Below are 409288 nucleotides of genomic sequence, written 5' to 3'. Positions count from 1 at the left end.
CTTGGAAGCTGGTGCAGGTTGCACAGTTTTTGAATGCAGAGCCTAGATGTAAGACCTGTGAGCAGCAGTGAAGGCTTCCTGGAGGAGGTGTGCCTTTTTGGAGGGATGCAGCAGGTTCTGTGAGGCTGTCAGGAGAGGTAGAGAGCTCCAGGGGGCCTCGGGCCCAGATGGAGTATGGAGCAGGCCCAGGCCCAGGTCCTGGGCTGTTTACAGCTCCGCTGTCAGCTGCTCAGTCCTTTCCAGAGACAAAACAGGAATAATAGACATCATTAAATATACATGTGTCTGGGGCCCCAGGCGGTTGGCCTGGTGGGCTGGGCCTCCCTTCCCCATAACACCGAGCTGCTCTACTGGGCCGATCGTGCTCCTGGGCCAGCCAGAGGACCCCCATGAGGCAGCATGCAGGCTAGGAGCAGGCCATGGGACCCAGATAAGCGGTCCCTAGCCAAGAGTCCTTGGGGTTGGCCACTAGCTACCCTCCCATCCCAGACTGCAGGGGCAGCACCAGAGCTGGGGCCTTGCCCCTAACACCTTGAGGCCCTTCGCTGCCTCATTTTGTTCATCTGTGAGGGGTGTGATGCCCATACAGCCCCCTCCTGGTGATGGTGGGATACCAAGACAGGCAAGGGCTCCTTGGCCCCTCTCCCAACAGCCCTGATGCCTGGCCATGAGGCCCTAAGCGAAGGTTTCTACCTGGGTGGTGGCCATTCCCACTTCCACTTTACAGGCAAGGGCTCTGGCCCTGGGTGAGGTGGGGAAGGCCTTGAGTTCACACAGTGTCAGGCTGAGTCTAGGCCTTGGGTTAGATCCAGGCCTGTTCTGTCCCCCTGGCTGGCTGACAAAAGGGGGCAAATGAGGCCAGAGGCTGGGGGGTCCTCAGGCAGTGAGGGCTCGGGTGAGTGGCTCCTGCCACTGGGCATGTTTCTGGGCTAGGTCTGTTGTGCGTGGGGGTCAGGCAGGCAGTACAGCTCTGTTGTGTCCTGGGCTTTCTGGATCTGTGGGCAGGATGGCTGTATGGTCTACATTTGCATGTGAGTGAGCGAGAGATCATGCAGCCGTGTATGCCCAGGTCAGTGTGAAGCAGCTCATGGTGCCCTTAGGGCTGGGGAAGCTCCCTAAGACCCCCTCAAAGGTCCCAGACCCCCCCAACCTGGGCGGGCTCCAGGCTTGGGCCTCACCCTGTCAGCCACCTTGTTCTCATCACTCATGCTCCCTGGCAATCACAGGCAGGGGTATGCACCCTCACCCAGGCCATGCCCAGGCAGCAGAGCGGCACTCAGCTCCCAGCTGGCATCCCTGCAGCCTCCCAGGGGTCATCTGCCTGCAGCTTTAGAAGACTCAGGTACAAAGGAGCCAAAGAAATGCATATTATTCTGTCCCATGCTTGTGCATTCTCTCATTGTCCATCTTTCTTCCTCTCCAGCTTAGATTCCACAGTTTTTTGTTTCAGAATCCTCCTTTGGCAAGAAAGCCAAGTCAAGAGCCTCTGCTTCCCACTCTGTCCTTCTCCTAGACAGCTCACCCCACCTCAAGCCTCCATCTCACCAGACCTGGGTCCGAGCAGCCTTTTTGACTCTCCACTGCACTGTCCCATAGCCATCCAAATGCTCCGTGTCCCAGACAAAACATGGCGTTCCCACCCCACCCAGCCTCACCTCAGAGACACTCCGCGCACCCTCCAGCTGCACCAACCCAACCCCAAGTTCACCTGGTTCCCCCCTCATCCCAGCCCCATCTAGCCCCTCACCAGGGCCAGCACGTTTCACCTCATCCTGAATGTCCCCACTGGACTCCATCACAGCATGGTCCCAGCCACACCACTGTCCCCGCTCCACTCTTTTCACATGGTGGCCTGAGCTGCCTTTTCTCCTGCTTCCTAAGAAGCCATGTGAGCCAGTGTTTGAGACCGTGGACACTCTGGAGCCAGACTGCCCAGGCTCAACTCCACCTACAAGCTCTGTGGGCCCATTTCCTCCTCTGCAAAGTGGGAAGAAGAATCACACCCACTTCAGGAGGTTGTAGTGAGTTGAGTTCTGTGTGGCCTGGCAGTTCTGAACACAGGCCTTGCCGTCACAGGTCCCATTGCTTCCTCACTGTGGGCTCTCTGCTGAGGGATCTAACCTGAGATCAAGCCCTTCATTTCTAAAATGTGAAGAACAGTTGCTGTCCTACCTATGTGAGAATCTAGTGTGATACTTCAGAAAAGCATTTAGCACCAAGCCTGGCACACAGTAAACATCTGGAAATGTGGAACAGTGACCAAAGTCCCATCCCTTCCATGGCTGATTGGGCTAGTCCCTGCCTGCCACCCTTGCCGCCTCTCATTTCACATGCCCTCAATCACTCTGCTCTAGCCATAGACTGTCCCTGAAGCCCCTCTTACTACCTGGCCTTTGCACATGCTGTTCCACTTGCCAGAATACTGTTCCCTCTTCCATGTGATCAGCTCCCTCTTATCCTTATCTTGGTTCAGGGTTGCCTTGTCGGGAGAGTCTTTCTGGACCTCCAATGCAGTGTTCACCCATCTGGGGTCATGCCCTGACCTTCACAGCTCTTCTTATTGGTGTGACTCTTTGTTTAAAGCCTGCATCCAGGATAGGCATGGTGGTTCATACCTGTAATCCCAACACTGGTAGGCTGAGGCAGGAGTAGTGCTTGGGGGCAAGGAGTTCAAGACCAGCCTGGGCAACTTAATGGGATCCTGTCTCTACAAAAACTGAAAGCAGTAGCCAGGTGTGGTGGCACACACCTGTGGTCTCAGCTGCTCGGGCAGCTGAGGTGGGAGGATTGCTTGAGCCTGAGAGCTCAAGGCTGCAGTGAGCTGTGATTATGTTACTGCACTCCAGCCTAAGCGACGGAACAAGACCCTGTCTCAAAAAACAAAAACAGAAAACAAAGCCTGTGTCCCCTACAACGCAGGGAACTTCATGAGAGCAGAGATCAGGTTGGCTTTCACTCCACTCTGCCAACCCTGAGTGCCCTGCATAGTGCTTGGCACATAACACATGCACAACTAATGCACAGCTAATATTTAAAGAACCAATAAATGAGAGACTAGTAGCCTGACACCCGCTCTGTGCCTGCACAGAGGTCAGGGACCCTGAGAGGGAGGCAGGACCTGGAACCTACCAGAGAAGGGACAACCTCAGCTGACTTCTTGCCCGAGGCCCCAGAGACCAAGAGGGGTCAGGTGGGCAGGACTTGCTGCCAGCAGTCACCCAGACCACCTCACTCAGAGCAGAGAGGCAGAGGCCTGTAGCAACGATGTTGGCAGTCATAGCTGCTTACCCAGGCCAGCCACTGTGCCTGGCTCTCCACCATTTTATGTAATGCCCAGGCCAGCCTTGGTAGGGGAGGTATCTACACTCACGGATGAGGAGACTAATGCTGAGGCTGCATGACTTGCTATGGGTCAGATCCAAGTGAGGAATGAGACCTGACCCAGAGCTCTGAGCCGCAGGCCTCCTCATCCCCTGGGCTAGAGCTGGGCTTGCCTCTCCGAGTGGCAGGTCTTCATCTGGACAATGGGGTTTTGCAGGGGAAAGATGCCTGCCTGCGGGTTTGAGGCATGACTTGGGCAAGCCCCTAGACAATGGTGGCCTCTCAGCCTTTCTTTCTTTCTTTTTTTTTTTTTTGAGGAGAAAGCGAATATTTATTGGGAATGCCACACACCAAGTTAGATTTTTTTTATTAATAGCACCAGTCGCTCTGAACCTGATTTATTTTTTTATCTTTTTATTGCATTTTAGGTTTTGGGGTACATGTGCAGAACATGCAAGACATTTGCATAGGTACACACGTGGCAGTGTGTTTTGCTGCCTTCCTCCCCTTCACCCACATTTGGCATTCCTCTCAGCCTTTCTTCTGGACAGACAAGGCTCCCTGCTTGGGGCAGACAGAAAGTATGGCTCTGGGAGGTGCTCCTGGTTCTGAAGAGCCAGCCCTGCCCCACTTTTCCCCAACAAATGTTACCTGGCTGTGGGGGTGGAGTTGGATCTGTGACATCTCAGGCCCTGACATTCTTCCTGAGAGCCTGTCTAAAGTGGTGTTTCCACTCACTGTCTCCAATTTCTTTTTTTCCATTTTCACATTTACAGTGTTGTGGGGGGTGGGGACAGTGTCTCGCTCTGTCTCTCAGGCTGGAGTACAGTGGCGCAATCTCGGCTCCTGGCAACCTCCACCTCCCGGGTTCAAGTGATTCTCCTGCCTCAGCCACCACACTGTGCACGGCTTTAGCTGGGATTACAGGTGTGCACCACCACATCCAGCTGATTTTTGTATTTTTTAGTAGAGATGGAGTTTTGCCGTGTCGGCCAGGCTGGTCTTGAGTTCCTAGCTTCAAGTGATCCACCTGCCTCGGCCTCCCAAAGTGCTTGGACTACAGGTGAGAACCTCCATGCCCAGCCCACATTTATACTTTTAAATGTGACATTTTTGTTTGTTTTTTGACTCAGAAATGCACTCATATGGATCAAAAATCAAACTAATGTAGAAAGATTTACAGGGAGATAACCATTCTCATTAATTTCTTGTGTAGCTTTTGCTGTATTTTTTTTTTTGAGACAGAGTCTCACTCTGTCACTTGAGCTGGAGTGCAGTGGCATAATCTCAGCTCACTACAACCTCCGCCTCCTGGGTTCAAGCAATTCTTATGGCTCAGCCTCCTGAGTAGCTGGAACTACAGACACACACCATCATGCCTGGCTAAATTTTGTATTTTAGTAGAGATGGGGTTTCACCGTGTTGCCCAGGCTGGTTTCAAACTCCTGAGCTCTGGCAATTTGCCCACCTCAGCCTCCCAAAGTGCTAGGATTACAGGCTTGAGCCTCCACACCCAGCACTGTATTTCTTTTATTTATTTGTTTTGACACAGGGTTTTGCTCTGTGTCAGAGGCTGGAGTGCAGTGGTGTGATCACGGCTCACTGCAGCCTCAAATCCTGGCTCAAGCGATTCTTCCACTTCAGCCTCTTGAGTATCTGGGCCTACAAACACTTGCCAACACTCCCCGCTAATATTTTAGTTACTTTGTTTTTTAGAGACACGGTCTCATTATATTGCCTAAGCTGGTTTCAAACTACTGGGCTCCTCCCATTTCAGCCTCCCAAAGTGCTGGAATTACAGGCATGAGCCCCTGCTCCCTGCTGCAATATTTCTAATATGGAAATAAAAATAAATACAAGCTGAGCATGGTGGTACACATCTGTAATTCCAGCACTTTGGGAGGATGAGGTGGGTGCATCACTTGATGCCAGGAGTTCAAGACCAGCCTGGCCAACATGGCACAACCCATCTCTACTAAAAATAAAAAAATTAGCCAGGCATGGTGGTGTATGCGTGTAATTCCAGCTACTCGGGAAGCTGAGACAGGAGAATTGCTTGAACCCAGGAGGTGGATGTTGCAGTGAGCTGAGATTGTACCATTGCTCTCTAGCCTGGTTGGCAGAGTGAGACTGTCTTAAAAAAAAAAAAAAAGCAAATACGAGAACACAAACTTATATTCTTAACACACACACACACACACACACACACACACACACTTCCTACAGAAAGGCCTCAGTAAACACTGTAGACAGCAGTCTGCTTCCTGCACTAGGAGGTCCTGGAGGTTGCTCCCTACCAGGACACAGAGACCGTCCACATTCCTTGTTATAGCTGTGCCATGCTCCATCCTGGAATGCACCATGGTGTACTGTGGCAACAAGCAGCTCCATTTGTGTGTCATTCCCCATAAGGACATGTAGGAGGGATTTTCAGGGGTGGATTACATGCTTCCTTCCTTCCCTCCCTTCCTTCTTTTCTTTTAAAAAAACTGTATTTAATCTGCACTCCATACAATTAACCCACCAAAGTGTACAATGCTGTGGTTTTAGTGTGTTTACAAGTGGGCCCACCTTGTGACCAACATAGTCCTTTCTTTCTTTTTTTTTTTTAGATGGAGTTTTTTTGCTCTGTCGCCCAGGCTGGAGTACAACAGCTCCATCTTGGCTCACTGCAACCTCTGCCTCCTGAGTTCAAGCAATTCTCCTGTCTGAGCCTCCTGAGTAGCTAGGATTACAGACATGCACCACTATGCCCAGTTAATTTTTGTAATTTTAGTAGAGATGGGGTTTCACTATCTTGGTCAGGCTGGTCTCGAACTCTTGACCTCATATGATCCACCCACCTGAGCCTCTCAAAGTGCTGGGATTACAGGCATGAGCCACCATGCCAGGGCCTGGTCTTGTTTTTCTTGAGCCCTCTTCCATCAGGCATCACTTCCCTTGCCCCCACCACTGTACTGAGACCACCCTTGTCACACTCACCCCTGGAGCTCTAGGGAGCTGAATTCAGTCGTCAGCTCTCCATTCTTGACTAACCTGAGCCACGTGCCCATCTGTCACAGCAGCCCCACCCTGCTGTGCAGCTCCCCCAGACCCCATTCCCTTCTGTCTCTCCAACCCCCTCCTCTGGCTGGCTTCCTGTTCACTCACTGCCTCCTTGGCTCCTAAGCACTGCATCCCTGCAGCTTATTCCGTGGCCTCTCTTCCCTCTGCATGCATTCCCTCCCTGGTGGCATCCTCCAGAGCTGTGGCTTCAATGCCATCTAGATGCTGATGACTGATACTACTAGTCCTTATGGCTGTGATGGCCCCTTGGCAGTGCCCAGTGCCTAAAGCTGACTCCTTGGCCCTACCTCCTCAACTTGCTCTACCTGCAGCCTTCCTCATCCTGGCCGATGACCTGACGGCCTCTCCGTTCTCCCTGCTGTTCAGTAAGGAAACCTGGGAGCCATTCTGCACCCTCCCCCACCCCCATCACCAAATCCTGTCAGCCCTACCTGCCACATGTCCCCAGCATCCTACCACTTCTCCACACCTTCACTGCTGGCAACCTACTACAGGAGGACTTCAATGGAAACTCCCACACTGGCCTCCCTGCCTTCCCCCTCACTCCTGCAGCTGCTCCTCCCACAACAGTAGAGGCTCCTATCAAGACTGAGGTATTTTGCTAGGCCCAGTAGCTTATGCCTGATAATCCCTGCACTTTGGGAAGTCAAGGCAGGTGAATCATCTGAGGTCAGGGGTTCAAGATCAGCCTGGCCAACATGGCAAAACCTCATCTCTACTAAAAATACAAAATTAGCTGGGCATGGTGGTGTGCACTGGTAATCCCAGTTTCTCAGCAAGCTGAGGATGGAGAATTACTTAAACCTGAGAGTCAAAGGCCGGGAGCAGTGGCTCAGTGAGGCTGAGGCGGGTGGATCACCTGAGGTCAGGAGTTTGAGACCAGCCTGACCAACATGGTGAAACCATGTCTCTACTGAAAACAAAAATTAGCTGGGCATGGTGGTGTACACTTGTAGTCCCAGCTACTTGGGAGATTGAGACAGGAGATTCTCTTGAACCTGGGAAGCAGAGGTTGCAGTGAGCTAAGATCACACCACTGCACTCCAGCCTGGGTGACATGGCAGGACTTCATCTCAAATAAACAAAACAGACTGAGGTCTAATTCCATCCCTTCTCTGCCAAAACCCTCCTCCCATGGCTCCTGCCTCATTGGCAGTTGAAGCTGACCCCTCATTGTGGCCCACAGGGCCTGTACGTGTGCCCCAAACTCTGACCTCACCACCCAGTGCACTCTCACTGCCCTCCAGCCACCTGGCCTGACTGCTCCTCCACCTGCTTGAGACTGTGCACTACCCACAGGTTCTCTTCATGGCCCCTTGGCCACTAGCCCTTCCGTGATGTCCTATTTAATGTTACATCCCCACTTCTTGCTGTCCCTTCCACAGCACTTATACCCCGTTATCTATGTTACTGATTGTCCGTGCTGATTGGCTCTCCCTCTGCCCACATATGGTAACTCCATGAGGACAGGGTTTTTCTCCGTTTTGTTCACAGCTGTGTCCCCAGCACTTAGATGGTGCCTCACAGCTGTGTCCCCAGCACTTAGATGGTGCTATGCAGCACACTTCCCACAGAGGCTTTTGAATGAATGAGTGAATAAATGCTGGCTACAGGACCCTTAGGGAAAGGGGCCAGGCTGACTGAGGAATCCAGGTTGGAGTGGGGGTAGGCAAACACTACAGAGGCCTTGGTGCCTGTTGGAGGCCCAGCTGGGCTCTGGTTTGTCCAGTGGCTTGGTCAGGGCCCTCCCCCTCCAGGCAGAAGCAGGATCTGGGGCCCGATGGACTATGCCACTGGCTCGGTCCAGTGTCCTACACCACTCCGAGCCCAGTGATGACCCACGAGCTCAGTTGGCAGGAGTGCCTAGTAAGGAAGGTAGTTCTAGACCCGGCCAGGCCTGGGTTCTACCTTCTCAAGCCAGGTGACCTCAAGCAAGTTCCTTCTCCTTTCTGAGTCTGTTTCCTCATTGGAGACTGGAGATACTAACAGTTCATATCTCGCAGACCTGCTGTGAGAGTCTCATGAGACCACTACACCACATACCTGGCTGGGGCCTCCCTCTGGAAACTGACTCCAAGAGGAGCTGGGGCAGGTGTTGATATCTCTGGGCTTAGAAAGAATGTCTCAGCTGGGCGCAGTGGCTCACACCTGTAACCTCAGCACGTTGGGAGGCGAAGGTCAGTGAATCACCTGAGGTCAGGAGTTCAAGACCAGCCAGGCCAACATGGCAAAACCTGTCTCTATTAAAATTACAAAAACTACCCAGGGGTGGTGGCACTGGCTGGTAATCCCAGCTAAGCTACTTGGGAGACTGAGGCACAAGACTTGCTTGAACCCAAGACCTGGAGGTTGCAGTGAGCCGAGTGAGCTGAGATTGCACCACTGCCCTCCAGCCTGGGCAACAGAGTGAGACTCTGCCAAAGGGAAAGGAGGAGAGGGGAGGGGAGAGGAAAAGAAAGAGCATCTCCCCTATCCTTCCTTTTTCCTCAAGAGGGCAAGAGCCACTGCCCAGAAGCAGAAGGGAGAGTGGGCAGCCCCTCAAACTCCTGCACTGCAGGAGGCCCACTTCCTGCATGCATCCCCGAACTTGCCCCAAAAGCGCTCCATCCAATTTATCTGGTTTCCATAAAGCCCCACTCCCCATTGCTGTGAGACTGCCTACAGCAGGCACCACCAGTCCCTGGCGCAACTCCTCTGAGTGGCTGGGCACCGACAGTCTCTGGGTGAGTCTTGGGGAGGAGGAACAGGAAGAAGAGGAAAATAAAGAGCCAGAGAAAGTGAGCAGGGGTAAGAGACAGAGGGAAAGGGGAGATCTCACCTGCTGCCCAGTCCCCTATCCACTCCTGCCACTTGTCTGGGAAGGCACCCCCCGTCCGTTTCACAGCTGAGCACGCTGAGGCTCTGAGGCCACTGATCTGAGGGTGTGGAGCTGGCAAGTGGCAGAACCAGGGCCAGAACCTTGCTGCTCTGGGGTCTCTAATGCTAAACCTTAAACAACCAAAGAATTCGCTCTGGGACCAAAAGACTGAACTGGAGTTCAGTGAGTGGTGAGCCTGATGTCATTTGAGGTCCATCTTGAGAACAGAGAGGAGGAAGAAGAGGAGGAGAGATGGTTCTGGGGCTTCATGTCTCAGAGCTGCCACTCCGCACCCCCGATGGCCTGCCGTTTCTCCCACCCCCTACCTCTTTTAGTGCAGGTTCTCAAAAGTGAATTAGACTGGCCACCAGCCAGACTTCAGACATGCAGCCTTAGGTCAGGCCACATGAAGCAATCAGCTCTGCCCAGAGAAGGCAGAAACCACATGGCCACAGCCTACTCAGCCAGGGCAGAAAGTAAGGGGAGAGGACAGGGGTAGGTAGGGACCCCAGGCAGGCACCAGCAGGAGGTATCTCCAGTTACCCAGTAGCTCCATCAGGTCTTGCTCCTTTTTGCTGAAGGAGACGGGGTATAGCTTATCACTCCCATTCTTCAGAGGGAACTGAGCACCAAAGAGGACAAAGGGCTTTCCTGGGCCCACACAGCCAGTTAGTGACAGAGCCTTGAGTCAGAGCCAGGCCTGACTCACCCTCCATTTCTGCCCCTCTACACCCGCTCCCCGCACACAAAAGTGGAGTTTCACTGAAACACCCCGACACCCCCCACACACCCCCACACAGAAGTGGAGTTCCACTGAAACAGCCTTCCTTGCTGTGCCTTCTGAGCTGGCAGCCCGGTTCCCCTGCTCATGTATTATTCAGCTCCTGAGACCCAGGCAGCTCGCTACGCTGACCAAAGCCCAGCACCTGCTCTGCCCATTCCCCTCCTCCCTTGCCCAGGACCTAGAGGGTCCAAGGTTCTCCAAGATGACTTGGTGGGCTTTGACCATCCCACTCTGTGCCCCACTTGTGGCCCAGTTGCAGGTGTGCTGGTGATTTAGGACAGGTGGCATCCCATCTCTGGCTCAATGTCTTCGTCTGTGAAGCCGAAGTGACCCAAAGGCTCTCTTCAGGGGGTTGAGCCAGCTGTGGTCCAGGGAGGACCTGACCAGGACCAGCACTGATGTTCCCATGAGGACTCCAAGGCCAGAATGTCCCACCCAGCACAGGCCTCACAGGCAGGCTTCCCCATCCCGGTAAACAACACCCACACACTTTCCGCCACTGCCCTAGGGTGAAACCCAAGGCGGCTCTAGAGGAGATTAATTATGGATCCACCCTCCCGGAGTCTGGCCCGGCCCCCCCCCCCCACGCCACCTGGGGCGAGTCCAGTCTGCTTCCGGCCTAAGGAGGCCGGGTGTCCAGCCGCAGGCAGGAGACAGAGCAGGTCCCCGGGTCTCCAAGTCCCTGAGCCCGTGACACTGGCCCCAGGCCCAGCAGGGAGCAGGCAGCCACCATGGTGGAGGAAGATGAGAAGAAAGCCAAGAAAGGGAAGAAGGCGCCAGAGCCGGAGAAACACACACGGAGCCTGAAGGGGACATCGCGGCTGTTCATGGGCATCCGCAATCACACACCCAAGATCTCCAAGAAGAACAAGTTCGGCAGAGTCTCGGCCTTTTTCGGGGCCTCCACACCGGCCCCAAGAAGAGCAAGCGCAAGAAGGCCCGCACCGTGCTCAAGTCCACGTTGAAACTCATGATGCAGATGCACATGGGCAAGAAGAAGCGGGCAACGAGGGGCAAGAAGCCGTCCTTCATGGTGATCCGCTTCCCCGGCCGCCAGTGGCTACCGCCGCCTGCAGCCGGGTGCCCGGTCACTCAGCAAGGCGTCCACCGCCATCAACTGGCTCACAAAGAAGTTCCTCCTCAAGAAGGCCGAGTAGCTGGGCAGCGAGCAGGCCTTGGTGGATGCCTGGCTGCAGAGCTCGGGCTCCCGCGTGGGCTCCCGCAAGCTGCCCTTCCCGTCGGGTGCCGAGATCCTGCGGCCAGGGGCCGGCTCCGGAGTTTCCCCGCCGCAGCATCTAGGCGTTGGCGAGCCCCTGGGCTTCCGGCCCTTCAAGGACAAGCCTCTGTTCCATCACTCAGCCTCCCGCAAGTCGCTGTATGGGCTGGAGGGCTTCCAGGACCTGGGTGAGTATTATGACTGCCTCCGCGCCTGCTACGACCTGCAGTCGCTCCACCGCTATGAGGAGCAGGATCCCTACGTGGCGGGCCTCGGCCCCTACAGCCCGGCCTGGCCACCCTACTGTGACCACTACTGTGGGTACCCGCCCGAGGACCCCTACGACTACTACCACCCGGACTATTACGGTGGCCCCTTTGATCTGGGGCACACCTGTGGCTACAGCCACGACTACGACGATTTTGAACCCCCGTATGCGCCCCCATCGGGGTACTAGTCTCCTTACAGCTACCACGATGAGTACGAGGGCGAGGCGCACCCACACGGCTACTACCTGGATCCCTACGCGCCCTGCCCGCCCTATGACCTCCCGTACCACACTCGCTATGACTATCCTACTTTAATCCCTACGGGGTCCCCTACACCGTCCCCTATGCAGAAGGTGTCTATGGCGGTGGGGACGAGGCCATCTACCCCCCCCCCCAGGTGCCCTATTGTTACCCGGAGGAGTCGGCATCTACCCTTCTGTACCCCTGGGTACCACCGCCCATCCCGTCGCCCCACAACCTGTATGCCCAACCCATGGATGACATTGCCGAGCTGGAGGAGCCCGAGGACGCGGGCGGGGAGCTTCAGGGCACCTCCTTCCGCCTGCGCAGCGCCGCCTTCTTCTAGCAGCAAGGCATGGACGAGCCCGCCAGGTCCAAGCTGTTTCTCATCCGCAAGTTCCGCCTCTTCCCGTGGCCCCAGGTGAAGCTGTTTGGGAAGGAGAAGCCGGAGGTGCCCCTGCCACTCTCTCTAGACATTCCGCTGCCCGCGGGAGATGCAGACCAAGAGGAGGATGAGGAAGAGCTACCCCCAGTGCCCGCCGTGCCCTATGGCCACCCTTTCTGGGGCTTCCTCAAGCTTCGCCAGCGCAACCTCCAGCGTGCAAAGCTGTCGGTCTTCAGCGTCCTCAGCGTCCACCGAGGCCTGGGCTTCGGCCCCGAGTTTGACCGCCCCGTGCCTCGGCCGCCACCTCGCTGGCGCGGTTCCTCAAGAAGAGGCAGTCGGAGAAGAAGCCCATCCCGCGGCTCAGGGGCAGCCGGAAGGCCCTGGCCGGGGACCCCGCGATCAGGGAGGCGGCCTACAGACGCTTCGGCTGCAAGCTGGCTGTCATGGACCCGGAGCGGCCCAGCACACGTATTGTGCTGATGAGAGCCCAGCCGCGCGCTCCCAGCGGCAACGACACGCGCCGCCCGCGGGTCACCGCGCCCACGCCCTCGTCCAGGACCCTCTCCCACTGGAGCTCCCACTCCCGGGCCCCCGCCCGCGCCGCCCCTCTCCCCGGCGCTCTCCGGCCCGGGCGCAGCTAAGTTTCTGCTTATTTGTTGGCACTGAGATTGACATATCCTGAGCCAAAGAATAGGCAAAACCTTTGCAGTAGGTTTGCTAGCTTCACCCCTTTCTAGGCAGTCTCCTAGCGGAGTCTCCCAAGTATGATTCTTGGCCTCTATTGCATTTTTACTTCCTGGTGTCTGCTTCTTACACCATCAGCGTCATCTCTCCCCATCTTTCTTTGTCCTTTTTCATGTGACCCCCAAACCTTTGGTTAAGAATAATTCAGCCATTCACAATACTTAGAAATCATAGAAAACATGAATGTGACCCAGCAGACGAGTGTTTTCTGGTTGTCTTTTAAACATTGCAGATGTGGCAGATCCATGTAGCTTCACTTTGTCTTTTTTTTTTTTTTTTTTTTGAGACAGAGTTTCGCTCCTGTTACCCAGGCTGGAGTGCAATGGTGCGATCTCGGCTCAATGCAACCTCCGCCTCCTGGGTTCAGGCAATTCTCCTGCCTCAGCCTCCTGAGTAGCTGGGATTACAGGCACGTGCCACCATGCCCAGCTAATTTTTTGTATTTTAGTAGAGACGGGGTTTCACCATGTTAACCAGGATGGTCTCGATCTCTTGACCTCGTGATCCACCCGCCTCGGCCTCCCAAAGTGCACTTTGTCTTTAATATCTATTTTTGTGTGCATGTATGCATGTACACATACACACATACATCAAATTACACATCTACATTTTTTAAAATTGGTGTTTGCACCCACATGGCCCTAAGCTGTAAAATATCTTGCTTTTCCTACTACTAGTGAAGGTTTTTTCTTCCCATGCTTCTTTTACTTTTCCATAATTGTAATCTCAGAATATTCACATGACACCACATGTTAGGTGTAGTTCAATGCCTAGAAGTCAGAGCTAGAAAAGGAGTTAAATTTGCCCCCATTTCATACTTTCCTAGCATAAGAACATTTATATTGTCCCTTATTTATACATAAGTCCTCCTTGCATTCCCCACTGTCTAAACTCCAAGATCTTCCAGGAGAGAGGTGGTGCTTCTCAACTCTGTATCCCCACCTTCTCTAATAGTGCCCAGCACACATTTGTTAGATGAAGTAGGAATGCTTATTTGCTCAATTGTGTGTGTGTGTTTATTTGCAAGAGTAGAGAAAGGCGTTTATTGTAGGACTACATAAGTTATGATCTGGAGTGGGAAAAAAAAAAGGATTTCAGCAGTTTTTAAGATACCTGCCCTCTTTCTGTCCTTTTGGAACTATCTTATATGACAAATGTTCTCGTATTTGCATATCTACCCTTCTTTCCCTTGGTACTCGCTGATCCATTCCCTCTGTATTCTCCAACCTAAATGTTGACTGCTTAGTATAGAATCCTACTACATTGACCAGACAACATCTTTCTCGTTGGGCTGCCTCATGGGTTGAAGCCCAATCTATGACTGAGCTACCTTGGGTCAGATGCATATTCAATTTGATCAGTAACCACTCCTACCCGAAAAGACTGCCTGGCCTTGCTACTTTGAAGGATGGGGATTGGTGGGGAGCTGTGGGAAATGCAGTTAGAGGGATCGATAGATGATGCAGGAACATTATAATTCATAGCAGAGTGTCCCTGAAAAATACAGTGCTGGTACACTGTAACAAAGAAACAAAGGCACCCAGGCTGGAGTGCAATGGTGCGATCTTGGCTCACTGTAACTTCTGCCTCCTGGGTTCATGGGATTCTCCTGTCTCAGCCTCCTGAGTAAATGGGATTACAGGCGCCCACCACTGTGCCCAGCTAGGTTTTTATATTTTTAGTAGAGATGGGGTTTCACCATGTTGGCCAGGCTGGTCTCGAACTCCTGACCTCAGGTGATCCAACTGCCTCAGCCTCCCAAAGTGTTGGGATTACGGGTGTGAGCCACCATGCCCAGCCCTAATTTAACCTTTTATGATATAATGCTAGTCTTGTCAGATTTAGCAAATAAAAATATAGGAAGGATACCTGTACAATATTTGGTATGTACTTTTATTAAGAAATTATTTGTGATTTATCTGAAATTCACATTTAACTGGGTATATTCTAGCAACTCTATCTCCATTTTACAGATGAAGGCACTGAAGCAACTCACCTCACCCCAGGGCACACAACTAGGAAGCGATAAAGCCAATTTGGCTTTAGTATCCTGTACTGTCCACTGTGCTATTCTGCTGCTTTTAAATGGCAAGCATGCATGCATGCACGTGCACACACACACACACACACACAACTCCTTTATTCTTGTCATCACGTTTCAAAAATAAGAATCTAGTAAGACCAAAGTGTCCTTAGATGTTGTATCAGGGTTCAAGCAAGGAACAGAAATCGAGGCAGAAATTTGAACAGGGAGAATTTAATAGAAAGAATTCTTGGCCCATTGTGGTGGTTCACGCTTAGAATCCCAGCACTTTGGAGGTGGGTGGATCACAAGGTCAGGAGTTCGAAACCAGGCTGGCCAACACAGTGGAACCCCATCTCTACTAAAAATACAAAAATTTAGCTGGGTGTTGTGGCAGGTGCCTATAATCTCAGCTACTTGGGTGGCTAAGTCAGGAGAATTGCTTGAACCCAGGAGGTGGAGGTTGCAGTTAGCCGAAATCATGCCACTGCACTCCAGCCTGGGCAAGAGAGCTAGACTCCATTTCGGGGAAAAAGAAAAAAAAGAATTGTTGACAACATAAAGTTCTGTTGACTACGCAAAGGGGAAGAAAAACTAAGGGGCAGCGAGGCAGTTAACTGCAGACAGTGGCTAGTACTCCTATGACTAAGGGAAAAATGAACAAGGAAGGAACTTAGAAACTCACAGAAAAAGTCCCTGCAAGGCTGGATTCAGACCTCTGAGGAGAGTTCCTGGTTGTTAGAGAAACATGCTGCCTGTAGTCCTGGTGCCAAGGAAACTTGCTGAAGGGCACCTGCTGTTAAACTGCAACGGGCAGCCTGCCACGGCTGGAAAACCTGACCGGGGAAACGGCGTGCTGATCTGCCTGCCACTGCATGGAAAAATAGAAAACTGGATGAAGAAGGAAAACTCCTCTCTCTTCCAGCTGTGCATTGTCCTCTCCACGCTCCTCAAAGCCTAACATGGAGCCAGCTGGCAAGGGAGAAGTATGGCCTGTAGAGTTCAGCTGCAGTATTACAAAGCAGGATGAGGGAAGTGGGCTTGGAGCTGAAAGACAGTAAGTTAATAACTGGTATGGATGGAAAGTACATTTTTCAACCCAAGGATAGAAAGAAGCCCCAAACATCATCACACAAAAGGAAGACAGATTGGCTAAGAGAGGCATTTACATAGAAAACAAACAAACAAACAAACAAAAAAACTAAAGGTTTACAGGGACACGTCTTTTGGAGTAGAGCAGTCTGCCTACAAGGTATCGGATAAACAAGACAAGGTGTTACAAAGAAGGCTGAGAGATTTTCAACTGAGCAAATAAATGCCCAGTAAAGTGTTAATATAGCTGAGAAATTCAGCCTGTAAGAAGTTCAATTAAAAAAAAAAAACCCCAGACAATAGCCATGAAAGGATAAGTCACCCTTTAGGGAGCCTCCTTAGTTATTACTTTCAAAAGGATAGTGATAAACATTTACATTGTAAAATAGCATTTACCCCCTGAACTCTTGACATTTCTGGAGCATCTAAGACTGATGTTTTTGAGGCAAGTGCATAGAATCAATGAACTGTGACGACCCCATTCACTGCCAGAGGGAATAATACTAAGAGGACGATTAAAAGAGACTGTTTTCTCAATGTGAAGAATTAAATCAGGCATCAGGTCTGTTACTTTTAGTTGTGAGACAGTAGCCATTCTATGTAATCAGCAGTTATCTCTTTTCCTAGATAGAACCCTGACTTCCCTGCCTTCATAGCAGCTTCTCTAATTGCAAAGTATCCTCTCTGATTTGCTCTCTAGACAATCAGGTCTGTCCTGCAAACTGCTGACTCTCAGCCTTGCTGGGCAAATTACACACATCACTCTTTAGAATACTGATGTTGTGAAGGTTAGTTCAAGGGGCATTCTTCTATGTATTGCAAGCATGTTTCACCCTCCTGCCTCCCCTAGCAATGATGTCTGTTAGTATTTATGGAACACCTGCCCTCGCCCTGCACCTAATCCGCATTGATTGAGTCAAAGCCCAAACCATTCTGTAGGCATGAAAATAACTCCTGTCTACAGCCCAGAGCTTTGCATTCATCCCCTTACTTAAATTTGAGACCATGGCTATAGCTTACTCCTAAATATCTTAAATATCTTAGTATGCTTTAGAGATTTTTGTTATATCTCTAATACTTCCTTGAGAGTCCATACAGTAGAGTGCTTAAAAGCATGCGCCAGACTTCCTGCATTCAAATCTCAGCTCTAACATTCGCTAGGTGATATGGTTTGGATATTTGTCCCTTCCAAACCTCATGTTGAAATGCGATCCCCAGTGTTGGACAGGGACTGATGGGAGGTGTTTGGGTCAGGGGAGTGGATTCCTCAAGAATGGCTTGGTGCCCACCCCATGGTAATAAGTGAGTCCTCACTCTGTCGGTTCATGTGAGAGCTAGTTGTTTAAAAGAGCCTGGCTTCTCTCTTGCTTCTTCTCTTGCCATATGACACACTGGCTCCCCTTTGCTTTCTGCCATGACTGTAAGCTTCTATTTTAGTGGGCTATAATGAGAATTAGCATACAAATAAGAGAGCTAGAATAGGATCAACTGCTTGGGCAATTGCCCTCCTGTATCACAGAATTAGAAGACACTGGACAACAGGCAGTATAGGACCTTGATCCCCTGAAAGATGAGGAACAAACTAGATGAGCCCTGTGATTTTCTCAGCTTCCTGCCTGGAGGCAGTTTATAGACTAGGGTGCAGGGCAAGGGAATCCAAAGGGAGCCAAGAGACATTTGCAGGCTGGGATTTAGAAAGAGCTAGGAGGGAATTATCTCTCCACAGTGGTCCTTTTAGAGACCCATCGAAACCTACAAATATCCAAGCCTGAAAGCTGACAGCAAGCTTTTTGCCAGGACTCTTGATGATGGATGTTTTTATTTCAAAGAAAGGAAGATGTTAACACAAAGAGAAGTTTGCAGACAGGCATTTAGAAGGAGCTGGAATGGAATTCTCTCATGCCAGTGGGTAATTTAGAGACCCGTCAAAAGCAACATATATCTGGCCTGAAAGCTGACAATAACCTATGTGCCAGAATTCTAGACACAGACACACACACACACACACACAGACACACACACTAAATTTAATGAAGTTGCAGGATACAAAATCAGCAAACAAAAATCAGTTGCGTCTTAGAAAAGTGAGTTTTTCTAAAAAGAAGCTAAGAAAACAACTCATTTATAAAAATATTAAAGAGAATAAAATACTTAGGAAAAAACTAAAGAAGTAAAATCATTATACACCGAAAACTGTAAAACACGGATGAAAGGAATTAAAGGAGATACAAATAAATGGAAAGACTTCATGTGTTCATGGATCAGAAGACTAAATATTGTTAAAATGTTCACACTATGGCCGGGCGCGGTGGCTCAAGCCTGTAATCCCAGCACTTTGGGAGGCCAAGGCGGGTGGATCACGAGGTCAAGATACGGAGACCATCCTGGTCAACGTGGTGAAACCCCGTCTCTACTAAAAATACAAAAAAAAAAAAAAAAAAATTAGCTGGGCACGGTGGCGTGTGCCTGTAATCCCAGCTACTCAGGAGGCTGAGGCAGGAGAATTGACTGAACCCAGGAGCCGGAGGTTGCGGTGAGCCGAGATCGCGCCATTGCACTCCAGCCTGGGTAACAAGCGCGAAACTCCGTCTCAAAAAAAAAAAAAATGTCCACACTACCCAGAGCAATGTACAGATTAAATACAATGCTTATTAAAACACAAGTGGCATTCTTTTTTTTTTTTTTGAGATGGAGTCTCACTCTGTTGCTTGGGCCGAAGTGTAGTGGCGTGATCTCCGCTTACCACAACCTCCACCTCCTGGGTTTAAGTGATTCTCCTGCCACAGCCTCCTGAGTAGCTGGAACTACAGACATGCAGCAACATGCCCGGCTAATCTTTCTGTATTTTTAGTAGAGATGGGGTTTCACTGTATTAGCCAGGCTGGTCTCGAACTCCTGACCTTATGATCTGCCTGCCTCGGTCTCCCAAAGTACTGGTATTACAGGCGTGAGCCACCATTTTATTCTTTTTTTTTTTTTTTTTTTTTTACAGAAATATAAAAAGCAACCCCAAAATTCACTTGGGGCTACAGAGTACCCTGAATAGCCAAAACAATCTTGAGAAAGAAACAAAGTGGGGGGCATCATACTTCCTGGTTTCAAAATTAGAACAGTATGCTATTGGCATAAAGAAAGACATGTGGACTAATGAAATGGAACAGAATAGAGAGCCCAGGAAGAAACCCAAGGAAGAAAACCGAACTCATCTTTGATAAGGGTGCCAAGAATACGCAATGGAGAAAGAATAGTCACTTCAAAAAATGGTGTTGGGAAAACTGGACATTCCCATGCAAGAAAATAAATTGGGCTGCTCCCTCGCACCGTACACAGAAGGCAACTCAAAAAGAGATTAAAGAATTAAACGTAAGACCTGAAACTATAGAAGAAAACACAGAGTGAAAGTTTTATGACATTGGTCCTGGCAATGATTTCTTGAATATAGCACCAAAAGCGCAAACAAAGTAAAACTAGGCAAGTTGGGCTCCATCAAAGTAAAAGGCCTCTGTGCAGCAAGGAAAGAATTACAGCGAAAGGCAGCCTGTGGAATGAGAGAGCATATTTGCAAATAATATGTCTGATAAGGGTTAATATCCAAAAATACAAGGAACCCTTTTAACTCAAGAACAAAGCAACTAACAAAAAGTAGGTAGAGGAATGGAATAGAAATTTCTCCAAAAGACACAAATGACCAACAAGTATATGAAAAGATGTGTAACATCACTAATCAGGAAAATGCAAATCCAGATCACAATGAGATATTACTTCACCCTTGTTAGGATAACTATTATCACAAATAAAAAGATGTGTTGGTGAAGATGTGGAGACACTGGGACCCTTGTACATTATTGTTGGGAGTGTCAAATAGTGCAGCCACTATGAAAACAGCATAGAGGTTTCTCAAAACAATTAAATCTGTAAATAATATGATCCAGCACTCCTACTTCTGGGTATTTACCAAAAGAATTGAAATCCGGGTCTCGGATATATTAATACTCTCATGTTCAATAGCTCAGCTGTGGAAACAACCTAAATGTCCATTGACAGATGAGTGGATAAAGAAAATGTGCTATATACATATAATGGAATATTATTTAGCTGTAAAAAAGAGAACATTCTACCATCTGTGACAATGCTGATGGACCTTGAAGAAATTATGCTAAGTGATATATGATGCATAGTCACCAAAAGACAACTACTATCTGATAATTCATATATAAGGTGTATAAAGTAAACACATGGAAGCGGAGAGTAGAATAGTGGCTGCCCAGGACTGGGGGAGGGGACATGGAGAGTTGCTCTTCAGTGAGCATAAAGTTTCAGTGATGCAAGAGGGTTAAGTTGGAGAGATCTTCCCAACATTGTGTCTGCCGTTAACAATACTGTATTGTGAATTCAAAATTGGTTAAGAGGGCAGATCTTATGTTAAGTGTTCTTACCTAAAACAAAACAAAAGAGCCTTTTTCCAGATGATTAAAAATCAGGAAGAACCCACTGCCAGTAGACCTGCACTAAAATAAATCTTTATTTAAATTCCTCAGGCAAAAGGAAAGTGATAGGAAATGGAAATCTGGATCTATGAAAAGAGAAGAATGCTGAAGATGGAATACATGGGGGCTAAAAAAGATACCTTTTCTCATATTTGGAAATTTCTTATAAAGACTACTGACTGTTTAAAGCAAAAATAAAAACAATGTATCATGAAGTTTATAAAATATGTAGGAATAAAATGTATGACAACAATAATACAGAGGACAGGAGTGACCGGGAGTATAGTGTTGTGTGTTTCTTCTATTACAGAGGAAGAGGGATGATACTATGTGAAGGTGGACTGTGAAAAACTAGAGATAGATACTGTAAACCCCAGAGCAACTGCTTAAAACAGAGAAATAGTTAATAATCCAATGATGGAAATAACATGGAATTATAAAAGTTATTCAGTTAACTCTAAGGCTAGGAAAGAGTAAAAAGGAAGCAAAGAATAGATGGGACAAATAGAAACTGCAGTAAGATGGCAAGTTTAACTAAGGAACACAATTAAAAGCCAGAAATTCTAAGATTGGATTAAAAAAAGCAAGTCTCAACTATATGCTATATTGAAGAAACCATATATATGTGCACATATATATATATATATGAAATATATATATATGATTTCTTGAATGATACTGATAGGTTAAAAATATGAGGATGGAAAAGACATACTATACAAACACTTATTAAAAGAAAGCTAGAACGCCTATATTAATAATTGTCAGTATAGATTCTGAACAGGACTATTAGCAGAGACAAAGAGGGACATTTTTATAGTGATAAAGTGGTGAATTCATCAAAAAGACAAAAGAATGTTGTACATGAAGCAATATTTGATAAAACAGAAAGGAGAAATAGGCAAATACACACTTAGAATTGGAAATCTCATTATTCTTCTCCCCAATAACTGATGATTCAAATAGAAAACAACCATAGAGCATTAGAAGACTCAACACTATCAACCAGCATGACCTCATTGATACTTATAGAACATTCCATCCAGCAAGAGCATAATACACATTTTATTTATGTCTACGTAGAACATACACCAAGATAGACCATATACCAAGCCATAAAATTAGCTGCGATACATTTAAAATGTTGAAATCATACAGAGTATGTTCTTTGTCAATAACAGAAATAATAACATAAATATATCCAGAAAATCCCCAAATAGTTGGAAATTATCATGTTGCTAAATAACTCATGGTCAAAAAGAAATAAGAAAGTATAAAAACACTTTAAATGGAATGAAAATGAAAATTCACATGTGAAAATCTGTGAGATGCAGGCCGGGCATGGCCTATAGTCCTAGCTAGTCAGGAGGCTGAGGCAGGAAGACCACTGGGCCCAGGAGTTTGAGCTCAGTCTGGGCAACATACTGAGAACCTGTTTCCCAAAAATAATCATTTTAAGATGCAGCTAAAATAGTGCTTAGAAAAAAAATTGTTGCTTTGAGTGATCATAATAGAAAATAAAAAATATTGTGGCTGGGTGTGGTGGCTCATGCCTGTAATCCCAGCACTTTGGGAGGCTGAGGCGGACAGATCACCTGAGGCCAGGAGTTCAAGACCAGCCTGGTCAACATGGTGAAACCCTGTCTCTACTAAAAATACAAAAATAATTAGCTGGTATGGTGGCCCATGCCTGTAATACCAGCACTTTGGGAGGTTGAGGCAGACAGATCACTTGAGGTCAGAAGTTTGAGATCAGCCTCGCTAACATGGTGAAACCCTGTCTCTAATAAAAATAAAAATAAAAAATTAGCTGGATGTGGTGGTGGGCGTCTGTAATCCCAGCTACTTGGGAGGCTAAGGTAGGAGAATCTCTTGAACCTGGGAGGAGGAGGTAGCAGTGAGCCGAGATGGCGCCACTGCACACTAGCTGAGCGACAGAGTGAGACTCTGTCTCAAAAACAACAACAACAACAACAACAAAAATTCAAATCTGTATTCAAATGTGTAATTTAGAACCTACTAACAAACTTCAGACCCAAATGACCACTGGTGAATTCTATCAAATTGTTAAGGAAGACATAATACTGATTCTACACATATTTTTATAAAGTAGAAGAGAAATGATACTTTCTAACACATTTTATGAATCCAGCATTTTCCTCGTACCCAAACCAGAAACAATTATTACTGGAGAGTTACCAGTGTCCTGTATTGGTCCATTCTCACATTGCTATGAAGAGCTATCTGAGGCCAGTAATTCATAAATAAAGGAGATTTAATTGGCTCCCAGTTCTGCATGCTGTACAGGAGGCATGTCTGGGGAGGCCTCAGGAAACTTACAGTCATGGTGGAAGATGAAGGGGAAGAAAGCACATTTCACATGGCCAGTAGGAGTGGGGCCGGGGGGGAGGGGGAGAGAGAGAGAGAGGGAGAGAGAGAGGGAGAGAGAAAGAAAGAGAAGGGGGAGGTGCTCGTGAGAACGCTATCACAAGTCAGCCCTTGGGTGATAGTGCTAAACCATTGGAAACTACTCCGATAATCCAGTTACCTCCCATGAGGCCTACATTCCACACTGGGGATCACAAGTCAGTATGAGGTTCGAGTGGGGACACAGAGCCAAACCATATCAGTGTCTCATGATAATAGATGCAAAAATCATTGACAAAATATGAACAAATTAAACCCAGCAATACATAAAAATAATAAACTTCGTGACAAAGTGGGGTTTATTTCAGGAATGTAATATTAATTTGACTTTTGAAAATCAAGTAATGTAATTCACCACACTAATAGACAATAAGACAAACTAAATGATCATCTCAATAGATGAAGAAAAAGCATTAGAAAAAAAACCTCATTCATGATAAAAAACTCTTAGCCAACTTGGAATACAGTGGAACTCTCTCAAGCTAAATGAATGGAATCTTTGAGGAACCAACAACTACCATCATACTTATTAGTGAAAACTGTATGTTTTCTCCTTAAGATTGGAAAGAAAGCAAAGATATCTGTTCTCTCCCCTTCTACTCAGCATTATACTGGAGGTTCTTGGCATTGCAGTAAAATAAGAAAAGGAAATAATGGAAAGGAAGAAGTAAAATGGTCTTTATAGTCACTGTGATCCTGTATGTAGAAAATCTTAAAGGATCTACAAAAAAGTGAATAGAACTAATGAGTTTTAAAAATTGCACAATATAAAGCCAATACACAAAAGTCAACTGTGTTTCTATATACCAGCAACAAATAATTAGAAATTTCAATAGCAGACAATATCATTTGCAATGGTGTTAACCAATGTGAAATGGGAATAAGTTTGCTAGCCTTAGCAACATGGTGAAAAAATACAAACCCTGCAAAAATTAGATGAGTGTGGTGGCACATGCTTGTCATCCCAGCTACTTGAGAGGCTGAGGTGGGAGGATCGCTTAAGCCCAAGAGGCAGAGGTTGCGGTGAGCTGAGATTGCCACTACACTCCAGCCTAGGTGAGACAGCAAGACCCTGTTTTAAAAAAATAAAAAAGGAATAAGTTTACCAAAATACATGTAAGACCTTTACGTGAAAAACTCTACGCTTATGAATCATAAGACTCAATGTTGTTAAGATGTCAGTTGTCCTTAGATTGTTTTATACAATCTCATAATAACAAGATGATTTTTACATTTATATGGAAACTCAAAGTTCTTAGAACAGACAAGACAACGTTGAAAGAGAAGAAAATGCAAATGGGCTGATGCTACTTGTTTTCAAGACATATTAAAAACGATAGCAATCAAGACGATATGATACTGGAATAAAGATGGACAAGACAATTGAGAAATAGATTCCTACGTGTGTGATTGATTGTGATAGTCTCCCAATTCAATGGGAGAAGGGATAGTCTTTTAAGCAAATAGTATTGGAACGACTGGATAGCATGTAGAAAAAAATGAGCTTTAATCCTCATGTCACACTATTCATAAAAAACCCCACAAAATAGATGATAAACCTAAAGGTAGAGCTGAAATGGTAAAACTCTAGCATAAACTTTTGGAGAAAAATTTTATGACCTTGGATTAGGCAAAGATTTCATGGATATGACACAAAAAGCACAAACCCCAAGCACTGATGAATTAAACTATTCAAATTAAAATTTTTGCACCTCAAAAGACAGTGCAAAAGAAAGTAAAAATGCAGTTATAGCTCAGGTGAGGGGACTGGCAAAATATGTATCTGATAAAGGACTTGTATGCAGCATATAAAAAGGACTCTTACAATTTGTTATTTCTTTTGAGATGGAGTCTCACACTGTTGCCCAGGCTGGAGTGCAGTGGTGCAGTCTCGGCTCACTGCAACTTCTGCCTCCCAGGTTCAAGCAGCTCTCCTGCCTCGGCCTCCTGAGTAGCTGGGATTACAGGCACCTGCAACCATGCTCAGCTAATTTTTTGTATTTTTAATAGAGACGGGGTTTCACCATGTTGGCCAGGCTGGTCTCGCACTCCTGACCTGGTGATTCGCCTGCCTTGGCCTCCCAAAGTGCTGGGATTACAGGTGTGAGCCACCGCACCTGGCCTAACATGATTTTTTAAAGTGCAAATGATCTAAACAGATGCTTAGCAAAGAAAATACACAAATGACAAACACATGAAAAGGTGGTTAAACATTAATTAGCTTTTAGTGAAACACAAATTAAAACTGCTGTGAGATGTCATTACATACCCACTGGAATGGCCAAAATTATTAAGACTCGCGATACCAAGTGTTGACAATGATGTGGAGAAGCTTGAACTTTCATTCATTGCTAGGAGGAATGCAAATATGATACAGCCACTTGGGAAAACAGTTTGGCAGTTTCTCATATAGTTACTTTATGACGGAACAGTCCCTCTTTTGCAGATTTACCCAACAGAAAGGAAAATGTATGTCTGCAGAATGACTTATGCCTGAATTTTCTTAGCAGTTTTGTTTATAATAGCATCAAGCTGGAAACAATCCAAGTACCCACAAACTAGTTAATGGATAAACACTAATAAATATAATGGATATATTTATTCATTGGAATACTGCTCATTCAATCATATTACAGCATGGGTGAATTCAGAAGTATTGTGCTGGGTAAAAGCAGACACAAAAGTGTATGATTCAATTTGCGTGAAATTCTAGAAAAGCCAAGACTATCATGATAAAAAGGAGATCAGTAGTGGCTGGAATCATGGGTGAGAGGAGGGACTGCTGGTAAATGGGAACAAGAGACTTCTCGGGGTAATGGAAATCTACTATCTTGCTTTGTCATGGTTACAAAGTGTATACGTTTGTCAGAACTCATCAAAGTTCAGTGGTAAAATGCAGAATGGATAAAGGATGGGATATCTACAACAACAAAAGGTACAAATTACTGATACAGGTAATGATGTGAATAAATCTCACAGACATGTTGAGTGAAGGACACCAGACACCAGAATACATATTCTGTTCTTCTATTGAATTTCTAGAAGAAGCAAAAAAAAATTAATCTGCATTGAAAAAATCAGATATGGTTGCATCTGAACCAGGGGTGGGAGTATTGGCTGAGAAGAGGCCTGTGGTAATTTTCTGGGATTTTGATGGTAATATTTATGTTGACCGGAGTATGAGTTACACGGGTATACGCATTTGCCAAGACACATTGAACTGTACACTCAAGTTCTGTGAATTTCATTACAAAATCTGAATTTCCATTTAAGATCCGTGAATTTATACCTCAATAAAATTTTATTTAAAATGTAAAGAAATGCCTTCATATTTATTTGCTTGTCACAGTAACTTGAGAGAGAGGAATGCAGAAAAAACTGTCTCCATTTCACCTTTCAGAAATCCAGTGTTTGAATCAATTATATGACTGCCTGAGATCACATGGCTGGGATAAGAATTCAGTCTTTTACTCCTGTTCCACTCTTCTATTTAATGCACTATTTAGTGGTTTCAACCGAACCATGAACACAGTATATACGGTCTTTTGTACATAAGCGAATGGAATGTGATGTTCTATAGCTAAACCAAACCTGTATGTTTTCTGAAGCAGTGGGACCCAACTAAAAACAGCAACATAAAAGTATCTTCTGCAGTGATATCTTACATGGGCATGGCACAGTGTTTAAATTGCAATCAATATCCCATCATTTTCACCACCCTTTGTTAAACTGTAAAAGAAAACCACTCAATAACAGTAATTCTGGTTGGCAACTTACAATGAATCAGCAGAGTTGTTGATTCACGCTGTTGTCCATGTGAGTTTGTTACCAAGTTCAGATAGACGTGAAGCTGTTTTGTCCGAGACATCAGTCACCCACTGCTGCAGGAATGTTAATGCACTCAGGGTCTTTCCTTTCTAATGGATGTTTCTCCTAAAAGTGCCGTCATAGTGGAAGCAGTTGATTTCCTCAAGCACAGAAGCATCATTTTATCACTGAAACGCTATGATATGAAGTAGCTAGAACCTCCTGGTAAGGTCATAAGGTCCAGTTGGATGAAGTCACAAATACTCAGGGCTTTACTGTTAAAGAGGAAAGCAGGTTATAAAGTTTGGTGATCAGATCACCTAATGTTTTTTGGTTCTGATTCGTCCATAGAGAATTTGAAAAATAGCTTTTATTGTGAAGTGATTCCTAGATATTGCTTCTGTTATTATTACTGAGACACAGTCTCACTCTGTCACCAGGCTGGAGTGCAGTGGCACCATCTTGGCTCACTGCAACCTCCACCTCCTCGTTTCAAGTGATTCTCCTGCCTCAGCCTCCCAAGTAGCTGGGACCATGTTTGCCAGGATGGTCTTGATCTCTCGACCTTGTGATCCACCCTCCTTGGCCTCCCAAAGTGCTGGGATTACAGGCGTGAGCCACCATACCTAGCCTATTGTTACTATTAATTGGCTTCTACAAAAGTTTAGTTTGGTTTAGGTAAATTCCAGCTTTACCTGGTCAGTGGTTTGTTTCTAGAAAAGCTTCAGATGCTTGAGTCCATTCCTGCATCTTTCTACCTCTAGATGGAGCTCTTCTCATTTCATCCTGGATTTCAGTCTCCAAAATGCCAGGGAAGAAGATGGCACAGGTGCTAATTGTCATGCTTTCTTCGTTTTGTGAAGGTTCTCACAAGAATAGTTCCTTCCTTCCCTCCCTCGTTCTCTCCGTCCCTTCCTCCTTCCCTCCCTCCCTCCCTGCCTCCCTTCCTGCCTTCCTGCCTTTCTGCCTTCCTCCCTCCCTCCCTCCCTCCCTCTCTACAAATGTTACTGTTTGCTATATGCCCAAGTACTGGAAATGTAAAGGTAATACTGACATAGTGTTTCTTAAGTTACATCTAACAACGCAAATGGATAATCATAACGCAATGTTGAAGTGCTATGATAAAATTCAAGGAAGATGAACTTGCAAAGTTAAGTTAGGTCTAGATCACGAAGGGGTTTGTATACCATGCTAAGGGTTTGGACTTTCTTGAGAGGGCAGTAGAGAACCTCGAAGTGCTTTAGGCAGGGAGGAGTCGTGATCAGAGCTGGGTGTTGGAGAATCACTCTGGCCTCAATATGAAGGATGGATTAGAGTTGTGAAGACTAGAGCCTCCTTTGCAGACTCTCCATTTTCCTGACCTTGAAATACTGGAATCCTTAAGGTTGAGTCCTGGGTCCTCTCTTCTCTCCCTTTCTTCTCTCCTTCTTTTTCTGCTATACTCCCTTGTGCTGCTATGAGAGGTGATGTCACTTAGTCGTGCTGCTTTAAGCGGGATCTGTTGAGTGATGACTCTAATTTTATATCTCCAGCCCCGATCTCTCCTCTGACCCACTGCATCCTGTATTTAAAAGCCTTCTCAGTCTTCATTTGGCTGTCTAACACTTGTTCTTTCTCTTGGATTTTCCAGCATAGTAAGTGTCACCATCATGCATCCCTTTAGTTACCCAAACCACTCTTCATTAGACTTCCTCTTCTTTCTTCAAGCCCCACACCAATCCATCACATCTGGGCTGTCTAAAACATCCCCTGACTCCATCCGCTTTTCATCTCCACCATTACCTTAGCCCGAGCCACCATGATCTTTCACTTGCACTGTTGCAGCAGCTTTCTAACTGTTCTCCCTTCTTTCCTTTTGACCAAACATCAGTCAGAGTGATTTCTTAAACATAAATTGGATTATGTCACTCCCCTGCCTACAACCTACTAGTTAGTACCCATTGATTGTAACTTTATTTCATTTTTTTTTTTTTTTTTTTTTGAGACGGAATGTCGCTCCCTCAGGCTGGAGTGCAGTGGTGTGATCTCGGCTCACCGCAATCTCTGCCGCCTGGGCTCAGGCAATTCTCCTGCCTCAGCCTCCTGAGTAGCTGGGATTACAGGCACACGCCACCACACCCAGCTAATTTTTGTATTTTTAGTAGAGACGGGGTTTCACCATGTTGGCCAGGATGGTCTTGATCTCTTGACCTTGTGATTCGCCTGCCTCGGCCTTCCAAAGTGCTGGGATTACAAGCATGAGGCACCGCGCCCAGCTAGTTGTAACTTTAAAAAGTCCTCAGCTCCAATTTGAAAACCAAAGGGTTCTCCATTATTTGGTCTACTTATCCTCACCTGGATCCCTCTCTTCTGCTCATTACACTCCAGCCTCATTGTTCTTTCAGTCCTTCCATCGCTGTGTACAATCCTTCCCTCTTCCTGCCATGCTCTGGGCAAGGCTGGATGCTTGCTTCTCTCCTTCAGGCATCAGCTCCTTCCTCCAGAGCTCTAGAACCAACCTGTCTCTGTGGGCCCTCTGTGCTCACTCTTCCTCACATCACTCTGCTTATTTTCTTCCTAGAAAACATGACAACTTATAATCATCTTACTTGTTTATTTTCTGGCTCCCCTACTACAGAATAAGTTCCATGACACTAGCAATTTCTCTCTGACTCGCCACAGTGTCCTCAGAACCTGAAAGAGACCGTGGTACAAGATGCACATCCTGGATGACATAGTTCCCGTAGGGGCTGTGATGGTAATTCAAATGAGCGATTATGAGGGCTTCAGTGAAGTGACGTCAGGATGGGAAGCAGAGGAGGTTTCCACGAACATGTAGAAGATCCAATCAGTAGGACCTGACTGACTGTGAGCATGAGGAAAAGCAGTAAAAGGTATTTCTTGGCTAGATGCTTACGGATGCCGTTGATGTCATGCAGCATTCAGGGAGAGGAGCAGGAAAGAACAAGGGGGAGTGCGAGAGCGCGGAGGCTGGGGAGGGCTGAGCATGACAGTCCATGATCTGAGAGCTGGCTAGTTTCTGAGAACATTTTGCAAGTAGAATTAGGTTGTAGATATTTTCATTTGAAATCTATATTTTTGAAATTTAGGTGTATGTTAAGATATGGTTTCTAAGTCTAGTTCCTTTCTCTCCTTCTATTTTCAGTTCTCTGCCTCCTCTCTTACCTTTAGAAAAGTGCGTGATCTGATACAATCAAGTAAAATGCCGTAAAATAAAAATCACAGTTTAATGGTGTGATCAAGATTTTGCATTTCCCCCATATTTCTAATATAAAGTCGTTTGAAATATTTAAAGTCTCCTAAACCTCTTGACTTTTCACATCCTAAACATACTTTGAGCCCAGCTAGTGAAACTCACTGAATGAAAGAAATAGGGAGTATTAGAGGTAGGTGGGCTTCGCAGGTATATTAGTCCATTCTCGCACCGCTATAAAGAATACCTGAGACTGGGTAATTTATAAAGAAAAGACGTTTAATTGACTCACAGTTCTGCATGACTGGAGGTCCTTAGGAAATTTCAGTCATGGCAGAAGGTCAAGGGGAAGCAGGCATCTTCTTCACAAGTTGGCAGGAGAGAGAGTGACAGAGCAAAAGAGCAAGGAGGTGCCACAATGAAAACCATCAGCTCTCGTGAGAACTCCCCCGCTATCATGAGAACAGCATGGAGAAACCCCCCATGATCCAATCACCTCCCACCAGGTCTCTCCCTCGACACATGGGGATTACGATTCCAGATGAGATTTGGGTGGGAACGCAGAGCCAAACCATATCAAGAGGTCATTTAGTTCAGCTGAGGAGAAAAAAGTCCTAAGTTAAATATAGCTTGCCAAGTGGCTGAACTAGGAAAAGAACTCAAGGGATATTTAATCAAATCCACCAAGCAGCACTGAATTTGAACCTCAGCTCCTGATCACAATGGAAGAAGTCTTCAGAACACTGATGGTTTGTTTGTGCTGCTCTCCTTTGTCCACACATTAGTTCAGTTGACATTTCTGTCACAGGAAGCACCAAACCTCATTGCAGAGCTGTTCCAGCTGCTGCCTTTAGATTTATGGAGAAATGACTGCCTTTAGCAAACTATGTGGTTTTTTGTATGACACTCTTAGCCTCTTCCCACCTTCGTCTAACATTATATTTAGCCCTATCTCTCTGTTTTTCTTTGTGAAATACACACCTCTCTCTCCTTTTCTCTTCTTCCATTGAAGGACTTTTGGCCCAAGTGCATGTTTTGTATTCAATGCACCAGCCAGCCCAAGTAGTCTAGGGAAGGCAAAGTTGATAAAGATTTTGCATATTTGTCAGCCTTCTCAAGCTCTTCTGACAGTCTGCCTGGGGCTTCATTGTTCCGCCATTGGGTATTTCTTAAGAATCTTTGTCTATACAGTGCATTAAGCAGTGAGGCGACAGATCCTAATGCAGCACAGGTGCACAACCCCTGTTTGCCTGTCTTTGTACTATCAGCAGAGACCAGCTTACTCAGTATTTAAAACACTAGGCAGAACTGCCTATCTGAAGGGACTGTGCATTGTACAAAAAGCCACCCTCATTCTCTATGCTTCCAAAGAGACTGCCTTCTGAGCAAACCATGCCCTTGGCACCTCTGCATGGGGACAGCTCTTTCCCCCATGACCCATGCATAGCTCCAGCCACCCAGGACTCCAAAAGAAATAGTTCATTTTTAGTTCACAGCCTCTAAACTTTGATCTTAGGACAAAATGGGACCCAGAGGTCATGCAGTACAACCATTTATATTCTTGTGATCACACTGGAAAGTTCTCCATGTGTAACTCATGTATCTTGCCAAGATAGAGCCCGAGTATGTGTCTCTATTATTTAAATGCCTTTGAGTCAAGGGAAGGTTAACACTGGCCATCTGGAGATAAGCAAGTCAAAGTTATAACTGGCTTTCAATGTCCTACACAATTTTACTCCAACTAATAATTTATAGACTTATCTGCTTCTGCTTCTCAATTCCATTTCTGTATTTTAGCAAAACAATATTACTTTCTCTCAAATCCATCTTGTGCTTTTCTATTTCTACAAACCTCTTCCTCCAGGCACATATCTTTCCTACTACCTATATTTCTACATTCCTGCAATATTGTAAATCAAACTTATATCCATCCCTAAGACCTGATTTAAATTTCCTTCTCCAGGAAGGCTTTCCTGACCGTTCTAGCTAAAAGACTTCTCTCCTGGCCGGGCGCGGTGGCTCAAGCCTATAATCCCAGCACTTTGGGAGGCCGAGGCGGGTGGATCACGAGGTCAAGAGATCAAGACCATCCTGGTCAACAAGGTGAAACCCCGTCTCTACTAAAAATACAAAAATTAGTTGGGCATGGTGGTGCGCGCTTGTAATCCCAGCTACTCTGGAGGCTGAGGCAGGAGAATTACTTGAAGCTAGAAGGCGGAGGTTGCGGTGAGCCGAGATCATGCCATTGCACTCCAGTCTGGGTAACAACAGCAAAACTCTGTCTCAAAAAAAAAAAAAAAAGACCTCTCTCCTTCTTGAAACTCTGTTATCTCAGTTTGTATGTCTGTTATCACCTTATTTTATAGCTTAGTTATTGTGGACTCACCTTCCCTACCTCCTGCTTTAGTTAGACTATAAACTCTCTGAGGACAGGGTCATTGTTTTTCATCTCTGTATCCACACATCCTCTAAGACAGCCTGTTGTACTTAATAGGAGCTCAATGAGCATCTGTTGGGAAATGAGTGAGAATCACATAATGAATAGTTAAGGAAACATGAAATGAGTAGCTAAGGAATTTTAGAGCCCTGAAAAACTCAGCTGGTGACTGGGTCCAGAGTAAGAGAAGAGCAGGAGCAGGAGCAGGAAGTGAGCTGGTTTGATCTCTCTTTGGAGGCAGCCAGCTGCAGCCCCAAATACATGGATTTTGTTTAAAAAAAACAAAAACAGCAAACAAAGTTGGCAGAGGAAGTGATGACGTCACCCTTCCATTTTTGCACAGATGTGTCACTCAAGTAAACTTAATAGCTCAAACACCAAATCACTACATCTTCACCCCTCACCCTCCACCTAGCTTTCTCAGAACACACACAGTCGTGCCTGGGGACAGGCATCAAATATGTTTTAGAAGTTCGGTAAGTATTCTTGGTAGGGCAGAAAGTGTCATCCAGAATTGTCTCCTCAGGTACTATATGTTGGGGAAATGGGGATAGCGATCGATATGTGTGTGTAATGTTTCAGTTCTTTTTTGATAAAGCCCAACATTGTAGATAGGAATTCATTTTAGTTGGATTTCTGCCATTACTGGTATAAAAAAAATCTCCATTTTAGTGATGCTGAAAAGTACTGAGCAGGTGGCTGGAAACCTGGCACACTGTCTCAGAGATCCTGGCAGCAAAATCTGAGAGTGCGCGGGGACAATGGCTAGCTAGACAGGGCATGGATTGGTCTGGACTGGCTTTGACCAGGGCCACATGCAATCAGTGTAGGTCAGGAGGAAGGAGACAGAATTTACGTCACAACAGGATGTCACCTACGCAGTTGAGGAGCTTGTCATTACATGTCCGGAGTTTATGCCACCGTTGCTGAGTCAGTATTGAGACTCAGGTTACTTTGTTTTGTCTTTGTGTTTGTGTGTGTGTGTGTGTGTGTTTTCACAGCCTTATTGAGGTTTCTTTTATATTCCTGATACCCATTGCAAGTATACAGCTTAATGATTTTTAATAAATGTATAGAGTTGTATGACCATCATCACAAATCCAGTTTTATTACACTGTCGTCATCCTAAACATTTTATTAAGCTCATTTGCAGCCCAAACCAACTCCTACCCTCCTTCCCAGGATAATCACTAATCTGCTTCCTGTCTCTATAATTGGCCTCTTCTGGACACCTACTGTAAGTGAACTCATCTAACCTATACTCTTTGTATCTGTCTTCCTTAGGTATAATTTTTATTAGGTTCATCCATGTTGTAATGTGTTCCAGTATTTTACCCCTTTCTATTTATTGCTGAGTAGTATTCCATTGAATGTGTGTGCCATATTGCGTTTATCCACTCACCAACTGGTAGACATTTGGATTATTTCCAGGTTTTGGCTAGTACAAATAATGCTGCTACACACCTTCACTTCATTTACGAGTCATTGTATGGAGATGTTTTCATTTCTCTCGGATAGATTCCTCAGAGTAAAGTCACTGAGTCTTGGGTAAGTTTCTGTTTAACTTAAGAAACAATGAAACAATTTTTCAAAGTAGTTGTACCATGTTCATTCCTTCCAGGAACATGCAAGCTTTCAGTTTCTCCACACTCTTGCTGATACTTGGTGTTACCTGTCTTTGAATATAGCACTCCAGTGAGCATTAAAGAGTATTACATTACGATTTTAGTTTGCATTTGCTTATGACTAATGATGCTGGGTGCCTTTTCATGAGTTCATTTGCTATTAGTATGTCTTCTTTGGTGAAATATTTATTCAAGTCTTCTATCTTCTTTAATCAGTTATAATTAAAATTATTGTAATTACTGAGTTCTAAAAGCACCTTTTGTATTCTGGATACTAGACTTTTATTAGGTATATGTTTTGCAAATATTTCATCCTAGTTTGTGCTGGTCTTTTTATTTTAGGATTATTTCTTGAAGCACAAAGGTTTTTAAATTTAATAAGGTGTAATTTACCAATTTTTTCTTTTACGGATCTTGTTCTGGAGTCATCAAGATTTGCAGAAGTTTTCTCAAAAAGATTTTTCTCCTATATTTTCATTTCAAAGTTTCATAGCTGTAGCTTTTCTACTCAAGACTGTGACCCAGTCTGAGTTTAAGTAGAATGTAGGAGAAGGGTCTAAGTTCATTTCATTACATGTGGATATCCCTACCCAAGTCCCTACTGTCAAACAGACTATCTTTTCCAGTTCAAATTGTCTTGTCCTTCGTTAAAAATCAATGGACCATACATGCAAGCTTTTATGTCTGGATTCTAAATTCCATTCCAATAATCTGTATGCCTGTCTTTTTGACAGTATCACCTTGCCTTTACTACTGAAGTTTAATACGTTTTGGGCATTGCAGATCCTCCAACTTCTTTTACAAAATTGTCTTAGCTATCTTAGGTGTTTTGCATTTTCATATATATTTTAGGATCAACTTGTCAATTTCTACCAAAAATCCTGGTGGGATTCTACTATGTTGATTCTATGGATCAATTTAAGGAGAATTGATATCTTAACAATATTCCATCTTCTGGTCCAGAAACATTTCATCTTCATTTATGAAGATCTCACTTTGGACTTAGTTTGCTTTTCTTTTTTTAGTTTCCTAAGGTGGAAACTAAGGTTGTTGATTTGAGATCTTCTCCTTTTCTAACATATTTGTTCAATGCTATGCATTTCTCTCTAAGCACTTGTTTCACTGCATCCCACAGATTTTGATGTTTATTTAATTTTCACTTGTTCAAACTATTTTTAAATTTCTCTTGAACTTCTTTCACCCATGTGTTATATAGAAGCATGTTGCTGAGATTTTCTAATATATTCATTCAGTGCTATAAATGTATCTCTAAGCACTAATTTCACTGCATCCCACAAATTTTGATGTTTTATTTAACTTTCACTTAATTCAAACTATTTTTAAATTTCTCTTGAACTTCTTTCACCCATGTGTTTTTTAAAAACATATTTTGAGATTTTCTAGCTGTCGTCTGTTATAGATTCCTCATTTAATTCCATTGTGGTGAGAACATACTTTGAATGATTTCTATTTTTCTGAATTTGTTAAGGTTTGCTTAATGGCCTGGAATGTGCTCTATCTTGGTGAGTGTTCATGTGAGCTTGATAGGAACGTGTATTTTACTTTTGTTGGATGAAACATTCTATAAATCTCTATTAGATCCAGTTGATTGGTGGTGCTATCCAGTTGAGCTATATGCTTATTGATTTTCTGCCTGCTGAATCTATCAGTCACTGAAAGAGGATGTTGAAATCTCCAGCTGTTTTAGTGGATTTGTCTGTTTCTCTTTGCAGTTCTATCAGTTTTTGCCTCACACATTTTGACTCTGTTGTTAGATGCATACGTGTCAATTATTGTAGCCTTTTTTGAGAATTTGTCCCTATATCACTACGTAATACCTCTCTTTATCCCTGTTAATTTTTTCTTGTTCTAAAGCCTTTGTCTGAAATTAATATAGTTATTATAGATTTCCTTTGATTAATGTTATCATGACATCTTTCCCTCCACCCCTTTAATTTGTTCTGTGTCTTTAGATTCAAAGTGAGTTTCTTATAAACAGCATTTAGTTTGGTCTTGTTTTTTTAAATCGATTGTGACAATCGCTGTCTTTTGTTTATGTAGACCATATATTTAAAGTGATTTTTGATATAGTTGGATTCCTATCTATCACATTTATAACTACCTTTGGTTTTTTGACTTATTCTTTGTTTCTTTTTCAAATTTTCCCCTTTTCCCTTCTCTGATTTTTATTGAGCATTTTATATGATTGCATTTTCTTTCCTCTCTGCATATCAATTACATTTTAAAAAATATTGAGTGGTTGCCCTACTGTGTACAACGTGTGTTTACAGTAATCTAAGTGCCCTTTCAAATATTTATCCATAATTATGTATTCTCAGTTTCCCCCTCTTGTTCCCCATCGCATTGCCATCACTCATTTATCTATGTCATACTCACTGAACACATTGTTATTATTCCTTCGAACGAGTTGTTATCCATTACATCAATTAAGAATAAGAAAAGTAAAGGATTTTATTTTATTTTTGTTATTCCTTCTTCAATACTCTTTCTTTCATATTTTCTTCTCTGTAAAGAATTTCTTTTAACATTTCTCGTAGGGCAGATCTACTACTGATGAGTTTTCTCAGTTTTTGTCAGAAAAAGTGTTTATTGTGCTTTCACTGTACAGGATAATTTTGCTGGTTATACAATTCTAGGTTAGAGGCTTTTCCTTTCAACACTTCAAATGTTTGTTTCACAGCTCTCTAATGAGAAGTCTGCGATGGTTAATTCGATATGTTGACTGGGCCATAGGGTGTTCATATATTTGGTTAAACACCGTACTGAGCGTGTCTGTGAGAGTGTTTCTGATGAGATTAACATTTGAATTGGTAGACTGAGTAAAGCAGATTGCTGTCCCCAGTGTGGGTGGGCTTCATCCAATCCAGTGAAGCCCTAAATAGAACAAAGAGTTGAAGCAGGAGAATTCCCTCTCTCTGCCTGACTGTTTTAGAGTCAGGACATTTTTCTTCTAATGCCTTCAAACTTGTACTCAGACTAGAAGTTATACTATTGGCTCTTCTGGTTCTCAGTTCTTCAGACTCAGAGTGCAACTATATTGTCAGCTCTCCTGGGTCTCCAGCTTACTGATTGCAGATCTTGGGTCTTCTCAGCCTCTGTAGTTGCATGAGTTAATTTCTTATCCTTCCTCTTTCTCTTTCCCCACCCACACACATACACATATGAGAGAGAAAGAGAAAGATGTGGCATGTGTGTGTGAGAGATGTGGTGTTTGTGTGTGTGTGTGTGTGTGTGTGAAAGAGAGAGAGAGAGAAAGAGAAAGATGTGGCATGTGTGTGTGAGAGGTGTGGTGTGTGTATGTGTGTGTGTGTGTGTGTGTGTATGAAAGAGAGAGAGAGAAAGAAAGATGTAGCATGTGTGTGTGAGAGGTGTGGTGTGTGTATGTGTGTGTGTGTGTATGAAAGAGAGAGAGAGAGAAAGAGAAAGATGTGGCATGTGTGTGTGAGAGGTGTGGTGTGTGTATGTGTGTGTGTGTATGAAAGAGAGAGAGAGAAAGAAAGATGTAGCATGTGTGTGTGAGAGGTATGTGTGTGTGTGTGTGCGCGCGTGCACGCGCATGTGTGTGTTTTCTATTGGTTCTGTCTCCCTGGAGAACCCAGATTAATACAAAGTTCACTGTAATTTTTATCTCTGTTCCTCTATAGGTCAGATGTCCTTCCCTCACCCCTACCCCTCATGGCTTCTTTCAGGATTTTCTTGGTCTTTGGTTTTCTGGAGTTTGAATGTGATACACTTAGGTATGGATTTTTATATGTTCTCCTGATTGGTGTTCCCTGGGCTTCCTGAGGTTTGGTGTCGATGATTCACTTTGGAGAATTGCCAGCCTTTGCTACTCAAATTTCTCCTGTTCCTTTCCCTCTTTCTTTTCCTTCTGATATTCCCATTACCATGTGTTTTACCTTTTGTGATTGTCCCACAGTTCTTGGATAGTCTGCTTTGTCTTTTTTTCTTTTTTCTTTTTGCATTTCAGTTTGAGAAGTTTCTACTGGCATATCTTCAGCCTCACTGATTCTCTCCTTCGCTGTGTCCAGTCTGCTGATGAGCCCATCAAAACATTCTTCGTGTATTCTACAGGATATTTTATTTCTAGCACTTCCTTATGATGATTTCTTAGGATTTCCACCTCTCTGCTCACATTATCCATCTGTTCTTGCATATTGTCTACTTTTTCCATTATAGCCCTTAATACATTAATCATAATTATTTTTAATTTCTTACCCGATAATTCCATAGTCCGTGTTATATATGAGTCTGGTTCTAACGCTTGTCTCCTCAGATTGTTTCTTCTTGACTTTTCGCATGCTTTGTAATTTTCTGTTGAAAGCAGACATGGTGTATCGGGTAGTAGAAACTAAGATAAAGAGGCCCTTGTGTGAGGTTTTATGTTAATCTGGCCACAAGCTGGGTTATGTTTAATGTTTGCTATAGCTGTAGGTACACAGAGAGTTTAGTTACCTCTACCACCCTTGCTTTACTCTGTCTGTCCTGTTGTCATTTGGTTTCCATAAGAACCCCTTCTTCTTTTTTTTTTTTTTTGAGACAGTCTCGCTCCGTTGCCCAGTCTGGAGTGCAATGGCATGCTCTCGGCTGACTGCAACCTTCACCTCCTGGGTTCAAGCAATTCTCATGCCTCAGCCTCCCAAGTAGCGGGATTACAGGTGTGCCCCACCATGCTCGGCTAATTTTTGTATTTTTAAGTAGAGTCAGGATTTCACCATGTTGGTCAGGCTGGTCTCGAACCCCTGACCTCGTGATCCACCCACCTCAGCCTCCCAAAGTGCTGGGATTACAGGTGTGAGCCACCGCACCTGGCAAGAACCCCTTCTTAAATAGAACTGTGTTTTTCAGGTATCTCAGTTGTAATCTGTTATACTAGAGCTCTGTTGATAAATCTATAATAACTCTATTAATTTGTTATACTAGAGCTCTGTTGATATAACAAGGTGTGATGGTTAATACTGAGAGTCAATTTGATTGGATTGAAGGATGCAAAGTATTGTTCCTGGGTATGTCTGTGAGGGTGTTGCCAAAGGAGAGTAACATTTGAGTCAGTGGCTGGGAGAGACAGACCCACCCTCAATCTGGGTGGTTACCATTGAATCAGCTGCCAGTGTGGCTAGGATAAAAGCAGGCAGAGGAACATGGAACGACTGAACTGGCTAAGTCTTCTGGCCTCCATCTTTCCCCCATGCTGGATGCTTCCTGCCCTAGAACATTGGACTCCAAGTTCTTCAGCTTTTGGACTCTTAGACCTACACCAGTGGTTTGCCGGGGGTTCTTGGGCCTTCAGCCACAAACTGAAGGTCTCACTGTCAGCTTCTCTACTTTTGAGCTTCGGGGACTCAGACTGGCTACCTTGCTCCTCATCTTGGAGAGGGTCTATTGTGGGACTTCACCTTGTGATCTTGCATGTCAGTACTCCTTAATAAACTCCCTTTTATATACATCTATCCTATTAGTCCTGTCCCTCTAGAGAACCCTAGTACATGAGGTCCTGGTGAGGCGAAATGATCTAGAATTTTATGATTCAATATCAGTCTTCTGGTGGGCTTCAGTCTCTGAGCTGTAATCTTCAGAAGTTTTTTGTTTCATTTTGCTTTTCCCTTCCTTCAAGTGAGACAGGAAGGCTAGAAGGAGCTGGAGTTGGCTAATTGTCCTTCCCTCAGATAGATAAGGCTCTGGTAAAGTTGGTTCTCTTGGATAGCAGGCCCTTGATATAGAGAAGGCTTTGGCATATTTTACATGGTTACTTTCCCCCTCACCCCTGCCTGAAACATTTGGGATTTTTTTGTTGGATCTTCACTTTGAGAGTCTGGTGGGGTTCCTGAAGGTAAAATCCATGAAAGTGTAGTGAGGGAGGCGCACTGACACCACATCTCCCGGAGTTTCTCACTCTCAGGCAAATATCAGAATTACTATTTAAGTGTTCGGTCAGTTTATGGCTGTCGTGGCTTCTGCTTTATAAGAGCTGACCTAGGCTATGGTTCTCTGTATTCACTTGTCTCTCTAGATTTCAGGATGCTTCTTTGCCTTGTGATGTCACTTTTCTGATGCATCGAAGAGAAGTTATTTATTTTCCATTTCTTCAGCTTTTATCTTGTAAGCATGGAAGTGATAACTTTCAAGCACTCCATGTTGTAGCTGAAACTGCAAGTCCTCCATCCTTTTACGTTTACCTTTGTTTCTTTGAAGCTAAGCTATGTTTCTTGTAGACGGCATATACAAACATATACAAATTTGGTCTTGTTCTTTTTTATCCAGTCTGAAAAATCTGTTCCTTTTGAATATGGCATTTAGTCCATTTATATTTTGTATAATTATTGATATGGATTTATATTTGTTATTTTTCCACGTGTTTTCTATTTTTCTCATGTCTTTTTGTTATGATTGTTCTTTCGCTCTTTTACTTCCTTGTTTCATGTTCAATTAATATTTTCAGTGTAGCATTTTAATTCCTCTGTTGAATTTTTGCTGTATTTTTTGAGTTATATTCTTAGCTGTTTTAGGAATTACAATGTGCATCCCAGCTTCTTACAAACTAATTCAGAATAATACTAAATTAATTATAAACATACTGCTGCAGTATTTCTTTCCTCTCCCCTCCTTTGTTCCATCATTATCATATCAATTTCTATGTGTGTTACATACCCAACAATACAGTGTTATAAGTTTCGCTTTATACAATTTTATGTCTTTTAAAGAAGAAAAAAATCAGAGGAAATATATTTATGGAGTCTTTTCTATTTACCCACATATTTGTAATTTCTGAACTGCCTCCCTTCTTACTGTGGATTTGAGTATCTTATGGTGTTACTTTCTTTCAGCCTAAAGTATTTATTGTGTATTTATTCAGCCTAAAGTATTCCTTTAGTATTTATTGTGAGGTATGTTTGCCACCAAAACATCTTCTCAGTCTTTGGTTACCTGGGAATGTCTTTGCTTTGCCTTCATTTGTGAAGGATAGTTTTGATGGATGTAAGTCATTTGTTGACAGATATTTTTCACCATTTTGAATATGTCATTCACTGCCTTATGACATCCGTTGTTTTAGAATTAATCCATTCATGTAATTTCTTCCGTTGATATTTTTTATTTATTGCTGTCATACTTTCCTTAACATTTTGAACATGGTTTCCTTTAGTTCCTTGAACGTATTTCTAATAACTGCTTTAAAAGCTATCTGCTAGCCCCAATATCTAGAGACATTCAGAGACAATTTAAATTGACCCCCTTTTTTTTCCTGGATATGGTCATACCTTTGTGTTGCTTTGCCTGCCTTGTAATTTTTTTGTTGTTGAAACCTGGACATTTTACCTAGTATATTATAGCAACTTTGGATTTTAATTTTGAGTGTTGTTATTGTTATTGTTTGTGCATTTACTTAATAACTTGTCTGGAATAAATCTGTGAAGCTTGCCTCTTCTGCAGTGTACATCCCTGAATGTCTCTGCTGCTGTTTTTCTTGTTTCTTATTATTAAGCCTGGCTTCCTAGAGTTATCCCTGTGTCTGCCTAGATTAGTGCTCAAAGATGGGTCAGAGGTTATGCTCAAATATCTTGGGCCAGTAAGAGTTCCACTTTCTGCTGGCAGATTTGTGAGTAAGCTGGAGAGTGCATCGAAATTGCAGGCATTGCCTCCCACGTCTGCCCAGGCTTCTATTTTCCCAGGAGCCCTTGCTTCTCCACCGTACATGGGGAAGACTCCATTGGCCAGGAGGAGTGGCTTAGGATGCTCCTGTCCCTGCAGCACATGCATGTGACCTTTGTTCAACTCATACTATGGGGAGTGTTCACTAATCCCCCCGTATCTGCCTCACCTGCTGGAGCTAACTCCCTGTTAAGTACCCAGCTAGTCACTAGTCCATTTCTTGCTTTGCAGTTTTGGGCCAGAAGAGCTTTTGGTCCTTTCTGATCACTTGGCTCTGAGATCATCACTTAAATAATACTGTTTAAAATCAAGTGAGCCCCCTCTGGCAGTGACCAAAAAAAAGCTGATTTGTAAGACCTTGCTTGCCCTCATTGAACTATCAAACAACAGAACTCTGGTCGTGGGGCAGGGGTGTGGAAATCAGCATAAATCACCACAGATTCATACTGATCTTACTGTAAGTTTAGTAGTTTTCATGAATATAAGCACTCCTCAGTTTGTTGTGTGCCTCCAGTCAATTTTGAGAAATGAAATGGTTGTTTTTGACAATTTTGAGCAAGGAGGATAGTTGCTTTTTGAGGAAATAGAGGATGGACCTCTTCACACTCTTATGCCAGAAGTTCTTCTCTGGACATCAGGTTTTTATGGTGTTTCTCTTCAGCTGGAAGAGGAGATGTGCAGGAGGGGAGGCGCTCTGGGCTGGAAGCTTTCCAGCCTGGGCCCAGCTGCTCACTGACTCTTACCCTTTGCAGATTTCAGTTCCCGTAGCTGAAAGTCAGTGGGAGTTGGACAGGGTGATTGTTGCATTTCCTTCCATCCTGAAAATGTTAAGTTTCTAATGGAATTCTGAATTCAGCTAATATCTTTACACAGGAGATCTAAAAAAATAATTGATCTCACCCTTTCCATGATATTTGGTGTCACTGTTACATAAAATTGTGTCTCCAAGGAGGTCGTATATGTGTTTCATCTAAGAAGAGGCAATGGTGCTTTTGACTCCAGTAGAGAGAGAAGGCTATTGTTTGTTTCCTTTCCCTCCCTCCCTCCTTCCCTCTCTTTCTTCTTTCCTTCCTTCCCTCTTCCCTTCCTTCTTCCCTCCTTCCTTCCTTCTTCCTTCCTTCCTTTGTTCCTTCCTTCCTCCCTCCCTTCCTTCCTTCTTCCCTTCCTTCTTGCCTTTCTCTCTCTTTTTCTTTCTCTCCCCTTCCCTTCGCCTCCCCTCTCCTCCCCTCCCCTACCCTCCGCTCCCTTCCCCTCTGCTCCCCTTCTGTTCTTCTCAGAGTCTTGTTCTGTTGCCCAGGTTGGAGTACAATGTCATGATCATAACTCATTGCAGCCTTCACATCCTGGGCTCAACGGATTCTCCCAACTCAGCCTCTCAAGTAGCTGGGACTACAGGTGTGTGCCACTGTATTAGTCCATTCTCACATGGCTATAAACAACTGCCTGAGACTGGGTAATTTATAAAGAAAAGAGGTTTAATTGGCTCATGGTTCCAGGAAGCATGGCTGGGGTGACCTCAGGAAATTTACAGTCATGGCAGAAGGCAAAGGGGAAACAGGCACATCCTACATGGCTGGAGCTTGAGGAAGAGAGCAAAAAGGGAGGAGCTGTACACAGTTTTATTAGTCCATTTTCATGCTGCTAATAAAGACATACCCAAGACTGGGAAGAGAAAGAGGTTTAATTGGACTTACAGTTCCACGTGGCTGGGGATGCCTCAGAATCACGGTGGGAGGTGAAGGGCACTTCTTACACGGTAGTGGCCAGAGAAAATGAGAGAGAAGCAGAAGCAGAAACTTTTGATGAACCCATCAGATCTCGGGAGACTTAGTATCATGAGAATAGCATGGGACAGACTGGCCCCCACGATTCAACTACCTCCCTCTGGGCCCTTTCCACTACATGTGGGAATTCTGGGAGATACAATTCAAGTTGAGATTTGGGTGGGGACACAGTCAAACCATATCAACTTTTGAACAAACAGATCTCATGAGAACTCACTCACAATCATGAAAATAGCAAGGGGGAAATCCTCCCGCATGGGCCAGTTACCTCCCACCAGGCCTCTCCTCCAACATTAGGGATTAGAATTGGACATGAGATTTAGGTGGGTACACATATCCAAACTGTATCAGCTACCATGCCTGGCTAATTTTTTTTAATTTATAATTTTTTGTAGAGATGGGGTGTCACTGCGTTGCCCAGGCTGGTCTCATTCTCTTTGCTTTGCTTTTCCCTCTTCCTCTCCTCCCTCCCTCCCTCCCTCCCTCCCTCCCTCCCTCCCTTCCTTCCTTTTTTCTTTCCTGACATTGTAAGCCTTGGCTGTGAACCAGGCACCGTACTACGTGCTTTTTACATACATGATTTCATTTACTTCTCACAACAACCTCATCAGATAAGTCCTGTCCTTAACTACATTTTGCAGATTAGGAATCTGAAGAACAGAGAAACTTCCTGGCATGTTCAAAGTTAGGTCGTTATTTAGTCTCTACCTCTCAATCCCCTTCTACTCTACTCCACACATAAATTAGACTTTTGGCATCATTGGTCATATTTTTTTGGGGGGTCTACAGTAATTTTATTGTAACAGAGAAATCAGGCCACTATAAGTCTACATGATTAGAGTAGATGGTGGTTCTTTCCGGTGGGTGAAGCCTGAACCCAGCTGTCAGCACACAAAGCCTAGAATGTCCTCTTTCCTGGTACCACCCTGCGCTGCTGGACTCATAACATGAGAGGAGTGACTTGCACAATCACATTCAACAAAGGGAGGAGGTCCAACTGGGCAGAGGCCACATCCCACCTGAAGAAAATCACACAATCATTCAAGAGGATGCCGAGATGAAGGACGGTTACCTACTCTCCACTATTCTTTGCTGAGAAAGGTGAGGGTATGATGTCAGCAGAAAATTATGTTCTTCGTTCTTAAATAAATCCCAATAGGATGGGGTTGATGGTCAGTCAAGCAGTAGAATGGGATTAAAATCTGCACTAGTTAAAAACCGTTGTGTGTAAGTTAAAGAACAGCAAAGACAAGGGAGAGAAGAGAGCCTTCTCCTTTTCTTAAATAAGACAGGAAACTGCATTGTTTTCCTTGCTGTAGTGGCAGCAGACTCACTGGTTTACATAAAACATAATTTCTGCAGTGCGGTCTGTTGATGAGGTTGCTCCATGATGGGAGGACAGACACGAGGCCAACTGTTCCTGACAGAACTAGGTCTTCTCTCAAAGCCTCTAATGTGTGCTATTTCTCATGAGGAACCTGAGTCTTCAGTTAAAGCTTCTGAAAGATTGCAATGGCATAATTGACAGGTTTTTTGGTGTGATGATTTTCTTGCACATGTAAACTCTTTGAGAAAAGCCGGAGATGAAAGGGCGGGAGAGACTTTGGTTTAGAGCCACAATGTTCCAGATGCCAGCGCCTCTGCCCTATGTTGCTACATGCTCTTTTCTGAGAAACAGTCAATCGCTGAGTGTTATACACTGTGGTTGAAAGAAATAATCCACTCACCACCATCCACCCTCTCTCATTCTCTGTGTGAAGCTCCCAATAGCAGAGGCTGAAGACAGAAAGGTTGTCTCTGTTTCCTCACACCGGGGACATTACTTGGTGACCTGGTGAATGGCATGGGCAAGGGCAAGCTAGCCCACGTTGCTAGAGATGATCCCTGCCACAGAGATGCAGCCGTCCTTTGTCATGTAGACGGAGAACTCCTTGGTCAGCCACTCCACCTGTTCAGGCTTTAGCCCTGTGAAACAAAACATGCCAATTTGGTCGGTGATGTGTTGCCAGTTGTGGGCGGAACTCTCCTTCTTGAGGCTGGAGACCAGCTGAGTCCGCAGGCGAATGATGCAGTTGTTCATACCTTTCTCTTCTGGCAACCATTGTTTTAGCAAATCTGGGGTGTTCACAATGGTAGAAGCAATCTGGGCCCCATTGAAGGGCGGGTTGGAATACATGGGGCGGGTTGGAATACATGGGACGGATTTAAGATCTTCAACTGTGACTGTACCCTTTTGGCTTCATCACATCTTTGTAAATCACAGTGAAGGCTCCTACACGCTCACTGTATAAGCCTATGTTCTTGGCATATGATTGACAGAGACAAAGTAATGCCCTGATCCATGAAGTGGCACACAGCCCAGGCATCCTTATCACCATCACCACTGGCAAAGCCTTGGTAGACCATGTCAAAGAACGCAAAGAGATTCCTTGTCTTCACCACTGTTTCTGTTTCCTTCCACTGTTCCAGACGCGGGTCCACTCCCGTGGGATTGTGGGCACAGGCATGCAGAAGAAGAACACTTTGCTCTGGTATTTTTGAAATGTTCTCTGTAGCACCTGTGAAGCCAAAACCACAAGTCTTGGGTTGGTAATACCGATAACCTTGTAGCTGCATGCCAGCATCCCTGAAGATGGGTGTGTGATTTCCCCAGCTTGGTTTGGTCAGAAAGACATCTTGGCTGAACTTAAAAAATCTTTGCAGAAAACTGGCTCCGATCCTTAAGGTCCCAGTTCCTGAAATGGTCTGCACAGTGACAAACCAGCCACTTTTCAAGCCTTCGCTGTTCTCGCCCAGGGCTGGTTGTGCTGATGCCTTGCAAAGTTCAGTCCCCCAATGGGCAGGCACTCCTTGTCCAAACTTTTTGTGGCAATCTGGGCCTCTGCCTTGTGGACATGAGGCAGCAATGAGGCTTTCCGTTATCATCCCAGTAGGCACCAACTCCCAGATTCATCTTTTTGCTGTTGGTGTTCCGCTTAAAGGATTCAGTGACTCCCAGGATGGGGTCTGGAGGTCCCATTTCCACATGGGTCCACCAGGAGCTGGCTCTGGCAGAGGTTGCAGTGGCGAGGCCTGGGTGGAAGGCGGCATGATTCCGGAGAGGATGCAGTGGGAGTGCAGCAGGGCCATGGTGGATGGTAGGAGGGCAATGGGCAGCCGCAGGACACGGTCATGTTTTTAAGAGAAGTGGTCGGGAGTTGAGAGATGGGGAGGCTCCTCTGGCTGGGAAACATCAGAGATGTCTTTCTGCAGGAGGCAGCATGAGAGCTGGATCTGGCTTTAGACTTTAAACAGAGATGCAGCGAGGGCCCTGGAGGCAGGGAAAGCAATGTTAGTATGACACTGTTGCCAGAAAGCAAATGCTGGGCTCTTTACAGACTATTTGTGGGTGAGTAGTGACACATAAGCTTGGAAGGTGAAATGGTTTGGCTGTGTCCCCACTCAAATCTCATCTTGAATTGTAATTCCTACAATTCTCATGTGTCATGGGAGAGACCTGGTGGGAGGTAATTGAATCATGGGGATGGGTCTTTCCTGTGCTGTTCTCATAATAGTAAGTCTCATGAGACCTGATGGTTTTATAAAGGGGAGTTTCCTTGAACAAGCTCTCTCTCGTCTGCCCCAATATAAGATGTGCCTTCTGCCCTCCACCGTGATTGTGGCCTCCCCAGCCACATGGAACTGTGAGTCCATTAAACCTCTTTTCCTTTATAAACTACCCAGTCTCAGGTAAGTATTTATCAGCAGTATGAGAACAGACTAATATAGAAGGGTTGTTTTATCAAAACTAAGCATCTTTCTAAAAATGGTGATGTCCCCTGAGAAACTTTGATGGTAGAGGAATTAGGTTATTGGGAAGCGCCCCATAATGAAACTGCCAGGCACTTTCCTTTGTCTTCACTGCCTGTAGGAGCTGGTTGGCTCCACCAAACACTAGTCCTAGTACACTCTTGGGCTAACAAACCGCCCTGCTTCACCTGACTACATTTGTTATTTCCTTATTTATTACATTCATAGTCAAGATACCGTGGTTGGGTCTTCTGTGTATGCATGTGGACTCACGAGAAAGCAAAATTATGAGGGAAAAGTATCTGTACTTTCTAAGCAATTTAAGACTGTAAAATAGTAACTACAAAACATTAATTTTATCATTCCCAGATGATTAGATAAATGATTATTCATTGTCAGGTCTCTAAATTATTTTTAGCTGAAGTAACAAGGTGACTTCATGAGTGGATACCCTTGAATATTTGATGGCTTTGATTTCTCTATTCCACAAACAGGGGATTCAGAAATTCGTGATAGCCAAAACAATATCCCACATAAGGTGGCATCAGGTACTCTGTCTCTCAGAGGCTATTTGTGGGGCAGGGGCAATGGAATGAAATCCTGCATTCAAGGCCTGGAATGGTCACCCACAAGCTTGTGGCTTATAGGTCAAGTCACTCTGAGCCATGATTACCTCACTGGTAATACATGGGACTGGCTTTATGACTTTCAGCTCTCAGGTCTGTACCTCTGTGCCTCCATCTGAATGAGGAAGTCTATTCTTGGCTGCTGGGTGGATGGTAGAAAGTCACTCACTGCCCATGTCTCACTTGTCCTGTAAGGACTCCAACTTTGTGAATCCCTTGAAGTACATGACTTTCATAACATCCTCAAGGAGGCCCTGCATTCTAGCCCAATTGTTCAATTGCAGCTGTGAGCATTTGATATGAATTGGCTCCTGCAATCTCATAGAAGTCTCCTCAAACATGCTGACAGAGGAAAAAGATGGAAGATATAGATCCAGGGTGATTTCTGTCTGGTATTTGCTGGCTCTGTAGAGCTGGCCAGCTGTCTTCTCTGGGCTGCTTTTTGAGTTGGCCTTTGCTGGTGAGCCTCTGGGAGGCTGGGGCAGATGCTGCCATTCTGTAGGCAGCCTGAGAGAGTCAACATCGGAAAGTCTGTTTGGTTTTTGGCCTCCGCCTGTTGGAAACTCTGTAATTGTTGCCATTCATAATAAGGAAGAAGGAACAGCAGACGGATTCCTGTATTAGAGCAGTGAATGTTTTCACTGTTCCTCTGAGGGGACCAATTAATAGGAACTGGGCTTCAGTTAGAATTGAAAGCAGCAAGTGAACAAGAAAAAACAAAGATGCCAGGAGGAAGGATGCCATGGAGCGTCAAGGTGACTCTGGAAGAGGGTAGCACGTCTCCTTGGAAGTGTCCCTGTGCCCTTCAAGACCATTTTCTACTTCCCCTCCCACTGGTTCTTCCCTGTCCCACCCCAGAGGAGGCAGCAACTCACAGCGCAAGCATCTAAATGTCACTTACCCCACTGTCAGCCCAAACCTTCCAGCCATTACCTATTTTCTTGGTTCATAGAGGAAACAGGGACAATAATCTGGGAGCTCTGCATCCACTTTCCTCCCACTGGCTTGCTCCCATCCTCACTCATCTTTACCTTCTCCCACTGCTTCTGAGACTTAGGGGCTCCTCCTAAGCCCTGTGCTCTCCAGTCCTTCCTGCCTCTTCTTATAGGGGCCATTGAGCTCTCATCACTCTTCACCCTTTCCCTCTTCATCAAATCCTTGACCTCAGTCTACAAACCTCCTCCAGTCTCCTGCCTTGTTCTCTTCCTCTCTTACACTGCCAGCCTCCTTGAGAGTGGTACCTCCTTACTTCTCTGTTCTGTTCACTCCCAAACCATTGTGTTGGGGCTTCCAGCACTCATCCAGAAACAAAAAGAAAAAGAAAACAACACAATAAAAAATACCTTGCTCTTGGGCCGATGACCTTCAAACTGCCAATTCCAGGCTTTGCTGTATGTATTTACCTTTCGTATGTTCACTCAACTGTCACGACTTAGATCCCTATTACCTGCCAGCAGTGCAGGCCAGGAGGACACCACAACACCTCCAATAAAACCCAAGTGTCCTTTGGATGAGTACCCTATTAGGTTTTGTCTGCCAATTGCTTTTCAGTGTGGACGACATTATCTACCCTTTTCTGGAAGTTGACTGCGTCTGGCAGGCAGAAGGAACCAGAGCCTGCTGGCAGTCTGGTGATCACGGAGTATGGGTTGGAGAACATGAAAACAGCTTAGGGCTCTAATGACATACATTTCCTGGTATTGACATGACCTAGCAGTGGCCTCCCAGGGTGCCAGGGTTTGCAGCTGCTGTCTGGGGCTACAGGCCCTGGTGCTAAACCAAGGCCATTCTCCCAGCAAGGAGCACAGTGGTAAATCACTGGCGGCTGGACAGGCTGCACAGCTGGGGAGCGTGGCCCAAGTGAGCTGAACACTGGCCAAGGTCCTGTCCTTCTTTCGTGGCTACCCTGCCTCTGTCACAACCCACATCTTACTGAACTGAAATTGCCAATTCCGTGGCTGATCCCCTGTGAAACCGAGAGCTCCTAGGGAAGAGCCTAGTTCCAAACCAGCTGTACAACTTGAATAGTCCAGTGTAAAATCCAATGTATATGGTCCCTTGTTCAAAAATTACTAAGAATTTCAAGAAGGGGACAGGAGAGCACTAAACTATATGTGAAGCCCGTCTAAGTGAGGGACGTATGTCAGGGGTTCCCAACCTCTAGGCCATGAACCGGTACTGGGGTACTGGTCCATGAACCCTATTGTGAACTGCGCATGTGAGGGATCTAGTTTGCATACTCCTTATGAGAATCTAACTAATGCCCGATGATCGGAGGTGGAACGGTTTCATCCCGAAACCATCCCACCCTCCACCCTCACTGCCGGTCCATGAAAAAATTGTCTTCTATGAAACAGATTCCTGGTTCCAAAAGGGTTGGGGATTGCTGGCCTATGTGACTTCGTAGGTCACATGCCCAGGAAGCCAGCCTTGCCTAGGTCTTATTCCTCACCTAGAGAGAGCTCAATAAATCCTCATTGAAAAAATGAGTTTCAGTTTCTCCTGCAATACTGAATCAGGAAAGCCGTGTAGTCATGGGGAAAGAGGAGGTGGAGATCCTTATCCCTCCCGTGGTCAAGGCTAGCTACATAGCCTGGGGCCAATCAGTGAATATCAACTGTGCGGTTTCCTACATCCATACATTGGAAGAACCATCCTTGCCCCATTGCTTTTCTGCTCTGGGCCAAGAGTAAAAGAGGCACGGTGTACAAGCTGAACTTTTGGCCCTTAATGTGATGGCTCTGTGTTCTGAAGGACACCATGAGGTGTGGTGTTCTGTGAAAGGAAATGCCAGTTCTGAGATGTGCTAATGGAAAGTTTCTTTTCTCCACTTCAGAAGAGGGCTTAGTGTGTGTGTGAGGGGGATGCTACCACATAAACCAGCACCAGAAAGATGGGCTTACCAGGGAAGAACCGGGGCACTCTGCAGTGTCTGGGGAAGGGTTCTTCCAGAATGTGGAGACATCCCCATAGAAGCCAGAAGATGTGGTTAACGTTTGTACCAGGAAATGTCTAGGTGTTCTGAGGTGGGCTAAAGGGCAGGTGCTTTTCTTCCCTATTAAGTAGGTGGTTAGACTCAGACACAAAGCGACTAATGGTATCAGAGACTAAGACAGCTGCATGGAGTTTGGTGAGAAACCATCCCCAAAGCAGCAATGTTTTGGATGAGTCTCAGCCTTTCTGAGCCTCCATTATTCCAACTGTGAAGTAACACAATTAAAAATAAGAAAAGTCCGGGCGCACTGGCTCATGCCTGTAATCCCAGCACTTTGGGAGGCCAAGGCGAGCAGATCACAAGGTTAAGAGATCAAGAGCATCCTGGCCAACATGGTGAAACCCCGTCTCTACTAAAAATGCAAAAAATTAGCTGGGCATGGTGGCGCACGCCTATAATCCTAGCTACTTGGGAGGCTGAGGCAGGAGAATCGCTTGAACCCAGGAGGTGGAGGCTGCAGTAAGCTGAGATTGTGCCACTGCACTCCAGCCTGGTGACAAAGTGAGACTCTGTCTCAAAAAAAACAAAACAAAACAACAACAATTTGATAAGAGCAAATACATTTGGCATTTTTAAGGCACCGACTACTATTCTAAGCCTTCAGAGACACACATGTATTTCAATTGGTAGAACACCCCATGACGCAGAGCTGTTACTACCCACATTGTACTGACGGAGAAAGTTCCTGTAACTTGCCAAGGATGTAGCTGGCAAATTGGAGCACTGAGATTCAAACCCAGGACTTTGGCCTCCAGAGTCTGTGCACTAACCACTATAATACCTCTGAGACTGTGAGGGGAAAATGAGTGACAACACTTTGCTTCAGAAGTGAAAGGCTTTCTAAATGTGCAAGGATTAACAGCAATGAAAACAGTAACAATGGTAAGTACCTCCGATGCCTCTGACTTGATCTCTGTGGTCACAGTTTTCCCCTCTGTAAAATGGGTGGGCAGGCTTTGCATTGGATAATCTCTGAGGTCCCTTCCACTTCTCAGATTCTAATAATGAAAGGTCCTTCTTTCCTCACATAGGGCTGAGAGGAGGGCAAGCCACCAGCTTGCAGACCTTGGGGGCTGAAACATGGAAGCATACCCAGAACAGAGCCCCACTGTGTGCTGATCCCCAAGGCACACAGTGGGGAGGCACCAGAGGGCAGGCCTCAGAGCCCTTGACAGCCTTCTCAAACTCTGGTTGGGTGGAGGGCAGTTGTGGGCTAGTGGCTGGCTGGGCTGCAAGGAGAAGAAAGGACTCCACTCAGCAATTTATAACAGCTGCTCAGTAAGTGCTAATTTGTTTCTCTCCACCTTGGAACACGGCTTAGCGTGTGTGTGAGGGAGATATTACTACATAAACCGCACCAGAAAGATGGGCTTACCAGGGAAGAACCGCAGCAATGGGCAGGGGCAGTGTCCGGGGAACGGTTCTCCAAGAAGGTGATGCTTCAGAGGGGCCTGGATGGATGAATAGAATTTCAACAGTCAGAGATGAAAGGGGAGGGTGTTCCAGGCAAAAAGCATGGACTCCCAGCAGCTCTGAACAGCTAGTGACAGCCAACAGCCACTGTGTCCAGAGCAGAGATGTGTGTGTGAGGGAGAGAGGGTCAGGCTGGAAATCAGCTTGTGCCTGGAGTGGGCAGGGCGGGCCTTGCCTTGTGCCCTCGGCTGAGGGGTTATCCTGCAGCCTGAACACCTTGGGAGGCCTTGGAAAATTGACTTCGTGCTTTATTAACAAATACATACTGGGTTTGGGGTTTCCGGTGTTTTGTTTTGTTTTTACCGTTTGCGCCCACGGTAGAATATATAGAAGAGTCAGAAAAGTATAAAGAACAAGGTCCGTTATTAGTTTCTGTTCCTGAGATAACAGCCGGGTTTTCGGGGGCGCACAGCTAGACACCATCGCTCTCCAGTGAGCCAGCAAGGGCCCGACTGATGCCCCACCTTAGGAACCTGAATCGGGGCAAGGGGTCTGGGGGGCCTAGGGAGCAGATGACCAGTCAGGCAGGCTAAGTCGGTCGCGGCCCCGCCCTCGCCACCCAGGCTCCCGGGCCGTCTCAGGTCGCGCCAGCCGGCCCAGACCCCACCGCGCGGCGCGCGCACGTCCTGGAGGGCACCCAGGGGGCGGCGGGGGCGGCGGTTCCCGCAGATCCCGGAGGGCGCCCAGGGGGCGCCGCTTCCCCTTCAGCTTCGCTGTGGGGCTGGTCCAGCCGGTGCGGATCGGAGCGGAAAGAGTCCGGCACAGCAGGCGGCGGTGCAGGCGGCTGCCTGACAGCTGTGAGCCAAGCAGGTGGCGCGGGCAGGTCCACGGGAAGCCTACACGCCCAAGGTAAAGTGGAGGAAGGTTGAGGGTGGGCGCTCGGGGCAGCCGGGGGGCGGCGCTTCCTGCCTGCTCCTCTGGTTGTGAGCGGGTGTGTGCAGCACATGGAGTTCGCAGAGGGCCTGGCAGGAGGCTGTGCACCCTCGGGTGGGAACAGCTGGCTCCTCTACAATCCCCGGGCCTGGCCCGGCCTTTGCGCCCCTCCCTGTCACTCGGTAACAGGACTGGAGGGGAGCCGAGAAGCACTAGGATTTGGGTCAGGAAGGGACCTTAAGAATCCTCCAGCCTCATCCAGCCTGTTCATTTCACAGATGAGTAAACTGAGGCTCAGAAGGGTAAAGTGACTTGCCCAAGGTCACAGGTCTAAGAATCGAAACTCCTACCTTGCAGGTCAGTGCTGCTAGGACCCCTGGCCACGCAGGCGGCATCCACAGCTGTTGCCATGCTAGAAACAAAGAACCGAGACAGGCAGTCAGAAAGACACACAGAGAGAGAACCTCGCAGAGCAAAGGAAGGAGGTCAGGAAGTGGGCCGCTGCTGGGGCTTTGCTTCCGCGGGCTGTGTGCTCAGCAGCCTGGTGCTGACTCTGCCCAAGTGTGTGCGCGCGCACTCATGAATGCATGGGCTGCAGCAATGTACCCTGCCACGTGGGAAAGCCCTCTGAGTTCATTTATCTGTTTACATAGTGTGCTTGGGAACCTGCCCTGTTTGGCTCTGTGGAGGACACCAGGAGTCTCAAAGGAATTCGTTCTGTGTGACTCCAGAGAACAGAAAGGGCTGATCTGTGGGAGTCCCAGGGTGGTCAGAGGTCAAGAGGAAGAACCTAACTCATGAAGTGGTGGGTTCCTTGTCTCTGGAAGAAAACAGCAGGTACCAAAGAATCGTTTTATCAAGGATGTGGGCATAGGGAGATGATATCAGGGCAGCTCGTTTCGCAGAGAATCAGCCTCTTAGTTCGAGGGTCCAGAGTTCATGCCCCTTTTCAGGTGAAATTAACATGCACAACCTCGTGGGGTAGTATTTGCATATAAGCCACTTTGTGCACAGTTTTTGAATGATAAGTGAGAGGCTTCATGCATGGCCTCTGAGGTCCTGTCACCTCTCAGTTCTATACTATAAAGCATGTAGAGGGAGTTTGGAGGAGAGACGTTACTTCTGGAAGGAGTGACTCACGGAGGACATCCTGGATGTGGCACTGAGGCTGGGCCTTGAACAGGAGGCTGGGTCTGGGCATCTTGGGGAAGGACGCCTGAGCAAACCCATGAAGGTGGGATGTACCTGAGGAGCAAGGAATAGTGTAGTAGGCAATCCGGTGAGGAGTGCTGCCTGGGAGAGATGGCAGGGCCCTGGGGTGTTAGGAGTCTAGGAATTCATTACTAAGCCTAGGGATATTTTGATGGTTTCTGAGAAGGGAAGTGACGTTTCTGGAGCTGGGTTCAGAAGAACGTGTTCTGCAGCCGTGTATGGGAATACTGCCACGGAGGAAGCTTGGGAAGAGAAGCTGGGAAGAACCTTGAGGGGCTGAACAGGGCCTGGGGGAATGGAGAGGAAGGGGCTAAAAGGCTTGGGGATGGGGGAAACGTCATCTGCTGTGTCCCAGGGCCTGTGGTAGGAGATGTTCATGTTTAATCTCACTGAATCCTCATGACAACCTCATGAGGAGATTGCTATGATTGTCCCATATTGTAGAGGAGGAAACAGTCAGAGAGGTTAAGTGGCTTATCCAGGGTCATCCAGCAAATAAGTGGTGGGATGGGGATTTGAACCCAGAGAACGACGGAGTAAATGCAATCTGGTAACTGAATAAATGTCAGAAACTAGAGCAGAAGAGACCAAGAAGGTGGCGATTTGTGTACCAGAGTTGGAGTGGCTGGTGATGCCACTGATGGAGATGGAACCCCAGGTGTGGTGGGTGACTGGAGATGCGTCAGCCTGTGGTGAGCCTGCAGGAGGCAGGCCCCAGCACTGGGGCAGTGGCCGCAATAGCCATCCATTTTGTGTTGGGGTTCCTTGTTGCAACATTTGCTGAACCTGCTGTGGAGAAGGAGGGTTGAACCTGCAGGCTGCCCGGGTACTGGCAACGCTGCTGAGAGAAGCTAGGCTGGGGGAGGACTCATGAGGGATTCCTCAGGGACTGAGTACCCACGGAGTTCACACTACTCCCTTGCTTCTCCTCCACACAAAATAGTGTCTATTCTGTTGCAATGCACAGAGGACTCAGACACGCACCATGATACCTTAGGCGAGAATTACTTCAGATTTTATATTTTCCAAGGCCCTGGTTCCCTCCTATGTTTCCCCCAGAGAAGAACTAAAAGATGCAACTGTCAAATATTGCAGAATATTGCAGAATTCAGGATTCTAAGAGCAGGTCCAGGTCCTCTTACAATGTCATAGAATCATGGTGTTCTAGAGACAAGTGTGCCCTATTTTACAGATGGAGAAACTGAGTCTTTGCGAAATCATGGTCCTTTGTCAGTTGGTAGTGAGTGGCAGACATGGGTCCAGGCCCTTGGGCTCCAGAGGTTTTGCTTTCTCCACTGACACATAGGGAGGCTGCTGTCTTGGAGGGGAGCCTCCAGGGTTTCCCATAAAATAGCCCTGGGGGGCTGGGCACGGTGGCTCACACCTGTAACCCCAGCACTTTGGGAAGCTGAGGAGGGTAGATCACCTGGGTTCAGGAGTTTGAGACCGGCCTGACCAACATGGTGAAACCTCATCTCTACTAAAAATACAAAAGTTAGTTAGGCGTGCTGGCAGGCACCTGTAATCCCAGCTATTTGGGAGGCTGAGGCAGGAGAACTGCTTGAACCTGGGAGGTGGAGGCTGCAGAGAGCTGAGATCATACTGTTGCACTCCAGCCTGGGCAACAAAAGTGAGATACTGTCTCCAAAAAATAAAAATAAATTTTAAAAAATAGCTCTTGGGACAGTTTTATAGAGAGCTCTAGCATTCGATGGACCATTTCAAACTGGTCCACTTTTTGTTCCCACCAACACAACACACACACACACACACACACACAAACACACACACACACAGAGAGAGAGAGAGAGAGAGAGAGAGAGAGAGAAACAGCAATAACAGGAGCAACAAAACCCAGCACATGGTTCCATTCATCCATCTATTGGTCATTTCTTTGACTTTTCCAATTGTTTCCTTCCTCCAGGAGAAATTTGATAAGGCAGTTTAGTTAGAGCCATAAAAGGGTTGGACCCTGTCCAGGTACAGGGTCGGGGAGACTCCAGTAAAGCCGGACAGTACCTGTGTGCACTACCAGAGTCCCAAGGGGTAGACAGGGAAGCAGGAAAGGAGAGGACAGCTGTACGGGTGGAGGAAGGAGAGGGAAAGACAATGTGCAGAGAAAAAGGAGAAGAGGAAACACTGAGTTTGTGGAGCAGACACGTCAGTGGCAAGGGCAGAGCCCACTTTGGGGACCTGGCTCCCCAGTACTGTCAAATATTGCAGAATATTGCAGAATTCAGGATTCTAAGAGCAGGTCCAGGTCCTCTTACAATGTCATAGAATTATGGTGTTCTAGAGACAAGTGTGCCCTATTTTACAGATGGAGAAACTGAGTCTTTGCGAAATCATGCTCCTTTGTCAGTTGGTAGTGAGTGGTAGACGTGGGTCCAGGCCCTTGGGCTCCAGAGGTTTTGCTTTCTCCACTGACACATAGGGAGGCTGTGGTCCCACTTTGGGGACCTGGCTCCCCAGTACAGCAGCATGAACCAAGGAAATAACCAGGTGGACATGAAGAAGCCAAAGGGAGTCAGCCTTGTCTCATCCCACCTTGGGCACTCCCGGGAGTGAAGCGGGGATATTCATAGCAATGCTGGGACCGCAGGCCTGAGCCAGGCTGTCCCAGGCAAACTGGTCACCTTCACAACAGCAATGCACAGAAAGTGCCAGGCATGGCTCAAGGCTGTCCATGTATTCCTTTGTGTAAGCCTCACTACAACCCAATCGGCTAGGCACTGCCATCATGCCCATTTTATAGAAAAGTTAACTGAGGAAGAGAGAGGCATAGTATCATGCCCATGGTCACACAACCAATACGTGGTAGAGGCAGGATTTGAACCTAGGCAGCTTGGCCATTTCAGAGCTTGTGCCATAAGCATCATGCTCCATTGGCTCTCCACTCACCAACAGCATCCACACTAAGACACCCCATTCCCCTCGCAGGACTCAGCAGAGGGACCTTTGGGGTCTGTTTCCCCTCACAGCTGCTCTAACTGGTCAAGTTAGCATGACATCATCCGGATAACATCAACGAGGGTGCTGTTAGGCTGAGCTGAGGGGAGCAATTGGGGTTTGTCCTCTGCAGGCTCCACACCTTGACACAGTGCTGGGTCTTGGCCTCAGGTCTTGGAGTTCTCAGTCATTCTTGCCTTGTAACTGCTCTGCCCTTTCACTGAAGATTGAATTCGATACAGGAAGGACCTCCTGAAGTTCAGAGTTAGGGACGGTTCCTGAAGGAACTTATCTGCCTGGGGCAGCTAGAGGGTGCCACCGTGTGATGACAAAGTTATCTCCAGGGCTCTTCCAGCTTGAGGGCTATAGAATTTTCTTTTGTGACAGATTCTTCTGGAGGTGGTGGTCCCCATCGTTAGTGTGTTTCAGCTCCCAGCCCTGGCTTTCCTGGAATGTCAGCGGGACACCTTCTTCCCTTGTCTGTTGACACATCCTGGATGGAGCTGATCAAGGGAGGCATTTATGGGGCAGGAGGCTTTGTGGTGGGTGAAGTCTGGCTCTGGGTGATGCTCCAGGGTTTCTAGAAGATACAGTGAGGTAGGAGTGGGCAGGATTCCCCCGTGGTTCAGATTCCAAGGGTCTCTGTCCCCACCCCACCTGTGCTGAAGATCTCTTATTCACACAATACAGCTGCTCTGCCTGGGGCTGGAAAAACGTGAGGCTGGGCAGGAGAACTTGTGGGAAGGTGGAAACGGTGCTTTACCCAAGTAAGTTCCAGCAGTGAGGTTGGGTCAGCTCCACACCCAGCCCTGTGCTCGTAGTGTATCCCTGAGCCCGTGGAACTCTGTGCCCTTCTGGGCTTGGTTAGAGGAAAGATGAAAAGGGTGAGACGTAGCACACACGTTACAGGTGCACCAGGACAAGCTGGAACCAGCAGGTGTGGCGGCCCTCCTCCCGGGACCTGCACTTGTGCTCCTGACCAGCTTCCTTTCTTCCTTTTTAACTCACAGCAGCACCGGGGAAAGTGGGAGGGTGGCTACAATGACCCGATTACCAGTGCAGACAAGAGGAAAATCTCCTATTGCCTGGGCGATTGGTTTATTTTCACTTTATTGACTTTAGAGATTGCTCAGCATTGAGCTCCGGGATTCGTAGCCCGCCAGAGTTCTTTAGGTAAATGGATGGAGCTTTGCCACACTGTCTATGCACATAAGCACACACCTCCACCCCCGGGATAGAGGGTTGGATTGGTGCTGATGTGGGAGGGAGGCCAACTTCCTGCAGCCCCACCTTGACCAAACACAGAACTCCAGGGACCCTCTTTCCACTGTACCTCAAGGTTGACACACAGAAATACACCAAGCCTGCCTGAGAGCTTGGCATAAATGAACTCCTCTTTATAACAGTTTTATGAACTGGGCACTGTTATCATCATCCTCCTCATTTTACAGATGAGGAAGCCAAGGTTTCCAGAGACTGAGTAGCTTTTCCAAGGTCACACAGCTGATAACAGGCCGAGCTGGGATTTGAACCCAGGCAGCCTGGCTCTAGGGCCAAGTCCTCAACCATGTCACAGCCTGCCACCTCTGAATACCTAGCATAGAGCCTGGGTTCTGACTCTTAACCAGTCATGTGTCCTTGGGATTAGCCCTCTAAATGTGAGTTTCTTTTCATTGAAGTGAGAATACAGGAGTTACCTTTTGATCCATGTCGGGTGAATTAAGGGATGTGAGGAAGCAGGTGGTCCAAGCACATGTGAGCCCACATGTGAGCAGGAGGGGAAGGAGGGTGTGGGGGGAGAGGGAGGAGAGAGAGAGAGAGAGACAGGTCATGGTGGCTTTCCCCGTTATGAGAGCTTGTGGTTGAGTTCCATGCTAAGGGTATACTCCGCCCCTTGTTGGTCCTTCTCAGCCAACTTGCTGAGATGTGCTCCTTCCCTTCTTGGCCCTTCACAACTTGTGCTTCTCTTGGACTAAGATTCCCCAGGAGGCAGAGGCAGAGTCTCTCACCGAATTAGCTTCTATGTGTGCCAAGTCCCTGCTGTGCCAGCAAAGGGTTCTGTAGGGGGTCTGGTTTAAGAAGCCGGGGGTGGTCTCTGCAGTAGGCATGCACACAGACCCTTTGTGGGGATGTCTTTGTTCTGGCAGACAGAACAAAATATAAGACTGGGTGGCTTGGACAACAACTGAAATTTATTTTCTCACAGTCTGGAGGCTGGAAGTCTAAGGTCATGGTGCCAGTTTGGTGGGTGAAGTTTCTCTCTTTGGCTTGCCCAAAGCGCTTTCTTTTTGAGTCTTCACATGGTAGGGAGAGGGAGAGAAAGGGAGAGGAAGGAGGGGAAGTAGGGGAAGGAGGGGAAGGAGGGTGTGGGGGGAGAGGGAAGAGAGGAGAGAGAGAGAGAGAGAGAGAGAGCGCTAACGCTAACTTTCTGGTCTCTCCTCTTATAAGTACACTAACCCCACCATGAGGGCCCCACCCTCATGACCTCATATAAACCTAATCACCTCCTAAAGGTCTCATATCCAAACACCATCACACTGGGGGTTAGGGCTTCAACATATGAATTGTGTGTCGGGGGAACACAGTTTAGCTCATAGCAGGGGATGATATAAAAAGTAACCAATGATGTTAGTGTTTACAGGCAAGTGAGTGTACTTCTCATGGCTTTATAAAGTAGGCAGGATTTGAGCTGCACCTGGAAGTACAGCTCAGGCTGGGAAGCATTTACAGTGCAGGGCCCTGAGGCACAGGAGCAGCCCTTCACCTCCTCAGCAGGGCCATGCCCTTCTAAAGACATGAATGGGGTCAGGGAGGTCAGGGGAAAAGGGATGAGAGATATTGGCCAGAGAGACCCATCCTGCCTTCAGCCAGGTTTTGTTTTTCTGTAGGGAAGGAGATGGTTTGTCAAAGACACTGTTTCTTCCTTTTTTTTTTTTTTTTTTTTTGAGGCAGAGTTTCATTCTTGTTGCCCAGGCTAGAGTGCAATGGCGCGATCTTGGCTCACCACAACTTCTGCCTCCCAGGTTCCAGTGATTCTCCTGCCTCAGCCTCCTGAGTAGCTGAGATTACAGGCATGTGCCACCATGCCCAGCTAATTTTTTTGTACTTTTAGTAGGGATGAGGTTTCCCCATGTTGGCCAGGCTGGTCTTGAACTCCCGACCTCAGGTGATCTCCCTACCTTGCTCTCCCAAAGTGCTGGGATTACAGGCATGAGCCACCATGCCTGGCCCAAAGCTGCTATTTCTTAGCCTGAGCAGGGCTGAAATTTTAGAGGCTTTCTTCCCAAAGCAGGTTTTCTGAGCAAGACAGCAGCAGCGCCACCATCCGCAGCGGAGGACACAGTGGAGTGGGGTTGGATGACAGGTTCCTGAAAGTTCATTTCTGTGGGTGGAGTCATCTCAATCATGCTCAGAAAATGCCGTCGGGGAGATAGCATCGTGAATGACAAATTGTTCAGCAGAAGAACCTCCAGATCTTTCAGTGGTGCCATGGCCTGTGGTGGCTTTTTGATTTTCAGGTCTTCCAGGAGCTTGGGTTGAATAGACACCCATATACAGATCATCCACAGGACGGAGATCTTGATTCACAGTGCCTTTGTGTGGCATCTGGGTGCATGGACTCTGCCTTCCTTCCAGAATCCCAGAGGGAGGGCCATCCAGCTTTTCTTTATGTTATTTTTATTTTACCATCTTTAGTGAGCGGAGAGTTGAGATTTAGGGTTTTTTATTTGTTTTTGGATCTTTTTTTATTGTGATAAAATATACGAAACATAAAATGTACTATTTTAACCATTTTAAGTGTACTGTGCAGTGGCATTGAGTACATCCACATTGTGAATTGTTTCATCTTCTCAAACCGATAGGGTTTGAGAAGGTTTGTTTTAAAAGTGGCTCCAGGAAGTTATACAGTGATACTGTCTCAGCTCCCTTCCTGCACGATGACCTCACCATCAGATGTCCTCTCCACGTGGGTAATCTTTCTGCTGCCATTTCTTTCTTATTCCTTTCTGTTTGTTTGGGCAAAAAATTATCTGCTTCAATCAAAAGAGCTTCTGTGAGACTGCCCTCCTGCAGGCTGCGTACTTCGTGCAGAACCTTGTATATTTCTCCCCAGGGTCCTATAAGGTAGTGTGATCACCCACCCTTTCCAGATGAGGAAACTGAGATGTAAGTCACATAGCTGAGGCGGTGTAATTTCAGAGCTGGTACTCGATTCTGGTCTAGATTCCTCCTTCATCTAGACAGGGGTGCCATTGTTCAGAGTCAAGCACAGCTTCCCTGCCAGGGCACATTAGCGTTTACTTGAGAGGGTTTCTAGAATCTGCACAGATCTGGGTTTACATTATGTGAACCATGTTTCATTAGGATTCTTAACAGGAGCCTTTAGCCAAAAAGGATTCACTTAAAAATAGCTTCTTTACGTACCATAGATAAACTGCTAATGGAATTTACCAAACTGCTGAATTAAGCTTTTCAACGAATTGCACACATACTGTAGAAGTGTGAGATTAGCTTTGACCGTGGATTCCTCCCAAGGCAGAGAACTGGTGCGCCTTCTCCGGCTAGCAGGGGCTTAGTCACCATCTCAGTTCCTGTTCTTGGTCATGATGTTTTGCTTTCCCGTCCCCTCTAGGTATCTCACCTCAGCTTAATTCTGCATTCACTCAGAACACAGTTTGTTCCTAGGCTGTGGTTGTCTTGGCCACAAATACCACAGAGTATATTTGCTATTTCCCCAGCATGCATTCTTTCTAGCATCTGACACATCTGTGATGTTCATCATTACCCTCTCCGTGGACTACAACCCCCTGCTGTGTCTCTCAGAACTCGGATTTTTGGGGTTCAACTTTCTTTGGGGAACAGGCTTCTGATGTGGCTTAACTCTGGGAATGAAGTCAGCTGTGGAAGCAGCAAGGCATCCAACAAACTTCTGTGAGGGCAGCACATGTAATAGTAAGATCATTTGTCAGATGCCTGCCATGTGCCAGGCGTTTTCTGATACAGGCCTTACCATGTCCTTTCTACAGATGAGGAGACTGAGGCTCAGAGAGGTTCAACAACTTGTGTGGGTTCACACCAGACATCTAGTCCTGGTATAGTCACCTGTGTCATGGACACCTCCCCCACACTGTTGATCCCCCTGTCCCTGACTGGCTTCATACAAAGGGCTGACCCCACTGGTTTGCAGGGTCTGCTTGATAACAGAGCTCTCTCCACACACCTGTAAAATGGGAGCCATAAGCCCCCGACTCCATGCTAGGTGAGCTGCCCCAGGCACAGGCCATCCAGGAATACAGAGATGAAAAAGGCCAGTTTAAAAGTCTGATATCATACTTCTTTTTAAGGAACACAATTTTACTACATTGAACTGCAGCTTGAACCAGAACCAGCGACAGGAAAAAAGAACTGCCAGGTAACATGAATGCCAATGGAAAAAGAAACTGCTCGGCTTCCATTCTGCAGTCCCACATCGCCAACTAAACTTATTTTAAAAAAATGAAGCCCTATTTACAAAAGTTTAAAATAGAATGAAAAGTTCCAATTTGTACTGAATAGCAATTAGATTATAACACACAGCACATCTAAATTTTCTGACACTTTGAGGGTTACATTGTTGTGATTTAATGCCAGTGAAACAAAAACCAAAGTGGATCAACATATACTTACTGAACACCTACTGTATGAAGTGCTTTGTACTAGGAAAAAGAAAAAGGGACACAATATTTCTTTTGACCAGACCCAAGTGCAGAGAGAACTGACCTCCCCAGATAGCCAAGGAGGTGGGGCAGACTGAATGGGCTCTAGAAAGAAACTGGGCCTTGGAGAGGGCTTAGCCAAGTAGGTGGGAACTGAGCTTTGTCTTCAAGGATGGTAGATTTCAGCAGGTAAGTGGTGGCAGGAAGTCCTGGGAGGACTGTTCCATGAGTGTCCATCTTAAAAGATAGTGTCTGAGGGCCATTCCGGAGATTAACCCGGTGATGTTCTGCCCAGGCTGTAGAATGTGCCTGCTAGTGTTTGTAAGGGTCACACTCTCCTCCTGCTGGCCTTCACTGACTGCTTTATAATCCAGAAGGAGGTGAGATTTCTCCCAGCAGGGAGCCAGGATTCAATTCGGGACTTTCTGATCCTTCTTCCTTCGTCTAGGCAGGGATGTTGTCATAGAGAACCTAGCACTGCTGGCCCTGCCTCTGCATGTACCCTGGAAGGTTTCTAGAATCAGCATGGATCTGGGCATGTATGATGTGGACTATGTACCATTAGGATGGAGGTGGTATTCGGAACCTGCAGAAGGTGCCACAGAGCTATAGAATGGAAGATGAGACCACCCTGAGAGACTCACCCTCTGCTTATAAAGCTATCCACCAGGAAAACCCAACCAAAACAGAATGAGAGATGCCCAGATGGTAACTTTTACCAATAGGCCCACTGGTGAATCCTTTCATGCCTGCTGCCTGATTTCGTCTCAGTGCGGGCTATAGGGCCAAAGGCAGCTGTTCAAGATTTGACCATGTCCTTGGCCTGGCAACAGTGGTGAGTCCAGCCCTCTCTGTCCCAGCCTCACAGGTGCATTCAACCCCAGCAGCCACACAGCCTCTGTCTGCAGCCTGTGAAATGGCTGGGCCACCTCAGACGTGCTTCAGAGAGAAATGTTAACTAGCAGAGTGACAGTCACGGGTGACTGGCCCTCACTGAGAGGACACGTGCCCACTTCATTGCTGCAGGCAGTTGGGAACTCCAGGCTGATTGGGCCTAATTGGAGCTCCCGAGGGTGTGTTTTCCTTTTGTGGACTAAGATGTAAGTTGAGTGACCAAGCCATGTCTCCCATCCTCCTGGCCTGTCCCATTCTGAATGCAAATGCCAACGTGATGTGACTCCTAATGCTGTTCCTTTAGGATCTGGTCCACAGAAGCTGGAAGTGGGCAGCCAGGGAAGTGAGAAAGCTCAGATGGAGGAGCTGTGCTAGGCAGCAGCGTCAGGTGTGTGGCGGGAAGAGCGTGTTTCCCGTTCAGCTTCACCACTTGCTCTCTGTGGGCCTCAGTTGCCTCATCTATAAAAGAGCTGTCCTTCTTGTCCCTTAGGGAAGTTGTAAGGATGGAATTAAACAGTGAAAATTTGAAAGTCCTTCATGAACTTAAAGCCTTTTAAATGGAGGTTGCTTATTTTTGTGCAGCCAAGTAGTTTCCATCTATTCGTCAGTTTGGCTTAAATTAACCTCTGCTTCTTATGTCATTATAATAGATCCATTTAGCGTTGGCTCAGTCATCAGTGATTTTTCTCAAAGGGGTGAACTGTGCGATCCACTTAGGTGGTTGAGTCTCAGCCAGTGCCCCATGGTCCAGAACTCTCCAGCCTGTCACATCAAATCCCTCAGGAGAAGTAGGAAGGGGTCCAGGCTGACTGGGACCCTGGGGAGTCTGGGCTATGTTTCCAACCAAGTCAGCAGGGAGATGCCCCTGAAACAGAGTGGAAACTAAAGCCTACAGAAAATAGAAAATGGAAAATGAGGCTTTACTTTTAAGAAAGAAATTCTGGGTGTGTCCTGCTATCTGGAGCTTCTGCCCTCCCTTTGCAAATATTTGCCTAGGGATGTAGAGGGTGGAGGCTACCAGGGAGCAGAAAGGAAGAAGGATGGCTATTTTTGAGTACATACGTGTGGTCAGACACCTGCCAACTCAACTTGGTGTAAATTCAAGTGAACTCTCATTCACTGAGAGCCTACCATGTGCAAAACTCTGCACTACAAGCTAGTACAATAATTGTTTTCCTTAACTTAAAGGTAAGGAAACCAAAGCGTATAAAGTAGCTAAGCAACTTGCTCTCAAGGTCACATGCTTGCTAAGTGTAGAACCAGAATTCAAATGCAGGCACTTGACTGGGTTAAATTATGGACACTGGAGATGATCTTCTCTGTTGATGAAAGTGTTTGCAACTCACACAGCAACCCACAGACTCTGCTTTCAAATCTGTACAGCAATGCAGTAAGGTATTAGCACTGACCATTATACACTTGGGTAAGCATATTAAATCAAATTATGACTGTGGAGGCACTTAGTACGTTGTAAAATGCTCTACAAATATGATATAATTATTGTCTCATAAATAAAATAAGAGGGGTTAAGTGGCTTGCCCAGGGACATGTAAGTGGCAAATGCAGAGTAGGGGCGCCACCCCAGGACTTAGAACTTCAGGACCAGTGCTTTTGCTTTCCTGGGCACCACCGAGGAAGGATTCACTCTGACTTTACCTGTTTCCCCTGAAGTGTTGCCAAATAAAAATTGGGCACAGAACCTAAAGGAGACTAAGCCAACTTTTCTTAGTTACTTTTTATTAACCTTGGCTTTCCTCTCCTTTTTCAGTTGCTAATGAAACTGCGAGTAGGGTCATGGAAGAAGCTGGGGGGTTCTCCAGCCTGGGGATTGGGGTGGCAGAAGCTGCAGAGGGATCATTGGTGTGTCTCCATCTCCTAGTTAGAAGGAGAGCGCTGTGCAAGGATGTGAGGACAGAGGATGGGCAGGATATGTCGTTTTGCGCTCCAGATGGACCGGCATCTATTTTATAACCCCATAAAACTGTGACCACAAATTATTTTAGAATTGTGAGTTCAACTAGAATCTGGGGTATATCCCTGGGGCTTGTGTGTACGCATGCAGTATTGCTTAAATAAAGAAATCATAAACATTTCGTTCAAAAGATCTTAGGCTTGATACTGGAGAGATGAAAAGAAAGTAAGTTCCGAACGCCACTTCCTGTCTGCACAATATGAAACAGTGCCAGGATTTTACCTGGAAGCACAGGGAGTCATTCTTTGTTGCTAGCAATATCTTATTTTTTTAATTTATTCATTAATTGAAAAGGGATAAGAAATTAACACTTTACCCCTTCCAGATACAGAAGCTGTGCTGGGAGCATTTGTAGGTATTTGCTTATTTATTCATCACAAAAATGCCTGTATAAGTGACACTGTTAGATGGATTTTTAAGATGAAAAAATCAAGACTCTAAGAGATTAAGTAATTTGATTCAAGTTTCTCAGATAGCAAGAGATGGCAGCAAGATACCAGTATAAGCATGCCTGACTACCAGTCTGTAATTTTTTCAACAACACACTGAGAAAATCCATTTTCAGTTTCTTTTTATTTCTTCCTTAATCTCAGATCTTTCATCTGGATTCTGTCTTTTTCTGTTTGAAGTCCATCTTTAAACATTTTTCATTTTCAGTGAGAATCTGCATGTGGCAGACTCTCAGGTTTGTTTTTGTTTTTTCTTTTTTTATCAGATAATATCTTTTTTTTTTTTTTTTTTTGAGACAGAGTCTTGCTGTGTCCCCAGGCTGGAGTGCAGTGGTGTGATCTTGGCTTACTGCAACCTCTGCCTCCTGGGTTCAAGCTATTCTCCTGCCTCAGCCTCCTGATTAGCTGGGATGACAGCTGTGTGCCACCATGCCCAGCTAATTTTTGGTAGAGACAGGGTTTCACCATGCTAGCACGATGGTCTCATTCTCCTGACCTCGTGATCTGCCGGCCTTGGCCTCCCAAAGTGCTGGGATTATAGGCATGTGCAACTGCACCCAGCCTTCTCTTATTCTTAAAGCATATCTTCTTAAGTATAGAATTCTCAGAAGGCAGTCACCTGTTTTTAGCATGTTGAATGTATTTTACCACTGCTTCTGTCATGTTTGTCATTGATGAGAAATTATCTGCTTAACTGTTAATCTCTTGAAAGTAATTTTTCTTTTCTCTGTGTTGCTTTTAAGACACTCATTGTCTTTGCTGCTCTGCAGATCTCACTGAGATGTGTCTGTGTATGCATTTCTTTCTATTTATTCTTCTTGGGATTCTTGAACATGTGTCTTGGCATCTTTCATCACTTTAGAAAATTCTTAGTCACTATCCGCTTAAATATTCTCTTCCTTCTCCTTCTGAAACTCCAAACAGATGTATGTTAGACTTGATTTTTCATGTCTTTTAAGTTCTCTTTCATATTTTCAGTGTCTTTTCTTTTTGTGCTGCATTTTGGTTAATTTATTATTGACCCAGCTTCCAGTTTACTGTTTCTTTCTCCAACTGTATCTAATTTGCTCTTATGTTTATCCACAGTTTGTAATTTCAATTATTTATTTTTTTATTTCTAAACATTCTCTTTGGTTCATTCTTCAAGACTTCGTGGTTATTCCTCATGGCTCTTTGTCTTCTGCTCACCTCTTCAAGCTTGTCTTTAGTTTCTCTGAGTACATTACAATCATTTTTATAGTCAGCATCAGGATATTTATTATCTAAAGAAGCCCCTGGCCAGTGAATTCCTTCCTTTCTTATCAGTTCATCAATGCTTTTGGAAATTAAAAACAAAATTATATAAGACTTTTTAGTAGTTTCTAATGGCAAGGTTTATCTAGGTACTTAGCCTGCTATAATGATGAAAATAGAAATCTAGCATGCTGTTGTGAAATTGACAAAATTAGGAAAAGGTAAGCTGATCAGATGGAGATTGGCATTAGGAGCCTAGCATGTCCCACACGTACCGAATGCACTTTATGAATGCCCTGAAGAGTGAGTGCGTAGGGTGTTGTGATGAGATGCCACTCACCATGGGACTTGCCCAGCCTGGCATCCTACCCCACAGGACATGACACCAGAAGGACTGTCACCAAACAAGATGAGATTTTCAGGAGGCCTATTTAGAAGAAGTCATTTAATCTGTAAAAGATTAGAGGCTCCTTTAGGAAAGGAAGGCTTGGGAGGACTTGTCCTCTAGTTCTGACCTGAGCCCAACCAAAGCCAGTCGGACTTGTTGCCTTGGAATTCAGGGGCTCTGTGCTCTTCCATCCCAATGGCCCTGTGGGAGTATCTAAGAACAGATGTAGATGTAGGGCCCTGTGGGAGTATCTAAGAACAGATGTAGATGTAGGGACCACAGAGTCCATGGGGGCCTCAACTGCTCCTTCCCCCCACTTACCACATCCCATTGGCCACCCAGACCTCTTGACTCCACCTCTAAATAGTTCTAGAATCTCTTCACCTGTGCCCACTTCTTCTGCCATCGCCCTGGTCCAAGATGCTGCCATTCCTTGCCTGGGCTGTAATGACTCTCCCAATCAGCCTTCACGTATCCACTCCACATCCCTCCTCTTCCAATTTCATTCCCCACAAGCAGCTAAAGTCATCTTTTTAAAAATGCAAATCAGATCACGTCTCTCTCAACCTTCTAGATTTTAACTTTCGTGATTTCCTATGGCTTGTTGGGATGAAGTCCCAAATCTCTAACCTGGCCCATCAAGTCCTATTCTTCAACCTCAACTCCAGATTGTTCTAGCCACCCTGCTTTCCTTCCATTTCTTGAACACACAAAGAAGCTTTTCCTAGCTGAGGGTATTTATGCCTGCTGTCCCTTAACATACTTCCCACCCACCTTTCTGCTAGGTCTGTCCCACAGACCCTGGCCAACGGATGAAAGGAGTGCTCAGACACAGGTATGTGGTTTAGGAGCAGCTAGGTCACTGCCCGGCTCTAGTGGCCAGAGAGCAACCCCGAGAAGCTGGAGCTGCTTGCTTTAATTCAGTGCAGGCACAATGCCAAAAACCTGGAGCAAACACAACCTGTAAGCAATTAACGCTTACTATTCCCCTTTCAGGGAACTTCACAGGCACAGATGATCAAAGGTCAGTTCCTGGTCAATATAAGTAAACAAGCCAGTTTAAGATAAATTCCCCTACACTCCTTTGTACCTACTCCTTGTCCCTCTGCCTCAGGGTTATAGAAGAGCTGCCTTCAGCTATTCTTCCCTGGGGCTCTGCAGAAACTTCCAACTTTTCAGAAGGTGTACATCTTTTCCCTATAGTTTTTTCCCACCACTCTGACCAATCCTCCATGCCTTTCCTTGGGTTGCTCCTATTCACCCTGTGGACCCAACATAAATGTAATTTCCTTTCTCTCATCTTCTGTGCTGGTCTTGTTGCTCTAGGCTCCCTATAGCAAGCCTTTTGTATGTCTTCATGTCTTCACCAGAGCACTTACCCCACTTGTGATCCCATAATTATTGTTGTAATTTCTGTCCACTTTCTCTCCTCTCCACTACCTAGTAAGGGCTGAGTTCATCACCCTATCCCAGCACAAAGCACAAAGCTTGGCACATGGTAGCTGTTGCTTATTGGACAATGCATCTATGAATGAATCTGGCTTCTGCTTCCATCCCTCCACTGGGACTGCTATGACTGAGTTCACCTGTGACCTTCTCATTGATAAGTCCAGGGTTTCTTCTCTGGAATGTCTGACACGTGTACAACATTTGAATGTGCTGTCAACCTCTAGTTCTTTAAACGTTCTCCATCTTTTCTCATCCTTTGGTTTGAGACAACATCATTTCCTTTGTGTTCTCTCTAAGCACTGCTTCTGAGCCTCCTTTGCTGACTTGCTCTGAGTGTCCATTAAATGTCAGTGTCCTGCATTATTCCAGCCCTGTTTTCCCTGCTCCCTCTGCACAGTCTGTGAGCAGTCTTAATTATGTCTGTGACTTCAACTCTCATATATTTACACTGGTGAATCCCACGCCTATATGTCCAGCCCCGTATCTACTCCTGAGCACCAGATATTTCTCCCACTGCATCCTAAATGCCTCCACCCTGATGTCCCAGGGAAGCCTCAAACTTAACATTTCCAAGTGGAACTAATTCTCTTCCTTGCCAAACCTGTTCTGCCTCTAGCATTTACGGTCTGGCTAAATAATGTCACCATCTACCTAACCTCTGAAGCCAGATGTCATGGAGTCATCCTAGACACCCCTGCCAGCTCAGTACCCATGTTCAACTGTCATCACACTCTGTCTCTTGGATCTGTCCCTATCCCTCCTCTCTCTGCACTGCCACTGCCTTAATACAGCCCCTGCTGTACTTGTTGGGGTCATGGAATCAGCCTCTTCCCTGGGCTTCCTTCTTCCATCTTCTTCTCCATCTAGTCTATTACTAGCACTCATGCCAGAGTTCTTGTTACAGAGAACAAAGCCCAATCAAGCCACCTCCCTGCCTCACCCCACACCTTTCTCCCTCATGCCCATACAGTAAAGCCCATCCTCCTGAAGATGACATGCAAGCTTCTTCACAGCTTACTGGTCTTTCCTTCCGGCTTTTGCTTCTCTTTGCAGCATTCATGGTCCTCCGGGCATGCCATTCCTTCTCAGTACAGGCTTATGTGTCAAGCAGGGTTCTCAAACATCAGAGTCACAAGGAAGGCCTGCTGCAAAAATGTGGCATGCTGGGCCTCACCCGCAGAGGTTCTAACTGTGGGTCTGAGATGAGGCCCAAGATTTGAATTGGTAACAAGTTACCAGGGGCTGCAGGGGCTTCTCTTCTGGTGACCACTGTGAGAATTACCAGTGTAACCTATAAAGCATGTGAGCCTGGGAGCTCCACTACCCGGGTCCAAATCCTGCCTCTGCTATGCACTTCCGGTATCACTTAACCTCTCCATACCTCAGTTTACTTACCCACAAAAGGGGGCTAATCCTGTAATCCTTATAGGCTTTGGAGGAGGATTAAATGGGTAGTACCCAGAAATCTTTCAAACACCGCCTGGTCCATTGTATCAGGGACTGTCCGTTGCCACCTCTGTTGATTGTTATTTGTATTATTATTTACATATTCGGTTGTGAATGTCTGCCTCCTTCTCTTTATTGTTTGCAGTTTCCTCATCTCCCTTCAAGAATTTATTTCTTTTCTGAGGAGTGTGTTGCGAACAGTGTCCCGGCCCCCGGTCTCCCTGCACCTTTCTTTGTGCCCACGCAAGCCTGCGTGCATCCTGTCCTAGCATTTGCCACCCTGCACTCACCTCTTTTCCAAGAGTGGGGCTCATTTGCTGTACCTACGCAAGGTTTCATTTTCTTCCAGCTTTATTGAGGTGTAACTGAAAGATAAAATTCTGTAAATTTAAGGTGTACAACATGATGGTTTGATATATGTGTGTATTATTAAATGATACCCCAATCAAGTTGGTTAACATGGAATTCAAAAAGAAAATTTTTTTTTATAAAGTTAGTTAACACTTTCATCACCCCACCTGGTTACCATTTTTTATGTGTGTGATAGGAGCATTTAAAATCTACCTTCTCAGCAAATTTCAAGTATACAATACAGTATTAACTTAAGTCATCATGCTGTACATTAGATCTCTAGAACTTACCAACTTATCTACGTTGTAACTGCAATGTTGTACCCTTGGACCAATATTTCTCCATTCCCCCACCTACAGCCCCTTGAAACCACCATTCTTCTGTTTCTCTGAATTCAATTGTTTAGATTCCACATATATGATCATAAATTTGCCTTTCTCTGTTGGCTTACCTCACTTAGCATAAGACCCTCAAGGTTTGAGGTTGACCCATGTTGTCACAAATATTAGATTTCCTTCTTTTTATGGATAAATTATATTCTATTATGTACATGCACACACACACACACACACACACACGCACCACAGTTTCCTTGTCCATTCCTATGCTGATGGACACTTAGGTTGTTTCCATGTCTTGGTAATTGTAAATACTGCTGCTGTGAGCATGGGTGTGTGAGATCTCTTTGAGCTACTGATCGTGTTTCCTTCAGACATATACCTAGAAGTGGGATTGCTGGATCCTGTGGTAGTTCTGTTTTTAGTTTTTTGAGGGACTTCCATACCCTTTTCAGTTTTTAGTCCTTGACTTCCATCTTGAGTCCCAGCAGCCCAGCAAAGTGTCTAGTACATCGGTGGGGGTAAAAAATGCTTCTTAATTAAATGATGGAATTGCCGTATGTAACGGAATTTATTGAAAATATGGCGAAATGTGTCCAGTCTGGGAAAAGGACTGAATACCAAGAAAAGGTGGAGAGAAAAGTGTGTGTGTGTGTGTGTGTGTGTGTGTGTGTATGTGTGTCCTGAAAGTTTGGGAATGTTGTAGTAAGGACAGTGGGACTGGATTCAGGAATGTGGTCTTGTGGTCTCAGGAACATCTCAGTGCACCTCACTTAGGATAATCTTAGCTGCAAGTAGCAAAAACCCACAACTCAATGGATTGAAAGAAGGATATTTATTACATGTGTAATAAGAAGTCTGGAGGAAGGATGACGTTGGTGTTGTCTGATCCAGTGGTCAACCATGTCATCAAGGGCCTGGGTGCATTCTTTCTGTTCCGTCTCAGGCTTCCCTCTCATGGTTATAAAGTGGCTGCAGAAGTTCTAATCAACACATTAGATGGCACAACACCCAGTAGAAGGAAAGAGCCAGGAAAACACTTCCCTGAGCACCCCTGGCAGGGCTCCTTTCACGTCTTAACAACCAGAGGCGGGGTAGAGGCCACCCCAACCTATCCACTGGCAAGAAGCCTGCACTGTTTTGGCTGGGTAAGGCCTCTGAGCTGGTGCTCTTGGACTCTCAGACCACCTGGATCTCATGTGTTTTGCCTGTCAGATTCATTGAGAGCTGCAGAATAGGCTCAACATCCCACAGGGTCTGCTGCTCCGACTGGGACAAAAGAGTTGATAAGAAACTAATGGGCCGGGCACAGTGGCTCACACCTATAATCCTAGCACTTTGAGAGGCCCAGGTGGGTGGATCACGAGGTCAGGAGATCGAGACCATCCTGGCCAACGTGGTGAAATCCCATCTCTACTAAAACACAAAAAATTAGCAGGGTGTGGTGATGCGCGCCTGTAGTCCCAGCACGCAGGAGGCTGAGGCAGAGGAATCTTTGAACTTAGGAGGTAGAGGTTGCAGTGAGCCAAGATTGTGCCACTGTAGTCTAGCCTGGGGACAGAGCAAGACTCTGTCTTAAAAAAAGAAACTGATGGGAGTGACTTCACTGGTGGTGGCAGGTCACTGTCCCAAGTGAACAGAGCTGGAACTCTGCTAGAAAGGAGGAAAGAATAAATGGATGCTGCTTGTCAGCAACAGTGTCTGCCTCAAAGCCCAACCCAGATAATCTCAAATGAATTGCTTGAAGTCAAAGTGAGGAATCTTTTCCTCTCTGTTCTAACAGCAGGTCATGCCCTAACCACAGTTGCCCTTCAGGATCCTGGCACAGAGCCACCCCGGTCATCGGGCTGTTTGTCAAGGGTAGGGCAGCAGCAACTTGCCTTCCTCCATGAGCCCAGACAAAGCCTCCACTGGGCGCTCAGCAGAAGAGAAACCCTGCGGGAGCCAGAGTCCAGCGTGCTGGGATCCAGCAGGACTGCTGGCATAATTCAGCCAAGGTGTGCTGCCTCCTCTCCTGCTAGGCGTGTGGCTGGACACGAGTCTTGCTGATGGTAAGAACCAGAGTTCCTGGATGTAGGGGTACTGGGAGCAGCCACTTGCAAGAAGGCTGGGCCAAACAAACACATGTTCTGAATGAGGGTAACGAAAGCGGCATTTCTGCCGAGGATCTCTGATTTTCTGTAGCCTGCCCCTGGCTAGAAAACTGTCAGTTCAACAAAGTAGACTTTCAGACCACCTGGATCTCATGTGTTTGGCTTGTCAGATTCATCGAGAGCTGCAGAATAGGCTCAACACCCCACAGGATCTCCTTCTCTGACTGGGAAAAAACAGCTGATGAGAAACTGATGGGAGCAACTTCACCAGGGGTGGCAGACAATTCTGGCCAGGAGTGGGTGTCCACAATGGGCAAGAAGTGTGGGCTCCATGCCAGGAGCAGTGGCGAATAGGCTGACATCCTAAATAATGTCCTGAAGAGCTCGAAAAGCAGTTCTTCCAGACACACGCAGGGAGCAGCAAGATGAGATGCAGTAAAAAGTTGAATCCAGCCGGGAGCACAGTGCAACTTAGTTAAGAGTTACCTCTATGACATCTGCTGGTCATGGTGAGGGTTGGGGGAAGATAATGTTGAGGGCTGGCCATTATTACATGTGTCTTTCTTGAATCTTCTATCAGATTGTCAACTCCTTGAGGGCAGTAATGGAATGTTTTATTTCTCTTGCATTCTTCACAAGGTCAAGTACTGTTGATTGGTTGAGTAGTTGATGTGTTCTGACACAATAAACCTGACGAGGTCAGGTCCTAGAATCTTCATTCCTGGGAGCAGAGTTGTCACCAGTATCTGTTAGGCACCTGCTGAGGAGGAGCAGTGGCAGGTACTTTTGCCACCTGAGTTGGCCTGAGGTTGCTGGGTTTATGAATTTCTTAGGACTGCCATAACAAAGTGCCACCAACTGGGTGCTTCACAGAAATGTCAGGTCTCCCAGTTCTAGAGGCCAGAGGTCTGCAGCCAAGGTGTCAGCAGGGCCACGATCTCTCTGTGGTATACAGGGGGCCCCTCCTTGCCTCGCCCTGGCTCTGATGGTTTGCCAGCTGACGTTGGTCTTCCTTGGCTTGCAGTGGCGTCACTCCGGTCTCTGCCTTCGTCATCACATGGCATTCTCCCTGTGTGTGTGTGTCTTCACATTTTCCCATTTTTATGAGGACACTGGCCATCTTGGACTAGGAACCGCCCTACTCCCGTATGACCTCATCTTAACTCATTACATCCTCAGCAACCCTGTTTCCAAAAAGGTTACATTCTGAGGTGCTGGGGCTTAGGGCTTCAATGTGCCTTGTTTTGGAGATCACAGTTCAAGCCATGACACTAAGTGAGTTCCTTCACAGTGACAGGACCAGAGACATACAAAGGGCCAGGGTGAATATGAATGGCATTCTGTGGTGCTGCCCGAAAGTGACTGGCAGCAGTGTCAGCAGGGGAGCGTGTCCTCTGTTCTCAGCATTCTCTAGGGAAGTGGGCTGAGCTGGGGCCCATTTGGACACGCTGGATGTTGTGTTCCAGAGGAGGAACTGTATCCACCTGTCACTCTCTTTTGTATGGGACAAGTGGGGCAGAGCCGTGACAGAGGGGAACAGACTACTAGGGTTCCAGGCAACCTTAATGGTTGAGGAATGCCAGGAAATTCCATCTGCCCAGCAGCACCTGGTGACCCTGGGCAGTTGAGTTTTGGAGCAGCCTCTCCCATAGAAGCTGGAGGGCATCACTTTCCCCCTAGAGGTGGTGGGGGCTGCTGGGCCCAACTGGCTCATTGCTAGGCAATCCAGAGAGAATTCCCGACACCAGATACTGAACAACTTACTTGTCTTCAAACCTAAAGCTTGGACCCAATGCTGCCAACTTTTCTGCTTCTCCAGTTCTGGAGCCCTTAGTGCAAAGGTTGCAGCCCAGAAGCCTGCAGACTGTTTGTAGCCTGGAGATGTTTTCTTCCCAGTAGCTGGTGTACACAGTGCTTTTGTACTATTTTTCAAATAAGCAATACATTCGTGTGGTTCTAAAATTAGAGCGCTACAGAAAGGTGTCCAGTGAAATCCTATCCCTGCCTCCATTGGCCAGTCCTGCCCTGCCCTCCCCTGTAATCACTTGTATTAATTTCCTACACAACCTTACAGGATTTCTTTTTGCAGATAAAAGTCAGTACAAATATATATCTGCCTCCCTCCCTCTATTTCTTCCATAATTACAGCAGACTATACACAGTATTTTTAACCTTGCTTTTTTCACTTAATTTTTCTTGGCGATCTTTCCTCGTCCTCATTCTTTTTTTCAGGGGTGTAGTATCCCATTGTATGGATTTACCATAGTTTAACAATCCCCTACTGATGGACACAGGCTGTTTTTAGTCATTTGCTATTAATATTATGAGAAACACTGTACAAAATACACCTGCCATTTTATGTTGACCCTGAACATGTGTAACATTGAACGATTCTGAAGAATCTTTGGATTATCAAAAGAACTGGAAATACCTGGTTGGGTTGGGTAGCAGCTGTCCTTTTTTTTTTTTTTTTTTTTGAGATGGAGTTTCGCTCTTGTTACTCAGGCTGGAGCACAGTGGCGCAGTCTTGGCTCACTGCAACCTCCGCCTCCTGGGTTCAAGTGATTCTTCTGCCTCAGCCTCCCGAGAAGCTGGAACTACAGGGGCGTGCCAATCGCCCAGCTAATTTTTGTATTTTTAGTAGAGATGGGGTTTCACCATGTTGGCCAGGATGGTCTCGACCTCTTGACCTTGCGATCCTCCCTCCTCGGCCTCCCAAAGTGTTGGGATTACAGGCGTGAGCCACCGCGCCCAAGCTCGCCCTTTTAAAGAGACCTCCCTGCCCCGCCCCTGGTATCTTCCCCACCACCTCTCGCTGACCCTTTTGTGTTCAGCCTGAGTGTTGACTGCCATCTAGAAACACTGTGCTCTTTCTCTCATAGGAGGTGAAGGAGGAAGGCAAACCACTCACATACTCCTGTCTCTTCAAGGGGGAAACCGAAAGCCAGGGAGGCCATCTTTTTCCAGCAGAGGGAAGAGGTCAGACGATGTGAAAGCGATTCTGCTTCATCGGCCCCTGACCACTCGGCCCATTTCTGTTACTCTTCTGCATGCTTGAGTTTGCAGCTCCTGCCTTGCTATGTCCAGGCCTTCGTCTCAGGAGCTGAAAAGTGGAAGGGAAAGAACTCTGCTCTCTTCTTGCTTTAGCGCACTGTCTGAGTAGCTATATGGAGATCAGCAGTAAAAATAAAATACAAGACAATCAGAAGTATTGTTCTATTGCATGGATTGTTTCAGCAGACCACCACCGCCAACCCTGAGACAGCGGTAGCACTATCTCCCTTTTCTAGACAAGGGAACAGTAGCAGAGTGAAGTGGCTTCACCAGGACTCATGACTCGTACACAGAACTAGGATCCGAACCCAGGTTTTTCTCTCTATGACCTGATGTTTTAGCCAATCTATCATGCTGCTTCCAAAGTCTTTTTTAAAAAGGTGTGGTTTACAATTATGCCTCTCACCTTTTAAGTTTGTCATCACCGATGCCACGGAGATGATGGTCATGACAAAGATAAGAGCAGCTCTGAAAATGGCTGAGATGGCGACACACTGCAAAGAAAGTGGGTGACAATACGTATGTGGTCTCCTAACTGACGTGACGGCTGTTCCTTGATGGCTTTTCCCATTTGATAGAGTGGAATTGGCTCCCCGACCTTTTTGCTCTTTTAGTCCAAAGACATGTATTGAGCAACTTCTGAATGGCAGGCAGCGTGCTCAGTGTGAGTGAGAACCCTGGTGCCTGAAGGCTGGTTCACACAGGTCAACAGAAAGCCGCAATGCCACCAGGTATATGTGGTATTGGTGATGTGGATGTGTCGGGTTGTGTCCAGAATGTGATTATGCACCATGGAGCAACCATGGACAACAAGGTGGGTGGCTTCCAGCTGTCTTGGGTCCTCATGATTTTACACTACTTGATGAAGGAAGGAAGTGGAGCCCGGAAGTGGTGGCCATGAGCTGAGGTATTGAGCCATCCTTCTGCCCGCACCCCAGGATGACCGTGACCACAGCTGGCAGCTCTCTGGAGCCCACTTGGGGTTGAAAAATGGGCCAAAGGAAACCCCCCTCCCTTTGCCACCACACTTCAGCTTTTCTCATTCCTGACCATTTGTTCATCCCGTAAGCTGGGGCTGGGGGTCTCCCAAAGAGACACTCACCCTGGAAATTAGCATTCTTCCAGGGGGGCAAAATCTTCTTCCCTGCTGAAGAAATTCTAAACCCAGCCAGCCGGAAGAGGAAGAGTTCAGGGGTGAGGGGAGGGTGGGACCAAGAGGGCATGTTCCATCTGATCTCTGACATCACACGTCAGCAAGAGGACTTGCCCACCCAGGCTTCTTGTCACCATGCTTTGTTGGATTCGTATTGTTGCTGTCTATCTCTCTTCTCCCCCCAGTTTGCATGCAACCGCATCTGTCATTTCTGTGGTTATCTTAGAACAACGGGGGCTTTTGCTTTTTATTTACTCTGTCTCTGAGCGCAGTGCTAACCACAGCAGCCTATGGGCAGAGCGGGTGGGGAGGAGCCAGTCGCTCTTCATTGAAATGCTGTGGTCTTCAGCTGCAGCCGGTGTGAGTGCTGAAATTGTGCAAAACAAAAGTGTTGAAACTCAGTCCCGAGTGACTTCTGGGGATCTGTTGCTTGTGCTTCCTATGGAAGAGTAATTAGACACGAGTTGTTTTCAGGTTGAAAAGGAGAATCCAGAGTCCTGGTGGAATGCAGACAGCAGGCACATCCAGGGCCGCAGATAGATATGTGTGCTCCTCTGTGCTGGCAGCTGTGTGCAGGCACAAGAGCAGCATTCCATACCCTCCTTGTCCTCAAGGAACTTAGTGACAGGAAGTGGAGCAAAATTTACAGTTGACCTGCCCTCTTGGGCTTGTTTCCTCATGACAGGAATGAATGAGGTTAGGCTTGATCAGTATTCCTTATTTTTTTATTTTTAGATTTAGAAGGCACATGTGCAAGTCTGTTACATGGGTATATTGCATAATGCCGAGATTTGGGCTTCTGATTAACCCATCACTCAAATAATGAACACAGTATGCAGTCAGTGGTTTTTCAACCCTTGTTTGATGAGTGTTTCTAATGGGGTCAGTGCTGTCCCCTAGAGTAATGCTTCACACACTTTCAAAGAAGTTAAGTCAAAAGCCCAGGATTTAAGAAATGGTTGTTTTAGGAAGAAAAACCTAAATAGAATACAGGCAAAAATGTTGAAATGATGAAACGATTTCCCTGTTTCATGCATTCTGTCTAGATTAGAGCATTTCCAAATATACATTTAACTGAAAAGGGCACAGTGCAATATGCAGTTATCGCAAAGCAGGGAGCCCATGTGCAGGTCTGTGACGGGAAATTTGAGACTGCATCTAACAGATGTAGAACTAGATACTATTTTAAATTAGCAGAGGCACCCCCAACTTGTTTATAAATGCTTCTTTCAAAGGAATTAATATTCTTATCACATATATTTATATTTGTAGTACAGTGATAAGAGATCTCTTGAGAAAATCAGCTGTCATGGTTGTTTGGGGTAGCCTCTTGTTCTTCCCTCTTGCTCTGATATTCTCCTTCAAGATCTACCAAACAACTTTTCCCAACCCATCCTCCTCCTTTCACTGCCTATACTAAAAGGATGTCATTTTAAAGACTTTTTTTAAAAAAAAAAAAACCAGAATCTTGCTGTCATCAAGCTGGAGTGCAGGGGCGTGATCTCGGCTCACTGCAACCTCTGCCTCCTGGGTTCAAGTGATTCTCCTGCCTCAGCCTCCTGAGTAGCAGGGACTACAGGCATGCACCACCATGCCCAGATAATTTTTGTATTTTTAGTGGAGATGAGGTTTCACCATGTTGGCCATGATGGTCTCGATCTCTTGACCTAGTGATCTGCCTGCCTCAGCCTCCCAAAGTGCTGGGATTACAGGCATGAGCCACCATGCCTGGATGCCTTTTTTTTTTTTTTAATCTTAAAGACTAAATATATGCCTCCACATGGTGAGATTTCCAGAATGGAAACATGTTTTCTGTGACACTTTGTCACCATCCTGCCCCATGTCACCGCATAATAAATTATCATGACACTACCCTTATATGCAAGACTGAGCTCACGAAACAGGATCCTGTGCTTCCTTGTTTTCTCTTCTGGCACATCTGTAGTTTGATCTGGCTTGTTATTTGTACCTCAGGGAAGGTTATTTCCTTCTTCCCGTTGTCACGTACAGCCAGGAAGGGGGGTTCTTCTTTCTCATTGTAACACTTTTTTCTTCTAGTGTCCTCCTATATCCCTCTGCTCTTTTATTTCCTTGTACTTCTTATATGAAGTGGCTTCTGTTTGTCTGCTGTCAAATCTAAACTTATCCATGACAGGTAGGTGGAAGCACTGACTACTTCATTATGTGTTCCAGTGCAGTCATGCATGAGCACTTACGTATTGAAAGATGTATTATCTTACTAAGAATCGCGTTTCTGTGCTCACTGTGGCAGCGCATATACCAAAATTGGAATAATACAGAGAAGATTAGCATGGCTCCTGCACAGGATGACATGCCAAGGGCGCCATATATGTATATATATATAATATTTTCATCGCATTTCCTTTTTCTCATTTTATTACGCTTAGGGCTATATTATGCATTTGGGTCAACTGGCCTTTCTAGGAATTTTATTTCAGGTGGTAGAGAGGGTTTTTCTAAGTATTTGCTATAATAATGGGGCATTGATTGGTTAGGGTGGAGCATCACTGGATTAAACGATCTCCAAAGTCTCTGACATTCTTTGTGCAACATTTACAAAACAATAGATGACAGGCTGATTCATGACTCAGTCAGAAAAAAGAAACCCTGGAGGGGAAAGTGATCAGTGCAAGCTGGTGTGACTTATTGGTAATGTCTTCTTCAGTGAAGTACTGTCCCGGGGGTGTGGCTCTCCTCACCGCTGCCCCATCATCCTAACTGCACTTGAGGAACTGGGGAATTGAAGAAAAGAAAATGCTTATTTAATTTCCCATCCAGGATCATGTGAAAACAGATTTCTGGAGTGAAGCCCACACATCTGGAGTGTTTAAAAATCTCCCCAGATGAGCTGATGTATTCTGAGGGTTGAGAATTAGTATGTGCAGAGAGGTAAATGGGAAAAAGATAGGCCCATGTCCTCATTGCCAGACCTGGTGAATATGACCTTATTTGGAAAAAAGGAGTCTTTGCAGATGTAATGAAATTACAGATCTTGAGATGAGATCATCCTGGGTTACCTAGGTGGGCCCTCAATTCAGTGACAAGTGTCTTCTTAAAGAGACACACGGAGGAGAGACACAGAGAGGAGAAGGCCAAGTGAGGACACAGGCAGACTTGGAGCAATACAGCCTCAAGCCAAGGCACACCTGGAGGTCCCAGGGCCGGAAAGAGTGAGGAGCAGATTCTCTCCAGGAGCCTTCAGAGGGGATGCAGCCTGGCAGTCACCTTCATTTAGGACTTCTGGCCTCCAGAACTGTGAGAGAAGAAATCTGTTGCTTTAAGACACCTGGTTTTTGATAAATTGTTGGCAACCCTTATAGACCAATACCCTGCCTAATGGGTGGAGGAGATTTGGTGACATGGAAGAGACATCTTCCGGAAGATGGAAGCGAAGTGAGTGAAAGCAGAGAGGACTGGCTGGAGGGAAAATCCGAGGCAGGATGACTACTATGGAACAGCGACCGTCCAAGGGGAGCGGGTACTGATTCTGCAGAGAACCCACCAGAGAACATTTCCTTTTCCTCAGAAAGATGAATTCCTCTCCATTTTTTCTCTGCATTCTGTCCTGTCCTATTTAGGAAAACAGTGCTTGCTGCACCTCCTTAGACCAAAAGAGTCCAAGCAGCCCAGGAAGCGAGTTCACACTCCATTCCACAGCAGTGGGAACCAGTGAAGGGTGAGGTTCGACCTGTGAACCCTTAGTGTTCTCTTACCCATAATGAGTATAAGGGTGTCTCCCTCCAGGCTGCACTGAGCCCCTCCCCCACACCAGCGGTTCCACCTTTCAGTGGTGGCTTTATGAATGCCAGCAAAGCTATTTGTTTTGCAGCCCCAGAAGGCCTGGGTGATATTGCGGACATCATTGGATGGCCCTGCCAATGTCTTAGAGGTCAGTCCCACCTGCAGATCCCTAAACTAAGTCACATCACTTCTGACAACTTCTGCTAAGGGACCATTGTCTCCTATCCTCAGACCACCAGGCTGGAATGAGAGCAGCCAGCCTTGAAGCACACACAGTGCTAGCTGTGCTTAGTTAATAACCAGCCAGCTACCTTGGGGAGGCATCTCACAGGACACTGCATGATGGAGCGCAGATCCATGCCCTACTTTCTGCAAACTTAAGCAAGCGAAACTTTCATTAACAATGCCCATGAAAGCAGAGTCCTTGCTGACTTTTCCGGCTGGTTCAGCAGGAGCTGAGAGGGTGTGAGAGTGCTTGTACTCATTACTGGATCCCATGCATGCATTTCCCAGGTGTTGTTTCGAACAGTGAACTCAGAAAGGGCCAACAGTCTGGGAGCAGAGAGGTCACCCAGGGTATAATCTTGCCTTAGGGTAGAGAAGAAGCAATTAAACGCCGCCTGATGAGAAGAATCGAGGGACTGAGATACACTGAGTGCTGGGGCTGGGTGGTGGGGGCCTGAGCTGAGAAGCGAGAAGGAGCGAGAAGAGGAAACAGGGGAACAACTGATGCGTGGTTATTCTTAGTCTTTGATTGTCAGCTCTGTTGGGGATTTGACATTACCCATTGTCCTAGAAACGAAGGAAGGGCATAGGAACATCTTCATTTCATTTTCTAGAAGCAAACATCTTTAAAGGAAGGTCTCTTCCTTCTATGGACACTGCTGTATGACTGACACTGTAAGATCAGTGGCCACTGATTTAATGTTGAGAGAGATGCTGCAGAATGGTAAGTACAGGCCCAAATGCACTTCTTGGCCCCAAGGAGGAACTTGGGGATTCCCTGGATAGGAGGCCCTGGTGGAGGTCATTGCAGGCATTCTCCTGCCTACAAGAACCCCAGCATCCTTGCCCACTGTGGGCTTGAGGGAGAAAGGCCTGGCATCCTCAAGTGAGATGCAGGGCTCACCTGAATGTGAGCTAGGGAGATGTGAGGCCAGGGAGGTTAGGGAGCAGGATGGAGAACTGTGGCTGGAGTTGCTAAGTCTCACTGGGTACTCAGCTGCCCCTAGGGAGGCCTTAGTCTCTCTGTGCCACCAAGTCAGAGGACCTGTGAAAATGCTTCCAATTGAGCAGTAGGATATTTTGAATGCAAATACACACACAGTTTCAACTTCCCCTGCCACCAACACCACCGCTGACCTCCTATTTATCAGAAAATCCAAAAGATTTTTCCAGGGTTGGCTGGAAGGGTGGATAAAACTAACACTAACTGGCCACCTGAACCATGGAGAGAAACAATGTCCTCCAGAGAGCAAGCATCATTAGAAAAGCCCTATCATGGTGAGAAGGCCTAAGGCTGATTGCTGTCCACTCATAGCTCCAGCCCAGAGAGAGGGCATGCCAGGGACCAGCTGTGTGTCTGTGCTGCAGACGTGGTGTGCTACTCTGTGCTCAGCACTCTAGTCAAGGCTGCAAGTATTACTGGGAACAAGGCAGACAGTCCCTGGCCTCAGGGAGCTCACAGTCCAGCAGGAGTGATAAGATGTTCACTAGTTGCACCAGGAATTGTTTAATTACAGTGAGTGTCAATGCCAAGGAGGAGTGCAAAGTCCCTGAGAATATACAGTCTTAGATGTGGTCTGGAGCATTTTAAAGATCGTCTTGTCCAGCCCAGTCGATCCACAGATGAGGGAGCTGAGGCTTAGAGAAGAGAAGGAAATAGATGAAGAATACCTGTTTAGTCAGCGACTGAGCTGAGATGAGAAATCATGTCTGATTCCCAATTCTGTTTTTGTTTAGTTTAGGGAAATTGATTCACATCTGTGGTCAGAGGCAGTTGTATCAACATTCTCATGAAAGTTTCTGGGTATAGGATTTAAAAAGCCAGTGGATAAGAGAATGGAGGGAGACTATTCACAGCATGGATGGGGGCCCTTTGCACAAGTCCTCTTCCTGGTAGCTGTTCTAATAAGGCAAGGATGAGTCTCTGTTAGTGCTGTGTGTCCTGTGCTGACATCAGAAATGAAATATGTGGTTGATGCAGGAGCTAAGGAACTCATCAGCCCTCAGCTGTAAGCGCTACCTCCACGCTGCCCCCCAAACACCAGCCTTGCTCCACACTTCATTCTCTGCGTGGCTGTGCCGTTCCAGGTCCCCACAGCCTCTCTTGGGTCTAGTCTCCTTTCTTCCTTCTGTTTGACTTTAGCTCCCACACTGTCTTCAGACTGTATGACCTTAGGCGAGTTACCTAAACTTTCTGAACCTCATGTGTAAATGAGTGCGGACAATGAGGGTTATAGGTGGGATCTATTAAGACGATTAAGGTTCCCAGCAGAGCCTGGTATGTATTCCATATGAACTCCCTAAAATGTGTCAGGTCCTGGAATGCTTGATGACTCTTTATCACCTGAAAAATAAGGAATAACCCTGTCAGGATGCAATACATCCAAGGAGGTTTTGTTGACTCCTGTTATGTGCTAGTCATTGTGCTGGGTAGTTTGGTTACAGAGTGAATGAGCCATGATCCTTGACCTTAGGGAGCTAAAAATGTAGGAGGGTAGACGTGTATGTGAACAAGTCTAATCCAGTGTGGTGAGTGATGCATCAGCAACAATCATAAAAGGCCGTGGAAACACAGACAGTGAGCAACTGAGTCAATTTGGCACGGCATTCAAGGCTCTCTAGCCCTCCTGTCTAGTCTCTCACTCTGTCCTTGTGCCAATACACTCTGTCCCCTACTCGCGTTTTTCCAAACACATGCTGGACTTCTTCCATCTCCCTCCCACTCCCCACAGCCCTGGGGGTTAACATAAACAGAGAATACAGGAAATACTAACGAAGATAATAAAAATCACCCATAAACCCAATAAATAAGATAACCACCATTGATATTGCAGTATATTTCCTTCTAGTCTTTTTTCAGTGTACATGTCTTTTCTTATTGCCCTTTTCTCACCCTGTCTTACATTTTAGTTTTTCACATACATTTATCTCCACTAGACTATAAGCTGTTTGAGGATAAGAATAACATTTCACTCACTTTTTTTTTTGAGACAGGGTTGAGACTCTGTTGCCCAGACTGGATGGAGTGCAGTGGTGTGATCATAGCTCACTGCAGCCTCAAACTCCTAGGCTCAAGAGATGCTCCAAAGTAGCTAGGACTACAGGCATGTGCCACTGTACTCAGCTGTTTCTTTCTTTTTTCTCTCTCTTCTTTTTTTTTTTTTTTGTAAGATGGGGTCTCGCTGTGTTGCCCAGGCTGGTCTCAAACTGCTGGGCTCAAGTGATCCTCCAGCCTCAGCCTCCCAGTGTGCTGGGATTACAGGTGTGAGCCATCATGCCTGGCCTCACTTGCTTTTTATCCCTGTACCTAACATGGCATCTTGTCCTAGGAGTCACTCTGTAAATGTCAGCTGAATAGAACCACTAGGTGAATTTGTATGGCTTTGGAATTCCGCATGTAATCATTTTAGAGAAAGCAGCTTTGCTGTCCTGGTGTGTGCTGCTTATTTAAAACTCGTGCATTCCATGAGCACTAGAGTGCTGGCCGGTCCACCACTCTGCTGGATGGGCGGGGGAAGGGACTAAAAATCCATAATAATTCAACAAGTGGCTGAGCCACAGGCAGGTAATTAAGTGGGTTCTGCATGCTGCATGGGGTTGTGTTGAAAAGCAGCTCTGCCCGCCGTGACTCGACTTCGTCTCGCTTTAGAATGACACAGTTGATTCTGGCAAATCTTTCTTTATCCCTTCTGGTCAAAAATAGTGTTGGCGTTTCACCCAGGTGGAAGTGGGTGAGATTTTCTTCTCTGAGAAGTCAGTTTTGGCTCTAAAATACTCTTTGCTTAGATTAAAATGTAAGAGGCTCTTGATTGGGGGTTGGAAGTGGGAATAACACAGGCTCTTTTCTAAAAAGCTCAGGGTGGGGAGGCTGGGACCAGGTGAGGAGGGGAATTCACTCAGCAGGCCACAGGTTAATGCAAAGCAGAGCACAAGAGGAAGAATGTTTTTAAGAGATTAATGCAGCAGAAAACGTTATAGCATCAGGATCCCGTCCAGACTTGTGGCAGGCACAAGAGGCTGATGGTGTGTTAAATACCTTTCTTTCTTTCTTTTTCTCTCTTTCTCTCTTTCTTTTTCTCTCTTTCTCTCTTTCTTTCTTTCTTTCTTTCTTTCTTTCTTTCTTTCTTTCTTTCTTTCTTTCTTTCTCTCTCTCTCTCTTTCTTTCTTTCTTTCTTTCTTTCGAGACAGAGTTTTCCTCTTGTTGCCCAGGCTGGAGGGCAGTGGCATGATCTTGGCTCACTGCAACTTCCGCCTTTCGAGTTCAAGCAATTCTCCTGCCTCAGCCTCCCCAGTAACTGGGAATACAGGCTCTTGCTACCACACCTGGCTAATTTTTTGTATTTTTAGTGGAGATGGGTTTTCACCATGTTGGCCAGGCTGGTCAACTCCTGACCTTAGTTGATCCACCTGCCTCGGCCTCCCAAAGTGCTGGGATTACAGGCAGAGCCACTGCGCCTGGCCGCCTTCCATTTTTACAAGCAAAATGTAGGCAATTCATTGGTATGGATGGCAACAGGACTAGGAAAGCAGATATAAGAGAGACGAGTCCATTCACAATCTGAGATTTTTATCTGGATATGGTGGGATGTTTGTTATTTACATGTCTTTTTTCTTGAAAGAGAATATGGTATAGCAGAGGCTGTTTCTAGGATTAAATATCTCCGAGAGAATTTCATTACAAGATCAAGGGAAGAGTCTGCACGGTTTTGGCTTCTGATGAAAAGCATCTGAAACCAAGTTAAATCAAAGAGAACCCTTAACCGAATCATTGATTTGGGTGATGCAAAGAAATCTCAGTCAGAGAGCCTCTTTTGGAGTGCGAAAGAGAGGAGGGGAACTATGCAGGGCTCAGCCTCTGAGACTACGTTCCGGGATAGGATTTCCTATCTCTGCACACCATTAGAAAGAAATGAAATGGATGGGATCTGGTGGTTTAGCCACTACAGATGAGGACAGGAAGAGCCCAAGACTCAAGGAAGCCAAGTGACTTGCCCAAGATTAGGACATCAGCGGTGGCACCAGGGAATGTGCTTAAAAAAGAATCCCAAGTCTCGTTTCTTTCTGCACCTCTACATTGCCTGTGGGAGGTAAGGGGATTCAGTAGAAAGGAGCACGGGTTTGAGATGTGCTTGGTTGGAATCCTGGCTGTTTGGGGACAAGTTGTTAATATCTTTTCAGCCTTCATTTCCTCATCTGTACATAGCCAAGGCTGTGTTAATCATAACATCTACTGTGTTAATTCCCCAAAACATTCTCTCTTGTGCACTCTGCCTGCTTTAACCTGTGGTGGGCTGAGCAAATTCCCCTCCTGACCTGGTCTTAGTCTCCCCACCCTGAGCTTTTTGGAAAGGAGCCTGTGTTATTCCTACTTTCAACCCTCGCTCAGGGAGTACAGGAGTTGTTCCTGTCTGCTCAAGTAGGACTTCCAGCTTCTTGTAAACTCTCCTCCAGCCTCACACACTTGCTGGCTCACTCATTCATTCAGGTGCTGTTCTGGATGTCAGGGATACAGCTGTGAACCGAAGAGACACCTGCCTTCATAAAGGTTACACTCCAGACCAGTGCTGCCCATTAGAAACACAACATGAGCCACATGTGTCATTTTCTATTTTGGCCACATTTTTTTAAAAAGTAAAAGAAACAGATGAAATTCATTGTAATAACATTTTATTTAACACAATGCATGCAACATATTATCATTTCAGCATGCAGAAAATATTAATGAGATCTTTTACATTCCTTTCTTTTGACTTTAGTCTTTGAAGTCTACTTTGCTCTTACATCTCATTTAGACTGGCTACAATTTAAGTACTCACCTTCATGTGGCATGTGGCTACTGTATAGGACAGTACAGGTCTACGGCTTGGGACTAAGACTCCACCATCCCCCCAGGGCTGGAAACTGGGGGAGAGTGTCACTGCAAGCCCGTCTGCTTGAGAGAATGCTGCCTGCTCAACAAAGGTGCCTTCTTCCAGGGCCTTTAGTCCCACCCACTGGAGCATGCTGAGCTAAGAAAGAGGGAGGATGCCCACGCCCCTGGGTCCTGACGTAGTCTGCGGTTCAGGTGAGGGAACAACGCTGTACTATCCTCCCTATAGTAATAATAGTAATAATATAACTAGCACTTAGAGCACTAAGTATGCGTCATACCCTGTGGTAAGCACTTCACATGTGCTGTGTATCTTATCTTCACAACAACTTTATGAGAGAGGTGCTATTAGCATCCACGTTTAACACAGGAGGAAATTGGCTCAGAGAATATAGATAACTTCCTGAGGATCACAGGTAGGAAGTGGCAGAGCTGGGACTTGAATGCAGGGCTGTCTAAAACCAAAGCCTAGTGTTCTTAAGACAGAATGAAATCCAGCTAGGGTCACATGGGAACTGAGCACAGGGTCCTGAGTCTTCATCTAAGGCTCTCTTCATCCATTCAAAGCCAACACCGACGAGCTGGAATGCTTTGGAGATGGAGGCGTCATTGTGGATGACTAAGTATCACATGGAGGGGTATATGGGAGACATCTGGCATCCCTAGGCCCAGCCCTCCACAGCTGTCAACCAGGATTTATAACTGCTGGCATGTTCTTATTACAAACAAGATAGCATAATCTTTGAAAGCCATATAATAATGTAGGTATATTACAAATAAGATATTAACTCATAATTGATAGGCATAAATTACAAAAGCCTTTGTCGACTCCGAAGCACCATATAAACGTTTGGTCTCAACCTTTTATGGTGATTGCTGCTGTTATCATTCAGCCGGTGATGTGTTCAGGGAGCTTACCCCAGCCCAGATCGCAGTGGTAGTGCCTGTAATATCAAATGGCAGCTGAGAACATAGCCTGACTTGAATTTTCTGTCCCCGCTGGGTCCCAGCACCTGGAAGTGTTCGAGCTTTGCGTATGGATATATTGCAGTAAGAGCCCACTGTGCAGACGAGCTAATTAGCCCGGTGTTTTCAGCATTTGCCAGCTTGCCCGGTGATGAAATCAGTCTTCATGTTCAGCTTGGGTGGCCAGCAGCACTCCTGGCTCTTTAGAGCATCGTTAGAGAGACTCTTAGAAACCATCAGACATGATGGAAGGGGTACAGGCCCACTAGCAAGTCTCAGGACAGGTGAGCGGCCAGGAAGCCAGCCACAAGCATCTGGGAGAGAAAGCCCACAGACTCTGCTGTGGCTTTCCTGGGCATTTCTTGTGATCTTGCTAAATGGGATTATCTCGAAGAGCATTCGAATCTTAGTCACTCTCTAAGCCCAGTTTAAATCCTACCCTCTCCGCATGTGCCTTTCCTGACAGTGCAGCCCCTGTCTGCTCCCCATCTAAAGTCCTGTGGTATGGAATGCCTGCGCCATCCACTTGGACACTGAAGTGCCCTGCTTTGAACAAAGGGTCTTCCAAAAGTTCATGGAAAATGCATATTGTGGAAAAACTATACAAGAATTTCAAAATTGTTTTAGCACTAACATAAACTCATACAAACTTGGTATAACATTTGAACAGGATCTAGTCTGAGTCACTAAGAAGGATAAGACATCAGTTTGAAAGAACAAAGCAACACTAATTCTGCTAAAATTGAAGCCAAAATAAACATCAAATTTATAGAGAAGCCTGGGCAGAAGAATTGTGAAATTATTGATGCTTTACAAGAAGTTCATGGGGACAATGCCCCCCAAAAATCAGCACTTAAATATGGACAGCTCATTTTAAGAAGGGATGATATGCTGCTGAAGATGAAGCCCAAGGCAGCAGACCATTCCCATCAATTCGAAGGAAAAGATTCATCTTCCTTGTGCCCTAACTAAAAAGGACCAGAGTTGAATAGAACTAACAATAGCCAACACCATAGACATCTCAACTGGTTTAGCCTGTATAACTTTGACTGAAAAATTAAAATTGAGCAAGCTTTCCACTCAATGGGTGACAAAACCCTTGTGCCCAGATCTGCTGCAGACAAGGGCAGAGCTTTCAACAGAACTTTTTAACAAGTGGGATCGAGACCCTGAAGCACTTCTTTGAAGAATTGTAGCAGGAGATGAAACAGGGCTTTTCCAGTACGATCCTGAAAACAAACTGCCATCAAAGCGATGGCTACCGAAAGGTGGAAGTGGTCCCATCCAAGCAAAATGAACTGGTCAGGAGCAGAGGGCCTGAGAGTGGTCTTTCGGGATGCTCAAGGCATTTTGCTTGTTGACTTTCTGAAGAGCCAAAGAAGGATGACATCTGTTGATGATGAAAGCATTCATTATGAGAAATAATAACGCCAAAGCATTAGGGGAAAACACCTAAAAAAACCCAAACGAACCTGGGAGAGCTTCACCAGAGAGTCCTCCACCAGGACAATGCCCCTGCTCCTGCTTCTCTTTAAACAAGGGCAATTTCAAGAGAGTTTTGGTGGGAAATCAGTAGGCATCCACTTTACAGTCCTGGTTTGGCTCCTTCTGACTACTTTTATTTCTTAATCTTAAATCTTTAAAGGGCACTCATTTTTCTTCAATTAATAAGGCAAAAAAGACTGCGTTGACATGACTAAGTTCCCAGGACCCTTCTTTCTTTAGGGATGGACTATATGCTGGTGTCACTGCTTAAAAAAGTGTATCAAATATGATGGAACTTATGTTAGGAAGTCAAGTTTATATTTGGAATTTTCATCTTTTAATTCCATTTTTATGAAGTTTTTGAAGTTCCCCTTTGTTGGTAGCTACATACTTTTGTCTGGTTGAACCTTTACTTTCCCATTCCTGACCTTCTGTGACCTCTCCCAGCGACAGTCATATGTGGACTTGGGACATCTCTGGTGACCCGTCTTGTTGGTAAACCGTACCTTGTTCCAGACTGGGTTTAAGGGAGTTGTTTCATTATTATACGTACATGCGATGTTCTTCATTAACTTTTCATTGGCTTTTGCAAGCTGTCTAGACATCCAAAACACACGCGCTTTGAAACTCAGGCTGGTGTCAGCCTCCGTCGTAGAATATCTGTCTTACTTACCTTGGTTGTACTCAAAGTATTACTGGGACACTGAGTGAAGAGCTAGAGCCACGGTCCAAATCAGCTCCCTCTCATGCTAGTCATCCACATAATACTCTTTACTTTCTTTTACTGCAGTTACCACGATGTATATCATATATTCACTCATTCGTTAAAGCCTTTCCCTCGACCCACTTCATCATATCCCATGCATCCTAGAACTTGGTAGGGGGTCTGTAAACACTAGATCCATAAACGCTTGAATTAATTAGCATGCTTTCTCTAGGAGATCTCGAGGATTGGAGAAGAGAGTTCAGATCTGGGGCTCAGCGGCTTTCTGAATGCCTCAGCTGTAAAGAGAAGTAAGGTCTGCTACAGATGGGCAGTGGAATAATGGAAAACACGGTGTCTAGAAGTCAGTGACCTGAGGGTCAGGCATTTGCCTGCATTTTCTACGTAACTTCAAGAGAGTCTCATAAGGGTTGAAGGAGATGTTTTTGTGAAATTGCTTTGTAAACCATAAAGTGACATGGTAAGATGTTGTTTGTCACCCTAAGATCTGGCCCCTGCCTATTTGTCCAAATGCATTTCTTATTAATTTAATTTACCTGGGCCAATCTTCTCATTAAAAAAATTGGTCTCCCTTTATTGTAAAGTAATGCATTATAATAACAAAAATATCAGAAAATTCAGAAGAAAATAAAAATATCTCTTCAGGTTACCGTCTAGAAATAACTGGTCACACCTTATTTACAGTCAAAATATTTTTTTTTTTTTCTAAACGAGTTTCCCAGGTGTCAGCAGTGGGGCAAGGCAGGGTGGCTTTCCACTCCTGTTTTCCCACTGCACTGGCTTTGCTGAGGGCTGCTGCCTGGGAAACCAGCAGAGAGTGACGTCTACCCATTTGTTTGCTTCCAGCATCCTGGCAGCAATGCCAGTGGAGCAGGGGACAAGGCTGCCAACAGGTGGCTTAGAGAGGGGGGTATCTTGCTCCAGAACTTTTCATTATCTAAAAGTGCTTATTTGGTCTGTGTATTTATTGTTTGTCTCTCCCCACTGGAATATTAGCTCCACAAGGACAAAACCTTGCTGGATTTGCCCGTTGCTGCCTTTGGAATCTAAGAAAGTGCCTGCACAGCGTAAATATTCATCGAACAAATGAATGAACACTGAAGCACTGTGTTACCTCATATAGACTAGGAAACACCTGATGAATATTTGCCTCTGAAGCACTGTGTTACCTCATATAGACTAGGAAACACCTGATGAATATTTGCCTCCCATGAATTGTGCATATGAGAGACACAGAGGCCATATTCCTTGGTGATATACATGTGGACTCCCAGGTCTAGCTGTGGTTTGAGCTTTGACATTATGCAATAGATAATCCCAAACCCCTCCAGTCATTTCAAGCATACTCTCATACCTTGCTACTTAGCATGTGGCGACAGCATTCTGCAAAGTTGCTCTCCAGGCTCAGTTATAGCACTCCCGAACTGTCCTGTGCAAGGAAGTCTATCCTCTCCCTGTCTCAAAGCCTGTCTCCTCCAGCGCCTTTCAGCTTTCCCTCCTTGTGCAGCCCCTAGGCTTTCTTGTACATCCTACTGCATTTTGTTCTTAGGGAGGGCAGTGATGCTTAACACATTACATCGCTGTCTTCAAAGGTGAACTCCTATGGTATAGACAGCATCTGTGGATTGGATGGAAAGAACTTCAAGAGCACTTGCTGAAAGCTGGAGCTCTGTGGGGGGCAGTGTCCAATTAACCCTGAGGCTACCCCCTTCTCATGCACAAGGGCCTGCTCCCATCAGGCTGGGCACAGTCTCTGGGTTCGGGGTCACGAAGCAGACTTATCAGTGCTATTCCTTCATCTTCTCTTCTCTCCAAAACCTGAAGAGGATGCACTAGGCCTGTTTTCTTCCAGAAAATGCAATGTGGCAGGAGGGATGTTTCCCCCAGAGTTTCCAAAATTGCTATAAAGCCTCTTCGGTTGAAGCCCTCAGTGGAAAACAAGGTGTGATTCATCTCTTGCATGTTTCCTAGGTGGAATTCAAATCACCAGTGGCCAAAGTACCCTTCAGGAGTGAAGAGTTGCAGGCGCTCTGAGGAGCCGGGAGCTGCAAGGTGAGTGAGCAAACAAAAGGCAACAGGCTGCACAGCACTTAGTCCACCCCCACCCCAGACCCCAGCTTCAGGCCCTGCCTTGTCGGCACGATTGTGGCTGCTTTTAATATTCATGAGGATCAGCGGTGGGCCCTTAGGTTTGAGAAGCAGAGTTTCATCAGCTTTCTTGAGGACAGTTTAAAAAATACTAGATGACAGAGGGTCTGTTCCACCTTGTTGGGGCATCACATAAGTCCATTTAAGGGAGGCCTCTGGGAGAGGGGGTTTGTCACTTTACACGTGGGCTCTTTTACATGTGGACACAAGGGTCTGGAGTCTTTGCTAGCCTCTCTCTGCAAAGAGCCGCTCTTCAGCCACTGGTCACTCACAGAGCCAGTCCCACTGTGGAGCCTATCCAGTCCTGATTTCCCTGCTGTCTAAGTACTCCTGGCAATGAGGAGGGTGTGTTTGCATTAGTGTACAGCTTCACTCTTCACTTTCACATCCGCTCTCTCATTTGAGCCACATGCCATGGGACAGTGACATTTAATAGTTTGGATATATGTCACGGCCCAAATCTCATATTGAATTGTAATCCCCAGTTTTGGAGGTGGGTCTGGTGGAAGGTGATTAGATTACAGGAGTGAATCCTCATGAATGGCTTAGCATCATCCCTCATGGCTTGGCGCTGTGCAAAGTGAGTGAGTTCTCACGATACCGGGTCATTTAAAAGCGTATGGCACTTTGCCCCCAACTGTCTCTCTCTCTTGCTCCCGCTTTGCCATGTGACATGCCAGCTCCTGCTTCACCTTCTGTCATGAGTAAGAGCTCCCTTGGGCCCTCCCAGTAGCCAAGGAGATGTTGGCGCCATGCTTGCATAGCCTGCAGAACCGTATACCAATTAAACTTCTTTTCTTCATAAATTATCCAGTCTCAGGTATTTCTTTATAGCAATGCAAGAATGGCCTAATACAGATAAGCAGGGAGGAAACTGTTATCCCCACTTACAAAAAAAAAAAAAAAAAAGGCCAATTTCCCAAGGTGACAGGGTGCTGAAGTTAACACTTGAAATTTATTTTTGATGCCTGGTCAGAACCTTTCTAGGGTACTATGTTCCTGCTACCCTCTTGACAGATGGGGTTAAGACAGGACAAGAACAGGGAAGGGAGAGGGAATGAAGACTAGAGGGATGACGGGGAAGTTGTTGGGAACTGTGGACTAAGATACCAAGTGGGGTTATCTCTGCAGGCTAGATTCATCGTTGTCTTTGTTTTCCTTTAATTTTCTACCAGTTACGAAAATTCATGATAATAATATGCTATCCAAACTCATAGTAATTCATACAAGACTATGGCTTGGAGAAAATGTCAAAATTTAGCCCTTTGGGTGGCCTTTTATCCCACCTCAGGATAGCATCTTGTGTATTAAATTTTAACTAATACTGAGTTTGGTACCAAGAGTGGGGTGATACTGTAATACATATCTAAAAGTGTGGATGTGGCTGTGGAACAGGTAATAGGTAGAGGCTGAATGAATTTTGAGGTATATGCTAGAAAAAGCCTACATTGCCATGAACTGACTTTTAAAGGTGGTCTGGTGAGGGCTCAGAAGAAGAGTAGAGCTGTAGAGAAAGGAAGAAGCCCTAAGTCATCCTGAACAGAACATTGGCAGGAATATGGATGATAAAAGCCACTCTGATAAGGTCTCAGATGAAAATCAGGAACATGTTATTAGACACCAGAGGAAAGGTCAGTCTTGTTATAAAGTGGTGAATAACTTGGCCAATTTGTGCTCACATTAGCGTTCTGGAGAAGGTAGAACCTGCGAGTGATGAAATTAGATATTTGGCTGAGGAAATATCTAAGCAAAGTTTGAAGGAGTGGTCTGGTTTCTCCCGAATGCTGATAGTAAAATGTGAGGGGGGACTATGACTTAAGATGGAATTGTGAGTCAAAAGTGGAGAACTGAAAGATTTGGAACATTCTCAGCCTATCCCTTTAGAGGTGGGAACATCTGTCGCGCCCCTGACCCATCATTGTATTTCGGAAGCACATAACTCAATTTCACAGGTTCACAGCTGGTGAGGAATCTGTCTTCGAATGAATAATACCTTGAGTGTCACCCATATCCAATTTACACGAGATTTACATGATATTTTGGACTTCTCTCTTTGAGTTTATGCTAGAACGAGTTGAGACTTTTGAGACTGTTGGAATGGAATAAATGTATCTTGCATGTGAGAAGGACATGAATTGGGGAAATCAGGGTTGGAACACTATAGACTGAATGATTTTGTCACCTCGAAACTCATTATGTTGAAACTTAACCTCCCAGGTGGGTGGTAGTAGGAAATGGGGCCTACTGGGATTAGTGCCCTGATAAAATGCCGTAGTAAACTTTCCATCTTTCTTACCCTGTGAGAACACTGTGAGAAGTTGCAGTCTGCAACTCAGAAGAGGGCCCTCTCCAGAACCCAACTATGCTGGCGCCTGATCTCAGACTTCCAGTCTCCGTAACTGTGAGAGATAAATTTCTATTGTTTAGAGGCCATCCAGTTATATCAACTGGAATGGACTGAGATATAAAGCATTGGTAAGACTTAGCACAAAAGGAAAGGGCATGCAGATGGCTGAAATATATATTTGAAGATGCCAAGAGAACAGGAAATAATTTGGAAGGAAGTGAATGTGGCAGGAGAAGCAGGAGATGACTCTAAAGAAGTAGCAGTGGTCCTGTGTGTTTAAGACTGATCCTGAAAACAGTGGGGAGGCACGAGCAGGTCTGCAGATGAGACACATCTTCCTGGCAGTGTTGTTAGGGTTTTGCTTAACTGTTTTCTAGAAAGCAGTTTTGTAATACACATTAGGAGCCTTTAAAATGTGCATACAAAATACCTCTGATTCAACCATATTATATCTGGGAATGATAATAATGGCAACCAGCTACCATACAGTCCTTATTGTATCAGCTATTTTCGATATGCTGGGTTTATTATTTGTGTTTAATCCTTACAGCAATTCTGTAAAGTAGGAATTATTAGCCTCATTTTACAGACAAAGAAACTGAGGTTTTATTTATTTTTTAATTTTTTTTTTTTTGAGACACAGTCTCATTCTGTCACCCAGGCTGGAGTGCAGTGGCACAATCTTGGCTCACTGCAACCTCCACCTCCCGGGTTGAGGCGATTCTCCTGCCTCAATCTCCTGAGTAACTGGAATTACAGGTGTGTGCCACTGTACCCGGCTAATTTTGAATTTTTTAGTAGAGACGGGGTTTTACCACATTGGCCAGGCTGGTCACGAACTCCTGACCTCAAGTGATCCTCCCACCTCAGCCTCCCAAAGTGCTGGGATTACAGGTGTGCACCACTGTGCCTGACAAGAAACTGAGATTTTAAAGGGTCAGGCCGACTTAAGATTGAATTCATGCTCTGTTACATTAATTAGCTGTTTTCCTGCAACAAATTACTTAACTTTTCTGAAACAGCTTCCTGTGGTGCTACTATAAAAAAAAATGCAAAGCAGATTTAAATAAAAGCTCCTTTTTATTGGATTATCCACTCATTTGAATTATCTCTACCATAGCTGACTTTCATTTTCTTAAACATTAGAGAGAAGCTTCTGCTTCAGAAATTAAGGAGTCAGAACTGTATGGTGTAGAGAATTACCAGAGTAGTTTTATTTTGGGGGACCACTCTGAGAGTTGTTTGCGCCTACAGTTTTTATTGTGCACACACACACGGCTCTTCTAACCTCCTCTGCCTTTGCTGTTTGTATGCTGTTCCCTGCTAGACTGCTGGTCCCTTGTGAAAGACAGCAGTTGTGAATACATCTCTATCTCCCACAGCTGTCTCGTTCAGTGCCTTCCACATAGCTGGAAAAATTGCAACCATTTTTCCAGAAAGAGTTGGAGCATCATAATCCAGGAGAAAGAGAGGCTTTGAGAATAGAGAGTTAAGAGTTAAGGGCATAGGAGGAGACACAGAAAGCATAGATATTTAGGTCTGGAGACGTGAAAGGGAAGGTTTGGAACTAAGGGGATCTGGGAGATTGTATCGCATGGAAAACATAAAAAATGTTTTCATTAGTGTTGAGTCAAGAGAATTGTCTTGGATTGGGCCCCCAGAAGCCAATCCTGAGAGGAAGATTCATATTCAGGTGATTTATTAAGAAAATGCTTCCAAGAGAACCTGGTAAGGGATGGGGGAGCAGGATGGGAGACAGGAGGAAGCCATACAGATTGAGATCTCAGTAAAGTTCCAGCCTCTGCCCCACAAAAGTGTTCTAAAGTGTAAATCACAACTCAGAGTTTGTCCCAACTGGAAGCAGGAGTACTGGGCTTTCATAATTCCATACCCATCAGTCATTGGCTAAGGGCTCTTTAGAGAGGTAGGGGAAACTTCCACGCACTTCTGGCTCTGTCCATGTGGACAAAGTGGGTCTAGTTCAAGGATCCACCTCCTAAGAGTTACAGGTTCAGAGAGTTAGAAGCAAAGACACACAGAGGGAGGGTCCACAAAAAATATTCAAGGGTATCTGGGTGGAGCATCGATAATGTTGCCTTGGTAACAGATCTGCAGCCCTAACTTTGTCCAGGTACCCCACGCTGATCTCTTCTAAAATTCATGATCATATGCAACTTCCTTATCTATAAAGTGGGGATAGTGTAACTTTACTTGCTTTTATTACAGCATAATTGCAAAAACAAAAGGAGATCTGATATATATATAATTGTATAGACAACTATAAGAAAAGATGCTATGCCAAGCCAGGTATTATATTATGCCTTTCTCTTCCAGGCCGAGGGAATAGATGAGCAATTGGTCCTCTTCAGACACTTGTCCTGCAGGCATCAGCAGTGACAGCCTTTGAAAAAAGCTTGTTCATGGGAAGAAAGCAGACAATTTTTTAATGTGGATAAATTTTGCAGCAGTTTCTTTGATATATACCAGATGCCTTGAAATACATCTAATTAACCACCAGCTATCATGCTGTGGCTATGTTTGGCTTTGATGTTCTCTTTGGCTTTAGCAAGGAAATATTGGACAGCTAATCATAATAGGACTTAGTTCTTATAAAATGCCTTTTATCTTCAAAGCGGTTTACAACCACTAATTATCGAAGGAATTAGGGTGAACAGCAGCCATCTCACAGAGACGTCAAATCATTATCAAGGCTTTTAATGTATCTTATAATAGAGCAAGAGAAGTGTGAAGGGGGCTCTTTAATAATTGTTGTCCAGACCTGGAAGAGTTATTTTACAGAGATAGGAGACAGCTGTTCCCTGTCTCCCCTGAGGCTTGAACAGGAAAATTGGACCTAATCAGAGGAGGAAAGATGCTGGATGGAGCATGGCAGAAGCTACAGCAGGCTGTAGAGTGGAAAGACTGCGCATTTAGAAGGCAATCAAATGCGCCTCCTGCCACCTGCCCCTTTATATGGCTGGTGGGGCATATTTGCCATCTTGGTGGCCTGGGGTGGGAAAGAGAAAAGATCACACAAGGAAGTCTGGTCCAGCTGTGGGAGTCAAGGGTCGATTTTTGGACCTCGTGGTTGATTCTCTTCATGTAATTTTTGTTTTGTTTTATTTGCTTTTTATTAGTTTGTTTTATTAGAATGTAATCTGGCGTGGAGGAAGCCAATTTGATTTCAATAATAATAATAATAGCCGACAGGCTGGGCATGATGGCTCGTGCCTGTAATCCCAACACTTTGGGAGGCTGAGGCAAGTGGGTCATTTGAGGTCAGGAGTTCAAGACCAGCCTGGCCAACATGATGAAACCCTATCTCTACTAAAAATAATACAAAAATTAGCTGGGCACGGTGGCATACAACTGTAATCCCAGCTACTTGGGAAACTGAAGCAGGAGACTTGCTTGAATCCAGGAGACGGAGGTTGCAGTGTGCTGAGATTGTGCTACTGCACTGTAGCCTGGGCAACAGAGCGAGACTCTGCTTTAACTAAATAAATAATAAATAAAAGCCGACAGACATAAGGTGCTACCCTGGCCCTTCATTTCACAGATGAGGAAAATGAAGTTCAGAGAGCTTAAGAAATTTGTCAGAGTCATACAGCTAACTCAGGCACTCTGGCCTTGGAATTTATGTTCTTATCCACCATAGCAAGAGGCTTATCAGAGAAGGGGTGGTATTTGTCTAAAGCCCCCTACTTCACTATGTGTCAAAGAAGTAACAGTCTCATATGGACCAGAGACATGTCTCGTTTCCGGCTGGGCTGGCTAAGTGCTTTCTTCCTGAGCAGGGGTGTGGTGAGAGGAACCCTGTGAGCCACAGCTCAGCATTTTTGTTCCTCACTGTCAGGGTCCTTGCATCTGCCTTGTCTCCTGCCCCCACTCGAGGGCCTGCCTGGATCATGGGGTGTATAGAAGAGGCACAGGCATGAAGAACTGGTGGTCCCCCTGTGAAACCCCACATTTTCCTCTGAGCAGCAAGACAGATCTAATAATGGGTCCTGCCCTGTAACTTTAGGGTTGAGGGGATACATTCTAAAGAGGTATCAGCTACTATCACCTGTGCAAACAGTACTAGGGATGCAGAGACTCCCCCTTCCAGAAACATCAGCCACTCAATCTCTTTCTTGGTGAGAGCCAATAGATTGTTGGTAGGTTGAAACTGGTCACAGTGGGAATATTGACACGACAGAAATAGGCAGATGCTACAAATCAGGGCTGCCCCTACACCAACCCAGAAAATTGGTTGTTAAATATTGTAATGTCTTTTTTTTCTGACACCGAATGTGTATCCTATAATTTAATTCAATTTTGACATTATCCAGAGTTAGTGCAGACCCCACAGTTTAAGGGCTCTGACCCACAAGACTGCACCCACATCAGATACTAATCCCAAGTCCTCCTGCCCCTCTGCAGTTCGACGAGACCCACCTCTTTGCCTTTGTCACACATTGCCGGCTCAGAGCCAGTCATTGGGGCTTCCTGGTACTGCTGCATATGGAGGATTCCTCCACTGAAGCCTGGGTGATTAAAGAGATGTGACTGGATCCTGGAGATGCTTTTTGGGCTTTCGATTTCCTAACTTTGTGCTGCAGGAGAGATTCAAGGGAAATCTGGATGATTTAGCGGCTGCTTTCAGGTTTGCTGCTGGTGTGATGTGGAAGGAGATACCAGCTGTTCTCTATTTCCACTGAGCCCAGAGTAAGGGGAAAATTAGCTTAGAACCCTTAGGAGGGATTTAGGTTTGATCTGTGAACTTTCTGATTGTAGCAGTTACTAAGCTGCTAGAATTACCTTGGATAGCTAGAATTGGTAAGCTGCTAGAATTACCTTGGATAGCTGGGAAATCTTCCTGGAAGTATTTAAGGGCTGGATAATTCCCATCTGTTTATAAAGACTTTTATAGAACCCTTCTGGAGGGAGCAGAGTGGCCTGGAAACTCTCACAGAGTCAGGCAGATAAAAAGCATTTTCTCTTTTCTTCTTGTGATGGTCTTTTCCTTCCACTATTTCCTCCTTTATAGATGTACTTACTATCTGTTGTTCTAATGGAAAATCTTTGAGACAAAAAGCTATGTCTAGCCCTGAGATTAAGGCATCCTTGGGCTTCATCCAAATGGGAGACAGCTGAGCTTATACAGGGCTTCCACTTTATTTGGAAATGAAAGTAGAAGCACTTTGGCTGTTTTGTTTCCCACTGCTCTCGAGAAAGCCGCAGATGCTCAGCAAAGATTGCAGTCCTAGCCAGGGGACACAGGGTAAGAGAAGAGGCTGAAGTCATGTTACATCAGTGGTCTTCACAAGGGGCTCTGCCCTGATTCTTTATTTGTAGGTTTTATTTAGCTCCCTGCACAAACAGACTGAAAGTTTTCATAGGGAAATTGCTTAATTTCAGCCATTTCCTGCTTGCCAGAGTTGAATGTAAAAGGCAGAATCAGGCTCCTGGGGTAAATACAATGGGCCAGGCTAGATTGCGAGGCCTGGGAGACAGAACTTTCTGACCCAGACCCATTCTTCTTTTTTTGTAAGTAGATGTTTTCAGCTATTGACATATAATAAACTGCATTATATGTAAAGTGTACTATTTGATCAGTTTTAATATGTATTTATATATATGTATATATGTGTGTGTATGAATAAATAAATAAGTCCAGGAAACTATCATGGAATTATAGATCATATTCATGAACTTAAGATAGCAGACACATCCACATCCCCCAAAATTTCATCTTGCCCCTTGAAAATCCCTCCCTCTCACTCTTCCCTATGCTCACTTCTTTTCTTCTAACAGATGTTTTCATTTTTTAGTGTTTTATATAAATGAAATCATATAGTATGTGTCTTTTTTTGTCTGACTTCTGTCACTCACATGATTACTTTGAGATTTGTCTATTTTGTTGCTTAGGATCAACAGTTCATTTCCTTTAATTAAGAATAGCATTCCACAATTCGTTTATCCATTTACCTGTCAATGAATATTTGAGTTGTTGTTTTGGACTGCTACAAATAAAAGTGCTATGAACAGTCCTGTATAATTCTTTGTATGTACACATGCTTTTCTTCTCTTGAGTAAATATTTAGGAGCAGAATGGCTGGATCATATGGGAAACATTTGTTTGACTTTCTATGAAACTGTCAAATGTTTTCCAAAGGAGTGGTACTGTTTTACATTGTTACTAGCAATATGTGAGAGTTCCAGCTGCTCCACATATTTGCCAAGACTTGGTATAATCTTCGCAATGTTAGCCGTTCTAATAGGTGTGTTGTGGTATTTCATGTGGTTTTCAGTTGTATGTCTCTTATAACCAATGAGGGTGAACATCTTTTTATGTGTTTGTTATCCCTGTATCTTGTTTGGTGAAGTGCCAGTTCAAATGTTTTGCCCATTTTAAGAAGTGGGTTTTTTGTTTTCTTATTGAGTTTTGCAAGTTCTTTATATGTTCTAGATAAAAATCCTCTAAGGAGGCTGAGGCAGGAGAATTGCCTGAACCCAGGAGGCGGAGGTTGCGGTGAGCCGAAATCGTGCCATTGCACTCCAGGCTGGGTAACAAGAGTGAAACTTCATCTCAAAAAAAAAAAAAATTCTCTATTAGATATTTGTTCTGTAAATACTTTGTCTCAGCCTGTGGCTTGCTTTTCATTCACTTAAATGTTATTTTTCAAAGAGCAGACGTTTCACATTTTGATGAAGATCAATTTATCATATTTTTTTTCAAATGAATTGCACTATCGCTATTATACCCAAGAAACTTTTGCCCATGCTGAGGTCACAGAGATGTTTCCTTCTTGAAATTTTATGTTTTTAGGTTTTACATTTAGGCCTATGACACATTGTACATTATTTTTTGTATATGGCACAATGTATGCATTAAAATTCTTTTTGCAAATGGATATCCAATTGTTTCAGTGGCATTTTTTTTTGGAAAAAGCTATGCTTTATCCTTTGAATTACCTTGCAGCTTTGCCAAAAATCATTTATATACATGGGTCTATTTTTGGCTTCTCTGTTCTATATTCTGTTCCATTTATCTATTTGTGTGTTTAATGCCAGTGTCACGTCTTGACTACTGTAGCTTTACAATAAGTCTTGAAATCAGGTAGCATTTGTCTTCCAATTAATTTTGTTCTTCTTTTTCAAAGTTGTTTTGGCTATTCTAGGTCTTTCTCATTTTTGTATGAATTTTAGATTAGCTTATCAATTTCCACAAATAAGCCTGGTGGGGTTTTGACTGGAATTGAGATAAATCTATTGAATTTAGGAAGAAATGACACCTTAATAATATTGAGTCTCTCAATCCCTTGAACATGTCATATCTCTCCATGTTTAAGGTCTTCTTTGTATTCTCATTGATATTTTATAGTTTTCAATGTATAAGTATTATATATCCTTTGCCAGATATATCCCTATCTCATATTTTTATGTCATTGTAAATATTTTTTATTTCAATTTTAATTTTTATTTCTAGCATAGATAAGTACAATTGATTATCATATACTGAGTGTGTGTCCTGCAATCTTGTCAAATTCACTTATTAGGTAGTAGTTTTTGTGAATTTCATGAGATTTTTTTTTTTTTATATAGGCACTTCTGCTATCTGGGAATAAAGACAATTTAACTTCCTCCTTTCCAATCTGAATGTATTTTATTTCTTTTTCTTGCTTCATTGAACTAGCTAAATTCTCCAATATAATGTTGAATAGAAATTCTAAGAACAGACATTCATGTCTTTTTCTTGACCCTGGGGACAAAACATTTGGTCTTTAACCCTTAAGTATGATGTTAGCTATTGTTGTTTTTGTAGATGCCCATTTTCATGTTGGGCCAGTTCCTTCCTGTTCCTAGTTCTCTTTAGTGTTTATCAGAAGCAGATTTTGTCAGATGCTTTTTCTGTATCTATTGAGACAATAAAAAAGTTTATCTTTTAAATTTTGCTAATATAATGAATTACATTATTGATTTTCAAATGTTAAACCATTCTTGCATTTCTAGAATAAACCCTGGTTTGTCAGGATTACCTTTTTTTTTTTTTTTAATTTTTTATTGGATTTTAGGTTTTGGGGTACATGAGCAGAGCATGCAAGACAGTTGCATAGGAACACACATGGCAGTGTGCTTTTCTTTCCTTCTCCCCTTCACCCACATTTGGCATTTCTCCCCAGGCTATCCCTCCCCACCTCCCCCTCCCACTGGCCCTCCCCTTTTCCCCCCAATAGACCCCAGTGTTTAGTACTCCCCTTTCTGTGTCCATGTGTTCTCATTTTTCATCACCCGCCTATGAGTGAGAATATGCGGTGTTTCATTTTCTGTTCTTGTGTCAGTTTGCTGAGGATGATGTTCTCCAGATTCATCCATGTCCCTACAAACGACACGAACTCATCATTTCTGATTGCTGCATAATATTCCATGGTGTATATGTGCCACATTTTTCCAATCCAGTCTATTATCAATGGGCATTTGGGTTGATTCCAGGTCTTTGCTATTGTAAACAGTGCTGCAATGAACATTCGTGTACATGTGTCCTTATAATAGAACGATTTATAGTCTTTTGGATATATATCCAGTAATGGGATTGCTGGGTCAAATGGAATTTCTATTTCTAAGGCCTTGAGGAATCGCCACACTGTCTTCCACAATTACCTTTTTATATGGCATTGGACTCAATCTGTTAAAATTTCCTAAAGCAGGTTTACATCTGTGTTCATAAGAGATATTGGCCTATATTTTCCCATAATATCTTTGTTTGGTTTTGGTATCAGGGTAATGGTAGCCTCATATAATATGTTAGGAAGTATTTCCTACTCTTCAATTTCTGAAAGAGTCTGTGTAGTATTGGTATTACTTCTTCTTTAAATATTTGATAGAATTCATCAATTCAGCTATGTGGACCTGAAGTTTTCTTGTGGGAAGATTTTTTTGTGTAACTATCAGGTCAATTTCTTTAGCAGGTATAGACTCATGTAATCTGTCTCTCCTTGAGTGAACTTTGGTATTTAGTGTCTTCCAAAGAATCTGTTCGTCTCATCTAAACTGTTAAATTTGTTGGCATAAAGTAATTCCTAATACTCTCTTATTAGCCTTCTAATGTCTGTAGTATCTGTGGTGAAATCACCTCTCACATTGCTGATATTGTAATTTGTGTCTTCTCTCTTTATTGATCTTCTCAAGGAACCAGCTTTTAGTTTTGTTTATTTCTCCATTGCTTTTATGTTTTCCATTTCATTTTTTCTTTTCTGATCTTTGTTATTTTTTTCTCCTTACTTCGGGTTTAATTTGTATTTATTTTTCTAGTTTCTTAAGGTAAAATCTGAGGTCACTAATTTGAGACCTTTCTTCTTTCCGAGTATATATGATCAGTGCTATAAGTTTTTTCCTTAGTACTGCTGACATACTGTGCTTTTTTCGCATTTAGTTTAATATACTTTTTCATTTCTCCTTTTCTTTATTTTTTTGACCTGTGGGTTGTTTAGAAGTGTGTTACTCTCTTTCCAAATACTTGCACATTTTCCAGAGGTCTCTCTGTTATTGGTTCCTAATGTAATTCCATTGTGGTCAGAGTACATACTTTCTACAAATTGAATCCTTTTAAATTTATTAAGACTCATTTCAAGACCCAGAATATTAAGTTTCTTGGTCAATATTCCATGTGTATTTGAAAAGTATATTTAGCTGTTGTTGGGTGGAGTGTTCTATAAATGCCAGTTCAGTCAAGATGGTTGATAGTGTTCAAATCATCTGTATCCTTACTGATTGCTGTCTACTCGTTTTATAAATTATTGGGAGAGAAACTTGTTGAAATCTTTGGATATCATGGTGACTGCTATTTTTCCTTGCAATTCAGTCAGTTTTTGCTTTGTGTATTTCGAAGCTCTGTTATTAGACACATAAATGTTTAGCATTATTATAGCATATTGATGGATTGGCCTTTTATCAGTATAAAATGACTTTAATTCCCATTAATATTCTTCCTTCTGTAATCCATTTTACGTGATATTAATATGCAATATTCTCTTAACTAATGTTAATGTGTTATATCTTATCCCAGCCTTTTACTTTTCACTGCTTGTGTCTTTATGTGTCAAGTATACTTCTTGTAGGCAGGACACAGTTGTATTTCCTCAATGTAGCTAGTCTACAAAGCTGTACCTGTGTTTCCCCTCCCTGTGCCATGAAGTAAAAACTCTAGGCAATAAGACAGGGCAAACTTGGAGCTCATTTTGTTTCTTTCCTATCTCTCAGGAATAGAGCTTGAACTAGAGCAAGATGAGTGAAGCCCCTATAATAAAAAATTTAAGACAGAAACCACTATTGATGCACAACTTGGAGAGTGAATACCTCCTTAGATTTTGTACCATAAGCAGCTGACTCTTAGGAAGGTACTAGTTCTCAGGGTTGTGTAAGTGCAGGGTTAGCTCATGAGTAAATATCTTTTTCAGTTCTGTACTGTAGGGGCTGAATTCACTCAGCTCACTATAGGCCTGCTCCTGTTAAGGACCACCATCCTTCATTCTTGATGTCTAGTGTCTTGAAAACCATTTTTAAAATTATATTCTGTCTGGATTTTTGGTTTTACAACTGGAAGGGTAAATCCAGCCTCTGACATTACATCTTTTCTGGAAACAGAAGTCTCGACATACTCATTTAAGATAAAAATTCCACATATAGAGCTACCTGCCTGAAATAAAAATGCTTTCAGGCCCTCCTCTGAATACTTCAGCAAAAGATTTGTCTTCCTTCATTCAGTGATCAGTGAGCACCTTCTCTATACTATATTCTAGGCTAGAAACTGTGGTTAAAATCAAATAAGACACGGTGCCTGCCTACTGGTTGCTCAAAGCTGACTTTTCTAGAACGACTAGACTGGCTCTTTCATGTCATGCATCACCTGTTACCAGGTGGGCAGAGATAGAGGGAAAGTGGTCTAGGGAAGGTAGAAAGCCAGCAAGCCTCAGAACTGGAACTAACAAATCCTCTCTACTATTTCTCAGGCCCAGAGTGACTTGAGGGCTCACTTAAGGTCACACGGCTATTCAGAAGTAGTTGATTGTTAGGCCTCAGTTCAAAACATCTTCCCCCAATGTCAGTCACCATTATTGAAATCCCACCATTAGAGACTCTCGGAGACTCATTCATTAAGGACAGGGACCATGTCCTATTCACTATTTCACCTAACACTGTTTCACAGAGTTAGCTCAGAGCTTGCTGCATGGGAATCAGTAGATGGAAATAAATGAATGGATGAACAAATTAAAGACATTCCCGTTAAAATGATGACTACGCCTCTGGGAGGTGATTTGGATGGGTTGGGGATGAGTACACTGCTAAGAGAAAGCATACATCTGGGTCCCAGGAAGGTAATGTGTTATGGCAGAAGAGGTCTCTAGCTGTGCTAGACCTTGATACAAATTAACCTTTCCAAAATTCAGTTGCCTCATCTGTATGATGAGAATCCCAGTCGTACCATATAGCAGGATGTCAGATTCAAAAGGATGAAGTATGCTAGGGGCCTGGCAAGAGAAAGAAGTCAAGGAATGACAGATATTATTAACCTTGTCTCCTGGGAGCAGCAGGTGGGAGTAGGGTGGGGCCTATTGGGTGCAGAGACCTTGCAGACAGAATCCTGGCAAGGTACCAGGAAGACAACAGCCTGTTCTGCTCCTGGGGTATATTTACAGAAACACATCACCACCATCTTCATGCCCTTCCAAAGGCAGCACTCCATGCAGGTGGGCTGAACAATGCACATAAAAGCCATGGAGATGGCCCTGCCCCTTCAGGACGTGTATCCAAGGCAACTCCCTATGAGGAAGACAGAATAAAAATGTTAAATCTGCTTAGGATTAGGTGATGGTCAGTTCACACACATAGGGATGACAAGAGAGAGCGATTCCTGAGGATGGCGCTGGTCAGATGGTTCAGGGTGGGAGTTACATGTCCAGCCATGCAGAGCAAAAGGTGTAGTCTGGTCTGCTCTGTCAAGGCCCTATTACATAAAGTTCATCCCTGAGGCCAGGAGCTCTTCCAGCTCTGGCCCACAGCTCTTGCCAAATCTGGTTGGTAAGTGGAAGATGTGCACTCAAATCAACAGATTTTAGATTGCTTTGGACATGGTTTAGCTGAGTCAGAGGCCTAGGGCCTGGTAATCAAAGAAACCTGCCTGGTGATTCACTTATTTCCTCCTTTCTTACTCACATGGACACAGGGAATATGATCCAGGGCATCACCTTCTCCAGCTCCCCACAAAATGCTCTGCAGTGCACATCTCTAGTTTTAATTCTAAATGTGATCATGTATTTAAAACTTGGACCTATTCTACTTCCAGAAAGTCTTCAGATGGAAAAAACCCAAGGATATTATTTCCTTTGATCCCATGGACTCAGTTTTTTATTAATAACATTTATAATTAATAACATTTTGTGATGTCGGACTTCACAGACTTACAGATGATCAGAACTAGGAGGGGCCTTAGAGACAAACAGGTCCAGTCTTCTCATACAGATAAGGGAGCTGAGGCCTAGACAGATACTGACTTGTTCAAGGTCATATAAGCAGCAGTGGAGTCCAGACTAGAAGCCAGGTTTCTGTTTTTTTTTTTTTTGAGATGGAGTTTCGCTCTTATTACCCAGGCTGAAGTGCAATGGCGTGATCTTGGCTCACTGCAACCTCCGCCTCCTGGGTTCAGGCAATTCTCCTGCCTCAGCTTCCTGAGTAGCTGGGATTACAGGCACACGCCACCATGCCCAGCTAATTTTTTGTATTTTTAGTAGAGATGGGGTTTCACCATGTTGACCAGGATGGTCTCGATCTGTTGACCTCGTGATCCATCCGCCTCGGCCTTCCAAAGTGCTGGGATTACAGGCTTTAGCCACCGCGCCCGGCCGGAAGCCAGGTTTCTGTATGTTCTCTTCCACATCACATTGTAAGAAACCCTCTGAAAACACTCCTTCAGAGTCTTTCAGAGCCTGATTGAGGTGTATGATTTGTGATTTGGTTTGGGCTGAAAACAGCCTTGGACATCACCAAACCAGGCCTGGAAAATCCTGTACAACATAGATTGCAGCATGTTTTCTCCTATGTAAACTGCAGAGCTCACAGCTGTGGCAGAGGTCTATGACGTTGGGTAAGAGCTCACCAAGAACTTGACTGTGAATGATGTAGGAGCAAATGCACCTGGCTGAGGGGAGCTTTCCATCCTCGGCAATGCTGAGGAGTCGGGACAAGGTGGGATTAAGATCATACAAGCTACGCAAGCTTGGATGTAAATCCCAGCTTTTGTAATGATTTGCTATGTGCTATTGAGCAAGTCACTCAACCCTCTCTGAGCCTCGGTTTTCTCACTGCTAAAATAAAGATGATAACAGCTATCTCAGAGAGATGTGAGAATTACATGAAAAAAATGTATATAGAGGCCATGGCGTGGTGTCAAGTAAACTCTCTGTAAATGGCAGCTGGTCTGCCGGGATCTGTTTTGTTGCTGTTTGGTTGTTTAAATTGGGAGAAATTGTTTTCAGGCTTCCCCTATCCCATATCCTTTCAATCTGGAGATGTCTGTCTTCTCTCCACACTCTTCCCTTCTCCCTTTGATAGGCTTGCTGATCTATTGGTGATGGCATAGTTTCCCCTTGTCCTGGGCTTTTGCTAATTAAGAGGTAGTTGCTAAGAAATGCCTGGACACACTGGTGAGCGGCTCTGTGCTTCCCTCTCATCCCCTCTCGTTCTTTTCAGCCTCACTCCAACCCACCACACCCACTTCTCTCTCCCATCTTCCAAAATCAGGTTCTGAAAAAGACTTCAAGAAACTGACTAATCTGGATGGCCACCCCTGATGGAAGGGTACTCTCCAGACCCCAGAAACCTGGTCAGGGGTCTGGCCAGAAGCCAAAGGGGAGTGGAGCCTGCCTGCATCCCCTGGACAGCCTGGAGCAGAGGGAGACTCAGGAGCAGGCGCTGGGCCAGCTAGTCATGCTGAGGAAGGCACAGGAATTCTTTCAGACCTGTGATGTTGAAGGCAAAGGCTTCATCGCCAGGAGGGACATGCAGGTAAGCGGGGTTCCAGGTGGGCCTGCCCACTGAGAATGCCAAATGTCTTCCTGTCTCGGGTTAGGGCTTGTCCCATGGGAGGTGACATGCTTCACAGAAAAGATTCCATCAGTTCTGTCTTGGAAGGAGTGTCTGACCAAACTCTGCTAGGAGCCAGACCTCCTGGATTCCTTCTCTTTCTGGCTTTTACTTGCCATCGAACTCCAGGGTTGTTTCCTTCTCTGCCTTAGTAACTCACTGAGATTGTGGGAAGTGATAATAGTAACATAAGGGACTTAGTAAGACACAGGGAAGAGCCTTCTGCAACTGAAAGTAGACAGGCATCAACTTGAGTTCTACCAAAGTCGTTCCTGCTGTCTGTGCCTTGGGAACAGGTACCGTGTCAGCTGTCACAGCCTGGGAGGAAGGCATTTCTGATGTTGTTTAATCCATCTCTCACCTTCAAACCCAAACATCGCAGTAGGCCATGGTTCTCCAGAGAGATGGTGAGCCGAGCATCAGCGCACACCATTGCGTAGTGCAGGGCCCGGCAGCCTTTTTATAAAGGTCCAGAGAATAAAGATTTTCGGCTTTGTGGACCTTGAAGTCTCTATGACAACTACTCATGTCTGCCGTTGCAGCGCAAAAGCCTCCACAGGCAATATGTGAAAAAATGAGGGTGCTGTGTTCCAATAAAACTTTATGGACAAGGAAGTTTGAATTTTATGTAATTTCCATGTGTCACCAAATATGGTTCTCCTTTTGATATTTAAAAATGTAAAAACCAGTCTTAGCTCACTAGCTGTACCAAAGTAGGGGGTTGCTGCGTTAGCCCAGGGGCAGTGTGCCCACTCCTGGTCCGGTGCCTTTCTTTCTTTAGTTTCAAAAACTTCTCAGTGGCTGACTGAAGTCCCTTATGCTGTCGTCAGGATTTCACTTGAACATGGGTGAATAAAACACAGACTCCACTAGAGTACTTTGAAAGCAGCTCTTTTCCCCTCAGTCTTTGTGTCACTCACTCCATCCGAGTAGTTTTTGAAAGGATGCATCCCTGTGCTGTGGGAGCAGTGCAACATCTGGGTTCTCTCTCCCTCTCTCTCTCTCTTTTTTTTTTTTTAGACAGAGTTTCACGCTTGTTACCCAGGCTGGAGTGCAATGGCGTGATCTCGGCTCACCGCAACCTCCACCTCCTGGGTTCAGGCAATTCTCCTGCCTCAGCCTCCTGAGTAGCTGGGACTACAGGCACGCACCACCATGCCCAGCTATTTTTTGTATTTTTAGTAGAGACGGGGTTTCACCATGTTGACCAGGATGGTCTCGAGCTCTTGACCTCAGGATCCACCCGCCTTGGCCTCCCAAGGTTCTCTTTCTGTAAGTCCAGTTTTTCAAAATATACCAAAGTTGGGCAATGAAATGTAGACTCTCATTTGGCTCAGCCCTATCTCTGCTCATGTGTGTGAGCTGTGAGCTGTGGAGGCTGAGAAAGGAGCCTTGTGACCTAAGATGAACTGTGGCCGTTCTTTCTCTCCCTGGCCCCAAATGATGGTGCTTTTATGCTTCTCCACGAGCTATTCCACTGTGCAACTATTGTACGAATTGAGGGAAAAGACCTGGGGAACAGTACCAGCTCAGCCCGCAAGTGAGCCCAGCCCACCCTTCTTTGCAGTGATGACTCCTCCAGTAAGTTTCTGTCACCAAAACCCATTCCCCAAAGGCACATTCCATGTGGAAGGCAAGATTCAGTGTGTTTTGAGGAAACCTTTGACAAACCCTGTCTGTGAACTTCCTAATTGGCATTCACAGGTCTGCAGTAGTGGTGGCTGGTGGTAATGGGTTTAAAATCAGGCTTACCTTTTGATTATTCCCTCTAGAAAGGAAAAGAAAAGGGAATTCACATTTATAGACAGTCAACTCTGGGCCACATGTACTGTGTACCTCAGCTGTCTTGCTGTATATAACCTAATTAACTCTCATTGAGCCCTACTCTTTAATGAAGGGAGGAGGAGGCATGGGAAATTTAAATTAGGTATAAATTTTTAAAGAAGTCACTCATATTTGACTTGAAATATAGTCAGAAACATAAAGTCCCAGAGATACTGACTCAGCCTTCCTGCCCAGTCCTGCTCCTGATCCAGGCAGGAGGACATGGGAACCAACAAGCCACCAAGCAGATAACTTGGAATCCAAGGCATTCATTTTTGCCGTCTACTTAATTTTCTGAAGCTTTTTCTGAACCTGTGGACAGTGAAGCATTTGACATGTTTAGTTCTTTATGCTAACAAGGGCTGTCAAGAGAGAGAACAGAGCATGTCATGTCATTTAACCACCATCTCTGACTGCTTCCACTGGCCACCTCTGAAGGAAGATGGGCTCGGGGAGATGCGTGAAGAAGAATAAAAATGGCTCCTCATGGTCAACGCTGGCCATCTGCAGTAAGTCTCCATGTCCCTTGGCTCTCCTGGAGCAGGCCCTGCAGGCATCTGTATTGTTGGCTCGTCACTTCCACCTGGGGCTGTGGTGTGCATATGGTCACCCCCTTTGGTTGGTGTCCAGCTTCCTGGGCCTGGCCACCACCACCTTTTTTACCTTAGGCTCCCAGCAGAGCCTTATGGGTACTGAAAGGAGAAGAGCTCACATTTTTCTTTCTTTCATTTTTATTTGTTTGAGATGGAGTTTTGCTCTGTCACTCAGGCTGGAGTGTAGTGACGCAATCTTGGCTCACTGCAATCTCTGCCTCCTGGGTTCAAGTGATTCCCTTGCCTCAGCCTCTCGAGTAGCTGGGACTACAGCACATGCCACCATGCCCAGCTAATTTTTTTGTATTTAGCAGAGATGGGGTTTCACCATGTTGGCCAGGTTGGTCTCGATCTTCTGACCTCATGATTCACCTGCTTCGGCCTCCCGAAGTGCTGGGATTATAGGCATGAGCCACTGTGCCCAGCCTCACATTTTTCATATACACACAAATTCAGAAACCAGGAAAGGCCCTTGACAGCAGAGAGTGGTCTTCAAGGAAGGAGACACTGCATGCCAAGTGGAAGGGAGAACACAGGAGGCTGAGGACCTAGTGGAGAAGTCAAGGGGGAAGAAAGTCATGGACAGCTTGCATTTTTTTTGAAAATGGAATGGGGTGCTGGCCAACATGGCCAATAGACATAGCCAGGTGGAACAGCTGCCACTGAAGGACCAAGATGACTATTGCACTCCTAACAGGTCTTCAGAGGGAAGGCACTGAGAGTGGATGGAAGGAAGACACAGAATCTAGGCTGAAAGGGTAGGAAGCTGGGAATCCTGCATGGGGCTACCATGCACGGGACTCATTCCCAGCCTACAACAACTCCAGGGGAATTGCTGAGTTGAACTGGCAAGGAGCAGCCCACTCTCTCCATGGGACCCTGGAACCCCAGCAGGAGGAGACCCCTCAACCACCATGGACACTCGAAGTGGCAGGGAAAAGTGTTAGAGAAGTAGAGGCACCACATTAGCTGATGCAGAGCCCAGAGGGTTTGATGTGGGAACATCTGTAGGAGAGCGTGGCCAGATGCAGAGAACCCCAATAAGATACTTCACAAGAAGATCATCCTCAAGACACATGATAATCAGATTCTCCAAGATTGAAATGAAAGAAAACTGTTAAAGGCAGCTACAGAGAAAGGTCAGGTCACCTACAAAGGGAAGCCCATCAGACTAGCAGCAGACTTCTCAGTAGAAACTCTACAAGCCAGAAGATATTGGGGTCCAATATTCATCATACATGAAGAAAAGAAATTTCAACCCAAAATTTCGTATCCAGCCAAACTAAGCTTCATAAATGAAACAGAAATAAGATCCTCTTCACACAAGCAAATGCTAAGAGAATTTGTTACCACTGACCTGCTTTACAAGAAACCCATTTCCCTAGGCTCGACTTGCTCCTATAGGAGACTTTAGTCCTACGTGAACTGTCAGGCCTGAACTCTGCAGGGCAGTCTTGTCCATAAGACAGGGCTGGTCTGACCTGAGCACTCCTTGGTCTGCCGGCCTCTTCCAGGGACTCAGCCTGGATATGCTTGGTTGTGGAGCAGCAGCAGGTGCTCTGGGGGCTTGCATCATGGCTCCTGTGCTGGTGGACTTTTGGCTGACTGGCAGAGAGCTCCAGTAGGGTGGCCCCTAAGCTGCTCTCTCCCCACACTGCAGCTTCCCCTGGGCCCATAGCAACACCCCATGTTGCTTTGCCAGTGCATGTGTGTGCAGGTGGGTTTTGCCTTCCTTGCCCTGCCAGCACTCACATAGACATGCACCCTGTTCTGCCACTGTTGTGGTAGGAGTGCACTCTGCATTTCTTCTCTGCCAGACCACCACTGCAGTTGGAGCCTTTGGGGCACAGAGCCAGCCAGCCACACCCTTACCAGTGCCCCATTCTGATGCCAACACTGCCATGGAATTGAAACTAGGTACAGAGAACAGCAAACCCTTCCCCTGCCCTGAGCGATCACCCCTGCCTGTGGTGGTGGAGAGCATGCACACAGACCTGCACTAGCCAGTGCCCCACCCTCATGTAACACCACCACCAGCACAACTATGCACACAGGCACTCACAGTGTGTGCTGCCGTCATCACTGTCATGAACACTCACACAGAGGCAGACACTCTGGCACCTACTAACATCCTGCGGCAGCCAGTGAGTGTGCACCCTACCATGTTGCCGCTGCTGCTGCAGCTGGCACATATGGAGGACAGACCCTACTGCCACCGCTCTACAAAAAGCTTTGGCTGCCTGACAGCACCCATTGAAATGCAGTGACCAATGGCCCAGAAGCACCCTCACCCCCACCCCCACCCCCACAGCACAGTATATTCCTAACCTTGAGGAACCAGAGAAAAAAACAGGGCCTGATACAAGTCCCCACACAGTCCAGGAGTTGGGAGCTGAGCATTGGCCCCCTAAAATCTTCCAGAAATGAAGTCAGTCAGCTAAACCCACCTTATACCACAATCAAACCTTCCAGGTCATTGAATAGAATAAAAGAAAAAAAAATCCAAAGGTCAGCTACTTCAAAGAGTGAAGAAATACCAGCCCACAAAGATGAGAAAGAATCAGTGCAAGAACTCTGACAACTCAAAAAGCCAGAGTATCTGCAACTGCACTACCTTCCCAGAGAGGGCTCTGAACTGGGCTGAGATGGCTGACCTGACAAAAAGATATGAATAGGAATGAGGATCACTGAGATGCAGGCATACATTGAAACCCAATTCAAGGAAGCTAAGAATCACAATAAAATGATATAGCAGCTGACAGACAAAATAGCCAGTATAGAAAGGAATGTAACTGATGGGATAGATCTGAAAAACCACACTACCAGAGCTCCTGATGGAAGCACTAAACATGAAGAGGAAAGATTATGAACTTCATAATGCAATCACAAGTATTAATAACAGAATAGACCAACAGAGGGAAGAATCTCAGAGCTTGAAGACTGGCTTTTTGAAATAAGACAGACAAGAATAGAGAAAAAAGAATGAAAAGGAATGAACAAAACCTCTGAGAAATATGGGATTATATAAAGAGGCCAAATCTATGACTTATTGGTGTCCCTGAAAGAGATAGGGAGAGTGTAAGCACTTTGGAAAACATATTTCAGGATATCAACCATGAGAACTTTCCCAACCTAGCTAGAGAGGCCAACATTCAAATTTAGGAAATTTCAGAGAACCCTGGTCAGATACTTCATGAGAAGATCATCCTCAACACACATAGTAATCATATTGTCCAAGATTGAAATGAAAGAAAAAAATGTTAAAGGCAGCTATAGAGAAAGGTCAGGTCACCTTCAAACAGCAGCCCATCAGACTAACACCAGACTTTTCAGTAGAAACCCTACATGCCAGAAGAGATTGGGGGCCAATATTCAACATACATAAAGAAAAGAAAGTTCAACACAGAATTTCATATCCAGCCAAACTAAGTTTCATAAATGAAGGAGAAATAAGATCCTTTTTCAGACAAGCAAATGCTGAGGAAGTTTGTTACCACTGACCTGCTTTACCAGAGCTCCTGATGGAAGCACTAAACATGAAGAGGAAAGATTGTTACCAGCCGCTACAAAAACACACTTAAGTATGCAGACCAGTGACACTATATAGCAACCACACAAACAAGTCTGCATAACCAGCTAACATCATGACAGGATCAAATCCACACATGTTAATAATAACCTTAATACAAACATGCTAAATGCCCCAATTAAAAGGCAGAGAGTGACAAGCTGGATAAAACACCAAGACCCACTGGTGTCCTGTCTTCAAGAGACCCATCTCACTTGCAATGACACAAATAGGCCGAAAATAAAGGGATAGAGAAAAATCTACCAAGCAAATGGAAAACAGAAAAAAAGCAGGGGTTGCAATCCTAATTTCAGACCAACAGACTTTAAACCAAGGAAGACAAAGAAGGGCATTACATATAGTCCAGAAGAAACTGATAAATTCCTGGATACATACACCCTCCCAAGACTGAGCCAGGAAGAAATTGAATCCCTGAACAGACAAGTTACAAGCTCTGTAACTGAATCCATAACAAATAATCTACCAACCAAAAGAAAAAGCCAATGACCAGACAGATTCACAGCTGAATTCTACCAGATGTACAAAGAAGAGCTGGTGCAATTCCTACTGAAACTATTCCAAAAAATTGAGGAGGAGGAATTCCTTTCTAACTCACTCTATGAGGCCAGCATTATCCTGATATCAAAACCTGGCAGAGACACAACAAAAAAAGAAAACTTCAGGCCAATATCCTTGATGAACATTAATGCAAAATTCCTCAGCAAAATACAGGCAAACCAAATCCAGCAGCACACCAAAAAGCTTACCCACCATGATCAAGTAAGCTTTTCCCCTGGGATGCAAGGTTGGTTCAACACACACAAGTCAAGAAATGTAATTCCTTACATAAACAGAACTAAAGACAAAAAACATGATTATCTCAATAGATGCAGAAAAGACTTTTGATAAGATTCAACAGCTCTCCATGTTAAAAACTCTCAACAAACTGTGTATTGAAGAAACATACCTCAAAATAATAAGAGCCATCTATGGCAAACCAACAGCCAACATCATACTGAATGGAAGCAAAAGCTTCCATTCATACTGAATGAATCAAAAGCTGGAAGCATTCCCCTCTTGAAAACCAGCACAAGACACAGATGCCCTTTTTCACCACTCCAATTTAACATACTATAGGAAGTCCTGGTCGGAGCAATCAGGCAAAAGAAAGCAATAAAAGATATCCAGTTAGGAAGAGAGGAGGTCAAGCTATCTCTGTTTGCAGAAGACAAGATCCTGTATCTTAAAAACTTCACAGTCTCATCCCAAAAACTCCATAAGCTGATAAACAACTTAAGCAAAGTCTCAGGACTTTGTACAAAATCACTAGCACTCCTACACAGCAACAGCAGCCAAGCTGAGAGCCAAATCAGGAACACATTCCCATTGCCACAAAGAGAATAAAATACCTAGGAATATAGCTAACCAGGAAGGTGAAAGATCTCTATAAGGAGAACTAAAAAACACTGCTCAGAAAAATTGGAGATGACACAAACAAATGGAAAAGCATTCTATGCTCATGGATCAGAAAAATCAAAGTGTCGTTAAAATGGCAATACTGCCCAAAGCAATAGATTCAATGCCATTCCTATCAAACTACCAAGGACATTCTTCACAGAACTAGAAAAATCCATATGGAACCCAAAAACGAGCTCAAATAGCCAAGACAATCCTAAGCAGAAAGAACAGAGCTGGAGGCATAACATTACCTGACTTCAAATTATACAACAGGGCTATAGTAACCAAAACAGCATGGTACTGATACAAAAACAGACACGTAGACCAATGGAACAGAATAGAGAGCCCCGAAATAAGGCTGCACACCTACAACCATCTGATCTGTGACAAAGCTAACAAGAACAAGCAATGGAGAAAGGACTCCCCATTCAATAAATAATGCTGGGATAACTGGCTAGCCATATGCAGAAGATGGAAACTGGACCCCTTCCTTACACTATATACAAAAATTAACTCAAAATTGATTACAGACTTAAATGTAAAACCTAAAATTATTAAAAAACAAAACAAAACAAAACCTGGAAGACAACCTAGGCAATACAATTCTGAACATAGGAATGGGCAAGGATTTCATGATGAAGATGCCAGAAGCAATGGCAACAAAAGCAAAAATTGACAAATGGAGTCTAATTAAACTAAAGAGCTTCTGCACAGCAAAAGAAATTATCAACAGAGTAAACACACAACCTACAGAATGGGAGAAAATGTTTGCAAACTATGCACTGACAAAGGTCTAATACTCATCATCTATAAGGAACTTAAATTTATAAGAAATAAGCAATCCCATTAAAAAGTGGGCAAAAGACATGAACAGACACTTTTCAAAAGAAGACATGCATGCATCCATCAAGCATATGAAAAAAGGCTCATCACTGATCATTAGAGAAATGCAAATCAAAACCACAATGAGATACCATCTCACACCAGTCAGAATGGCTATTATTAAAGAGTCAAAAAATAACAGGTGCTGGCAAGGTGGAAGAGCTAAAGGAACACTTATACGCTGTTGGTGGGAGTGTAAATGAGTTCAGCCATTGTAGAAAGCAGTGTGGCAGTTCCTCAAAAACCTAGAAACAGAACTACCATGGACCCAGCAATCCCATTACTGAGTATATACCCAAAGGAATATAAATCATTCTGACACGAAGACACGTGCATGTGTATGTTCACTGTAGCACTATTCACAATAGCAAAGACATGGAATCAAACTAAATGCCTATCAATGGTGGACTGGATAAGGAAAATGTGATACATATACACCATGGAATATTGCGTAGCCATAAAAAAGAACAAGAGCATGTCTTTTGTGGGCATATGGGTAGAGCTGGAGGCCATTATCCTGGGCAAACTAATTCAGGAACAGGAAATCAAATACATGTTCTCACTTATAAGTGGGAGCTAAAGGATGTGTGTCCAACACACACTGGGGCCAGTTGGACAGTGGAGGGTGACAGGAGGGAGAGGACCTGGAAAAACAACTAATGGCTACTAGTCTTAACACGTGGGTGATGAAATAGCATGTACCATAAACCTCCATGACACAAGTTTACCCATATAACAAACCTGCATATATGCACCTGAACTTAAAAGTTGAAGGAAAGAAAGAGAGAGAGAGAGAAAAAGGAAGGAAGAGAAAGAAAGAAAGAAAAGAAAAAAAGAAGGAAGGAAAGAAGGAAGGAAGGAAGGAAGGGAGGGAGGGAGGGAGGGAGGGAGGGAAAATGGAATGAGAGGAGTAAGCCCCTCCTCTAGGGCTGTTTTTCTTCTTTCTTCTTATTACAAAAAACTATTTGTGGATGGTGAAATTGGTTTACAATTGTCAAGGGGGCGGGGAGACTGCCACGTGATCTGAGCCTACCAGTAAGTAACCAGCCCATTCAGATAAAGCAGGGACCACAGGGAGAAAGGGCAGGATGCTTTAGCTGTTTATAATAGGGGTCCCTGAGAAACCCGGAGAAACCCAGGAGGAGCCGAAGGTGGATTGCACTCAAGACTAGGAGCACAGTGGTCTTCTGTTCAAGGCTTCCCGAACATATGTTCTGCTCCAGGGACAGCGGATGATGGACATTGACCTGCGTTAACAGAGTTTAGGCAGTCCTCTGCCTCCCTGGTGACTCCTCAGATGTCACACTGTCCTCAATGAGGAACCTCTCTGGGTTTTGTGGGGACCTCTCCAGACAGAATTGGGGTAGATGTTGCTTTTCAGGGTTAGGTCTGGTGCAGTAACTTGGAAACTTCCTGCGAGGCCGAGTCAGTCCTGCCTCAGAGGAAAGAAGGACGGAGAGGATACGGCTGCAGAGAGCTGAAGAGACTCCACCAGCTGGGAGAAGAAGATGGGGAGAGGATGGGCAGGAAATCTCTCTGAGCAAACCTGGAGTCTCAAAAACTCTGTTTACCTGATTTTTTGGAGGAGTAAAATGATTGTCTACCAACACCAAGCACCTGCCTCCCCAGCACTGCCCAGAATTCTTGTCTATGCTAATTTTAAGAGTCACTGAGGAGTTGGCAAACTAACCCAGTCTGAGCCGCTACCTGTTTTTGTAAGTAAAGTTTTACAAAACTCCTGACTTAGGTTAAATAGAAAACTTTAGAAGATTTTTGCAGTAAATTAACTTGGGTTTTAATCCTCACTCTGCAACTTCCTGGTTACATGAATCTGTGTGAGTCTCTTAACCCCTCTGGGCTATAGTTTCTCAGCGGTGAAGTATTTATAGCTACCTCCCCGCATTTGAATTCAAATTCAAAGAGAATTGAATGAGCTTAAGCATGCAGCACACTGAGCCCTGAGACTGGGACCTGGAAATCCCTGGACATGCGCTGTATATGAACCACATCCCATAGGCCGAGACCGAGTCCCTGATGTCCTCTGCACTGTGATTGGGTTTAATTGTGCTAAAACACAGTCTACCATTGCAACCGTTTTCTGAGCGTGCCGCTCAGTGACATTAAGTACATTCACTTCCTTCTACGACCACCATTACCGCTTATCTCCAGAACTCTTTGTACCTTGCAAAACAGAAACTCTTGACCCATAAAACAATGTCCTCATTTCACCTACTCCCAGACCCTGGCAACCACCATTCTATTTTCTGTGTCTCTGAATTTGCCTATTCAAGGTATCCCACATAGGTGGAGTGATATAATATTTGTCCTTTTGTGACTGGCTTATTTTGCTTAGTATAATGTCTTCAAGTTTCATCCGTATTGTAGCACGTGTCAGAATATTTTTAAAGGCTGAATAATATTCCATTGCATGTATATACCACATTTTGTTTCTCCATTCCTGCATTAGTCCATACCTGAGTAGCTTCCACCTGTTGGCTATTTGTGAATAATGGTGATACGGCTTTCCATTCTTCTGGGTATATGCCCAGAAGTGGAATTGCTGGATCATAGGCTAATCCTATTTTGTAAAGTTTCTGAGGAGACACCATACCATTTTATACAATGGCTGCACCATCACATTGTAATTTTAAGATGCAAGTTGTCTGTCCTGTCTTAGAGAAAAGAAATGGGCATTTCTACCTGAAAGGGAACCTTCCACTCATATCCAGCTCATATACAGCAGCTGGATATGAGTGAAAGGTTCTTCTTTGTGTACAGTCTACATGAATGGCGGCATTTTTCCTCCTAGAGGACCTAAGGCAATGTGTCATTTTCACGACTACGCCAATTGTCACGCTTGGGGTTAGGTTCCAGCCTGTGCTGAGGTCTGAGGGAGTGGGTGGATGAGAGAAGGAAGACTCGAGGCACTGGAGTCAGGTGCGTATGGTTTCATCCAGCAGCCGCTTTCATCAACAGCTTTCTCACACTGTCCGCCCTGTCTTGGCTGCTTAGTCCAGCGGCCCCCACACACCGTTGTGTGGCTGGCTCTTCCTTGCCTTCAGGGTCAGCAGCTTAACTCTTTCTCTCTTTGGGCATGTGCTCTGGCTCCCCAGTGTCTGTCTACAAAGAAGACAGCTCTGACTTTCTCTGGGCACAAGCACACCTGCACAGTGTCAACTGGGCAATTATACCTTTTACAGACAATAATGGCGTAGAGCCAGGCGATGGCCTTCTCATGTTATGGCTGTGTGACAGAGTTAACAAGTGGGGTTACATGCCTGTGCTCTAAACTCACTGAGTCACGCGGGATGTAAACATTCTACCTTGGTCTGTCCTTGACCAAAGCACAGCCATGTTCCTTACAGAGTATGGAGGTAAGGAACTCCATACCCTGTAAGGAAGTTCCATACCCTTTTTGACTGTGACGACTGGTGAGGGAAGTGCTGCTGGCATCTAGCAGGCAAAGCCCAGGAATGCTGCTGTATATCCTATAATACACAGGATGGTCCCTCCCTGCCTTCCCCTCCACTGCCCCCTTAACAAAAAATTGTTCTTTCCAAAATGTCAGTAGTGTAGAGGTTGAGAAACTCTGGCCTATACCAAGTAATCAGCCCAAGCCAAGTACATCAAGGCACAAAGCAGATAAAGGTTGATCCTGCCCTCCCACCTCCCACTCTTGTCCTAAAGTGATTTGGGATAGCTGAGCTGTACCACAGAGAAAAGGGTGGTTGGTGCTGGAACGGGGGTTTGAAAAGAATGCTGTGGATGCCCCAGGAGGGACAGTGTAATTCTGGACATAAACATGGATATCCTCTGATTTTCTCCTTAATAAAAATGTCATGGAAGCATGTTTGAGGCTATGCAACTGTATGCTTTAAGCTACATGAGGTATGTTTTCTGGGCTGGTGACCAGGAAGGTAACAGGGTCTGGCTGGAATGCAGCAAAAGCCATCATTTTCCCGCAGCTCTGGAGCATGAACTCTCAGTGCTGCTGCTGCAGATGCCTCATGTTCCAGGTCCTGGAAGGTTGCCAGTCACTGTAAGTCTTGCTGAGAATTAGCAGCTGGGCTGGTCAGGATCTGGAGGTGTGAGGTCCAGACCAGTACTCTGTACACAGGAGCTCAGGGTCTCCTGCCGTTCTTCTTAGTCAAGCACTTCTTTATGCCTTCCTTCAACACTTACCTAAATAGTCCATATTTGTCAGCATTGGGCTAGATCCTGGGGACACATCAATGCCTGACAAATGAGGTCCCTGTTCCAGGAGCACTGAGGGAGCAGACATTCATCAACTAATCACATCTATCTGTCTATAAAATGCTTATGGAGATAAGACTTACGAAGAAGAGAAATGTACTTTGGGGAGCTCGTATAATCTGACCTAACCTGGGGAGTTGCAAGGACCTCACAGAGGAAGTGATGCAGGGGCTGAGAGTGAAGGAAGAGTGAGGCTGGCGTTTAAAGGAGCCGCGGAGTTCTCAAGAGCTCCTGGGCCACAGGCAGTATGAACAGGAAGCTGAGATCTTCCTCGTGCCTCCCTTTTTCCCTGGTCCACCCTTCCAGGTGTGAGAAAATGCTGTGAGTGCAGCAGGATCTCTGGAAGGGTGGGTCTTGGTGGTGCTGGCAAGAGAGACTTTGTGTTACGATTTTGGTGGTGCTGGTAGGGGTAGGCGTGGGAGGTAATGAAGGTGAGGGAATTACAGAATGAATGCACTGAAGAACGATTAGACAGTTGCTCAAGCCCTCATCGGAAAATCAATTCTTTTCCCAGCTGTGGTCTCCACTGTGGCTTTAGGCAAATCTCAGAGCCTCACAGGCCTATTGCACAGTGGAATAAATAATCTCGCTCCCCTCCACCCTGCTTATCTCACTTAGTTAAAAATGTAAACAGTACCAGGAGACCATACCAGAAGAAGCTGGTTCTCCATGACTCTGCAGGCCCCAAGCAGAGTGATAAATAGGAGATAATTATGGTTATTAAGACTAAAAGATATTTCAAAGAGGGCCAGGAAACCAAGGTTAGAGAACCAGGTATAGTACAGTTGCAGAGAAGGCTGAAGAAGCGCTCAGCACTGATTTGCCAGGACATGAAGAGTAAGAATTACTTGGAACCTATTATATTGCTTTCCCCATCTTTGCTGAGAACAGAAGGAGGCAACTGGCTTCAGATGTAGACAAGAAGGACTGCTATTAGACAACGGGAGGATTTGGGGTTGGAAGTGCTGCTAGATTCAGGAATGATGCCTAAGGTGAGCTGTGAACTAGCCTCTCCTGGTTCATGCCAACGAGAAAAAGATGTAAGGGGTGTTTGGGTGAAAGGCATATGGAGGGGGGGCCCGTTGATCTCTGGAATTTTCTCGCAGCTCATTTGTAGCTCCAGCCCAGTGTGAGAGACCACATTTTGAATCAGTTCCAGCAGTCCTAGGCTGAGGGTGGGGAAGGAGGAAAGATTATCCCAAGGAAGGACTGGAATGTGAGCCTGACAGGCACTTGTGCCATACCTCAGGTGTGATGCTCTTGATTTCCAGTGACGCTAACAGAATCCCTGCTTGCAAAACTGACTCTCCTCACCCCGTATTCTTCTACTGCAGCTTTCAAGACAGCTGGTTTATGGATTGTTGATACGTCAGAGATTTTGCTGAATGCTAAGCAGATGTACTTCTAGAATCTTTGCACACTCTCTCACTGTCTTCCCATTTTTGAAAAGCCCATTCATATTTAATTCAATTCTTCCAAATGGCTTCCACGTCAGCCTGTCTTCCCGCTTCGTAATGCATCATAGTCTCCCTTAATGCCTGCACCTGCCAAATTAAGCTTTATGGCTTAGCAGCTAAAACTGCCATAGGATCAAGCCAAGTGTTCTTGCCAGTTATGTTATGGGCTTTCACACCTGCCACCTCTTTTATATTGCTGAGTTGGTATATACCTTTCTTCCTACAAAGGCTTGTATTCGTTGTCTTCAGCTGTCAGTCACTTCCACACCAGCAATTTTGCATAGTTACCCCTTAGGTAACTGAGAGGAAGGAGATGGTTGGCTGAGATATAATGAACTCTCTGGGGAGTCCTCATGTGGACACCTAGATTATTTGGGCATAAGGAGACACTTGCTTCAATTATGCAAATTAGCCTTGGCCTGGGGCCATTGCACATCAGGCAGAAGGCCAGAAGAGAGCAGCAACAGCTCAGCTACTTTGCTCCTGGACCCATCAGTTGGTCTCTGCCCTTCGTCCTTGTGAGGTCTGAGTCTGTTCTAGACTCAAGTCCGTTGATGACCTCCTCACACCGTCCTGTCCAGTCCCCTTTAACACACAAATACTCTTGGGGGCTTCAGACCTTAAGCCAATGGCAGTTGACATCTTATTAGGAATTCCTTCCCAGTCAGCAGGGAGCAGGAGTGGAACCTGGATTTGGGTCCTGGGTATGGGTCATTCAGAAGTATGTAGGGGGATTATCCCACATCCCCTCAGAGCTCAAGGACCAAAATGTGTATCCACAGACACTTACAAATGCAGTGCTGAGGCACTGGGACACCAGGGGCCTCCAGTAGGAGAGGACTCTAGGAGTAAATGGTCCATACCTGTATCATGGAACGGGGGGGGGGAGGAAAGGGGACTTGGGGAGACCAGGGAAGGCAGGGTTTGAAGCCTGGCCCTGCCATGCACTCCTTGAGGGGCCTCAGTGGGCCATGAATCTCTCTCGGTCTCTCTCTCTGTCTCCCTACGCCTTTTTATTGAATATTGAATGCATTCTCTGTGCAGGCACTGTTATACACTCTGCATTCATGATCGCGTTTCACTTTACAACACCACGCCTATGGCTACTATCCTGAAAGCATTTGGTCCTGTACCGTTTGAGTCCTTTACAGATGTTGAGAGTGCTGGCTTTGGAATCAGAACTGGATATGACTCCTGGCTATGTCATTACTAGCCATGTGACTTTGGAGCAGGTAATGTCACTACAAACCTCAACTATAAAACAGAGATAATAGTGCCTGGCTTAAAGCGTTGTCATTGGAATTAAATGCAGATAGATAGATAAATGCATATTTAATATTTATTTATAAATCACCTAGCAAATTGCTTAGTACATTAGTAGGCACCCAATCCATGGTAGCTGTGCTCACATGCAGAGGAGGAGAGGGGTGGTGAGTCAGTCTGGATGCAGAATCTCACTACTGGTTTTTGTAGGACTGCGCCAAACTCTAGATACGTTTTGGAAGAAGGCTTTGCAGTCCCAGGTCACCCCCACTGTGAGGGTCAGCGTTAACCAGTACACTCTGGGTTGTTTTCAGAGGCTGCATAAGGAGCTACCACTCAGTCTGGAGGAACTGGAGGATGCGTTTGATGCCCTGGATGCTGATGGCAATGGCTATCTGACCCCAGAGGAGTTCACTACTGGATTTAGTAAGTTCTGATGGCTGCTGGGGACCTCAGGGTTATGGGTCTACCTAATGCTGTATAAGGTATATTCCCGCCTCTTCTAGATCTGGTGGGGGCATGTAGTAAAGCTTTACTGCCCTCCTTGAGGGACCTGGAGAGCATAGTCTCCAGGCTCTGGATTGCTTGGGCCTCCTCACATGCCTGTCTCAACTGCTTACATTGCTGCTTGCTCAGTGCCCCTGCACTGTCACTACCAAGTTCCCTCCCGCTGGGACTGGCAAGGGAGATGTATGGAAGCTCTGTAGAAGGCATGGCGTAAAAGGGGGATTTGTGAGGAGATTTGCAGCCTCTCCTTTTCGGCCTTGATAGAAAAGTGGCCAGAAAGGGGGACAACGGGATGGTTCATTCCTACCCAAGTCTGGCTGAATCTTCCAGGTTGAGGGATAACAGCTATCAGAGGAATTTCTAGAAGGTCTGAATAGACTAGCCATTCTCAGGGTAACCTGGAGGAAGGAAAAGTGAGATCTATGAACAATATAAAGAAACCAGACACACTATCCTATGAGATATATCAAAGGCAAATTTTACCATACACCTGCCCCATGCGGGGCCATGTAATTTTCTTAGAAGGATCTGATGCCTTTGCTGACCTTCAGGAGCTTCTGCTTCCTTTAGGAGGATATGACAGAGTGCTGTGATATCAGACAGCATGAGTATGGGGAAAGTACACTGGAAACTGTTAGGGAGCTTGTAGATGTGAAGTCTGGTGATGCTAGCGGGGGCATGACTAGGAGGACAATATGTGCCTTTGCAGTCAGGGTGCTGGAATGCAGTGGGAAAGGCCTTGTTGCTTAAAGAAGAAATCAACAGAGATGCATTCTAAGCCAGGTATTAAGAGACTGAGAACCACAAAGGAGACACCATACCTGTCTTGCATTATGCCTTTCCCAGATTCTGGCATCACTGGTGGGGTGCCTGTGGAAGTGGAAAAGACACAGAATCTGGGACTGGAAGGGCTTTCCCTTTCCTTCTCTCAGATGAACCTTCAGTGATCCCTGGCAGCTGAGAAAGCCGAGCTCTTCCTGGATGGGTATGGTCTGATTCAGATCCTTGTGTCCTGTGTCCCCTAGGTCACTTCTTCTTCAGCCAGAATAACCCAAGTCAGGAAGATGCAGGTGAGCAGCTGGCCCAACACCATGAAGAGCAGGTGTATCAGTCCAGAGAGGAGGAGGATCTGGGAGACATGGATGAAGACAAGGAAGCCCAGTTCCAGATGCTGATGGACAGACTTGGAGCCCAGAAGGTTTTGGAAGAGTAAGTGGTGATGGTGATTTATGGAATGGAGACCAGCCTTGTAGAAACCTCTTCCTGTGCCCATTCAACAATTAATATTTATTAACCATGTGGTGTGGTCCCTGCCCATGGTGCTGCCAACTGGGGCCTGTTCTTTGTGATGACCTGGCTGTGTGTTGGGCTCTGTCTCTGCTTTTTACATTTTTTTTTCTTTAGGAAACATTCCTATTCTCCTTCTCTCCCACCCCATCTACCTTCCTCACACCCAGCAGTGCATCACCCTCAAGTCCTTGGCTCAGCCTTGCTCCCCATGGGGTGCTCACACATCAGGGGGATTTACCATACCTTCAGGGTTTTTCATGGAGCTCTCCCTAAGGCTTCCTATCACCGTCAGCTCCCCAGCATCTCTACCTCCAGCAGAGCCACTACTGGGTCTCTAGAGCTATGTGCCTCCCCTTCCTGGCAAAAGCCCATCACATGGAAGCATTTGCACACTGTGTCCACAGCAAACCAAGCTTGTGCAGGAGCCAAGGTGGAAAATTAACCAGTTCTTAGCAGGCCACTAGTTGGAACATTTTAGATGGCTGGACCTCAAACAAAACATACTCGCCCCCACCACCATTTTTTTTTTTTTTTCCTGAAAAGTGCTTTGGAATAGACACATGGATCTAAGCCCTGACATTTAAGTAAATAAAATAAGTAAAATGTGATGTATAGCTAGTGGAAACCAGACAGAGGGCCTGAGAGCATGTGATGCCTTCTGCCTTTACACTTTGCCTTTGGCCTTTTTGTTTTGGGGTCTCTAGGTCTTGGGCTGGGTGTGTGTATCCTGCAGGGCGGGAATGCCCTACTGATTGCAGCTGATGTTTCTGAGCTTGGGAAGAGAAGGGCTATGGTGGAAAATGATAAAGAGAGAAGAGATCTATATACGATTTGCAGGCTGAAGCTCTGTGAATTTTATATATATATACATATTTTTAATTGCATTTTAGGTTCTGGGGTACATGTGAAGAACATGCAGGATTGTTGCATAGGTACATACATGGCAATGTGGTTTGCTGCCTCCATCCCCATCACCTATATCTGGCATTTCTCGCCATGTTATCCCTCCCCAACTCCCTACCCCCAGCTGTCCCTCCCCATCCCCCTCCACAGACCTCAGTGTGTGATGCTCCCCTCCCTGTGTCCATGTGTTCTCATTGTTCAACACCCACCTATGAGTGAGAACATGCGGTGTTTGATTTTCTTAGCAAACAATTTGGTAGACTGTGGCAGAATTGGGAAAGGCTGGTAAAGTGTGTTCCAGGCAAGAAAGGGACAGGCAAAGGGGTAGGAAAGATCTTGGTGGGGGCACTGCACAGGAAGTGCAACTCAAAACCAGCAGCAGCAGCAGCTTTGCCGCAGGCCTAGAAGGGGCTGGAGCAGGTGTGGATCACAGAGGGTGCAGCTGGGCAAGTGGAAAGGGCACAGGCGGGTGGGAAGCTCATTAGTCATACACCTAACTCAGCTTCTCAGCTTCTCCAAGGACAGAAGGCCAGAGCACAGAGACCGTTCCTGGTGACTGTGCGATACCTCCTCCTGGAGAAGGGGAAAGGAGAAGGCAGGGCAGATGAGCTGAGGCACTGTAATGGAAGGAAGGGGCCTCTTTGCCCAGCCCTCACTGCCTGGCAGCTGCCTTCCTGGCAGGTTCTCAGTTAGAGTCCACCAGATGTGACTCTGAGGACCTATAGCAAAGACCAGTACAGAACTGAGCCAAAATGAGATGTCCCAAAGAAGAGGAGGCTTTGTGGCGGTTTCGAGAGTGGTCTGTAAAAACTGATGCACAGGAGATGACGACCAGCTACTTCCACTCTCACTGACATGGGCTTAGGTTGCAGCATGAGGGAAACATTCATGACTCTGGGACCCCTGACAGGGAAATAGAAAAGGCTACAAAGACTTAAGGAGTCTTTAAGGATTTTGCTCACTAAAATGATTTGTGTGTTGTTCTTGAAGCAGTGAAATGGATGGAAAAACCTCCCAGAATCCTTTCTAGCCTCTACTCTAATATCCTCCCAGGAGAGGTGGCCTTGGTGTGTTGCAGAAGTTCGAGACTGGACATCTGCACTGTGGCTGTTCTTGGTGGTCTGACTGAGTGATTTGGCAGCTTAGTGAACTTTGGCTTGTTTTTCATCAAAAGTTGAAAGAAAATCTGGGGCAAGGTGTTGTTGCCATGACTAAGTACTTCAAAGAGTGTTGGAAGAGGAGCAGGTGGGTCTGCAAGTCTCACTGGGGACTTCAGCTCAGTTGGCTCCAACAGGAACCCGGCAGGTGTGGACAGACAGACCTAGGCTGGCAAGGTGAACCTTGATTTTATGATGCATTTACTTCACGATGGCGTGTCCCAGTTCTTTTGGGTTGCTGTAATAGACTGCCTTGGATGGGGTACTTTATAAATAACCACAATTTATTTCTGACAGATCTGGAAGCTAGGAAGTTCAAGATCAAGGTGCCAGCAGATTTGCTGTCTGATGAGGTCACATTTCCTCATTCATAGAGAGTTGTCTTCTCATTGTGTCCTCATATGGCAGGAAGGGTGAGTGAGCTTCCTCTGGCTTCTTTTATACCGATGCAAGTGCCATTCATGAGAGCTCTGCCTTCCTCATCTAACCAGCTCTCAAAGGCCTCACCTACTGAAACTGTCACGTCAGGAATTGGAATTTAAACATGTGAATTTGTAGGAGATAGAAACATTCGGTCCACAGCAGAGAACAACCTGCCACAGGGATGGGAGGTCACCATGGTGTCTCTCTGAGATCCCCTTTTCTCTGAACCCTGTGTCATATCTACATTTTATCTATAGGATGAAGTGAGACCATCACAACATGCTGTGTGTGTGTTGTGAGGATGGGAGGAGTGGAACTCATTTTGGGAAACAGTCTCCTTACCTCCTCTTCCCTCATTTCCCAGATTCACTCATGACATCCAGTACAATGGAAGGTTTACAATAGGTCATAATAAATACTTGCTGAGTGAATTAGGAAATTGATGGATGGATGGATAGACAGATGGTCTAAATAAGTAGGCGGATATTTTGGTGGAAGAGATGGAGCACGGAAAGGAGGGAGAGAGGGAGAGTGTGTTAAAGAGATGACCAGATAACTGATAAGAGTTGGCGCCTTTCTCAGTGGGCCTCTTCTCTGCTGGGTGCAGTGAGTAATGTCCATTTTCCAGGAACATTGCTAGCATGGCATTATTGAATATCATTTCTGGTTGAGGTTTCTAAATATAATGCTTTTTACACAAGCACAAAGGATTTTACTCCTTATCTTGAGGGTTCCTGGCCAGAGCTACCCTCAGATTTTCTGGTTTGGGAATTTAATGGAAGACAAGTCACATTTATGTTTCTGTTTGTGTAGTTTTTGTCTTAAAGTGATTTATTAAGGAGGTACTCCCGGAATAAACTGGTAGGGATTTGTGAAAGTGGGACAGGGAAAGGAAGTAAAACAAATAGTGGTGCAATTTCAGGAAGAGTCCTGGTTCTCCAGGGATATTATTTTTGGAGTCATAATAGTATACACATTTATTTCATGTTATATTTGGGAATTAACATACAGTTTTAAACAATGCTAATTACAGAACACAGTGTCAACAGCACTAGTCCCATTCATGAGGGCTCTGCGTTCAAGATCTGATCTCCTCTTTCAAAGGCCTCAACCACTGATACCATCATGTTGGGGGTTAGGCTTTAAACACATGAATTTGTAGGAGATACAAACATTCAGACCACAGCAGGGAAACCTGCCACAGGAGTGGGAGGTCACCACCCATTTCTCAGTAGGCCTCTTCTCTGCAGGATGTAGAGAGTAATGTCCATCTGCAGGAGCATTGCTAGCATAGCGCTACCAAATATCACTTCTGAAGTGTCTAGCACAAATAATGTTATTCGTTATCCTCAAGATTCCTGGGGAGTCAACATGAATTTTGGTGACAGACTGTCAAGGTGCAGATGACTGAAATGGACTAGCAAATTTTGGAAAGAGCTCAAGAGAAGTATAGGCATACAGATAACTTTATTCTCATAAAATGATGATCATAAGTGATTTTCCTTAATTAAATGTGAAATGTGCATTACATAAAGTCTCAAAGTTTAACAAGAAAGTCAAAATGTAATTATGTTGAAAGGATGGAAGAAGGTGAAGGACTTATATTTTCAATAGCCATAAATTTGAAAGATTAAGACACAGAGTGAATATTTAAGTAGCAAAAGACTTTGAGAAGACAGTGAACTGAGCTAGTTATTACATCTTGTTATATAAATGTGAAAAAAGTATTGGAAAATATACGTGTGCCTATTAATTTAAAAAATCAAAAACCTGATTGTTTGGGGGATAAGATTTATATTTATTCTCTCCTTTGCTAGAATAACGTTGAATAGGTTATTTGTAATAAAATAGCCTATGAAATTTCACTTGAACTCTACTGTTTATTACATAACTTTCAAACTTGATGCTGTAACACTCTATTGCCTGCTAGCTGTGAGAAATTATTAACTTTTATTGAATTAAAACCTACTCTCTTTCAGATTTATGTTTAACTTAGCTTGATCATTGGCTATAAACTTTTTAGTTTCTCCAGAAAGGGAGAACAGGCATCTCCTCCTCATTTCCTCCCTGGGTTTCAGCCTGAGCCCATGTGTCTCTGTCGCTGAGCTGTGTACACACGTGCCTCTGTGCCTTTGTCTGTCGGCCTCTGGATCTCCCGAATCTCCCTCACCTTGTCTTTCTGTGTGAGCACATCTTTCAGACTTGCTCTTTCCCTTCTTTTTGCCTGTCAGTCATCCCTCGTGCCACCAGGCCCCAGTGGGGTGCTGCATATTCTCTTTCCTTCCTGCAGTGACAATTGCTTTCTACCATCCATCGCATGGCAAGTCTTCCTCTCAGCAGTGAGGACCAGCCTCCCTGGGAGCAACAAGCTCTCCCCTTTAGTTCCGTAGCATGTGTCCTCATATGCACCAGGCTCCCATCCTCCTGGCATTTGGAGATGCACCTGAGCCTGTTTCTGAGTATGCTCAACCCCATGAGCCGGTCGTGAAGGACATGGGAGAATGGAAGCAGCAGAGCGAGATGGGGAAGGAGGCCAACATCGGAGTCAGACAGCCCCGAGCAGACCCCTGACTCCATCAGTAACTGCTGAGTGATCTTAGACAGCTTGCTCCACCTCTCTTCACCTGATTCCTCATCTGTAAATGGGGTAATTGCAGCTCCTGCCTCGTAGGGTTACTGTGAGGACAAGATGAGCTGATATCCATGAGGCTCCTCGCATACAGCAAGCCTTCGGTCCACGTTAGCTACGGTCACCTTTATACTGATTCTGACAGCACTGTTTCTGGCTGCCAGTTTCCTATCTGGGAACCTCTGTATTTCCCATGAAGCCTGGTTTCCACATTTCTGCATGAACGTCCCTTCTCTTGCAGTGAAAGTGATGTCAAGCAGCTCTGGCTGCAGCTGAAGAAGGATGAGCCTCATTTACTCCCCAGCTTTGAAGACTTCCTGACCAGAATCTTCTCCCAGCTCCAAGAAGCCCATGAGGAGAAGAATGAACTGGAGTGTGCCCTGAAAAGGTGGGTACCCCAGCGTCAGTGCTTTCTGTAACTATATGTGAAAAATAGAGATACACAGTGCACTTTCTCTTAGGTCTTCTGCCAAAACACCCTGTGATGACTCCTTATCGCTGTCTGCTGAAGCAGGGACTGGGCCCTATGTCTCTCATGATATGTGAATTTTTAAGCTCTCCCTCCCCTTTATAAGCTCTTTGGTAGGCCGTATTCTAAATTCCTTTTATACACTAGTTAATTTAGTTCTCACCACAGTCCTTTGAAGCAGGGACTGGTTATCATTTTGCACATTTATTACCTGCACATTTTGCAGGTGGAGGGATGGAGACCCAGAAAGGTTAAGTAGCCTGCCCTGGAAGGCACAGCTTATAAACAGCAGAGCCAGGACTTGGGGTGAGCTAGCCAGGTGCCCGCAACCAGAAGAAAAATCACTTCGCTTGCCTCCAGGCAGTAAGGCCCCAGCATACTGGGCCATCCCCCAGTGTCAGCTCGGTCCACTTTGCAGAGGTGGCGTATGTGCTAAGGTGATCGATAGCCCTGTTGAATGTCCCTCTTCCTGGCCACTATCTCCCATCATGGCCTCATATCTCTTCATCTGCCCTATTTACCTCCATGGCCTCTCCGGGAGACAGGACCAGGCAAGTTAAACATCTGAAGAAGCTGCTGAAGAACTGAACCAGATCAGAACAGGCATGGGTATCACAAAACTGAGGCGAGCCTGCTGGATACCAGTCTGTTCATGAGAATTAATGCATGGTTATGGGTGCCGTGCTGTTCATAGTTCTTTAACACGTTTACAGCCGTGCGCTTGCAGCTTGTGAACACGGCCTTAGATGTGGTATGACTAGGGATGGTTCATAACCTGGAAGGTGAGGCCAAAACACAGGGCTGGGTTTGAGTAAAGCTTGGAGGTACACAGAGGAGGCCCTGCCCCATGCCTCTGCTGTGAAATCTGGCCCACATTCAGAGATTAGCACATATTCTGTAGGAATCCTCATCAATCCCATGGCTAGGCAGTTCCACAGACCACCTGCTCCTCTCTTCAGACACTTCTAGCAAAGCCTGGAAGGCAGTTTCAGAGTCTATGCTGAAATGGTCTTAGAGCAAACATGCAGCCTCTAATTGGACAAGAAGAGATCACCCTGTGTCTTGCTGTGTAGATCATCTATTTATACATTATTGTAAGTCCTGTCTTCGTCTCATCTTGTGCCTCCCTGACCTCAACTCTAAAAATAACTTGTTGAGGTCCATTGAGTATACACAGATCTGGGAAGAAAAGACTTTTAGGACTCTGCATTATGAGGAAGTTGAGGCCCAGTATCATTGGGGAAACGTGGTTTGGCTGGAGGATTGTTAAGAACGTTCTGGAGAGAGGCTCCCAAAGTTCAGAGAAGGAAAGGATTAAAGGGTATATTTTTATGTAGCCATTTCCTAATTAAGAATCAGACAGAACTGAGTTTGAATACTGATTCTTTCACTCACTAGCTGTGCAACTTAGGACAAGTTGCTTAACCTTCCTGGGTCTTAGCTTCCTTATCTGCAAGATAGGGATAGTATCCATCTCACAATGCTGAGCGTGTTAAATTAGATAATGCGTGTAAGTATTTGGAACAGTGCTGGCACATAACTATTCAATGAATGTCAAAATAATAATTATTAATATTTTAAATAGGTATCTTTGTCAGTCTTAGAGGATTTGTCTGGCTCAAGTAGAGAGTTTGAGCCTCAATATAGTCAGAGGCTAGGTTTAAGGATCCCTGTATCTTTCCAGGCAACAGCGTAGAGATTTGCTTCTCAGAATGTAGTCTGTGGACCAGCAACATTGGCATCACCTGGAAACATCGTGGGAAGGCAAAGTCTCACTCCCAGCCCCACTGAATCTGCTTTTTAATGGGATGGGCAGGTGCTTAGCATGTAACTTTGGGAAGTCGGAGACTGGGAGTCAGGAGTCCTGGGTTTGAGCCACGTATCGCTTTGCAACCAGCTAGCTCTGTGACTCTGCTCAAATTTCTTGGCCTCTCTTGAGCCTTGGTTTTCCCATCTGTAAAATGAGGGGCTAGACTAGTTGCTGACCTCACTTCACCCCTTCTCCCCTCTGACCCCAGCACTGATCACCTTGGAGGAGCCACTGCAAAAGTCACATGGCCTCTCCCAGAGGGGAAGACCTCCTTCTCTTCTCTAAGGAGATCACTGCAGTATGAACCAGTGGGCAATTACCCAGCCTTGGCCTGGCATCTCATCTGCAGGACCTCCTCTGCTGGCCTGCATCCCTGCAGGAGTAGACAAGTGCCGCTGACCTGCTGGAGAGCTGCTTACCCCTGACATCCGTCTTTAAGGGCCCCTATTAGTGCTTTGTCTTCATTTCATAATTGCTTGAGATGTTGTTGAGATAAAAGTCAAGCAGCTCTCGGCTGCACGTGCAAAACCAGCTCAGCCAAAGTCTCCAGCGTCTCCATGCTCATCCTCAGTCGGTATCCCTGCCAGCCGTGCCTGTCTGGGGTCAGCTGATCAAGGCCCACTCCAGGCTAGGGAGTTGTGTTGGAACTGGGGACTCACTGAACTCTTTGGCCAGTCCCATTCCAGAGGTATTCTCTGGATGCAGAACCGGAGAACTACAGACTGTAGTGAGCAGGGCACTGAAATCGGAGACAGGAACTGGCACTTACCAGCTGTGTGACCTCAGGCAACCTGCATTACCTCTCTGTGCATCCGTTTCCTTATTGGCAACATCTGATATCTTGTATTAGAGCCTCTTTTAGTCTCTTCTGTTTTTTTATAAAGAGGTGGGTCACACCTTGCTGGTGGAACTCTCTATAAGGGTACTTGCAGCTCAGACATTAGACAAGAGGCTGGAAATCCCAACAGGGTATAGGATATGAAAGTGGATTATTTGAAAATGACTCAGGGTGAGGTGAAGTGATTCTGAGACATCTAGAAAGTGAGTTTGGAGGTGTGAGGTTGTTTGTGGGAGGGACATTTTCAGGTCTTGGAGATGAAGTGGGAGGAAGCTCTCGGGGATGGCCTGATTTGGGATGGAGCCTACAGGAATCCCACGAGAAGAGTGGGTTCTGGTGAGCTGTGAGAATATCTCCCAGGTACCTCCACTTGCTTACTTTTCAGTATAGGGAATGATATTTCAACTCCACCTGGTAAACACGTGCCTATCTCGGAAACCGGAGATGACAGCTCAGGTCAGGATGGATGGCTGCATGTCCGCCCCAGGCCAGGCACCAGGCGGAACGTAGTCTGCGTGTTACCAGCAGCTAGCATCGAACCAGCATCCCCTCCATGCCAGGGTCTGAGTTAAGCAAAGGGAACATAGAGTCCCTCTCCTTGAGGAGTTCACGATCACACTGAGGGCACAGCGCTTGGATGCATGGAAATTCTGCACAAGACAGACCAGAAAATCCTCATGCAAATGAAACATTGAACAGTGTTGCCATGGGCAGCACAGCTTCTAACTTCTTTCTCCTTGTGCAAACCACACAACTTGTTTCTCTCTCCCACAGGGCCAGAGAAAATGAGGCTGATCTCTTGGGGAGCCCGGCCCTATGCAGGTTAGGCAGGACACACACTCCCCGTCCCTAGCATCCCAGTCTTGGTCATATCCCCCAGGTCACAATGTGGCTGTGAGTAGAAAAGGCCCACCCCACCTTCCTCCTCACATTCACCCCCACTTCCTAGGAGGAAGGAGGTGGCAGCTTGAGGTGGCAAGCCCTTGATAGCTGAGGCCAGGAGAACCCCTCAGAGTGTCCTGGGGCATCGTTAGAAACAACCCAGAGTCCTCCTCACTCACGGCCATGAATTATTTTTTAACTTGCATATCAGAAATAAAGGCAGGACCATTCAGTCTCCCACACCCTTGTCCTTTAGCACAGAGGTTGGAGAAATTTTGGGTTTGAGCCCCTTCGGTGCCTCCACTTCTCTCCAAGGAAGGGAGGCGAGACTTGCACTGAACAGGTCTGCACTCACAGTGCAGACGTGGAGAAGGCTTTGCACTTAGCATGAGGGATGCAGTAGACATTGGGAAGAACTTAGAGCTGGGAATTTCTTTGCCATGGAGAACATCCCCTGCATTTACCTTTTTCTGGAAGAAAAGCTGAAATCTCCAGGGGACATAAAGCTGTGCTGTCTGAGGCAACAGCAGATCCAGACTTTTCACCAGAGCCGCTTTGGGATGCCAGAGGTCCCACCCCAGTGGGCCAGGTCCCTTGCTCTGAGGTGGTGGCCTAAAGCCTGTATTTGTAATGTATGAGGGTGAGGCTCAATTAGGCATATCTGAGCAGGATGCTTTGCGCTCTGGAGGAAAGTGCTTTCTAGATCAAAGGCCAGCTGCAGGCTGTGCTCTGGGAGGGCTCCATCTCAATCCTCTGCAGCTCTGCAGCCTGGGAATACCACCTGGCTGCCTGCTTGGCATCACTGGCTGACCATACTCGGCTTTGACCAGCTTAGCAGCAGTGCCCATGCCTTCCTTGGAATCAGCTCCTCATCGTGTTTTTCTCTTGCAAACAGCAGACTTCTTGAGACTTTTCCAATCCAGAGTCGTCTTCTGTGATCACGTTCATTCTGTGAGCATGCTGGGACAGGGGGTGGGAGGGAATGTGTTCCCTTGTCCATCTGAATCAGACCTCAGGCAGTTTCTTGGGAGCTCACAGGCCCTCAAGTTGCAGCCCCTACCAGCTGCTCTTTAGGAACTTCCTGTCCACAATGATTCCCTGGGCTCTGGGAAGGTGTCCAGACCAGGAAGAAATGCACCTTACATACTGACAGGCAGCCCCAGCTATGATGGCCTGACCCCCACACAAGCCTGAGGATAGGCAGCTTGTGTTGTGGAGCCTCGGGGACAAGGAAGCTGTCCCCAAAGCTTTGCAGGGAAGAGATGTCATCACATCACAGGCCCCGCCTCTAGATAGGGCAGCAAGTAAAGCATCATATTCCCGGCAGGTGGCCCTTGCAGTCCACAGAGTTCTCAATGCTTAGATTTACCAGAGGATTTTAAAATTAAAAGGTGTATCCCCCTCCACTAGAGAGTCTAATCAGTGCGTTTCAGGGAAGAGGCTGAGGAACACGCACACATCCTTGGTGTTTACAATATAGGCAGCATGTAGGTCACACTTTGAGAAACGCGGCTTTAGCCAGTTCTTCCAGAATCTATCAGCCAGCAAAAGGTATGCCCCGCAGTGCCCTTCCATCTGTAATGCTAGTCCTATTCTTAGGGAGAAGTTCTCGGCGAGGACTCTAGGTGACCAGGCTGTGACTTCATCAAATGCGTGTATTCGATGCATTATCTTGAGCATGTCGTTAAATTGCCCTGACAGCAAATTGAAAAGTGAGGACTGTTTGTGCTCTGTGTACACCGTGGGTATGATCTGTAAACCTGCCTAATAAAAAATGATTTTCTTTATAGGATGGGATAAAGCTGCAAAGTTGGTTTATACAGGCAGCAGAATCTAATTTGGAAGAAACCATCCATCTCGAAAATTCAATTGCCAATTTCACAGCCTTTGCAGAATTTTCTACAAACTCGTATGTTTTCCTTTCATTCAGCTCTGCTCTAATCGTGCACGTATGTGTGTCCATGTGCATGCATCCACACGAGTGTGAGATAGATGGAGACAGAGACAGAGATAAGCAGATAATGACAGAGACGGAGAGAGACTGATTTCAGGGGAACAGGAGTCCAAACAGGATTTTTCTAGTGAGAACTTCTTGGAGGACTGCAGCTGCCTGAAGAAGGTGGCAGAGGGCAGCGGGGAGTCTAAAACCCTGCTTACCACTCCCATCCCAAGCACAAAACCGGCTGATGCAGAATTTGCTTCCATGTTCTTCTCTGCAAATAGCAGACTTCTTGAGACTTTTCCAGTCCAGAGTCGTCTTCCGTGATCACGTTCATTCTGTGAGCAAGCTGGGGCAGGGGGTGGGAGGAAATGTGAGTCACATGGGAAGTGGGAGTCAAGTCCCTCGCATAATCTTGCCTCTCTTTGGCCGTGGCGGTGTGGACTGTTGGCCTCATACCTTGCTCCAGTTCATGCTCACTCCCCAGTTGATGGATTCCAGATGTAATTCAGAACACTGACAATTCTAAGTGCAAATGTATGGAGTTATCTATTTTACAAGCTAGGCTGCTGGGTCAGACATTGTAGTGATGTGAATGGAACCGTGGGACTCGGAGTCAAGGCCGGGGCTCCACCTCCTGCTCCGACCCTTGGCAATTCGGTCACTTCACTGCTTTGACCCTCATTTTCTTCACTTGAAAAACAAAGGCGTAGGGAACACTTGAGGTGTATAAGCTCTCAGTCCGTGATGAGGAGGGAGTCTCCTTCTCTTCGTATCTGCCTTTGCCCAAGCTTTGCAAACCAGGAGACATAATTGATCAAACCACTGCCCCAAAAACACACAGGAAACCAGAATGACAGCTCCCAAGGCCAGTGGCCATTTCTGAAACTCTGCCTTGAGTTCAGTGAGCTCTGAAATGTACATAAATTGTAGAGAAACGCCATTTCCTCTCTCCAAGGTCAAGCCTACACTTTCATTTATGAAAGGCAGAAGCTACTTTTTTCTTGAAATGATTTCAGCATACCCTGCCTACAACCCAGGCAGGGGAATGGGTGACTTTCTAAGACCCTCTGAAACCCCAACAGATTTTATCTAAAAGGGAGAGCAAAGGAGAGAAGAAGCAGGAAAATAAAAAACTATTTTAACCAAGCAGTGTTTCCCAGCAGGAAGGCCTTGGCCTATGTGCCGTTAGCTGGAGCTCTGGTGATGTTGAGTATTAGTGCTTCACTCTGGCATAGCACCTTAACGCTCCGTGCGCAAAGCACTTGGTGAAGGTTAATTAATTTTCACAGTTACTGTGGGAGGCTGCAAGGATAAGTTAATGCTAACTGCATCTCACCTTCTAGTTCCCTGCAAATTATCTGTAAAGGCCTCTCAGAACCTACGCTTTGTATTTACATTAGAATCATGAGTTCTTCACCCCTACATCCTTCTCACATACCTTGTCCTCCCCCCATTGTTAGCTCCCCAGTAACCCAGCACCAGACATACATGTGAGAGGACACACACACACACACACACACACACACACACACAGAGCCATACTTTAGAGAGGGACATTTGCCAGAACCAGATATCTTGGTGAGGATGTTTAATCCCCTGAGCTAGACCTGGGTTTTCAATGGGACTCATTCTTTCTGATCCATCACTGCCCTTACAGCATCCTCAGTATCTCACTGTTACTCTATCCCCTCTGCTGCTGAAAATCTCCCTTTTCCAAACTCAGCTCTTCTTTGCCTTTCCCCTGAGAACTCCACCATGCTCCTCCCCACCACCAGAGCAGGTAGCTTCCTTCACTTTCCCTAGCAGGGCTCTGAGGTCACAGGATGACTGTCAGCCAGAACCTAGGAGGGATCTTTTGGGTCTCCCTCATGGTGCATGGCTTCTTCTGTCTGTTCCTTTCCTCCCAGCCACTATAGCTTATAGGGCTCGATATTCTTAGATGCTAAATTCCTGGTGTACAGAGAGTATAACTTCAGCCTAAATTATTTTGCCCAGTCATACTGTAAGAAGGGCTTAATCAACACTTTTTAATGTTAGGGGGCTGTATGGACTTCTCTTTCTACGCTTAGTCTACGGTACTTAGTCTACTGAGCCTCCGCAGGTTTTACCCATCCTGGTGTCTTCTGTCCCCAAATGCTTCAGCATTCCTGCACACCTTTCTTCACTCCGTGTTCACCAAGCTGCCACTTCATCCTCCACGCCCCAGTTTCTACTTGACCCTTGGCTGACATCTGAAGGAGCTATAGAGCAGTGACTCTCCAAATGGGGTCCCTGGCTTCTGGAGAATCAGAAAACTTACTTATTTTTTATTTTTATTTTTTGAGACAGAGTTTCGCTTTTGTTACCCAGGCTGGAGTGCAATGGCGCGATCTCGGCTCACCGCAATCTCCGCCTCCTGGGTTCAGGCAATTCTCCTGCCTCAGCCTCCTGAGTAGCTGGAATTACAGGCACACGCCTCCATGCCCAGTTAATTTTTTGTATTTTTAGTAGAGACGGGGTTTCACCATGTTGACCAGGATGGTCTTGATCTCTTGACCCGGTGATCCACCTGCCTCGGTCTCCCAAAGTGCTGGGATTACAGGCTTGAGCCACCGCGCCCGGCCAGAAAACTTATTTAATTAGAATTTATTAAATGCATCTTATTGTGCTAGACACTTCCACATGCACGTGTGTGTGTGTGTGTTTGTTTTGAGACGGAGTCTCGCTCTGTCACCCAGGTTGGAATACAGTGGCATGATCTTGGCTTATTGCAACCTCTGCCTCCGAGGCTTGAGTGATTCTCCTGCTTCAGCCTCCTGAGTAGCTGGGGCTACAGGCGTGCACCACCATGCCTGGCTAATATTTGTATTTTTAACCAGAGAAGAGGTTTTGCCATGTTGGTAAGGCTGGTCTTGAACTCCTGACCTCAGGTAATCTGCCCACCTCAGCCTCCCAAAGTACTGAGATTATAGGCATGAGCCACTGTGCCCAGCCAACTGGAGTGTTTTGAGAATGGCAAAGAGAAGATAGGTTGAATAGCTATGCCCACACGCCGCTACTTATCAGAGATCTCCGCTACAGATTGTTCTCATTTTGTCTAACATTTTTCCAGTGACATGAGTAAAGGAAGATAAAAGGGGAAGGTCTGGTAGTAATGAAAAAGTTCTATCCATAAAGAAGACGCAACATGTATTAAGCTTTATGCACCAAACAACACAACAGCAAGGTACATAAAGCAGAAGCTTTTTAAAAAGATTTAAAAAACTTAATAATGGAAAAAAGACTCTAGAAGACCTTAACAAACTTGCCTCACATTTGACACATTAGTCAGGCAAAAGTACACGAAGGATATAAAGTATTTGATACCATCAATGAACATGCTTTAGAGAGGAATATAGAATTCTGTGCTATACAATTAGAATATACATATATATATATTCCTCTCATAGAAGTTATGCAAAAAAGATCATGTTTGTGGCTACAGAGGAAAGATGACCAATAGATTCCAAAACCATTCCTTACTATAATATAATAAAACTAGAAACCAATATTTTGTACCTTTTAATAATCTGTCTTTTAAATAACTCTCAGACAAATTAAATTATAAAAACCAACATTATAGATTATTTAGCCTACATCCTGATTGAAGATTTAAAATGTCAACAAAACTTGGAAGGTCATGGAATACGCTAGAGGACCAGCTGAGAACCAACGGTGTAGTGACAGGCTGGAAAGATGGATCAGAACTAGCAAACGCAAAGTCTAACAGAATTCCATCTGAGCTGTTGCTCTGTGTTAAAAATACCAATGGCAGAAGCATGCAGTGGAGGAGATATGATTCAGTAGTACCATCTTTAAAACAAAAACGATCCCACAGACTACGATTTAGAGACTTTAGTTGATGAATGGGTTCAGCATACGTCAACTGTAATGTGTCTGCCAAGAAAAGTTAATGGGGTTTTAGGCTGTATGGCTAGATATACAGCATCTAGAACGACACAGGCAATAGTCCGCTCTAATCTACACAAATCATACTCATACACTGGGCATTTACTTTGGCACTCCCATAGCTTGAGGAAGGTTATTAGAGCCCATTTAAAGAAGTGTGGAGGGAATTGTAAAGGGACTTAGAAAGAAATCCACGTGAGAGACACAGTTGGAGGAAGTGGGGAGGCTTGACCTGAACCCAAGGCAGCTCTTTGAAGCCTTGATGCTGTTCTGAAATCCATGAAAGGCTTTTATGCAGAAGAAGAGTAAGGTCATGGAAAGACAGATTTCTGTGAGCCGGAATATCCCATCGATGAAATAACTACTTAGAGAAACAGCAAGTTCCCTATCACTGGGGGTATTCTAACCTAGTGTAGCTAAGTACTTGCTATGGTGTTGTTGCAAGAATTTTAACACTAGAAAAACAGGTGGTTAGATCGGACAAAGCTTCCAACTCCGGAATTCTTCAACTCCTATGGTATCTAGTATTCCCTCAAAATGGCCCATGAGCCTCTGAGTTTGGTACCCCAAAATTGTAAATTGAGTTTTTATGGGTTTTTGGCATTAACTTTTTGAGTTCAGGCCCTTTGGGTGACAAAAATGCCTGCGTGTTTGTGACCTAACGGAGACAACACGGATCCAAATGAGACAGTTGTTCAGGACTATTTAAGATTAATTGTTAAATGATCAAATGAAGACATATGCTGTCATCGGAGTTCAGAGGAGGGGTCATGAGGGCTGGAATAGATGACAAAATCTTCACAGAGAAGACTTCAAAGTCTGTTTATGTGCACTAGGCAGTATGAGTGGTTTCAGAAATTGTGGCAACAAGGACGTGTATGATAAGCAAAGATGACCAGTTGTCCCTTTCCCCTGATGGCAGAATGTGGTGAGCCTTGCTGGAACGTGACTCACCGTATGTGCACGTCTGTTTAGTGTCTCTTGCCGTCATTTGCCACCGCTGCCTGCACAGCCACCGTGGGGCTCCCACACACACAGGCTCATGGCTCTGCAGCTCTGGCTCACGCACAGCCTGGGTCTCTAACGGGTTGGTCTGACAGACATTTTTATCGACTGAGCTTTTTCTTCTTCATCTTCCTGGTTGCATAAGGCTTTCCAAACACAGCAGGTCTTTTATCCTTGAAATCAAGACTCTCTTCCCCTTGGGTAGAACTGCCCTTTGGCCTCCACAGCCCATGATTATAATGACAACAGTAAATAATCCCTGACATTTACCGAGGGCTCTGTGGTTCTGACACTTTTTACGTGCACTCTCGTTTGTTTGTTCTTTATGACGGTGTAGGGAGGAACATAGGCAGGCAGCACCCAGGACGTGAGGAGGTCAGAGCACTTACTCAAGGTCACACTGAGCAAAGGAATTGCTTCTGGGATCAGAATGCAAGTCTTCTCATCCCTGCACTGGTCTAGTGACATGACTGGTGTGAACAGGACCTTAATCCTCCCCATTCCTGGGATTAGTGTGTCCTAGCCCAGGCTTGTCAGTCAGTCAAGCCTGGAGAGTCTCACTGCAGGCCAGCTTTGCAAAAGTGTGGTTCCATATGTGACTCTGGTTGGGCCCAGGGTCTCTGATGCCCACCTGGAATCCTAGGGCTTCTTTGCAATGGGTCCAGCCTACGTGAGTGACGGCTAGGAGGAGGTACCCTTCAAAGACTCTATCTTTCTGCCAGTTATTTTTTTAGTGGTTTGTAAAATAACTTAATTCACATATGAGCAAGCTGGTATGTGAGCATAAAAAACAATTCAATCAAATAAAACATAGACCACATTTAATTACATTACAGAATTAATGCCCTGCATGGTTATTAGAAATAAAGGGTAAGCTGTTTAGATGAATAACTTTATATGAATTGCTTTAGCAGAGCCAAATCAATGTTTAAGTTTCTCTCGTCTTACTTTATTAGTTTTACAGTGTTTATGTAGCTGGAATCTCTGTCCAAAGTTTTCCTCGATATCATTTATCATCTAGCATCTGAGTTTCTTCAAACACAGGAAGATAATTCTAGGGACCAAGAGAAAACATGTTGCTTTCTGAAACATCTTTCACACTGTGTCTATTTCTGTCACTGAAGTATTGGGATCAATAGCATGATCCCTTTTCCTTACTTTCCCTCCAAGGTTTTATTTTAATTCTTATGAGTTAGCTCAGAGCAAAAGTAACAATCCCAGACATCTGTCATTTAACAAGAAGAGATTTCTTACTCTTAGCCAAAAAGAGTAAAGGATGCGGGACATATCCATAAAGACAGGGTCCCAGCTTGTGGAAATCTGGGAGGACTGTCATCTCTTGCTGAGCCCACTGTGGGCCATTATTGTACAGTCACTCAAAATCAAGTTTCTGGTTTTGAGGGTACAGCCAAGCAAGGGAACGCCAAGGCTGTGCCCTGCGATGAATGATCCTGACCATGGAGTCTCGCACACTGTTCCTTTGTCTGGGTCAGATTTGTGGTTTCTGTAAAGCTGGAAGGTTGCCAATCAAAATGGCTTCCGTTCATTGTTCACCTGTGCGCATGGTGAAAATGCTCTCCCAACAGGTAGCAAGTGAGAAAGGGGCAGAAATTGGGCTGTGGCAAAGCCTTGGTTAGCAGAGAAGATCTGGTCCTGGATTGGAGGCCCAAGTGGACATGGGAGGTAGGGGTTAAAATGATGGAGGGCTCGGGGGAATAAATAAATGTATTCCCATCCTTTATGTTTTGTTCAGAAATCTTCTAGTACCTCTTAAAACCAGGACAGTTTCCTCAGTTATTGAAGTCTCTTAAAGAAAGGGCACGGTGGGCTTGCCATCATTTAAGTTTAGAAGGGCAGGGGCCAAAATTGTGTGTGTGTGTGTGTGTGTGTGTGTGTGTGTGTGTGTGTGACTCTATGTGTTACATGTTCGCAATAGGCCTCGAGAGCCACATTAGCCTGTTCAAGAGCCTGGAGTTTCCTTAGCACGATGGGGAGAGGTTAGGGAGTAGGGGCCACAGAGAGGTTCTTTCACTGCATGGTCAACAAAAAAGGTATGAAAATGCAATTACCTGGGAATGTTAATAATTTGGAATGATAACTCCCAGTTTCAGTTCAATGCTAAGCAGATTTTTCCTATTTGAATTTGGAGGGGCATTAGAAGGCGGATGTATCATGAGGAGAGAGGGGGAAACAGAAGGGATGACCTGCAAACCTCATCCCCATGGCTGTGTTTGTCTTCATGGCAGAGTGCCTAGGTACTCAATTTCTGGACTGCAGGGCTCTTCAGAGTGGGAAGAGGATGCTGAGAAGGAGAGTGGGGATGAGGACATCTCATTGTCATCTCCATCTTCCAACCAGCCCTGCTTGCTCACGCAGTCTGCCTGTGCCCTGGAGTCTGAGCTAGCACGGGCACTAGACAGTGTGCCCTTTGCTTTTGGTGGGGGCTGTGGGAGCTCTCGTTGTCATCATCACAGAATCTCTTGAGTCTCATGAGAAGCATGGATCACACAAGCTCAAGCATACAGGGAGAATCCTCTGACTGCAGCGTCAGAAGCTCCTGATGTAGACAGGCAGATAGAAAGCGTGCAAACAGGGACAAGATAAACAGGAAACTGGCAATATATAAGACTCATAAAGAGATTTAGACTCAACGAGACAGAAAATTAATAAGGATATCCAGGACTTGAACTCAGATCTGGAGCAAGTAAACTCAATAAATATTTATAGAGCTCTCCATTTTAAATACACAAAATATACATTCTCCACCTTAAATACACAAAATATTGACCAGCCATTATAAATACCCATTTTTAGAATAAAGCTACATTCCCGTTCTCCCTCCCTCTTTTTCTTCCTCTCCTTCACTCCTTTTTTTTTCTTTCTTTCTAAAAAAGAAAAAAAAAAAAGATAAACAGGAAACTGAACGGGAAGGAAACCCACACAATGCAACTTCATGGAGTCTACGAGCGTGGGGATCAGTGGGAACAGGCATGATATGTCTGGCAGAGGCCTGTGGGCTTATGCTGAAATAAAGTAAAATAGAGAGAGATGGTCCAGGGAAGCTTCACCGAGGAACACAGGGATCTTCTAGGAGTGATGGCTGGGGGACGGGAGGAGGAGAGGCCACATGAAACCTACCGGTTGCAGGGGTGGGGCCCATAAGGCCTCTCTGGTCTGCATCTCTTGTTGGCTTAGCTGATCCTGTAGCCTTGACCATCTGGCCCATGCTATCACCCCCATACCCAGGGCTGCAGAGTGGGGGACTGGTGTCTGAGTGCCAAGAGCTGCCACTGTGGGTTAGGGGAACTTCAGTGCAGACTCTCCTTTTGCCACCTCTGTAGGAAAATAGCGGCTTATGATGAAGAAATCCAGCATCTCTATGAGGAGATGGAACAACAAATCAAAAACGAGAAGGAGCAGTTTCTTCTGAAGGTAAAAGTGCACTTCCCAGGCTTGCATATCTGCTCTATCTCCCCCAAGCTCAAGATTATGGTGCCTCCATCCATGCACTATTGATTCCCTCTTCCTCTGCCATATATTTTTTTCAAGGCATTTATCACCTTCACACAGGACATGTAATATCCTTGTTTATTTTCATTGTCTTGTCTGTCTCCTCCTGCTGGCATATAAGTTGCAAAAGAGCAGAGATTTTATCTTTTATTAATTAAGATATCCTTAGCATGAAGACAATGCCTAGAATGTAGTAGGGGCTCAACAAATATTTGTTAAATGAATGGATGGATGGATGAAGGCTCATGCTTTCCCTGTTAAATTTGGTCTGACATTAGCTATTCCTAGATTAACATGGCAGCCCCATCCAAATGCAGCAGCCCAGTTTATCCTATGCCCAGCAGCTCCCCTAAGGGGACAAGCCTTTACCTTTACACACCTGGAAAATTTAATAGCCAAGAAAAACCGAATCCCACCTTCCACAGACACCATGGAGGGAGTGGATAACGCCTTCCCCTCTTCCTGGTATGATTCTTAGCCCTTTACCCAGCCCTGCCATTTGTCTCAAGAGGTCAGGACTGGTGAAATCATCTTCTTCCCAAGGTAAGCAGGATCCTCCTTGGAACATGTTCATAAAACTAAATTGAAAAAGAAAAAAGCTTCAGAGAACTCTCTAGTACCCATTTTTGGATGATCTACTTGGTGGGTTCTCAGCAGAAAAGGCTTTGATCTCGGATGGCAGCTTCCCTCGCCTCTCAGCACTAAGCCTGGCTCTTATCGCAACCCTTTCTCTTGAACCAATTGTAAGTTTCATGCTGCCTCAGATTATCGACATCACTGCTCCATTTATTATCACAGATGTCATTCAGACTGAGAGGGAATCAGAATCCTTTTCATGAAAATCTGGTCATGTCCTCCAACTAGCGCCCTCTGGAGGCTCGTCAGCATTTCCAGGCCTCCTCTGGTCAAGCCTGAAAGCATTCTGCCTGCTCCTGTCCCTCAACCTAGTTGATGGCAGACAGAACTCACACACTTCTCACTAGCAGACCCCAAAATAGCTTCTGAGAACAGCAGCTTCCCACCCCACCTCCCTGCTGTAAGAGAGCCACCCCCTTTATCACAAATGACATAATGCACAGAGAGGCTGAGCTCCATGGGGCATCTTGTCCCCTCTGCCTGGGTCATGATTACAGGTCACAGGTCCTAGCTAAGGAAAAAGACATGATTTCAGAAGCAAATGCTGGGCCAAGGCATGGCGATGGTCTAGGGGAGAGGTCAAAGAAAAAAAATTCAAGGACAAGTTTGTGTCACTCCAGGTGACCCAGCCTCCCATCCCCTTCTGCTCCCTCCTTCTCCTGTCTTGATACAATGCCTTTAAAGCTCAGTGCTTAGATTTATGCCTTCTGTGTGAACATGAAAACTGCTCAGATGTTTTTGCAGCACTATTAAGCCATTAGATACAAAGGCTTTTGCTGGTGATAGATAAGAATAGTGGTGCCACAGTTTCTGACGTCATGGAAAAGGCTGGACCCTCGGACCAGAATCTGGATCCTGGCTTGACACTTACTAGTTTGATCATGAAGGGAGTACCTAATCACTTGCACCTTCCAACCCTCTCAACGCCCTGTCCTGGCCCTTTGTGAGGACACTCTGCAGGCCCATTGTGGGGATGGCCACATCAGCCTGGGGATTCTGGAGCTGCTGGCTGCTCCCAGCATTTTTCATGGAGAGCAGCAGCCAAGCTGAAGGAGGCAGATTCCCTGGGGCTGATTCTCTGGAAACAAATGTTGGGAACAGGTGCTGTCTGGTCAGATAGTTAACATGAGGATAATCACAGGCTGTCCCTGTGGTTCTTCTGCCCATTTACCTGCCTAAAAATGGGCAGAAGAACCTGGTAATATCAATAGAGGATGCAGAAGTGTCCAAAGGCCTCTGGCCCGAGAGGGCCACGTTCCACTGCCGTGCTGCTGCAGGCTGTCATGCCAGGACACCCCTCTAGTGCAGCATCCCATGTGGGAAGGAGTCGTTCCATCTCACAGGAACCCCAGGTGGGGCTCTGGGAGTGAGTTATGTGGCAATTACAATGGCTTCTTCTCTCCTTGCACATTTTGTACCTGCATTCTGCCTTCAGGCAGGTGGAGTGCTGCAGATGGCGTGGGTATTTTTGTTTCTGTTCTGTGAACAAACAGTGATCCAGAAGAATGAAGCAAGTTAGTTGGGTGAAGCTGGGGCTAGAACCCAAGTTGTGTCCCTCCGGGCTCGGGGCCCTTATGCCACAGACCTGGCTGTGCTGAGAGCATCAGGCACCTGACAGCCCACACACTTTCCTCCTCATCCCACAGCCAGGCCCCTTCTCACCTGCTTCAGCCCCTCTGTGTGGGGGAAGCCCAGCCTAGGGAAGGAGCAGGTATTAAAACATCCTGAGGAGCAGGGCCTGGGAGACTTCAACTCCAGTAGGAAAATAGTGAACACTTAGACCCTCAAGAGGAAGAGGTAATGGCCCTGTGTTTCCAGAGTGAAGCCAATTGAAGGCATCCAGCACCAGTGCTCAACCCAACCTGGAACAGAATATCCAAGTTGGAAAGCGTGCGAGGGGTCGTGTGCCTCCTCCAGTCACCCCCAGTTTGCACATGAGGAGACTAAGGCCTGATATTTGAGCTCAGGCCCAGTTATCCCCATTCAGTATTCTACTGCTGGCTGATACTGTCCCTGTTTTTGGTGGAGAGGAGGGTGGCAGCGCACAGTCATCAGACATGGCCACACTTGCTGTGCATTTGGATCACGCCTCACTGTTCGCATGATCTGGTTTATTTGGTCCTCCCTCAGGGGCAGGCAGACTACCAGAGCCCTGTAGTGCTGTGGGAGAAGCCCACAATCTAGTAGGATGGGGCCTGATCTTGAGTAGCTTCAAGGTGGGAAAAATACAATCCATAATCCAGGTGTGCTACATTTGGGTCCCGTGTGTCCCTCTTTCCAACTTGGCAGGACACAGAGAGATTTCAAGCCCGCAGTCAAGAGCTGGAGCAGAAACTGTTACGTAAGGAGCAGGAGCTGGAGCAGCTCACCCAGAAGCAGAAAAGGGTACGTTGCTGCCAGTGGCCTCAGAGCACCTGTCTCTTCACTCCATCCTTTTCTCTGGCTCTTGCCCACTTTCCCTGCCACTCACTTAAGGACTTTTGATTTTTTTTCTTAACCCGAAAAGAACTATTTAGCTGTACAAAAGATTGCATTTAAAATCACAGGTGATACCAAGATAAAGCCTTTACTTCTCCAAAGCCAGGTGTTTAACTTGGAAAAGTTGCCAGGCATTTTCCCACAAGGTATCTGCAGACATGTTCCTATAATTATATCCAGGAGCCACGAGAATGCCAAACTTGAATTTGTTTCCTGCCTCTTGTATAAGAAAAGAGGAGAAAGCTGAGGTACAAGAGACATTGTCTACCACGATATTTTGGGGGAGGCTGCAGATACGTTTTTTCCCTCCAGAATGGCCATGGATACCTCTGCTGGAACAGGCTCTTCCAGGTTGCTGTCTCTTCCCTGGCTGTGCAGTGCCTGGACAGGTTCACTGGCATCCTTTGTGGCTGTTCTGATCCCCATAGGGATGCAGACACCAGATGCTCTCTGATGGACCTGAGTCTCCAGGAGGCAGGCTGGGTGGTGCGCCCTGCAGAGCGGTGTCTCTGTGGCTGGAAATGACTGGCTAATGACCCCAGAAAGACTGACTAGCTAGGCAAGCCTCCTACTTAGTGGCATCCACTTCTTAGCAAGAGCCCCTGAGGGAGACAGACCTGGGTGCCACTGGCCTCCTGTTTTGTTGTGCCTGGTGCTGGAAGGAATCCAGCTCTGGACAGACCCAGACACATTGCTTCCCTTTCAATAGACAAGGCTATTTTTAGCAGCACATTAAAATCTACTTGAAGACAGCCCTGCTAGGACTAGAGACTGTTCCACTGCTGCTGCTACCCAAGCTATGAATTTAGGTCTCTTTCCTTCTGCGGCAAGATGATTTCCACTCTGGGAACTGCCGGCTGCCTCCACATTTCCCTATCCACAGTTGTACCTTGCTTCTCCCACTTCTTCTCTTCCTCTCTATTATACATTAAGCTCCTAGCAATTACATTTATCCCTCAAATGAGTGATTGCCACTCGATTTAATTACTGCATGCTTGCCTGATTACACAGGAGCCTCTTGGGAATCACACCAAATTCCTTGTTGTTACTTCTTCCTCCCCTTACTGGCCACATTCATTAAACTAAATTTATTATGATATATGTACCTTGGTTTGATTCTTCCTCTGGTAAGAGGATTGAAAGCTCTGCAAAGCATAATCACAGCCAAGAAAAGCTGAAGCTATAAAAATGCAGGGCTTTTAGTTGCCTTAGGGACATAGAAAAGGTCTATGTTCTGTTCAACCCATTTTAGTTATTTCCTAAGAATTTTCAGGGCTTCTGGGTACCCTTAAAAGCTTCTCTAGATTAATGAAAGTGGAGCTGAGAGGAGAAAAGGGAATGTATAGATTCACTATCAGCATGTGAAATTGGGAAGGATGGTTTTATGAAGCAGGCCATTTAGCTGTTCCCCATCTCCATCAAGGACCAAGGAAAAGAAATTGGCTTAAAAATCAACAAGATGGGGCTGGGCGCAGTGGCTCACGCCTGTAATCCCAGAACTTTGGGAGGCCGAGGTGGGCGGATCACGAGGTCAGGAGTTTGAGACCAGCCTGACCAACCTGGTGAAACCCCGTCTCTACTAAAAATACAAAAATTAGCTGGGCGTGGAGGCACATGCCTATAATCCCAGCTACTCAGGAGGCTGAGGCAGGAGAATTGCCTGAACCTGGGAGGCGGAGGTTGCAGTGAGCCAAGATCATGCCACTGCACTCCAACCAGAGTGAGATTTCATCTCAAAAAAAAAAAAAAAAAGAGTCAACAAGACTGATTTAGGTTTGATCTCAAGGCCATTCACACAGACGGGTTGTGGAAGTTCCTTTGCTAGTGGTCTTTTTGAATAGAGCAGCTCCTCCTGGACTATTAGTGGTCCTGTTTGGAGTCAGGGAAGAGATGGGATGCGCTCTGAAAGCTTATTCCTGCCTAGAGGAGTGTATATGTATGAACTGAGGAGAGGACAATGCTGATTTATGCTTCAGGCCAGTGAGGGGTGGCAGTGACAGTTCCTGCCTGCCAAGTGGGGAAAGCAAGGTGAGGCCAGGACAGGCCTTCTGCAGATGATGGTCACTCCTCATTCCCCTCTGCTCCCCATTCCTTTGCAGCTGGAAGGTCAGTGCACAGCCCTGCATCATGACAAGCATGAGACCAAGGCTGAGAATAACAAGCTGAAACTCACTAACCAGGAGCTGGCCCAGGAGCTGGAGCGGACCTCCCAGGAGCTCCAGGAAGCTCAGCAGCAGCTGGAAAGCCTCCAGCAAGAGGCCTGCAAACTCCACCAGGAGAAGGAGATGTGAGTCCAGCCTTTGTCCACTCCTCTGCTGTCCTCTAGCACCACCCCCTACTATGGGCATGTCCCCTCACCACTCATGTCTCCTTGCCTGTGAAATGTGGATTTGGGCTTCTTCTTCCCTGAGACTCTTCTAACATTCTTCAAGGATTCTGACACTATTAAGTAGACCAGTTCTGTGTCCAGCGTTGCCTAGGATTGACAAGAAATGTACAGTCCTGTTCTCAGAAGATACATTCTGTGATTAGAAAGACATGCTATTCCACAAACAAATATAAGGCAGTCTGTGGGCTGAGTGAGCAGACAGACCCTAGATGACAGTTGTCATGTAGAGACAAGGGGGACCAGAGGGAAGGAGGAAGGCTCCTGGGATCAGCATATAATCTGATGGAGCATGTGTCACTGCCCTGGACTCTCCTCTCCATCTCTGCCCATTTTTTTTCACTATGTTCCTCAGATTCAGCTGTGTGGGCCCAGTGGGGAAAACTCCACTTCTCTTAGGGCCAGACCTGCAAGTGGCATCCAGCCACAAGGGTTCACTTACTAGGCAGAGGCACACCTGCAGCTGGATCAAGCCTGGGTCTGCCGCTTAAGCTGGAGAAGTCCCTGAAGAGTCAATCATTTATCTGGTCTTGGGAGTAGTAGGTTTTAGAACAGATGTACTACTCTGAGGCTCAGGGCAGAGGAATCTCATTTGTTTATTTGTACATTCACTTATCCATATAGTCAATGACTTATTCATTTGGCAAACATTTATTCTGTGCTAGGTACCATGCTGGGCATTCAATGCATCTCACTTCTGTTGATAATTTGGCATCTTCTCATTTATCTCTAAATCATCCTGGTGTGGCAGGTTCTGTTATTACGACCTCTAATTTATTGAGGAGGAAACTGAGGTTCAGAGGTTTAAGTAACTGTCCTAAGTTGCTAAGAGTTAGACTTATCTCTCCAGTTTGCCCTAGAGAACAACAAGCCTGCAGAAAATATTTTAACAGGAGTAGGACTGGCTATCATTTACACACATTTGTTCGTGTACTCTTCATTCATTTATTCTGAAAAACATAATTGTGTGTCTGAAAAATGTAAAAGGTACTAGGTAGCACTGAAAGTCTAATTTCAGGGAAGGGGACTTATTCTGGCAAGCGTTACTTACCAGAACATGTTTTATAGATGGTAACTCCCCTTGTTCAAAAGACTGCTGGCAGGATTTTGGTCCACAGGCCTAAATAAAACTGTTCTGCTGGTTTGACGTGTGGAATCCTGTACCATTTGGCACTAATTGCCTGGTAAAAGGGGTAAAAGGAAGGAGATGTGTTTGGGCTGAAAATTTCACCCTAGTAAGGTATCTCCAGTTAAAAAAAAAACTCCCAGGTAGCTGACTTAAAACAAGCCCCTCCATTCCAATTCTTGGATGACCAATTGTGGAAGGACAGTATATTTCATTGTGAACAAGCAAAATCAGTTCCTCCTCATTGAGAACAGGTCAACAAGGTACAGGCATTTACCTTTACAAACAGAATTAAGGATTCAGGCTGTTAAAATTCAATCAAGCTCTAAAAGCAACAGACATCTGAAGGCACAAGCATTAGAACAGCAAATGGAAATAAACACCCAGTGCTGGAGCATCACATCACAGCATGAGGATTCAAAGCTCTCTGAAGTCTTACCTTAATTAACCAAGCCAGAGACACAATCTCTGGAGGTTGGGAATTGAAAAAAAGGGAGGGAGGGAAGGAGGGTTGGGAAGAAGAGAGAAATATGACTCCAGAACCTTCTCAACTTGTTTTCAAGAAGCTTGCAGTTTCTTGTGCAGCTGGGGGGCATGCCGGGGCCCAGAGAACATGTCCTGTCCAGGGAGGGCAGGAGAGCAGTGCAGTGAGAGGCTTGGCTTGTTCTCCATAGACTGGGGTTGCAGACCGGCAGTTGGAGAGGACTTTGATGCTCTGGTTCACCTCCTTCATTTTATACATGAGGAAACTGAGGCTCAGAGAGGTGTCGTGACCGGCCCAAAGTCACGCAGCTGGTGAGTGCCGGACAGCAGGGACAGAGCCCAGTTCTGACAGTCCTGCGCTTTCTGGCAGGATCTTGCTGCTCCATGCTCCCACAGAGCAGCTGGGAGGGGAAAGGGTGGAGCTGGGAGGTAACCAGGATTAGTCACTGATCAGCAAGAATTCTGAACAGGCAAAATTAATTTTCCTGTTCTCTGAAGATGCTCAAGGTAACAGAAGTAGATTTTAAAATGACATAAAGAAAGAACTATCAAACAGAGAGATCATGTAAAGAAAAAGGTCAGCTGATAAGCAGCGGCGCTCTGTTTATATTTTAATTCGCTTTTATTTGGTAAGTATTTATGACAAGGCACGAAATTCAAAAGGCACAAAAGCTTATATGCTCAAGAAGAAGTCTGTCTCCCTGACGTGGCCCCAGTATGCAGTCATCAGAGCCACTGGTCGTGGTTTCTTGTAGATCCTTTCAGAGTATGCTGTGTATATGCAGGCAGAGACACACCTGTGTGCACACACACGCACACGCACACGCGCACACACACTTCTCCTTTACAAAACATTAGCATATTAAGCATACTATTCTGCATATGCATTGCAGTTTTCACTTGACAGTGTGTCTTGTGAAGTGCTCCAGAGCTCATCCCTCCCCTAAAACAAGTTCAGCAGCAGTTCCCTAAGGGGAGCCAGGAACGTCTCACCAATTACCACTCCACGACCACAGGTTCTTTCCCTTTCAGTTTAAATATTACCCATGTAGAGACTTTTAGAACCTCTAGGTTAGAAGGACTTTAGAGGTCATTTAGTCAAATATCTAAGTGCCTTTTTTTTTCAGAAATCCCTTTTTGTTGACACAAAAATATATTTCTGAATATGTGTGTATATCTGTATGTACAAATATCCAAGCAGATATATGTTTACTAGACAAATAGATACAGTACATGTATTCACATGTATTTGTAATACATACCCAGGGTGGTATGCGGGAGCCCTAAAAGCACAGCACCAGGGTCTTCAGCTCCAGGGCCTGGAGTCAGGCCCTGGCAGCTCTGCTCACAGAGCACTCATCAGAGCACAGTCCCAGACAGGGGCTTGCAGACCCAGTTTGGGTAGTGGGAAATACATTATTTCCCTTCAGGTTGAAATTAAATATAATTCGTAGTAAAATGTCAGGAATTTGCGTCTCTGCAGGAGCCAGAAAAGGTTTCTCGCTTGATTAGAATTGTCTGAGTTGGACTTAGAATTCCATTCAGCCTGGTATTGCTGTGAATTGACTTTACAATTATTCTATAAAGTGGGGGGGAAAAACAGTGTGCTTAAGGAATCAGGTTATCAGGAGCTTGGCAGGAGAGTCCTGTGGACCAGCATGTTGGCGCTGTTTCTGCCAGCTCCGTAATGATATTGCTGGGGTGGCAGAGGGGTCTTGTCCAGCACGGTGTGTATACAGCCTGGCATCCCTGACAGCCCACGGAAAGTGACACCTCTATCAGCGTGCAGGGTGTTCCCTCCACAAAAGTCAGTGCTGCAGTGTGGAAATGTGGACCCTTGTAGTAAGATCAGAGGGTGATTAAGAAATGTCTAAAGCATGGTATAGAACACGAAGGGAAAATGAAGACAGAATTGTGAAGCTAAGCCAGCTTCCCAATGTCACCCAATTTCTTATTTTTTTCCTTTCCTTTCTTCCCTGAGTGATGCTGAAGACTTCCCCAATTACGCCTTCCTTCCTACCTTCCTTCCTTCCTTCCCTTCCCTTCCTTCCTTCCTTCCCTTCCTTCCCCTCCCTTCCCTTCCCTCCTTCCTTATTCCTTCCTTCCTTCCTTCTTTCCTTCATCTCTTCCTCCTTCCTTTCCTTCCTTCCTTCTTTCCTTCCCTTCCTTCCCCTCCCTTCCCTTCCCTCCTTCCTTCTTTCCTTCATCTCTTCCTCTTTCCTTCCCTTCCTTCCCCTCCCTTCCCATCCCTTCCCTCCTTCCTTCTTCCTTCCTTCTTTCCTTCATCTTTTCCTCCTTCCCTCCTTTCCTTCCTTCCCTTTCTTCCCCTCCCTTCCCTTCCCTTCCCTCCTTCTTCCTTCCTTCTTTCCTTCATCTCTTCCTCCTTCCTTTCCTTCCTTCCCTTCCTTCCCCTGTCTTCCCTTCCTTCCCCTGTCTTCCCTTCCCTTCCCTCCTTCCTTCTTCCTTCCTTCCTTTTTTCCTTCATCTCTTTCTCCTTCTTTTCTTTTCCTCCTTCTTTGCTCCCGCACCTCTTCTACTCTGTCTCTCTTTTCTTTCCTCCTACAACTATTTCCTGATTACACCTCCATGCCAGGCACCATGTCAAGGACATGAGTGTAAACAAACCAGGCACAGCCCTTACGTCCCCTCTGAGTTGCCTCCTAATTGCCCTGGGTCGCAGCCTTCTTGCTTCTCTCTCCCCTTCCTCACAACTCCTGCTAGAATGACCATGTTTGCACAGTGAGGAAATGATTATAATAGATGCATTCAATCTCTGCATTACAGCTGGATCATAAGTCAGAGAAATGGATGCCCAGCAGTGGAAAGCCCAGATGTCTGGGGACTTCGGGAGGAAGGTGGGAAAGGGGAGGTGACTCTTCCTGAGCTCCTAAAAACATACTCAGCCAGCCTCTGGGTGGGGCAGGAATGGGAGGGAAGGTAATACACATTCTGCTCTTACCCTTCAAGATCTGGCTGGAGAAGAATATGGATTCTAACTCCCTGAAGTCTAGATAGGACAGGGCAGTTTGGTGTCTGGACAAACTGTGTAGTGACCATCCAGCTTATTCACAGGTGGCATGTGAAATGGCCGTGGAATGAGCTGGGTCTGGGGTAGGAGGAGACCCTGGTTTAGTCACGGATTGTCTGTGTAAACCGGAAAGACTTAGCAGACTTCTCTGATGGTCACAGTCTATAAAATGGGGATAAGTTCACCTCCTAAGTTGGGGATGTGTGATGACAAACTGAGATCATGGTCCAAAGCACTTGCCTACCATAGGAGCTCTCCAGAAGGCCGCGTTCCTCCAGTGCCCTCTGTGCCCAGCATGGCATAGCCCGCCGGTCTCCAGCATGAGGGGTCCAGGCATCCGGCTTCCACCAGAAGCTCACCGCAGTGTGTTTGTCTCTCCCAGGGAAGTGTACCGCGTGACGGAGAGTCTACAGCGCGAGAAGGCCGGGCTCCTCAAGCAGCTGGATTTCCTGAGGTGCGTCGGTGGGCACTGGCATGTGCTGAGAGCACCTCCCAGAAGCCCGGGGTGGGAAGCACCAGTCTGAGGGTGTCATTCTTGCCTATGTGTTGGAAACATGCTGCTGAATGAGCACCCTCATTCCGTTGGTCCCCATCGCAGCGTTTGGACCACTGAGTAGCCATCCTGTTATGTTTGATCCATTTACATGCATGCCCACATCCCTCTCCAGTTTATTCTTCCTGATCGGGAGGCTCTACCCGACTCTTCTGAGCCCCTCACAGGACTGTGTGTGGTACGTCCTCACATGGGAGCGGAGCTGGGTTCACTGAGCCTCTACTCTATGCCAGGAATATTATCTCTTTCATCTCAGCAAAGCTGTTGGGTAAGTAGGGCGCTTAATTCACAGGAATTAACTGATGGGAAGTTGATAGCAGAGGAATGAAGTGATTTCCCACAAGCGCAGCTACTCACTGACAGAGCCAGAATGGAAATCCGTAACTTGGCCACGTTCTGTTCATGTTCGTGGGATGAGTATATGAATTGCAAACAGAGCACCAAGAAAAAGCTTTCTCAGCCTTCAAAGACCCCAGCGATACATTCAAAGTTTACTGGTCTGGAATGTGCACCACCCTCCCCTCCCCAAAGAAACAATCCTGTGTGGGGAAGGATGGAATGTTTGATGTTGCCCATGGTCACTGCCTGCTGAGCACCTCTCGGTGAGGAAACAGAAGGACTTTGGGTTCTGATTTCCGAAGTGCGAGTGGTTTCGAATCACTTCCCAGTTATGTTGCGAAGGTTTTTGTTTTTGTGGGAGCAAGGGTAGCTCGTTGTGCCTGGCATCTATGGTGCTACCCAGTGGAAACGTGCTTCAACCTGAATGCATTTCCGATTGTGCTCAATACGTGATTCTGTCAGGCCTCCAGAGCCAGGGGATGTGCAAAGGGGTTTTCAGGTGGCCCAGTTATAATCCATTTGTGAGAAGGTCTTGATCTTAGGAAGGCTTTAATAAAAGGAAGAGAACAAAATGTATACAGACAAATTTTGGAGTCTTTTTTTCTATTGCATTCAGAAAATATAAAAGGGTATATTCAAAGAGAATGAGCAGGGGAGAATGACAAGGCAGCTCTCTACAAATACTTGGGGGTCTTTTGAATGGAGACTAGCATTTGTGCAGAATCACAGAAGGCCTGAGGCCTTTCTGTGCCATCGATCCAGGGTTACCGAGCTTACGCCCCACTGGCTAATGAAAGCTGAGAGGTGGAGCGAAGGCCCAGGAAACCACTGGGATTCAAGGGAGAGAGAATGCTGAGATGGGGCTGGGGGACAGCGGGAATGTGGAGGGAGGGCAGCAGTGGGACTGCGGTGGAATCAGGACAACAGCTGGGGTGTGACGGGATGAGAAGGGCTGCCATCTGAAGGACAATGGGTGCAAAAGCGAGCGATTTCAGGGCACTTGATTAGGAACGTGTGCTTTGAAGCGGGATCTGATTGAAGACCCAGCACCTCCTCTCATTAGCTTGTGTGACCTTGGGCAGTTGACTTATTTTCTCATGCCTGGCTTACAGGCTGCTTTTGACAATTAGGTGATGTATGTGAGTAGCAATCACAGTAGAGCAGTGATGTGAACCAGAGCAGAGAAGTTTCTTTAAATACCGAGGCTTCTGCATGGAGAGGACCACACAAAGCAGCAAACAACACAGCATGCTTTCCAAAAACAGGTGGGACTGACTTTGGTCTCCTAAGGTCCTCGCTCAGGTGCTGGGGTGCTAACTCACAGCTCTGCGAGGAGTGAGGGTGCCTCTGGCATGAGCAGCTCACTCTGCCATTCTCAGGGTTTATAAAATAACCTCCATGTCCCTCCTGACTTGCTCTGGAGGCCCTGGCTGCATGCCTACCTGCTCACCTCATGCAGGTAACTGAAAACAATGCCGGCACATTCCTATTGTTTTCTGCAACACTGGGGGAATTGGAAGTCAGTTGCCCAGGTTGTGACGCCTCAGGCCCAACCTAAACTCATTCTGTAGTCTACACCACAGTTAGCAGAGCGCCTGGCCCATAGTAAGTGCCCATAAATGGCTGCATTGTGATGATTAGGACCTAACCATGGCTGTGCCCTCCCTTCCCCTTCCAAATTGTGGGTGTGTTCAGAGGCCGCTGGCCGGAAGAGTCATGGAATCACACACCTGCTAAGGACTTGGAGGGCATCTGGCCCTCCCTCTCCACGTCTTGTGTTAATGGATGAAATTCCCAGCTGTGAACCTCAAGTGCATTCCACAGTCGCACTGCAGACCCAGTCAACTCACTTTCCCAACTGCTCCTACTTTAAGTCCTGGAAAAAAGACTCCTCTTTTTCCATCCTCATGCTTTCTCCTGTTTCACAGCTGGAACCATTAGATAAGAGCTTCCTCCTGTGCTCACATCTCTGCCTCCTCTTTATGATGGATGCACTCCCCATGCTCATCACAGAGGCCACCCCCACCCCCGTGCCCAACTCACCCTCTAGAATTAGAGCCTGTCCCTTCCTGCCCCTCAAGGATTATCCCAGCATGTGTTCTTTCTCTCCTCCATTGTCCTTTTATCTCTTTTGAAGATACCTACAGATAGACTCGAATATTTCTTGTCTGACATGTCTTGTCTTCGCATCCCCACCCATCTGCTTGCCAGTTCTTCAATCCCTTTACAACAAAACTTTCAGAAGAGTTGCTCACATACACTCTCTCCACTTCTTTTCTCCTTTTCTTCACATTCTCAACCCAACAGTCAGGTCTTCCCTACTCCCCCCTCCTCAGAAACAGTTCTTGCCCAGGTTGCCAATGACCTCCATGTTGCAAAAAATATTCATCAAGTGTCAGGGCCCCACCCTTGCCCCCAGCAGCCTATTCTTAGCACCACGTCCAGAGGGATCCTTTGAAAACTGGAGCCAGGTCATGACCCTCCTTTGTCATCTGCTTCACCACCGACCACCCCCGCCCCCCGCCCCCTTGGCTTCATATCTCGTTTGGAATAAAACTCAAAGTTCAGGGCAGGGCGTGGTGGCTCACGCCTGTAATCCAAGCACTTCAGAGGCCAAGGCAGGAGGATCACCTGAGGTTAAGAGTTCAAGACCAGCCTGACCAACATGGTGAAACCCTGTCTTTAAAAAAAAAAAAAAAAAACGAAGTTCATACAGTGGCCCACAAGGCTGTAAAGAGACAGGTCTCAACCACCATCCACTTTTTCTCTGACTTCATCTCCTACCTACTCTCCCTTTGGGCACTCTACTTCCTCCGAGCTGTTTCTTGCTCACGCTAGGCACATCCCAGCACAAGGCTTTCCCGTAGCCTCTCCTCTGCCTGGGATGCTTCTCCCTTTCCTTCAAGGCTCTGCGCAAATGCTGTCTTATCAGTGAGGCACTGACCTCTGTAGTTAAAATACAGCTCCACCCTCTGGCTTCTTTTATTCCACTTACCTGCTTTATTTACTCAATAACAATTATCCCTTCACTAAAATACAAGTTCTGTGAGGCAGGAACTTTTTGTGTTGGTCATTGGTGTGACCTTGATGGCTAAAAGAGTGCCTGGCATGCAGTGGGTGCTCAGGAGACATCTGAGTGAATCTGTGCATGCATGAATAAATGGTGCACAGAGAGAAAGAAAAACTGAGCCCAGCAGGAAGCTCCCAGGCAGAGCTGGCATGCTGGGGTTGCCCTCTGTAGGTGGTGCCCCTGATAACAGGAGAGGCCATGCATAATCCTGATGGGTCACTGGTGTCTCAGTCTAACCCTGCATCTGAGTGTACCTATCTGTACACACAAACTATCCCCTACCATTAATTACATCTCCAAGGAAGGAAATTCCACCAACTCCCTGGTCTTCCACACCATGACTTCCCTTGCATCCATCTGAGTAGTGAATTGGCTGCCATCAGAACTGTCAGCTACAAACTCCTTGTTTAAATAGATTCCCCTTTACCATCCACAGGGAAAGGAACAAGCACCTTCGGGATGAACGGGACATATGTTTTCAGGTAACTGGCCAGTTCTCCCTTACCTGTGGGGGACCAAGGGCTGTGGTCCACGGGACAGCCAGATCCATGTTGAGACTGGCCCAGCAATGTCCTGACAGTTGGGATCTATTTGGCAGGATGATGGCATAAAAACGTTTGCCAATAATAAAAACTCAGGGCGGCCTCCTGGGTAACAGTGTGTTGATTTTCTGCAAAGTAATGCAGTTTCCTTTTGGCACAACAAGACTAAAATATTTGGGAGGGTCGCACATTTCTTGGATGCAGAAATGATAGTTCTATCCATGAGATGGCGCAGTTGAAATGTCATTATCACTTCTAAACCAAAATGCTCACAGCTTTCTTCTTCATTTAAATTTTTATCTCGATGACAGTTTTGCATTTTAACTGTCATAGAAGATATTAGAGATGTGCATTTCACTATTTTCATACTTGATTTTGTGAACAACTTTTCTCTACCCTATAGGGACCCCTACTCTTCCATACCTGAGTACCATGTCTCTCTCTCTCTCTCCCTCCGTATGTATATATACATATATAGATACGCACACACGTGCATATATATACACACACATATGTATGTAGTGCATGTATAGTGTGTATACACACACACACTTTCCTAAATGGCATGAAATCCTATGTTTATTTAAAGGTCTTCCCTGTGGACCACATTGGCCAGAACCTAGGATTCATTCCATGCTCTTACTCATCTTCCCCTTTAGACAGGAGCCACTGGGTGCTCTGAAGGGGAGGAAAATGGAGGCCACATTGATTGATGTGACTTCTAATTATCAGGATTACCATCCTATGAATTTTATGTGTGTCCCTGAGCAAATCATTTACCACCATGGATCATGACCCGCTGTCACATGTGGAAAGTGAATTCCCATCTCCCCTCCATATCATAGGAATCTTTGAGAAAGATTCTTGGAAAGGGATGATAGAAATTGGACCCTTAGTTGAACAGTGACCTAGATATGGCCAGCAGAAGGCAGCTGGTTTGCCCTAAATTACATCTGACCTGCTTTATAATTGCAAATCCCTGGGGGACTGCATTACACCACAGTTTCTTTTCCGTCACTGACTGGTAGCAAACATGTCTGCCACCCACTTATGTGTACTATTAGAGCAAGACTTATGTCTAGACATGTTTGTTTGATGATGATAATGGTCGTAATTGTTTTAGAAGTAACACTGAATTCATTTAAAAACTTCCAACCAAATGTCACTCTAATTCCTTTACCCTTCCCTTTACCTGCCTAACTCATGCTGCTTTGAAAGGAGCGTGGAATTAAGAACTCCAGTGGGGAATCAAAGAAAGAGGGACAAATTGAATAATAATTGAAGATTAATTTGGAATCAGCATAGCCATCCTTCGGGGGCTCTGGGAGCACTGCAACTCCTCCTCTCATTAAGGATCATTGGGAATCATGGGATGGCTGATTAACGAGATTTTTCCTGTGAGCTAACTCCCCCGCCTCATCTCCTAGAAGACATCTGTCAGGGAACATAGAGGCAAAGGGGGTTGTAAGCCCCTGCTCCACCCAGGTTCTGTGTTGCAGATGTTTGAGTCATTTATCTACACCTACTTCCACCAAAGAGCTGAACTATCTTATGCTAGCTCAGAAGCTATGGGCAGAACACGGAGTTAATTGATCCTCCTGGCTAGTTACTTTCTCATTACATCTGAGGCTTTAGAAATAAAAAAGGTTTGGAGCCATACAGAAGAGTGTGAATAAAGAGTCACAGAGTTGTTTTTTTGACGCCTGAAAATATTTTCTCTATAATTTTATGCCTGCAAATATTTTTTCTTTTTTCTTTTTGTCTGATCAGGTGTGGTGGCTCACTCCTGTGATCCCAACACTTTGGGAGAGTGAGACGGGAGGATCACTTAAGGCCAGGAATTCAAGACCAGCCTGAGGAACGTAGCAAGATTAAATCTCCACAAAAGTTGAGAAAATTAGCCAGATGTGGTAGGGTGCCTATAGTCCTAGCTACCCAGGAGGCTGACGCTAGAGGATTGCTTGAGTGCAGGAGTTTGAGGCTATAGTGCGCTGTGATCATGCCATTTCACTCTGACCTGGGAGACAGAGCAGGACCCTGTTTCAAAAATATGGATATATTTTTTCAGAAGAGATAAATGTTTTATGGGTATTTTCTATATGCTTTAGACATATGTATGGAAAATATGCATCAACACTTATCTCTTCTTCTTTTTCCTTTTACAAATTATCAGTACTCCTGTGAAGAATAAAATGATGGACGCCAGGCTCTAAACTGTGTATTTGTTCATTGATTAAATAACTAGAAGGGAGATGGAGGGATTCTGGTGAAGGAGGGGTGATGGCAAAAGGGAAGAGTAGGTAAATGCTAAGTGGGGGACCAGAACACTGCTTACTTCCTTCAGAGTTCTGTGCAGAGCCTGGGCTGTGAGGTGGGAACCATGAGTCCTTTTCTGTTCAAACATCAGGGCAAATAGGCATGGATCTGAGGGCATTTTGTGTTTCCACAGAAAGACAAGGCAGCCAAGGCAAACACGGCTGCTTCCAAGGCAAGCTGGAAAAGAAGATCTGGCTCTGTGATAGGCAAATATGTGGATGCCAGAGGGATTCTTAGGAGGTAAGTCATCTTCACTTGCTCACCCCTTCATTCTTCTTGCGCTCATTGGGAGCTGGCTCTGCGCCCACGCTCAGTGCCTGCTGCCCCCTTGAGAGGTGGCCCTGATGAGGAAACTGAGGTCAGCTGCTCTCACTCCCTTCAAACACATGACCCTCCCTCTTCTGACATCCAAGCCAGAAGAGTAAACCCCCTAGGACAGACCATTGTCTTCTGAGACTGCCCCACCCTATTGTGTGTCTGCAGAGAGGGGCTGCAGAGCAGCAGAGGAGAGGAGTCCCCTTCGCTCCTTGCTGTAGCTGATGACACTCTGTTGCCTGCTGAGCAGAATGGATGCACTTGGTATTTCAGGGACATAACTATATTGGCTGTGAAGGTTAATTAAAGTGTCAAGTAGAATCTCCAATAGTTAACTCCTTTACAGACAAGATTAGGGCAATGACTTAGATTTAATTCACTCTAACATAACACATTTTTTTTGCTCTTGGACAGTACATGATTGAGCTTGAACACCCAAGGGTAGGCTCATGGCTCATTCAGAGACGAGACAAACCGGTCTCTCCTGCCCACTCTTCATTTTGGCCTGTGCTGTGTCCACATAGATGGCCACAGAGAGACAGAGGCATCCTGACCCTTCAGCGTCAGACCCAGAGAGACCTTGAAGACTGCAAGCGTGAAGTTAAGAGATATGCAAAGCAGATGTGGCTCTGGAGATGTAAATCAGCTCATCAGTAAAACCTCTGGGCCTGATCATCGTGCATTCCTCTTCTAAATAGCTGGATAATGAGATACAGTTTGAGAGCCAAATTTCTGCAAATAGCGGTTGGCCTGTTGATTCCTCAGAACTGAATGGATTGATTGATAGATTCAACAGACATTGACTGATTACCTACTCTGTACCAGACATTCTTTTGAGTTCTGTAAAGGCTCCAAAGATAAATTATACATAGGTTCTACCATTAATATCCATTATTAAATGCTCACTTAATCAATATTTATTGAGTGTCTACTATGTGTGAGGTGCTGTGCTATTTGCTGGATATACGGTAGTGAGCAAAATAGACCTACCTCTGTCTCATCGAATTTCTGGTTGAGTGGAAGAAGCGGGTAATAATCAAGTAAGCAATGAATGGTGAGCCCTGAATTCTAACAGACTTTGCCAAAAGAAACTGCTGTCCCTACGGATGGCAGAGAGCACTTGGTGGCAAAAGCAGAAAGGAACTCAGTCATGCTACGACGCAGGTAGCGCAGAATGGCAGTAGTGCTTGAGAATTTCCCGGATAAAAAAGCCTTTTCCAAGAAATGCTTTGTGTTAAGACCTGTTTAAGTGGCTATTTCTTTTCTGGTTGCAAAGCCTTTCTCTGTCTCTCTCTCTCTCTCTGTGTGTGTGTGTGTGTGTCTGTGCACATAGTTGCTCATGTGTACACACAAATATTCACTTCTGTGTGTATAAGCAGAGTAAAATTAGATGGGAATGCCAATTGTGTTCTAAAACAGATAAGCATGTAAGAGGCTTGATATGATATATAGGAAGTGTGCTGGAAAGAAGACATTTGTTAAGGTCCTCCCTGTCAAACATCCTTTAAGACAATTTCTGTGAGGCCTTTGCTCTCAAAACCTGAAAATACAGACTCTGCATTGACCCCACATCCCATTGCCCGATTCCCTGCCCCGCCTATAGCTTCTCCTTGCCCTTAGTGCTCAAATGCTTCTAGAAGCAAGTGTGCACTTAGGCCTCAGAGGCCACTTACTCCTGATTCTGGCTTCCATGGATACAGAAAGAGGAAGAGAAAGGGAGAGGAAGGAGAGGTGGATGAAGATGCTCTGCCTGGCTTTCTTCTGACCCAAAGCCTCTTGTCTAGGAGGCAGCTGCCTGTGAGCCAGCAGACCTGCTGTGTCCGGAGGTGGGGCCCCTCCCAAAGCAACAGCTCCCTTCACATGTTGAGGATGTTTTACAGGCACGTCTGTTTTTATGCACTGTCTTGTCTGTGAATAGACAGAGCAGACAGGCCACAGTTTATAGCAAGGCCTGAAGAGTTGAAGTGTCTCACCTTGGGACACACAGTTAATAAGGGCTGGCGCTGGGAGCAGAGCAAAGGCCACCTGAGAATGTTCATCCGGGGTGTTTTATATCTGAGCCTGAGATTTTTTCTTCTCAACCTGTCCTTCTCCTTCATAGCAGTCTCACAATTTGTAAATGATGTATCTATTTGTGCCATTATTGCTTTAATCCCCCACTAAGCCCAGCCTTCCATGAGGACAGGGGCTGTGTCCACCTGTAAATGGCATCTTAATACCTGCTCATCATCATCATCATCACCTCTGTCGTCATCTGCCTCAGCAGTGGCAGCAGGCACCGAGTGGAGGCTGTTGAATGAGTGAGCTGTGGAATCCTGGCTCATTTGTTTTGCCCTTTCCTGGGGCGCTCTTCTCCAAAGGTGTGACGCTCCTTGGTTATCAGTTTGTCACAAAAGCTGTCATGCAGTCCATATTGAAATACTTTGTGAAATCCTTCCAACTCTTCTCTCTTCCTGCCCCAATAGCCAGTCAGAGGAGGAGGAGGAGGTGTTTGGCATCCCAAGGAGATGCTCCCTGGGCCTGAGTGGATATCCTCTAACAGAAGAGGAACCAGGAACCGGGGAGACAGGGCCTGGGGGTCCATACCCCCGGCCACTCCGCAGAATCATCTCCATTGAAGAAGACCCCCTGCCCCAGCTCCTGGATGGCAACTTTGAGCAACCCCTGAGCAAATGCCCAGAAGAGGAAGAGGTCTCTGACCAGAGGGTACAGGGAAAAATCCAGGAGGCCCTTCCCTTGAAACTCACCCCCACATCTCCCCGAGGGCAGCCTGTTGGAAAAGAAGCCCGGTATAAGGTAAGGGCACATCCTACATTGGTTCGTGGACATCACTCCTATGATCTGTCTTTTGCATTTGAGGTCAAGAGCCTGGAGACGCAGCTCAGAGGGTCGGATGCTGCAGGTCTTGCGATTCAACACATTGTATCCTCCAGATACCACCTCCCCCTGCTTAGCTGAGTGTCATGAGGGGAGACTCAGGGGTCCTGATAAATTCTTCTTAAACTTCTGTTGTTTGCCCCATTCCCGACCCTGTGCTCTCTCTTCTGATTCAGATTCAGAAGCATTAAGCCCCTACTAGGCTCCCAGCATCCAATTTCATGCACTTTTAAAGTCGCGTGCCATGTGACTGCTCTTAGCAGAGCCAGTATCTGTTTAGGAAACTCTGCATACCATCATTGTTCTCTTGGTTCTCAATCAGCTAACCGCACCTTCATTCCAAAATTTCCTGCCTACTCCTCCCTTCAGTGCCCCTGCACTTCCCATCAGGTCTTCCTACTAAATTCTGTAGGAAAGTCTTTGCCTCGTTTGTGACCCAGGCCTCGGAATAGGCTCCTCGAGCCCCCGTCCTGCACTCAGCCTTCTGAAACAGCTTTAGAGCCATCCACAATAGTGTGAAAAAGAGGCTCCTCCATGCACGCTGCGACAGCCATTGAGAACTGAGCCTTTGCCACCTTGAACTTTCCCCAGCGGCTGCATTAGGGTGTGTGCTACCTGATGGACTTTGCGGCATAGGTTACCATTCTCAGGCCAGGATTAACACTCGTGCCCACATATCACTCCTCAAAGGCCCTGGCGCAAGGGGAGAGTGGAGAGCTGCGTGGCAGTGATGTGGGGTTCCCCTCCCTCTTGCATACCCTTCCACATCCCCTTCAATGCAAGACCTATACTTGCTGGCAATGGGTACAAATGGGGTCTTATGTAACTCCAACATGTCTCCCTAAAATGTGAAAGAAGTGTCCAGAGGTCAGTAGGAAAGGGGGGTAAAGAAAAAGGCTCAAGCATCCACAGCTGCTGTGGCATTTTATCCTCACCGCCATCTGATGAGTCGGGCCAGAAATTTATTCTCCCCCTTGATGGATGGGAAAGTTGGAGCTCAGAGGAAGAGGTCAGCCCCACCGTGATGGGGAGCCCAGCCCTCCTCACCAAACCCTCTCACTTCTGTGCCTGCTCCACGAGGTCCTGCTGCCATTTTGCGGGGAATAGAAACAGCAGCAGGGAGGAAGTATGAGTTACTAGCAGCCATGTAACAGCTCTGGCAGGAGAGGGTATGCTCGTTTGAGAGCCACTGCAAGGCAGGCCCTCCCGTCCAAGGCTGGTGAGGTGTAAATGGGTACAACCCTTCTGAAAGCCATTCGGTAATATGAATCAAGAACTTCAAAATACTATATCCTTTGAACCAGCACTTTTACCGCTGGCAATTTTCCTAAGGAAATAACCAAAATCAGACAAAGATTTAACTCAAGAATGCCAGTTATTTATAATAGCAAACAGGTGAATAAAACGTCATAGGGACATAAAGCAGCAGCTGCTAAAATATTTTCAAAAATCTTTAGTGACTAAAAAATATTTATAATTTAACAGTAGATGATAAAGTAGAATAAAAGTTTGTATATATTTATCTCAAATCTCTGTAAATAAAACAAAGATGATATAGAAACAAAGCTGGAAGGAATGCATCAAGTTGTGAATTGTGGGCCAGGCCTGGTGGCTCACACCTGTAATCTGAGCAATTTGGGAGGCCATGGTGGGAGGATAGCTTGACGGCCAGCATTTCAAAACCAGCCTAAGCAGCATAGTAAGATCCCATCTTTACAAAGAATAAGAAAATTAGCCAGGCATGGTGGTGCATGCCTGTAGTTCTAGTGACTCCAGGGTCTGAGGCAGGAGGCTTGAGTCCAGGAGTTCAAGGCAGCAGTGAGCTGTGATTGCCTCACTGCCCTCCAGACTGGGCAACAGAATGTGACCCTCTCTCTTAAAAAATAAAAAGATATGAATAGTGACCATTGCAGGATGGTAGGGTAGATTATGAAGAATTAATTTCCTCTCTACTTTTGTGTATATCATGATGGTAAAAATTAGCATATATTTTATTTCTTAAAGGCTTATTTTTAAATTAAAAAGCATGAAGGGAGGGGGAATGAGAAGACTTGCCAGCCAGGTACTCCTCCAGCCCCCTCCCTGCAATCCAGCCATCTCATTGCCCTGTGGCAAGTGGCCTGTCCCCCAGAGGGGACAGCAGGTTAAGTGCATGAACATACCTGAGAGTTCACTGCTCCTGTGAGGTGAGTCCTGTCTGACACTGAGCCTTTGATGTGTTTTGTTTGCGGGCTTTTGCCTGCAAAATAAAAGTGCTCTGCCTGGGGAAGGGCAGGGGCCACAGGGCTAAGGATCAGGCCAAACCTCTGGAGCAGGACAATTTCCTGCCATTTGGGGTTTCACCTTCCCTCCCCTGTACTGTGCTTGGGTGTATTAGATTGAGGCACTGAGTTTTAGTCTCAAATAACAATTAAAAGTAAAGGGACCAGCAGAGTCAGTGCCCTCGTGCATTGCATGAATAAAGAAAATGGGGCAGTGGGCATAGTTTTTGAGTGCAGGTTGGTTGTTATTTTTTTTTAACTTTTAGTTTAAATTTTTATAGCCGACCTTGAATTATCTCCTGAATACTGCCTGGAATTGATTTCTCTCCAGAAGGCAGCTAATGGCTTTTTATCTGAAACTCAAGTACTGCTAATACAGCAGCCACTACATTATAGCATTTGCTCAATGAGAGGAGCTAATTCCTCCAAATTCACTTTTAAATAGAATCAAAAGAGCCTTCTCCTGTGACCCGGCAACGCTGAGCAGGGCCTGAAGGCAAGATTCCTGTGGTTGAGCGGCAGCCCCCTGGAATGAATGATCATTCCTCCGAAGGACACTGTGGTGGAAGATGGCTCCTTACTCTACCTCCTACTTGCTTTGTGTCCTAGAGCAAGTTCATTCCCGTCTGGGCTTTTGTAACCCAGCCCTTTCCTTCTGCTGGGTCCAAGAGACAGGGCAGCAGTGACTGGCTGACGCTGGGAAGCTTTGCCCGGCCACCTTTTCCCAACTTCCTGAGTGGAGACCCTTGTGCCCCTGTTACCCAAGGAAGATGGCAGTGCCTTGATGGGAGCTGATAAGATGGACAGAGAGTGATCTGCAGGGAGGCAAGAGTGTCCTCCATTTAGCCCAGGCTCCCAAGGATAGGGCAGAAATAAGGAACTCCCTATCCCAACCTGGGACACCTATGATCCTGTGATGCGAATAAGCCTTCTTTCATCCTTCTCTCCTTCTCCCTGCAAAAGCCCCACCTTGTCCTCCCCTACAGAGAGAATTCCTGCCTCCTTTTGAAGTCCGCTCTCAGATCTGCTCACTTGGAGCACCGAGCTATCCTTATCTGTGACCATGCTGCCTCCTCCACCCCACCAGAATCCAGGGTCTGCCTCTGCCTCCCTGACCACAGGAGGTGGCCAGCAAATGTCGCATGGGAGGCTGTTTCTCCTCCCTCCTGCGGTTGCTGGAAAGAGCCTCCATGCCCCGAGACCAACTATGCTCACTGCATTCTGAGGCTGTGGCAACTTCCCTGGTGCGGGTCTGGAGGCTGGTCTGTACCCCCTGAGGGCCACTGCAGTGATGGGTGAAGAGCCACTGGTGGCTGTGGCAGGGGCTGGCTAGACTATGCCCTGCAGTTGGTCAGACTGTGTACTGTCCACAGGAGGAAAGCGCTCCCTCTGCCCCTGACCGGCTCTTCAAGATTGTGTTTGTGGGCAATTCTGCGGTGGGGAAGACATCCTTCCTGAAGAGGCTCTGTGAGGACCGGTTCTCCCCAGGCATAGCGGCCACTGTGGGTGAGTTCTCAGCCCTGCAGTGGGTCCTCGGCCCATCCCTGGGATGGGAAGTTTGTGAAAAGGGGGCCTGGGGCAGGGGGCCTCTAATGCTCATGGGAGGGGCTGTGGGGATTGGCTGGTGGGGATGCTGGAGTCTGCTCTGTTCAACAGACAGGCTGGGAGGGGCAAGATAAAGCCATCTCCCCACACGTTGGTAGCTGCTAAGCTCATCCTGTGTGTGATGGGACCCCTGAGTACCTCATAAGTCCTGCTCTGGGTTTATGGAACTACATTTGGTAAAGGTGATTTAGGGCCCCTTCCCCCTTCAGTGGGTACCCCCTCCCTTTGACCACTCGTCCCCACTGTCACCAGAGCCCTGGGTCTTCCTGCTCCCCTCGAACTGACTGGGACTCCTGCCAAGACCCACCTCCTGCCACCCATGCCCCTGTCTTCCTGAGGCCTGCTACTTCCTGGCCTAGCTCCTGGATGGCTTCTTTTACCCATCACATTGTATCTGTCCTATTTCTCAGGCCTGCTGGGTGACAGCTGGACTTAAATGTGGAAGCTCATTAGGCTCGGCTATTAATGGATGATCGTGGCTTAATGTATTCCCACTCTGGGTGATATTTTATTTAAACAGAGGCCTTTAATCCCTTCACCCACAGTTGCAGGTTGTATTGGAATATGTGGTACGACCCAAGGGCATATGGACCTTTTAGCTTGAATCACTCAACACAAAGCAAATACATTGCATGCCTATTTCACTGAGCCGATAAGTCAACTGTACTTGAAAATATATTTGTATGACCTGAATATTTACCAGAAACTTTTATAGTCATCCTTTCCATCTATCTCCACAGCAATCCTGGGGGCAGGTACTGTTATCAGCCCAGTCAACAAATCAGGAAACTGAGGTCCAGAAGTTAGAGGCTTGTTCACATTCCCAGCAGTTGGTTGGTGCTGATACCTTCCCCCGCAACAACCTTCTGCTCCATGCCAATCGTGTCCCTAAATTGAGGTGTATGTGCTTAGCACTCCATGAGGGGTGAGGATGCCTTTCTGCCTCTGGAGGTGGGCAGAGGCTGGTGCAGGCAGGAGGGGCTGCGGAGGTTCAGTGAGACATTGGAAGTCCTGAGTCCTCATCTGGGCCCTGCCAATGACAAGCTGTGTGACCTCAAGAGGATGTGATGCCTCTTAGGGCTTCAGTTTTCTCCCATTTGAAGAATGAGAGGTTGCGACTGGGTACCTGTATTCATCCGTTCTTGCACCGCTACCAGAGACTGAGTAATTTATAAAGAAAAATGGTTTAATTAGCTCATGGTTCTGCAGGCTGCACAGGAAGCATGGCTGGGGAGGCCTTGGGAAACTTAGAATCATGGTGGAAGGGAAAGGGGAAGCAGGGACGTCTGACGTGGCCAGAGCAGGAGGAAGAAAGGACAGGGGAGGTGCTACAAACTTTTAAACAACCAGATCTCATGAGAACTCTGTCATGAGGACAGCACCAAGGGGATGGTGCTAAACCATTCATGAAGGACCCACTCCCATGATCCAACACCTCACTCCAGGCCCCACCTCCAACACTGGGGATTATAATTGAACATGAGGTCTGGGTGGGGATACAAATCCAAACCGTATCCGCACCCTAAGACTGCCTCCCAGCCTGGGTCTCTTACTCAACCATCTTCACCTTTAGCTATGTGACAAGCTGGTTCTACAAGACCAACTTTCGGTGGCCCAGAGCCCTGCCTGGGAGACCCCATTTTCTTTCTCTTATCCTAAACTGGCCCTTCTAACATTTCTCCCATAGAGGGGTCTCTGCCTATGTGCTTCAGGTGCTCCAGCCTCACTGCTGGGCCTTTTCTCACACTATTATGACACCTGGAACATCTTCCCATCCCTTTCCTTCTGCTCTACTCCACCCAAAGACTGAGAGCATCCCAAGACAAAAACTGGGACTGATGGGCAGAGCCTGTAAAAGAAGCCCAGAAGAGCCTGGCCTTGTGTGGCCTTGAGGGAGGAGCAGCTGGGAGTGTGCCGAGCGTGGCAACACAAAAGGCAGCACCCAGAAGGTCGACTTGCCCTCCCTGAGGGCATTCCATGGTGCAGGCCCTACAATCTTGGCTCTGGCACAGGCCCAGGGGAGGCAGGGAGTCGGTGCCCAGCCCTCAGGCCTCAGAGGCATATCCCCTGATCAGTGGGCATGTGGCCTGCCTCTCCTGACAACAAAATCAGGATCCGTTTACATTTTCAACTTGTGCCCCTGACATAGGAGACTCTGAAAAATAGAAAATCAGACTCATTTGCACTTCCCAGGAGGCCAATTATGGAAACACCCTACAATTTAGGAAGGGGAAAAAAAATCAAAGGTTCCAAATCAGGATGCCCTTCATCTCGCTGCTCCACACATACTTAAGCAGCAGCTCAAATTAGTTTCCCTGCCACATTGCAGGCCCTGCTCTAGGATACATGTCAGGAAGCAGATGTTGCACCAGCTACCTGCAGACCACCCCCTTTAAAGAGATATAACAACCACAGAGTCACAGCATCTCAGGCCAAAGCTGTCCAACCCTGGAACAGGGCTCCAGCCAATCTCCTGTCAAGGGCAGCAGCTACGCACCGTGGAAGGGCTTTGGCTGTTCTCCCAGCTCGCTTCCATCCTCCCAGGGGTGCTCCAACTTCCTGATCTCCCCACTCCCTCATAAGAGCGTGCTTTGTACTGGACCAGTGGCCTGTGTGAAATGCAAGTTGCTACAGTGCAAATGGTGACTGGGGCACCCTGCATGGTCTAATTACATCCTGACATGTTGTAAGTGAGAAAATCGAGATCCACAACGGACTGATCATTCGAGTTAGCCAATGCTCCCTGGAACCCAGGACTCTTGCGCCCAGCATTCTTCCCACTACTCCACATTGGTTCACAACCTCCCTGCATCAAATCACAGGCCAGAACCCAGGGTGCTTCTTCCAGAAGCTGTTTCTGGCAGAATGCCCTCACCCTATCTTGGCACCAGTCCAGTGTCTGTCCCACTACACATCTCTACCCAGAAATCCCTGCAGCACCACCCTAGGGTGTTTCTCCAGAGCCCCCATCGCTCCTGCCTTATGACCACTCAGGCCTGTCCCCTCAAGAAAGGTTAAGGTCACCCTCCTGGCAACTATCATCCCAGCGCTAACCCACACCATCTCCACAGCACCCTTCAAGGTGGCAGGAGGCTCCAGACTTCAGCCATCCTTCAGGAAGCAATTCGTTTGCAAACAAGGGTCACTTTGGTGTGATGGTTGAATACTCCAGCTAAACTTAAAGATTGTGAGCACCCAACTCAGCCTCTTCATACCTCCATCTCACTGCCATCTACAGATAAGGAGAGGGAACCCCCACCCCCAAAATGAGCTGCAGCAGTGGCATCAGGGTCACATTGCTGCTCAGTGGCAGAGCTGAGAAAGGAACATACAACACAGGGCTCCTGATGCCTGGGATTTCAGAACTGGGGGTAATCTTAAAATCCGTTTAATCCAGGCCCTCTGGTCCCCAGTTATTCTGTGTTGCCTATCCTGTTGGACTCGTGTTCTCTATATTCATGTTTGCACACGCTGACTCTTCATCCCCACCCCCTTGTCTTCTCCTTGCCGCCTTCACACCCAGCCCCCAAGAGCCTGTTTATCTGCTTCCTTGGCCTGCCTATCTGAGGCTGCAGAAAGAAACACATCGCGTGTCCAGCAGGGAGTCTCACCAAGCTCCCCACAGCACAGACACATTTTTCTAGCACACTCTTTTGCCCGTCCCACTCCCTGCAAGGGACAGCCACCCGTCCTCCAGAAAAGCACCTAGTGCATAAGGTGAAGCAGGAGCTGAGGGCAGCTAAGACCCAGCTGCCCCAGCAAACTCCCTGCCCTTCCACCTGCAAGCCTTACCAGCAGGCAGAGGGCTCTGTCCTCGAGGACCACTGGCTGGTTTCAGATCTGGCCCTGAAGCTGTATAACCATGGATGGCTTTCCCTGAGTTGTTACCAGAAAGCAGGCGTCCCCCGCAGCCAAACGATCTCCCAGAGCACAGACCGGGAAGCCCCTCCACTTCTGACCCAGAAGAAAACTCACCCTTGGATTCAACTGCCAGCCATGCAGTCTGTTTCACTGGGAGCACTTAGCCCTGGGCCTTCTAGGTGAAGCTAAGCCGCCTGCATCCTGTGCCCTGAGTCCGGCTGCAGGAGGAAGGAACAGCGGGCCTCGGAGCTGGAATCACAGCTCACCTCGCTGCCGACCAGCCTGGGCAAGGCATGACTGTGCGTGACTCCTGCTTCGTCTCTTGACGACGCGTGTGTGAATGTGTATGTATGAGTACATATGTGTGCGTGTGCATGCGTGTGCAGATAACTCACATGATGTCATGGGGGGACTCTGTGAAGGTGGATAGGCGGCACATAGAAACACTGGAAAGAGAAAGCATTCTATTTATTAATGGGAGAAATCATCCTTCTCAGTCCAGACAGTTCCACCCGTCTCTGGCCCTCATATGTGAAGCAGAGGCCTCTAGACTCCCCGCTGCCCCTGACATTCTGGAAGTGGATGATCCTCCCACCTCTGCTCACTCGTGGGTCCTTAATGCACTAGGCTTTGCCCAGCGGCAGTGGCGGGGATGGCCTTTTCCATGCACTGCCTCTTTGTTACCTGTTTGGTCTCTTCTGCCTCTGTCCAAACTGCTGATGCTGTTCATCTTCCTGAGCCCTACAGGGCAAGCACCTCAGAGCCCCTCTGAAAGTTACAGAAGGTGCCCTAAAGTCCTAAGATGTGGCACCTTAAGTGGCGATCGGGAGGGGATGTACTTTCCAACCTCTTTATGCCTTTGCAAACATTCTTATAGGATGCAGGAGTGGGGAATACCTGTATCAAAACACCTGTGTTGAGATCCTTCCCTCTGAGGGCTGTGTGGGGTGCAGAATGCACTTCGCTGATCTTGCTCCCTCTCTCTGGGGCTGAGGACCCCAGGTAGGGGTCACACCCCTGGAGAGATGGTTGTGAACTGTCCAGTGGTGGGATTCGGAGCTCTAACTCATCTCAAGGGTGAATGTTGCCTGTGATTTATTCTCTTATCCCTTCTGTTCTGTCCCTTCCTCGACCTGCCAATTCCTACTCTCCTCCTCCTGTTCCTCCTCCCCTCCTTCTTCTTCCTCCTTTTCCTCTCCTTCTTCTTTCTCCTCCTCCATATACCTTTGGATTGGTTGATGGAGGCCACCCCCCTAGGACATTTGAATTTCACTAGGGGGCCTCTGAAAGGATTTTAGGTGAAATAAAGATAGAAGGAAGGAAAGAAAGAGTGGGAGGAGAGGGAGGGAGGAAGGGGGAAGGAAGGAAGAAAAGAAGGAAGGGAGGGGGAAGGAAGGAGGAAGGAAGGAAAAGAAGGAGGGGATGAAGGAGAGAGAGGAAGGGAGGGAGGGAAAGAAAGAAAGAGCTTATGGCTTATATTACAGTTAAGAGCCTGCAGTTCAGAGTGATTAAGTGATTTGATCAAGGTTCCACTGCTAATAAGTGGCAGAGACAGGACCAGAACTCAGGTCCCCTGCCTCCCTGTCCAGTGCTCCGTTCTTTTCTTCATCCGGCCCCCAACGAGCTGCAGAGAGAGGACTGTCACCCTGGGTCTGACGCGATTTCAGACATTGGAAGCATCGTTTTTTGATTTGGAAGTGAGGTGCCCCTGGCCCAGGGCAGTCCTGACAGCCCCGTTTCACCCTGCAGGCATTGATTACCGTGTGAAGACGGTGAATGTGGATGACTCTCAGGTGGCCCTGCAGCTGTGGGACACGGCTGGGCAGGAGAGGTGAGGAGCTGTGCCTGAAGTTCTGGGCTCTAAAGGGAAGGCCGTGCATGCCTGACCCCTGGCCCTTCTGTGGCAGGTACCGGTGCATCACCCAGCAGTTCTTCAGAAAGGCTGACGCTGTCATCGTCATGTACGATCTCACAGCCAAGCAATCGTTCCTGTCGGTCCGGCGGTGGCTGAGCAGCGTGGAGGTGAGCTGGCAACCTTCCGAGGAGCCCTTAGGCTTGATTGTCGCTTCTCTTTTCTTCTCTGTCCATCTCCCACCTGGGCCTCTGCACTTTCAAAATCTGATTTGGAACTTGCCTTTCCCAGGAACAAACTGATTCAGGCATCTGCTCCTCTGTTCATCTGAGTTCCCGGTACTGGGCTAGTTACTGGGGACCCAGAAGTGAACAAGACAGACACAGTCCCTGCCTTCAATGGAGAGAGGGACACAGAAAATCCAGATTATGCCAGCAGCTGTGTCATTGCTGGGCCATGAGTGAGTGGGACTGGATTGGGGAAGGGGACGCAGTGGGGTGTCAAGGAAGAGTCCTGGAGAAATCAGTGTTTGGTTGACAACCAGATTCTTTCCTCATTCTCACCAGCACCTCTCCCCACCCGCTGAGTCTTTCCAGCTCCAGTAGACCCAGCTATGCCCTGCCCGGCAGCCACACCGTGCAATGTCACAGCCCTTCACACAAGGGGAGGTTGATCCAGAGTGCGAGGGCTCCAGGTTCACCTCAAAATCAAAGGTCTGGGCAGGGCCCAAGAGCAACCGTGTTATCTTTGCATTCTGAATTGTCTGGGAGACTCTATTTTTATGATTCCTACTTGCAGTGTGTTGCTTCTTATGTGCCTTTTTTTTTTAATTTAAGTTTTTCCACCACTCCAATGTGGGCTTCTCAAGGCCAATGCCAGTGTGGACAAGCCATGAATTGCTTTTTACCAGGCTCCAGCTGATTCCTTCACAGCATAGTCAAGTAGGACGCCCCACCTCTTCTACCAGCTGGATTCAGGATTTGTTCATTTATTTGTTCAAAACACCGACAGGCACTATTCTAGGGCCTGGAGATCCTAGCAGTGAATAAAAGAGGCAAAGCTCCTGCCCTCATGAAGCTTATGCTCAGCTCTCTCTGCTCCAGGCCGAGAAAACCTTGCATGCTCCCGTCACATACTTATCACACTGCTACAGATCGCTTTTTTACTGACCTGTATCTCCCACTGGACTCTGTGCTGCCTGAGGACAGAAGCTGCATCTTTGTTGCTATAAGCTGTGTGCTTTGCATGAGGCCAGCAACTACTGGATGAATGAATGGATACCACATTGCTTCGAAGAAGAATCTTGGAGTTGTCAATTTCTTCATCCCTTTTGGCCCTAAGATCTGTGATCTCTTCCACCCGAATCCGTTTCTCTGTGGTTCGCCCTGTCTGGGTCACCTCTCTCTCTATCGTTAATCTGCATCCTCTGATTACTGAGAAAAACAAGGAACAGAATGGAGGGGTTGAACAGATTCAAGGGTTTCTCAAGAATTTACTTAACACCTGATATTTCTCAAAATTACTGTGCCTAACACGCTTACAGTTGAGAAAATGCAGGTTTGAAACGTAGCTAGTGGATTGCCCATACACCAAACTAATGATGGAAGCAAACGGTGTGGGTGAACCTGGCAGTAACTTCTTTCTAAACTTTGGAATTTATGACATGATTTTTCTCTTCTTTTCTTACTTTTTTTGCTGTGCTGTTGGCAGCACCAGCAGATTTATCTTCCGTATTGAAGTGAAGCACCAGGAGAGATGTCAGGATTACCTAATCCGGGGATTTCCAGGCTTTCCTCCTTGGAGTCCTGGAATCAGACTGACACCTCCCAGAGACTGGGGAGCGGCAGGGGAAGGTTTAGTGGTCATGGATCCGGGTCCCTCATCCTCCATCTCCATCAGAGCTGCCCTGCCTTTTTCAGCATGTGAAAGGTTAGGTACCATTTTGTTACACAAAAGAATTTCCCTTTGAAAATCACCCATCTAGTATAGGCCACCTCATTCAAAAGTGAAGAAAGGGAAGCCCTACCTTCTCCAAGGTCACGTGTCCTTTTCACAGACATTTTTAAGTGTACCCCAATATCTAAATTTTGGTGTGCGCTAGGGCTAAGCCTCCAGGGGGTCTGGGATTAATGGGAGTGGATGGTGACAAATTCGAGGAACTGTGCTCTCTGCTGTCATTAGGGGGTGTCGTTTCTAAGGCTCCTGTTTTGCACAGAGCCTGGGATCTAGAAGGAGAGATGGAACAGTTTGGTGGTGGAGGTGAAGAAATCTCAGAAGGCCATCATCACAGCTTGAAGCATGAGTTTAGTCATCCTCCAGAAACGTTGGTTTGTGGGACAGGGCTGAAATGCGTCAGTGGTGTGTGGCTGCTAAGAGACCCATGGAAGTCTGGGTGTGTCTGTGGGCTTGGGAAGCCCGGCTGAAAGGGCAAATCTATACATGGTGAAATTAGAATCGCTTATGTTAGAATCGCAAATGGGGCTTTTCCATATGATTTGTAGTTTGAGTTTTTCCTTTTTTTAGATATTAGTCAAAGATACATTTAAGCTGTAATTGATTATTCTAAACCTAGATGAACATCAGGATCACCTGCGGAGCTTTTAAAGGGAACAGAGGCCAGGGCCTTCTCTCCCAGAGTGATTCAGGGACTGCAAAAGAAAAGAAAAAAAATCCTAACAGCTCCCCAGGGAATTTTGATTCTCAGCCACCACTGTTCCCAGCCTAAACAAGTGCTCCTTGAACCCTAACACATATAGGACTCTCTTGGGGACCTCCTTAAAATGCAGCTTCTGCTTCAGCAAGTCTGAGCTGGGGTCTGAGATTCTGCATTTCTAGCAAGTTCTCAGGTGAGGCCGATGCTGGTGGTCCAGGGATGGCCCTTTGAGTAGCAAAGCCCTAAATCATTTTCAAAGACGCCTGTGACCCCTCACCAAGAGCTTTCTAAGCATCTATGGCATGTCCAGCACACACTAGGTGCTCTGGGACTCAGGGTGCAGACCGGGAAGCGGGTTCAGCGCAGCAGCACAGAGTTTCAGGAGCGAGTGCAGGAGGCTGTGTGAAATGGCAGCGTGTGTTGAAGGTGCGGAACGGTGGCATCATAAATGCAATTATTCTCCAGATTCTTGAAAAGCTAAGTCATTCTGCCTTGGCAACCAGCAATCAGAGGTGTCAGGTGATAGATTAAAACTTGACACCTAATTTGATCTGAGGGGAACTGAAAATAATAAGTGCCTTATATCTGTGGAGCACCTTATTTTTCCAAAGAGCTCCAAGCACTTTACCAACTCCCTCGCCTGGAGAACGGAGGGTGGAGGAGGCACGTTAATAACAGTCTTTGGGGTTCTGAAACCTTATTAGTAAGTGAATAGTGGCCAGCTGTTCACAGTCCCCCTTCCTTCCTCCACCTGAAAAGCATGCAAGAAAAAAGGCCTTCAGTTGCTGTACATGCCTGCATGGGGAAGACTTACTCTTGGAAGAGGCTGTGTGGGGTGGGAGCGGATGCTCAGGGGAGGTAGTGGAGCTCCTGAAAGGAGGTTTTTACTATCCCATCTTGGTCACTTCCTGGCCATGAAACTTTGGCCAATCATTCAATGAGGGAGCAGACCGAATGCTCCCTCCTGGACCCCAAATTCTAGTATATGATGGCATTTGACTCTCTCTCTGGGAGGCCATTGTGTGGATGAGAAGACCCTGGAGGGTCCTTCCAGCCCAGAAGGAACAAAAATCCTTTGCTGCAAGAGAGCAGCAGCCCTGCCTGATGAGGTGGAGGTTGTGCCCTTGCCCGTGTGCTCCTATTCCACCCAGCCTAGGCAACTTCACCCTGCCCACAGGCCTTCCGCAGAAGAGACCCGCGCAGGGCCAGGACACACTGCCAATTCTCCCGAGTGCTTACGGGAAGTCAGCACAGGGAGACTTTCGGCCAACTCAGCACTTCCAGTCCACTCCCAGCTTCTTTTCTCAGGTGGTTTAACCAGTCCAACCTGGAAAAGTAACTAGGCAGGCGCTGAGGCCCCATCTGTGACCACTGGACACGCTGGACATCAGAAGGCTCTGGGTGCCTCTGTCGGGTAGAGAAGATAGGATTTAGAACGCCAGCCTGTGCACGCCTGTTTGGGCTGGTATTTCCCCCCGAGCCAGATTGCCGGCCCCCAGTGTCTGCAGCCGTGGGACGCTGAGCTTCTCGTTTAGAGCCTCTTGCCATTCTGATAGCACTAAATTGCTAGGCATGTAAGTCAAGAAAGGGAAATAGAATTGGCAAAGTTAAGCTGAATAGACCAGTGTTTCCGAGCTGGAAAAAAACGTGGAGATTAATGCAACCTCTTGTTTTATAAGTAAGAAAATGGTGATCCAAAAAGAGGAAGTGACTTTCCCAGAGGCACCCACACTTGTCAGCAGTACCCCCTGATCTAGAAGGGAGGGCTTTGCCACACTGCACTGCTTCTCACTTGTCCTGTGGGCCATGGCTGAAATCTGCTCCTGGAAAGCAGGTGTTCATTTACTGTTCAGACTTCCCTGCTTATCTCTCGGGGTCCTGGCTCACTTCCCTATCCCTTCCTGGGCTGCTAGCTAACCCTCATTCTGTGATCTTTGTCACTGGTGACAATGTACAGCATGGTGCAAAAAATAGCAGTTTGATTTTTTTCTCCACGTTCCAAGTTGAGCTTGAAGTGCTGGCAGTTTCAAACGAACTACACAAATAAATCTTGTTTTGACTCAGAGTCCAGGGGATGGATAAATATGGAAACCCCCAAGATATAATTTTGCAGTCATTTTTTTCTTAGCATAACTGCATGCTTTAATGTGCTGAGAAATTTTTTGTTCTGGCTCCAGAGAAACAGCAGCACTATCCCAGCTAAATGCTTTTTCATGCCTCCTAGCAAATAGATATTAAAACACACACACACGCACGCACGCGCAAACACACAGATGACAATCAACTCAACCCAGCAGCTGCACATTCTGAGCTGAATGCCAGTCCACTGCTCCAAGTTGATAGCTGTTGTTATTTCAAGTCAGAGATGGGTGATCTTTTGAATTTCAGCAAGTCTGTCTTCCAACAAGATCAAGTTCACAGAAAGGCAGCTGGAATGACTGAAGGTGGAGGGAGGGCTCTGTTCGAGGGTCATAGAACAGAACCTGACTTGAGAACAAAACACAGAAAAGAGGAGAGACTCAGATGAGTCACATGGAGAGATGGTGACAGAGCTAGGGCAGAACCCACGTCTCCTCCTGACGAAGGAGCTGAGATGACTTCACTCCAACCTGTCATGCCAATGGCATTTTTACCAGCGTCTCTCACAGTCTCAACAGTGGAGTTTGAGTAGACCTGAGACTTGTTCACCAAAGCCCTAGAGGCTTGAAGCAGGTGTTGCTTCATCTAGGAGGCAATTTTGAACATCTTGTGCTGAAAACCTAGTTAGGTATGATGAGAAAGGAATAAAGTTTAAACAGATAGTTCAAGATTTTGGGGGTCAAAGTCGGAGGGGGCCATGAGATATCCACCCCACGCCAACTCCTCTCGCTGCCCCGCATCAGACTGATGGCCTTGGGCCACGGTGATGGCGATTGACTGACTGTGATAGTTAACTCACTCCGTGGTCTTATGGGCGTTCTTATTTATTTCTGCCAAATATTTGGAGATGAATCTAATTCTCCTTTATCGGTGGCAGGCCAGGGTCCCTGGAGGGAGGTGAGTTATCCAGTGTGGCTGTGTAAGAGAGGAACAATATGAAGAACAGAAACCACAGCTCCTGCTGGGTGCTTTGCTTTTTTAATTTTTGTTCTGCTCCTTCTAAGCTCCTTTAGTTTTATATCCAGGAATTGCCCTTTCTTTTCCCAGGAGGCAGGAGGCACTATTGCTGCTGATGGTGCATAGGGCCCAGATGTTGGGCTTATGACCCATTCCCTCCCTCATCCAGTTTGGTCATTCAGCATCCATCATGCCCTCTGCAAGCGAGGAAACAGAAGGCATCATCCATTCCAAATAATAACAAAACCTGGGGTGGAATTCTGCCCTGGGGTTTCAAGTCTGATGCTCATATTTTCAGAGTTTCCATGTCAAGAAACCCCACAAGCCTTAGTCATTCCTCACACATAAATCTACAAATATCTCTCTCCCATGTGCTTTCAACAGCAAGCCGCTTGGCCCGTTTCCCTGCTTCCTCCTCTTTTCTTCCCTTTCCGTGAAAAGCTCTTTGCACAAATATTCTGTGGCACAGCACCGTCAGAGGAGGGGCGTGTTCCCATCAGAGGAGGGGCGTGTTCCCATCAGAGGAGGGGCGTGTTCCCATCAGAGGAGGGGCGTGTTCCCATCAGCAAACGCTCCGGCTAATAGGGGCCACAGGATTCCATACATGCCGTGAGTGGCTTTCTCACTTTCAAGGAGTTGGAAATATGTAAAATCCACTTAGCACATCAACTGCACATGTCCAGAATTTATCTATTTTTGATGGGTCAGAAGACACTGTAAGATCTTATAGTGCCTTTGAGTCATCATTGCAAACACATATTATCATCTCACTGATAGATACTGCTTTTAGAGAGTTCCAGTTAATAAGACACTAAGTAGCAGAGACTCGATTGGAGATAAGAATCTGGAGGAAAAGGTTAGAGAAGTGGAGAACCATATACTAAAGAGTTCTCCTCATTCAGTGCTTATGGTGTTGAATGTTCTTTTGGATTCTCGGAACCTTAAGTTTCTCACTTGGTAAATAAGAATTATCCCCCCGATTGAACTGCAGTAAAAACAAGTGCACAAAGGAAACATTGAGGCTTAATTTCAAACATAATAGCATCTAAACTTAAAACCGGTGTACCTGTAAGATGGGCTTTGGGCATTGATTTGAAATATTCAGGTAAAACAGCCAAAGTATTGGCAAAACTGTAACTGCTTATTAGCTTCTGTTATCCCACAGTTCCCTCTATTTAGTAAAACATTTAGCTACAGTGAATAACTATTTGTCACTCAATTATGATTAAAAGCCCCTAATTAAAGATTTAAGTAAAAATAACAACCTTTCTCAATGTGCACATTACCACATTTACTCACTGAATGGCAGTCAGTGGTCCTGGGCCCTTTGGGCACCCTCAGGAGAGACACACGCAGTGCCCATTTCACCAAGGAGGGGGTGGAGACCCAGGAAGCAGGCCTCCGGCTGGGAAGCCACAGCCGCTGGGGCAGTAAACAGTGTGACACCTGGTCCAAGCAGTGCAGCCGCTAAGGTCACAGCGTTCCTCCTTCTACAAGGCTTTCTTCAGAACTCAAGCACCAGGTGATAGGGGTCAGTCATTTATGGAGCCCTGTGGGCACAAGACCATGAGGCAGATTTGGATCCAACCCTCAGAAGCGTATGTGCTATCATGAAGCCTCTGGTGATGCAGCTTCTCATCAAGGCAACCTCCAGAGCAACTCCGAACGGGGGTTGGGGGGGCGATCATGGTCTTGGTCCACTGGACTAAGCCTGGTCATTTTGGAAGGCCTTAGGGCTCTGTAAGCCCCGGAAGGGGGCACGTGGTCCATTGGCATCAACTGTCCCATCATCCAGCACATCTTGGGGTCCTGCTGTTCCATCTAAGATCCGAGGAGCGTCTTAAAGGGGGTGTGGACATTGCACACACAGGGACTGGGAGACACCACAGGCGGGCCTCGTGCACTTTGCGGAAGCGTGGCTGTTTTCTGCTTTCCAGATGACTCTGTTACTGCCTGGCCTGTTGTGGCGGCCGGGGATTCTCCAGCCAGGTTGCATTTGTCCAGCCGGCATTGTCAGCCTGCCCTCTGGGCAAATCCTGTAACACCCCTCTCAGTTGAAAACATTTTCTGTTCTGCAGGAAGCTGTGGGAGACCGGGTTCCTGTCCTTCTGCTGGGTAATAAGCTTGACAATGAGCAGGAGCGGGAAGTTCCCCGGGGCCTCGGAGAGCAGCTTGCCAAGGTAAAGAGCAAGCATTTCCATCTCTCTGGACAGAGTGTGACCCTGAGGGAAGTCGGGCAAGTACCCAAGAGCCTTGGTGGGGACGTTCTCTGGAAATGCCATGGGAAGGAAGCAACTGAAAAAGATGGGTGTCCTGGCATCATGGAAATGTAGAACTTTGCATAGAAAGCTACAGATTGCAAGATAGAGTTAGTTAGGGACCACTAGGGTATGGGGAATTATCCTAAAGTCCTTTCCTTGTAACTCAGAATTATAATTCTAAGATAGCGATAGTTGACTTATTTCCATCCCCCTCCAATCTGCGTTTCCACCTGATCACCCCAGGGATTAAAAACTCGCTCTCTGCAAAGCAGTATGTTCTTCTGCAGACCACTGTGTTTGAGTTCATCCTTTCTATCAGGATTGAGCCTCAAAGCCGTGAACTCAAGATACACTCAGGAGACACACTGGAAAACCTACCATTAAAATAAGCATGGGCCCTCTTGCCCAAAATAGAATCAATGGGGCTTAATGGAAATCAGGCAACAAAATGTAGTTCCCTGGCTTCTTTCACTGCCTCAGAGTTTGGTTTTCACGGAACTGTGTGTTTGGGAGGATGGGGTGCTTACCAGCTGCACGATTCTGTAATTCTTCACATGCTTGCTCTAAACAAGGTTTCATGAGCTCAGAGCCTGGGAGAATGAGCACAGATGGTAGGACTCAAGGGAAAAGGAGGAGAAGGGCCTGGCAGGTATCTATGTGGAGGGTCACTAGACAGTTACCTGGCCACAATTCCAAAATCCACAAAGCTCTGGAAACAGAAAGGGTTTTTTGCATTTTATCTGGCAGAAAAATCTGACCAGAAATGACATGAGACTATTCATGGTCACTTTGAGTGAATGTCCAAAATCTAACTGAAAAAATATTAAAATGTTGGATTATAGAGTGCTGTCTGAAATCTAGTGAGGGTATTATATAATATATGCTATATCCATATATTACCTTTCTAAGATTCAAAAACTTCTGGATTTCAAAATATACCTGGACCCAAAGATTCTATCCATTTTCTTTTCTTTTTTCTTTCTTTCTTTGTTTGGTCAATGAAAAAAAAATTGAGACTCAGGAGTTAAGTGATACATTGGTGTTATCACAGCTCATCCGAGGTGGGGTCAGAACTGAAAGCCGGAAGGCAAATCACGTCTTCCGGTTCTAAGTCCTGAGCCCTTCTCCCCACTATCCCCACCCCATGGAATCTTCACTCTTTGACAGAATGACCCAAGAGGTTGCAGATTTGAGAGAAATGCAGACAGGGAGAGATGGAGCCCATGGGGCTGGGTGAGGAGGGCAGAAGGTGGAGCTGGCCTGTGGGTGTAGGTGGGGAAAGCTGCACTGGGAGCGTGGCAGTGCCTCCTGAGCTGCAGCCACAGAACTGTCCTCACTCAACTGGCCTGAATCCCATCAGGGCGTCAGCCTCCAAGAAGGGGCCATCTAAAAGCCAGGGCACCGTGCCATCAGCATTGTCATAATGAAGCCAGTAATCTACTAATGGGAATCATCCGTAGAGTATGATGAGCCTTAGCCAAGGGCACCCCCACCATGCAGGCAGCACAACCTCATCCTAATGAGCTGATGGCCAGTCTGGTGCATCAGTGCTGACAGCCAGGGCAGCTAGGGTATTAATTAACTGCTGTGAAAAAGAATTCCTACTAGAGTGCCTCATGACACCTGTCTCCAATGCCTATGGAATGCCACTGTCCTGGGGAAAGCATGTTGTAAGGAGCTCTGCCATTAACTCAGTGCAGGACTGAACAAGTCAGCCAAGTGCCCTCTCTCACTGCAGTTTACCTGCCTGTGAAGGGGGAAGAACACTGCCTGCCTGCCCTGGCCTTTGTGTCTTTGCCTGAATCACAGGGCTGGTATAACCTGGAATGAGCATGTATGCACTTGAGAGTGATTTGGGAAAGTATAAAGAAGCACTAAGGCAGCGAATGGTTTCGTGGTTTTACACTTGTTACAGCTCACCTGGGAGATGGTTACAGAACTTGCATTAGTCAGGGAGCCTGTGGAGACAGAAATCAGCCACGTACAGAGTGAGGAAGGACTATGAGGAGATCGGGGGCCTGCGTGAGGAAGCAAAGGCTGTAGGTAGATGCACAATGGGCTCTCCCACCACCCCCACGGTGCCCTGTCACTCCAATACGCTTGTATTCACTCTGTTTTATGATTCCAGGAGAACAATCTGATCTTCTATGAATGCAGCGCCTACTCTGGTCACAATACCAAAGAGTCCCTGCTCCATCTAGCCAGGTAAAGACATGTGCTCCCCAGGTATGGTAACTGCTGCGTCCAGCTGTGTCTGCCTTCGGGGAGGCACCTTATTTCCCTCTGCCCAGGCCGTGCGTCTGACCTCTCTTCCTCCCTATTGGCTGGAGCCCCCTGAGTATAAGCAGCGGGGTCCTAGGCCTTTGTGTGCGATTGTAGCACCGGGAGCAGCTTTCTGAAACAATGATGTTGGGAAAGAAAGCCTGTCACCCTGCCTGTCACCCCCATTGCAGTCTTCTTCTTAGTCTTAAAGCCATCTTTTCCCAGGGATGCTCTTTTCAAATGCAAATCCTTCTGGGAAAGGTCAGATGAGGGGCCCCTCAGCACTGGCGGATGTCTTAGCAGGGACTAGTTGGAAGCCAGCTGGGGGCAAGAATGGGTTATAATATGAGTTCCTGGGTGTGGGGGAAGGGAGTGGGTGTGGGAGAGAAGACGGGCTGTGATGGGGAGTCAACAGGAGGTAGCCAAGATAATAGCGCTAAAAGGACTGATCGCATGAAAAGACTGGTTCCTTAAGGCCCTGCCTACACCAAAAATTTCAACAACAAAACCACGCTGGGACTTATTTTCGATACTTAAGCATTCATTCATTCATTCATTCATCCAACAAATATTTAACAGAGCCCATTTTGTGCTCAGCACTCATTCTGGGGGCATTTAAACGATTTTTTTATTTGAATAATTAAGAGCCCAGAACAACTCCTCTATGCATTGGCGAGGTTATGGGGTTATGGAGTATCATAAGGAAAAATTCTAGGCTTTTCTCTGCCCCTGACTCCCTGGGCAAGTTCCTGCCTCTCTGAGCTTTGTCAGGAAGGTAGAAACATCAGTCACCTTCCTTTCCTGCCCACTCACAGGTTGTTGAGAGAATCAAAGGAGATGCGTAATGCAAAAGCATTTCGAAAGTATAAAACAGAGACAAGGTGTTTACCATTATTTTTAATCCCTCACCTCCTATGTTTAATCTGGAGCTGTGGCCACATGTCATAGGCCTTCTGCAGAGGTCACAACCCATCAGTATATTTTGGAGCCTCTCCTATGTGTTGGTTACTGTGATAGGATGCAGAGGCACAGAGATAAAGATAACTCTTGGTCCCAAGGAACTCATTTCTGCTGAGGGAGACAGCCAGGGAAGCATGCATTGTGACACTGGGTGATGGGATCATGACAGAGGAAGAGTCAGAGGTTGTCAGGGGCTCTTAGGCTCACCTAGAGGATCAGGAGGGGCTTCCTGGGGGAGGAGTCTTGAAGGATCCATGACTACTAAACTGTCTGGGTTTGCAATTACAGTTGTGCACCTGTACTGTCCAGGGTGAGATGTTCAGTACTCTTTCTGATGCCGAGGTGAGGGTGGGCTCTCTCCATATGGCCCAGATGGCCTGTAACCTGAGGGTGGCTGGTCCAGGTTGCCAGCCCCCGGGCCTGTCAACTTTTCCATCAATGACACCATCTCTTCTCTCCCAGGTTCCTTAAGGAGCAAGAAGACACAGTGAGAGAGGACACCATTCAGGTCGGCCGCCCTGCTAAGAAGAAATCCTGCTGTGGCTGATAGAGTCCTACCAGGACTGCCCCCAGCAAGCCTGAGGTCACAGAGCCTGCCCTGATCCTGCACACGGCTCCTGCACAGATGTCGCCCACTGGGGTCTACCCAGTCCTTTTCTTTGTCAGTCACTTGCCTCCCCCAAAAGGAAGGGAAGCACATCCCATCAGGAGAGCTGCTCTTTGAGTCTTTCCTCTCTATTTCTAGACCCCAGATGCCCATCCCTTGTTGTTGTTGTTGTTGTTGTGTTTCCCTGACTTAGTTTCCTGGGGGGAAAGAAACAGATGGGCTTTTCCAGAAAAGCCACCACGTGCCTTCTCCACCCCCCTTCTCCTCCCTTTGCCCTTAGGAGCCTCAGCACTGCTGTTGCCATGACAACCATGCAGGGCCTGACTTGTGGCTTCCTGCAGGCCAAAGGTACAGCACTCAGGTGCCTCCAGGGTAGTTAATCTTGCTTGGCCCCTGTTCTCCAGAGGCCAAAGGGATGCTCTTACACATGCTGTGTGGCTCTTGAGATGCCTGAGTTGTTGGCTGCAGCAAACCAGGGCAGCCACATTCTATTCTACCCCTGACCTGGGGGGCTCTGCTCTTTCCCTAATCCCAAGCTTTGAGCCTTCCCTCTCAGCACCATGTCCACTGCCTTTGCCGCCTTGGGTTTTCTGGAACAGTGCCTTATGGAGAACCTACAGCCTCTCCTCCTCACCCCGCACCCACAACCCTGACTCCAGGGTGGACTGTGGGTGAGAAACGATGCCTGGGGTTAGGGAGTGGGCTGACTTCCTACTTAACTTTGACTGAGAAATGAAAAGAAAACTAGTGGAAAAAAGCCATCTGCTGCTGAACAGAGCGACCATTTCTGGAAGGTATAAATGAGGTGTATACAGCTATATAAAAGCCATTTTCTAAATGTTTCTCAAAATAGCTCTTTGAAAAATCGTACATGATGATTAACAGGGTAGACTGACAAGCAGGCAGTGGGGCCCAGCGCAAGGGCCATAGTCACTGACTTCATTTTATTTTCTTGTACTTTATTCCAGAACACTGTATTTTTTTCAGTGTGGCTGTGATGTTGACATTTGCTGGTGTTTGAGAAGTGAACAGAATGTAGCACCCCCGATTGCAGCAGCACAGGGCACTTCCTGCAGCTGGGTGGTGGCGAGCTCCCAGCCAGCTCTGGCATCTCTAGCCGGCCATCACCGCACTCTTGCCCTGAGTGGGAAGTTGAATGAAAGTTGTTACAAAGATCACTGCCAATCACTGGGCCTGCAGACCCAGGCCCCTATAGGAAAGTGGGTGGTTCACACCCAAGCAGGGCACACAGAGAGGGAGAGGGAGGGGCAGAAAGTGTCCACAGGCTTCCAACAAGATAGTTGAAGACAAACCCACATAGCCACATGGATGGGAGAAAGGCCACTGGCCAGAGTTCCCAGGGCATCCCAATAGCCTCCTCCCAGACTCCCAAAATAGTCAGAGGCCCCCTGGGCAAGTACCTACCTCTTTTTTGCAGACTCCTCTCTTTCACTGAACACTCGTAGGAACCAGAGAGCCCATGGAGGGTGCTGAACTAAAATGAGGATGGTGTACCAGGAGGTGCTCCATGATCCTATGCAAGCCCGCTCCCTCCCTGGGCTCCCCACACAGCAGTAAAATGAAGAGATGGGCTATTTGATGCTTTGAGCTCTTCTTGCTCAGATGCACAGGATGACATATTTATTTTTCATTATAGGCTGGCCCTGGACCTCAGTCCAAGGTTAGAGAATTCATAGGGAACTCCCTTCCACTAAGGAAGGGCAGTGGTGGTGGTCCCATTAATAGGATGTGGATGAGGCAGGGAGAGGGGATGCATGGGTCACCCAAGTGGCCCTACAATGTGTGTGTGTGTCTGTGTGTGTGTGTATGTCAACTGCGTAAAGGGAAAGGAAGGCTAGAAGGTCACGGTGGCCATGGAGAAAGTAAACTCGCTCTTCTGCTTTTGACAAAAAGCAAACATAGCTATTGGGATTTATGGGGCTAGCAGGCCATTCCTGGGGTTCCCTAAACCCACAAATGTCTTTATTCCTAATACCTTGCCCCTGGCTTTCTGCTGCATTCTTCCATTTAGAAACAGAGCATGCAAGGTTTAGGGCAGGGAAGGTCTGGCCTTCTAGAATGTGGAGTAAATCCCCATGATTCTTCAAAGGAGAGAGAAAGGAGTGGGGTGGGGTGGGGGTCTTCAGGCCTCTGCTCCTCTCTTCTCCAACCCGCCCTTTTAAAAAGAGGGAGAAGGCCGAGTGTGGTGGCTCACACCTGTAATCCCAGCTGAGCCAGAGGATCATTTGAGACCAGAAGTTGGACACCAGCTTTAGTAACATGGCAAGACCCTACCACTACAAAAAAAAAAAAAAAAAAATTGAATATTAGCAGAGCATGGTGGCATGAGGAGTTTTAGCTACTCAGGAGGCTGAGCCAGGAGGATTACCTAAGCCCAGGAGTTCGAGGTTACAGTGAGCTATGATGGTGCACTCCAGCCTGAAGGACAGAATGAGATTCTATCTAAAAAAAAAAAAAACAAGAGTGTAGGATTGGGATTCCAGAGGAACTCTGAGAAGTTCCTTGTCCCCAGCTCTCAGCTCTCCTCCTCCCATTCCTTTTAAGCCACCATGTTGATCAGAGCCACCCTGGGCTGTCACTCTGCCCCAAAGGCTGCCAGAGAAACCTTCTGGCTCTGTCCCATTCACATCCTTGTAATGGCCTTGAGCTAATCACTTAGCCAGGATCCACATTCATCTGTAGATTGGAATTTTCGATGTCGACCTCACAGGGTCATTTTAGTAGTAGATGAGGTAATATATGTAAAGTACCTAGCACAGTACCCAGAAGAGAAGAGGTGTCAATAAGTAGGGGCTACTTTTGTTGTCAACATTGAGTTGCTGTCCTGGCCACTTGCCTTGCTTCAGTTTTACATTTAGAACCAGCAAACAGTTACTAAGCATCTGCCTGGAACTGGGCACTTTCACAAACATAACCTCTTTTGGGCATCTGTTTGCCCAACCCATTTTCCTGAGTTCTGAGCTCATATCTGGCTTGCCTCTTGCTGTTCTTTGTTCCTGTGAGTTTCCCAGCTTCCTGGTTTGTCTATCAGTGCCCACAACCTTTCAGCACCCAGTCCTCCCTCCCTCTCTGTGGTGCTCTGGGAACCACTCAGATGGCAGATCAGACCTGGTCACAGCTCCTGGGTGTTTACTTACGAATGGTCTTGCTCACTGCCATCCCCGGCTCTTGCCTGCTCCCCTGTTCTTACACCTTTTGCTTCTGCTGCTGCTGCCCTCAACCCTGAGTTGCCAAATGAAGAACCTCATCACCAAACCAATGCCCCAGTTGCTTTGCTTCTTGTCTAGCATTTGTTTCACTGCACGCTCCCTGTGTGACCTTTTCTGTTCCCCTGTGATACCGTAGCTGTCTCCCTGCTCCTCAGCTAGTACTCTTTCTTTCTCTATTCTTAATACTTCTGCCTTCTCTGAGATGTTCCTTCTCCCTGCTTTTCTCCTGGGCCTAGGCCAGGCCTTAACCTGTATACTCTATGAAAAATGGCACAACCATTTTTCTGTCACTAGTAGTAACTGCTCCAACGGCACTTAAACCAACGTCGGCTAAATGGAATTAAAATGCAATTGGTGGCTTCCAGGGCCATATGTATAGTTTAATAAAGAACTGTAAGGGAGGCAAACGTCTAACCTAAAGAAATGAGTCCCTAGTGATAGGGCATTAGCCACTATAATGGGTTATGGGAATTAAATATTTAGGACAAAGCTGCCTTCTCTACTCTCAGAGATCTCAGTTTGCTTCATGTCTTTTGGGGCTTTATTGCTAGGTTCAAATATATTTCTAATTGTGATTTCCTCCAGATGGATTGACACTTTATCATTACAAAGTGTCCTTCTTTGTCTTTGGTAACAATTTTTGTCTCAAAGTTGGTTTTGTATGATGTGAGTGTAGCCACTTCAGCTCTCTTTTTATTGATGTTTGCATTGTATATATTTTACACCCTTTTAATTTCAATCTCGTTGTACCTTTAAATCTAAAGTGAGTCTCTTGGAAACAGCATATAGTTAGATTATGTTTTTTAAATCTGTTTTTCCGCTCTCTTAATTGGAAAGTTTAATTTATTTACATGTAATGTAATTAAGATTCGTCTGCTGCTTCGCTCTTTATTTTCTATACATCATATGTCTTTTTAAATCTTGTGTTTTTTCATTGCTGCCTTCTTTTATGTTAAATAGATATTTTCTAGTGTAACATTTTAATTCTCTTATTTCATTTACTATATAGTTTTGAATTTTTTCTTGGCGGTTGCCCTGGGGATTGCCATCAGTGTCTCAATTTATAACAATCTGTTTGTGCTAATAACAACCTAATTTCAAGTAAACAAAAATGTTGCTCTTTAGTGGTACTGTTTTCTCTTCCCTTCTGCTATGATTGTCACAAATTTCATCTTTATACGCTCTGCACCCATCAACATATATTTATAATTATTGTGAATTTGTCTTTTATTTAAACCAGAAAGAAAAAAATTACTAACAAAAAATAAAATCAATCTGTATTGCTTTACATCTAACTGCATGATTTCTCTTACTAGCACTCTTTATTTTTTCATGTTGATCCACATTACTATCTTGACCCTTTTCATTTCAGCCTGAAGGATTGCTTTTTTGCCGTTTTTTGTAGGGCAGGCTTGTTAAAGACAAACTCTCTTGTTAGAGATAAACTTCCTCAGTTTATCTAGAAATGTCTTAATTTATCCTTCATTTTTTGAAGGATAGTTTTGCCAGATATAGAATTTTTGATTGACAGCTTTTTTTTCTTTCAGTACTTTGTGCCATCCCACTGTTTCCAGCCTTCCTGGTTTCTGCTGAAACTTAGCTGTTAGTATGATTGAGAAACGCTTGCATTTGATGAATTGTTTCTCTCTTTGTGCTTTCAAAATTCTTTGTCTTTGGCTTTCAGTGGTTTGATTTTAATGTGCCCAGCTATTGATCTTTGTAAGTTTATCCCACTTGGAGTTTGTTGAGCTTCTTGAATGTATAGATTAATAGTTCTCATGAAATTGGGGGAGGTTTTGATGCTTATTTCTTCAAATATTCTTTCTACTTCTTTCTCTCCTTTCATTCTGGAATTCCCTTTATCTGTGTTTGTCATGCTTGATGGTGTCTCACAGGTTTCTGAGTCTCTGTTTATTATTGCTCATTATTTTTTCTTTATGTTCCTCAGATTGGGTAATCTCAATTGACTGATCTTTAGGCTCACTAGTTCTTTCTTCCGCCTGTTCAGATATGCTGTTGAGCCTGTCTAGTGAATTTTTCTTTTCCATTATTGTACTTTTCAACTCTGGAATTTCTGTCTGGTTCCTTATTATATTTTCTCTGTGTTAACTGATATTCTCTATTTGGTGAGACATTGTTCTCATACTTTAGTTATTTAGACACGATTTACTTTAGGTCTTTAAACATATTTAAAATAGCTTAAAGGCTCAAAGAGTTTACATTAGTAGCCATCTGCCCTGTGCACAAACCAAGTTCTGCTTGTCAGTCCCTGCCTTCTTCCTCACACTTCACACAACCAGCTAGGGATCTGGTCTTTTTCTTTAGCTTGACCTCTACCCTACTCTCCAAGGTTTCTCCTTTCTTCTGGATTGTAAGAGGGTGGAGGCTCTTTGGGTCTGAGAAAGCCTCTCCTCTTCCTGAGCTTCTAGTGCCCTTCTGGAGGTTATCTGCCCAAGGAGTTACCCACTCTCTTGGGGGAAGTGAAAGGAGGCCAGACATGCTCAGACAATCTTCCCTGTCCTTCCAAGAATTCAGTCATCCTGCAAAGCTTTACTCAAAAGGGATTGCGGGGGAAGACTGCAAATCAGGGCAAATCTGAAGCTTTTTTTTTTTTTTTAAGCCAGCTTAATTACTTCAAAATAATGAAATTGTGGTACACATGGGTTTCCAAGTAGCCTGTTGCCACTGGTTGTGATCCAAGCCTGAGCTTGGCTTCTGGACTGGCCCTAGGATCACCGCCGCTTCTCCTCCTTTCCTCTGGGGCGCAGAAAGAAGCTGCACAAATTCCAACAAAGTTTAGTCAAAAGCCATAGGATTTTACTGTATTGGTTATTCTTTCCCTTCTTATCTGGCAGGGGAGAGGGTTAACAAGACACAATCACCTTCTAAACCTCCTTCCCCACTTCCTAACTCACTTGATGTTTCTATTAATAGGCATGTTAATTACTAACAACAGCAGTGACAAAGAACATCATGACTCCACCTTTTATACAATTCAGTGGAGCCGATTTAATCAAAGTGCCCTACTTAGGGAGAACATTGCTAGAAATGATGGGGATTGGGAAACCATATGTTGCTTGGCAGAGGACCTGAAATCAATGTAGAAACTGAGGAGCTTGGGCAGAGTATGTCATTTATCATTCTGGGGCGAGGGCTGAGTCAGGTCCAAGAACTGACCCTCTCTCAGAGCTGGGACTTCATCAAGGCTCTGGCTCTGGTTCAAAAGTGGTACTTGCAGGCCCTTGTCATAGCACCAGGAGACTCCTCTCCCAGCAATTGAGGACTCCTAGGACCGGTGAGGCCCATGCTATCATAGTGAATTATAAGTGGATCCATCTGACGTATAAAAATAAATACCACCCATAAACAACACTGCAGTGCTAAACAAAAATGCCTGAAGAACATAGAATAATAGGATTTTAAAAAATTATAAATAGAAATGAAAACTTTGGGAAACATGACTGAAACTGGGATTCATCGAGCATGTGTTGCACTAGGTCAAGGGCAGAGTGTCAGGGTGTGGCCCAACATCAGGTGCTTGGGCTCCCGAGGCCACTCTGCACTGAAGCAAATGGCACCATTCTGTATGGTGCTTATTCACACACACTGCCCACAGCGTCCTAATGAGTTAGAGGCACTGGACCGAGCACCCGAGGGCAGGAGCATTCATCCCTGCAGCCACGTGTTTGGTACAGTATCTGACAAATAACATCGGCCTTGTAGGGACAATGAAGAGCAGAGCATTCTTTCTCAGGTGCAAGGCCCACCCCCTGGTGAGCTGCTCCACTGGAGCCCCAAGTCCTAGAGGCTAGACAGCTGAGCCCCTGTGGCCTAGGTAGACCTTAGGGGTTTGCCTCACTGGTGCAAATGAGTTGCTGCTTCTTGCTTTTGAAACAAAATGTTGGCATGTTCCAGCTGCTGTGATTCAATTGCCTTTCAGACAGTGTGGTGCCCAACAAAGCATCTGTCTCAACAGCCCGCGGCCTCCCCAGCTGCCATGAGTACAATGCATTACCTGCAGGCAGCGCAGCAACTCAATTTGACTTGGACTCCACGCCTCTGCACAGAAGATGCTTCCCTGCCCTGTTCTCCTCCTTCCTGTTGCGAAAGCAGCCTTCCCGGTCCTTACCCAGCTGTGGCTCTCTCAAATGCTTCCTCTGTCCCCAAAGTCCCTCTCAGAGTAAGGACCTGCACACAAGTTGTGTGGGCCCTGGGCAAAACCTGGAACTGCTTGATGTTCTGAACCTGCTTTCAAATCTGCAAAATAGTGCTCTCTGCCTTACTCCATCACAGGCTAGTGTGAAGGTCAAAAGGGGACTCCTGGGAAAGAGCTTAGTCGGCTGAAAGGCTCTAAACAAATGATAGTTACTACATTGTCCTCTGTCTCCTCGTGCAAGAGACCGAAAGAAAACAATATATGTAAAAGAGAGAAAATTCCACACTTCTTGCTAACTGGAAAGGCTGAGGCTATGGTGAGAGCACCTCCCATTTCCCTGGGAAAGGAGAAATGTGGTGACTCATCCCTAATCCCAGCACTTTGGGAGGCCGAGGTGGGCAGATCACAAGGTCAAGAGATTGAGACCATCCCGGTCAACATAGTGAAACCCCGTCTCTACTAAAAATATAAAAAGTAGCAGAGCGTGGTGTCACATGCCTGTAGTCCCAGCTACTTGGGAGGCTGAGGCAGGGGAATTGCTTGAACCTGGGAGGTGGAGGTTGCGGTGAGCCGAGATTGCACCACTGCACTCCAGCCTGGGTAACAAGAGAGAAACTCCATCTCAAAAAAAAAAAAAAAAAAAAAAAAAAGCACACAAAAGCACAGTAGGTAGGTGTATGGATAATTCCCTGTCCAGTCAAGACTTCAGATAGCACATTCCTAATTGACCCACCTTTACATAGATTGTTTAGAAAACACTTCCACGTTGGGATAATGGCGAAGCTCTGGAGATGGATGGTGGTGATGAGTGGACACAATATTAAAAATATACTCAATGACATTGAATTCTGCATTATTAAATGGTTAAAATTGTAAATGTTATGCTATGTATATTTTACCACAATAAAAACTTTTAAGAAACACTGTACCAACATTTATGTTCTGTGAAGGAAGGAAGGATTCAATTCTCTTTGATCCCCAGCAACAGAAGCTGTAAGACACTCAGTGTTTGCCTTGGGTTATATTAAAAGATGAGAAAGCTAGAAAGGAAGGCAAGCTGACATACAGCCTTTGGGGAGGCTGTGTGTGCGGGGAGGGAATAGCTAGAAACACACAAGCATAAATTAATATGCCATACAGGCCGGGCACGGTGGCTCAAGCCTGTAATCCCAGCACTTTGGGAGGCCGAGGCGGGTGGATCACGAGGTCAAGAGATCGAGACCATCCTGGTCAACATGGTGAAACCCCGTCTCTACTAAAAATACAAAAAATTAGCTGGGCATGGTGGCGTGTGCATGTAATCCCAGGTACTTGGGAGGCTGAGGCAGGAGAATTGCCTGAACCCAGGAGGCGGAGGTTGCGGTGAGCCAAGATCGCGCCATTGCACTCCAGCCTGGGTAACAAGAGTGAAACTCCGTCTCAAAAAAAAAAAAAAAAAAAAAAAAATGCTATACAAATGCCTCTGCCAGAACTCCTACCTCCCTTCCCCTGAGGGCCTCACCCCCCTCACCCGACTCTCAGCTCTGCGGTGGGAGGGTGCTCAGTGCTCCTGGACCCTCTACCCTTCCCCAGGAATACACTTCTCGGTGAATGTGGCCCCACCACCTGTAGACGAGCTTCTGGTTGACAGACCTTTGTATCCTGTATGCGACAGGAGGCTCTGGATCGCCAGGGTGTTGACAGCAACAGCAACAGAAACAAGTGGCAAAAGTCTTTTGTGGTTCCTGGAATTTTGTTGCACTGACTATAGCAGGAACTACATTAACACCAGAAACATGTTGGTTTTGCAGAGATTTATATTGTAATAATTTACGGTAAAGACTAGAAACGAGCATAAAAGGGTTGGTGTTGAAGCAGGAACCGGAGTGTGCGGTTCAGGGATAAAGAGCTGACTTTGGCTTTAAGCTTGTTCTGCGGGACTCAACAGGGCCGGATTGGAACTGGTGATGGCAGAGCGGAAGGATTTCAATTTCTCCCCAGGGAGGAGTTTATCTCCAAGGGTGCTGTCCAGCAACAAAACTGGCTGCTTCACACGATGATCTTTCTGAAGCTCTGCTCTTAAAATGCAGGTGAGAAATTAGACACAAAGGATTACAAGGCCCCTGTCTACACCCCACAGCCTTGGATCTGAGAGTGAAGTGAGCGGGTGTAGCACAGGGAGTCAGGATGGCCTCAGCTAGGAAGCTTTCCTGGCCCAAGAGGAAGGGGGTTGTGGGGGGACTAGTTCACTTCTCAAGTTCGGTTTCCTCCTTTAACCCATCTCTTCTTCACTTTCCTCCCTGCCCTACTTCTTCCCCCATTTCCCGCCATCCCTCCTCCTCCCTCTGCATCCCCATCAGGGAGGGGAAAGCACCTGGCTTGGCAGTCTCTCTAGCCCAGAGCGATTTGCTCTGCAGCTTCCCTGGCGAGGAGGGAGGTGCTGGATCCTAGCCAGAGCCCTGCCAGCTTCCCTATTGTGGCAAGTGAAATCATCAGCTTCACACTGTGGGTCTATTTAAATCAGCCTTTCATGTCTGATGGATTTAAAAATATGCTAGAAGTCGGCATCTTAAATACAAGAAACACAAACAAGCAGATGAAGCTGCATTTTTCCTTCCTCTGTGCCCTCCCTGCCACCCTCTCCCCTTCCTTCCCCTTCTCTCCTTCCCCCTCCCAAAGCAACTTTCATTCATAAGTCCCATCTCCCCTGCTCTCCCCTTCCCTCCAGCCCACTCAGTGGCACAGGAAGCCTGTAGTCTGAGCAGTGGCTGGGAGTACAGGAGTCTGGGTTCCCTCAACTCTGTCAGAGAGCAGTAAGTACCCCTAATCTCTGCTCTACCCCCCAGGGTGAATGCTGGGTGCCCTCACTCTGGCCAGTCCTCCCCTCATCCCTAACCCCAGCCAACAGGGACTTCTGCATTGACTAGTGTGTAGGAACAAGAGCCAGGCTGGCTGAAAACTGGCTCACTATGCTCCCTCCTCCAGTCCAGACAGGGAGACTGTGGCCCAGTCAGGAGAAGGGACACGCCTAGGGTCTGAGGTCAGTGAGCAGCCAAGCTGGTCCCTGGCCCATTGCCCTTGCTGTCCACAGCTGGCTCCACACAAGCCTCACAACATCTTCCCACCCAGTGCTGGGAAGGGGGTTCACTGCACACAGAACCCTACAATTCCAGTAATGTATCTGTGAGAGTTTCACAGCCTCCATCGCATCAGGGTTCCTAGTCTGTCCCCACATCACAAAGGAGGGGTATTCACTGGGAACCCATCTGGGGCTCTGATCTAACCCAGTCCTCGCCTGCTGTAAATGAAGCCACATCCCTTCTAATCCGTGAGCATCACCCCTTCGAGACTTAATAAGTGGCCCCTCCTTTCCTTCATCTCCTGGTAGGTGGCTGGCTCCCTGGCCAGCACTGCAGGCACTGGAATCAGGAGAGCAGCTCCCCAGACATGGCCTGCCCTGACCCGGCTGCACTGTGTCCCAGTCCACATGAGCCCAGCTGAGGGGCTAACTTGGGTTCTCAACCTTGGATGCAGGTTCGAATCACCTGTAGGGCTTTATTTTTGGTAGTTTATTTTATTTTACTTGTTTATAAATAGGTCAGATGCAGTGGCTCACGCTTGTAATTCCTGGCCCAGGTGGGAGGATCACTTGAGGCCAGGAGTTCAAGGCTGCAGTGAGCCATGATTGCACCACTACACTCCAGCCTGGGTGACAGAGTGAGATCCTGTCCCTAAAAATAATAATATCAACTCTTGCCCCCACTCCCAACGGCTGCTGGAAATTCTGATTTAATTAGAAGCTGGAAGAACTTTATTTTTCCATTGTTTAACCTCACTATTATGAGCAACAACAGTAATTGAATGCAATAACAGAAAGTGAAAAATCCCAGATGGTTGTGAGCATTTCCTGACCTTAGATCCGTCTTTGATGTCTCTTTCTTTTGGACCACACTGCCTGCACTCTCTGAATTTAAGAGAACGTTGATGACTTGCTTAGGCAGGTCATTAGTAAAGCAGAGGTCCTAGCAAGGTGCTGAGGACTCCTAGGGTCAGTGCTGATCATCTACACTCAGGAAGGAGGTGGACTCAGGGGTTATGCTGACTCATCCTGTGTCTGTGGGTGTACAACACACACACACATGCAGATGAAACCATGCACACCACCCATTCTGAGTTCGTCCCTTACTCTCTCCTCTTTAGTCCGACTGTTAATGGGCTGAAATTCTTTCCACCCGAGTTTGAATATGTGCTGAGGTGCCGTGCAATACCCTATGCCCTTAGACCATGAAAAGAAAGAAATTAAGGAGCTCCAAGTTGCTGAAGGATCTATAGCAGCAAACAGGTGGAAAACAATGAGAGAGCGGCGATGGGGAATGCAGGATGAACATCCCTAATTGGAAAATCCATAATCCTCCAGAATCGGAAACGTTTTGAGTGCTGGCATGATGCCATAGGGTGCAAATTCCACACCTGGCCTCATGTGATGAGCCACAGTCAAAACACAGCCAAAACTTTGTTTCATGCACAAAATTGTACAACTAGATCAAATCGCCTCCAGGCTATGTGTGTAAGGCGTACAGGAAACAGAGGCAAATTTTGTTTGTAGACTCACATCCCATCCCCAAGATGTCTCATTATGTGTATGCAAATATTCCAAAATGGAGAAAAGAAATCCAAAATCTAAAACAATTCCCGTCCCAAGCATTTTAGATCAGGAATATTCACGCTGTGATGGACATTGAGAATTGAGTGGGACTCAGTTGCCTCCAGGTGGGGATGAGGGTTGGGGGGACTCCTAGTTCCAACAAAAGGGTTCACAATTGGTGGGAGGAAATAACAGAAGGAAATCAGGGAAGCGGGAGAGTGGAAGTGATGGGGCCCAGGCGTATATGGCCAGGACGGTGCATAGGATGAGGACTCGGCAGGTGGGAGACAGAGCTGGGTCTTTGAGAGTGAAGGGGAGATGGGAGACCAGAGCCAGAGAGCCTCCCCTGAGCAAGCAGGAGTTTCAGTATCAGTCTGGAGGTCACAAGGAGCCACCGGGGGTATGGGCGGTTTAAACATGGGAGCGACAGGAGCGGATTTGCAGTTGTGCCTGAAGAAAGAGGAGTGGAAGGATGGGTCAGGATGGAAGGCCAGAGACACTTCGAGCATCACCCTCCGACCAGCTTCCTTAGGCCGGCACAGAGCAGTGGGCGTGGCCAGGCTGCGTGAGAATGGAGGTAAAGCAAGAAACTGCATAAGCAACAATCTCAGCTCTAATGCGTTACATGTCTGTCTACCAGCCCCGTCATGTCTTTAACCTCACTCTTCCCACAGTCCAGCGTGCTTTCAGGCTACCCTATTGTACTTCCCCATCCCACGCTTCAAGTCACTAAGTCTCAAACACTCAGTTTTTAAAACTTAAATCCAAACAGCCTCAGATTTCTGAAAAGGGGATTTCTCAGGATGAAGTGAGGGCATGGGGATTACACACTACAAGCTTCAAGTCAAATTAAATTTTCAGATTAGTCATTACTGGAAATTCTCCAGGCCGTAGTGTTCTCCATGAATGTGAATGTTCAAAGGCAGCCGTGGCTTGTGGACTGAGAGGAAATAACACAAAAAGCTATGTGTGTACAGCCCTGTAGAGTTCCCAAGTCACTTCTGCAGCATGTCCTGTAGAAACAGACCCAGGGAGACTGAGGACCTCCCAGGACAAGGTTGGGGGTCCAGGGGCAGGGCTTGTCTGGCCCCAGGACCCCTGGATTCAGGGCCATAGTCACTGTGTGCAGACCTGCTACAAGGTTTGCCTTCTCAACTGGCCACCGTTCTCCAGGCTTCTCTTGATCCCGGACACCTCCCGGCTCTGCTCACCACTCCTGTCCCCTCACAGAGCCCCCAGAAGCCACAGTCCCAGAGCTCCACTCAATAGAAACACTTTGCAGAGAAACACCTGAAAGAAAATCTAATCAGAGATAATCAATAGGCAACATTAGCACAGACAAATTAACTCCCTATGTGGATGGGAGCCACTTGGTCCTGGCCCGATGCCAGCCAGCATCCTTAATCCCATTTGCTCTCAGTTACTAAAATGGTTTTCCAAGAGACGGCGCATCTCTGCGGAGTCGCACGCTAATGAACTGTAGTCAAGTGCCCGAGAAACCTCGAACCTTGGCAGTTCAACCTCCCAGTCCTCTGGCTACTCATTGGCAGAGCCTCCATGGTGTCTTTCTGCAGCCCTGCCAGGAACCTCTTTTCCTCCTTGAGGAAACAATCTGGATTGCTAATAGAACCGTTTATCATTGCTTGGGAGTGGGGGAAAGAGATAATTTATTTTATTTATTTATTTATTTATTTTTTGAGATGGAGATTCGCTCTTGTTACCCAGGCTGGAGTGCAATGGCACGATCTCGGCTCACCGCAACCTCCACCCACTGGGTTCAGGCAATTCTCCTGCCTCAGCCTCCTGAGTAGCTGGGATTACAGGCACGCGCCACCATGCCCAGCTAATTTTTTGTATATTTTTTTTTTTTTAGTAGAGACGGGGTTTCACCATGTTGACCAGGATGGTCTCGATCTCTTGACCTCGTGATCCACCCGCCTCGGCCTCCCAAAGTGCTGGGATTATAGGCTTGAGCCACCGCACCCGGCCTTCCTCCTTGAGTCTTTACTTTTCACCCCTAACCCCAGTCTCCACCAAAAATAAGCCATTCTACTCTCCTCCACTACCAAGTTGGGGGCGGGATCTTCTTAGAAAGCTTGGAGCCCAGGGTCACAAAATAAGAGCTGTAGAATCACAAAAATCAGTTTCTTAAAGCTGGGTGGGGACCTGAAGATAATTCTAGGCTAATATTTTCGTCTCATAAATGATAACACCGAGGCCCAGGGCAGGGAGTGAATGGCCCAAGGTGACAGAGTAGGTTCGGAGGTCAGGAGCAGCAGGCAGACTGGTGACTGCCATGGGCATCATGGCATCAAGTCAGCATTTGCTCATTTAGCAAATGTTTGTTAAGCACCTGAGATGGGCTGGGGACTTGTACTTGACACTGACATGCAGCGTAAGTGGGATGCAGAGCCTAACCTCAAGAGATCACAGTCCGGTGGGGAGACAGACAGAAACAAAAACAGATGCTAAAAATGCAGCATGACAAGTGTGGGGCACAGACGCTGGGCTTTGCACACCTCCAGAGAGCACAGCAGCCAGGTTGTGAGGCTCAGAAGGGCCAGTGTGCCCAAGTCCTGGAGGTGTGCAAAGCCCAGCATAATTCCAGGAGGAGCAGCTTTCTAGGCATTGCTCATCACACACCTGGCACGCTTCTCATTCACCTCTTACCACAATGACACAGGGTAGATAATAGGATTACCGCCAGTTTGTAGGAAAGGAAACTGAGGCAGAGAGAGGCTGAATGGCTTGCTCAAGCTTACACAGACAAAAGTGAGAGAATCAGGTTTGAATATGCTCCCCCAGCTCCCAGGTCCACACTCCTAACCACTGCCTGGTGCTTATTCTGATCTCAGCTCATTCTGGGTCCTCAGTCCAGGACACCATGGGAAACCTCCTGCTGACTGGACAGCTCCACACTCTGCAACAGGCAGCTTCAGGCCCTAAGTCGCATTTAATGCCCTCAGATGCATCCTGGCACTGCTCTTTCTAATCTGTCTATATCTAATCTAACCATGGCATTTCTAATCTAGGCATCTCCGAGGACACCTCTGGAATTATTTCCACGCAACACAGGATCCTATGCCTTCTCTCTTTGGCCATGTGAAGACAGTTCTCTGACCCACTGTGGAGAGAAACTACTTGGACTTGTTTTTCCCTCTCCTGGAGAGAGCTGGGAGTCGTCTGCATATTCTTGCCTGGAGCCCTCAGTTCTGAGAACAGAAAGAGCTACTGTTTATAAGCAGCTGCCTGTGCCCCAGGGTGCATTACCATGTGATCTCACATGATCTCATTTAATTCCATCAGTGTCATTTGACACTTGCAACAACCCTGGGAGAAAGTTATTATTATCCTTCCCATCTAACAGGGAAAGGATTCACACAGAAGCAGACAATTCCAGTAACTCACTGTCAGTCTCAGCTACTCAAGGCGGGAGCCAGGCTCAACCCAGGCCTGTTTATCTCCACGGCTGGCTGGAGTTCAAGGCATCATCCATGCCCATGAAACAGAGCTGCGTGTCTATGAAGCCTGTGCCTTTGGCTTGAAGTTCGATGCTCTATCCAATGGAGCTAACCAACCATGGCCAAAAGCAATTGTCATGATATCAGAAACCCATTACAACCCACAGAGCCTCTGAAAGATGCTTCAAGAATATGTTCTGTGAGTTGAAAGTGATGCCAAGCATTCTGCTCCCCTGGAAACAGCTGCCCAGGGCTTGAAGCAGCAAGAACAATCCCAAATGCAGATCCAGCCTCGCGCAGACCCTTCCAACTGCCTTCCCCCTCCCAGACGATGACACACGCTGAGCCAGGAGGAGGCTGTCCTCGTGGCAAGAACAGCGTGACATGACACCAGGAAGGACAATGCAAATGATCTCAGAGTTGCACAGATTGGCCGGCTGCAGATTCCCTCCGGCTGAGGGGCAACCCTAAAACAAAGCCATCTGTATTCAAGCCGCTGTCAACAGCAGCAATCAAAAGCAGCCGCAGTCCCCGTCCTTCACTCATGGTTCCTAGAGGTTCTTGCCGGTTTTACAGAAGACCTGTTCCGCGGCTGATTTTCTGAAGTAGGCAATGGGTTAAGCATATTACCATTTTTCAAGGAAAACAACTGCCAAATTGAGCTCGTTAGATGGTGAGCATGTGTGGCATGCAAATCTTGTCCTGTCACTTTCCTGATTAAAATCCTTCAGTGTCTTCTCATTGCCTAAGGAAAAGGTGTCCTTGATGTGGTTTGCAAGGCCCTTGACCATGGAGCCCAGACTGTATCTCAGGCCCCCTTCTCTGGGCTCTCCCCTGCTCCTCTGTGGGCTCATCTTTTTCAGTCGAGCCAAGCTCTCCAGACTCCTTCAGGCTGGGTCCCAGCACTTGCTGTTTTTGCTGGATCCCTTTTCCATTCCCCCCTCCCCTCCCTTCCTCTCCCCTCCCCTTCCCTCCTCTCCCCTCCCCTTCCTTCCTGGCGCCCCTCCCTTCCCCTCTCCTCCTCTCCCCTCCTCTCCACTCCCCTCCCCTTCCCTCCCTTCCTCTCTCCTCCCCTCCCCTCTCTTCACTCTCCCCTCCCCTCCCCTCCCTTCCTCTCCCCCCTCCTTCTCTCCCCTCCCCTCATCTCTCCTCCCCTCCCCTCTGTTCCTCTCCCCTCCCCTCCCCTCGGTTCATCTCCCCTCCCTTCCCCTCCCTTCATTTTCCCCTTCCCTCCCCTCCCTTCCTCTCCCCCCTCCTCTCCCCTCCCCTCATCTCTCCTCCCCTCCCCTCCCTTCCTCTCCCCTCCCCTCCCTTCCCTTCCTCTCCCCTCCTCCCCTCCCCTCCTCTCCCCTCCCAGTTTTTCAAGGCTCTGTTTAAAGTCCTATCTTCAGGGAAGCTCTCTTGTTCTCAGGCTCTAAATAACAGTCTCGTACTCCCTCAGCCTCTGCTTCCTTTTCATAATATTTATCCCTCTTGTTTAGTGTCTGCTTCTCCAGCAGCCAGTAAATTCCAAGACAGCAGGCTGGCATCTCTTTTGTTCTGTGCTGTATTCCCGGTGCCTAGAAGAAGTCTGCTACACAGGAGGCACCTGAGAAATATGTATGGAATGGAGAAAGTCAGGAGAGGCCACTCATGTAGCACTCCTGGTTCCAACTGGGTCCAGAACCGGGGCCGTGGGCTGAAAAAGAAGTAGCACCTCAAGCTTCCTCTGCACGCCATGCCCAGCATGCAGGTAGCAGGCACGAGTGAGCGGACCTGCCTCCAGCCTCCACACAGATCTTCCACGTTTCCGGTGGCATGGTATTCTCAGACCATAGAGCTGTGTGTGCAGCACACTATTTCCACACCTCTGGGTTTTGCTCCTCTTTCCTGCACAGATATTTTCTAGGGAGGCCCAGTCCTTCCCTGAGCACAGAGAAGGATCTCTACAGTTCTGTTCTTCTGGCACCTCCTGACTCACAATGCCATAGTGGTGCACGCCTCTGACATATTAATGGAATTTCTGACAGTGGGGATTTGACTGGTACTTTCCTGATAAATGGAGCCAAACAAGTCTTAAGCATTGATGTGGCTGTTACTGCCAACAAGATTAGGTTCTCAGCCTAGTCTCCACCCCATTCCCCTTGCCGGTCCCCAGTATGTGCTTCCAAGCCACTAACTCCGGTCATCAAAAAGGATAGGTACTCCGAGGATACAAATTCAATATATTATTAACTGAAACTAAATATGACTAAAGGAATAATTCTCCCAGGAAAAGCAGCATGTGTCGAATTCCAAAGTAAAATAACACTTTGGATTATCTTCTGCTCTTCTCCCTGGTATGCAAAGCAGGCACTAGGCTTAGCACGCTAGACGCTGTCTCAAGGTCACCAGCAAGTTCTTGTGATTAGAAATGGATGCAGAGGCAGCCAGCAGGTGAGACCCACCAAGTGCCCCAGGTGGGTCTGTGGCTTCTCTACAGCGGAGGATCTTTTCATTCTCATGGACAGACATATACCTATTGGTGGCATGGAAGGACGTACATGGGTGCCAGTGAACCACAGCCTGCCAGGGGGCTGGGAGATGGGTTTTAAGCCCTTAAAGAGCCAATGAACCAGAGCCCTGAAGCAGGCCACTTCTGCCCAGGGCTGTTGGAAAACTCTGCAAGTGTCACCTGAACTGCTGCCCGAAACTCTGGGCCAGGCCCTGCAGCCCTGGAGCCTGGGCTGCTGCCGCCCTCAGCGCCGACTGTGGTGCCTGCTGACCTCAGGGCCTGGAGCCTGGGCTGCTGCCGCCCTCAGCTCCGACTGTGGTGCCTGCTGACCTCAGGGCCTTCGCAGACCCATGGGGCTCCAGTCTGTCATCCAAATGTGCTTCTCAAGAACAGAATTACAATCCAGACAGAATGGCGATTGAAGAAGCGGTTATTAGAATTTCACTGTGGTTTACATTTTCCAAACACATTTTATATTTATTTCATTTCATTCCAAGTTGCCTCCTTTTCAGCAGAAGAAGATACTGGGTCTCATAGTGACTTGCCCAAGGTCACATTTTTAGTAGGCAGCAGTGCTGGGAGTTGACAAAACATGTGTCATGAGGCAGAGTTGTGCAGCGGCTGATGGCTGCCTTTGGAAAAGGGGACAGCAGGGGCCTGGGTCTGGTGACCCGCTTGCTGGGGCCTTCCCCACCCCAGTTTGCTCCAGCTGATTCTAGTCTTACGTGTCAGCTAATGACTGGTACACTCCCTTTGGCACGTCTGTTGTGAGAAATGACCTACTGCCAGCTTTAAAAAGGGTCCTGGGCCCCCTGGAACACTGCCATTCTCTGAAAATGGCATGCTGTCCCCAACCCCCACCACGGAATTCACAGATAGCAGGAAATTCAAGCATGTTCTCTTTCTGTTTCTAGGGCTTAGTGACTGAGATAAGCCAACAAGCAACACAGCTCCCCACCTTTTCTGACGGAGGTTATGTTGCAGAACTGGGCTGAGAACTGTGGCTGGCCCTCAGGACGAAATGGGCAGAGCTGGAGCTGGTTATAAGCAATGGCAGAGGGACCTTATTGCTTCAGATTTGGGCAAGAGCAGGCCCAGCCTAACTAGACACTAGCGATCACTGAGTTCCAGGATGCCTGCTGACTCTGCTATGTTGCTGCTACCTAGTTCAGTGCCTGGAGCCTATTGAGTATCCAATACTGGAATATGTTGTGCCTGAGCCTTTGCTGAATATGGACTAATTGCTTCCAACGGGACGGGGACATTGGAGGCTCTGGACCCGGAGCCCAGCACATCCACTGTGATCAGACATGTACTGAGGGGGTCACCTGTCCTTGGGACATCAGACTTAGGTCGGAAGTCACCAGACAGCAATATAAGGATCTGGATATAATATGCTACAGCCCAGGGGTCTAAAAAAATCTCAGTGCCCCCAGGTAGGGCTGTACTCAGAAACAACATATCCAAAGAGATGCTAGTCAGGACCGCAGGCAGGTAGCGGGGATCCAGGAAAATGTTTTTTCAGGAAGAGGGCTCCAAAAACCGGGCTGGGGCCCTCAGTGTAGTAGGAAGGGGGACTTGCAAGGACAAGACAGAGTCTGCGTACTATGTGAGCCCAAGGAGATCAAGGCAGGGCGCATGGCGGGTGATCAGAGCTGCCACTAGACCAGGGATAGACTCCAGGCCAGGTGAACACGGTACAGAGATGGTTCGGGATGTCTGGCTTAATTTCATGCCACTACTGAGGTCTGGAGTGAGGTAGAACCTGTGGGTGGGATTGCAGGTGTGACATCAAGGGGACAGGAAGGGTCCCGGGAGGGCTTGGCTAAGGCCTGTTTACAGAGGCTTGTGTCTGTCTAGGGCAGATGGCCTCCATGGGGTATTTTTTATGAAACTGAAAGAAACGTGTTGGCATCTCCCAAGGAGCACAAACAGAAGAGGCTGGAGCCTGCAGGTCCTGGGTGCAGGGCAGGAGCTCACCGGTACATTCCCTGGGAGTCAAGCAAGTGCTGGGTCAGCTGCCACTCTGTTACCAGCCACCTGCACCCCACTCTCTTCAGGCAGGTCCCTGCCCTTGGAGTTTGTGGTTTATGAGGGGAGAGAAACTGTGCTTTCAGTGGGCTTCTGAACAAGCACAGAGTGGCCTCTGTACAGACAAGCCCAGATGCAATCACTAAAGAGGCACCACGTTTTGGGAGAAGCGAGTTGGTAATGAAAGGGCAAAGTTCCCCAGAGTGGGAGAAGAGTGACAGGCCAGAAAGTTTCTAAAGGGTTTTGTACAGTCTCAAAAAGGAAAAAGAGGCAAAGAGTCGAGGAAAAAACATGTTTCTTCAGTGAAGTCACCTTTCTAGCATCTCTATTGTCTGTCATCTGAGACCTCATCTCATGCACTGACTTCCATTCAGAGCCTGTTCGAAGCAGAGATTGCTTATTTTCCACTGAATTGGAGGGAAATGACAATTCCCACTGGAGCATTCCCCTGAGCAGGTGGGAGGACGCTGCTGTGAAATTGATCCCTTATGCATTGCAGGCTTCCCTTCTGCAACCCAGGGGCAGGGAGGGGTGATGGTGGGGCAGCCCAGGGGCTACACCACTCCAGAAGGCTAAAGATCGGGATGGGTGTGGGGTAGGTCTCTGGGATTACCCTCTTCTCTGATGGCCAAAGAGGCCCAAAAGGTTGCTGGGCCTTTGCTCATTCTGGTCCTCCCCCAGCTTCCCGCCCCAGCGGCATCCCCAGGTCCTGGGGTGTCAGGGATGCCTGCAGGCCCCAAATGCTTGGAGCTCCCAGAAGGCCAGCATCTTGATCGCTCCACTGGGCTCCTGGCAATGTGGGATTTTGCTGCTTGACCACGGGTGGGATTCTATGCCAGGTGGGATGGGCTCTCTGCCCAAGGCTAGACCAGTTCATTAGGCAGAATCCAGGGGACCCGACTCTCACCGCAATGGAAACCCACTCCTGGGCTCTCCTCAAACGCCCCCTAAGGGAGCCCCCACCCCCATGTCCTCCTTCAGCCTCCTCCCTCCTCTAACACACTTGCTTCTGTCTCCTCTTGTTTCTCTATTTTTCTTGTCGGATACATGTACACAAAAACCATCAAATAATTTTCACTGTTTTTGCCTCTAGATACAAAGGGAGTGTTAGCCTCCAGGCCTGAGACTTGGAAGAATCAGTGCAGGGCAGGGGAGGGCATGTTAAACTGGAACTCGAGATCTTGGCCCAGCTCACCTCAGCTATCAAATGGCTGGAGTAATGGCCTCTATGTGTAACTCCCAAGGCTTCATGGAATTGGCAAGTCCACGGACCTCAGAAGGCTATGGAAGTGCAGAGGCCATTGCTATTGGATTCAGTTATCATTATTCAGGGGCTCTGCCATCACCAGCACACCCCACCCATGCAAAGCCAGACCCCTGGTCTCCCCTGCATCTTCCCCATTCCTGGGTCCCATCAGCTTCACCCATCATTTCTAAATGGCCCCATCTCCTTCCTGCACCTAGAATGTCTCTTCCTAGGGAAGTGACATTGATGAGAATCATGGTCTTGGAAGCTAAAGAATAACCCAAGACCAAACCAAATCAAAACACTCCACCACGCCCTGAAAAGTACACTGTACTTCCGTCCTTCACAGATTCCACTGTTACCATGGCCTGACCAAGGCTAATGGGTCTATCCTGACAGGTCTCCAAGCTAGGCATGGCCTTCCGTCCTGGCACACCCTTGGTTAGTCCTGTCCCCGACCCCAGCTCCATGACCTTCTTCTCACCCTCTGAGTCAGGATCCCTGAGAGTTCATGGGAGAGATGCTCTTAGACCAGCCCTCACTTCCCTGCTGGGGAGCAAATGTGAACCCATGTAAGAGCTGCTGTCCTTGAGTCTCCATCCATGATGGCCTCTCCTCTGGCTTCCCCCCAGCCCTCCCACTTCAGAGCACCAGGAAACCAGCCATCCCACCGCTTTGTTCTCATGTGTGTTTATTGAGCGCCCACGGAGTCCGTGGTACTATGCTCAGGGTTCAGAGCCACAGTCCAGTCAAAAGGAGACCAGAGCTAGTACAGAGAATGTTTCATAGCTGCTTAACATCTGGTAAGGGGTGGGGAAGGGGCGAACTAATCACAAAACAAATTTCTATTCGAAAGCAACAGAATCTCCTCTGAGAGTAATATATATTCTAGGCACACGCGCACGCACGCACACACACGCCCCTCTGAGTGAACACCTAAGTGTACCCACTTGGTTGTATATGCATGCATATACAGGTATTTGTGGGTAAATATGGACTATGCTGCTCACACTCACACATGCACGCACACACACACCACCGCACACACAGATAATCTGGCTTATGCTATCAAAGATGCTATGTCTCCAGGTTCTAGTGGAAGCAATCTGTCTTAGACACCCGCAGCATGCAAAACTCAGAAGACCCGGAGAGTCACAGTTAAGGAAGAGACAGGGAGACGCGAATACGTTTCCACCCTCGGGGCCCAGCCACAACTCGTGAGGTCGCTCTTTGCTGGCAATGCAAAGCCTTCATGAGGGGCTCCCAGGGCAGAGCGGAGGAGCTGGAGGCCTTCTGTCCAGTGGCGGAGCCCACAGGAGCCCTGGGGAGTTCACCAATCTTCAAGGCAGAGTTGAAAACTCTGGTTTTCAAGTGTGTAGTCCTGCAAACGATATTCTTTGGGACGGCACGGCAGATCGAGGTGAGAGTTCCTTTTCTCCTTGCTCTCTGCAGCTTCCCACCTGTGCTAACGCATTTTGTAGTCATTAGATACGGATGTTTCACACAGCTGTCCCTTAAAATCCAAGTCTACTGTGAAATCGAGGTCTCGCTGCAAGGCAAAGAGAAGCGAAGGGTCAGGCAGCCATCTGGGTACGAAGCCACAGCCCCACTCCCCGGCACCGCCTGCTCCTGGCACCACAGGGATGGGTGGCACCAGTGTCTTAAGGCTTTCTGGCTAAAGGGTTCCCCTGAAGAGCGCGCAGGAATCCATTCTGCTGCCCCCTTGTCCTCACAGGAAGTTCTGCCATTTCTCCCTAAATCCTTCCTGCTTGAATTTAAAAAGTTCCCTCTGAGTTCGCCCTGGGAGTAAAGCAATTGTGGTGGTTGAGTGTTTTGTGAGGTGACCCTCAGCGCATTCTGAAGACCCTTTTAGCGCATATGCCCACACCCGGGGCTGCCCAGAAAGAGCCAGCCAGTCTCCCCACCACCAAGCCAGTGGAAGAAATGCAAGCCAAATACCCTGCAGGCCACCAGGAGCTTGTCGCTTGGCCCAGCTCATGCTAAATGAGGGAGGACCCATTGATTCGAAAGCCCCTCATAGGAAGAGCTGGAAGCTGTCTTCAAAGCCGAGAAAATCCAGAATCGGACCCGGGGAAAGCTCTACTTGCTGAGTTTTGAGAGGTCAAGCCTGAGTCCCTCGATTGGCCCTAGTCAGGCCCACATGTGGCTACCGACTGCCTCCCTCAGTAGGTTTCTGACTGTGCAAAAGACACTTAAGAACCCCGGCCACTGGGTCCTAGCAAGCCGGCTCCGTGGGTCCCTTCTGCCCTGCGTCTCTGGTCCCCCTCTGTGACACAGATGGCCTCAGCACTTACCACATTTTTGGCATTTGGCTTCATGGATATGGTCCCGTAGATTTCCTCCCCCCTCCGGACAGTGAGGTAATCTTCCAAGTAGAAGACAGTCTGCTTCCAGTGGGTGTAGGGAGCGTCAGGGGCTGAGGGTGAAAGAACAGGGGAGGTGGGAAGAAAGAGTCAGGGAAGATGTCTCCGAAGGGCTGAGGCTGGGAGCCTGCAAAGAAGTTGCTGGGCTTCCCCGGGAACTCACGGAAACCACCCGCCCCAGCATCTTGTTGGGTCAGGGTTATAGTCCTTGTAGCCTGGCTCTGCACCCCCACCAGAACTCCCACTCAGCCCCAGTGGCCTCTTCTCCCATCATGGCTCCATCCCCTCAGTGCTGATGGCTGATCTTAGCTGGGGATCAGCAGAGGGACAACCTGTTACTACAAGTTCACACCAAGGGATGGATGATGAATGCCCCGTGACCACCTAAATGCATCGATGTAAATGCATCTGAAAATGCTGCTGTTTTTAATTAGTTCAACAGAGGGAAGATCTTCAGACAGTATGGGGAAGAGATCTGTAGAGTAGGCCCTCCTGTTTCCCTTTAATGACATAATTCATGCAAACACCACAGCTAAGCCAGTTTCCCCAGATCCACTGATACTTGCTCCTCAATTTTACAAACAGCTTTCCCTGCTGGGCACACGTAGTGGCTCACAGCTATAATCCCAGCTACTCAGGAGGCTGAGGCAGGAGGATTGCTTGAGCCCAGAAGTTCAAGACCAGCCTGGGCAACATAATGAGAAAACTAGCCAAGTGTGGGAGCACACATCTGTGGTCCCAAATACTCGGGAGGCTGAGGCAGGAGGATCAATTGAGCCTGAGAGTTCAAGGTTGCAGTGAGCTAGGACTATACCACTGCACTCCAGCCTGGGCGTCAGAGTGAGGCTCTTGTCTCAAAAACAAAACAAAAGAAAAAAACAAAAATGCTTTCCTTGCCTGCTTCTCTGTGCAGGGGGAGCGATACCTAGCACCTTGGCTCGGGCCTGCTGTAGGGTTTCAGGTGTGTCTTCCTAACTGAATCAGAAAGAAATGAGCACAGCCCTAATGCTGGCCCACAGCTCACTCATCCTGCATGACTCAAAGCCACAGTAATACTTGCAACTCCCCTGTATCTGTCACTGAGTCTCTTCCCTTCCCTCTCAGCACAGGACACATTCTCCTGCTAAATGTGACAGATCTTGCCTCATAGGCCATCGTCCTTGCCAGCAGCAGTCTCTGAAACTCTCCCCCTCCCTCCTCTCCAGCCTCTGTCTTCCTCATCCTTCCTCTGGAAAGCCTTGCCTGACCCGCGAAACCTGGATTGAGGGCTCCCACGGCACCCTGAGCCTCTGTTATTGCAGTGTCTGTCACACAAGATAAATGCCTTCCCTCCACCCCTACTTGTCTGCGTCCTGTATGGACTGCAAGCTCCATGAGGGCAGGGACCGGGCGAGCCTTGCTTCCTTAGTGCCTGCCTTGGTGCTTGGTAGATCTACAAGTATTGAATAAATGAATAATGATAAGAACCTGAACAAGCGTCTGTGATGCTTCAATGTTCTCGTACATGTCTAATTACACTGGGGGCCTTTGGAATCTACAGATTGTAGATGCACCAATTTTATTATAGGAAGTTCCTTTTGGTTTGGGCTGTTGCATTTGTCTACTAGAATTTCCTCTTTTTTTCTGAACCAATGATAAAAATGAGAAGACTTGGGGATAAGATAAGGGTCTTCAAAAACACTTCAAAAACTTGTCACAGGGAAAGACTTAGATGTGGTCTTATGACTTTGGGGCAGAACAAAGGCAGAGCTAGGAATCATTAGAAGGCAGATTTTTAATTAACCAAGAAGAATTAGAGCCGTCCCACAATCGTATGAGCCACCTGAGGTCCACCCTGGCAGGTGTTCACACAGCACCGACTGGGGTTTATCATGCACTGACTCAGACCGGGTGACCTCTAAGATCTTTCAAAACCCCAAGGTCTATTTTAATGGCACTGAGGAGTCTGTCCTTCTCTGCCCTTCGCAACAAACTGGCTTGATCAAATGTCAGTGGTTTGGAGAGAGGCTCAAGTGGCCCTCCATGCGTGCATTTGGGAAATCAATGCAAACTCAAGGTCACGGGGAGCAAGCGCAGCCTGCATATTTGTAGGGAAAAGAGGATCCTAAATGTTGAATCTGTGCCTTTCAGACTCTGCCTGGGTTACCGAACACACCCAGCCTTCTGGCCTCCAGGGCACACTGCTGTCTGCAGGCAAAGTCCACCTGCTCCCAACAACCTTCTCTGCCAACTACCTCTAAATAGTCAGAAGATAGTACCTGGTTTTGTGTGGAGACTGACAGCACTCTCGCCCCCACTTCTACCCACACCATCTCAGACAGGTGTCTCTCTCCTCTTCCTAAAGACCTCAGGCAAGGGAATTCAAGCAGCCTCCTTCTGTCACCTAATCCGATGCCTTATGAGACCCCCAGAGACTTCCTGGCCCAGATTCGCCAGCCATGGTGGTCTGCCTCTGATGGTAGTCCCCAAGACATGCCAACTTTGAGTTGGAGGAAGATGATTTTTTTCCTTGATGGGTTAAGAACATCCATAAACATTTCATTTCCACGATGGGGCCACTAGCCATGGACTAATTGCCTAAACCAATTTTCCCAATCCTACTTGTCCATCAAAGTGCCCAGGAGAAACTTAGTAAAATTCAATGTTTTGATTCTATTCCAAGAGATTTGAAGTCAGTAATTCTGGGGGATGGGGAGGAGCAGGCAATGGCTGCCTGTGAACACACAGCCATGGCTGAATCGCTGTGCATCTCCTGACCTCTTTAGGCAAGGTAGAGTGGGAAGGACGTTTAATTAACTGACGACAGGCCCAGCGTTCAGTCTCTGCTTTGCCACTGATTTCTGCGGTGACCAGGGGCTCCTTTTCTACATCTGCAGAATATGGGTCACGATATTTATCTCCTGATGTATTGTAAGGATGAAATGAAATGAGAAGGGGAAAGCATCATATACTAAGAGTGACCAAGCCTCCTGTTCTGCCTGGGACAGATCCAGTTTGCATCTGTTTTCCTGGCATGATAATCACCAGCTCTCCCCTTCACCTGCAGACACGTCCTTCATGGAAAGACAAGTTACATGGCCACTCTACCTGAAACATATTAGGCCCTGTTAGGGACTTACTAAGCGATTGTATCTAGCAATTCTTTGATCATTACAGTGTACGTGATTTTATTTGTCTATCAACTATGGCTCTGGCCTGCAAAGGTATTAGTGGTAGAGCATGTCCTGGAAAATATCCAGAATGTCGCCGCGCACACGGGTGGGCACTCAACAAAAGGTTATGGACAACATCTAGAGTTCCCCTTGTCAGGGAGCAAGGTTTTGCCTTCCCCTGCCCCACCCCCATCTGGAAAAACTAGGGATGGCACCCAGGCTTGCTTCTGCTGGGGCTCCTGCCCTTCCACCCACTACCTGGCTTTCCTGGATTCCACAGTAGCCCCAGGGGTCCCAGTTCCCACTTCTACCCCCACCCCATTGAGGATGTGTTGTGGAGGGGCTGCCATGCCCACTGGCTGCCACAGCCTGGAACCCTGGGTGTCTGTGCCTATTTGCGACAGCTTCTTCTGCCTGGAGCTGCAGGGACGTCAGAGCCATTAGAAGGGATCACTTTTCAGGCTGTGTGGTAGGGGATGTGCTTCTAAGTGGCCCGCAGAGCAGGGCTACCACTGGGCTGAGACAGAAAACTCAGCTGGGGGTTGATAAGGAGGGGCCACACACAGCAGGCTACACTTTGCGTCAAGTCCAAAAACAGCTGAGACCAAACAATACCTTGGTTAGGCACAAGTATCCATGTGATAAAACTTTTCAGAAATAGCAAGGGGATAAGGATCACAAAATTCGGGGTAATGTTCGTCTAGAGGTGATTCGGGAGGTGGGATGGGGTGAGGCATCCAGGAAGATGCAGGGGTGTTGGTGGCATTTCAGTCATTGAGTCAGGGTATGGCTGGAATTAATAAGTGCAAGCAAATCAATGCAAATATGCATTCATTTATTTACACTTAATTATAATCATATTACAGTTATTACCATTGTCTTTCTAGTCAATATTTATATTTAAATGAACAACAATTTATATTTATTTCAAACATTAATGTAGTACCTTCTAATAGTAATACTAACAAATTTATTTACTAGTATTTATTGATTTTTATTAGATTTATTATTTTATTCTAGTTACTATTTACATTCTAATTAATAGAAATTAATTTATATTCTAGTTACTGAGTTACATGGTGAGTTCATGGATATTCATTGTGTTAACATATTAATATATAAGTTAGCAAAAAGTGAACCATACATGGTCCAATAATGACATATGTCATGAGCCAAGAATTAGGATTAATCTAAGTCTGTGGATCTGAGATCCATTAAAACAGAAAGGGTTACTCTGTCAGCTGTCAGAGTAAACCCCACTGCTAACCCACATGAACTGGGGAAGGAGTTTTCTACCTGCTGGAAACAGCCCCATGCTGACATACGAAGGTGGCTGAGAAAGCAACTCAACAAATTATTCCCCCACCCCTAGTGCTAGCCATATGGACATGTGCCAAGAAAAGGGATTTAAGTCAGCCAGAAAGCAGAGTCTTCGTGAGGCCTGAGGGTATGCCTGAGTGAGGAGATGGAATAGCCTTTCCAGAAGAAAGTCAACATGGGTCAAATTCTCAGCCTTCTGGTTCGGGGCAGTCTTGCACAGATGCAGTGGTTCTCAAGCTGGATCATGCATTGCAATCAGCTGAAGGCCTTGTTATGACACAGACTGCTGGTCTCCACCCCTAGAGTTTCTGATTCAGTAGGTCCGAGGTGAGGCCCAATAATTTGCAGTTCTAACAATTTCCCAGGTGATACTGACGTCACCCGTCCAGGGACCACACTTTGAAAACCACTCTTTAAAGAAGTTTTGCATGGCAAACTGGAGTCTGTGGGACCTCAAAATGTCTTTCAGAACCTAGGTTTGTGGAATTCTGTGCAAAAGGGAGGAGGTATAACACTGTAATTGCAAAAAGACAGAGGAGCAGGCTCACAGCTGGGTTTAGATCCATGATCTCTGAACCACGTGGGACTGCGGTGGGGGTGTGACCAAAGACTAGGGAGGAAAGCCACCGGGGTTAGAGCCTTCAGCACTCAGGATAAATCCTCACCATCTTTCAGGCAGCCCAGAGCTGATGTCTTGATTATGGACATGAGCTTAACCCAGGCTCCTCTACATGGGGCCATGAAGAATGCCATCCCTGCCACCACAGAACCAGGGAGCCAACTCTAGAGAGTGTCCAGAAGGCTGTCTGCTTGACCTTGGGGACTAGAAATATTAACAGATCATCTCAAGGGAAATAAAACCCTGGCTGAGAGCTGCAGGGATGGAGCCTGGGCTTTGGAAACTTAGAATAGTTTTTCCAGAGTATCCTTGTCCACTGACTTTCTCATCACCTACAGCAGGGCAGGCCCTGGGGATGGAGTAGGCAGAGCCAGCTCCTGTGACTTCATCTCTAGCTTCCAATCACAGCCACTGTCCCCAAGAAGGCTCCTCCCCAGCTCCCTCACTACCCCCACTCTCACTATCGCTAGGCACAATCTTCCCAATCCTTCAAGATCAAAGTAAAACCTGCCTTCCCCCTCCTGGCTGCTCCTGCCCACTGGGAAGAATTGCACTGGCCCTGTGAGGAGGGCAGCAGCTGACGATTTCACCCAGGGCAGGAAAGCACCAGCACTGCCTGGCTGACAGAGACCAGAAGACTCCCTCTGAGTTCTCAGGAGGCACTGGGTCTGGGAGAAGCCTTTCTGTGAAGAGATTAGTTTTTTGCCCTCTCTTTCCATAGGTAAAAGAGAATCACTGAGACCAGCCTGGGCAATGAAGCAAGACCCCATCTGTACAAAATGTTAAAAATTAGCCAGGCCTGGTAGTATGTGCCTGTAGTCCCAGCTACATGGGCGGCTGAGGCAGGAGGATTGCTTGAGCCCAGGCTCAAGGCTGCAGCAAGCTATGATTGCGCCACTGCACCCCAGCCTGGGAGACAGAGTGAGACCTTGTCTCTGAGAAAAAAATAAAAGCATCACTGTCATCATGGCTTCTGGAAGCAAAGAATCATGTCCTCGACTTCTGGTAGAACTCACCCCCTCACTCCCCCTACTAGACACACAATTACTCACCTACTCACCCTCGATGCCATGCTCCCAATTCCCAAGAAGACTCAATAGGAACACACTCCCGAGGGCGGGGGTCATATCATAATACACTTCTTCAAGAGCGATCTGTTTAGAACTGTGCTTTAGAAGCCAGGAATGCAGAGATCACTGAGAAGTAATTCCCTACTCATGCAGGGACTGACGGTTGCAGGACAGAGTGAGAATGCTGAATAAGTAATGGCATGGCCTGTGTGGTTGTTTAAAAAAAGAAACTAGGTATCTCTGTGAGGCTATGAGAGTATCACCAAGATAAGCTTGTTAAATAGAGAAAAGGTAGCCAAGGGCAGAGTGGAGGGCAGGACCAAACTATGTTTTATAAAAAGGTGCAGTTTTGACATTGTACGATACTTACATAAGACCCCTCAATGGGGCAGCAGGGAAAAGGGTTCGCACAACTCTGTGTACTATTTTTACAACTTCCTGTGAGTCTATAATTATTTCAAAATAAAAAGCCAGAAACAGAGGTGTCTGTGGATAGGTATGTGCTTGTGTACCCACTGAAATTTGGGAGAATGATACAAGAGAAGTCATTAATAACAGTATTTGCCTCTGAAGAGCGGAGGTGGAATGGGTCTGGGGTGTGAATGTTTTGTTTGACTCTTTGTCCTTGTCATGTGTATCACTTGAAATGTCACCATGACAGACACATGCATGGGATATTAGGGAGCCCTGAGGACACCAAACCTTAACCCAAAGGGAAGGCGGGGATCAGGTAACCCCTGGGCTGAGACAGGAAACCAGGTGAAGAGATGGGGCAGGGGCAGTATCACCACCTGAATTGTGCGACCCTCCCTCCGTCAAATTCATGTTGAAGTCCTAATCCCCAGGACCTGAGAATGTGACTGTATCTGGAGAAAGGGCTTTAAAAGAGGTGATTAATTTCATCCAATCTGACTGGTGTCCTTAAAAGAGGCAATTAAGACACGCATAGGGCCATCAAGGGCTCATGAGCACAGAGGAAAGACCATGTGAGGACACGGCGACAAGGTGGCCATCTACAAGGCAAGAGGAGCTCCTCACCAGAAAGCCACCCTGCTGACACCTTGCCCTTGGACTTCTAGCCTCCAGAACTGCATGTGTGGTTTAGCCCCCAAGCCAGGGTACTCTGTTATGGCCACCCTCACAGACTGATGCAGGAGGAGAGAGGATGATGAGAGCCTCTGACAAAGGCCCCTCCCGCCTCCAGGGCACACCTGAATGGGCAAGGGCTAGTGTGTGCAGAAGCCACAGCCCAGAGAACGAAGAGGCCTCACTGAGTTTAGAAGTCAGCAAGGAGCTCAGTGTAGCTGGGCCATCCGTAGGGTAGCAGCGACAGGACCCAGCTCGGCCAAGGACAGTGGTGAGGAATGAGCCTGGAGAGTGGGCCTGGCCCAGGCCATGGGAATCCCCATTTGCCGGGTTAATCTACTGCAGACAGTGAGGCACCTCGGAAGCAGGGCTGGGATTTGGGAGTGGAGTGATCTTGGGGGAACACCATCAGGGATTTAATGAAGGATAGGTTGGTGTGAAAGTAAGGGAGAAGGGAAGGAGACCAGTGTGCAGGCTGCTGTGAGACAGGCTGTGTCCTGCACAGAGGCATGGCAGTGCAGACAAGGCTTCTTCAACTCCATCCATAATCCCTCTGGCCCCCCCCCACACACACACACAGAATGTGCTCAGAAAATGCTACTGAACAAATACACACTTGAAGGGTCTCGGGGCCCCTCCATGAGCCCCACCTCCTGCCTCGCCCTCATCCAACACATTCTCAACTTGGGCTGTAACAAGCACAGCATTATTTACCTTCCCCTTGGACAGCACACATGTAGGGATGCACGGTTCCTCCATGACTGGGGAGGGCTGATGAGTGTCATCCAGCTAACACCCAGCCCCTTCTCCCCAAGTCAAGGCCAGCCCTAGTCACCCCACAAAGACTTGGAAGAGCATGGGAGAGGGAGGAGGCTCTGGGAAGCAGTAAACAGCTCACCTGTGGAAAACCCCATTTTCTTGTGGCACTTGGTAAATTCAATATTAAAATAGGTGACCAGGGCGTGGACGTAGTCATTGCGCTGTATCTGCAGGCAGAATGCAGATGTGAACGATAGCTCTTCCGTCTTCACTGTGTAAATGTCCACCTCCTGCAGCCCAGAGAAGAGAGAATGCCGGGAACTTATTGCCTCCACCAGGTCTGGGTCCCGGTCAGCAGCCTTGTTCTACAAGAGACCTACAAGAGAGTCTGCCGGCTCTCTAAGGGATATCATCATTCTTGCGGTGATTTCCCAGGCTCCCCACCTCCCTCCAATCACCTCCTCCATCCTTTCAAGGGTGGGGTATGCTCAAGCAATGGTGCAAATGGATTGGAATTAAAACCTGAGGGGAGCAGAATTCCAAAGGTAAATCTGCTGGGATTTGGGGCTGTAGGGGATGACGGGGAAGGGAGAGAACAGGAGGGTTAATCAGATAATGCGTCCCTTCACCTGTCAGAGCAGCCTTGAGTGGTCCACCCAGGCATTGCTTCATCCATCGCTCTTAAAATGTGTTCCCTGAAAGATCAGCATCAATAGTACCTGGGGGAAAATTCTGAGGGGAGCTGGCCTGCTGCATCAAAAGAGCAATCTGTGTTTTATCAGGCCCTCCAGTGATATGGATGGACCAGACCACTCCTTCCCCAATTTTTTGATACTCAGGTTCCCAGCAATAGGAGGCATCAATCATGACATTATGAGTAAGGACCTAAGCCCACAAGTCACAGACTGAGCTTAGGAAAGTTCTGCTGGCCATTTATAACAAGGCTGGACCGTTTTCAAAAATAAATAAAAGGGGGAAATAAGAAGTGAGAATTTTCAGTTCTGCCTGGGGAATGTGGAACATGAAGAACTAATAACGCTAACAATTTCAACTGGAAAGTGGCTGCAAATCAATCTTGCATGGGGAGCAGCTGGCATTGAAAGAGGTCCGCACTGTGCTGTTCTTTTCTATGTGAAGAAGGCTGGCCTGCTGCTTGCTGGCCCTGGGAAGCAGGGCAAACCTACCAGAGCCCAAGAGGCATCCTGACAGATTCTAGTGAGGCCCAGGGAAGAACTTCCCATTGGTCAAGTTTGCGTGGCAAAGACCTCTGTCCTGAAAACTCTGTAAGAACTAGAAGGCCATCTGTGTGCCTGGATGGTTCCACAGGGACCTCCTGAGGCCCAGAAGATGGAATTGTTAGCAGGAATCAGGAGAAGGGCCGGAAGGTAAGAGAACAAGACCAGCAAAGCGATGAAGTGACACTGTGGAAATGGCTTTTGTCTCAATGTATTTCTAGGATAAACAAAGGAAAAACAGATACAAAGTGTCTCGGGCCCTTCACAGAGAAGTCCTGACTCCCGAGGTGGAGGGAGGAACAAGTGGTCGAGGGAACCAATCATATCAGAGTCCCGCTGCGATCTGTGCTATGCAGCCATGACATCTTCCGTGGAAGCAGAAGCTCTCTGACTGTTGATGGGGAGAAGGTGAGGTTGCAGGTTTAGGGGAATGTGGGAGGCCCTTGGTGAGGTCACATTCAAATGCCAGTTATGCTGTGTATTTAGAGCCCAAAGATGGGAAACAAGAACGAATTGAATCACGAGCACCTGGTCAAGCACACAGAATTTGATGGGATTATAAAGCCCATCGTCTTAAGCTGAGCCTTTTATCCAGGCGAGATCCTACTCTCTAGTGGCCATGTAGTGCTTGCTGATCATCCATCAAGAGCTTGCTGAACAGTCATCTAGTGCTTGCTGAACACCCATCTAGTGCTTGCTGAACACCCATCTAGTGCTTGCTGATCATCCATCTAGTGCTTGCTGATCATCTATCTAGTGCTTGCTGAACACCCATCTAGTGCTTGCTGAACACCCATCTAGTGCTTGCTGAACACCCATCTAGTGCTTGCTGAACACCCATCTAGTGCTTGCTGATCATCCATCTAGTGCTTGCTGAACACCCATCTAGTGCTTGCTGATCATCCATCTAGTGCTTGCTGATCATCTATCTAGTGCTTGCTGATCATCCATCTAGTGCTTGCTGATCATCCATCTAGTGCTTGCTGATCATCCATCTAGTGCTTGCTGAACACCCATCTAGTGCTTGCTGAACACCCGTCTAGTGCTTGCTGATCATCCGTCTAGTGCTTGCTGAACACCCGTCTAGTGCTTGCTGAACACCCGTCTAGTGCTTGCTGAACACCCGTCTAGTGTTTGCTGATCATCCGTCTAGTGCTTGCTGATCACCCATCTAGTGCTTGCTGATCATCCGTCTAGTGCTTGCTGAACACCCGTCTAGTGCTTGCTGATCATCCGTCTAGTGCTTGCTGATCATCCGTCTAGTGCTTGCTGATCATCCATCTAGTGCTTGCTGATCATCCATCTAGTGCTTGCTGAACACCCATCTAGTGCTTGCTGATCACCCATCTAGTGCTTGCTGATCATCCATCTAGTGCTTGCTGATCATCCATCTAGTGCTTGCTGAACACTCATCTAGTGCTTGCTGAACACCCATCTAGTGCTTGCTGAACACCCATCTAGTGCTTGCTGATCATCCATCTAGTGCTTGCTGAACACCCATCTAGTGCTTGCTGAACACCCATCTAGTGCTTGCTGATCATCCATCTAGTGCTTGCTGAACACCCATCTAGTGCTTGCTGAACACCCATCTAGTGCTTGCTGATCATCCATCTAGTGCTTGCTGAACACCCATCTAGTGCTTGCTGATCATCCATCTAGTGCTTGCTGATCACCCATCTAGTGCTTGCTGAACACCCATCTAGTGCTTGCTGATCATCCATCTAGTGCTTGCTGATCACCCATCTAGTGCTTGCTGATCATCCATCTAGTGCTTGCTGATCATCCATCTAGTGCTTGCTGAACACTCATCTAGTGCTTGCTGAACACCCATCTAGTGCTTGCTGATCATCCATCTAGTGCTTGCTGATCATCCATCTAGTGCTTGCCGATCATCCATCTAGTGCTTGCTGAACACTCATCTAGTGCTTGCTGAACACCCATCTAGTGCTTGCTGATCATCCATCTAGTGCTTGCTGAACACCCATCTAGTGCTTGCTGAACACCCATCTAGTGCTTGCTGATCATCCATCTAGTGCTTGCTGATCATCCATCTAGTGCTTGCTGATCATCCATCTAGTGCTTGCTGAACACTCATCTAGTGCTTGCTGAACACCCATCTAGTGCTTGCTGATCATCCATCTAGTGCTTGCTGAACACCCATCTAGTGCTTGCTGAACACCCATCTAGTGCTTGCTGATCATCCATCTAGTGCTTGCTGATCATCCATCTAGTGCTTGCTGATCATCCATCTAGTGCTTGCTGATCATCCATCAAGAGCTTGCTGAACACCCATCTAGTGCTTGCTGAACAGTCATCTAGTGCTTGCTGATCATCCATCTAGTGCTTGCTGAACACCCATCTAGTGCTTGCTGAACAGTCATCTAGTGCTTGCTGATCATCCATCTAGTGCTTGCTGAACAGTCATCTAGTGCTTGCTGATCATCCATCTAGTGCTTGCTGAACAGTCATCTAGTGCTTGCTGAACACCCATCTAGTGCTTGCTGATCACCCATCTAGTGCTTGCTGATCATCCACCTAGTGCTTGCTGATCATCCATCTAGTGCTTGCTGATCATCCATCTAGTGCTTGCTGAACACTCATCTAGTGCTTGCTGAACACCCATCTAGTGCTTGCTGATCACCCAACTAGTGCTTGCTGATCACCTTTAGGGATGGAGAATTCACTATCTGCCAGGAAGCTCAATCCATGTCCTGGCATCTCCATTCATTAGCTCCTTCTTCAAAACTAATGAAGAAAGTCCACACTCGTCCTTCTGTAACTTCCACCCACAGAAGAAACCTAACATCTCTTCCAACTCACACAGGTCCGTTAAACCTTTTCTTCTCCAATATAAGCTGTCTCCGGCTTTCTATTCATTCCTCATAAGTCATGATGTCTGACCCCCTCATCACCCTGGCCTTTCCCCTCTGGGTGGGTCCTGCCACTTGCAAAACTGAGTGTTACACTGACCGCATCAGGTCCTCCACTTCCCTCCCTTGGCACATACTTCTAGCAGCTTGTGTTCCCAAAGAGCACACTGCTGGCTCAGCCTGCATTTAGGTCTGCCCACCCCTGTCTCTACCACATCCCTCAAGGCTAGGGGTCCTTCATTACACGTCACCTGTTAGTGCAGGCCGTTGCTCAAATCTAGGAAACAGTTTTAGACTGAGTATCTGTCAGCCTTCATAATGTTCATTATCCTTCCCAGCCAACAGCCATATGGTGTCCACAGGTTTCCTCCAGCTCAAAAATTCTTAGGACAAGGCTGGTTTCCCATATTTTTGTTAATGGCATCACAGTGTCCACCCTCACTGACTTTTCCACCAAGTCAGGGCTGATCAGCCAGGCTCCAGGCCCTTTCCAAGGTCCCTGGTATCTTTTTTTCTTGGTTCCCTCTGTCACCTGTGTAGCACCTTCTGATCTCACTTCTGGCTCATCTCAGCGGCCTCACCACCTTTTACCTTTGCCCTGGCCGGTACACTGGAGCCCTTCAGTGGCAGAAGCGACACCTCATTGGCCTCATCCACAGCAATGTGTGTTGATTCATCAATCATCTTCTCAGAACAGGTCTCCCTACTTGAAGACTTACTCCTTTGCCCAGGCCCCTCTTTCATAATAACTAAGGTTCATCCAGGCTGTGTTACTCTCTGGACCTATAACCTTCAATGACTCCCTATGACTTACATTGTAGATGTGGTTACTTTCTCCTATCACTCCCCTTGCTTCTTCACCACTTTCAGCATACACACACACACACACACACACACACACACACACCCCTCACCCCATCTAGCAGGAATTCCACCTCTAAACCTCTAAAGGATCTTGCTCTCAGATGTCCATCAACCGAATGTCAGCTATCAACTCTTGTAGCTGACAGTGTTCAATGGATCTCTCAGACATTTGCATCTTAATAGAGGCCTCTGATGGAACAAGAGCCTTCAAGACCAAAAGTATTGAAGCCACTTATTATAATGGCAACAATAGAGGCAGGTGGTCTTTTGGAGTCAGGGGTCCAGGCCATCTGTGAGGATGCGATTGGCTGTAGCTAGGCTTCAAAGACACAAAATCCTCTGGGCTCAAGTCCCCCAACCCCCAGCCAAAGTCTACAGATCAGCCAAGTCTACAGATTAGCCTCAGCTACCCTGACTCCCCAGAGCCCAGCCCCCTTGACTAGTAGTCTTCCTCTTTTCTGCAGCAGAAACAGCAGCTCTGAGACCTCAGGGAGACCCACTGACTTGGCCTCAGGTGACCAGCTTGAAGCAGAGGGCTCCGCCAGCATCAATTACTCAGAAGAGCCCCTGGCCGCTGCGATCCCCACCACTAAATAATGTAACAAATGGATGTCTCTGAGCAGAAGTCTGGTCAAAATAGAGTCTTAATTATAATAAAGTGTCACACTCTGTGATGTTAATAACAATGAAAATAGCAATTAAGTGTGTGAAGAAGGGCAAGTGTTTTCCCAACAGGCTCTGTAAGACGTTGCTTAGCACATTAGCAGGAAAGAGCTGGTGGAAGGGCTCTCCTGGAAGCAGAAGCAAACACAGACAATCGTCATCCTTCTCAGGAAGACGGAGGAAGAAAGGGGCCAGCATGGGGCAGGAAACCATCACAGATCGTGAGTCCTGAGACACAGCCCCCAGCGCCCCGGGAGTTTTCATAAGGATTGTGCGGAACACACACCCCTCCAGCTTTTCCTTGGCTGCGTTGCCTCTGGATACGCTCAGGTCTAACCAGGTGAAAGGCCCCTGCTCATTTTTGCTTGGGGAGTGGAGAGAGCCAGGCCGGTCCCTGATGTATCCAGCAGTGCAAACAGAAGAGCAGTGGCCACACATCCAAGCAGGGGCTGGGGCAGGGGCAGAAAGCCATCTGGGGTCTCAGAACATCGAAAGAATTTTATCCCCAAGCTGAGTGCATTACATGCAGAGGCCTAATGGTACGTATCACTGCCACATGTCATTTTGGCAATTCAGTGGCACCAGTAGATGTCTGTCTATTCTACGTTTACAGAAGTGCCTTGCACTATGGCTGAGCTTCTTGCTGGGGGCATACTTTCCTTGTTCTTGTTTGGGGTGCCAAGGAGGAAGAGGCTTGAGGGACAGAGGACAGAGGAATTGGTAGGAAGAAACAAAAGGACACATTTGTTCACAATGAATCCTACCTGGACCCAGAAAAGGCTGAATGAAGTAGTGAGGCCCCTGTGAATGGAGAGTCTTAGGCTTAGATTCAAAGCCACACCTCTCAGGCAGGATGGTACTGAAGAGAGTGGCATCTGATGGATCTGATGAGGTTCATTCTAATTTTTTTTGCCCTGTGAGGTCCCTTCTAAAGGCCACAGTGATACTCCATCCCAACGGGTGCGGTTCTTCCTAGCAAGGCTCGTGTCCAGGGACAAAGAACAGTTCTCTTGTGGGCAGAGCAGCAGTTGTATCAGTCTTTCCAAAACTCCCCCTGATTTTTGGTAGCCCCAAACTCCTCTCCCTTCATCCTGCTATAAATATTCCAGTCGCCTGGCTTGATATTTTCAGAAAAAGAATGATGCCTGCAGGAGCATAGTAGGCCAGGGTATTCGCAAGATGAGAGTCAAGTGGGCTGATTTCTAAATTTAAAAATTAGCCTGGACCGGGTGTGGTGGCATATGCCTGTCATCCCAGCCCTTGGGAAGCCAAGCGGGTGGATCACTTGAGCCTAGGAGTTTGAGACCAACCTGGCCAAACCCCATCACTACCAAAAAAAAAAAAAAAAAATTAGCCATGCCTGGTGGCATGCAGCTGTAGTTCCAGCTACTCGGGAGGCTAAGGTAGGAGAATCACCCAAGCCTCATTAGGCTGCAGTGAACCATGATCACACCACTGCACTTCAACCTGGGTGACAGAGAGAGACCCTGTCTCAAAACAACAACAAAAACAACAGCAAATAGCTTGAGCTACATGAAACTGTTCGTTCAGTCGAGGCTGCAGTGAGCTGTGATTGTACCACTGCACTCCAGTCTGGAAGATAAAGTGAGATCCTGTCTCCAAAAAAAAAAATTGGCTTGAACCGTGTGAAACTGATGTCTCTCTTTATTTTAAGAAACAGTCAAATATCTATAGTTTTATATTGTTCAACATAATATACTAGTATATAAAATGCAAATGCATACGAAAAGGAGAAGAGGCAACCCAGCCTCTGAACAGTGCTGAACTCTGGAGGAGGATGGGACTGGAGGGAGGCAGGGGGCATCTTTCACCTTTACTCTGTCTAACTGGACATGTTTGAATTTTTAATAATAAGAATGTACTAGGGATTGGTGAGGCAAAGATGCCGGCCACTGTTCTTCATCTGCACTTCGTAAGGAAGCCTTGGGAAAAGGTGTTTAAAGCTGCAGTGTCTAGTTTTTGGCTACCCTGGATCACATTGGAAGAAAAAGAATTGCCTGGGCCACACATAAACTACACTAATGATAGCAAAGAGCTAAAAAATTACAAAAATGGCTCATAATGTTTTAGGGTTACGAATTTGCGTTGGGTTGCATTCAAAGACATCCTGGACCGAATGTGGCCCAGAGGATGCAGATTGGACAAGCTTGGTTTAGAGCAGGTACAAACAAGGATGCTCAGGAAGGGGCAGCTGGAAGCTTTATCGGGCAGGCTGCCAGGGTGGAGGTGTGCTTGGAGGCCGGAGCATGATGATGATGACACAGCATATTGAGGTCCTGGATTGCTTTCCTAAGAGAGATGTCTACCTCTGAATGGACCAGCAGCCCCAAACCTGAGCATGCTCCCCTCCTCTAGGTGTCCTCTCCTCCGTTACCTTTCCCCTCTCTGCACCCCCACCCTCCCACACACCACCAGGGCCCCTGTGCTGCCCCTCCCTCATCTGTGCCACCATGGACCCACTCTCTCAGTGGCTGTGTCCAGGCAGACTGCCAGTGTTTGACTTGTGCTTATGCGGCACCGCAGGCTCTGGCCAAGGCGGCCTTGCCTCACCAGGTGGGGCTGTGCAGGAGCTGGTGCTGCCTGGACTCCAGAGTGGCACAGTGAGGCTCCCAGCACACCCAGCTCTGCCCCGGATGAGTGTCCAGACCTTTATTAAACAGGCATTGGTCACCACTTGCTTTGGATCCACGATGTCCACTAGAGGCTCCTTCATGGCCACGTCCCGGATGCAGGTCATGTCAAAGCCATAGACATTCTCCCACCCTGTGGGAGCAGAGCAAGACGTGAAGGCAGTCGGAGGACCCCCAGAAGCTCACCTGACCCTCCTGAGTCCTAGAGCGCAGAGTGCCTGAGGGCTGAGTGGCAGCTGGCATTCTCTGAATGGAAATAGAGGCAAAACTGCTCAACTGGGAGCACTTTGCAATGTGCCAAATGCTCACTCCCATTTCCGATTTCTACCACTGGAAAAGGTAAGTCCCACTTTGTTCTTAGGTAAACTTGAGCTCAGAGAGGCTGGGACACTGCTCCAAGCTCCCACAGCTACAGTGCAGCAAGGTAAAGGCTAGAACGCAGGGTAGCTGGGTCTTCCTTCCCGACCCCTCCCCAACCCAGCAGCATCTCTTATGAACTCCCTTATCTGCCTTCTATGTTCCTATTCTTATGCTGGCTGAAGCTGTTCTCCACACCTAGAAGATCCATCTCTCTCCCTTTTCCTGTCCCCATCCACTGAAGGTTTAATGCCGCACAGAGAGTAATGGGCTTTTGAAGTGAAATCGACTACAGTTTAAATCCCAGCACCAGCACTTACTGGTCAGCCTTTGTACAAATGACCTAACCTCTCTGGACCTCAGTTTTCTCACCTGCATGGGTCCAGGAGCATCTCTGCCTTCCTTGTATGCAAAGATGCTCTCACTAAGGATCTAGTCATTAGAAATTATCCCCAAGTGGACCACAAACCCTCTCAACCATGCTCCTTGTCCTCTTTGGGCTACTCATAAGATACTTTATTTGGGAGGAAGAAAGATTGAAGTGTTGGTGAGAAATTAGTTCAAGTCTGATGGTTACACAGCATATTGAGTAACCAATTCAAGCACCTTAATATGGTAATATGGTAATAATTGCTATCGCTTTTTTTCTTGAGATGGAGTCGTACTCCATTGCCCAGGCTGGAGTGCAGTGGCCCAATCTCAGCTCACTGCAACCTCCGCCTCCTGGGTTCAAGCAATTTTCCTGCCTCAGCCTCCCAAGTAGCTGGAACTACAGGTGCTTGCCACCATGCCCGGCTAAGTTTTGTATTTTTAATAGAGACAGGGTTTCACAATGTTGGCCAGGCTGGTCTCGAACTCCTGACCTCAGGTGATCCGCCCGTCTTGGCCTCCCAAAGTGCTGGGATTACAGTCATGAGTCACCATGCCCTGCCGATAATTGCTATCATTGATTGATCATTCAGTCCAGGCCAGACTCTTCATTTAATCTACCCAGCAGCCCCATTTTATGCTACAGACGAGAAAACCGTGGCTGGGAGAAGTTGGCATCTGGCTCACACATAATAACTGGCCCGTGATCACACATCAGCGAAACAGTGGGACAAAGGCTGAAGCCAAGCCTGTCCCCAAATCCTTCACCTGCCATGACCCAGCTGTGACAGCAGCCAGGAATGCAAGTTTTCTCTCCCTGCCGTGCAGAGAGGATGACCTTAGCAGACTCTAGTTTCTGGGCACCTGAATCTCATTCATCTATTTTTTCAGATGGGTTTCAAATGCGTTGAAGTAGAAATGCATTTCTCTAAAATCTTACAGGATTAAATTTTATTTTAAAACATTCAGCAAACAAATGAGACCTTAGGGAATGTATGTCCCCGTGTGTGTTTCGGAGAGTGGGCGTGTGCGGCAGGAGGTGTGAATGGTCAGCGACAGCTTTGCTCCTTTGACTCTGTTTCCTTTCTAAGGCCCACAGAGAGCTTCTTTCTTGGGAAAAGAAGGCAGAGAAAGTAATCCCAGAGGATGAGTGCTTATGAAATTCTGGTTTGAGGATATGACACCCATCGTATCCCATTAAACCACCTAGGCTCCCAATTAAAACCTACTCTGTAGGGAGGAGGCTGCTTAGCCCACAGCAGGGCAGGTTTCAGAGAAGACTCCCCTCTAGAATGTGGAAACAGCTATCCAGCCTCTCCCCGGATAAAACATACACACTAAAACACGTTGCCTTCTGGGTCTTCCTCAAGAGACTTGCAGCTGTGCTCCTGCTCTTTCCTCCCTGGACCCTGCCTGGAGTTCTAGTTCGCTGCTAGTGCTGGACAAAAGCTTGAGAGTCAATGTGTGTAGTGGTTAAACGCCTAGGCTTTGGAGTTTAAATCTGAGCTCCGCCACTTATTTGCTGGGTACTCTGAAGCAAGAATGTAACCTTTCTGAGCCTTGGTTTCTGAGGATTTTTTAAAATGGAAATGATGATAATGACGGTGATCCCACAAGATTGTTATGAGGATTACATGTGATAATATACGTAAAGTGCATTAGACAGTGCCTGGCACACAGAAAGCTCTTGATACATAACAGTGTTATCATTATGTGGTTTGAGTTCTGGCTTTGCAGCCACGCAAGCTGGGTGGCCATGTACAAATCAATCCTTTTCTCTGGGCTTACTTTTAAAAAAGGATTTTGGTTCAGTGGTTCTGAGTTCTAGAATCACTTGGAACCGTTTTTAAAATGCAGACTCCTGGGCCCACAGCAGACCTACTGAATCAGAATCTCCAGATCTGAGATCTAGGGAGCTGGAGTTTTACAAATCTATACAGACAATTTCAACCAGTTTGGAAACCTTTGGGGTACATGCTATTTAGTGTCTTCAAATCCCAAAGTGGTGATCTTTATGTCTCACGGCCTTTGTGACGCCTTCTCTAAACACCCCTGACCACACCGCCTCTCCTGCATCCTCAGCACCCATAGTACAGCATTTGGCAGCAAACAGGCCCATAGTTAATGCTTCTTGAATTGAGATTCATTCCCAAACATTTAATGCCTGCACTGTTCTGCAATACCTGATGTTGTAGTTACCTTTATATGGGTTAATTCAGGTCTTATTTCCTCAGCTGGGCTGCCCCACCTTCGATCATTCAGAGCACAGATCACCGAAGGCTTTAGATTTTTCCTCCTCTCTGCTGGCCATTTATTTCCTACTAATCCTTTTTACCAGAAGTGGAGCAGAGATGGAGGAGGATAGAAATCAATCATATTAATTATTTGTTGCTAATTAATAAAATTATTTGTATATTGTTTGCTAAATGAGTGTATGCGGGATAAGAGCTATTGGTCACCACAAAATATGATTATTGGCCGGGCGCGGTGGCTCACGCCTGTAATCCCAGCACTTTGGGAGGCCGAGGCGGGTGGATCACGAGGTCAAGAGATTGAGACCATCCTGGTCAACAAGGTGAAACCCCATCTCTACTAAAAATACAAAAAATTAGCTGGGCATGGTGGCACGTGCCTGTCATCCCAGCTACTCAGGAGGCTGAGGCAGGAGAATTGCCTGAACCCAGGAGGCGGAGGTTGCGGCGAGCCGAGATCGCGCCATTGCACTCCAGCCTGGGTAACAAGAGTGAAACTCCGTCTCAAAAAAAAAAAAATTATTATTATCTAGAAATCAGAGAGGCCTGTGAGGCTTTTGTTAGTGGATGAAAACAGACTCCTGAAAAGGACTGTGCTATGGCATGTCTAATTAAAGTAACGACAAAGCCCAAACCTACTGTTACTACAGACTAGACTGACTCACACCCTCATTCTAATAGCCCGGCAGAGCCAACGCTGTTTTCTGGGCATAGATGTGATTCACCTGTCTCTACTGGTCCTTTAAGTGCAATGTCCAGCATTAATGAAAAATTATAAGACACATGAAAAAAGGAAAAAATGTGACCTATCATCATAAGAACAAAAGTCATAGAACCAAACTTAGAGATGCTCAGATGTTAGAATTATCCAACAAGACTTTAGAGTATCTGTACTAAGTATGTTAAAGAAGCTAGTGGAAAAGGTGGACAACGTGCATGAATGAATGAAGAGTTTCATTGGTAAGACAGAAACTTTTTGAAAAAGCCAATGGAAATGCTGGAAATTAAAATAATGATATAAGAAAAGAAGATTTTTAAAAATTAACTTGTTAACAGAATGAATATTTCAGGAAATAATAAAGTTGAAAATAGGGCAATAAAAATGATCCAAACTTAAACACAAAGAGAAAAAAATAGAGGATCCAAGCTCCTTGGGACAATAGCAAACAATATCTCATATAAAGGGAGCTCCTGAAGAAGGGGAGAAAGAGAATCAGGCAGAAAAAAAAATTCATATTTTTCTAAACTAATGAAACAATCAATCACAGATCCAAGAATTCTGTATGACCCCAAGCAGGATAAATAAAAAGAAAAACACACCTAGACACATCAGAGCCAAACTGCAGAAAATCAATAAAGAGAGAAATCTCAAAGCAGCCTGAGGAAAAAAAAAATTAAGTACCAGGGGAGAAATGTGACTTCTGATTGGAGAGAGCTATAGCTACAATCTCCCTCACCACCATTTGTACTATGTTTGTAACTCAAATGGCCCCAACTATTTGAGTTTCCCTGATGAGGCTAATGGGACTGCCTCAGAATGAGGTCAGAGAAAAATATAACAAGGGCCACCAGATGCTACTTACAGATTCTCCTCTGTGCAGAAAGGAAAGTGTGTTTACAATAGATTGACATATTTTAGGCTCTCAGGAACAAAGTGGAATCCTTGCATAAAATGGGCTAGAGCCAGAGGAAACTCTGGATGTCAAGAGTGGAAGTGAAGCCCACAGACAGCAGCTGAGCCATCCAAGAGGGCTGTGCTTCAATCATGAAGCTGTAAGCGCTGCCACCTCTGCATGAGGTCTTTCTTTCAGTCTTCTCATCAGCCAAGAAACTGGTGCCCATCTCTCTCATTCTCAGCAGGTGTAGATTCATGCATTAGGTGCAATTCATGTATTGTGCATAAAATTGAATAAAATATCCGCCAAGTTTCTTTCCATTTTTTAAATTCTGTGAATCTCCTTTATGGTAGAAAAATGTTTGTAAAATGATTGCGCCTCTCTAAGAGTTAAACACTACACCGTGCACACCCCTCTGCTGGTTTACTTTTATTCCCTCATTCATTTATTCATTCATTCATTCAACAAAATTATGTATTGTGAGCTTAGTATATGCCAGACATTTGTCTCTCTCTCCGTGGTCCGTATTCATTGGTGAGCAAAATGGAGGACAGGTTCTACATTGCACTCATTCTTGCACTCCTGTGTTGCTGTATGTGGTTGAGAAAGAAGAGAAGAAGAAAGAAGGGAAGGGAAGAGAAGGGGAGGGAAGGAAAGAAGAGGAAAGGAAAGAAAGGTTTCCCTCTAACAATTTACTTTCTGAAACGGGCTGAGCATGTCTCACTCTCCTGCCTCACTTCAAAATTTTTCCTTCTTAGCTGGTTCTTGAGCCAATGGGAAATTGCTTACGGTTGTTGCCTCAGCAACCAGCAACCTTTATGCTTTACTTCTGAATTAGAACTCATCGTAACAAAAATCTCCACTTATCTGAAATGAATTTCTACATGGCCTTGCTTCCTTTACTAAAAAAAAAAGATTAACTAAAAAATGTAAGTAGAAAACAGTATTTCAAATAAATTTTAAGTGTCTGTTTATTAGTGTTCTTTTGGGATGGGGAGGAGATTGGAGTATTTTTCACAGAGACTAGAGCAGGCACAAGAAAAAAATGGGATTGACTTTCAGATTTTTTTCCTTTTCCAGAAGCTATGAACACTGCATTGAGAATCAAAGAAATAAATCACATGATGTCCCATCTGGGGCCAGTGCCTTAGGAGCCTCTCCGGGCCCCAGGCTGGCTCATTGCAATGCGCATTCCTGCATAGGTTCCCAAACACAGGTATCTTTGTTGCGGAAACCATGAGGAAGTTTCTTAAAGAGGTGTGCCTTGGGTTGGAGCTCAATAAATATGTAAGTGAATGTGAGAGAGAAGAATGTACCTAGAAGTTTTCCTCCTCAAAACACTATTCAGTACAATTGCACAGCAAGAACTCCAAAATGCAGCTCTAGGGCAAAATGTGTCCTATTTATACATGCATTTGATCAACACTCACTGTTGAGTTGTGTCTGCAATCTTCTATGAGAGTACATCTGTCCTAGATTCTGAGCCACCAGGGACTTGGTAGGCAGGCTCACTTGTCAGAGCCAGGGGCAGAAAGGGGCTTAGCTACACAGTAAGAGACTAGATCCCATCTCGTCCCATTATAGGACCATGAACTGTCATGTCTTTTATTATATGTCATCTCACTTAATCCTCATGACAAGTCTGTGGGATTGAGAAGATTATCCCTTAACTGAGGCTCAAAGATATTAGATAATTTGCTCAAGGTTACACAGTTAAGAAGTAACAAAGCCAAGATTTAAACCCAGGGCTGTCGGCGTGCAAAGCAGTTAACCTGGGCCCCCCTACCTTTCACTGTCCTCATTTGGTATTTTGCCTCCTTCCCCCAGGAGGTCAAATAGTAGAAACCACACCAGATTGGCTGGAGGCAGACAGCAACCAGAGAGGGTTTCCAGGACACAGAGCTTCAAACACCTGTCCCACTTTTGTCTTCTTCTGAACCTGGCTCTGAACTTCACACTTTGATTTTATATTTCCAGAAGGGCATGAACCCACACAAATACACACATTCCATAGCAGAGTCCAGCTGAGTTTTCATCAGTGCCACTAACAACGATTAGATGGTAATTGTTTAAATCCACGGAGCTTCCATTTGTTGAACTGTGGATGGAGTCTTAGCCCCTTGGGGAAGGAGGCATTTCTTCTTCTGTTCAATCTGTGAACCACTCCACAGTCATCTTGCCAAGTACAAATGGACCATCTTTTTTGAGGCAGGAACCCCAGATGTGCCCAGTCTAATGGGTAGGTTGGAGCTTCTGCCTCTTGCTTTAATTTGGATTTTTGGGTGCTTGCCTGTTTGAGGGGTTCTTTGCTCGTTTGTTGTATTTGGTTCTGGTTGAGGAGACACAGCCATGTTCAACTTTACAGAAACATGTTCGTCATAATCTCATTGAATTATCAGTGTTACCCTTTATGAGAAATAGGATAACAGCCCTTTCAGACCAGGTAAAACATGGGAGAGGTCTTTGGGCTTTATCGTTCTAGGAGAACCACACACTCCGAGCTGATAAGGCATTAGGGACACACATTTAGGTAGGAGCCCCTGCCTTACGCACACGTGCACATGCACACTTGCCTTTTGTTTGATTGTTCAAAGCAAAATCTCCACTCCTTCCCACCTGCTCTACTATCTATTCCTCAAAGGAACCTCAAAGAATATATATTTGAATGTGAAGAGGAATCAATATTATTTTGATAAGTTTGAGTGGAATCAAGGCAGGATTCAAAATAATTGGCCTGGCTAGAGATCTGCCACTTCTGACACTGCGGAGGACTTTTGGGCGAACTGAGTCTTGACAGGTTTCAAGCTACTTGCCCTGCTGTTCTCTGCAAAAACTCAGCTTCTGCTGCCTCAGTTCAGTTTTTAATTCACATTGCATTCATTCTTTCACCCCAGGACATTTCCCTTATACACCCAAATGGCTTATTTTCTCTCTGTAGACCTCTCATCCTTGGGACCAGATAGAAATATCTAGAGAGAAGATTCCAGGAAGGTCCCCAGATAGGCTCTTCCCCAGGACAACAATGGTGTTCATGTCACTGCCTGCTCATCTTGGGCCCACTGGAGTGCCTCCCACCCCAGCTGTGGAGTGGAAGTCCGCCAGAGAAGCAAGAGGGGACTTACAGTGGATTTTGAAGTCCTTGTACTGTCTGTCTTCAATCGCTACCACGTACAAAGCTGCCCGGTCTGGAAACATAAGCCCTCCAGGTTTCTGTTGATGAATTGTGGGGAAATGGGTCTCGTAATCTATTCACCTGACAAAGACACCACATTTTAAACTGCACATAGAGTCACCAGACAAGCACCCCATTGTCAGCATCTCTCATGCAGTGGACTGTCACCTTGTCTGGGGTCAGGGCTAGGACAGCAGTGCTCAATTTTTGTTTTGGAGCAAGGAGAACTTAAGGGACCCAGGTGGAGTCAATAGGACCAATGAAAGCAGGTGAAGGTAAATCCAATGAGGAACAGTGAGGGATGTTATGACTTTTCCCTGGAGAAGCCCAGATGAATAGCACACCTGGCTCTGGCAGCCATGCAAGTCCTACTTGTTGACCAAAATGGCCTTTTAACTTGACAAGAGAGAATGGATGCCTATTATTGCAAAAGAGGCTGAGGTGAGACCCACAGAAGTCCACTCTAATGGTTATACATGTTGGACCCAGGGTGACCATTCCGTTCCCTGATGCAGGTCTGCTCTCAAGAGAGGGGCCTGGGGCAGTGACCTCCTAGCCTCAGTCCTCTCTGAAGTCCTCGTATTCCTCCTAGGCTGCAGGCCTTGGGTAGAGCAGCAGGACAGCTGGCCGACCAGCGATGGGACAGCATGCAGGACACTTACCAGCCACTTGTCCCTGGCAAAGATCACCGTGTTGAGCATGGACTCATAGAACAGACAGTAGCCCATCCACTCGCTGATGATGATGTCCACCTTCTCCACAGGCAGCTCCACCTCTTCCACTTTACCCTTAAATATGGTGATGACTGGAAAATAAGAACCCCAGGGCCATGCTTTGCAGGGACCCCACCCGGGAACCACCTCAGTTCAAGGCCAGATCTCCAGGTTTCAGCCCTTTTCCGATTCTACTTTTAGGATGTGACATAGCCCACCCTTCACCAAGCTAGTTTATACCAAATAACTGAAAACTACCTGCATGTTTCCCCATAAAAGAAACTGAGTCATGACTATGTGCCTGGTATAGCGCTAAGCCCATTATATTCACGTTATCACATGATCCTTCCAACAACCCTATGAGGTAAGTGGATTACAGTTGACCCATGAACAACATGGGTTTGAACTGCAAAGGTTCACTAATATACAGATTCTTTTTAATTTAGACCAAGTGTGGCCGCCTCCCCTTCCACCTCACCAGCCTTGTCATCCTCTGCCACCCCTGAGACAGCAAGGCCAGCCCTTCCTCTCCCTCCTCCTCAGCCTATTCCATGTGAAGGCAGTGAGGACAGAGACCCTCATGCTGACCCATTTCCACTCAATGAGTAGTGAATATATTTCCTCTTTCTTAGGATTTTCTAAACAGTTTTCTTTTCTCTGGCTCACTTTACAGTAAGAATATAGTATATAATACATATACAAAATATGTGTTAATTGACCATGTTATCAGCAAGAGCGCTGGTCAGCAGTAGGCTGACGGTAGCTAAGTTTTGTGGTAGTCAGAAATTATGCTTGGATTTTCACCTGTGTGGGGGATTGGCATCCCTCACCCCTGCATTGTTCGGGGTCAACTGTTAACTTTTGTTTACAACTAAGGAAACCGAGGCGTAGAGAGGTTGAGTAGCAGCAGTGGAAACAGAGCCCAAATCTGATATGACATGATTCTAAAACTCTTCTCAAGGGCCCCACCCTATGTTAGGTAACCATGACAGTTCAGACCCAAAGAAAGCATAGATGCTTCTTCTACTGGCTTTGCATCTGTTCACAGCCAGGCTCAGTACCAAATGGGGGCCCTTCTAGTGTTTGTGAGGGAGGCAATTGATGTTTTGGAGAGAGCATGGGTTCTGCGGTCAGGGAAACCTAGATTTAAGCGCCAGATCTTCTCACTATTAGCTGTATGACTTTAGACAAGTTACTTGACCTAACTAAACTCCAATTCCCAAGTGAACAGCCAGGAAAAGCAATATCTATTTAGAGGGTGATTGTATTGATCAAATGAAATGACACATGTGAAGGGCCAGTCCCATAGTTGAAGCTCAACAGAAGGTAGAAATCATCTGATGTATTCCTGCTTGTTGATCCACAGATGGAGAGGGAAAGGGGACAGGGCCAGGGTCAAAACCCCTGTCCCCAGTGGCTTCTGCTTATGAGTCGCCTCCAAGACCTGTGGTTTCCTCTATGGCAGGAGACGCTTCTTAGTTGAGTTTTTGATCAACTGACACAGACATACACATAATGCTGGAGTTCCTTTTTGTACCTGTTGCTGTAAAGATGTGAGCAAGCTAGTTTAGATACCACTGTTAAATTGGCAGGCTGAGGTACTGGTTGGCTGGTTCTTTCCGAACATTTCCTTGGAAAGGTTAAGTATATTCATCCTCTGAAACTCTCATTCTGTAACATCCTCTGAAGAAAATCACACAATGCCTGAGCTTGCTGGGAAAAATGAACAACGGCCTGTACTTACGAGTAAAAATCAAAAGAACTGTGCCTGCCTAGAATCTGAGTTTCATGAAAATTAATTTGGACTGGAGGCTCCTGGATGGCAAAGGACACACCATTTGCTGGCTTCATTTAGCGTCTTCACAGTGAATAATGCGGGCAATGGAGTGTCCATTAGCAGCTTCTAATGACAGTTTATTCTCCACTATGTGGTATTTAATCAAGTTTTAATTGGATGCAGCCTCTTTTACAAGGAGTAAGACATTTTGTACACATGCACTGACCCGGATCACTCTACAGTGAGGCTCAGGCTTGTGTGCCCTCCTGATTGGTTACTGCTCATCAGCCCCTACCACTAATAAATGCAAGCGGGAAGAGCTAGTCTCCAAAAGGGCTGGGGGCGGGGGAGGCAGGTGTTAAAGTTTCTCTGGGCCTCAGAGGCCCCAGGGGAGGAACTGAACTGAGAGCAGGACCAATGATTGCATTTTTAAAAGTCCTTTACTTTGCCCTCCTCTGAATGCACTAAGAACATTCAGAGGAGGGCAAAGTAAAGGACTTTTAAAAATGCAAACATTGTGCCTAATTTATTCCTTATTTTGAAAAAGAACTGACAAATACATGCATGACGCACCTGCCTAATTATTTGCATGCAAAGCCTGGCTTGTTTTAGTGTTGTAAACTTAAAAATTGTCTTTAATGGCCTCCTTAATGTTTTTTTCTTTTCCATGTTTCTCGAAGGTTCTTCCCTAATGTCTGCCTGTTGTCTGTGTGGCTATGGGTCAGTTCCTCTTCCTGCATTTATATCATGACCTCCCTGAAGCCCCAGAAGATGTTTTCTCCTGCCTCTGGGGCCTCATGGCCTCCACTCTGAGTGTTTAGTACAAGGCTCCACCCATGACGATTTTTATGGCAAGGACTCTATTAGGAGCCGCAGGAAACAAACAGTAATCCATTGTCAAGTCTAACATGCAAGTATGTATGAAATAGTCCTCGGGTGTCCCCCAGAGAGAGTGACCGCTGCTCATCTTCTCTGTGTTAGCCCTCCTATCCATTAGCTGCTGTATCCTCATCAATACGGATTACAGAGATGACTGATAGATGGGTAGATGATATAGAAGATAGAGAGATGGATACAATGGGTCACGGAACAGCAAAATTAGTCTCTGCTTGCAAAAAGGGAGACAGAATCAGTTAACCCTATAAAATGCTCAACGGTCTGGGCTTCTGTTCTCTTAACATTACCCTTCTACATCTATTCAAGTGCAAATATTTCTCAGTGTGGACATGGCCACACGGTTGGCTAGATGAGAAGATGAGCCCTTTGTCAAAAAAAAAAAAAGGACAATCTCCCTCAATCCAGCGCTGGACTGGCTTTCAGACCCCGTTTATCTCCTTTCTCTGGTGCTTCTGCGCTCAGACTGTGCAACTTTATGCTGAAATCCTGAAAGGCAGCAACTTATGCTTTTGTTCCAGCAGACAGCTAATCTCAATCAAATATCTCCTCTCTTTTGGGGCCTCAGTTTCCTTATTAGGAAAATATAAAAGAAGGGAGGTTGAATCTGAAATTGTTTCCAGTGCTAGAGAGCTGTGGTTCTTCTAATATGTACTGAGTACTTGCTATGCGTAAGGCATTCTGCAGGCTTCACTGGTGGAGACAGCAGGCACCAACGGTGCCGGCCAGTTCCAGTTTGACTGTCATTAGCAACACTTTCTGGGTCTATTTATTTTTAAGAGGTCACAGTGTTTCTGCGCATCCAAATACAACTGTCCAGCTGAATCACCATGGATATTCTTCCTGTAGTCTGTAGTCACCACCAGCAACCACTTAAACTTCCAGATTCAATTTCCCAGCCTACAAAATGCTACCTCTCCTGGTGGGGCTTATGCCAACTCACAGGGAAGCTATTGGCCAACATAGGGCATTAGGCTAGGTCAAGGAACTGTATGGGCACACACGGCAGCAGTCATCTCTTCTCCTCCATGCAAAGGATTTTCAAGGTGGTCTAAACTATTGATACGAAGACTCTGAGCAGCCATGAGTTACAGAGCTCCATGCCCGATCTAGGCCCCACATCACTAAAACTGCATCAGCTCAAGGTTGCATTGAGGTCACTGTCCAGATACATGTTTTTATTCCATAAAGATGATGGAAAGTTTGTTCAACAAACTGTGACAGGGCCCTGGCTGGGAAATTTTAGAATGATTAATCATAACTAAATGCATAGCAGGGAGCAATAGACTCTAAATTGGGAAAATTTCCCATGTAGCTTCAAGTTTGCAAATTAGACATCCAGATTTTTAAAGACGGTTTTGAGTGGAATTTTTTTTCTTTTTGGTTTGAGTGGTTCTCACAGAAATCTAGTCATTCTCATTAATGGTCATTTTTGTGTTCAAACAAATCAGGCCAGCCCAACCTCATTTGAGCCTCCAGAGCATCCATCAGAGTCAGCTGACCCCCTTAGCATCTGAAGTTAGTGATCATTTTTAGGGTTCTCGCTGTTTTGGAAGCAGATCCTGTCCCACAGAAGAGTAGACATGAGGGTCACGTGTATGGGAACAGGGAGCACATGATGAGCCTGTGAAATCCCCTGAGCCCCCACCAGCCTGACTGCAGCAAAGCCCCCCATTTGCCCTCCCCACTCCCTTGGTCCTTGCTCACACACCTATTTTGGTGGCACCCACGCTGGCTGCCTCGCACCTGCAGAGGGCCTGGCTCACCTCCAGCGTGTTCCTTCTTTCTCTTCATTGTCTATTTTAGCTTCCTATTTCCAGGATCTAGCTGAGCACTTGACTTCTCACAAACATTCAAAATCATTACTGAATGAAATGGATGAATGAATGAGCAATTTCAAAGAAAAAAAAGGGCATCAGTTAAGAGACAAAAGATATTCAAACTAGTCTTAATTGTGACAGTAAAAAATTACTAGCATTTGAATAGCAGCTTCCAGAGTGCTTTTCCGTATGTTAGTTTAGTGATTCTCCTCGGAACTTGTGTGTTTGGTTCTATTATTCTTTTTGCCTAAGGAGAGAACTGGCGTTTAGAGAAGTCAAGCTGTGGAGGCAGGACCTAGGCCTGTTGTGCATGTTGGTGCCTCCCCGTGGTTCCTTTCCTCCCCCAGCGAATGGGTGCACATCTGACCTCCCTACCACCTGGGATTCTTGTGGACTTGGAGCAACTGCGTGGGATGTTGCGAGAAAAGAAAGCAGAGAAGGTAAAGGGCTGACCTCCCCTTCTCCTGCAGCTGGTCAGGTTGGTTGGCAGGTTGAAAGGAGATCCAGCCATGGAGAGCAGCCAGGGTGGGTCAAGATCCCATCCATCTCCCTTGATGTCAGCCCCTGCCTTGCCCTGCCGCCCTCTCCTCCTCTGGAACCTGGGTGCATGGATAAGCCTCTTTCACAAGGTCAGAACCTGCCCATTCTGGAGATCATGGTGATGGGAAAAAGGATGTCAGTATCTCTACCCTCAATGCCTCAATGTCAGATGGGACTGGGAATGTCCTGTAGCAAACTGACCTCATTGCTGGAGTGACATAAGGGAGCCCTGGGTGCCATGGAGCCTCAGTGTGGTAGGTACCGGTCTCCCTGCTCAAAGCCCCCATGCACCTGAGACCCTAGGACTCGAGGATCTGCCTGGTTCCCACTGTGTAATCTGCCTGGCTTCATGTTCTAGCCTGCTCTGGCTCCCTTGAGGGCTCAGGGCCCAATGTGCTTAACTGGAGCTCTAAGGTCCTGCTAGCTTTGCCAGAGCCATTCCTTGGCCAGAGACCCTGCCTGGTTTCTCTCCACCCTTAGCCAGTGGCTGGAGTACTTAGTTAATCAGAACAATACCAGGACTCCTCCCACCTCAAATCACCACCCATCACTTGGAACCCCGTCTGCGGTCCAGCCTGGCAGATACCAGGCATAATCATGTGGGCCTGGCCAAAGAGAAGTAGGGGTTATCAAGAAGGCACTGGTACTGGGTAGGGTGGCTGAAATCAATGGGAATATAAAGGTCAACAAAGCTTCCCCTGGGCTTAGGTGTTCAGAAAACCATTCCAGGTTTCACTTTCTCCCTGCTGCAGAAGCTTCCATGGGACAGAAAGTATCTCCCACCTGAGGGACTGTGTGGTAAAACTCTCTTCCTGCTGCTCTCAGCACGGTCCCATCTTCACCTTTAGGTCTCCAGAACGGAAAACAAAACAGCTCTGGTTTGCAGCATCTGCCGATGTCCATGGTGTAAATACTTCCACCAGAGCTGATTTCAAGCTAACGACACATATGACGTCATTCAACATAGAGTTGAGAAGAGATGAGTGCATGCAGCTGGCTCTTGGCAGGCAGTGAGTAAGAGCCAGCATGCCCCTGTAACCACCCACACCCAACTGAAAGCAACATCCCGTTTCTCAATTACTCCCTGCTGTTTCTCTCTAAACACTCATAATTTGTGATTGTGCTGTCATTTTGTTTGTTTGCTTGCCTTCATGTCTGTGTTCCCCTTGAGACTGTAAGCTTGATGAGAGCAAAGGTTTTGTGTGTGCTAGTCACACCACAAAGTCCCCCCACCTGACATGGGACCTAGTAAGTGGCTTGATGATACTGGAAGGGATGAATACATGAAATTCACTTCTAAGATTATTAATGGGTTGTTTCTTGAGCAGTTAGGGAAGGAAGCAGCAGTTGCCAGCAGCCACTCATACAGGCTCATTAAAAATAATTACATATGATTGGTCTCATTTCTTCTTTGACATGGTTATTAGTCAAGTTAACGAACGGAGTAATAATCACGATCACTAACGTTTATTGGTTGCCTGGTGCCCACCAGATGCTGCTGTGTTTTATACAGTCACGTGCTGCAGAAACTTAACAACCGTCTTTCTGGGAGAAAGAAGCACTGGTTTGTCGCCTTTGCTGATTTCTGCAGTGTAAGTACTTCCACCATGGCCAGTGAAGAGCATCCATTCCAGAAATTGACTGGAAATTTCACAATCAGCTCTCAGAATCCTTTAAGGGGCTGGCTCCAGAATGCCACAGTTACACAAACAGAAACTATGCGATCCCCATGATGGCCCTAGAAGGTGTGAACCACTAATTGCCATCTCATAGATGAGGAAACTAAGGCACATAAACTAAGGCATACAAGAGCACAACCTAATTCAGGCAGAGCTGGATGTGAGCCAGAAAGTCTGATTCCAGAGCCAGGACTTTCAGGATGGCATGTGGGACTTCAGCAAGGACTTTGACAAGGCCCCATCGCCATGGCCTCCTAAGGGAGAAGACGACAAACTGTGTGGATTTATGACTGACTGCATGACCCTCTTCCAAGGAGCAGCTTAAGAGCCGGATGTAGAGCAGCCTACAGGAGCTTCCACTGTCACCGGAGGACACCCATCACAAAGCCAGGAGCAATGACCCCAGGAGAGTGAGAATCTGTAGGGCTTCTTAGTCATCTATGATAGAAGACCAACTCTAACAATGTGGCGTTAAATATGAATAAAAACATGTGACTCGGTTTGGATTGATTCAAAATATCCACCAATCAGATATAGGTTAGGAGGTACCGCTTGGCAGCAGCAAGTGGATACACAACAGATTGTAGTTGGTCTCCAGCCAGGAACAGTGCAACACGGTGTTTTCCACAAGTGCCGTCAGAAACTGGGGCTTCACTGTCACAAGTGCAGCATCTGGGCTCCTCCCATTGACTGGCTGTGTTTATTTCTTAGCACAACCCTCTGCTGTTGAAAAAGATGCTAAAACATGGCCAGAGGAGAATGCTCCAGCCACAGCCCTCCTGAGCAAATGGGGAAGGAACTGGGGATGTGTAGCTCTTGTGGAATCCCCACCAGGAGAGTCATCCCAGGACTGGATGGTTGCACAGCACAGAGGATTACTGTCAGAGCACTGAACCAATCATCACCTATATAAGACTGGGACTGTGTGGCCAAGAATCATCAAGGTGTAGACCACTACCACTGAAATGACCTGTAGCTGACATTTGAGCACCTACTGTGTGGGAGGACCCATATCAGACACTTGACCTACACAATTTCTAAGCCCCTAATAACCCTACAAGCTGTGCACTGGCCTGCCTCCTCGAAAGGGGGCAACTAGAGGCTCAGAAAGGGGAAGTGATTTGACAAAGTCCTCCCTCCCATTAAGTCACAGAGGCCCAGCTGTCCCTTGCCCCTGCCTCATGTCATGCTACCTGAAAGTCTCTTCTAGCTAAGACATGTATGCTTTAGGTCATGCAAAAGTAGAAGGACAAGGAGGGGTGTGCTTTTTTTCCTTGAGTTTTCTGGGAAGTAAACGAGTTATATAGTTTTTTGTTTCTAGAGTTATACCAATGAAATCAATCTCGGAGCTCCTATGTCAACTTTCACAAATGAATCTGCCTTTTTAAGCATCTCGGCAGCCTGCTAGTTTCCTCATCAGATGAGAGGAGATAACGGTTGTTAGTGCTTAGGTCAAAGAAGAGTCACTGAGCAGTGTGTGTGGGCCACACATGTGGAAGAAGCCATGTGAGGGCTGCACGCCTGCCGCAGGTGGCTTCCTGTGGGTGTGCGTCTACATGTGAATAACTCCATCACGGGAGCCGTATGGAGGTGGTGAGGGAGAGTGGCTGATTGCTTCTGGGAAGCAGGTATTCCATGCCCCGTGTTGTTATTTATGTCTCTCCACCTACGCTCCCGAGACCCACATGGCTGGCTGTTGCAGCATTTCAAAAGCATTTCCATGGAAGCATCCGTGCAGCCAAGCTGTTCTCCTCTGAGTACACACGGCAAGGCTTAGCGAGTGAGTGAGCGAGTGCAGCAGCAGGGGCCCTGGGTGGCCTCGCTGGCTTCACCCTCCTAGTGCAAACCCTGGGTGAAAGAAGTAAAGACCATTTTGCTTTATGGAGGCTCCTGGGCCTGGAGTTCCCTCCTCCCTGGAACAGGTGTGTGAGGAGAGAAACAGGCACAGGGAAGCTATTCCCTTGGGACAATGGTTTGCCCTCTTCAGCCTTTGCCTTGATAGCACAGAATCAAGTCCGAGCCATCAAAATCCAGAGCACGAACAATTCCATGCTAAAGCCATGAAGTGGGGCAGAGCAAACCCAGGGAAGTGTGGGTGTGTGGATGCCACAGCAGGTCAGCATGGACCATGGCAGCCCAGCTTGGGCAGAGGAGGGTGTCCGTTCGGGATGCTGCCCAGTGAGGGTGTCAGAGCCCAGCACGGGGTGACAGACATCTGCCTGGGGCAAGAGGTGGTGACAATGCGAGATTGATTACATCCGGGGGTATGTAAACATATTATAAATGAGTAGTAAGCAAACATATCACCAAAAATGGGAGTCTGGTTTTCCAGAGAAAAGAGGTAGAAATATGGAAAGGGAGGAAATGAGAGAAAACTCCATGGTATTGGTTAACACTGGAGTATCATGTGAGCTCCTACCTGACAATACATATAGATAGATACAGGAATAAAGATTGTGTAAATGTGTGCACTCACACAGAGACACTCCCCAGCTTTCTCCAGTGAAACAGCCTGGGAGCTTCGACACTCTAAAATTAATGAGTGCCTAGCCCTGACCTTATTTTCTAAATGCTGTTGTCCACTAATTGAACCAGGGAGAAATGACTGATTGCAGAAAAGAAGCGTGGAGGCACAAGATGAGCCGGCAATGTCTTGTACGGGAAAGCAAGAAGGCTTGGGAAAAGGGACAGAGCTATTTCAAAGGGACACAGAAGCCAGCTGGAAGGGCATCAGTGACCAAATCAGGGACAATTTCAGTATTGAAGAAAGTAGTGATAACAGCCGTAACCTATTAAATAAAATAGGAATCCAGAGTGAAATGAATGACTAGACAGATCAGTAGATGGATAAATGGCTAGCTGGCTGGCTGGATGGACAGTAGATAGCTAGATAGATAGCTAGATTTGACAGATTAGATAGACAGGATAGACAGACAGGTAGATAGATAGATTAGATAGCTATAAATAGATTCGATAGGTAGGTAGATAGATATAAATAGATTAGATAGGAAGGTAGATTAGATAGATATAAATAGATTAGAAAGATAGGTAGATAGATAGATATAAATAGATTAAATAGATAGATATAAATAGATTAGATAGGTAGATAGATAGATTAGAAAGATAGGTAGGTAGATAGATAGATAGATAGATAGATAGATAGATAGATAGATAGATAGATAAAGGTAGGCAGGCAGGCAGGCAGGCAGGCAGGCAGACAGACCAACAGACAGAGTGAGAGACAGACAGATAGATATTAGTTTGATGAGGAATCCAATATTTACATGGTTTCAAAGTACCTCCCCCAGAAAATCCTACTAATTACAAAAGGAAAAGAGCAGCTTTCCCATGGCGAAGGCTGGCAGACACTGCCTTCTCCAAGCGGCCTAAGTGATGCTATCAGTAATGAGAGAAGCCGAGAACACAGCATCTTTTCTGTGATATTTCTACCCAAGATGCGGAACCTGAATCCAATCATGAGGAAGCATCGCACAATCCCAAACGGAGGGGCAGCCTACAGCACACCAGCCTGGGATCTTCCAGTGTGTCCAGACCATGAAAGTCAAGGAAAGTCCACTAGGCCAGCTTGAAGGGAACCAGTTATGACAACTAAATGCAATGTGTGATTCTGAACAAATCCTTTTGCTACGAATGTTATTGAGACAATTGACAAAACAGGAAGAGGATCTGAGCATTAGGTGGTGATGATGTGTTAATCTCCTGACTTTGATAGTTGCCTGTGGCTTGTAGAAAATGTCCTCGTTGGTTGGAAATGGACATTAATGTATTCAGGGATGACAGAGCATCGCATCAGCCACCCGCTCTGAAAGGATTCCATAAAAAGCTCAGCTGTATGTGCGCCTTTTCTGTACATCTAGTATTTCACAGGTTAAAATAAAGAAGAGAGAGAGGAGGAGAAGGGGAGGAGAAGGAAGGGAAGGAAAGGGAGAGCCCTAAGGCGTGAGGCAGAGCAGGATGATGAGGGGCCTGTGCTGTTCCTTTCCTGGCAAACAGGTCAGGCATGCCGCAGCTGGAGTTAGCCACCTCCCCTGCCAGCCCACCCCATACTCTGCTATGAGTAGCCCCTGCAAGCCTGAGGAGGAGGGAGACCAGGGAAGCTGTGTTTCTAGAGCCCCAGACACTTACTGGGGGTGGGCTGGCACTGAGAGGGAGAGGAAGAGTCAGGGGCTAGGTCAGAGGTCAGGAATGATGGTGCAGGTGAAACCTGCGCAGAGGCAAAGGAATCGTCTAGGTATTGTTTGGAAGCCTCTCAGGGCTCAGGGATGAGACTCAGGACCACTGAGAGGACATCTGATCCTGCTGTGCCTGCACACATTCTCCCTTCCCACAGGCTTTCAGGGTCAGCCTCACTCCTGGCACTTCTGCATCCACACAAATACACCTTAGGAAAGGGCACAGGGACGAGAGCCCAGGCTCAGTCATCCGCCTCTCCTAGCCTCAATTTCCACATCTGCTAATGGGAAAACCATTTGCCCTATTTCACGGGCCACGTAGAAGGATGCCAGGCTGTGTTACCCTCCCAGAGAAAGAATCAACCAGTTTTCTTTTTCTGTCTTTAGGCAGATAGGGGGCCCGGGTCAAGCACTTCTCTGAGGAGGGCACAGGAGAGACCCGGCTCTGCTGGGGGAGCTGAGAGAGGCTGGACACCGAGCCAGAGGTCAGAGGTCAGAAGGGCCGAGCAGCATTCCCCTACTTGGGCCTCAGGATCTCAGCTCCACTCGTGGCCTCTACAGATGCTGCCCGCCCAACTGCTCCAGCCTTTGTTACAACCACTACCGCCCTTCCCGGCTTCCTTCATGTCTCAGCTTAGATCCCACAGTCCATCACTGTCATCAACTTCTGCACCCTGCCCTCCCCCTCCCACCTGCCACGTGCTCCCAGCAAAGGCCTGATGCAGGCGGTCTTCCACTCCAATGACACCCAAGCTCCTGAGTGTGGTAAGGGAAAGATCACACAACAGCAAGGATGGGACACACTGCGCATCTATGGCCACACATATCTACAGGCATTAGGCGTGTCGCAGCCATCCTCACTCAACCAGCCTGTCTGCTGCCCTTTCTCCTTCCCTCGCACTCCAGGCCTCACATTCCTTCTCTGCCAGCAACTGTCTCATTCTTCACTGAGCAAATGAAAGCAGCAAAACAGGGGCTTCCCACCACTGGCACCTCCATCAGGACCCACACTCCCCACTTTCCCCCACCTGGCTACTGCTGAACTGTCCCTACCCCAAGGCATAGGTTGCCTCTCTGCAAGGCAAAGGCTGCCCCTCCACCTGGGCACGGCAAAGGCCGCCCTCTACCTGGGCAGGGCAAAGACCACCCCTCCACCTGGGCAGGGCAAAGGCCGCCCCTCCACCTGGGTAGGGCAAAGACCACCCCTTCACCTGGGCAGGGCAAAGGCCGCCCTCTACCTGGGCAGGGCAAAGACCACCCCTCCACCTGGGCAGGGCAAAGGCCGCCCCTCCACCTGTGCAAGGCAAAGACCACCCCTCCACCTAGGCAGGGCAAAGGCCGTCCTCTACCTGGGCAGGGCAAAGACCACCCCTCCACCTGGGCAGGGCAAAGGCCGCCCTCTACCTGGGCAGGGCAAAGACCACCCCTCCACCTGGGCAGGGCAAAGGCCACCCCTCCACCTGGGCAGGGCAAAGGCCTCCCCTCCACCTGTGCAAGGCAAAGACCACCCCTCCACCTGGGCAGGGCAAAGGCCACCCCTCCACCTGGGCAGGGCAAAGGCCGCCCCTCCACCTGGGCAGGGCAAAGGCTGCCCCTCCACCTGTGCAAGGCAAAGACCACCCCTCCACCTGGGCAGGGAAAAGGCCGTCCTCTACCTGGGCAGTGCAAGGACCACCCCTCCACCTGGGCAAGGCAAAGGCCGCCCCCACCTGTGCTCTGGAGCCCCCCCACCACATACACATCCTACCTTCTTAAGATCTTTGCTCCTGAATTTACTTTCTCCTGCATCTGCAATTTTTCTCTGACCCTCTACTATACCAGTGAATCACATACACATTTTCATATATCCTATTACTTAAAATAAGAAAAAGAAAAGACTTCTTCCCTTGACACCACCTTCTTCTGAAGCTACTGTCCATTTTTCTATTCCCATTGCAACAAGAAAAGCTGTTTCTGGTCCTCACCTCAGTCTCTCCTGAACCTACTCTAACTGGATTTCTCTCTCATTTGAGCCTGTGCTTGTTAAGAGCACTGGTAACCTTCATGTGGCCAGAGTCAATGGTGGTCCCTTCCCTGTTCTTACCTGCTGTGATCCCTCCACATTCCCTACAGTCGGGCATTGCCCCCTCCCCGGGCTTCGTGGTCCTCCTCTCCCCTGAATGCCCTTCAGCCTCACTGAGTGCATCTTCTCTGCCTTTTTGCTGCCCATCTCCCTTGCTTGACCTCCAAATGTTGCAGTGCAGGGCCCTAGAGCGCTATCTTTGACCCATTTATTTCCTCTAGCCACACACCACCCCTAAGTGACATCATCCATCCTGCGGCTTTTAAATAACACCTGTAAGTTGATGACTCCCAAGTGGGGGTCTCCTGGCCTGGCTTTTCCTGAAATTCTAGACTCGCATATCCAAGTCTGACTCAGCGCGTCTACCTGGATGCCCAATGGGCATCGCAAACCTAACACGTGCAAAAAAGAGCTCTTGATTTCCTCCTCCTCCTGCCACCTCCATCAGTACTTCGCCTCCAGCCAATCACCACCCACCCAGTTGCCCAAGTCAAAAAAAAATTCCTTGCTTCTCTCCTTTTTCTCATCCCCACACTCACTCCATCCTCAGGTCCTCACGCCTCTATCCCCAAGTGGATCCCACAGTGGTCACTTCTCTCTGTCTCCACTGCCGCCCCAGTCCCCGCTGCAGCCCCTCTCACGGGAGCTCCGCAATAGCTCCTTCCTGTGTGTTGCTCATGTGTTCTTGCCTGGAACCTATTACAACCCGTCCTTCACAGAGAAGCCATGTCCCTTGCTTGAAATCTTCCAAAAGACTGCAGCACCCAGAGAATAAAATCTAACCTTGTTTTCCTGGTTACAAATCCTATGTGATCTGGTCCCTTCCTCCCTCTCTGATCCCCGTGCTCTCCGCGCTCTGGCCGCATGGCCTCCTTTGTGCTTCGGGGGCATGCCAAGCTCGATACATCCCAGAGGACTTTGTACTGGCTGTAACTTCTGTCTGAGATTCTCTTCCCCTGACCTTCGGCAGCCTGGCTCCTTCCTGTCATTCAGATTTGAGCTTCACTGTGACCTGCTCAGAGAGCAGCTATCCTAATGCGACCACGGGGTCTCTCTCCATCCTGTCAGCTGACTTTGGGATCTACAAAGCACCTCTCAGCACCTGGCATTTTTCTTTGAGTGTCTGTTTCTTTGTTTATTATCTGTAACCCTGCCCAGAAAAGGGAATGTGAATTCTATGAGGTCAGGGACTTTACCTGTCTTGTTCCCTGCTCTGTCCCCAGAGCCTGGCTCATAGTGTCTTGCAGAGAAGTTTTTTGAGTCAATAATGCTCCTGCCCTTTCAAAGAGTCTGCAGCAAGTGGGTCAAGTGGCAGGCAGGACAGGTGGCAGGGCTGAAGCCACATGGACACAGGTTTGTAGTGGTGTGTACAGGCGGGTACCACCTGGGTGTGGGGACTCAGGTCAGACCCAGAGGGGCTGCAGGGCAGCGGGCACCCTCTGGGAGGGCAGAGGAGTTTTGGAAGGTTAGCAGGGAGCACAGCAAGGGCTGCATCCATAGAACAGAGGGTCGCACACACAGAGAGGGGAGGCTGAGCTGACTCCTCAGTTCCTCGGATTCAACAAAGCCCACTTGCCAGACCTCCCTGCCCAGCCGCCCTCCGGAGGGACACTGAAACCAGACTCCTTCCCAACCTGGCCTCTTTTCCCCCTGCCCCAGACCCCTCAAGGGGACATCCTTCCCTCTCAGCTCCAGCCTTCCCACCTTTCAGAACTCTGCAGGGAGCTCTGTCTTGGAGCTGACCCTTTGCAGCCCTCTGCTGCAGGCGGCCTCTGTCCCACTGCTCCTGCTAGCCCTGTCTGGCTCCAGTTCACTCTCTGTATTGCAACTTACTGTTTACCATTCCTCTCCTGGCCTCACTGCAGCCCCCGGTGCAGTAGGACAGGATGCCTACAGGGGGCTGCTGCCCTGCCTGTCTTTCTGACGTTCACCCCAGCAAGGCTGGGGACTGCATCTAAATCCTGCTGTCAGTTGCAAGCTCCAAGGACATCTCCTGATCACATACCCTTGCGGGTCTGTTTCCAAGATGGGCTCCAGAGAGGAGGGGCTGGGAAATGTCACAGTCCATGGGAAAGGTGGGGGGTGGGGAGGAAGGGAAGGGACACTCCTCTCTATAATCAGACTCCGGCTGAAGAAAGGCCCACTCTCAAGAGCAGCCTCATTGCCAAAAAAGCCCAGCAGTAACAGGGCTTGTGGGCAGCGGAGGATTGCATCCTGCGGTCTATCAGGATGCCCTTGGGCAGGTGGCAGGGAAAGATTGGGCTGGGGCTCGTGGAGAGGGAAGAGGAAGAAAAGGAGGAGGAGGAATGTGGCCATTCTGCAGAACTCAACAGGTTGCCCACAGCTGGGATTTAGCCACGAGCAGGGCTTGCCAAAAGCTGAGAGGAGACAGCTGTGACCCTTAGCTGGCCTGCCAAGGGTGGGAACATCAGCACCCATGGCCACAGTCCTGCTGGCAGGGGCCTCAGCTTGGTGCCCCACCTCCCCAAGTCCAAGTGCTCTGCGCTCCTTGGCTATACCATCTGAACAAGAAAGTGTGAGCTTCCCACCCCCTCCATCCAGGAGAAAATACTCAGAGGTATGTCTTACTGTTGTCCAAGTGGTTGGCCTTAATGATCTTCTCTGAGTAGTCAGAAATGCTGGAGCATTCGATCTGGAAAGGGCACAGGACAAAGGAGCAAGGCGTCAAAAAAAAAAAAAAATCACAGCAAGACCCACGCTTGTTCAATGGATGGAGACACTGAGGCCCAGACAGGGGCGGTGACTTGCCCACGGCCGCATCACTAGTTTGAGGCAGATTGAAAACCAAAACCCATTCCCCCCACCTCAAGGCCAGTGGCCTTCCATGAAATTGAGCTGCCTTTGTGAAAAGACAGATCCAGCCACCACCCGTGATGGAGGGATTGATCTCCGTGCTGGAGACTCAAGACGGGCTAGCAGACCTCATGCTCCTGGCCAGCAGAGAATGGCAGGAGGCAGCACAGCCACGGCTCCCCTAGGGGAGGACGTGGGAAGGCAGAGCCAAGCCAGAGTTTCGAGCCTCCCTCGACATGATCCTCCCAACAGTCCAGCCCTTCCAGGGTAAGTGAGTCATGTGCCAGGATGAGACCATCCGGAAAAAGCCAGGTCAGGACCTCAGGGCCGGTTCAAGATCTTTCTCCTCCCCTCCCACCCCCCACATTAGCTTTTGCTGCTCCATCTTTGAAAGAATTCATTCCTTTTAATCCGGACGTCTTTCCAGGCTCTCCAGACCTCCTAAGCAAAGGTCCAAGGTACTTGAGAGATGAGTGGACCTTCCCTGAGAGGAGGCCCTCGTGGGGATGGTTGGAAGCCAAGCTCCAGCCCAGGGTTAGAGTCTCAGGCACACAGCCAGGGGTGCTGGACATGGAGGGGCAGCTGCCGAGAGCTGTCCTCACCTCCAGGGCCGGCCCTCTTACATAGGCTGGCCAGTGCTAAGGCTCTGAGCTCTACTCACCTCCACACTTGGGGGCCCCTCAGACTACCCCCGGACCTCGGGCAGGGACCATTCCCTTGAGAAGTACTCGCAAAGGGGCACTGAGGGAGTTTCTGATGCCTCTGGCCACGCCTTGAGGAAGGGAGAGGGCACCTACGGGGTCAGAAGGGGTCACTCGGTTAGAGCTGCGTCCAAGGAGGCAGACTCCGGCCAGGGTGCAGGTCCCGGGAGAACCAGCCCTTTCCTGGACTGCCAGGCCCCTGGCCTTCAGGTCGCACTGTCTGTGGGGCTGTGATTCCCTCTTCTTCTCCCCCTCTGGCCATGTCATCATCTGATCTGCAAGAGGTGACTGCATTGAGTGATGAGGAGCATGAAACCTGGAGCAGGCAGCCCTGATTCACGCCTGGCCACTGCCCTTCCTAACTGCAATTCAGTGTCCTCCCGAGAGAATTCAAAGCCCCCAGTGCACTCGGGTGTTGTGAGGGTGAACTCAGCAGAAGCTTGTTCACCACTCAGAGGGCGGGGTGGTGTCCTTCCCTCCTCGTTCTCCTTTCTTCCATCTTCTCGTGTTCTAGTTCTTCTCTCCTCTCTCTTTACCACCTCTCTTCACTTTCCTGATTTTTTTTTTTTTTTTGAGATGGAGTCTCTGTTGCCCAGGCTGGAGTGCAATGGCACAATTTTGGCTCACCAAAACTTCCGCCTCCTGGGTTCAAGCAAGTCTCCTGCCTCAGCCTCCCAAGTAACTGGGATTACAGGCACCCGCCACCATGCCCAGTTAATTTTTTATATTTTTAGTAGACACAATGTTTCACCATGTTGGCCAGGCTGGTCTTGAACTCCTGACCTCAGGTGATCTGCCCATCTCTGCCAATTCTTTTCTTTTGTGCTTTCTGCTTTGTCTTCTTTCTGCTTTTTCGGACCCCTCCCCCATTTCTCTAGCTTTTCTCTGCAACTTTCTCTCTCTCTCTCTGTCTTCTCTCCATTGCTCTTATCACATCTGTCTCTTTCCCTGTGCCTGTCTCCACTCTGTCTGGGACAATGGTCTTCTTCCCTCCCTCTCTCTGTCTCTCTCTCCTGCCATCTCATCTCCCCACTGGAGGACAGCAGTGGGTGGAAGGGGGTCTGGAACAGGAGAAACTGTGAAATGAGCCATCCGGAAAGGAGCCCAGCTAAATGTGGAGGAGCCATTTATAAAAGAGCTGTTAGAGAGAAGGGCGGGAGGCAGACAGATCTCGCCAAGTCACCGCAGCTGGAAGGCACCAAGTGGGAGCCTCCTCCTGACAGCTCCTTGGCTGGAGCCCCCGGATGACTCAGGCGCCAGGGACACCATGCTCAGCCCTGTCCCCCAACAAGGCCAGTGCTGAGACCGGGCCTCTGTGCTGGGAGACAAAGCACATGGGGGTCACCAGAGGCCTCAAGTCCAGCTCTCATGCCCTGCAAACTCACTAAGAGTTGTCTGTCCCTCGCCTGAGGTCTCCATCCTGGAGAATCAACAGTCATACCAGTGATGATGACATGACCTGCCCTTGGGCATCCGGGTGGGTTTCTGCCCTCAGCAAGTGCCTCAACTGAGAACATCACAGCTTTTCTGGATCAAATCTACACCTGAGGCAGCCTGAGGGCAGCCCAGGCTTCCAGAAAACCCTTGGGCAGTCATGGCCCAAGGGTTTTCCAAGCCAGGGTTGGAGGAAGAACGCTGTCCTGCTGAGTGACTTAGGGGCAGGCCGCTGGAGGCAGAGGGTGGTCAGGGGATCTAGGAGTATATAGTCGACCTGGGAGTCAGCGGCAGGGTGGTTCCCCAGGGCTGGCTATGGGATGGCCCAGCCAAATGCATGGGAGCAAAGACCCGCTGCATGCTGCTCAGGTCTCCAGGGCCTCTGCAGTTGGGCTGGCTCACATGCAGGCTTGGAATCTCATTGTGCTTTGCCTTTCATTTTGACCAAGATGAATACTCGTGCTCCAGCCCTGGGCCCACTGCATTTTTCAAATGTCAGCCTGAAGCTCGCAGCTCTTCTTTTTTAGTTTCTTTCCAACTCGGGACCCTCCCAGGCCCTCTGTCATCAGGCTGTGCAAAGCTGCCTTAGGAGAGCTGGGGGACAGCTGGGAGGCTTCCCGGAGGGTCAGCCCCCACATCTAGCCTGGAAATGCTGCCACAGCCAAAACAACAGAATTTAAGTTGACAGACTTGCCCTTTAAAGAAAATGGGAAGGAGCTTTTCCCATTATCTCTAGGGGCCCATCTCAACTGTAATAATAGATGCCGAGCATTTGCCATATGCTGGGCACTATTTTAAGCACTTTACATGTATTAAACTCATTTAATCCTCACAATCACCCTGTGCGCAAGGGACTGCTATTATGTGCATTTTACAGATGGAGAAAGTGGGGTACAGGGAAGTGAACAGTTCAAGGTCACATGCTTAGTGAATATAAATTCGGAAATTCTAACCAGAGCTCCCCCGCATAACCACCTGCACTGTCTCTGAAGCTGACCTTGGGGCTAAGCACGGAAAGATCATGATGACATTGGAATGCTCTCAGGAAAGCCAAAATTCCTCTGCAAATGTCAGCGGTCGCAAGGACCCAGGAGCCATGCATAGGGACAGGCAGCCTGCCTCGCCTCCTGAGAGTCACACCTGATTTCTTCTACTCCTCGAAGGTGTGACCCCCGCAAAAGAGATGAATCAGATTTTGTACTTCTAGGAGGGTGGGTGGAGGCAGAGGGCAAGGGGCCAGCTCTGTGGAAGCCAGCATATGGGAGCAAGTGGCATGCTCACCCCAAACACCTTCTTGGCCCCTGCCTTGGCAGCGAACATGGAAAGGATCCCAGTACCACTCCCCACATCCAGTACCACTTTGTCCTTGAACACGTGCTTGTTGTGGTACATGGAGTTCCGGTAAGTGAGCGTCCTCACCTCATCCTTCAGCATTTCCTGTGGTGGAGGGAAAAGAAATGAAACATCAGTGAATTCAAGGGACCTGGGAGTACTTTGTACACACCACCCCAGGTGACCCTTCAGGAGACTCAATAATATCATCAGGCAGAGCCACAGAGGACAGCAGTGGGGCAGCTGGGCCAGGTATACCATCATCATTCCAGACTTCCTCTGCCTTAAAACTCTACCCAGAAAGATAGTTAGGCACCATCAGAAGAGAAACTGATGTCCAGACCTGGGAAAGCTCCGATTTATTAAAGGATCAAAGGAAAGATCAGTACAACACAGCGTAAAAGATTTGAGTTAGACCCAAAGCAGAACTTTCTGTCATGGTGAGAGAATGGCCATTGAACAAGTTATTTAAAGAGGCTTTTGTGAGTGTATTTTTTGCTTTGTTTGCTTTTTTTTTTTTTTAAGACTAGGAACACGTTCCTCTGTCCAGCATAAGGGCTTTGCGTTGAGAGAGAAACGGGATTACTTGCTACAATGTACTGTGACCCAAAGAGAACATGTTAACTCTGTGTATGGTGGTGAGGTAGGGATCTTTGGCCATTCAAGGTGTCAGCAAAAGCTTTTAACTAATTTATCATCAAATGTGATTTTTTTTCGAAATCAACTCTATCAAAGCATAATTTGCATACAACAAAACCAGGTTTTAAGCTTCTGGTTCAGTAAAAGGGCTTTGACAAATGTACACCTGTGTAACCACCACCATTACCAAAATATAGAACAATTCTATCACCCCAGAAAGTCCTTCATGCCCTTTTGTAGTCAATCTTCAGCCTCTCCCAAGATGACGTATGATCTGATTTCTATCACCAAAGCTTCCTTCTGCCTATTTAGAACTTTATATAAATGGTGCAACATAAAGTTTTTGAGATTCATGTATGTTATTACACAGATCCAAGGTTTGTCCTTTTGTTGTTTTTATTGAATGGTAGTCCATTGTATGAACATACCACAATGTATTTATCCATTCACTTGTTTCTGGGATATTAGAATTTTTTCCAGTTTTTTGCTATTTATTCATAATAGCAAAGGATATGTTTTCATTTCCCTTAGGTAGATACCTAAAAGTAAGTGTGCTGGGTCTTAGGGTAGGTACATGTTTATCATAAGAAATTGCCAAAGAATTTTCCAAACTAGTTGTACCATTTTACACTCCCACCAGCAATGTGAGAGAGTTCAAGGTGCTTCACAGCCCGGCAACTTCGCATTATCCATCTTTTTAGTTTAGCCATTCTTGTGGATACGAACTGGTGTCTCATTGCAGTTTTAATTGCATTTCCCTGATGATTATTGAAGTCGATAATTTTTCCATGCACTTATTGGTTATTTAGATATATCGTCTTTTGTGAAGTGCAGATTCAATTCCTCTGTTCATTTTTGTCTTGAGCTGTTTGTCTTGTTCTTACTGAATTGCAGGGGTTTGGACATTCAGGAAGCCAGTCCTTCATCAGATATACTGCATAGATACTGCAATGTCTTCTCCCAATCTGTGATTTGCCTTTTCATTTTCTTAATGTTGTCTTTTGAAAAGCAGTTTTTAATTTTGATAAAGATCAGTTTTTCCATTTTTTTCATTTATGATTGGTGCTTTTTGTGCCCTGTCTGATCTTTGTGTACCCCAAGTCACAAAGACACTCTCCTTTGCTTTTTTCTACAGGCTTTGTAGCTGTGGCTTTTACATGTCAAATTAATTTTTGTGTATAGTGTAAGTTAGGGGGGTGAGCTCATTTTTTTCTTGCAAATAAATGGTCCAAACACCATTTCCTCCATTAATTACCTTGTCACCTTTACCAAAAATCAATTGACTCTACATGTGTGGCCTCTCTGATCTAGTCCACCGATATACCACGTCAATACTGACTTGACTGCTGCACCTTTATATTAACTCTGAAATAAAGTAGTGAGAGTCTTCCACTGTAGTTCTTTAACAAGATTATTTTGGTTTTCCTAGGCCCTTTGCATTTCCATGTACATTTTACAATTACCTTATTAATTCATACAGAACAGTCTCCTGGCATCTATCAGAACTGTATTAAATCTATAGATCAATTTGGGGAGAACTGACATCTTAGCAATTTTGAATTTTATAATCACAGCTCTCCATTCATCTAGATCTTTTATTTTCTCTGGAATGGTGTATAGATTTCTGTATAAAGATTTTACATTTCCATTCAACTGTTTTATCTTATTTAGTTTTTCAAAAAAATTTATTTTTTTGTTTATTTTGAGACCGGGTTATGAGACTGGCTAATTTTTGTATTTTTTGGGTAGAGACTGTGTTTTGCCATGTTGCGGAAGCTGACCTTGGGCTCAAGCAATCTGCCCATCTTGGCTTCTAAAGTGCGAGGATTAAAAGTGTAAGCCACTGCACATGGCCCCATTCAATTATTTTATTTTGTGGTACTGTATATGGTGTAAAAAGCTTTTCATTTTCCAAAGTGTTGGTGTATATATGACCTTGTATTTTGCAGCCTTGCTCATTTCATGTATTAATTCCAGTAGGCTTTTTTTTTTTTTTAGATTTCTTTATTTTTCTACGTAAAAAGTCTTGTCACTTGTGAATAAAGACAACCTTTCTTCTTTTTTTCCTATCTGCATGCCTTTTATTTTTTGGTTCTTTCCTCTTGCTTTACTGCACTGCAAAGACTGCCAGTAAAATGTTGAATAGAATTACAGAGGACAGACATCCTTCCTTTGTTCCAATAATATATCCATTAAGTATAATTTAGGCTTCCTATAAATGTCTTTCATCAGACTGAAGAAGTTCCCTTCTATTTTTAACTTGGTGAGAGATTTTATCATGAATTGGTATTTAATTTTGTCACATGCTTTTTCGTTTATTGAGATGGTGTATGACTTTTCTCTTTATTTTGTCAATGGGTTGAACTCCACAGATTGGTTTTTTAATGTTGTATGAACACTTTGTCATGATGCTTTTTAAAACATCGCTGGGTTTTATTTGCTAACATTTTGCTGCGTATTCAATCTGGAACTTTGTCTTACCTTTCCTCTGCTAATCGAAGTTATACAGGGCTCATCCCATAAGGTGGGAAATGTTCTCTGCTCATATATTTTCTGCAAAAGTTTGCGTTAGGTACATTTCTTCTTTAAATGTTTATTATAATTCACCAATAAAACCATATATGCCTGGAGTTCTTTTATGGAACATTTTATATGAATTCAATTTCTCTAATTAGTAAAGGACTATTTTCGTTTTTGATGCATTTTATGTCAGTTTTGACAAGGTGTTTTTTCAAGGCATGCATCCATTTTATGTACAATGTCAAATTTATCAGCACGACATGTCATCATATTCTCCCACTGCCTGTTGGGTATCTGCATGATCGTAACAATGTTCTTGCCTTCATTTATGATACAATAATTTGTGTTTTCTCTTTTTCTCTTGATTAGTCTAGCTAGATATTGTCAATTTAATTGACCATTTCACAAAGCAGCTTTTGGCTTTGTTGGTTTTCTCCACTGTTTAGTTTCTATTTCATTGACTTCTGTTTTCATCTTAATTATTTCCTTTCTTCACCTTACTTGGGTCTTATTTGTTCTTCTCTAGCTTCCTAAGGTAGATGTTTCGATCATTGATCTTATGCCTTTTTTCCACAAGCATTTGAAGCTATAAATTTCCCTCTAAATATTGCTTGAATTTTCTTCCCCAAAATTTTAATATGTTGTATTTCCAGTATCATTTAGCTTGGGATAGTTTCTCTCTTTCTTTCTGTGATCTCTTCTCCCACCCATGGTCTCTTTAGCAGAGTGCTGCCACTTTCCAATTACTTGGAGATTTTCTGGATAATTTATTGCTTTCAGTTTCTAATTCAACTCACTGTGATCAAAAGACATACTTTGCATGATTTTAATCTTTGTTTTGTGACCCAGCATAGGATCTACCTTAGTGAATGTTCCCACATGCACGTGAAAAGAGCATGTCTTCTGTAGTTTGAAGACGAAATGTTCTAAAAATGTCAATTAGCTCATGTTGTTTGATTGTATTATTCAAATTTTCTGCATTCTTACTGATTTTTTTGTGCCCGTGTCTGATCACTTACCAAGAGAAGTGTTAAAATATTTAATCATGACTGGGGATTTGTCCTTTTATTCCTTTACTTCTGTAGGTTTGGCTTCACGTTTCCTAGAGTTCTGTGCACCACGTCGGGAGGCTTTGCAACGTGTCATCTTGGCCAGGTGGTGCTACATTTCCCAAATTCTCTTTCTCTTATATTTCCAGTCAGGGTGAGTCACAGAGGAAATTCTGGTGGAGACTGAAGGTGAAAAGGAGGCATGAACCATTCTGAAGCCCGGCCATCACTTCCTGTGCTGCCCCGGGGCTGCTATCTTTGATCTGATTAGAGGTTGAATAAGGTGTGGGGATTGGTTGTGTTGAGTTCAATTCTGGTTTTAAATACTTTGAAGGTGAGCTGAAGCCTTTCCCTTTAGGAGATCTCAGACCAAAGACAAGATAGATGGTTTACCCATGGTGCATGGTTCATAGCAGGTGCTCAGTAAGCAGGAAAACCGTACAGCACAGTGTTTAAACACACAGACTCTACAGCATTCAAATCTCAAATTACCGCATTCAGATCATACCTGCACTGCTTGTGAGCTCTCTGACCCAGACCAGCTTTCAGCTGTCTGTGCCTCAATTTCCTCATCTGGAAACGAGGAGTCATAACATACTTTGTAGGGTTTGTTATGATGATTACAACAGTGTAGTAAGTTTCACAAAAATGCTAGTTCTGGCTCCTTGTGATAACTACAACCCTTTTCTTCATCCATGCAAGGAAATAGCTGAGGTGAACAGGGAAGGGAGGCGAAATAACAACAAAGGCGCAAAACTGTTTCAATCTTAACACAATTAAAAGTCTAAACTGCCTTTAGCAGATGGAAGTGTATTGGCCAAGTACCTCGGGAGAGCCCGCTAGTCCATACTGCACCATTTTGTAAGGTCCCAGCTCTTTTGCAGATCTTGGTCATAACGAAACATTTCACGGGGTTCAGGCCATGAGAAGCATCCTGCCTAACCACGTGACCGCAAGGCAGACAAAGGCCCAACTAAAGAAACATCCCTGACTGGGTGCAGTGGCTCATGCCTGTAATCTCAGCACTTTGGGAGGCCGAGGTGGGTGGATCACAAGGTCAGGAGTTTGAGACCAGCCTGGCTAGTATGGTGAAACCCCATCTCTACTAAAAATACAAGAATTCGCTGGGCATGGTGGCAGGCACCCGTAATCCCAGCTACTTGGGAGGCTGAGGCAGGAGAATCGCTAGAACCCAGAGGTGAAGGTTGAAGTGAGCTGAGATCACGCCACTGCACTCCAGCCTGAGCAACAGAGCAACACTCCATCTCAAAAAAATAAAAAAGAAAAGAAAAGAAAAGAAACATCCCTCTTATGTCTTGCTGGACAAAGGTCCAAGGAACACCACATGACATCCCACCAGAACAAGGGCCAGCACCACCTCATCACAGGAGCATCTTATCAATATCCTGCAGGGCAGCAAGCCATACTGCCCAGACCCCTCCCTCCCATACCTGTAAGCATCGGGGGGACTCTGGCATTAGGCTGGTCCCCCACTTCTGCAGGTTTTATGCTGGATGTAGAGCCTGCATTTGCTGTCGAGCCACACTCTTTCTGTGGGTGTGTCTTTCTTTAACCCTTGCCTTCCCTTCAAAACCTAACCTATTTTTGCTAATGGGGAGCCCCCCCCCACCTCACCAGTGCCCACCCTTTAGTTAATTGCCTTTGTCACTCTTTTGGCCAATTCTCCTTTCCTGAAAGTCCCAGACCCCAGGAGTTAGGTCAGAAGGTACAAGTTCTGGAAGAAGAGAAATTGTGACTTAGCAAGTCTTCCCCTACCCAACTTGCCAAAAGAAGGGGTCCCCTCTCCCCTTCCTCTACCCCTGCTTTAAACATTCCTGGGAGAAGAGCCCAAGGAACTCCCAGGACATTCAGACAGGAACATGCCACCCTATTGAAAACAGCTCCCAGCCTCTAGCAGTGGATTCATTTGTGTTCCGGCTTTCCTGCCTATTAAGCACATGACGGCACATTGACAAATTGCTGGGAAATGAGGCCCCGAAGAGTCTATTTCAACAGAACCTGCAGCAACAGTGCCAAAGGAAGGGAGCTGGCCGGGAGTGGGACTGGCACCCAGGGCTCAGGGTGCCGGAGGCACAGCCGCATTGGCAAGGATTCTTCTCGCGGCTGAGGCACCAAGCCCAGTGCCAACTGTTTGAGATGCTGAGATTTCAGAGCTGGGATCTGGGGGTCATGAAGCCTGCTGCCTCCTCCCTGGGTGGTGGCCTCAGGAAGCACACAGTTTCCACTTCAGATTCAAGATTGTTCAAGATTCCATTCTTCTCAGAGAGGCCTGAATTGGAAGGCCAGGGTCTTCCTCTCCCTAGCCTGTGCCCTCTGGAGTCTGGAAACAGCGTTGTCTCTGAATGGAGCCATGTGATCAGAACAGAAATGTCCAGAGTCACCCCTGCTGTGCTCTCCAGCCCCAACAGTCCCCTGCACTCAGCACTTCTTGTTTGTACTTACAGACTCATCAAACCCAACCCATCCACACGGTGTTTTGTCAACACTCACTGACGGCTATTAATCAGCAGACGGTGGTGCCCCTCCCCACTGTGTGAGCATTTCGTTAATGATGGGGAGAAGACTGCCAAATGGCCAGCGTGGCTCTGGATGGATGGAGAAATACAGGTCTTGCTCAGACCAAGGAGGCAAAGGCGTCACCATGCACTGTCTGGCATGGAACAGAAATCCCTGGTGCTCAATAACAAGGACCAAGCAGGCCTTCTCTCTGCAGAGAGCGGTGCTGAAAGTCCTTCCGTGTGCCCCCCACCTCCTGTCATGCAGATGATCTGGGAAACTGAAAACAGGGTAAAAGGAAACCTCAGTGGGAAAGGAAGGTTACCTAGATGTTCCTGCATAAACGACCTATGAGATGGTCTGGTGCAGCAGCAGGAGGGAGTTAAGCTAGATGTCCAGAAGTACTTCCCGATGAGAAGGCTGCTAAGGACTCTCGCCGGACAGGAACGTTATCTATGACTCACAGGTCTTTTACTCTAAGTCCCCAGCTCAGCCTGCAAGATGTTTATATATTTGCATGTACAAGCTTGACTTTTCTATCAAGACACACAATTGAGAGAACCTGGTCTAGTGTTTATCTGGTGACACTTGGCATCCTCTTCCCTGGGCACTGGGTATGGTGCTGACCAGCATCGCCTGAATGACTGGATTAGCAGCCGTGTCAACAAGTCTTTGCAATCCGGACAATGTGCCAAGCACTAGGTAACAGGCTGGGGACACCGAGTCCTGAAGGAATGATAGAGATCAGGAATAGCCTAGTGGAGCACACTTGAAATGCCAAAGGTGCAGCCTAGCAGGAACCTAGCAACTCAGAGGGAGGGGTGCAGGAAGCCGACCAGGGAGGCTCCAAGTGGGGAGCGGGGGCCTACAGACCTGGCTTGAGTGCACCTCACGGTTGTTTGGTTTCTAATGGGGGAGTTTGGACCAGGTCCAAGAGGAAGCATTTTGGGGTCCCTAGAACTGCTCTCTTGTCCCAAGAATCTGTCCTGAAATGGGTACCCAGAGCCACAGGCCTGTTAGAACTTGTCACACGGAGAACATGACCTTTAATGAGGAACAAGGTCTTGAGGATAGAGTGCTCGCAGAGGCTCTTTCCCCCACCCACTGGAGCCTCTCACGGGCCAAGAACAGGACTCCATGGATTCCTATCCCAAAGGAGAGCAGAGTCAAGGAAGGGGTAAGAGTTCACCTGTCTGCCCTGAGACGGCGTTTTACCTCCCAAGAGCTGCAGGCTCAGCTGTCTAGGCTGTCCTGGGCCGGGGGGTCTACTGGACTGAACAAGGCCCCAGGCCTCCTCCGCTGCAGGCCCAGGACTACTGGTTTTACATAGTGAGCAGTTCTCAGGGAGCCAAACCTTGAGCCTCCATGGATTAAATGAGGCTGAGCCGCCAGTCTAGAAGTAACTGAGGGGCCTCCTTCCACCCTCTACCTCCACGTGGGGCTGCAGAAAAACCAGCAGGAACAAATATGGCAATTTAATTTTTACAGTTCCCAGATGGGCAGAAAGAAAACTTGTTTTAAGGGCTGTAGGTGTGGTGGTTAGGAACAAAAGGTAGAGGTTTCATTGCTAGCTCTGCCATCTACTAGCTTGTGGCCTTTCACACGAAACAAAACAAAACAAAGGAAAAGCCAGCAAAGTTGAATGAGAGTTGATCTGATTCTTAAGGGCCAAAATCATCTGGAGAATGGGGACAGATGATAACACCAACTCCACGGGTTGACCTGAAGAATAAATGAGCCGAGAATAAAAAATGCTTGGGAAAACGCAGCGTATAGTAAGCTCTAAAACAAAAGAAACAAGGCAAAGTGCTGGCCATGATTACTAAATGACCACACACCCTTCTGGCAACGGCAGTGTCATCACTTCCAGAAGCGTTCACAGCAGTGCGGACGTGGAAGGAAGCTCTTTGAGACTTGTTTTGAAAACGGATTTGCATAGCAAGCAAACTTCAGTTCCCAATTAGTTTTTACACTGTAAGAGGATTGTGGAAATAGTTTCTTCATAGAGTTCTTATTAGATTTCAATGAAATGATGCATATAATGTGCTTAGAACTGTACCTGGTACTTAGCAAGCCCTCAGTAAATGCTACTTGTTTATTTGGGGTGGCTGAAGAAATTGCTGGAGATTATAATGAAAGATGAACAGTGAGGGCACCATTAGGCCCCCGCTATAGCCAGGAAGCCTCGTGTTAGGAGGCTCTGTTCTGTTCTGTAGCCAATATTAGTCTTCTCTGCTATGGTGTAAGACTGGCATTTAGACATAAGAATGTCCAGATAATCAGGGTGTCAGACCTGGGCCAAGCTCCCAAGAAAGCTTCCTGCAGCTCTTCCCCCGGAGGTGCTCATTGGTTAGAGAATGGACATCATGATCTCTGGAAGGTCCTTGCTGCCTCAGGACTCTGGCTGCAAGCATTTGAGCTCCTGGTACAAAGACCAGGGCTATCCAGCCCACACTGGATGAGCTGGGTTTATGGCTGGCGACAGACACAGGAGCTGGAATGTCAAACCAACCAACCCTAAACACCTTGTGTGCTCTTTCTGACTGTGGAGATACAGACGCACACTTTCGCCTGATCCCCTGCTCCAGGCCTGGCCTGGCCCCCTCCCAGAGGGTATCCCAAGGTTGGAGAAAGGGTCAGAGGATTCAGGGATGCCGGGAACACTCACTTTACCATGGCAAGGAGTTGAACGCACCGTGCTGCCTCTGAACACAACAAAACAGCAGAGTCAGCCTCGCCCCATTAGCGCCTGCTCAGGAGACTTTACCTCATGAATCCCAAAGTGGGCGTAGGAGTCGAAGTAATAATCTCTGGAGGTCATCTCCTCTGGGTTCAGCAGCTTGGACATCTTGCCCCGTCCTGGGCAGCTGGGTTGAGTGGACACATGATGGACGCATTGCACGGGCTTAGCAGGGATGACGGGCTGAGGGGGCTGGGAGGGGGGGCTGTTCACCTGAGGGAAAGAGAAGGAGGTGCGGTGTTAGGAGGGACAACGAGGTTCTGCCTGCGGGGGCTGGTGGTCCTCTTTCCTTCCCCGCTCCCTGAGGCCACAGCAGCCCTTCCTGAAAGGGAGGTAGGTGAGCCCTTCCAGCTCCCGGCAGCGGGGCTCTTGGCTATGATCTGCTGCATGGCAGGCCACGGAGGAGCCACATAGACCTGGATTTCACCTACTCTCAGCTCTTATTGGTTGGGTGACCTGAGCAAATGCAGGCCTCAGTTTGTGTACTGTGAAACGGGGAGATAGTGTCTTCCTTTGAAGGCAAACAGGAAGCATTCGGTAAAGGGAGAGGTGCATAGCACAGCACGGTGGCTAAGAGTGTGGATTCCAGAGCTGGATCCCAGCTCTGCCATTTCCCAGCTCTACAACTTTGGGCAAACCTCCGAACTTCCCAATGCCTCGCTTTCCTTGTCTCTAACATGGGAATAAAATGGTCCCTGCCTCCTAGAGTTGTCCGGAGGATTACACAAGTTTGTATTTGAAGTGCTTAGAAAAGGGCCAGGCACGTAGTAAGGTCTGCTAGATGAAACAAAGTCCCACCTGCGTCCTCAGGAAGGTGAACCCATGCGTTTCTCTCCACTCAACAGGTAGCATCAAGCTCCAGAAGGATTTGGTCCCCACAGTGCAGATGTGTCTCTTAGGTTCTGGTGTCTCCCACCTGCTGTCTTGCTCCTAGTTTCTGATTCACAGTTCTACCCTGGATTCAGCACTGTGGATACCCACACTGATGGTCTCCACATGACCAATTATTGCTATTCCTGGGTGCCCCAGTCCTGAGGCCCAGCCCAGCTCTATACCCACTGCTACTGCCCATCGCCATCTGCTCCCTGGTCCTCCACAGGCTAGGGGGAGCAGGGAGAAGGAGATGGGGGTCCAGAGAGCTTCTGGCACCCAGGGACAGCAATTGGAGACCAGAAGCTCAAGGCTGCAACAGAAGCAGTTTTCCCAGGAGACCCCCTCTCCCTGGAGTGCAGGAGACCCAGATGTGCAAGGCATGGTAAAGGCCTCAAAGCAGGGTAGAATTTGAAAAATCAAAAAGGAGTATGATTTAGCAGTCAGTCCTCTGGGGCTGGGAATCCAGGCTCCTGGATCCTATCCCGACTCTAGTGAAATTAAAAACAGATACTAGGAGGCAGTTAGCAAAGTGGCTGAAACCTGCCTGACTCTGAAACCCAGCACTTGTTGGCTGTGTGACCTTGGGAAATCGTTTGTCATCACTGTGCCTCAGCTTTTCCTCCTCTATAGAACACAAATCATAATAAAACCTACCTGAAAAATTTGTCCAAAAGTTTGGAGGAGTTAGCAGAGTGGAATGACAGCTAAGAGGTGCCGGAGGCCCCTGTGACCTTGACCATGCACAATGGCCAGACCAGCTAGGACTTCTTCCTCTTCCTTAACATGTTTAAATGGAGTCAATATTGGGGTCAGCTTCACGCACGGAGCCTTCTCTGGCTTTAGAGGTGATTCCGCACTAACTATGTGCACTTACTATGGAAGTAAGAAAGGCGTTAGAACAGGCTGGCACATAGTAAGTGCTCATTATTACTGTTACATCAATCATGTCCTTATTCTATGTCTCGATTTTCTCATCAGTGAGCTGGGTCAGCTCAGACTTACTGTCTCCTTTCTAACAAGGGAAACGGGTTGGGGGGGGAGGTCCTAGGACACAGCAAGATCAAGAAAGCCAAGTGATTTCATCTGCTCCCCGGAATCATTCAGCACAGCCTCCAGACTGTCCGGTGTCCAGGGCTGCAGGGGAGTGAGCAGGGGGGAGTGGGATGGTCCCATTTTCCCAGTGTATCTAGGCTGCCACACTTGGGAAATAAACACATATCCCAGTTTAGCAACATCAGATTTCAGGTTGGTGAGATCCCAGGCGGGCTGGCAGAGGCGAGTGGGGCTGCCTCATTAGAATTCAGCAGGTGTACCCACCCTCAGCTTGCGATGTTGGTCACGGTCTGTGGGAGGCTAAAAATAGCCTGTGTCAATTGCACACTCCTGTGCAGCCTGCGGAATCACCTCTAAAGCCAGAGAAGGCTCCGTGCATGAAGCTGACCCCAATATTGACTCCATTTAAACATGTTAAGGAAGAGGAAGAAGTCCTAGCTGGTCTGGCCATTGTGCATGGTCAAGGTCACAGGGGTCTCCAGCACCTCTTAGCCGTCATTCCACTCTGGTTCCAAGGCTCCCCCTTTCCCATGTGCTTCCTGAGACTCCACAGGCTAAGACTCCCAGGAGGCTGGGAGTGTGGGAAACAGCATGGCCTGTGATCACTGAACATTCAGCTACATGGGGTGTTCCTTCTGATTCCACGACTACCTACTGAACATCTACAACAGCTGGGAACCGCACAGGTCCCATGGAAGAAACAGAGACGTATGGGAACCGTGCCCTCCAAGGACCCTGTCTCCTAGATCCTAAGTCCCTTAGTGTCTCTGATGGACGCTGGAATAAGATTTGTCCTTCAAGAGAAGTTCAAGCAAATTGTTCTGGAGGGTCACAGGAAAGAGAGTTCACTTGAATGCAAAGAGTCAGGAAGCCCTGGGATAGCAGGAGGTGGGGTCAGGTGGGAGCTTTTTCAGTGGATTTTGGCAGGTGGAGGAAGGGACGGCTTGAGCAACAAAGAGGCAGGAGAGCAGTGAGTTTGTTTGGGAGCTGCGTGGCTGAGACAGTGAGAGATTCAGCTGAAAGGAAATTATGTCCAGGCTGAGAGGTTGTAATTAAATACAAAAGACAACGGGGAGCTATTGTCAGTTTGTAACCAGGGAACTGGCGACTTCCGACTTCCGTGTTTGGGCTCTGCTTTAGGAAGGTCAATTTGGTAGCAGCGCTCGGGATGGGGTCAAGGAGAAGAAGAAAATGGAGGAGAGGGAAGGTATGAACTTTGGGGGCTATTTTCAAAGTCCAGTCGAGAAATAATGAGATCCTCAACTACTGGAATGTCCAAGGGGCTGCCTGCCAGAGAAGCGCAGAAATAGACTCCAGAGGCTTTGGCAGCTGACGACACACAGGGGAAGAGAGAGGAGATGGAATCAAAGACGACTTCAAATTTCAAGCCTGGGTGACTAGGGAAATGGTGGTGACATTAACAAAAATAAGCCAGTCAGCAGGCAGAGCAGGGTGGGGTGGGGAGAAATAATGAATTTCAGTTTGGATATGCAGAGTTGGAAATGCCGTTGAGTCATATAAGAAAAGATGTCTAGTAAGGCATTAACACGGTTCCAGGCAATAAATACCATAAACAAAGTTAAAGGCAAATGGCAGACCGAGGAGCGCATTTGAGCATATATGGCAGACAAACGTTAACACCCTTAATACGTAGAGACCTCTTATAAGCCAGTGCAAAAATAGATGAACACCCACAATGTAACGTTGGGGAAAGGGTTTGATAGTCTATTCACATGAGGCAAGTACGTGTGAAACACAAACGGCAAGTTAATGTGCAGCAGAAACGTTAAACCTCACTAGAAATCAGGTAAATTCAAGTTAAAAACTTACGGTTCTTAAATGCCAGGTAAGCTCTTCTCCCACCAAAACTACCAAAGCACTGCATATGTGAGAGCTGCAGATAAATAGGCACTTTCACACATTTCTAGTGGGAATGAAAATAGGTCAAGACTTTTAGAAAGCAGTTTGGTAAAATTTATTTAAAGTGCTAAAGAGCACAAATCCGTTCACCTAGCAATTAAAGTTTTGTGGACTTCGTATTAAGGAGAGAATCACGGATAATTATAACGATGTAGCTGTTAAGAATTTCATGACAACGCTGTCCTTACTGACAAAAGATAGGAGTCAACTTAAATGTTCCACAAAGCAAAACATTAAACTGTGGTGTGGCCACACACTACAATACTCTGCAGCCATTAGAAGTATTGGGAAGAGTGTCCGAAGACACAAAAATATGATCATGACAAATTGCTGGTTGAGGAGGACAAGTGGGAGAAAAATAGACAGTGGGGTCGCATTTAAAAAATGTAAGCCTGTTCACGCCTGCGTGTGAAGAGAGGGGACTCAGAAGGTGCCGGGATTGTTGGTGATTGCTTTAGGGGTTTGGGTTGTGAAGAGTTCATTCTTTTCTTTCTTGTGCATGTTTATATTTTCTAAAATGTATGCCGTTCATATGTACTGCTTTGTCAATAGCCACCTGTGACTGCTGAAAGGGTGCAGGTAGACAGACTCCAGGGGAAGGAAGGTAGAGGAGAGAGAGGATGGGCCTGAGAGAGAAGCTAGGACAGGACCTCCTACCAGGACCTTGGAGGCACCAGGAGACCAGGCAGAGAGGCTTGGGGACACGGAGGCAAACAGTGAAGCTGGGAGGATGTGTCCTCACTCCTGCCACTTCTGGGCTGCCCTTTCTCTGAGGATGTGTGGCCTGAGCATTGCACTCCAGTGTCCAATCAAGGCTCCGAAACAAAGTCAACCTTCATCCAGCCTGGCTGGGGCCCTCCCAACCTCAGCCGCCAAGGAGGATCCTGCGCTCAGGAAGCTGTGCAGATCACTTCACCTCTAGGGACGAAGGCTCTGTGTGTGATGCTGACCCCAGTATAGACTCCATTTCAATATATTAAGGAAAAGAAAAAGTCCTAACTGGTCTGGGCATTATGCAGGGTCAAGGTCACAGGGGCCTCTAGCACCTGTGAGCTGTCATTCAACTCTGATTCCAAGGCTTCCTTTTCCATAGGGCTCCCTGAGACTTTCCTCAACAGCCAGCTTATGAAGTGTCTGCCAGCTTATGAAGTGTGTGCCATGTGCCATGCAGAAGGCAGAGGGATGTGTGGATTTGGGGGCATTCAGTTCAATAGCCACAGGTCATGGGGACAAAGAAAAGACTGGCCCAGACCCTGCTCCTCAGCCTGGCACTCTGTCCATTGGCTGATAGGCTTGCCTTCCCCCTGGAGGCTGGGAGTGAGTGGGAAGCAGCGTGGCCTGTGATCCCCGAACATTCAGCTACATGGGGTGATGCTTTTAATTCTACAACTACCTCCTGAACTTCTACAAGAGCGAGGCACCATGCCAGCCGTGTGGAAGAAACAAGAGGCATATGGGCATTCTATGGATCCCATACAGGCAAATTGGAACCCTTATAGGAATCCAGAGGCATCTCAGATGAGCTACAGATGATTGTTCAGCCACAACTGAAGGCTCTTGAGACTTGAGGAGCACAGCAGATGGTCTTGGGGGATGCCGGTGGTCTTCCCTGTAAAGTCCAAAGGCTCGACTCCTCCTTGAGCCACACCGGGCAAGCAGAGTCTCCGAGTGAAGGCAACTTGCAAACTCCAATCTTGTATACATAGGCTGAGAGATCAGCAAAAGGATTTGAAATCACACTCGGATGGGCAGCTGGACGCTCAACATCAGTGCCTTGGTCTGCCCACAGCTGCCGCTATCTCAGCTCCAATTTGCTTTCTGTGCCCAATTCCCTCCCCACTGGACAATCCAGTGTCCCCAGTCACCTCCAGGGTGATTGTGCCCACATCACCCTGGAGGTCTGGCCCTGCCTGCTCCGCCTGGAGTTGGTTGTGGTACCTGTTTCTGCACCGTCGTCTGTGGCCTCGTCTCGCCAGGTTCTTGGGCCCCAGTGCAGAGAAAGTGCCCTGCCTTGCTCTTTCTGCACCTCCACCCAAGGACCCAGGCCTAGGGCATTGCTAATTGCTGGAGGTCTCCCAATGTTGTCTGCCTCCCTGATCTGCTGAGAATCACCCTCCACTGTCAATACTTGTGATTTGCCTTATACCCGCCATGCCAGCGGCTGATCAGGACTCCCCCAACTCGGTGTTCTGCCTCCAGACTGGCCTTACCCAGGGCAGCTTCAGCGCAGTTTTTGTCCCCAACAAATAAAACTCAGTCATCTTAGTCTACCCAATCTTCTAGGGTGAACAAGCCCTGGGTCACTAAATGCAGAGATAGAGAGTTGTGGAAGCAGCAGAGCTAGAGACAGGAGGAAGATGGCTTCCTGAAGAAGGGGCATGTGAGCATGTGAGCTGGTCCTTGAAGTGACGGTCAGATTTCCACAAGCAGGGGTGGGGATTCGGGGGAGCATGTTTGACCTAACCCACGTCCCTTGAAAATGAGGGTAGATGGCAGATGATGACGATGGTGATAAGACCTAAAATTGACTGAGAGACCACTGTTCCCCAGACACGGCGCCAAGTGCTTTATAGATAGACACCATTTCATGAAATCCTCGTAGTAACTGACATTTACAAATGAGGAAACTAAAGCTTACAAAGTGCAGGCATTTGCCAGTGCCCAGAGATAGCAAACAGCACAGCCAATATGTCAACCAGTATCTGTTTTATGCCAAAGCCTGTGCTCTTGAAATTGATGTCATAGTTAGCTCAGTTTGGCCCAACCAAGCTTAACTTAGCTACTGCCAGGAGCCAGGAGCCAGGCTCTGTGCTCAGAAATGGGTAACACAGCTGGCCCAGGCAGGAAGCCCAGTCTTGAGGGCAGAGAGTTAACAGGCAATGACTAGACAAAGGACAGAGCTTTGGTGGAGATAGGCACAGACAGGCACTTCCCTGAGGTGACAGAGTTTAATGAGGGCAGACAATAGGTGTCAGGGTGCAGGGTGCAGATGTCAGGGTGCTGAGGCCCACAGAAGGCAAGGGATTTGTTCAGGCTCACCTAGGGGAATCTAGATCCAGAGGTGGATCTGGAACTGGAACCTCCAAGAAAGCAGGAAGGAGGTGATGGAGGAGAGGAAAGAGAGGCTTCACGGAGGGAGAGTGACGGTGCTGGACATCCAAAGGGGGAAGGCAGGCTGCAGAGGGCAGAGAGAAGCCAGCGTTCTCTGCACCAGGCAGCCAAAGCTAACCCAAGCCCTTTGGGCTATAAATGGCTCCTGCTGGCACCAGCCCAAGCTTTAAAATGATTTTCCTGAGAACAAGAGGCTCCACTAGAGGAGCCAAATCCTGCTCTGTTCTCCAAATGTCAAGAGAGCTTTTTCTAACCTGAGTCGTTTGTCCTCAGCAGCCACCTGCCTAGCCTAAAGGGCCCATGGAGGGAAGAAAGAAGGTCGCAGCCGGAGGGAACACCACAGGGGTGGCAGAAGGTTTCCAGCGTGGGCCTCACCCCGCTTTTGCCCACCTCCTTCACCTTCTTCCCTCCTTGCGCATCTTCACGCTAGCCCCTCTGCCCAGTGCCGCCCTTAGACACGCAACACACCTCTCTGCACCCCATGTTTACCCACCAGGCTCTGATCTAAGCTGTGGCTCCTGTTGTGGATAATCACACAAAGGGTTAGCTCTTCTAGCACCATCTGCCTGCCTTTAGATAGGGACCAGAGGTTTGCATAAAAAAACATTCTTATGTGAAATGTCAGGCAGCAGAAAGACAAGCAAGGGCTCTGCTGGGCATTGGGACCTTTCCTATCACCTAAGAAAGCAAATGTATGGCTTTATTCCCTGCCTTTGGCCAAGAGGGCCCTATGTCCACCTTCTCTCTACTCTCCTGCACCCCTATGTCTTATCATCGGGGATGGAAGATGAAGTCAGCACCCCCAGAGGGACGTACTGTGCTAGGGTAGGTAGCTCTAGCTTGCTGATTCTTCCCCTAGGGGCTGGCAGCCCAGAGTCTCAGGGTAAAGGGGAGGAGGGTCAAAATATTTTTACTTCCCTGCACCACATTGGAAGAATTGTCTTGGGCCACCCATAAAATACGCTAATGATTGCTGATGAGCTAAAACACACACACACACAAAATCTCATAATATTTTAGGAAAGTTTGTGGATTTGTGTTGGGCCATGTTCAAAGCCACCCTGGGTTGTGGGTAGGCTGCAGGTTGGAAAAGCTTGGTCTGGGTGTTCCCAGTCCTGCGAGACAGTGTTGCGTTCTGCGTGGCCTCCTGGGCTCCCTGCCTTGCTCTGGTTCGTTCTTCAGTAGTCAGCCTCATGCCCTTCACAGGACTTGGCTTCTTAGGCACAGATGCTCTCCAGATCTGCCTTTTCCAGGCCTGGATGTTGGGGCAAGGCCAGCCACTGATGCCTGTCACAGAGGGCCGGCTGTCCCCGTCCGGAACGCCCTGTTTTATAGTATCTCTGACTCTAGCTCTGGGATCTTGGCAGAGCCCATCCTCACACAGGGGTTTCTTACCTTACAGTCAAGCCCCTTCAAGGCCGTGTTTCCTGGAAGCCCCTTCTCTTAGGTCCTGCTGTCAACTGCTCTCAGTCTCCACCCTCCCGCTCTGGGAGGCCTCTCAGGACCCTCGGCTGAGCCAGGGCTTACAGAGGGCAGTGTCTCTCGAAGTGAGGTCTCCAGACCACCAGCATCACCTGGGGGCTTGTTAGAAATGCAAATTCCCAGGCCTTGCAGGATGGAAACCAATGAATCAGAAACTTTGGGATGGGACCCAGAAGGTGATTCTGATATACCATAAAGTTTGAAAACCACTGGTCTAGAATAGCACTTTTCCATATCGTATTCCACGGAATCATTTTTTTTTTTTGAGACCGAGTCTTGCTCTGTCGCTCAGGCTGGAGTGCAGTGGTGTGACACTGGCTCACTGCAACCTCCACCTCCTGGGTTCAAGGGATTCTCCTGTCTCAGCCTCCTGACTAGCTGGGATTGCAGGTGCATGCCACCATGGCTAACTTTTGTATTTTTAGTACAGACAGGGTTTCACCATGTTCCAACATGGTGGTCTCCAACTCCTGACTTCAGGTGATCTGCCTGCCTCGGCCTCCCAAAGTGCCGGGATTATGTAAAGAGAATTCTTAATTGCTATACTTTTAAGTCTTTAAAATGCTGAAATAAATGATTTTATCAGAGTGTATACATATTATATAAAATGAATCTTCCTTTTTTTTTTCCGTTTTGAGACAGAGTCTTGCTTTGTCGCCAGGCGCCAGGCTGGAGTGCAGTGGCATGATCTCGGCTCACTGCAACCTCTGCCTCCTGGGTTCAAGCAATTCTCCTGCCTCAGCCTCCTGAGTAGCTGGGACTACAGGCGTGCACCACGACACCCAGCTAGTTTTTGTGTTTTTTAGTAGAGATGGGGTTTCACCATGTTGGCCAGGATGGTCTCGATCTCTTGACCTCATGATCTGCTGGCCTCGGCCTCCCAAAGTGCTGGGATTACAGGCATGAGCCACCGCGCCCAGCCAAAACGAATCTTCTAAAGGAAATCAGGGCGTCTACCACTACTACCACATTTATGGCTGTGGCACACTTTTTCCTGAGATCTATAAACATCTCTAGAAATTAGAAACAATCTAGGCTCCGATTTTGAACAGTGTTTCTGTTTTATAATCCATGTGGGCTATCGCTGATGGATCTCCCGCCCACCACAGACCAATGAAATCAGGGTGGGGATCAGTCCTGCCCTGCTCATGTTAACAGGCTCCCCAACCGGTGCCTAGGAACCCTGTCCTGACAGTGCTGAGGACAGCTTCAGGCCTTCCCTCTTCCTCTCTGAAGCCCTGAGCTCTGTCATAGCCCTCAGATAGCAGCCTGGTGCTGCTTCAGAGCCACCGAGATTCCCAGAGCTGTGCCAAAAATACCTGGAAGAGAGGCACCCAAGGCCACGAAGAGCACTTCAGCTCTAACAGCGGAAGGGCTGGAATTGGGTGTGGGTGCTGCTACCTTCAGGCTTTGTGATCTTGGATGGGTCACTGGTAGGGACTCGCTGTCCTGATCAGGGTCACTGAGAGGCCCGACATGAAGGCCGCTCTCTGCAGCTGCACGCTGTGCACGGGCGCCTCCTGCCAGCCCTGGCTGTCTGTGGTACAATAGCAATGTCTGTCTCAGATCAAAATGGCATTGCACCCACACAGCATTCCCTCTGTCTCCTGGATCGTAAGTGCTTGAGAGGGAATCTATCAGATTTGTTGGGCCTGACCTATTTTTTAAGTAAACTGGGGCTGTTTTCCACTATTAGTCACTTGCCTCCCAAGCCTCCACATATTAAATTCGCTTCTTATATCCTCAGATATTTTGGCTGCAAGAGATGTCAGGTTAATTGGATGCTTTGCTCTTGGTTCTTCCTCTTTAATGGGCTTAAAAGCAGACTTCCCTGTGCATTCCCCTCCCTTTCCTCCTTCCCTCCCCAAGGCAAGGGATCCTCCTCCCCTCCTTCAACTTGAAGGGGGTTACAGAGCCTCGGCTTCTCCACTCTCCTTTATAGGTAGATGTGCAGAAAGACACAGCCAGTGTGTCCTCTCTTACCCTCGCCTTGCCTGGAGTTAGACTACACTTTTAGTCCCAGATTTGGGTCAGCTCATCCCTGTGGGACCTATGCTACGCTCATGAGTCTCAGAGGAGTTTTTCCTGTATGTGCTCCACAGGCGCACAGCCAGAGAGAGTGCCAGTGTGTCCCGGACTTGCTTCTCTCCTTCCCTGTTCATGTCCCTATGCAAAGGCCATTGAACCTTCCCTAGCCTCAGTTTCCTCTTCTTCAAATGGCAATGATTTTCTGTCCTACCTCTTCCGTGCAGCTCTGGCAATGACTGGAAGACACTGAGTATGTAAATATTCAGAGGAAATTCTAGCGTGTGTTACAGGAGTACCAGGCTGCTGGTTCTCGCCACCTGACTCTGTGCCAGGGTGCTATCTTTAGATGCTCTCTGGGCCCTTTCCTGGCACAGGACACAGTGGCTTTGGCTGCCCGTAGGGCCCTGTTCTGCCGGCTGCTTGGCCCTGGCCGCTCCCCTTACACATTGTCCACTCTCAAACCTTTGGTCCTGCTCCTCTTCCTCTGAGCTTTCTGGGCATTATGGGATTGGTATCTTTAGGAAGGCAGCCATGATTGAAAATCAGTCATTTTCTCCAGCCCCTGGTGCCTGGGTCTCTCTTGCTCCTATTCTGACCGCCTATGGCATCTGCTTATCTGAAACTATTGGCTATTTTCCCATTTATTTTGTTGGCAAATTGTCTCCTGAAGACTGTCTCACAATCGCAGGTGTTATTTCTACAACAAGAAGTAAACTCCTTCAGACTAGTAACCAGATTTTATTTGTCTGTGTTTCTGTCTTAATACTTAGTATAAAGCTAAATCGTAAAGATTATTATAATGGTACCCTTACACTTCAACTGGGTCAATGTTGCCCTTCATAAATGTATTATGAAAGTTGAGTGAAGGAGGCCCTTTCCCACCATATGATCAGAGAGCATTCACTTCCCTTGAGAGGGTAGAAAGGTGGCAGGAAGAAAGACAAAATTGGGAAGAATAATCACCAGAATCCCAATAATACTCAATACTCTTTGGAGGGTTCAGTGGTACTCAAAATGTCTTTTCCAAGAAGTTTCTTGTCTCCTGGATATTATAAGGATATTTCTAGGAGAAGAAAATATCTTGCAAACATATAATGCATTTACTAAGCATCCACAATTCCACACACTATGAGTGGCTTCAAGTACTGATCCAAGTGTATTTGTTAGACATTTTCCAACCGTCTCTTTGCACCTATGTAATGTAAGTCCTCCGTACAGGTAATGATGCCGTGGTTCAGAGAAGCTGACTGAAGGATTCAGCCCATGCAGCATAACTGGTAAGGAGCCAGGAGCTGACTCCTCATAGAGTCTCAGGGCCCATCATCCAGCCTTTGAGCTGCTGGCTGGAGAAAAGTGAACTACAAAATCATGTTATAAGACAGAAAGAAAACCACAAGTTGCTGGCCAACATCATAGTCATGCCAACTTAACCTAGATTCTCATCTGGTTTCCGTAGACTCTTTCTAGACAACTTCCACCTAATTCTAGCAAACCCATCTACTCCAAATAAATATATTTCTGCTCTGATTTTTAGCAGAAGTGACTGACTACTTTAGCCAGAAATTCCAATGTACATATTCACTGAAAATACTGGCATTGCAAGGAGAGGGAATAACATCAGCCACTGGGTAATACACAGGTCTGCTCCAAAGGCGGCCTCATATTAGTCAATACAGATTCCAAGAAACTGGATTTTTTAAAGCACTCCCAAGTAATCCAACAATGAGTTAAAAAGCCAGGACAAATATAAGAAATAATAGGTTTTGAGATAATATCAGATAACAGAAAACCATAGCCCCCTAGAGATGGCAAATGAACAAGGCAAACACTAAGACTACCCCAGCTTACTGCCAAGAAGGATTATCCAGGCTGCCATACAGCGAGTAGGAACCCAGGTAGACCCAGTACTCTCTCTCAGGAGAAGCGTTGGAGGTGGGAATTTGGGGACAGCGAGGCAGATAAAGTTTGCAATGACAAGTCTTTGAGATTAAAATACTATACAGACAAGAGTAGTCAGAGATCTGTAGCGAGTTCCCTGCAAGTCTTCAGCTGAGGCTGATCAAACCACGGATGTGGAATAAACTACCAAAGCCTGGGTAAAGAACTACTGAAATGACAGAGGGACTTCTCTGTGGGCCTCACAGAGCCACAAATAGTTCTTGTCCTCCCCAGCTGGAGCAAAAAGTTCATAATTCACGAATGCTCAGAAGAGGTGTTTTGTTGTTATTCTCCTCAGTAGTGGAAAATCAGCCCCAAAGGTAGCTCTAATCCCACCAAAGCTTAAAAGCAAGACCTAAAAGGATTAAACTGTCTAAATTAACTGTGTCTCAAAACAAAGCTTAGAAATATAAAATATTTAAAAATATCCATCACCCAATGAGGTAAAATTTACAATGTCTGGCATCCAGTCAAAAATTACTAGGCTTGCAAAGAAGCCAGAAAATACACCTGTAAAGAAGAAAAAAATCAACCACACAAAACTGAACCCAGAAATGACACAAATGATAAAATTAGTACATAAGGACATTAAAGCACTTATTATAACTGTATTTTATGTGTCCAGGAAGTTGGAGGAAAGATTGAGAATGTTAAGTAGAGATACGGGAGATTTATATATGACCCAAATTGAACTTCTAGAGATAAAAACTACATGAAATTAAAAAAAAAAATACACGGAATAAGGTTAATAGCAGATTAGACATTACAGAAGAAAATATTAGTGAACTTAACACAAGGCAATAAAGATCATCCAAAAAAACCCACAGTGAAAAAATACTGAACAAAAGTTAAGCAGAATATCACCGAGCTGTGGGACAACTTCAAATAGCCTAATATGCATGTAACTGCAGTACCTGAAGGAAGAGGAGATACAAAAATATTTAAATATGGCTTTAAAATTTCATCTTCCAAATTAATGAAAATCATAAACCCATAGATCTAAAAATCCCAACAAACCCTGAACACAAGAAGAAAGAAGGATTTAAAAAGCTATACCAAGGTACACAATCAAATAGCTTTAAACCACTAATAAATAGGAAATCTTAAAAGCGGCAGGGGTAGAAGGGAGTGGGGACATTTTACAAAGGAACTAAGATAAGAATGACAGTTTCCCATAAGAAGCTTATGTCCCATAAGAAGCTAGAGGACAAGGTAGCAACATCTTCAGAGAACCAAAAAAATTTAAAAAAAAAAGAAAAACAAACCTGTCAACTTAGAATTCTAAACCCAGTGAAAACATCTTTCAAAAATGAAGGCAAAGTAGGTTGGGCTTGGTGGCTCATGCCTATAATCCCAGCACTTTGGGAGGCCGAGGTGGGCAGATCACAAGCTCAGAAGTTTGATACCAGTCTGGCTAACATAGTGAAACCCTGTCTCTGCTAAAAATATGAAAAATTAGCGACATGTGGTGGTGTGCACCTGTAATCCCAGTTACTCAGGAAGCTGAGGCAGGAGAATTGTGTGAACCTAGGAAAGAGAGGTTGCAGTGACCTCAGATTGCGCCACTGCACTCCAGCCTGGGTGAGAGCGTGAGATTCCATCTCAACAACAACAACAACAAATTGAAGGCAAACTAAAGACTTTTTCAAACATACAAAAACTGAAAGATTTTTATCATTCACAGGCACATCCTACAGAAGGGAAAAAACACCACTTGGAAATCTGGGTCTGCACCAAGAATGAAGTGCTCTGGAAACGGTAACTATATGCGTCAATATAAAAAGCTTTTTTTCTTATTATTTGAATCCCTTTAGAAGATCATTAACTATTTAATTTTTTTTAATCTTGTAAGAATTATAACATATGTAGGAATAAAATCAGTGACAGCAATAGCACAAAGACAAAAAGGGACATAACGTTGAAGGTTTTTATATAGTAGTCTCCCTTCATCTATGGCTTTGCATTCCATGGTCTCAGTTACCAGACGTCAACCATGATCTGAAAATATTAAATGGAAAATTCCAGAAATAAACAATTCATAAGTTTTAAATTACACACTATTCTGAGTAGTAAGATAAAATCTTGCATCATCTCACTGTCCTACCAAGGAAGTGAATCATCCCTTTGTCCAGCATATTCATGCTGTATATGCTACCTGCCCATTAGTCACTTAGTGGCTTAGCTCTCTTGATTAACAGATGAAAAAAAATAGTACATATATGGTTCAGTGCAATCTTTGATTTCAGGCACCACTAGAGGTCTTGGATTGTATCCCCTGCAGCTAAGAGAGATTCCTATATATAAGGTGCTGTAATATTACTTGAAGGTAGATGATGATGATGATAAGTTCAATACACATACCATAAACCTTAACGTAGCCAGTTTGTAAAAGTGCAAAAGGTTATAGATTGCCCCAAAATGCGGAAAAGGAAGATAAGCATAACAAAAAACAGATAATGGAGAAACAAATAACAAGATGGTAGGTTTGAACCCAACTGCATCAGTAATTACATTAAATGTAAATGGTCTATACACTTCAATTAAAAAGGTAGAGGTTAGAGCCATTTTAGATTTTACGAATAGCCACGTCACTCTATTTAAAACTCACTTTTAACATAGTAAAAGTTTGAAAGTAAAAAGATCATGAAAGATATATATCAGGTTAATTCTGAAGAAAGAAAAGCTGGAATAGCCATATTAATATCAAACAATGTATATTTCAGAACAAATAATATTACCAGGAAACAGATCATTTTATAATGATAAAGGAGTCAATCAAGAGGACCTAACAATTCCAAATGTTATGTTTGGAATTACATTTATTCACCTAATAAAAGAGCTGCAAAATATTTGTAACAAAAATGGATAGAACTAGTAATTAGGGAAATGCAAATCCAAACTTCAATGAGATACCACCTCCCACCCAGAAGGTGGCTAATATATTTTTTTTAAAGAAAGAAAGACAATAAGAAAGTGAAGAAATCAGAACTCTTGTGCACTGTTTGTTATGGCTGCTGTGGAAAACAGTATAATCATTCTTCAAAAAGTTAAGAATAGTATTACCATGTGATCCCATAATTCCATTTCTAGATATATACTCAAAGTAATTGAAAGCATGTTCTTCAAGAGATATTTGTACACCCTCGTTCACAGTAGCATTTTTCATAATAGCTAAAACGTTAAAGCAAACCAAGTGTCCATTAATAGGTGAATGGATAAACAAAATATGGTGTATACACATATATATATACTAAGGCTGCCCAGTAGAGCATGCGTAATGGTTGCTCTTACTAAGAGCTAGTACTGAAAATTTGACCCATTTAACCCAGGTATTTACACTCCCATATTCAGTCTTAATTTTTTTTTCTTCTCTTTTTTAATTGCATTTTAGGTTTTGGGGTACATGTGAAGAACATGCAAGATAGTTGCGTAGGTACACACGTGGCAGTGTGATTTGCTGCCTTGCTCCCCTTCACCTATACCTGGCATTTCTCCCCATGCTATCTCTCCCCAACTCCCGACCCCCACTGTCCCTTCCCTATTCCCCCCAACAGACCCCAGTGTGTAGGGCTCCCCTCCCTGTGTCCATGTGTTCTCATTGTTCAACACCCGCCTATGAGTGAGAACATGCGGTATTTCATTTTCTGCTCTTGTGTCAGTTTGCTGAGAATGATGGTTTCCAGGTTCATCCATGTCCCTATAAAGGACGTGAACTCATCGTTTTTGATGGCTGCATAATATTCCATGGTGTATATGTGCCACATTTTCCCAGTCCAGTCTATCATCCATGGGCATTTGGGTTGGTTCCAGGTCTTTGCTATTGTAAACAGTGCTGCAATGAACATTTGTATGCATGTGTCCTTATAGTAGAATGATTTATAATCCGACAGTCTTAATTTTTTAAGGTTGCCTTAAGTTAGTTATTTTAATTATTTTACTCTCTTGGGGTTATTGTCTAGTGGGTTAAAGGAAGTAGAGGGACAGGGAGTTATAGTAATCCCGGGTGGGCTTGGGGTGGAGTCGGTGACTAGCCTAAAACTAACCACCCTACAGGGTCCCTTCCTGAGATATTTCTCCCTAATCCATACCTCCAAGGTTCCTGGTTCAGAGTAGCCAGGTTGTTTATGGTGATTAATCTAGGACTGCATTCTAAATTTTTACAGTGAGGTGGTGTAGGGTCCTTATACAAATGTATTTTATTTTTTAAGGGTTTGTTTTTGGAATGACTCACCTAGTCTGGAAATTGGGTGGTTTACCAGACCTCATTTCAGTTAGCACATGGCTTTTCCCAATAGCGACCTGTTTCAGGACATAGTATTTGCTCGTGACAGCTGCCTTGGGTTTTCTAAGTTTTCACAATGTAAGACTTGGCAGGCATTGAACTTTATGGTTTTAGTTATCCTGACTATTAGTTTATTGGGTATTTCTTTTTCTTTCAGGCTCCATTTAGTAATTGTGAACCCTCTCACCGCTGGTACAGGATTAATTGTAACCACATCTACCCCCAGTGATGGAGCCTGCTAATAGCTTTCTTTTAGGTTTTCCTTAGACTTAGCTTTAAGGGTGGATTTCTTAGGTGACTTATACACTTCCCATTTACCCTTTTCCCTTTCTTTCGTTTTTTTTTTTTTTTTTTTTTTTTTTAATCAGTTTTTTGACCCTTGTTCAGTTGTTTGTATGGTGTTTTAATGGTTAGGAGCACTTGATAGGGACCTTCCCAGCTTGGGTGAACCTTGTTTTGTTTTGATTTGGTTTTTAGTCTTAATTAGCACCAAATTAAGTAATCCCAGGCTGGAAGAGGTGAACTGTGAATTTAAGAGGCGGTGTTTGAGTTAGAATTCTTTTTAACCTAAGGGATGACAGGATGGAGGATATGGCCAGTATGTGATTTTTTTAAATAGGCTTTTGAACTTTATAGTAGGAAGGTTAGTAATCCTACCTAAATACAGGAGCCAATACAACAACTTGTAAGGGGACAATTTCAGGTTTTTTTCAGGGACTGTCTTATCCTAAGAAGTACTATCAGGAGACATTTGGCCTAAGACATTTTAGTATCTAAGATTAATAATATGCTTTTTGAGAGTTTGGTTTATTCCTTTCACCTTTTCAGAGGAAGGGGAATGCCAAGGGGTGTGGTAAACCCATTTAATGTGCAAACGTTCCATAATCCCCCTTAGTATCCTTGAGGTAAAGTGGCTCCCATTATTTGAATTAATATTTTCAGGCCAAATTTAGGTATAAGTTGTTTTGAGATTATTTTGACCACATTCCAGGTGGTGGCAGTTGGGAGAGGGAAAGCCTCTACCCAGCTGGAGAGGTGGCCTACCGTTACCAGCAGACACTTTAGTCTCCCTATTTCGGGCTTTTTCATAAAATTTACTTGAGGGATTTGAAATAGCCTTAGCTCAGGAGGTCTTTCTTCGATAGTTTATTTTCTAACGATCTTTTGTTTATTTTCTGGCAGGTCACACCATTTTCACACACTTGGGTAGCAAGATTATAAATCCCCTGTACACCCATAATTCTTGTTTTTGTTTTTCTGAAATGGAGTTTCGCTCTTGTTGCCCAGGCTGGAGTGCAATGACATGATCTTGGCTGACTGCAACCTCCACCTCCTGGGTTCAAGTGATTCTCCTGCCTCAGCCTTCCAAGTTGCTGGGATTACAGGCACCCACCACCATGCACCAGCTAATTTTTTGTATTTTTAGTAGAGACAGGGTTTAACCATGTTGGCCAGGTTGGTTTCAAACTCCTGACCTCAAGTGATCCTCCCACCTTGGCCTGCCAAAGTGCTGGGGTTACAGGCATGAGCCGCGTACCTGGGCCCACCCATAATTCTTTTTTTTTTTTGAGACGGAGTTTCGCTCTTGTTACCCAGGCTGGAGTGCAATGGTGCGATCTTGGCTCACTGCAACCTCCGCCTCCTGGGTTCAGGCAATTCTCCTGCCTCAGCCTCCCGAGTGGCTGGGATTACAGGCATGTGCCACCGTGCCCAGCTAATTTTTTGTATCTTTAGTAGAGACGGGGTTTCACCATTTTGACCAGGATGGTCTCAATCTCCTGACCTCGCGATCCACCCGCCTCGGCCTCCCAAAGTGCTGGGGTTACAGGCTTGAGCCGCGTACCTGGGCCCACCCATAATTCTTTACTGCGTCACGCATGGCCTGGAGACCCTACTGGCTCCCCTTATGCAGTATGGACATTAGTTTCTCTTATTTATGGGGGTTTGCTTATTAGTTCTCTCCCATCAGGAAGCACCCGCGTCCCATCCTCGGTTTGAGTGGCCCCTATCTTGCCCAGCTTTTCCTTTTTCTCTTTAGCAAACTGGGGTTTTAATGCCACCTTAGGGGCATCTGGGATTAGGCTGAACAGTTTGACCTCCTCCTCCAGGGAGGCTTGCTTTGCAGCTCTGTCCACAAGCCCGTTCCCTTCAGCTTCTGTAGTGTTTCCTTTCCCATGGCCATTTACATGAACTATGGCCACCTCTGCTGGAACAAGAGGCTTTCTAGAACTTGTCTGACCAGTTTCCCATGTACCAGTTCTTTCCCCCTGCTATTTATTATGCCTGGCTTTGTCCAGATTTTTCCAAAGATGTGTACTAGTCCATAGGCATATTTGGAATTAGTATATATAGTGCCTTTTTGGCCTTTTAGGAGCTTTGGGACCTGGCTAAGACCATATAATTTACAGATTTGGGCTGACCAGTTATTAAGTTATTTTTTTTACATAAGGATTGGTTGTTTTCATTAATGACTGCTTAGCTAGTGTGTGTGTGTGTGTGTGTGTTTTACCATCTATCACTTGGGATGACGCATTTACAAACAGCCTTATTCCAATATGTAGTGGGTTTTTTGAAGGTTTGTTTTAACTGTAGTTTGATATTTTATGATATTTAAACAGTTACAGTTTGATGCGTTTTTATTCTCCTCTCCTCTTTATAAGAAACTGGCTGGAGTCAGGTTAGGCACCTTCCTAGGGCCTACTGGGGAATGTGGGGAGGCAAGGGACTGACCAGCTGGGCTCCCAGGGTGCCTCTGGCCGGGTCCTGCTAGGTTCGCCTTTGGGCCAAGAGCTGCTGGTTTGAAGAGCTGTCAGCCTGTGGCACCTTCCCTGATGGGCACTTTTGAGCTTCCCTTAGCAATTTTTTAATTGTTTTTTTGTTTTATCCATTAAGTTTTTGCAGTTTCTTAGTAATATCAGGCCAGCTTTTGATCACAAAATTAACCTTTAAAAGGCCTTGCCCTACTGGGTTTTCTGGATTTAATCCTGAATATTTTCCTCCTTGATCCCTGAGCCTTTGCAGAAACACAGAGCCGGTCTCCTCTTTTTATTGTTGGATTTTGAATGCTTTTGAGACATTCTGTGTTTTAGGAGTGTACTCTTCATCCCTTTAAGTATCAGCTTCTAGGGTCTTGCATTCGGGCCCGATTTCTGGGGTGATTGTTATCCCATCTGGGATTTGCATTTGAGAGTTTCTGCTCAGCTGGCAGGACGACTTGCCTGGGACGATGCTGTTTTTCCCAAATGGTTATAGCTGCCCTCTTAATTATTTCCCTCTCTTCCCAGTAAACAGAATATTCATGCTTGACATTATCTTACCACAGGTATAAAAATTAGGTTGTAAAAATTGATTGAGCTGCTTTGCTAAGTTGAGGGGATTTTCCAAGAGTGCCTTGTTATTTTTTCTTAATTCCTAACCATAGTATGTGTTAGAGGCACACTCACAAATTTCACTTTTCCCGTCCCATAGGGACTTCTCTAAGAGGGTACATGTTAGATGCCTGCTGTTTAGAAGGAGTAGGGAAATTCTCAATGTCCTTCTTACATTGTTCTAATTCCTTCCTCAAGTTTGAATAAGCATTTAAGGGAGCATTGGGTTTAGCTCCTTCATGACCCCCAGATTCCTCTTCCTCCGACTTTCCTATTGCCCCCGACATCCCTATCCTCTATTTTGTGAGATGTGTGACCGGGGTGGGCAAGTGTATTAGGGGATCCCAGGGCTTTTCAGTAGGTAAAGACTTGTTGCTGTGCTTTTTTCCCTCTCTTTATGGGGGAGCACGGGAGTTAATTCACTAATCCAACGAAGAGCATAACCTGTCTCCTCTTGTGAGGATGGGGTTTTATTATTAACATAGAAAATTAAAGCTTGGCACACTCGATCCTTACCTGAGCCAAACTTAGGCCAAAAGACTAAAGGCTGACAAATAGGCTCTTTGGGCCAGATAAAACAGCAATACTTTATTAATAATTTTTTGCTTTTCATTGTCCCTGGTTTGAGGATTATCCCTTCAAACCTGCAATATTCTCCCCAACAGACTATCTGGGAGAATGTTAGAGGGAGGTTTTAGGTCCCTCTTTCCTCTGTTCCCTGGGCCTAGGATTCTGTTTCCCATTTTCAGGTGGACTCTGTGTCTGAACTTTTCCCTGTGTACTCAGTGCCCATCACTGGAGGTTTCTTGCATGCCCCGAGACCTCTGAAGATGCCCAACCACCAAGCAGTATTTATAGTTTAATTTTCCCACCTTGGCTCATACGCGAGGTTGCCTGGTTGCCGCGGTGTCTGCTTCTCTCCCTGTGTCACTTTCACTGTCACCTGAATAACAGTCTTGGGTTTGTCTGCGACTTCTGTGGGGGGCCAGGACATCCCGACAGAGCGGATCACTTAAATTGAGTGGGATGCGTCTCCCCTCTCGGCTGGAGTCCCACTCCACCCAGGCATAGAGATCCCCGTATGGGCCAGCAGGTGGTGAGAAACAAACTCACCCATCCAGACCCAAAGAATGGGCTCAGAGACCCGGAGAACAGCAAAAGTGAGACTTTTAATGACAGTCTTGCAAGATTGGGTATCTCGTGAGCAGGCACACCCAGCGCGGTTTTAACTCGCAATTTATCCCCTAGTGCGCAGGCTCCTCTCCCTGATTCTTCAAAGACTGAGTACTGTGGGGGCACAATCTCCCCAGACGTTGCCTATCGATTGCTGAGTAGGGGATTTAGGTTTTTTTCATTTTGTTTTGTTTTGTTTGCGATCGTCTTGCTGAGTTTTGTTGCAGCCCACAATGCATTGAAATCCTAGTTAGCCTCGGGCTCTTCAAGTGTTTGAATTCTGACTTAAGTAGGTGGGCAGGCTGATAAGAACAGACAGAAGTGAGGTATTTTGCAGACTAGCAAACTTTTATTTTAGATGAAACTTTTTTGGTTCAGGTGAGGGCAACTAAGGAGCCGGGGGGGTTGGGGGTAAGGTGGGGAGGGGAGGCTGACGACAGGCATCACCTATTCAAGCAGGGGCTTGGTATATCCTGTTTATTCTGTAGTTTGCTGACCTAAGCCGATTCAAGGCATTTTGTCTTAGAAATGGACCACTGTATACACTATTTCCTTTAACCTCACTCAGGTCTTTATTCAAATGTCACCTTTTCAGAATGCCCTCTCCAGACCACCCTCTCTGCAAACAGCATCACCTCCATCACATTCTATTTTCTTACTTGCTTTAGTTTTCTTCAGAACTCTCTTCAGCACCTGACACTATTTCATATATTTGCTTATTGTCTGTTTCCCCCATAAAATGAAAGCTCTGTCAATGCTAGCAGCACCAGGCTCCTCGGTGCTATAATCCCAGTTTATAAAACTGTCTCTTGCACTGAGTGAACATTCAATAAATATTTGTTGAATGCATGAGTGAATGAGCAAGTGAATGAATGGATGAATGAAACCCTTAACAAATCACCAAGAGGGGACCAGGCAAAGAAAACAGCAAAGAAGCACAGTGACAGAGCAGCTGAAGTCAATCCTGGAGACCCCGTCTGCCACATGCCAGGCAGCTCCATACCAGAGAGCCGCAGGGCTAATGGTGAAGAAAGGTGTTTCCTCCACTGCCCAAGCATGGCCCTGACTCCACTCAGTGCTGCTCCGAGATGCTCCTCCCTGTGAATGGCCCACCCTGCCTTGCTTTATCTCAGAAGGAGGTTGGGCACTCCAGAGTCCAAGAAAGCTGGGTCATCTATTGGTGAATATTTTATCCATGAGGCCAAAATATAAGCTGGAGCTACCAGAGACCTTACAGATAAAGTTCAGCTCATCAGGGAGAAGACCAGCCAAAGACAGCCAGGGCAAACAGGCACACAGTCCTAAGAAGCCAACCACCAGGAGAGCCCAGGCTTCTTGCTGGCCACAGTCACCAGAAGACAGAAAATAGGAACTGTCTATTTATAGGAACATGCAAGGCCAAGGGCCAACAAGCCTGTTTCTAGAGCAAGTTACAGAATGGGGCCCGGCCTGCTAGTTCCACCACACCTGGGAACTTAGCTTTGAAAGCCCAGCGAGCCGCGGCGGCCACACGGGGCATGCTCAGTCTCCAGGCCCCGCTCAGAAGGCGAGAGGTTTCCTCCGGCTCTGGGCTCGGAGGCGTCTGGGCTTGGCTTTCCCAGGCGTGGGCTGGGCAGAGAGGACCCTAAGCCCAAGCTACACGCACCCCTTGGTCCCCGACTCGACCCCCAGGAGAGCCGCGCTGTTCCGGAACCTGGGAGCCCCCAACTTTGTGCCAAGTTCGGAGCTGCCTTCTGAGGGAGAGACATGAAAATGATGAGCAGGAACGTTTTGCTACAAATGGAGGAAGAGGAGGACGACGATGGGGATATCGTGTTGGAAAACCTTGGACAGACAATTACCTCCGATTTGGGATCACTGGAAACTCAGCAAGATTTTCGAACCCCAGAGTTTGAAGAATTTAATGGAAAATCTGACTCCCTCTTTTTTAATGATGGCCAGCGAAGAATTGACTTTGTTCTAGTGCATGAGGATGAAAGTAGAAAAGAGACCAATAAAAAGGGTACAAATGAAAAACGAAGGAGAAAAAGACAAGCATACGAATCCAACCTTATCTGTCACGGCCTGCAGTTAGAAGCAACAAGATCAGTTTTGGATGACAAGCTTGTATGTGTAAAAGTACATGCACCGTGGGAGGTGTTATGTACATATGTGGCGGTAACACACATCAAATTGCTCCTGAAACCCAATGATCTGAAAAGCCAGTCCTCAGCCTTTGATTGAGGACCAAAGGCTCAACTGGTTTACCAAAGTCCTCAGTGTAGGTGAAAGCATCATCAAGCCAGAGTGAGAGTTTTTCACTGCTCCATTTGAGAAGAACCGGATGAAGGATTTTTACATTGTGGTGAGAGATGCTTTCTTCAGTCCAGCCACCAGAAGCCGCATTGTGTCCTTCATCCTCTCCCGGGTCAAGTATCAAATGATAAACAATGTTAGCAAGTTTGGGATCAACAGATTCGTAAACTCTGGGATCTACAAGGCAGCTTTCCCACTTCATGACTGCAAATTCCGCCGTCACTCAGTGGATCCCAGCTGTCCTAATGAACGGTACCTTCTGTACAGAGAACGGTCTCATCCTCGAAGCATATACAAAAAGCAGCCCTTGGATCTTACCAGGAAATATTATGGAGAGAAGATCGGAATCTACTTTGCTTGGCTGGGCTATTACACTCAGATGCTTCTCCTGGCAGCAGTCGTAGGAGTGGCTTGCTTTCTCTGCGGATATCTTAATCAAGATAACTATACATGGAGCAAAGAAGTTTGTCATCCTGATATTGGTGGCAAGATCATGACGTGTCCTCAGTGTGATAAGCATTGTCCATTCTGGAAACTCAATATGACTTGCGAGTCTTCAAAGAAATTGTGCCTCTTTGACAGTTTGGGAACCCTCATCTTTGCAGTATTTATGGGACTATGGGTTACCTTGTTTTTGAAGTTTTGGAAGTGACGCCAAGCAGAACTTGAGTATGAATGGGACACTGTTGAGTTACAGCAGGAAGAACAAGCCTGGCCAGAATATGAAGCATGATGTACTCACGTAACGATAAGTGAGATTACTCAGGAAGAAGAACGCTTTCCCTTTACTGCCTGGGGAAAATGTCTACGGATAACCCTCTGTGCAAGTGCTGTTCTTTTCTGGATCCTACTGATCATCGCTTCAGTTATTGGGATCATTGTCTGGGGGCTCTCAGTGTTTATTGTCTTTTCTACACAACTTAAGAACCTTAATGGGACAGACCCAATCCAGAAGTACCTGACTCCACAGCCAGCCACGTCCATCACGGCCTCCATCATCAGCTTTATCATGATTCTGAACACCGTATAGGAAAGAGTGGCAATTATGATTACTAACTGTGAACTCCCAAGGACCCAGACTGATTACGAGAACAGCCTCACCATGAAGATGTTCTTATTCCAGTTTGTCAGCTACTACTCTTCATGCTTCTGCATAGCATTCTTTAAGGGCAAATTTGTAGGCTAGCCAGAGGACCCAGTTTATTGGTTGGGAAAATACAGAAATGAAGAGTGTGACCCAGGTGGCCGTCTTCTTGAACTGACAACTCAGCTGACAACAATCATGGGAGGAAAAGCAATCTGGAGTGACACACAAGAAGTATTATTGCCCTGGATGATGAATCTAATTGGACGATTTCACAGAGTTTCTGGATCAGAAAAGATAACCCCACGATGGGAACAGGAATACCATCTCCAACCTATGAGAAAACTGGGATTATTTTATGAATATCTTGAAATGATTATTCAGTTTGGGTTTGTCACCTTATTTGTGGCCTCTTTTCCACTGGCCCCTCTGTTGGCTCTCGTGAACAATATATTGGAAATAAGAGTGGACGCATGGAAACTGACCACCCAGTTTAGACGCCTGGTACCAGAGAAAGCCTAAGACATTGGAGCATGGCAGCCCATCATGCAAGGAATAGCAATTCTGGCTGTGGTGACCAATGTCATGATCATTGCTTTCACATCAGACATGATCCCCCGCCTGGTGTACTACTGGTCCTTCTCTGTCCCTCCCTACGGAAACCACACTTCCTACACCATGGATGGGTAAATCAGCAACACTCTCTCTATCTTCAAAGTTGCAGACTTCAAAAACAAAAGCAAGGGAAGCCCATACTCTGAGCAGGGTAACCATACCACATGCAGGTATCATGATTTCCGATACCCACCTGGACACCCCCAGGAGTATAAACACAACATCTACTATTGGCACGTGATTGCAGCCAAGCTGGCTTTCATCTCATCTACTCTGTGAAATTTTTCATTTCATATGCAATTCCCAATGTATCAAAAGGCATGAAAAGCAAGATCCAAAGAGAAAAATACCTAACCCAAAATCTTCTTAGTGAGAATCACCTCAAAGATATGACAAAAAATATGGGGGTGATAGCTGAGCGGGTGATAGAAGCAGTAGATAACAATTTACGACCAAAATTAGAATGAGAGCTTTATGTTCTGAGAAGCACTTTAAGGAATTTAGCTCTGTCAAAATATATTAGGAATCACTAATGAGAATGTTTAAGTTAAATCACTTTGGCAAATACCATTCTTAACTATTGCCATTTCCATGTGTATTGTTTTTCAGTTTCAACTAGCAGTGCAGGAACTGGAAAATGTAAAACTTAGATCAAGAAGGGCATAAAACGAATCACCTGGAAAACCTAAAATGTTACCTTTTTCTGATAAATCGGAACTATTAAGTATTATGGGCTGGTCACATGGGCAGAGGATGGCTCATGGGGATACCAGACCCCTATTTACACGCTCAACCGGATCATCCAGTTGCAGGCTGTTTTGGAAATACTAATGAAACAGGCAAAGCTCTGTCCCTTTTAGCCCAATAACAACAACAACAAAATAACTCAAAAGAGAAATGTGATTTACCAGAACCGGCTGGCCCTAGATTATTTGCTAGCAGCCAGAGGAGGAGTCTGTGGAAAATTCAATCTAACCAACTGCTGTCTGCACATAGATGACCAGGGGCAAGCAGTAGAGGATATTGTGTGAGACATGACCAAACACGTGCCTGTACAGGTGTGGCACGGATTTAACCCTGAGTCCTTATTTGGAGGTTGGTTTTCATCCTTGGGAGGATTCAAAACCCTCATCATAAGTGTTATAATCATAATAGGTGTTTGCTGCTCCCTTGTCTACTCCCCCTGTTCCTTCAGATGATTAGGGGATTCATCACTGCTGTAGTTAGCCAAAAATAACATCACAAGTATATTATATGAAACATTATCAGTTTCTTCAGAAAATCTGGAAAGTGAGAATGAAGGTGAGACCTCTCACTAATATTATAAAACGGTGAGGGTCTCAAAGAGGGGGATGAGGAGGGAGACCCAGGCATTTGGGAATCCCTCCCCTTTGGTCATCCACTGTGCATCTCAATAAAAGAGAGAGCAGGCCAGCTGGCGCCTCCTGAATCTCCTCCCTGAAAACAACAGGCTAGGCCTTGGGGAAACTCTCCAGAAGGCACTATTTTTACTTAAAATGAGATCAAACCAGAAAACTTTTCACATGTGAGTCCTAAAACTGTAAACTGGAACCCTTTCATATGTGATTCCTGAAACTGTAAACAGAGATCTTTTTAAATGTGAGTCCTAAAACTATGAACCTAAGATTCTTCCACCTGTAATATCTAAAGTTTAAACCTATATATAAAGGCTGAGCCTCCTTTTGTTAGATGAGTTTGGCTGTTAGACACCTATGCCACCTTGCTCCCAGCTGAAATAAATTCCTTCCTCCTGTGTTCAGTGTCTGAGAGATCCTTTCCCATGGCTGCTCCTGTTACAGAAACACTTCTTGTACCATATTATATTGTGTTTGAGAAGGTAAAAATGTATGAGCAGCTTGACAGAAGTAGAACTATTCATGACGCTTTGTGGCATAAGACGTAAAGTTTGTAATGTTCATTTCTGTGCACTTTAATATTATTTTATAATTATGAGCATTTTAATAAATCGTTTTTACAAAAAAAAAAAAAACTCCTTTGATCCAAGATGGCTGATGACTAACAGCTCAGGATTGTAGCTCCCAGTGAAAGTGCAGAGAATGAGAGGATGCCACACTTTCAGATGAATTTTTGTTGTTCGTGGACCAGGAGATTCCCAGTGGAGGAGCCCCACGGGTTGTCAGCGTGACTCTTGTGGCCAGCACAGTGGTTTTGCTGGTGCCTCAGTGCGGCGGTTCTTGGTGCAGAATAAATGGGACTGGTTCCCCTTTTGACCAACGTTTGGAGCTCCAGGAAGGCAGAGTCGCCCATTCAGCTGATTGAAGGACAGACTCAAGAAGGAAGCCAGACCGGAGATTCCTGGTCAGAAAAGCACCATCAATCTTAATGCCGCTGTTTTAGCCCGGTGCAGTGGGTTGCTCAGATTCCAGTGCTGGGAATCAATAAACTGGACGTCCACTCAGAAACCTAATTAGAGAGGCGGTAATTACAAAGACGACAGATGGATAAATTTATAACAAAGGGAAGAAACCATCCTAAAAAGGCTGAGAATACCCAAAATCAGAACGCCTCTCCCTCTACAGGGGATTACAGTTCCTCATCAGCAACGGAACAAGGCCTGATGGAGAAAGACTGTGTTCCATTAACAGAAGTAGGCTTCAGAAGGTGGATGATAAGAAACTTCTGGGAGTTAAAAGAACTTGTTCTAACCCAATGTAAAGAAACTAAGAACTTTGAAAAAAGGTTTGACGAAATGCTAACAAGAATAGACAATATAGAGAGGAATATAAGTGAATTAACGGAGTTGAAAAACACAACACGAGAACTTCGTGAAGTATGCACAAGTTTTAACAGCCGAATTGATCAAGCAGAAGAAAGGATATCAGAGGTCGAAGACCAACTTAATGAAATAAAACAAGAAGACAAACTAGAGTAAAAAGGATAAAAAGGAATGAGCAAAGTCTCCAAGAAATATGGGACTATGTGAAAAGACCTAATTTATGTTTGATAGGTGTACCTGAATATGACGAAGAGAATGAATCCAAGCTGGAAAATACTCTTCAGGATATTATTCAGGAAAACTTTCCCAACCCAGCAAAGCAGGACAATATTCAACCCCAGGTAATACAGAGAACACCACAAAGATATTCCTCAAGAAGAGCAACCCCAAGGCACATAATCATTAGATTCACCAGGGTTGAAACGAGAAAATACTAAGGGCAGCCAGAGAGAAAGGTCAGGTTACCCATAAAGGGAAGCCTATCAGACTTACAGCAGATCTCTCAGCAGAAACCCTACAAGCCAGAAGAGAGTGGGGGCCAATATTCAACATCCTTAAAGAAAAGAACTTTCAACCCAGAATTTCATATCCAGCCAAACTAAGCTTCACAAGTGAAGGAAAAATAAAATCTTTTATGAACAAGCAAGTACTCAGAGATTTCATTACCACCAGGTCTGCTTTACAAGAACTTCTGAAAGAAGCATTACACATAGAAAGAAACAACCAGTATTAGCCTTTCCAAAAATATACCAAAAAGTAAAGAGCATAAACATAATGAAGAATTTACATCAACTAATGGGCAAAACAGCCAGCTAGCATCAAATGGCAGTAATGCTAAATTTAAATCGACTAAATCCCCCAATCAAAAGATACAGCCAAAACCCATCAGTGTGCTGCATCCAGACCCATCTCACACACAAGGATACACAAAGACTCAAAACAAAGGGATGGAGAAAGATTTACCAACCAAATGGAGAGCAAAAATAAACAAATAAATAAAAAGCAGGAGTTGCAATTCTCACCTCCGATAAAATAGATTTTAAAGCAACAAAGATATAGTGGTAAAAGGATCAATGCAACAAGAAGAGCTAACGATCCTAAATATATACGCACCCAATACAGGAACACCCAGATACATAAGACCTATAAAGAAACTTAGACTCCCACACAGTAATAGTGGGAGACTTCAACATCAATATTACATAGATCAATGAGACAGAAAATTATTAAGGATATCCAGGACTTGAACTCAGATCCGGAACAAGTAAACTTAATAAACATTTATAGAACTCAAAACAAAACAAAACAAAAAACACCACCTCAGGCTCAGAGTGCAGAGACCGTGAATTCCCCTGCAGGAAAGCGATGTGCTTCTACTCATAGGGCAGGTGGGTGGGTTCTGTGCAGTACGGTGGCTGTCAAGACAGTATGTCTACGACCACCTGGACAACAGATTGTCGGCCCCACCCCCAGAGGTTCTGATTCAGCAGGTCTGGGATAGGAAGACAATTTGCATTTCTAACAAGTTCCCAGGTGACACTGATGCTGTTGGCCCAGGGACCACACCAGTGAGCAGGTGGAGGGTGGACCTAACTTTGCAAACCAGGTCTGCTTTTTTGAACTCATCTAAAACATGTGAGGAGTTAGAAATCCCCCTTTTTTTTTTTTTTAATGAAGACGGGGTTTCACCATGTTGGTCAGGCTGGTCTTGAACTCCCGACCTCAGGTGATCCACCTGCCTTGGCCTCCAAAGTGCTTGGATTAAATCCTAATGAGCAAACAACAGCCACCATGTGTTGACCAGACACTCTGGAATAGGACTGCTTGTGGTTGAAACCTTGTTATCCCGAGAAATTTACTGAACCCATCTGTATCTTAGTTTCCCAACTGTAAATGGGAGATATTCGTATCTCCTTAGAGGATTTTTAAAAGGATTTAGACGAGAGAATTCATAGAGAAAGCTTTGAAAGGTGCTGGGTACATAGCAAGTGCTTGATGAATGGCATCCATAATTTCTGTTTGTCAACACATCTTAGAGGAAGCAAAGTGGCAGTAGCCAGGATTGGTAAGAGAGGAGCTCCAGGATGACCCCTAGGTGTAGGAGGCAAGAGGAGAGAAGTTACTGGAACCCAGAGGCCGGGAGGGAGAGTGGGGGTCGCTACATGAAAGTTTCAGGTCAGGGAAAGAGCAGGCCAACAGTGACAGCCCCCCATAGGGAGGGGCTGAGAGAATCAATGCTCCTCCCTTGCCCTCTTTCCACGGGTGCTCCTGTTGCAGCTGCCCACAGGCAGAAGCCAGCCAGAAGGGTCAGCTTTGCCAGGAGAGCTCTCCAGAGCAGGGTGCAGAAGACGGGCACAGAGTGAACTGGAAGGGCAAATGTGGGATGCTGGCACGCTCAGAAAAAAGGCTCTGTATGTTATTTATTCATACTTCACCTGGAGGCAGGGTGACCCTGACCTGCTTACATTGGAGATCTTCAGTGGAAGAGTGGACAGATTTGGAGAGGCTCTGCAGGCCTGGATGAGCGAATCCTCTCTAAATCACAACTTGCAGCCCAAATGCCAGCCACATCCCAACAGCAATCTGGTGCTGGCATCCCTCGCAAGGTGGGCCAGAGAGTCCTAGTGCCAGCCCAGCCAGGGCACTGACACAGAGCCAACTGGGCACCAACCTCAGAGGAACCAGAACTGCTCAGTGTTCTGTAGTGAACAAAAGAGTACTTTAGGGGTAACAGACAAAGAAAAACCAAGATGAATTCAGCAGAGGCCAGACAGCACAGCAACCTGACACATGGAACAGTCAGGGCTCGCAGCCCGACTCTGGCCCTGCGGCCAACTCTTTGACCCTGACAAAGTCCCCTCCTTGGAGCTTCCCTCTCCAAACGACAGTCACAATCACTCCTGCCCCTGCCACCTGCCTCTGCCCAGATCTGCCTGATCCTTCAGTATCTGGGGACTCAAGATGTGCTAAGTCACCTTAGGCTCCTTGAAGGAAATCACTAGAGCAGTTCCATTTACTTATTTCCTTCCAAAGGGAGTGCTGCATGGGAGACACAGAGCACCTGAGGCCCTCCAACCCTTTGATCCCTGGTGTTACAGTTCTCTCAGGGACAGAAATAGTCTCAAAAAGGACCTGTCTGAGCAAGCTACAGAGCCTGGACAACAGCCCCCGTCTCCTGAATCCCACAGACCTCTTTCTAAAGTGGGTTCATTTACAAGCAACTCCACGGAGGGCACAGGAGATGAAGGATGGTGATCCCTGATGGTAACTCACAGAGACAACCAGCTTCTGAACAACCACTGTGCTTTACTCCCCCGAGCGGGCAATCTCTACCCATAGTTCTTTTACTTATTCATTCATTCATTCATTCAACCAACATCCACTAAGTCGTCCTGTCACCCAGGCATTGTGCTGCAATGCAGAGGAGAGACAGGCATGGGGCAAGAGCTGAGAAGAGGAGTTAATGAGTGCTGATCTAGGGCAGTGTGGATGGAGAGAAGGAGATGGACATAACAGTGTTAAGAAAGTAGAATTATCAAGCTTTTGTCATAAATCATCTGAGATTGGGGCAGGGGAGGTGAGAATAAGGGAGGCCTCTGGTCTGATTCCTGACTTCTGGCTAGGGCAAAGGGGAGAATGGCTGTGCCCTTTATGAGACAGGCAGACAAGGAGAGAAGCAGATGAGTAAATTGGGAGGAAAGGCGAGGAACGTAAGTGCCCGTAAAACACAGAGGAAGAGAAATCCAGCCAGAAATGCAGATCTGGATGTCCCGAGATGTGGAAAAGGATGAGATCACCCAGGGACAGATGTTGCTAGAGGCAACATCCCTGGTCGAGAAAGAAGAATCCACATGAAAGCTTGAGAGAGAGCAGTCAGGGAGGTGGGAGAGGCAGGAGAAAGCAGGGCTTAGGAGCCCAAAGAGCAGTGGCTATCAAGTCAAGGCAACAAGCAACAGTGTCTAGTGCCACCGGCTGATTGGCCAGGTGAGATTAGACCAAGGAGTGACCACTGCAGTGAGTCACAAGGGGGTCTCCAAGGCCACCGGCAAGAGCCACATCAAAGGAGAGTAGCTGCAGGGATGGCCATGGAATCACTTCCCACTGCCGGCCCCCCACAACTCCCAAGGCCCCCGTCTGAAGCTCAGCTGCTGGCGCCAGCCACGGTACGCAAAGGAACACAGCATCCTGGCTCAGGCCTGTGTCCTGGGAGATAAGCCAGGCCCCAGCACTTTTGAAATAATGGTCCAGCACTACACACTAAGGAAGCCAGAGAAGGATGGCTTTAATGGATTTGGAATTCGAGCCTTCGCTTTTCTTTTCCTTTAGCCCTTTTCATTTTCAAGGCTAGATCCTTGACACCTGTGTGAGGTTATGCATCAACCGCCCAGTCAGGCAGGCACAACAGAACAGCTGCCTGAGACTGGATTCTTTCCAACACCCAGGCCCACACAGCCCAGAGCTGAGAGGCTGGACTGCCACTTGGGTAGTGAGCCCTTCATAGTGTCTCCTGCTTAGAAAAGAAAGAGCTATTGCTCTTAGATGCACAGAAGCCCAAGCCTGGGAAGGGAAGAGAGAAAGGAGAAGACTGAGCCAGGAGGAGGGAAACAGAAATGAAGACAGAGGTTCCTGGAGCAAGGTTCCTTCTTCCCCAGACAAATAATTACCAGCAGGCCACCTACAGTGAGTCACGTCCTTTATCCAAGTCCCAGTCCCAGAAAGTTCAGCTTTGGCCAAGTCCTTTGTCCAAGTCACAGCCCCTTACATCCTTTGCCAAAGTCTCAGACCCAGAAGAGTTCTGCTACCCTCCAAGCCATAGCCCAGATTGACAGCACCTTCCTGGGCTCCCCAAACTGCCACTTTCTAAGCTATTTGCTGCCAAGGGGAAAACATCTCTCCATTTCAACAGCATGAATTCAGTGCCCGTGGACGTGTCTGGAAGGGACAGCCATGTGGAGCTGGCATCCAGCTCCATCAACAGCATGATAAAGGGAGACAGGCATGGAGCAGCACTGGAGGCCCCTGAGACAGCAAGGCTTTAGCAACACAGTGGTAAGATCTGCACACAGCCCCCTGCCTCTTAAAGTCCTCATTGGAACCCATTGTCTCCATTCATCTGAGGGGCGAGCCTGCAGACTGAGATAGATTGGGATCCTTGCGTCCACTTCTCATATGTGTAACTCTCTGCAGCAGAGTCAGGATCACGGGTTCAGGCTCTTGGTTCTCAACTTTCTCAGTGTTAGCTGGTATCAGCCGAGGGCCCAAGGAACTGGAGGGAATGTATAAGGAAAGCTAAGGCAGCTGCTCAACTTTCTCAGTGTTAGCTGGTATCAGCCGAGGGCACAAGGAATTGGAAGAAACGTATAAGGAAAGCTAAGGCAGCTGCTCAACTTTCTCAGTGTTAGCTGGTATCAGCCGAGGGCACAAGGAACTGGAGGGAATGTATAAGGAAAGCTAAGGCAGCTGCTCCTTCGGGCTCAGGATAGGTCCCTGCTGCCTTGACTGGATTACATGAAGTGCACTCCCAAGTTGGGGGTGGACCTGAAGAGGTCTTAAAATGCTGATCTCAGTTGCTGAAGCGAAGCTGTAGAAAGCAGGGTGGGGTACAGGCCTGCAGCACTTGGGTCAAGAAAAGCCACCAGCGTTGGCCTCGTGGCAAGGCCCCAGGCCCTACAGTACTGGTGGTCCAAGCCATTGGTTTGGTTTTCTTTACATATTGGAGTAGGGAACAATTTATTTTTATCTATTTAAAAAATACAGTTTAATTTTTTCATTGACAAATCATAACTGTACCTATTCATAGGCTATGGAGGAACATTTCAACACACAGATGTGTAGTGATCAGGCCAGGGTAATTAGCATGTCCAGCGTCTCAAACACTTGTCACTGTTTGCGTTGGGAACATTTGGTATCTTCCTGAGCCCGGGTGAGGAGTGGGTCACGATCCTAAGAGTAACGGAAAAGCCACTGCTGGGGTTTAAGGGAGGGAGAGGCATAATCAGGTTTCTGTTCTAGAATGCACACTCCACTGCTGTGAGAAGATACCAGAGCAAGGAAAGGGAGGGTGTGCGGAGAACATCTAGAAGGTCACCGCAGAGATCCAGGCAAGAGGTGAAGAGACACGAACCAGGAAGACCACAGCGGGCCTGGAATGGGGAGGACAGATTTGGGACAAAGAGGAGAAAGATGTAAGATGTAGAATTGCCAGGTCTTATTGTGGAGAAAGCAGAGAGCAGAGTCCAGGCTTGTGATGTCGGTGACTTATTACTAAGCAAAGTGAAAACGGCGGGAGCTGGGAAGAGGACAGGACTCTGGAGGCAACCCCAGTGAACCTGAGGTGTCCGTGAGACATCCCAGTGACGGTGTCCTGCAGGCAGTCGGATGTGCAAGGCCAATCTCAGGAAGTCGGGTCGGATATGTGGGCTGCAGTCCGGAGTCTGACAAGACAGACTGGTCATGGCATGAGGGAGCCGACAGGGTCACCTGGAGACAGCATGCAGAAACAGTGACCAGAACCCTGCCCTGAACAAGCCCGCAGCACCACAAGCCACAGAATCAACGAAGCACATCAGCTGCAAAGTCAGGGCTGCATAACGTCTCTGACCCTAAACCTCGGATCCGCCATCACAAGACTCTCCCTCCACTGTTCCCACACCCCGCCTCACCTGAACGTGTTTCTCACAGCAAACACGCTCTCCCACGTTAAGATGTCAGACCCCGCGTCTAGCTCAGAAGCTCCAGGCCAGTAATTAAATGTGTACCTCATGTCTCACATATTACGAACTACAAATCACAAATGATACGTATTGTTTTTGTATGAGAGTGTTCTCTCGCGTGACGGACCTACTGACTCGGATGCATGCACACATCCCACATAGAAATAGCCTGACACAAGGCAGTCTCTCTGGAATAGGTCATTTATATCGACTTTTAGCAAACATCAGAACTGACTCATTCCCATTTTGAATGATACATTTTCTCCTAAAAGTGAAACAAAAACTGGGCAGAAAAAAAATCTTAAAGTTATAACAGTAGAAAAAAAAAAAAAGAAAACATCTGTCAAGCTTTATATCGCATCCCATCATCAAATTTAATTCTCATGGCCATCCTATAAAATGGGTTTTATGATCCCACAGGGGTGAAAGCGAGCTCCAAACTCAGGTGACCGCTAAACTCTCCCTTACACCACACAGCTTTGATTTGGGGAAAAGGGGAAGAATACAAAAATCAGCAGGGTGTGGTGGCACACAACTCTAATCCCAGCTACTCGGGAGGCTGAGGCAGGAGAATCAAATCAACCCAGGAGGTGGAGGCTGCAGTGAGCAGAGACGGCGCCACTGCACGCCAGCCTGGGTGACAGAGCAAGCAACATCTCAAAAACAAAATAAAATAAAATAGGGAGAAGAAAAAGAATTCTAACATAAGGAAGTTGGCATAGCATGCACTGTATACAGGCTTATTTTCTTTACTCATTCAATAAGAGTAGTCATCAATTTTCTACTATGTACCTGTAGGCAAAAACTGAACTAATAATGCATGTCATAGAGAACATGCCTTAATTAGCGTCCCATATACACTTCGGATGGGCTATAATCATTTGTGGAATTCTTTGACTGAGCCTCCCCAGAGAACTGCTGTCATAACTGCTTGTCAGGGAGAGATGAAGTCGTTGAATTTAATGTGTCTGTGGGAATTGCAGTCTTTGATTTTCCGGGAAACCCAGGCTTGAAAGGCCACCACTTTACTTTAGCTAACAAGAGATGATCTTTCACAATGCAGTGACAAATGGGGCCCTAATAGAGGAATTTGCCAACAGCCCTTCCCTTTATAGTGGCATTAGCCCAATTTGGCCTTAGCTGTGCCACGCACACAGCTTATATTCTCTCTGCGGGATTTAGGGCCAAGAAGACAGGGAATTTAACTCTGTAATTAAATCTCTAATCTGCAATCTCCGCCTAGCCATCTCTCTCTCCTATCTCCTCTCCATGCCTCAGTTTCTCTCAGTAGGAGCACAGGGGAAAGTCACCAGTCAATCCAGTAATCAGCCGGTAGGAATGAGCAAGGCTCGAGTAGGGCACTGAGAAGCCTGAGAGCATGTCTGCCCCTAGGGAGCCTCCTGTAAAGGGACCGCTTCTCTCCCATGCCCCGATTCCCTCACACCTGTAGGAACTCCACGAGGCTTCATTTTCATTTTATAGGTGTTGACAAACACCTGGGTTCTACTCCCAAAGCTGAGAGTGAGCCTGGAGTGGGTCACACAGGCTCCCTGTTCCTCCTATAACTGGGGCCCTTCACATGGCCCAGTGGACCCGTGGGCAGGGAAGCTAAAGAGCCCTGTCTTCAGCTGTTTTCTTGGCTCTACCTGGCTGACCTGAGAATGAATTCCTCGAATCAAAGGAGCCTTCTCTCGACTGCTCTGCTCCCGCCTCTTCCAGTGCCTCCCAATTCCACAATGTCACCAAAAAGGCCCTGTACTTATCTGTTCTCCTTTCATATACTGTTGGTTAAGCCCAGATTACCAATAAAGCTAATCTTTCTTGAGCATTTGCCATGTGCCAGCTTTATATGAAATAACTCACTTAGTCCCTATGATAGCCTTACGGGACAATGCACCTTTACCCATATCGTAGAGGATGAATCACACACATAGATAAGTGCAGTAAGTAGTGCAAGCGAGGAAGCAGCAGGGTTGAGCTTGACCCCGGCTAGCAGCCCCATGCTAGCCCCAGAGCCTGCACACTTAACCCCAGCACAAAGCTGCTGCAGGCTGAGACGTCAGTGGCCTATACAATTACTCATTGTCCTCCCTGCCCTCCATAATAGCCCTTCAGATAAGCTACTTATCGGCTCCCAAGCCTACCACTAAAATAATTCCTCTGACAACTCCAAAGCAAAACCGGTGGGAGGATGAGGGGATCTAACCCAGGGAGCCTGTTAAGGGCCACAAGCCCCAATCAGTTATAAGCCCATTTCCACATGTGGAAGTGTATCTTCCAAATCTCCAGGTGCATAGGAGCTGGTGTGGAGCAAAGGTTAAGACAAGTTTAAGGTTGGGAGTGTGGACAAATGAGACGCAGGAGGCCATGTCCATAGCAGAGAGCATTCCAGCTCTACTTACAGGCTCCATAATGTTGATCAGGATAACTAAACAGCAAATTCCAGTTTCCTGAACTGCAAACAGAATTAATAAAGTTGCTTAGTAATGTTGTTGAGTAAATTAAATAAGGCAATGTTTACCAAGTGTCCGACACAGCACCCAACACATAATATGTATGTTAAAATGGTAACTCTTGCTATGACGATTGCTACTTCCCAAGGAAAAAGCCATGATAAAGACCGCGGGAAGCCAGTGGGTGCAGTGTCCAACTGAGAAGCAGGAAAGAGATGAGGGAGAGAGACCACGCTCACAGACATCGCAACTATTCTGAGGCCATTCATCAGCCATTTGCTCTACGATGGGCACAGTGCTGGGAAACGTCATGGGTTGAATTGTGTCATCTAAAAAGATGTGTTCAAGTCCTAACCCCCAGTACCTGTGACTGTGAGCTCATTTGGAAATGGGGTCTTTGCAGAGGTTTTCAGGTTAAGATGAAGCCATATTGGATTAGAGTGGCCCCTAATCCAACAAGACTGTCGTCCTTATAAGAAGAAGGGAAGAAGTGTAGACACGCATAGGAAAGAATGTCCCGTGAAGATGAAGGCAGAGACCAGATGATGTGTCTACAGGCAAGGAATGCTGACTATCTCTGGTCACCACCAGAAGCCAGAAGAACGGCAAGGAACAGATTCTCCGTGAGCACTTCCAGAAGGCACCAACCCTGCTGGCATCTGAATTTCAGACTTCTGGCTTCCAGAACTGTGGAAGAAGACATTTCTGTTGTTTTAAAACCACGCAGTTTGTGGTACTTCGTTACAGCAACCCTACGAGGGTAGCACAGGTGATGAAACTGTGAAGACAAAGGTTAAGGAAGTTTCTGTCCCGGAGCCTTTAGTATTCATTTTACCCCAGCAAAGTAGCTGGATGAGAGCCCAGATCTAATATTGATGGCATAGGGTCAAGCTTCCAAAGAGCTGTACTTTGCTAAACAAGAGCCTTTTTCCTGGTACTCCAGCTAGGACCCCAGGCCTGGGGATAGTTTAGATGCACAGGGAGAGTGGGGTGATGGCCGTCCCTGCCACAGTCATGCCAGGGCCCTGTCACCCACACAGCATAGGATTGGGGACTGTGAAAGTGAGAATGACAAGACGATGGTGGAAGCAGGACAAGAAGTCCTGGAAAGAGGAAAGTAAGGCTGGTGTCTCTTCCCAGGTTTCTTCCAAATTCACCAATCTGCATTCCTCCTTTTTAATTTCTCTACCCTTTCTCTTCGTATTTTAGGTTCTACTCTGGTTCTTCTCATGCCTTCACAGCCTAGTGGACTGGAAAAAGCATTTCAGTGACTAGAAAACCAGACTTTGAGCCCCAGCCCCATCACTTACTAGCTTGGGCAAATAACAGTAACTCTCTATGCTTCAGTTTATTAATCCATGCAATGGGGATGCTATGTAACTCACAGCATCACACTTGATGCAATGTATTAAGCAAGCATTTTAAGTTCTACAAGGAGGAGGGAGCCCTCAGTATGCACAATTCCTAGACCTTATGCAGAGAAACACTGGTCTTAGACAATACAGATCAGGATATACCAGAAAGTTGGCAAAAAGAATAAAAATAATAGATGATATGCTACGTTTAAAGAAGGTATGAAGAGTACAGACCCAGGAGTCCACGGGGTCTCAACCCCAACACGGAAGAGCTCTGTGATACTAGACAAGTAGTTCCTATCTCCTGATTTAAATGATTTGAGTTTCCACCCAGATTTAACAGGCTGTGACTTTATGAAAATAGGCACCTCAAGCTGTTCGCCCATTTAAAATTACACTTTAAAAAGAGATCTTTACTTAGGGGTCACTCATTACAAACACGGGGAAGACTGTGATGCTTGAGGGAATTCTCATAAGCGAAGTAAGAAAAGACGTTTGATGTGTGAAACATCCGGTGGCTATTTTGGCTGGACAATACTGGAGCGACAAATCTCAAACACTCCTCTCCTAGCAATTCCTATTAGAAGTCTAATACCAGAATATCAGAAAAAGGGATTGGAATCAATGGGAACAAAAACCAGTAAAAAGGGTGAGACAACCCCAAATGGAAAGGCAACCAGTCAGTTTTCATCTCTTTTTAGAATAACATAGACAAAGGTGACTCAAATTGCAATCACAGAGGCTGAGTTCAGACTTCAAGGAGAACTTCCAACTACTGAGACACTCGAGGAGTTTGGGGAAATTCCCTTCTCTGAAACTCCCTTCTGTGAAGCTTTTTAACAGGAGACTAAGTGGCCAACTATGTATCCTGGGTTAGGTGGTTCTCAGAGACAGAGGCACAGACAGGATGACTTTTCAGAGGTCCCTTCTTGCCTGTGCTCACTCTATCTTGTGACTAAGCCAGTTCACAACAGCACCACCTGCTTGCTTCTCACACACAGAGGCTGCTTTCAATTACCTTGGCTGTTCACATATTTTCATGCTGCCCATTTTTCCCCTGCTGGCAGAGTAGACTCCAAGGTGTAAGGACTGTTTTTTACAGATTTTTGCATGTTCCACACTGGTATGTGATAATCACTTCACGTTGCAGTTAGCAAAGAGGAGGAAATGAAACCCACTCCTGAATTGGAGACAGGAGTGTTGTGTTTCACCTTCTTTGACAGCCAAAAGCCAATTTAGGGCTCTCTGAAAAGCCAAATTTGCCAGGCAAAAAAAATTTAAAAAGTGGGTATCTTCTTAATTCTCCTGAGCTCACTTAAGGACTGAAATCAGTGTTTGCAGAGGGAGGAAAAGGTGACATGGACTATGGTTTTATGGATCATTTCAGCTACAGAAATGAGAAAGCGGGAGAATACAGTCAGTTTGTACTTTTTTTGGCAAGACTCCTAAAAGCTAGCAGGATAATAATCATAAATGCTTATTGAGAGCTCACCATGCATAAGGCAATGTTCTAATCCCTTTGCGTGAATTAACCCATTTCAGCATCACAACAATCTTAAAAGGCCCAAAGATGTTAAGCAATTTGTTCAATGCAACAACACCTCTCCTAGGTCCAGAGCTGGATTGCAAACCAGGAAGTCTGGCTCCAGAGCCTGCATGGTTAGTCAGTGTACACACTCTGCAGAATCAGACATAGATGCAGACCATCCTCAGAGAAGTGGGCCTGGTTCCTCGTCTTCCTCAATTCCCTGACCCCTATAATAATGGGACTACATTCTTCAGCTGAAAGTAACTTCCTCAAGAGAAAGATCTATTAGCCAAAACCACCAAGATACACCATGCCAGAAGTCAGCTCAGTTATCCCCAGAACTCACTGCAACCCCTAATCTCACTGTCACATTGTAGGATTTTTTCCAGCCCGTAATTCCCTCTCCCTGGGCCAGCAAGTCAACAGAACATTCAAAAAGACAGTCTCCAAAGTGACTCTACTCAAACTGTTTTCCAACTCCTGGGGGCCTTCCTTTGAGGTGAAAAAACGCTAATCAGGGAGTTATCACCATAAATAATGGATCACTCATTAGACTTTCACCAAGAATCAGTAAAGCAAGCAGCTTCTGAGCTTCTTGCTCAGAAGGGTTCATTATGCCCTCCATGGTTCATAATTGGGCATTGTAATTAATCCATTTACCTGCTATTCAAATCAGCACTCCATAATAAGAGTCCATAATTACTGAACATTGAATAGGTACATGAATAACCAAAATGTACCTGATTTGACTGGCTTCAGCACCTTGATTCCCAGAATATTTACCCCTTTTGCGTTTTAAAGGTCCACAGCAACATACGTACAGCAGATGGGTGGGTAGAAGGTAGGAAGCCCAATTTCCAGAAAGCCATGAGTGACTAAAGCCCAGAAGACTCAAGAGCTTGTTCACAATCACCATAAATAATTCAGTCAACATTTATTAACATTTATTACTTATTGTGTGTCGGGCCCAGTGCTAAGAACAGGGTATTCCCCCCAAAAAAGTGCATTATCTAATAGACATATAAATAGACACACAAAAAGCCAATTATCTTGCAATAGGAAAAGTGAGAGACAGGCGTTAGGAACACATAAGAAAGAGTGATCACCCTCCCTAGGGAGAGAGGATAAATGGCAGATATGGGAAGGCTGCCCAGAGGAGGTAACATTTGAGTTAAGTCTTGCGGGTTGAAAAAGATTGTTCTCCAGAGAGAAGAAGGGGGAAAGAATGGTGCAGGCAGAGGGAAGAGTAAACACAAAAGCATTCAGGTACGCAGTGGGAGGTACTTTTCCGAGAATTGCATGAGACAGGTATCAATGGGCTTTGCACACCATGCTAAGGAAAGTGACCTTTATCCAGTGTCCTGTAGACAATAGGACAACATCCTAAGTTTTTAAAAAGAAGCCTGATCATGAGCAGATTTGTGCTTCCAAAAGCTGATCCAGTATAGTAGTGATGATGAAGCTGGATTAGAGAAGAGGACCAACAGTTCAGAGGCAAGTGCCTTAGTGAGGGTAGAGGTGAGATGACCTGTCTTGGGCACTGACAATGGGTGGAAAAGGAAAGTGGGACTGGAGGCTTTGCAAATATTCCAGAAGGCCAGAAGAGGAGGTTTCTGATGACACCTAGGGAACAGGGGGAAAGGAGAACAGGCCAGCAGGAGAATGGTGTTTCCCTTAGCTGAGGAACAGAGGCATGGCTGAGCGATGAGGAGAAAGTGTATAAGGAACTAGCACTACTGCATGGAACTGGGTGCATGTTCTCTTGTTAACAGAGGAGGGAACTGGGGTCAGAGTGGTTGAAGAGTGCAGCCAGGGTCACCCATTGCCAACAGTGCCCACTGAGCCTGTGCTGTTGATGCTGTTATGCCCTAGCTGGGTATTTCACTTTGTGGAGAGAGGCTTTGATCACAATGTAGGTAGTTTTATTCTTCATTTGTTCCCTTCCTGCCCAATGGTTGGAGTATCTCTCAGTATCTTTACCTTGTGAAAGAATACCTCCTCCCATCTTTGCCTACCGCCATCACTGCATCTCTCCCTTCCAAAGTATTTCTCTCCGCCCACTCCTCATCTACTCCCATTCACACATGGCATCTTGTTAGAAATAGCAAGGGTAGGGCAAACAGCAATGAATCAGAAGTGGGGGCAGTCTGTGTTTCAGGGCTGACTTAACCCACCAGATGACTTTCAGCAATTGCTTGGCCTCAGCCTCAGTGTCCTCAACTATAAAATAGGGATAAGAAATGAATACTAATCTTGGCTTATCTCACAGGACTGCTGTGAGGATGGAATGAGATAAACAACACAAAGCAGGAAAAGATGGCTACAGGATTCCCCATCAGAGTTGTCCATAAGACTGTGAGTCCCTTGAGAGCAGGGACCAGGTGGTCCTCATGTTTGGAACTGGGGTCCCTGGCTTTCCTGGTACAGAGCCGGTGCTCCCCAAAGATGTGTTGAATTCAGAACTAGGACCACTACCAGGCTCCCCACCACCCACCGACACACATGGAGGCGTGTGCTCCTGCAGCTCTCATCCACCACAAATGCAGGCAAGCCCACAACACCCTACTTTTGGAAGTGCTGCTCTAGTCCTGGCTTATTCCAAAAACAGCCAGTTCCTGGAGGGAAACCAAATGATTGTCACGCTGCCTGGATGCCTCCGCTAGGCACGTTCGACCAAGTCTGGGTTCTACCGCTTCTCCAAGGAAGATGCTAAGAACCGAACCGCCACCCTGGCTCACACCCCACCAAGGAGCCCCAGCTGGGTGGTCTGCCCCTCGCCGCACTGCCTTGGTGCCCAGTACGCGCCGTGGCTTTTTGTTTGTTTGTTTTGTTGTTGTTTGCAGGAGCCCGGCCGCCCCTACTGCTGTTTTCATTGATGCCTTAAGCAGAGCTGGCATGTGAACTGCTGAGAAGGGGGAGCGCGGAGCGGCGGGGGAAGCAAGTAAAAATAGCCTGGCGCGCGGCGCTCTGCCTGCTCCGGACGCCTTTAACCCTCGCAGAGGTTGGGAGAGCGCAGCGGCCGCCGCTGCACACTGCGGAACCTGGCAGGGGTCTGCATGCAGACCCCGCGCAGCAGCAAAGGAGCCCGCAAAAACTTTTTTTTTTTTTTTAGAAAAATAAGCTGAGGGTGGGGCGAGGTGGAAATGCAGGGAGGAAGCGCTTCTCGCTTGCAGGGCTCCAGCCACCTGGCAGAGACCGCTACGTGCCCGCTCGCTCCACACTTTACAGAAGCGCGGCCTTGAAGCGCTGGGTTATTTTTAGAAACCCCTTCCGCCGGTGGGCGATCAGAGGGCGGATTGGGTGAGGGGACTGGTAAGACTGGCTTTCTGCTGGGAGGCTAGCCGCCTGGCACTACACATCATTCCGAATGTCTGCTCTCAGGTGGGGGCTGGCGAAGAGGCAGTGGTGAGGGGACTGCAGGCATGCAGGCTTTGCCCTAACTCAAGGAGACAGCATTCGCTTCTGAATGCCCCACTGCTTTTAAGTCCTGGAGCGTGTTTGTTTCGAAATCGACAATTGCCAGATGCACGCTGCTTCTAGTCTCTCAGAGAATGGGGATGTAAAAAGCTCTGCTGCCTACGCGGTGGGGTAGGGGGTTTAGCAGCAGAGTTAAGACCTCGAGGGAAGAAGACCAGGAAGGGTCTCTCTACCTTTTTGCATTCCGCCAAGACAGAGGGACAATCCCCGCGCCACACCCCCATCCCCGCCCCCCCGCTGCATATGGGTAACCATATGTGAGATCTGCGGCAGCCCCACCAGACACCCAGCTATTAATAGAGCCCGGGAGTTTGCTCTCTGTGTCTTTTTCCTGCCACTGAGTAAGGGATGATCTTCACACACATGCCCCACTCCGCCCCCACCTCAGCGCACCGTTTCTCCAGGAAGGTAAGGGGGCTGCCCACGCTGATCCCTTTCGTGACTACAGGTGCCCAGGGCCTATGGAAAAGTCCGGATACTGTTATGACAGCGGGGTCAGGGCAAGGCGAGGGAACACAGCCTCGAGTCTTGGGACGCAAAGCCCAGCAGGGCTCTCTGCGGCTCAGGGCCAGCTGGAGAGAAGAGAAAAAAAGGCAGCTGCCGAAGGCGGGGGCCAAAAACACAGTTTGCGGAGCTAGAGCGACCTCCTCAAAAGCCCTTGCGGGACGAGCGGCTGCAGACCCATTTCTCACTGCAGCCGGCGACGCGCGGCCCCCACCGTCCGCGCAGGCTCGGCTGCGGCAGGGGCGGACGCTGTCCCTGGTGCTGAAGGTGGCCGCGACCAGAGTGCCCTGCCGGATTTGGCCCCCCACCCCCACCCCCCCGAGGCGGCTCAGACAACTGAGGATTGCAGACTTCTATCTGGCCCGGGTCTGGGCCGGAGGGTCTGTAGGAGGTGCCCGAGTCTTCCTGCCGGCTGGGCCCCCGCGGCCGGGAGCCCTCCGCGCTGCTGGGGGGACGGAGAGCTCGGGGACCGACTCGAGCTTGAAGGGTAAAGCGAGCGGCAGACCTGGCCCCAGGATTACCCACCCCAGTTCTGCACAAAGCCGGGACCCGGGAGCTCTCACGGATCCCAGAGGAGAGGGCAGGGGAGCGCGGCTGCCCAGGGTTTGGGACTTGGGGGCAGGAGAAAGGAGCAGCGGGTGGCAGGAGAAGGTGATGGGGTGAGAGCGGCTGCTTTGCATTTTCAAGAGGGAGGGGACCTGAGACATGAACACACACACACACACACACACACACACACACACACACACACGAGGAGGCCGGCAGAAGCAAGCGGGATGAAGCTGGGGAAAGTTTGGCACTCGGTGCTGAGCGGAGGCTGCGGCGGCGGCGGCGCGGTGGTCCGGGTGGGCGGCGGGGTCTCCGAGAGCCCCTGCTCGCTCGCCTGCTTACCTCGGTGTTCTCGGCCGCGTTCTCCGCCATTTTCCTCCTCAGGAGCAGGCAGCGGGAGGAGTGTTTCATGCCCATAAGAGCCAGCAAGGATTTGGTGATACAGAGATAGTAGAGAAAGAGAGAGAGCTGGTGTAGCTTTAAAAGAGAGAGCTAGAGGATGGGAGAAAAAAAATCCAACCCAGCCCCTCTGCTGGAGCGTCAGCCGGCACAGTCAGCCACGGTGGAGTCTGTTCTGCAGTCTCCACTTTGTTTTATTTTCCTCCCTTCTCATCTGCTCCGGATTCCTTCACACAGTTTCAAGTTCTCCTCGTGCCCCCGACCCCCTCCCCGCCCCTCTCCACCCGCGCTGCGGGCTAAGCGCGAGGGAAGCAGCCCCGAAGGCTCCGCGGCGGCGGCGGCGGCCGCGGCTCCTCTCCAGGCTGCTCGCAAAGTCCGGCCGGCCAGAGGCAGCCGCCAACTCCTCTCAACTTCTGCCGATCCGCTGGGCGAAGCAACACGCTTCCTGCGCGTCTCTCCTAGGGGCTGAGCCGGGTGAGTGGGGGCGGGGTAGGAGGTTCGGTGGAGCAGGCGGCGGCTGGGCGCAGACCGAGGGCCCCCAGCGCCCCCGGGCCCGCCCCCTCCCCTTGTCTCCGAGGGTCTCGGCCGCCTCCACTCCCTGACGCTGCGCACAACTTGCGCGGAGGCCAGGCCCGCGCTGGGGGCCCAGAGAAAGCAGGCGCCGGGCAAGGCTCTTGCAGGTTCTTAGGCCCGGTGCGTGTGCTCCTACCTAGGGCGAGCTCCGGGCGAGACCCGACCACAGGTACCTGGCACCCCCCTCACCCCGTCCCACCCCAGCTCTCCTGCTCCTCTGCCAGTTCCTGGATCCTTCCTTGGCGAGTTACGGTTTGGGGAACGAAGGGGTGGATGTCTGGATGGGGGAGGGTCCTTAACTCCTTCAACTCTAGGGCCAAGTGTGGTGTCATTTTCTATCCTTTTCTCCCACTCTGGGTAGCCAAGGCCTTTGGGACTCCAAGCCCCTCTCAGGCTGAGAGGGAGGGGCAAAGGTGGCGGCCAGAGTGGCCTGGGAAAGAGGGTGGGAGAAAGTCAAATGCGAGACTGCTGTCGTGCCCCCTACCCCCACTCCAGTCTTCCCTGGCAGCCCCCTGCCCACGCATTTCTCTTCTCCCTCCTCACCCTTCCCCCACCATCGCCAGATTTTGAAGTCCCTTTTATGGGAGAGAGGGAGGATGTCACATACCCATCAGGATTCTCTTGATCCTTTTTTAAGGGAGTTTGGGCGGCAGCAGGGGTGTGAATTTTTATACAATGCATTTCTGTCTTCACTTTGAGAGCTTCTTTTTCTCTGTCTTACTGGCCATCTGTCGGGCAGTGGGAGATAGAACAAAGGCGGGGGAGACCCCACTCTGCCTTTCCCTTTGCAACAGGACACTCAGGCTGACTCTTTAAAACAGCCGCACTTTCGAGCTTTCAGCCTAGGAGTCAAGGACGGAGACCTAAAAGGTGCTCCGTGAGCACCTGGCTCTCTTCACTTCATCTCTGTACTTGTTTGGGGAGGTCGCTCCCAATTGCCCTCTTTGCTTTTATCATCACCTTTGATAGCTGGGAAGTGTGAGCCTGACTGTCCTCAACTAACCCCAGAGTCCATTGAAGAATCGTTCTCCAAACATGCCTCCATCATCTGGTCCTCTGGGAAAGAGAGGATACATTGCACTAAGTAGAGGTGAGAAGTGAGGGATAGAGCGAGGAGAGGAGAAGATGAAGAATGAAAAGGATGAAAATCTAGCAAGAGGCGTGAGTTAATGGGACCGTGTGTGCGTGCATGAGAGTAAACTTTAATAAAATTAAATGACCTTAACCTCCTTAACCTTTTCCCTTCTCAGACCACAGAGCTGGGTTAGAGTTGGGGGTGAGTGAGCAGAGTCCTTGACATCACACCCAGTCCTTCTTCCCTTTCACATCCTGCCAACGTGTAGAAAGTGGTAGAGAAATAAATGACCTGGATCTGGAGAATGAATTTTACCTTCTTGAATTATTTTTTCTCTAAGCATCTTCTCAGAGACAAAAAGATTCTGAGAGACATCTAATCCTCTACCAAAAGTGTCTCAGTGTTTGTGCAATCAAAGGAAATCAGAAAAGAGGATCCTCACTGCTCTGTGGGTCCAATCCTCTCATTTTACAAAGACCCCCCCAAGATCCGAGAGAGGACATTTGCCCGTGGTCCATCAGAAAGCAGAGGACTCAGCTCCCCAGCCTCCTGACTTTCAGCCTGACACTCTGCCCCCACCCCACACTGCTTCTGCTTGTGCATCCATTCTGTGACTAACCAAGGAGGAGGGGAGCTGAAACAAGCTCCCACCGAAATAGGCTGCTGCCTGTGCGTGATTATGTTGCTATGAGAACCTCAGTGGGTGTGTTTCCTCCTTTCGCTGTTGAAATCTTTTGCTTTGCTTGGCTTCTCCCCAAGCACAGACACGTCTCCCTTTGGAATGGGGAGTGGAGAGACTGAGATGGAGAGCTGTATTTTCATGGCAAGAGTTTTCTATCCCAACCCATCCAACCCAGAGCCAGCCTAGGGTTGTGAGTGAGGCACCTATACCACTAGGGTGGTTCCATACAGGCTGGAGTACAGCAATGAACTGTGTTGAAAGTGGATACTTCAGCCCCCTGTTGAGCTGTCTTAGAACAAAGAGGTGCTGTTCCTACTATGTAACTACCTAGGAAGAATTTCACAAGCAAGCTAATTATTACTTTAAGAGACTAAGTTTGGGATGATTTGCTGTACACTCACTTCTTATGATTTTGGAAAGTGCCTAGCATATAGCAGATACTTTGTAGAGCTATTTCTCAGCATCCCCACCATTTGTGTGAATTCAGTCTTTCTCCATCTCTTTCACAAAAATACATTAGCATATTCTTTTACCAGGTTAATTAGTTTAGTCATTCCTCAAAGAATTTACTAGGCATCGCTTAAATGCCTAGCTCATTAATAGGCACTAGGCTTAACAAAATATATTGAATGGACCATTGATGAGCTCTTTAGTCACATTTGATGCTTTAAAATATACAGATTCTCTGAAGAGCTCTTAAGGAGATTTTTCATGGGAGGAAAGAAAACACGTGGGTTGGTAAGGGGTTTAGAAAGTTCACTAGAGTATGAATTAAATGGGTAGTTTGAAAAAATAGGCCCTACCAGGTAAAGAGGTTCGGAAGACCCATTTTTTAATGTAATTTTTCTTATACTGTATCTTCAACACAACAAAAGTAAAGTGCTTAGAACAGTGCCTATCTCATGGTCTCAACTCTGAGCCCATGCTGGAACCCCACTTACCTTCGTAAGTGCGCAAATGTTAACGTCAACATTTGCTAGGCCCAGTCCTGAGCACGTGAGTTAAATTTTATAGAACACTTACTATAAGCCAGAGGCTATTCTTGACTTACAGGTGTTTTCACAGTTTGTTCAACAGCTCTTTAAGGTAGAGGCTATTATCCCCATATAACAGATGAGAAAACAAAAACACAAGGAATTGCTCAAATGGTAGAGTCAAGATTCAAATCTAGGATACCTGATTCCCTAGCATAAACCTCAAGAAGTTGACCAGGTTCAGGGAGCAAGACAGTGGTTCTCAACCTTGGCTATACAGTGGAATCATCTAGAGAGCTTTAAAAATACCAGTGCTTTGGTTCTACCCCCAGAGAGTATGACTTAGTGAGGTCTGGGCATCCGGATTTTTTAGGCATCTAATTCTCAGGGACAGTGATGACTGAGGACAACTGGACAAGACTATCTGGAGACAAAAATACCTGCAGAGGATGAAGATCCCTAAGTTACAGAAGAGCCAAAACAAGAACCCCCACACTGTCAGGCGGTCCATCTCTAACACAGAGGTTCTTGAGAGCCCTGGATTGAAGGGAAGCTGTGTTGATGGTTAGAATGAGACTCTTGGCCAGGGTTACAATTAGAAAGGTTATCCAGCTTTGTGAGATCCCACAGAATAAGTGAGTTTCCCATTGCTGGAAAGGCTCAGTTAGATTAATTGTTGGCATAGATGATGTAGAGGCCCCACAAACACCAGAAGGTTGAACAAGCCCTCTGAGGTTCCACCTGCCTTGTGCTGGGGCTCTGTCATTCTGTCTTCTGTCAACTCTGAGCCGGTGCTGGAACCCCAGAAAGTGAAGACTGTACCATATTTCATCTCCACAGGCCAACAAACACCTTCTTTTAGTGACGCTGACAACCCCAGGTGCCTGGAATCAGGAAGCAGCACCTATAACCTGCAGACCATGCTGCCTGGGAAATCTCAGGCTTTGGCTTGTTTTAATGGTGGTTGTTGCAGAAAGAGGAGATGTGTTATGTGGTTTTCTCCTCCTTCATCTCCTCCCACATGACCTCACACATGGCCAGGATTCACATATGGCCACCGCACACTGCAGTGAATCCATGGTTCCTCAAGAATCAGGCCACAACTGTGATCCATCACCACCTCATGGCAGCTAACCCAGCAGTGTTCTTAGTGTCTTCTGGGACAGATGGGAGCCAAGCCAAGGCTGCAGCAGCCAGTTACCTGGCTGAGCCTCCAGGCGGCCCCACACCCGGGCAGTTCTCCTACACAAAAACCTCTCTGATCCTGCTCCCCTCTAGCCAAAGGCCCAATTATTTTTAAACTCTATTCCAAAGAACACTTGCTGAGTGCCCCCAGTACCTGCAAAGAAATTTGAGGTGGTGGGATTTTTTTTTTTTTTTTTTTTTGCCATTAAAGCCAGAATGTTATTTCTTCCTTGCTCTGATAATGTCTGATTAAATCAATTCACTGTGGTTTTGTGCTGGATAAGATACTATTTGGTTTATTTTAACAATACCTGGGAGCCATTCTCTTAGTATAAAACAATATCTGGGAGGCATTTTCTTAGTATAATATTTCTGCATTTATAGCTTAATCCTTGCTGTTTTATTCTAAAAAGTTGAATTCTCTTGTTACCTACCTATCTTTCTCTAAGAATGAGGAAGGCCCAAAAAATTACATTGTGCTGCCACAACAGAATTAGCTTTTTCTACTTGGAGGAGGTTGTACGCTCCACTCCTTTCCTCCTTTTTAGATCTTCCATTAAGACTCAGCTTTTTATGAGAAGTCTCTCTGGAATCCCTGAAAGCCAACTGGAAGCCATTCAGTCTATCCGGTGCAATAACATATGCATATTTTTTTATTAGCCTTATATGACTATGGGCCAAGCATGTGCTAAGTATTCCAGACTAAACCATGAAGAGACATACCTATGCACTGGTGACACTTATCTTCCAGGAAGAGTTGGTTAAATGACTAACTCTAATATACTAAGTGTTATAATAGATTTAAGTATTATTGGGGGTCTTATACTTTGGTTCTCATAGGTTCAATACAGCTGTAATCAATGGCTTGTAGACCCTGCCAGAAGTATCTATTGATATGGACAGGGAAACCCTGGAGGCTATAGGGTCTTAACCAGAAGCATGGTAGATTCCAAGTATGGCTGCAGACACATTCTTTATGAAGATACCAAAGTTCCAGAGTGCCTTGGAAACTTTTACAGATGAGAAGTTTTACAGCCTTGGCTCTCCAGATGCACTATTTACAAATATCACTTGGGGCATAACACATTGTGATCTGCCTTAGCATAGGGCTGATCTCTGGTGCTTCAGGGCAACCCCACCTGGAAATGCACAATGAGTGGAGGTGGTAAAACAAAGCTCTGATTGAGTCCACCTGTTTCCTTTCTGCACCATGTCCCCATTCTGGTCCCTTTGTTCTCAGGGGATTTTATTTTAAACTTTGTTAGATTTTTCTTTAATTTAAAACTTCACCCCTCTAAGGTAATATTAACATTTTACTGTGTATTCTCCTCTATTTTTTGCTCATGCAAATATATCTAAGACCTCAGTTATATATACAAAAGTATGTGCTGTTGGTGATTTCTAAATGAAATCATGTTATATACATTACACAGAAACTTGCTTTCTTCATTAAGCAGTGTATAATGGGCCTCTTTCCAGATCACTACATGTAGATCCAAGTTATTTTTAAAAGCTGTATAACATCTCACTGTATGGATAAACCATACTCTTCGACCAATTCACCTATTGATGAACTTTCAAGTTCTTCCTAGTTTCCTGTCATTCCAAGCAATATTATAATAAATAACTTTTAAATACACCCTTATGAACAGAAGCTTTTATTTCCACACAAAAGTTTTCCCCATAGTGATGTTACTTTAACACCCATTGCCAGTCCTCACCAAACTGTAATTTCTGAGACTGTAGCTGCAACAATTGAAAGTTGCCAATCTAATTTTCCTTCCCTTTCCTACCCAACATCAAGTGCAAAAACACCTGCTGCATTCAAAGCCTTGAGGAGGATCAAGCACTTGAGGAGGAAGACCCATGAAATAAAAGATGCAATCCTGTTTTAAAGGTGTTTCTATAGAAACACCTTCCAATACCTGGGGAAAGGCTCATGAGAGATGCTGAGACCTGGGGCATTGTTTCCTAGAGGTCTTAACAGAGAACAGATCACTTCCAATTGCTGGGCAACAGAGTGTGGATTTAATGTTACCAAGAAGTACTGCGATCTGAAAAATTTAAGATTTTCTTAATTGGCATCACTTACCTGTCTCTTAGGTGGAACTACCACAAAGGATACTCAGGCCTGAGGGTCACCCTCCATTCCCTTTCCTTCCAGAAGGCTTTGCCTGCAGCAGAGCCTGGATTGATAGCAGCCTGCCAACCCTATTCATACCAGTGCCTAATAGAAGCCCACTCCCTCAGAAGCCACACTTCCCACTCCCCAGAAGGTGTTGTTTGACTCTCTTTTAAACCAATATTTTCTGTATTCAGACTAGCCTTAACAAGTGACCCACCCATTGCCCTCAACCCAAGGAAGCCTTGCCATTTAAAACCTCCCAATGGAGTCTATCAAAGGGCACTTCAACGTGTGAGGGAGGCTGAGGGAAGAAGAAGATGAGAGGAAGGAGACATTGAACAGTGCCTAGGAGAAAGAGCTTTGTGGTCTTACAGAACAGTAAGTTAACCTCTGCATCTGTGTACAAATGGCTTAATGGCCATCACTGTCTGGCTAAGGGGTTGTGAAGATAAAATGAGCCAATCCAGATGAAGCATCTGGCATAGTTCCTGGGACATAGTGTAACACAGGTGAGTTTCCTCTTCAGCCCTTCCTAAAAGACCATATCTATCCACAGGAGACAGAGACACAGAGTAATATGGAGAAGGAGCATGACAGCAGAAAGACTGTGCCTGTGCACTGGTCCCAGCTCTTTCATTCAGCAGCCAGGTGGCCTTAGGAAAGTCACTTAACCTTTCTGGGCCTGTTTCCTCCTCTTCAAGAGATTTGCCTGAGACAAACCCTACTTCCTCCTTCTGTTTGCAGTTTCGTTTGTGGTGTGGATTATGATGCTAACCACCTCCAAATGACAGCAAAGACTGGTCAGAGGCATCTCAAACCAAAATTCAACTCTGATGGCCCAAACGAAGGCTGAAGAGCAGAATGCCCTTCTCCCTCCCACTGTAAAAGTGATGGGAAGGGAAGTTGTTCAGGGTTTTACAAAGGAGGCCTGAAAGTAGTGTTAAGCACAGTGTTCACTCCAGCACTGGGCTCTAGTTTGGCTTTTCCAGAGGTTGAAAGAGGTACCATTTTTTAAGAGCCCCATTTTGACTCCAGCGGCCTCAAAAGTAGTAAACAAGCAGCTGTTACAAATAGTCATCGCTTGATTTCCTCATCACTTATCAGGGGCAGAGCTTGATGGGGAAGTCGGTGAATTTCTCAGCAGTGCAGGCTACTGGGCTATAAGGCAGCATAAACCCATAGCTCTTGATGATCCATATCAATGCATAAATGACACAGATCATTGAAAAAAAATTGCTCTTTGACTCATTTTATGTATTATGTATTTTTACATGCAAGTAGAATTTCTACCTGTTTAACGAGTCTTGACTACAAAATATATTCAAATTAACGTGCTGCTCAGACATACACAGTGATGGCCACAGACCATAGTCCCTAAAGCAGGGGCCAGTTTGCTGGAGAAGCCAGCCAGAGTCCTCATCTTACCAGGCACAATCTGCTCTATGGCTAATCCACCTATGGAGAAACAAAAATTCATGTTTATCCCAGCATAGCCCTCAACCTCAAGTCTAAATAAAGCAGGGTTAAGGATCATTCAAGTTATTCCACAGGGGGGTGGGGGAAACAAAAAACCTCTATAATGGTTAAGTGCCATTTTAAAATCACACAGCAAGAGAAGAGTGGTTTCCATCTCTCGGATCTTCCAGGTATCACTACAGGCAAGTCTGTGTGCTGTCTCCTGTGCTGTGGTTCTTTCTTCCTGGGGGGTCACAGAAGAGAGAAGGACCTGGTATCATCAGAAGCATGACCACAGGCCAAGCACCCACTGCGGACCAGGTGCTGCACTGAGTGTGCTCCACAAGGAGCACTCCCACCGATCCTCACACCAGTCCCAGACATTAGTTACTTGGTTACCCCGATTTTACAGACCAGGGAAGGATGGCTCAGAAAGATTACAGAACTTGTCCAGATCACACAACATGGTGTGGGTCTGAACCCTGCTTAAACTCTTGTATCCTCGACCCCATCGATGGGAAGTCACAGACCTCAGAGCCACGCAGACCTGGCCTTTATGACATTTAACTAGTTCTGTGACCTTGGGCATGTTGCTCAACTTCTCTGAGCCTCAAAATTCCCATTTGCAGAGAGAGATGGGCCTGGTGAAACCTACTACTCTGGGCTGCTGTAAAGTGCCTAACCCAGAACCAGGCTCATTGTGGACCTCAAATGGGAGTGATGATGACATGTGGCATATGACTGGATGTGACAGGCTCATCCCTGCAAAACTGCATCTGTTGTTCAACTCTCAGGCACATGTACAAATGTAAAAAGGACACCCCAGCCCCAGAGGCCAGAGTATCTGTCAGCCTGACAATGGCTCTTGACAGGGCAACTCCACGTAAGTGACACCTGTCAACCTGTGTTCTTGCTGCAGCTCTTTCTGTCACATCCACTTAGTAACTTCTCTAAGTGGTGTCACTCCAGCTTGCATACCATATTTGCAGGTGTGGAAGACATAGCATTTTTTTTAACTTCTAAAAAATTGAGCTTACATACTGCCCAGATCTGCTATGCAACTACATCGGGACTTAGTGAATGCATCCTGAGCAAATGTGGGCTTAATCACAGGAAGGAAGGAAAGATCTAGCACCCTGGCAGGTGGATGGTGGAGGAAGGAGGAGGAGAATGGTAGCAGAACAACTTTGCATATATGCCCCAGCTCTTTTCCAACCTACAAAGATGGACTTTTCCTTTCTCCTTCTTTTTAAAAACCAATCTATTGTCATCTCCTGCAGGATAGTCCGTGCTACCCTGAGGTTAATTTAAACTGAACATCCATACCTTTTCTTCCTGGCCCGTAAAACAAGCCCTGGAAGGTTCGAGTCATAGTTTGTGACGGGAAGGCTATGAGCACATCTTACCCTTGGCCTTCAGCCTCATTTTACACAAGTTAGCGAAGACAAAGATTGGGCCTCTCCCTTCCTTCCCCTGATTGGATAACATAGTCCCTGAAGCCATTTTCATCACTACCCTTCCCAGACAGAGTTTGGCACAGGTTTTCTAGCCTAAATTTGGTTGCATTCAAAGAGAAGAGCCTGGGCCCATGAGGTGCTGGACCACTTCTGTCCATTAGCATCTCGGGTGAGCTTCTAAGGATCTAAGAGGAGTTTGAGCATCACCAGGCCATGACAGGCTAGTGTCATATCATGTAGCAATTGTCCAAAGTTCCTCCTCTGGGCCCCTCTTGAGACATAGAAGCCTTTACCACCTTTCCCTCCCTGTAAAGTTCCCCCTCACAAGGGGTTGCCAGGAGACTCTACAGGACCATATCATAAGTTCATCATAGGTCTTCTTCACCTCTGGCTGCCCTCAGTCAGTATCCCATAACCTCGAGGTTGCTTTCAGGAGCCTGCTGTTGCCCATTGACAATGTCCCTTGTGAGGTGGCCAAGGGATCGGGCAGGGCTGCTGTGGCCCAGCACTCCCAGAGCTGGATGTTGTACAGAATGAGACGTGCCCCAACCCCCACTGCTTGTGTTCAGAGTCCCAGGGCTCCTGGAGAAGCATCCTTTCAGTTTCTGACCCTAACTCTTCCACTCCTCCATGAGGGCAAAAAGCCAGTGTCAGGGTGGAGTGCAGAAGACACACCCTCCCCTCTGTGGTCTAGGTCTCTTGCCTCATCTTCCATCCACAGGATAATAAGACAGACATCTCCCCTCTTCAGCCATAGACAAAAGTGCTCATAAAGGCCAGTCCATTCAAATGAAACCTTAGGGGAGGAAAGAGGATGCCTCTTATAGAGAAAGCACTGGGCTGGCCGCTCTCAGATAGCATGTGGAGTGGGCAGCCCTGCCTCTCCCTCTGGGCTTCCTTGAGAAAGGGATTTCCCAGCAATGTGCCTGGGTCATCGTCTGTCTTCTGCATTTGGCCAGGCAGGTAGTAGCATTTATCAAATGGTCTACAGAAGAGTGGACTCACCCTCACATCTGTCCCACTTGCATCCTCCCATGTGAACTCTCTGTCCTGGTTTCCCCTCCAGACCGCCACCACCACTTGTGGGTATCAACTCTCGGAGGAACAGCCCTTCCCGTTTGTTAGCTCTCAACACCCAGCTTTCCCAGAGGGATTTCTGTTTCAAGAGGAGACTCTGGAAGAAAGCCTGCCTAAGCTCAAGTTACAAAAGAATGAATCTCTAATGGTGGAAGGTCAAGCACCAGTTACAGGCTGCTGTGAGCATGATTTTGGGGGTGGAAGTTCACCCTGCACTCTTTAAAATCATGTTACACGGGTATTTAACTCTGCCTGCCAGTAAGTTATGCCCTGGACTACGGGCATCAGAGAAAGCAGGAAGGTATAAGAAAGGGGAAAAGCACTGAGCCAAAATCAGGAGAATCAAATCCTAGTCCCAGCTCTGCCATGAGTTGCTGGAGACCTCAGGGAAGGTGGTTGTCACGAAAAAGTCCCCTGAGAAATGGGGGTGGGGAGTGGTTAAGGTCTGCTCTGTTCTTAAAGTCTCCTGTATCCCTGCTTTTCCTTTCTTCCTCTATAATGGGAGTATTTTGGACAAGTGGAATTTGTCACTTTCAGCTCTTCCATTCCACCTACGATTGTAAACCCCGTGACTGGCATTCAGAGTACAGATGCCATCCGTAGTTCTCGGAACAAGCAAGGGGGACGAAGGAAGAAGTACGGGGAGTTCCTGGGCTCTGGGGCTCAGGCACTGGGGCCTCCAGAATAACCAACCCTACGTATCTTCCAGGTTGTTTTTCTTTAAAATATTTTTTAAGCTTTAATTTAAATACCATCTTTTCCCCATGAGGAGCTCAAATGCTCATGGTCTTCGGGCAGAAATCATCCATTATAAAAGATGGCATTCAAGCCAGACTTGCAGACAAGGTCTTTCTAAGTAGGAATTTTAAAGAAATATGCCTATCAGCATTTGTCCATTATCCATGTCCATGGAAGAAGCGGGTGGATGAAATGCATCTGTGGGCTGCCACTTCTGGGTATCATTTTGCAAGGTGACCCTAAACAACAGCCTGTTCCTCTCCCATCCTCCTCTTCACACTTCTTAACCTTCTCTACTTCTACCATAGTGTCCTCTCGTTCCACTCAGCTGGTTTTAAGTGGGTATATAGTGTGCCTGATGCATGAAAAAAGAATCTGAGAGTAGAAACTGACACTAACATGTGACAAATAAAAACTCTCTACAGCAGGTTCAGGAACCAAGAGGTCTTCTTATTCCTAGGCAAAGATGAGACGAGGCCAAGTGCCTTCAGTGCTCTTTATAGGGTGGGGAAAATTCTCAGGCTGGCCCTTCCCCCACGTCATAGAGGGTCTGCAGTGGAGTAACTTGAAGAAATGGAGGCCCACAGCAAGAAATGCAAGGAAGCCTTCCCAAGAGATGCTACAATAGCTGCTTCTTTAGGGGAGTATTTTCTTTTTTTCTTAAAAAATTGAGAAGATGGTGGCCCGGCACGGTGGCCTGTAATCCCAGCACTTTGGGAAGCCAAGGTGGGTGGATCACCTGAGGTCAGGAGTTCGAGATAGCGGGGCATGGTGGCAGGTGCCTGTAATCCCAGCTGCTCAGGAGACTGAGGCAGGAGAATCGCTTGAACCCAGGAGGCAGAGGTTGCAGTGACCCGAGATTGTGCCATTGCACTCCAGCCTGGGCAACAAGAGCAAAACTCCATGTCAAATTTTTTTTTTGAGAAGATGGCTATCTGAGGAAACTGGTTCAAATTCCATCCTCTCCAGAGCCAAGAGACAGGCCGTAACAGCTTCAAGGGCTTCTTCTAGGTTGTCCAGTCTGTGATGATCATAAAAGGACTAAAAACAATTAGCCAAGTCCATGGGGCTCTTTTGAACACAGTCAATTAGGCACATGTCCAGTCTCCTTCCCATCTGGAGAGCCAAGAGACAATGGGGAAGAGCCAGGGGACAGATAGATGCCCACCCAAGTAAAGGAAGATCGAGGGGGCTCTGTTCCATGAAGGGCCAGGCCCGAGCGAGGGCTAGGAAGCCACAGGGAAGCAGGAGCCTGTGCTGGGAACATTAGCCCCACTTGGTTTTCCCAAACACAATTGGCCACAGGACAGAAATTTGAGGGGGAAGAATGACTTTAATAGCCTATGACTTTTTAAAGAGCCTCCAAACTCTCCTCTATGAAGAAGCCAGGGAATCCAGGCCACTTTCCCATCAGAGCCTGCTATATCCTCACTCTTTTTTTAAATTTTTTTTTATTGCATTTTAGGTTTTGGGGTACATGTGAAGAACATGCAAGATAGTTGCATAGGTACACACGTGGCAGTGTGATTTGCTGTCTTCCTCCCTTCACCCACATCTGGCATTTCTCCCCATGCTATCCCTCCCCAGCTTCCCCACTCCGCTGTCCCTCCCCTATTTCCCCCAATAGACCCCAGTGTGTAGGGCTCCCCTCCCTGTGTCCATGTGTTCTCATTGTTCATCACCCACCTATGAGTGAGAATATGCAGTATTTCATTTTCTGTTCTTGTGTCAGTTTGCTGAGAATGATGTTCTCCAGATTCATCCATGTCCCTACAAAGGACATGAACTCATCGTTTTTGATTGCTGCATAATATTCCATGGTGTATATGTGCCAAATTTTCCCTGTCCAGTCTATCATCGATGGTCATTTGGATTGGTTCTAGGTCTTTGCTATTGTAAACAGTGCTGCAATGAACATTCGAGTGCATGTGTCCTTATAGTAGAACGATTTATAGTCCTTTGGATATATACCCAGTAATGGGATTGCTGGGTCAAATGAAATTTCTATTTCTAGGTCCTTGCGGAATTGCCACACTGTCTTCCACAACGGTTGAATTAATTTACACTCCCACCAGCAGTGTAAAAGTGTTCCTATTTGTCCACATCCTCTCCAGCATCTGTTGTCTCCAGATTTTTTAATGATCGCCATTCTAACTGGTGTGAGATGGTATCTCAATGTAGTTTTGATTTGCATTTCTCTGATGACCAGTGATGATGAGCATTTTTTCACGTTTCTTGGCCTCATGTATGTCTTCTTTTGTAAAGAGTCTGTTCATATCCTTTGCCCATGAGAAGAAAGCTCATGAAAACTGGCTTAAAGCTCGTGCGGCAGAAAGAGCTATAGCTGAAGAGAAAAGGGAAGCTACCAACTTGAGACGCAGATTACTGGAATTAACACAAAAGACGGCAACGCTGCAGGAAGAACCTGTGATTGTAAAACCAATGCCGGGAAGACCAAATACACAAACCCTCCCCAGAGAGGTCCTCTGAGCCAGATTGGCTCTTTTGGCCCATCCCCTGTGAGCGGTGGAGAATGCTCCCCTCCACTGACAGTGGATACACCTGGGAGACTGCTCTCTGCTACTGTCAGTTGAAGAGATATGCCCAGAAGTGAATTTGGATCTGTGGACGGACCTCTGACTCATCCTCGATGGTCAGCTGAGGCATCTGGGAAACCCTCTCCTTCTGATCCAGGATCTGGTACAGCTGCCATGATGAACAACAGCTCAAGAGGCTCTTCCCCTACCAGGATGATGGATGAAAGCAAGGTTAATATGATTCCAAAAGGGCCCCCTCCTTTCCCAGGAGTCCCTCTTATGAGCACCCACGTGGGAGGCCCTGTACCACCACCCATTCGATATGGACAACCACCTCAGCTCTGTGGACCTTGTGGACCTTTTTGGCCTCAGCCAATTCCTCCACCCTTTGGCCCTGGTATGCGTCCACCACTAGGCTTAAGAGAATTTGCACCAGGAAGATGGGACGTGCCACTCCACCCTCGGGAATTTTTGCCAGGACAGGCACTATTTAGACCTTTAGGTCCTCTTGGCCCAAGAGAGTACTTTATTCCTGGTACCTGATTACCTCCCCCAACCCATGTTCCCCAGGATTACCCACCACCACCTGCTGCAAGAGACTTACTACCGCCAGGCTCTAGAGACGAGCCTCCTCCTGCCTCTCAGAGCACTAGTCAGGACTGTTCACCGACTCTAAAGCAGGGCCCATAACTATAACCTCTGATGTTTTATTGGAGAAAAAATGGACTGTGCATTATTCATTACAGTAAAGGACTTCATTGGCTTCAAAAATCCAAGTTTATTTTAAAAGATCTGTTGTTAGAACTAAGCTGCCTTGGCAGTATGCACTTTTGAGCTAAACAATTCAGAAATGTCATTTCTTCCCTAAATAAAAATCACCTTTTAAGCTAAAAAACAAAACAAAACAAAAGGAGGCCCATGGCCTCCTCTCTCTTGCACCCGCCCAGGTGCTCACAGCAGCACACACAGCCTCCGATGACAACTTGTATTTTCTTCCTAATGCTTCCCCATAACTTGTACTTTTAAAAATAGAAAGCTAACTGTGGCATCATTGCCTAGTGATTGATTTCAAGTAGATGCAGACCTTAGTACCTGAGAGTGAGCTCAGGCCCCACGACAGTGGCTGGCACTTGCCCCACTCTATTGCTTCAGATTCCCCAAGGACTGATAAGTTGGAGACATATCCTAGTATTTTCCATTAATGACAGGTGCCCACAGGAGCTAACCACCATGGTGGCTCCTGACTTCAACTTTTTAACCCTTCTGAAATATTAGGAAAATTTAGATTCTAGGGGATGGAATAGACCCTTGTCAGTGCAAGAAGAAAGTGAGTCTTCTTCCTCTGCCGCCTTTGAAGCACCTAGAGAAGTTCAGGAATGTGGTCTCCTTTCATGTCGTCTGAGGGAAAGCCAAGGGACAGGTTTCTCTTCTGTCACTCACCCTCACCATCAAGGAAGCAGTCACAAAACCAGAAGTGAACCTTCTTCAGAAGGTGGAGGGGCCTAAGCCAAGTTTCTGTAGAACAAATGCCTGCATGGCCTGGCAGGGTGCACCGCAGGGTGTCATCTACAACCTCATCCAGAGGGAGAGAGAGAGAGACAGAGAGACAGAGAGAGAGGATGATGATGGTGATAGTTGGATCAATAGATATCAATACGTGATGGACAGGATGAAGACTCCATTTGTTTCCACTGGAGAGTTCAGTCTACTCCTTTTCAATAATTATATGGCTACTTCCTCTTAACTCATCCAGGCCCTGCCCTGTCCTCAAAGTCCGATTAAGCTTCAAAACCTTTCTTTGGACCTCCCAACCCATAGGAAATCTTCTTTTTCTTCTTCACGCTCTTAGAGCATTATAGATGGTGGCACCCACTCTGACGCCTCATCTTAGAGAGTACCATCCTCCCCCAACCACAAGTGACATCCAACAACTGTGATTACACGGAACACGACCTGAGAGAAAGGAAGGAAAAAACACCGACCATCGGAAAAGGGAGGGATATTCAAGGAAGAGTGAGTTTGGCCCATACCATCAAAAAGAGATAAAATTGTGTTCTGTGAATTCTTTTTTCGGAGGCAGGGGAGGGCATCTTTTTAAAAAGCTCTGTCAGATGTGTTCAGATAAAACATTTCAGAACTCAAAGCCAATAAGACTCTACGATGCAAGAAGGCCCAGGTGCTTGGGGCACCTCCCGTCCAAGCCAAGATGAATAAAACTCAGGGCACGTCCCCCTTCCTTGCTGTGCCGCTGCTTGGCTATTTCAGGACATACCTCTTGGTTTCTCACTGTAAGCTCCAAAGAATGGGCCATACCTTCTGTTTCATTTCCCTCTCGATGCCCAGTCCCGTGCTGAGCACTTAGAAGGTGCCTCCACACTAGTTAAGTGAATACATGAGTGAATGAACACATCACACTTCTGATTCTTCATCTGATGTTTTATTTAGTCCCACTGCCTTGTGTTACTCTAGAGAATGACCAGGAAACAGATTTCAAAAACTAATTTTTGAACTAGGTGTGGCCTTGTTACTAGATCACAGTTTCAAGAGCCCCACAGCCCTCATCACCCCACCCTTAGGCTTCTCCTCACTCCCACCACAACGATAAGAAATAATCAGGTCTCACCTATCACAGTCAGTCATACTCCAGACTGACCCTACAAATAGAAGTCCCCAACAAGATGGTCCAGGAGACTGATTCTCAAATGCTTCCCAAATTCTCCATGACCTGGACCTTGTGGCCCAGCTCTTGAGGGGCTCTCCTCTCTCCACCACCCACTAAGCAGACAGACTGGAAACCCGGTGCCTGCGTAGCTCACAGGCTTGCCACACGCATAGATGCTCACATCCAAAGCCGTAAGTGTAGCCGCAGACTCTTTGACAGGTAGACAGGAGAAAGAATACAAGAGGCTGCTGTGGAGGTTCCCAGGGAAGGCATCCTTTCACTGACGATTCTGATTTAGCCCAAGCTGAAGAGAACTCTGCCTGAGAAAGCTTTTTCGCAAAGACTCATCCAGTCTGCCTTGTCTCATGACCTTTCTGCAGAACAATGAGCAAAACTCCTATCCCAAGAGAGGGAGATGGGAGAGGGAGAGGGAACACAGGTGCACTAATGAGCCAGGGATGCGGCTCTTGTTGAAAGGCCTAGAGCACCTGTGGGCCTTCCCGACAGCCGCAAACCAGCTCGCAGGCACTTCCCTGGTTCACTATTTATGTACCTGTCAATAGCAAAGCCTAATTCAAACAGAAAATCAGATTCCTTGAAAGAAATGGTCTGCCTGAGACCAGCAGACTCAGGCTCCCGTACCCAACAAGCCCACATGTCTGGTATCCTACATAGGTGAGCATTCATCCTATTTTAAAGATCTCTGGGGAAAGGTTGCAAACTCTCATAGTTCTAGAAACGTCCTGACTCCTAGCAAGAAGTGCTGATGTGCATCTGGCCTAAACCACTCCCGCTTAGAGCTGAGGCTCCCTTCAGAGTGCTCGGTCCCCAGCAGGGCTGGAAAACGTCTGGGTCTCTGCTCTGGAGACTCAGTGGTCAGAGGGAAAATGAAGACATTTTTATTATCAGTCTTAGGATCTGTTACTCAAATGAGACCATCCTGCTATAAACATGTCCAGATCTTAAAGAGTCTCCTCAGTCTCCAGCCCAACCCCATTTCTTAGCAAATGATAAGAAAGCCAACTTCGAAAGCTCTGACATGGAAAGGGGTGTCTAAAGAGAGAATCTGAGGCACAGAATTCCTGACTCGTCAGCCCCGTCATTCTCCGCATACATCATACACCCACAGGATGTGGAAGAGAGTGGGCATGATAAACAAGAGTGTTCTGGGACACTAGGCCACCCTCCCCCTCCCTCCCCAAGAATTAGCAACCTAGGCACCCCCCCCGACCCTCACTCCCACCACCCCACAGTACTGGAAGGGAGGCCCTGCTCAGGCCCTTTCAGGACAAGAACTAGGGAGCTATCTGCAGAGGCCTTGTAATCTGCCCCCACTTCTGTTGCAGCCCAAAGTGGTGAATAGCCCACTGACATCTAACAGCTCAGGGTGGTAGCATTCTCCAGACATAAGGACGCTGCGGGCAGAGGGCTGCCTGACCCGGATCCCAAGGCAGAAGCAATCCCCAGAGCTCCCACTGACTAAAAACAGGCACTCACTTGTGAAAGACGGAAAGTGATGTCCTGAGACTCTCTGACCTGGCTGAAAACTGATTTAAAAACAAAACCTAAAACAAGTCTGGTGGTAAAAGTCAGTCCTTATCCGACAGTCCCTGGGGCAAAGTCCACAATTCTCCCAGCCAGCCAGAATAAGAAATCGTGCATTTCCTGTGGGACTTTGCTCTGCTCTTCCCCTCCCAAATTTCCTCTGCCTCCTGCCCACAATGTCCTCACCTCTTTCATGAGCACCACCGCTCCAGGACCTCCAAGCCAACCCAAGATGCTTCACAGCCACTGGGTCTGGTTTGCACCAGGTGAGATGAGGACCCGGCCTCCTCGTGTTAGATTTCCCTTCTTTTAGCGGCCAGGCAGTCGGCCACAAGACACATGATGAGAGTTGCCTGTCTGCTAATTCTACAGGGCACCACGCTGCTGGAAGCCTGTCCTCAGGGAGCCTCTCAGGGTGAGGGTGGGCTGGACGACAGTTCCTGAGAAGAGCAGAAAGACAATTTGAATGCCACCTGGATGTGAATTCCATGTTTGTTTGTCCATCCAGAAAATGTTAACTGACAGCCTGATATGTTGGGTCCTATGCTGGGTACTGGTGATATCAAGATAAATAAGACATAATTCCTACCCTTGAGGAGATTCCTTGCAGAGGGAAGGGCACTTGAGAGGGAAGATAATTGCAGGATGAGAAAGTGAGCGCCTTACGGGGCCGTGCAGACTACTTTGGAACTTTAGGAGCAGCAGCTTATCCAGCAGGTCATTCCCGAAGGGGAACGTCAATGATTGTGAGGAATTAGTCAAGCAATTCCTCACAACCAAGGGCTATATAGTGTCAGCTGGCGGGGATGAGCCATGGCCTCCCTGGGGAGGACAAGCCCCTCAGGATGGCTGGAGCAGAGAGCGTTGGGTGAAAAGCTGGCAGGAAGAGACAGGCGGGGAACAGAAACCACGGGTCCCTGGGGAGGACAAGCCCCTCAGGATGGCTGGAGCAGAGAGCGTTGGGTGAAAAGCTGGCAGGAAGAGACAGGCTGGGAACAGAAACCACGGGTCCCACATGCTGGGTGCCTGCAACAAGCGGGGCACCCTGCTAGAGAGAAAAATGGCAAAAGCAAGAATAAAGGTGCAAAAGCGCTCATTTTATCCTTGCTACACTCGTGAAGCAGGCGTGGTGCCCCCATTATATACAAAAAACACGGAAGCTTATATAGGTTAAGTAACTTACTCAAAGTCACACAGCAAAAACAAATTACAGCCATCAAAGCTCACTGTATCAGTCCTGTGCTAGAAAATATAGTCACTTGGACTTCCCAAAGAACTCCGAAGTGGGCATTATCCTAGGCTTACAGTTGAGGAAAAGGAGCATCTGCCAGGATCTGAACCTGGGCCTAACTGAGCCTCTCTCTCCAAGTGCAAGCCCTTCACCTTGTGACGTGAAGGGACTTGGACGCCCCACTAAGGAGTTTGGACTCTCACTAAGGATAAGGCCATGGGGTTACCTTGAAGAATCGCAAATGGGAGGAGGGACAGGCATGACCCAATCTGCATTTGTAGAAGCTCATCCAGGCAGCTCTGTGGAGAAGGACTGGAGGAATCCACACACCCAGGCAGGGATTGTTGAGTGGCCATCGTGTTAACCCCCGCAAGTGTTGGCAGGGTCTGGAGTGGGTGGGAGCAGCGGAGATGAAGAGAAGAGTGACCCCCACAGAGAGTGAGAAGGTGGGCCAACAGGATGATGACACAAGGATGGGGTGTGGGCCTCAAGGAGAAGGAACAGCCCAGGACGAGAAGGAGCAGCTGAGAAAGTGCCTAGCTAAACTGAGGTGGGGCTGGGGCTCCTGTGATGATAGATTTGGCCAACTGAGTGGTTAGAGACAATATTTATCAAATAGAGAATAAAGGAGCAGAACGAAAGAGAGGCTCTGGAGGTGAGAGAAAGAACTTTGCTGTGGGAGTGGCCAAGAGGAGATGCCCAGGTGACAGGTGGCTGTGCAGACTTGGTTCTTAGGAAACAGGATCCCACTGGGGAGGTGATAGCAACACAGGGTTTGTTGAATCTTTGAAGAGAATCAGTTCACCCAACGACAAAGTATTGATTGGGAATTGCAAAGAGAACAAGACTCTGGACAATCCCAGTCTTTAAGTGAGGTGGGCAGAGGTGGAGGTTCTTAGGAAGGAGACTGAAAAAGACCTAGAAAGGCAGAGGAGAACCAGAGGCAGCACCATCCAGGAAGCGGAGACAGGAGAGCCTGCGGGGTGATACCCATGGAGAAGCCTGGAGGTCCGTGAGGCCTGAGAAGCTGTGTCCATTGGGCTTTATGATCCAAAGGTCAGCAGGGATTTCAGCCCAAGGGGTTGCATGGAATGTTCTTGGGGGATTGGGGGCTGCGAAAGTCAGATTGTGAGGGTTGAGAAGTGAGGGAGGGGAACACAAAGTCAGTGAGTGCCTGCAGGTGATACTTCATGCACTTTCTACTGTACACAGAAGTGGTGATGAGGCCACAGTGTTCATAGGGACAAAGGGCTGAGAGGGGGTCTTGTTATAATTCCATTGAAAGAGGCTGGGGCATGTTTGAATGCCTGTAGGAAAGAACTGGAGGCTGCCGGGTGGGAGGAGGTGGTGGGGGAGATTTAAAATGTGAGAACTGGTTGGTTTGGGCACCACTGGTAGAATGCCCCTCATATTGGATGTTCATCCTTCCCAGTGATTCCTCAAGACGTGACCTCTGGAACACAGTCCTGGCTGCCAGGCGTTTTAGCCTGGCCCAAGCTCCATGGCCTCTCTAGCACCCTGGGTGGTAAAGACATGGAGCTTTGGGCTTCCCATTCATCTCCCTCTCTCCACCACAGTCAAGCAGCTAAGTGTCCTGGGCCTATCCACACACTTGGCATATGGGAACGGAGATGCTCCAACCCTTCTATCCCCTTGAGCCAGCCTAATAATTACAGCCATCAGAGCTCACTGTATCAGGCCCTGTGCTAGAAAATACAGTCACTTCGACTTCTCAATGAACTTCAAAATGGGCGTTATCCTAGCCTTACAGTTGAGGAAAAGGAGGATCAGAGAAGTTAAGTAAATCATCCCAATTTCATGCAGTTTGCAAGTGGCAGAGCCGGGATTCAAATGAAGCCTTTCTTATATCAAAGCCAAGCATCTTTACCCACTCCTGTCCTGCCTTCAGTGAAAGGATGCCAGCAAATTCATGTTTCATTTATTCATCCATCCATTTATTCATTTATCAAACACTCAAGCATTAACTATCCTCCACATATGACTTGGAAATTTAGAAAGATCAAGTTTAGCACAGCAAGGAAAAGGAGGAGGACAGCCAGAATGTCTAGCAAACAGAGGCCCTGGGGAAGCAGTTTCGCAGGGCAATCTGGGGATCACCTCCTGTAGCCAGAATGAACACTACACACCTTTCTGATCACCTTTCCTTGTTCTCTTTTACAGAACCACAAAGAGAAAAAGACAGAGAGAGGGAATGAGACAGTACCTTCCAAGCTCGACATTGGCTGCAACCTGATGGGGAGATCTGACTCAAGAAACAGTAGGATGGGCTTTGATGCCTCACCCATGCACTCTGTAGAAGCCTTTGGGATCTTTTCAAAGCACTGCCCTAACCTGCCCCCCGAGAGCTTCATGATTTCTGTTGCTGGGAAAAAGGTTCAGACAGGCCAGGTCTCAGGAGACCTACTCTTCCCTCATTCAGCATTCCCCTACTCTCACCCCCCACCTTACCATCAACGTAAGTAGGGAAAGCCCCTCTACATGGAAAAGAAGGCCATCCTTGGTAAGCTCGCCATCCCAGCTGAGTTGATTCCACCAGGGACAGGTGGCAGCCTCCAGTACAGTTGTGTCTTAGAGGCCCAGCATGGAAGCGGGTACTTACATGGGCCATGGTGACCAACTGGACTCATTAAATTCTCTCAATAAGTGTGAATGTGAGAGAAAAGGCAGATGCTAGTGTGACTAGAGGCTAAAAGCCACACAGAGCAGAGCCACAAACAAGCAGAAGCCGGGGTGAGCAGATGTCCCACACTGGTGGAGGAAGCCCAGGGGTTGGGGGGGCTCAGTGCCAAGAGGGGTGTCTGAGGGGGCATTGTGCTGGGAAGATGGTAAGGTAACCAGATCCCTGGACCACTCAAGACCCAGAGACCTTGTCCAGGCTCTGGAAACGAGTCTACCATCATTGTTTATAGAACCCTGAGGACTGGTGGCCACCCAGTTTCCAGAAATATCATTACCATAAATCCCACTGCTGAAGGTAACCAACCTGGGAGGGTCTTTGTGGTCCTCAGGGAGTCTGTCTGACACTTAGGCTCTAAGCATCTGGGCTTTGCAGAGAGAGCTGGGGAGAGCTGGGAGCAGAGCAAGCCACGATGCTGCCACTCTTGACTGTTTTCACTCCACCCTGCTCTTCTCATTCCTGCCACAGTGACAGACTGCACCAGCCCAGAAGGAAGCCTTGGGTCAAGGATGTGGGCTCAGTCCAATCTCTTAAAGTGCAAACATTGAGACAGGCACCTCCATCACTACCACTTGCTGCTCAGTGAAGAAACCACCACACCTTCTGCTCCTCTGAGCCCTGCCTCACTTGGTTCCAGGCCCCTAGAGCTTAAGACATGGGTCACCATCTCTTCGTTTTCAACCCTCAGTTTCTGCCCAGGGTGGCCTGATGGAAAGCCCCACTGTCAGAGTAGGAGTCGTCCCATTATGCCTGTCTTTTGCAGGAGCAGGTTTGAATTGTCATCTTTAAAAACTCCAAAATATTTATTTTACAAAGCAGGCCCTGTGTTCCAAAGTTTTATCTCAAAAACAAGGTCTCTGTGCAAATCAGATACAGCAAACATCTCCTCCTGGCTGATGGGAATGCCTGCTGCATGTTTCCCAGCCACATCTTCAGTCTTGCTTCATTTTTTCCTTGTCTTCCAGGTAAGAATCATTAGATACACGCTTACAGTAGTGCGCCTGCTTATCCACGATATCCAGCCAAGAGAAGGTCCCGCTTCCTAAACCCTACTGAGACTCACCAGCCACCAGCCCACATCTATAGTAAGCTCTTTCAAAGCCCTTCTTTACTGCTGGACATTCTTCCTTTGTGTAACAAGTCAATAAACCCAACTTGGTTCAGCCATAGGTGAGCTCCTGATGGTTTTTAACTTAGGAGGATTGGCAGAAATAGAGGTTCCCTGAGTCAGCCAAAGCCCTTCCTCCTTGGACAAGAGCCCCACCTTCGTTAGGGCAGACACAGCTGAGACACACAGGGCATCTCTCCCTGTCTGATTTGCCAGGTGGCCCACAGCTGGGAGGCAGCTCACAGGCTGAATGGAGTCTGACTTTGAGGCCCCTCTGCTTCAGGTGTGCTCTGTTCTAGGAATGAGGTGCTGTGCGACTTTTCCCGGTGATCCGATCAGATTTGCACCACTCCTTAGTGAAACTGCTGTCTAGCCTTCTGAGAAATGCTCCTATGCCTATCTGCTGGTTGAATGCCATAAGTGTTGTCTCTGAGTGGAAAAGTGCACTTCCCAGGCGACAGGGGCCTGGGAAGTCTGCCCTTAAGCTGGTCTCGGAGACCACAGCACTCAGCTCTCCTCAGGCCAGCGTCCGTTGGAATGAGCTTTGCTGGGGGGCACCAAAGGGTTTCCATAGCTAAGGTCAGACTTCCCCTCAACCTTGTCTCCATGTGGTCTGTGAGAATGGCTCACTTTAAAGTTCCCTCTGACTAGAATCAGGAGGATTGGGGACAATCACCCTGTGACCTCTGAGAGGCACGAGGTATCAGACTGCTCGGGTGCCTGTGGGGCTTTCTTCACCAGAAGAGGTTCTTCCCTGGACCAAACACCTGCTGCTTCCAGATTTCCTCACTGTCGTGTGAACTCATGTCTCTGACACAACTTCTTTTTTTTTAATTTTTAATTTTTTATTGCGTTTTAGGTTTGGGGGTACACGTGCAGACCATGTAAGACAGTTGCATAGGTACACACATGGCACAATTTCTTGAGACCGTTTGAAATTGTGGTGGCCCCTCTAGGGAATTTTCACATGAATAAGGTTGTTCATTTGAGAGGTTCCACACAGCAAGCAGTGAAGAGCTTGTCTTGTAGGACACACAGACATTGATTTGTCTAATGCAGGAGACTTAAACAAACTTCTTCCTTTGTCTCTATACTCCAGGGATTAGTAAGTGCTGCTTTTTTCACAGATTGATACAACTGTCAAAGGCCCAAGCTATTGTCCAAAACAGGATAATGTCACTAGCTGTTGAGTGTATTTGTCAAAATCTGTTCTTCTAAGTTTTCTGTTTTGTAGAAAGAACCCAGTTTGCCTGATACGGATAATGTCATACCTATTGGAAGCCATCTCCCTCTAATTTTTCTATCCCTCCATTTTTCTTGGGCTACGGGACATTGATTCATCATGTATTTTTCAGAAAAGAAAACAGAGGCTCAGAGAGGCTGAGTGACTTGCCCAAGTTCACACTTTAACCTACGGCAGGGCTAGGACTCAACTAGGACTGTGAGACCCGGCTGGGGGCTCTGAACAAAAGTACCTCTCACTGTGTGGCCTCCCTCAGCACCAGAGAGAAAGAAGAGAAACTTGGGGATCATCAGACTGGCCACAACAGAGTTCCCAGTGGTCTCATTCAGTCCCACAAGCCACAGGATGTCAGCACTCAGATGGATTTTGGAAACCATCCAGTACACCTCTCAGTTTACAGATGCAGAGACTAAGGCCCAGAGAAGGAATGTGACTTACTCAAGGTCACATAGCAAATTGTGGCAATGCCCAGATTTAAGCCAAGATTGGCGGAGTTTGGCACACTGCAGCATCCCATCCTTCTCCACAGCAGGTGCCGGGAGGGTTCATCCTTCAGGTCACTACAGCATGTTACAGTGTTCTGTGTCAGTGCCCTTCCTCTTAGGAAGAAACATCTCTGGGCTGAGTGGCAAGCTCCCCGCCTTCAGCTACATAGAATTTCTCTTTGGGCATTTTTTATCTAATTTTAAGTTTGGGGTTACGTGTGAAGAACATGCAAGATTGTTGCATAGGTACACACGCGGCAGTGTGATTTGCTGCCTTCCTCCCCTTCACCTATATCTGGCATTTCTCCCCATGCTATCTCTCCCCAACTCCCCACCCCCCGCTCTCCAGTGTTGACTCTATTTCTTAGGTGTCTGAGGCTATCTCGGCTACGGAGATAAATTAGGAAAATATCAACTCTCCTGTGTATGTGTGCAGAGTTCTCCATGCAAAATAAAGTGTGAGAAGCAGCAAATGCTATTAGCAGGAAGGAAGCCAAAACTGCTATGCCCTTTTAAATGTCCTCAAGTCATCCTCAGACCCACCCATGTAATTATCTCCTAAGTTCACCCTCAAAAATGAGATTCTAAATTTCAGGGTCTGTTTACAGCCAGGTGATCGTGGTACTTCCCAGCTCAATAAGCCTCAGTGACTCCATATGCCTTCAAAATAAAGTTACAAATCCCTAACCCATCCAGGGCTGCTTGTCATCTGGTTCAAATCTACTTCCAGTAGAATTGCCCACTGTTTCCTTTCCAGGCACTCAGCCTCCCTTCAGCTGATCAGATTTCCTAGAAATTACTGCTCCTCCTTCTAAACCCCACAAACAAAAGTTCCAGGAAAAGGAATTTGGAAGAAAGAGACTTTATTCCAGTGGACAGTTTGCATACCTGGGAAACCCAGCCTTTAGTGTAAAACGTAGGTGTGTTCAGAGAACAAAGAGAGGAGTTGGGTTTGTTTATTTATTTGTCTGTCTGTTTGTTGTGAGATGGAGTTTCCTTCTTGTTACGCAGGCTGGTGCAATGACGCAATCTGGGCTCACCGCAACAATCTGGGCTCACTGCGTTCAAGTGATTCTCCGGCCTCAGCACCCCGAGTAGCTGGGATTACAGGCATGCACCACCACAGCTAGCTAATTTTGCATTTTTAATAGAGACAGGGTTTCTCCATGCTGATCAGGCTGGTCTCCAACTCCCCACCTCAGGTCTCCCAAAGTGCTGGGATTACAAGCATGAGCAGGAGTGAGGTTTTATAGCAAACTTTCCTTCCCAGGTTTCCCATGAAGTCTGTTTGTGCAAATGAAAGATTGAAACTTGCTTTGTTCTGACTGGCTGATACAGTTGAGCCCTGATTGTCCAGGGCAGATGAGAGCTGATTGGTCAGTATCCAAGCTCCAAACCAGAAGTCTGTCAGATGTTTCTTGTAGGGGCAGAGGCTGCAGATACCACGGTATTGATCCTTTCCCTTAAAGGCAGGGATTTATTTTTGTTAGCCGCATCTAGCAGACAGCCTGGCACATGATAGGTCTTAATAAATATTGAGTAAATGAATGCCTGTGTACTTGGAAAAATTACATTTACCCTCCCCGACTCCATGCCTGAAAATACGGCTGAGGAGAAAACAAGTAATGTCTTGAGATTTTCTCAACAGAATATAAACATAAAGCTTAAATTAAACAGCAAGTTGAAGTGTGACACTGCTCTATTTTCAGGTTTTTCAGCACATTAGGAGTTGAGGTGAAGGTACTGACTGTCTTTGTGGTTTGTGTACAATTTTTTTTTTTTTACCGGGATTCATAACTGGGGAAACAAAAGCATCTCTTTACCTGTCAACTTTGTTCGTTCCTTTATTGCTTTAAATAGGCAAGATGTGGTTTGTTTTTCTTTCACTGCTAATGTTTGCTTTGTGCTCCTCAACAAAAATAACTTGCCATTCTTATTGCTCTCAAAAGTTGCTAAAGGTCCCCTCCCCACTTACTCATTCCACTCACTTGTAACCAAGATCCTCAGTGCTGCTAACGGAGACTCCCTCAGCCCCGTATCTTCTGTGCCTAGAGCAGGAGATGGCAGGTCCAGTCATGTTAAACATTAGGTAATATCAATATCCTTTCACTTTACTATGAGAATCCTCAAGACAGAATCATCATCCTCTGCTTATGCTGGCTGTAGACAAGAATGTGCACCAGCCCTCCCAGGAGTATAAAGATCATCACCACACCATTGTAAGATGACAGCTTTTCACAGTTTACATATCTTCCTGCTGGTTATTCTCCCTCTTAGTCACTGGGAGTCTTGTGGCCAGGTGCAGGGGTTCATGCCTATAATTCTAGTGCTTTGAGAGGCTGAGGCAGGAGGATTGCTTGAGAGGAGTTGGAGGCTACAGCGAGCTACGATCTCACCACCACTGCACTCCAGCCTGGGTGACAGAATAAAGGCCAGTCATCATGTTAAAAGAGTCCTGCAAGATGGGTATGAATCTTTCTAGAGCACAGCTGAAAAGTTAAATGGTTTGTCCCAGAGTACACAGCTCAGCAGAGCCAAGAGTAAAATTTAAATCCAGTGCTTTTCTATCTAGGCTGCAGTGAACCGTCACTAGAGTTTTATCAAAGTCCAACTTCCTGGCAATAGGGAGAAAAAGCAATTATAGCCTTTCTTGATATTTATTCTAGCTAACAGCTTCAGCCCAGAGAAAATCTTCCAAAAGTCCAAGACAGGTCTGGATGTGTATACTGTCACCCATCAACCGTAAACTTTGATCCAGTTATGATTTGGGTATTTGTCTCCACCCTCCCAGATGCCTCTGATCCCACCGTAACCAAACCCCAAATCCTAGAGCCTTCTCCCAATTTCACAGTTTCTATACATATTTTCTAGGCACTTCCACCACTCACCACCCTCCAAAAGGGACTGAGCCCTGAGCTTTTCCACTGATTAATGCTTTCCATGTCTTTTCCATCCACCTGCAGTTATGCTACAGCATCTGGGCAAAGGAATAGCCAGGTCTGTCTAACACATACTTTGATGTGACTCTAACTGGTCTCTACCACTTTCAGCCTGAAGTGACGGTGCTTTTTAATGTTGGTTGCAGGCAGGGGACTGCTGCCCTCTCCCAAGCACTTCAGTTTCCTTGCACGGCCTCTCCTTGGCTTCTGTCTGTCCCTGCTAGAGAACCCTTCCCAACACTAAAAGAAGGCAGAAAAGAGGGGTCCTGATGGAAAAAGTAAAGAACTTTCATCGGAGGAAGGTGAGTCAGGGCTGGAGAGACAGTAAAATGACAGCAATCACATCCCACTCCCTCTTTTGAGCTATGGATTCATTTTTTAAAACTGCCTGCTATTGCCACATGTAGCTATAATAATGCCACAGTGGACCCTATCACCTCTAGTTTAACAATGAGTAGCCAGTCAGTTATTTCTGTAAACCAGTAAGAATTCTTGACAAACAACCTGTCCCAGCCCACTCTCTGGCCCCTTCCGCCTTTAAAACCCTTCTTGGAGGGTATATCTACCACATTGTCTTTATCCCATCTGTCGTTGAAGGGCATTTGGTTGATTCCACATCTTTGCTGTTGTGAATAGTGACGCAATGAACATAAAAAGGAAGGAGAGCATGTCTTTGCAGGAACGTGGATGGAGCTGGAGGCTGTCATCCTTAGCAAACCAACACAAGAACAGAAAACCAAATACCACGCGTTCTTGCTTCTAAGTGGGCGCTAAATGATGAGAAAATGTGGACACAAAGAGGGGAACAACGCACACTGGGGCCTATGAGAGGATGGAGGCTGGGAGGAAGGAGAGGAGAAAAGAGAAACTATTGGGTACTAGGCTTAGTACCTGGGTCATGAAATCATCTTTACAATAAACCCTCGTGACATGAGTTTATACGTATAACCTACACATGTACTCCTAAACCTAAAATAAAAATTGTTTTCTTTGTTGTTCTGTTTTTTTAAAAAACTGCTTGTCACAAAGGCTGTAGGAAGCTCAGAGCCAAGGGCCCCTGGGTCTGAGTCTTCCAGGCAGCTGTCCTCACTTTGGTTTAAGTAAACTCTTTAAATTACACTTTGTGTCTCAGCCTCTTCCTTTAAGCTTGACACTGTGCAGATTAAATAAATGAATGGCCCCTGTTTCTTCTCTGTCTGAAGCTTGGGCTCCTCATGAGAGGACTTCCTACTCCAAGATAGCAGGAAGTCTTGCTCAGAAGAAGGAGCTCCTGTCTGCTGAGGACACAATTCTGTCCAATGAGGTCAGGAGGGCTGTTGGGAGCTTCCGTTAATCCCACTGGGGCAGGCAAGTGGCAAGTGGCAGTTATCTGAGCTGAGGATGCTGGGAAGGGTTTTTACATGGGCAGTTGGGCCTTACATCATCAGTTGACCCAACTCAAGTGCCCAAGGAAATGGAACAGCAGGGAGAGGATTATCACACACACCACCAAAACCCCCATTAGTCTCTGGCTTCCACATCCTTTTCCAAAACTTCAGGCCAGCGCATAGCCTCACTTTTCCGTCTCTTCTCCATTGCTCCATGGGAGAGCTTCCTTGGTACAAGAACAGCTGAGAAGTGGGAAAGATCAAGGGTTGTATAAGCTGCCACAGATAATCTACAGAAAGCTTTGCTGGAATTAGATTGTGCATCTCTGAACCTGAGCTAGATTTGTTGGGTCAGGGACCATGCTTGCTGACTGGTCCCAGAATTGACAGAGGCGGTGTCTAAGACATGCTTGTTGGATGAATAAACAAACATTTGAGTGAGTGTTTATGTGCGCCTGACAACTGCCTGTACCAGCACAAAAGCAAAAACCCAACACCCTCAGGCCACACCTACTGCAAAAATATACGTCAGCCCCAGAAAAATGCGGGCCACATGAGACAAGTCCAGAGCTACACAGGACACTGCCCACCCCCTCTTCTGGCCTCTCCTCCAATGTGAGGCTAGAAATCCCATCAAGGCTGGTCATCCCATCAGCAGGATGTAAGAGAGCTATTCTTCACTGTGACCATTTAGAAGGTCCCTGGAAACCTGGCTTTGTCCTGACCACTGCCCCATGAGCATGGTGGTGACTAGCTTGGGCTCTGAAATCAGACAACCCCAAGTTTAAAACCTGTAGCTTCTTACTTGTTAGCTGTGAGACTTGGGCAAAATACTTAATTTCCTCAGTCTGTAAAATGGGGATAATACTGGATAATACACTAAGCATGGTGTCAGGGATATAATTAGTGCTCAATAAATGTATTTCTCCTACACCCCAGATTCCACTCTGCCACCCCTTTCTTTCTCTTCCTCCTCCAAGCCTCCAACTTCATCATTGCCTATGAAGAGCCAAAGGGTAAAACAAACACAAAACCAGGCAGTTTGGACAGCCCAGAAGTTATCTACAAGTCTATGGGGAACCATTGCAGTCTGTCCAACTGCCTGGCCTTTTGAAAAGCACACCTAGAAGCTCGTGGTGTCCATGATCCCACATAATCTCCTAGGAATGACAGGGGTGTGTATCCTTTAAAAGAAGACAAGCATGTTTTGCTCCCATGATATCTCAAGTGGCACCTAGATTGCTGGGGACCTGTTGCCCAGTAAGTAATGCCACCTAGAAAAGGAGGTGTGGTGTGGCTGGTTTAGAGTCTGAGAACTGGGGTAAGCCACTTCGTGTCTTAGTCCCCTTATGCCTAAAACAGAGGGATGGGACCAGACGATCAGTAAAGAAACTTCCAGTGTTAAGACTTAAAGAGTAAACGGCTCTTTGATAGAGAGGGATCATAGCTTAACTTCCCAGGAGACAATTAAAATGCTTTAATGTGATGTGAATGACCATGTGGTAGAGTTTGATGTGAATGTAATGGCATAGGGAGGTCGGAGGGCATGGGGGCCTCTCAACCTCGTTCTCAGCACTAGATGTGGCATCTGGAGCAGTCTGAAGAGGGGCTAAGAGATTCCATCCTCACTCCAGCTCTGAGGATGCCTCCACTATGAGAAAGAGACAGGGAGTCCCTGACTCTTTCTTCTCCCATGTTGGGAGGGAGGGGAGGGGGAAGGCCCCAGTGTCTCCCATCACTGCTGCAAACACCAACCAACCCCCTGCCCTTCTCCCTGCTCCTCTGCTTCAACCTGGGCCCCCTCCTCGAGCATCCCTCTGCTACCCATTAAGCGTTAGCTGCACTTCACCTGCAAAATGTCTTTATTTGCCAGTTTTTTTCAAAAAATTTGGCATAGTTTGCATAAATTTGCAGGTAGAATCCAAGAGACCATGACTCCAATGGTGTAAGAGAAAATATTAAGAATGGACTTGTGGTCAAAGGAGACTTTCAGGAGGGCACGTGATTTGCTACACAGGGCTGGGAGAGGCGCTCGGTATGTGAGGCTGTGATGCCCACACAGGAGCTTCCCCACAAGCCAGGAAATCTGAACTTTTTCAATGTTGGCTTCAAATCATGGCTAACAGAAAAAAACAACAACAACAAAAAGCTCTTTTCACCATAAGAGAAGACTGGGGTGAAGTCCCTCACCATAAGGGAAGACCTGGGGGCCCCACTAGGGGACAAGGAAAGACAGTGGCAAGCCCAAGTCTGGAGCTGTTTGCTCCCAATAGTGACTGCCTGGTAGCTTTACCTAGAAGTTCTGATTTTTCTATTTAGTCAAACACAAGGCTCTGACTTCCAAGATTGTGTTAAATCCAGAGCAGTTTGGGGAGTGAAGGAATCTGGCTGAACGATGAACGTTGGAACCATTGCCCCACCATCAGCAACACCTTAACAGAAACAAACTCCTCTGCCCGCTCGTCATAGCCACAAACCATTTCAGAGAAGAGCTAGCTAGAAAAGCAAGTGGACGCATGATTTGTGAGTGGAGACCTCTGAGCAGCTTGGTAAAGAAAGCAGGGCTCAGCCTTCCCCTGAGAAGTGGGGGGCTTGAGAAACCCTTCCCAGATGAACAGACAGGAGGGAGGAGCTCAGTGACAGCCCTCGGAAGGGAGTGTTTATCCCTTGGCCACAGTAATGACTGGAGTGACACCCATGCCACAGAAAAACACAAAAGTCCACCAACGCCATTAAAAGCAGACACTCCGAGTGTATTATTTGCCAAAGAAGGCGAGGGCCCCATTTCATTAAGACAGTTCTACAAACTGAAGGTGAACAGGAAAGATACACTGGGGGAAAGTTTTGTTGAAAGGTCTTATTGGCTCAAAAAGCAAGGTGTAAACTCTTGGCTGCTGTTCTGATTTTGTGACACAGAGGCACAAGCATGACTCACAGGAGATCCTGGATGGATCCGACCTGTGGTGCATGGCCCGGGCAGCCTGGTGTCTGGGCCTCCTCTCGTGGAGGTGGGATTTTTCTCTTGCACCAATCTGGGTTAAGAGTGAGGAACTCTGGGGCCCATGGGCCTGCTGCATCACCCAGCTCTCCGACCCTCGCGGCCTAGGATGGAGAGATACACAGCCTGCCTGGCCACAAGGATAAGGAAACCACGTGAAAGCAGTTGGTGAATTTTGTTAGCATGTAGCCATCATATTTTCTAAATAGGAAAACTGAGTCGCAGAGTCCCAAGCCCCAGTAAGTTGGAGAATGCACAATTAAAATGCTGCTGAATGTCGGGGGAGGAGCGGGCGGGGAAGGCAAACTGAAAAGAGCTAACCCAAAATTTACCATGTCTAAATCCGGGTGTGGGGGGGGTGCAGATTTTTATTTTCTTCTGTTTTGAATTGGTTTCCTATATTATTCTTTGCTCTATTGGTATTCTGTATTCTCCAAGTTTTCAACTGTGTGGTTTTGAAACCATATTAATTTTTTTTTCTTTTTGGTGCAGCAAGGAGGAGCTCAAGGTCAAGGTTATCATAGATACAAAGATGTGCATATGTCAGACTCAGCGGCTCACACCTGCAATCCCAGCACTTTGGGAGGCTGAGGTGGGAGGATCGCTTGAAGCCAGGAGTTTGAGACCAGCCTAGACAACACAGAGAGACCCTGTCTCTACAAAAAAAATTAGCTGGACGTGGTGGCGCATGCACCTGTAGTCCCAGCTACTCAGGAGGCTGAGGCAGGAGGATCGCTTGAGCCAGGAATTCAAGGTTACAGTGAGTTAGGAGCCTGCCACGGCAGTCCAGTCTGTGTGATAAAGTAAGACCCTATCCATAGAAAGACAGAAAGAAAAATGTGCTTAGCAAAGTCAGAACATTCTCCCAGAACAGGAACTGAGAATCGAGAGCTTGTGGCTAAGCCTGGCAGCCCAGAGACGCCTGCCTCTCCTGTCCCACAGCGCTGAGAGCTCAGCAGTGCTCAGGGACACCAAGCCTGCCCTCACGGAGCTCATGCAGACATTACTGCTGCAAAGACACCAAATAGCACCTCCCCTCTAGGAAACACCTGCTCTGCAAACAAAACTCAACTAAACAGCACTCTTGTGCTCACTAAAACCAGTGGTGGCACGACAGTCTCAGTGGTGGCACTGTGACTTTATTTCTCCAGCCTTAGAGTTGCCATGGCAAGTGAGGTCACTGAGGACAGAGCCCCCCCACACCCCCCGCCACCCCTTACACTGCTAGGAGGACATCAGCTACGCTGAGAAAAGACACATCTATCCTCTGTGTTTAAAGCCTCTAAGAGAGCCCCAGCTGCTGTTCCGTTGTTCATCTACTTTCCTGGCTAGAAGGTTTCAATTCTCTTTGTCTGGTGACATTTTTTTTTTCTCTTGTTCAATCTTAGTCAACGGGGTAAGAGACGGTGGCTGCTCAAGGCATTCAGCCCCTTCTGACAGGTTCCTCACTTCGGTCCCCTCCAGGCCAAGCCAGCTCTCCCCTACACCTTCCCCGCAAGGTCGACTTCCCTATATCCACTCATTCCCTTGCCTTTCATCCTCACCTGTGGGTAATTCGGAAGGATGTTCCCCATCATTTCGCAAGGAGAAGGCTGTTGGTGAAGTGGGGGATGACTGCCCTGCACATCAAATCGCTCATGATGCTGAACGCGTGCTCACAGGCCCCGCCTTTCCTTCCATCTGGGAGAGGAGTTGTGCTTGCAGTTTCAGAGTTTCTGCAAGTTTCCGGAAATTCTGTAGAAAACAGTGTGGGTAATGGATATGTGGGGGCTAGGTTTTTGGGGAATCCATGATCCAGAAAAATGTCACCATGAACACTTTATTTCATGGCTCCATTTTCTAAATGAACCATCCTTGGGGAAATTGTAGGTTGGGGCTTGGAGAATGGTGAGGCCGGAAGAACTGCCGGCAAGGGGAGGCTGCCATTTCCCACTCAGGGGTGGTGCGTGGTGTGGCTGCCCTGGAGTACTTGGATGTGATCATTGGAAATGTGGTTTAAACGAGGAAGAAAAGCACTCTTAGCACCCAGCTCGTGGCCAGGAGTTGGGCTAAACAGATTGTATTCATCTTCCTGCTTCGGCCTCAGTTTCCCTGTGAGGTGGGACTTATTATCCTCACTTTACAGACGAGAACACAGGCTCAGAGAAGTTAAGGGACTTCCCCTGTGTCACAGAGCTAGCAAAACGACAGAGCCAGAGATAGAACTAGGACCATGTGGTCAAAGGAATGTGCTGTTTCCACGGCATCATGGAGCCCTGTCCCATCTCCTGTGTCAATGAGGGGTGTGGTGGGGGGCACGGGCAAAGACATGTCACCTGACCTCTTGGAGATTCAGGTTCTCATACCTTGAAAATGGAAATAAAGCCCACCTTCCTTCTCTCCACTTTCTGGCTATTTGTCAAACAGCAATTATGAGAGCCAGGAGGACCAAGCCAAATTCAGTTTAGCAGGTTCAACCCCACCTCCCGCTGAGCCTCCAATCCTGAGAGAGGGTTCAGAAGTGAAAGCCCTTGGCCAGGTCTCCCAGAATCGAGCCCAGAGAGCAGGCTGGCATGATACCTCCTCTATGCACACACCTACTCCCATGCATGTGTGAAGAGCTTGCATCACAGGTCAGTGAGTGCCAATTTCTTTGCTCAGGATGGCAAGAGTCAATTCACCTAAGGGAGGAGGAGGGCAGAGCATAAGTGAGGGCAGCACCCACCTCTGAAGCAGCTCACCCCTCCCTCCTTCCTGTCTGTGAGTTCTCTCCCCCCTCTCCCTTCACAACCAGGCTAGAAGGCACCATCCCTCACCCTCATCCTCCACTTCCAATCTGCAGCCACAAAGGTGCATTAATGAATGTGGTGCTTTCACGAGGGACTGGTGTTGTAAGACAAACAGCTTTGTGTGCTCACTGCATGGTAACAGATCAGTTATGCCAAGACAGCAGTGCTGCAACAGAGAGTTTCATGGTCACAGGGCGCTGAGCTAAGAGATGGGAGGAGCCCCTAAACCCCATCTTCCCCAGGACTTCTGTGCAGGAGTCTTTCAGGGGATTGTGGAGGACAAGGAACTGGAGAATTGGGGTTGTTGATTGGTTGGGGTAAGGGGCATGAATTCATCAGAATGTGGAAACTGCATTCTTTGGTGAGTGAGCTCCTATGGGGTCTTTTAGAGCCACTGACAGTAATTTCGCAGGTATGCAGGATCTGGAGAGTATCTCAAAGGGAAGACTGAAGATTTCGTACTGTTCCTGTTGCTGTCTGTAGGATCCTTAGGGCAACTATAACCTTGTCTGTGGGATTCTAGGTCAGTAGGCAGCAAACCCTGCAGGAAGCCCATGTGTGAGCAGGCCGACCCCAGATGAACACGGAGTGATGGCAAGCTGAGTTTAGGTTCACTTCTCCCCTTCCTTTTTTCCTGGTTCATTTTCTACAGTTGGTAGGGGTGGTTTCACTGGGAGCGCTGTGCTCCCTTTCACCTTGGCCTCCCACTTGAGAAATGCCAACATGCCATCTTGTCTGCCCTCTCTCCCCTGGCCCCTGCTCCTCCTCCTCTCCTTGAGGGCTGGGCATGAAGGGCTTCCTTTGTGGGTAGTTTCCCTTCCTTCCCAGACCCTGACACCTCCTTCCACGAAAGTGCTTTTACATAACATGGCCTTTTACTAACATCAGCGATTCAATCCTTAAATATTCTCCCTCTGAAGTCAGTGATTCTTAGAGGGGAGCCCATGTGGCCACCTGGCTTCTTGCCCTCTATGGCACCAACACCCTGGCCAGGGACACCTGAACCAACAGCAGCTGCCTTGAGGGACCCGTCCCGGGAACCCAACCACACGCTCCCTCTCAGGGAGTCACAAGAAGCGGCTTCAGGAGAGAGCAAAACAGAAGCCAAAAGACACACGGCAGGGGATGCAGGAGATTGAAGAGACGGCGGGACTAGGAGCAGGGACCGAGCCAAGTCAGATAGGCTTGCTGTTTGGCCCCGGGCCCCTTTGAGCTCCACGGCACTCCAGTTCTCTAGAGGCTGGGCTAGGCTGATGCCAGCATTGCTGTGCCTGACCTTACTGCAAGTCCCCAGCCCTGAGGTGACCCGAACACATCACTGCTTCTTAAGACCTGAAAGAGCCCGTGGTAAATGTGCCCTGAGGAACACAGGAGGCACCCCTTGTTGAGTGCTGAGGACTCTGCACCCAAGACTGCAGTCATCAATCACCAGAGCAGGGCGGGCGTTGGAAACCCAAACCCAGGCACAAGCTGAGAAATAGACACAGTGGGCAGGAGGACGCAGAGATCCACAGTCGGGCCGTGTCAGGACACAGACCACAGGGGCCACAGAAGGTGCATGGGTGGAACAGACAGGGAGACAACCAACGTGGCTCCACCCCAACGCTTGCCCTGGATGTGAAGGGAAAGCTCCTCTCCTCAGGGTGTCTGTCCTCTGACTGCGCTCACCCCTTCCTGACCCAGATGCCTCATTCTCAGCACTACTTCAAGGTCATGTTGGCAGGCAGACTGCAGCATCTGGCTTCCACCGTAGGAAGCAGGCCTCTGAGGTCAGAAACCACTCCCCACGGCACCACACAGTCCCAGCAGCTGTAGCCTCCAGGGGACTCACTCAGACTTGGCAGGGCTGGCCTGGGAATCTGCATTCCCTTACCTGCTGACGGCGACACCCAGCCGCCAGTGTACACTGTAGCCCTTGGGGATCTGCTCCCAGACTCAACACTGAGGCCCGAGGTCCAGGAGTCCTAAGGGTGGTATTTGGTCATATTAGGCCTGTGTAAAGGGAGGCAGACTCGAGAGAGTGAGGGGCAAGGGGAGGAAAGGAACCCAACCGTGGCTGCCCCGCCCCCTTTCCACAGCTTCCATCACTCTTGCTGGCCTTTTCCATCAGGGGTCGCTCTCCAGGAGGGTCTCCCGGATAGACCCCTCTCCTCTAGCCCGCCTGCATCCCCGTGCAGTGTCCTCTGTGCCTCACTCATGACATCTCATTTCACATGATCCCAGCCCAGGGGGTAACTTCTGTCCCTTCTTAGGCTGTAAGCTCTGAACAGGCAGGAAGGTTTTCTCAGTGTGGACTTTTTGTTTGTTTGAAATGCCAAGTAAGCTGCCAGTCTGCCTGTTGCTCGATGGGACTTGCTGAACGGTCCTCTCACCACCCATCTCGCCCTTAAGGACACTAGCTTCACAGGCCTCCAGCTATCTCCACAGCAGCCTCCTGGCAGCCGGCACTTTCCCAGCAGGGCCTAAGCTGTGGCTTTACCTCTCCTCTGCCTTGAACGTTCCCCCAGTCCAGGTCTTCACCATCTAGAGAGGCCTGATTTGGGAAGCCCAAGCTGGTGAGGCAAAAGTCCTGGGAAGAGGCCCAGACAACAGCAACCCTGTTCCTAGGATAAAGCAACGTGCTTCTGGGCCACACAGCTGCCCTGCAGGTTATAATCCTGAGACGTGCGGCCCTTAGTTACCATAGAGGATCAGAGAGCTGGCAGGGACCAGGAGTGGCCGCCCAGCCCAGGCTCTGCCCCTGGACAGCTGATCCCCAGTGCAGGGCACCGTCTGAGGAGACCACTCAGAACATTAACTCCTGGATCTATCTGGTGGGAAATGCATGAAAAATGTGGCTAGAAATAATTCTCAAGTTCCATTGCGGACTTCTAAAATGTCCTGTGCTCTTGCATGTTACCAGTAAGTGGTCTCCTTGTGGTGTTTTGTTTTTTTTTAAATTTAAGTTCAGGGGTATATGTGCAGGTTTCTTATATAGGTAAACTTGTGTCACAAAGGTTTGTTACACAGTTATTTTCCCACCTAGGTATTAAGCCCAGTGCCCATTAGTTATTCTTCCTGGTGCTCTCTGTCTTCCCACCCTCCATCCTCAAGCAGGCCCCAGTGCGTGTTGTTCCCCTCTATGTGTCATCTTTGCACTGTTTGAAAGCACCAAAGCACCACCAAGCATGATGCAGATGGCTACCAAAGCATTCTGCCCCTGGACAGGTGATCCTCAGCCCAAGGAAGGTGGTGAGAGGACCATCTGCCTGCCTGCAGTGGGCCAGGTACTTTCTTCCTAAAGAAAATTGCAGGTCACAGGAGGCATTTTTCATCTTAACTGTCACAATCGTTTTTGACTGGGTGTTGTACAGCCTATTTATGTGGAGAAGGCTTCTCCTCAACTGCCAGTCAGAGAAAAAATGGCCATAGTTTTTTCTTCTGAAACACCATGGGCACAATGGAACAAGCTTATGTCTGGAATCAAGGAAATTAGCAACATCTAGACACTCCAGTGAAGGCAGTTCCCATGGAAAATGTTCCAGAGGCCTCCTTTCGTTGAGCTGCCATGCAGGTGGGGAAACAGACAGCCTTCAAGTCATCATAAGCAGCACTGTGGCCTGAGCGAGTGAGAAAATGCGCAGTTCTCTCGGCTAAGCAACGCTGTAGGAGGTCTAACTGCTGGAACACACACCCTGTGTGCCTGGTGGCCAATTTGAGTCCTTGTAGGTCAAGGAACCAGAGAAAATAGGCAGCTTCTAGAATGCCGGCTGGGCAAAAGCCAACTCAAAAACCAAGAGCAAATATGCCAACAATCATAAAACGTTGTTCAACCTGAGTACAAAAAGGATCGTTTTTGCACATGGACATGTGTTCAATGGTATACAGAGTGCTTGCAAATGGCAGGGTGTAGTAGAAAGAGCACTGGACTAAGAATCAGAAGACCTGAGTGCTGGGTGTTGTTCTTCCACAACTAGCTGCGACATTTCGGGTGACTTGCTCCCGCTCTCTGGGCTATATATGCTCATCTGTAAGCTGAAGAGGCCAGATTAGAGCAGCCTCTGGGCTATATATGTTCATCTGTAAGCTGAAGAGGCCAGATTAGAGCAGCTCAAATGGCCCTTCCAGCCTGCAATCTTGAATCCATGACTACTTCCTTGGCAATTTGTGAGCCAACCACGTAAATAGAGCTCCTGTGCTCTCATTTCTAACTCTTGTGGTAGTTTTAGTTCACCATCTAAGTAAAACTGTAGACCAGCAATGTGTTCTAGGCATCCCTGGGATCCCAAAAACTTTTAGGAGGTAAGCAAGATCAAAACCACTTTCATAATAAAACTAAAATGTGATTTGCCTTTGTCTCTTGTTGACATTGCACTGAAGCTGCAAGACCAGTGGTGGCGAAACTACTTTTCCTTAGCACAAGTCTAGGCAGTTCTCGTGCTACTAGTCATCATATTCTTTATGGCTGAGTGCTTGCAGAAGCGAACAAAAAAAAAAAGCCAGTTTTATTTGAAAATGTCCTCGATGAAACAGCAAACATTTTAATTGTATTAAATCTCAGTTTTGGAGTATTCTTTTTAAAATAGTCTCTGAGTCAATAAGAGAAGTTCACATAAAATATATCAAAGCACGGTAGTTGTTTTGAGGAAAGCACTGTGCAATTGAGTTGCAGGCTAAACTAGCCACTTTTTACACAGAACATTATTTTTTCTTGAATGACCAATATGATCTATGGTTACATGGATTTTAGTGTTTGACAACCATTTTCTTCAAGAAAGATAATTGATAGTAATTTGACCAGTGATAAAACCTGAGCTTTCTAGAGGAAATTAGAATTTTGGAAAACTTGCATCTGCTATCATGGTCTTGATAGAGTTTCAGTACTTAAAAACTTTCCTAAGATTAACAAATGTAATTTCTCTTGTATAATGAGTCTTGTCAACATTTAAAAGAATGGCATAAATATTTTCCAAATGACTCGTGTATGATGTTACAAAATCTCATATGGGTAAAAGATCCATTCAACTTCTAAGGTAAACTGAGGAAAAAAAGTATGTTGATATGGTTTCACATTCCACATTACAATTAACATTTAAGAAACCATCACTTCTGAGTTCTGGTGTAGTATCAGAGAAGAAAACCCACTATTATCTTTAAAAGCTATTAAAATACTCTTTTTCAATTATCTATGTATGTAAGGCTGTAATTTCATTTATCCACATCAACCAAAACAAGATATGGCAACAGAATAAGTGCGGAAGCAGATATAAGAACCCAGCTTTCTTCCATTCATGAAGACATTTAAAAAGATTTTCTATTTAGTAAATGGTGCTGGGAGAACTGGCTAGCCATATGCAGAAAATTGAAACCTGACCCCTTCCCTACACCTTACACAAAAATTAACTCAAGATGAATTAAACACTTAAATGTAAAACTCAAAACTATAAAAACCCTAGAAGAAAATCTAAGCAATACCATTCAGGACATAGGCACAGGCAAAGATTTCATGACAAAAATGTCTAAAGCAATTGCAACAAAAGCAACAATTGACAAATGGGATCTACTTAAACTAGTTAAACTAAAATTAAACTCCACAGCAAAAGAAACTGTTATCAGAGTGAACAGACCTCATAAAGAATGGAAGAAAATGTTTGCAATCTATCCATCTGACAAATGTCTAACATCCAGATTCCACAAAGGACTTAAACAAATTTACAAGGAAAAAAAAACAACTCCATTAAAAAGTGGTCAAAGGACATGAACAGGTACTTCTCGAATAAAGACATTTATTCAAAGAAAACATATGAAAAAAGCTCAACATCAGTAATCATTAGAGAAATGCAAATCAGAACCCCAATGAGATACCACCTTATGCCAGTCAGAATGGCAATTATTAAAAAGTCAAGAAATGATAGATGCTGGTGAGGCTGTGGAGAAACAGGAACGCTTTTACACTGTCGGTGGGATCATAAATTAGTTCAACTGTTGTGGAAGACAGTATGGCAATTCCTCAAAGACCTAGAACCAGAAATACCATTTGACCAGCAATCCCATTACTGGGCATATATCCAAAGGAGTATAAATCATTGCAGCACTATTCACAATAGCAAAGACATGGAATCAACACCAGTGACAATTAATGATAGACTGGATAAATAAAATGTGATACATAGCCACCCACTGCAGCACTATTCACAAGAGCAAAGACGCGGAATGAACACCAATGCCCATTCACAATACGCTGAATAAAGAGAATGTGGTATATATATGCTCCATGGAATTCTACGTGGCCACGAAAAGGAATGAGATCATGTCCTTTGCAGGAACATGGAAGGAGCTGGAAGCCATCATCCTCAGCAAACTAATGCAGGGACAGAAAACCAAAGACTGCATGTTCTCACTCATAAGTGGGAGCTGAACAATGGGAACACATGGACACAGGGAGGGGAATAATGCACACTGGGGCCCATGGATGTGCAGGGGAAGGAGACCATCAGGAAAAATGGCTAAAACATGCTGGGGTTCATACCTAGGTGATGGGTTAATAGGTGCAGCAAACCACCATGGCGTATGTTTACCTATGTAACAAACCTGCATGTCCTGCACATGTATCCTGGAACTTAATATAAATCTAAATTGTAAAAAAAGATTGGCAAAATAGTAAACCAGTGGTTCTCATCCAGGGTGAGGTTTGTCGTTCTCTCTCTCCATCTGTCCAGGGGAAATCAGGCAACTTTTGGTCATCAAAGTGGGAGGAGGGGGTTCTACTACCATGTAGTGGGTAGAGGCCAGTGATGCTGCTTGCCGTCTACAATGCACTGGAGAACTTCCTACAACAAAGAAGCAGCTACTCCAAAATGTCAGTAGTGCCAAGGCTGAGAACTCTGTTACAAAATAATGCCACCCTTCTCACTAAATTTTTTGTTTCAAAAATATGTATGTTCGCTTATTACTTTTAAATGACCTAATTTTAAAATTTTCATTAAGTTTGTAATACAATAACTACCAATAGATATAACCCACATAAACAAAAGCTCTTTGGTGCCCTCGATTCTTAAGATTATAAAGGGGAACCAAGCATGGGGGCTTATGCCTGTAATTTCAACACTTCGGGAGGCCAAGACAGGAGGATCACTTGAGGCTAGGAGTTCAAGACCAGCCTGGGTGACATAACAAGACCCCAACTTTACAAAAAATTGAAAAAAGAAAAAATCAGTCAAGCATGAGGCCACAAGCCTGTAGTTCTAGCTATTCAGGAAGCTGAGGTTGGAGGATTGCTTGAGCATAGGAGTTAAAGGGTAAAGTGAGATACGATTGATCACACCACTGCACTCCAGCCTGGGCAACAGAGCAAGACCCTGTCTCAAAAAAAATTATAAAGGGAGTCTGAGGCCAAAACGTTTAACTCCAGATGTAGATGACAGAACATAGAGATGAGAAAAGTCAATATACTGAGCCACCCTGCACATCAGTCCCTGTAAAAATCAGAAGCATGTCAGGTGTGCCCAAGGTCATGTAGTTTCTTCTCAAGAAAAGAATGTATGTAAAGTAAGGCAATGTTGAGAGCCGGTGCAGGGCTGAACACCAGTTTCAACCTCAATGATGTGCCTGGGTTTGTGATGGCTGTGAGGAATGTAACCATGATTAAAATTCCCAAAAACCTCCTGTCTAGAAGGGGAGAGACACAGATGAGGTTTTGATTGACGTGTGTTAGGGAGAACGTGGATGAATGCCCAGGTACAAGAGGTCAGTGGAGAGGGGCTTGGGTTAGCGATGAGGCAAGCGGACAAGGGAGGCTTCCTGAGAAAGAGATGCCTGTGCTGCATCTTGAAGAATGCGTGGGAATTTGTGGACTGCATATGAGAGGCACTGCAGGAGAAGGTCGGTGGCGGGGGCGCGGGGGGTGCCTTAGCTGTGGGAACCACAGAAGCAGAGGTCCAGAGGTGAGAACCAGAATGGAGTCTTTGGAGAAGACATGAAAGCAGGTAGAGAAAGCAAAAAGACAAGAAAACAGATGTCATGTCCCCAGTAAAATTAAGAGTGTTTGAAAATAAGGAAGAGCAGCACTGCTGACCTCAAATACCGACTCCTGCTTCACAACTTAGGTACACTAATACAAGTGCCTGTTTTGGAAAACAAAGTGAGACTCTGCTCTTGAATCTTGATACAAAGGGAAACCCTCCTGCCACCCCTTCCCCTTCAGGTGCTTCTCTGTCTTTGTACGGCTTCTGTCTCTGGCTCGCAAGGACAGCCCAGCGTGGTCACTGTGGGTGAACAGGTCCTTGGACCCCAGGACTCCACATGGTTCATAAAAGGCATGTGTGGTTAGTTCCCGCCACCCACGTGGAATTGTTTTCCCCAGCAAAGGAGTCAGTCAAGTGGTTGAATGTTTATTTCGGAAGCAGTGGATCAATAGCATGCTGAAAAAGCAGTATGCTGTTCTAAAGCACATGGGGACAGAGGAAGGTCCTGTGCGTTACGTCAAATAAAAGAGGAGAGAAAAGAGAAAAGGAACGTTTTCTGGTGGTAATCCATGCCCACCTGTTCCCACCAACAGCCTTTCTCAAAGGTTGAACTGACCCAAAAGACACTCCGGCATTGCCCCGGAGTCCCCGGAGAGATGCTGGCCTTTCCAACAGGCATTGGTGGGTGGCAGAAGAAACCTATTTGACACACAGCTGGGACTCTGTTTCCAGTAGAAGTCTGATTGAAAGCCCTGGAATTGAATCTAGACAAGTCCTAGACTGGGGACTCAGGTCCCTCAGAAGTCCTGTGCAGGCTGGTGGTATTTGCCGGGACAGCATGTGGCCGAGGGAGCACAGCTACAGCTGGAGTGAGATTCTGCAGGCAGCCAGGCTGGGGGCCGAGGCAGTTGCCCACAAAGAGAGCTGGTTCACAGTAGTCTACAGGTCAAGGGGATTCTGCAGACAGGAGCAGGTTGAGATGGGACTCTCAGAGCAGAGTAGGGGCAAACAGAAAAGGAATAAGGATTCAACTGGAGGGATAGGAGGTGAGTCTATCCTTCCAAGCAGAATAATTCAGCAACAGGCCACCTAACATAAAGGCTCTCATTCTTAGAGACCTGGGCTTAAACTCCTCTTGCCAGTAACCTGGCGGTCTAATATCACTCATGGGTTTTAGGAACATCTATGGGCCAAGGGAAGGGGGCAGTGTGTGTGCTCAAGGAAGTGATAGTGGAGAGAGGGAGTGGGCCACATGTCCCCAGGAGGGCCTTGGCTGTTCCTCTCTAATGATCCAGGGTGCTGTAGGAGGCTGGATAGTGAAGGCTTATCAATCCAGTCTCTGAGTCCTGGTGGAATCATATAGGTACCCCCACCAATGGGGCCAGGAGGTAGGTGGCTCAGGGATGGCTCTCCTAAGTAGTCTGATGGCCTCACAGCTGACCGTAGTAAATACTGCCTAAGTGTTTATTTCACCATTGCAAACAAGTATGTTCCTGTTTCACCAACAGATGTGCACTCTGCATACATTATACGACACCTGCATGTGTATGTGGGGCCATTAGAGAGTATTTCCTTTCCAGAATCACCAGCGCCAGATATTTAGTCAGAAAAATGACTGTGTGCAGAGCCGTTCCTTCAGCCTTTTCTCTTCATGCCTTTTAAGCCCATCAGGCAAGCAAATGGAGCTGATCAGCCTTGCCTGATCCCTGTGGAGTAACACCGAGAGCTATTTGTCTACACAGGCTACCAGAAGTCAGTAGCCAAAACGCCATAGCTGCCGTAGTAACAACTGCTGTTAGAGGAATAGCTACCATGCCAGGCACTGAGCTGAGCTTTACAAATATTAACTCATTTAATTAGCAGTAGCCGATATGGCATTTTATAAGCAACTTTAAATCAATAAATTGTTTGGTGACCAATAAAACACAAAGGTCATGGCATCAATTCACTACTACACCATACTCTGGGCCGGCCCACCCCTCCCAGGGGAGGCAATGAGTAAGCTGCAGGCTACTTAGGACCGCTCTGCCCCAGCCACCCACTTTCCCCGGGCACCAGGAGGGTTAGCATTTCCCTCTCTTCATGCTAGGTTTGTTTAAGTATAAGTAGTGATGACAATGAGGAGAACCCATGAGACAATGTGGATGTAGCTCTGAATTCATTATTTACACACTGGGTCTGATTAAAAGGAGGAGCAAGTGGTCTCCATACTAGAGGCTGTCTCCAAGCCACAGCTTCAAATAGCCTTTTACACTCTCACTCAGAATCCCCCCTTCCTACCAGTCATTCCTTTCTGCAACCCTGCCTTCCCCATTACCCCTAACCTTCCCTAAAGGGAATGGAGGTGGGGATCACAGGTAGTCGAGCTCCAGATGAAACATGGGCTTCCACTACTCACTGTCTTTTCCTTGCGATGCCATAGCCCCGTGTGGGGTTTGCTGCCAGGCACCGGAAGAGGCACATGCAGGGCAACTCCAGTGCAGCTTGTCCTCAGCTTGGCCCTCCATGTTGGTCCGCTCCACTCTTGCCATTGGGCAAAGGCAATCTCCCACTGCACTGCCCGGGTTTTCTCCTTCTTTGACTCTCTGGCTCCACGATGTCTAGTGGCATGTAGTTTGTCTTAAATGTGCCAGCCTAGCTCCTTACATAGTAATTGTGCTAACTGGCATGACCTTGATGCCTTTCCCTTCCTCTCTCATGCGGACTTGACCTCTAAATTTTCCCTCTAACCGAGACCTTCACTCAACATTTACTGATCATAAAACATGTCTAGAAGAAACAGAATATAACTAGATGTCAGGTTTTGCAAAAAGACTAAAAATGGGTCACTTCAGAGGAAAGCTCCTTGCCCCCATGGAATTTCATCCTAGTAAGCTAGCTCTGGGGCTGCTTAGGACAGTGGTCTCAAGGCTGTTGTTACCTAGGCCAAGTGTCCTTCCCTTTCTTCCTGATCACCTTAGAAGTCTGCAGGCCAAAATAGCATGAAAAGCAAGGTGGCAGAGTCAGATGCAGTCGACGCATGGCGGCCAGGAGGGCACTGCATGCAGGTCAGGGGTGTTTACTAAGAATCTGGGATGAAGACTTTTCTCGATCCAGAACCACTGGAGAAAGCTCCATAGCACATCTGATGAGAAAGAAAATTAACCTAAATCCTTGTCTGGCTTCCGGGCTAAGAGGAGACAAGATGATGAACCTCTCATCACTGGCCATTTCTATACATATATAGAAATGCATGAAGACTTTTCGATGGTGTTGTACATATTATAATGAAAATATAACAGGGAAATGTGATAGAGTGAATGGCAGGGGGATCCTTACATCAAATCTAAAGCGATGATGTTTAGGCTGACCTCAGACAAAAGAAATTCCTTGCCCTTTGAGGGGCTTGGATTGCAGGAGAGAGAGCAAATGCAAGTTTCTAAGGCAGGAACAAATTTAGGGGACAGACACAAAAGCAACCGTGGCTGAACCATATGAGGTCCAGGGGTTGGGGGCGGTTGGTAAAGCCAAGTACTGATAAGATTGGCAGGGTCCAGGCCCTGTGCAGCCTCCAGGGAGAGGGGTCTCAATTTCGTTACAGATGTGATTGACAGGCCTTGGAAGGTTTGAACCAGGAGGGTGATGTGATGGATTTACCTTATAAAGATAACTCCGGCTAGTCCAAGCAGAACATCTGAAGGCGGAGAGAGCACTGGCGTGGACACCCAGTGAGAAGCTGCCGTAGTGCTCCAGGCAGAAAATGATGGTGGCTTTGGCCAGGCTGGATGCAGCGGAGAGGGAGGGCACTGCATCCATTTGGAAAATGCTTTAGAGGTCTCTTGACAAGACCTTATGGTGGATTGGATGTGAGTGAGACAGGAGAAGGGAATCAAGGGTGGACCTCTAGGGTTTTGGCTTGAGCAAGTTTGGGCAAATGGCAGGGCCATTGAGTTGGGTGAAGGAGAGAGACAAAGCCGGTTTGCAGGGGGAGGTCCAGTCATTAAGAACTCTGTTTTTGGGCATGGTGAATTTGAGCATTCATAGCCTATACGATTTAATGCTATCATAGAATCCAGAACACCTGCCAGGAACTGTGGCTTTTTCACTGGGGTTGTAAGTTCCACTGGGAAAAACAGCAGCAGCATCAACAGCGTCAGGTGTCATCCTCAAGGGCAGCAGACAGTAGAGCTGTCTTAGGATCACTCATTCATTCTTTCATCCCACAAAAACATACGTGTAAGTTCCAGAAAGTAAGTCCCTCCATTTAAAAAAGTAACCTATAGAGGACTTTAGAATCTATCATTTTACTTAAAAAAAATTGATGATTTTCCCAGCTGGCAAGCGTCGTGCTGCAGACAAGGGAATGCCTGTGGTCCTGTGTGTTCCGATCCCTCTGAGCCCCCTCCAGGAGAGGAAGGGTTAACAATGATGAGGAAGAAGAGGAAGCCAGGCACGCCCCTCGGCCAATGCAGCAGCCACAGGCCCAGACCTGCCACTCCGCCCTCGCTGGAGCCCACGAGACCTGCTGGACCGGCATGGGCTTGAGAGCAGCACCTTCCTGCGCCGCCGCCCCGGTCTCTGCCCGCTGCCGCTGGAGCTGCTGTTGCTGCTGCTACTCAGCCTCGGGCTGCTCCACGCAGGTGACTGCCAACAGCCAACCCAATGTCGAATTCAGAAATGTACCACAGACTTTGTGTCCCTAATTTCCCACCCGAACTCTGCCATTGACAGCTTTGACTCTGAGTTTTGCAAGGCCCTGCGTGCCTATGCTGGCTGCACCCAGCAAACTTCAAAAGCCTGCGGTGGCAACCTGGTATACCATTCTGCTGTGTTGGGTATCAGTGACCTCATAAGCCAGAGGAATTGTTCCAAGGATGGACCCACATCCTCTACCAACCCCGAAGTGACCCATGATCCTTGCAACTATCATAGCCATGCTAGAGTCAGGGAACACAGGAGGGGGGACCAGAACCCTCCCAATTACCTTTTTTGTGGCTTATTTGGAGAGCCTCACCTCAGAACTTTCAAGGATCACTTCCAGACAAGCAAAGTGGAAGGGGCCTGGCCACTCATAGTAATTATCTTTCAGTTCAAGTGACAAATGTGCCTGTGGTCCCGGGATCCAGTGCTACTGTACAAATAAGGCAAGAATACATTCTTTTTCCCTCTCCCCACTCAATTTGCAGATGTTTGATTCATCAGATAACTTTCGAAATGTGCTATAGAGGGATTCGTTTAAAAGAAACTTCTTTTTGGAGAGCAGTTAACAGTTGATAAAGGGTTAAGTAAAAAGTACTTATAAGGAATTTCTCACTGGAATGTAGACGTAGTTCTAATTTTAAATACACAGTGATAGGAAGAATGAAAAGTAAACAGTAAAACTGAGTTCTCCAGGGAAAAGGCAGGACTAATAAAAAACTAGATGCCTTTTTTCAACGATGTCTTTTTGAGTGCATATGTATGTGACTCTTCTTGAAGAAATCCATGTTCAGATTTATCAGACGATTGAAGAAAGCTGTGAGGCCTGAGGCAGTGACCCAGCAGGAAATACATTTTATTGGACATTTGGAAGCTACAGGAAAACATAATGACAATAAGCCAGCTTCCCAGTGGTAAACCCACAGTGGTGTTTTAGTTACTAACCTCTTAATGACCAAGGAGGTTAAGAATTAGATACTGCAGAGCAGCGATGTGTAACCCGAGTGTAATCCCAGGGCCTCAGGTTAACCATTGCAGTCAGAAGCTAAGGGAAATGCTGACAAAATTAAGCTTACCATGCCTAGCTGCCACTTTCTATGGTCTGTGTTTATTTGTTTCAAAGAAACTAATTCTGCACAGAGATCTTTGAAACCAACTTCAAGGCACCAGTGTTTAGTGCAAGTAGGTAGAGAGGACCTATGAACTGGGTTTCTAATTGACAGTCAGTGCTAATTCAACCATTAGTAAGTAGTCACAAGGGTTTTCCACTAAAATGTGTCCCAACTAACCACCTCCTTCCCTGTCTTCCCCAACCACAAAACCACGCACGTGGACCATCACTTCTTACTTTATTTCCTGCGTTTATTGTATCTATTCAAAAATTGGTGTCGATTTTTAAAATGTAATTGACAAGGCTCAAGCTTTCGAAATACTTATGACTGTTCTCTTGATTCTAGGACGCCCGCCCTTTCGTCCAAACATGTGTGGCATACTTTTTAAATGAACTGAAGTTATTTTACTTGGCAGTTGTGGGGGAAATATTACAACACCTTGGGAGATATCCGGAGACATCCTGGGGTGTCACAAATTTAAGATTAGAAGTTATTGCCCTAAACAAAGACAACTGTTACACTGGTCTAGACATCTTAGGGGAACTCCAAAGTGTTTATACTTCAACTCTCAGAAAAAGCTCAAGCTTGCCTTTTGCCTTACCTAATTCTACATCTCAAAATAAACTTTCCTCTCTCTGGTTTTTGTTAAAAAAAATATATTGATTCTTTCTTAGTAGGTATGGGCATAGAAAAGTATAAATCAGACCAAAGCATTGCAGATAAGACCTGCATCCAAGCTGTAGCCATGGGCTGGGCCCCTGCACCTCATACACCCTCCAGGCCCAGCCCTGACACCCCATTCAGCTTGCAGCCTAGATGGGAAGTTTCTGTTCCCTGTCCCAGGAGAACAGGCAGCCACACAGGAGGGACTGGGCTGTTGGCATGGGGGTGACAGATCAGGAAGGGCATGACCAGAAGCCCAGGCACAGCTACCCCAGCCAGCTCCCCTTTTCTTTACCTCCCTACACAGAGTTCTAAGAGGCAGGCTGTGAAAAGTTGTTTTCCCTCATGTGTTTGGTATTTTTTTTAATTTTTTTCTCACTTTCAACCTTGTATTTCTGCCTTTTTCTGCTCAAAAAAAAAAAATAGTAGCCACCCTATCATTAGCTCTTTGCTCAAGCCTTTGGATCTTCTGAGCTGCAAAACATCTTGTTCCAGTATTATTTCTGTTGTTCTGCTTTCCTTGAGTTCTTTTTTTCCCCCATTTCTAACTTTTTTAGCTTGATGCTGACTTGCCCAATTCATTTTCACACTTTCATTTTTAGTTATGTGAAGAATTCAATGCTATGCATTTTCCTCTTTGAATAGCATTTGCTATAAGTTTGGATGTGCTGTGTTTCCATGGTTAGTGTTTTCTAGATAGTTGTTCAGTTTGGGTTTCAATGATTCTCAGATCCAGAGTTTATTGAAGGGAGCTTTGTGGTTTTCACAGTTGCTGTTTATACTTCAATTTCTGTTACCTGTCTCTAAACGTACTAATATATCATTATAGAAAATCATCTTCATTGGAGAATTTTATTTTTCAAATGATTTTGAGATCCTCTTTGAAATTTAAGGGTGAATTTTGGGGAATGACATGTGGTCACCCAAAGCTAAGCATTTGTGAAACACTCCCGATTACATTCCATGAATACTCTACATCCACAGGAGTTTTGAGCTCTCCTAATGAAACCCTCCGCTGCGCCAGGAGAGCATCATGAGTGACTCTCCAGGGATGGCCAGTGCTGGCTTTGGCCCTCGTCATTCATTCCTCTGCAGGCATGTGGAGCACTGAGCCCCCTCTCCATGCCAGGCCTCTCCTAGGCACTGGGAAGACACAGGATGAGGCCAAATGGTTACAGGCTGCCTTGTGATGCCCACATGGGTGGTTAGCAAAGAAAGGCATTTTGGAAACAGAGGGGACAGCAAATGCAGAGGATGGGGAGGTTGCTTCCTCTGGGAAAAGGCAGCCCTGGCAGCTCTGAAGAAATGTGAGTTATTTCCTCAGAAACATGCCCCCCCCCCCCACATTCTCTCCAGAAAGCAACAAAAAGACCTTGGTTTTTCTGTATGTACTTACCTAATATATTCATTGTGAAACAAACAAAATACCTTTAAAAAGATGCTACAAAAGTAAAAACAAATTCTTAATGTACAGCTTTAGTGATTGATTATACAAAAATGTCTGGCCCCACTAAAATATTATCCATAATCATACTATTAGTGAGAGCAATGTGGTAGAGTTTGCATCATTTTTTACACACTGGAATTACACTTTGAGATATATCAATAGAAACATCTCAAATATCAAACTTGATACATCAACTCCAAAGTTCCATTTATTTTCCTGCTTGCTTTTAATGATCATCAGAGCTGAGAAAGAGAACTCACAAAGGCACAACTGGCACATGGAACAAAGTGTATTGTTAACAAGAAGGAAATCCCTATCTTTAGAGAATTGGTGGGTTTAAGACAAGGTCTTGTCTAATCCAATTAGATCTTCATTGTTTTAGCTCATGCTCACACTGATGGAAAGATTATTCCAGGCGCAGAAGGAGGGTTGATTCTGCCATTTTCTTGCTGTTTTCTTGTCCTTGCATAATTGCTGTTCTTCAACCCGCCCATTTCTTTGCAGGAATCTTTAGAGCACTCATTCACTTCATGAGAGTTCCTTTGGTTCACACTAAATAATACAATGCAATGGAGCAAGGGCAGATTGTGGAACACGGCAATATGAAAGCTAACGAACTAGTCAGGAGGTCACCGTGCACACCTTTGTGTAATGAACATCCTCCTTTCCCCAGTAACATAGATGTGACATGACTGTCTGACATGGGGCACCAGTCACTATCCAGATAGGTTTTCAAATAGGTAATATAATCATCAATTAGCAAGTTCTAATATCATTATTTTGCACCTCAGTGGTCTGTGTGGGCACCCCCAGTTAAGACCATTATATTTGTTTTCCAGATGCAGAAAAATGAGGCACAGGGAAGTGGCAGCCTACTCCAGGTCCTGTAATGAAATATTACGGTTAGGATTGGACCCTGTGGCCCAGACACCCAGTTCTCTCTCCACACTACTGTGATGCCCGACTCACACTTCTGCCAAGACTGCCATCTCCATTTCCTGCCCTGTTTGAAACCCCCTAATTCTCACTGAAAACAGGAAATGCTCCAAAATTAAGGCAACAATTTCACACACAGTACAACAAATGGGTGGATGAGAATGAACTTATCCAGCAGCATAAAGAGGCACTTTGTGGTTACCATGAGATTCAGGTTGAGCCCCCTAGAGATACTCCTACCATTGTTTGTCACGTGAAACACTCTGAGTCAAATCTTAACAATAGTTGCTGCCGTTGGAAGTTATGCCATTGAACTCCTGACTATGGAAAAGTGTGAATTGTAATAGCAATTGCTGGGAATGAACACTGTAACAACGAGCTAGCAAAGGAGTTTTTCTGCTACTGAGTCCCTCAGGAAAGTCACTGGGATGTAAGCTGAGAAAGGGAAAGTGTAAGGTTTCAGAGAAATACGAGAGCCATTCAAAAATACATGTGTTTTGTTTGTTTTTAATGGTTACAGAACAACAGACATAGAGCCAGGTGTGTGAGTGACACCTCTCAAGCTTTCCCAAGGAGTCACATGACTGAGAGCCCATTCTGTTGAGACCAGCAGTACCCAGGAGAGACAGGGAAAGAAAGAGACCACCTAGAATACTGTCATCTGTCCAAATAAGAACATTCAAACAAATGGGCGGAGGGAGTCAATGAATTTAAGACTTATTCAAGTTTAAGTGAAAACAAGTCATACCAAGTTGAGATAAACTATAGAGCAGAATTACATTTATTTTTACTGCTTCATCTGGATTACAAAAATAATATAACTACAATGTAAACTATACACCAAAAAGTATGCATGACCCATAAAATTCACTGGCATATGACAAACTGATTTTTTTGCAAGTGTTTTCCTTAGGCATTATGTTTTTAAAGTACATCTTAAAAATCAGTGTGGAAAACATTAATATCCAGTGGAAATATGAACAGTGTTCTTGAACAGAAAATCACAGAAGTTAATTTAAAATATTGTTGAAAATTCAAAGCTTTTGTTTGAAGAAAAAGAAAAGAAAATAGAAAAAGAAATGACCATTAATTTTAAAAGAAGGTTTAATGCCAAGAAAGTCATCTGTGAATCGCAAAGGGGAAAGAAAATCCCCAGAAATAGAACGTGCTTAGCTCTATGGAAACTCAGCACTCTGTTCTGATTTTTCTCATTTGACTGTTAGCCAGTGACTGAAGCCAGTCTGGGTCACTATTTGAACTACTGACCTAGAAAGTTCTGAGTACGTAGCTAAGTAAGCACATTGATGGAGGGGTCCTAATCAGCATAAACACCCAGGATTGCTCGGAGAGCAAAGGAACTAGGAACTTGCCATCAGTGCATTTGTCTGGTGCCTCTGAGGCCTCGTGGGAGAACAGAAGACGTTAGGACCACCTGCTCCACCCCTTGACCCTCAGATGAAGAGGCTCCTACCAAACGGCCATGTTGATACCATGGCGGGAAGGAAAGCTGCCCATTAAAGCAGGTTTTGTGAGAAGAACCCTCTGCCTTGGAGGGCAGCAAGCTGTCAAGGCTGATGGCCAGACCACACATGCCCTAAGCAAAATTGCCAGTGGCTCTGGTCACTTCACACAGGGTATGGCAGTGGCTTCAGCCCACCAGCCACATGGGCAAGGGCAGGATGCCTGAAACGGTGAACGATGAAACGGGAGACGGTCCCTGTAGGAGGACCTTGCCTAAGACCCCCTCCGCCAGAGCAGTCTCCCTCCACTTCTCTGAACATCCTTCCCCCACCTAGGATAAGCCAGACGCCTCACAGGTGTGCCGGCAGCTCACGGAGCAGAAGCAGGAGGCACACGTCCTTCACAAGGCTGCCCAGGACTTCCCCAGGCTCCCTGCTCAGAGGTGGCTGTGTCTTTCAGCAGGAATCATAGACTCAGGGCAAGCTGGATCTGTGTTTCTTCAACGACTTCCTCCTTTCGACCCCAGACCCCATAAGAGTCCTGTTCTTCAATTAAACAGCAGTGAGAATTCCAGCAAGGTGGAGGAAGACTCCCAAACCCCAGGTTACTGCTAGAGCTAACGGGGCGCTCACCGTGTGTCAGGCCCGGCAGTGCAAACACTCAGTGTACATCACCTCATTCCATCCTCACCGCAAGCGTCACTGCGAGCTGCTTGCTGCTCTCATTTTGCAGCTGAAGGCCGTGAGGCTAGAGGACCTTAGAGAGCATCCCTAAAGTCACACAGTCAGTGATCAAGCTGGGATTCATACTGTGTCCGGAGTATGCAAAAATAAAGGTCTTCTTTATTAAATTATGAAAATAAAATATTCTTTATCTTCTTTAAATTGTTAGAGCTGGAATATTTCATTTTCATAATTTAAAAGATAAAAGAAGACCTTTATTTTTGCATACTTTGGACACAGTAGGAGGGGAGTAAATGTTTGCCAAAGTGAATCAAATTGAACCCACCGAACTCTCCCCATCCACTGACACACCCCACCAGCTGCATAGGCTGTGCGGAAGCAGGAATGCCCTGCCACAGAGGCTAGGGTATCAGTGGAGAGAAATAACAGCCTTGCCTGCTGGATCCCTTTCTCCCATTACCCAGGCCTCGATGCTGTCGGGAGATGCTGCGATCGATCTGCTGGAAATAACTGCCCCTTGATGATTAACTGACTCATGGCTTTTGTATTTCCAGGCAGAACAATCACATTAGCAGCCCCGTAACCCAGTTATGGCCGTGCACCCAGCTGAAACTCCTCAACACAAAGGGGGACAGCAGAGCCCAGTCGGCTGCATTCCTGCCTCCTCTTAGAAAAATTACTGGTGGCATGAAATCTTTAGTCTATTAATAGAGATCTTCTGCACTCTGACAATAGCAGCTCATAAAAAAAAAAAAAGAAAGAAAAGAAAAAAGAAAATAAGCAGCTACCCGGGTTCTGAGGGAGAAAACCAGAATTTTATCACAGTAGCTCAGCCCTTGGCTTATGTGGGGCTGCTGGTGCTAAAAAGATGAGGAGCTTTTGCCTTTCAAAGGCATGAACTTGAAAGTCACTCACTGTTTCTGTGGTAACTGGATTAAGATGTTTTAAAAGCAAGTGAGTGTCAAAGACAAAGGTGACGGAGATATGAACAGGAAAAGCGAAATATTTCTCCAGGACGGAAATGAACTTAGTGCCTGGTTGGATCCTAATTATCCTTCCAAGGTCACAAAGGGGAGGGGCAACTTGACTTTTGCATAAGTAGGTCATCAGGGCCTGAGGCACCCAATACCTTCACTCAAAGTCACAGGGTGACTGGAGCCAAGCCTTCACCCAACCTCACCCAGATGTGAACTCTCCATCCTGAAGCCATACCATCTCCCCTTGTCCCCCAAAATCACCCCTCCTGAGGAGGAATAAATTGGACATCAAACCTCAGTTTCCTTACAGACACAGGGTGTCATAGGGACCAATTCCTCAGTATCCTATAGAGGAAATATATCAAGCTTAATTTGCCATCTTGGGACTAGGAAAGGACCCACAAGCCTGAGCAGTTCAGAGAAGGTGTGGATCAAAACACATGACGTTGTCATTTCTGCAGCCACATGGCACTGGGCAGTTTTGAAAGCATTTCTGCTTGGTGAACTTCATAAACCTCTTCCCCCTTCCCTTGAGGAAGAGGCAGGGTGGTGTAATTATCCCCATCTCATACGCAAAGAGACTCCAACAGCTGGGAACAGGCAGAGCCAAGACTAGAAACCCTTCAACTCACCAGCTCAACGCCCTTTCTGCAGTGCTCAAAGAGCAAAGGCTGGGCACAGTGGCTCACCCCTGTAATCCCAGCACTTTGGAAGGTTGAGGTGGGCAGATCACCTGAGGTCAGGAGTTTGACCAGCCTGACCAACATGGTGAAACATCTCTACTAAAAATACAAAAATTAGCCGGGTGTGGTGGTGGGCACCTGTAGTCCCAGCTACTCAGGAGGCGCCGGCAGGAGAACCGCTTGAACCCAGGAGGCAGAGGTTGCAGTGAGCTGAGATCGCGACACTGCACTCCAGCCTGGTGACAGAGTGAGACTCCACCTAAGAAAAAAACAAAAAGCAAAACAAACTTCTCTGGGGATTCCTCTCCCTCTGAGACCTTGGCCTGGCTTGAGCGCAAGGGTGTCTATGAAGCCACGGCAGTCAAGCATTGTGTTGGGAACACTTCCTCCTGAGCCCCCTCGATCAATTTTGCCTTTTCATTGTGGCCTCATGTAAATTCTTGCACCCTGTAAGAGTCCCAGCTGGAATCTGAGGTTAAAGGAAAAAAAAAAAGAGATGGGGGCTTCATTGGTGTTCACCATCTCCCCTCCAACACACACTTCCCCCGCTCCCACTCCCACACACACACTCAATGCCTGCCCTGGACACCAGTGACTGGAAACAGGCCCTGTCATCGGCTCCATTTTCTGGGGAGCTCCTTCTGCAACTTGCTCTGTCAGCCATGTCCCACTGTGAGAGGGAAAAGACAGCGATGAATCTGTAGGGGATCTGGATGCTGTGCCATTTTATGGTGTGTGTGTTTAGATAGCTCTTGCTCCTAATTTCATGTTGCTTAGGGTTATGTTAAAATTAGTATGTCCAGGAAATGAGAAGAGGTGACCCAGAAACTGTTTTTAGATAGCAAGGGGAATGGTGGCCTGCTTTTGGTTTTGTGTGTGTGAATAGACTACAAAGTGAATGGGAATTGACAAAATCTGCATTTTCCTACTATCTTTTCTTGCTCGTAGCCCTCAGAAAAATGGGCTCAGTGCAGGGGTTTCTTTGGAGCACCTCAGAGTCAGCCTTCTCCTTTCTGAGCTACCTTACCCTGGATTCCTCAACAGTCCCGAAAGGGTTTTAATGGTAGTGCTTTCTTGTTAATGACTGGACCTCGAGTTCACAAAGCTCATCATCTTCTCCAGGTCACAACAAATAATCTCATTGTCGTGTGCAGGGCTCTTCATGTTCCTTTTCATTCTCCTTTCCTGCTCCCGTCTATAGGGACCCACTCAAATGCTTTTTCACTGAAGGACATCTAACATTTTTTTGTGAATATCGGTACTTTCATAAGAATAATATTGAATTATGCATCTCACTTTTTCATGGAACATAAAATATTTTTAAAATATTGTCGCTAGGCCGGGCACAGTGGCTCATGCCTGTAATCCCAGCACTCTGGGAGGCCAAGGTGTGTGGATCACCTGAGGTCAGGAGTTTGAGACCAGCCTGGCCAACATGGCAAAAGCCCATCTCTACTAAAAATACAAAAATTAGCCAGACATAGTAGCACATGCCTGTAGCTAATCGGGAGGCTGAGGCAGGAGAATGACTTGAACCTGGGAGGCAGAGGTTGCAGGGAGCCGAGATTGCGCCGCTGCACTCCAGCCTGGGTGACAGAGCAAGACTCCATCTCGGAAAAAAAAGAAAATCTTGTCACTAAATTTAGTTCATGGTTTCTGACTTCCACTATATCCACCCCACCGTCTCCAACTCTGCTGCTTACCAGCTGTGTGATCTTGGGCAAATTAACTTCTCAGTGCCTCAGATTCCTGATATATAAAGTGAGACAGTAAGAGTGTCTACACTGCAGGGAGGTTACGAGAATTAAATGAGTTTTGAATGTATGTATCTGAAGAGCTTTGAGAAATCCGTTGCATAAGTGCTCAAAAATGAAAAACTCTAGCTAAGATTTTTATCATTACTTCTCCATCCCCCTGGTGAAGGGTATGTCTGTCAGAGAGCTCCCTGCTACTCCAAACAATAGTGCAATGGGCATCCTCTTATAATGGTTCATAGATTTCTCTGGGACACAGACCTGGGGTAGGATTGTGGAATTACAGAGCATGTAAATGGCTTCACAGGAAATGCCAGACTGCTCTCTAGGATGTGCAGCTCACAGCAGTGCCAGCAGCAGTCTTCGGCAGTCCCGCTCCCCACATCCTCTCCAATGCTTGGTGGTAGCTTACCTCCCACTGGCTGCTAATCTGACAGATGGCAAGTGTCATCTCGTTTTGTGGGGTTGTGTGTCTTTGATCAATAGCGAGGTTAGCATCTCTTCGTACATTAGTCAGTCTCCTGTGAATTCATATCCTTCGTCTAATTTTCTAAAAAGTTTCATGTCTTTTCCTTCTTCATTTGTGGTACTTCCTGGTATATTCTAGAAATTTCTTGGCAAGTTGCAAATATCTTCAAATCTATAATGAATATGTCACGTTGTATGATGCCCTTTGTTAAACAGAAATTCTTAATGTGGTCACATGCATCTATTTTTCCCTTATGATCTGTGCTATTTGAGTAGTGCCTAAAAAGTTTTTTTCCACATCCAAAGTGCACATACACACACACACATACACACACACACACACTCCTCCATCTTCTTAATATCATTAATTTTACCTTTCACATTTAGGTTTACATTTGGAGTTTATTTTTGTGTATGATAGAAGAGAGAAACCTGAACGATTTTTCTCCGATAGTAAGCCAGCTCGCCACATACCCCTATGTCTAAGCCATTCTTTCTCTGCAGATGTGCGTGCCACCCCTCTCATACAAATGACATGTAGTCTTGAGTATTTCCGCAGCCTCCGTTCTGTTAAACTGGCCTAATTCATCCTGCTCAGGTAGCATGCCCACTGTATTACTATGGAATTTATCATATGTCTATGGTAGGCCGCAGGGTGAATACCCCTATTTTCTCTTTTTCAAAATGGTCTTGGAAATGTATAGATGTTTATTATTTAATACACATCTTAGAATAATTTTGTTGTCAGCCCCCAAATTTTCCCTTAATTCTTTTTGAAATTTCATGAAACATATGGATTAATTTTCAGATAATTTATATTTTCAGTATTGCTCTGAAAACATGGTCTACCTCTCCATTTAAGTCTTACAATGATCTTTGATAGATTTAAAATGTTTTATCTTTAAAGGGCTTGCACATTCTTCGTAAGACACCCCCGTAGGTACTCTATAATTTGTGCTGCCTCTGAAGATAGTATCTGTTTTTTCCGATTCTATATTCTGCTTGGTTATTTTAAAACACTACTGATTTGTGTAAGTTGGCTTTGCATCCAGGATATTTGCTGACATCTCTTATTAGTTCTAATCGTTTGTCTCTTCATTCTGTCAGGTTTCCATGTCTGTAAATGACTTTTTGTCCTTTCCCTCTCTGCCTTTCTTCTTATTATTCCTTTTTTGGGTATTATTGCATAGTATATGGAAAAGTAACACTGTTTTGCTGGCACCTTGTCTCATTCCAGATCTTGAATTAATTGTTCCTCTGCTAATATTAACAGTAAACTCTTGGTATATGGATTCTATCAAATTTTTTAAGTTTTTATTTTAGTTTTATGGCAATTTACTTTGGTAGACTATATAGATTTGAGTGATCCTTGCATTTCTGCAGTAAATCTACTTTTCCGCCATACGTTTTTGAATACACCCTTGGATTTAGTGAGTTAATATTTAATTAAGAAATCCAGATAAAATAAACTATAGTTTTATTTTACCATCCTTATCTGATCTTGGAATGAAGGCTATACTACCCTTATAAAAAAACAAGTTAGACAGAATGTTTCCTTTTAAAACTTTGCTGAAACAACTAGTTTAAGACAGAGATTCTTGGTTTCTCAAAAGTTTGGTGAAACCTACAAAACTGTATGGATCTGGGCCTTTTTTTGTTTTAGGGACGATAGGGCACAATATTGATTACCTTTTAATCCCTTCGGTGGTTGTCATTCTGTTCAAACTGCCTGTTTCCATGTATTTTTAGGTATAAAATAAATCCAACTTGAAATTGTATGTGGGTTTTCAAGATTTTTGCTTCCTAGTTCATAATATTCTTTTGATATTTTTAATCAGTTACTTAGGCAGTTGTTTCCCCTTTTGAATTCTTCATTTTGTTTGAATGTCATCTATGCTTGATCGTTTTTGCCAAAGGTTTGCTTTTCAGAGTGCGAGCTTCCAGCTTTGTTAACCATTTCAGTTATTACTGTTTTCTATTGCATGATTTATGTGCTCATCTTTATCTCACTTTATATTATTTGCACTGTGTAAGTCTGTTGCTGTTTTTCTAAATACCTGAGCCGAATGCTTAGCTTATTTGTCTTCAGTCTTCGTTGAGTGAGAAATGTACCGTTTTAAGTTACACATTTTCCTCTAAGTATTGCTCTAGCCATAGCTCTCAAATTTCAACGCATGGTGCTTTCATTATTGTTCATCACTGTTGTGCATTTTCCCACATGTATTCCTCTTTAAATAGAGATTGTTTTCATACAGGTGAGGACTTTTGTAGCTGTTTCTTTATTGGTCGTGATTAATTTCATGGCATTCTGATCTGAGAATGAAGTCTCTCTACACACACTCAACCGTGTTAGCATCCTCTATGGTGCCTGTATGAAACTGCTGTGGCTACACTTTACATTCTAAGTTCCCTTTAACATTTTGAAAATACTATTTTTTTTCTTGAAATCATTGTTCCTATTGAGCAGATGTATGTCAATTTGATTCTTGATTTTTTTTGTAGGTTACTTCTACCCTTGGCAGTGACTGCCCAGCCTCATTGCCCTCTAGGTTAGGAAGGGGAGAGAGGAAAAATCAAGGAGAATGTAACCATAACCTCTTCCTTTTCTCTTCCTCCAGTACAGCTGGTTTCATCTTGTTGCTAAATATTAGCATCCCTCCTCTGCTGCTCCTGGGTGGGGTCTGCTGTTTTCTGCCTTGGGCAATGGGCAATGCTTCAGCCGGGGCAACAACAGAAGAGAATATGACTCACAGAGAAGACTCAGCCTAGATGTGCCCAGTCAGTGGCATCTGGCCTACCTACTTTCTATCATTTCCTTCCTCTACCCTGTCTTAATCAGTCTTGCATTGCTATAAAGGAATAGCTAAGGCTGTGCAATCTATAAAGAAAAGAGGTTTATTTGGCTCACAGTTCTGCAGGTTGTACAAGTATGACACCTACGTGTGCTCGGCTTCTGGTGAGGCCTCAGGAAGCTCTACTCACAGCAGAAAGCAAATGGGGAGCAGGTGTGTCCCATGGTGAGTGAAGGGGCAAGAGAGAGAGGAGGAGGTTCCAGGCTCTCTTAAGAGACTAGCTCCTGTGTAAACTGACAGAACGGGAACTCATCACCATGAGGATAGCACCAAGCCATTCATGAGGAACCCACCCCCATGACCCAAACACCTCTCACTAGGCCCCACCTCCAACACTGGAGAACACATTTCGACATGAGATTTGGAGGTGACAAATGATTCAACTATATATCATTCCCTAACTGTGATTCCATTTCCTTCTGTCTCCCCAAAAATTCCCTGGACCCTCGCCAATCTCCCCCTGGTGACCCCTGCCTCTCCAGGTTGGTTTTGGGACATGGGGTCAGTACCTTTGCTGGCCCCTTTGACCATTTCTTCTGGGAATAAGACTATGCCTTTCACCTGTTGACTTAATGTTCCTGCTCTATTTTTAATCCATTTCCACACTTTCACCACCTCACTTCATGTGTTGAGTCCCAAGTGACTGCATTGCTTTTTTCAAAACAAAAAACAAAAAGCGACAACAGCAAAAAGAAGACAACCAAAAAAAAGAGTGTTTCCTGGATCTAGAGACCCATTTGGATCACAAGACCAGGCCATAAAGATGAGCACCTAGAATGGAAGGCCAGGCAGGCACCCAGCCTACAGTCTCTTTCCCAGAGAGCCTTTCTCATCTCTCCTGTTGCTGCTCTCCAGCCCCCTGGGCCTCCCGAGCTGTCTCCTCCCTCCAGCTCTTCCTCCCTGGAACCGGCAGATTTCCCTCTGGGGAGTGTCAGGCACTCTCCACTGCCTTGGGGTCACATGCCTTGCATGTCATCTCCTCTGCACTCTGACCCTGTTTCTATCTTTCCCCAGTGGAATTTCCGGCACCGTTATTTCAAAGTGTCTCCATTCTGCCCAAACAAGAGAGTTAAGTTCCTTGAGAGCGTTTCTTACTCTGCCGTTGGGCAGTGCACTGGATGGCAGAATCACAGCACTTTCCATGTTCACCTCTACAGGCTGAAGTGCAAGGCGACTTGATTCCTGCAAAATGGAAAGTGAAAAAAGGAAAGCCCAAGCCGGCAGTGAGGCTTGTTATTACGAACCGCCCTGTCATGCAGCCGTGTTCCTGCCATCACCATTGTCTCCATCACACTAGGCCTCTGCCCAAACCCCTTCCGATCTGGGCTTCCCACTTCAACCCGGGCCTTCTCTGAAACTCTGAGGATGTTTCAGAGAACTCAGGTCCCTTCACAACTGCTTCTAGGGGAACTTGGGGGCACTTGCCTCACAGGCTGAGAAAGAAGCTTCTGCATTCTTTAAACTCTGCCGCCTACTCGAAACTCCTCGTCTTTAAGCAAACATTCCTGCTCCTTTAATGCCCTCACTGCCTGCCGAGAGCCTTCTCTACCCCTCCTTGCTGCTGCCAGCCAGGCCCCTCCTAGTAGGTGAATGTGCTCAAGCCTCAGCCAGCTCCCTGGGATGCCATGCCATGGATAACTTGTCTTGTTCTCTTTCAAGACAAGCTTCTTGGAAGAACAGACTCAACATTTCTCCATTTGCTCACCCACCATTCGGTCCACAACTCTTGGCTCAGACTCTCTGAGGAAACAGTGCTGGTCAGTGTCTCCTTTGATGTGTAATATTTTTCAGCCCTTATCTTGCCTGACTGTAGCCTTGGGCACTATGTACCTCTCCTTCTTGGAATCCCATCTTTCCTGGATCTCTGGGGTGACATACCCTTGTGGTTTTTGAACCTGTCCAGGTCCCTCCCCTCCAGCAGCCCTGAAACATGCATGTCCCCAGGTCTCAGACGTGGCTCTTCCCCCTCTGACTACTTGATCCCGACCCCCCGGCTCACCACCACAGTGAACAGCGTCGTTGGCCACGAGTATCCAGAGCACTCTGCCTTCCCAAGGTCTTTCTGAGTCTTTGTTCCGCTTTCAGCCCCACATTGAAATAGTACCCAAGTGCCAGTAACTCCAGTTTGGTGTCCTCTCTGCTACTGATCTCTCTCTCTGTCTGTGCCCACTGTCACTGCTTCGGAATCAGGCCCCCACCCTGGTCAAGTTGAACCACTGCTGTAACTGCCTCACTGGTCTCAGTCTTGCCTCCTCCCAACCCAGTCTCTAAAATGCAGGCAAAAGGGTATTTCTAGAACAAAAATCTGTATCACTCCTCTGTCTAAGGCTAGCCATTGCCTTCAAAACCAAATCTAAATGTCTTAGCATGCCATGCAAGGCCCTGCAGGATCTGGATATTCCTCCTCTAAAGTGTCTGGCTAACTCCTCCCATCTCTCCAGAGTTGAAGAGCCCCACTTCCAGGGCACCTGCCCCACACTGCCCCTGCTTCCGGCTTGAAGCTCTTCCCAAGTGCTCCAAGAGGCTCCCCCAGGCTCACTGATCTCTACTCCTACTGATGCTGTATTAGATTGTCCCCCACTAGGCGATAAACTCCTTGTTTTTTGCTTCTGTGTTTCCAGCAACTATCATAGTGCCTGGGCCTTAGCAGTTGCTCCAGAAATGTTGGATGCATGAATGAATGGATGAGTACATGAATGAATAAATGTTCTATGTTGTGGGCATGACCAGAAAGCAGGGAAGAAAGAAAGCAAGTTCCTGATGCAGCAAGAGACTGAGCTGGACACCATGGTGACCGCCCCCATGGTCATTGTCACTGCCACCCTCCCAAACCCACTGCCTCTACTGGAATGATTCTCAACGGGGCCTGTATCTTTGCATTTCTCTTAAGATACAAACACCTAGGCATGAGCGGCTCACTCTCTCACGGCTGGAAGGCTGTCACAGCATCTGGTTTTTTTTTTTAGCTTCTCAGTAGAAAACAGTCCACTCCTGCCCTGGAGGCTCATACCATGAGGGTCCCCCATATGGAAGGGGGTTCATGGGGTGTGCAACCCAAACAAACAAACAGAAAGACATCTGCACAGTGGATCAAATATTATCCCCATTTCACAGATGAGGAAACTGAGGCCCATGGCTTCATTACATTGAGTGACTCACTCAGTATCACACAGCCAGCCAGAAATGTCATGCCTGTTATGAGTCGCTGTGCTTTACTCAACAAATCAGAATGAGCTGTCTGAAGAGAGAAAGAGCTGTGAGTCTTTGGCCTTGCACTGATGGGCAATGCTCACCTCCGAGGCTCGTGCCAGTGTTCTCAGGCTGAGAACATCCCATATGAGGTGGGTTCTTCCACACTGGCCAATGGTTCAGTACAGTCAGGCTCAGCCCTTCTCTCTCTCTTTCTTTCTCTCTCTTCCCTCTTTCCCCCTCTCCCTCTGTCTTTCTTTCTGTCCCCAACAACCCCACCCTCTCCACTCAACCATTCCTGTGATCTTTCTTGGCTCCCTCTGGCCCCATCACCAATGTACTCACAGCATGAGGAAGTCAGGGAACTGAGCATCCTTCTGGCTGGGGAGCTGTGTGAGGCTGCACCCTGGACAAGCCAGGAGACGGAGCAGGTGTCTGGGCTTCATTTCACCTGAGGCCACTGAGAGCCCCGGAAGGGTTTTCAGCAGGAGAGTGATCTGATTAGATTTTTGGAAGTAGAATGGATAGGAGGGAGAAAAGAGTGGAGGTGAAGAGGATAATTAGGCTGCGTGGTAGATGGAGAGTCGTCATGGGGATGGAGAAAAGTGTGTGAGTCAAATACTAAACTGATGGAATTCAAGGTCATGGAGATTGATTCGGCACGGGGTGGGTGGTGAGGAGACAAAGGGGAGAAGTCAAGCTGCTTGGGAAGCTGGGAGCCCAGCAGTGTCATTCTCCAAGAGAGACATCCCTGGTAGATGAGGTCAAAGAAAGCATGCAGCTTCAGGGTTCAAGGGCTCAGGAGGTAGGTCTGGAAGCAGCTAGGTCAAATACAGCCTGCTGATTGGTCAACAGATCACTCCCCTTCCCGCCTCTCTGTTCCTCCAGCTGAAGGTTGTAGCCAGTCAGCTTCCGCCTTCCTCACTGGGTATTGCAAAGCAAGTTATCCAGACAAGACGTAAGCCCCTGGCAGGTAGCAGCACAAAGCCAAGGCACCTAGGCTCTCCTGTCGGCTCAGCAGCCAACCAGCTTTGTGACCTTGAGCAAATCCTCCCTGAGTCTTGGTTTCCTGGCTGTCACTGCCATTCCAGGGTTTTATGGGTGAATATTTGAGGAGGTGAAGTGCTATGTAAATGTTTACTGCTAAGAACAAACCATCCACAAAATGTCTGTGTATCGCCTGGGCAACCCAACGGCTTTAAAAATCTTAAGTGGCTCTTGTTCCTCTGATTCATCGCATTCTATGCATTTAACTTCCAGAACAAATTTAGCCCTCAAAATATCCTGGTACATTTTCTACCCACCCTTTAACATTTAAATCCTCCATCTTCCATGCCACTTCACCATTTCTGCACACCTGTTCCCCAACACACACCCTCATCCTTTTCCTCTTCAAGCAACCAGCCCAGCCCCACCCACCCTTCCTCCAGAGGAGGCAAAAGCCACAAGAGACACTGCTTTGCTGGGTCTGCTCCAGCCATGACCTGAAAGAGAAACTGGCAGAGCATCTCAGGTGGGGAGGGGAAGTTGGAACCCAGTGAAGTGGGGTGAGGTAGCTAGAGTCAAAGCTGACAACTAGAACGATCCCTGCCTCCACACACACAGTGGGCCTGGAGCCACAGGATGGGGGAAGATTACTGCAGGATGCCCCTTGTGGCACCACTTTCAAGCCCTTCTGATGGTTGGCAAGAGCACTGGCATCAGCAGCTATCAGCTGAACCAGCTTGGAGGGTAGGACCAGCCCCTCCCATCGCCCATGTGGAGCAGAAGCTCATCAATGAATAAGGAGAACCAAGACTGGCACTGTCCTGCCAGAAGCGTTTGCCTTAGCCACACTCAGGCCATGCCAGTTTTTCTCTTTAAGCAAAAAACTGCCTCTAAAACACTTAGCAATTCCAAGTTCTTAAACATGGGGCTTAGAATAAGCTGTGAAGGTTGCTAAGGAAAGGGCTGAAGAACCTTTCAAGGTGCTTGCAGTTGAGAAGTGGAGAACTCAGAAATGTCTGCTTCACCAGGCAGCTTCCGCCTCGAACTGTCCTGCACTTGGCTGGAGCTTAGATGGGAAAATCTTTCAGATCAGCAGATGCGCCATCCTGAAAGTAAGCATGATGCAAAATGTTTACTGAGTGCTTACTATGTGCCAGGAGCTGTTCTACGTACCTCGCATGCATTAACTCACTTAATCCTCACAACCTATGAAGTAGGTACGATCATTTTTTGTCATTTTACCAGTGGGGAAATCCAAGTACAAACAGGTTAAATAACTGGTCCCAAGTTCCCCAGCTGGCAAGGAGCAGATCCAGGATATGAAACCAGGCAGGTGGCTTCAAATAAGGCTTCTCTGAAGATACAGCATGCTCAAGGTCACTCTCAAGGCAAAACAAGTCAAGAGCATGGGATTTCTATCTCTTTTTCACCTCTTCTCTTCCCAGGTACCATTCAAAGTCCCTTCAATAACGGGAAAAATAATCCCGTAACCTCACTGGAATGAAGTGCGAGTGATGATATGGAATGAAGACCTGATGGTGAAGTTTCAGGACCTGAGTTTTTGGGTACAGGTCATATTTTAAACTGGGGTCAAATTACCAATCCTTTTTAAATTATATTACACTACTTCGGTGATACATAAAGTTCCTCCTGCCCTACCCAGCTCCTCTTCCTCACCCTCCGCAAACACATCGTCAGCATGAGATGCTCTGGATACCTTTTAAAAGCTACTTTCAAAACCCACAGGGCCCTCATCCTTTTGCGAATAACATGAGAGCTGATGCTCCTCTGCATTCTCAATAATTCCTTGAATTAATTCATGTTGCATGCCTCCCTTTTCCACAAATTGATTCCTTTGAGCCCAGCCTCTGAGAATCCGCCAAAATCCCCCAGCCAGGGTGAAGCCAAGATTTGTTCTCTCACTCCATCCCTGTGTTGCTGTCTGATCACAACAGCAGCTGATTCTCATATGATAGACTTCAAATCCTCTCCCCCAAATAAGCCTCTGTGTGGCAACTGAGAGAACTCAAAATTTACGAACTCCACATTTCTCATTCAAACATCCTTGGTTTATAAATCTGCCTTGGCTTCCCCATTCTATTACATGCCTCTGCTCAGGCACGTAATGGAACTTATCAAAAACCTGAAAAACTCTGGCTTCAGATCAATATAATAGTTCCCTAAGGTTCCCTCTGCTGAACTGGAAGCTGCCCCTCTTTCCAAAGCCAAGCACATTGGCTTATCATTATTTGCCACCAAAAATCTCACACACTGTGTGTTCTCTGCCCAAACTCATGTTCCAGTTCTTTGCTCTCAAGGCCAGCCTGCCCTACGTCTGAGAAAACGAGCGTTAACCTGCATCAGCCCAATCTCTGTCCAGGCAGTTTCAAATCTCTCCAGACCTGGGTTTCCACTACTGTGCTTGCCCCTGGCATTGTCTTTACTCAACAGCACAGCTCGTTTTTCTCCTTCCAGTATCTGACTCAGGGTCCTAATTCTTTCTGAAACCGACACCAGAAGCAAGGGATGAAAAGCAGCCAGCAGAAAGCCTTTGACAGGCTCCTGTAAAGAGCTCTGTCAGCTCCTTCTACATGTCCCCCAGCCTCTTGTACATTTCCTTCCAGCCCATAAGTCACCCCACAAGCGTTTGCTTAGTGCCTGCCTCATGCAAGACATTTTCCTCCATTCCCCAATTTGGAGCACACCACCAAACGGGAGAATTGATTCTGTAAGAAGACTGACAGCAGCCAAAGGAAAATGCAAAGCCTGGAGGATCCTCTCCAAATGAGAGACTCCAGCTCCACTAGTTGAAGATGGTGAGAATTAGAATTACACCTTGAGGGGTAGGTAGATTTCAGGTATGAGAGAGGGAGTGGAAAAAAATCTCTTTGATAAGGGATGGCAAAGACACAAACATTTTTGGGGGCAGTAAGATCATAACTCAGCATAGAGCCACCAGAACAGACTTGTGGGGGGTACAGGAGTTAGAGGAGAGGCCTGTGGAGTGAGAAGACCTAGACAGGCTGAGGAAGCTTTTGCGTGCTATGCTAGAAAGGCATCTTACAGACACTGCCATCCCTGTTGAAGCTCATCTCTCGCCAGCAAAATGTAGGGCCTCCCACCGACAGCCATGGCTCTGGCAATTCCTCTACCTGAGAAGGTCCAGCTGGGTCAGGTGATCCTGCACCAGCAGCCCTAGCCCCTATTGTCCCACTTCTTCGGGGAGAGCCTTGTGATTACCCCAGCCCACATTGACTCCACAAGCTCCTCTGGAAAGAGCACTACCCTGGGATTTGGGAGACCTGACCCAGCACTGTGACTCACTCGATGGCAAGCCACGCGGCCTCATGAGCCTCCATGTCTGTGTGCAGACAATGACAGTGAGGGGTTTGGAGAAGATGTACTGAGTCCTTTCCAGCTCTTGGATGTTATTTTGCAGTCATCTTTCTATAGCCCCACCTTCCTTCCTCCATTGTTCTACGGGTCTCATGGGAGATCTAATTTTTCAGTTTCTGGTGTATTGTGATACTATGAAATATTTAATTGATCTTCATCCAGTTTCCTGACATACAATTCCTAAAATTCTGGAAATCTCCAAAGTGATGTACTTCTGATTGCTAATGATTGACTGGTGGCTGGCAGCCCCTAGGTACCTTCAGAATGGGGCTGGTCACTCAGACCTAGGCAGGATTAGAAGGTTGGGACTTTCAGCCCCACCCCATGACCTCTAGGGAAGGGAGAGGAGCCGAAGGTCAAGTTGATCACCAGTGGCCAATGATTTAGTCAGTCCGAGGCCTATGTAATGAAGCCTGCATAAAAACCCAACTGGGCTGGGTTTGGAGGCACCCGGAGGGTGGCTCCCAGGAAAGGCATGGGAGCTCTGTGCCCCTTCCCCATGCCTCACCCCATGCATCTCTTCATCTGCATCCTTTGTGATAGCCTTTACAGTACACTGGCAAATGTTAGTAAGTGTTTCCCTGAGTTCTGTGAGCCAGTCCAGCAAATTAAGCAGACCTAAGGAGGGGCTGAGGGAACCCCAATGTGTAGCCAATGGGTCAGAAGCACAGGTAAACCAACCTGGGTTGGCACTGGAAATGGGAGGTGGCAAAACTCCACCCTTAAGCCTGGAACTTCAGCCATAAGTGAAACAGCTGTTTTTCCACCCAAATGTTGCTGCTTTGGCCTGCCATGCCCAAATCCTGTCCCAATAAAAAGACTTCAGCTGGTGGAGCAACACAAGTGACTGAGCAGCAGAGATGCAAGTGGCTGAGCGGCGAGCAGAGGTGTAACTGAGCGTCAGAGACTTTGGATAGACTTGGCTAACTTCAGATGGTGTGGCTTCAGGGAAGGATCACCTGCTTCCCACACTATCCCCTTTTCAACTCCCCATCCCACCAAGAGCCTCTTCTATCACCTAGTATCATCCTCTGCATACACTACCCTCCAATCTGTTTGTGTGACCTGATTCTGGATGCCAGACAAGAACCCAGATACTGAGAGAGCAGGGGCTTGGATACTGCTGTGGGACCTGAACAGAGTCTGCTCCAGCCAGAGTGGAGCAACAAGCTGGTTCCATCATTCCATTCACTCGGGTTCCCACACTTGCTTGCAGGCTCCCTCTCAAGAAAAGGGGCCACTGGCAGGCTGAGTGAAACAAGCCACTCCAGTTCCCTCCCATCAAGAGGGTCAAGGCCAAGGGAATTATCCCATCTCAGATGGTGCCGGAATTGAAATGAACTGGAGGACACCAGCTGGTGTCCCTGCTGGAGGATGGCTTGCTTGTCGATGGGGAGAAACCCCCACACATCTGGAGTCGGAAGTGCTGTGAGACTGTTGGGGAGTGCAGCAGAAAGAAGCCAGGTTTGTTACTCCCATATTATCACCTTTTTCTCCAGCCCTCTTCTCTTTTCTGCCTGCTGTTTCCTGGCAGTCATCTCTTACAAAATTAGCATTTTAAATACAAAAATAGCAATATTTATTATAGAAAATTTGGAAAATAGAGGAAGCACAGAGTCAATAAGTAACTCACCTGTATTCCAATCATTCAAGAGAACCACCACTAACAATTTGGCCTATGTCTTTTTGGTCTTTCTATACATAAATCAGTCATCCCTCTGTATCCATGGAAGAACTGGTTCCAGGACACCTGTGAATACCAAAATGTGTCATTCTTCAAGTCCCTTATATAAAACGGTGTTGTATTTGCATAAAACCTACATACATCTTCCCGTATACTTTAAATCATCTCTAAATTACTTATAATATATAATATAATGTAAATTTTATGTAAATAGTTGTTACACTGTATTCTTAATTTGCATTATTTTTTTTCCAAATACAGACAAATACCACATCATGACATTTTAGTCGGTGACAAACTACATATGGAATGGTAGTTCCACATGATTATAACGGAGCTGAATAATTCCTGTCTCCTAGTGATATTTAGCCATTGTAACATCGTGGCACAATGCATTACTCATGGGCTTGTGGTAGTTCTGGAGGCATTTCAGAAGAAGGCATTGTTATCATAGGAGATAACAGCTCAGTGCATGTTACTGCCCCTGAAGACCTTCCAGTGGGACAAGACGTGGAAGCTGAAGACAGTGATATTGATGCTCCTGACCCTATGTAGGCCTAGGCTTGTGTGTATATTTGCATCTGTATTCATTTGTTCTCACACTGCTAATAAAGACATACCCAGGACTGGGTGATTTATCAAGGAAAGAGGTTTAATTGACTCACGGTTCCATGTTGCTGGGAAGCCTACACGATCATGGCAGAAAGCAAAGGAGGAGCAAGACACGTCCTACATGGCAGCAGGCAAGAAAGCTTGTTCAGGGGAACTCCCATTTATAAAACCATCAGATCTTGTGAGACTTATTCGCTACCATGAGAACGGTATATGGGAACTGCATCCATGATTCAATTATCTCCACTTGGCCCCACCCTTGATACATGGGGATGATTACAATTCAAGATTATTACCATTACAATTCAAGAGGATTACTACAATTCAGTTCATGGGGATTACTGCAGTTGGGTGAGGACACTGCCAAACCATATCAGCATCTTAGTTTTTAAATAAAAAGGTTTAAGAAGAAAATAAATAATTTTTAAATAGAAAAAGGTTAGAGAATAAGATATAAAGAAAGAAAATATTTTTGTACAGTTGTACAATGTGTTTGTGTTTTAAGCTAAGTGATATTACAAAAGAGTCAAAAAGTTTTTAAGCATTTCAAGTTTATAAAGTAAAAAGTAACAATGAGCTAAACTTAATTTTTTACTGGAGAAAGAAAAACATTTTTTATAAACATAATGTAGCCTAAGTGTGCAGTGTTTATACCATTCACAGTAGTTCTAGGCCTTCACGGTCACTCACCACTCACTCCCTTCATGGTAAGTGCACCATTTTTACATACAGGTGCACAACTTTTAATCTTTTATACCATATTTTCACTGTACCTTTCTGATATTTTGATGCACAAATACTCACCATTGTGTTGCAGTTGCCCACAGTATTGAGAACAGTAACACGCCATAGAGGTTTGTAGCCTAGGAGCAGTAGGGATAGCCTAGGTGGGCAGTTGGTTATAGTGTCTAGGTTTGTGTGAGTACACTCTATGTTTGGACAACAACAAAATCACCCAACAACACAATTCTCGGAATATATCCCCATTGTTAAGCAATGCATGAGTCTATCTTTAATCTTTGAAGCATCGAACCCACCAATGAGGAACCTGTGGTTAGGGAGGGCTGACTGTGCAAATGTATTGTCTTAGTCCATTTTCTGTAGCTGTAAATGAATACCTGAGACTGGCTTTCGTTTATAAAGAAAAGAAATTTATTTCTCAAGTTCTGGAGTCCGGGAAGTCTAACATGAAGGTGCTGGCATCTTGTGAGTGCCTCCTTCCTGCCTCACAGCACGGCGAGAGGGCAAGGGCATGACAACTCAGGTCTCTCTTTCTCCTCTTATTAACCCACCAGTTCGTTCCATCGTGGGGCCCCTTGACCCATTAGATAAGATGACTTTATCTAGTCCTAGTTATCTCCCAAAGGCCCCACCTGCAAATATCGTCTACATGTGAATTCAGGGATCAAGTCTCAAAAACATGAAATCTGGGGAAACACACAAGCCATAGCGCATATCACATGCTTTTAGTTTTAACTAAGCTTGTACCATACAGCACGTACAGCTTTTTTTCCCACAAAAAAATGTTGTATTGTTGAGAGTTCCACCTCCAGTATGTACTTGCTAGGTTGGTGCTGAACTTGACTCCCTGGAGAACTAAAAAAAACTGGACAACATACAACAATATTTGTTTGAAGTCAACTGAAAGACGATCAAGACAATGAAATGTGGTAGTGCTACAATCTGAAAGCGGAAGGAAATCAAGAGAAATGAACCCAGGCAGCCGTCATGGCAGCCAAGGAGAAGGACCCTCTGAGCTATTTCGCGGTGTCCGGGAGCAGCAGCTCAGGCTCCTCGGACAAGGAGGATAACATCGAGCCGGAGGAGACAAGTTGCAGAACCTCGGATCCGGCGAAGTCGGCGGGCGGATGTAGGAACAAGGTGGAGAAGCGGCTCCTGGGACCCGATGAGCTGTTTAGGAGCGTGACTCGCCTGGCCTTTCTCTACAATCCGAGCCATCAAAAACGATGAGTTCGTCTCCTTTGTAGGGACATGGATGAACCTGGAGAACATCATTCTCAGTAAACTGACACAAGAACAGAAAATGAAATACCTCATGTTCTCACTCATAGGTGGGTGTTGAACAATGAGAACACATGGACACAGGGAGGGGAGCACTACACACTGGCATCTGTTGGGAGGAATAGGGGAGGGACAGCGGGGGGTGGGAGTTGGGGAGAGATAGCATGGGGAGAAATGCCAGATGTGGGTGAAGGGGAGGAAGACAGCAAATCACACTGCCACGTGTGTACCTATGCAACTATCTTGCATGTTCTTCACATGTACCCCAAAACCTAAAATGCAATTAAAATATATATATATATATCAAAAAAAAAAAAAAAAAGAGAGAGGCACGTCGTCAAGGCACCTGAGGAGCTTCTCCCTGAGACCCCTTCCCTTTGACGCCGAAGTGCCTGCGGTGCTGCCTCCAAGACAGTGTCTGCTGCAGCCTCCCGAAGGGGTCAGCCTTGGCATACTATCTCTGAGACTGGATTCTTCTTTGCCTCCAAAGGAATTCAAAATATGGAAGTCAAATTGTGTACCACCTCCTGAGACCTACACCACTGAGAAGAAGCCTCCGCCTCCGGAGCTTGACGTGGCAATAAAATGGTCTAACATATATGAGGACAATTCTGGTGAGGCCCCACAGAATGCTAAGAAAGCTAGGCTTCTACCAGAAGGAGAGGAGACATTGGAATCAGATGACGAAAAAGATGAGCGTACTTCTAAAAAGCACAAAGCAGATCCGGGAGAACCAGCAAAGAAGAAAAAGTAGAAAACAAAGGACCAGAATTTCTGGACTGCTAAACTTATTGAAATGTTTCTTTGGGCAGATTAAGCTGGTATTGTGGGTTATTATCACATGTTTCCATGAAAGTACATATGTTAATGAACTAATAAGTATTGCCTCAAGAACGCTCCACTGTAGAATTCATTTTATATTTAAAACATATATGTATTTAGGGGCCGGGCGCGGGGGCTCAAGCCTGTAATCCCAGCACTTTGGGAGGCCGAGGCGGGTGGATCACGAGGTCAAGAGATCGAGACCATCCTGGTCAACATGGTGAAACCCCGTCTCTGCTAAAAATATAAAAAAAAATTAGCTGGGCATGAGGAGCATGCCTGTAATCCCAGCTACTCAGGAGGCTGAGGCAGGAGAATTGCCTGAACCCAGGAGGTGGAGGCTGGGGTGAACCGAGATCACGCCGTTGCACTCCAGCCTGGGTAAGAAGAGCGAAACTGCGTCTCAAAAATAAATAAACAAAATAAATAAAACACATATGTATTTAAACCTCAACGGGTGACTTGTGATTGTGAAATTGATACTTGGATGCATTCTTACTCTCACAGAATTGGTGACATGCTTTGAGAGTTTTGTCACATGTTGACATGCCAATATTCTATAAACCTTTTATAAAGGAATATATTTTTATGGTAAATATATTGTAATATACTGTGAACTTGTAGTGTGCTTTTCAACAATCTTTGTACAGTGTAAATAGATCGTGGAAATAAAATTACTTAATATTACTATTACTGCATAACATTAACATTTGAATGTTTGTCTGTGACAAGTACCCTATTTGCTGTGTGACATTTTAAGTTGTAATAAGAGGTATTAGCATTTAAAGAGTGCCTCCTGTGTTCCAGGTGCTTTGTGAATATGTTTTCTCTGATCCTTACAACAACCTAGCAAGATATTATTAGTATTCTCATTTTATAATAAAGAATGCTTGAGTAGCTTGTCTAATGTTAGAAAAAAAAGAAAAGAAACAAACCCAGAAGTTGAGGCCTCTCCATCCCTCAAAGAAACAGGTGGACTCCATAAGCAAGAAGAGTGACTGAGGATCAGGAGCTGAGCAGTGAATGAGCTTTTACTGGCCTTGTCAAGCTGCTGCAGCCAAAATGGAGGGCAGGCTCTGTGAGGGAGGAGGGAGCCCCAAACACCCCAGGCATCCAGCTGGGACCCCAAAGGGCTATGCTCTAGTCACAAGAGTAAACCAGCCCTCAAAAGACTAAAGCCAAGCCTCAAAGCATGCCAATTCCTGGCTGAATTAAGGTGGCCTGCCCTCAGACTAGCTAACAGTCAGAAACAAGCCTATGTACGTTCCGGAGGAAAATCACATTACCTAGAACCTCAAATTACCCCCATAGTTTTCAAATACAGTGCTTAGAACTCAAAATGTGAAATGGAGAAACCTAGAGGGTTTTGCTACCAGCATTGCTGTTGCAGACCAATGCCCCAAGAAAAGTAATTGCACATCAGAGACCAGGCATACGAGAGGCATCAGAGATCCTGGGAGCCCGTAGGACCCAGACAGGATTTCATTCTGGGGAGGGAAGACTGCAGACAGGAAGCTGAGAAGGCTTTAGTCAGGCAGCGGGTCACTGCCAGGGGACTGAAAAACCATCAGAGCTTTAGAAATCTCATGAGGTGGCCAGGCATGGTGGCTCACACCTGTAATCCCAACACTTTGGGAGGCCGAAGAGGGCAGATCACAAGGTCAGGAGTTAGAGACCTGCCTGGCCAATATGGTGAAACCCCATCTCTACTAAAACTACAAAATTTAGCCAGCTGTGGTGGTGGGTGCCTGTAGTCCCAGCTACTTGGGAGGCTGAGGCAGAAGAATTGCTTGCATCTGGGAGATGGAGGTTGCAGTGAGCCGAGATAGCACCACTGCACTCTAGACTGGGCAACACAGTAAGACTCCGTCTCAAAACAAACAAACAAAAAACAAAAAAAAGAAATCTCATGAGGTATAAGTGATAAAAATTGGAGACTTGAGGAGCCTAAAAAACATGGATTGTCTCTGCCTCAGTAAGTTTGCCAAATTCTGTAACTGCACAGGGTAGATGTCGCAAATTTCAAGCCAAAAATTTTGGGCAACTTTATGGTGCTGAGGAGACAGATTCAAATTTAGGACCCTCCAGAATAAAAGGGTCTCTGTGAACATTCCAGAAATTCATCTGGAAAACTTGAAGCTCTATGCCACAGGATCAGGAGGTGGCCACATGTGACAGGCTGCCAGAGAGCGAGAGCCACTCCATCCACCCCTCCCAGTTGCTGCTACACCCTGCCTCTGTCTACCTGAGCTGAAGCGGCATCCCATCTCCTGGAAAATCAAGAAACAATGACTTGGCTACTCAGAGTAATCACACCCCCTGGTGCTGAAGCTGATGTGGCACTGTGTCTCCCAGGAAATCCCTGCCTTAACCTCCCAGGGCAGTCACGGCCCTAGCACCTGAGCTGATATTCCCAACCTTTCAGGGAATAACGGCCTTGGATGAGCTGAGCAGCTGCATCTCCCAGGGTTGGGCTGATGTGGCATCCCACATTGCATTGACTGAGATGGGACACCCCACCCCCACAGGCTAAACAAATGGGAAACCCTGCCTCCCTGGAACTAGACTAACCCCCCAGATTCTGAGCTGCTGAGGCACCCCACCTTCTCAAGGAATAGAGTTATTGCTGTGCTGCTCCATGCTCCCTGGGATCCAAGCCACAACTGAACTTCACCATTACTGGGTCCTTGCTGTCTTGCAGAGCCCCACATGCTGCCAGGTCCCACCATGCCAAGGTCTAGAGTCACCACTACGGGTTTCTTATTCCCCAGGGTCTGAGTTGCTGCTGTGAACTATTGTCTCCAGTTCCTGAATTACAGCTTTGTTCTGCTCACTGGACCTGAACCTCCACGACACCCCTTCTTCCCTGAAGCTGGGCCAGTGCTGTGCCCTTCACCCCCAAGTCAGAGTCATAGTTAAAATCCAGCTGGGCCTGAGCTGCTGGGCTATATCTCAGACTCACAGACACCAGCTTTGTGGGCCAACTGCATTCACCCTTGCCTCACAGAGTGAACCTTCACCCCAAGTCCCAGGTGCCACAGTAGGTTTGTGAGAGCCTGTGCCCAGGACTAAGGCGCTACAGCCACTCTGAGCACCTATACCCTAGAACCCAGAACCACTGCAGCTGCTCATGGGCCATGTCTAACCCAACACCAAGAAGGATACCCTCATCTAAGACTCACCCTTGTCGATAAAATGAGATCAGGAGAACCCCAAAAGCTCTTGCTGCTAAGAACAGCATACCCTGCTGCCACAAACTTCTGCAGCCTCAGCTACTGAGGCACTCACGATCATCCCTGAAGTTGACTGCAGCTGAGGAAGCTGCAGGGGGCTATACTACTTCAAACCAGAGCCACCACACCCTGGATAAATAAAGAGAAGCCAAATGTGAATCAACAAGACAATGAGGAAAATGTCTCCAGGGCTTGTCAGAGACCTTCACAGCAGCCCTCCTATCACAGGCCCAGAGGTCAAAAGGGGAAAAATGGCTTTGTGGGCCAGATTCAGAGCTCCCCTGGTGTGTGCAGCCCCAGAACTTTGTTCCCCGCATCCCAGCTGCTCCAGCCATGGCTAAAAGGGGCTTCAGAAGGCCCAAGCCTTGGCAACTTCCACATGGTGTTGGACCTGTGGGTGTGTGGAAGAATGACGGCTTGGGAACCTCTGCCTGGATTTCAGAGATGTATGGAAATGCCTGAATGTCCAGGCAGAAGTCTGCTGCTGGGGTGGAGCTCTCATGGAGAACCTCTGCAAGGGGCAGGGCAGAAGGAAAATGGGGGGTCAGAGCCCCCACATCAAGTCCCCATGACACGGTTTGGTCACTGCCTGGTGGAGCTATGAGAAGAGCGCCACCATCCTCCAGACCTCACAATGGTAGCTCCATCCACAGCTTACACAGTGTTCTTGGAAAAACCACAGACACTCAATGCCAGCCATGAAAGCAGCTGTACCCTGCAAAGCCCCCGGAATGGAGCTTCCCAAGGCTATGGGAGCCCACCTCTTGCATAGACATGACCTGGGTATCAGACATGACCTGGATATGAGACATGGAGTCACAGATCATTTTGGACCTTGAAAGTTTGATGACTGCCCTACTGGATTTCAGACTTGCATGAGGCCTGTAACCCCTTTGTGGGCCAATTTATTCTACTTGGAAAAGGTATATTTACCCAGTGCCTGTACCCATTGTATGTAGGAAGTAACTAACTTGCTTTGGATTTTATAGGTGGAAGGGACTTGCCTTGTCTCAAATCCTGAGACTTTGGATTTGGACTGTTGAGTTAATGCTGGAATGAGTTAAGATATTGGGGAGATTGTTAAGATTTGGGGGACTGTTAGAAGGGCATGATTGTGTTTTGAAATGTGAAGACATGAGATTTGGAAGGGGCAGGGGTGAAATTACATGGTTTGGCTGTGTCCCCACCCAAATCACATCTTGAATTGTAATTCCCATAATCCCCATGTGTCATGGAGGGACCTGGTGGGAGGTAATTGAATCATGAGGGTGGTTACCCTCATGCTGTTCTTGTTATAGTGAGTGAGTTCTCACAAGATCTGATAGTTTTATAAGGGGCTTTTCCCCCTTTGCTCAACACTTCTTCCTGCCACCATGTGAATAAGGACATGTTGCTTCCCCTTCTGCCATTATTGTAAGCTTCCTGAGGCCTCCCCAGCCATGGTGAACTGTGACTTAATTAAACCTTTTCCTTTATAAATTATCCAGTCTTGGATATGTTTTTATTAGAAGCGTGAGAATGGAATAATGTACTTCATAAATCTAAGAGTGGAAAAGATATCCAAACAGTAACCAAATGCAAACAGCTATGGCTAACCTAATAGAGGAAAAAATAGACTTTAAGGCAAAAACATTACTCAGGATAAAGAGGAGAATTTCATAATCATCTGGTCAATTCACCAGAAAGCTAGCACAATGATATGCATGCCACAGCATAATTTTAATATGTTTTAAGAAAAACATTGACAAAATTAAAAGGAGAAACAACAAATTCATACCCGTAGTGGGAGAGTTTAATGTATCTCTCTCAATCACTGATAACGGACCCAACAAAATCAATACGGAAAGGGAAGAACCAAACAACTTAATTAACAATTGAACTGATTGGCAGATGTAGAGCACCACATGATTCCTACTATATACTCTTCAAAGAAGGCAGATTGATGTTATTAGAAATCATGACAGTGCCCACTTTGGTGGGGAAAGAGGATAGTAGTTACAAACGAGCATAATGGAGAGTTTCTGGGGTATAGGTGATAGTCTATAACGTGCTATTTCCTGACCTGGGTGGTAGTTAGATGAGTATGTTCACTTAGAGATAACTCATCGAGTCTTTACAATTAAGTTTTTAAAGTGTATTAAATATGTTTGTGTAGTTAGAATCCTACATATAGCAAAAAAAGACTTTATTTACATATATCAAAGTGAATAAAATCTTGGAAATTGCGTTGAATGAAAACAGCACACTGAAGGAAGTGAAATTTTCATAAGTTATAAAAATGCTGTATATTTTATGGAAATACTTACGTAGAGTCGGAGTATAACTTCTGAACAGGAAGTATGCATACCAATTTCAGAAAAATAATGATCAATGGGAAGGTAGGGAAGAGGAGTACGGAAGAGACCCCAACTGTGTCTATAATCTTTCACTTCTTAAAACATTCTGAAGTAAATATGACAAAGTGTCAACAATTGTTGAATTTGGATAAAGGGCATATGGATGTTTGTTTTATTTCCTGTGATTTTCCACAGAAAATATTTCATATTTTTAAGTTTTAAAAATTATGAATATGTTTTCATGTCCTCAGATATCCCCAAAATAGCAACTTTTAAAGACTGCATTTCTTTTTTTCTTTTTTGAGACAGAGTCTCATTCTGTTGCCCAGGCTGGAATGCAGTGGCATGATCTTGGCTCACTGCAACTTCCCTCTCGCAGGTTCAAGAAATTCTCCTGCCTCAGCCTCTCAAGTAGCCGGGACTACAGGTACATGCCACCACGCCTGGCTAATTTTTGTATTTTTAGTAGAGATGGGGTTTCACCATATTGGCCAGGCTGGTCTCAAACTCCTGAGCTCAACTGATCCACCCGCCTCAGCCTCCCAATGTGCTGGGATTCCAGGTGTTAGCCACCGCACCAGGCCTAACGACTGCATTTCTCTACTGTCATAAATATTATTATGATAAACATCTTTATCCTATTTATTCTACGTGTATTGTTTTTCTGAAAAATTCCTAGATGTTGGATTCTTTTATTTTTCTTCAATTTTCATTTTAAGTTCAGGGCTACAGGTGCAGGAAGTGCAGGTTTGTTACATTGTTAAACACGTGTTCTGGTGGTCTGCAGCACAGATCACCCCATCACCTAGGTATGAAGCCCAGCTTCCTGATGCTCTCCTTCCCCCCACTCCTCCAACAGGCCCTGGTGTGTGTCGTTCTCCTCATGTGTCCATGTCTTCTCATCATTCAGCTCCCACTTATAAGGGAGAACATGCAGTGCTTGGTTTTCTGTTCCTGTGTCAGTTTGCTGAGAAAAATGGCTTCCACCTCCTTCCATGTCTCTGCCAAGAACATGATCTCACTTTTTTAGGCTGTATAGTATTCCATGGCATCTTGTATCACATTTTCTTTATCCAATCTATCATTCATGGGCATTTAGGTGAATTCCATGTCTTTGCTAGAGCAAATAGTGCTACAGTGAACGTATATGTGCATGTATCTTTGTAACAGAATGATTTATGTTCTTTCAGGTGTATACCCAGTAATGGGATTGCTGGGTCAAATGGTATCTCTGCCTCTAGATCTTTGAGAAATCACCACACTATCTTCCACAATGGTTGAACTAATTTACACTCCACCAACAGTATAAAAGTGCTCCTTATTATCCACAACCTTGCCAGCATCAATTGTTTTAATAAGAGCCATTCCGACTGGCATGAGATGGTATCTCATTGTGATGGTACCACAGAAGCTCAGAAGTCTTGAGCTTTTTAAAATATATTTGTGGGCCAGATGTATGCCTTCTTTTGAGAAGTGTCTGTTTGTATTCTTTGCCCACTTTTTAATGGGTTTGTTGGTTTTATTCTTGTAAATTTGTTTAAGTTCTTTATAGACTATGGATATTAGGCCTCTGTCAGATGGATAGATTGCAAACATTTTTTCCCATTCTGTAGGATGTCTTCTCACTATGATGAGAGTTTCTTTTGCTATGTAGAAGCTCTTTAGTTTAATTAGATCCCATTTGGCAATTGTTGCTTTTGTTGCTATTGTTTTTGGCATTTTTGTCATGAAATTTTTGCTCGTGCCTATGTCCTGTATGGTATTGCCTAGATTCTCCTCTACAATTTTCATAGTTTTGGGTTTTACATTTAAGTGTTTAATCCATCTTGAGTTAATTTTTTATATGATGTAAGGAAAGAGTCCAGTTTGAATTTTTGGCGTATAGCTAGCCAGTTCTCCCAGCACTATTTATTAAATAGAAAATTCTTTCCCCATTGCTTGTTTTTGTCAGGTTTGTAAAAGAGCAAAGTGCACAATCTTATTTCTGAATTCTCTATTCTGTTCCATTGCTCTATCAGTTTGTTCTTGTACCAGTACCATGCTGTTTTGATTACTATAGCTTTGTGGTATAGTTTGAGGTTGGGGATCATAATGTCTCCAGCTTTGTTCTTTTTGCTTCTGACTGTCTTAGCTATTTTGGGCTCTTTTTTTGGTTCCATATGAATTTTAAAATCATTTTTTCTAATTCTGTGAAAAATGTCAATGATAATTTAATGGGAATAGCATTGAATCTATAAATTACTTCGTGACATTTTCATAATATTGATTCTTCCTATCCATGAGTATGAAAGGTTTTTCCATTTTGTAGTTCTTCTTGAAGAGATCCTTTACTTCCTTTGTGAGCTGCATTCCTAGGTATTTTATTCTTTTTATAGCAATTGTGAATGGGAGTTCATTCATGATTGGGCTCTCCACTTGCCTGTTTTTGATGTATAAGAATGCTAGCAGGGCCAGGTGCGGTGGCTCATGCCTGTAATCCCAGCACTTTGGGAGGCCGAGACGGATGGATCACGAGGTCAAGAGATTGAGACAATCCTGATCAACATGGTGAAACCCCGTCTCTACTAAAAATACAAAAAATTAGCTGGGCACGGTGGTGCATGCCTGTAAGCCCAGCTAATCAGGAGGCTGAGGCAGGAGAATTGCCTGAACCCGGGAGGCGGAGGTTGCAGTGAGCCGAGATCACCCCATTGCACTCCAGCCTGGGTAAGAAGAGCGAAACTCCATCTCAAAAAAAAAAAAAAAAAAGAATGCTAGCAATTTTTGCACATTGATTTTATATCCTGAGACTGCTGAAGTTGCTGAACAGCTTAAGAAGCTTTTGAGCTGAGACAATTAGGTTTTCTAGATACAGAATCATGTCATCTGCAAACAGAGATAATTTAACTTCCTGTCTTCCTATATGAATACCCTTTATTTCTTTCTCTTGCCTGACGGCCAGAACTACAAATACTATGTTGAATAGGAGTGGTGAGAGGAAGGCATCCTTTTCTTGAGCCAGTTTTCAAGGGGAATGCGTCCAGCTTTTGCTTATTTAGCATGACATTGGCTGTGGGTTTGTCACATACGGGTTTTATTATTTTGAGGTATGTTCCTCCAATACTTAGTTTCCTGAGAGTTTTTAACATGAAGTGAGGTTGAATTTTATCGAAGGACTTTTCTGCATCTATTGAGATAATCATGTGGTTTCTTTAGTTCTGTTTATGTGATGAATCACATTTACTGATTTGCCTATATTGAACCAACCTTGCATAGCAGGGATGAAGCTAACTTGATCGTGGTGGATAAGCTTTTTGATGTGCTGCTGGTTTTCGGTTTGCCAGTGTTTTACTGAGGATTTTTGCATCAATGTCCATCAAGGATACTGGCCTGAAGTTTTCCTTTTTGTTATGTCTCTGCCAGGTTTTGGTATCAGGATCATGTTGGCCTCACAGAATGAGTAGGGGAGGAGTCTCTTCTTTTCAATATTTTGGAGTGGTTTCAGTAAAAACGGTACCAGCTATTCTTTGCACCTCTGGTAGAATTCAGCTGTGAATCCCTCTGGCCCTGGGCTTTTTATGGTTGGTAGGCTATTTATTACTGCTTGTTCCAGAACTCATTATTGGTCTTTTCAGGGATTCAATTTCTTCCTGGCTCTGTCTTAGGAGAGTGTACATGTCCTGGAGTTAATCCATTTCTTCTAGATTTTATAGTTTAAGTGCATAGAGGTGTTTATAGTATTTTCTGATGGTTGCTTGTATTTCTGTGGGGTCAGTGGTGACATCCCCCTTATCATTTCTGATTATGTTTATTTTATTCTTCTCTCTTTTCTTCATAAGTCTAGCCAGTGGTCTACCTATTTCAGCAATTTTTTTTCAAAAGAACAGCTTTTGGATTTGTTGATTTTTGTGAAGGTTTTTTCTTTTTGTCTCTTTATCTCCTTCAGTTTAGCTCTCATCTTGGTTCTTTCTTGTCTTCTGCTAGCTTTTGGATTTGTTTGCTATTGGTTCTCTAGTTCTTTTCGTTGAGATGTTAGTTGTTAAGATCTTTTTTGCTTTTTGATGTGGGCATTTTGTGCTATAAATTTCCTCCTAGATGTTGGATTCTTAGGTCAAAAGTTATGAGCATTTTTAAAGCCTCCAGTAGATTTTGACAGTTGTCATAGCACTGTCACTCATTAACGAAGCCAAAATAAGTCTCTTCTATCTGGCCTTGGGGTACAGTCATAGAGCCCCTATCAGTCAGACTCACATGCCCACTGTAGCCTGAACTAGAGCCCTTCCCCAAATCCTTGTATTATTATGAAGATACTCTATAACCTGCATCCGTGATGACAGTTCTACTAGTTGTCCAACTTAAACTAACCTCCAAAGTATAGAAATTGCATATAAGGGTCAGGCACAGCGGGTCACGCCTGTAATCCCAACACTTTGGGAGGCCAAGGCAGGTGGATCACCCAAGGTCAGGAGTTCAAGACCAGCCTCACCAACATGGAGAAACCCGAACTCTACTAAAAACACAAAATTAGCCAGACGTGGTGGCACATGCCTGTAATCCCCGCTACTCAGGAGGCTGAGGCAGAAGAACTGCTTGATTCCAGGAGGCGGAAGTTGTGGTGAGCTGAAATCGCACCATTGCACTCCAGCCTGGGCAACAAGAGCAAAACTTCGTCTTAAGGAAAAAAAAGCATGTAGGTAATGAGCCTATATCAGTGGGGGCCCTCCCAAGGGAATGAGGAAGGAGATGCTGTAACGGTTGTCACTAACTTCACTGTGAAGGAGAGCACAGTGCACAACCTCGACTCATCCAAGGACATCATTTCAGCAGAGTTTATTCCTGATATGGTTTTCTGTACACAAGAGGCTCATGATGTCTCTGGGACCCAGCTCCCTTCCACCACATCATTTTAGTAAATTATAGGCAAACGTGCTGCATCTCAGCACAGGAATACTGGTTTTTCTCCCCTGAATGCAGTTGAAAGAAAACTGGGGATACTGGGAGAAGTTTCTCCCTCCACTCCCCAAACTGCTGACTTCTTATTTAAATCCCCTGAAAGCTTGACACTGGGCATTCTCTGAGCCACTCTATTTTTGCCCTTCTCCAGCTCCCCTAATTCCCAACTTTGAAAGCCACGTGCTGGTAAAAGAGTTGCTTATGTGCATCTGTGTCCTGTGGGTTCATGATACCTGAGTGTTCCATCTGGAGTGAGTTACAGTGACCATAACCCTAGGCTGAAAACACACTAGTGAGTGGTGCTCAGGCCCGCTCCACAATGCCACCGCAGAAGTATGGTGGGGGGAGCCAGTGAGCCCTTTCAGTGCACTTAGACTTAAGTCATAGTGAAAGGGCGACAGGATGAGACAGTCTTAGCCACGCAGAGTCAAGGCAAGAAAGTGGACACCTTAGCCTCCAGTCTGGGAACAAGCCCATTCCCTCAGAGAAATAGCTGAGGACAGCTTTTGCTTTGTCATGGACTTTCGTCTCCATCCTCCCAAGGCCATTTCCCCCCATGGTGAGCAGTGCCACCACATACTTAGAACCCAGCACGGTTCACTGCCAGATCTATCAGATGACCTCAGATGACTGCCTTTGCATTTTCCATGCCTGGTGAGCCTCCTAACCTCATCATGACCAATTCCGGCTTCCAGGCTAAATAGTAATAAAGCTACATGCCAGCCAGGGGCACGGCAGGTCACGTCTTGACTCTCTACCAGCCTCCTCCAGCACAGGAGAAGAAATGAAATGAACCCAGGAAGCTAACGGCTGACTGATTTTACATAAGGGCTGGATGGTTGGATGAGCAGCGTAATAAATTCATCACTACTCCTGAGCTGGACACAGGCTCCTACTGGAATGTACCTGAGCAAATCACTTAATCTTTCACTGTGCAATGTCAGAGGGCTCCACAATAGGGGAATCCCCAAAAGCTGCGGTGAAGTATGAGATAGACTCTCCTTCTGAGCATGACAGTATTTCTCCTTAATTGACACAATAAACAGTGCTGTGTTGAAGCCACCCTGTGAGGCACTGCCTCCCATACACAGCACCATTCTTGGCTCTCTCCACCTTCCTCACTGGTTACAAGCCAAAGCCTAATGAGCTGAATTCCACCATTGAAAACAGCCCCACACCTGTAAACTCCTGCAGTGGCCCCCCGTTGCCCGCAGTATAACATGCAAATTTCTTAGCTTGACATGTAAGTCATTCCATGATCTGGCCCCGGGCTGCAGTTCTGGCCTCTGATACTACTGTGTGCGTCCTCTCATCCTGCATACCAGAAACATTTGTCTGTTGTTTTGTGTTTTCTTAATTTGCACTTTCACACCTCCAACCCTTTGCTCGGGAGCAATATCCTTCCCCCTCTCTCTCCATCTGTGGATAGACTTCTCTTCCTTCTTGTCCTAGATTAAAAGGTATCTGCTCCATTAAACGTCCTTCATTCATCAATTCAGAGTGCATTCATCTGCCCTCTGGGTCCCCATCTGCACCCTCGTTCAGTTGGTTTCATTCTGCACTTGGTTCTGCATTTTTCGTGTGCTCATTCATTTGACGGCCATGAATTGAAACATCTATCAAGTACCATCACTATCAAGTACCGGGAATGGTCCCGGTGCTGATCACCTCAGAGTCTGGAGGGGGAGACAGATATGCAAATAGCTGTGGTACAGAATAACATGGAAAGTCAGACCACATCCTCCTCGGCCCAAATCCTCTAGCGGCTTTGCATTCCACTCAGAATTCAAGCCAAGGGCTTCAGTTACTATGACCTCCAAGACTGCACACAGCCTAGCTCTGGTCACTTCTCCAAACCCTTCTCCCATCACCCCCATCTCTCACTCACTCCAGTGACCTCCCCACTGCTCCGCTCCTCCCACACACAGCGTGATTTTGCCCCAGGGCGTCTGTGCTGGCCTTCCCTCTCCCTGAGGCATTTGCAAGGCTGACCCCCTGACTTCCTTCTAGCCTTTTGTCAAATGCCACCTTCTTAATGAGGCCTTTACTGGCCACCCACTTCCCTGACCCTTTATATCGACCCCTAAGCTCGTATTCCATTGTACATACTGTGCATTTTGCCTATTTATTGCTCATGGTTCTCCCTTCCAGTGGGTTACAAGCTCTGTATTGAAAGGTATTTTTATCTGCTTTGTTCCAGTGAACCAGCTGGAACAGTGTCTGGCACATAATAGGTGCTCACGAAAGAGCTATCAAATAAATAAATCATGGGATGAGTGCATGCTATAGGAGATGGGAGCAAGGGCAAAAAAAGGAGCAACTGGTGAGTCCTCCCAGAGCCCACTGCCTAGAACCCAGAGAGTTCACATAACTGAACAATTCAGACCCAGCAAATGGCCTATACCATTGGCCTCTCCTGTCAGTGTCATTGTCAAAACACTAAATAGGCTATGTGCCCTGGTCCAGAGCTATTCGCTCAGCCCAAAATATGAATGAAACATTCACTATGTGCTAAGAGGTGCTAGGCTCTGGGGGCTCAGTGGTGAACAAGTTTGCCTGTTCCCTGACCTCATGGAGCCTATAATCTAATGAAGAGCAAAAGGAATGAGCAACATGACTACAAATTGTAACAAGTGTTAGAACTCCTGCCCAAGTCACATCCCCATGGGAATAAGAGGCAATTTTCCTCAATGGCTGAGTGTGGGCTCAGAAATCATACTGCTTGATTCAGTCCTAGTTCCGTATTTATTAGCTGTATGACCTTGGGTAAGTAACTTACCTTCTCTGAGCTTCTGTTTCTTCCTTTGCAAAATAGGAATCGTAATGGTAACTAATATTAGAGTTACTGTGAGGATTAAATGGGTAATTCATAAACAGGCTGGCACAGTAAAATGTCATTCAATTGTCCCAGTTGTTAAGGGAAGGATGGCTCACCTGGGAAGTCCAGCATATCCTAAAGCCACGCTGTATGAAGTCATTACATCAGTTCACTGGTAGGTAAGCAGATGTTTCCTAATTGACCTGAACTGTGCCATCGGTCAGCTATAGGAAGAGAAAAAAAGCAGCCAGAACTTTTCACTGCCTTGGTCTAATCAGCACAGCATACTCCTTCCTTCCAGCTTGTGATGTGATTATTCCCTTGTGCAGAATAAGATTTGGGCTTAGTTTAGATCCCATAACTAAATGCCCATTATGCAGTGTACTGAACAGCAAGTGGGGAGACCACAGGGCCTCCTGCAGCTGGAGTTGCAATGAGTGCCCCAGGGCAACTGTGTCCTGGCTTCTCAGCATCCTCACCACTTCTTCTCCCCACTCTCTTGAACCCTGCTGGCTTCCTCTTCCATGCCCACAGCACAGGCAGCTTTGGACACTGGGCAGCCTTGGAGGAGGCTCGAGCTCTCTGAACTGAGCCAAGTTAGTAACCAGCTTTAGGCTCCTAAGGGCCTGCAGCAGATGCAGCCACCCAGCTGCACCAATTAGTCTTGAGTCTGTGATCTGGTGTGTTTCTGGGTCCCTTCAGAGTCTCCCCAAAACATATCAACCATATCCTGCCCTTCCTTTGCTTCCCATACTTGCCCTCCCTTTCCTCTGGGAAGAGGTGCAAAAGGAAATGGAATTCCAGGAGTGTTGAGTCATGGAGCTATGCTTTGGGTAGCTCCCCAGCAAAATCCCAAGCAGCTACATAATTTCAAAGCACCCTTCCCTTTTCTGTGTTCCCAGGGCAGTAGATGAGCATGGCTCTAGTGCTTAGCAGATCCAATCATGGTGTCGGATTATATTCTTCCCCTCTCTCACCTGAACAGTGGCCTCCTTCAAGGCTGACACTGTGTTTCTTTTTGCTTAATTCCCATTATAGTCAGCACAGGATCTGGCATACAGCAGGAGGATAATGAATGCTGGTTAAGAATGAACAACCCTGTAAAGGGAGGAAGGAAAGAATGAGCAAACGCCTTCCAAAGGACAAGTCTGAGAAGGGGAGGGGGGGAGGGGCAGCAGAGAACTAGGGGCTGAACGAGTAGGGCTAGACAAGAACATAACCTTAGGGATTCTGCAGCGTGATAAGCATGGAATCTGTCGTTCCAGCCCCAGATCTGTCTGTCACCAGCATTGACCCTGGAGAGTCCACATACTAGTCTAGGGCTCACTTTCTTCGTCTACAAAGGAAGGGAGTTGGGCTAGGAACCTCTTCCTTTGAAACTAATAGAAAAATATATTCCCCACCTCCATGTCTGGGTACCCCCAACTTCTTTATGAAAGGACCCGGAAGGATTCACTGTCATCCTCCCTATGTATTTCTCACACTGGAATGGATGATTCCAGAACATACTTACATCACTCCCAGTGTGGCGCTGGCAAGCAGCTGATCCTGGGCACCGTGGGATGGAATCAGAGCAGAACTCCACATCGTAAGGTCCATTGGACTAAAACGTAATTTATTCACCACATTCCAGGTTAACAGTCAGACAAGAGTGAACTGAGAGGCATCTGGCTTTGTGGGGGGAAAAGTGTTTAGGAAATAAGAGGAAAGAGACTTGTTGAGAGGTGAAATAAACTGTGTCTTATATGATCTTGACTATCACTTTTCTCTTGCCTTGTCTAGGGCAAGTGAGATACGAAACTCTACTTTCAGCCAGTGCAGCGTAGTAGGGAAAGCACTAGCTTTAGAGACAGCCAGATGTGGGCTGGAATCTCAGCTCTGTCCTTCACCAGCTGTGAGACCTTGGGTAAGTTTCTTCATCTCTCTAAAACTCAATTTCTTCATTGTAAATATATGACTCATAATAGTGTCTACCTCACAGGGTTATGGTGAGACTTTAAAATGATAATAAATACTTATCACCAGTGGATACTAAAAACACTAGACAAAAGCCTGATGGGGGGTAGTCACACAACCTCAAAGTATCGCTCTAGAGATTACTTGTTAATTACGAAGGAAAACAGTAGCTCCACATGGTAGAAATCTGGCAAACACTGTCTTAGCCTAGTGATTATACGTCATCAGTGACGGGACACAATGACATTGTATGCCCTCGATGGGATGAAAGGAGGACACAATATCACTTATGCAATATTCTTGCTAACAATATTTAACCTGAATCTTTCCATGAGGAAATATCACACAAATCTAAACTAAAGGCATTTTGCAAAACAAGTAGCTTGAATTCTTCAAAACTGTCAATGTCATGAAACAGGGTTGAGGGGAATGGCTGGGAAGTGATTCTAATTACAAAAAGTAAATGCAATGTGTGATCCTCTGTTAGGTCCAGAATTGAGAAAAAGGGGAGTAAGAGAGGGAGGGAGGGAGAGAAGTGGGGAGGGAGGGAGGGAGGGAGGGAGGGAGGAGTTATTGAGAAAATAGGGAAAATTTGAATAAGGATTATGTAACAGATAATGAAATTATTTCAATGTTACCTTTCCTGAGTATGGTCATTGTACCTTAGTCATGTAAGAGAATGCTCTTCCTCTGAAGAGATGTATGCTGGAGTATTTAGGAGCAAAGTCATAATGTCATGTTATTAAATGTTTTCCAATACATTTAGAGAGAAATAAGACAATAATGTGAAACTAACTGTAAGGAACTAGGTGTACAAAATAAATCCATTAGTGAAACTAGATGTTTCATTGTATATTCTTCCAGCTGTTCAGATTTTAAATGTTTTCAAAATAAAGATTGGGAGAAAGGATAATGCATGTAAAGTTCTTGGCACACAATAAAGGTTCAATAAATAGTTAATAGGATATTCTGGTAATGGTGAGCTCTTGACTTTATTGAAGTAATTAAAAGCTAATCGTGCTTATTTTATGCCCACCTCTCAGTGCCTGTCTTGCTATGTGAGATGGCTCAAGCCACTAGCCCATTCTGAAGATTAGTTTTTACCAACTACAAAGCAGGGAGACATCAGACCCATATGTGAAATACCAAACAGAAAAGGGATGCTGAGAGGATGATTAAGATTACACGTGTAATGAGGAAATCAAATTCATCTCAGGGGCTGGCATAACTCAATCCATGTTGCTGTAATTATAATGGGGACATCCTCTGATTATTTGTGTCAACTCTGCCCTGGTTTTTCTCTTTTGACATCCTCTTTCACAAGCTGATGAAATTACTGTTGCTGTGTGCTTTTTAAATGTTCTCTGAAGCTTAAAAGAAGAAAACCAAAGCTTGTTGAGGAAGGCTTGAAGAGAAGGCAGGCCCTATTGCATGTATACTGCAATTCCACAGCCACTGACTGTCTTTCCTCCACCTTCCTTTGTGTCAGGTACTTGGGATGTGAAAAGAGCAATAAGATTATTTCTTGTCTTTGCTTGAAGGGCTCATGGCCTATTGGAGGAAACAAACACATAATCAAGAGAGTAGACAGGCATATGAACACTTTGCTGAACACTGTGTGGCTTGTAAAACTTGACAGGGTCACAGTAAGTAGGTATTCACTAAATCACTGCTGAATAAATGAATAGCTAAGTGGATGAATAAAGGGATAAACAAACAGGCTGACAAACAGGCTGACATCTCCCTAAAACTCAATTTCTTCATTGTAAATATATGACTCATAATAGTGTCTACCTCACAGGGTTATGGTGAGACTTTAAAATGATAATAAATACTTATCACCAGTGGATACTAAAAACACTAGACAAAAGCCTGATGGGGGGTAGTCACACAACCTCAAAGTATCGCTCTAGAGATTACTTGTTAATTACGAAGGAAAACGGTAGCTCCACATGGTAGAAATCTGGCAAACACTGTCTTAGCCAGAGAGATGTTTGGCTAGAGAATGGAGGAGATGCTATGTGAACTGACAGAAAGAATGACCAACTCCACGTGGCGACTTCAGTAGGTTGGGGAAAGATTACTAGTTTATTGATATTTGAAGTGGGCATTGAAGGACCAAGAATATTTAATCTGGGATGAAAAGTAAGAGGAATGGCATCATGTAATAGATAATCTTTGACTGTTTAGTAAGATCTGTCCTATCACGAGGAAGAAATGAGAGGAAATACAATGATAGTGACGTAATCACCTAGGTAAACCTATTCTGAATCAAAAGAGAGTTGGCAGCACTCCCTTGAACAGAAACCACACAGTTTTGTTCCATGAGCAATATTAAGCATGCACCATGTTGCCGGCATTGTTCAACCCAAAGACACAAAGACAGTAAGACATAGCCATGGACCAGGGGGGTCCAGAGCCTGGTAGCAAGATCTTTTCGACAGATTTTTCTGTTCTGAGCTACAAAAGCAAAAGATAAATAACAAGAAAAAAGCAGCATAAGACTAAAAACTAGCTCTTGAATAGAAGTCATTGCTAAACACTGTGTAGCATGTCAAATATAGAAGAGTCATAGTAAGTAGGAATTCAGTAAGTCACTGTTGAACAAAAGAATGGCTCAGTGGATGGATGGATGGATGGATGGATGGATGGATGGATGGATGGAAGGATGGCTAGATGGATGGATGGAAGGATGGAAGGATGGATGGACAAGCAGACAAAAGAAAGAAGAGTCATTCATGAATAGCTCCAAATGCAGGCACGATAGAAATGTTCCTTCTTTTCTTTTTTTCAGATGGAGTTTTGCTCTTATTACCCAGGCTGGAGTGCAGTGGTACGATCTCGGCTCACCGTAACCTCTGCCTCCTGGGTTCAGGCAATTCTCCTGCCTCGGCCTCCCAAGTAGCTGGGTCTACAGGCGCACCACCACCATGAGACAGGTTTTCACCATGTTGACCAGGATGGTCTCAATCTCTTGACCTCGTGAACCACTCACCTGAGCCTCCCAAAGTGCTGGGATTATTGGCATGAGCCACTGCGCCTGTCCACAGAAATGTCTCTCCTTAAGCATGTGCATACACCAAAGCTGCCAGTGGCTGGGTTCCTGGAAGCCTTGCACAGGCAAAAGAGCTTTGCAATGCCTGGAATCACTTAGAACATGTAAAAGTGTGAAGAACGCCAAGGCTTAGATAAGGAGTTACTAAAAACAGCACTTGAATGAGACAATGTATACTCATTGCCATATTTTAATTTTGCCCTAGTCATATCTTTGCTTAAGAACTGTAAAGCCTAGGTTATAATTAAGACAGAGCCTAATAGTTAAAGTGTTTATCTAATAAGGAGTTTTCTTTTTAGAAAAAGCAAAATAATATGGCTAAAGCATGCTTTCATCTATTACCCCTTCTCCACCATACATAACTAGAGCAAATGCATTTCATCTTCCCTCTACAATGCTTCTAACTGGAGGACTAACATTGTGGGTACAACCTAGGAAGAATCACCTGGCTTTTGAAGAATGTCTTGCTACCACTCAGAATAAATGACAGCAAAAGATAGCAAAGACTTATTTTCCTGGGCAAGTGGTACGGTGTAGCAGCGTATGCTGATTCTGGAATCAGCCTGTGGGCAACTTCCTTAATCTTCCTAGGCCTCAATTTCCTTGTCAGTAAAATGGGGACAATAAGAGTACATATCCTCTAAAGTTGTTATAAAAATTTAAATGATAAAGGATATAAATCATTTAGTACACTGCATCTCATAACAAACACACAATAATTATTAGATGTCACAGTGATGAGAAATAAAAGAAGATAATATGGAATTCGATATATAATATTAAACTAAACCAGTCCTGGCTTGGTCACTCCACTGGCTGACCTTGGAGTGAATCATAATTGGTTAAAACCGATGGTTCTCAATGAGAAGTGCTATTGCCCACCCCACCCCCACTCCCAGGGGAAGCTTAAAAGAAGTTGTCAGCATGGCCGGAGGGCTCCACTGCCCCTTAATAGGTGAGGGCCAGGGATGCTGAACGTCCTGCAGTGAGCGGGGCAATCCTGCAGACAGATTGTCATCCAGCGCCTGGAGGGATCCTGGGAAGAAACACTGCATTAAACTGCTCATGGACTCCTCGCCCGCTTCCATTCCCTTTGCTGGACTGGTTTGTGTTTTCACACGGGCTCACTTTGGTCAACAAGACATAAAAGCCTGCAGGGATTCTCAGAAAGATTTTCCTTGTGGTTAAAAACAAGGAGAACATCCCCTACTAGGGGCACTTGGGACCTCTGTAGCTGACTTGTAACCATGAGGGGAAAGCCCAGAGAATCACAGAGAACACCCAGAGCCCTGACAATACTGAGTTGCTCTATTAACCAACCCTGGAACTCTCTACCTCCAGATGTCTTATTCAGGAAAAAAATATATACATTGCTTTTAATTTAATCAAATTTTAATCTTGTTTAATCTATTATTGGTAGTTCAAAGTATTCTGAATGGTAGATTGCTTGGCCTAAAGAAAGTGAAAGAAAAATAAAAACACAGTCATATCAATTGAAGCAGAAAAACATTTGACAAAATCCAATACCTGTTCATGATTTTTTAAAAAGGAACTCTCAGGGGAAAAAAAAAAAAAGGAATAGAGGGGAACTTCCTCGATCTGATAAAGTACACCTCCAAAAATATGTACAGCTAACATTATACTTAAGGATGAAAGACTGACTGCTTTTTCCTTGAGACCAGAAGCAAGGCAAGAATATCCTCTCTCACTACTCTTATTCAGCATAGTACTGGAAGTTCTATTCAGTGCAATAAGACAAGAATCAGAAATAAAATGTATGTAAATTGGAAAGAAAGGAATAAAACTCTCCCCACTTGCACAGAACATTATTGTCTATGTAGAAAATTCCGAAGACTGCACAAAAAACTTCTAGAACTAATAAATAACTTCATCAATGTTGCAGGATACAGAATAAATACACAAAAAATCAAGTATATTACCATATAGCAGAATGAACATGGACACAAAAATTACAAATACAATACTACTTACAATCACTCAAAAATAAAGGAAACATTTGGATATGAATCTAACAAAACATGTGCAGGGCTTCGTCTTAGTCCATTAAGGCTGCTGTAACAAAATGCCCTAGATCTGGTAGCTTAAAAACAACAGAAAATTATTTCTCGCAGTTCTGGAGACTGGGAAGTTCAAGAGCAGGGCACCAGCAGATTCAGTGTCTGGTAAGCCCTCCTTCTCTGCTTCATAAATGGCATCTTCTTGCTGTGTCCAAGCAAACAAACTCTCTCAGGCCTCTTTCATAAGGGCGCCAAACTCATTGATGAGGGCTCTGTCCTCATGACCTAATCACCTCCCAGAGGCCCCACCTCCTAATACCACCTCACTGGGGATACCACTAACATGTGAATTTTGAGAGGACACATTCAGCACATAGCAGACTTTTATGCTGAAAGCTACAATATTCTATTGAAAGAATCAAAGATCTAAATAAAATAGAGACACATTGCTTTCATGGCTTAGAAGCCTCAACGGAGGAAAGATGATAATTACCCCTCAAATGTATATACGGATTTAACGCAACTCCTAACAAAATCCCAGCGAGATTTTTATAGATATAGACAAGCTTATTTTAAAATTTATATGGAAAGGCAAAGGAACTAGAATAGCTAAACCAATTTTGAAATAGAAGAATAAAGTGGGAGGAATTAGTCTACTCAATTTCAAGACTTATTATATCAAAATATATAGCTACACTTACCAAGACTAGATGGTACTGGTGTAAGGATAGGCACATAGCTCACTGGAACCGAATAGAGAACCCAGAAATAGACTGGCACAAATTTGCGTGATTTTTTGGAAAAGGTACAAAAGTAATTCAGTGGTGGAATGAGAACCCTTTCATCAAATGGTACTGGAGCAATTGAATTCCTACCGGAGAAAAATAGTCCCTTTCCCCAAATTCTACATGGTTTACAAAAATTAACTCAAAATGTATCATGGAGTTATATACAACTGTAACACTTTTAGAAAAGGCACAGGACAAAATCTTCATGATCTAGGATTAGGCAAAGAGTTCTTAGACTCGGCACCAAAACCATGATTCACAAAAGGAAAAAATGATCAACTGGACTTCATTAAAATTTAAACCTTTCATCCTGTGAAAAACCCCATTTCGAGGATGAAAAACATAACCCACAAACCAGGAGAAAATGTTTGTAAACCACATGTCTGATGAAGTACTATTATTTATAATACATAAGAACTCTTAAAACTCAACATTAAAAAAATTAGAAAATGGGCAAAAGATATGAACAAACATTTCGCCAAAGAGGATATACAGATGGCAAATAAGAAGGTGAAAAGACATTCAACATCACTAGTTATTAGGAAATGGAAGTTTAAGCCATTAAGTATCTTACACACTTCTCAGAACGGCTAAAATAAAAGGCAAGCCCAGGAAATGCAGGTGAGGACACAGAGAAACTGGATCTCTCATACATTGCTGGTGAAAATGTAAAATGGTATGGCCACTCTGGAAAACACTTTGGTGGTTTCAAAACACCACATACCAACTACCATCTGACCCCACAATGACACTCCTGGGCATTTATCCCAGAGAAATGAAAACGTGGGTTCACAGAAATTCTTGTACACAACTGTTCATAGCAGCTTTATTCGTAAAAGCCAAAAACTGGAGACAGCCTTTATGCCCTTCAGTGAGTAAATGGTTAAACAAACTAGAGTACATCTGTAAGATGGAATACCACTCGCCAGTTAAACAAAAGGAGCTATTGATAACAGGCAAAACGTGGATGAATTTCCAGAGAATTATGCTGAGTGAAACCAAAACAGTCAATCCCAGGTTACATGCTGTATGATTCCATTTACGTAGCTAGCTATCCTAAAATGAGAAAACTGCAGAAACAGAGAATGGATTAGTGGTTGCCAAAGATAAAAGAGGGAGCCCCTTCTTTAAGGGAGGTGGAAGGGAAGTGGGCATGGCTATGAAGGGCAACAGAAGGATCCTCTGCTGGAATGTTCTGTATCTTGATTACATCAAGGTCAATATCCTGGTTACGAAACTGTACTATAGTTTCTCAAGGTGACGGAATACTGGGTAAAGGGTAAGCGGAATCTCTCTGAATTATTTCTTACCCCTGCAAGTGAATCTATAATTATCTTAAAATTAAAAGTTTAATTGAAAAAAAAAAAAGCACCAGTGTATAGTTAACAAGACCATGAAGCCACGGATTCAGAAACATGAGCAGGTCCTGTAGATGAAACAGAGGGAAAAAGCCAACAGCCCCACACGGGGTCAAGACAAATGTGCACTATTTCACGTGTAAGAAGAAGAAAGGAAAGAAATTACCATACAAGCTGACTTACAAAAGAAGCCTCTTTCAGCTTGAATCCATCTGAAGCCAGAGACTCCATTCAACCTGGCGCACATTCACATAGCAAGCCTCCCTGGTGCAGAAATCAGGCTCTCCAATCCAGACTGAGTAATTTGATCCATTTGCTCCAAGTCAGCAGTTTCGACACATGTTTGCAATCTGAAGGCTTCCTGTAAGGTATGCAGACCCTTAAAAATATTTCTTACAGGAACTTTCTGGTTTTCCATGCCAGGCCAGGCTGGAATTGAACTGAAATTGTGGCTGTACATGAACAAGAGTTTTAAAGGTCAGTTTTCCAGCCAGCAGCCTGGAGAACCTTAGGGGTCCTGGGTGGACCTTAGAGGGGTGGGGGTCGGGAAATTGCTCTCAGAAAATTGTTTTCTCAGAAAAAGATCATTTGCTTGTGCGTCCCCTGTATCAGAGAAGAAAAACCCCGCAGGACTTTTCCACTTTGCTCCTGCACGTGATGGGGAAACAGGAGATGGCACAAAGCACCCACCACACCCTCCGCCCCCAATTCCCTTAGTCCAGTCCTAGGAGAAATGCCAGCACGCATGGTCCCACGTTAAGCCAAGACTCTGCCTCTCCGCCTGGCATCTTAGAGAGCTGCTGTACCCCGCACACCCTCGCCCATTTGACATGAGTCACTCCCAAAGGAGCAATTCCCTTCCTAATATGCCCCTTAAGCATTTCAAGGGATTCTTTAAACCACACACTAAAAAAACCCATAATATTCTAATGTATTCGTTTGACTGATATGTAATCTTCCCCTGCTGTTCTCAACTTACTCTACCAATCAGAAAATAGAGATCTGGAAAAACGCAAGCTTTCTTACTTAACGCTAACACCCCTTTAACAATGTCATCTCCTCTTTCTGCTTCAAGAAACAAAAATCAGTTAGAAGGAAATATTCCCTCAAGCTACAGACACAAGCGCTGCCTGTTTCTCTGGCCTTTTGCGGGGAGTCCTAAGCCCTCCCCTATGCCTCTGTCCCCAGGAGGCTGTCCTCAAAGGCCAGGTTCGCAGGGGCAAAGGAATGCTGACTAATTGACAAGAGGCCTTGACATGGATTCCTTTTCTCCAAACTTCAGTTCATTTATGGCTTCTCCAGCCTCACACCCTGGAAGCCCGTAGGCTTATAGGGGAGTATGGATATGAGCTTCTTCCACATGCAAATTGGTTTTTCCCATTTCAATGGAGGCACAGAGAGAAAGAAAGCAAGAAGCAGGATCTAGAAACAGAACTACCATTTGACCCATCAATTCTATCACTGGATATATATCCCGAGGAATAGAAATCATTCTACGTAAAGACACATACACGTGAATGTTCATTGCCGCACTATTCACAATAGCAAAGATATGGAATCAACCTAAATGCCTATCAATGACAGATTGGATTTTTTTAAATGTGGTATATACACACCATGGAACACTATACAGCCATAAAAAAGAATGAGATCACGTTCTTTTGTGGGAACATGAAGGAGCTGGAGGCCATTATCCTCAGCAAACGAACTCAAGAACAGAAAACCAAATACCACATGTTCTCACTTATAAGTGGGAGCTAAATGACAAGAACACATGGACACAAAGAGGGGAACAACACACACTGGGGCCTCCTTGAGGGTGGGGGGTGGGAGGAGGGAGAGGAGCAGAAAAAAATAACTACTGAGTACTAGGCTTAGTGCCTGGGTGATGAAAATCTATACAACAAACCTGCACATGTACCCCTGAACCTAAAATAAAAGTTAAGAAAATTAAAAAAATTTTTAAAGCAGGATCATGAATGCAAAATACCCAAATATGTAAGAAACCTGGTGCCAGAATGGTCGCTGAACTCTGAGGGCCTGGCTCTCAGCTCACAGGCTCAAATCTCTTGTCCCGGTGTGTTTTGGGGCAATGTCCTTCACGGCAGAGGGACAGGGAAACGGTGTGGCTCGTCACTCTTTGCAGCCATGCCATGAAGGTCACACACAAGGCAGGAACAGCAACGGGGCAGTGGAGGTGTGGGGTCGAGAACACTGGAGTTGGAGGAGCTCGCAATGGGCTCAGCTTCCATTGATGACCTGTGTGATTACATGCCAGGGCAAGTCCATTCTTCTGTGCCTCAGTCTCCTCGTTAGAAAAATACAAATATTAATACCTCTCTCAAGAAGTGATACTGAGGAGTCAATGTTAGGAGTGCGTTTTGCTTGCAACTAATAGCCCAACAGCTACACCTAAAAGAATTAGGAGTTTGTTCTTCTCACATAAGTCCAGAGATAGATATTCCGAGGTTCAGACACCTGTTCAAAACCCACATGTTTTTCCCCACATTTTAATGTCTTGGGAATCTAGCTATGTCTTTTTTTCTGCATGATCTTTTTCTTAATTTTATTTTTCTGATCGACAGATTATAATTGTTCGCATTCATAGGGTACATACTAATGTTTCAGTACATATAATGTACGGTGATAAGATCAGGGTAATTGACATCTCCAGCATCTCAAACATTGTTGATGTGTCTTAAAAATAATGTCAAGTTGTACTTTAATTAGCAACACTTTATCACTCCTGATGATACTTAATGATACATCTTACAGTATTGTGTTTCCAATGAAAGGCAGTAGTTATCAGGGGCTAGACTCTTTCTATTTTTTTTTTTTTTTTTTTGAGACGGAGTTTTGCTCTTTTTACCCAGGCTGGAGTGCAATGGCAGGATCTCGGCTCACTATCCTTTATAACCTCCATCCTTAGCCTGGGGATGCCTTGTCTCATCCTTATGCCTTGCCTCAGGGTTGCAACATAGTTGCTACATCCTGACACATGAGGAGGTACGGGATAGAGGCAAAGACTTTCCTTTTCCTGAAACTTTGTCTTTTTAGCTGGGAAGAGATGCCTTCTCTAACAACATCGCTTACATATTAGTGGACAGAACCATGTCACAATGACACCTGCGGAGTGCTGGGAAATTGAGTGTTTAGACTTCCAGGCTCTCTAAAAGAGAATGGCAAGGGACAAAGTCTGTGTTTAGATGCTGAGCAAGCCCCTCTATTGTGTCTGCCACAGTATTTAAAATACCCAGCACCATCTCTGGCACATAGCAGAGCTCACCAAAGATCAGCCCTGTACCTCCACACACGAGCAAAAATGCAAGTGATTTGCTTTGGGGAGGAGGTAAGCTGGCCCACAAACAACTTCATCTCTTGGAACACTGCAATGAAAACTCTAGGAATGCAAATAAGGTCTACCCAGGAAAGCGTGATAAACACGCTTCCATCCTTTCCAATTCTGCGGAGCCATTTCCACAGGCTCACACACCAGAAGATTCTGGCGCAAAATAAATAAACTGTTTTGCTTTCCTCACAAGTGACTTGTTTTTGGTTTCTCTCCGCCAAGCTAAGCCCACCTCTCACTTGTAGCCCCTGATGACCTCCGTGGGAATCACCTGCAGGCTGGTGTCTGTGACCCAGACATCAGGCTTTTCCCGTGGGCATGATGGAGCTTGCTCAGGCATTGGGAGGAGAGACGACATCCTTCAGCTGCAGGTGTATCCACTCCTGTAATCCTCACTGCAAATCTGTGAGCAGAGATGAGCATTCCTATTTGCCAAAACTACATCGCAGA

At 46.5% G+C, this 409288-nt stretch overlaps 2 protein-coding genes, 2 long non-coding RNA genes, 1 other non-coding gene and 5 pseudogenes across 15 annotated transcripts; 7 read left to right on the top strand and 3 right to left on the bottom strand.

Annotated features, from left to right (window-relative positions):
• Nucleotides 1-10759: 10759 nt before the first annotated feature.
• Nucleotides 10760-12804, top strand: LOC100896748 (unconventional myosin-XV pseudogene; annotated as a pseudogene).
• Nucleotides 12805-45110: 32306 nt separating this feature from the next.
• LOC100403320 (aspartate aminotransferase, mitochondrial pseudogene) lies at nucleotides 45111-46699 on the bottom strand (annotated as a pseudogene).
• A 6202-nt stretch (nucleotides 46700-52901) lies between these two features.
• On the top strand, nucleotides 52902-189984 carry CRACR2A (calcium release activated channel regulator 2A). 4 transcript variants are annotated; one of them, XM_078338467.1, is made up of 19 exons: nucleotides 52902-53157; nucleotides 92861-92941; nucleotides 109164-109427; nucleotides 125119-125230; nucleotides 126337-126520; nucleotides 131955-132101; nucleotides 145928-146018; nucleotides 149022-149117; nucleotides 151310-151497; nucleotides 156616-156687; nucleotides 160632-160677; nucleotides 163187-163293; nucleotides 165834-166164; nucleotides 169880-170012; nucleotides 175722-175803; nucleotides 175880-175994; nucleotides 183652-183753; nucleotides 185963-186039; nucleotides 187519-189984. In XM_078338467.1, the coding sequence occupies exons 3-19, from the start codon at nucleotides 109200-109202 to the stop codon at nucleotides 187601-187603; spliced, it is 2196 nt and encodes a 731-aa protein (XP_078194593.1). In that variant the 5' UTR covers nucleotides 52902-53157; nucleotides 92861-92941; nucleotides 109164-109199; the 3' UTR covers nucleotides 187604-189984. The 4 variants fall into 4 exon arrangements, with proteins under 4 accessions (XP_078194593.1, XP_078194594.1, XP_054094005.1 ...); XM_078338468.1 differs by lacking the exon at nucleotides 52902-53157 and adding an exon at nucleotides 53879-54018; XM_054238030.2 differs by lacking the exon at nucleotides 52902-53157 and adding an exon at nucleotides 73468-73609.
• On the top strand, nucleotides 80115-80222 carry LOC118144621 (U6 spliceosomal RNA). The gene has a single exon (XR_004729386.1). It is a non-coding gene; the product is annotated as a U6 spliceosomal RNA (small nuclear RNA).
• Nucleotides 189985-209558: 19574 nt separating the features above from the next.
• PRMT8 (protein arginine methyltransferase 8) lies at nucleotides 209559-310140 on the bottom strand. 4 transcript variants are annotated; one of them, XM_002752225.7, is made up of 10 exons: nucleotides 309649-310140; nucleotides 264775-264960; nucleotides 255232-255387; nucleotides 251591-251654; nucleotides 235986-236128; nucleotides 235274-235361; nucleotides 227575-227690; nucleotides 219414-219564; nucleotides 211200-211321; nucleotides 209559-210433 (listed from the first exon to the last, which is right to left on the bottom strand). In XM_002752225.7, exons 1-10 carry the CDS (start codon nucleotides 309721-309723, stop codon nucleotides 210350-210352), a joined length of 1185 nt encoding a protein of 394 aa, XP_002752271.1. In that variant the 5' UTR covers nucleotides 309724-310140; the 3' UTR covers nucleotides 209559-210349. The 4 variants fall into 4 exon arrangements, with proteins under 4 accessions (XP_002752271.1, XP_009001671.1, XP_035111368.1 ...); XM_009003423.5 differs by having other exon boundaries at nucleotides 255370-255387; XM_035255477.3 differs by lacking the exon at nucleotides 309649-310140 and adding an exon at nucleotides 285675-286048.
• Nucleotides 287647-290524, top strand: LOC103795140 (anoctamin-6 pseudogene; annotated as a pseudogene).
• Nucleotides 308574-332888, top strand: LOC144577853 (uncharacterized). 2 transcript variants are annotated; one of them, XR_013522527.1, is made up of 3 exons: nucleotides 308574-308661; nucleotides 331203-331299; nucleotides 332685-332888. It is a non-coding gene; the product is annotated as an uncharacterized LOC144577853 (long non-coding RNA). The 2 variants fall into 2 exon arrangements; XR_013522528.1 differs by lacking the exon at nucleotides 308574-308661 and adding an exon at nucleotides 310041-310179.
• On the top strand, nucleotides 323111-325997 carry LOC108593092 (transport and Golgi organization protein 1 homolog pseudogene; annotated as a pseudogene). The gene has a single exon (XR_004728593.3). The product of XR_004728593.3 is annotated as a transport and Golgi organization protein 1 homolog pseudogene (transcript).
• An 11901-nt stretch (nucleotides 332889-344789) lies between the features above and the next one.
• Nucleotides 344790-357961, top strand: LOC100386916 (repulsive guidance molecule B-like; annotated as a pseudogene). Its single transcript, XR_013522524.1, has 2 exons — nucleotides 344790-344988; nucleotides 356884-357961. The product of XR_013522524.1 is annotated as a repulsive guidance molecule B-like (transcript).
• Nucleotides 357962-381280: 23319 nt separating this feature from the next.
• On the bottom strand, nucleotides 381281-405786 carry LOC103795137 (uncharacterized). 2 transcript variants are annotated; one of them, XR_004728589.3, is made up of 5 exons: nucleotides 405673-405786; nucleotides 397828-397985; nucleotides 397292-397412; nucleotides 396431-396538; nucleotides 381281-382153 (listed from the first exon to the last, which is right to left on the bottom strand). It is a non-coding gene; the product is annotated as an uncharacterized LOC103795137 (long non-coding RNA). The 2 variants fall into 2 exon arrangements; XR_004728590.3 differs by having other exon boundaries at nucleotides 397828-397981.
• Between the last annotated feature and the right edge of the window lie 3502 nt (nucleotides 405787-409288).

This window comes from Callithrix jacchus, chromosome 9, assembly GCF_049354715.1.
Source record: "Callithrix jacchus isolate 240 chromosome 9, calJac240_pri, whole genome shotgun sequence".
Classification (NCBI taxonomy): domain Eukaryota; kingdom Metazoa; phylum Chordata; class Mammalia; order Primates; family Cebidae; genus Callithrix; species Callithrix jacchus.
Note: the sequence above shows the minus strand (reverse complement) of the source record. Positions and strands in the feature narration are given on the sequence as shown.

Excerpts from the sequence above, each read along its gene's own strand:
- CRACR2A (XM_078338467.1), top strand. The coding sequence starts at position 109,200 with ATGGCCACCCCTGATGGAAGGGTACTCTCCAGACCCCAGAAACCTGGT. Across the intron at positions 160,678-163,186 it reads AACGGGACATATGTTTTCAG|AAAGACAAGGCAGCCAAGGC; the intron begins GTAACTGGCCAG and ends GTGTTTCCACAG. Across the intron at positions 183,754-185,962 it reads TCGGAGAGCAGCTTGCCAAG|GAGAACAATCTGATCTTCTA; the intron begins GTAAAGAGCAAG and ends TTATGATTCCAG.
- PRMT8 (XM_002752225.7), bottom strand. The coding sequence starts at position 309,723 with ATGGGCATGAAACACTCCTCCCGCTGCCTGCTCCTGAGGAGGAAAATG. Across the intron at positions 264,961-309,648 it reads ACGCGGCCGAGAACACCGAG|GTGAACAGCCCCCCCTCCCA; the intron begins GTAAGCAGGCGA and ends TCTTTCCCTCAG. Across the intron at positions 235,362-235,985 it reads TTGCCAGGGACAAGTGGCTG|AAACCTGGAGGGCTTATGTT; the intron begins GTAAGTGTCCTG and ends ATTCATCAACAG.